At 35.5% G+C, this 576,716-nt stretch overlaps 2 protein-coding genes and 2 pseudogenes across 3 annotated transcripts; 2 read left to right on the plus strand and 2 right to left on the minus strand.

The window, feature by feature from the left end:
* Nucleotides 1-148,085: 148,085 nt before the first annotated feature.
* Nucleotides 148,086-411,278, plus strand: LOC149580067 (uncharacterized). Of its 2 annotated transcripts, XM_089788910.1 has the most exons (7): nucleotides 149,474-149,692; nucleotides 151,371-151,664; nucleotides 189,124-189,217; nucleotides 189,416-189,489; nucleotides 253,547-253,615; nucleotides 311,683-311,843; nucleotides 410,728-411,278. In XM_089788910.1, exons 2-5 carry the CDS (start codon nucleotides 151,604-151,606, stop codon nucleotides 253,597-253,599), a joined length of 282 nt encoding a protein of 93 aa, XP_089645036.1. In that variant the 5' UTR covers nucleotides 149,474-149,692; nucleotides 151,371-151,603; the 3' UTR covers nucleotides 253,600-253,615; nucleotides 311,683-311,843; nucleotides 410,728-411,278. The 2 variants fall into 2 exon arrangements, with proteins under 2 accessions (XP_089645029.1, XP_089645036.1); XM_089788903.1 differs by lacking the exons at nucleotides 149,474-149,692; nucleotides 151,371-151,664 and adding an exon at nucleotides 148,086-148,485.
* LOC149580068 (cytosolic invertase 1 pseudogene) lies at nucleotides 272,173-281,824 on the minus strand (annotated as a pseudogene).
* On the plus strand, nucleotides 386,216-388,504 carry LOC149580069 (uncharacterized). The gene is made up of 4 exons (XM_089803300.1): nucleotides 386,216-386,608; nucleotides 386,948-387,082; nucleotides 387,178-388,259; nucleotides 388,363-388,504. The coding sequence occupies exons 1-4, from the start codon at nucleotides 386,216-386,218 to the stop codon at nucleotides 388,502-388,504; spliced, it is 1,752 nt and encodes a 583-aa protein (XP_089659426.1).
* Nucleotides 411,279-540,729: 129,451 nt separating the features above from the next.
* Nucleotides 540,730-545,627, minus strand: LOC149580070 (uncharacterized; annotated as a pseudogene).
* Nucleotides 545,628-576,716: the final 31,089 nt, after the last annotated feature.

Here is a 576,716-nt window from a genome sequence, read left to right on the forward strand (position 1 = left end):
TGCATTCCATATATAAGGGAAATTTGTTCATGTTTACGATGTTCCCTATTTTTCATGTTGTCTTAAATGTGTATCATGTAATTTTTAGCTAACTTAAGGTAAATGATTAACATATGCAAGAAATTTGATTACATATTTATTGTGTTCATTTCTAATGATTACAACATATTTATTTATAATTACCAATGTTTATATTGTGTCCGATTATCACCCTTTTTGCAAATAGTCAATTGACTATAGGTACACTGTCACCCCTTCTGTTCACGATCTTGCATTCCATATATAAGGTAAATGTGTTCATGTTCACATGTATCATGTAATTTTTAGCTAATGTAAGATAAATGATTAACATATGCAAGAGATTTGACCCCTTTGGCATGGATCGTGCATAGTGACATGGATCAGCAGGCATAAGTCAATAAATAAACATAATTTTATTATATTCTTCTTGTTTATCACTAAGCATGTATGTTATAAATAGACATATTATATAATCATATAATGTATATATAGACAAAGAAGGTCCATATAGAAATATAATTGTATAATCACTTTCAACTTATTACGTTTTGTATTTGTCACTTTCACTTTCTATTTGATGGATTACATGACCCACCAAATAGGTACTTGTTAGATCTATCTACATTGAATGAGGGAAATGAGGAAATGGTAGATGAAAGCTCTGCATGTAGTATGGCTAAAATAGGGAGATCAACTAGAGGTCAAAACATTAGAAAAAAATTTGATAAATGCATGCAATTTTTCCTTGCTACTGGGGGGTCATGTTCTTATGATGATGAAACCAAAGGCACCATCAAGGTGCCCTTTTAGTACACACACATTGAAAAAGAATGGATACCCAATGAGCTACCTCCAATTAACATAGATTTTTGTGTTAATGAGAGGATATATCGCATTGCTCCATCCTCACTACATGGTTTGGGCCTATTTTCCATGGATGGAATAAAGGTATGTTACAAAAAAGTTGTCAAATTATTCAAGTATGTCAGTCCATGTTACAATTACAATGATTGGATGTAGATTGTTCGATATAAAAAAAGTATGTGTAGGTATGCACTATCAGCTAATTATATACAATGAAAAGAAAATGTTCAAAGTAAAAGATTTTCTATGTACATTGATGGGAGACCAAAAGCAATAGGTAATATTGTAGGTTTTTTAAATAGTATGCGACCTTCCTCAACTAGTAAGCAACCCAATTGCATATTTGAGGCACATGAGGAGAATGAATTTTTTTTTTGTGCAATAAAATCAATAAGTGCAGGGGAAGAACTGCTAATAGGTTACCATTTAAATCACATAGATACAAACAAAGTTACTATCATGAGGGTTGTAAGTACTATATACGATTTTTTTAATAAGTTTTTTTTTGTTGTTTATTGCTTTCAGTTAGCTGAATTTTTTATATTTAATCTTTGTGACAGGATGATGTGGATCTGACAGATGATAGAGGCCACCAGGATGCTACTCCTACCCCTTCTTTAGCGAGAGTAAACCTTATTGAAATTGTACAAATTAGATAGTTGAAAAATGTTATATTATTACGTTATTTTATTTATGATTTTTGAGTTTTTATGATAGTTTTACTGATATTCCTCTCATAATTTGATGTTCAGGATAAGGGTAAAGCACTAGCAGTAAGTACCGAGCCACTAGCTACACCTTCTAATGAGGATATTGCTGAAACTCCCAATGTAACAAAAATGTTGAAGAAAAAAAATTTAAAAATTAATTTAGAAATAATAAAAATTTTGAATGAGGCAAATATGGAATCTGAGGAGATGATGAAGAGGCTATCAGATTTGAGAGCACAAGCTTGTTGTTATGAAGTAAGCAATAATGAATCTTTAGTTATAACAAAAGTTCAATAAAGATTTATATTTTATAATCTTTTATGTTGTGAAGTAAAATATGTAATATGTGCAAAAACACTTTATTGATGCAATTTTTTTAAAGAGTTGTAAGAAACTTTAACTACTAAATTCTTGTTATACAGGATTTTTTGGCAACTGATCCACAACCTAGTCAAGGACAACTCGGTGAGGCCAGTAGTAGTAGAGTTATGATTGCCACTAGTAAAATAATCTTTTAGTTGACAATTTACAAGGAATTTTTTATTTCAAACATTCAAAACTTCTTAACTCTTACTTTTATTATTTCAGAATGTCTTTGCTAACAATGTATTGTTCAACTCATCCAATGCAGGAGACTCCTACGAGGTTGACAGACGCCTGTACGAGATTGTCAACTGCAATGTCGGCAACAAGGAGACGTACAACTGGTAAATCCTTATTTTGCTATATTTGGTTTTGTGTTAATTATGAGTTGATAATTTTTACTTTAATATTGGGTGCATCACATAGTGTATTATTATTTTTGTCATAGGAGATGCAACATCTGGTATGCTGCCAGATGCGGATCATAGTGCATGTATTGTTGATAATTCACCATCATTTCCTAGAGCTACCTATGTTTCTAGCATGGGAGCTATGTAGGCATTGTTGTTGATTGAGGATGATGAATCAATGCCTTTGAAATGTCCTAAAATTCTACGTACTTTAAATAATTATTTTTTATATTGTAATAAGGATTTTCTTGCAACACGTAAACATGATAGGAAGTGGTGAATGCAAGGGCTTTTGATGTGGAGTGATGCCTCATGACCTTCTTTAGTATGTCATATTGTGCAAGTTTTTTAATTATTCTAGAATTCCTTTTTATTAGGGGTTTGGTATTTATACCAGTAATTCTCTAGTTTAGTAATTCAATTTGAGCTATGAAGTATTTGATTCAATACCCGCAGTGGTTTTAATTTGGATTGCTCAAATGGTAATATTGCAGATACTTCTTTTTTGGTCAATTTTGGTCAAGTTGACCCTCCAAACCTGAAATAGATCACTAAAAAGATGAAATATATCTCATTTTATGTATTTGTTATTCACTATGAAAAGTATTCTTCACATGATTCATTTTAATGGTTCTTATTATTAATTATCCCATGACATTTTTTGTAGGAAATGATACATTTTATGGGAGGCTTTACGACCTCACGTTGTGAAGATTCGAGCCCACCATACATATAAGGTGGAACATCATAACTAAACTAATTTTATCCCACTATTTTTTTTTCATATCATTAATTGGTGCAACATTTTTCCTTTCATTCGGGTCTTTTCTTATACTAGCTATATCTAACAATTTTGTATTTTTTCTTAAAAGGTGGAACTTCCAAATAAAAAATTAAAAGATGAGCTCATCAAAGATATAGAGCATGAGTTTGGTAGTAATATTTTTGATCATAAGAAATTGTTACAAAAAGCTTGCAAACATCTTAAGGTTGTGAGGGACTCATATAGAAAGAGCCTCATCCTAAACTTGAAGTATGAGCATCCTCCCTTTGTTTCAGTGCTGAAGTGGAATGAGTTCATTTTGGATGCAAAGAAGAAAGGGGAAGGTCGAAAAGAAAGTACACCAGCAAATTTGAAAATGTATGCAATAGTATTAACTACTAGTACATTAATGTGATAATGCACTAATTAGTACTGATCTTTATATCTATATCATCTAACATATTTCAAACTTTTCATAGGTTGCAGGACACATCAAAGGCAACAAAGGCCAAGCTAGAAAAGGTTGGGCAGCACAAACTTGGCTCTGGGGATATTCTAAAATCAAAGCACGAGTTGTAAGTAGCAATAAATGAATTGTAGAGAAAAAATATTTATAAAATGCAAATAATTTTGTTAATTAATAAAAAATGCAAATAAAATGTAGGGTGCTGATTTTAATCTAGAGGTCACAGAAGAACACAAAAGAATTGCCTTCAAGCAAGGCTATGCAGTCGTGGCTAAATGCCTACGGCAAGCTTCCATTGCCCCAACCAAACAGTCTCCTGCATCATGTGCACAGGTAAATATGCCAAAAAATATTAGAAATTGAATACTTGAGCAACAATCTATTTGATAATAATGTGCATGACATTGTAATGCAACCTATTAATTGTGACACAGATCATATGTAGCATCATGAAGCCCTTGATGTGCATTGTACTGTCGATGGAGGTGTTCATTTGCTATTTAAAACTAATTATGTAATTATTAATAAAATTTAACATCTTTAATTGAACTTAGTGTAACCTTTTTGTGTTGATGATATAGAATCATGTCGTGCTGAATGAGTGCTAGAGGATGTTCAGACTGATCAGCAGGTAGATCATGTCACACATTCAGGTAAAGAAAATCTATGTTTTGTTCTTTTAAATTAATTTTTGATTTATAGTTCTTTTACTTAAATAAAAACTCATAATTCACTAATATAAAATGGTGTGAATTTAACTCATGAAGTACTTGTTATTGCAACAGACCCCCCTTTGGTGCAGCGGCCTCATGATGTTCCTGAATGCATGAGGACGAGACATGCATTAGAACTAGTAAAGGAGGGGGATGACGAGGACATTAATATTCCTCTTAGAAATTTTATGAAAAAAAAACAGCAAGAAAGCCAAAAAGAAATGATTATTCATGAATGACTTATTCTTGAATATTGTTAATGAATATTATTCATTAATGTTGGGTGTTAATGAATATTTTGTTAATGAATGTTATCATGTGATTATAATGATTGAATGTTATATTTAAAAAATGGATGAATGAATGAATGTTATTAAATGTTAATGGAGAATTTAGAGTGATGTTGGGGGGGGGGGGGGGGGGGGGGGTTGGGCAAATGAGCTTCCACCTTCACTTGGTTGGCCCTATTTAGTAGAGAATATTTAACTATTCTCGAAACCAAGTGAAGCTCAAACTTTAAAGATAAGCTTATAGCTAATAGTGACAACCAACTAGCAAGTCGAAATGAAGTTCTTTGTTACAGGTACCTTTTTAGTTTTTAAAGCACGATGTCATGTTTTAATATCGTGTAGTCTTTTCCTTAAGTTAAAGTATTCTTTTACCATAACAACATAATTTATGACCATTTTAGTAACTATTCTAACATCACTTTATGAAAAATCTTGTTTTGGCAAAGATGGCGATAAATGCTGTTGTCTATTCCTTGGGAGATTGGATTGCATAGGTCTGTATCTCAAAATGATTTGTATGTGGTAGAAATGCATACTTACAACCATTTCATTCTACATTTAAAAACATTGATGATAATATTGCTTGTTTCAATTTATATTTCTGTCTACAATCATTATAAACATTGCAACCTTAGTAAGCTTTTATAGGCTATGAAGAACATAGTTGAATACTACAATAATTTTGTGGTTAAGCATTTGTGTTTTCCCTACTCATAGTCCAATTTATTTACAGTTTGGAAGGGTACAATTAGTGCACAATCTACAATTTTATACTCATTCATATATTTATTTCATAATCAATTTTGTCATTGAGTTTTCTTGAACTGATTTGTAATAATATCTTTAATCTAGGGGCCTCTAATTTCAACTTCAATGGAAGAAAGAAGTTCAATACAAGAACACATTAGAAAGTCAAATCTATGAGTGTTGAAGATTCCTCCAATGTATTTAACTATATTACCTACTGTATTCTTTACATTTAACTATATATGTTGTTCTTTGATAACCACTCATCTCGTTATATGGCAGGCTGAGAAAGAGAACAGAGAGAACAAATCATTTGGTTCGATGTGCATAGATGATAATATTACAAGGATAAATATGTTGTTCTTGGAAATTAAGAGAAGATATTCATCCCTTTCTGGTTATGATACATGTTGGTCTTTAAATATTCTTTTATATAGTTTGATGATATTTTCATAACGATCATGTAAATGTAAGAGACATTTATTTGTTGGTGCAGTGCTCGGTGCTTATCCTATCAATTTGATTATTGGCCTCTCCATGGTAAATCATTTGGAGAGCTTGGGTATAGCAAGAAATTTCAAACATGAGATAAAAAAGGTTCTAGATGATGTCTATAGGTAATTGGGAGATATTTTTTCTAACTAATTGTAGTACATTTTATGAATTGATTTGCATATTGTTTGAAATAAATGTTCTTCCTGGGAAAATTTTGGATAGAGAATGAAATGGGTGAAGGAATGCCATTAGCATCAAACATAATAACCATTTATAACAGTTAAGTCTTAATTTCACATAATTCTTGTTTCTAGTATATTTTATTCTATTTTTTAAGTTAAGAATTTTCTTTTATTTGTATTGAATTAGTCTTTTTTGGTAAAGTCAATTAGATTACTTCTTATTTCTTTTCTTAGTTTATATATATAATATGAATTATGTTCAATCTAGAAGAAATATATTTTATAAAATTGAACAACAACTTTAAAGAGTTATACATTGTGTTATGATTGATATTTAAGATTGAGTGTTTTGATTGTAAAGGACAAAGAGAAAGATGAACATTATGTATAGATTCATACTCAGTGTCTAGACACAACCTAAAACCTTATTATCTTCAATAGTGTTTTAGGATACTATTCTTAGATAAATACTCAGTGTCTAGATACATAATATTCCTAACATCCTAAGACCTTGTTATCTTACTCATGAATTCTCTAGAAAGGTGGTGTAGAGCAGGGTCCTTGTGGAATGCCTCACGATGACCTTGAGTGCACAAAGCTATATCACTAAGCTTGGATACATGTACTAGTCCATCCATGAGAGCTCCAAAATCAAAAAAAGTGCCAAATGATTGTATTCTTCTCACTATCCCTATAAAAATTGCACCACGAACTAAATCTTCATTTGGCACTCTTGGATTCCCATTCCTGCTAATATTTCTAGTGGGTACTGACTATCCTAAACTGGAAGGATCCTCAACAACAAGTGATTCAGTTTCTGATAATGAACCAGGCACATATGATTTATCGCCTTCTAATGGCTTATCTAAATCTCCACTTTGTCCAAGAGCATCAATATTTGGCTCCTCAAGTGTCACTTCATTCCCAACTGATGCTAAAATTTTGTGTAATAGTGAACCATGTCTTCTATTGGAATATATCTCTTTCTGATAAAAAGTGAAATTATTTGAAAATGATATGAAAGGTAGTGACTTATTTGCTATTGTAGAATCTATATAGAGAATTGAAAATTTCTTTTAAAATGGTTGATATCTGTTTAATTTCATTAATATATAATGATAACATAGGCTTATTGTTTGTTTTTTTAACAAATATTATACTACAAATAGACTGACAGAAAAGAGTGATGTATAGTTTTGGGATTGTTTTGATGGAAATTATTACTAGAAAACATCCTCACTTTGTAGATGACTCAGTATCTTATGGTGAACATATACAAATCACTAATTGGGTGAGTATAATGTATTTCTTTTCTCTTTCTTTTATTTTTAAAATTTCAAGTACCTTTATACTGACCTTATATTGAAATCTATCCAAGTTTGAAGAGCCTCCATTCTCCTAGCCACTAGCAATGAACAACTAAGCTTCCATTTTTGCAGCCTCTGTCACGGGTGGTCATAGAATTGCCATAGTGCTGATGCATTTCAATTTGCTCTATAATTTTTAGCTATTTTATTTATATTCCAAGGGTAGGATTGTGCAATAAGCTAGAAGGAGATATATTGACCTTATATTGAAATTTGTCCAAGTTTGAAGAGCCTCCCTTCTCCTAGCCACTGGCAATGAACAACTAAGCTTCCATTTTTGTAGCCTCTATCATGGGTGGTCATACAATTTCCATAGTGTTGATGTATTTCAATTTGCTCTATAATTTTTAGCTATTTTGTTTATATTCCAAGGTGAACTTTAGTATTTACACCATTGTTCAAATATTTCCAATACATATGTTGAATTTTCAGCAAAAATTGAGCCAAGCAAAGGATGATTCATGATAGCTATTCAGGTGTTATTGGTAGAGCTAAAAGTTAGAATTTAATTATTTGTTATATTTAGAAACATTTATCAATTAAATGTGCTCAATGTTCTCTGCTCTCAAACCTCTTTTTTGTATGTAGTGAAGCCCTACAAAGGAAATGTCCTACTGTTCTTTAGTCTATACCTAGATGCTACAACCAATGATACCAATCTGCATGGTAGTTGCCCTGTTATATGTCAATGAAAACCAACTTTTTGCTCAATATATCTGTTTAATAGTCATGGAATTTAGCTTTATACCCAAAGATTGCATTATTTTGAAAGATTCTAAAGCCTTTTTATAAATGTGTAAACTAAATATTAATGTTATGTAGTCCTTATATAGGTATGTGTATATGTGCAGATTTAAGACAACGAGCTTTGTATTTTTTTTAAATTACCATGTTAAAAATAAAGGAGAAAGAGTTTCAATTTTACAAATTTTTATGTATAGTTTTAATTAATACTCCAAATTTAACATGTATATTTTACAAATATAACATATTCGACTGCTTCTCAAGCATTTGGGTTGCAATTCTATTCTCACTTCTCCAACTTATAGTTTTAGTTTATATGCAAGTACTTTTTGATTTTACAGATTGTATAAACTATTAGTGTTGGAGCTCTATTTCTCATGACAGATTTTGAATTTTTGATCTCTTCATGTATAAATCTTTCAGGCTCTAAAGAAATTTCTGGATGGAGATGCCATATTAACATTAGATCCAAAAATAAATAGAAACCCCGCTACAAACTTGGTGATAGAGAAAGTGCTATTAAGGAGTGGTTAAAAGGCTTGGCAGTGATTTAGTTTTGATCAATCAGGTACGCTTCATGTGTCTTGCCTTTGTCTACTTAGAATTTAGCTCTTGTTTATGGCTTGTTATTATGAGCTTTATAAGTTTATATAGTTCATTTCTCTATTAAAAATTGCTATTACATTTTGGTTTTCTTTGTGTTGTACATAATTGAAATTAAACCCATTTATTTCTTATTACAGGACCACATTAGCCTTATGCTTGAGAAAAGAAGAGGAAGCCTCATGTTATAAGATTAGAATGACAAGAGCCATAGGAGAATGTCAAAGATAGTCACCATGTGCCTATTAGCAATAGGCACATCGTGACTATCTTTGGCTAATAGGCACATCGTGACTATCTTTGGCTAATAGGCACATCGTGACTATCTTTGACATTCTTCAATTAGGAATTCTCTTTTAGTTGAGCTCGCAAGGGAGATCAGCTAGCGAAGATGCTCTGTTAGCGCCTTCAGAATCAATAGTAAAGTGTGGTATGGGACCTCCTCTAGATAATGGTACCATTGGATCAAATCCAACATTAAGCAATCAAGGTTTAGAACCAGCTCCAAGGTACTTCATCATATTAGAACATGGCAAATGGTTCTTTGTACTACCTTTTTATGTTTATCGCTTACCTATCTGCAACTCCACAATCGATATTGACAATCTCTTGCCCTTGCCATGCAACTTAACTACTTTACTTTTATTGATGCAGCTAAACTACGAGTGCCTTTTGTGTTCTTGGCAAATCATAAGCTTTCAACTTTTGTGAAGCCATTACGGATGCAAATGAGCTACAACTAGTGAGGTGTCAATTTTAAGGCAATTTTTGTTTCTATAATGTACAGTTCAATTGGTAGAAATATTTCATCTAGAGGTGTCAATTGATAGATTGTTAACTTTTCATGTCATTTTCTACTTTGGTTGGGTAGTTCTCCTTGCATTTGTAAATCTTGCTACAGTCTTTAGCCTAATGACAGTTTGTTATTACATCATCCAGGGCGATAACATAGTTGACTTAAAACTTTGCATTAAAGAAAACATCAAGGGATAATATTTGAATTGTGGATATTTGTAAATTATGCTGGTTTTAGACATATTTATAGTTATAGTTATAGTTATATATGCGCTCTTATGATGATGTGATTGGGACTGTAAGTTTTTTTGTCACGTTTATCTGTTTGAAAAATAGAGATTAGTTAGTGAAATTATTGGCTTTCATTCCTGATAAATAATTCTTTCCTAATTTTATTTTTCCCTGCAGTCTTCACAAGAAATGGTGTCTCAAGAACCAAAATTTAGACGGGTTGTGCCAATTATTGCAAAGGCTTTGCTCTCATAGGAGCCTTTTAAACTGCACAAAATTTGAGTTGTAAAGCATAATTGCTTAGTGGAGACTCAGAATATCGTGCACATTTCTTCCTCCTTCCCATTGTTTTGTATGAAATAAATCATGTGATGAATGAAACAATGGTGTGGAGGTAGAAATGTGTACGATACCTTGACTCTCATGCACTGAGCAATTATGCTTTAGAATTAAATTTTGTGCAGAAGGCTCCTATGAGAGCAAAGCTTTTACAATAATTGGCACAACTCGTCTAAATTTCTACCTAGCATTGGTCTCAATTTTGATGCACATGTCTTCCCTTTGACGTCGAATGTATGGCACTGGTGTAGAAAATTAAGGGGTGTTGGTTGCAATTTTGATGCAAAATTGGTCATTTGGCTGTCACAGGTGAAGGGGTTTACGTCAAAATTTCAATCAGTGACACCCACAAAAGGGAAAATAATAGTTCAGGTTGGACTAAGGAAATCGATGAAATTCATGTCGATAACTCCACCTTTATGAAGTCAAAATTTTGACGCAAAATGCCTGGGTCTAAAAAATGACTAAAAAAATTGACAACAAGTTTAGTCGCCTATTCAACCTACTCTGGTCACAATTTTGACCTTTTCGTGTCGAAATTTAAGCGTAAATTTACTAGTGTCCCTGGTGGCTCCTCTAGTTGCTCTTGATTCTAAGTGGCCTTCCTCTAATTGGGACCTCAAATGGTCCTTCCCTTGCCTGGATTTAGCAATCTCCCCTCCTAGGCTAGAGGGAGAAATAAATGCTCCTACTACTGATGATAGGTGGGTTACCCCTAAGCCATCCCATAACCCCGCTGTTGTATGGAGTTTTAATGATAGAAATCCTCCTCCCTCGGTTCGCACTACCCTTGTGTCTTGGGGGCTTTATATTGTTGTGTTATATTTTGATGTTCAGACTTCAGCCTCTGAGCTTTATATTTATTTTTTAAAGAGTAGATGAGTTATCGGCCTCAGGCCATTTAAACATACACGAAGTGATCTTGTATCCCTAGGCCCCTTTTTTGTGAGTATGTAAATTTTATATTTAATTAATAGAGAAGAGATTGTTCATCAAACAATAATAATAAAAAATGATAACTAAAATCATTGGATGTTGGTCAACTACCCTCCCAACTTATTCCTTGAGTCTTCCTTTCATTGAAAAGACTTCAAATAACCTTTATTAGCTCAACATCATTGAGAGTTTTCAAAAGAAACTCTCTACATGGAAAGGATATATGTTAATCCAAATAAGAAAAATTCAACCATTAAAACCCTTTGTATAAAACATCCTTATTTGTTATTGTAAGAATTTTCCTTAGGGCAAAATAACACCAAGATCAAGAAGCTCAAACACTAGCACAATATGGACAAATAATGGATGATCAGAATAACAATAATGAGAATATCATATGTGTACATACACACTAGAAGTGCCTGTATATAAAGCTCTCTAGAATGACTAGGAGTTAGCAAAGTGATAAGCCTCACAACTAAGCACATGTCCACCAAGAGTAGATTACCCTCCATTGAGCACAAAAGTTAGTGTGATGATGACAGGATAAGCTTAACATAGGTATATCTCGTAAAGAGATGTTGTAGACAACATGTGCTTAATTAGAGTGTGAACGATTGTGTTGTATACATGACAACTCAGATGATTATGCAAACTCCTATGTTGTCAATAAGACAACTCATCTAACTATGCATACTTCTAGGTGTCTATATGATAAATAATAAAATAATACATTTAACCTAAGTAAACTTAAGTAAAGTGTAATAATAATTAATTATTTACACTAGCAGTTATCTCTATTTATTTAAGATGCTTGCCTATATAGTAAACAAAATTGATTAGATCCAAAGAAAATTCATGTGAGAAAAGACTAAAGTGAAATAAATAATCTATCGTGTTAGTTGAGAAAAGAAAAAAGGATTAAGGAAACTTAAATTGTTCACTAAGCCCTCCTCGAATAAGATTGGGTGGAAATTTTTTGAAGCCTTTGAAGATTGGTTTAAATTCTAGAAGTTGGGAACCTAAATGGAGAATGTCAAAAATTTATTCTTCATGTTGTTAACCTATTGATAGGGTTTTTTGTATATAATAATATTCTTAAAACAAGAAAGACTCTTAAAAAGGTTGTAAGAAAACTTGTGAGGATTGAAAGGATACTCTATTTTGGGAATATTTCTAGTTGGGAGACCACCCTCTCAAATATGTGCTTCCTAATTTGACCGTAGGAATTCTATTTCTGGGTCTTGGGGTTGAAACTACAAAATTGCATTAAATGATAAGAAGATTGGCCCAAGTGGAAGAACCTTAAAGCACTTCTCTAGCTCGGTGAAGTATAAAGGAATGAATTTTGTATTTCTTGGATAAGAGCTACTAACATAATTATAGATAATTATGCTAGCCAAGATTTCTCTAATTTTTATGAAGGGAGGAAGGATGACTGGTTTTGGAGAGCCAACCTTATCAATCACTTATATGATAGATTAGTCTCCTCTATGCTTGGAATTTCCCTTGGAAGACAAACTAAAAATTATTCCTAAAACATTTTTTTTGGATGGACTGTTGCACATAATAAATTCTCACTCTTGACGACTTGTGCAAAAGAGGTTTTCAATTTTTATGTATATTTTCAAATTCTTACTAATCAAATGAAAATATTGACTACATATTTTTTCATTACCTTTCTTCTCAAGAGGTTTGGTCTTTTATCAAACTTGATATTGTTTTCCCTTCCAATTTGATTGAGTTTATAATTCTTGGATTCATTGTCCTTACAATCATATTGTCATTAAGGGCCCTTGGATGGAGACTCCTCCTGCCCTTGGATGGAGACTCCTCCTATGGAGGTATGGTTCCTCTATCTAAGGGAAAATAAATTCAAAGATTGGAATATAGAAATAACTATGAGGTCTTCATGATCATTAAACATCAAATAAAAGAATATTAATGCTCTCACATTTGGATTTTCTAATAATATTCCTAGCCTATAGAAACTAAGGAGAAAAATAATGGAGAATCTAGCAAGATATAACTAGAATGGATTGGATAAAGAGAACTATCAGAGAAGGAATAGTTTGGAGACCTCTACTACAAGGATGGGTGAAATACAGTTTTGATGGGTTTCCTAAAGGAAACCATAGGAATAACAATATTAGCACCATCCTAAGGGACCCTAAATGTCACTTGATAGAATGCACGTGTATAAATGTAAGTACTAAATCCACTAACATGGTTAAGTCCATTACCTCTTAAAAGGGAATTAGACTTGCTAAAGATCAAGGTTTTAACAAGCTAAGAGTAGAAGGAGGTTCAAAACTAATGATAGATATAGTAATAGGGTACATCAAAGAACATTGGAAAATCATAAATCTAATGAGTAAAAGTATTAAAAAATTTAAAGTGCTTCCTTCAAACAAGGGTGATGCATGTTTACATAGAATTGAATATTGTTGTGGATTATATTGGTAATGAAAGTTTCCAAATTCAAAATTACAGTCATTGAAGAAGTTGAAATTTCCCATCAAATATTCAAAAAGATATATAAAATGAAGTTAATTATAATTAATAATAGTGAATTTTTTCATGAGATGAGGTGGAAAATATGTTCGAGACTTGAGATGAAATGATAATCATTATTCAATTTGATAATCAAATTTATATTGTATGACCAAATTTGGGATATTAGTTGAGGTGATGTGTTGAGATGACAAGCTTTCTCCCATAAGAGATGGAATGATTATTAATTCCATTATTATATAGTAAGCCTAAGTATCATTATTCAAGTAAAAATTCTAGGTGTCCCTTCCATTAAAAGAAATATTGCTAATGTTAGTGTGATCCTCTTTGAAAAACTTTAGAAATCATAAATCCTGCAAGGAAACTAAAATTAAACATGATAGTAATTGTTGTGGCTTCACAACACATGCCCCATTTTGGGATAAAAAATGGTGACCCCCTCTTCACTTTTTTAGGGCAAGGGATCACATCTCCATAATAGGGCACCTAATTGGGTGCTTTGATGAATATGGTCTCCCTTTGCATCTAGATAGGTATAGGATGTTTAGTTGACCAATCCTGAACAAAGTTGGAGAACCAAAAAGTCAAAATTTCCCCAAGGCAAGTAAAATGTGTGCACATACAGACATAGCACACATATGCACCCATTAGGGGTTCACAATGTGCACCCACAATGCCTAACTCCAAAAGGGTGTACATGTGCAACTCCTAAGGTGTGTTATGTGCATCTTTAAGGCCCTGCCTATAAATACAACCTCACTCTCACATACACTTACCTTTGTATCCTAGAGCACTCCAAAGCCACACATGCTAACCCTAGACCTTCACACATCTTCAATTGTTAGCTCACCCTAGTTAGATAACACTTAAGGTAGACATTGACGTGTGCACATGCGCACCCCACCAAGGTGTGCATGGTGCGTTATATGCACTGTTAAGACTAAAATTTTGAACCCTATTAAACTAAACAAGTTCAACAATCTTGCCTAACATGGGATTCATTTTTGCATGTGGGAAATGCATAACTAGAAATGAAACCTCCAGATTCTAGGCTGGTTCCTATTGGAAAATCACTAATAACTCCAAAAAACTAAGATGAACTTGTGAGGAAAAGGGATAGAACTTACTGAAATGAACCTAAAATCTTAAACTCTAAACTAGAGAACCAAGTGATGCACCAAAATGATATGAAAATTCAAATACTAATAACTAGGAGGGATTACTGGCATATCCAAATGAATACGAAACACTTCCTTTCTGTATAGGCTTGCATAAATATTTTGTAATAAAGTCATAGAATGAACCAACATAAGGAGGAAAACAGATGCCTCTCTTATGAGCTTCACTTTTTAAAACATGAACTACAACTTGCAAACAAACATACTTTTCTGCAACTAGGTGTTTGGGTGAGACAAAGCAACATGGAAAAATGATGATTCACTAGTTGTATTTATCAAATCACCTAAAAATACATAGAATTATAGAAAGAAAAGAAGGCTCCAAAATGGATTCAGATAACATAAAGTCAACCACTATCACTTGTATTTGATCCTTCCAAAATGAGTTACAAATTTTTTCACAAAAAAAACTAAGGACAAAACATTTGTCACATAAGCCTTCTTTGCATAATCAAAACCCCTTAAAATGAGTTCAAAAAGCTCCCTAAATATAATCCTAGCACTTGGGTCGAATTCAAGAAATAAGGCTACAAAACAGGAGTCAAATCTTATAAAAAAGATGACTCACTACCTAACAACTACACTAAGTCATAAGGAATCCCATGACTCATATCAAAATCCCCCAAAAATGCTCTAACTGGCCATAAAGACCTCCAAAATACTTGGTCAAAGTCTAAAGTCGACCCAAATTAAAATCCCTATAATCCCTCCTCATAATTCAAAAGATTTGAAACACCAAGTCTTCAGCTGGTATTTCTCCTCTTTCTCCTCCTTTAAACACATGTCAAGTGTTAGACATAGTAAAACATTGAATAGTTAAGGAACACATGTTTAAAGTTTTGCAAATTTTAATAAAAATATAAAATAGTTTATAATGTCACTATTATATATCTTTATTTTACATATGCTTTGCAAAAGAAGAAATAAGTTTTTAAAAACACTTATAACCCGTGGCATATACAAATATTGAAATGAAAATGGGAAATAAAAACCCACTTAAGTCCCCTACAGATTTCAAATTTCATGCAATGGAGAAAAGGAAATGTATTAGTGTGAAATACCCTAAAAATGATTTCATTTGCATTATTCCATTGCATGGAGAGAGGAGGGTCGGCTAGGGTTTGTGAGCGTGCTTGAAGTCTGCATTTTTCTCTTGTTGGGCACGTTTTTGCTGTATGAAGCTGCCATGGAAGTTTGTTCAAGGTATTTTCTTTGCTCTGAGTTTGAAGTCAATGGACCTTTATATGGGCGGCTTGGAAATACATGCTTGATTTTTTCCTTTCAATGTAAGAGTTGTATCAGCAAGAAAGGCACGTTGTTTCCATGTAATAATAGATGTCGGATACCTTTTTCACTTTCGCTACTATTGTGTTATTTTCTCTTGGAAGAAAATATGTTGCTGTTGTGAATGTTGATTTACTGCCTAGAGGTATGTTTTGCTTGTTGTTTTATAGCACAGATTTCTTACATATCAAAATATGTATTTCTTCAAGATTCCCCATATACTTCTCATGTTGATACCTGTGGGTTCCTCAATTCGACCATGCCAACCATATTGTTGTATGTTTAAGGTAACAAAAATAATTTCTTGTACAACCGCCTTCTAGTTGTAGCCTTGATTTGAAGTTACACAAATGGCTCTTTCATTTTCATTGCTCTTATAATATCATTATTTGCTAGTCTATTCAAGTATTCTGGTGTTGAATTCAACTAGTTCTGGCGAGCTTTGCTATAGATGTCGGGTGTTTAGATGATGACCCTTCAATATGTAAAAATGTTTCTTATTGATTGATGTCGGGTTTCTTTGGACATATGCTAAATTGAAGGATGTTGTTATATATTTTATTGTTTCTCTTCAAATCCAAGCTCTTCTACCTTCCATGATGCAATTTGTTCGACCACTGCTATACCCATTGTTACCAGCGAAGGTCATTTGCTCTAATTCAGGTCCCATTAATACAGTATTTGATGTTATTACATTTGATCCATTTTTTTCTTTTTTTGACACTGGTGACAAAGAACTTGCAGGTTGCCATTTATCCTGAAATATCCAACCCTCAAGGTTTTCTTTTGTGTTTCCTCTCTGTCTCCTCTAACGGTACTCTTTTACCAACAAATGGGCTTCCTGAATACTCTAAACGCTAGCCTATTTTGATGTGGAATGACTGCTTGGTACTTACCCCTAATTCAAACTTTGTTATGTACTCCACGTTCTCATCAAACATTTGCTCAAAAACCAAAAAACAAAATATGAGCATTTTCCTTTTGTTTTGTTTTTAAACAATTGAAACAATATTGCCTCATGTGACTTGAGCTCCATCAAGTTTGAATATGCCTGCCTATACAATGTACTTATCATGTCTCTTTTTACTGATGAAAGAATAAGAACTATTACCAAACACCCATGGTGACCTTGTAAATTCTATGTCTAAAGGATATGAAGGTTGCAATTCATTCGTTAACTCAACCCATTTGTACAGATTCCAAAACCCATTCTTCCTATCTGTAACAAAGAAAATTCCCCTTGTGGTAACCACTTTGGTTCAGTTGAATTCTAACAAATTGGGATCATTTCCAGCAAATACAGACTGGTTTCTTAGTCTTCCCATCTTTAGACAGGTAGCTAACCCAAAGTTCTATTTTGTCCTAAGGCATGTTTGGATGATTCTATTCAATCCATTGTTTGCTTCATCTCCTTGTTCACACGGCTCATGTTTTTATTGTTGAGATTTGATTGCTACTCCCTTTAAAGATGCTACAAGCCACTACCATTGATCTTTATTGCATTTTGAATTTAGTGAATGAAAAATTTTGCATATTCAATTCTTGTTGTCCACTACAACTCTCCTATTTTAGTTCAAATAGTGCATGCTTATGAATGTTTCTATACATGTGAGCAACATTTAAGTATTGGCATATAAGAGAGTTTTGTACCTTTATATCTGTTTTATACTGTTTCTCTGAAAGCCATAACAAGCCATAAGATAATATTCAATTTTCTCCACAGATAAATATAGATCCTCCATTTTCTTTAAATAACCTTTCTCCAATTGCAGGATATATGTATGCTGAAATGATGCTCTCCTGTTGTTATTTGTTCCACTTGTTATATAGCCCTATGGCTACTAAGTTGAGTATGATCCAAAGTGCTGATGGAAAGGAGATTTAAAAGAATATCTAACTCTATGAAATAAAACATGCAATGATTGCAGTAATTAGGACCATTATAATCAATTGCATTAATAGGAGTTCCTGTCTCCCTGTACTGTAGCTGTACATCCTTTTTCTAAATACATTTGTTTTGGAGTTTTTTGTAAACACATTTTTTAGTAGCATGTTTTACATTTGCAATGAAATTCCTTAACTCTTAGCATAGCCTGAAGTATTTTTCATTGATTATCTTTCATGTTTCCTACAGTAAGTACACGTTTGCAATCTGTATTATTAATCATTATGTACTTGTTGTAATCCTATAGCATAGTATTCTATGAGGTTTGAGCACATGCCCGTGACACTCACAAATGAATTTGATTTCTTTTAGCTTACTTTCTTTTGTAATGAAATGCATCAACAAAGAACATGTGTAATTGTAGAGATAGGTAGTCATTGCTTAGATCCTTCAAGATCTAACATCAGTTGGTTTCATGTTTTTTGCAGCTGCTAGAGAACATGGAGCTCAAAGCTGGATGAGTATGCTAGGGAAAGAGTTTATAACCAGTCAAAGCAACAGGCAATGACTGGTTATCTCTATTCTTATTTCTTTCATTCATATGTATCTGTTTGTGTATTTCCTTATGAAAGAAACTTGGTACAGTGAGCTATACTCAGGGCTTGTGTGAGATCTTTTCTGTTCAACATATTATTTCATTTCATTGTTTAGTAAAACATCAATGTATATTTGAAAGTAAATAATACAAGGACATTTCTATTGTTTGAATGAAATGAATGGCACTTCTGTACTTTCATTACATGTATACTTAAAATTTTACACATGTGCAAAATTTTAGTAACATGCACAACACATGCCTTCAATATGATGTCCCCCTTCTAGGCTTGACACATATGCATGTTGCGCATGTTCACAACATTTGCATATAAAGAAAATAACAAGGCACAAGCCCATAGTATGTGCACCCTGTGCACATGTGTAGGTGTGTCTGGTGTGCATGTGTGCCTTTTCAGGCCCTCTTGGCCAACTTTTCTAGTTTTCACAGTTATGTGGCTAGGTTCACATTAGTTTTTGCTAGTTGAGTCATACCAATTAGTGTCTTTTGGGATTTTGACATCAATATACTAACATCTGTCTTTCATATAGGCTAAAATGGCATCATCTACATCATTAATGGTGGAAAAGATAGCACCCAAACCAATCACCTTTAAGTTCCAAGGTGCATTGAAGAAATCATTGTTTGTGGACAAGCACTCATAAGTCTAAGATATAGAGATGGGCCACATTAATTAGAACACATTCCTCATTTTGTGTAACAAACCAAGGGAGAGATTAGAGATGATATCATCACTAATTCTAAGTGGGCTAGTGAATGTGGCCTCTTATCCCGTATCCATTTAATCCTCAAAATTGATCATGACATTGGTCCACCACTATGTGCCAGAGGAGAAGGTTGTAAGTGTTAGAATATATAGTCCACCAATATAACTAAGAGGGGGGTTGGGGCTGAATCAACTATCCAACTATTATCACAATTATCAACCTTGTTAAATCTTAACCATATCAACAATATAATAAAAAACCACAACATGAAACTCATGCACAATAACACCAAATATGTTAACTAGGGAAACCCTTGATTAGAGGTAAAACCCCGATGGGGATGGTACCCACAAGATGATGTACTAATATAAATATTTAATGTTAGAGTATGGACCCTATTAGGAGTCTATGAAAACATTCTATACATATGAGTCCCTGTTAGGAGACTTTGAATCCATGTTAGGAGATTCCAACCCTATTAGGCGTTGTAGAAGGTAGATGGACCCACTATCCAAATAGCTTCAGGGGCAAGACCAATGAATCCACTATCCAAATGATCTTTGTATTATTCCTTGTAGAATAATACAATTGAACATTACTACTCCTTTCTCTTTCTCTTTCCTATCCACCAGACTTCTACTTCTTCTGATCTCGATACAAGATCATAAACTTTGCATCCAATAATCCCTTGGATCACTTATTTGCATTTACAAAATACTTTGTTCTTATTTGCACTTCCTTGATCGCTTCACATTACACATACACTTTATAATCAAGGAAAATACTTTCCTTTATACCACATCCTCAAAAATTTCCTTGAGTTGGCCTTAAGGCTTTCCCATTTAATTATAATAGGACCACAATAAGATAATTAATTATTTTGTGATTACAATAACACTGTTGGCTCACAGTATACACAACTTCTCACACGTGTGAGTTTCAGACTTGCACACCTTTGGAAATCATCATTAGAGTATCCTCTATCATTATATAACTTTACATATCTAGATTATATCTCTATTAGAAGATATAATACAATCATTAGAAATTATTTCAAAAGTACTATGTTTTTGCACTGCTCTTTGTAAATCACTTATAATTGTCATATGTCTTCAACTTACATGAAGTGAACCTAGAAGATGTCTTTAAATTTGTGTCACCCGATCATCAAAACTCTATCCGTACGACCATGATCTATGTCTATCATTCTACCAATCTTTATAGAATTACTACTATGTTGACATCAATGACAAACATCGTCATGAATGCAACATGCCAATACTACCACATACTCTTCAATGCTTAGGATACACCCCAAAGGAATACCATTAGTATTCATGCTAAGAGTAAGAAGCATTACAAGGGAAATGGTTCTAGATATACACCCTGATAACATCAAGAAGGTTTTCAGCCTCCCACCTATAGATCAGTTCCAAAATATAACATATGACATAGCAGATGTACAAGGAACATGAACAAGAGGCAAAAGACATAGTGCAGGATAAGTACCTTAATACCCAACCCCTTGCTAATAGAAGAGTTAAAAGGGTTGACATGACCTAGGGGTACATGATTGATGATATCGGCTACAATATAGTGCTTTTTAGAAAAGTCACGGGAATCCCTGTGGCCAGTCAACTTGGGACTTGGAACATTCACTTCATTGAAACTATCAAAATGAGGGGATTGTCGATCAATTGGGCCACTATCGTTAGCAATAACCTAGACAAACAACTCACTTTGGTGACAACTGGCCCCCACTTTTATATGACTTCCTATCTTGTTTACTTTCTTGCAATGAGGCCAACTGATTACCCATGGTTAGTGAAGAGAGGGAGAATGAAAGATGCCAATTCTTAGTTGTACCTAGTGTACCCATATCTGGTATAAAAGAAGCTCTCATTCAAGATCCCAGAATATAGGTTGGTGAATAATGGTTTCATCTTTGTCATAATTTGATTCATTAAAGGTGACTATGCAAAGAGACTATTTTTGGAAGTCGTTGTTGGAGTAGCACAAGTAGGTGTTTATATATTTAGTTCAACACATGTACATACATCTAGATGCCCAGGACTCTCCTATGTCTAAAGAAGCTTCACTGCTATCTTTCTGACAGGTTGATCCTTCTAGAGATAGCTAGGCAATTGGCCTTAACATACGATAGAGTCATAAAGAAAAATATGAAGACACAGGTTTGGCCCATCATTATTGCAGCTTTTGAAGTAAAGTAAAAGCAATATATTTCCACATATGAGTTGAAGTGGGATCAATATCCCTTGGATGATTGTCAAGTAGCCTAGCCATACTTCGAAGACATTGAGATGGTGCAACTCCTCGTGGGGAATCAATTCATGCCTGATGCCTCACTTAAAGATTATTGGATGAATTGCATAGATGACTACGATGTTCGCATTAAGAACTATTATAGGATGAGTCTACACTTGGAAAAGAAATCACTCAATTTGAACATCCCTTTGAAGATCTGGAACAAAGATAATAAAGATGTGTTGGATCCACTATGTAGGGCCCATTTGCCGTTGCACCAAAAGCCATGACTGTTAGTGAATATGGAACACCACATAATTAACCACCTGTGGGCAGGGGAGCGCGTCGCATCACCCAACAATCTCCCCCTCGACGCGCATACCAGGTGCTTATGTGGGTCGGGAAGGCACCGGGGAGATTTAAACCCATGACCAGGCCAAAACCAGGCTCTGATACCAATTGTAAGGCCCATTTTCCGTTGCACCAAAAGCCATGACTATTAGTGAACATGGAACACCACATAATTAACCACCTGTGGGCAAGGGAGCGTGTCACATCACCCAAAAATCTCCCCCTCGACGCGCATACCAGGTGCTTACACGGGTCGGGAAGGCACTGGGGAGATTTGAACCCATGACCAGGCCAAAACCAAGCTCTGATACCAATTGTGGGGCCCATTTGCCGTTGCACCAAAAGTCATGACTGTTAGTGAACATGGAACACCACATAATTAACCACCTGTGGGCAGGGGAGTGCGTCGCATCACCCAACAATCTCCCCCTCGACGCGCATACCAGGTACTTACACGGATCGGGAAGGCACCAGGGAGATTTGAACCCATGACCAGGCCAAAACCAGGCTCTGATACCACTTGTAGGGCCCATTTGCCACCCATTTACCGTTGCACCAAAAGCCATGACTGTTAGTGAACATGGAACACCACATAATTAACCACCTGTGGGCAGGGGAGCGCGTCGCATCACCCAACAATCTCCCCCTCGACGCGCATACCAGGTGCTTACATGGGTCGGGAAGGCACCGGGGAGATTTGAACCAATGACCAGGCCAAAACCAAGCTCTGATACCAATTGTGGGGCCCATTTTCCATTGCACCAAAAGCCATGACTGTTAGTGAACATGGAACACCACATAATTAACCACCTGTGGGCAGGGGAGCGCGTCGCATCACCCAACACACTATACAACATGGATAGAATCTTTGAGATGCCAATAATGAATATCAAGATAGGTTGAGAGGAGAATGATGATATAAAACACAGGGCTATGAATGTCATTTAGTGAGCCTGAGATTGGGTGTGGAATCCCTTTCACCTTGAGCTGGTTCCCAATGCATTGACACTAGAGGTAGAGATCAGGCCCAAGAAAGGTTAAGGGACCAAAGTCACTTTCCCAACATACCTAGAGAAGTACATAGTACAATTGAAGATTGTCTAAATACATGAGCAGGAAGTGGCCTACTTTTGTAATGACAAGACTAAGGGGAAGAAAATAAAAAAAGGCAGTGTTGGAAGAAGAAGCACAACCCGAGGAAGCTCCCAGTGATGAAGCACTGGTTAAAGGGGAGGAATCTTAGGCTCCACCAATGCAAACTCAATCCTAGAAATAAGCCTCTCTATTGGTACCTAAGAGGGCTAGGACCAAGACAATGATAGTGTAGTAGAAAAGGAGAAAATGAAAGAAGAAGAAGAGTGCCTCATCTCCTCAAATTTCAAAAACTATACCATAGGTAGAAGAGAAAGAGAAAGGGGATGAAATTGAATACCTTCTGCTCAATAAGAGGACTCAGTTGGTTAGGGCGGTAGAAGATGAGAGACAAAGGAGTCCAACTCAAACACCTCCTTCCATTCCAGAACAACCAATCTAACTCAAAGATTCTATAGACCAGAAGGGTTGAACAGAGTCTATAGAAGGATATGACTTTGATGTCTTTGACCTCTCAGAGTTTGACTTTATGCCCACTAGGACACATCTGGAAGGTGCAGTAATAAGGGATACACCTTAAAGAGAATCCCTAGGTGTAGATAAGAACCAGTTACTTCCACTGCAACAAGGACCAATGGGATTGCCACCTCCACCACCATGACCTCCTCCTCCTCCACCAGAGCAAGAAGTTATCCCTATGCCCCCAACATTCACTTGATCAGACAATCAAACAGCTGGAGGGGATGACATTTAGAATTTGCATACCGATGAGGTTTTGGAGGAAGGATAGATTATCAAAGGGAGCAGACACCATAGGTAGCAGGGTCAAAAACCTCTACTCTGAGGACAATAACAACCACAACATTGATTAAGTCACCTAGGACAGAGAAGACCCTAGAAAGGAGTGATAGGGGTAAAAGGCCAGTCTCTGAAATAACCTTGTCATCAAGCCAGTATATGTCTCCTATGGGTACTACTCTGGCATGGTTAAAGCAAGAAGTATTGACTCAAAAAAGTAGATACATAGATTATATAAATACCGAGGGGCTGAAGGAATTGATAAAAGTAGTGAAGACACTGACACCTATTCAGGGTGATCCAAAGTAGCTTGCCTTTATCTTGAGGAATTAGAGCAACAATTAATATCACATATTGTTATTCCTCCTTAACATGCACATATTGAAGATATTTCCCCAAAATACTATCAAATGCATGAGGTAGTACTCGGGAAGGCCACCCATGACACGACCAAAGTTTTGAAAATAATAGGCCTTAAACAATTGTTTCAGACCTAGATGAAGACAAGGTCAAGATTTTGAAATTGAAAAGGCATAATGATCTACTTTGGGAATATGTAAAGGAGGTAGTAAGTTTGTTGGACCTTGACCATCCTAAACTCACATTAGTAGTTGTCCTTAACAAATGAGATCTAGCCACAAGACAAGGAATTCATTTTTGGATGCATGCCAAAGGTGGCATCATAGTTTTGAGGATAGAGGCATCAATATAGTTGAAGGTAATTTGAACCTTCTTTGTAGCATCCATAAGAATGTTGATAGGTTGGTCATAGTGGTAGACCAAGATTTTAGGTTGATGGATAAAGTGAGTGCTTGGACCAATGGCTTAGAAGCATTAAAAATGTCAAGTGTCAAAGGTATCAGATCCTCATGGGTGTATGTATGAAAAATGAGCTAGTAAAATTGATGACTGGATTGAGAAGGTTTTGAAAGGGAATGAAGTTATGATGGGATTATATGAAGAGATCCAAGATATGAAGAATAAGGCTCAAGAGTAGTTTTTGGATGCAGATAAGTACTATAGTGCCTCCAACTTGCAAATTCTTGAAGACAATTCAAGAACACAACTATTCTTAGTTGAAATAGTGGTACAAAAATAATGAGAATTGTTTGAAACAACATCCTCTAAAGATGATGTTAGAAGAATATTCAAAACAAAAGAGGTGCTGACAGAGTGAGATTCCAAGCTGGAAGGTTTTGGAGACTAGAATGGAGATCAATAACTATTAGCAGGTAGTTCATGTTGAATACAAATCCTTGGATTTACAGGATACTCAAGAGTAAGTATTGTTATCCAAAAATTCAAAGCAGTACATCTAGACATCATTTTGGTATAGGGGTCACAAAACCCAAATGCTAAAAATTAAGATATTGCCACTTAGAAAATTCTACCAATTTTGGTCCTACTATCCAAAGGTGCACAAAACACCAAGGTGCACTTTTCAAAAGATGTTCTTTTCAAAAAGGTGCACTTTTCATCAAGGTGTGCCAAACACAAGGTGCACTAGCAGTTTTGATCAGTAATAGTGGTGCTGATAGTTAATTACTAGTTGCTATTTTTGAGCATTCCATGCATTGAAAATTTATTTTGATGGTAGTTCAACTCCCAAAAATGCCTAGATTATCTCATGGCTTCTCTCGTCTTATTTTTATGTTTTATTGTTTTAAGTCATGTAAAGACTCATGCACCCATTAATTGATATAAACAAGGGTATGCTTAGAACCATTTAGAGAGTCAATTTGTATATAATTAGCTTTATTTTATTAGTTTTTAGCATATTTTTTAATGCATGGATATAATATGTACTCTAGATTGATATTTTGATACAATAATAAATGTTATTGGTGCACTCATTTTGAGTATAGTAAATCTTGTTGGAGTGTGTTATTTTTTATGAATTCATGTTCATGAATAGTAATGGAGCTAATAGTTTTATTTTGTTATGATAATTGTGTGATATTAGTTCTGGTGATTTCTATATGTTTAAAAATTCCATTATTATGACAAATTGGAGAAAAGATCACTACTGTTCTTGCATAGTATTTTGTCTCTTGTGCTTGCACTTTCGATTTTCATGAAAGTTTCCATTAATGATTGCAGTAGTGGAGTTGAGGATGTGCTTCTCCTAATTTAATTGATTTCCAATGGGGTCCTTTAGATAATTTAATTCACATACGTTTTGTTTCTTTGGCTTATGTCTGTTAGGAATTCCCCTTTCAATAATTTTCTTTAATCTCTCATTACTATATCTTTGTTATTTACTTTTTAAAAACATGGTTAAAAAGGGATATCTATAGGTGCAATAATTAGAAATTACATTCATAATAAATTTCAAAATAAAAAAATACATTGGTTTTGTAGTTACGTTTCATCAAAGTTGTGCAAATTGATAAATACCAGAAAAGGCCTCCTTGTGAACATTCACATTTATTTTCAATTGAGTTACCTAGCGGGTTGAAAAATAGCCATTTGGACCTTGTAGTTGGTCATTGATTAGCTTTTCAATAGAGAGATTCAAGATGATTTTTGTCATTAGCATCATTCCAAATGGCCGCTCAATAGAAGTGGCTCTACAAGGAGGGCTTGAAAATCGTTCTGCCAAAAAACTATGTTGTTGTTTGATAGTTCCACAATTTTCATAGTCATAAGGTGCACTTTTAAAAAGGTACTCTTTTCACCAAGGTGCAATTTTTAAAAGGTGTGTTAGGATACATAGTGCACTTCCCCAAAGGTGTGCAAACTAGAAGATCTTGACCGACCATCTCCCTTTTAGTGAACATTGAGGTCTTTTCTTATTAGATAGGAGTTATTAGAACTCAGTCATTTTTGCAAGCTCACAACGACAAAGGGATACCCATGCTCTAGCCACTCACATTTCAAATTCTGTCATCTTCATCCATTCCAGATTCTACCTTACCCCCTCCAATCATTCCACCTAATCTTCCACCTATGGCTTTCTTTGTAAATATAGTAGATTCACCAATCAACCTATAAGGTCCACTCAATGATCTTCCCAAGATTCCTAAGAAATTTTACCCAAGGTTCATCTATGGAGAGACATAGACAAAATGATCACATCAAATTTTCCAAAGAAATATGCAATCAAAAACTGTTAAACCCCAAAATTGGCACCTTGCCGTTCCAAACCAATTTTGGTGCATTGGTCTCAACATCAATTTATTGATCAACAAAGTCCTATTTTACTAGGCATTTCTGACCACTTGTCTCTACTCGATCTGAGTATCAAATTGCAAAGAAATCCAAAATTTTAAATAATCAGATATCTTATTTAATTCCTAAATATCAACTTAAATTGGCTAAACAAACCTTCTAATCGAATTAATTTAATTGTAAGTCCTAACACTTTAATTAAATAAATTCATCCCTTTAGCTAATACACAGAACAAAAGGAATTAAATGTATTTGATTTATTGATATTCCCTCATCCTAATTGTTGAATTTAATTATTCAATTAATTAGAATATTCAATTATGAGGTCATATTTAATTTATTAAATTAAATATTATCTTCAAATATTATCTTCAATTCTAAATTGGAAATTGTGAATCAACTAAAATTAGAAAAGGAAATGAAATAGTTAAATACATCATTCACTCCAAAAGCAATCACTTAAATCCTCCAATCATGGAAACTTTCTAGTTGAAATCAACTCTTCTCTAATCTAGACCATTCATCTAATTCAATCTCAATCGTCGATTGGTTCTGAGATTCTATAAAAGAGACCTTTTGCCTATTATTTCAGAGGATGCAATTATTGAGTAACAAAACTCTATCATTTTGAGTACTCAAATATTTGTGCATTCAAAGCTCTTCATACTATTCAATTTGCTTTCTCATTTTAAAATAAAAGATGCATGTACATTTAGATTAACTTTTCTTTCCTTGTTCTTAGATTAATCTACATTTCATCTAGCTTATATTAATACCTATTTGCATATAAAATCTAAAAAGAATAGTATAATCTTGCACACATTTTAGCTTAAATCCTTCATTCATGGATTGGTCTGGTTATCGAACTCTCAAATCTGAGAGCAAAACTTAAAACCCCATCTAGATAGAAGGCAACAAATTGATGTGCATGGGTCCTTCAAGATTAATAATCTGATATTTATTCTCAGATGAGATCCATAATGGAATGATCATGTCAAAGTGTGTGGTTGAATCAGAGGCCCATATTTAAAGCATACACTTCTAACACCCATTGTGGGGCAAGATAATTAATTTTCTAGCCTCATTTCTTCATTTTTTGATTTTGTGCATTTCATTTCCATAAATTTTTCTTTTGACTTGCCTGGGAAGTTCTTTCCTTGTGTAGGCTAAGTATTTACTCGTGTTGGATAGTGGACAACCTTGCGCAATATAACATAGGCTCGCGTGGGAGATTCATTGTCTTGTGCAACACTGAATTCTGTCTCATGCAATAGATATATAGTCTCACATGAGAAAGTCACTTTCTTGTGTAGCTTTCAACTATCTCATGTAGGAGATTCCTTCACTCATCTAGAAGTAGCAAAATCTCGCACAAAAAATTGCAACAAATTACCCAGTTTGCGTAATTTGCATTCTTTTGATACATTATTTTCTAGCTATGTTGATTTGTACTATTTGTGGTTTCTCTCTCTAAAATAGTATAATAGTGGTCTGCAAGATGAATGTCATAGACACCTTGAACAACAACATACAAACTTACTGATAGTTTGATTGCAGGACACTTGTCAAAGACTATTTATCAAAGATACAAATTCAAACCCACAAAAAAAATGTCATGTATTCTTTCATGCTTTATACATAGTCTAAATAGGGTATTGTTAGAATTTTTTAAGGGTCTTGTTAACATAATAAAGTATTAGGCTCTTCGATACATGGAAGTGATGCCCATGGATGAATCTGAGACCTAGACACTACTAAGAGATAGATACCCGAGGAAGTGAGAAAGGTAGTGGTTTTCTCAACAAGTCTCTAAGTGAGGGGATTATTCTCTTTTCCTTTTGGGAAAATCAGAAACCTAGAAGCTCTTAGGTGCATTGGGATTAATAAGCTATCTCAATGATTAACGTGTTCTACATTTTTGTGAGACATGAATCTTGTCAGTATCAAGAGTCACCTTTAGTTGGTTTATTAGAGTACTCAACCTCCATAAATGACCTAGGTGGGTATACACTTTTCATCATTGATTCTGCCGCACTATGATAAAGTAAGTTTTGTAAACTCCAAAGACTTAAAAACCTTGGTAATTTCTCTCTCTTGATCCTATCCCATATGCCTTGAGAGAGTCATGTTTGTTGTACTAAGTGACATTGCTCCTAAGATTTCTTTGCCAAGTGTGTACACTTTCAAGTTCTTGTGTGATAGATAGGCCACAATCTTTCTTATGAGAACGCTAGGGATTATCATGAATGGAAGCCTATTGAACACTTCTTACTATAGAAGCCTACCTAGTTCACCTCTGAAAGGGGGGAAAATCTTTGTGCAAGGAGGGGGAAGAATTTATCATGTAGATCCTCACCATAGGCATGTACCTATATGTTGGAAGGTGGTATATGACATTGGCCCTTGCCTCAAGGGTAACCTTTGAATATATATATTATTGAGTCTTTGGAATACACCAAAAATATAGGTGCCCTCTAGATGGGTGATATGGCTGTGTGAGGTGAATGCATGAACATAAAATGTGAGGCAAAGATTTTTCTTCCTCTACCATTTTTTGTTATATGGATAAAGCATGTCTTTTTCAAGTTAAAATCTATTCAAACTATTTAAACACTATCAAGACTCCCCCATTCTTTCGAGTTGCTTTATCCTTAGTTGACTTGTTTGTGACTATTGCTTGCATCCCCACTTCCTATCTTACAAAAAATCTGTAAAAAATGATTATACATGAAAACTAGTCCAAATGGTCAAAATACTAACTCTACCATTCTAAAACACTGTCAAAATATATTAGAAAACTGAAAACGTTGTTTGTAACCTATCGAAACTGGTCAAAATCTCTTTGAAATTGGTCAAAACTAAGAAACTTGTCATTTACTCGTCCAATTTGCTAAGAAATTTTGTGTGAGCCAGGATATTAGAGTTCTATTATTGTACTTACTCATGCTAGTCTTCAAACATTCTTGCCTAGGAGAACCTATATTCTTGTGCAAGCTTATGCAAGTTTACTGCCACAATAATGTCAAAACTCTTTGTCAGGTCCATTTTTTTGTCTCAAAAGAAAAAGTCTTGCCTGGTGCTCAAATTTCCTCCCATAAACCTATCAAAGCCTCATCTTAGAGAGCATTTTCTTGTGTGTACTTGTCTGGAAATTTTCCTAAACAGTGACCTATTTTCTTCTGCTTTATCGAGTTGCTAGTCTAATTTGGTCTCTATCTAAAAACACCAATACGCTTCTCTGTCTACAATAGTCTGAAACTTAGACAAACTTACTTAGTTAAACACTTGTGACCCACATCTGGACTAGTCTTGTTGCTCTGTTGTCCCACTTGTTCTACTGTGTTGTTATACCTTGTCATCACGATAGTTAATCTCTTAGCTGTTCTAGCCACTTCTCTTACTACTCATACCCTGGTATATATCACCCTTGTTGTCACTTACCTACTTTGAGATGAAGTTCTAAGTGTGGTACTTTACTAAAATTTGTCACATGTCATTGTTTATGACTATTACAACTAGGAGTGGAAACATGTTTCATTCCCATCGACCTAGAAGAGGTAGAGGTAGAAATCACGGTAGAGGTCATTCACGATTCTATACACAATTTGAGTGCAGTTGAGGATCCTCATAGTTTCCTTCACCTACTATGTACAAGGAAGGTTCATATCAATCTCTGTCCCCTATTGGTCAACCTTACGTAAAATGCGTCTTTTCCATAAACTTGAATCAAGTTAGGAATCCATTTTTTTAGGAGTATCCAAATACTAAAAGGTCATCTTTAGAACCTGACTTTGACAACACAAAATAGGAAACATATATTTACAAATACAAGCATTGAACCTTTGTAAAAGACACCTATACATTCCAAACCTCTACAAACTAAAAACTTGTATACTTATAGAATGCATACCAAGACCAAGAAACTGGTGAAAATTGTAGAGTAGAAAATAGAGAGGAATACAAAAGAACTAAAAGGTTCAAAGGCAACTACACCTACACAAATGCAATGGGGATACTAAAGAAACACCCATAGAAGATATAGAAAACTATTTTAAAGACAAAAGCTTCCAAAAGATGACGAAAATCTTACTCAATGAGGAGAAAGAAAAGTATTTCCTAAAACTAGGTCAAGAAGGAGCCAAACTACCCCCAAACTACAATGTTGAAACTATTGTCATCAAAGAGGAAGAATTTGAAACCTATAACCTGCAAAAACAACTTCAAGCCATGCAAGAGAAATTGGAACAAATGATGAGAGAAAAGGACAAACCTGCTAAACAATACACATTGGATGCTATTTGTCCATTTCCTTTTGACAAGGATCTTTATAGGCCTCCTTGTCCTAGAGGATTTGAACTACCTAAATATGAGAAGTACATGGGTACATGTGATCCCCTAGATAACTTGAAGGAGTTTGGTGCCTAGTACATGGAGTTTATACATGACCAAGCATACCTCATGTACTTGCTCCCACATAGTCTAGGTGGCCAAGTTATGGAGTGGTTCTCACGATTTACCACTGGGATTTAAACTTTTGATAAGATTGCCAACATGTTTATACAACAATACTTACACAACATCCAACATCTGGTTAACATAAGAGATCTTTGTAACCTTAAATAGAGAGTTGGAGAACCTTACTTGACATTTATCTAGAGATGGAGACAACTCCACACCAAGTATTCATGCAAGATACTTAAAAATGAGAAACTTGACATATTCATGGATAACCTCTTACCCAATTTTGGGTACAAACTATAGCATCAAGGGCCACATGCCTTTTGAAGATATGATCACACAAGGTATCTGCATAGAATAATTCATGGTTAAGAAAGGTGAGTTAACCCTCCAAAAAGACAACAAACATGGGTCTGAATCTAGCAAAGACAAGTTCAAATACATTAACAAAAAATGAGATGTGTTACATGATGGAGCAGTGGACAATATCACTCCCAAGCCTCCTAAGGTAGCGTTCAATATCACATACAATATACACATAGTCAAAACCACTGAGAAAGTTGTTGCAGACACTATAACATCTAGAAATAATGCGGGTTCTAGACCCAAACTTGAATACACATCTGGTTGAACCTCTTGAAGTGATCTATAAGACACTTATTCAAAATTAGATTCTCACTCCTCTAGACAATTCTCATCCATATGATCCAAAACCAAGACCTAAATGGTGGAACAAAAATACATATTGTGAATATCACCAAAACAAAGATCATAAAACTAGCAATCACCTTAATCTAAGACATAATATCGAGGACATCATTGATAATGGTGACATATTTGCTGGAGGACATAACAAGAACTCAAATCATAAAGCTTTCAAAGAGCCATTTACTCTATATGAAAAGGGAGAAACTTCTAAACCTAAAAAAACAACAAGATTAACTAGACTTATACCCATGATGACAATGTAATCAATATAGTTGAATCTCTACACTCTAAATACTATGATGTTATCACAATCAACGAGAAAAGTGACAATGCAAAATGAAAGATTTCATTTGTCCTTAGAGGGGCTATGTCTCTGGAAGATAATCAATGACTATCACAATTTTTTGCTAATACTGTTATGCGATCCTATGCTATAAAGTACTCCTCAAATACCTTATGCCTTCTACTCCCTAAACTAGATAACTCAAAGAAATGTCTGATGTTGGTTCAACTAGAAAGAACACAAAACTTGCAACCTCTTCTACTGCTATGAACTATAGCATCGTTGAAAACTTACAACACACTAATGCTCAGATAACCATTTTTGAATTGCTTAAAATCTCACCTGCTAGATTCTTGAAAAAGATCTTGCTGAGGCTAGTGCCCCTAAGGATCTTACCTCGATCAATTTCAATCCATGGTCGATCACTTGACTTCACCTCACCACTTGTCCTTCTTTAAAGAGGATGATGAATCTTAGAGTCATCCTCACAATCAACTGCTGCATATCAAAGTCACGATAAATAAAAAATGCATCTATCATATGCTTATAGGTAATGGTGTTGGTCTTAACGTGTGTTTCACTAGTTTTCTTAGCCAATTGGACTATGATGAGGAGTTTATTGATCCTTGTAGAAAAACTACCATCAAAGCATATGATGAAGAAGAAAAAAAATCCAAAGGCCCTATAGAGAGAGATGTCATTTTTCAAGTCCTTGATATCTCTCTAGCATACAACATACTTTCAAAAAGGCCTTGGATTCATGAGATGCAAGCAACACCTTCAGATTATCATCAATGCATATAATTCTTGTTCCAAGGGGTCAAGGTGACAATACCTGCCAATACTAGCTACACTTGTAACATGATCAAATCTATTGATAGCTTTATTTTGACCAACTAAGAGTCTACTAACAACCATGTTAACAAGATGATAGACATGGAAAAGACTCTCAAACTGAAAGAAACTGGTATGAGAGAATATCATATTGAACTAGTGTTATCTTTGACCTCTCTTCATATATCTCCCCGTTACTATGGGAGACCATCTGAAGAAAAGAGATCCTCTATTGTATTACCTAGGTTAGTATTCGATGACACTTTTGTATAGGGCACCATATATTTAGAAGATGAAGATGATAACAAATCCATTACTGCTTGGTTGTATAAGGAAGAGGTCCTGGTTGATCTCACAATCTAATCTCGTGAAATAAGTCCTGAAAAATATGGACAAGGCCTCAAATTGATGAAACAACTTGGCTATAAAGGTAATGGTCCTATAGGAAAAAATAATAAAGGACTTATAGATCCAATTAAAGATACATCTAGATGACCTCATGAGACAACAAACCTAGGTTTCAAGAAACTACCCTTTTATTTAGGAATCAACAAATTTGTGTCAGAATCTGATAGTCCATCTAAACCTAAATATCAGGATGAATCTAAAATTAGGAGGAAATTTTTGATGATGAGGATAACTTTCCTTATCCTATTCCTTTGGATCTTGCTACACTCACTACTAAATTTGGACTCAATTTTTGATGAATTTTGGTCAAAATTTTGACCAAGTAGTTCGTCGTTATTTTTCTTGTCAAAATTTTGATGAATACATTTGTTGAAAAGTTTTTCTCTCTGCTAACTCTGATTCACAATATTTGGTCAAAATTTTGACCAAATATTGGTCAAAAAATTTCAAGAAATGGTCAAAATTTTGACCAATTCTTAGTGTAAAACTTTCAAGAATTGGTCAAAAAAATTCAAGAATTGGTATAAATTTTGACCAATTCTTGGTGGAAAACTTTCAAGAATTGGTCAAAATTTCCACTAATTTTTGGTCAAAAAATTTCAAGAATTGGTTGAAATTTTGACCAATTCTTGGTAGAAAACCATCGAGAATTGGTCAAAATTTTGACCAATTCTCACCCATCCCTTGACTAGGATGCCATGGTCATGACCAACGGGCTGGTCAAAATTTTGACCCATTCTTGGTGGAAAACTTTCAAGAATTGGTCAAAATTTCCACCAATTTTGGCCCATCCCACGACCAGGATGCCATGGTCATGACCAAAAGATTGGTCAAAATTTTGACCAATTATTGGTGGAAAACCATGAGGAGATGGTCAAAATTTTGACCAAACTATGTTGTTTTAAAAAATATATACAACAGGTGAATCCCCCAATGAATGCCTACCCATGGACTCTCTCTTAGATCATCTTCTTAGACTAGTGCAATTTCGGAAGAGGCTTGGTAGTGGTTGCCATTCTATAGCACATCTGGTCAGTGATTTTGAAGTTGATCTAATGGTGAGCCCTTGTCTAGAATTAGGTGGCTACTTGGCACTCTAGCAATTTGTTATGAACCTATCGTGGCTAATGGGAGATTTGATAACAAAAGCTCCCAGTGACCCTCCAATAGAATTAGTGATGGTGTTCGAGAAAGACACATTTTTTGAATATTAGCATTAGGACCCTTTCTATTGGAGGGTCGTGAAGCATCTCGATTGCTATGCAAGGGCTACCCAAAGTCATCTCTATGCAACTTAATTAGCACAATTTGCGGAATGTTTCAATTGTAGTTGTCGTTGTGGTTTCCTTGAAAGTGATTTGAAGGGCAAACCATCATCTAGCAGTTGTGGTTATCACGACTGACAAGGGAGCCATTTATAATAATGAGAAAAGGATGAATGCAGTACCAGATTCCAAATGAAATCAATGACATCAGATCTATAAGAGCGGAATAGAGCAGCAACCTATTTGCTATGCACGACTCCCTAAAGATGCATTTCTTTCTCACTCCATTGGTACAAATTTGGGAGTGTGGTTCGGAAATGGTTGTTGTTCCAGTGTGTCTTTATGGTGATCTAGAAAGAGATGGTAAGGGTAGAGCTTGCATCTAGCACTTGGGATGTTTGTGCAAGTGAGTAGGGGAGCTTATACTATGTAAGCCTGGTTAGATGAAGCAGAGCCATTAGAATGATTACCAACCACAAATGAATCATTAAGAGCAGAGTCTAAATCCAAAAACAATTAGGGGTGTCAAGTTTGATATTCTTAGGGAGGCCCTTCAAAGAATCAACCACCATGAGGATGCACATGAAGATCTTCCATGACAACAAGGTTTCAACATAAATGGAATCATTGTTGTGACAATTGCCAAAATTCAAACTCTCATTGGATCACTGCATCCATAGGCCAAGTGTCTTCATTGGGATGACATATTTGACATATCTTCATCTAGTGCCAAAGATTTTTGTTTTCGAGCAGCTGAAATTCGTTTTATCATAGATGGAAGTAGATGTGGTAAGAATGTTGTTCTCAGATACATATATTTTCCTTTATCCCGTTGGCCATCTTTGATTCCCATTTTTTGACATTTTGAATGGATTTGGGCCCGTGTTTGCTAATGTTTCAAATTTTTAGTTTGTGAACAGTCTTATACAATGGCCTTGTAATATATTTTATCATGTAGGCTTTACTTTTGATGGTTTAGAATTGATTCCATGAAAATGTGGGTTTTCATAGTTTCCTATATAACCTTTGCAATAAACTTAATGCTAAGCTAATTTTTTCAAGTATATAGTGGATTCTAACCATGGGTCAATTGTTTGTAGATTGGTTATACTTCTTTCTACTTGGTCAAGAAGTCTTAGCCCTATGATGCCTTAATTGTTGAAATTACAATAGGAAAGGTAAACTTCTTACAGGGGGGGTGGTGAATTAGTAGTTTAAACTTGGACCCATAAAACTTTCACCATACATCCATCTCACACATTCAATGAGTAAATTGAAATACATCTAAATCATGTAAACACATAAGCAATCATACTCATATGACACCAGATATGATTACCCATAAACCCTCCAATGAGAAGGTAAAACTGGGGTGGGGATGACACCCACAAATCTTCATTACTGTAGTAATATAGATATCAGGTATAAAACTCCATTGAGTGAAAACATGAGTATTGAATTCATTTTGCAAAGGTATATATTAATTTCTGAATCATTATAGTCATAAATTATATATTTATCTGGGCATATATGTGTGCACCCATATATACTTAAATAAATATATGAAAATAAATTGGTTAAAGAAAATAATTACCTTTCCATACTTAATATTTTGGAAAGTCACAATTTATAAAAAGTCACAATATTTACCTTGGTTCAAAAATATAACCTCAAGGTAATAAGAACGTAAAGTCATGGGGCAAAAAAAGATCTCCCCATTTTTCTCATACTATGCCTCCAAGATTGGAAGTGATTCAAAAAGAATTTTTTTGAAATAAAACATTAAGAAAGATATAACTAAAAAAATTTAGTAATTAATGATAGAGTTCAGATTTGGCAGATAAGAATATACTAAAAAGAGTTAAAAAACTTTTCTAAAAAAAGTTTGAATAAAAGCTTGTAATGAGTAAGAGAGATTTAAAATAGAATATGGCACTTGTAAATGTTACCTGCCAATGAATGATTACCTGCTAAAAATAGGTTGACAAGAGGCAATAAGTAAAGCAAAAGATGCCTCTGTCAGAGCTCAAAAAAAATCTTGCATGAGAAAAGAATAAATGTCATTTAATGTTCATCCTGCAATAAAGAAGACTGGATGTCTCAATCTGTGAAAATAAAGAGCATAGACAACTTACATGTGATGCCCGGAATCGTATCAATAAATATTCCTCCAGATTTGATTGTCAAGAATTCAATCGATAAGAATGATTTTCATCAGAATATTTAGCTGCTTCTCCTCGTACTGAGTTTGCAATGCACTCCCATCAAACAAGTTGCAATGACAAAAATAGTAAAAATGAAAAAATAAACAATCGAAACAAAACCTCTCTTGCTAGATTAAGGCTTGAAACTCCATAAATGGATTCCTGTGTCAATTGCGCAGCCGGCAATGTGTTCATCGTCAGCCACCAGATCAAACACTTCACCCATCCGCTCGTCCAAGCGGTAGAGGCACGTGCTGCTCTTGGCATCCCAAGCGTGCACCGCCCCTTTAATGCAAAGAAATGCCTGCCGCGTATTTAAAGCCCCAAAAATGCCAGGAGGAATATGGCCGCTCAGCTCATTTTTCCCCAAATCTAGCAGCCTGAGTGCGCTCAGATTCGAAATGGAATCCGTTATCTCCCCACTGAGTGCGTTATGATCCAGATGCAAATAAAGCAGACGCTGAAGCCCCATGACCGCACTCGGAATGGAGCCACTTAAATTATTCTGCGACAGATCCAGTACCTTCAGTGACTTCAACATTTCGAGGTCGCTAGGGATACGACCCGTGAACGTCGCCATGGATAAATACAGTTCCTCTAATTTTGCAAGCCATCCGATCTCAACGGGAATCGAACTAGGGCCGAGCTGTTCGTTCCTCGACAGATCCAAAACTCAAAGCTCCGTCATATTCTCGAGTTCTGACGGTACAAGACCGGTAAACCAGTTATCGGCAAGAATCAAAACCCTAAGCCCTCTCAGCCCCACCAGCACAGGTGGTATCCGGCCTTCCAAATACAACCCGCCGAGGTCCAAAACCATATTTTTTACAAAAACTATCTCTGCAAATCAAGTCGAGAGGGAAGTTTCCACTATGGAAAAGATATCAAAAAAATTAAAATCTCATATATTAAGAAAATATCAATTTTTTTTTAAAAAATAGATATATTTGAAATTCGAGTGAGGTATAGATATATAAAAAAAATTAAATTCAAAAAATGAAATGGATTAAAAAAATTTTAAAATATGAGTAGACTAAGATATGAATTTGAAAGAGATAGGAAAACCCTTTGGCGGCAAGCCTTCCAAAGGGGGTTAGATGAAAAATAATAGAGAATAAAAAGTAACTTGCACAAATTAGAGCAAATAGAAGTTAATCAGGTTTGGTGGTAAACCAGCCAAACTCAAAAAAAAAAATTCAATTTCTTCCATCTTAAGAAGATTAAAGAAGAAATTAGTGAAATCTTCAAGAGTCTCCTTCGAATCGTACCTTCATGCAAACACTCAAAACAAAGATTAAACTGCTCTGATACCATGTTAGAAATGGAAAAAGAAATCTGTAAATAAGCAATACCAGGAAAGAATCTAAGTGAGTAAATGCATGAAAAGATATTACCATAAAATAGGAGAGAGAAGGCTTCAAGCTCCAACACCATGAGACAAGATATTTGGAAAGGGGAAAGCAAAGAAAACCCCTTGTGATATTATGAATGAGGCATGAAAAGCCTAAGAAGGAAGAGAGAGAGAGATAAAGAGCAATGCTCATACAATATTTGAGAAGAGGAAGAAACCTCATTGTTGTTGAATGAGAGAGGAGGGTCATCTCTTAAATAGAGATGAGAGAGAGGAGTTGGAATGTAACTCCCATGTCTATGAATGCCACCATTCATAAGTGTATGAGGCCAAGTGTGAGATTCCTCTTAAGGAGGAATAATGTAAAATTAGAAATTACAATATATATTTGTCCTCACATATTCCACTAGATGACAAAATAAGATGTAGTGGAAAAAGGACAAAAAAGAAATATATTAGGATACCTTGGCTTATATCCTAATATATTATAACAATAAAGAAAGGAGTTCTAACCTTGGTTTATAAATACACCAAGGAAAGATTACAACTTCTAACACAATGTCCTAAAATTCTTCTCACTCTGAGCTAGATTCATTGGTAGTTTTGCACCTAATGCAGTAATTATGCTCTCTAGACTTAGAATATGACTTTTGGTCTCTTAGGTGAAGAGTAATGGATTGCATAATTTAGAGTACAATGAGAATATGGTCTCAAGTACCTTCTTCACATCCTCAACCTTAGTTTCCAATGCAACTTGTGTTAGTGCTATATCACTTGATATTTTCTCATTCACTTTGTTTTGGAACTTCTTTTTTGACCATTCTAACAATTTTGCATTAGTATCTAGGTCTTCATTACTGACCTTCTCCACTATATCTGTCAGTTGTTCCATTAGTGGCTTGGTCTCATAAGGAGTTGGCAAATTGGATGCATCTAAAAAGATGTCTTTAAGATCTTGTAGTGCCTGCTTTTGCCTGTGCTCCCTTCTAAGCATTTCTTGATGCTTTTTCCTTGCTAGGGCTTGTTGCAATATGCCCATTTTTTCTATAGTCATGGTATCATAATCATAGTTGGGCAAAATGATCTCTTCATCAAGGCTCTTATCTCCATATTTGATCACTTCTTCAGCCTTTGATGAACTCGAACTTGACACTAAGGTCTGCAATGTTGTAGCATCTATGCTCAGCTTCTGAAAAGTATGAACTGATGGAGTGCTAGATACTGGTAAGGTTACTAGGGCTTGGATGGTAGTTTGCTCCTTCAGTTGTGGTGTCATCTCACTCTCCTCAGGCTTGCTTTTTTTTGCCACAATGACTTGACTTGCACCTTGTCCTTGTGTTGTAGGTGCAGATAAGTCTATCTGACCTATTTCTTGTTGTTCTATAATAGCAACTTGTGTTTTCACTATTCTCTTCTCTACAGTATCAATCTTGCAATTGTATCAACCTTGTTAGATGTATCTTCTGGCATTTGGACCAAAGGTTGTACATTAGGGAATAGAGGGATGATAGAAGGTGGTTCTTGTGGATTCACCTTTTCCCGTTCAGTATCAGTCACTAACTTTTGTAATTCATCCACACTGACCAAAATAGGATTATCACAAAGTTTGGCCTGCAGTGTAGATTGATCTAATATCTACTTCAAATCATCTGTAGTAAGGAGATTGATGTTTTAAGCTAATAGATCAGAAACATCCTTGACAATTACTATTTCAGTAGTCTCACTTGTGAAATGTGGAGGATTGACACTCGACAATTGTGTGTCTTGCACCCTATGTTCTTCTTATTGCTCTTCCTCGGTTATTGCATTGTCATCTATTGTCATTTCTACTTCTCCCTCAACTGTACCTTCATTCTTATCATCTTCTTCACCATCCTTCACTTCAATGGGTGCTTGTTCTCCTTCCTTAACTATAGTCAACCCATAAGTAAGTTTACACATCTGTGTGGACTTTTTAACAACATCCTCAATATTATTTTGCAAGATGCTAAAGGCTTTGTATTTAGGTGTGAACCTAACTACATATTTCTTTATAGCCTTAGCAATCTATGTCTTAGTTAGTTCAGGCATCACTTGGGCTAGAGATGTTTCTCTAATTTGTTTCTCGAAGTCTAGACAATAGTACCATTTCTGCTCAACTCTGTCATATAGACTCTTTGGCATTGACTTGGCAATCTCTAGTGGAGTTGTCTTGAATTTTGTCATCATGGCATATATGGCCTCCTCCACTTGATTTCTCTCTACTTTACCCAAATTATCAAAATCAACATTTGTAAATCCATATAGGTCTACACTATTACTTAACATTTTCACATAAATTTTCAAGATCTAATTAAGGATTGTGACTCACCATCTTAAATTGGTTATTGTCATCTGATTCTATTTTCTCTTCATTTGACTCTACTTGTGCCACATACTTTCTTGTTGGCATTTATGCTCTTGGCCTCCTTGCTCTACTTGTTTTGTCTTTTCCTTGGCCTTTTGAGTTGTTGCATGTGTACTAGCTCTTGTAGTAGGTGCAGTAGGTTTGGGCTAACTCGGCTTAGCTACCTTAGCTTTAATCACTGGTTGAGTCTTAGCCTTCCTCTTCCTTGGCTCAGCAAGAGTAGGTGCTTCCTTAGCTTCTTCTCCCTCAACACCTTTAGTTTCCTCCTCTTCTTGGTCTTCTCCCATACCCCAAGTTAATGAAAGTGGTGCTTGTGCTTGGGTTTCTTCTTCCCCTTCATCCTCTTCTTCTTCTTCTTCTTCCTCCTCAACACCCTCTTCAAACTTAGCTTTCAGTTTCTTCACTATCTTCACTTTTTTCTTCATGGTAGAGGCAATCTTCAATTCCATGGTAATTTTGGACTTTACCATCTCATAGTTTCGAAATACCTTTGCACTTTTATCTACACGTTCTACCAGTAAAGTTGTTATAGTTGTAGAGACTTCATCCGTGCATTAATTTCATAACCTAAGGGTCTCAACCATCTCACCCTTGGTGTAGCAACTTGTACAAATGTATAATCAGCATCCACAATAAAACATACATCATCATAGTGTTTTTCAACTAAGGATACTAGTATTCTCAATCTTTCCTTCATTGACTTCTTGAAGTCTTCAAAATAACTTGTCATCAAAGATTCAAAATTCTCTCTTAATTGCTCAATGTACTCACCAATCTGTATTGCTATTGATCTGTTGGTTTTTCATCCCATAGTACCAAATGAGAGGAATCTGTTTTTCATATAAAAGAATATAAAAATCAATATGGAACCAAATTTACACTGTGCATTCTTTGTCTTTCTAATTACTCCAAGGTTCTCCATCAATTGTTGCAATTGTAGCTCTACTAGATCATATGCGTGATATTTCTTTACAATTTTGTATCCCACATCTACATCTATATAGGGCATACTATTCAATCTACTAGATTGGATAAACTTGTGTGAAATGAACCTTACAACAAAGTCAATGAATGGATCAGTAATTGTGTCAATTGTCATGCCTCTCTTGTTCCAAACAGCTCCAGTATTCTTCTCAATCACTTCCTTAAAATTACTTCTTAGTGTCTTAGGCTGATCTAGGGTTGGGTAACTAGTAACCCTATGGATTATTCTCTTAGTAATTTTGATAGGTCCATTGTCCAGCCATAATGAACCATCATGAATTCAGCTAAGCACTATCCTTATCCACTCTATCTTGATTGCATTAAAAAAATTTGGGGCTCGTGTTAATCCCTTCCTCTCAACAATTTTGAACTCTTCCTTCAGGTACAACATTATCATATAATCTATTGCATGCCTCCCTATTTCCATATTACCAATGCTTCCTATCTTACATTTGTAGCATTTTCTCACATCTTGTACCATTATCACATTCAGTGGAATCATCGACAATGCACCAGAAGGGTCTTGCTTGTATGCAATATCAAGAATTGCTTTGAAAATGGGTTGCTTGACCTCATTACTTACTAACTAAACATTCAAAACTTTCTTTCCCTCTACATTCTTTGAACTAGATGCCATAATGTAAAACTAGGGTTTACAAAATTTAAATTGTGTAGCTCAGCTCTTGATAAATACTTTATGAAATCTTACAAAATGGTGAAGAATCACTGCTCAAATCTTTTGCAACTACTTGGAATGGATTTCCAGATCACCTTCTACTCTGCTTGCTATTTCTCAGATTTGAAATGATGAAAAATGAGTTAAAATTGATCAAATACCCTTTGAAAACCTTGCAATAAATGTTGAGTGCTTACATAGCTGTAAGCTTGGCATCAACCAATTTTAGGCTCACTTGACACCCATTGACATTTCAATCACTTAGCAACCACTACGATCTCAACATCAACTAGCCAGTCTATAAGCTTGGCATCTTCTGGCATTTCACTCAGCACACATGAAATTTTTTATGCTTGGCAACAACATGAAAAACTTAAAGATTTATCTTGGATTTCTAACAACATTTTGCATCTTTTTTCATGCTAATGTAATCTTTTTAGTACTAGATTCCTTTGGAACTGATGTATGATATAGTCTTTAAATATCAGTCCCAGATACCTTTTGATTGCCTAATTTGATGAGTTGTGATCACCTGACCCATTGGGTGAAGTGATCTCTTCTCCATTTGATGTACTGCAATCATCTTTCTTTTTTCATGCTTTATTCATGTCATCTCTAATGTGTTCAACATCTGCCTTGCTTTTGCCTTTATCAAATTCACAACTTGGTGCCTTTGACGTAGTTGGACAATACCTACTAATGTGACTAGTCTTCAAAAAGCTAAAACATGTGGTTTGACTTAACCACCTTTTGTAGTTACCATTGAAGTGTGTCCTAATATAATTCTCAAGAACATGTCCATATTCTTGACAATAATGATAGCTATATCTTGTATTATAATGTCAGTTATAAGAGTTGCCATTGTTCCTTACCGTTGCTTGCCTGTTTGATGACCACATGGGTTTCGATCTACATTCAGAAGCTCTATGTCCATACTTCTAATAGTTGTAACAATATCCTTCAAATCTTTGCATGATCTTGGTTCTGCATTCATGTGCTTGATGACCTTGCTTGTTGCACTTATGGCAGTGAACCATGCTCTTAGGCTTGAAATTCTAATTTATAGTCTTGCTCCTGTCTACATTAGTAGTATGTCCTTTCTTACCACAATTATGACAAGTAGGTTTGAAGTTCATACCTTTGTTGTTCCTTTCTTCTACACTTTTGGATGATTCTCCTTCTTCAGTACTTGTGTATCCCCGTCCAGATGTATCATTATTGGATCTAGGGGATCTCAGTAGTTACTCAAAGTATTTGATGGCTTCATTTGGCTTGTTGAAACTTTCAGCAAATTCATTTTCTCTCTTTAGGTCACTCTGCAATTGTTCATTCTTTAGTTTCAAAGTAGTTATATCAATTTCCTTGACATTCAATTCATAGTTGGCATTCATCATTTGACTTAGAGTATCCAATTGCATGTTGGAAATCTTGGTTAGTTTTGTTGACTTCTCTTCTAGTCTGTTGGCCAAAATTCTTTTGTCCTCTTCAATCATGACTTTTTCTTCTATGGATTTCTTCTTCTATTCAGTCACCTCACATAGTAGTATAGCTTGTGATTCTTGCTCTAACATGAGATTTCTGATTTCCTTAGCTCAGGCTCTATTCTTTTCAATTAGATCTGCAACTGCTACATCAAATTCATTAGATTATCCATCAATAAATAGGTTAGTAGTGTCTATCTCTTTGTATTGTGTGTTATTCTCTGCAATAGAAATTTCCTTTCTTCTCTTCAAAGATTTCTTTAGTCCTTCTCTTGCTTCATCCAATTGATGTAGAATGAGTTGTATTTCAATTCCCTGATTCTCAATAGTCTTTCCCAACTTGTAGACTTCCATTTCAAGATCTTTCCTAAAAGCTACAAAGCTTCTCTTGTAGAGAACAAAGCTCTGATATCAATTGTTGAAATTACAATAGGGAAGCTAAACTTATGGGGGGGAGTGAATTAGTAGTTTAAACTTGAAGCCATAAAATTTTTACCATACATTAAATGAGTAAATTGAAATAACATGTAAAGAATGTACATCTAAATCATGTAAACACATAAGAAATCATACTCATATAACACCAAATATGATTACCCAGAAACTCTCTAATGAGAAGGTAAAACAAGGGTGGGTATGACACCCACAAATCTTCACTACTGCAATAATAAAGTGTATCCAAAAAAGGTTACAATATTTTTACCATGAAACATGATCTACCTTGTGAAAGGTCTTCCCTATTAAAGGCTTACAAAGACTGTTAGGTCTCACCTTGTTAGAGGATTTCAACACCCTGTTAGAAGTGTGCCTTGCTAAAGGAATTTAACTCACAACTAAGTAAGCACCCTATTAAAGGATTTCATATAACCTATTAGGACTACTATGTTAAGAGATTTTGATTGAAATCACCTGTTAGAATGTCTCAACTTTGATCATGTGGTTAACACTTGATTGTTTAATAATCGATCACCTCTAAACAATATCTTCTTGATCCTTCTTGATTAGATATCTCTTTGTTGTATCCTTTTCTCTATCCTCTATTTTTCTCTAACTAATTTTGTAATGTTGTTTCACTTCATAACTTCTAAGCTACCATGAATGCTTTGTTTGTGCATGCAAACTTCTCTCTTTGCTCCTTCAATTCCTTACAGAGTCGCTCATCTCCAAAGAGTTTAGGGTTTGTCCTCCTTAAGAATACTTAGTGACTTAGGGTTAGGTATGAATCTATGATGAGATTCATCCATTTTGCCACTTAATCCTTCCTATTTTTTGATTGGCTACATGTAATTGTATAGGGAATCCAAATTGAGATTTGTCCTTATCTCCAAAATATAAAAATTCAATCTTAAGTCGGCTCAAAAATTGTTTACATAGTTGTTTGTGCCTTTACAAACAAATATGTCAAAATTGTCATACTCAACATTTGAAGTCTCTGATGCTCGGCATACACTAATATCTCTATTGTGACTCGACACTTGTATCTCTCATCATCCACTATTTACTCAGCTCCTATATCACTTGGCATATACTATCTGCTCGACATTTGAGTGACTCAGCACATGAGTGACTCAACACTCACTATGACTCGACATGGTCTAATAAATACATGTTGTGCTCGACATGTACTACTAGTTCGATATGAACTAAGTAAATAACTTAAGTGTGTTGACACTCACTTGTCAAAACCAATCTGAGATAAACATTCTTGATGTAATCCTTTTTTTCTTATTTGATATAAGTCTAAAAGCTAAAGACTCTTGCTGTTTGAATTTTCAATGACAGAGGAAATTTAGTTCTACTCTTTGGTAATGGGTAGGCATTGGCATGCCATATAAGCTAATCATGTTGGGTCAAGCTATAGGAAAGGTGGTAGACCTTAATTACATTTCCTTTCCATAAGGAGGCATTAGGTGTTTCTATATGTACATGCAATGGTCATCCATATGTCAAAAGTTTAAACCTTTTGTGATTTAGCGATTCAAGCACTAATATCATTTTAGCATACTTGATGGCTGAGTACGCATAACATTCTTGGTTTGAAATTTACACTAGTACATGAGGTATTATTTTAAAAAATGATTTTATTAACTCTAAAAACAAGTGTAGGTGAAGATAGGTATGCTTTCTTCGACTGGCATTATTCAAGCCTTTTGCAAAAGCCTAAAGGAGTATCCAGTACAAGGTATGTTGTATTGTAAGTAAGAAATAATCATAGTTAGTTGCTTGATGTCAGTTTCCATTCTTAGTCTATTCATCTTTTGGTGTGCAACATTAGTAATTGACCTAGCTACGGTAGCAACAAGTGGAGATGTGTTAGCTAGTCCACATATTCTCTGTGAACTTTGGTACAAAATCTTATGCAAGTCCTTCGAAGAGATGTGCATAATTTTTTCTTCTTCTTTCCCATTACCATTGTGTAACTAAAGTTAAAAAAAGAAGTATATCCATTATATTCATTCATGTGCATAGCAACAATTAATATTATGCATATATATCACATCAAACTTAGGAAAACAAAGTGTACTCTCAAATCTAGGAAACATATCTGCCTTCTTAAGCCCAGGAAAAAGATTTATGATTTTCTCAATTTTGATGTTTCTCTTTCAAAAATCATTTGTTTACTTTGTGATTGTGTAATATTAACAAAGAAAAGTTATTATTGCTCTTAAAATTGTAATCAATAAGGAACGTAACCACCAACTATTCTTCATTATGATGTCCCCATCCTTGACATAGATGCAATCTAGAACTTGAATTTTTCCAAGTAGCTAGAAAGTAATTATACATAGCATTTAAAAGTTAAAGTAATTAGTTTTCCATATTCTCATTAAAAAACCAGTGGCATTAGGCTTAACATAAAGATCCTATCAAGGAAAACCATATTATTTATAAGACTTTGCGATCTTCTTATCCTACATCAAGTAAAGCGTCAACAAAAAGATGAACTTTTGAAAATGTTTAGCATAATGAGACTAAGTGATCACATATGCCCAAATGGTACTTATCCATTTATATGATCAAAAGCTAAAGACTTCAATCAAATAATCTGGATATATTGGCCCCCAAACAGTAGATGATATTGGACAATAAGGGTATTCAACAAGAATAGTTCATTACATACATATTAAACATGATAAGCATCCAACTATTCTTTTATTAATGTCTTTATTCTTTAAAGCATGGTGCCAATGAAAAATCTATACTTAAGCTTATCCAAAGTATGATCTAGGTTCAATGATCTTATTAGTCACCAACCTCATCAACATGAAGATCATGATATTGCCCTTAATTAAATCAAACCAGTAAGGTTCACATAATAAATAGAGATTTCATGTTTTAACATGTCCATTATGTGGAATTCCACATATTGATCATAAAGTTCCTTTCATTAATATTCTAAAGACAAATATGGTATCAAAGGAAGTATGACACACATTTAAAATATTACTTTAGCCATGATCAATGAACATAATTTTGAATAGTATAAGATATTATTAATGATTACTTTAAGCAAGGAGAATACTTGGTGGACTACATATTAAGGTAGAGTGATCATCATAATTACTATAATATCCATTTATTATCATCAGTTTTAAAATAATGATTATTTGGTTTCAATCAACAAGAGAATAGATCACAAATCACTTTGTAAAGAATGGGTAATTCATTAATTAAGTCTGAAGTGGATTGGTTATTTGGTCAATCAATAGGTGCAATGAAGAGCTTCACATTAAAGCTATAATGAAGAGATTTCACTCATCCATTCCTATCATATGATTTTAAAAGTGGATTGAAGATCATTCCAATCATCATCAAACATATTTTTCTTATTTCTAGTTGACATCCATTTGTGGATCATTCAAGTTGAGCTTCTGAAGGCTAGAGACTTAAGGAAATCCTTTATATGCCTTACAGTTTAAGAACTAAGTTTTGTATTTCAAAAACTGTATATTTATTCCACTAAAATGTGCAATGCCATCAATATCATATACTACATGTGATGCAAAGTGTCTACCAAAACCCTTCAATCTTTTAGGATCTACTTGATCCAAGTTTCATTTCACCACATTGACAATACATTAGAGGTATCTTCCATCAATAATAAATCCACTTCCTAATCATCTTTTCGTAGGATTCAATAATCAAACAACAATTAATCAACATCTATTAAGGCAATGTCATACCTCTAACAATCTTCCTCCAACCTTACCATTCAATGTGTTAGATTGTGGTGACTGATCAGGAAAGTATTGTACATACTTCATAAATAGTGGGGTTCGGGGCATCGGCCTGAAAAAATTTTTTTTTTGGAAGTAGCCGACATCGACATGGTAGCCGACATATTATGGCCGACATATGGCCGACATGTTATAACCCTAAAGAGGTTTAATACTTGTATAAAAAGGGCTTAGGGTTGGGTATTTTTTGATGTGTGGTGATACGAAATTGGTTCTTGCGGCGGTATTGAGCTGTAAGGGATTACGGATTGTAATCAGGTTGTAATCACTGGATTGTAATAAGATCGGACTTGCTGTTTGGTGGACGTAGCCCAGGGATTGGGTGAACCACGTTAAATCTTGGTGCCTTGTGTTCATTTCTGTGTGTTCTATTATTTTCTGTTATTGGTTATATTTGCATGTAGTTTTTTATTTCTGTCCGTGCTTTATCCTAACACAATGTCCATTCTTTAGATCTTCAACCAACATCCATTCAATAAATATGATCTACTTGTATAGACACATATTATTAGAAACAATCAACCTTTCATCATCATCCTCATGTATTAGTACTTTCATATTGTCCTACACACAACACAAATATATTCACATTATCCATACCCTATCGTTATCCTGTAATACAAATACACTTAGCAATCCTTTGTCTATCAACATAAATCTTACATTACTCTTCCACAAAGCCTTGTATGTTGCTCACATCAATAAGGAGTCATTTACCACCCATATCAATATCTGTGAGCAACCATTAGTCCTATCTACAAATATTGACCGGAATCATGAGAGTAGAGTTCTTAGATATTCTTCAATCATAAGACACATGCATAATAGAATCCTACAATAGTGAGGCCACAATCTATACCAACATTGACAAAGAAATTCTCTTTCTATCGTTGTCAACCATAAACTATGAGTCACTCATCAAAACAATTTTATAGAGAGATAATCACCTAGTAGGAAAGAAAACTTTTGCATCTACTTTTTCAATTTGAAGTGTCCAATCATTGTTCAATTGAAAATTAGACCATCACATACAGATGTCATATCTGTTGCATTTACTAAAATACTAAAATCTTGTTCAAATTTGCTCTATCTTAAAGCTAGTTTGAACTTTTTATTTTTATTTTTTAATGTTAGCAACTTCTTAATTATTTTTTAAAGAAATCAATTTATGCATAAGTGCCAAGATTAATGTATTGATCCCCCGACCTATATTGATAGATGCCCCTAAAATCATAGTACTCAATTATGAGTTCCATACTTCTTAAATCATCTTTGAACAGTGTAATATAGGGTGGATGCTCTTAAAAACAAATCTAGTTCAAAATTTAGTGTCTTACCACAAAAATTGGATGTGCAGTCTACACACACAATGTTGGAGAAGTTGTGACAATTCCTCATACTATTTTCTTGACATTAGGATCTAATGTTTCCTTCAAACATGTATTATATGAAAGTCAAGGTGAGTAAGTGCTAGAAACATTTAATAATCATATTCACTATAAATAATTGACAAGAGGCAAAAAAGTAATGTGTTTAATTGCTTCAAGATTGAAGACTAGAATTAGTAAATCCAACTTGATAGAGCCTGGATTTTTATCAAATTTAGAGTCTCCATTTGTGAAGACATGTTGGAGATCAATGTCCTATCTTTAGATCACTACTCAAACAAGAGCTTGTTTATGGATTCCTATTTGAATACTATGCATATGTGAAATTTGCATGCAACATTGACATGTATAGAGAATTAATATGTTGAAAGGACATAAACAACCATATAGAGATAAAAGTATGCATTCTCATGGAAGACTTTATGAGATATTATATGCCTCTTAATCTAATAGATTTGATCTATCGCAAAGGATATCTTGAAGATTGATATCAATTATAAAAGACATGATGGTCTCAAGAAGGCATGAATTCATAGATGAGTGTATTTAGAGACTTGGCAACATAAGAAAAGTTTTAGTAGCAAAAAACACAATTAAACAATTGTGATAGTTTTGTTGGTAGGTATCAGTCAGTATCAGTCTCATGGAGCTTAAAAAAGATGAAGTATGTATATAGTTTCAGAAATATATCAACTAAAATCTAATAAGCATCAAGTCTATTCAAAATATTTAGATGCAAATATAATTGATGTACTGCCTGATCCTCACCAAAACAAATCATTGAACATTTGTAAGAAGATGCCTTCAATAGAAATTAGTTCCTTATCAGTACATAGCCAATTATCTCTCTAAGGATATGTGTGAGTATGCAAACTCCAGATGGCATGGTGATATTTCAAACAATAGTAATAGCCAAGAAGAAACCAATTCTGGTTTTGATACTATAATCAATGAAGTTTAGAAATTGTCGCTTGTTTCAAAGAAATGTGGAAATGATTATAATGGAACAAATCAGTATTTGAAGAGAAGATATTCCAATCAACCAAATTATATACAGTCAACTACAGGTGCCAAGTGAAGGGGTACTGTGTAGATCTAATGAGAAAATTATGAACAACAAGTATGGGATGTTATCATTAGGACTGGTTTTATGTGAAGCACGTGCATAGTGGTAAGAATGTTCAAGCTTTGACCTAGATGTCTAACCAATAGCTAAGAATGGAGAAGCAATAATAAAATTAGATCAAAGTAATAAGTTTTATGTAGTAGCAGCACCTGTGGTGGCATTTCTAGATGTTCAATATAAAGAACATGTCATTAAAGGCATCAATATTTGTTGTTATGAAGTCAGTTTGCAAGCATATCATACATATCAAAGGATGAAGAGGATAAAACAAACATCTTTGGTGAATAGCGTATATTATCCTCTCACACACCACATCAGATATCATGTTTGGAGGAGCAGAAGGAGCTATTCTAGAAATCACGATGATTTCTAATTGTCCATTATGGGTTTGTGTCTTGTTCAGTGACTTGCATCTAATGAATATTTATGTTTTTTCGTAGGTATATATATGATGTATTCCAGATGAAAGGAATCTCCACCAAAAAGTTTGGTATCTCTTAGGTGTATTTGAGGACCTGTTGCGGTTGATGGTGAAGGCAAAAATGTCCAAGACATGCCAGTGAAAGGAGACAAATATTGAAGCCTACATGTGTGATATCACAAAAGCAAAAATCTCTAGTATTAGCATAATATTTGTGTTATTTAAAATCATCTCAACATACTTCATTATGTGTGAATCTTACTCTTTGAACTTCTTCATAAGGGCTAGCAGGTATCTCTCCCAAAAACATGAATGTAATAAGATATTAAACACCATAAAATTGGCAAGCAACTTTCATAGACCCTATTTATCTTGCATACAATCCAAAATGGTTAAACCATAGAAATTCAAAATGGAGGAACTCAAGAAAAACTAAAGCAAGATAAATTGTTACAATTTTTAAGAGATCAACATTCCATCTCAAATTAGATCTATATTTTAAAGTAGTCCAGCCCCCTAGGCTTAAAAAAACTCAAAGAAAAATATAAGATAAGACTAGCTTAATCATAGTAAAGAAGACAAGAAGAACAAGGATATCTCAACAAAGCCCCAAAATGACTGTATTAGCCTGCTTATTTTATTTTCTATTTTTCTATCGTAATATTAAGTATAATAAACCCTACTTCATAATTACAATAGCTTGTGCAACTAGTTATATATAAAATCCCCATGATTGAGAAATCTCTTCTAATATCTTGTTCTGTAAATCATATTTTACGCTCAAAATAAAATAAAATAACTAAATTGTCATATTCTAGCAATAGGTAAAATAATGTTTTCCTTCTATTAGGTGGGTTCCTATGGGGGGAGACTTAATCTTTAATTTTTATGAAGAGGTGGTCCCATGGAGGAAAAAAAGGTTTGCTAAGGGATTATTTGGTATCTTTTCCTTGAAAATAGAAGCTCCTATATTTTAGGCTTGCATATTGAAGTAGGTGAAAATGAGGTGGGCTAGAAATTGCTCCACCAGCTTAGGAATGTTATGCACCACTTGTCAAACATGTAAATGTAGGTTTTCTTTATATTTTCTTAACATATTTTAATTATGCATAGATTATAAAAGACAAAGATATGGTTTCATGGGATCACCAGCTTCCCTAAATTTTTGAGTTTAAATTATTAGCAGAACTGGACTACAAAATTCATGGGACCGTCATCTATAAAATATTCCTTAAAAACTTGAACAGTTCTAGTTCTATCATTTAGGAAACCTCGTTCCATTAGACCCTAGCCTCATTTATCTTTAATGGAATGCCTTTTAAATCCTTCTAGAAATCTGACAGAATCAAGGGTTTTTGTCTACAAATTCTCCAACAAGTTTAGGGGGATTTTGTCCTCTAATTTCTAACCTAGAGGGTTTCATCCTCATGTGGTTTGAAATTTAGTTCTTGCTCCACATAGAGTAATAATCAAAGGTTTATATTATTTTTTCCTTCACCCCCTTCTCCTTGTTTGGCCTCTCTTAAATAGGTCTTTTGTCCAAAAGACCCAAATTTCTCTTGCTCGATATAAACTTTAATTAAAAAATTATTATGATAGTATTTATTCCATTTGTTATTCTATAATTTAATTTAATTTAATTTTATGATTTACATGAATGAAATTTGATTGTATTTTTTGCATGGGAGAAATATGTTGTTCATATTTCTACATCTAGTTCGCCCATGCTTCCAAGCCATAGAAAAGGTTCTTATGGTGAGAGTAGAGCATCTGGGTTTAATGTTTGAATAGGGGATATCACATTGATTTGTGAGAGAATTTAGAAAAAAAATTACATGAATATGAAGGCCTACCTTAACTTTGCCACCCCAAAATACAATATCATTTTTGGAGTTTCTTTCTCCTCTACCTCTTTCATCTTCCAAAACCGTCTAAAAGTGTGAACAAATGTTTCACCCTGTAGGCGGAGCCTTCTCTTTTTCTTATGGATGGTGAACACGTGTCACCTTTTTCCTCCTTTCCAGTGCATGGCAACCAACTATAGCAGCTTCTTAGAAAACATATTACAAATGTAGTGTGGACATAACATTTAACTCATAATTAATGGATCAAGAAATATTACAATTGAGGAAAGAAAGTGTTTTTAGTTTCGTTACTCCCTTGATCCCCCTTAATCTCTTACAATCTTAATATGTTTATTTTAATATCGAGCATCCACCCAAAAAAGTAATCTACTAATAGCTATCAAAGGCTCCACCCATAATCCCATAAGGAATAGAAAATGAAGTAAACATCTTTCATGGGTAACTACTAGTTAGACCCATAGACAATGAAGCCCAACTTCTCACTTGAAATACACAACATAAAAAGAAGAAAGGCTAGTCATGTGGGCCCTAGCTAATATTATAGAAATGTTTGAAATCTCCATGTAAATGGGCAAGCTAGTCTAGCATGTAATGAACAAAAGATCCATGATGTAGGCCTTGGGGATATCTAAGGACACAATAAACTGAATGTCACATCCTTAGTGGTGGTTCCACACAAGACAACATTGTTTAAAGAAAAAATGACAACTTCAGAGAAGGGCAAGGGCCCCAGTCTAACACATGAAGCACTAATTGTTGTCTAGAGTGAAATTCTAAAGGAATTATAATGGTCAAGTCAGCATGTGATCCATAACAAGGAAACTGTCACAACTAGTAAGCTAGAAACTAGAAATGGAAAAAATACAACTTGAAAACATTTACTAAATTAGAGCAAAAACATGGAAAGTTGAATGGTCGCTATTTTTGGGCTATGCAAGATTGCCTGGGTACCTAGATGTTCTTTTCTCACTTTGGGTTCACCAGGCTCCTAGGAACTTAACCTATGGTTATAAGGCCCTGACCCTTACTCATCTTCCTTACTAGGAACACTTATATGCTCTTTATACTACCTAAAAAAGGATATAAAGTTGATCATATTTTAAAATTTTATATGCTTGTTCTCTGACACATGGGTTATTATGTTATATCTGAATGAACAACTATGTTCCTAATCACAAAACATGTAGTTGACTAGTCACCAATAGGGTTTTCAAGAATAAATATGGAAGTGATTTAGAACACAAGTGAAAATTGAGGATCTCCTTATCTCCTCACCATTAGTTTGTTGCACCTGTAATCTACAGACTCATTGTACCCAGTAATATGTCCAAGAATGTAATGTTACCTTCTATGCTTAGGCATGTTATAACTAGAATTAATCCCTATCTAATATACTGTGGCCTAAACTAAATGGACTAAGTTCCCTTGAATCAAATCTATGTTATTTGATTATTAAAAGTAAGGAGAGTTATAAAATCACCAACCATATTAAGAAAACTTACTATTTATGATATTTAGTGTCGATACTACCTCTAACACCATTTTAGTTCAAGAAGAAGAAGATTAGGCTGTAACCAAGTTTCTTAGATATCAATCACAATACGTCCCCTCAAATTTTAGAGATCTAAACCCTTATCCTATCTTCAGACTATGCACTCAAGGTTTTAAAGGGATGTTTACCTCTACCCTATATCGGGAATCAATCCATTGATTGGATTTAGACAGACATCTACTTGGAAACTTTTCAGTCCCTTCCTTTTCAGGTACTAAATGGTATCAAATCTGGACATGGACACACACACGCACACACATATGTATTTATATGAGATTATGAAAACTAATGAGTATATACTATATATATTATGAATATATATATTAGATTATTTAGAGATATGTTATTGAACATTTAGATATACATTATACATAAATGATTCTGATTTCATGTAATGTAGAAAATCCCATTGGGCAAAAATCTAATTTTGAAAGATTGGGTAAGTCATATCCTAAAATGACTGATGTTACGTTTAACTGATGTTGAAATTCTCTTCATATTCCATTTGCAAGAAATGCTTCAGAGTTTGAGTTTAACTGTGAAATCCTGTGGAATATTTCAATTTTGGATAAGTGTAGAATTCAAGCAATGATTGACTTCAACATCCTAAATTTTGGATGTTCTGAACTTTGAAGATAGAATTATATAACATTAGTTATGCTCATATGTTGGTCATGTCGGATTGATGCAATGCATTTTCCTATGACACATGGCTCTATAATTTGTTTGATGCCATGTACAAATGGTCATTTATTTATCTTCATTTCATTTGTATTATATAGTATGGTTTCTACTTCATGTTATGTTGTTTACTTCTCCAAAACAGTTATATTTGACTTTATATTGATCTCACTCAATTATGGGGAGGCATAAGAATGATCTCAAATTTGGAACCTAAACTTATGAGTAGTTATGAGTGACCTAGTTCATATTTCATGCAATCTTCTAGTCACTAAGAGTGATCTAGTTCATATTTCATGCAATATATTGTTATGTGATGGTATTCAAAATTCATCCACTATGTATTTAGTTTTGAATGGTGGATTTGAAATGAAATATAGATTATTAGTGGAGGATGGTGTAAATAGAAATAGGAGGATGACTTGTATTCTTTGAAATTGTATTATTACTATTTGAATTGTTGATGACCTACTTCTAATTCATCTGGGCTACCCTGCTTTACACATGCAAAGTGAGAATAGAAAAGACCTAGATGCCAAACACCTCTATTTTTTCATAATATATTGAGAGTTTCATAGATTTTAGCATTTAAATGAAGCATGAAATAAATAGCGAGCAATATAATTTTTTTGTGAGAAACAGCTCAACATTATCCAAGATACAAATAGATTACTTAGTAGAAATTCTTCTCAAAGGTAAAGTGTTGGTAACATGTGAAATATAATAATAAGCTAAGTAAAAACAAAAATAATATGACCGCATACTATCTGTGTGATCTCTACCGATGGCAATGCTAGTTCCAGCCACCATGACCATTATCATTCCAATGATTATAGCAAACAAGTATTCATATTTTCTGTCAAATGCCATTTTTGTAAAAGAAAAAGGTGTAAAACCATATCAGCTAATGATGAATTCATATAGTTTTTAGAGAATAGAAGATTTTACAAAGAATAGAAATATATGAACATTTTTACCAAATACTATTAAACTCATTGAACTTCTATGTTGGATCTTTCTTGTGTGATTAGAATATATTTTTACACTATACTAATTCATTTCCACGTTAGACATAATGAAACATGAATGCATATTGACTCATCTTAAGTTTGACAAGGATATGAATTTTCACCATCCACACATATTATGACCTTTTTCTACTCTTCCAAACATGTAAAAGGTGAATAAACCCCTAGAATGTGACGTGATCTTCATTTTCATTCATTTTACAAACACATTGTATGGAAAATGTAGCGAAGAACATTAGTAAACATTTTGTCACTCAATTATGGGTTAATATGCTCATTGTTCAAATTAAAAGCAACGTAAAATGTTATCAAATGAACGCTACCTTTAAACATTGCATACTCACATGTTGCTTTCTCTACTACCGTCTTTGAATAGAAATACCAATTTTGAGCACCAAAAGAGAAAGAGGAGAAATTAGTTTAATAAAGTTGGAATATGGATATAAGTTTACAAATCTTTCCATGGTATACAAATACAAAGTAAATGGGTTACCTTGGTTTGGATGCAGTAATGAAGGTTGCTCCAGCAGTCCTCATCGACTATGGTTTACGAATTTCTTATGGGGTCAAGGTTGTTCAGAGCAACTGTTAAATGACTACTAGAAACTAGAACACTAAGGAGGGATATAATTACCTAATTAGAAAATAACTAAGACCAAAGAAAAAATTATATCTACACGGATGGTTTTGAAACAAAAATTTGATCTAACTAATGTGTATATTATCTACAAAAAAATTGGACATGTTGTACTTAATGTTTATATCTGCACATATGGTTCTGAAAGAAAAAATTAGTGTAACTAATGTGTATATCTGCAAAAAAATTGGACATGTTGTACTTAATGTTTATATTTGCACATATGGTTTTGAAAGAAAAATTTTGTGTCATCAAGAGTTGAATTGTTCTCATTAAAGTCCTAGTTTATTCATACTTGTCCAAAAATTGTAAACCTTCTATTCATATGTTTTGATGGATTGGTGCTCACATTAAAATTCAACCCTTTCCATCTACATGATTTAGTTTGTAACATAGATATTTTGGACTGAAGTTTATTCTTGGACTAAGAGCTTTTATCCATTCATAAATAGCACCATCAACCTCATCTATGTTATAGTTGTTGTTTACCCTAAGTCTAGATTCAATGTTTAGAGGTAAGTTTTTACTTTCTTTCATTCTCGCAACCCAAACTTCTTGGTACCTAGTGGATAGTTGTATTGGAAGGTGGAGATAGTATGTAGGGTGAGGATATTGGGAGTTTTCATTAGATGGAGATGTAGCACTAAATTTCATTACTGTGACTGCAAGTTTAACATGTTGATTGCTAAGAATCACAACACAGAAGGTGTTCTAGGACTGGTGAAGGAAAAATATTTGGTGGAAAGAATGGAAATACCATGCCAATGATGTTTATGGAAGAATTTTCTTCATGGGTTTCGTGGGAATGAGCCTATAAGGCCAAACAACATTTTTAAGTCGAAAAGGCCTAAGAACTAGGGCTCAGTAGAAAAGAGCTGAAATTTTGTGATATTAAACCAATATTAGAGATTTAGATACGATTTTACACCTACTAGGAGATTATGTAAATAGTTTTGGTGGTTGTGTGGAAGTTTGTGAAGTTTAGAGTAAATTTGACAAAAATAGGGCTATGTAAATTGGTTTCTGGATTAGATTGTGTGGAGATTTTTACCATCAATGTTTTGAATCACACTACGTGATCCATCATCAGGATGAGAGAGCAAGAGATGTCAAAAAAAGTAAGTAATGAGCCCCTTTTAGGCCTCCTAGTGCAACTTTTGAATTTGGAATATTGGGAAGGGCTAGATCTATTAGTTGACCAATAAACCTTGTAGAAGGTTAGAGAATGAGATGTTAAGGTGTATGGTGACTTAAGATCCTGGAGGATGCAGGTGAAGAGAGCTGACTCAATTACACAATAGTTATTGTATTAAAGAAGGAGGTGGGTTATTAAATCTATTAGAGATTTTCAGCTTTAGTTAGATTGGAGGGGAACTATTTCTGCCCTTAAAATAGGAGCCCCAATTCTTTAAGCATATATTTTCAAAGATTGCTCAAATTACGACAGTTTTGCCAATGATTATCAAGTAGCATTGTCTTATCTAGACTCTAAAAAAAACCAACACAATCATTTCTTTAAGTACAAACAAAAGGAAACAAATTGAAATTACCAAAATGAAAAAGGAAAATGCATGTGACCATTAAAAAAAATAACATTGTCAATGTAGACTCAATTTCTAATCTTGTTATTCAAACATGTTCAAGTTGCTTCTTATAATGCTGGAAGCAACTAGAAATTTTTTGTGTATGCATTAAATAGGACAGTCAATATTGTAAAAGCCTAACCATGGAAAGAGGAGAGGAGTCAGTGTACAAATTCATGACTATATTACTACCAATGAAAGAACATCCAACAGTGCATACATTCAACAATGCTTAACTTGAAAATCTTTGAATTGAGTGGATAGTGATATGACAGAGGCTTCATGTTACACTTTGTTGGATTTTGTGCAATTATTATCAAATTATTAACAAGACAACCCATTATAAATTACATAATATCATTTTGATGAAACCCTTACCAAATACACACTTTGAAAAAAATTACTTATCGATTTGATGAAACTGAGAAAAGTTGTAGATTTCTACCACTTAGTGATAGCAACTCAAAACCTTTCAATTATCTACAATGGCAACTCAAAACCTATCAAACATCTACAATGGAAACCAAAACTTCTCAAATATCTACAATGGCAACTCAATCAACCTACAAACCATATGAGAAATGCAAACATAAATAATAAAGGCACCTAAGGCAACTCAAAATACAATAAACAACAAAGGCATGAAAGGGAACTCGATGGAAAATGATTGCTTCTTACCTAAAATGGAACTTGTGCTCAATGTAACCATTCCTTGTCAAACGTTAGTTCACTAATCGATCCCTCCCGATGATCAACTATTTATTAGTTTCAAGAATAAAAAGGAATCACTAAGTAAGAGCCCTTCTAGAATAATGCAACACTTAAAAGAAAATGCATAGGATAGCTTGGAAAATACGATTCAAAAGTAATAAAGGGGACTATTATCTTGCACATTACTACCATATTACTATAAAACATCTAATGAAAGAACATCCAACAATAATTGATCATTAAATCAATGACTAGAATCTGGTGGTTGTCTTGATTTAAATGTAAAGATTGAAATCAAAGGAAGACTGGCACAAATTTCCTAAGATTATTTCAAGATCTTGAATCATATTCATTACAACAAGATTTGCAATAGAACACATTTGATTGTCTAATTTAAATTTGTATGCTAGAAAAGAAATTGTTATTGAATGTTCATAGTTTCTTTACTTTAGCTATCAAAGTTTTAAAAAACCTCCCCTTTTTTGAAATGCATAGCATTACAGATACATGAAGATCTCAAATTGCAAAAAACTAGAGCAGGAAATAATTATCGAAAACTTGTGTACTAATACATATAAATGCATAAAAGGAAATAAGAAAGCATGCATATAATGTCATGTTCAATCTCCATAAACTATTTGTTAAAAATGGAATGATTTGTAAGTTAGCCTGTAAAATTATGCATTGAAAACTTATTTATTCGATATCATCATTTTTTATAACATAATTTTTATTTTATTTTATTTTTATTTTTATTTTTTTCAGATTGGCCATATTTATATTCACTTGATTAATGCAAAACATAGTGACCATTCATGTATCCAAAACTGTACTATTTGTTGCAAAATGGATGATTTATAATTAAGCTTTTGAAATTATGTGGTGAAAACTTCTTCATTAGATATCATAGTTTGGCCTAACATGGTTAACTTTTCACGTTGGCTATATGCAAATCACTTGACTAATTGAAAACCTAGTGACCAAGTATGTATCTTTAAGTGTTTGTATCCAAATTCCACACACAATACCTATAAATGAACTCCTAATGAGTGTTTTCAAAAATTATACCCATAGCTTACATTCTCCACACTTCAAATTGTTGATGTTTATAAAATTTCAAAAAAAGAAAAAAAAAAGCTTATTTACATTGCTTGAGAAATAGTAAAAATTGAATGTAAATTCTTAGTATACAAATTTGTATAAAACAAATATAACTCTAATCAGGTTGAATAAGTGAATAGCCTACAATACTTCAAAAGATCGCCAAAGGGGAGTTAGAGGTACCAACCTTTGGATATGGTTTGAAGACCAAATTTGATCCACCTTCCTTATCTGCATTCTCTTGTTTGATAGGAACAAGTGGGAAATTGCTTGTTGTTAGTGATGGCTCAACCTAGAAAAATATCCAACGACTTAATTATCTGGATCAACTATTTTTAGCTTTAAAAGCAACTTCATAAATCATATTTAAAAGGATCTATTTTCTAAGGTAACAAAAATATTCCAAAGATGCATGCATTTAATCACATCTCAATACTCTCGACCAATCCCCACACACAAATATAAATTATAATAGTATGACCCATGACAAAAATGATTGTCAAAGACTAATTTTTCTACTAGCCTTGTGATGGAATTACATTCTTTCGGGCTTTGAAGATAGATAAAGAGTTTCACCACTTAGATGCTAATTAAGGAATTAACAAGAACAAACAAAATAAGATCATGTTCTACAACATGCATATTAGTACAAGCTAGAAAAAAATAGTGCTTCAAACTTGCTAGTATTGGAACTGTGTTAGATTTATATTCAAAATCAAACAAGGAAAGACAAAAACCTTCATATGGTGTTCTAATTTAACAACATTAGTAGGAAAAAAAATCAATTGCAACATTTAGTGAAGCATGTAATCAAATGCTACACCAGTCCACACAATATTCTAAATTTACTAAACAGACAATACTCAAGCTTATGCAGGTCAATTGGTCAAGAAGCACAAAAATTATTTCAATAATTTAATCATACAATATTTCCAATTTCCTATTAATTACTATTTAAATGTGCTAATTACAGAATCACAAAGAACAAACAAAACAAGATCATGCTCTGTGGCATGCATACTAGTACAAGCTACCAAAATAGTACTTTAACTTTGCCAGTATTGAAAGTGTGTTAGGATTTATGCTCAAAATCAAGCAAGCAAAAAAAAATCATTTATAGGTTTTTCTATCTTAAAGGAGAAAAATTAGGTGGGAAAAAACCAATTGCAACATTAGTGACACACAATATTAAATGCTAGAATAGTGCACACAAAATTTTCTCAATGTATTACACAAATACTCAAGCTCATGCAGGCAAATCAGTCACCATTTAAACATCAAGTAAGCATAGTCACACATGTGTGCTATCATAATTCTATGAATGAATCACTTTCTCAGGTATTTATATGGCAACACTTTCCCAAGTTAAAATGCTACATAAATTGGCAGCATATCCACACCAATCCATCAAACAAGAGTGACTTAATTCAACCAAAGATCCAAATTTATAAGTTTCAACTTCAAGAATCAATATTTAAGCAACCATTTCATTCAAAGAACAATCTACAAAAAAAAATGCAAGTCTACAACACAAAAAAATGACATTTTCTTAAATAGATGACATTTATCTGAGAATAGGAACAAAGCAAAAAGTAAATGACTTATAATTACTTTTAAAAAGGCCACAGATTCAGTCAATCACAACATGATCTAGTAAAAAAATGATGCACATCATGCTCTAACAACTCAAATTTTAAAACCTGACAGACATGACCCTGTAATAATGCAACATAATAGTGAATGTGGTGGAGATTGTTTTCAATTAATTTTTGATACCAAGGAAGTGTGATAAGGTTAATGGACTATCAAAAATAGAGATGCATCACACTATGTTAGGGATTATAAGAAAAAAAAACCTGTTTCGTAGCAAATATTGTGAAGTGGCCAAGAAGTTGCTCTAATAGAGTGCAAATATGAGGAAGATTTGAAGGTGGAAACTCAGCGAGATAATAGAACAATAGCAAAACAAAGAGTGCAAAGTGGTAGAAAAGTTGGCTTTCAAAGGCATACACCATTATGAATATTTTGAAGCAACCTTCCATATGAACCTTTTGAAGCAACTTCTCAACCAAAAGAGAAACATTGTAACAACTAAGATATGAGATGGCTTCCTAGTTAGCTACAAAAGAAATTAGAAGGCCATAAAAATTGATGATAGAGATTTGAGTCATGACTCCTCTCCTCTCCTCTCTTCTCTCATGACTATAACTAATCATGACTATATTACTACCAATGAAAGAACATCCAACAATGCATATATTCAACAATGCATAACTTGAATACCTTTGAAGTGAGTGGATAGTGATATGGCAAAGGCTTCATACATTACACTTTGTTAGATTTTGTGCAATTATTAACAAGATAACCAATTATAAATGGCATAATATCATTTTGATGAAACCCTTACCAAATACACGCTTTGAAAAAAATTACTTATTGATTTGATGAAACCTTTGGCAAATACATTAGGTGATAAGAAAATTTGTAGATTTCTCCTACTTAGCGATGGCAACGTGAAACCTTTCAATCGTCTACAATGGCAACTCAAAACCTATCAAACATCTACAATGGAAACTAAAACTTGTCAAACATCTTCAATAGCAACTCAATCAACCTGTAAACCATACAAGAAATGCAAACATAAATAGCAAGGGAACCTAAGGCAACTTGAAACACAATAAACAACAAAGGCATGAAAGGCAACTCGATGGAAAATGGTTGCTTCTTACCTAAAATGGCACCTGTGCTTGATGCAATTATTCCTTGTCACATGTTAGATCACTAATTGTTCCCTCCTAATGATCAACTATTTATTAGCTTCAATAACAAAAAGGAATCACTAAGTAAGAGCCCTTCCAAAATAATGCAATGCTTAAAAGAAAATGCATAGGATAGCTTGGAAAATATGATTCAAAAGTAATTAAGGGGTCTTTATTTTGCATAACCTAAATAATAAAATAGAGTAAAGGATACAGGATTATAAAAAAATTGTACTTACCTAGTAGAGATCCAATGCAACACAAACCAAGACAAATATGCCCTAAAGACCAAAGAGGGATTTTGCGACAATAGAAACAAATCATAAGCAGTTAAATCTTGTATAACCTATAATAGAGAAAAGGATAAAGTATTGTTGAAAATTTTTACTTAGCCATGTTGTAAAACCAAATTATAAGATATCAACATGAGAATATTTAGACCAAGAAACATATTACCTTTTTGCACTGCATATACCCTATGGAAAATCCAAAATCTAATGTGTGTGGTGCATATACCCTGTAGAAAATCCAAAATCCAAAATGTAATGTTAGAATTTTCTGTCCTAAAATAGCTTTAGATTTAGCTATGCTAACATGGAAGAATTAGATTCCTTTTAAATATGGAAGAACTAGATTCATATTTATCAAGAGTGGACTAGTCTAACTAGACATTTTTTAATTGGGATTTGCAGACCTTGATGGTTTCTTTGGTCCAACAAAAGTAATTCATGTCAAGATAACTAATTAATGTCATCACTAATTCAATCAAGAAGCCCATCGAGGGAATAATAAAAAATAAGTATAATCATCTGAAGATTAATTGGTAATTCAAGCCCAGATAGTATAGGGATAATGTTATGTTCCTATTTAGGTTCTTTTGTTAAAGATAGTCCTTTCCACCTGGGATCGGGTCTCAAATTAGCCAAATGTAACACTCACCCATGTGTAACATTGTTGATAGAATTAGTGTTTAATTAGAAGGATATAGATAGCCTATTGATTGAAACATGTGCACTTTTTGTTCCTTGTTTTGAAGGATTAATATATTATGTAATTGTTGGATGGATTGGCAGTAAAGTTGGTATTATTAATGGATTACATATATGGAATGCAATGACCATATCCCATGGAATCTTGAGTCTTATTTAGTATATTTTGAGTCTTGATAGATTAGGAATTAGTTATTTCATATCATGTTATTAGGTGTTCAAATTAAGGTCATGTTGACCAATTTCGTGTTTTAAGTATTATGAGTATAATAGTAAGTAAAAAGTGGGAAAATGCCATGCAAAGGCATAAATGGAATATATGATAGTGTCAAGACATAACAAGATGATGATAAACCTTTTAAGGTACCTAGGAAAGTATATCAAAACATAAAATGCAAAATGTGAAAAAATGTAAAAGTTGCCAAGAAATGTTGTCAACATTTTCTTTGCAAAATTAACAAAGTCTAGAAAGTGAACAATCATTCATCTTGTTCAAACTTCTTAGGGAGGTGAAAGGTCTTGTTTGTTGATATAAATAAATGTAATTCCATTTGGAAAAATGGTATAGAGAAGAAGAAGAGATGTGGAATAGAAACATGTAACAAGTCTTTTTCTTTTTGGAAATCTACATATTTTGATATCTGTTTACAACATTATGTTCTTCGTTACTTTCTCATGGTTTTAGTGATTATTAAACTTCCTTGTGAAGACTATTGAAGGTGTGGATCAATATGAATGCAACATATCATGAGTTAGTAATATGGTTCTTTGTACTTACTGGTTGAGCAACAGATTATTTGTAGTTTTCAGAATTGTTAATCATAGTAGTTGCATACTTTTATTATATAAATTTTGGGAGAACTTAAAAGGAATGTGGATTTTTTAGGTTTCCCTCCCATTAAGTAGAAACCTTATATTTATTCCTTAAGTTGTGAATCAATATATTAATTTTTGTCATATGCAATAAAAAAAATTGTGAATCAACATTCTGCAAAAAAAATTGTGATAGTGTCTTGGTTGGAGTTGCCCATATGAAGACTACTATACATTCTTAGAGTATAATGGAACCTTGAGGAGATTAGAGAAAAAAAGAAATGGATTCATGGGGGTGGTTACCGTATTCAGTAAGGAAATCTTCACAATTACACAGGTTTGTGAATTTTGTCATCTACCAATGAGTGGAAGCCCGAAAGTCAGAAGCTTGACATTGACTTGGACAAGGTAATGTTATTTGGAAGTTTTTTTGTTATTTTTTTTGGAGATTAAGTGAGGTTAGAAAGAATAGATGTGTTGTTAGGCTTCTCTATTTAAACTCACCCTATAGATTATTTATTTGACTGAATAGTGGGAATCCATAGTCTTAGAATTATGTCAATATCAGTAAGAGATTTCTCAATCTACATTTAGTTTGAGAGGTGTTTTCGAGAATTTGAGTTCTTAATCTACCTTCAAGGGAGTCTATAAGGTAGAGCAATTTGTATTGGTGTTGTGATGCCTCTAAGGTGTCTAGAACCTTATGAATAGTGAAGGTACTATATCAACAATGAGTTAATTCCTTTGGAATCTTATAGGGATATGGTATTGATAAAGATCCTCGAGGTGTGAGGTGATGGAGGTGTTGTGTGGTGAGGTGTGAGAGGTTGTTGTGTGATTTTTTTTGAAGGTATAGGTAGAGACAATTGGAATAGGTAAAAGTGGCACAAGGAATATGTCATTCATCTTTTCTTTAACCTTGGAGAATTGAAGGGGATAGCATATGTTATGCTTAGGTGGGCTTGGAAGAAGCCTAGCCTAGTTTGAGAGTTTTTTTATTAACAAACAAGTATCATCTCCACCATTACTTGTATTAGTATTGCATTTAGTCAAGTAGATAATATGTATGCTCTTCAATGAATAAATGGAAATCAAGCTGTGAGATATTATGTGAATATGCCTTTGGCATGGTTGAGTTTGGTAATGTGAACAGTAAACCTAATTTAAAATAAATTAGACCCATTAAATTGAGTTCCAAAATCAAGATTGGCACAATGTGTCTAACAAGAAATAAGAGGGGTAGGAAGATGTCAATTGACAAATGCAGAAAAAGAGTTGGGCAGTGTGTAAAAAGCATTATTGAAAAGAAATGGAATTGGAAAAAGATGAAGAAATGAAATGAGCAACATGACAAGAAGAGGGAATGCTATGGGACAAAGAGAATCTCTACGAGCATTAATGAAGGAAGGTGTAGCAGACTTGAGAAGATGTTTCCTTTTAATTAAAGATTGCATGGTTTCCTCAAGATTAAATTAGATGAATAAGAGGAATAAGGCACACTCAAGTAGAGAAAGAGCAATGAAAAGAATGGTTTTGGAATGCTATGAGGAAGTAATCAAGATAAACAAACATGGAATGGCATTGCTATGAAAATATCAACAACATGATTTTATTGTTGAAGCAGTAACAAAGAGGGATAATGATGTTTAACCAATTATAGAAGATATTTAGAAGGAATGTTGAATCCTTTGCATTTCTAAATGAGAGGGATTGGAGATGAGGAGTTGTCAAACGTTTATTGATCAAGAAGTTTCACATAAATGACTTCTAAGAGACAAGCTTTTATGGCATGTAGAGATAGTAAGAATTGGTAAGGGAAAAAATCTTTGCAATGTCATTGCTTCCTAGCTAGGTCCCTATTGCTTCACTTGCAGGCCTCATAGTGGTGGGGCTAGCGTAGTTGATTATGTACTCTCCAACTAGTTGTTCCTCCATTCCATCTACCGCTTGTCCATTCTTAGTTACTTGTACAAGTCTTGTTACCTGTTTCCTTCTAAACATTTATAAAACTTTCCCAAATCAATTATTTCACACGAGAGAAATAGTTAGTAGTGTCCTCTACATTCAGGGTCAAGATTGTCACATATACATTGTTCAAGCTAGTCTTATCCATAATAGAAAAAAATGTAGGTCTAATAAATGGAGAGCCCTTCGATAGGTTAAAGCAAGCATGGGTATAAAAATTCACCATGATTTTTAGAAGAAAAGTAAAAAATACCATCAATGATTTTAATATTTCACAACCTTCAGAATAGGTTGGGCCTCAGGAATAAAACCTAAAAGAAAACTACTAGTAGCAGCTAGTTACATTATCACACAATTCCTCACAGTAGTGATAAAACCAGGAAAATTTATTGAAAACAACAGGTGAAGTTCAGAAATACCGAGATGAGAGAGAAATGGGATCATCTTACCATGCTTGGATTAAGAGGAGGTGTCATCATGGTGATCCCTCACTACTGTCTTTGCTCATTCCCAATCCAACCTACATGACACCAAAACACAAATCAATTGAAAAACTCCAAAGCTTAAGATCTAAAAGCACAAATGTATGCAAATATATTACCGAGAGTAGGATATTCTAGAATTCCTTTCCAAGGTACATATAAACATAAAGGTTTTCAATGGAAGAGAAGAAGAACCCGAATCAATGGAATTCATAGTTGAATGAGCACCTTCTTCCAGATCTAGGCCCAGGTCTAGGGAGTTCCACTTAGCATACTTAGATATGCTAGCTGATCTGTACAAAGTGAAAAGATGGGAAAAGCCCCAATATTAGTCACAGGTGAAGACCTCAATGTTACCCAAATGAATGCCTTCACTTGTGCATGGGGGACATTCTCCTGGAACATAATGCCATTTGGCTTATAGAATGCTAGAGCATCATAACAATGAGTTGTCACAACAATCTTCCACGATATGATGCACAAAAAAATAGAAGATTATGTTGTTGATACACTAGCTAAGAGCATGTAGAGAAGCACTTATCTAAAAGACTTGGAACCTATCTTAGATCGCATGGAAAAATTTAGTCATCGATTGTATCCCAAGAAGTGTGCATTTGGTGTCACATTAGGAAAGTTTCTAGGGTACATTATTTCTACAAAAGACATACAGGTTGATCCTGAAAAGGTTCAAGCTATAATGGAAATGCCTCCACTTCAAAATATTAGTCAGATGAGAGGACTATAGGGAAGACTTTAGTCTATTCACCAGTTCATCTCACAACTAGTAGATAAATCACAACCCTTTACCAAGACTCTGTATGAGGGTGTGAAATACAACTGGAATGTAGAATGTGATCAGAGCTAAACATAGATCAAGAAATGTCTTGCAAACCCGTCTATATTGATGCATCTCATTAATGGGAAGCCACTTATTTTGTATATCTCTTCAAGTGACTCATCCTTGGGAGTCTTGTTGGCTCAAGAAGATCACAATAGGAATGGGCTATCTATTACACCAATCATACATTAGTCTCATATGAGATGAATTATAGTATGACTGAGAAAGCTTGCTTGGAAATTGTTTTCACTTTCCAGAAGCTGAGACACTACATGTTTTCTCACACTACAAGAATGATTACAAAGAATGATGCATTAAAGTATCTTCTAAGCAAAGCTACTCTGTTAGGAAGACTAGAAAAATGGATCATGATATTGAGTGAGTTTGACATTGAATATATGGAAAGAAAAGCTATCAAAAGACAAGATATCACTGATCAATTGGAAGAGGCACCAATCCAAAGTCACCAACCACTGAATATTGAATTACCTAATGAGTCCATTCTACTTCTGATACACCAAATGTGCACTACGTTCTTTGAGGAATCATTCACACAAAAAGGATATGGTGTTGGAATACTATTTATCACACCACAAAAGTACTCTCTACCTAGGGCATACAAGATTCCTTTCCCTTGTACAAATAACATTACTGAATATGAATCCTTAATCAATGAAATGAAGATCACCATTCAATGGAGGGTAAATGAACTAAACATCTTTGGAGACTCACAGTTGGTGATCAACCAAGTCAATGACATTTATCAAACAAAGGATAAAAAATGGATGCCCTACAAAATAATTGTTGATGACATGGATAAGTATTTTACACATGTTACTTTCTAGTAGATTCCTCGAGTGAATAATAAGGAAACTAATGGAATGACCACTATGCCTTCCATTTTAAAAATGCTAGAAAATGACTTCAAACCTGAGTTCCTGGTGGAAACATTACCCTACCCTAATTATGACTCTCTTGAATCCCAAATGATTTGTTCTATCATAGGACATGATTAATCTCACTACCACCACATACACTCCTACTTATGTGACTAGATTGTTCCAAATACTCTGACCTAGAATGAAAAATGTCACCTTATCTGAAATGTTTCATGGTATGTCATCATAGCTAACAACTTGTTTAGAAGAGGTTTGGATGATACACTCCTTAGGTGTTTAGAACCCAACGAGTCAAAACATGTGTTAGCTAAGGTACATGAAGGCATTTGTGGATCTCACTGAAATGGCCTGACACTGGCTCACAAACTTATTAAAGCTAGTTACTATTAGTCAAAAATGGAGAAAGAGGAAATCAAGTATGATAAGTACTGCAAGCAGTGCCAAATCCACATAAATATGACTCATGGTCCAGCCAGGGAGCTAATTCCATTCATTACACTTTGGCCATTCCAACAATGAGCCTTTGATCTGGTGGGTTAGATTCATTTGTCCTCCTTGAATGGACACAAGTTCATTATCATAGCTACAAACTACTTCATAAAGTGGGTAGAAGTAGTACCTCTTATAGAGGCTAATGGTAAAACTATAGCTATGTTCATTCTCAATTACATCATCTGCAGATATGTTTACCTTCCTTAATTATCATCGAAAATGGGGGGTAATTCAAAAGCAAGGATTTAAAAGAATTATTTTCAAAGTTCAAAATCACAAAAATATTGGTCTTCCATCTACTACCCCTAGGGTAACAAACAAGCAGAAGCATCTAATAAGGCTATTTTTAAAGTTCTACATCACATTGATAATAAGTTTGGAAGGGTCTACCACCTTCAAATCAGTCTGACTCTTTGGGATTACAACACAAGTATTAAAACATCTTTAGGGGCAATGCCCTTTTCTTTGGTATATGGAGCAGATGGTGTACTACTGGATGAACATTGACAAGTGGTGTTCGATCATCTCAAAGCTTACCAAAAGAGGATTTCCAAGAGCTACAAGTTAAAGGATCGGACTTCCAAGTGGGTGACCTTGTTTTGGGGGAGAACCCCAAGAATAAAAAACATTGGGTATAGAAGGGAAAGTTTGAGCCAAACTATCTTAGTCCATACATTGTTACTGTAGTGCTTGGATCATGGACTTATCAACTCTCAACTATTGAAGGAGAATTTCTTAAGGATCCATCTTATAAGATTCTACAACTAATATTCTTTGATGCTCTTTGTATACATCTAAATGTCTTGAGATAAGTACTAAAAATTGTAAAAATTCTTGAAAAAATCTATTATCCTCATGAAAACCTAGCAATAGGGGCCTTGATAATAAAAAATAATTCACAATTTATTTTTTAAAAGGGAAAAGAAATTTTTTTTGAAGAAAAAGTGTCATTGATGAAAACCTAGCAAACAAACATCGCGATAGAAAAAATAGAATCTTTGCCAAGAAGGTGAAACCAGGTAAATAGTTACCTCTTGTTCCAAATACTATATCTATCAATGCACCTTCTAGCTTATGTACAATTGCTTTCCTTATTTGAGATTTTTTCTTTCTTCTTTAGTTTGTTTCTCTCATTGGTCTTAGTTATCTTTGAGACACTGTTCGTACCTACATGAATTGATACTATTCATAGTCTAGGGGTAAACTACCTAGTCTAGGGGGTAACACCCTATTTTCTTAGAGAATTTGTCTTGTGCCAATCACCAATTGTCCTAACTATGTTTACCTACTCTCACTTAGTCTACTAATGAGATTATGCTTGAAGAAGATCTATCTCATATTAGTCACCAGTTGCCTTAATTATGTCTATCTACTATCGTCTGCCTACTAGGGAGATTTCTTAAAAGATATTTTGAACTTCAACATTTGACATCAACCCTCTGATAGTAAAATTGAAATTGAAAACTAAACCTTTTTGAGCTATGCTGAGATTTTCTTTAAGTGTTTTTCTTTCTCTTCTCATTCCCCTTTGAGAAACTCTAGGATGTCTAATTTGACTAAGAGGAGAAAGGATTGGGGGCATATGATCATTTCTTTGTTTTTTTTAGTTGGTTTAGTTCCAATGATCTAAAGGGTCCATATGAAAGGGGTGTCCACTATAAGAGCCTCTATCTCACATTGGATGACCATGTGTCCCTTGACTCATTTTATATGGAAACTTCAGTGAGGTTGGTATTGAAAATTTTTATTCAATTGTATGTTGTCTTTGATGTTACACAAAATGTCAAGTGTTTACTAAGTAGTCAGTGATAGCAGAGCTCACTCAGGTATCAAAGGAAATTTCTAGTATATGTTGAGCATTCAGTTATAACCAAGTTTAGAGACAATATAGATTGAGCTCAATTAGTTAATGAAGTGAAGTCTGTATTGACACAATTTAGTTTTTTATCAAAGGAAAGTTAGCATGAAGTTAGTATTAACCAAGTTGGATCAGTTAACATTAGAACTCCTATTCTAACTAAGTTGTGTTGGTTAATGAAGGGATCCTCTATTTTGACCGAGTACTCAATTCTGTATTAGCCAATTGTCAGCATATTTAGTTTGATAAATTTATTGGTTAATACAAGCTAACTCAAGGGATGAAAATTATTTTATTAAAAGAGTACTCAAGCTGACTTGACAAGGTGAATCATATATAGGAAAGGTCAAGTTGAGGATTGAAATGTAGAATTGAAGAAGATGAATTAAGGAAGCGAATTTGAAGGATATCTATAAAGGGAAGAGTATCCAAGTTGACCGAGCTGCAAAGAACATTTTGATCAAGGAGGATCAAGTAATCAAGCCAAAATTGAGATACGAATCAATAAAGTCAATTGCATCAACAATTAGGTCAAGTCATTGTTACTCTCTAATTATTGTATCAGTGAATCAAATCTCCTAACGAGTGATAGTTTCTATTTTCACCAAGCATAATTTTCAAATTTTATGGTGGAAATACTAAAATGTTGTGTTTGTTAGGGTTGTATATTTATTATTTTCATCTATAGAGGAAACCCTAACATGATTTTCCCTAATCAAATTATTTTTCATTTTACCTCAAGTCTAAAATTGTTGCCCTAGGGTTTTTGGTTCCATATTATATTACAAGAGATCTTCATAAAAAATTAGAGTCTAATCCCTAACCCTAGGTTTTATAGCTGAGCGAATTTCATTTGTCTTTTACATTGTATTCTATGATGTTACGATAAAAGCATTAGCAGAGTATCACGAGGAAGAGTTTTCAATGTCCTGATCTTAAGATAAAATGTTGTGTTGAGGTATCGTGGATGATAAAGTTAGTCTTATTGATATTACGATTTCCTTTGTATCGTATGATCGTATGGTAGTTTGAATGGTTTGCATTTGTTTCTCTACAAAATTATGACAAAGGAGGTGATCGTGGCATTAGGGACAATGAAAGAAGTTTTTACGATGTCACAAAGTAGTGAGCATCTTAAGATCATAAAACAAATATTTGGTTGCTAAGATGTTAAAGGATACTTATGATCATAGGATCATAAGATGATAGAAGACAATAAAAAGTGATAGTGCACTGTAAGACAGGTGTCTAGTTTTGATGGGCCAGAATGTGATACAAATATCAGATATATGCTTAGCTAGATTAGTGGGAAGAGAAAAGATTTTATATTAAGTTTGAATGGAAAATTGCACTCTCTAATCTTACGATATACAACTCATCCTAAGATCTTAGGGTAATGAATGATGTGCTTCGATGTTACAAGTAAGCCATGATTGTCAAATCATAAATAAAAGAGGCAAAGCCCACGATGCTATGATAGAGAAGGTTAACCATTTCTCATAGTAGTGTCAAAGTTTGAAGGGTAATCAGAGATATTACGAAGTAACAAAAATGACTGTGATCGTAAGACCATAGGGTGAAATAGGTTAAGGAAATATGCTATGCCATTTCAATGAAGTTGTTTTTCGTAAGATCGTAGAGGAAGAAAAATTCAGCACTGATGCTACGGTAACAAGTGTGTTGTAAGATCATAGAGAATCTTGCCATGGTTTCTGATTGTTCGACAAGGGTTTTGTAACATCAAGAAATTATTTCATCAGCCATAAGACATTACGAAGAGTCATTTCCTCCAGTAATGGTCATAACATTGTAGACCCTATTTTGACATAAATGTGCTAGTCGCTTTTTTGAGCTAGAAACAACAACAAGCTTCTCGACTAATGAGATTTAAATATAGTACAAAAGGTGCATTACTAGATAGTAATGGCGACGCTCCCCTGAGGTGATAGAATCAACTGATATTATGTTTCAAAGAATGTTGAAAATCAATGCAAAGATGAACATTGATTTGTATACATTGAGTTATAGCTTTCTTATTTGACAAATACAGTTCATCATTTACAAAGAAAAAGAATTTTGAGTAGTTACAGAGCTTCCAGTGTATATAGATAATTGTTTCAGATCCTAAGAGAAAATTCCATACCCTATCTGCTAACATATTGTCAAGATGTCTAATAAAGAGGTGGAAGAAATTCAAGCATCAGACATGGGAGTTGCAAGGGTTGCAAAGACTTCAACTTCTATGGCAAGAAAATCATGACAAAGGAAACCTAATAGGTTTGTTGAGGAATGGATTAAGCTTTTCCTTGGTTCTTCTAATGCTAATGCTGCAAACGACCATGCCTTTGTCGACCCATATGCTCTTTACAAAAATGTTGTGTGCCCTAGTGTCACTGGTTTTGAACTTTTCAAATATTTGTATTATAATAGAGAGAAGAAGGTTCCTGTGTGTAACCTATGGAAGAACTTCGCCAAATTGATATTTCCAAAAGTTTTTGTAGATGTGGATTTGATGAAGGCCCTATTTCATTGCTACAATCTAGCCACCAAATCTTTTCATAGGAAAGATGGAACTATTCTATGTACACTTGATCGTAAATCATTCATTGAAGCTTTTGGATTAGATGGAGCCATGGGCCAGCCTATACATTTGGAGGATTTGCAAATAAAGTTTGAGAGAAATACAAAAGCCTATATTGGGAAAACTATGCTATAGCATATTCCAATGGATTTGAAGAATGTGGGTGATTACCCTAAATAGGTAGAAACAAATGATGCCTCTGGACAAGTTTAATAATTATTTTGTAAAGACAGTATATGGTGTCCACAAGGTGGTTGGCAAGGATGGAAATGATGTGGTATATGGAGCTGAATTCATAATTGCTAGAGATGTGCAAGACTCCTATCATAGTGGGGAATATGATTATGTTAACTATATTATAGAGGTGATGAAAGAAAATATTAGAGCTCCAAGTGGAGAACTAAAGGATTTAAAGTTCCATCATTATTCACTATTGATGCACATGACCCTCTACAAGAATGTAGGGTATATAAGTTCTAATTTCATTGACCATACTTCTGATGCAAATGGAGGCCTACCAATTTAGTTGTGGACATGGGTATGGATAGCAATTATCAATTTTCTAATTATTTTTAATTCTTTAATAATTTTAGTGATGTAATAATGAGAATGTTAGATCTAGGTTACTTTAGGGCACCTAAGATTTTTAAAATCCTTTTGAGACCAGCCCTGCTTCCTGAGGGTAAAAGATTAGACCATAATTGGGGGGACATTTTCTTATTTCCAACTTTTTCTTTGATGAGATTCTATGGCTGTCCTCAACCACCCCATATATTACCAAAATTTATTCCTCTGAGGTCGAGTATAATATAATTCATGTGGCAATTATTTATGGTCAATAGGGAGTATCTAGGACCCAAAGTGCATAAGGGCACTTTCTTGTGTAGATTTTTTAAGGTGGGGGATTTTACAATTGGAAAAGAGACCCTTGACCAAATGCATACTTTCATCCACCATTACAATATGTCAACTGGTCCTTATAGAATGTATGATTGAAAATTAGATGAGGGTTACCCTTAAAGAGATAAAAAATCTTTGGTAGTGTGGAGTATGGCTCCATCATCGAACAAGCCAAAATTGATAGATATACAAAGCACTGAACAAGGTGATATGACTATATGGACTCTACAAGGCACCTCTAGCACAGATATTTCTAAAGTTCTAAAACATTTTTCATTTATGAATGAAGCCAAAGTAGAGGAGATGTAAACTAGATTAGCTAAGTCCATACATGATTATATTGATGTGAGAAAGTTCTATAAAGATGAGCTTAGAAAGAGCCATGTGCATTAGGAGAGAATTGTAGAGCTTGAGGCCAGGGTCCAAGCACTTGAGAATAAGGTTGCATCTCTCAGAGAGCAACTTACACAGGTAGGATAGGTAGTTACTGTAGGACCAGAACCTGAGCAGGAAGATCAACAACAACAACCTAGGGATACAATTGAAGCCCCTACACTGATCCGGTGGATATTTTCAATAAAAATTGAAGTGTTTTATTTCTCTCTAGAATTTGCACCATAAGAAAGATCTCGGTGTCCTAATTCCAATGCAACTTGAATGGACAAAAATGGAGTCCGGATGAAGAAGTTACGCTCAGTCAAAGTTCTGGTCAATATGTAGACCAGAGGGCTAGATAAGGGGCAAAATTGGACCATCTTGAAAGTTGTCAACAATTGGTTTCAAATCAAAGATCCTGTCGAAAGCTTCCCAATGGCGTTGGTTTCATCGAAAACGGACTTCATATGTGAAAGTTATGGCAGTTTGAATTTTGGAGGTAAAAGTGTCATTTGAATCTTGATGACATCATCATGACGTCATGGGGCAGTTTAAAGACAAAAATTAAAAATTTAAAAAGAAAAGCAATTTGAAAAGGCGATTTTAATGAGGTTTGAACCCGTGACCTTTGATTCCCAAAACCAAGGTGATGGCCATTGCACCACAACTAACTTTTGAAATATTTGTGCACAAAATTCTATTTAACTTTATTATCGTCGCAACTCCACATAAAGGAGGCTGCCGGCGAGTTTGGAACCCCGGCCGGCAGCCAACCAAAAATGGAACTTGTCGTTCTGCTATTGTTGCGGCTAAAGATGGAGACGCAAGATATGATATTTCAACTTTATCCTCAAAACCACCCTCTTTACAATCTAGGTAATTTGTTATGGGTAGTTCCCATTTTTAAACCCCAATTTGTTATAGCCGAATCTTGTAAATGGCTAAGGGGGTATTTTAAAAAAATAAAATTTATTAATGACCCTATATTTACATTAGTTTGTTTTAGCCTATTATAGGCTAATATTTTGTATAAAAAGAGGGTTTTGGGACCCTTTCAGAAAAAGAGAAAAAAGTTGGAGAATTATTGTAATTCTTGAAGGAGACTTATAGAGAATTTGGTCTTGGTGAAATTTTGAGAGAATAGAGGGGTGTTGTAAGGAGATTTTTGAGCCATTCTTGTACATCGGAGTTTTGTTGTTGCCGAAGTGCTCGAAGGAATGGACTTGGTGCATTTGTAATTGATTTTGGAAAATAAACGGATCAGTCTCACTCTATTGGAGCGGACTCGGAGACGTAGTCACATTTGTGGCGAACTCCGAAATCAAACTCTGTTTGCATCTTCTTATCTTCTTCTCTCTCAATTCTATTTCTCACCTTAAGTTGATGCATAATTTCATTTATGTATAAATGTATTAAGACTTCCGCTAATTTGATTTTATTTAAGCATTCAATACTGCAAATAGTCTAGATCCGTCCATCAGATCATACACAGACAAATAATTTGGGGGAAGAGGAAATAGTAGAACCTAAGAGAATGAGCATTAATGCTCCATCTACTTAGCAGGGAGATGAGATAAGGACATCTGTCCTTAAGAGTTTGATGAGCCATAGGATTGAAATTTTAAAGAGTATATCACCACAGGCTCATACTTCTTTTTTTGCTTTATAGAGTACTAAGAAATTTTTCAATGAGGCACTTACATGGCTATCACCCACTTTTAATCTTTAGGGGCCATATACATAATTCTTGGAGAGGCTCATTGTACTAATGGCTAAAAAGCAATATTTTCCTAATAAAATAATCTTAGCAAAGGAGGGCTTGGATATAGTCAAAGAATTGATTGGTTTCTTTAATAGAAAACAATAGGGTGTATTAGGAAAATTGAAAGTTTTATCTCAAGGAATACAACCCTGTATATCATCAATTTTGGATGCCGCTATCACAATGATAGATTGGTAGGAATGGTCTAATTCCTTTGGTGCCATTATTACTCAGGAAAACACAGTGGCAATTTTTGAAGATACTTCTGATGTCCCATATAATAAATTAATTAATTCCCTTTTTTAAGGCAGAAGTAGACTTCAAAAAGTTTTTTTGTTGAATCTAAAGCCACATTTAATGCTAGGTGGACTATGGTCACTTAGGACATAGAAGAGGTTAAAACTATGGAGTGGCCCACAAAAAGGAAAATTTATGTTTTGGAAGAGGTGGGAGAGATCAAAGCCATTCCCACAGGAAGTAGTTGAGATATTACTCCCGAAGAATAGATAAAGACAAAGGGGAGTAAAGTCAAAGAGCATGACTTCAATTTTCTCCTGCTGACTTTCTCAACTACCTCACCTTTTTTTGATTGAACATCTAAAGAATGTTTTTTTATATCTTTTTTTCGTATCTTGCAACCTTCTGTATCCATTCTCATTTAGACACATGTCCTCCTCCCATCTATATCTTGTTTGCAATCCTATAAATAGATTTCCAAGATGTGGAGTTGAGGTCGACTATCAGTAGATTTTTATTATTCTTAAGTCTTGTTATAGTTCCATCCATTATATTTCTATAATCTGGTGAGTGTAATGATTTCTTAAATACTTGAATACATATTTTGAATATCTAGTATCAATGGCTTATCCCTGAGTATTCACTGAGTCTTTGTTAGTTTTGTAAGAAAATTTCAAAGGAAATCAATATAAGAAGGATTTTCTCTATATATATCTTTATTTTTTGAGTTTTGTCCCCTTTCTTATATATCTATAATCTTGAGATTGAACATTCAGTTTAATGCAATTCACACAAATTGTATATCTTTTACTGATTGTTGTTGATTCAAAGAATCAGATAATTGCTCAATGTAATTGATAAGGTTTAGGGTTTATAAAAAGGATATGGTAATAATCAAATTTAGAGCACATTGTTGACAAATTTAATTACAAGCTGATTAAATAGGTCCAAGACAACTGATTATTGACTCTATATATCCATGGATAAGACACTGATCATTTTAAAATTTCAAGACCAAGTTGATGATTCACCTGATTACAAGAAATACAAAAAAAACAAATAAAATCAATTTACCATTTTATGTACTAAGAACTAAAAGTGTCAGTCATTACTTATTTACATCTAGTTTTTGGTTATAGTTAGCTACTATGTCTAGGAATTTTATTCAGCAAATCATAGAAGAATATTGACTATTTCTACTCTAGGGAACAATCTTTGAAAGAAAAGAATATCAAATTAACAAGATTAATCCCTAAGTTTTTCTTGCCTTGGCCTAGCAGAGCCCAAAGTGAAGTGAGTCCCGATGACTCTGTTAATGTTGGCCCAGAACTAAGATTTAGCCCTGCTGATTATAGGATTTAGTTGATCCTTAGGCTTCTTGCTATCTTATGCTTCCTAGTATTGTGTTTATATCCACTTGATATGTTCCTTACTATTAAAAAATCCAACAAAAGGGTGACTTTGCTAGGGATTACTATGCACCAATATTGATATATTTGAACTAAAGCTTTCTAGTGAATTGCTTGGTGTAGAGTTAAGGTTTTTAGTCTAACATTGTGGGAGAGTTATTGTTATAAGTTTTCACTATATTTTTCATTCTCAAGATTGACTCTATTATTCTCCCTTCATAGAGTGGCAACTCAGGTCTAAGGTTTTGTAGCTAGTATTTTAAAATTTTAGGAAAATCTTAAGCAAATGGCTGAGAAGAGGACAAATACATGTGCCTTTACAAAGGACCACCCTAAAATACCATTAGTTACTAAATTACCTACTGGGGGAGGAAAGAACCAAAATAAAAAGAAATTTGAGTCAAATCCTACATGGATTCCCAGAGCTAATATTTCAGCCCAATCACTATACCACCTTGTGGTAGAAAAGCAACCATCTTCCAAAATTACTTAATTAGAAGGGGCTACTTTGTCAGGGGAAGCATTCACAACTCCATTTAGGGAGCAAAGGGTTTTTCATGATAAAAATATGTCTCGTATGGGGGATATCCCTTATAGACCAAACTTGGTGAATGAAATGAACCACAGTTGGGGTTTTAGGGAGAATTTGGATGCAAGCTTTAGTCCTAGACAAGAGCCATATGAAGCAAACCTTATAGATCTAGATTATCTAGTAAATTCTAAGGTCACCACTACAAACCATGAGGAGCTATATCCAAAACTTATGTTTCTTAGGTGAAGAATTGCAGAAGAGGAAGCTAAACACATTCGTTTGGAAAAGGAAAAAGAAAAAATCATTTTGAACACCATTATTAAAAGAGATAACTTACTTAGGAGAATGGCTTCCCTACAAGAATCAAACAAGAGATTGGAGGAGAGATCTTCCAAGATATACTCTAACATATTTGGAGATATGGAGGTGTTAAAATCTAATGTTCAAGAACAAGAGCACCTTCTCAAAGAGAAGGAGGCCCCTGTTATTGCACAAATTTAGGCTTATAAACCTTTGGAAACTAGAGTTGTAGATTTGAATGGAAAAGACTCTGATAAGGGAAAGAAAAAGGTCATTGAAATAAAAATCAATGAGCCCCATGTCCCTAGTAATACCACATGCCTTGTCATGTCAAAACTTGATCTAGAATTGGAAAAAGCCAAAAAGGACAGGGATGATCTAGCAAAGGAACTTAAGAAAGTAGAGAATGAAGCTCAAGTAGCTGAAACTAGGAGAAAGATCCAATTTATTAAATCTAACTCTGCCCTAGCTTTTTAGCTAGGCCAATCCTCTCAAGTTTCCCTTGCTATCCCTAGTATTGGCCCTCTGATAATAGGCCAAGGCTCTTCACAATTGGCCCCTTTTTCAACTGCTACTACAACTTCCCAAATCCCTCTTGCTCAACAAACCCAACAAACTCATATTCCTTTCCAAAGCCAACCTACTAGAGCAAGCACCTCAAGTGTTCCAATTTCCCAAAGAAGACCAATTTATATGGAGAAATATTGACAATTTTTTTTCTTAGGTATCCCTAGTTTTCCCCATCCCATCTCAAATAACGTTAGAGACAAGGTCATCAAGTTTGTTGGAAACAATACTATTACTGGTGAAGAGAACCTTAGAAAATTCATTGATATGCTAAATGATTAAGAGGTGGAACATGAAGATGTAGTGATGAACCTCTTTGTCCACTCACTAACTGAGGATGCCAGGGATTGGTTTAGTAGATTGCCAAATGATAGCATCAAGTCATGGAATGATTTGGAGAAATTATTCAAAGAGAAATATGGTGATAAGACCAATGTCAGTTTTATGCTAAATGATTTCAACAATATTAAGAAGAATCCTAATGAATCAACCTTTGATTTCAATGTTAGATTTCAAAAGGGAATGTACAAGTTGTTCCAAGTGATGAGGTTGAATGAGGATGTTTGTCTGACTACTTATTTCAATGTTTCTGATAGTAAGATGGCCTATGATCTTAGGGACAAGGATCCTAAAACATTGAGGGATTCTTACACAATGGCTGTAAACATTGAAAATAATAGAAGGGTTGTTGGTAAGCTTGGAAAAAGGGATGACCCCAAGTTGTTCAATCCTAGAAATAAGAAAGATGGTGAAAAGCTTATTATAGGAAAGTGTTAGAGTAAATAATTAATAATTATTTATTTATTCTATTACTTAAGCTTACTTAGGTAAATGAATTCATTAATTAGTTTTAGCCTAGGAGTTAGTTATAAGTTGTTGACAATACGGGAGTTTGTTCTCTCCTAAGTTATACTTATCCTCTCACTTTGTTTGAGGACTTTCGACCTCATGTGGATGTATGCTTAGTTGTCACACTTATCTCCTAGCGTATTCTAGCTTGTTCTAGGAGATTCCTTGAGCTCTTTATATTCAAGCTCCCTCTTTCTATTTTCAAATCATCACATTTTACATATTTTAAATACATATTTTCTTGTGTTGCAATATCTTCTTATCTCTCATGTTCGTTTAGGGTTTTTCCGTACGCTCTTCTCTCCTTGGATTCCCTTTGACAGGTTATTGCATGTAGGTTATCCTAGGCATCTTCAAAGTTGAATTTCATCAACACCAACATGGTATCAGAGCCTTCCTACTGCTGCTTGGTTGAAGAATTTTTGAAGCCGTGATTTGAAGTCACAAACCCTAGTTTATTTGTGCATTTTTTCTTCAAATCAGGGGAAATTTTTTTTTTTGAAGCACATTGGACCCAAACGAATGCTACCATTAGATCTGGAAGGTTGTTTACAATCAAAATTCATATAAAACTTGTCAATTTTGGAGACAAGGCTCTGGGAGGAAAACAAATTTAGTCCCAGGCACTTCCATACGGATCGTACAAATGCGTAGAGCCAAAAAAATTAATTTTTTTTTGAATGCCACATTGCCCCGCGGCCATCACTGTGCCACCGCAGCCCCGCCAGCACATAGCCTGCAGTGGCTGCAGCACTGTCACCAGTGGTGGGCTACCTATCGGCCACCGCGACTAGGCGGCGCCCTCAACTCCCACCAACTTCGTGTACCGAGCTCCTCCTACGCCCAAATTTCTCTACTTCATCGATAGTTCACAGCTCCAGTGCCACTCCCATCCAATTAGCAACACACTCAATGGTTGCATCAACACCTGTGTGGATCTTGCAGCCTAGTCAATAGTTGTGGGGGGTGACACAAGGCACCTTGCCATGTCACCCCGACCACATCAACCATACTGCCATGTGGCAGTCACGTGGCTTCTTTTTTGCATTGATGGGCCTCAGGCCGTCAAATTTAATGTTGTGATCTTCTGACATCAGCATGACATCATCTTGCATCATCATCCTTCTTGCACCTCTCCTAGGTCCTTTTTGACCTACTTGCAGTTTTTTGGCCATAACTTGAGCATACAAATGTATTTTTCTGGTTTGAAAGAAGTGCTAAAAATCTGGTTCCAAGACAAAGACATTGGTGTAGGTATTTTAAGATTTTGATGCATTTTTACTGCTTTTTTTTAATTGAAGTCCAAAGTTGTGTTTTTGACTCTGGCAAGCTTTTCTTTTGCATCCCATGCCCATTTTTTGAAAATGTTATATTTCTAAAAAGCTGGTTTTGTGTACTTTTCAAAAATGCTATTATTTCCTTCAGATTCTGCCTCATGCTCTTTCTATCATTGTTTTGGCTTTTTGGTCCATGGTGGATATCTTGAGTGTTACAGGTCCAAGGATATTTTCTTGGCATGGTTTCCTTTTTTTTGGGCTACCCTATCTTTTGTGTTGGCTTTTTTCTTATTTTGATCATTATGCCTATCATTTTGAAGCACTTTTATGTATCACACTGAGATAAAGTGCCACTCTTGCATTCTAGGAGTCATGAACATTGTTTTGAAACAATTGTACCTACACTATTTTCATAAAGCACCATGGGGGGATAGGTTTTGCCATTTTTGTGCCCTCTTCCTTTGTCAAGTGAGTGTCCCTTCCATGACATTAGCCCTATGCAAAGTCAGTTTGACTGTGTCTTTATAGGTGTTTGTACCTCTTCCCTCTCTCGTCGTTCTTGATTCTGTCTGCAGAGGATTTTGGGCCACCTTTTCAGTTGCCTGTCATCTCACCCCATCTTCATTAGGGGGGGTTATGTTGTTGTTCTAATGCATCCTTGGTTCGATGGTTCGATAGTGTGAACTATGTATTCAATGGTTGATCCTATATACAAGGTGATTGCAGTGGCTGGCTACCTATGCATTTTGGTGAGATGGATCATCTACCATATAGACACGCTCGGTTTGTGCCTTCTTCTTCCATGGAGGTTCTTCAGATTAGTAGTTTTCTTTCTAATGGCATATTTTGTAGCTTTTTCATGCTTCAGTGATGCTCTTCATGATCACTCATTGTTCCTATTTTAGGGGACATTCCCCTAGTTGGAGGCTTCTTCAGTCCTTCACTAGGTTCTTACCTCTTTTTGGGGGAGGGTTTTTCCCACATGGTTTTCTCTATTTCCCCGTTTTTAGAGGTTGCATCTTTTACATTTGTACATGGGTACCTAATATGGCCTTGTTGTTGGGACCCATTCTGCATTTCATCTTAGTCTTGTGAGCTTAAGGCATTTCCCTAAGTTGCACTTAAGGGGGGTGTTAGAGTAAATAATTAATAATTAATTATTTATTCTATTACTTAAGCTTACTTAGGTAAACGCATTCATTAATTAGTTGTAGCCTAGGAGTTAGTTATAAGTTGTTGACAATACGAGAGTTTGTTCTCTCCTAAGTTATACTTATCCTCTGACTTTGTTTGAGGACTTTCGACCTCATGTGGATGTATGCTTAGTTGTCACACTTATCTCTTAGTGTCTTCTAGCTTGTTCTAGGAGATTCCTTAAGCTCTTTATATTCGAGCTCCCTCTTTGTATTTTCAAATCATCACATTTTGCATATTGTAAATACATACTTTCTTTTGTTGCAATATCTTCTTATCTCTCATGTCCATTTAGGGTTTTTCCCTAACTCCATGCTCTTCTCTCCTTGGCTTCCCTTTGACAGGTTATTGCATGAAGGTTATCCTAGGCATCTTTGGAGTTGGATTTCATCAACTCCAATAGAAAGAATCCTGAATAGGATACAATGGGGCAAGTTTTAACTCTGTTGAAGAAACTGGCCCCCCCTAACTTACCAAGAAAACAAGCCAAATACTATAGAGAAGGCTCCTTTCAATAATAATTTTAATAGGAAACCTAGAATGTAGAACTATCCTTACACCACTTAGTGGAAGGATGGTAAGCCAATCCCCAATCCCACTCAAGGGAACAAGGATAAAGGAACACCAGATCCTTTGCAATGGAATTATGTGAACATGGCAGAAGAGATGCCTTGGTGTATTATTTGTCAATCCCCCCATTCCCCTGACTACTATATTGTTGCTCAATATTTTCTTGCAAATCAATAGGTACAAAATGACGAGGAAGGTGAAGAGGAAAATCAAGAGGATGTGACATCTAATATGATCCACCTTTCTGACAACAATGGAGAATCTAACATTGAGGAATCTAAACATGATATTGCAGACGAATGAAATATGTATAACATGCATCACCAGTAGGTTTTTTATAATAGCGAAGATCACGATGAGAGCACTATATGCAATACATTGATAGAAATGGATCACATAAATCTGAGAAAGCCTTCAAATGAAGAGATTCACAAGATTACTTTAGAGATGGTGGCTCAAGCTCAAAGTACATACAATCTAAGGAACAAAGCTGTCAATGATACTCCACTAAAGCCAACTGGTATCTTTATCAAGGACACTACTATAAAGGTTACTAATGAAAATAAAAAGGACACTCCTGAGACTTCTAAGATCAAGGATAACAAGAATAAGAAGTGGGAGTCCAAAAAGAAATTACATTTTTAAGGAATTAAAACTACCAAGCCAAATGCATAGGAGAAAAGATCAAACTCTGATACAATCAACCAAAAGGGGTCATCTATTGTTGAAAACCCTGTATCCACAGGTATGTAGATTAAGCCTACCAATTATGACCCTATTGAAATGTTTCAATGTTATCACAAATTACTACCAAGGTTCCTTTATAAAAAATGTTTAGGATAAAAGAACACAAGAGCAAGGCTCTCTCTTGGTTAGGGGGAATAAAAGATAATAATGTTGTTACACAAAAACCAACAATTATATAATAGCTCCCAATATTAATAGAAGAAAAGGAGGATAATGGAATCATGTCCCAAATACCCCAAATGTATTTGGATAATTCATTAGTTTCATACTTATAGGAAATTGACCTTTTTTTTCCTTAGCTTGATTATAAAGGGTAGAACTTTAAAGAACTGTATGATTGACTCTAGTGCCTCAAATAATATAATGCCTTTTAAGGTTATGGAGACCCTTGGTTTAGGAGTAGACACCAAGAAAGGTAGGTGCAGGGCAATGGATGCTAGGGAAGTACCTGTTATAGGTACCATCAATGCTTTACCTTTCAAATTTATTGCATACCCTGATGAAGAACTAACTATGTCAATCCTTGTAGTAGATATTCCTCCCCACTATGGGATATTGCTCTCTAGGAAGTGGAGTGCTACGATGGGAGGTAGTTTGTAGTGTGACTTGTCATATGCTTCTTTCCAAGTAAGAGAAAAGGCTATGAAGGTAAATAGGGAACCACAGGTAACTGACATTTTTGAGGAAAATATTGACAAAGATACAACTTGTTTCTTAGACACAAAGGTGAATGCATTTAGAGTTGAATTGATTATCCAAGAGGTTGAGAAGTTTTCTATACTAATTAGACAGGAGGTCACTTTTTGTATGGACTCACCAAAGTTGTGGAACATGTACTTTGATGGAGCAAGCTCAAAGGAAGGGTTAAGAGCTGGTATATTTTTTTATCTCCCCAGATAAATAAATATTTAGGTACTCTTTTTCCCTTAACTTTGCATGTACCAACAATGTTGTAGAATATGAGGTTTTGTTGCTAGGGTTAAAGGTAGCAGTGAGCCATGGAATTAAGAAAATACATGTCATTGGTGACTCTGAGTTGATTATCTCTCAGGTTAGAGGAGTGTATGTTTCAAAAAATAAAAGGTTAAAATAGTATAGGAATATTTTTTGGTATATGATTGAGTCATTTGATGCTTTTGAAATAATGTGGAAGGACGAAAGTAACAATAAAATGATTGACTTCTTGGAAAATGTGGCTATAAAACTAGATGACATATCATTTGTTGGTTTGTCTAATACTGAAATGTAGAATAGACCTTCAATTCCATATAATGTGGAGAGTTGACAAGTTTTTGAGGATGACAAGGACATCCTAAATTTCCTCCTTAATAAGGATAAATATCATGGATAGGAGCTTGAATGCAGTGCATCGATAGAAACAATAGATGGAAAAGAAAAGATTTTTGACCAAGAGATCCTACAACTCAAGACCAACAAGGTGCCTAAAGGATTGGTTGTTTGGAAAATTTTTTTGATAACTAGGACAGAGTATATTCAAATGCAAAAGAAAAGAAACCATAGGAATTGGAAGAAATAAATTTGGGCACTACTGAATCCCCAAAGAAAGTATACATTGGCAAGACCTTATCCCCTAAAATTAAGAAATCCTTGATAGGTCTGTTAAGAAAATTTAGACTTTTTTTCATGGTCTTATGATGATCTTAAGGCCTATAGGTAAGATTTGCTCCAACATGTAATACTTCTTAAGGAGGATGTAAAACCTTTTAGACAGAAGCAAAGGCCAGTGAATCCCACTTTAGCTCCCAAAATGTAAGAAGAACTAATGAAGCTTAGGGATGGAGGGATAATAAAGCCAATTAGGCATTCTTCATGGGTGTCCAATTTGGTATGTGTCAGAAAAAAGGATGGCGACATTAGGCTTTGTGTTGATTTTAGAAATCTAAACATTGCATCTTTGAAGGATAACTATGGGTTGCCTAATATGGAGGCTATGTTGTAGCAAGTGACTGGTTCAAAGTTAATGTCTCTAATGGATGGTTTCTCAAGATACAACTAGGTTCTTGTTGATGAAAAAGAATAGTTCAGGACAACCTTCACTACTCCCTAGGGAACTTATGTGTATGTGAGAATGCCTTTTGGACTCATAAATGTAGAAGCAACTTTTTAGAGGGCCATGGATGTAGCTTTCAAAGAATATATTAACAAATTCATGGTGGTGTATCAAGATGACTTGACTACCTACTCCAAGAAAGTTGAGGACCATTGTAAGCATCTTGAAAATATTTTTATTAGGGCATTAAAATATGGTGTTTTTTTGAACCCTAAAAAATGTACTTTTGGAGTCACAGAAGGGAAGCTTCTAGGACATATAGTTTCGAAGTATGGGGTAAAGATCGACCCTGAAAGGGTGGCAACAATTGATAAAGTGCCAAAGCCACAAAATGTCAAAGGTATACAATCTTTCTTTGGGTAGGTCAATTTCTTAAGGATATTTGTGACTAACTTTGCTAAGATTAGTAGGCCAATTTCAAAAATGCTCAAAAAGGAGCTACAATTAGTTGGGAAGGTGAGCCTAATGTTGCTTTCCAAGAAATTAAAAATTGCATAAAGAATACTCTAGTCCTAAAAACCCCCAATTATGAAAAACCTATGCATATTTTCTCTTTTGCATCTTTTCATACTATTGCACAATAGTTTTACTTCAAAAAAAAAAAAATGGTTGTGAACAACCTATAGCATTCTTTAGTAAATCTTTGTAGCATGTAGAACTTAAGTATGAAATAAATGAGAAATATGCATATGCTTTGGTCAAGGCTATTAAGGCCTTTAGGTGTTACCTAGCAGGTGCTATTGTTATTGCTTTTGTGCCTAATGTAGCAGTGAATGATATTTTCTCTCAACAAGAGGTGTCTGGTAGAAGGTGTAAATGGATCAACAAAATCCAAGAGTTTAACATAGATATCTAGATCACCAAGCTGGTGAAAGGCCAAGGATTTGCTAAGCTCATGGCACGAACAAATTTAGATGCAAATCAAATAAATGATGAAGATCAGAACCTCAACACTGGTACCTATGACATGGATCAGCGTGATTGGTACAAAGATGTGATATACTATTTATTACATATGCAATCTCCATCCCACTTAACAAATAATGAAAGGAGGACTGTAAAATTGCATGTAGTCAGATACATTATTATACATAGAGATCTATGATGGAGGAATTTTGAAGGAATATTGTTGAAGTGCATTAATCAATAGAAATCAAAAGAGGTGTTGACTAATATGCACTCAGGGGTATGTGGTGGGCATTACATGGCAAAAAATACTACCCACAAGATTATGAGAGTAGGCTTTTGGTGGCCTAGCTTATTTAAGGATACCCAAGCCATAGTAAAGAAGTGTGATCCTTGCCAGAGGTTTGCAAGAAAATTAATTTTTTCTGGAAACACACCTTTGAAATCAATTAAGACCCAAGCACCCTTTCAACAATGGGGGATGGATTTTGTAGGTGAGATTTTACCTAGTTCTAGTGGTGGTTACTCATGGATACTATTGCAACTGATTATTTTACAAAATGGATTGAGGCAACCCCTACTAGAAATTCTACCAGTAAAGTGGTAAACAATTTCCTATTGAATAATATTATTACAAGGTTTGGATGTCCTAAAAGAATAGTAACTAATAATGCTATGTGCTTTAGATCTAAGGAATTTATTAATTTTTGTGAAAAGTATGGCATAACTAGATCAGTTTCATCACCTTATCATCCACAAGGGAATGGGCAATCTGAATCTACAAACAAGATTTTGTTAAAGGTCATAAAGAAGACCCTAAATAATAACAAGAAGGTTTGGGACTCTACATTGTAGTTGGCCATCTGGGTTGATAAAGTGATAGTAAAAAAGTCAATAGGTGCATCACCTTTTGACCTAGTGTATGGAATTTAGGCCAGAATGCCTTAGAACAATTTGGTGGGTTTGTACAATTATATTCAGATGTATGATGATGATATCATTGATGATATGCATGAAAGAATGGATAAGTTAGTTGGATTAATTGAGACAAGAAGGGAGGCCTCTGCAAGAAATATGAAATTACAATTGTAGACAAAACATCCATATGATAAGAAGGTAGTGGTTAGAAAGTTTCAATAAGATGATCTTGTCCTAATGTGGAATGCAAGGCTAGAAGACAAAGGTAAACATGGGAAGTTTGACCCTACCTGGCTTGGTCCCTATTTGATTGATTCTACTTGGGGTGAAGATTCATATTTCATTAAGGAACTATCAAGAAACTTTCTGGAATTGCCAGTTTATGGACAATTTTTGAAGATATACTTTTGTTGAAGGTATTTATCTTCCATGAATAGTAGTTAGGTTTTGTATTTTTGTACAATTTTGTAATTACTTGTACATATGTCTATAACCCTTGTATATATGTATATTTTGGTGTAGAGTCTCAAAAGGTTGCCTTAGGCTATCATGTCTGTGGTCTGCTTAACCCAAAGATTCTGATTTCTTGCATGGATACATGTTATCCATCATCCCCAGACAGAGCCACTAATAGCTCCTATTTTCACTAAGCATAATTTTCAAATTTTATAGTGAAAATACTAAAATGTTGTGTTTTTTAGGGTTGTATATTTATAGTTTTCATTTGTAGAGGAAACCCTCGCATGTTTTGCCCTAATCAAATTATTTTTCATTTCACCCCAAGTGTGAAATTTGGTGCCCTAGGGTTTTTGGTTCTATATTATATTACAAGAGATCTTCATAAAAAATCAGAGTCTAATCCCTAACCCTAGGTTTTCTAGCTGAGCAGATTTCATTTGTCTTTTACATTGTATTCTACAATGTTATGGTAAAAGGGTTAGCAAAGTATCACGAGGAAGAGTTTTCAATGTCCTGATCTTAAGATAAAATGTTGTGTCAAGGTATCATGGATGATAAAGTTAGTCTTCATGATCTTATGATTTCCTTTGTATCGTATGATTGTATTTCAGTTTGAATGGTTTGCATTTCTTTCTCTATGAAATTATGACAAAGGAGGTGATCATGGCATCAGGGACAATGAAAGAAGTCGTTACAATGTTACGAAGTAGTGGACATCTTAAGATCATAAAACAAATATTTGGTTGTTGTGATGTTATGGGATACTTATGATCATAGGATCGTAAGATGATAGAAGACAAGCAAAAGTGATAGTGCACTATCAGACAAGTGTCTAGTTCTAATGGGCCAGATTGTGATACAAATACTAGGTATATTCTTAGCTAGATCAGTGGGACCAGAAAAGATTTTATATTAAGTTTGAATGGAAAATGGCATTCTCTGATTTTACTATATATAGTTCATCGTAAGATCTTAGGGTAATGAATGATGTGCTTTGATGTTATGAGTAAGTTTGAATAGTAAGATTGTAAATAAAAAAAGGAAAAGCCCACAATGCTATGATAGAGAAGGTTAACAGTTTCTCGTAGTATCATAGAAGTTTGAAGGGTAATCAGAGATGTTACGAAGTAACAGAAATGACTACAATCGTAAGATTTTAGGGTGAAACAGGTTAAGGAAAGATGTTATTCCATTTCAATGAAGCTATTTGTTGTAATATTGTAGATGAAGAAAAATTCAGTGTCAATGCCACAGTAACAAGTGTTTCGTAAGATCATAGAGGATCTTTCCATGGTTTTTGATTGTTCGACAAGGGTTTCATAACATCAGGAAACTCTTTCATTAGTCATAAGATATTACGAAGAGTCATTTCCTTTAGTAATAATCGTAAGATCATAGACCCTATTTTGACATAAACATGCTAGTTACTTTTCTGAGCTAGAAATGACAACAAGCTTCTCGATAAATGAGATTTACATTAGTACAAAAGATGCATTACTGGATAGTAATGGTGACGCTCCCCTGAGGTGATATAATCAACTAATTTTTATGTTTCAAAGCATGCTGAAAATCAATGCAAAGATGAATGTTGATTCATATACATTGAGTTATAACTTTCCTATTTGACAAATACAGTTCATCATTTACAAAGAAAGATAATTTTGAGCAGTTACAAAGCTTCCAGTGTATATAGATAATTGTTTCAAAGCCTGAGAGAGGATTCCATACCTTGTTTGCTAACATATTGTCAAGATGTCTAATAAAGAGGTGGAAGAAATTCAAGCATCAAACATGGGAGTTGCAGGGGTTGTAGAGACTTCATCTTCTAAGGCAGGAAAATCATGACAAAAGAAACCTAATAGGTTTGTTGAGGAATGGATTAAGTTTTTCCCTAGTTTGTCTAATGCTAATGTGGCATATGACCATGCCTTTGTCGACCCATATGCTCATTACATAGATTTTGTGTGCCCTGGTGTTGTTGGTTCTGAACTTTTCAAATATTTCTATTATAACAGAGAGAAGAAGGTTCCTGTGTGTAACCCATGGAAGAAGAACTTAGCCAAATTGATGAAGGCCCTATTTCGTTGCTACAATCCGGCCACCAAATTTTTTCATAGGAAAGATGGAACTATTTTGTGTACACTTGATCATGAATCAACCATTGAAGCTTTTGGATTGAATGGAGCCATGGGCCAGCTTGTAGATTTGGAGGATTTGCAAATGAAGTTTTAGAGAAATACCAAAGCCTACACTGGGAAAACTATGCTATAGCATATTCCCATGGATTTGAAGAATGTGGATGATTACCCTAAAAAGGTAGAAAAAATGATTCCTCTGGACAAGTTTTAAAATTATTTTGTAAAGACAGTAAATGGTGTCCACAAGGTGGTTGGAAAGGATGGAAATGATGTGTTATATGGAGTTGAATTCATAATTGCTAGAGATGTGCAAGACTCCTATCATGTTGGGGAATATGATTATGTTAAATTTGGGAGGTGATGAAAGAAAATATTTCCAGAGCTCTGAGTGGGGAACTAAAGGATTTCAAGTTCCATTATTATTCACTACTGATGCACTTGATCCTCTACAAGAATGTAGGGTATATAAGTTCTGATTTCATTGACCATACTTCTGATGCAAATGGAGACCTACCAGTTCAATTGTGGACGCGGGTATGGGATAAAAATTATCATTTTTTTAATTTTGTTTCATTCTTTAATAATTTTAGTGCTGTAATAATGAGAATGTTAGATCCAGGTTACTTTAGGGCACTTGAGATTTTAAAAAGCCTTTTGAGACTAGCCCTGCTTCCTAAGGGTAAAAGATTAGACCATAATTGGTGGACATTTTCTTATTTCCAACTTTTTCTCTGATGAGAGTCTATGGTTGTCCTCAACCACCCCATTTATTACCAAAATTTGTTCCTCATAGGTTGATTATAATAGAATTCATATGGCAATTGTTTATGGTTAATAGGGAGTATCTAGGGCCCAAAGTGCATAAGGGCACTTTCTTGTGTAGATGTTTTAAGGTGGTGGATTTTACAATTGGAAAAGAGACCATTCACCAAATCCATACTTTCTTCCACCATTACAATATGTCAACTGGTCCTTATAGAATGTATGATCCTAACAATTGGATGATGGTCACCCTTAAAGAAAAAAGAAATTATGTACTACCTATCACTAAGGAATTACCCCATGAGGATGTCATTCCAAACATAGTTGCAGAGGGTGAGGTAGCTGATAGGATAGCAAAGCTAGATGATTTTTTGAGGGTGAAGAGAGAATTGAAGAAAGAAGATCCCCAATTTATGGGATTTTATATGGATATCCCCTATCCTTAGAGAATTAGGAAGATGGTCACAGACCATGCTGAGATTATGGCCAAGATGCTAGAAGGACCTACAGGAGAGGAAGAGAGGGTATGTCCAAACAACCTTGAACCTAATGTGACCCTAGAGATAGAAGAAGATGATGTCCCTAAAACATCATGGGTCACAAAGAGAAATAAGAGACAGAAAATTGTTCACATCCCTACTGAGGTAAAATAGAGGACATTGTAGATCTTACCTAGCAATAGTCAATATTTTGCTAACTTAAGGCAAACTTACCTCCAAGATAGGATTAATGCAGCTGAGAGTACACTCACTGACATGGAGTTAGCAGTATCAAGGCTTGATGATAGAATCATTCAGGCCCAACAGTTCTTGGAAGATGATGAATTCATCAAATCCACTGAATTCAAGAGCTTTTTATACAAGATAAAATAGAATGAACCGGTATTGAAAATGAAGCGAGGAGAATCTGATGAGTAGAAGATGGAATTGGTGGAGAAGTTGCAGGCCTATGATCCTGAGAGTAAAGTCATGACTCTAGAGGAGGCAAGGGATCTTGTATAGAGGAGTGGTATGTTATTGGTTCCTAGATGGGACTTGGAACAAGCTTTTATGCTTGATCAAATAAGAAGGCAAGAAAATGCTATTCCATATGAGGCATTTGGTGTTGATGGATTGTAGAGAGGAACTAGTTTTAACATTGACACCAAATCTCTGGCAGTGTGGAGTATGGCTCCATCATCAAACAAGCCAAAATTGATAGATATACAAAGCACTAAAGAAGGTAATGTAATTGTATGGACTCTACAGGGCACCTCTGGCATAGATATTTCTAAAGCCTTGAAACATTTTTCATTTATGAATGAAGCCAAAGTAGAGGAGATGGAAACTAGATTAGCTAAGTCCATACATGATTATATTGATGTGAGAAAGCTCCATGAAGATGAACTTAGAAAGAGCCATGTGTATAAGGAGAGAATTTTAGAGCTTGAGGCCAGGGTCCAAGTACTTGAGAATGAGGTTGCATCTCTCAGAGAGAAACTTACACAGGTGGAATAGGTAGTTGTTGTAGGACTAGAACCTGAGTAGGAAGATCAACAACAACCAACTAGGGATACAACTAAAGCCCCTACACAAACATATAATTTGGGGGAAGAGGAAACAATAGAATCTAGGAGAATGAGCATTGATGCTCGATCTACTTAGTAGGGAGATGAAATAAGGACAACTATCCTTAAGAGTTTGATGAGCCATAAGATTAAAATTTTAAAGAGTATATCACAACAGGCTCATACTTCTTTTGTTGCTTTAAAAGTGCTAAGAAATTTTGCAATGAGGCACTTACATGGCTATCACCGACTTTTAATCTTTGGGGGCCATATACATAATTCTTGGAGAGGCTCATTGTATTGATGACTAAAAAGCCAAATTTTCTTGATAAAATAATCTCAATGAAGGAGGGCTTGGATATAGTCAAAGAATTGATTGGTTTCTTCACTGGAATACTATAGGTTATACAAGGAAAATTGAAAGTTTTATCTCACTAAATATAGCCCTGTATGCCATCAATTTTCAATGCCACTAATACAAGGATAGATTGTTAGGAATGGTCTAATTCCTTTGGTGCCATTATTACTCAGGAAAACACAGTGGCAATTTTTAAAGATACTTCTGATGTCCTATACAATAAATTAATTGATTCCCTTTTTAAGGCATAAGTAGACTTGAACAAGTTTTTTGTTGAATCTAAAGCCACATTGGATGCTAGGTGGACTAAGGCCACTCAGGACTTAGAAGAGGTTAAAACTATGGAGTGGCTCACAAAAAGAGAAATTTATGTTTGGAAAGCAGTTGAAGAGATCAACCTTGCCAGTAGGAAGTAGCTAAGATATTACTCACTGAGAATAGATAAAGACAAAAGGGAGTAATGTCAAAGAGCATGACTTCAATTTTCACCTATTGACTTTCTCAACTACCTCACCTTTTTCTGATCAAACATCTGAAGAATGTTTTTGTATATCTTTTATTCCTATCCTGCCACCTTTTGTATACATTCTCATTTAGACACACATCCTCCCATCTATAGCTTGTTTACAATCCTATAAATGGATTTCCAAGATGTGGAGTTCAGGTCAGCTATTTGTAGATTTTTAATATTCTTATGTCTTTTTATAGTTTCATCCATTATTTTTCTATAATCTGGTGAATGTAATCATTTCTTGAATACTTGAATACATATGGTGAATATCTAGTATCAATGGCTTATCTCTGAGTATTCACTAAGTCTTTGTTAGTTTTGTAAGAAAATTTTAGAGGAAATCAATATAAGAAGGATTTGTCTAAAATACCTAAAGAACAAGTATGTAGCACCTGTTGGACCTTTGTCTATGGACCAAATTTTGGAAAAGAAGAATCACAACATAGTGATCGTTGGCATTGCTTCTACTCTCAATTATGTTCAATTTGATGAAGTCAATGATTTTCCTACTACTCATGGAATGTGGAATAAGCTGAAAGATATCTATGGAGGAGATGAAAATGTGAGGAGAGATAAGAAAAAAATTCTAAGAGGTCAGTTTGATCAGATGAAGATGAGAGAATATGAAAACATTGCACAATATAGTCAAAGAATCAAAGCAAGTGTGAGTGAAATCGGAGCCTCGAGAGGGAAAATAGATGATGTGATAGTGGTTACCAAGTACTCAAAACTCTTCTTCCTATTTATGCAATTAGAGAATTAGCTATTCAAGAAATGAGATGTGATCCAAAAAATGATATAACTTTAGATGCGCTAGTGGGAAGGTTGACAACCTTTGAGTTAGATAACTTTGATAACTATGTTCCTAACTCTGGTAGCATTGAGTCTGCATTTCAAGCTAAACTATCACTCAAGAAGAAAGGTGGAAAATCTAAAAGAAAAAATTCTAATATTGAAGATGAAGATAATTCTGATAATGACCTTGAAGTCATTGAAGCCCTCCTTGCAAGAAGATTCCCCAAAGGCAAAGGAAAGTACAAAGGTAAAATGCCCCTCATCTATTTTTCTTGTGAAGAAGTTGGTCACATTGCTGCAAGGTGTCCAAATAAAGAAGGAAAAGAAGAAAAGAAGCATGACAAGTACAAACACTTGAAAGATTTCAGATTCTACAAAGACTACAAAGATAAATGTAAGAAATTTTGTTACATGGCTAAAGACTCTTATAGTAGTGATGAAGATGAAATGGTTTGCATTGCTATTAAAGATGAATCAGATGATGAAAATGATGAGATGAGCCTCATTTATCATATTAGCAAGAATGACATATGGATCATAAATAATGGTTGTTCTCACCACATCACTGATGATAAATCAAAATTTGTGCACTTGGAACACTATGATGGTGAGAGTGTCAGATTTGGAAATGATGAACCTTGTTATGTAAAAGGAAAATGTTGCATTATATTGACTGATGAACTTAGATGTGACAATGCTTATTGGGTTGAAGAACTTAAATACAATTTACATAGTGTGGCATAATTAGACAACATTGGATTCAAGGTAGAATTCATGAATGGAAAGGCCAAGCTTTTGGATGGTAAAGGAAACTTAGTTGGAACTAGAAATCAAACAAAAGGTAATTTATTTTACCTAGACTTTAGTGAATCTACATGTTTGCTAAAATAGACTGAGGGAATTGAGTCAACAATAGAGGAGACTGAGATGTAGTCTGAGCAACTTGAGTTAGAAATAGTTCTAGTTGAGTCTTAGTTAGAAGAAGTTGAGTTGTAGTCAAAGGAGATATTGAAGAAATTTGGAATGGAGGATTCTAGACCAGTTGGAACACCTATGTCTATTGTACATAAGCTTTCTAAAAATGATGATCCCAAGGAGGTAGATCAAACTACATATAGATCAATGATTGGAAAACTTCAATATGTGCTACACACAAGACCCAATATTGCATTAACAGTTGGTATGGCGGCAAGATTTTGTGCTAATCCAAAGGAAAATCATATAATGGCAATAGAAAGAATTATGAGGTATCTAAAATATACTAAAGACTATGGTTTGTGGTATAAGAAAGGATGAAACTTTGAATTGAAAGCCTTCATTGATGTTGATTGGGAAGGAAGTATTGATGATAGGAAAAGTACTAGTAATGGAGGATTCTTTCTTGGAAAGAGGCTTGTGTCTTGGACAAGAAAGAAACATAATTGCATGTCTCAGTCTACAACAAAAGAAAAATATGTCGAAGCAACAATTAATTGCTCCAACATCATTTGGTTCAAATAACTATTTTAAGGTATGAAGGAAGAAATAAAGGATCCAATAGTTATCTTCTGTGATAACACTAGTGCAATTAACATATCCAAGAATCTAGTGATGCATACCAAGACAAATCACATTGCAATAAAGTATCATTTTATAAGAGAATTATTGCAAGACAAAGAGGTTAGATTGGAATATGTGAATATAAAGGAACAAATTGTAGACATATTCACCAAGCTATTATCTAAGGATGCATTTTTGTATCCAAGAGGTAAGCTAAGGGTCATTCCCCTATATAAAGCTCACTAAACAAAGTTTAGTGATGCATCAACCAAGCTTTTTGAAGATTAGTCAAGTTGATGCAGTATTGTTAGAGAAAATTACATATGAATTAGTACATCAAGTACATGGAGAATATATTTATTATTGTCTTTGGCATGAGATTTCAAAGAGGGAGAAAATGCTATCATATTAGAGAAATTTGTATTAGAAAGTTCATTTTGCATGAGAAGAGATCAATAAGTCGGAGAGATTTCAATCAAAGAAAATCATTCCAAAGGAAGAGACTACTATTAGAGGGAGTTCTCACTAATAGAGGGAATTCTCATGGATGAGAATCAGAATGAAAATAAGGATATTATCCTTACTTTTATTTTTCTATAAAAATTTCTTTATATTATGACATGTTGTGTTGCCATCAATGCCAAAGAGGAAGATTGTTGAAAACAATTATTCAATAGTATGTTGTCTTTTATGTTACACAAAATGTCAAGTCTTTACCAAGTAGCTAGTGATAGATGACCTCACTTGGGTATCAAAGGAAGTTTCTTATATATGTTGAGTGGTCACTTATAACCAAGTTTAAAGATAGTATTGACTGAGCTCAATCGGTTAATGAAGCGAAGTCTATATTGACCAAGTTCAGTTGGTTACCAAGGGAAAGTCAACATGAAGTCAGTATTAATTGAGTTGGGTTGGTTAACATTATAACTCATTTTCTAATTGAGTCGAGTTGGTTAACAAAGGGATCCTCTATGTTGATCGAGTACTCAATTCTCTAATAGTCAACTATCAACATATTTAGTCTAATAAATTTATTGATTAATACAAGCCGACTTAAGGGATGAAAATTATTTGATTAAAAGAGTATTCATGCTAACTTGACAAGGTGAATCATATATATGAAAGGTCAAGTTGAGGATTGAAATATGGAATTGAAGAAGATGAATTAAGGAAGCAAATTTGAAGGATCTATAAAGGGCAGAGTATTCGAGTTGACCAAGCTGCAAAGAACATTTTGATTAAGGAGGATCAAGTAATCAATCTAGAACTAACATCTAAATAAGAAAAGTAAGTTGCATCAAAAATTAGGTCAAGTCATTATTACTCTCTAATAATTGTAGCAGTGAATCAAATCTCCTAATAGAGTTAGCTTAACACCTATTTGAAAAATCCTCTAACAAGGTGGCATTTGTAGATTGAAGTGTCTGAAGACCTCTAACAAGGCTACTGCTAACATGGTGAATTAAATCCTTTAATACGGTCACACCTTATAGTGTGTTTTGTAACCTTTAATAGGGTTGATTCCTAACATGACTCACTTTAGAAGAGTGAAAAATAGTAACTAGTTGCACTTGGTGGTTTTCCCAAATTGGATTTCCATGTTAAATCTTGGTGTCTCTTGTGTTCATGTTATTTCCTTTATGATTCTAAAACTAAGTTAATAAAGGCTAATCACATTAATATCTTAAGATCTAATTATCTCTTTTCTAACTAATTGACAATAATATATTCAGAGTTAACCAAGCTACAACTGAAATATTTAGTGTTAACTGAGTTACAATAGGATTTGGTTTTATATTGTGTTGACATCTTTAAAAGGGACTTGGATTTGTTTTTTGTAGTAACTAATTCACCCCTCCCCTCTTAGTTACTCCTTTCCATTTCCAACAATTGGTTTTTCTCCCTTTTTTTTTGAGTGAATTCTCTATGCTATAGTAGTAACTAATATTTGTCTTGAGAAGTGAATGTACGAGTCACTTCAAGTATTATTAGCATGCTTCTATTTTAGGTTATGAATGTAAGGGTCATTATAGAAAGGATACCTACTGATCACTTAGTATGAAAAGGATGTATCACTTGTTTAGTGTTCTTTTACACAAGAAACATTCTGGTCATCCTAGTGTTTATACTCTGATGCTTATGTTCACATGTTAAATCAAAAGAAAAATATGTTCTGGTCAATCTAGCTTCTTGTGCCTTAATGATTACATTTTATTCTAACAAATCTATGACTCATGTCATATTCATATTCTCATGATTGCAATGTTAGTGAGGGTTGTACGACATCTAGTGGCCTTAACAAAATGCTCTATGATGAAAACTATATCTGACACTCCTAAATAGCTCAAAATCACATTTTAAAATTTTGGGATCAATGCGACGAAACACTTGTGTAATCCATCTTTTTGATGCAATATTCATCTCATAATCTTATCATATTAACATTTTCTCAAAAAAAAAAATTCCATCAAAAGTCAACTTTGGTCAACCAAGTTCAACCTTGGTCAACCTTGGTCAAATGGACTTTGAAATCACTTTGAATTGACCTCAAATCTTCTACATGTTCTTCTGATATATTGTATATTCTTCTAAATCTCTAATCACACCAGTATCTTCAAATCTACTACTTTACATCATTATTTTGATGTTTCATCTTTCGATTTTGCTCCTGAGGGGTTAGTATGATTACATTATTGCATTAATAAAATCTTGCTTCAAATATGATCTAAAGTAAATTTCCTCATCACTAGGGGCATATTTGTTCCCTCTGTGTGGCATCATATGATATCTATCTGATTTATCGATCAACTAATCAAACTTAAGGAAGTCCTCATCATAGCTCGATGGACAGGTAACTAGATGTTCTCTATGGACTCCTAAGGGTTAAGTCTCGATCTGTAGATAATCCTATGACTCATGACAAGTCTCATTGTGTCTTTTATGGACTAGTATCTAGGTGTTCTATCTGGACTTTAGAAGATTAAGCTTTGTTCTTGAGACAATTCTAAGAATTTTTTAGTCACTTTTTAATGGATAGGTATTTGGGTGTTCTGCTTAGACTCCTAAGGATTACGCCTCATTCTGAGGATAGTCCTATGAATTATGATTGGTCTTGTCATATTTTAAGGGATAGGTATTAGGGTTCTAACCTAGACTCTTAAGGATTGAGCCTTGTTTTGGGAATAATACTATGAATCATAACAATCTTTTTTCCCTTGGACTGATATCTAGGTGTTCAATCTATACTTCAGAGGGTTAAGCTTTTGGATACAATCATTCAATTGTATGTTATCTTTGTTGTAACACAAATGTCAAGTATATATTGAGAAATTGATGTATGTCAAGCTCACTTGGGAGTCAAAGGAAGTTCCAATGTATGATGAGTGTTTCAATGTTAACCATGTTTAGAGTCAATATCTACCGAGCTCACTTGGTCGCCTAAGGAAAGTCTGCATGGAACCAGTATTAACCGATCTCACTTGATTACCAAAGAAAAGTTAGCATGGAATGAGTGTTAACTGAGTTCACTTGGTTACCAAAGGAAGTCTAAAAGAAATTCATTTATGAGTTAGTGTTGACCAAGTTGGGTTCACTAACAAAGGATTTTCTTGTATTAGTTTTTGTTGGTTAGTTCTAGCCTACTCATGGGATGAATTTCATTTGTTTCATATTATATTCAAGATGACTTGACAACTTAAAATATATAAGTATAAGGTCAAGTTGAGGATTGAATTGTATAAGAAGCATGGGATTGAAAAGATAAATCAAGGAAGAAAATTGGAAGGATATTAGAGTATCCAAGTTGACCGAGCTGTAAAGAACATTCTGATCAAGGAGGATCAAGTATTCAAGCCACAATAGAGATCTAAAATTAGAAAATAAAATTGCATAAGAAATAGGGTCATATCATTGTTACTCTCTAATAATTGTAGTAGTAAATTAAATCTCCTAGCAAAGTTAGCTTAATAGCTATTTTCCATATCCTCTAACAAGGTGGAATTTCTAGATTGTAGTGTCTAAAGACCTCTAACAAGGCCACTCCTAATAGGGTGAATGAAATCCTTTGATAGGGTCAGACCTAATAATGTGTTTTGTAACCTTTAAGAGGGTTGGCTCCTAATAGGGCTCACTTCAAAAGAGTGAAAAATAGTAACTAGTTGTAATTGGTGGTTTTTCTCAAATTGGGTTTCCACATTAAATCTTGGCGTCCCTTGTGTACATGTTATTTTATTTATGATTCTATAACTAAGTTAATTAAGTTTAATCACATTAAACATCTTAAGAAGCAATTATTTTAGTGTTTGTCGAGTGACACTAATTCTTAATGTTAACTAAGTGTTCCTACGTCGGTTGAGTTACAACAACATAATTTTGCTTTGAATTGTATTAGCATCTTAAGGGATCTTGGATTTGTTTTTGAGGTAACTGATTCACCCCTCCCCTCTCATTTACTCCTCTTATATTTCCAACAAGTGGTATCAAAGGTTTTGGTGCTTGCAGAGAAGGTTTCAAGGACCTAAGATAAAGATCAAGATGTCTTACAGAAGGGAGATTCTTAAGCTGAAGAAAGATAACTTCCAAGCATGGTAGAAACTTATGAAGCTCCATTTGGCAACCATTAGTGACATAGGATTTAAGTATTTGGAGAACAAATGTGTGGCACCAATCGAAACTTTGACTGTGAAACAAATTACAGAAAAGAAGAACCGTAACATAATGATGATTGACATTACACTCTCAATTATGTTGAATTTGATGAAGCCAAAGACTATGGTACTACTCATGAAATGTGGATCAAATTAAAGGATATCTATGGAGGTGATGCTAATGTAAGGAAAGCTAAGGAAGAAAGTCTAAGAGGTTAGTTTGATCAGATGAAGATGAAAGAAGATGAGAACATTGCATAGTACAGTGAAAGAATCAAATGTAGTGTGAGTGCAATTAGAGCCTTAGGTGGGAAAATTGATGATGTAATAATGGTAAGAAAGGTACTCAAAACACTTCTTCCTATTTATGAAATTAGAGTTTTAGTTATTCAAGAAATGATATGTGATCCTGAGAATGATATAACTTTGGATGCACTAGTTGGAAGGTTGACATCATTTGAGTTAGATAATTTTGATAATTATGTTCCTAACTCTAGTAACCTTGAGTCTGCATTCTAAGCCAAACTATCACTCAAGAAGAAAGTTGCAAAGCCTAAAAAGAAATCTGATAGTGAAGATGAAGATAGTTCTGATGATGATCTTTGAAGTCATTGAAGCATTTCTTGCAAGAAGATTTCCCAAAGGCAAAGGAAAGTACAAAGGAAAAATTCCTTTGATCTAGTTTTCTTGTGAAGAAGTTAGTCACATTGCTGAAAGGTGTCAAAACATAGAAGGCAAAGAAGAAAAGAAGCATACCAAGTACAAAGGAAAGAAGGATTTCAAAAGCTACAAAGACTACAAGGATAAAGGTAAGAAATCTTGTTACATGGCTAGAGATTATGATAGTAGTGAAGAAGATGAAATGGTTTACATTGTTGTTAAGGATGAATCATATGATGAAAATGATAAGATGGCCCTCATTTCTCATGTTATTATGAATGATGCGTGGATTATTGATAGTGGTTGTTCTTGCCACATGACTAGTGACAATCAAAATTTGAGCAGTTGGAACACTATGATGGTGGGAGTGTCAGATTTGGAAATGATGAACCTTGTTATGTGAAGGGAAAAGGTTCTATTATAGTAACCAATGATCTCAGATGTGACAATGCTTATTAGGTTGAAAGACTAAAGCATAATCTACTTAGTGTGGTACAATTGAACAACATTGGATTCAAGGTAGAATTCATGAATAGTAAAGCCAAGTTGCTAGATGGAAATGGAAATTTAGTTGGGATTGGTAATCAAATAAGAGGTAGTCTAATCTACCTAGTGTAAGGAAACTTAGGTGCAGAAACAGCTTCCTACACTAATCTCATAAGGAAAGTATGATGCAAATCCTATTAAAATCTTCTACACTTACATATTCAATATCATGTAAACAACAATATTGCAGCCAACCATGCATATAGAAAATAGACAAAGAAAGAAACACATAACACAAAGATTTGCCAGTGGGGAAAAACCTTTTGGTAAAAAAACCCCACCCCTTCAGAACCTGCACAGTGTATTATCTTCAACACAAGGTTACAATACACTTGCAGTGCAAATTCAACATCAACAATAGAAGACTCCAGTAGCTACTCACAGTACCAACAATACACTCTCATTCGCATCGCATCTCTTCGCAACCCTAAAAAATGCTTATAACATGCACTTCACTTTAGGGCTACTCCCAAAGGTAAACCATATTAGGGTTTTACCATTCTCCGAGAAAATAGGAACCCCAAAAAAATTTTAATCCCACTATTGGGGTAGAGTGTACAGTACTAAAATATCTTAGTTGCCACATGTCTTCACCTATCATTGAATCTTCCTAACATAGCTCTTACGTGTCATAAGAATCCGTCATAACCGTTTTAGTCATGATCTCCTTACACACAATTCAAGATGTTGACACATCAACATTATTTGCAAGAAATACATTTTACAATACAAATAATAAGAATAGGAATTATACAAGGTTGAGACACCTTATTCCTAACACCTAGATCTAACTAAAAATTCATGTTTCATAGCTCAAGTAGAAAAAAATCGGTTATGGCATAAAAGGTTGTGTCATGTGATTTTTGATAAACTGGTCAACATAAGCAAGAATAAAAGGGTTTGAGGCATTCCAAGCTTGAAGAAACCCTATATGGGTATGTGTAAGAATTGTCAAATTGTAAAAATGGGAAAGACAATTTTTAAAAGTAAGAACTATCATTTTGAAGAAGTCTTGGAGATGGTTCATACAGATCTTTGTTGACCTATTGGCATACAAAGCTATAGTGGAGATAAGTACTTTATTTTGTTTGTTGATGATTATTCTAGGATAATGACAGTTACATATTTAAAGGATAAATCAGAAGCTTTTCAAAATTTCAAATGGTAATTGGCTAGGGTTGAGAAAGAAATGGGAAAGAAACTAAAATGTTTAAGATCAAACAGAGGAGGATAATTCATCTCTAATGAATTCAATAAATTCTACAATGAAAGAGGAATCAAAAGGTAGGTATTTGCACCTAGTACACCTCAACAGAATGACATTGTTGATAGAAGGAATAGATCAATCATGGATTGTGCAAGGATATTGATGATAGAGAAGAATGTTGCTATCAAATATTGGAAGGAAGCAATCAACACTATAGTTCATACCTTGAACTGGGTTTAGTTGAAGAAGGAATTAGATCAAATACCTTTTGAATTATGGTATGGCTATAAACCTAATGTGTGTTATTTAAAAGTATTTGGAAGCAAATATTATATTTTGAAGGAGTCAAGAAAAGGAAAATTTGATGTGAAAAGTGATAAAGGCATATTCTTGGGATACTCCACTAAGAGCAAAGCATACAAATGTTCGAATATATCTACTCAAAAAGTTATAGAAAATGCACATGCAAAGATTGATGAGTTTGCAGAAGAGTCTTAAGAACAAGGTAGGAAAGAACCTAAAAACTATAGAAACTTTGTTTACTATGAGCCTGATACTTTACCTAAAATTTAAGAAAATGGAAGTTAGGAGTCTTCACCACTTGAGTCCCCCAAAATCCCCAGTTCAATCTGAGTTGTAGTCAGTGCAACCTGAGTCATAGTTTGAAGGACCCGAGTTGCAGTTAGAAGGACCCAAATTTCAACTAGTGCAAACCGAGTCATCTGATGGACCTGAGTATACATAGTGGGACCTGAGCATGATTTAAAAGATCATGGTGAACCCAGTGAAATTATAAAGGAGCCTAGACTTGTTGGATATGTCAGAAGATATCATGCACTTGAGAAAATAATTGGAGATTAGTCAAAAGGTACAATGACAAGGAACAAAATAAAGGGTACATGTTTTCTTACTAAGTTTGAACCTAGAATTGTCAAATATGCATTAGAGAATGAAAATTGGATTGAGAAAATGAATGAAGAGATTGATTAGATTGAAAGGAACAAAACTTGTATTCTTGTTCATAGATCCAAGGATAAGAAGGTAATTGGCACAAAATGGGTATTCAAAAATAAGCTGAATGAGAAAGGAGAAGTTTCAAGAAACAAGGAAAGATTAGTTTGCAAGGGTTATGATCAAGAAGAAGGTATTGATCATGGAGAGGATTTTACTCATGTTGCTAGACTAGAAGGTGTTAGAACACTCCTTGCATGTGCAACACACAAAGGATTCAAAGTATGTCATATGGATGTGAAATCAACATTCTTGAATGAAATCTTAGAAGAGGAAGTCTACATTGAGAAACTAGAAGGTTTCATTGATCCGAGCAAAAGGGACATGGTTTACATACTACACAAAGCTTTGTATGGTCTCAAACAAGCCTCAGAGCCTGGTACAAAATGTTACATAATTATCTCATAAAGATAGGTTTTCAAAGAACTAATGATAACAACAGTCTATACATTAAAAAAGGACCTGATAAGAAGATTGTGTTGGTAGAAATCTTCGTGGATGATACATTATTTACTGGAAATGATGATTTGTGCAAATATTTTTTGTGGAAATGAGTAAGAAATTTAAAATGTCAATTTTTGGATAGATTTAATTTTTTCTCTCTTACAAATTCAACAGATGAAGCATGGTATCTATATTAATCAATCAAAATATATCAAGGAGATACTAAAGAAATTTGGAATGGAGGTTTCTAGACTAGTTGGAACTCCTCTGTCTACTAGACATAAGCTTTCCAAAAATGATGATTCCAAGGAGGTAGATAAAACTACATATAGATCAATAATTGGAAAACTTTAGTATGTAGTGCTCACAAGACCTGATATAGCATTAGCAGTTGGTATGGTGGCTAGATTCTCTACTAATCCTAAAGAAAATCATATGATGTCAATCAAAAGAATCATGAATTATCTGAAAGGTACTGAAGATTATGGTTTTGGTATAAGAATTAAGGAGGAAACTTTGAATTGAAAGCATTCACTGATGCAAATTGGGTAGGAAGTATTGATGACAGGAAGAGCACTAGCGGTGGAGCACTTTTTCTTGGAAAGAGGCTAGCTTGGACAAACAAGAAGAAAAATTGTATCTCTTGCTCTACAACAAAAGAAAAATATGTTGTTGTAGTAGTCAATTGTTCCAACATTGTGTGGTTCAAGCAATTGTTGTTAGGTATGAAGGAGGAGATTAAGGACCCAGTTGTTATCTTCTATGATAACACCAGTGCAATCAACATGTCCAAGAATCTAGTTACGCATACCAAGACCAAACATGTTGTAATAAAATATCATTTCTTGAGAGAAATGGTGCAAGACAAAGAGATGAGATTAGAATATGTGAATACAAAAGAACAAATTGTAGACATATTCACCAAGTTGTTTCCTAAGGATACATTTTTGTATCTAAGAGGTAAGCTAGGGGTCATTCCCCTGTCTAAAGCTCACTAATCATATCTTAGTGATCCATCAACCAAGCATATTGAAGATCAGACAAGTTGATGTAGTATTGTTAGAGAAAATTGCATATGAATATATACACTAGGTAGATAAAAACTACATTGATTGTTGTATTTGGCATAAGATGTCAAAGAGAGAGAGCTTTTTGTCATATATCAGAGAAAATTTTGTGAATGTTTGAGATGTTATTTTAGAAATTTTGAGTTGATATCAAAGAGGAGGAGTTTGCTATTGTAATTATAGATTGATGAAAGAGGGAATTCACATTGATAAAGGGAGTTCTCATGGATGAGAATTAGAATGAAACTAAGGATATTATCCTTACTTCTATTTTACTCTAAAATTTCTATTTATCATGACATGTTGTGTTTTCATCAATGCCAAAGAGGTAGATTGTTGGATACAATCATTCAATTGTATGTTGTCTTTGATGTTACACAAATGTCAAGTATATACCAAGAAATTAGAGTATGTCAAGCTCACTTGGGAGTCAAAGGAAGTTCTAGTGTATGATAAGCATTTCATTGTTAACTAGTTCATAGTCAATGTCTACCGAGCTCACTCTGTCGCCTAAGGAAAGTTTGCATGGAACCAATATTAACTAAGCTCACTCAATTACCAAAGAATAGTTGGCATGGAATGAGTGTTAACCAAGCTCACTTGATTACCAAAGGAAGTCTAAAGGAAAGTCATTTCTGAGTTAGTTCTGACCAAGTTGGATCGACTAACAAAGGATTTTCCCATATTAGTTTTTGTTGGTTAGTTCTGGCCTACTTATGGGATGAATTTCATTTGTTTGATATCATATTCAAGCCTGAGTTAGTGCTGACCAAGTTGGATCGACTAACAAAGGATTTTCCCGTATTAGTTTTTGTTTGTTAGTTCTAGCCTACTTATGGGATGAATTTCATTTGTTTGATATCATATTCAAGCCAACTTAAAAGGTAAAACATATAAGTATAAGGTCAATTTGAGGATTGAATTATAGAAGAAGCATGTGATTAAAAAGATAAATTAAGGAAGTGAATTGGAAGGATATCAGAGTATCTGAGTTGACCGAGCTGTAAAGAACATTCTGATCAAGGAGGATCAAGTATTCAAGCCAAAACAAAGATCTAAAATAAACAAATATAATTGCATCAGCAATCAGGTCATATCATTGTTACTCTCTAATAATTATAACAATGAATCAAATCTCCTAACAGAGTTAGCTTAACATCTATTTGCCAAATCCTCTAACAAGGTGGCATTTCTAGATTGAAATGTGTAAAGACCTCTAACAAGGCCACTCCTAATAGGGTGAACTAAATACTTTAACTAGGTCACACGTAAAAGTGTGTTTTGTAACTTTAAACAGGGTTGGCTCCTAATAGGGCTCACTTCAGAAGAGTGAAAAATAGTAACTAGTTGCAATTGGTGGTTTTTCTCGAATTGGGTTTCCACATTAAATCTTGGTGTCTCTTGTATTCATGTTATTTACTTTATGATTCATAAACTAAGTTAATTAAGGTTAACCACATCAAACATCAATTTTTGTTGAGTGATAATAATTCTTAGTGTCAATTGAGTGTTCCTATGTTAACCAAGTTACAACAACATTTCAATTTTAGCAGATTTTCATTTTGAATTGTATTGACATCTTAAGGGATCTTGAATTTATTTTAGTGGTAACTAATTCAATCCTCCTCTCTTAGTTACTCATCTTATATTTCTAAACATAAGCTTCATTTTGGAGATAACTCTAAAAATCTTATCAATTGGTCTTTGTATCATTAATCTCGGAGACAATCTTAGTTCTCATTCTATGCTTAAGACTTTCGAATATTCTTTGAATCAATGTACTACTCGCACATCAATTCAAAGAAGGAAAAATGTATTACCCCAAAATTGGATCCTTGTCATTCTGAATCAATTTTGGTGCATTAGTCTCAAGATAAATTTCTTGATCAACAAAGTCCTATTTTAATAGGCATTTCTTGTTGACATTATGGTCAAGTTTGTTTATTATTGACTCACACTTAGACAAATGGTTAGCAACTACTAAGATTATCTTATAGTATATAGTGTTAATCAAGTAATCTAGGCTCTACTAAGTTGTAGAATCAGTATTCAATTCACACAAAGTAGTATCTACCGAGATGATAAGTAACAGTGCAAACTAAGCTTTCTAGTATTAACCGAGTTGCATAGTATCAACTGTGCTCTACATTGCCTATCGAGTTTTCAATATTAGTGATGTGAATCTAGTGTTGACTGAGCCAAAAAGTGTCAAACAAGTGATTCATTTTATACCAAGGTCGTAGCGTTAGTGTTGACTGAGTCTTGCAACGTCAACCAAGTGATTCAGTTTATATGTCAAGTTTTGCAGTGTTCACCAAGTCACCAGTGCTAATCAAATTCAAACAACTCGAAAGTGATTAGTATGAACTGAGCTTCTACATCTACTGAGAGCATGATGATGCAAAGTGTTGAAAATGGTTTCTAAGTATCAGAACCTCATTGAGTTTGTCTTCAGAACTTGAGTGTTGGTAGTTGAGCCGACTTTGTGTATTTTTGTGAAACTTGTATTGTAGTCAATTTTGATGAATTGTAATTTGGATTGGTATATATGAAATGTATTGTATTACATCCAAAAGAAGAATATATTTGAGATATAAAAAGAGAAAAAGTGGGAATTGAGAAGGCTACAAGTAGTATAAGGAGCAACAAAGATTTATCCATCACAACAAGGTGATTGTTACACTTCAAAGGAATCTCAACCAACAAATCAAAGTTACAGATTGGAGATCAACCACTAGTTCATCCTAATAGGTAGAATAATTAAATCCTTTAACAATGTATACTTAACAGTCTTTTGCAAATCTCTTTACCAAGTGCATACTACATTGTATGTTTTGTAAATCCTTTAACAAGGTGGACCTGGAAGTCCTTATTGCTCCTAATAGGGCATATCATCAGAAGTGATCAATTGTAAGCCTTAATTAACCAACTTTATATTGTATTACTAAAGCTTGTGGGTATCATCCCCACCCTAGTTTTGCTTTCTATTTGGAAGGTTTTTGGGTCACCATATCCTGTGTCAATATGTTATGAATGTTTTATTACTTTTAGTCTTTCATGCATGCAATCAGATTAGTATATAAATAAAGGATTATTTAGTATAAGAAGATTAAGTTTTATTGGTTCCTGATTCACCCCTTCCCTCTTAGTAACCTAGCCTATCCCATATTTACAATAATTGGTACTAGAGCCTAGTCATTCTCAGAGAAGAAGTTTAATAGCTTGAGCAAAGATAAGAGGCAATGGAGGTATATAGGCTAGATATGGCTATTGACAATGAAAAGTTGGATTTGCAATTGGCTATTGGGCAACTAAAGACAGAAAAGGAGCAACTCTCTCAATCCTTGAAAAGAAGAAAAGATCTTGCAGTACAAATGAATGAAAAACTCTACACTAAAGAAAGAATTGAAGATATCTATCCAAAAATAAATTTAGGTGGAGCTAATAAGGCAATCAAAGACCTATTGGAAAAGAATTGCAATCTACAAGAAGAAGTTAGAAAGCTGAAAAGAGAACAAGAAATTCAACTAGTAAGCTTATGTAAAGTCATAGAAGAAAAAGACAAAGCCAAAGAAGAGATAGAAGAAAAAAATAATGAAATTCAGTATCTATCCCTTCAATAGGCAGACTTCATTGATCAGCTCACTAATGCAAATAAAGAAATCATGAATCTAAGATTAGAGAATGAAAGATTGCAAAATGATCTAAACTTTGAAAAGAAAACCAATGAGAGGATGATGAAATCTCAAGCAAACATGAATCAATTGAATGAAAAAATTAATACAAACAGAAAGGCAAAGTAGGAATAGGATACACAAAAGAAGGTGAATCATTCAAGCAAGGAGCTCAAACGAATCAAAGGCCTACTTGCAATCATTATGGTAAGTTAGGTCGCACGTCAAAAAAATGTTGGAGTAATGGTAAAGAAAAATTCAATAGAAAGTGTTACAATTGCAATAAGCATGGTCATGGAGCTAATGAATGCAAAGAGAAACCTAAATTTGAAGGTAAATGTCACAAATGCATAAGCATGGACACAAATATTCTGAATACAAAACTAAGATAGTAAACCCAAAAAAATAAATTGTGAAAGATATATTTGGATGGGACTACAAAACATGGTGTAGATGCCACTACTGTGGAGAACTTGGGCACATTGGAGCAAATTGTGTGAAACATCACATCAAGACAAGAGACACCACTAGAAGATGTTTTATTTGTATAGTTTTTGGAAATCTTGCCAATAACTATATGAACACAATAGAAGATGAAAAGAAAGCCAAAGTTAACAGTATCATAAATTAGATGAGGCAGCAGTGGATTCCAAAATCTTTTGAGAATGCAAGTTCGAGCCATGAAGCACATGTCACTCAAGAACTACGTGACTCAAGCATTTCAACCTGATCTGCCACAGGGATGACTGGAACTAAGACTCTAAAGAAAACATCTCACATCAGTTCCAACTAGCTATAAGGAAAGATCCATATCAATATTCAAGATGCAAGGAGATCACCGAGTGACTAACAAAAATCAAGAACTTACCAAGCTAGGTCGGGTTACAAGATCCTGCCAAGCAAGGTCATGATACAATAAAACATTGTGTGGACACAAAGGTATGAATAGCTCTATCAAGCACTAAGGTTGAACCGAGTGGAAGACAGTTTTTCACCAAATGAGCAATCATACCAATCATTTATGGCGATTGAAAAGTGAAAATTTGTTAAATGGAAGGAAATCAAATTCATTTATCACTATGAATTTTCAAAGAGCTAGTTGCAAAGGGTGATTTTTGTGCTTCCAAGTAATATTTGTGTTTTTTGTTGAAGATTTTCATGCTTCCATAAACCCTACCAAGAATGGCATCTTTGAGTAGCAAAAATAGGAAAGGATGTGAGATGTTGGTTCAAGGAGTCAATTGGAAGGCACTAGACTTCAAGATAAGTTTGGAAATTGCAAAAGTACTTGATCCAACTAGAGCTTAGTCGTATATTCCACCATAGGTATTAATTGTTAACGATATTCATTCACATTTTCAATATTCAATACAAGATATTGGAACCCTAGAAATGGATGAGACTTTGAAAATTTATGTGTGAATGGTGTGTTGAAACTCGAGCATCAATATTTGGAGATCAAGGGTTAAACACACATTCCACATATGCCTCAAGACTTTCAGATAAAATGGATAAGGTTTATTCTTAGCTATGTACACAATGGGTAGCTATGGTTGGAGAAACCTATTCAAATAATAAGGAAAATGATTCATTGAATCACAATGCTCCCAATGTTGATCAAAGTAAAGACTATCAAAATCCTAAGTCGGGTAGAACTGGAAAGCAAAACTCTTGCTGAGTGGGATGGAAGAGGTATGAAGATCAACAGTGTGATTGATATCAAGCTAAAACTTGGAATTCATGTGATAGCTCATAAGATCTATAGCTCCAGCCATCTCAACAACATGTCATGTGAGGCAGTTGATCTGGCTCTCAAGGTAGTGAAGAACAACATGTCCTTTGACCTTGCTAAGCTAATGCAGAATCAATTCAACAAGAACATGGAAAGCATTAGGACTTAAAAGAACAACCCATGTAAGTTTGGTTCACTTTTGACTTGTTTATTCTTATTTGTGCAAAAGTTTCTCCCTTCAAAAGGTTTAGTCGTATGGAGAAAAGATGTACCTATACTACATCAGATTAATGAATATATAGCAGAGATGAGTGAGAACTTTTTCATTATCATGGATAACTATTTTGATTCATTCAAGGAAAAGATGAATAGAAGATATAGAATTCCGAAGAAACTTATCGAAGATTACAAGGATGATGTTTGTTTCATGGTAGATTGTGACAAAGTGTACATTCAAGCAGTCAAACCTAGAGTGGTGTGGGTTAAGCCTCTAAACTATGAGGTTAACATTGATGACACCAAGGATATCATTGAGGAACTTCTAAATGAACCTATGGATCCCAAGGACACATATTTTGGTACTTTTGATGAAGCCAAAACTAGAATAGAACTTGAAATTAAGCTTCCTCAAGCAGTTAGTAAAGGAAACAAGAGGATAGAAAAATTAAGATAAGAAAGTTATACTCTCCTATTTATAGAAGGAAAAGGAGATGACATGGAAGGAGATGATGCAAAGGACGAAGCAGAAGAAACAAAATCTAAAGAAGGAGAGCCAATCAGGAAGAAGGGTAAGGTTATTATAATCAGACCCACTAAGTCATCTAATATAGTATTCACAAGAAAAGCATCCAAATCAAGAAAGAAATTGAAATTAGGTGAGTAAGATGCCAAGGAAATTATTTTCAAAAGACCTCCACCTACATTCTAGGAAAAATTAAAGGAAATTGATGCATGAGCTAGCATGGAAAACTTAAAATCTCTTAGATATGAGACCAGGAATACAAATGAGAAGAAGCAAGATGAAGACATGATAATTTCAAAACTAGATAAATGGAAATACTCACCTAATCAACTTGCATAACAAATTTCCAATGATCTTATGGAAGAAATCAAGCCAAGATGGGAAAATGCTAAGAAAATTGCAAAAGATATATTTGAATAGACATTGAGGCAGCTCATGCCAAGTCTTAGTGATAAAGAGGTGAAAGAATCCATGAAGAAAAATGAAGAAAATCTCACTCTAAAATTCAACACATGCATGATATTGGGTAATTACATTGAACATGTGGTGAAGACAACTACAACTACATGGAAGAATATTTAAAAACTTCATCAACCGAGTGATTTTTTTGTTCATGTTATTGACATAGATGATGAAGATGACAAGGAAGAAAATCATAATAATGATGAAGAGGATATAGAAATGGATGATTAAATCTAGATGACGAGGAGCAAGAATAGGAAGCTACAGAGGTGAATCTCCCTAAGATTTAGAGTGTTGAGGAAATCAACATAGGGAAGATCACAACAACAGTAATGACCTTATTTTCTCACTCTCTAAGCAAAGCTTTAATACCATCAAGCTTAGAGAAAGCTTTTGTTGAGTTGGTTGTGACAATCACTACAACACCATTCCCCCAACCAATCTCTACACCTGTTTTGCTAAGTAACATATTGACTGAAGTGATTAGCACTTCATCTATCGAGAAACTAGTGATTCCTCCATCATTAGATTTGGCTACACAACAAATAGGTATTTCTATTGTTAGTGTAATATCTACTTTTGTTGCTAGCCTTCTATTTCTACTATTGTTATGATTCCAAGAATGCAAATAGTAAGTACAAAGACAGTTGAGAGAAAGCATCAACTGAGTACTAAAGATTCAAGTAAGGATAAGGTTAAAGAAGAAGATATTTATCTTGATGAGGGTATAGTTGTCTTGAATTGGGATATTTCTACTCTGAATTTTTGATCAAATGAACATCATAGGTGAACTATTACAAAAGAAAGCTAAGCAACAAAAGCTTAGAGAAGAGAAAAGCAAAGAAAACCAAGTGCTTGAAGATGTCAAGAACATACTTGTAGATGCACTACACACTGAGGTTGATAGTACACAACCTATTTTGGTTTAGTTAGCAAAAGTTATCTAGAAATTCAATGAAGATCTGAATGGACAAGAAAAGTGGCTACAAAGAGCAAAGAGGAAATTTGAGAACAAAGTATTGGAGCAAGTGGAAATAAAAACTGCAATAAATCAAGTAGAACTATCTACTATTCTTAGCTCATTAGAAACCTCTACAAATAATGTTACTTCATTATTCAACAATTTATATGATACATCTACCTTCACCCAGGGAATCAAAGATAGACTATCTAAGGTAGATGAAGACTTGAGGGCAACTACACACCAGTTGTTACTTGACCTGAGGTACAGTTTTTCTCACTACTCAAAGATTAGATTTTTGACTAATATGCAAGCATAATTATTAAGGGAAGAAGCCAAGATCAAGGCCACACTTGTAGACATCTAAGGCATGATTCTCCCAAACATGGATGCATTGCCAAAACACATTGCACATGCCAAAACTCTCATCAATGACAATAAATTCTCCATATCTAATCACATGATGGAGTTATTAGCAGAAGTACAAATTGCACTTCATGCAAGCAAGGTGTTATAGGAAAATTGGGACAAGACAATGGCATTGATTTTGAAGGTGCATTTTGACTTCTTGTCACATTTTGGAATCACCATGTAGCATACACCTTTGGCATTTATATCAGAAAGGGGGAGAAGATGTGATATATTAAGGGGAGAAGATGAGATAAGATATGATATAAAAGAGGGAAAAGATAAGATAGGAGATATATGTATATATTGAGAAAAACATAATATGTGTATATATGTATGGGGGAGCAGCATAATATTCCTTACAAAAGCAATTTTGAAAAATCTCAAAAATAGAGTATGTTATCGAGCTGAAGACACAGGATGGAGACAAAAGAATGTTTTGGACTTGAAATTTTGAGAATTCAGTTTTGATTGATAAGTGTTTTTTTGTCACTAATGCCAAAGGGAGAGCTTGTTAACATTGTGGTCAAGTTTGTTTATTAGTGACTCACACTTAGTCAAATGGTTAGTAGCTATTGAGCTTATTTTATAGTCTATAGTGTTAACTAAGTAATCCTGGCTCTACCAAGTTCTATAGTTGCTACCGAGTTCTAGAATCAATATTCAGTTCACATCGAGCAGTATCTACTGAGTTAATAAGTAACAATGCAGACTGAGCTTCTTAGAATTAACTAAGTTACACAGTATCAATCGTGGTCTCTAGTGTCTATTGAGTTCATAGTATCAGTGATGTGAATCTAGTGTTGACCAAGCTAGGAAGTGTCAACCAAGTGATTCAGTTTATATGCCGAGTTTTGTAGTGTTCACTAAGTCACTAGTGTTGACTAAGTTTAGACTACTTGGAAGTGATTAGTATGAACTAAGCTTCTACATCTATTGAGCATGATGATGTCGAGTGTTGGCAATGGTTTTCAAGTATTAGTTAATGCTTGTAATCATGGAAACTTTCAAGTTAAGCTCAACTCTCCTCTAATTTGAACCGTTCATCTGATTTAATCCCAACCGTCGATTGGTTCTGGAATTTAATAAAAGAGACCTTTTTTCTCTCATTTTGGGAGGGTGCAATTATTGAGTAATGAAACTTTATCATTTTGAGTACTCAATTATTTGTGCATTCAAATATCTTCATACTATTTAGTTTTCTTTCTCATTTTACAATAAAAGATGCATACATTTAGATTAATTTTTCTTTCCTTGATCTTAGATTAATCTACATTTCATCTTAGCTTACATTCACACCTATTTGCATATAAAATCTGAAAAATATAGTATAATATTGCATACGTTTTATCTTAAATCCTTCATTCGTAGACTGGCCTAGTTACTGAACTCTAAAATATGAGAGCAAAACTTAAAACCCCATCTAGATAGAAGGCAACAGATTGATGTGCACGGGTCCTTTAAGATGGATAATCTAATGTTTATTCTTAGATGAGATCCATCATGGAATGATCATGTTGAAGTGTGTGGTTGAATCAAAGGCCCATATTTAATGCATACATAAACAAATTCAAGAATAAAATGTGGTCCTTGGTCTGTTCCCATACACTTTAGGAGAGGTTGCATTTAACTAGTATGTGAACTTGCTACCAGGATCTATTCCAAACTTGACAACATTTGAGAAATTAATCTTAGATCAATTTAAAACATTAATCAATATGGTCATTTTACATCATTGGTTCATATCCATCAAGAGGGATCCAACAGAGACTATCTCCCACTTCAATCATTATTTTTAGATAGCATACCAAAAGTTGCAAACCCGTTACACTATACTAGTGGGGGCTATAATTCAAATCTATTTGAACTCTATGAATCACCTCACCACTATAGTCTTGAGGATATTGCTTGTTGCAGAAATTGAGACTCTAGGAAAGGTCTTCAAAGAAGTAGTCACCTTCGCCAAACAAGCTAACTCTAGTGGAGGAGGCATGATGATTTAGACTAACACCAATATGATGGTACCACCTTACCCTGTAAGAGCACAAGTGATGCCTAATTAATTCATTTAGTTAAATTTGGTCCCAATACAATAGATATTGACTACCTTAGCTCCAACTATAACCTACCCAGGGTATGACTCTCTAAAAGTTGCTTTCTTTGAGCAAAATGTTACACCATCTACTGAGTTGGAAAGGAATGTTACAACCGAGCTTGACCATATGAAAAGGACCATGTCTTAGATAAATAATGAGCTAACCCATCGTTGGCTATTACAAGAGAATTTTTTTTTATAGAACTAATATAGCCTCGAACAACAATAATTATGGTCAAAATTACAATAATAAGATTGTGGGAAATAATTTTAACACACTAGACCAAAACAATGGTTTTCAAAGGCAGAATCAACAATGGAATACTCATCCAAACAATGAAAGTATCCCCATAGACACTAATAATAATGCCCAATTTGTTGATATCAATCAACTTGAGAGAAACCAAAATGTACCAAATGATGGTAGCATGTTCTTTGGCAAAAATTAGGAGACGAAACAAAATCCACACAATGCCAACAATGAGTCCCCTATTCAGTTCAACACCATTTTTTTGGAATCTTATGATTCTCCGTAGAATATCAAAATTGAAGACCTAATCAATGAAGAATTTGTGTTATCATTCAATCAAGAATCAAATCCTGAGCCAATTGAGATGTTCTCTTTCTAGAATGATAATCAGAACACTTATAACCTACATAACTAAAGGGAACCCATGACTGATGGAATTCCTCTAGGATTACAATAAACACCACCTAAACCAAGGGCAAGTAATAATCTGACACTTGGAAGAGAACCCTTCTCATGACAAGAAACTTAGACACAAGGGAGCATACCCACTATACTGAAGAATCCTACTTGGTCAACAAAGAAGTACAATGCAATTGAAGAATTAAAAATGGCTAAGCCCAATATCTCAATGTATGATATGCTACAGAGTTTTCCTAACCAAAGGGAAGTATTATTTAAGACCCTTGATCATACAAAATTAGTGGCCAACAATACTGCTCAAAAGATGGTTACTCTACATATTAACATCGCTAAGGCTATGCACACCATGTACAAAGACAAAGCAAAGGTACCCCCTTTCTGATAATTCTCAATGTTTTTGGGAAAAATATTCATAATTGCCTCATCGATCTAGGTTCTTCATGTAATGTCATGCCACTTTTAATATCTCAAAGGTTAGGGGTCACTCCACAACCTACGAATCAAATTGTATTCAAACTTGACAAAAAAAGAAGTAAAATTCATCAAAGTGTTGAAGGATGTTTTCATACAGTTGACTAAAAATCCCAAGATCTAGGATATCACCAACATTCATGTGGTGGAAATCTTAGAAATATACAACTTTCTTCTAAGTAGAGAATGGACCAGGTGTTTGAGAGGATGGTTCTCAACGAATTTCACTCAATTAAGGCTACCTTGGAAGGGATTGAACAACACAATCAAAATTGACACTAAGCCAAAATTAAAGGCAATAATCACATAATACAATGATCCTAATGAAGTGTTATTTCTTCAATCAGACTAGGCTCCTATAGAGTGATGGAATTTGATGTATCCCAGATCAAAAAATCCAATGATAAAGCTACTACAAGAGAACAAGATCCCTCCCCATAGGATGAAGCTTTTGTTGTGTTTACTCTTGCATGTGGCTTTGGTAGCTGGGTGTGCCTTTGGTCCTAGTTTCCATTAGTCTCCCTGCATCAAATGCCCACTTCCATTTTCCATCTAGTTTATTGTATAAATATTTAGGAATGCCTTTGCCTAACTCTATAGGCATATACTTCAATTTTGTCATCATATCTATCATAGATTTTACAAAATTCTCTTGATTTTTCTTATCTAAATAATCATAATGAATATGTTTAAAGTAAGTAAGTTTTGTTGAATTTCTAATGTTCTCACATACCTCATCAATATTCTTGGGATGTTTTCTATGGACAATTTGAAGTTTACTCAAATCACCAGACTCGGTTTTCTCTCCTTCATCTTCCTCATCATCAGGCATGCCGACTAACTTTCTTCTTGGCTTCTTCTTTGCACTATGTTCGGTCCCTTCTACAACTTTCTTCCTTTTTTGTGTATTTTTTCCCTTATTTGGGTTAGTTTCCTTTGTTATGCTTTTCTTTATTTCAGCAACTGCAAGTAGTCCTTCTTTGGATCCTTTCCTTGTAACTATCCTTATTTTATGCTTAGGGGCAAGAGGGGTAGCAATCTTCTTGGCATTTTTCTTCAAGTCCCTCTTCACCTTGGGATCCAATATCATAATTTTATTTTATTTTGTTACCTTAGGCTCAACAACCACTAGTTATTTTCCTTTGGATTCTTCCACTTCTTCTTTTGATTCCTCATCTTCTCCCTTGCCTTTTGTTATCTGGAGGGGTCCTTCGCCAAGTTTCCCCTCAAGATCAAAAATTATCTTTTTCCTCTTTCTATCCATCTTGGGCACGTTAGTCTATTTCATCATTTTTATCTTGGCTGACTCATAAGTGTTGAAAGGCTTGACATTCTTATCAATTTCTTAAGATAACAAGGCAGTAATAGTTGTAGTGATTTCATCTACATTCACTTCATATTGCATCATCCTTAGCCATTCAACCCTTAGTAGAACAACTTGTGCATATGTATAATCAGTGTCCACCATGAAACAAATGTCTTCATAATAGTGGTCAACAACAATTTGTGGAATCCTCGATCTATTCTTCATTTTTCCTTTAAATTCTTCAAAATAACCATCCATAATGGTTTCACAATTTTCACCCAATTGTGCAATAAAAACATTTATTTTCTTGGTCACAGGTCTAGTCCTATCCCACAATACAGTTCCAATAGCTGGAAATGAATTTTGCATGAAGAAAAATATACAAACCAATAGTGACCCAAACTTACACGATGTGTTCTTGGCCTTCCTTATTGCTCCAAGATTCTCTACTAGTTATGTCAATTATATCTCGATAAGTTCATATCTATGGTCTTTGTTCACAATCTTATAACACAGGTCCACTGCTATGCATGGAACACTATTCAATCAACTTGATTGATAGAGCTTGTGTGCAATGATACAGATAACCAATTCAACAACATGATCTTTAATTCCATCAATTGACATTCATTGGTCGTTCCACTTGGCCTTATTTTGATTTTCAATAAATATTTTTCACTGCACACCTCATTATCTTCACCTGGTCTAGGGTACCTTGTCACTTAATGAATTATTTCCTTATTGATCTTTATTGGTCCACCTTCTAGCCATAATTTCATGTCACACACTTTTCTTAAGATAATCTTGATCCATTCCACTTTGAAAACCTTCAAAAAGGCTAGGGCATGAGTAAGCCCTTTCTTGGAAATGATCTTTTTTTCATCTTTCATAATTCCATTTTCACACAATTTATCATAGGCATCTCTCAGCTGATAATCTCCAATTTCACCTACCATGCACCATAATGAGTGTATATCATGTACCATATTGACTCTGGGCAAAATGAATGACAAAGTGCCTGATGCATCCCCAATCATCATGATGTAAGGGTATGCCTTAAAATTTAGTAGAGGACATTGATCATTTCTTATGATCTATGCATTACTTCCCTTCAACATCTCCTTGCCAGATGTAGAAGATGCCATTTTTGAAATAGGGTTTCAAAACAACTTCTCAAAACAACTAAACTCAGTTCTCTTACTTCACTCTAATATTTTCCAAAAACACATTATAGATTCATGCAAACTTTCACTAAAATCACTCTTTGATTACTTTTGAATTACTTTGAAGGTTTGAAATGGCTCGGTGAATGAAAATGATCTTAAAAAATTCAATATATGTACTATGTAAGGTGCATTACAATTGTCTCAACCTTCACATAAAATTTTATTCACAAAACTTTCTTTCCATCACTCAGCCTCCATTACCATTCACATGCTTAGCTTGATTAGTAAATCAACTTAGTTATGTATGAGAGCTCAGTTTATATAGAAATACTCAAATGCTACAAATACCAATACTGATACTCAACATCTATTATGCCTATGGTTTCTTTTGCTTAGTTCTTTCCTTGGATCTACCTAGTGCATCTTAATTCATGCATATATGGACTTTTAACATATCTCCTGTTAGGAATTGGTATATAATTTTTGAAGTCAAGTGTATAGTTCCTTACATACCTTCTTTTCTTTGTTAGAAGTGGTGTGATCACATGATCCATTGGATAGGGTGACCTCAGCTTCGCTTGATACACTACTTTTTGCTTCTATCTTCTTTCTCCAAGTTTTATTCAACTCATTCCATGTTTTCTCTACATCAACTTTTCCTTTTTCTTTGATGTGTTCATTGCTTGTTGCTAGTGCTTGGGTCTTGTAGTTCTTTCTTATGTGTCCAACCTTGTAATAGCTAAAGAAAACTAAGCCTCCATTTAACCATTTATTGTAATTGCCTTTGAAATGTGTCCTAATGCAATTTTCTTGGATGTGGCCATATTCTTTGCAATAATAATAGCTATATCATGTGTTATAGTCCCAGTTATGATAATTACCTTATTTAGGTGCATGTTCTTGCTTCTTCGATGTTTAGTTTGATTTTCCTTTGGATCTACACTCTTGAGCTTTGTGTCCGTATTTCTTATAGTTGTATCAATACCCTTCAAATCCAAGTGCAATAGTTGTTTCTTTCCTTTGACTTGCTTTCATATGCTTGGTGTTTTCATCTCTTTCAGTTAAAATAGTGTCCATTAAATTTTCGTTTTGAATTTTGCTTACCAATTTTGCTTTTGCAAATGTTTCTTGTGTGTCCAAGTTTGCTACAGTGATGACATTTAAGTTTTCCTTTAGAGTTTTCTTTTATTTTCTCTCCACTCTTGGATGATTCTCCTTCTTTAGTGGATGAAGAATGCTTGGTATATCCTAGTCCAGAGGTGTCACTAGGTGTTCTTGGTCATCTCATCAATTCTTCAAAGTATCTTATAGCTTCATTTAGGTTTATTCATCCTCTTCATTAGTTCCTTCTCATATCTTAACTTATTTCTTATTTGATCACTTTGTGATCTCAGATTTGCAATTTCTATTTCCTTTTTGTTTAGTTCTTGATTTACAAGTAGCAGTTGATTCATCAAGTCTAGCTAGTTATTTGTAAGCTTTTGCATACCAGATGTCCTTTCATCAAGTCTCATAGTCATTTGTCTCTTGTATTTTTCTATCATGACTTTTTCTTCTTCAACTTTCTTTTTCTATTCAATCACTTCACATAGTCTCACTAATCGGATTTCATGTTCTCTTTTCAATCCTCTGACTTCTTCATTTAGAATGTTGTTTTTCTCCAATAGGTCTACTATTTTTGCATCACTTTCACTAGAATTATCATCTTCAAACAATCATTTAGTATCCACTTCTTGATAGAGTGTATCATTTTTTGAATAGCCATCTCTTTTCTTTTCTTTAATGATTTCTTCAACTCCTCTCTAGCTATTGCAATATGATATGGATGTCAAGCATCTAATTTTTAATGATCTTTCCCAATTTGTAAGCCTCCACCTCCAAGATCTTAACTCTCAATTTGTTAGAGTTCTTCTAAGAGAATAAATCTCTGATACTAACTGTTGGAAGTCTTATTGGGAAGTAAGATACTAAGAGGGGGGGGTGAATCAGAATCTGCAAAAACTTATAATTTATTAAAACAAAACTATTTTAGTCACCATTTTCCCATCTCATATCTAGATAATATACCATATAATCGTAAACTATAAAACTAAAATAGATCTAAGTATGCATCACATCCATCAATATGAAAATAAATATAAACACACAACACAAATATTTGGTTACCTAGAAATCCTCCAAAGTGAAGGTAAAATTGGGGTGGGATGACACCCATAAATCCTCACTACTGTAGGAATAAAGCGTGTCTATTAAGGCTATGATGTTTGATCATTTCTCATGATCTAATACATGAAAGGTTTTCTCTATTATGAGATTACAAGACTTATCTAGTATAGCTTGATTAAATGATTTAAACTTACAACTGAGTAAGCACTCTATTAGGAGGTTTAAATAGGTCTATTAAAACCATTATGTTAAGAGATTTACCCTTATCCACTTGTTATAATGACTCAGTACCTAATTCTTCATTTAGAACTATATTTCTATATTATAAATATTCTCTTTCCTTGATTGAGTTGATCTCCTAATCTGATATACTTTGTTCTTCCCTTTACTACTAGGTTGCTTTATCTGATCTTTGCTTCTGATCATCAAAACATAGTCCTCTTCACTCTGTCCTTAGCCTTCTAGCACATACATGATTATCATCATGATTTAGGGCTTGAACCCTTCTTAAATAGATAACTGGAGAAGGTTCTAAATCATGACCAATGATCTAGAGTTCTCCCATTTGTCACTTAGTCCTTCTAATTTTCTAATTGGTTACTTTTCCTTCCTAGGGTTTGATGTCATGTTAAAAAACATGTAATTACCTCCTCAAATATCTCTACAATCCAAAAATATTACATTCAAGTTGGCCAAAATGATTTACAAACGTGTTTATGCCATCACAAAAACATATGTCAAAACTAGTTTACTCGACAATTAAATATCTTGACACTCAATCATAAATAATATTCATTTTGTTCCTCAGCTTTTGTATGCTCGACAGTAATTGACTCACTCAACATATACCATGACTCGGTATACACTAAAATGCTTGAAAACCTTAGACGTGCTTGACATGTGCTAAAATATAAACAAGTCTATGAATACTTAGCCTTCATTGGGTGGCTCGATCGCTACCTAGAAAATGACTAAGTATTGGACACTTATAGGAAACAAGGCTTAGAGACCAATAGATTATCACCTTCAAATATACTTTTCAAAGGATTTCAAATTCCATGAGCTAACCTTAAAGATTTTACCTAAGAAAATTCAGTGTTAAGAAGAGCTGATAATAGAGATTCTCTAGCAAGCATGTTGAACATGAATACATCTTTATGAGCTTCTTCATAACCTACAAGATTGTCTTCTTCAATCACATACTTCTTACTCTTAGTAATCAACCAACATCCTAAACCCATGCATAGAAAATGTTTCTTAATCTTCTCTTCCAACTATCGTAGTTAACTCCATCAAACTTCAAAAATTCTTTCCTAAAATGACTCATCGTAGACCTTCATAAGTAGTTAAGCTTTTCGTTCAAAGACTTGATGCTTTGATACTAATTGTTAGAAAGTAAATTCCACCAAGATAACTGGGAGGGGGGTGGGGGTGAATTTATTATGTAATTAAAACAACTCTCATTACCCTTATTAATTATGAAACATGTAGATAGTAGATGCAACAACCATAGAAAGATCACCCTACATGATAACACCAGATAGATGTTAACTAGGGAAACCCTTGCTCAGAGGGAAAACCCTAGTGAGGATGGTACCCAAAAATGGTGTGCTAATAGAAGTGTTTCTTGTAAGAGGATGGATCTTGTTAGGAGTCAATGAAATACATTTAGTACATATCAATCCCTATTAGGAGACTTTGAATCCATGTTAGGATATTCCAACCCTGTTAGGAGTTGATTAGGAAGACCACTGAACCCACTATCCAAATAGCCTTTGTATTATCCTCTCTGAATAATACAATTGTACATCAATACTATCTTGAAATAACTACTTTTCCATATAAAGTTATTTTTCATCTCACTGTGCCTCACTGCACCAAACACTTCTCTAATCAAAAGATATTTGTTATCAAGTTCATTGGCTCTCACATACAAGTTCACATATTCACATTACACAATATCTGCACTAGATGATTACAATGAAGGAAATAATCCTTCATTTATACAAAGTCCTAGAATAGATAATTGATTCAACCTTGAGGCTTTCTCAATTTAAAAGAATAATATATTACCAACTTAAGATATTACATTTACATGTTACATTACAATATTACACCATTTCACAATTATTCTTAAACTGTCGGCTCTTCACTTGATACTCATCAAGATGTGCATGTTTGATGAAAACATATTCATCATGTACTCGACCTCTTTCCAAGTCCTCTTAACTAGATTCCATCTCTGTTAGGAGATATAATCAAAACATTGGTAATTGTTATTTAGAAACTCTATTTGAATGTCACCTTCACTAAAATCATCATAACTCTATCCAGTCTTCATATTTCTATATGCTCTCTTAACTGTAGCATCTAAATACTTTGTAAAATATTATCTGAGGTCTAAAGTAGGCTCACCTTCAATCCTTGAACCTTGTAAAGATAAACTATGTCTACTTCTCTACCAGTCTTCACAAAATAACCAATATGTTGACATCAATGACAAACTTTGTCATGAATCCAACAAAAAACCTATGAGTTATGTCTCCAACAATGCTAGGATACACCCCCATGGGAATACCATCAACATTCATGCTAATAGACTCAAAAAAAAGACTACAAGGCTACCCAAATATGGTGTCAGTGTTGGGGAGAGAAAATATTCTAAACAAAATAAATCTAAATCAATAATGTCATATGTGCTTCCCTAATCCAATTTTCTTGTTCATAAAATTCATTCTAGCATGATTCAAATTGAGTGAAGAGATAAAATGCTAAAGAAAACTATTGTTAATACAGAAAATGTGACGTGAAAACCAAGCTTAGCTATATAAAGTTTACTCAAATACCATCTATAGCCAGTATGAAAAGGAATCATCACCTTCAAAGGATAATATTTTCCAAACAAAATATAACCAAGGGTACTTAAATACACTTGTTACCAGCCAAATAAAGTGACAAATTTACCCAAAAAATGAAATGTTTTTTGCAAAGCACACCAATATTAGACAAGAAAACACATTAAATGAATTGAGGAAAATCAAGAAATGGAACATGCTAGCAGTGCAATACTTCCTCCTCTTAGACTTATTCAAATATTTTCTATGACATGCTATGGTATGCTCTTATTAGACAGGCACAATTTTTAAAAAAGTGAAATAATAGTAGTTTTGTCTATTAAGTAAAACATATTCAAAATAAGCCCGATAAATCTCATCTATACTTCTTTTCAATTAAGAGAATAATGGAAGCCCCAAAATGCAAACTCAATGATAAAGCACTAATGAATTGATTATTCTTTAAGTTGGGCACAATGTGGAGCAATTAAACTCACTAATCTTATTTTCTATGATATGCTATGGTATGCTCTTATTAGATAGGCACAAAAAACATGAGAGTGAAATAAAAGTACCTTTGTGTGTCAACAAAAACATATTTCAAAATAAGCCTAAAATATCTCAACTATACTTTATTTCAATTAAGCCAACAATGGAAGCCTAAAAATGCAAACTCAAGGATAAAGCACAAAATAATTAATTTTTCTTAGAACCAATCAACCATTCATATTTTCTCAATGCCCATTGAAGTCACCTTTGTTGCCATGATATTTTATCTTCTCTCAAGATCATTTGCCTAGTTCGTACACTTCTTTATTAACTTAACATTGCAGCAAAGAAAAAATAAAGATACCCAATAAAAAATACAATTGAACATGTAATGAAAACTTATAGAGCATACACATATTTCTCAAATAGCTAAATAATTACCTTAGTAGAAAGTTTCATTTTCTTTTACTTTCACTTACAAAGAACTCAAATATAAAGAAACACACCCTAAAATGGTACTCAAATTTGCCATAGCAGTTGTCTTGCATTAATATATATATATATATATATATATATATATATATATATATATATATATATATATATATATATATATATATATATATATATATATATATATATATATATCTTCCTTTACAAGTTATCAATCTCCCCCAATACAACACAAACACTATTGAAGATCACTTAGAAATTGTTAAAAGAGTTGCCTTGCTTCATGTACTTATTAGAAAGAACATTCCATTTCAAGAAAATGTTTCAAAAATTTAACATTTTTACATATTTTAAGATGATTTTTAAAAAAGTTTATGACATTAAAACCTAACATTTCCTTATATATATATATGTATGTATGTATGTATGTATGTATGTATGTATGTCTTGTTTTTGGTAAAAATATGAAAAAAAAAGAAAGGCACTTTCAATTTTCACTTATAGACGTCCCCTAGGCTAGCTGAAAACAAAACATAGAAAAATTCAAGATAGAAAAATGAAATACCCAAAAGAACATAAATCTTCAACTATAAGCTCAAACTTTTCGGTGAACACCAAAAAATAACAAGGACACAGTGTCTAGTTCCTACCGATGCATGATGAGATTGTAGTCAGAATGCTAAGCATTGTTAAAATAAATATCAAATTAAATGAACAGCAAAATTGTCAACATAATATTAATTATAAGACTATCGTTGGAGAAATTAGTTCATAAATAAGTAGTTTTTGTTCTTAATTCATTAGTAATCTTCAAACTTTGAAACAAAATTAGCCAAAGGACTAAATGCTTTGTAATAGCCTATAAGTGTATAACAATGGGAGTTCCCATACAATTGAAGTAGAAACAAATGTATAATAAAAATAACTTGGCGGTAACATATGAATTTCAATTTTAGAGGCACATTACCTTAGTGGACAATATTCTGTAATTTTTAGAGAGCAGTAGATAACATTGCAAATTTCATCTCAACAAATTTATTGTAGAGTCTTATTGATGTAAATTAGTTGCAACAAAGAACATCACTAATTTTTCAAAACTAAGAATCATATTAATCTAAAAATTGAGTGTGCACATAGTTAGCTTGAAGAAGTCCATATTTTTGTGGTTTACTTGTACCTAAAAATGTATTATTGCAGTGGGTATTAGTGATTTTGTATTGCAACACATAATATCTCTAGAATTGTTAAAATATTTCTCAGTTGTTCTATTGAGTTTATTTTTTAGTATTTTGTTTCTAAACCAAAATTAATTTTTACAATTTATAGAAGACAAAAATGATGTCTTTTTCTATAAAAGATTACAATGTAATAACTATAATAATTTATAAAAATATGCAAAACGACTTATAGATTTATAATGACACATGTGACATAGAATAAACAAACATAGTTGGACATACCCAAATACTTTAACAATTAATTTTAACGATTCAAATGTTTTATTATCTAATTATAATTTCACTACAACTAATTTTAACTATATGTTATGTAAGAAACCTTAAATATATCAGAACTAGATAGATTGATCAAAAAATTAAATATAAATAAATAGATTTAGGCAATTGTCATTGATATGATCCAAAAACAAAAGCTAATTGATTTTTTTCTAAAACTACATTAACATGAAATTTTGGGAAAATATTGTATGAACTTGGATAAAAAATATTGTTGGAGCCAAAAGACAAACAAAGAATTGGAGAGTACATTAACAAAGTATCTACTAAAGATAGAGGAGTGTAAGGATATTCATAAGCTAAAGGATAATTAATTGAAGGAAATAGAGGCTCAGTTCAATCTAGAAAGTTGAACCAAGTTTAGAAGAAAATAACATGTAATGCTTAAAGAATTACATAAGATTAAAGTAGAATTAAGCCAAAAGGAAATAGTCTGGAATATATTCAATGAAAATATTGTTATAATTTTAGTTTTTAATATTACATGAACATGTTCAAGCTCTAATAGTTTCTCAATTTTAAAATCTCGATAATAGGACAAGGCTTCTCCTAAACATGATTAATTAAACATGCATATAATTTGGATGCAGTACACACCATTCATAGAAATCAGAATATGCAATTATCCAAAATATTAAAAAAGTATCATTCATGAATATCTAAAGCTACAAGTGTGGGGTCTACTGATAAGATTAAAATGGCTAAAATTTCTGTCACAATGCCTTGAGATCCATGGAAAGCTCAACGATACAAAATTTTCGTTGATCTAGAAACTAAAAGAGAGTAGTGATCATGATTTTTTGTGAAATAAACATTTTGGCACACATATTTGCTTTCTTATACAAGCGGATACTGCAACAACGCATAGAATTTGCAACTACCATAGCTAAATATAGTTACAAAAAGAAATACAAGTTTTTATCTTAATCTTACTTATCATTGCTTCAGGAAAAGGGGATTTTTCTTTTATCATTTTTATACTGGAGAAAATGCATTTAATCTATTCATGGGTTCATGATGAAAGGCTTTGATTTCTATATATGTAATTGGCCTTTCAACTTTTATATGAAACCGTCAATAGAGTTTTTTTTTTTTTTTTTTTTTAATATAGATCTAATTTTTTTTTAAGAATAAAGCATAATCTATGTTCATAACACATTATTGTCTCTTTTATTTTCAGAGTATATCTTTTTGAATTCTTATTTGTTGTTAATGCTTTTGTCTGACCAATTACTATTAATTATTTTCATGCCCCAAAGTATTAAACTTGAATCTTAATTAGTCCATGAAAATAATCAATATAGTATAAAAATCATACCATGCTAGAAGTCCCAAGTATTCTATTAGAGTGGTTTAAAACAAATTGTTTGAAATATGTAACACCTGAATTAGAGATGGGCTGGTCTCCTAGATTATAGAACTCAATAGTAAATTATTTGCAAACCTCATATACTTCATGTTGATTGATGGAGGAATAAATAAGATAAAATAGATACTAAGAGGGAAGGTGGTGGGGTGTATCGTAATCTATTATGCTTTCTAATTTTTCCACAATTCATTCACACCTATCAATAAGTTGTACATGTAAAACTTATAATGTAAAAATGTTGTAACATATAAATCTAATCAATCACATGCATGAAAGTAAAACACATAACACAATATTTTTTACCCAGAAACCCTCCAAGGTGAAGGCAAAACTAGGGTGGGGATGATACCCACAAAGCTTCACTACTGTAGTAATAAAGTTAACCAGTTAAGGTTACAATGTTTGACCATAAAATATGATCTACCCTATGATGAGTCTACCCTATTAAAGGCTTAAGAGACTATAAGGTCTCACCTTGTTAGAGGATTTAACATTTAAAAATAAGGTAAGGACTCTATTAGGAGATTTACAAAGATCTATCAAGACCATTTTTTTAATAGATTTACCTTGATTCAAGTTGGTTAAAACTGATTTAGTACCTGACACTTAGTTTTCTCTACGAGCTAATTTTGAGTCTTCTCCTTACTAACTGATCCTCTCCTCTAATCTAATATGCTTGTCTTTCCCTTTCACTCCACTGCCATGAATAGGTCACTTGCTATATTAGATGATAACAAAACCCTTCACTAATTTTTGATCTGTTCTTAGTCCTTCTCTTGCATAACACTTCTAGTTCGCATGCATATACCTCTCTTTCCTTTCTCTTACTTTGCATGCTTATGATCTAGGTTAAGATCATCACTATTTAAAGAATTTCATAAAGAATTTTCTAGATGATTCCACAATAGCCTCTTCATCTTGATTGTCAAACACACAACATAGGGATCTGTGATCCATGTCATGTAAATGGAATGCAAAAACTTCTATAGGTATTAAATATTCTATAAAAACCTCAAAAAAATTAAATATTCCTTCTAAGTCAGCCTGATAATCATTTTGCCTCAAACTTTGTTCCATTCCTAACTTTTATGTAAACTTTTCTTTGCTTGGTCTTTACTGTTTCTTGATGCTCGACAATATTGTTGCTTGGTTTGTATTACCCTTCTAATGCTCAGCATGTGTTGTACTCAACACACACTATATAACTCAATACTTGTATACTTGGAAATATTTCTTGATCACTAATGAGCTTAGTTTGTATAGAAAATACTTTGTGACCAAAATATTACTTAACTCCTATAGAACTTGGTATATACTTGCTTATGTATATGACTCAACCTATATAAAGTAGCTTGGTCGTAGTGATGACCATTTGATCATGCCTTGTAAATGACTAAGTGGTTGACACTAATAGACAATAATGGTTAGAGATACCAACATTCTCCTCCTTTGACATTACTGAATAAATACTTTGTCATATTTACATCGTTACAATACAATCTAATAAATAAGCTCTCCCAATATGTCTTATGACTTATGCCTTTAAATGAGCAATGCACAAATGAATAACAAATCCATTTCACCTTTATTTGACTTCTCATTCACATCACATTCTCTTTATCAACTCTATTTCTCCCTTGTCAACTCGAACACTATATGTCATTTCTGCTAGGGTTGAATAGGTGGACGTAATCCATATTTTTCAATGAATTCCTTGTGAACTCAGGTAATCATGGTTAATGCATGATCTCATGTAGTTTTTTCTACCTCCAAAATTTGATTTTGCAATTGAATTCTTGCAGAAAAATCAATTAAACTATCATCCACTGAGAGATTATGATCTTCTATGATAAGATCCTAGGCTACTTTCAGTTCTCTTTGCATGACCTCCAAATGAGGTATCATCATCACTTGAATAGAGATCAATTTGGATCTTATGTCATTGTCAGCTACCTGAAGCTCGACCAATGTACCTCGAACATCCACTAGATTATTTTAATGATCAATACTTGATCCTACTGACTCAAAAATAATGTTGTTGGATCTCTTCATCTCAGCCTGAATTGTATTTATTTATGCTTGAATGTTATTAGTGAATCTTGACAAATCTAACAAAACTATGTACAAATGTTGTACCTTTTGAATTAATTCAATCATAACCTATACTTTCTTTTGTAATAGTACTTTTTGCTCAGTAATGGTTATGGAGACTTTTTCTACAACCTTGGTCTCAAATCTTCTAGCAAACCAATCCATTAACTTCTCATTTGATTCCATACTTCCAACATTCACTTGATCAACTCTATTTACAAGATGGTTTATGATTGTTGTATCTTCTTCAAAATTCTGAATGTCAAAAGCAACAACAAAAATATGCTTTACATCATACAATACTTATTTTTGTTTTAGTTCTTTTCTCGGCTCTTCTTGTCTCTTTTTCTTCACCAAAACTTCTTGTAGAAAAATAGTTTACTCCAAGGTGAGATTTTTTAGGTCCAATTGTGGCATTTCAATGATTTCATCCAGACTAACCTGAATATTTGGTGAAACATCTTTTCTTACTTTCCTTTTTTTACTTGGTGAAGGAGTACTGATGCCCAACATTGCCTTGTGAGTTGGTGAAGGGGTGTCACCACTTGGTCTTGCTTATGCATAAATAATAGTTACACTCTATTCAACTTTATTTGATTCTTTGCAAATGTTACTCAATATGAGGCACTGAAACAATCTTATCATTAACACTTATTTCTTTCTCTTCACCATCTACCTCTGTATCTATGAGCCTTGAGTGCTCAGCCTCTAGAGTGTTAGGAGTGTCAGCATGTATAGGGGACATGTTGCCTTGTAGACTCGACACACCTGAACTTTCTCCACTAGTGCAATCATCTTCAATGTTTACAGTGTCTATCTTCTCTTTCTTTGTTGTTAACCCAGAAATGCTCTTCCACAACAACTCAATTTGTTGTTGTACAAATTCCTCTTTATTCAGTAATATAATATTTTTTCTATACTCAGGAATAGATCTTCTCCTATGCTACTCCAAAAATGTGTCCTTTTGCTCCTAGGATAAGTCAGGCATTGCTCTGACTAATGCGTTAGTCCTTATCTTATTCTCTTCCTTCTTTGCATGTTCCCATCTTATGTTCAAACTATCATATATATCTTGAGTTATCTTCTTCTCTATTTCACTAGGAGCTAACTTGAAATTTGTGATCATTTCTACTGGATATCCTCCTAAATTATATTTTTGTCATTATTATCTAGTGTATCATATTTGACAAATTTGAAACAAGATAAACCTGGGGAACTCCTTAAGTTTGTGCATACCTCATCAATAGTCTTAGGTTTCCTCCGAGGTGGTCTTCTGACCAATCTCCTTCTATTGGTTATAGGGGCATTGGGCTCTGTAGCTTCTACTACCTTCTTCTTTGTAGAATGCTCAACACTAGCAGCTACCCTAGTCCTTGGCTTATTTGGTGGTGGAGGTGTCACTGTCAGTTTCTTCTTTGTTCCTTGAGCCATCTTGCTTGGTAGTATGAAAATAGCTAGGGTTTATTCCTCCTCTTACTCATCACCATTGTCTTATTCTTCATCTTGATCAAAACCTTGTGTCAATTGTAATGGTTCTTTTCCGTTGCCTAAGGTGCTCAGTTTAGCTTCTAGGTCTTCAATCATTTTCTCCTGTTCTTCTCCTTTGAATCTATCTTGATATTTATAGTTATTCTTTCTTTTTCTTCTTCATATCTCCCAAAAGAATTAGCCTTGATATCTATTTATTCTTTTAGTAGTGCATCAATGTTTACACTCACCACATCATTATTTATCTCATTTTCAAAACTTTGTAACCAAGTCTTCCTCTACTTAACTATCTGTACAAAAATGTTGTCCGTATCAACAAGAAAACATATGCCACTATAATATTTTTTGACCAATTCTTTAGGAATCCTCATTCCCCTTTTCATCTTTTGCTTAAACTCATCAAAGTAAGCATTCATTACATTTTCAAAATTTTATCCTAACTGAGTAATATACTCATTTACTTGTCTTGTCATTGATTTGTCTTGCTCCAATACAACATCACCAATACTAGGAAAATACTTATGGATGTAAAAGAAAATACAAATAGTGAGGGATCCAAACTTACACATTGAATTCTTTGGTTTTCTTATTGATGACATATTTTCTACAAGTTTTAACTTCTATAGATTGGAAAGATCATACTCATGATCTTTCATCACAATCTTCTACACTTGATCCACAACCATACAAGGAACACTATTTAATTTGCTTGATTGATAGAATTTGTGAGCAATGGCTCTCACTAAAAATTCAATTAGTGGATCAGAAATGTCTATAATGGACAAACCTCACCCATTCCACTCGACTCTTGTGTTCAACTTCTTCACGGCTCAAACATCGCATGGTTTCATTTTTGTCTAGGATTGGATAACCTGTAACCCTATGAATTATTTTATGTGTGATCTCCACTAGTCCATTCTGAAACCAATACTTCATGTCATGAATTCTACTCAGAACAACTTTTATTCATTTGACTTTGAAATTCTTTAGGAATTGTAGGGCATGAGTTAACCCTTTCATTTAAAATTTGTCCTTCATAATTCCTTCATTGCAAAACTTCTCATAAGTTTCTCTAATTTCATAATCTCTTACCTCTCCAATTTTTCACATATAACAAATTCTTACATCATGGATCATAATAAGTTTAGGTGGTATCAAAGATAACACACCCATAGAGTCTCCTTTCATAGCAATCTCTAGAATAGCACAAAACGTAGGTGGAGGACAAGCGTCACTCTTCACTAGTTGGATCTTACTAACCTCTTGACTTAATCCAACAGTTGATGAAGCTACCATAATCCTAGTTAGGGTTTCAAGTTATTTCTTCTTAGGATACTCAACACAGTTCAAATCTTCACTCATTCAAGCTTCTTCATCAAAATCATTGTTGAAATCTTTCCTAGTTGCTAAAATTGCCAAATCGATCTGTTCTCTTCAAAATTTGTGTGCAAGGTATGTGATAACAACTTTGAAATTTTTTATATACCTTCTTTTGATTGATTTAGGGTCTCCATTAATGTTGAGTAATTAGATAGGTGGAAGCCAACTATCTTAGTCAATATTGATGCCTTTCATCTAGGTATTTTTTCTATATCTTGGTCTCTTCCATGTCATTTAGTCTCTACCATACCATTTCTAAAGTGCTCGGCCTATGTTGCAATGCTCAGTCAACATAGAAAATTTTATTAACACTCAAAAACCTTTCACAAATTTATTCTTATGCATCTTGTATATGCAAATATGAACTTTGACACATATTCATGTAAGGAACTGATGTATGATATATCAAAAATGTATATAGTTCCATACATACCTCTCTTGCTTAGTTTGAGATGACATGATTATCTTATTGATTTGATTAGGTGACCTCAGCTCCATTAGCTCCACTATTTCAATCTTTTGTTTTCCTTTTCCATTTCTGGTTCATTTCATTCCTAATTTGCTCAATTTCTACTTTTCCTTTTCCTTTTCCTTTCTCTTTTGTCTAATTTTTTGAATGCACATGAGTCTTGTAATTCTTGCTTTGATGTCCAAACTTGTGACATTTGGAACATGCATTTTTAGGTGTATAATTCTTTCTTTGATTTGTCCAGTAGGGTTTTGTCTATAATATGTATTCATATGCTCTATGCCCATTCTTCTAACAGTTATAGCAATATCATTCAAATTTAGGTGCAGTAGATGTATTCCTCAGTCTTGACCTACACTCATGTATTTGATGCCCTTGTTTCTTGCAGTAGAAATAGTGGCCAATAAACTTAGGTTTAGAATTTTGCATACCATTTTTGCTTCTACAAATATTCATAGTATGATCAAGTTTTCCATAGTGATAACATGTTGGCTTTTCCTTTGACTTTGAATTCCTCATTTTTGCATTCCTGGATGATTCTCTTTTCTTAGTGCATGAATGTCTTGACCCATCAGAACAACTTGATGACTTCATAATTTCTTCAAAGTATTGTTGAATCTCTCCATGTATTCTTTCTCATTTTTTAGTTCATACTTCAGTATGTCCTTCTGTGATTTCAGATTTACAATTTCCATATCCTTGTGATTCAATTCCTAATTTGCAAGCATTAGTTGATTCATCATGTCCAGTTGAGTGCTTATCAGCTTCTGCACATCTAATATACTTTCTTCAAGTCTAGTAGCCATTACCCTTTTGTCTTCTTCATCCATAGTCCTATCTTCTTCAACTTTCTTCTTTTGTTCAGTCACTTCACATAGTCTTACTGATTAGATTTCATGTTCTCTTTTCAGTCCTCTTATTTCTTTATTCAAGAGTTTGTTCTTGTCAAGTAGGTTAGCAGAGGCTTTGTCATTTGGATTGATTGGTTCAAACAGTCCTTCACTCTCAACTTCTTCATAGGAAAACTATTTTTTTTGAATTGCAAATTCCTTTCTCCTTTTTAGGGAATCCTTTCGATCTTGTCTTGCCTTCTCAAGTTTCTACAGTGTGAGTTGGATGTCAATCACCTAATTTTCAATAACCTTATCTAGTTTGAAAGCCTCCATCTCCAAGTTGTTAAGCTTCTCTCAAAGAACCAATGCTTTGATAACAATTATTGATTGAGGTATAAACAAGATAAACTAGATACTAAGAGGTGGCGGCGGGGGGTGGGGGGTGGGGGGGGGAGGGCGGGGGTGGCTGAATCAGAATCTATTATGCTTTCTAATTTTTCCATAATTAATTCACACCTATCAATAACTTGTGCATGTAAAACTGATGTAACATATAAATTTGATCAATCACATGAATGAAATTAAAACACATAACAAAATATTTGTTACCCATAAACCCTCCAAGTTGATGGTAAAAATAGGGTGGGGATAACACCCACAAATCTATACTACTGCACTAATAAAGTTGACCAGTTAAGGTTAGAATGTTTGACAATAAAATATGATTTACCTTGTGAGGAGTCTGCCATGTTAAAGGCTTAAGAGATTACAAGGTCTCACCTTGTTAGATGATTTAACACTTACAATAAAGTAAGGACTCTTTGAGGAGATTTACAAAGATCTTTTAAGACCACTATGTTAAGAGATTTACCTTGATTCAAGTTGGCTAAAACTAATTTAGTACCTAACTCTCGATTTTCTCTACAAGCTGATTTTGAGTCTTCTCCTTGCTAATTAATCCTCTCCTCTGATCTACTATGCTTTTCTTTCCCTTTCACTTCACTGCCATGACTATGTCACTTTCTTTGTTAGATGATAATAGAATCCTTCACTGACTTATGATATGTTCTCAGGTCTTCTCTTGCATAACAATTCTAGTTTGCATGCATATACCTCTCTTTCCTTGTTCTTACTTCTCATGCTTATGATCTAGGTTAAGATCATCACTATTTAAAGAATATCTTGAAGATTTTTCTAGATGATTCCACAATAACCTCTTCATCTTGATCATCGAACACACAACATAGTGATCTGTGATCCACGTCATGTAATTATTCTATAACAACCTCTGTAGGTATTAAATGTTTTATAAAAACCTCAACAAAATTAAATATTCCTTCCAAGTCAACCTAATAATCAATTGCCTCAAACTCTATTCCATTCCTAACTTTTATGTAAACTCTTCTTTGCTCGGTCTTTATTGTCTCCTGATGCTCGACATTGTTGTTGCTCAATTTGTATTACCCTTTTGATGCTCAGTATGTGTTGTGCTTGACACGCACTAGATAAATCGGTACTTGTATACATGGAATTTGCTCGGTCATTGATGAGCTCGATTTATATAGAAAATACTCGATGACCAAAAACTTACTCGGCTACTATAGAACTCAATACATACGTGCTTATGTATATGACTCAGCCTATACAGAGTAGCTTGGTTACAGTGATGGTCATCTGACTTTGCCTTATAAATGACTAAGTGGTTGACACTAATAGACAACAATGGTTAGAGATACCAAGACTTCAATTAATCTTTAAAATAGTAGTGAACTTCCAACCAAAAGTCCTAATGTATAAGTCATGGTGAAAAAGAAATGGGAATTCGCCCATCAATAGAGCTATCTAACTGCAAAAAATAACCAACAAGCAAAAAACATGTAGAGGGAGATATGGGATACATAAGGAAATAAAAAAATAATGTTTTGAAATCAACACATTAGTTCCCAAGATGAAAGTAGGGCACTCAAAGAAAAGGAAAAAAAGAAAAAAAAAAAGAAGAATATAGAAGTTTACATGATAGTTAGAATGATACATAAAGTAATAAAATCAAGGTAACATTTTCAAACTTAAGTATACATCTGTAGAAATCTCACCTCTATTCATAAAAACCACACCCAACAATCTGCAAAATATTTTAAGTAATTTGATTTCAAAGCATGAATGGGTAAATTTAAAAGGATAAGCACAATCTAATATATTTGGATCTCATATTACGAATCCGAGATTTTAGAGTACAAGAAAAATGTATTTGGATCTCAAAATACTAATCCAAGATTTGCGAGTAGAAGAAATAAACATCTTTAAGCTCTAATCCCCTTCTACTATACTTACATAGATCTTAGTCTAGAATAATAGAAGGTAATTTCAAACGTTTCTTGAACCTATCCAGATAAAAGAGGTAGAAGGGAAAAAAAATAAAAATAAAAATAGATGTGTTACTATGTAACAATATATGAACTTCAGAATATTTTCTGAAATTTAGTTCCATAAAATTATTTGTGATTTGTTCTATCAAAAAATTAACAAAATACATATAGATTGATGCTCATGATGGTATTCCCCAGATTGATGCTCATGATGATCTTGGTATTTCGAGCCTTAAAACAATGATGGCAAGTTTATATCCCTAGCCGAATTTCATGAAGTCATAGGTTCATTAGTGCAATTTAGAGTCTAGGTTGCAAATTTCCAAGCTCTAATATAATCAACATGAACAAATTATAAATTTAGTCATGTTAGTGAATACTCATGTGGAAAGGAGTGCACTTCTTTAGGTTTTCATCTAGGAAATGATTCAACCATTGGTGAAGGAGTTGAATGAGGCCAAAGTGTGAGTTGAGAGAAGGCTTTTGATTAACACTATTCCAATCAAAGAGGATTATGTTTCATGTATGAAGGTTGTTGAAGAAAATTTTCCAACAAGATGAAGACTGGAGATGAGCTCTGCATATTATTATCTTATCCATCCTAATCATTTTTTAGGGTTTGAAGCCAATTTGGTTGGTAGAATGTTTGATGATCTTTGAACATAGCCAAAATATTTAAGTCATTTTATTGTTTATAGCCAAAATATTTTAAGCTATTTTGTGGAGGAAAAAAAATATAGATCAATGCTCATGATGTCTCCGTTCTTTTGAAATTATCCTTGCAATGCTCTTTAGGCATTCCTTCCAGTCTTGAATGTCATGATCAAGGTATTTGCACTTGGACTCATGTTCAAAAAATGCAGCTACCACTTCATTTGTGATATGGAAAAAGTCTGTAGGAGAGACTAAAATCAGAGCTCGTACCTTCACTCTAGGTGAATTGAAGCATCAAGGTAAGCACTTGCCCAATTGCCCTTTTAATGGTGGAAGACATCATGGATATGGCATCCTCTTCTTTCAAGTAGCTATTGTTAACCAAAGAAGAGCTATTGTTCTATTCCTAAAATTCTTTGCCATTGTTCTTACTAGGAGATGTGCTTCTAGGTGTAATCAACTAAAAATGGTCATCTAGACTATGAGCCCCCTTTCTAGCATTTTTTCATCATTTATCTAATGGTTGTTTTTGATCAAATCCTCAAAAAAATCTATTTATTCGATTATAACCTATGGTATGACCACTTTATCCCAAGTTCATATTTAATTAAAAGAACATGTTCTCCTTTTAATTAAATAAAATTCTCCACTCATCTCTCACCCTAAGTGTGCACACATAAAGCATTATTCCTATTTTAGAAATAAAAAGGCATTTTTGTCTACACATGAATGCACAATTTTCTATGTGAGAGGAATCTTCTATTTTTAAAATAACTTTAATTTTCCTCCACACATTTCAAACCCTCTCAAAAGTCAACCATTAATTGTGATTGGTTGAGATTCTTGTGCACATGGATCACTTAAGATGTATTCTCCTCCCTTGAGTATTCCTCTTTTGCCTCTTAATCACTATCATCCTTTTTTCTTTAGGGAGGGGTCTCTCCTCATTCAAAAAATCTTAGTCTCTCATGCTATTGTTATGCCGTAGGTTTTCTTGGTGATTTTGAAGACTTGGAGCATTCTTGCATTTTTGCATTTTAGCTTAGCTCTCATTCTACTTACATTATGGCATACTTTTTAGCTTAGTTTAATTTATGCTTTAGCTTAGTTCTCTTTGTTAGCTTGCATTTCATTTAGAATAGCTTGCATTTGTATTGCAATTGATTCTAGATTCTTGGATATTGGCACTCTTGCCTCTACTCTTTCAATCTTTTGTTCTATGGTGCACCTTGCAAGGGTTGCATAGTTTGGTTCATTTGAGAGCCACCATCTCATAACTTTTGTATGTTATAGATAGAGAGCTATAAGCTAACTCTTAAGACTCCCTCTTCCATGGGTTCTCTCAAGAATAATGGTTTATAGAAGTGTGACACTTTTATGCATGCACTAGGAAGTGAAAAGCTTACCAACGTTGACGGATTTGTGCTATGAATTTCTATAGTGGACTAAAAGCACCCCTCCAAGTGTAATTTCCCTTGCCCAAACTGACTAATTTTAGCTCAAGGAATATTTTCAAACACTTGTATGTTGCCTTTCTCTTTTATGATTCTTTTGTGTTTTAGATTTGTTTGATATAGTTTGAGTGATGCTAAGAAATTTAGAATGTTCGCAAATGATATTACAATACCTCTTACAATGAACTAATATTCAAGTGTAGCTCTTTTTCATATTTTCAATGCATGTACATGGAAACTAGATATGGAATGCATACCTACAACCAACTGATATTTTGACAAACAATTGGCATAGAACTATTATGCTGATCATATATGCTATTAGATGGAAATTTCATCAAACAAGTGGTATGAAACATATATCTTCTTTATTGAATTCATTCCCATGTACAATGTTGCTATAAATTTGCCAAGACAAATGGGCTTACAATAATGACTACAACAATGCCAAATCTGATTCTAAGTTATCACTCACAACAAAAAAATGATATACCTAAGATTATAATGCTAACTACTAATATCTAAAAGAAGAACTTGATAATAGTGATACCCAAGAATGAAGATGAAAGTTGCAATTAGAATCAAGCATAAATATTGTATTATGACACTATTCATGTGTACTGTAGCAACAAGAAAAATAAATTAATTAATGGCTATCAAAGATGAATCTTTGGGTCTACACTTGATAGTCCTTCAATATTCTTCAAACCCTTTGGTTATTCCTTAACTTTAAGCACAAACAGAACTCCAAAATGAAGTTATCCTGAATGCCAATTTTAGTAGATATTTCACCACCTCAAATGGTTGCAACACTGAAGAATTAACGCTCTCCAATGGCTAACTGAAATAAGAAACCCTTAGTTTCTTCTCCCAAGTTCATATCAAATGCAATTGACAATAATTGGATGCCTAGCAATGAAGCTTTTGCTTCTATTTATTCTTTTCCCTCACCCTTCTAGAAGGAAATAAAATATTATTTAATTGCACTCTCTAGAAGCTTCCCCCTTACCAATGCAATAATTAGTTGTACTTCTAAAAAATGCACTCTCTAGAAGCTTCCCCCTTTCCAATACAATAATTAGTTGTACTTTTGGAAAATTAAATTAATTAAATATAAAATCACCTTTTAATTTTAATTTATTTAATGACTTTATAAGAAATTAATTTAATCAATTTCTCCTTATTTCTCCACTTAGCCTTTGGAGAATGTAAAGGCTAAGAACTCCACTGAGACGCTAAAAATATGGGGACATTACAGTCTACCCCTTTATAAATTGCTTGTCCCAAAACAATCTCAACTTTGGATGCTACAAAATTTCTTGACTCTCTCAAGTGGCATCCTCTAGTGGTAGGTCCTTCCACTTCACCAAGTACTCCCTCATAGTACATCTCCTCAAATCCCTTTCCCTGAACTCAATGATAGCCCCTGATACTAAAATCAATTTCCCCTCATCATCCAAGGGTGGAAGCACTATAGAAGGAACAATCTGGTGTCCTAATGCCTTTTTGAAAGGTGACACATGAAAAATATTATGGACTTTACTCACTGTTGGCAAATCTAACTCATAAGCCACCTCTCCAACTCTCCTGATCACCCTAAAAGGCCCATAATAATGTGGCTTAATTTTTTCGGCACCACTCTTCTTGAGAGTGAACTAGTACTAAGGCTACAACATCAAATGTACAATATTACCTACCTCAAAAGTCTGCTCAGTCCTCTTTTGATCAGCATACTATTTTTGTTGATTCTGTACCTTAGTGATATTATCCTTAAAAGCCTTCACAATGTCTTGTCTCTCCTGTAATAAGTCTCCAACACTGGGCACTCTACTATCTAATAGCAACAAATCCATGAAAATGGGTGCCTCATATCCATATAATGCCATGAATGGTGATATATGGATAGACATGTGATAAGTAGAATAATAATAATATTCACATACATATATCCACTTAACCCAAGCCTTATGTTGCCCTACTATGTAATTCTCGAGGTATCCCTGCACCCATTTGTTCACTATCTTTGTTAGACCATCCATCTGGGGGTGGTAGCTAGTACTTGGAGTGAGCTCTGTCCTGCAAAATCTAAACAACTCCTGCTAGAAGTGACTCATAAACCTGTTATCCCTATCACTAACAATGCTCTGAGGTAAACCATGCAACCTAAATACCTCTCTAAAGAATAAATTTGCCACCTGTATAGTAGTGTATGTAGTGTTGACTAGGAAAAAGTGGGCAAAATTTGTATTCCAATCAACAACATATATACAGTCTCTACCTTGGGCTCTCGACAGTCTGGTGATGAAGTCCATGGACAAACACTCCCACTTCTTATCAGGAATCAGAAGTGGCTTAAGCAAGTCGACTGGATAAGAGTGCTCCCATTTATTCTGCTAGCAAGTAGGACACTCTCTAACATATTGTAACACCTCATCTTTGAGCCCTTTCTAAGTGCCAATAGGTTTTGTAAAAACCTAGATGTCCTACCATAGGTGAGTCATGATAAACTCTCAACACCATCCTCTTCATCTTTGACCTTGGCACCAAATAAATGCACCCTTTGTAAATGATGATCTTATACACAAGGGTGAGATCACCATTTTGGATCAATCCATCTATGAATCTCGATGCCCATGTATCCTTTGCATACTCTGCAAGGATCAAATGTCTCCAATCCTTTGATATATTGGTCATCAAGCTCAAGTGAGGTCTTCCTGACAAGGCATCTGCTACTACATTTTGTGTCCCCTTGAAATAAGGAATAATCAAAATCATATGCTTGTAATTTATTTACCCATTTCTATTGCCTATCATTAAGATCTCGCTACCCCAAGAAATGTTTCAGGCTATTGTGGTCGATTTTTTTGCTGAATTTGTTACCCACTAAATACTACCTAAATTTGGCCAAAGCATGCATTATGGTCAACATTTCCCTATCATAAATGCTGAAGCTCCTCTTAGCCCCCTGGAACTTCCTACTCTCATAAGCAATCGAGTGCTTGTCCTGTATAAGCACCGCTCTAACATGTTCACAAGATGCATCACAGTGCAACTCAAAAGGTTTGCTAAATCTGGTAATGCTAGCATTGGACAATAAGTCATTAACTCCTTGAATTTATCAAAATACTCCTGTGCCTCAAGAGTCCATAAGAAAGCCCCCTTTTTCATCAAGTCCATCAAGGGTGTTGCATGCTTAGAATATCCACTAAAAAACCTCCTATAGAACCCACACAACCTCAAAAATCCTCTCAACTATGTCAGGTTCACTGGAGTAGGCCACTCAGTAATAGCATGAATCTTTTCAGGATCCATGCGTACTTCTTGAGCATTGATAATGTGACCCAAATATAATAACTCTAATAACCCCAAATCATATTTGGACTCCTTTGCATATAAGGACTCCCTACTCAGAATGCTCAACACAGTGTCTAAGTGTTGCACATGCTCATGCCATGTCCTACTATACACTAGGATGTCATCAAATAAGACTAACACAAATTTCCTCAACTAATGCTGAAAAACCCTATTCATTGTGGACTGAAAAATAGTTGGAGCATTAGTTAGCCCAAATGGCATAGCTACAAACTCAAAATGGCAACAATGACATCTAAATGTCGTCTTCTCTACATCCTTCTCTTTGACTTGGATCTGATGATAGCCTAATCTCAAATCAATTTTGGAGAAGAAACATGCTCCATGTAGCTCATCTAATAACTCATCAATCTGTGGGATGGGGTACCTATTTTTTATAGTCTTCTTATTCAGGACCCTATAATCTATGCACATCCTAAGAGTTCCATCCTTCTTCTTCACCAAAACCACAGAAGAAGTGAAAGGTGACTTACTTGGTCTAATGTGCCCCATAGCAAGTAGTTCTTTGATGGTTTTTCTCGATCTCATCCTTTAATCTCTTTGGATGCCTATGGGGTGTGATCATGATGCATTTAGCACCCTCCTCTAACTCAATAATATGATCAACACCTCTATCTGAAGGTCTATCTAGTGGTATTTCACTGAAAACCTTGTAGTGCTTGATTCTCAGTTCCTATATGTTTGGGGGTGATAGTCTGATTTTTGTTGCCCCTATGATGGCATTAAAGTACAACAGGCTACCCACTCAACTTGATCATGTCTCAACAAGCTCTTCATGCGTCTGCAAGACATCATCCTAAACCCACTGTCACAAATGGCCTTAAGTATATGGGTCTTCCCCTTTAATTGAAACTTCATCTCCATATCTCTCAAATTGAGAGTGAACTCACCTATGTCATGTAACCAAGTCATACCCAAGACCAAATCTGTATCACCCATGTTAACAACATAAAAATCTGCTTTGAAATCAAAATTGTTGATCTTTAGGGGTAGCCCTGTAATCTTCCTGTCACATTTGAGGATGTAGCCATCAACTACCCTCACTCTCAGACCCTCAAATTACTCTGTATATATCCTACACCTCTCAATCAATCTAGAATCAATAAAATTGTCACCTGTATCAAGCAAAGTATTAACTTGTTGACCAACCAATACCCTTCTCATCCTAAATGATCCCTCTTGTTGTACACTAGCGAGACATGCCTCCTTAAGTCTACCCTTAGTCTTCTCATCACCTATATCATCCATGCCTTGCTTTTCTTCAATTGATTCCTCATTTTTAGATTGTTGGTTTGAATTTTTAGAATCAGAATCCTCATAATAAGCCCACATGACCCTATTTGTTTTCCCCTCTGGCCTCAAAGGATAGTCATGGTTCATGTCATAAGGTCCTTTACAATAAAAACAAAGTTTTTTCTTCCTTAAATTAATCAATGTCTCTCTATCCAAAAGAGCAAATAATTTATCTTTAGTTTCAACCTTTGTTTCATTCCTCTCAAGTTTCTTGAAGAATGGTTTGTCTTTGCTAGATGATGCACCCTTTGAGTAAAAATTATTTATTGGGTCTGCTTGTTCCATACTTCTAGCCTTCTTAATCACTTCTTGCAAATTGAATGGATCAAAGGCTTTTACCCAACCTTTTAGTGGTTTAGATAATCCCTCCATGAACAAAACAACCAATCTCTTATCTGATATATTTGGTACCATAACAGATAGCCTCTGAAAATCACTATTGAGATACTCCAGTCTGCCTATTTGTTTCAACTATGCCAACTCCCTAAAGTAGACTTCTCAATCCTTCTTATCAAATCTCTATACCAACCTATCCACAAAGTCCTGATATGAAGTCACTTGGTTATGTTGAAGGGTAACCATCCCATGGTACCACCAATCATGTGCAACTCCCTCTAAATGTAGCGTGGAATATTTTATTGCCTCCACTTCTATCATAGGTCTCAGTGCTAAGAAGGTATCAAGCTTGCACTGTCATTCTACTACTCCCATCAAATGTAGTCAGGGAAAGCTTCCCTATAGCCCACTTCATTTATTATCCTCATCACAAGGTCTCCTATTTTGTCTAACTGCACGGTAGTGTTCTCTTCTTCGGTTCACAAACCTCTCAAAAGTCATTCTCTTTCATACGTGCAGTGCTAATAATTTCCATTCATCATTAGCAGCCATAAGGATATTTGTAAATGTAGCTTCCTTTGTTGGCTCCTATACTAGTTACTCTCTAACAAAGGTAGGACGTGTGGGCCTATCTACTATTATGGAAAGAATTCTATGAGCTCTAGGTGATCCCACTGCACTCCTGTTATCCCCTTGTTCCTAATTCCATTTGTCTTGTGGCTTCATGCGCTCAACCATGGTAGTGAGTGCCTACAAAGCCTGAGCCATCCACTCTTCTCTTATAACCATTGCTCTAAAAAATTTGCTTATTTCTTGATCCTCATTCCTATTGTCTCTTGGTGGGCTACGCTCTTACTTGTCACCCATGGTGTTTGGCTACCTATCAAAATCTTGTTCCCTGTCAAACCAAGCTCGCTTGCGAGTGTAAAATCTGTGAGAGCCAACCCCAAGTTTCTTCATGTGATTGCTAACTCCTCAAGATGGTAGGATTTAGCTTTGATACCAATGTAATATTCCTTGCCCAAACTGACTGATTTTAGCTCAAGGAATATTGTCAAACACTTGTATGTTGCCTTTCTCTTTTATGATTCTTTTGTGTTTTAGATTTGTTTGATATAGTTTGAATGATGCTAAGAAATTTAGAATGTTCACAAATGATATTACAATACCTCTTACAATGAATTAATATGCAAGTGTAGTTTTTTTGGTATTTTCAATGCATGTACATGGAAACTAGATATGGAATGCATACCTATAGCCAATTGATATTTTGACAAATAATTGGCATACAATTATTATGCTAATCATATATGCTATTAAATGGACATTTTATCAAACAATGTTGCTATGAATTTTCCAAGACAAATGGGTTTACAATAATGAATACACCAATGCCAAATCTGATTCTGAGTTATCACTTACAACAACAAAATTATATGCCTAATATTATAATGATAACTACTAATAGTTGCAAGAGGAACCTGATAATAGTGATGCCCAAGAATGGAGATGAAAGTTGCAATCAGAATCAAGCATAAATTTTGTAGCGCGACACTATTCACGTGTAATGTAGCAACGAGGAAATAATGATTACTAATGGTTGGCGAAGATGAATCTTCAGGTCTGCGCTCAATAGTCCTTCAATATTCTTCAAACCCTTCGGTTATTCCTTAACTTTAAGCAAAATAAAACTCCAAAATGAAGCTCTCTTGAATGCCAAATTTAGTGCATATTTCACCACCTCAAATGTTTGCAACACTGAAGAATTGATGCTCTCCAATGGATAATTGAAATCAGAAACCCTTAGTTTCTTCTCCCAAGTTCATATCAAATGCAATTGACAATAATCAAATGCCTAGCAATAAAGCTTTCACCTCTATTTATTCTTTTCCCTCACACTTCTAGAAGGAAATAAAATATTATTTAATTGCACTATCTAGAAGCTTCCCCCTTTCCAAGGCAATAATTAGTTGTACTTCTAGAAAATGCACTCTCTAGAAGTTTTCCCCTTTCCAATACAACAATTAGTTGTGCTTCTAGAAAATTAAATTAATTAAATATAAAGTCACCTTTTAATTTTAATTTATTTAATGACAAGTTATAAGAAATTAATTTAATCAACTTCTCCTTATTTCTCCACTTAGCCTTTGGAGAATGTAAAGGCTAAGAACTCCACTGAGATGCTAAAAAGATGGGGACATTACAACAAGATATTTATGGTGCTTTCCAGATTGTTTTGAACAATACGTGCAAGATATTATGGTGCTTTTTCTTCTTTAACATTTTGACTTATGGTGCTTTTTCTTTTTCTTTTTTATACAATTATAAAAAATTACAAATATATTAGAGCTATATATTGCACAAACTTGTTAAAAATAATGTCATCTGATTAGACAATTAAATTTAATAGTTGCATTCCAATGAATACTATAGTATCTTGCCTACCTACGACAGAAACTAATAAATCTCAATGAGCTTTCCGTCAACAAGAACCTTATATTTTTTCATTCTTTGGTATTTTTAAAACCTATGCCAAAAATAGCTTTAACATTTTGCTCTACATTTTACAAGTGTTTCACTCAAATTCAAAGATACCAAAAAAATCAACAAACCCCTTTTTCCATGCATTTGTTGAAATATAATTTTTTTTGAAAGAGACTTCAAGCCAACGAACTGTGTTTCAAAAAACTAATGTTTGGGTTGACCAGTTTTATTTTCACATTTACTAATATTCTCTTGCTCATGTGCTTTATAATGCTTGGAAGTAGTATGTTCCTCCATTTGGGTCAAATCTCTTCTCATTAGAAAAGTGTGATGCCAACAAAACAAAAATGATGGTATTGATATTGAGTTTCTTCAAATATTGATTTCTTTCCATTGTGTAAGAAATAACCTTCTCTTGTGAGTAATGCAAATAGGTTTTAGATGCTCTCAAGATGATGCCCCATATATGCTTTAAATTGACGAAGAAATAGCCTTTTCTTGTGAGGAATGAGATCTTGCTAGGGTTTAACAACATGCACACCTTGCTAATTAAATTCATAGGAATAAGGATATTCCATATTGATATTTAATATTACAAATGTAGAAAATGAGGTACCCAAAAATGTGGAGAATGAGATAAGAACTAAGGATCAAGGGTACATATTTACATACTCGGCATTAAATGATATCTTGTCATTGGAGATGACTATATTTTTTTCCTTTGATTTGAAGAATTACGTTCTTCCTACTTTATTTCTAACAACTAATAAGATTTTATTTCATTTAAAAATAAAATAAAAAATACATAGAATTTCAAACAATATGACAAATATTAGAATTCAAAAAATACTTAAAACTGATTAGTGAAAAAAATATTTTAACTCCAGCTAATAGTACAATAATATTCTAGCCTATATAACATGAACTTTGAAAAAAATAATAATAATAACATGAACTTTGAAAAAATAAAATAAAAATAACATGAACTTTAGATTTAAAAAAACAAAACAAAACTGTACTAATTAACTGTTCTTTCAACTATCCTCTAAATTTCCTTATAACCTTCTAAATTTAGGTTTTGGCCGTCATTTGTTTGGATAAACATCTCTATTTCACGCCGCCAGAGTCTTAAAATCCTCCGAAATATGCGGACAGAACTATTTAAAGCAAGTGGCTCCCACTTGTCCAACAGTATCCCAGTTTTTCAAATTGCCAAGATTGCCACCCAAAATTTTATTACTCACCTCCATTTCAGGGCTATGTTCTTCTTCTGTGAACCAGTTTTTTTAATTGCCAAACTTCCCTCTTAGATTTTCAGTAGCGTCTCTGCCCTAAATTCTCTGCAAGATAATTTTATGTAACATCGAAGACTCCCTTAAATCGACTTTGTCTGACGAATATGGCGGTCTACGAGAGCGCCAACCGGAATCTTAAGACCATGTATCACAACAGAAGAGAGCAGGACGTCATTATTCAGAAGATACATCAAGAACTTGCTAAAAACAGTAAGTTTCTTTAAACCCTACCTTCGATCTTTTATTTTTGATGTTATGTCAGCAAAATTAACCACGCGATAAGGTGTTATGGATTTCTTGTTTTTTTTCCCTTTTGAAAGTTGATGTGGATCGAACTTTCGACGTCCGATTGGTCGCGAAGCCTATTATTTAGCGATAATTGAACGTGTGTCCACTTGGCCCTACTTCAGGAATATTTTATTTTTCCAAAATTTCCAAAAGCTTAGACAATTTAAGAACACTAGGGACTTGCGCGCATTACTTGTGATTCTGGTTTGAAGTGGAACATTTTGTTAATTGCTATATTTCCATGAGTTTTCTCTGCTTTTCCGTGGAATCTGACCAGAGCAATAAAAAACATGCTATTAATTTCAAGTATTTGTGCAAATCGATCATAGTACCTCCAAATGTTTGTGAAGTCTGAAATTCAGTGAGAATCGAATTCTTAACAACTCTGTAGTGTACAATATGGCTGCATTATGAAGAACTCGTGCCATTTGGCTAGCTCTTCTTCATCTTCATGATAGATCCTAAAATTTGATTTGAAAAAAAACAAATATAAATTATTACGAAGTTAAATTCAGGGGCACTCTCAAGCATGCCTACTTTATAACTATTCTTTCCACTCTCCAGGGGCACGGGCACTTGGACATTTAAAGTTGGAGCAAGAAAAGAACAAAAAAAACACGGGCTGCGTACAATTTACGAAGTTTTACATATGAGACAAACTGAACTTATGTTATCTGTTTATGATAATTTTGAGGGAATCGTGAGAGATTTAACTTAAACCGTTCACCGTAGTCTTATTTATTACCTCCATTTTTATGTCAATATATATAATTCTCTTAACTTTTATTTTGCGTGAGTTTTTATTATTTTCGTCTATTGTTTTATCAGAATGGATTAGTGTAGTTTCATACCAGTTTCAGTAGTTTCATGAATCAAACTTATGACATCTGTTTTTTAAAGTAGTTTCATGAATCAAACTTTAGACCTCTGGTTGCTCGAGACTTCTGGGTTCACTGAGAATCAAAATATTGAAGATCTAGCTACCTGAATACACACATTTTAACCGTTGGCACTTGTATCCCATATCGGAAGCGCACTTCCATCTCGTAGGTACGTATAAGGATGCCTTCAGATGTCAGGAGACTGAAGATGAAGTTTCGCTTACTTCGAAAATTAGGAAACTTCCTATGTAATTTTCTTATTTATATATTTTTTGATCGGCAATTTTCTTATTTGTATTATCCAAAACACATTACTTAATTTTCTCGAGTGATGATATTTGCTTGGAAAGAACTGAAGGAATTAAACTAGTACAATATAAATACTTTTTTTTTTTTCATTAAACTGTAATAATTGTTTTCTAGCACATTTTTGTCTAATCAAATCCAAATGAATAAGTTGTTAGAATGGATATCATAAGAAAGATTAAGATGTCTACGTGCGCTGAAATGGTCCACTCCTATGCCATGCTTTTAAATCATGGCATTTTAATTCCAGTATTCATGTACCGCCTCTAGGTGATTATGGTTTAAAATTTAACCAATTATGTCATGGTGGCGATTATTAAATGTCTTTTGTTGATTCTTGTTTTTTTAATACTTTTAAATGTTACTTTATTAATTTCTAAGCAAAAATTATTGTTTTGTAAATTTAAATATTTTTTTATATTTATCATCTCCGAATACCTATCCTTGTTTCCCACCTTTCTCTCTAGCCTTATCTTGGAAAGTGGGTTACCAGTAGCAATGCCCATCTTCTGGTGACTATGCTGACGATTATTTGTTATCTAATTTTGCAGCATTATGGAGAAATGTGGTTATTCATTATAATCATTTGACCATTATATATTAGTATATTGCTCACTATTGCATTTTTTCATCGTTCATTTGTTTCTAAGTCTAAAAATTATGTTGGTTGGTGTATTTTTCATTTATTTTATGTTACTGTTTTCCCTTTTAGTGCTTGCTAAATCATTTAAGTACAGTTTTGAATATTTAGATATCGTGTGAATTGAACTTATAGCCTCTTATTGATTGTGAAATCCAAAAATAAATGAAAATTGAGCTGTTGATGATTATCCGGCATTGGATTTTGGGGCATTGTGGGGAATCGAACTTGTAAGCACTTGACTATACTGCATGAATATTCTTGTTTACTACTGTCATTTTCATGTGGAAGTATAAAGTTATGTTAATTTCTTTATTTTCACAAATTATTACTGTTTTTCGTTTAGTTTAGCCATATAATTAAGTATAACTTATTATTATTTAGAAGTTGTGTTAATCAAACTGACGACCTTAAATTTCTTGAGAGGTCTCTGATTTTATTGAGAATTGAAGTATAGATAATAGTCTTGGCTTTTTCCTTTTTGTGGTATTGCAAGGGATTGAATCTTTAAAAAATTTAGCTTGGCAACTTTATAAATATTCTTTCCTTTACTAGCTTTTCTTTTGTTGGAATTCAAAATGATCTGTTAGCTACCGTATTGTAGTTTTTCTATGGTAATCTTCTACATAAACCCATATGGAACTGATATTTTTGTACTGCATATTATTTTGCGGCATTGTAGGGAAGCAAACTCCTAACCACTTGCACTGAAAATAACCACCTCTATAAAAAAAATCACACCTGCCTTATGAATTTTGTCCGACTCTTAATTATTGTGCTGAAGAAGCAAATGCATAACTGCTTGTAGTGTAAATAATCACCTCTGAAAATCAGTTTTTTCTTATATTGTGAATATTTCTCAAAATTTTGTGTTCTTTATGATGCATTTTTTATTGAACTATAAAATATTTGTGAAGTGCTGTACGTTCTTACTAATTTATAATGTGTGTCCCCTGTGATTTTGGGCTGAAAGTAAACAGCTGGCACATTTGGATGGATTTATTTGGTGTATTCTCCCTGCCTGGTGTTGATGTGAGTTTTGTTCCACTACAACATGCAGAATCAAATACTCAATGTTTCAAGATGAAATACCAGATATTTAATCTTCTCTTGATATAAGGTCATCTCTCATGCTAAGCTTGCAAAGCAAGATCATGAAATGACTTCACGGTTCCTTCTTAAATGTGGATTTCACTCAGTTTCATGATGTGATATGCCGGTTATCACTTGGGGAATTACACCATTTCTGAAGATTTCACAATGCACTTCTAAAGGTATGGCTTCACAATGTGCAATAAAAATATTGTTTTTTAGTTTTTAACACTTGTCTGCTTAACTCACTTAAACTTGACTACTACCTCTATTCCTAAGATAGAATATAAGGTCTTGTAAATGGCTTGGACTCTACTAGATGGAGCTTAATCAACGACTTGACTCACCTAGTGCAAGCTTCTAAGGTGTACTCAAATGGTTTTCATATTGATATCCCCTATTCAATCCTATCAAATGGATGCAAATCAAGGACTCAACACCAATTGAAGTTAAGTATCAATATTCATTGACTTACCACACAAGGCACTCTTATAATCCGTAAGAAGCTAGTGGCCTGGATTTGTTTGAGTCACACAAGTGAACATCCATGACTACTTTCACTCAACTAAAATAGATTACTTGAAGCAAATTCTACTCTACTTTATATTAACAACTTGAAATGGAAAAGCAACTTTGAAATGAAATCTACTATAAATGAGGATCTAGACAGCCATGCAATAACACAAACTTGGTCACATCTATCACCATGCAAAATAGAACAATGATAAGTAGAGAAAATTTGGCATTATTCTTTCAACAATTCTCCAATATCTCCCTTTTAAAATGAGACGAGGAGTCCTTATATAGGGAGCTCAAATACAACGAATGAACAAGATTGATTTGAAATCAAGAGCCAAGATTAAGCCACATAAGCCCTATTTAACTTTTCATAACCACTTGCTAGAAAAATTAAATGACCACCCCACTAGAATTAAGCACCACCTTGTGGGCCAATGAAAAATTTACATGCCTTCACGGGCCAATGAGAAAATTCAAATCCATAACAACTGGATAAGGAAGAATGACACGTGGACCAATGAGAAGAGAGCCCATTGTAGACAATGCCACCTCATCACTTTGGTAAATGTGTTCCTTATCTTGCAAGGCAAACAACCACTTGTAAATAATTATAAATTTTTAAATGATAATCGCAATAAGACTTAGAAATGTTGGATACAATTGTTCAAATTGTGTGTTGTCTTTGATGTCACACAAATGTCATATCAGTCATCAAATAGTGTCTACCGAGCTCAGAAGGTTAGCAAGGTAAAGGATAGTGTCTACCGAGCTTAGAAGGTCAGCAAGGCAAAGGACTGTGTCTACCGAGCTCATAAGGTTAGCAAGGCAAAGGACAGTGTCTATCGAGCTTAGATGGTCAGCGAGGCAAAAGGACAGAATCTACCGAGCTCACTCAGTCATCAAAGGAAATGTGGCAGAAACAGTTCTTATCGAGCTCACTTGGTCATCAAAGGGAATGTGGCAGAAGCAGTTCTTATTGAGCTCTCATGAAGGAATTCAATTCTTATTGAGTAAACTCGGCAGCCAAAGGATTTTACAGATATTGCAATATTAACCGAGTCAAGAAGGTTAACTTAGGAAATTTCTGGATGCAGTATTTACCGAGCAAGGTCGGCCAGTAAAGGAATTCATTGTTGTATGAAATAACGTTTATTTGTTTAGAGTAATATCTGTAGCCGACTGATGTATGGTTTATTGGTAAATGTAACATGTAAATGGGCCGACTTGACAATCTGAATGGTATAAGAGGTCAAGTTGCGAATTCTAAGTGTGTGGAATTAATGTGATATGAGGACTGATTATTGTAGAAGCGAATTTGAAGGATGATTAGAGATCATTGAGGAGCAGCAGAGCCATATTTGATCAAGGAGGATCTAATGACGCTGAACAGAGACCTGTAGCCAGCAAATACAGTTGCATCTTGTTCAGGTCAATTCATTGTTGCTTTCTAACCATTGTAGCAGTGATTTCAAATCTCTTAACAGAGTTGGTTTAACAACCATTTTGTAAATCCTCTAACCAGGTGACAGTTCAGTTGAATTGTTCTAAAGACCTCTAGCAAGGCCACTCCTAATAGGGTGATTAAATCCACTAATAGGGTCACACCTAACAGTGTGTATTGTAACTTTTAACAGGGTTGGCTCCTAACAGGGCTCACTTCAGAAGAGTGAAAAATTGGTGACTAGTTAAATAGTGGTTTTTCCCATATTGGGTTTCAACGTTAAAACTGGTGTCTCTTGTGTTCATTTTGTTTTCAATTGCATGCATGAATGCTTGGAGATAAGTAATAGTTTAATTTACCGAGTTACATCATTTGTTTACCGAGTATTAGCAGTAACTAGATCTTTAAGACATCTAAGGGATTAATGGATCAATTTTTGTGAGTAACTGATTCACCCCCCCTCTCAGTTACTCTACCTTTAATTCCAACAAGAAAATCATCACAAACTTTCCATTTTAATTCCAATAAAAATAATTTAATGGGGTAGTGTAATTTTGATTGGAAAATATTTTATTTATTACTATTTATGATTTATTGTTCATTAATTTAATTTTCCATTTGTTAAAATCAATGCAATTTGGATAATTTCAATGCAACGATGGATGAATTAATTAATCACATTTAAAAGCAATCCATAGTTTGCAAAATCAAGGTAAATTTAAATCTCATCTCAATTTAAAATCCATTTTCACTTTATTTATTTTATTTTATTCCTAATTTTTGTCATTTTCACTCTCCTTTTAAAATATTTTTTCTTTTTACAAAATGGGTCTTACCTCAATTTAAATTAATTTGTATCTTGATTAATACCATTATCGATATTTAATCCAATGCAATTTAAACCCCCATGGTCATACATTATCTTCCAAGCTTGTTTTACCTCGAGTTTGTTGGGTGGATATTTTGCAATTGATAGTTTTGGGTAAAATTCCAGTCACAAAATAGGATGACCAGCCACAACATGTGAGGCAGTGTCTCCCCTACCTTAAAGGGAAGCCTCGCCCTTCTCACCGTTCCTTGGATCAACTCAAGGTAAGCAAGAAGTCTAGAGATTTTGTAAAATGGATGTTACCGATATTCTTTCTTCTTAACTTTCAGGAAAGAATCCACTTACTTGTGGAGCGAGTAATGGGCAGGGTGAATTTCTAACTACACTTCTATCTAAAGTTGGAAACAGTGATACCAATAAACTAACATTGATTCAAAGGCTAACTAAAAGTGTACCAATTTAGCTCTAAGTTTGGTCATACTTCTATATGGAAAAAGCTTTACAAATGGGGCACAAAGACTTCCAAAAGTAAAGATATTGTAACTATTTACTATTTTGCGAATTAAGAAAGAAGTATAAGCTATAGACAAAGCTTCTAGCTATATATTTTCACAATTGCTCCTAGGTAAAGATTTGGCTCCAATTGCTTCTTAACTCTTTTATATTCAATTATCAAGAACACAAGATGACATGAATCAAAGATAACTTAGACGAATTATAGACAAAGCTTATAATTTGCACAAGTAACGATCTTACTTAATCATAGTTAAGTCTCAAATGCTCCTTTGTATTCATTTTTCTCTCAAAATAGTGCTACACAAATAAAGTTCTGTTGGCACAATTTCTCTAGAGCTCTCTTGCATACAATAAAAGATAAAAGATGATTTTACAATGAGGGGGGCACTCCTTTATATAGGCATAGGAGTTGAGAAAAAGATGGAGGAAAAAGTGGGAGCAACTCAACCAACTTTGACCTAGTCTAACTAAAAGAGAAATTATAGAGTTAATGCAACTACACATGTAATTCGCATTATATCTTTCATGCACATGTAACTCGCATTACATGTAATTACATCCTTTTATGCAATACATCCTCTTAAACCTACAAACAAAAATAAAACAAAAACAACAATCTTAAAGATTGTTTCTCAGTGCCTTGAACTTGACAATGACATCACACACTTTAGGAAGATCAATAATCTCCATTGTCTTTGATATAACTTCAATCCTCATTGCATTTGCATATGTTGATTGTACAACCTTGGAACTTGTTGCCAGAGAATCTAACAAGTGCTTTGTCGAAGATTTATACAAGACGTTTTTATTGTGTGTGAACAAAATTCTTTAGAATTCACATCAACATTGATCTAGATTGTATATTTTGAACTTACCCTTTCAACTACAATGAGATTACCATGTTCATCAAGAACTTGGTATCCCATTTGTTCCAAATCACAAGTAACACCTATTTCAATTGCTTGACAATCTCCAAGGGTTGCCTACAACTTTGTAATCAGCTTCCTCATTGTTTCTTCTTTGTAGCCAAAATGTCATTGAAATTTGAACAACATTCCACATGACGAAAGAATGTCACATGAGATCAAGGCATCTAGATCAAATTATGCCATTTCATCCCAATCATTGAAGATTACCTTCAAATCATCTGCTTCTCAAGTCAAAGAAGAGATCAAGTTTTGCTCCATTTCATTCATCTCTTTGACATGCCTAAGAACTGCTAATGTCTTCGTGATAGCTCAAACTTCTTCAGAGATGATTTCTCCTATCCAAGACTTGGCGGCTTCAATCAGCTTCCTTTCCTTGGATGTCTGAGACATAAGAAACTACACTCTGAGAATATTGCATTCTACTTAGCAGAGTTTGTGGTCTCAAAAATCGTACTCATTTTGAGCAGTGGATGTACAAGTTTATCTTCCAAATCATGGAAAATAGAGAACACATCTTTCGGGGAGAGTTGATCAGCACTGCACTTTGCCAGCAATTTCTCAACGTAGGAACTTCAACACCCTTTTACATGAATTCCTACCTTGTCTACATTGCTGTTGCTATGGGATCTTTCTCTAGTCTCTCAACCAAAGCAAATCATCTTCAGATTCTAGTTTTGGATTACTGACTAGATTGCTCTGGCTAATAGTAAGTTTCATTACAGAAGAGTCCAAGATGCTTTCTTTGGGCATTTCCGGTGTTTATTTGATAAACAGTTATCCATTAAGAGGGTATCTGATGCAACATGGGAAAAGTTGAATCAGTTACAGTTGTATTTTCATTTAGTTTCCAACTTTTACATATTTGAGAGTTGGGTATTTTAAAGGCGAACTTTATACCTTACTTAGGTATGCTATAGAAAGAATCATTTTGATGGAGCTAGCTAGACAGCTCATGGAAGTGTAGTGTGATCAGCATACTATGCATAGGCCTGGTTTTGGTATTACTTCAACCAAACCCTTAGCAATCGACAACTACTCAATTATCTCTGTGCACAAAGAGAAGAATATGGAAGCAGAGTTGCAGTTCATTACTTTGAAGAAGTTCAAAGCCTGATTCGATTTCGATTATGGAGAAATGAATTCTCTAATGAAAAGGCCATTGACACATGTTTATCGCATTGAGAATGTCTGGATTGATATGAGAACGGAGTTGCATATAATGAAGATGCACTACTGCAAATTAACCTTGCACCAGATAACCGATCTTAACATGTTGGAGATTCCTTCAGATTTCCAAGTTGAAGATGATGGCAACATCCTTGATCCAGAGTTTCATCAGGCCAATTTTGATAAAAGGTGCCCTTTTCCTATTCAGTGGCAGCAGAAAGAAGGTACATCTATCTTGGATAAATTTCAATCCATTTTGACAAACACCAACAAGTGGTTGAAGATTAGAGGCCTAAAAAGAGTAAATCTTAAGTTGGGCTTGGATTGTGGAAATTGTGGCCCTCCCGGAAGGAAGTTAGAGCTAGAAATTACAGGGAAAGATGGTGCCTCCTCTAATATGAAGAATTCTCTCAAATTCAAATTAGAGGGCGGAAAAGGATTTAAGTCATCTTAGATTCCATAATTAGATGAAGAAAAGTTTGAAGAATCAGATGAGGAACTAGAGACAAAATCGGATGAAGAAGATGATTAAGAAGAGGAAGTCATGATCATATCTCCCTTAAGGCCTGCACAAACTTGTGCACCATCCATGCATGAAGCACCTTTTCTGGATGAAGTAGATGATGATTTGGATTCATTCTCCACTATTTTCACACCTTCTATTCCAGTCTTGGAAGTCAATACAATGGCTCTTCCTATTTCTTCTGTTGCTGCTCTCATCTTGGCAAATGAACAATATGAGCATTTGGCAAATGTGTTTGAGGATTTTCCAACTCTTAGAAGTGGTCAAGTTTCCCAACTTGATACATCTTTGACAGGTTTTGAGCTTTTTATGACAAAATCCTCTCATCATGCACCAATGAATTCAGTTATGCAGATTGAATCTTGTTTAGTCACGACGGAGATACAATCTAGATCAATGCCAATGGTCTCCACTATACTTGCTTCTGCGAATGAACGTTTCAGTTTGCTTGCATGGTTGAGAAGAATAACAACAAAGAGAAGAAAATTGGTTGTACCTCCGGATAATCTCCCTATCAAGAAAACCAAATCCAAATCTTTGAAAGATAAGAATGTTTCAAGGATTTTAGTTGATTTGGATAAAACCAAATTTGTAGAAGTTGTTGAGCCCTTGGTGGACAAACCTGTTGAAGAACTTACTCGTTTTGATTACAAGTTCACTAAGGTTGAAATCAGGAAACAATCACGTTTGAGTTGTTTACAAGATGCTCAAGATGCATTAGCTAATGTATCAAAAAGCAATCATGAGCTATGGGAGAAGAAAAATCAACTCAAACAAGAGGTTTTTTTGCTTGAATGAGGTCATCCGACAACTGAGATCTTTGTATTCTTGTTAGAAATTAGATCGATGAATGATCTTTGGCCATCTTGAGTAGTTATTTCTTTTATTGTCTAACAAGTCTTGGCTAACATACTTTCGGTAATCACCTTTCTTCTCATTCGAGCTTGCCAAAGATGATTCTTTGGTTAGATTTGCACACTCTGCTTTATGTGGTACCTTGAAGATCTACTCAATGACCTTGGATCAAGACTAATGACAACCTTGTTGTCAACATCTTTGATCATTTTTGATTTTGGACTGAAATGTTTTGCACACCCAAGAATGAAACTAGGTTCCATGGAAGCCATAGGAAATGAAGACACCAAGTGAATGTGACTTCTTTTGATGCGCTTAATCTCGTGGCCAACATGAGTTTCAACTCTCTGCAGAAAATCAGCCACATCCACACGACCGATCTTTGTGTCCATCACGTTATCAAGAACAGATGCAATTGATGATGGAGTTGCGTGAGCCAACTCTTTATCAAATTGATACTTCATTTCGCCTTTTGATTTTGATTTTGATGGTGAGCAACACAAAAAACCCAAAACATAAACACATCATTAGAGGGAATTGCCATACAAGTTGATTCGCGATTAGAAACAAAGATTTGAAAACAGATTGGAGACTTTGTAGATTTGATGATGATCTCAAAAAAAAATCATATATGTATGCAGTGAATGGAAACAAAATGTGAAATGAAGTGTTATGAAGGTGGAAAATGGAAGATGGAATGAAATGAAAATGTGTGAAGGTGGAACGCATGAGAATGTGTGTGAATGAAGATTGTTGATTTTCAAACGTGACTTAGGATCTTCAAGACGTTATTGCATGAAAAATGACTACATGTAAGTGTAACATGTAATAAGGGATGAAAGATGATGTCATGTCCCCTTTTTAGTGACATGTTATTTTTCAGTGAATTTGCCTATCATGGACTCTCGCAGGCAAATGTTTTTGATGAGAGAGTCATTCTGATGATTATTTGGGGATTGAATGGTCTTATTTGCTCTTGGAGAGATGGGGTTTATTATATTTTTATTTTTTTGTGTTATGTGGGGCCAAAATATTATAATTTTGAGTTGAGTTGCACTTTTTTATTTTATAAAGTTACTTTTTATAAAAGTACATTATAAAGAGATTTCATAAGAATATTTTATAGATACTTCTAGAAGTTCTTGGAGGCTTCTCAGAAAAGTGAATAAATAGAGTGTTTGGCCTCTCATTTGGACATCCTATGACTTGAGTTTACACTACTTTTCTCTTTGAGCATTTGTGGCGCCATCTTGGTCTGTAGATTGTCATTTGATCTTTGGGAACGGAGTCTCCTAAGGATTTGCATAACTGAGGAGGTGAAATATCCTTTGAAGGGTTGCACTTTGGAAGTGGTATTCAACTACTTCAAGTTGAGCTTATTTGGGCATTTTTAGCAGGGTTCGATTTTCAGCCTGGACATACATTTTTGCTCATATCTCACTATTCGCTGAGAGTTTGATTTTTATTTTTTGGGAGAATTTTCCTTGGAGCCTGGTGATTATTTCTGTATCATTTTCAGCAACTTTCAGCCCAGCATTTATTTTTGCCAAGAGCCATACCAGTCCGTACATGTACAGTTGCACCTGCAAGTCGTATGGTCAACAAATTGGAGAGCAGTTTGGAGTTGCATTTTCATTATTTCGTCTTCAACATTTAGTCTCCAGCATTTGTTCAATCCAGGTTCTTTCATTTTAGTTTGTATTGCAAGAAATTCTCAGTTGTATTCAGCCAGTAAGGGTTTGTTTGTAATGTGCCATGTTGTAATGCCTTGAGTTGAAAATCGCATAACATATGTAAAAGCATTTGGTTGTCATTGAATGAATATATTGACACTATTTTACATCAGTTATTTGAGTAGATTTGTTGCACAACAATTTTCTTTATTCAGCATTTTACTTTCAGCAGTGTATTTAGGTTGCATACCAAGTGTTTGACGAAATTCCATAGTTTAGTATTAGTGGTTATTAGTGGCCTATTAGCAAGGGCCATTACAGATGAGATGTGATGTGAAGGCAAGTGGATAATGAGCTTTTACATACAAATGCAGATGTAGGATGAGATGCGAAGCATGGAAAGATGCGGAAAATGGAAAAAATATGTATTATCTCATGAAGGCGTGAGTAGATATGGAGAGATGGAAATGGAAAATGGAAGATGGATAATGAATTTTATACTCATCTTTGGTGAAGAGGTGAAGTCAAAGTACATGAAATGACATTTGTTGACTTTTCAAAAAGTGACTAAGTCAAAAACGGCGCTTTGAGATGTAATTACATGTAAGGCTTTTCGTGTAATCACGCCGTGTGAGTGAATATGGAAAGTGAGATGAGTGAAAATGGGAGCGGAAAATGAGATTACATGCATATGTGGATGGTGAATGAGATGGAAAACATGTAATTGCATTTGTCAGATGAGATGCGAAGTGTTGTGACATGGAAGATGGAAATGGGATATGATGATGTTTTTGCATGAAGTGAAACAAGAACAAGTTCTTTCCAAAGTGGAGAAAACCGGAAAGCAAGCACACAAACACAAAAACTCAAAAGAAAGACGTACCTTTGGAAAATGACTCAAACATATCAATATGCAAAGCACCTCAACATACAATTTCGAATTTGGTGATTGGGGAAAAGCCAAAAACATGAAAATGAACCATTTCTTCATTTTTAAAGGAAAAATGGACTTTCCATGGTATCAATTTCAACAAATGGCAATCATCAAGCAATAATGTGCATAAAATCAGCAAGATAAGCACGAATTAAATAGTAAGAAAGAAATTGTCCACTTACATGAAGATTAAGAGCCAAAAATGGTGGAGGGAAATGCTCTAATGTTGAAAACTTCTTCAAAAAACACTTTGAATCTTTCAAACTTTGAAAATTCGAATTGGAGAAGGCAGCAAATGAGGCATTCTGTTAGAGTAAATAATTAATTACTAATTATTTATTCTATTACTTAAGCTTACTTAGGTAAATGCATTTATTTAATATTTTGTATTTAATGCATGTAGTGGTTAGTTGATGACAACACGGGAGTTTGTTCCCTTCTAGCATGTTCCACCTTTTGTGGATATGTGCTGAGTTGTCATCCTTATCTTCTACCACCTTCCAGCTTGTTCTACAAGCTTCCTTGAGGTCTTTATAAGCGACCTCTCCCTCATTGTATTTTCATAACATAAGGCATTGTGCATATTGTAAATACATTTTTATTTTGTTTGCACATATTGTCTCTCATGTCCGTTTAGGGCTTTCCCCTTGCTCCATGCTCTTCCTCTGTTTGGCTTCTCTTTGACAGGTTCTCGCATGCGGGTGATCTTGGGCGTCTTCGGAGTTGGCTTTCCTCAACTCCAACACATTCTAGTGGGAGATGCCAAAAACGTGCCCTATTCTTGCTCTAAAATCCAATGTTTTTGGCAAGCTATGCTCATGGGACATTTTTTGCCAAAAATGTTTTTCTCAAGGTGTGAGATTAAAACGTTTTGGCTTCTAAAGGACAAAATGTTTACCAAGGTGCAATGTAGAACACAAAAAATGCTAAAACGGCTCCTCTTGGGGCAAAAACTTGAGCCATAAATGGATTTATTTGAAGTTATTACCAAAAATGTGTCCTTGGATGGAGCTTGAAAAGTCATTTTTTAGCTAGATGAATACGTTTTTAATGTTGGAAAATCCATTGATAGGCAAAAATGACCCTATTAGAGGAGATCTCATGAAAAACTATGAAGGAAATCTCCCATAATCTTCAAAATTGGGTTCTTGTAGGCTTTTTGCATGTGTTCTTCCAAATATGGGTTTCTTGGGAGCAAATACATGAACTTTAGTGCAAATCGCACCTTTTAGGAGGCAATGCATGTTTTAAAATATGCATAAGGTAAAATTCGCACCTTTTGGGATGGATTGCATATTTTAAGTGAAAGCTCATGTTTTGGATGCAATAACACATTTAAGTTATAAAACTCACCTTTTTGGTGTCAGTGCACATTTTAAGTGAAAACTCACATTTTAGATGCAATGGCATCAAAAAGGTTCACTTTGGATGACCTTATGCTTCTAAGTTGAACTTTATATGCAATGACATATAAAATGTCCACTTTTGATGGATTTTAAATGTAATGACATATAAAATGTCCACTTTTGATAACTTAAAGTGATTTAATAATCATATATCAATTTAATTTCATTAAAGTGTAACTTAAATCGGACATAAACCATATTTACATATCATATTAAAAACATAACATATAAATATCATTTTAAAAGTAACATTTAAAAGAGCATTTGATTTAAATATCAAAAATTAAACTGAACTATATAGTTAATATAGTTTTTCACTTTAAGTGAAAAATCAAAAAGTAACACAACTTAAAATTATAACACAAAGTGCACTATAGTTACTTTAAGTAAAAATTTAAATGATAAAGTAACTTAAAAATATAACATAAGGTGAATTTAAGTTATATTTTCCAAAAAGTGAATGTCAAATTAAAAATTATAACGTGATATTTTTAATTCGTGCTGCTGCATCAAAAAGGTCCACTTTTTGGGCACTAAAATGACCATATCTTGTCATGTCCCCTTTCTAGTGACATAACTTTTACCAGGGATTTGCCTATCATTGACTCTCGTAGGCAAATGATTTTGGAGAGAGAGTCATTCTGTTGACAGATGATTACATCCTTGCTTTCAGAAAGTTATTATCCAGTAAGTGGGGCCTACTTGTTTTAATGTCAAACTGAGAGGGCACTTTAACTTTATAAAGTTATTTATTTAATTTTATAAAGTTAATTAATAATAAAATACATTATAATAAGTTATTATAATAAGATGTTCTGGAAGCTTCCAGCGACTTCTCAAAAAAGTAAATAAATAGACGGCAGGGGGCACCCATTGGAGACAAGCAGGTTTGTGGATTCTACTTTTTCTTTAGTTGGAGCAATTTGTAGTCATTTGGTCTGCAAATTCTCAATTTATCTTTGGGAACGAAAACTCCCATTGATAAGCAATTTTGAGGGTGTGGAATATCACTTGAATTATTGCACAACAGGAGGTGACATTTCAGTCATTTCATCGGGGCAAAATCTGTGGCCTAAGGTCAAGTGGGAGTTTCTTGCACTACTGATTGATTAATCCATTTCTATCCATCACCTAATTGCAGGATTAGAGGAAATTAAAGGGAAGCCAAGGAAATGAATTTACTGGTATTGGACAAGACTGCGATCCAGATCAATAGGTCAAAGGGCTAAAATTTTTGTGGTAATTAATAGTTGAGAATCACCTCCAAGTAAGCAGGATTTAATTCACCCGAGCCAGGCGTCCTTCTTCATGGCATTTTCATCATTAGAGACCCAGTGAATATCGCAAGGTTGAAGAAATCGCAAGTGACGGAATTGTTTCTAGCGAAGGATTAAAGGAGAGATTTGGGCCTGTCACGCGATTCAGGTTTGTGCGATTAAATTGTTTATACCGGCAATCACCGTTCGGATCATTAACAAAGGATATCCAAGGGCATTCTTGCGTAAGTCATTCCAGACCACTAGTGTAACCGGATTGCAAACTATATATCAACAGAGTTTCGGCTGCCCACTCCAGACATTTGCGATATGAACTGTGACGGTTATTACACAGCGGGAACTAGGCGTTATTTGAATTTGACGTCTGCATTCAAACTCCAGCATCAGTTTGGCGATTCTTGGTGATCCAGTTATCATCCAATCCCTGTGGTTTTTTTTCAAAGGCAAAGGATCCTGAGGGTCGCAAGTATTTCCTTTCAGCTTATTCGACAGTTAATCAAGGACATCGCCATCAAAAGATTTTGGATGCATTGGTGGAACAAGCGCAGCAGATGACTCTCAGCTCTAGGGCTTTCTGATTCTGGGTGATCCAGGTTCCAATATTTTTTGTACATTGATAATTGAAGAAATTATTTTGATCACACTGCTTGAATATTGCAATAATTGTTATTTCTGTTAGAGTTTATACAAGTCAAATTGCTGATAACAGTCAGTTTCTTTCCCAAATTATTGTTGGTATTTAACTGCACAAGTTTCATCCGTTACTTGGTGAATTGTTTCAAGCATCATTTCTGATTACATGCTAAGTGTTTAACAAATTGTCAAGAGTCGGTTTGATAACCCTTAGAGTGGGGAACATCATAGTGGTATCAGAGCCGTATTCCTGCCATCCTATTGGGTAGAACATTTTTATGCAACCATATTCCAGATATTATATTCGCAGGAGAACAATACTTAAGGGCAGAGATATGGGTGAAAGACAGTCACAGAGTCCTCCGAGATTTCCCAGAGTTGATGACGATGAAACCAGAGAGTTTTACAGAATCATGACTACCGGACAGCAAGAAATAGCTCAGTCACTACAGGCTTTGACTACCATAATGGAGAGAGTTGTTCAGCCCAGGATTCAGGAACAAGGTAGAGGTACACCTGATCATGATAATAGAAGTGTGGCAGGCTCACAGGGCGCTCCTAGGCGCAGATCATGGACAGCAAATAGGCCTACTCGTCCCACCTTCCTAAGGGAAGAGGCTCAGGAGATAGGAGAAGATGACTTGCCGAATGATTTTCATGATGATCTCAGAGCTGCTACTGCAGAATGGCAGGCATTACCCCCACATGTGCATGAACTATTGAACTTTGATCGCTATCTGAACCAAAGGAGAGAGCATATGAGGAGCAGCCATCAGAATAGGAGGTCTAGAGGAGGTCATGATAGTGAGTTGCAGCGAGCAGTTAGCAAACTCACTTTACCATCTTTCGATGGTAGTGGTCAGATGATAGCACAGGCTTGGGTTCATAAGTTGGATACATTCCTGGCATTGAGGCCTATGTCTGAGATAGATGCTATCAGGCACGCCACCTTGCATCTGGAAGGCGCAGCTCATGATTGGTGGTCACATGGGATGGTGACTTTGCAGCACAATTAGGTAACATCTTACCAGGACTTTGTGGATAGATTGGTTGAGTGTTTTGATAAGAAGGATCCAGAGATTTATTTTCGTGACCTTGCACAGTTGTGACAGTCTGGCAATTTGGAAGTTTATATTAGTGAATTTCAGAGGTTGTCAGTCATGGTACATGATGTGTTTGAGAGAAGGTTAGTTATCTTATTTACAGAAGGATTGTCTGAACCCCTCAAGGGATGGATTAAGGCATTTGACCCACCAACACTACAGGAGGCTATGAGGAAAGCACGGAGTATGGAGCTTACAACACCTTCTAGCAGGTCCACCTCCAGGAGTACTACCCCTTTCAGAGACAATAAGAAGTTTGATAAGAATAAAGGGAAGAGCATTGAGACCAAAGGAAAATCTACTACACCCCTGGATGCAGAAGCATTAAATGACTTGCGCAGGAAGAAATTATGTTTCTATTGCAAAGGCCCATATGACAGGGACCATGATTGTCCCTTGAGACCTAAGGGAAAGGCCAATAGAGTTATGTGGGCATATCATGAAGGATCAGATTCCGACAGTACAGCAAATGAGGATGATCACAGTGATTCAGAGCCTGAGGGAGAAACAGGGAATTTAGAGCAAAAAGAGGAACCTGAGTTGCATTTACAGCAGGGGCGTTTGTCAAGCATTCAGCAGGAGGGATCCTTTAGGTTACATGGTGTTTTAGCAGGACAGAAGGTGATCACATTGGTTGATATAGGCACCACGCACAACTTCATTGATGCACGACTGGTTGAGCGCCGTGGTATTAAGACAGAAGAATTTGAAGGTCTTCGAGTACAGGTTGCTGATGGTTACACTCTTAAGTGTAACAGGATGGTTAGAGACATGCCTTTACGCCTGAATAATTATGAGTTCAAAGCAGATTACCATGTGGTCAATATGGGAGACTTGGATATCGTTTTGGGTATGACATGGTTACGTTTATTAGGTGAGGTCACTTTTCGACTCAAGGACATGGAGATCAAGTTCGAGATAGATGGGAACCGGCATGTGTTGAGAGCTATTAGGAATAGTGACATCCGAACCATTTCTCTCAGGCGATTGGAAAGATTGGTGAGACATAACGATATTGAATGGGCAGCTATGTGTACTCTCATGCCCACAAAGGAGGAACAACAAAAGACAGAATATCATCCAGATATCCAGATATTGAGGGAAAAGTATAGTGAGGTATTCAGTGATATTCCACTTGGTACACCACTTGACAGAGGGATTGAGCACATCATCGAATTAGAAGAGGGTGCTAAACCAGTTATGATTACTCCATATAGGCATCCAAAGAGGCTCAAAGATGAAATAGAGAAAACCATCAAGGAACTTCTCGCAATGGGACACATTAGACCTAGTAAGTCTCCTTTTGCTTCTTCAGTAGTTTTGGTAAAGAAGAAAGATGGTTCTCTTCGGATGTGCATTGATTACAGAATGCTGAATAAGAAGACCATTAAGAATAGATATCCTATTCCACGAATTGATGAGCTGATAGATGAACTACATGGGGCATGCTACTTTAGCAAGATAGACCTGAGATCCGGGTACCATCAAATTAGAGTCAAAGAACAAGACATAGAAAAGACTGCCTTTAGATGTCATTGTGGACACTTTGAGTTTGTAGTGATGCCATTCGAGTTAACTAATGGACCAGCTACTTTCCAGTCCACCATGAATAAGGTCTTCCATCATCAGCTGAGGAGGTTTGTATTGGTTTTCTTTGATGATATCTTGGTATACAGTCGAACATGGCATGAGCATATGGAGCATTTAGAGACAGTACTGAAGACCTTGCAAGCAGAATCCTTGTATGCCAAAGAGTCTAAATGTGATTTGGGCATGACCGAGTTATTATACTTAGGACATATTATCAGTAGAGAAGGAGTACGGATGGACCCTGATAAGATTCGTGCTATTGTGGAGTGGCCTATTCCTGAGAACCTGACACAGCTGAGAGGATTCCTTGGTTTATGTGGCTTCTATCGCAGATTTGTTTGCAGATATTCGTGGCACGTAGCTCCTATGACAGATTTGCTAAAAAATGGAGCTTTTGTTTGGACAGCAAAGGCACAGGCTTGTTTTGACAGATTTAAGGAGATCATGACTTCATGCCCAGTACTAGCATTGCTTGATTTCTCGAAGCCATTTGAACTCCAGTGTGATGCTTCAGGGGATGGTATTGGGGATGTTTTGATGCAGGACAAACACCCTATTGCATATGAGAGCAGGAAACTTCGTGGGCCAGAGAGAATATTCAGCATTTACGACAAGGAGATGTTAGCTATCATGCATGCATTAGCTAAGTTCAGGCAGTATTTAGTAGGTGGTAAGTTTTGTATAAAAACTGACCACAACAGTTTGAGACATTTCCTTGGGCAGAGAGATCTCAATGATAGACAGCAGAAATGGGTGAGTAAGCTACAGGCATACGACTTTGATATATCATATGTTAAGGGCACTCAGAATGTGGTAGCAGATGCCTTGTCACGCAGGTCGCATCTTAGTTCGATGATTGAGATCTCTGAGGATTGGAAGCATCTGATTATTGCAGAATATGTTAGAAACCCTTGGGCATCTGGGCTAGTCAATGGGACAATTGCTGATACCAGGTATACACTTGTGAATGAATTGATTATTTACAAGAACAGGATATTTTTAGTCCCAGGATCGAAGGTGAAGCGATCTATTATGCAGGCTCTTCATGATTCACTTATAGCTGGTCATTCCGGATACTTTAAAACATATAGACAGGTGCGGGAACGGTTTACCTGGAAAGGACTCAAGAAGGATGTATTGCAGTATGATTGTCAGTGCCCGGTTTGCCAACAGAATAAACAAGAGCACACCTTCCCAGCAGGACTCCTACAGCCACTTCCCATCCCAAATCAAAAGTGGGAATGCATATCCATGGATTTCATTACAGGGTTGCCCAAGACTCAGGGACGCGATTGCATTTACGTGGTGGTGGACAGACTAACGAAATATGCTCACTTCTTCCCCATCACCACTACTTATTCAGCAGTACAGGTAGCTGAAGTATTCTTCAGAGAGGTTTTCAAATTACATGGAATAACCCCGTAGTGTTGTCAATGATAGGGATAGTAGATTCTTGAGTCATTTCTGGAAGGAGGTGTTTCGATTATGTAGCACTGAGCTCACACCCAGTACTAGTTATCACCCGCAAACTGATGGACAAACGGAGATAGTAAACAAGTGGGTGGAAGGCTACTTTAGAAACTACGTGGCTGATCAGCAGAAGGCATGGGTAAGATGGATTTATTTGTGTGAATATTGTTACAATACCACTTTTCACATGTCAATATAGATGACACCTTTCCGAGCATTATATGGGTATGATGCACCGAGTTTTATTGATTTGCTGATGGGGGATGTCTGGGTTCCATGTGCCGGGGATTTGATTCAAGAAAGTAAAGATATTATTAGCACTCTTCGGGATAACATTGCTCGGGCACAGAATCAATATAAGCAATATGTAGATCAGAAGAGAACTGAGAGAAGCTTTGAGGTTGGTGACATGGTTTACCTTATGCTTCAGCCTTTTCGACAATCTACTCTTAAAAGAAGTGGGTCAGAAAAGCTTAAGCCTAGATATTATGGGCCTTTCAGGATCACCCGACGAATAGGGGAATTGGCTTATGAGCTTGAGCTTCCAGCAGATAGCAAAGTGTATAATGTGTTCCATGTGTCGCGCCTCAAAAAGGCACTGGGACAGAATGTGGTACCTTCTACAGTATTACCTCCTCTAGATGATGAAGGGAAATTGATCTTAGTGCCAGAATTTACTTTGGAAGGCAGGGAAAAACAGCTCCGCAGAAGGGTAATCAGAGAATATTTGGTTAAATGGAGAGATCTACCAGTTGAAGATGCCACTTGGGAAAATGAAACAATTTTGTAGCATCCAGCTTTGAGATTGCTTGAGGACAAGCAATTTCAGGAAGGGAAGACTGTCATGTCCCCTTTCTAGCGACATAACTTTTACCGGGGATTTGCCTATCATTGACTCTCGTAGGCAAATGATTTTGGAGAGAGAGTCATTCTGTTGACAGATGATTACATCCTTGCTCTCAGAAAGTTATTATCCAGTAAGTGGGGCCTACTTGTTTTAATGTCAAACTGAGAGGGCACTTTAACTTTATAAAGTTATTTATTTAATTTTATAAAGTTAATTAATAATAAAATACATTATAATAAGTTATTATAATAAGATGTTCTGGAAGCTTCCAGCGACTTCTCAAAAAAGTAAATAAATAGAGTGCAGGGGGCACCCATTGGAGACAAGCAGGTTTGTGGATTCTACTTCTTCTTCAGTTGGAGCAATTTGTAGTCATTTGGTCTGCAAATTCTCAATTTATCTTTGGGAACGAAAACTCCCATTGATAAGCAATTTTGAGGGTGTGGAATATCACCTGAATTATTGCACAACAAGAGGTGACATTTCAGTCATTTCATCGGAGCAAAATCTGTGGCCTGAGGTCAAGTGGGAGTTTCTTGCACTACTGATTGATTAATCCATTTCTATCCATCACCTAATTGCAGGATTAGAGGAAATTAAAGGGAAGCCAGGGAAATGAATTTACTGGTATCGGACAAGACTGCGATTCAGATCAACAGGTCAAAGGGCTAAAAATTTTGTGGTAATTAATAGCCGAGAATCACCTCCAAGTAAGCAGGATTTAATTCACCCGAGCCAGGCGTCCTTCTTCATGGCATTTTCGTCATTAGAGGGCCAGTGAATATCGCAAGGTTGAAGAAATCGCAAGTGATGGAATTGTTTCTTGGCGGAGGATTAAAGGAGAGATTTGGGCTTGTCACGCGATTTAGGTTTGTGCGATTAAATTGTTTATACCGGCAATCACCGTTCGGATCATTAACGAAGGATATCCAAGGGCATTCTTGCGTAAGTCATTCCAGACCACTAGTGTAACCGGATTGCAAACTATATATCAACAGAGTTTCGGCCGCCCACTCTAGACATTTGCGATATGAACTGTGACGGTTATTACACAGCGGGAATTGGGTGTTATTTGAATCCGACGTCTGCATTCAAACTCCAGCATCAGTTTGGCGATTCTTGGTGATCCAGTTATCATCCAATCCCTGTGGTTTTTTTTCAAAGGCAAAGGATCCTGAGGGTCGCAAGTATTTCCTTTCAGCTTATTCGGCAGTTAATCAAGGACATCGCCATCAAAAGATTTTGGATGCATTGGTGGAACAAGCGCAGCAGATGACTCTCAGCTCTAGGGCTTTCTGATTCTGGGTGATCCAGGTTCCAATATTTTTTGTACATTGATAATTGAAGAAATTATTTTGATCACACTGCTTGAATATTGCAATAATTGTTATTTCCGTTAGAGTTTATACAAGTCAAATTGTTGATAACAGTCAGTTTCTTTCCCAAATTATTGTTGGTATTTTACTGCACAAGTTTCATCCGTTACTTGGTGAATTGTTTCAAGCATCATTTCTGATTACATGCTAAGTGTTTAACGAATTGTCAAGAGTCGGTTTGATAACCCTTAGAGTGGGGAACATCACATATCTCTTGACTGACAAATCTGATTGAGCTCTAGGTTAGATCAAATCGAAGGGGAAACCGAAAGCCATGACTTGAGGAAAACCAAAGGGCTAAAAACCAACAAACACAAATTCAAAAGCAAAGAAAATGACAATGAAGGCCTCAAAAATCAAGCATAGGCTTGATAGAAAGAAAAATGAAAAGGACTTGACGAAAGCCTTCAGTAAAATGATTTGATATATGAATTGGAGTTGATTGACCTATCAACATTAAGCAATTGAATGTCAAATTCAACTTAGAGAGATGTGAACCTAGTTTGAAAAAGTTTCATACTGTTACCTAAATTTTGTGGTGACAAATGTAGGACAATAGAGTTTTGGGCCCAATGTCATTTAAAAGAAAGGCCACATGCTTTTGCAACAAGATTCTAGGTTCAACTTCCCATTTCAAGGTTCAAAGATCATTGCTCTAAGATTGGATTGCAACTTCCAAGGCTTGAGATGGGATGATGTTTTCTACACTTGCCTTGAGACAAGACACAAATTTCATAGGTAGCAAAATGAGGCTCATCTCAAGATGAGACACAAAATTAGAGGCAAGAAAAAAGGCTTATCTCTAAGATGAGATGAATTAACATAGCTAGAAAATCAAGTCCCAGCTCAAGATGAAACAATATGTACATGGGTAGCTAAATATGTCTCAGCTCAAGATGAATCAACATTTACATGGGTAGTGAAATAGGTCTTAGCTCAAGATGAGGCAACATTTATATGGGTAGTGAAATACGTCTCAGCCCAAGATGCCTTTTATACTTAGCTATACTTAGCTCTTTTTTTAGCATCACTCCCAATTTTATTCCATCTCCTAGACTTAGCCAAATCCCTGTTTCAATCTACATGTAACAGCCCAATTAGAAAACAAAAGCAGTGGTCTTCATTTGCAATGGGGCGGTGTTCTGAGACCTCACAACACCTAGATGGCTTAACGTGCTGCATGCTTAAGCTCTTACCCATTCTTGATGGTTAAAAATAACTATATATCTTTGACTATTTGATTTTTAAATTTTATTTTTGATATTGTCACCAATAGTGGCACTCTATATTGTAAATTTGTCTGATTGCAAAAAAACAAGGAATACAATACAGTCAAAAAACTCTTAACACAATCTTTTCCAGAAACTACAAATTACTCATATTTTGATTGTTTTTCTCTTTAGTTTGATCACATTAACTAAAAAAACTCAAAATATTGTGCATGTCTTTTTAAACTATGTTTATAATCCAGCAAAAGTAAATAATAGACTTGAATTAGTATGCACATTTTTGCAGGGTACGAAAATTTTGTCTTAACTACTGCAAATTGTACTAATGTTTCCTTGGTAATTATGTTCAAGTTGTATAATACAATTTTGATTAAAATAGTGAGTGTTGAATGCATTTGATGAATTTTTAGTTATACTCTTTAGATATAACATTCACACGTTAACATTTAAATAATGAATTTTAATTTTATTATCATAATTAAGGATATTATTGAGAATCCTTAGCTAAAGAGATCAGAATGCAACACTTCAACTTTTCTCTTTTGGGGTACAATCTCTTAGCATTAATCTATATTGTCCCAAGGACTATTTGGCCAACAATACTTGTTTAAGTTCAAATCTAGATTCCATGTCTCCATGTGGTGGTGATTGTTTACCCTACAGGGTAAAAGGATACTTATCACATGTAGTATAGTAAGATATAACACAGAACAAATACTTTATTCATATATGTGATATGCACTCCAATGCTTACAATATGATTATTGATGATACTGATGATGTTCCAAAGTCCCTGCTAGATGGTGTACATATACTTTCCCAAAGAGATGACTCAACTGTCACGCGCCCTTTCGAATACAATTCTACCTGTCGGCTACAAAATAGAATTTACTGACAACATCATCCCCCCAAAAGGTAAAGTCGTCTCTGGACGACAATTACGAATTACTGAGATAGATTAACAAAATGGAATACATTAATTGTGACTAACTATAATAGGATAGATTTTTTCCATCACATCACATTCACATTCCTCGCGTGCCTGCACCAAACTGGTCTCCAAAACATGTTGTATTTATAGCCTCTGCTAACGCAATACTGTCTCCTTAACCAATTTGACCTTGATAGCCATACGTGCCACATTCTTTGCTTCCAACTCCTGGGTATACTGAGCCAAGTGTCAATCTACTACCTCCAATTGCATCCTCCCGAGCTCTCTGTGCATCCACCAAGATAGCCTCATGTCCAACCAACACCTACTCCGATTGCCTCAAAGCGTAGCACCCCTCTCGAAAGGCTTGCTCTAGTGCTTTCTCCACCTCTGGCAAACAAGCACTCCAGGTCTCATCAACTGGTCACACTTCCCACGATTGATAACTGAATTGACTGGGGGTCTAGGGGGCAATGCCCCCACGGGGTTCTAGGGTAGAGTCCCAAGCACGCTCCCTGTCGCGATACAGGGCAGGGTCGAGGGGCAGCGCCCCCGCCACCAAGACCAAATTAGCACCCTCAAACCCATACAAAAGTCCATGGAACACACCATTTTTGTGATTTTCTTCCGATCCCATACTCTTTGTGCCAACTGCTTATGTTTTCTTCACTACCTATTTATGTCTTTCCCTTCAGTACCATACGTTATTCATTGTGAGCTGTTTTGATTTGTCATCTTTTTTTTATTGTAAAGACAAAAACTCCTTATGTTTTCCTTGCCCCCTTCTCTGTATTAGCCGTATGGTAGTTCTTCCTTCCAAAACAATATCTGTATGGTACTATTGTCCTTACACTTGCTCACTGTACTGTGTGCTTCTTGCCATTGTGTCTATTTGGTCTCCAGTCTGTATGGTACATTTTCAATACTCTTGGCGTAAAAGTCTTCACCCATAGGTCCGTACCTTATATTTGTCTTGAACTACTACGACTGTATGGTGATGCTTCCTAGGTTGTACGGTGATGCTTCCTTAGTTCTCCCAGACCGTATGGTGGTCTCTCTTTGTCTCCCTAGTCATGCAAGGGCCATATAGTCACTTCTTTCAACTTCTGGTCGTATGGTCCAATTTTGCTCTTCTGGGCTTCTTTGTGACCTTCCAGGTCGTACATTGTTGGCACTTCTCATTTCATGTATGGTGATAATGTACAGTGCTTTGATTGTTTACTCCTTGAGCCGTACGTTCGTACGAAATATCTTCTTGTGGCCTCTTGTATATCTTTCTTTTGTTTTTAATTGCTCCTTTGTACGCCGTATAGTACTTTCTCCCTCCTAGATAATGCTCTTGTATGTCCGTATGACCCTATGTTTATCCTCTGTGCCATACAGAAGGCCGTATGATGTCTTCTCCAATTGTTCACTGTTCTCCAAATATCGTAGTGGTATGCTAAAAAGACTGTATGGTTCATTTCTGTTGTTTTTAGTTTACTATTATTTTAACATTTTTTTTTTTATCGATAAATGGCCAAAGCCTTGGTATATATTTTATTAATGAAAAATAATTTTGCAGATTCTCCATTCAAGCGGGCACTAGTAGGAAAGAACGGGGAAGAAAACCTCCAGTCTTGCCTGGGATATAAGTCCAAATATGTACACAAAGCAAAGGGGCATACCCCAAATAATAAAATATCACATAATCCTTTGGTGGGTCCACTCGTAAAGTCAAATTTAAATTACATTTTATCCTTCAGTGGGACATACGATACAAATACCAATTGTCTAAACTAAGATTCTTGGGAGACTTCTTGCAGAGGATTGTTTTGATGTGGAAGAATGAGTACGATCTTGCATCAACTTTGCTCGGCCTTGTAATCAACAACAGAGAAACCAACAAAACAGCTAGATGGGAATGAATTGTTAGTTTGGCTAGCAATAGATATTGAAGGTAATCAAACCTGATGAAGGAATTAGATATGAGACCTCCACACTAGAGCCAATCTACTTTTTGAATGAAAAAATCAGATAAAGCCATTAATTAGTTCCACCTCCAGTTTTCAATTTGATGACAATTTATCAGTAATTCATCAATTCATTAAATAATTATCTTAATCAATCGAGATCAAAGCCTAAAGAAGAACCCATACACTTATTCATTAGCCTAAATCAGAACCGAGAACCATTGCTTCAAAAAAGAAAATCATTAATCACTAAGATGCATAATACAGATAGACTAATCAAAAGAACCGAAAAAGTAATAGGGTCGAATTCTAGCTTGAATACCTGGAGAACTAACCATATTATTGAGAGGAAATTCACTGTCAAATTAAAGGTGGTAGGTAAAAAAGAAATAAGTTTGCAATATAACAGGGTAGGGGGATGGAATGATGTTGAGTATTTAGGATCACATTGGCATATATACATAAATATAAGCATATATGTTTATATGAATATATATATATACAAATGAATATGTGTGTGTGTGTGTGACAACATGGTCCAAAATACATAGGTATCATCCATAAAAGATAGGAAAGAACTGAAGCTAGGTGAAATGGGATAGGCAGCCGTACTCAATTAACAAAATCAGATTCAGTAATGGAGATAACTAATAAAACTTAACAGAAGGCTCTATCCCACGAGCTATCAGATTGAGCAAGAAAAATTAATTCACTGAAATTATCCAGCAGTCACTAATATATGTATTGCAGTCTAAAATACGAGAAACCTTAATTAAAGCACCAAGTTCTTTATGCTACTTTTAATCATATAGTTTGATATGTGATAGAGAGAGAATATTTAAAAGTCTATTAGAAACTGTCCTAGTTATATAACCATAAAAAGTAGTCCATCTGTAACTAATAACAAGGATGGTATCTGATAGTGTTCTGAGCCAAATGAACTTAGCCAAAACAACCTGTCTTTTGTGAACATGATAGTACTGCAAACCATAGTTCAAAAACTAGTAAATGAAAAGGACCCAAAACACGAAAACTTGAAAGCAACTAAAACCAGGACCCTAAGAAACATACTACTCCTGCTTTTTGAACACCATGAGGACTTTAGCTATCTCATTGGGATTGACCAACTGAAAATTCAGGGGAAAAACAAAGGAATTTCTTTCCTTGCTGGTCTTTTCCAAATTAGGAAAGCAGAAGTCCAGAGTCTCCATATTATCCAAATCAATACCAGACTCAACATATGACTATAAGATATTAAGATAATTTAGAAGCCAGTCTATATCAGGGTCATCCAGAATCCCTCTCCATCTAAGCAGGAAGTTAATACTTGCTTCCATTTTTGACCATGCTCGGGAAAAGGAAACATTATCCCTAATTACCAATGCTAGGCATCTGGGGACAATTGCTAAATTGAGGCTACCAAGGGGGTGGGCCATATACATTTTTGGAAGAGGAACCCTAGATTTTTCATCAAGGCTCATAATGGCTTCTTGTAACCCAATACACCAGACAGGATGAAACAAATTAGAGCACAGCTTAAACATCTCCCACTTCCCTATCTTAGCCCTGGCCAGGCACCCTATGAAGGCTCCAATTATATCACTATTAGTTCTCCAAGTAAATTCGTAATAAAAAATACCTTCTCCCAAAGCTCGGCTGATAGCTAGACGGGTTATGTCATCTACCTGATTGAGGACCCTATTCCATCTCTCGGGTTTAATCTTGCCTTTGAAAGCCATGGTTCTAACCTCCACAGCGTGAAAGAGACATATATTTGAATCCATGGCCGATTGCTAAAATGACAACTTCGAATGACAGACTAAATAAAGAAGACTCAAATCGAAAGATCTAGAAAGAGAGTGAATATCTTCTAGAAAGTATCTTTTACATCATGCCACTCATCATTACACGAAATGGGTTCTTAATTTAACACATGAATTTAAAAGTTAGGTCGCTTACATTCCTCTTCGGATACATTCATATTAATTTAATCTAAGTTCATGATAAATATTTGTTTAGTTTTGTCTATTTTTATATGATACTTTCAATCTATATCTAGGGAGTGAATGTTAATACAATAAAAAGGTGGGCCTTTTATTTATGATGCCTAAACACTTGGAGGGATGGATAAGTTCTTAGTACTAAATTAAAATCAAAAGCTAGGATACTGGATAAATTCCTAATTAATTGTATCAAATATAGTTAAATTTTTATATGCTTGTTGACTTTGAACAGATTATCACCATCTGCACCTATATTTGCCAATTTATCAGCCTTAGAGTTTCCTTCTCTAAAAATGTGAGTCAACTGATATTCTTTAAGTTGATCTAAGATATTGAGGACTTCTTCTAATCTAGAATTTAGAACCCAATTGGGTGTTTTCCTCTTTCTCAGGGCATTAATAACAATCTGAGAATCACCCTCTATAATAACCTTAAATAGTCCTATATTTAAACATAATTGGATCCCTTCTTGGAGGGCTTCTAATTCTGCTAGATTGTTAGTAGTGGGATTTATTGATTTGGCCCTTTTGATAATCCACTTCCCTTCCTCATTGTTTATGATACATCCAATACTTGCTTGCCCCGGATTTCCTCAAGAAGCTCCATCAAAATTAAGTTTGGCCCAACCCATGGGTGGGGGGGTCCATTTACATTTATAATTGCGGAGGATTGATAAGGTTTACCCAATTGATTTTAATTAATCCATCACATATTGAAAAAGATCCTTCTTCGAATTGAGACTTCGTAATATAAGAATTAAGAGTTTCTGCTATACAAGCCTCAACTTTTTTTATAAGATTAGCTCCTTGCAATTCTTGGTTTTTGAAAATTCTTCTAGTTCTTTCTTTCCAAACTTCCCAAATGAGATTGGATGGGCTAATATTCCATAGTTTTCCATAAATTCCATATTTTTGATTTGTTGGCCATCCTAAAAGAAGTTCCCTTAAGGATTTAGGTAAGGGTGAAGTCCAGTTCATCATTTGTCTGAGCCAATCCCAGTAGAGTTGAGAATAGTTACAGTTATACAACAAGTGGTTAGCATCTTCACTTTCTTGCTTGCATAGAACGCATCTAGAGGGTCCCTGGATACCTCATTTTTGGAGTCTATCAGCGCTAAGAATCTTTTTATGAAAAGCCAACCAAAGAAAGAATCCTGCCTTAGGTAGGCAAGAGGCATCCCAATATAGATTGAGCGGGATGTTCACTTCTTCCCATTTTTGTGAGTTTATAATGAATCTATAACCCTCTTTAACACTATATCTGCCTTCTTTAGATGCTGCCCAAATGAGTTTATCTTTCCTTACTACTTGCTTTATTCTCCTTTTATGAATAATTTTCCTAAAGTCTTCTTTTACTGCTAGATCTAAATCCAACTTATCTACAGATTCCATTCCCACTTGGTTCCTTCACTTGTCGTTATCAGTGTCTTATAGTCACTCAATTTAGTTCCCCAAAGATTGATGAGTAGATCTTTGCTACTTTTTGGTAAGCCCAAAATTATCTATTGGAGGGTGACCATCCCAAGAATCCTCCCAGAATAGAGCTTCTTGCCCATTACCCACATCCGATGTGAGATATTTAGTAATTAGTGATCTTCTTTTTGCTATGAAATTCCAACTATCAGACCCTTTGGGAAGAGATTTCATTCTAAAGATGGAAAAAAGGTCATTTGCATTAAGGTATTTATTGTACATGATCTTGGCCCATTTTTTATCTTTTTCTTTAAAAAGGTGCCAAGTTAATTTAGCGCCTAATGCTTCATTTTGCCAGTTTAAATTCTTTATTCCTAACCCTCATAGCTCCTTAGGTTTGCATATCTTATCCCATTTGATGAGTGCTAGCTTTTTATCATCCTCACAATCTTCCATAGAAAATTTCTGAACTTAGCTTCTAACTTCTTATTAATAAGTTTGGGGAGAGGAAGACAAGATATAGGATATATTGGAAGGGCTGACAAAACTGCTCTGATTTTGGTTATCTTTCCTACTCTAGTTAACCATTTATCCTTCCATCCTCCTATTTTTGTATCTAATCTTTTTAGGATTTGACTCCATACTTTGTTATGTTTGTTTCCATTTTCTAATTCAATTCCTAAATATTTACATGGGAAGTTTCCTTTTTTGAAACCCATGATGTTACAAATCTGTTTTTCTATATTTGGATTGGTATTAACAAAAAAAATCTCAGATTTGGAGGCATTGATTCTTTGTCTTGATGCTTCCGAATATTGTTGTATGATTGTTTTAATGTTCAGAGCTTCTTTAATTGTGCTTTCACTTGGAAGAATAGTGTCACCTGCATACTGCTGATGGGTAATGTTGGGAATATTGTCAGTAACTGTAATGCCATTAATCTTTCCTTCTTTATTAACTTTAGAGAAAGCTCTCCCAAATGCTTCGGCCATAATAATCAATAGGAAAGGAGATAAGGGGTCTCCATGTCTTAAACCTCTTGATGTTTCAAAAAAACCTTCTGGGGTACCATTGATAAGAATAGAAACTTTGGTAGTTGAAATACACTGAAAAATGAGGTTGATCCATTGGTATGAGAATCCAAAGCTTCTAGGGTTTTGCATAAGAACCTCCAATCGATCATGTCATAAGCTTTCTAAATGTCTAGTTTCATAAACATGCTTAGAGTTTTGTTCTTGATTGCTGAATGAATAGTTTCTTGTATAATTAGAATACCATCTAAAATTGATCGACCTGGAACAAAACCTGTCTGTTCTTTAGAAATGAGTTTGGATAAAAAGAGTTTTAATCGATTTGTCAAAATTTTGGAATTTTTTTTGTATATGGTATTGCATAGAGCTATTGGCCTATAGCCTCCTGGGTTATCTGGGTTCTTTGTTTTAGGAATCAAAGTTAAAAAGGTGAAATTAATCTCGGATGATAATGAATCTCCATTTCTTGAGGCTTCGATTGCCTTCCACAGGTCTAGACCAATAATGTCCCAGCATTTCTGATAGAAGAAAGCCTGGAATCCGTCAGGCTCTGGGGATTTATCCGGGTTCATACTAAATAGAGCTGATTTAACTTCTTCCAGAGTGATGGATTTATTTAATCTTTTATTATCTTTTGATGTCATAATTTGGAGAATAGCTTCCAGCATTTTTGTTTGGGCTGCCAAATTGGAACTATCAAAGTTATTGAGGATATTATGAAAATGGCTTACAAAGGTTTCAGCTATTTTGTCATGATTATCTATGAATGAGCCCCAGGCATCTTTTACTTTAGTTATACTATTAATTGTTCTATTATAGAGTGTACTATTGTGAAAGTATATACTATTTCGATCTCCTTCTTCTAGTCATTTCTCTCTTGACTTTTGTCTCCATAAAGTTTCTTCTTTTGCCAAGATGCTTTCCTCTTTTGCTAGTAAGTCTTTTTCTAAGTAGAAGTTGTTATTGGTCATTCCATTTTTAATAATGTTAGTGTTTAATTTAAATAACTTGTCTTCAATATCTAATTTTTCTTTGAAGATATTTTTAAAATGTTTTTTATTTCATTTAAATTTTTTTTCTTTAATTGATTTCATTTTGGAAACAAAGATGAACATTTTGGATCCTTTAAAATTATCTTGTTTCCACCAATTTTTGATAAGATTCATAAAGTTTTGATCAAGAAACCACATTTTTTTGCATTTGAATGGGTTTCTATATGGTTTATTAGGTTCATATAGGACAATTTGGATTGGATATGGTTTGATCCTGCTATAAGAAAAATAGAAGAATGTATATTGAAATTGAAGTCACTAAGCTCCCCTTTAATAAGGAATCTATCTAGTTTTTAAGCTATGTAGCTAAAATATTTTCTTTTATTATTCTAGGTAAATTTTCCATTATTAGTCGGAATGTCAACTAAATAGTTACTATTTACCCAGTTTTTGAAATCCATAGACGCTTGGGAAGTTTTCTGTAGTCCTCCAAATTTCTCATCTAAATTCAAAATAGTATTAAAATCTCTTCCTAGAAGGATGATTTCATTGCTATATTCATTTGCTATATTCATTGATAAATAAATTGATTTCATCCCATATGACTTTTTTGTCTGAATTTTGAATTGGTCCATATATATTTATTAAAATAAATTGTAAATCAGATTTAATACTTTTAATTTTGCTGCTAATCCATGAGTGTCTTGATTTAATGATGTTGAGGATGACTTTCCTAGGATTCCAGATTATTCCTAAACCTCTTGAGGCTCCTCTGGATTCTTGTAGGTAAGAATTCCATCTGCTCAGTTTCTTTTCTAGCCTGATGCCTTCATCCTTATTTAATTTGATTTCTTGTAACATAATTATATCAGAGTCAAAGGCTTTTAAGTTTTGACATAAAAGCTTTTTCTGGCTAGGGGCGTTTAAGCCGCTAGCATTCTAGGATGTGATCTTCATGCTGCCTTGGGAAGGACCTTCCCCTTCCCTGCATTGAAAATTTGACGGATCTTTTGCTGCTCTTTTGCCTGCCTGTTTGCTTCTTTCGGTTCTTTCAAGGATTTCCTTCCTCTTTTGACTTTTAACTTACCATATTTTGGAGCTTTGATTCCTTCTTGATTCATTAGAATACCCAATTATTCTATATTTTCTTTAGCATTTACAAGAGTATTATAATGTTTTCCTTCCATATCACTTCCTTCCTCATATTCTAGTTCTTGCAGAATTTGTTCTGATATGATATTCAGAGTTTTTGCTTTTCCTGAATTTTGTGCTGTCTTATCTTCCTCCTCATTATCTAGACAATATCTCCTTTTTTATCTTCCTCTTCTATACTTAACATGTCTTTTTTCAGATCTTCATAAGTATAGTCATTCTCACCCAGCTTAAGCACTCTCTTTAATAGGCTTTCTTTTTGAGCTGTAATGCTTTTGTCTAGATTCTCAAAACTGAACACATGAATTAGTTCCTTGGTGAGCTGTTCCAGATTCTCATCTTCATCCACTGCATTAATTTCTTTATCTGAATCCTCAATGCTGCTCGTGTTGTTCAAAAAATTATATAAATCCTGAGTAATGTTTCCAATTTCCTTGCTTTGGCTGCTTGTCTTAGCCTTACTTTCACTATTGCTTTTATAGAGGATTGGGGTTTGCCAGAACTTTGTGAGTTTCTTTTCTACTCTATCTTTTGGGGTTCTATCTATTGAGGCACTTTCCTAATATTGCTTAACCTCTGGTGTTTCTATAATTTGAGATGATTTTACATTTCCATCTATAAGATCCATATTTGAATCTCTTATTTTCTTGTCTGAACCTTATTTTTCCATGTTGGATTCTGAAATTTTCTTATTTTCCTGTTCTTTTCTTTACTTCTCTTCCTTTTTTTATTGCTGTTTCTAGATTTCTTTTCTTGATTTTCTAATTTCCCATTGGTCAATGTTTGCTGATCTTTCTGATCGAGTTCTTTTATTTTTCCAGGGAATTCCTTTGGGGTTGATTCTGAATTTTCAATGTTTGTGTTGAGAGATTGAGCGGACTTGTCTGCTTTCTTTAGACTTTCTTCTTTATCTACTTTACCTTTTCTAAGTCTAGAGTTGACCTCAAGAAGTTTAGTTCGTGCTTTTGTTGTTCTTTCCGATTTCTAATTCTAATCATAGGGAAGACATCCTCAAGATCTGATGTTAACTGTATCTTTTTAAATATTGTTTTGCTTTCATCATTTAATCTAATAATCTCAAATATTTCAGTCTCTTTTCTGAAACATTTAATATTATATATTGGTGAGTTGGTAATAATTTTAATAGGTTTAAAATTAAAAGAATTTACTTCACGGTTCAGCAATAATCTAACACTGTTACAAAATTCATAAGAAACATCTATCCTTATCAAATCTCCCATTGAAAATCCTATTTTCCTAATTATTTCTATATGCATTAACTCTGAAGTTAAAGACTGTAGAGTAATCCAGGTTGGAATAATAAAATTTAGATTTTCCTCCTTACAATCTGGATACCATTCAAAAAATTTAACGGCATATCCTTTAAAGTAGCAATCAGATTGATATAAGAAATCTTCCTTAACAAATTCATTTAGGTAGTGGATATAAGCTAGTTTGTCGGAGAAATGAGAAATACTTACCTGGTGTTCACAAAAATCCTCCAACCAATCTATCAGATTGTTGAATTCTGCTATAGGTCCATTCCAATAGGCGAAGATTCCTACTTTTTGACATTCTTGCCAGTGCTCTTTGTTGTTATGATTACTGATAATAATAATGTTTTCTTCAGATTTAGAATGCTTTTGAGAAGGATCCTTATTCGGTTGTTTTATGGAGGCGATAGGCTTTGGTACTTCTTTCCTTCGATGGGGCGGAAGATAAATAGGGGAATGATGAATACATGCTTGGATATTGGAAGGATTTATGGCATTTGGGGCTAGGTTAAAAGAGGATTTCGGCTTTTGAAAAAACCCTAAATTTGCGTATTTGGTATGATTGTAAAAGCTAATTTGATGGTCTGAATTTTTTGTGGAAAAAATGATCGGTCGCGAGCCAAACATCCCTATTTTTGCTTCCGAAGATGCTTGTGGTGCGTTGTTACCTTCATGTCTGGGACCGATCCCAAAATTGTTTGGTGCTGCCTTTCCGTTGGGGAGAAAGCCATTATTTTTTCACAGATGGATTGACTGGTTTGTCTAAAGCCAAAAATGAGTTTGCGATCGCAATGGAAGAGGGTGCATGCAGCTTTTTAGACGAAAATTGCCTGTTTCTCCCTTGCTTTAGTCCATAATTCTTAGGGTTTTTTCCATATCTCAGGGGAGCCAGTGTATTGGTGTTATAATGATAATTGAAATTCACACTTTTTGACTTGCATGCAGTTCGTTTCACTGGCAACCACTGATTTTTTTTGCTGGTAGTCATTTTTGCTTTTTTATTTTAGGATACTTTGTCTTTACTATTATTTTATCGTTTCTCATGTACTTTTCTTCTATATTAGTTCTGGGTCTGAACTAAGAAAATATGCTTAACTTTATTATTTACGTTTACCTATCTTACATATATACATTCTTTATTATTATTTTTATCCTTCTCTTTTTGAAATCCGCCAAGGCACATTTCTTTCATGGTAGATTTTCAACTTCAACCCGTTCACTGCATCGGTTACTTCCTTCGTGTTGAGCGTCCATAATCTGATTGCCTCATTATCGCCAACTTCGCAGATCTTGTATGGTCCAACCCATTTAACTTTAAATTTGCTTGGTCTGATCTCGTTACGCCCATTATACTTTAAACTAACTGCTCCGGTTGAAATTTATTCAATTTTAAGTCTTTGGCATGCCGTACTTTTTGCCTATTCTGTGTAACCTACGTGGCCCATTGTGCTTGCAATCGTCGCTCGTCAAGTTTATTTAAGTTATACAATCTTTCCCTTAGGCTTTCCATATCCCCAAGTTTGTTCTTGACTGCGATCCTTAAACTTGGTACCATGAACTCCATTGGTACCACTACCTCTTGCCTATACATCAACTGAAACAGGGTGTGTCAGGTGGTTACCTTGTATGAAGTACAGTAGGCCCATAATGCTGATGGTTGCTTTTCTTTCCAATCTTCTCCCTCAATTGCACAAGACTTATAAATCACTCCGACTAAGATTTTATTAGTAGTTTTTGCTTGATCGTTGGCTGTCGGGTACTACGGGCTCGATAGAGAATGGTAAATTGTGAACTCTGTACTGAGTAGTCGGATGACATGATTGACAAAGTATTTCCTATGATCGTTTGTCAATTGCAGCAGAATCCTATACCTTGTGATGATTTGCTCATAAATAAATTTAGTTCTGCTCACTGCAGAGTTGTCCAGTAGTGTGCGTGCCTCGACCCACTTGGTCAAGAATTTTGTCGCCACCGCGATGTACCTGTACCTTCTAATTTCACTTACCTTAAGAGGTCCAACAAAGTCTAATCCCCATCTTTCAAAAAGCTCCTGCGCGTGCGAAGGATTCAGAGGCATGAAGTCCCTTTTCAGTGGTTTTCCAGCGCTCCGACAATGTGTCGCATGCAACAACCCACTCCTTGGTGTCGTTGTGCACAGTTGGCCACGATAACCCTACTAGAAGTATCTTCCGCATAGTTGTGTCTAGCCCCACGTGTCCTCTACTGGTCCCTCATGCGCTTCCTTCAACACCTTCGGAATTTCCTCCTCCAGAACGCATAGCCTTAGAATCTGATCGAGTCCCATTTTGTACAGTAACCCATCGATCAATTGAAATGTTTGACTCCTTAGTACCAGTTTCCTTCTCTTGTTCAGTGGCATCTCCCTAGGAAATTGGCCTGTCGAAAGGTATTCCCCGATACGCGTATACCAGGATGGTAGTATGGTAATTTGAAATAGCTGTGCGCCAGGAAAATTATTGTTGACCTCCTTCGGTGGCTCTCTTGATTTTATCCTCAACAAGTGACTTGCACTTACATGACTCTTTTTTGGCCGCACCACAATCTTGAATGTAAACTCCTGCAATAATAATAACCATCGACTTATCCTTCCCTGGATGATCGGCTTATTTACGATATATAGTAGTGCTTGATGATCTACATAGAATACAAATGGTGTTGCCAATAAATAATGTTTGAATTTTTGTACTGCGTACACCATTCCCAGTGCCTCTCACTCCGTCGTACTATTAATTTTCTCTGCTTTACATAATAGTCTACTTGCAAAATATACCAGATGGTCCAATCCGTGGTCACCTGTCTGTGCCAGTGTTGCTCCAATTGCGTAGTTCGATACATCAACATGAACATGAAAATCCTTATCCTAATTTGGATAAGCCAGGATCGGTGTTGTGGCCAACCTCATTTTTAGTCCATCGAAAGCTTCATTCTGCTCCGCTTCCCATTTATAAGGTTTGCCTTTGTAGGTTAGCTTGTCTAGCGGGTAGGATATTTTCACAAAGTTCTTGATAAACCTCCGGTAGTATCCAATATGTTCGTGGAATGATTTTACTTTTGATACATCCATCAATGGTGGCATATCCAAAATTACACAAACTTTGTCAAGATCCGTCTTCAACCCTGCTTTGTAGACTATGTGTCTTAATAGCTTCCCCTGTGGTACCATGAACCTACACTTCTTCGGATTTAGCGCCAGTCTTGCCCGTCTGCATCTCTCCATGCATTCTCGGAGTGCTATTATATGTTTATCCTCTGCGCTAAAAATTGATCAATCATCTAGGAATGCCTTAAAGTTTCCAACAAACATTTTATCAAATATGTGTAGGATAATTCTCTGGAACATTGCTAGAGCATTACACAGTCCTAATGACATGTTATAGACGTATACTTCATCTTCCACAATGAATGTTGTTTTCAACCTATCTTCTTCGACAATGGATATTTGGTTGTATCCAGAGAACCCATCCATGAATGAATAAATTTAATGCCCCGCAACTTCTTTCAGAATGGTATTGGTGAATGGAATTGAAAATGGATCTTTAATCATTACTGCATTTAGGCATCGAAAGTCTACGCATATTCTTATCTTCGTGGTGTCCTTTTTCAAAGATATCACAATCGGTGATACCCACTCACTCATCTGCACTCTATAAATAATTCGTGCTTCCAGCATCTAACCGATCTCATTAGTCACTCGTGCGGCATAATTTTTGTTCATTCGGTATGGCCGCTTTCGTACGGGTATTGCACCTTCTATCAATAGTATCCAATGGACACATAACTTTGATGGTACTCCTTTCAAATCTTTATATGTCCATGTGTAGACGTCCTTGTACTCCATAAATATTTTGAACGTTGTTGCCTTCAGGACTGGATTCCAATCATCTCCCACAAAGATATTTTCCGGATTGGCTTCATCTCCTAAGTTTATTATTTTTTATAGTAGGCTCTTCATACTTTATAGGTTTGCCATCACTAAATGTATGTGTCGACGTTTCATCTAAATGTGCTTCTCCCTCCTTCACTTCGCTATACTCCTTCAGGAACTCATTCCCTTCTTTTCCCTCAAACTCCCAACATGTTACAACTTGGAAAGAGCTCGTAATCCTCCATCTACTAATGGAGTAAGTCGTTCACCAAGTCTAGGTTGTCATCATTCGACCCTCCTAATCTCAATAATTCTTCTTCGTCAGGTTCCATTCTCTTCTTTCCCTCATCGTCACCTTCGCCTTCACTTTCGAAATTTGACGACCCTGCTTCCTCACCTACCATCTGTGCGCAAGTCAATTACAAATCTTCTGCCTTTGCGTTCCATGGAAAGGGTATTTTGTTTCCAATCATGTTTCACTTTTTCTTGCACCAACCAACCCCGCCCAAGGATAGCGTCATACCCTCTTCTTTTTAGCGGAATGACCATGAAATCTAATAGAAATGTTTGCGTTCCGATAGTTACTGGCTACGCCATCAGGGTTCCCAACAGCTTGATTCCGTGTTGATCTACAGTGAGTAACTGAAATGTAGGTGACTACGATGTAGGTTGTCTCAACTTTTTCCATATATCCTCTGGTAACACGTTTATGCCTGACCCTCCATTCAGATTGTGTTTCTAAGTACGGTTCCCAGGATACCCATCTCTACTATTGCCGGATGTCTTCTCGTCGTGAGTGCCAATAGCTTTGGGTTTGCCGTAGTTGTTCCACTGCTTTCCTTTCCTATTTCCTCTATTGCTTTTGGGAGTGGTGTCATGTTCAGTATCACGATTTGTGCTTCTTCTTTTTGCTTGTCTTTTGCCCACTCTCCAAATCCATCGCTCGATTATACGCATTTGTGTACGATGATGGAGGTACAATCTTCATTTTCCTTTTTAGTGCCGGTCGTAGCCCTTCAACAAACCATCATTTCTTTAATCTGTTAGCTGGTGTGCTCTCCATCTTCCCCACCAACTCTTTTAGCCTTCTTGCATATACACAGATAAATTCATTCTTTTCTTGCTTTGTATTGTATATTTTTGCTATAATTTCATTATCATCCTTTAGTAGTTGGAATTTCGCTATGAATTCTTTCTTAATGTTCGACCATGTAGTTAGCTTTTGAGGATCGGCATCCGCAAACCAATCAATCCCTGCACTTTGCAGGGTTGCCAGAAACTGTCGGACCCAGTCATCCTAGTCTGTTACACCATTCATCGTTCATATTGTTTCACATGTTTTGTAGTGTCTGATCAGATTTGTCATCCCGTCACTATTGAACTTCAACAATTTTTCCTTTGGTCCTGCCATTACTGCTTTCTTCTGAAATGGTGGTGCTTGTTGCGCACCTGTGTTGTTCTAAGTACTCGCGTTGTTCTGAGCACCCGCGTTGTTCTGCACAACCGCGCTGCTTCGGACAACCGGCCTACTTCCAACAACCACGTTACTTGGTGAGAAAAGATCTTCCTCAAGCAAAGTTCGATGCTCTGCCTGTATTCGTTCCAGGTGCATCGGGAACAAAGAGTTCACTCCACGCTCATGCTCCTTTGGCACTTCGAGCCGTGCAAGTTACTTCCCTTCCGTTCGGATTCTCTACCCTTAGCGTATACAAGTTAAGGAACTCCTCCCTTGTTTCTTCCACCAAATTCAATCGCTATTGAGTCTCTTCTAGCAATTCCTCGGCACTCCTCGGTTTGCTAGGTGAATGCACTCCCTCTGTCTGTGCTTTTTCACCCCCTCGGTGTCCATTGGTAATCTACTAAGGCTTCTATCTGCGCTCCGCCTCTTGTGCTAAAATTAAAACTTCCTGTGTTGTGCGTATTTTGCCCTTATCTTTTGTCTTATTCTTATCCTTGTTAAGCAGTTTCGGCATTAATCTTCATAACACTTCATTCCAAGTTTGACTGGCAACAACGCCAAATGTTTACTGTACAAGGTAAAAGGATACTTATCGCATGTAGTACAGTAAGATATAACACAAAACAAATACTTTATTCATATACGCACTCCAATGCTTACAGTATGATTATGATGATTCTGATGATGTTCCAAAGTCTCTTCTAAATGGTGTACATATACTTTCTCGAAGGGGTGACTCAACCGTCACGTGCCCTTTTGGATACAATTCTACCCATCGGCTACAATATAGGATTTACCTACAATAGTTATGGGTCACTACAAATTCAGATTGTTATACTTACAATTCACTATAATCTCTTGTCAATGTGCATGTAAGCTGATAAATTTTCATTGTGCTTATGGTTTAAAGTTTGAACTATTTTTATTTGCTACTGTATAGTCTCTTGGATGGCACAAGTAAATGTTTTATTGTTTGAGAACATTCTAAAATGTTTCTTTCTGTACACCACCATTTCTTCTCAATTGCCTTTCATCCTCTGTTATCCTTATCCTTCTGATTTAATAATCAAATACTGGTTGAGTACATAAACAATTTTTAGCCCTTTGTTTTTAACAGCAATGCCTTATTCATTTTAATGCAGCTCTGGATTTTTTGATAAATAATGGGACTAAGACATGACTCAGTTCTTCTGTACTTTATTTGACCTCTTAAAAATTGATATATATTGCAGATCCAGAGATTGCTCTGAAGTATGAGGATAAGCTATGGCTGAAACTTCGGTCTTTGTATGTTACAGCAAAAAAGCTTGCAGAATGTGAAGCAATGTAAGCCCTCTAAGGCATTAGTTTTGAAAAGACAGTAAAGTAGCCATGTTTATGTTTGTATGAGCTGTGGCATTCCTTTTCTATGCATTGTTAAGTTCAAATTCAAACTTTTTGACTCTTTTTTAACAGTCATTCACTTTTGTCCTAAATTTTCTATCACTTTGTAATTTAACAATACATTTGGCAATTGTGATGCAGGACATCAATCAATCTCATTAGCCAGCTAGATACTATTGAATCTGGACAGACTGTCTCTCAACAGAAAAAACAAGGTTTACAATTACCCTTGCTTCTGGAATGGACTGTCAAAAGCTATATTTTCTGAATAGGAAATTGCCATCACAAGAAAGACTGAAATTTAGATTTTCTTTATTTTAATACTTAGTAAACCAACAGTGGGCACTGAAAAGGTTCCTGTCCTTGTTTCAGAGACTCCTTTGAGAAATTTAGAGGAAGTTTAAATATCTTTTTTATAAAACCACTGAAAAGATGATTTGCAATAGAGTTCTTAGCTGGTAAAACAAATTGCTTTTGACTGTGTTATAGAGCAGTAGAAGAAAATTGCATCATTTAGAGTGGGGAGTAGATATCCATGATCAGTTGAGTCGTAAGTTGTAACAGTAAATGGGAGATTTCCGTGCTTGGAGCATCTTCAGGAGAGTTAATAATCATGAGACCAACCAAAGAGGTTTAATGTAGGAGGGAAACCTAAAGTGAATAAAATGAGTAATCTGAAACTCTAGGTTAGAATGATAAGAGTAGTCGAGACTTGAGAGCATGGGAGAAATCAACAGCTATCTATATTTGTCTCTAAATATTTTTGATATTTCACATTTGGATTTACTTATTCCATGCTTTATATCTCAATTTTGTAGCATTCAATGCTTTATATCTCAATTATAACCAAAAGTGAAGAATTTCTTCGTACAATCTTCTAAGTGTAATCTTTTCTTTGTAGATAGAAATAATTTGTAGACTTCGTAAGGGGTGTATACAGACACTACTCATTCAGCTTCCTAAGCATAGGAATAATGCACACATGTAGAATGATACATAGTAAAATGCTTTATTTATTTGGCAATGTAATGAAAATACAATGAATGGAAGAACATCTTCAAACGAGTCGACATTACTTCATGGTAGATTTAGCTGTTTCTCTATTATATTTCTATTTATAATTTTATACTCTTCGTAAATGGTTCAAATCAATAATAGTTTTGTTAGACAACTCGTCTAATGTAATGTCTCCTTTTTAGGCCACAAGAGATGAGCAGAGGGTTGACCTATTATGTGAGTTCTTTTAGGTCAATGGCATGGTTAGGGGACTCACTATGAGGGTTATGGAGCTTCGTAGGGGCTCTGGGAGTTGTTTTGGACCTTTAGACGACAGTTCCTATATTTTAGGGCGGTTTCCTATTTTTTAGGGAGAATTGGCAAGAGCGGATAATCGCCCAAAGGACCATAGAGAAGAGTAGGATTCTAGTGAGCAATTACAAGTGTTTGGAGAGAGGTTCCTATTTTTAAAGGTATCCCTACTTTTAAGGAGGAACAACGAATTGGCCTTTAGGAGTCAGGCGACGTCAGTGAATTCCTAAGGGGGTTGAGGGAATTAAGTAGAAAATTTAACTAAAGTAATGCAGTCGACCCTAAAAAAAAATTAGTGTTTGAGGCCAATAAAGTAACACTTTGGAAGCTATTTTGGGCATCATGAAATCATTTTTACAATCAACTTTGTGAGAATTGAGCTCTGCAATTCATTTCACTAGCATAGTATGTAATGTTCCCATCATAAAATAAATATTTAATCAAACCTTTGTTAATGGGCCGATTGATTTAATATATCTTGGACCCACTTTTATTGTTTCCGTAGGTAGGTGAAGCCGTCGGCTATCTTTGTAAACCCTCAAAAAGTTTCCTTGACGAGTATTTAAGCATGACATGTAGGTAGTAGTTGGCATGCGATTTGGATTATTTCTTTGTATTGCGAATTCCTGTTGGAGTTTTGGATTGCTTGCCATTTCGGAAGTAAAAGACCTTCCCTACTTGGCTTTCCTGATTTTGGTGGGAATTAACACTCACCCTATTCCGTCTTTGTATTTCTTGCTCGGGTTTGGCAAATCAGAGCATCATTATTGTTTACAAGTCACATTATTTCTAGAATATATTTGCGTATGGACCACATTTATATCTAATATTGTTTATGTAGTGGCAAGTGTGCATTCGGTTTATCTTTGGCATATCGTTTCAACCTCAAATCCCTCACCGTACAGACACTCCACAACCACCGTACAGACACTCCATAACCATCGTACAACCGAATCCATACCGTAGGGGCATCCACTCTTACCATACGGCCTTCAAGGCATTTGCCGTGCAACCACTATACAAGCACCGTACAACCCTTCCCCACTATCGTATGATTTTCAAGACATTTGCCGTACGGCTTCCATACAAGCACCGTACGACCATCCTGCACTACCATACGACTAGGCCTTCATCCATCGACTTGTCTGTACATCCTTTAGTGCCCACCATACGGCCTATTCCAGCTACACTGTACAACTTCTGGAACCTAATTGGGGTTGGATTCTGGTGTTCACCAGATTCACACATGGACAACCCAATCTCGGAGGTGAATCAGACTTTGGAACATTACATAGCAACTTTGAGGAATGAAAACTCCTTGAAGGTAGGTGAATTTGGAAGATACCCCAGATCACAAAACTGAGGGATTCATTCTTAATTCCTAATTGTGCATCAAATCATATCTGTTACAGAATTTTTAGAGTCATTGTGCAGATTGGAGAGGGTTTGGAAACTTTAGAGGGAATCCATACCATTATTTGTAGCAGTTCTACCTCTCCATAGCTGGCCATACCACCTCGGAGGCACACATGGTGCTAAATTCATCAATCAACAGTAGTTAGGGATTGAAAATTGTGGGGAATCCATCATCAACAAGTGTTATCATCAAATAAAGTTTGTCATCAGGTTTCAGATAGTACACATTCCAAATCAGTAAATTTTTGAGGCAAAAGTAATGAAATTCAATAATTTTGCATCCAAGCCAAGTGTATATTTTTAGCAAATCTAGTTCAATAGTTTTTGGTAATTATTGTTGTTTTAAATAAACTTCATTGGAGCAATTTGGCCACATTGGAAGCCCCCAGATTCTGTTCTATGCAAATTTCATTCAATAAAACCCTCCTGGATTGTGCGTAGGATATAATGTACGAACAATTGTTTTCTCATTGTGTCAATTCTTCTAAATCTGAAATTTGTCATTTGCTATACATTAAATCAAAATTCTCACAATTGCAACCAGTCAATTAATTTTGTGTTTAGTGTTCGCAAAATTTGTTATGTTGGCATCAATCTATGATAAAACTTGTAAGAGCTCTTCTGGTTCGCTCAAGACCTGTGTACACGGTATATTCACATATTTATGAAACCTTAATGCAGAGTGCAGATAAAATGACAATGAATCAGACTAAACCAAAGAAATCATTGTCAAAATGTAAACTCTACGAACGTTGCATGTTTCCCTAATTACAACCGCTAAGAATGCTCTCAAACTAGCATCTCAGTGACAATTCTAGAATGAGACTATGCTTAAATTGCAGATCTACCAGTATGTATACAAGATCTAAGATGAAAATGCAAATCATATGCGAGTAACAACTCTTAAAATACTATCAAAATGGACATGCAATGAGCTAAATATGTGTTAAAATCAGTGTTGCACCCGGGTCAAAACCCTGACGTACCCAGTGCGCGTAAGCACCCGGTGCGGGTGCGTCATGCACTCGAGCACCCTTGCCAACACCTTTTCCACCGCCGCACCCCCGCCGCACCAGTCGAGCACCCAGGTGGGACGTGGTGGTTGGGTGCTTCCCAGGTGCGCGGGTGCTTCTCGAGTGCTCGCGGGGTGCTTCCTGGGTGCTCGCGGGGTGCTCCGAGAAGAGGCCCAAAAAAGTTATAAAAAACATGTGTTTGCAATTTTTTTTGTTATTGTTTTTTAAATTTGCTTACCCTAATTGGGTGTGGGTCCCATGTGGTCTATTTGAAGGCTTAATAAGACCAATAGATCTCATTTTCATTTCACCATTTCATTTCACCATTTTGGAGCAACAAGGAGCTAAGTGAGAAAGATTGTTTGGAGGAGCTTGTGAGAGATTAGTGGGTGTTTTTGCAAGGGATTGCAAGAGCAAGAGGAGCAAGAGGAGCAAGAAGGTTTGATTTGGCAAGTGTCTCCTCAAGTTCAAGCTTTCAAGGTAGGGTTTTTTTATTTTACTTAGTTTTTTTTGTTTTAAAAATCAATTTATAATTTTTAAATTTAGTATTTAGTATTTAGTTTTACTATTTAGTTTTATTAAGTTACTTTCAATTTTCATTCTTGAATCTTGTTGATAGTTGAATCTTGATAGTTCTTAGTTCTATGAGTTTTTATTTTATTATCTATATTAAATTTTAATTTTTTTCATTGTTCTTAAAATAAAAATATCAATATGGCAATACGGCATATGCTGAAACGTCTTTTACTAAATACATTTCAGCATATGCCATATTGCCATATTTTTATTTTAAAAAATAAAAATATGGCAATATGGCATATGCTGAAACGTATTTTAATTTTACTAAATATGTTTCAGCATATGCCGTATTGCCATATTGATATTTTAAAATAAAAATATCAATAAGGCAATATGGCATATGCTGAAACGTCTTTTACTAAATACATTTCAGCATATGCCATATTGCCATATTTTTATTTTAAGAACAATAAAAAAATTAAAAATTAATATAGATAATAAAATAAAAATTTAAAAAATTCTGAATCATAGAACTAAGAACTATCAACTATCAACAAGATTCAAGAATGAGACTTGAAACTTGAAAGTAACTTAGTAAAACGTTTCAGCATATGTAAAGTTTTAAGTTTTATATTATTTTTACTTGGGCTGAAATGTATCATGATCATTTTTATAATTTTATTTTCATTTTGTGAAATGCAGTTTTATAAATGGCTTCTAGATCCGACCAAAGTGCAGAAGACATGGAAATTAATGAGCCAAGTGCATCTGATTATGAGCCTGAACCTGAGCCTGAAGGAAGTGATCATGGGGCTGATGTAGGTGGTCAATCTGAGACTCCTTATGTTGCACCAGGAGTGCCTTCTATTGATTGCCCTTCAGAGACTTCGAGGAAGTATGCCAGGGGTCCTTATGACGCAAAGTCTCCTCTTAAATAGTTTGCTACAAAAATTACATGTCCTACACTTTCAGGGGGTGGCACACGCAAATGGAAGTGCAATATATGTGGAGCAGAATGGTTTGGCAGCATTACAAGAGTTAATTCACACCTTTTTTGGAGTGGCTATGGTGTGAACCCATGCATATTCTTGTCAAATCCTGAGAATGTCAAATACAAAATTGAAGTGAATAAGTTATGGGGCATTCCTGATGATAGTGAAGTTCCAGTGCCTAGATCTTTGTCTGCTAGGCAACAGGTATAGCATATACAACAGTTACAGGGGCAGCGAGATACATCTACTCGTATCTTGCATCAGAGAGCAGGGACTATGTCACCTACACCATCATTCTCCTCACCTACACACAGTTCAGGAGGGGATAGCAGTAGGGGGAAACGGAAAGCAACTACAAGTCGTAGTGATAGTAACCCCATTGCTCATTTATTTAACATGCATGCAAGGGACCGGTTAGATGATGCTATTGGTGATTTCTTCTTTTCCAATAGCATCTTTACACATGTGGCTCGATTTCCCTATTTTGTGAGGATGATGACCATGGCAGTGAATGAGGGAGAGCCATCATATTTGCCACCAGGTGACCACAAGTTGAAGACTACAGTGTTGGATAGAGCCTATGACAAGGTTGGGATCTTGATGGAGCAAATGAAAGCATGTTGGATGGAGTCAGGTTGCAGCATTATCATGGATGGGTGGACGGACATTAGTCATCGTCCACTCATCAACATTATGGTTACATGCACGGAGGGCCCATACTTTTTGAAGGCAGTTGATTGTTCAGGGCATCGTAAAGATGCTGATTTTCAGTTTCATGTGCTTAGGGAAGCCATTGAGGAGGTTGGACCACAAAATGTGGTCCAAGTTGTGACAGATGTAGCACATGTGTGCAAAGCTGCAGGGAGGCTTGTTGAGGCAGCTTATAGGCATATTTGGTGGACTCCATGTTGTGTGCATGCCATGAACAATGCACTCAAAGACATGGGGAAAATAGAGTGGATTAGAAAGGTGGTTAATGATGGGAGAGAGGTGCAGATGTTTATTTGCAATCACCATACATCACATGCAGTTTTCAGGAGCTTCGCAAAGAAGCAATTCCTGAAACCAGTTGAGACCAGGTATGCATCATATTATATTCTCTTGGAGAGAATGATTGAGTTGCAAGAGCCATTGCAACTCATGGTTATGACACAAGAATGGAATCGATGGCCGGAGTCCAGAACAGAGCAGGGGAAGAGGGTAAAGGAGACAGTGAAGAGTGATCAGTTTTGGAGTGATGCAAAATACAGTCTCCATCATTACTCCAGTGTTTCAGGTGATCAGATATGGAGATGCAGATTCACCTAGCCTTGGAGAGGTTTATGAGTGCATTGATTCCATGCTTGGGCAAATGAGGGCTGTTGTGCATGAGAGAGACCCCACTCTAGCATTCTATACAGAGCACATTGAGCCTATCATTCACCGCAGGTGGGAGAAGTTGAACACTCCTTTGCACATGGCTGCCTATGCATTGAACCCGAAGTGGTACATACCTAGGCCTGGTAGAGTCACACCACTTCGAGATGATGAGGTGAAGAATGGGTTCTTTCGATGCATTGCCAAAATGTATGATACTGAGACTGCTTGTGAGATTCGCACCGAGTGGTCCGAATTTGCTAGTCTTTCAGGTAATCCTTAAATCTTGATTCAGTGCTCTAAACTCTTTATAATTATACGTTCTTTTAATAATTAATTGTAACTTTACTTATAAGTTATGACTTTATTTAAGTTATTTATAATTTTAATATTATGTTGTAAACTTTAAAACTTGTAACTTGTAGGATACTTGGATATTGCAAAGGTGGATTTGAAAACCATGGCACAAAAGAATCCCATTTTGTGGTGGAAATATCAAGGGTCACAAAAGTTAAAAATCACCTCACTAGCCATTCGACTGCTTTCTCAGGTTTGTAATACTAATAACTAATTCCAGCCCTTTATAATCTTAACTTGAAGAGTTTTACCTTGTTGATTTTAATTTATGATTCATTGATTCAATAATTATTAATCATCGATTTACCATTTATCATTTGTTACAAATTGTATGAACATTTGTTTGTAACTTGTAAGTTGTAACTTTCAACTTTGTTATCTCAGGTGTCTAGCTCCTTGGCTGCAGAGAGGAATTGGTCCACCTATAGCTTCATTCACTCTCTTAAGAGGAACAAACTTACCTCTAAGAGAGCGAAGAAGCTGGTTGCTGTACATGGTCACTTGCGGCTCAAAGATCGCAAGACACGCGAGTACAAGGAGAGCCCTTCAGCACGATGGGATGTGGAGCCAGAGGATCCAACTCAGATTGATGAGGATGCCGATGCAGAAGCCACTGTAGGGCTAGTTGTTGTTCCTTTGGAGGATCAGGATCTTACCCACGAGGAGTCTAGTAGTTCCAGTGATGAGGACTTTGGCATAGGGGATGATTAGAGAGCACTTGAGATGATATCATGATTCCATTCTCATTATTGGCATTTTGTCATTTTGTTGATTACACTCACTTTGATATGGCTATGAAACATTATTATTATTTCACTGTTTCATGCTATTCGGCTCATTGTCATCATGAGCATCTTTATGATATATGATATTCATAAAATCATATTTGAACAATGAATTTTGAATCTTGCATCTTGAACTAAGTTAATTTGTCAAATGGTCATTAGTAATAGTAATGGTTATGAAATTTCAAATTTCAAGTTTCAAGAATCAAGTTTGAACTTATGGTTTGTGAATCGCATTTTAATTCTCTATTCATTGTAGTCAACTATATTTGGTATGTTAATGTTACATTGTTATATAATATATTGAAGTATCATTTCATAATTAGCATTTTCAATCATATATATTAATAGTATTATATATATACTATGCAACCCCTTCCCCCCCCTCCGAACCCCCCCCGCTCCCTCGCCGCCGCACCCCTGCCGTCCCCAAATTGAGGCTTTTTTTTTCCCGCACCCGAAACTCGTCCCGACGTCCCCCCGCACTGCCGCACCCCAGCGCTGGGGTAACACTGGTTAAAATGATACTAAATAACATGAAAACAAAGCTAAAATGCTATTCAAAATGACATAAGCTTGTTAGAATAACAATGCTAATATGCTGAATATGACAACTCTGAATATGCCTATAATGCAAAAGCCTAAAATTTGGGTCCCTTTGCTCTTGAATTCTCCTTCTATTTATAGGATTTTAGGAGGAGTTGGGGTAAGAATTTGGGTTTTTACCTTTGACTGGTGAATGAATGTGAAATTGAAAATATATCATAAGAGACAAGAGAAAGAGCCCAAAAGTTTTGATTTTGAGGATAAATGAGGATTTTGTTCAATTCTCTTAAAATAAAAGGAGGATTTTCATTTTTGTGAGAAAAAATGGATTTATTGATTTAGTGACTCCCAGATCATCTCATGGCTTCTCTCTTCTTATGTTCTTCTTTTATTGCTTTAACTCATGTAAAGGCTCATGCACCCATTAGTTGATATAAACAAGGGCAGAGACCTACTTAGCACTATTTATACTCAGTTTGTACTTTGTATACAATTAGTTTTTAGCATAGTGTTTGCATTAGAAGAGCTATCACTCCTAACACAAAAAGAGGAGAGGGTTTCTTATAAATACATGGATCAAATATTCATATCTGGAAAACTCAGACTCAACAACAACTCGCCAAGCCCCCTAAAAGTTTAATTGGGAAAAATTGACAATTAACAAAAAAACTTGGGAACCTAAAAAACCGCTAAAATTTAATTCAAAATACATTTTTTTTGCAAATTTTAATGAGAAGATGCATCTAATCCGCTTTCAATCATTTACAATCACCTAAGAATACCTTTGAACCCTTCTTCTCTCCTCTCCTCAAGCTTGTGATCACATAATAGAAAACTGGGGTTGCAAAACTGAACTTTTTTGGCCTATATCGCTCTTGGTAACACGTGGCCGAGTTTTTAAAATGGCGAGTTTTTCTGCCAAATACTCACTGGCCGAGAAAACTAGGCAATTACCTGCTACTCGCAAAGTAATTGACGAGTGTGCCAACTATGGTAAAATGTGCTCCAGTTCGATAGTTTGATGCAATAATAAATGTTATTGGTGCTCTCATTTTGAGTATAATAAATCTTGTCAGTGTGTTGTTTTTTGTGAATTCGCTTTCATGAATAGTATTGGAGCTAATGGTTTTATTGTGTTGTGATAATCGTGCGATCTTTTAGTTCTAGTGTTTGCCTTATGTTAACAAATTCCGCTGTTGTGACAAATTGGAGAAAGAATCACTGTTGTTCTTGCATAGTGTTTTGTTTGGTGTTTGTGCACTTTCTGTGGCTACACAATTTGATGAATTGTGAAACATCATTCAGTTTTCATTAAAGTTTCCATCGATGATTGCATCAAGGGAGTTGAGGAAACATTGGTCCTAATTTCATTGGTTTCCCAGCGAGTGCTTTTGATAATTTAATAAATAGACATGTTGCTTTTGCTTATGTCTATTAGGAATTTCCCTTTCAGTAATTTGGTTTGATCTCTTGTTACTCTGTCTTTGTTATTTTCTTTTCAAACATGTGGTTAAAATAGGAATTCATATAGTTGCATTGATTAGAAGTTGCATTCATCATAAACCAGAAAATACAAAAATACTTTGGTTTTGTGGTTACATTTCATCAAAGTTGTGCAGAATTGGTAGGAAAGGCCTCGTTGTGAACATTCACATTTATCTTCAATTGAGCTACCCATTAGATTGCAAAACAACCATTTGGAACCTTTCTGTTGGTCATTGATCAGCTTTTCAAGAGAGAGATTTATGAGAATTTCTACCATTAGCATCGTACAAAACTACTGCTCAATAGTTTTTCCAAGAATTTTTCCTATTTGATACATGCAAATTCACAATCATTGATACTTGGTAGGGCTGCTTGACTTTTCTTTTGCCTTGTCCTGTATGAGAACTAAGTCCGAAATCCTTAAAAATTTAATAGTAGCTCTCTTGTCAAACCAATGTTTGACAATTGCTTGATGCTTGGAGACATGTTCCAAGTGTATTGTTCTTTTCGCGTCTAGATCAAGAAAATTCATTAATTTCGGCATGGGGAATTTCAAGTTCATCAGGAAGATAGGTTCATACCCATAAACTAACAAATAAGGAGAGGTGCCTAAGGCATATTTGATCCTCACCCTGTCAGTCCATAGCGCATACTTCAATTGGGAGTGCGGGCCTTTGGTCAAGCAGATATTTTACCAAAGTGATTAGATTCTTGTTAGTAGAATCACCTACACGATTTCCTTGTCGGTAATAATTAGACAAGAATTTTACTACTATGTGGTTCTTGAAAACCCATTGCATAAGTACAATCGAGGAAAACAAAATTTGTTATCACATACCACAGAAAAGGGCATTCCAGTAAATGTGATGTATACGTTTTCAGGGAATCTAGCGAGAATCAGAGTAGTGCAATTGTGATAAGCTTTTGCTTCAGCCTATCTAGCGCAATAATAGGTAGCTATAAGGATATACTGATGTCCTACCGATGACAATGAATTAACGAGTCCTATAAAATTCAATTCCCATTTAGCAAAGGTTTGCACCTCATGCGGAAGGTGTAAAGGTATAACCAGATTTCTTTCTCGTGTAGCACTCGTTTGGCATATATGACAAAAGTGAGTAGGCCATTCTGTACTGGATTGTGAGTGATGCTTTCATTTTTGTTGTCATTTGGATACTAATCCATTGAGGGCGATTATGCCAAAAGATGTAACGTCTCCAATAATTGCCAGCATTGGGGTTTGAGAGATTAGCCTATGATTGTGATCCTCGTAGGCTATTTATTGTGGATAGAGGGTTTTCTAAGGTAGTAGCTTGGCTTGGCTTGGGAGGGTCTTGTCTTCTCCACAATTCAATGATTTGCTGGTTGGACTTTGTTTGGCTCAGATTTTACTTTTTTGGGCTTGGTTTTGTGTACTTACTATTTGTGGTAAGTTGGGTGTTGATTGAGATGAACTCTTTCTATTTTTGGAAAGTGCATTTGGTCACATGGAGAAATATTAGGTGTGACTCCTATGTCAGACGACATATTTAAATGATGAGTATTTTGCAAGTTATTATATTTTTAGTGGCAAAATTATTATTAAATCATTAAATGACTTACTATAAAGTTATAATTTAACTTTATAATTTCACTTGAGGGTTGAATCATTATGGGAAGGGACCATTTATTTAATTAAGTATATGGCTCAGCCAAGTATTAAATGTTATAAAGTTGTGTTGGAGAAGCTTTGTAAGTGAACTTACATTTTGGAAACAAAAGGGCATTTGGAGATTATAAATATGACCTCTTTGTGAGGGAAAAACATTGATTGAATATTCTTTGTTTTTGTGTCTTTGTGGGGTTTCTGAGTTGTTGGTTTTTGTGCCCTTGCTAGAGTGTAAGGGTTTGGAGCTAAGAACTATTTGGTAATTCATAGCTCAGGTATTGTGAATTCCATTCCTAAAGATTGTTTCAAATCATTGCTCAAGCATAGTGATTTGTTAAATTTGTTGTATCTCCTCTACTGTCCTTACTTTGGTTGGGAGATTTGTTTGATTTGAGAGTTTGTGTCTTCTACTGTTCATACTGTTGCTAATGAGACAAATTGTTGCTCAGAGTGATTTAATAAGCATTCTGGAAATTGTCTTTGAGAGATTGGTCTAGGCTGAAGATTCTGATAATAATTACATGTGTTCAAGATTAAGACAATTTTGGGGCTGCCGTTTCTATTAGAGATAGTAATCGAAGATTGTAGGGCTCGTAAATTCCCTTGGAAGGGGTGGAGACTCGTTCATTGCTACCTGCGAACCTGATTTAAGGCTTGCGTTAGATATTTCTTGGTCCGCGATCCAATATTGAATGTCCCGTAACTCCTACAGAAGCCAACATTCCACTTCCCAGGGCCTGCAATCAGACTTAGAAGGGCTGCGGTTACATTTTGGAGACTAAGGTTTGGCATTCAGAGTTGGTGATAAATTGTGTGGGCTGCGTTTGGTAGAGAGTATCTGCAAATATAGTCCACAAGCCTATGTTTTGGGCAGCAGCATCAATCAATATTGGACGACAAATATAAATGTTCAAGCAAATCATTCTTGCTCATGCATTCATATATTCATCAAACAGGTTCCATTATAATAGAATTTAGTTGTGTAATTCCAATTCTAGAATCAATAAAAAAATTGGAAAATTGCCAGCAAGAAATTATAATACTAATGTATGCAAAGACAATAGTGGAATAAGAAAATCATTGGCACTTTAGTTGCTCATGTTATAGATGAATTTTCAATATCTTAAAAAGTTCAAACATTTCAGCTAGTACATATGATTGCCTAGTTAATTGTGTTTGTGTTATGTCAAGCTCGTCTGCCTAGTGTTTGACGGAATGTCAAACTATTAAATAGTGAGAAAAATTGATGTTAATAGAAGCTATAGCTAGGTAGGATTATTACAGTGGTATCAAAGTGGTTTCCAGCCAGCTTGCAAGAATTGGCTCAGTTATTATATTGATCAATGCTTAATTATGTGATTGTCAGCATTTGATTCAATGATTGGTAATCTGTGTTTGGTATTCAGTGATGTGAATGGTGATAGGAGATTCATTTCGGGTAGGTATTATACTTGTAGAGCGCGTATTTCTCAACCTAGGGATGGACTATGCAAGATATAGGGTATTGTGAAATAGTTGGATGTGCTAGTGAATGAGTTGAAACAAAACCACAAGTAGATGTCAATCTGATACCACAACTAGGTTTTGAGCATAGCGTGATATTGGTTTTTCAAAGTAAGAAATGTGATTATACTGTGGTGGGTACAGATGTGTGGGACATCTCTTATGAGACACTGCATGAGTTGGTCATAGAGGATGTGGAGTATGATGAGAATTCATGTCATGTTGAGCCGGATGATGTAGTTGTTGGCATGAGTTCCTTGGATGACGCATTTAATGGTGATGCAACGATAGTGGGAGTTCCTCGCATGTGATGATATAGTCATATCGATAGCTGCTTTTGCTCCAGTTGAGCCATTTTTAGAGAGGTTTGGCGATATGTATGTGGTTGTTAATATGTGTTTAGATGATAGAACACGTCACTGATGATGAGGTGAGTGATGTCAAGGAAGAGTCATATTATAGTTCATATCAGCACAGTGGTGAGGTTATATTCATCGACAATCCTATGTTTGACATGGATGCAACATTGTCTTGTTAAAATATGTTGCTTGACGTTGATGTTGACCACTCACCTGAGTGAAGTTGGACTTAGTTTTCACTATTTGTAGATTCAGTCAATTCTCTGTTGTGACAGTTGGTGATGTTCTTGTGTCTAAAACTTTTGACGTGGCTACACCTATTGTTGATATAGTTGGCATGAGTGCATATGGTTCTCTTGTAGTTATTTCTTTTTTAGGGATTGTTGGTGATGGTCAGGATTCCATTCCAGTATATATTATATGGGTGGCTATAGGAAAGAAGAGTATGTTGAGATCTCTTATGGAGTTATCTTCTAGTGGTGCCTTGACTTTACATCATCAGTACAGGTACTAGGTGCTTTATTGCAGGCAATGTGGATAGTCCTGATGATATTGGCATACAGTTGGTTTAGTTTTGACAGGGATGTCACGTACTTCTTGATTTGGGATCGAAGTGGAGGTTGGAGTTCATTGTAATGACAGATTTCTTGAGGATAAGCAATCTTGAGGAGGGAGGACTATAATGTCCCCGTTTTTTGCTAGCATTGAAGTTTGAGAGATTAGCTTATTATTGTCATCGTCGTAGGCTAATTATTGTGGAGATAGGATCTTTTGCGAGATGGCTTGGCTTGAGAGGGTCTTGTCTTCTCCACAATTCAGTAAGGTACAGGTTTACTCAGATTGGACTTTGTTTGGGCTTAGTTTTGTGTAATTACTATTTGTGGTAAGTCGGGTGTTCATTGAGATGGACCCTTTCTATTTTTGGAAAGTGCATTTAGTCACATGGAGAAATAATAGGTGCAACTCCTATTTCGAAGGACATTTAAATGATGAGTATTTTGGGAGTTATTATATTTTTAATAGCCAAATTTTTTTTTTTGATAGGTAACATTTTGTATTATATTGATAAAAAGAGAGTTACAATAAATTGTTATGGCTAGATGCCTTTCTACCTTAACTACGCATATCCTGGCCAAACCCATGCTATTAGATAAAGAATTCAGAGTATGAACACTCTGTAGAAGACAAGACCACCCAACCCATATACTAAGATGAACAAACAAATGAAACAAGGCATCTGCTTGTATGCACCAACATCACCTTCATTTGGTATTTGTTACTCCTTGAACCAACGTGCGGCTTCCTCGTGAGTAAAGGTTGGTGTTGAATGGTCATCCATCATCGAAATCCCGTGCCTCCTCGACGACGCTTTCCACTGCCCTCCCCCTCTTTGACGAGCAATGAGGCATCAACCCAGACTCCTTTTGATGTGGATGCAACCCTCCTTCAGGTGGCTTTTTTTTGCAATTTGGTGTTATAATTGTTGGCTTGGAGTGAGCTTGCTCTTTCTTGGCGTGGCCTTCAGGAAGCCTCGTTTATATCCATCAGCGCCAAAATTTTCTCAGTCAGGAACTCCACTACCTTTTCCGACCCCTACTCTGCTTTGGGGGTATGAGCACATTGCGGATTCGAGGAGAGCCACACAATCAGTGGTTGAATCGAAGAGTCCCCTCCACCAATTACCCTCCAAGGCTCTTTTCCGAACTCAATACCTACGCCCAGAACAACTCTCTCAATAATGTCCTCCATCCCTAGAAGCCACTACGTATCCACACATGCAACAACAACACAACAAACCTCTTCTTCGATTCCCTAACCATCAACGCGAGCACAACAAACAAAGACACCACATCTAGGTTTGATCTCCTCTTCCATAATGCATTCAGGTATTCTGGCCCAAACCTCTGTTGCACTCCCTCCATAAAAGTTAGGTCGCCAAAAACAAATGTGTTTGAGATGTCGCGAGGTAATCTAACCTTCATAGGTCTGCATTTGAGAATCTGAGGCCAGAGTGAAGTTTGCCTCCATTTCTGTCCGAATAGGAAACAAATGAACTTGCCTTCTATTTGAGTTTATCTGCCTTGGAACTCTCTAGAAAGAAGTAGCAAGGCAAGAAAACACTCAAGCTGACATGTGGGTGCGATCGGAAATCTCTGCTATCCTGGAATGATTAGATGTCATCGAAAGTAGGAATCATGATGCCTTCCCCTTAAAATCATCTAGTATGAAAAGTTTCATGTGTGAATTAATTTGTTTGATGGCCAAACAATAATACTCTCTTTATTCTAATCCAAGGTATTGTAGGTCCTCAAAGATTTTATTTTGTGGACCCAATGCTACATGAGCACCATGTTGGCTAACATGTTCGCCACCCTGTTCGCTTCCCGAAATGAACGAGAAACCTTAAAGTCATCAAATTCCAAAAGCGATTCTTTGATTTGTTGGATAAATTTATCAAGGTGCCATGCCTCCATCTTCCCTCTCTTAATGCCGTTGATGATGATCTCCGAATCTCCTTCCAAATGGATTTGTTTACAACCAAGTTTTGCTCCTAAGACCAAAACCTCTTTGGCTACAAAATATTCTGCAGTATTTTTCGTACCATCCTACAATGTTTGGCTGCAAGAGCGAGAATGTTGCCCTTGTGATCTCTTGCCACACATCTACACCTTGAAACACCCGGGTTTCTCTTGGCTGTCCCATAAAAGTTAATCTTAAGCCAACCAATCTCTGGAAGTGTCCAACACACCATTTACCTCTTCAAAGTTGGATTAACCCCAACAAACCCATGAACAGGCCAGTACTTAATTGATGGGATACCACATTGAATATGTGCATCATGCCTAGTATAAACTGAGTGTTGGGGACTATATGCTGACGATGTTGAGGATATTAATTCTGCTATCGCCCTCTCTAATCTCTCTCCAAACCTTGGCCATTCTTCTTCCTTGTCTTGGAAGATCCTTCTATTCCTCTCTTTCCAAAGCTCCCACAGGATCATAGTCGAAATAATCCTCCATGCTGACCTAAACACCTATTTGTTCTTCTTTGTTGGCCAATGTTTACCGTATAAGGTAAAAGGATACTTATCGCATGTAGTACAGTAAGATATAACACATAACAGATACTTTATTTAAATACGCAATATGCACTTGAATGCTTACAATATGATTACGCTCAGTACAATGATGATCCAAGGTCCCTTCCGAATGGTATACATATACTTTCTCGAAGGGGTGACTCAGTCATCATGTGCGCTTTTCGATACAATTCTACCCATTGGCTACAATATAGAATTTACTGACAACATCATTCCCCAAAAAGTAAAGTCGTCTTCGGAAGACAAAACAACAAAACTCAAAATAAACAACTAATTACATCAATTTTTGTTACTCAAAAGAGGAATACATCCCTGGTGTAGTGGTTGTCTGTGGCCTCAGTTCGTTTAGCTTTGCCCGTAGCTTGTACACTTGCTCCTTCCGAACTTTCAATTCGGCCTTGGCCTCCATCTAAAGCTCCAAAGCTGACTACATCATCCCAACAATCTCTCCCAACTCTCTCTTTCTTATCTGCCACCTGCTCCTTCTTTGCTGCTAACTATTCTTTTTCTATTGCCACCTTGTATAATGTAACGTCCCCTTCTAGCTGACAATGACATATCAGCAGGATTAGCCTATTAACGACTCTCATAGGCTAATGAGGCATGGTGAGAGAGTCATCTAGTAGTTATTCGATGATTACTTGGCTCAATTTTTTGGTTGGAGTAAGGTTTTCCATCATATATCATTATTGTTTCTATTTATGGAAACCTTATTTTATAATTTGATGTTGAGATGCACTTTATTAATAATATAATATTTTAATACTTTATAAAGTGCAAAAATTAAAAAAATATTGGAATCTTCTAGAAGTTAAAAAAAAAGAGAGAATATTATTTTATTGAGGCCAACCTCTAGAGGAAAAAATGAATAAATAGACCTTGAGGTCTCACTATTGAGGCAGGCAGATTGGATGTTGATGATTGATGATTTCTTCTTGAGTATTTGTGAACCGAAGTGGTTTGCAGATAATCAATTTGTCTTTGGGAACGAAAACTCCCATTGATAGCAATTTTGAGGGTGTGAAATATCACTTAAATTATTGCAGCTGTGGGAAGGATATTTCAGTCTTTTCACTTGTCTTAATTGGTGGCCAAGGGCCAAGTTCTTTTGTTGGTTTGGAGTTTCAGTTGGAGCCATTAATTGGAGAAGCTTGAACTTGCATTGATGAAGCTTGGAGCTGGAGATTTCATTATAATCTGATATCAGTCTGATTTTATTACAGTCATTAGGGCCAGCCTATAGGAGATTCGATTTGACATAGAGGAGCAACATATTCATTTAATTTTGCATGGGACAATATGGAGATGATGATTCTTTGCAGGGTATATTGTTAGCTCCTCATTTGGCAGCAAATTCTTCTTGATTCTAGGCCATAAAGGGCAGATTGCATAGGTAAAGTCTGATAATTCAAACATCAGAAAATTACGGTCATAATGGAGGCCACAATTTGCTTGTAACTCCCTCAACTTGGTTCGATTCTCTCTTCTACCCTGGGCGCACTTCATAAGAGGGTTAGAAGATGAAGTTGGATGCATTTTGGAGGGCATAGAAGCTGAGGATTATTTTATAGAAATTAATTTATATCAGAATAGGGGCGGTTGGGTCTGAGGATTGTTTCGACATCAAGCGGTCATTATCATTCAAGATATTGCTTGCTAATTCATCACAGCTTCAAGGCAACTTAATGTTCCAGGTCCCTTTTGATTTATACAAGCTTAATGATAATTTAGATGCATTTCACGGTAGCTGCTGTAGGTGAACATTTTGTATCATATCTATTTGTAATTATTATATGAGTTGTAAGCCAAGAGACTTGACATTGGCATTGACATCATTGTTAGAAGATTGCATTCTCAATACCATATCAATAGTTGGAAGTTATCACTTGTTGTTTTGAGCATTGAATGTTAAATTTGAGGATGTATGTCAATTGTTTGATATAATGACTATAAGTTGTAGCTGCACATTTAGGTTATGATACTACATCTATTGCATTTCAAAATACAAAAAAAAATCTGCATTGCATCTAGGACCTTGTCTAAACATCATAGGACTCTTTTGCAAATAGTAAATACCTTGGGTATAATTGGGAAAACATTTATGCACTCAGACCAGCAAGCTACAGGGTTGCACATGATTTGTTTGACAAAATTATAATCAGCAAATTAGGGAAAATTGTGGTCAGTTTGAGGAAGGCTCATTACAGTGGTATTAGAGCTAAATCCTGCCATTCTAAGGGTTTAGCAATCACATGCTGCCACTTGGGGTTGGATCTCATAGATTTTACACTCACAAGTGAGGTTTGGTTGACAAGGAATAAAATTTTTACAGGTAGCCAGACACCATGGGTGACAGGCAAGAGTGTAGCCCACCAAGAGACAATAGGAATGTGGATTGGGAAACAAGGGAATTTTTTAGAGCAATGGTTACAAAATAAGAGCGGATGGCTTAGGCTTTACAGGCATTCACTACCATGGTTGAGCGCATGAACCCACAGAATAGACAAAATCAAGAGCAAGGGGATAACAAAAGTGCAGTGGGATCACCTAGAGTTCATAGAACTCTTTCTAGAACAATAGATAGACCTACACGACCCACCTTCGTTAGGGAAGAACGTGCAATAGAAGAGAATGTTGAAGATGTTGAGGAGCCTACCTTTGCTGATGCATATATGGCTGTTCATGATGAATGGCAACTATTGACACCAGGAGCTCGAGAGCTCATGCATTTTGATCGTTTTGTACAAACAAGGATGGACTACTATAGGTCTTGACAAGAGAGGAGACCTCGGAATTAGAATAAGGATCTCAAGTAGGCTACTAATAAGCTTACATTACCTATGTTTGATGGAAGTGGCAAAACTACTGCATAGTCATGGATTTATAAGTTGGATACTTTCTTGGCTCTTCGACCCATGACAAAAGAAGAAGCCATCAAGTATGCCACTTTGCATTTGGAGGGTGCAGCGCACGAATGGTGGTATGATGGGTTAGTTACTTTGCAGCATAATCAGATCACATCTTATCAGGAGTTTGTGGATAGATTGGTGGAATGCTTTGACAAGAAAGACCCATAATCATACTTTAGAGATTTGGCTCAACTCAAGCAAGTTGGGAGTTTGGAGAGTTACATTGGAGAATTTCAGAGATTATTAGTGATGGTTTCCAACATCTCAGAGAGACGGCTGGTAGTGTTATTTATGGAGGCCTTATTGGAGCCTATGAGAGGATAGATAAAAGCCTTTGATCCTCCTACTCTTCAGGAGGCAATGAAGAAGGCTAGGAGCATGGAGTTTGCAGCACCAAGGAGCAAGAGCTTGAATAAGGAAATCCCTTCAACAAGCAATGAGACTCCCCAACAATCAAACAAGAAAAAGAAATCAGCACCTATGATGGATGAGGAGACATGAGAAGAGTTGAGGAAGAAGAAATTATGCTATTGGTGCAAGGAGCCTTACAACAAGGATCATGATTGCCCTTTGCGGCCTAAGGGCAAGGCGAACCGTTTCATGTGGGCATACTTTGAGGACTCCGATTCTGATGAAGTTGATCAGTAGGTTGCTTCAGAACTTAATGAGGGTGAGGAGACTTCTGCTCCCATGGCATATATTGCCAATGTTCAGGATGAGACTGCATTCAGGTTCAAAGGGACAGTTGATGGACAACATTGCATCGCTATTCTTGATACTGGTGCGACACATAACTTTATTAATGGAGATTTTGTAGCTTGGTGCAGACTTTAGGTTGAGGATTTTGACTGCCCTTAGCATAGTTATCCTCCTCCCAAAGTGAGTCAGTTCCCCTTCCAACTATCCATTCTATTTCTGCAATCTTCAATCAACTTGTCCCAAATGTGCCCTTTACTTGCCCTGCCAAAAAGAGGTGTGCCTAGAAATCTCCTTGGAAGTGTGTCAATTCTTAATCCTAAAAACTCTGCTATTGTCCTTCGGGACCCCACTTCTCTATTGAAAAAATATATTTCCAAGTTTCCCAGTTGACAGATTGTGCTGAAGCCATACTGTACTCGGTCAGGACTTGTTGCATACTTTTTGCCTCCGCTATCGAGACTTCCCCAAAGAAACATGTGTCATTGCAAATTGAGAATGGGTAGAGGCCTCAATTCCTTGAGTAATCAGAATGCCTTTCCACAATCCTTGCGCCTTCTTCCTTGATATAGATCTGCCCAGGACTGCCGCTAAGATAATAAACAAGAATGGCGATAGCGGATCTCCTTGACGAATTCCTTTGCTAGTACAAAAGAACCCTTGTGGACTACCATTCACTAAGACTGAAGCTCTGAAATTTGAGATCATACTCTTGATCCATTTCAACCATCCTTTGTCAAAACCGAACCTCCAATTCGGTGTGAAGCCACTTTGCTCTAGGGAAATGATGTAGTATAACAACTTCAACCTATTTGCTACAATTTTTGTAATAATTTTATAAACTGTGTTAGAGAGTGAAATGGGATGAAATTCTTCATACCTGGCCAGGTGAGGTTTTTTTGGGATGAGGGCGATCAGCGTATTGTTGAAATCTTTCAAAATGAAACCTTCACTCCTTGACTCTTCGATTGCTTCCAGCAATTCTTCCTTTAGGGGCTCTCAAAATTTTCAGTAGACAAAGGCTTGGAATCCATCATGTTTAGGAGCCTTATCTCCACCAAGCCCAAATACTTCAGCTTTTAATTCGTTCATCTTGATTGGTTCCAAAAGCATTTTATTATCTTCTACTGAAATTGTGCGTGTGATTACCCCCAAAATCCTCTCCTGAGCCCTACTCCTATCTGCATGATGCTGCTTCCAAAGTTCCTCAAAGAAGACAACAACCTCCTTGTTGATGTTGTCCATATCCTCCATAAGCACTCCTTGTTGATTTTCTATGGATAGGATACGTTAACACAACATTTGGCTTTCATCAAGCTATGAAAATACTTAGTATTTCTATCCCCAGCTTTTGGCCAATTCTCCCTAGACTTTTGTTTGAAGAAAATTTCCTCGCCTTTTAACACTTCTTAATAATTATCCAATAAATCTTCCTTTGTTTTGAAATCAACATCATCCATCCCTGCAATCAAAACTTTTCTATTTAGAGCCGCAAGGGTAGCCTCAATACCTATCCTCACCTGAAAAATATTTCCGAAATGAGTCTTGATCCATTCCTTGAGCATGGCCTTGAGGTGTCTAAGCTTAGAGAAGAACCGAAAGGCTGCATTGCCTTCTACAGGCGGCACATTGGCCCACCAATTAACCACTTTATTGAAGAAACCTTCCTCCTTGAACCACATCAATTCGAATTTAAAAGGACACTTGATTGGGATGCCATCATTCTGAACCACCATCGAGACCGAGTAATGGTTAGGGCCTGACAATTCCAAAATTCTTCGTTCAAAAACAACAGGTAAAGGCTGTCATTCTCTCGACAAGAAGATTCTGTCTAATCTTTCTGCAATATAAGAGAATCCCTTCCTTTTGTTTGTCCACGTAAAATGACTGCCTTTTGTAGGTACTTCCCAAAGCATATTGTTCTGTACGAAATGATGAAAGTCTTCTTTTACAGGTCCCAAAGAGCAAACTCCTCCCTTTTTATCCGCCAAGTTCAGAGTGGCATTGAAATCACCTGCGATCACCTTAAGCTCATTGCCTTTTTCTCCTCAGATTTGGTGGGCCCATACACATTGACTAATATCCCTGAGATGTTAATTGTTAGTGAAGAGAACCGAAAAGCTTTCCAAAATCTATTGCTCACCACTAGCTCTCCCTAAAGGAGTCTTGGATTCCATGGGATCCTTGGCCCCTCAGAAGCACCGATCGCCTCAACAAAGAATCCTGACCATTTTTGTCTAACCCCAAAAACCTTCACAGCCTCCTCTACTTCAATCTTTGTTTCCTGTAGGCATACGATGTCTTCTTTTGCTTGATCAAGGGATCGCTTGATCAAGCACCCTTTGTTAGGAGCATTGGAGCCTTTGACATTCCACATAAGAAATTTCATGGTTGTCTAGGAGAGACAATGTCCCTCCCAGATCGCAAGCGGGTTTGTCTGTGCATATTTCCTGCATTTGCTAATAATTCCAAATTGTTTTTCAACTTTTTTTCTTTTGAGAAACTCGTTGGTTCTTTTTGTCCTTGATTGATTTAGTCTACAAGATAGTGCATAGATCCATATTACCTAGGCCATCCCCTTCCACCGAATCACCATTTCTCAATCTTAGGGATTCCCCCAAGATAGGAGACCAACATTTAAGTGGGTGAGGAGAGAGCTTCATCTCCACCAACAACCTCTTTATCCCTCAGATGATCTGATGATGTATGCAAAGAAGTGGGGGTAAACCCCTCCCCCTCTTCCTGTTCACCCACTCTGAGATCCATCGGTTCTTCCATCCTACTCTCCAGTACCTTAGATAAATCCTCTTGAGCAGCCTTCATAACAATCTCCCTATTGATGCCCTGCCAATCTAGAATGGTGTTATTTGCCCCTGGACAATCAGATTTTGAAATATCCCTGTTAGCAAAATCTTCCTCTTCCTACGGACAAACCGTTACAATATCCATGCCAGGGTCCGAGTAGGTCTCTGTTGTCCCTACATCCCGAATAGGTTCCTCTCCTGCTATTCCAGAAGGGCTAGGGTCCATGTCTATCTCCATAGTCCCTCGCTCCTCCTGTTCCTTACCTTTAATTTTGGCCTTCCATTCTTCTTTCGAGTGACCCCAAATTTTGGAGCTTTTGCATTGACTAATGGCTTCCACGATCTCGATTTCCTGCCACCAATAGCCGTCGTCCGAAGTCAATTGCATGAGGGAGCAAAGGGTAAGGTTTCCACATAATACAAATCCTTGCATATTAGCTAAAGTCATTCTGCTCAATGGCTTCATCTGCTTTAATGAAAGATCCCAATCTATCCTCTATCACTAAGAATATATCCTTATTCCAATATTGATGGAGATTGTACAACCTGATCCAGATCGACACTTCGTCCACCTTTGCTTGTTTAGGGTTGAAGTTAGGAACCCAATCTTTAATGAAGAAACTCACTCCTTACATCAAAAAAGGTCTGTTAAACATAACCCTATTTTTCTCTTGCCTTGACTCCATAATGATTGGGAAGAATCTATTAGTTAGAGTCTTGATGGTCATCTGCGGTCCCTAGGTGTCTGCGATCCATTGTTTCATCTTAAGCATGGGTGGCTATCCTCCACCCTATTTCATAAAGAAAGCCCTTTCTCTCAATAGAGAAATCGTAATTTTCCATTCCGCATAATCGATACAGATGTTGATCGCCTTATTGTTTACTGTCTCTAGAGTGTCCTGTGTTAAATAATCGGCTCTCGGTTGCCTATCAACCTCCCTCCTGATCCATCTCCCTGTGTTGCCTGGTGTCTTGGCCTTGGCAAAAAAAACTTCCCTTTGATGGATAGAACCCTCATTTGTGTTCCACTATTCGTCTCTTTGAATCTCCTTGTACCCATCTCATTTTTCAGTTTGAAAATTGGGTGGTTTCCATGGAAACTTGAACCCATTACGCCGGTCTCTGCCCTACTGCAAACAGTGTCTTCTGCCATAGTCTCAGAACCCTAGTTTTCACTGACTCTCCACCATAGTAGCCAAATTATTATTATATCATTAAATGGCTTATTAGAAAGTTTCAATTTAACTTTATAATTTCACTTGAGTTGAGGGTCTAGTCATCATGGGAATGGGCCATTTATTTAATTAATTATATGCCTAAGCCACGTATTGAATGTTATAAAGTTGTGTTGGAGAAGCTTTGTAAGTGAACTTACATTTTGGAAACAAAAGGGCATTTGGAGATTATAAATATGAGCTTTTTGTGAGGGGAAAAGCATCAATTGAATATTATTTGCTTTTATGTCTTTGTGACTTTTCTAAGTTGTTAGTTTTTGTGCCCTTGTTGAAGTGTAAGGGTTTGGAGCTGAGAAGTACTGGGTAATTTACAATTGAGGTATTGTGAATTCCATTCCTAAAGATTGTTTGAAATCACTGTTGAGGTATAGTGATTTGTTAAGTTTGTTGCATCTCCTCTATTGTTCTTACTGTGGTTGGGAGATTTGTTTGATTTGAGAGTTTGTGTCTTGTACTGTTCATATTGTTGCTAAGGTGACAAATTGTTGCTTAGAGTGATTTAATAAGCATTTTGGAAATTGTCTTTGAGAGATTGGTTTGTGGGAAAGATTCTTATAATAATTACCTACATTCAAGATTGGGAAAATTTTGGGGCTGCCGTTTGTATGAGAGGCAATAATTGAAGATTGCAGTGCTTGTGAATTCCCTTCGAAGGGGTGGATACTCATTCATTATTACCTGCGATCGTTATTTAAGGCATGTGTTACATATTTCTTGGTCTGCGATCCGATATTGAATGTCCTATAACTACTACAGAAGCCAATCTTCCAGTTCCCAAGGCCTGTGATCAGACTTACAGGGGCTGTGATTACATTTTGGAGACTAGTGTTTGGCATTCAGAAGTGGTGATAAACTGTGTGGGCTTCTTTTAAAAGAGAGGTTCTGCAAATATAGTCCACAAGCTTACTTTTGGGCAGCAACTTCCATTAATACTGGACGGTAGATATAAATGTAGGAGCAAATCATTCTTTCTTAGGTATTCCTATGTTCACCATACATGTTCCATTATAATAGAATTTTATTTGTGTAATTCTTATTCTAGAATCAATAAAACAATAAGAAAATTGCCACCAAGAAATTATAATACTAATGTATACAAAGACGATAGTGGAACAAGAAAATCAGTGGCACTTTAGTTCATAGTTTAGATGAATTTTTCAATATCTTAAAAGTTCAAACATTTCAGCTATTGCATATGATTGCCCAGTTAATTGTGTTTGTGTTATCTCTAGCTCATCCTCCATGTGTTTGATGAAATTTCAAACTATCGAGTAGTGAGGAAAATTGATATTAATAGAAGCTATAGCCAGGCAGGATTATTATAGTGACATCAGTTTCCTGCCAGCTTGCAGGAATTGGGCTGAGTTATTATTTTGATCAATGCTTAATTTTGTGATTGTTAGCATTTGATTTGGTTATTGGTAATCTGTGTTTGGTATCCAGTGACATGGATAGTTATAGAAGATTTATTGCGCGTAGGTATTATACTCGGAGAGGGCGTACTTCTCCACCTAGGGAAAGAGAATTTGAGATATAGGGTTTGTGAAACATTTGGATGTGCTAGTGAATGAGTTGAAACAAAACCACAAGTAAATGTGAAATATTATAATTTATTTCACAACTAGGTTTTGAGCATAGCGTGATATCATTTTTTCGTAGTAAGAAATCTGATGATACTATGGTGGGTACAGATGTGCGGGACATTTGTTATGAGACACCGCATGAGTTGGTCATAGTGGATGTGGAGTGTGATGATAATTCATGTTAGGTTGAGTCGGATGATGCAGTATTTGGCATGAGATCCCAGGATCATGCATTCTATGGTGATGTAGTGATAGTGGGAGTAGGAGCATGCGATGATACAGTCATATCGGCATCTAATTTTGGGCCAATTGAGCCATCTATAGAGAAGCTCAGAGATATGCATGCTATTGTTGATGTGTAATATCTGATGATGAGGTGAGCGATGTTGAGGAAGAGTCGTCATATAGTTCAGATCAACAAAGTGATGAGGTTCACTTCGTGGACAATCTTATGTTCGACATGGATGCACCATTGTCTTATGACAATCCGTTGTTTGAGGTTGATGTTCATTCACCTAAGTGGAGTTGGACTTAGTTTTCACTATTTGCAGATTTGGTTTACTTCTCTATTGCGGTAGTTGGTGATGTTCCTGTGTCCACAAAGTTTGATGTGGCTACACCTATTGTTGATACGGTTGAAAGGCATGCTATGTACTTCATTTGGGATCCTGGTGAAGGCTGGAGTTCACTGTGTTGTCGAGTTGGTTGAGGACAAGCAATCTCAGGGAGGGAGGACATATGTCCCCATTTTATTCCAGAATCGGAGTTTGAGTGATTAGCCTATTATTGTGATCCTTGTAGGCTAATTATTGTGGATAGAGGGTCTTCTAAGGCAGTGGCTTGCTTTGGCTTAGGAGGGTCTTGTCTTCTCCATAATTCAATAAGTTACAGGTTGGTCTTTATTTGACTCAAATTAGATTTCGTTTGGGTTTAGTTTTGTGTACTTACTATTTGTGGTATGTTAGGTGTTGATTGAGATTAACCCATTCTATTTTTGGAAAGTGCATTTGGTCACATGGAGAAATAATAGGTGTGACTCCTATTTCAAACGACATATTTAAATGATGAGTATTTTTGGAGTTGTTATATTTTTAGTGGCCATATTATTATTAAATCATTAAATGGCTTATTATAAAGCTATAATTTGACTTGAGGGTTGAGTCATTATGGGAAGGGGCCCTTTATTTAGTTAATTATATGCCTAAGCCAAGTATTAAATGTTATAAAGTTGTGTTGGAGAAGGTTTGTAAGTGAAGTTACATTTTGGAAATAATAAGGCATTTGGAGATTATAAATATGAGCTCTTTTTGAGGGAAAAAACATTGTTTGAATATTATTTTCTTTTGTCTTTGTGACTTTTTTGAGTTGTTGGTTTTTGTGCCCTTGTTGAAGAGTAAGGGTTTGGAGCAGAGAAGTACTGGGTAATTCATAGCTGAGGTATTGTGAATTCCGTTGTTGGAGATTGTTTGAAATCACTAGTGAGGTTTAGTGATATGCTAAATTTGTTGCATCTCGTCTACTATCCTTACTGTGGCAAGGAGATTTGTTTGATTTGAGAGTTTGTATTGTCTACTGTTCATACTGTTGCTAGGGAGACAAATTGTTGCTTAGAGCGATTTAATAAGCATGCTGGAAATTGTCTTTGAGAGATTTGTTTGTGCCAAAGATTCTGATAATAATTACCTGTGTTCAAGATTGGGAAAAAATTCAGGGGCTGCCGTTTGTATTAGAGGCAATAAATGAAGATTGTAGGGCTCATGAATTTCCTTGGAAGGGGTGGAGACTCTTTTGTTGCTACTTGCAAACCTGATTTAAGGGCTGCGTTACGTATTTCTTAGTCTGTAATTCAATATTGAATGTCCTGTGACTGCTACAAAAGCCAATGTTCTACATCCTAGGGCCTACGGTCAGACTTACAGGGGCTGCGGTTACATTTTGGAGACCAACGTTTGGCATTTAGAGCTGGTGATAAACTGTGCAGGCTGTGTTTGAAAGAGATGGTCTACAAATCTTACTTTTTTGGCAGAAACATCCATCAATATTGGATGACAAATATAAATGTACAAGCAAATCATTCTTGTTCAGGCATTCCTATATTCAGCAAACATGTTCCATTATAATAGAATATTATTTGCGTAATTCCAATTCTAGAATCAATAAAACAATTGGAAAATTGCCACCAAGAAATTATAATACTAATGCATGCAAGTACAATGGTAGAATAAGAAAATTAGTGGCACTTTAGTTGTTCATGTTCTAGATGAATTTTCAATATCCGAAAATTTCAAACATATCAGCTACTGCATATGGTTGCCCAATTAATTGTGTTTTTGTTATGTCAAGCTCATCTGCCTAGTGTTTGACGAAATTTCAAACTATTAAATAGTGAGCAAAATTGATGATAATAGAAGCTATAGCCAGGCAAGGTTATTACAAAAGATTATGTGAAGAGGCAGTTACAAAGATTTGCGCCATTGGGGCCTATTACATTCAGTTTAGAACTTTCATATACATTCATGTGGCGGGATGCACACTTAATCCGAAGAAGCATCCTCGATACTTTTCTAATAGGTTGTTATTGATGGAGATAGCTAGACAACTGCCTAATACTTATGTGCACAACAAGCACAACAAGAAGCATTGCTAGGAGTTTCCGAATTTCGTTGAGGCCCATTTTTTACATGTGCAAGTCTGAAGATTTAGAGTGGGATGAATGTCCTCTTGAGGAGTTCAAATTGACAAGGCGAAGGTTCGATCTCATTGAGACCTACAATCATATCACTGGGAGGTACTATAAGCATGAGCCACATTTACAAGATCATTGGATCAATTGCATTGATGACTATAAGGTTTGAATCATAGATTATTGCAGAATGGACTTGGTCTTGATGCAAGATGTTCTTGAGGTTAGCATTTCTCCTATGATTTGGGACAAAGACACAAAGGATATTCTTGATCCAATTTACGATAAAGATAAGGTGTTCACCAATGCTATTATCAATGCTGAGATAGCCTGATATGAGAATCGTGATGTAACACAATATAACTCATAGGTCTAATGATGAGGTGAATCACAAAGCCTTTCACGCTGGATCCAATGCCCATGAAACTATAGTTGGACCCTCCATCCAAGCTGGAGAAAGGAAAGGGGAAGAAGATGAACATTTTGACTTTCAAACCAACTGCTGCTTTGAAACCAGAGACAATGTAACAACATGCTAGATTGACAGTGTCTTGCCAAGAAAACAAGGGTTGAGAGGGAGAAAGAAAAGAGGGATAAGGTTTCGAGACAAACAACTTGAGTGGAAGAGACAGAGGAAGCACTCTCTTCTAAGGCACGCTTCACATCGCAAGGAAGAAGGTTTCTACCTCAAAGAAATGAGGTGTTGATCCTATGATTGAACGAAAAGTATACAAAAGGAAATGTTATTCGTTATCTCCTCACTTGGGGACTTCAATTGAGGATGAAGAAGTGGATGGAAAGAAAGAACATGTCCTACTTGTCTGTAGAACTAAGTAATTGAGATTTTTCTCAAAGTCTACCAAGGAAAAGAAATGGATATATTTGATGGATGATGGAGTTCAATTTATAAAGGCATCAATGAATTTAGAGATAAAGAAAATGAGGAAAGATGTAGTGCTTTGGGTGTCAGAAGATGATAAGTTCTTTGATGAATTTGATCTAGAAATATGTCAAGATGCCAATAAGACAAATGTATCCGTTTGGTAACATGTTTCAACAATTCTCGGGGACAATCAAGACTGTAACTATAGATGAGGATCTACAACATTCGGGTACAAAGAGAACATCAAGCAAATCAAAATCTTGACACCACTGTAATGTTCTTGATTCTTGGCACCCACTAAGAAACATATACCAAGAAGAATTAGAACACAAAGCATGTGCACGATATATATGTTAGTGCGTGAAGACATGACGAAGAGATGGCTCAGACATGAAGTATACACATTAATGCATGAAGACACGATGTAGACACGATGCATACACATGTTAGCAGTTTTGGTCGATTCCTTCCAACAATTTGAAGTAAGCCAAGGTCAAGGAGATGTTTCACAAAATTTATTCATGATATTCGAAACCACACACTCAAAGTTTAGATTGTTGTCCTTGCTACCAAAATTGGAGGTGACTAGCTCTTTGGCAGATAAACCTGCATTATATGTTAGTACTCCAAAAAGAAAACATGTATGAGAAAATGTTAGTAAAAATAAGATCCTGATTCCCAATTTAAGCCCTTTCTTAAGGAGAGGTTGTGATCAGATGCTTAGCCCCTAGGGGAGTGCTTCATGGGACTCTAACTAATAGAACAACTCTCCACTAAGCACCATCTCCTCACATTGCTTCCTCTCATTAAGACCTTATGGATAATCAATCTTGATATATCCATCCTTCCTAGGAGAGAGTTCCTTCTCATCTCAGGCCTTATGGATACCTGCTCTGGGTGTATCCCTCCTTGCATATGCATATGTTTTTCTCTCCTTAATAATATATATTGGTTTTTCTGGAGGAAACTTGATTCCCTGTGTTACTTCCTTAAGAATGTTCGTTTATAGAATATCTTGTGAAGTCCTTCAGAGAGGTTATCTCTTTGTCTTAATTCCCTCTAGGAATTATAGTGCATTATTGTCCTCTTACTAGTGGCAACATGGACTAGTCTATTTCTTCTTTTTCTTGATCTCAACAGATTCAATATTTTGATAGAATTTATCATTAACTATAGAAAATCACTAAATCAGTTTTTGCTTTTTTAAATTCTCGTTGTATCCTTTTCAAATTCCATCTGGTTATATTGCTGAATCATCAATTCCTCTTACTTGAATTCTTCCAATGACCACTCATTGCTATTGATGTTCTTTCTTTTGTATTTTTTGTGAGATACATTTATATCTTCGAATGGATGCTAGCCGATCAAGGGTGTATGAATTATGTGCTTATGGTCCTCAAATTATTATTATTTGTCAAAAGGCTAATGTTCTATTATTTTGCACAAATCTTCTACAAGTTCTTGTATAATTTAATCATGGGTTCCCATAAAGTATCCCCAACCTTTCCACCATTTTTCATATTCTTCACTCCTTATAACAATCGTTATTTATGCTTCGCCCTTCAAGATGACAGGATTAAGCTCTAACACCACTGTAATGTCACCTGTCTGATCCTATGTAATTTGGGACAGATTCCACAACTATCGGGTCTTATATGTATAGCGGAATGTATATGCCATATATACTTGCATATAAAAGATATCTAAATATACTGATATATGTATAATGTAAATATGTGGAGGATGTTATGAATTGCTTTTGTATTTGGAAGATTAAGTATACTGATACTGATATATATTTATAAGTGGCTATCTCTTTAATCTCAGCAAATTAATGCAACAATCTTCTACTATTCTGCCTATTGCTTATCAGATTTGTGCCTTAGATCTACATGGGTCTGCTATTGCTTCCTCTCTATCTCCCTCTATATATATTTGTTCCTGGTTGATATGAGCAATGTCCCTTGGCTTGGGCTAGATAATGAGATTGTGTCCTTTAGTGATCTCTGAGATTTGCAATCATATATCCTTTAAATATATTCAATTCTTTGTCTGTATGGGATATGTAATGAAAATTGTTTTCTGTTTCACTTATGATGACGGTTCAACGATTGGGGCCTGATATTTATAAGGATTATAATTGACACTTATTGCTCTTATTAATGACTACGATGACCATGAAGACAAAGTTAATACACAACTCACACGTGATTCTTTAAAGGATATATATTATCTTCAATTGTCAATGTGGTTCTTGCACTTGTAAGGTACCCTATTCGGTCCTATGGGATTTGGGACTGTTTTCACTGTATAATATATATATATATCCTCTTCACCGTTTTGAGTATGAGAATGGAAAAGGATGCAATAGGCTATGTTATGTTCTTGTCTCTAGTGTTGACTCTTCTATGCAAAGCGTTCATTTCCAAATCATCTTTCTTATTCACCATTAGAGATTGGGTCGCTGCTTCTGCAATTATTCAATGTATTCACAAAAAACTTGATTGATGGCTTTGTTTTCTATTGTCACTTGATAGTTAACATATGGTTGATCATTGGTGTACCATATTGAAAGGAATGAGCTCCCACCGTGTATAATGTTTCTGGTTAGCGGTGACTATTATGTTTGTCTTGGATGTCTATTATTTCGTTTGGTACTCCCTTCCATATATCTTCTCTATCCTGGTTCATACGTGACTGACTCCCCTAATGTTTGGTAGACATGGAAAGTCATATATCTGGCTGTGTATTTGAACACTGCTTCTTTCTCTAGTTTGCTGACTGTACATATCATTTTCTATGATTCCGCCCTTCCTTTACCCCCTGACTAGTTAGAGTATATAGATGTTGAGGAAAAGGTCACGACTTTAAACCAAGTCACTTGGTATTGATTATCATTATTAAATGTCAAAATATTATGTTATATTGTATTTATTCTTTCATATATGAAATAATATTTAATCTTGTTATAATATTAGTATGTTAATATTTATTACATATAATAGGTTATTACTAAAAATTTCATTTATCATATGATATATATTGCATTGTAAATTTTGTATTTTAAAGAATGTTATTATTTTAATATATCAATGATATTTGATATATTATTGTCATGTCCCCATTTTGGAGGCAATTTGATTTAATTAATTTAATTAATTAGGTTGTCCAAAATAATGAATATTTTATGAGGATGACTAATTAATTATTTTAATTAAATAAATAAGTGGTATTAAGTTAATTATTTGTAAAGTTATCAAATAAATAAATATTAAAAGGTAACTTTATATTTAATTAATTTAATAAAGTGACTTGAATTATAAAATATTTTATAAAGTCACTTTATAAAAACAATCAAGAGTTCCCCTTCTGAGTACATACACGGACTTTGTAAAAGAAAAAAAAGAAGTAATATTAAAACTCATGTATTATCCCACATTGGCAAGACGGAAACGTGCAGCAAGTGAGGAAGGGATTAAAAGAAAGAGGATAGCTCTCATTTAAGCATGGTTGGAAATATCAAAGAAATTGGGGAATTTTTTGGAGATTATGTCTCAATAGTTTGAAGGACGAAATCTTTCAAGCTGGAAATCTTGACGCCATTGAAACATATGGTCTTGAGATTCAACATAGTAGCAATCCGAAAAAGCAGATACGAAAAAGCAGTCCGAAAAAGCGGAACCAAAAAGTAGGCTGAAAAAGAGGGTACGAAAAAAGCAGTCCGAAAAAGCGAAACTGAAAAAGCAGGCTGAAAAAGCGGGTACGAAAAAGCAGAGCCGAAAAAGCAGGCCGAAAAAGCAAAGCAGAAGGGGCAGCATTGAAAGAAATTATTACAGCCGTCTACAACCAGGTTCTTTTGTTAGTATTGCTTTTTAGGGTGTTATAAGTTTTCAGCTGTAAGTGTGCATTATCCTAGCATTATCATTTTGTAATCCATGTAAATGCCAAAGTCTTGGCCATATTTCATGAGCATTGTATTTTTTCATTGCAGTTAAGAAAATAATAGTTGCTGGTGTCATTTAAGCAATTTAATATCATTATTTATCAACTAATTAGTTTGCATACCAATTGTTTGTAAAAATGCCAGTTGGCTGTAGGTGTTCATTTCTCATGCTTAGATCATATATATGCACTGAATATTGTCAAAATTAGTAGCACACTCATGTTAGGTCATTGTGTAGTCCATTGTAGTCTTCTAGCACAAGATTCTCATTGATGCAAATTGAAGAAAAAGACATTTGAAGCTCGTTGAAATACTATATCAGTCATACGTCCCTTGCATGTGAATTGTTTGATGAAATTCCTTGAGCTTTTATCAGCATTTTTGAGAGCAGATTTGAGGAGGGCCATTACAGTGGTATCAGAGCTTGCTTGCAAAGTGTTTGACGAAATGTCAAACAACTGAAGTATAAAGATTTTTGGTGTTTGAAGATGTTATAACCTATTGGGGTCATTACAGTGGTATCAGAGCGATTTCCTGCCATCCTGTGGAGGTCTTATTGGAAATTTGGATTAGCCAGATAGAGAGAAAAATGTTTGACAAAATGAATGCCAGTCCAGATCAGGGAAAGGGAAGATTCTTACAGTTATTAGACACCTTAGCTCAAGGACAGCGATCAGCAGAGCAGAGACCACAGGAACAGAGTCAGAGATTGGAGCTTATGATGCAGATGATGGCTCGTCAAATGGGGTTAAATGCTAACGTAGGTCGAGGAAATAATCAGAATGGGAATAATCAGGATGGAACACATAATGGAGGTGAACAAGTTGGGAACAATTTCGGTCATGCACCCCAGCAAGCTAGGACAGTGAGTTTGAGGCCCATGATTCCCACATTTCCTCCTAGAGCTCCAGAACAGCTCGTACCAGAGCCCCAGATCACTGATATACAGGACCAGCTGAGGAGAGATTGGGAAGCCGGAGGTCCAAATTTTACTGCTGCAATTACGTTTAGGGAGTATATAGATGTGCGGATGAAACATATGCCTCGTGGACATGACAAGAACCAGAGCTACGAGCTACGAAAGAAAGTAGGGAAACTTCAATTACCATATTATGATGGCTCGGGGAAGTTTAGAGAAAGAGCTTGAGTTCAAAGGCTTGACACATACTTTCAAATGAACCCTATGCCTGAGGAAGAAGCTATTAAGGATGTAGCAATTCACATGGATGGGTTAGCACATGAGTGGTGGCATCATGGTATGGTCACTATGGGTCATGCACACATTACCTCATATGTGGAGTTTAAGGAGAGACTGATTGAACATTTTGATAGGCCTAAGGATCGTACCTTCCCTATGACAGACAGAAACTTGTATGAGGAGCTTAATAGACATGTTGATTCGATACAAGGAGACATTAGCATATCTTCAAGTAATGGTTTATCTGTATCATCTTCACAAATAGAAGGAGTTACAGACGTTGTGCAGGTTGAGCCAGAAGGTGTTATCACAGGCACACCGGATTGTGCGATTGACATAGATAGTGATTCCAGTACAATTGGGCTGGATGAAGTTACAACAGTTGAGGATACTGTCATGTTTGAGGATAGTACAGTTGATCAGAAAGTGAGCATTCAGGACTTTGCAGAAAGTGAGTATCAAGCACGGTTGGATGCTTCTTCACATGAGATAGAAGCTAGTAGCTCTTTACTTGGTTTGGTACGCCAGTTGAAGACAAGGGACAAGAATATTGTCACGACTTTATCTCATCATGATAGGATACATGGATTGATTGAGAATCACATTTGGATGATTCAACTGCAGGAGAGACAAAAAGGAGTCACAACAGGTTCTTCTTGTGACGGCTTACAGCAGATCAAGGAAGGCATGGAGGCAATGAAGTTGGCTCTCCAGGATTCTGAGAGACATGTGGACGAGTGTTGTCTTGAGGTGAGTTTAGTTCGGGAGTTAGCGCATATAGCAGGGGCTCAGTTTCCTTTTACAGTCGGGTCACATGTTGATGATGATATGAGTACGTCTAGCATTCACACTCCGGATTCAGAGATTGTAGACAGGTGCGTGAAGTCAGTTGGTATTGTTCACATTACTTAGGTGAGAAGTTTACTTGAATTGCCTGTTGGTTTCCGTTCATGGATTAGATGTTGGGATTCTTATCATAGTACTTGGGATCGTTTTGACCGGAGATATTTATCATTCTTTGGTAGTAGTATCTGTTGCACCATCATGGACTTGATTAGTAGATTGCCAGGTGTAGTTCTCATCCATGCCAGCAGCTTGTTTGATTCTGGAATTAGCTTTTACACACCTTTGTTGGGCATTGTTCATGTATCCAGTCGATCATTCTTGTTGGAATGGGTTGATGATCTCTTAGATATGACAAAGTTTACAGAAGAGTCCCAGGATCTGATTATTATAGATGACACCCAGGGAGATGTTGTGGATAGTTTTGAGGACTTAGTCTCCTTAACAGTTTCCTTTGATACGGAGGTTTATGTTGATGCTTCAGTCACTCCGTTTGATGATACATGTTCAGCAGTTGGACTGCAGAATTTGGATGGCAGTATTACAGATGATAGCCATTCTGAGGTTACTCCTTTGGACAGTGTACCAGGGGTAGAGTATAGGAGTTTGACGAGTCAGCACAATCGTGTGTCTAGTCAGCTGAGAGTTTGCGAGCGAAACATTGCTATCGTTTGTGAGCATTTCGATGCTACTCGTTAGTTGTTAGCAGTTTATGGATGGGGTTCTGCTACTAGTAATGAGCAAGGAGGCAGTTATCTTTCCTTGACGAAGGTCCACTCTTTATTGGAGGCTATTCAGATTCTGAGACAAAATTATATGCAGTTGGTAGACGACAGAGATTATCTTATGGAGTGGGGCAGTACAACATATGACGCATTATTGGTCAAGGAAGATGAGGTGAGTAAGCTTACTCAACAGCTTGAGGTGACTTCTGAGTTTCTTGAGAGTACACAGTTGGCTTTCGAGGAGTCACAGTTTCATTTGGCTAAGGTGACCATGGAGTTAGAGCGATTGCAGTCTTTACCAGATTTTGTACAGTCACAAGTTGAGGTGTCTGGTGATCCGAGGATGTCCATGGTCGAGATTGTCAGAGATAGTGGAGATGGGGATGCATCCATCCTTGATACTAACATTGGCATATCGAGTTCGTTCTCACTAGAGTCAGGTTCAGTTGAGTTGGGTGTTGCAACAGATTGTTGTGGTATGCCTGACATGGTGGTGGCCTCTAGTACTGATGGCATGGAGACTAGAGATGTTGTATCAAAGATTATGTGTGATGTTGGTGAGCCGGCAGTTGGCATGGTTCCTGCTAGTGATACTACGTCCTTGGCGATGTCTTCAGAGGTAGTAGTCAGTTCCAACTTGGTTAGTGATCGATTGTAGTTAGTTTCATCTGGGTTGCAGTCTAAGCCACCGACTAAGATTGGTGCATTCTATCGGCATTACACTGTGAGGTATGCTCATCAATTTACCTTTGATGACCATGTTGATGAGATGATGATACAGAGATATACGTTGATTCCTAGTGATTGTCATCAGCTATGGGATGGTTTGACGCCATAGGATGAGAGTTGTGATGGGCATGACATGGCGATAGGTTTTGCGGTTGATAGCTTGATAATACATGACTTAGAGCAGGAGTTTGGGACTGATGCTTCAGCGGTCGTTATTGATTCTATTCCTTTGGCTATGACATCTCCTGACTTAGCTGGTGATCAGTCACAGTGGGTTGTATCACTTGTTCATGGTGAGCTGTTGACTGATGTTGGTTCTTTTTATCAGCATTATACTGCAGGGTATGTACATCAGTTAGCATTTGATCCTTGTGTTGAGGAGTTGATGGCAGGCAAATTTGGTTTGGGTTCCATTTCTTGTTGTTTATTTTGTGATGTCTTTTCACCATCAGCGGTGCATGGGAGTTATGGTTATGAGACAATGGCCGATGATCTGCAGAGTTGTGTTGACTGCAGGAGTTGTACAGTGTGTGGATTCTCCATACTTGGTACAGTTTCATTCGGGAGCGTTCACCATTGTTGCAGAGTTGGATTATACATTCCGTATAGGCCAGTGGGATGCATTGATGGTATTTACTGTGTTGGTAGCTTGATTTGCCCACTTTACTTGGGTTCTGATGTTCTAAGAGTTTGTGTCTTGTGGGTTTCTGACTGTGGCAGTTGTGATTTTGGAATTTGGTTGAGCTGTAATTGTCAGTTTGATTATGGATTCCTCTTGGTTATATTTCAGAGGATATTGCAGGAGCCTATGTTAATTAATAGTGGTATAGTTCGTGACTACATTTGGGATCCAGGTGGATTGATTGGTTTATTGTTCAGCGATTGCTTGGGGACAAGCAATTTCAGGAAGGGCGGATGTCATGTCCCCATTTTGGAGGCAATTTGATTTAATTAATTAAATTAATTAGGTTGTCGAAAATAATGAATATTTTATGAAGATGACTAATTAATTATTTTAATTAAATAAATAAGTGGTATTAAGTTAATTATTTGTAAAGTTATCAAATAAATAAATATTAAAAGGTAACTTTATATTTAATTAATCTAATAAAGTGACTTGAATTATAAAATATTTTATAAAGTCACTTTATAAAAAAAATCAAAAGTTCCCCTTTTGAGTACATACATGGACTTCGTAAAAAGAAAAAAAGAAGTAATATTAAAACTCATGTATTATCCCACATTTGCAAGACGGAAACGTGGAGCAAGTGAGGAAGGGATTAAAAGAAAGAGGATAGCTCTCATTTAAGCATGGTTGGAAATATCAAAGGAATTGGAGAATTTTCTGGAGATTATGTCTCAATAGTTTGAAGGACGAAATCCCTTCAAGCTGGAAATCTTGACGCCATTGAAAGATATGGTCTTGAGATTCAACATAGTAGCAATCCGAAAAAGCAGATACGGAAAAGTAGGCTGAAAAAGTGGGTACGAAAAAAGTAGTCCGAAAAAGCGGAACCGAAAAAGCAAGCTGAAAAAGCGGGTACGAAAAAGCAGAGCCAAAAAAGCAGGCCGAAAAAGCAAAGCAGAAGGGGCAGCATTGAAAGAAATTATTACAGCCATCTACAACCAGGTTCTTTTGTTAGTATTGCTTTTTAGGGTGTTATAAGTTTTCAGCTATAAGTGTGCATTATACCAGCATTATCATTTTGTAATCCGTGTAAATGCCAAAGTCTTGACCATATTTCAAGAGCATTGTATTTTTTCATTGCAGTTAAGAAAATAATAGTTGCTGGTGTCATTTAAGCAATTTAATATCATTATTTATCAACTAATTAGTTTGCATACCAACTGTTTGTAAAAATGCCAGTTGGCTGTAGGTGTTCATTTCTCATGCTTAGATCATATATATGCACTGAATATTGTCAAAATTAGTAGCACACTCATGTTAGGTCATTGTGTAGTCCATTGTAGTCTTCTAGCACAAGATTCTCATTGATGCAAATTTAAGAAAAAGACATTTGAAGCTCGTTGAAATACTATATCAGTCATACGTCCCTTGCATGTGAATTGTTTGATGAAATTCCTTGAGCTTTTATCAGCATTTTTGAGAGCAGATTTGAGGAGGGCCATTACAGTGGTATCAGAGCTTGCTTGCAAAGTGTTTGACGAAATGTCAAACAACTGAAGTATAAAGATTTTTGGTGTTTGAAGAAGTTATAACCTATTGGGGTTATTATAATTATTATTAATATATATTCTATTGACCATTGATATTTATTTGATGTGGATTCTAATATATTATATCTTTATTGCATTATAATATTTTCTATTATATTTTTCTATTATCGTTTCTATGGATAATATAATCAATCAATTACATTATACTTTATTTATTTATTTTATTATTATTTTGTTATCAGTTGTTATTTAATTCTATTGAAGGAAAATTGGGGACATGACATATTTATAGTAAGTCAGCGGGGCTCAATAATCTTGGCATTTCAATGTTGCATTGGGAGTGTCTCACCAAAACCTTTCCAACTATTAGGATTAACCACAGACATAAATAACAATTACATGCAAATATAACTATTACTAAAATTTTGCACACATATAAAATTGAAGTAGTGAAGATAAAAGTTCATAATATTGTTCATTTCATACAAGAATGTCCTTGTTTCATCAATCAAGTATATACACTTGATAGTTGCAAATGATGAAATGAAATGTAGTGCTGAAAGTAAATTCTCTCACACAAGTGACCATGAGAGTAGTCTTAACATCTGCTGATACACATTCCTACTCTATGAAGATGCAGAATATAAAATAAAGAACATAGAATAAAGAGAGTCATAAGGCACTAGTCATTGCCTGTAATGACTGGTTGTTTTGCACTGATCCATTTTAATTTATTCGCTGCCCCGAACTGTATCTCCTTTGAGCCTCCAAGTCCTGCATTTACAGAGAAAAAAGTGTTAGATCTAATGGATATAAGCAATGACAGAGCGTTTCATCTCATACATAAAACATCTATGTCACTCTTATGCTATACAATTTCATAAAGCACATACATCTACTAGTAGAAGTCAAGAAAAAAAATTAGATGCAAAATGTTTTACTACTAACATGTTTGCTTTCTGTGCAGTGTCTTGTTTCTAACGAATACTCGGATATAACCATAAGCTCCCACAAGGTTTATTGAGCTCGGCGTACCCGTTAGAAATGGAACCTACAATGCTAATAAAACAAATAAAACAGAAGAGCACCATGAGAGCTTTCAACAAACATATAGAAAGGAAATCAGTTTGCTTTCCTAAAATGTTTTTGTGCTAAAAACGTGAGTGTCATCAGCGAAACATGGTAAAGATAATGCTCAGATTTTCATGTCTCCATGACTATCAAATCAGAAATAATCTCAAGGAGACAGTTTAAATATCTTTTCATAAGTGCATATAGCCATGAAAATTTTTATCTTTTCATTTTCAGAACTATAAGAATAGGTTCATGCATTCAGAAGCTCAAATCTGAGCAACAGATTTTGAAAAAAGTAAAAAACTCCTCATGGCGCTGAGTGTAATTTTTAGAGTGGCAAATATTTGTGTTCTCATGGAATATGTGTTTTAGATTGCAAAGTGGAAAAACAATCATTTTCAAGATATCGAGCAGAAGCCATAAAAGTTGCATCAGATTTTTATGCATAGAAAAGACTAAGAGGAAAGCTACTTTTCTTCTTTTTCAATGCAATGTCTCAGATTTTGCAAAATGCTATGCAAAACATGTAATTACCCCAACCAGTTATAACTTTGTCAAACACCAAATGCTTTTATAATTCAATTGTTTGACATTTCGTCAAATACTTGCAAGCAAGCTTTGATACCACTGTAATATTCCTTGCCCAAATTGACTGAATTTAGCTCAAGGAAAATTGTCAAACACTTGTTGGCTTCTTTTCTCTTTTCTGAATTTTTGTGTTTCAGATTTGTTTGATATAGTTTGAATGATGCTAAGAAATTTAGAATGTTCGCAAATGATATTACAATACCTATTACAATGAACTAATATGCAAGTGCAGATCTTTTTGGTATTTTCAATGCATATACATAGAAACTAGATATAGGATGCATACCTACAGCCAATTGACATTTTGACAAACAATTGGCATACAACTATTATGCTGATCATATATGCTATTAAATGGACATTTCGTCAAACAAATGGTATGCAACATATATCTCTTTTATTGAATTGATTCGCATGTACAATGTTGCAATGAATTTGCTAAGACAAATGGGCTTACAATAATGACTACAACAATGCCAAATCTGATGCTAAGTTATCACTTACAACAGCAAAATTAAATGCTTAAGATTGCAATGCTAACTACTAATAGTTGCAAGAGGAAACTGATAATAGTGATGGCCACGAATGGAGATGAAAGTTGCAATCATAATAAAGCATAAATATTGTAGTGTGGGTACTGTAGCGCGGCACTGTTCATGCATATTGTAGCAGTAAGGATAAAAATGATTACTAATGACTGTCAAAGATGAATCTTCAGGTTTGTACTCAATAGTCCTTCAATATTCTTCAAACACTTCGGTTATTCCTTAACTTTAAGCACAAATAGAACTCCAGAGTGAAGCTGTGTTGAATGCGAAATTCAGTGGGTATTTCACCAACTCAAATGGTTGCAACACTGAAGAATTGATGCTCTCGAATGGCTAACTAAAATTAGAAACCCTTAGTTTCTTCTCCCAAGTTCATTTCAAATGCAATTGACAATAATCGGATGCCTAACAATGAAGCTCTCACTTCTATTTATTCCTTTCCTTCACTTTTCTAGACGAAAATAAAATATTATTTAATTGCATGGTCTAGAAGCTTTCCCCTTTCGAATGCAATAATTAGTTGTGCTTCTAGAAAATGCACTCTCTAGAAGCTTCTCCTTTCCAACACAATAATTAGTTGTGCTTCCAGAAAATTAAATATAAAGTCACTTTTAAATTTATTTATTTATTGACTTTAATTTAATTTATTTCTCCCTATTTCTCCACTTAGCCTTTGGAGAATGAAAAGGTAAGAACTCCATTGAGGCTCTAAAAGATGGGGAACATTACAATTTGCGCTCCCTAAAATTGCTTGTCCTCAAGCAATTCGGCTACACAATGAACTCCAACCTCCACTTGGATCCCAAATGAAGTAGTATGTGACACCCCTTTCAACATTGAACCAAATGCATACCAATGACATCATCAAGACCAACAACATAACCTTCTGTATAGAACTCAAAACCTGGGCTAATGATGTAGGAGTTAGAATATCATTAGAAAAAATCTCGACAAAAAATATCTTCATCTTGGTCCCCACCCATATAATATATACTGGACTGGAATCCTAATCAACAATCCCTTCAAGGGACGTAGCTACAGGAGAACCATAGGTGCTCATGCCAAGTGTATCAACTATAGGTATAGCCACGTCAAAATTTGTGGACACAGGCACATTACCAACTATCGCAACACAACTGAATCTTTACTGATGGTGAAGACTGAGCCCAACTCCACTCAGGTGAGTGATCAACATCAACCTCAAACATCAGATTTTCATAAGACAATGTTGCATCCATGTCGAACATAGTACTGTCCATGAAGTGAACATGAACACTTTGTTGATCGATAGTATAACATGACTCTAACTATATCACTCACCTCATCAACAATAATAAGTGTACTATCATCAGAGCACACATCAACAACTGCATGCATACTGCTAAACTCCTTGTTGGATGGTTCAAGTGACACAAAAGTGGTTGTTGATATGGCAGAATCCTTGCATGCTCCTACTCCAACTATTGCTACATCGCCATCAAATATGTGATTTGGGGAACTCATGCCAACAATTGCATCATCTGACTTGACATGAATTCTCATGACATTCCAATTGTATCATCACTTTGTTCTCTTTGAAAAAGCGATATCATGCTTTGCTCAAATCTCGGATTCAAAATTAGTTGGGTCATCCGTTTGTGATTTTGATTCATCTCATTCAATAGTACATCCAGTTGTTTCCCAATACCCTGTATCTCAGAATCGCCATCCCTCATGAATTCCAAGCCTTCTATCGCCTTCCATAATGTTGAAAACCACGCCCTCTACCTGTGGGTTGAAAGAAAAGTGATGAGCACTCCTTATAGTGTAATGCTGATAAAAACTCCCAATCTCTGTGAAGGGCTCATCATCATCAAATTTGGAATCAGAAGATGGCTTCACTCTTTGACTTTGAACTATTGATCCGACAGGATCCTAGACAACCCTCTCAGCAAACCTAACCATAAATCCCTATTGGGAAGCACTGTAGCCAAGGTCTCTACAATCTCCCTCACCAATCATTGTATAGCACGAAAGCCCCGAATGAGACTATTCTTAGATATGTTATATGAAACCTCCTGCAAATGCAAGCTCTCAAGAAAATGCTCCATGAATGACTCTGTACATTAGAAATTATATGTGGAAGCATCGATCTGCTCCCTCGCAATACACAACTAACCCCTCTAAAAATGTGACAAAGCCAACTGCCCATTGCTAACAACCGTATGAAAAGAAGAAATAGATTAACTTCCAGTAGAAGGAAGCAAATCACCGTGAGATCTTGTCTCAATTGATCTCTCACCTCCTGTATACATACTACACTCATGTCCTAGACGAATGTGTTGGCCACATCATCACGTCCCTCATCCTCAACCGTAGATGCAAACTTACCACCAACCACAATATGTAATTGGACAGGGTTTGGGGCTGGTGTCGACTGTACCCGTTCTAACTTCGCAACAACCTCATCTAATTGTGATTGTGACTCCTAAAGAGCCAACTGAGTATATTGAGGAGAGTCTATGGTCACCTCAAGCTCTCGGGTGAGCTTAGCCACTCATCTTTCTCTAACAACATCTCATAGCAGGTGCTACCCCCCTCTAGAAGGTAATCCCTATCAACAACTAACTGAGAGTATCTATGTTTCAAGATTCTAACAACCTCTCGAAGCGCGTGAACCTCTGCTAGAGAAAGAGTACTATCACCATGCTCATCAAACATAGGAGCACCCCAACCAGATGTAGTTAACATTTGACGAATAACATCATAATGCTCAAGAGTTAAAGAAATGTTACTATCACTCACCTTTAGCTGACAAGTGAAATGATGCCTCTGTAATCCCTGACTACTATGCAGGCTCTTTGTCTCACTAATTGCAGTGAGATAGGAAATTGAATCAAAACTCTCCACCACAAGATTTCTCATATGGATGCTATCTTCCTCGCACAATTCTGCATTCAACATACAACTGCCATTTACCTCAACTAACTCCTCATCCAAAGAAATGAAAGCCCTTGTCGTATCAATATCCTCGCATGTCTCAGCTTCCACCTCAATAGTAAGATCTTATAAGCATCAATCTTGGAACTCATCCAAAACCTCCTCGGAGTCGTCACCCAACATTTGACAAGGGTTGTTATACCCAGTACATCTCATAGCATAAATAGATGGATCATTAGATGTGTACATACTATTTGCATCAAGATCTCCGGACAAAACCTCAACTACGGACTCCTAACTATGCACACAACTCAGCGCTAGGTTGCGACTTAGTAATACTAGAGCATAAACCCACATCTACTGACTCTGCTGAAACACCCATGTCACCAACATCATAGCCAGGTGACTCTATACATGCCTCGGTCCCACCTAAGGAAGCAACTGCCTCTTGCACTATAGCAACACCATGCTATCTCACATACAAATCTCCAATAATAATCATGTCCTCGAGAGAGCTGAAAGTATCAGTTGTAACAACTGCATCAACTATCTCTGTGCTAAGTGTAGCAACAACTCTTAGAGCCTCAACTTGTCGAAGCTTGGTGCCACTATCCTTTGCTGCCATTGGCACAACCACATATCGCTGTAAAATAGGTCCATGATCAACACTGTGGATAGGACTAGCAGGTGCCTTACTAAATATAGGTGCATTTGCATCATGCACACCAGTCGAGGAAAACTCAAGCTTTCGTCCCTGCAACCTCGATCTTGTCCTTCTAAAGGCGGAAACCATATAACTCGCTACCCTTTCAATTGTTTTTGGATCCGATAAGCTCTTCGTCAACCTCTGTTGATGAAGCTTAAGTTTCTCCAAACACTGCCGCAAAGCATTCATCTTCGTGCTAACTTTCTCATTACTCTACCGATTTCCAGAAATGTCAATCCTCCTATGTCTGTCCATGGCTAGAAATGTTAGAGTTATGGTCACTCTAAGTGCAACAACAAATTTGACAATAATTAATATTTTCCTACCCTATAGGATAGCAGGAAACTGCTTTGATACCACTATAATAACTCGAACTGGTTACAACTTCGTCAAACACCAAATTCTTCTCTAATTCAGTTGTTTGACATTTCATCAAACACTTTGCAAGCAAGCTCTGATACCACTGTAATATCCCTCGCCTAAACTGACTGGTTTTAGCTTGAGGAATATTGTCAAACACTTATAGGTTTCCTTTCTCTTCTTTGATTTAGTTTGTGTCAAATTTGTTTGATATAGTTTGAATGATGCTAAGCAAATTTAGGATGTTCGCAAATGATATTACAATACCTCTTACAATGAACTAATATGCAAGTGCAATGCTTTTTGGTATTTTCAATGCATATACATGGAAACTAGATATAGAATGCACACCTCCAGCCAATTGACATTTTGACAAACAATTGGCATACAACTATTATGCAGATTATATATGCTATTAGATGGACATTTTGTCAAACAAATGGTATGCAACATATATCTCCTTTATTGAGTTCATTCCCATGTACAATGTTGCTATAAATTTGCCAAGACAAATGGGCTTACAATAATGACTACAACAATGCCAAATCTGATACTAAATTATCACTTACAACAGCAAGATTATATGCCTAAGATTACAATGCTAACTATTAATAGTTGCAAGAGGAACCTAATAGTAGTGATGCCCAAGGATGGAGATGAAAGTTGCAATCGGAATCATGCATAAATACTGTAGCACGACATTGTTTATGCGTATTGTAGTAGCAAGAAAAAAAAATGATTACTAATGGCTTACAAAGATGAATCTTCAGGTCTGTACTCGATAGTCCTTCAATATTCTTCAACACCTTCGGTTATTCCTTGACTGTAAACGAAAATATAACTCCAGAATGAAGCTCTCCTCAATGCCAAATTCAGTGGATATTTCACCACCTCAAATGGTTGCAACATTGAAGAATTGACGCTCTCCAATGGCTAACTGAAATTATAAATCCTTAGTTTCTTTTCTCAAGTTCATATCAAATGCAATTGACAATAATCGGATCCCTAACAATGAAGTTCTCGCATCTATTTATTCTTTTCCTTTACCCTTCTAGTAGGAAATAAAATATTATTTAATTGCACTCTTTAGAAGCTTCCCCCTTTCCAATACAATAATTACTTGTGATTCTAGAAAATACACTGTCTAGAAGCTTTCCCTTTCCAATACAATAATTAGTTGTGCTTTTAGAAAATTATATTAATTAAATATAAAGTCACCTTTATATTTACTTATTTAGTGACTTGAATTTAATTTATTTCTCATTATTTCTCCACTTAGCCTTCGAAGAATGAAAAGGTAAGAACTCCATTGAGGGTCTAAAAGATGGGGAAGATTACAGCACATAAGTCATAAGAGTGAAAAAATCTCAGTTTTTATGACAAAGAAATCCTTTTTTTTTTTCTTAAAACATTTTGGTTAAGATCTTCAGATTTATGGAAGATGACAGCAAAAAGGCAAATCTCTGTAAGAAATTTTCAGACTTTTTTTAAAGGAGAAATCATTACAAGAAAGTGCAAAAATTTCATATTTGTTTCAGCATATCAAGGAAAGCTCAAATTACCAGAAGAAATGTGCAAGCAAATCACAGAGACGGGTCTGCTGTTTCGAACCCAGAAAGTTCTATTTTTTGAGCCAAGATACAAGCTCTAAGGCTTCAGAAAGCTTTCCTTTCTTTCCTCTAAAAATGGCGGCCCAGTAAGGAAAGGAATAGAAGTATCAAAACATGAATGAAATATACACTCAGCTCCATTTTCAAGCTCCAAACAACAAGAAAAGTTTGCCCAAATTTTTTCTTTTTGAGCCACAAAATGTCTGAAATATCAGAAAAAAAGCACCAAGCAATGTGTTCTATGATCAAAAAGTGCTTAGAAAAAGCCTAGAAATGAGTAATGTTATCAGCATAACAGCATAACAGCATATCCAAATTTATCCAAAAAGATGGAAGCCAAAAAATGCAGCAGTCAAAGTCAAGATATTGAAAGATTTGAGCAAATACGCAAAACAAATCCACGAAGTCCTCGAATACCTGCATGTAGAAAACCTATCACAGACAAGAAAAAGACAAGAGGAGGCAAGGGTTTTCTCTGAGAAATATGCAAATGTATTCTCAAATAAAGAAAAGATGTAAAATTATTACAAAAGATCAATACTTATAAAAGGAGATCGAAACTCGAAAGAGTAACCTAAAAAGTTACAAAGGGTAACCTAAAAGGTAAAAGCTAATTAATTATTAAATAGAGAATGCAAAAAGTGCAAAAAGTGAAATTTTAAGAAGGGAGAAAAGGTAATTTAATTAATGAAATGAAATTAACCTTTTCCCCTAACACCCCTCCTTAAGATGAGCAACAATGCAGTTACAAGCAATGTAGAAAGAGCAAGGAAACTACAATGGAATGATGAAAGCAAGCTTGGGTCCCGGCAACAAGGCCTGATAAGGTACACAATCACAATCAAATCTCTATGAAATGGAGAAATAGAGAAAGCCTAGTGGGAAAAACTCTACTCCAAAAATAGATAGCTGAAAACCTAGTGAAGGACTGCAAAAGCCTTCAACTAGAGGAATGTTCCAAAAACTAGGAACAAAGAGCGATAATGAAGAAATATTAGTGAAGTATGAAGAAGTCGCAAACTCTGTCAAAAAGAAATTGCTGATGTGTAGAACCTTCTTTGAAAACCTAGTGAAGGACTGCAGAAGCCTTCAACTAGAGGAATGTTCCAAAAAATAGGAACAAAGAGTGATAATGAAGAAATATTAGTGAAGTATGAAGAAGTCGCAAACTCTGTCAAAAAGAAATTGCCGATCTGTAGAACCTTCTCTAAAAAATTGAACATGACCAGGTAGAGAAGACTATAGTCTACATCGAATCAAGAGGCAAAAAAAGGAAATTAACTGAACTTGGAGATACAAGTGGCATAAAACACCAAAGTTTGAAGAGCTGATCAATTGAACCAAGGAAGCATGAGAAACATCAGAAGAACCCCCCCTAATGCAGACAAGGGTGAGGTGATAGGTAACTGAGAAAGTTGGCCAATAACTCTTGTAAAACAGAAAGAACCAAGAAGATCTAGAGTGAGGAAGAGGCATAGATCTCCAACAACTAACTTATTTCTTCTACCTCTAGACTGTCCTCTCTCCTGGCCGGCTGGAAGCTCACATAAGGAGGAAGAGGCAACAAAGAAAAAAAAAAAATGATGCTTTTAGGGATGAATCCCTAATACCTCTTTCCTCTTCACGTGAATGAAAAAGAGAAAAGGCTTTGCCTTTTTCCAAAAAGCATTTCATTTTGTTAAGTCCCTTAAGTCCATAGCTCATGTGGGTAGAGGAAAAAGGCTTTGCCTTTATATTTTAAAATTTGCTAAAGTTTTGCAAATATCTAGAGTTTTAAAGTTCCTTCATAAATGTAAATTATCAATATTAATTAAAGTGATGGTTTTATATATCTTTTTTATTTATATTTGATATTAAAGCTTTATAATATTTATTAATTTTTAAGATTATAAAAATATTATTTAATTATAATATATTTAAATATTTTTGAGTAAATTATAACTTATTATTAATAAATATATAATATATTGACATTATTAATTGATTTAATGGTCAATTAATAATATCAATATAATTAGTATTTATTAATGTAACGAGAATCAAAATCGGATTGAAATCAGCAAGGCTGAATCGAATCGTGAATCGGCAAATTTGAAATAACCCTTTAAATTTAGAGATTTTAACAATTTAAGACTTATTTCATGCACCCTTTATTGAATATAACTTAAACACACTATAACATCATCAAATAGAAGTTAAAACTTAACATACATAAACATGGAAGTTTGGAATATAAAATCCATCACATACGTAACTATGTTATCTAAAATGTAAATTGTAGGCTAGTTAAAGTAAATAGAAATCAAACGATTATAATGATTCAAATTATAGAATGTATGTAAGATGAAGATCCATAAGACATCAAATCATAAATGTATGTAAGAATCTAAGATGAAGATCCATGAAAGTTTGAAACGTATGTCTATCAATGATTAATTATCAATATCTGTAAACAAAATATAAAAACAAGGCTCCAGCTCAAGCCTCAAGCTCATAGTCATCATCATCCTCAAGCTCGGCTATTGCCTCAGTCTCAGCCTCTTAGTATCTAGTCTGCCTACTAGAAAGGCGTCTAATGTAGGTCCTAGAGGACTGCTGAGCCATATCCCCCGCATGTAAGATGGGCCCATGAACATCGCTAGGGCTTGTGTTTGTGCATGCGTGTGTGTGTCTACCAATGCCTGAAGAACGTGCTCTACCTGCCTCAACCTCTATATCCACCTGGTCAACCCACACATGGTCTTCCTCAGTGAAGACTGGATCCACAACCTCTGTGAGCCACTCTGATTCTGGATCAATCTCCTTTGAAATGATCGAAGAGGAGTCAGTGCCCAAAATATGTTTGATCCTAAGACGGAGGATGTAATGAACAAAGACAAGATCATTCAACCTCTGCACTGTCAACCTATTTTTCCTCTTCGAGTGGATGTGCTTGAACATGGACCAACTGCGTTCACATCCAGAAGTGTTGCTTGGCTGACTCAGAATATGGATGACAATTTTTTGAAGTTTTGGGGTTGTGGCCCCAAACTTTTGTCACCATCTATCTAAAGTAAGGGAAAATAAAAACAATTAGTCTCATTTACAAATTACAAATTATAACTCTAAAATTACATAATCAACTTTATGTTTAGAATCTAGATTCATGAACATTGAATATATTATTTAATTTTTACTTGGCTGTATTGTTGCCCAAGCATCTATGGCCATCCTGCTAGAGAAAAGTGGCCCTTCTTTATTATTGAACTTATCGACCTCAATAATTGCAGCAGCGCTATTCTCATCACTACTCAACCTCTAGATCACTGTATATAATCCGGTGAGAACCTTCTCATCTGCCTTGAAGTCAGGACGCAAACGAAATGCCGAATTCAAAAGGTGAGCTGCTACATGGATGGGTCTGTGGAGTTGATTCTACCATCTCCTATCAATGATATCCCAAATAGGGATATACTTCTCCTGTACTCTTGCATACTGGGCTCTAATGGCCTCCTTGGCCCTATCCATGCCCTCATATATGTAGCCCATAGAGGGCTTCTCCCCATCAACAGTTTGTAGGAGAGATACAAGGGGCTCAGTGGCGTACATATAAAGTAAAACAAAAATTTGAGTCAAAACTTAAATATAGAATAAATTATAATATAACTTAAGGTAAAACTAAATCATTAAACAATTAGCATAGTAAATTGTAAAATACTAAATGTTAAATTGCAATAAATTTACCTTAAGGATTTCTCTAGCAGGTTTCCAAAAACCATCATCATCAAATATGCAATCCACCATATCTATCCCTGCAGTGGTCGCAGCATAGGAAGATGAAATCCACTCCCGCCCAACAAACATGCTCCTCAAATCATCCCTTGATGTCAACAAGGACTGCAAGGTGATGAAATTTGAGGCAAACCTCGTGATCCCTGGACGAGCTAACTCCTTGCCTCCTGTGTACTTCCTCATTGTGCTAAGGACAAATGAATGATTATAAATAAACTTGCATATATTTTTTTCCCTTCCCATACATGACTTGACCGACTCAAGTTTGCCAAATTCCTCCAACATGAGGTCAATGTAGTGTGCCACACAAGGGGACCAAAATATGGTGGGGTGCCTCTCCATCAAAAGTTTACCTACAACAATTTTAAGTTAATTAGAAATTCAAATTTCAAACATGTTAGAACTTAGGAAACTTAGAAATTCTAAGTTAGAATTAGAAAAAGTTCAAAATTCAAATAAATTTATTTTCAAAACTTGAAAAGTTAAAAGTTTACCTGCAACAACATAACTTGCTTCATTATCCGTCACCACTTGCACCATATGCTGTTCCTCCACCTCTGCTATGCCTTCCTCAATAACCTCACATAAGTATGTGGCATTTTTTATATGAGTGGAAGCATCAATGGATTTGAGGAACATGGTATATCCTACAAGTAACAAAACAACAAATTATAATGTTAAATGGATCATCAACAAATTAGCAATCAACAAATCAAAATTTGAAATAGTCAATCATGATTCAAAATTATGTATGTAGGAAAGTAGAATGATCAATCACCTTCACAGGATACAAGAAAATTGAGGAGTGTTCTTCCCCTCCTATCTGTCCAACCATCAGTCATAATGGTGCAACCCTTTTCGATCCAATCCTTTCGGTTGTCCTCAAGCTCAACCCTCATATCCTCTACCATTTCATCCAAGAGCTATCCACTCAACTCAGCCTCAGTTGGGGCTTTAAACCCCGGACCACAAATAGCAACTGCATCTATCATGTTCTGTCAATAAGGAGGCCTATCACAAATAGATAATGATATTGATTAGAAATTTAGATGTCAAAAACGCAAATCATAAAACAAGTAGATATAATTAATATTTTACTTTTATTTTAAGTTTAACTTTAAAGAAAACAAAGAAAAAAGAATCAATTACTTGGTAGCATCATGAATCTCCTTATTCAAACCCATGCCCTCAAGCGTGGGTTGGGAGCCAGGGGTAGTGCGGGGCACAAAGTAATTATCCATTTTGTTTTTCCACATTCTAGGTCGCAATAGGTTGGTGTTGGACTCTGTCTCAATATAAGACCGACTACCACTAGCACTCGCATGAGCATTAGAACTAGGATGAAAAGGAGGCCTGGAAGAACCCTCTCGAACACAACCTATGGATGCGGAAGTTGATGCAGATGCATATGTAGATTTGCAGATGCGGAAGCATGCGAGCCAATACCTCTTAACCCTTCAAGTTGCATTTTCTTATTCAATTTGTCTTGTTCAATTTTTCTAATGCCACTAAACAATTGCATTTTGCTTCAGCAGTTTGTTGAGTGCAAATTGTGACATCATGTCCAGGCATAGTAGCAATGTGGTATTCCAATCTATAGATACTTCCAGAATTTATTTTTTCTTTACAAAATATACATTTTATTTCAAATTTGATTCTTCCAAGAAACTCTTCATCATATTTCCAACATTCATCTTTTTTACCCATTGTGGAAAATGAAAGCAAAGGGCTGCTGTAATAAAAGATTCATGTAAAATATCAAAGTTTGAAACTAATAAACAAAAGCTACAAAACAACAAACCCTAGTTTGCAATTTAGTAAAAATAAAAAACATTCAAGATTTGCAGATGAAAACTAAAAAAATTTAACAAAAAATGCATAATACACTAACATGCAAAAAAAAAACCAGCACTTACCTCTTGCAAATGAGTTGAGGAGTGTTGATATTGACTCCTTAACGCTCCCAATGCAATTTATGGCCTCCCCAGATGGACATTTGATCTCTTTGGTGCTCTTCCTTTTTATCGGTTGGAAACCTATAGTTTTTCTTTTCTCTTCTTCTCTCTTACTCTTCTTCTCTTCTACTCATGCTAAGCAATTAGAAGGCCCTCTAAGGTTATAACAAAGAGGAAAGGCAAAAAAGAAAGCAAATGAAACATGTTTTTTTTAATAATTTTCAAGTCAACTTTCTAGCTGCCATGGGCGATTCACAGGAGAGATTCATGCGATTTTTGGGATGAATTGCCTGAATTGGCGATTCATGCCAAAAAATCGGCTCCAGCGATTCAAGACTCATAAAAAATTGTCAAGCATGAATCTTATCGCGATTTGGACGATTTTTAGGCGATTTTAGGAACTATGGTATTTATTAATAATAATTATAAATTTCTCATTTTAAATATTAAATATGTTATAAATAATGTTTATATTTTTATATATTAGCTGTTAATAGATATCTTTGGTAAAATGCTAAAAAGATATGGAAGCAAGTTGCATATATTTTCAGGCTGAGGAGAGTTATTGCATTTTAGTGACTTTTGGAGGTCCTTTCGGGGATAAGAGTATATTTATGAGGAGCAATTATGATGATATTATCAGGTCATGACTTTTTGGGCATTTGTACACCTTTTTGAAGTCTTTTTATGAGCTAAAAAGTGCTTTTTTGACTGAGCTCACCCAAGAAGTGGGTGTTTGCATTTATGAGGTAGTTGGCGGTAAAATGCATAAGTATTGAGCTTTGGGCTCATTTGTAAGGAGGTTATGATTATGCAAAGGAAATTTTCGTGACATACTCTTGTGTCCTTGGTATTTTTTGCAGCTTTTGTAATTTAGTTTTGATATACTTGATATATGTACTGAGTCATTTAGTGATAGTTTCTGATTTGAAATTCAGCCTTAATCCTTTTTGTTACTATGTGTGAGTAAGATCTGATTGATAAAAGTGTTATTTGAATTTTAGGATTCCTTATCATTCTATCTCAGTTATCACCTTGTTGCAGTTTGTACTTTTGCTTGTAGGTTATAATTTGTCTTCCATTTTGGGATTGTTATGTGAATGTTTTCATGTTTTCCTTAACTCTTATTATCAGGATCTTATTATTAAATATTAATGCAAGCCAGTATAGGATCTACGTTTTGTGATCAGCAAGGGGAGTTTCACTGTTTTGATAGCAATTGTATTTTTAGTATTCATAAGTTTTTGGTGTATCACCTTTTAGCTAGTTTCAGTTTCAGGTTTCTTTCTGCATCTTTCTCCCTTTTCCTATCAAGTCCAATTCGTTTTAAGTTACAAGAGTTTAAGTGATTATCCAATTAGAACCGGCCTAGAACCCGAAGATTCATTCCTATTTCTGGTATACCCACTACTCAGGAGTGTTTGCATGTTTCCCGGAGTGACTAAGTTTTAGGATTCAGTTAGGGTGCAACTTTTAGAGATAAAGATAACCAATATTATAAAATAATAAATCACATAGAAGAGAACACAAGACATAAAGATTTAACGTGTTTCACCTCATACCTAGGCTGCATCCACCAAACAACGAGTTCAATACTATTATTTTCTAGAGATTACAACTTGATTACAATCTGTAATCCCTTACAGCTCAATACTGCCGCAAGAAGTAATTATTGCATCACACTTTATGAAATCTCTAACTCTAAGCCTTTTTATACAACTATTTTTGCTGCTTTAGGGTTAAAGTTAGTTATAACATGTTGGCCCAAAAATGATGATAAAATAGCCCCAAATTTTTTTTTCTTGGGGGCTATGCCTCCCAATCCCTACTCAAGGCTTGATCCTAAACCTTGCCAAAGAATTATGGAGTATGTATAGTACTTCTCTAATCACTCACCAAAAAGTAGCAATCTCCCACTTGAGAACTAATCAAGCTCCACACCATACAACAATCTCCCACTTGGAGACTGATACTGTAGCAATTCTACTACACCATGAGGCTACCATTGGATTAACGCACCCTGGACTCATCTATACCTTTATTCTGTTAAGTCAAGAAGCCCAACCGAAGTTGATGAGGAGTTTAACTTCTCCCATGTCACTACATTTGTAAACATATCTATTGGATTGTCATATGTATGTATCTTGTCTAGCTTTAACTATCCATCATCCAAATCTGACCAAATGAAATTGTACCACAACTATATATGTTTTGTCTTTGAATGCAAAGCATAATTCTTAGCAAGATGAATGGCACTCTGGCTATTTATAAACAAAATATTATCCCTCTATAGGTGTTACAATTCATCTAGGAAGAACTAAAGCCATATCATCTCTTTGGCTGCCTCTGTAGGAACAACATATTCTGCCTCTGTATTGGATAAAACAATCACCTTCTGTAACCGAGAAACCCAGTTCACTGCTGCCCCACCGATAGTAAATACATATCCTGTAGTACTCCCCCTGGTATCAATATCCCCTATCAGATTTGAGTCTACATAGCTCTGTAAGTTAGTAGTAGAGCCCCCAAAATGTAAACACTTACTGGATGTTCCTATCACATACTTGAGAATTGATTTGATTGCATTTCTATGCTCAATTTCATGATGACTCATATACCTGCTAACGACTCCAATTGCATGTGCTATATTTGGCCTTGTACATACCATAGCATACATTAAGCTTCCTATAGCTGAAGCATAAGGGAACCTTGGACATCTTATCCTCCTCTTCTTGTCTCTTCGGACACATCTCTTTAGTAAACTTCAAATGAACAAGTAAAGGTGTGTTGACAACTTTAGCATTCTCCAAAGAGAAACGTTGCAACACTTCAATATAATCAGCCTGAGATAATTTCAATTTTCTGTTTTTCCTATCTTTATAAATTTTATTGCAAGGATTTGATTTGCTGCCCACAAATCCTTCATAGAAAATGAATGTGCTAACTGTTGCTTTAACCCTTTAATGTGATCCATGTTAGAGACAACTACAAGCATATCATCAACGTATAAACATAACATGATCTAGTTGTCATCATTCAACCTCTTAAAAGAAACACAATGATTTGAATGACACCTACTGTATCCATGCTCATGCATAAACTGTCAAATTTCAAATACCATTGCGGAGGTGCTTGCTTCAAGTCATATGAACTTTTCTGCAACCTGCACCTTAAGTTCTCTTTACTTTTGACCTCAAATCCCTGTGGTTGTGTTATATATCGCTTCATCCAAATCACCATGAAGAAATGTTGTTTTAACATTAAGTTGCTCCAAATGCAAATCTGCAGTAGCCACAATACTTAAAACAATGCAAATAGAAGTCATTTTAACAAGAGGAGAGAATATCTCATCAAAATCAATGTCCTTTTTCTGTGCAAATCCTTTCACAACTAACCTGAGTTTAAATCTTTTCTTACCTTCAGCCTCTTCTTTCAACCTATAAACCCATTTATCCTATAAAGCCCTTTTACCTGCAAACAACTTACATAAATTCCAAGTCTTTTTTTTAGCAAAGAGTCCATTTCTTCTGTCATTGTAGACTCCCACTGAGTCTTAGTATCCACCTGCACAACTTCATCATAACATTCAGATTCACCAACATTAGTTAGTAAAATAGAGTACAAAGAGGGAGAAAATCCTTTTGGAGGTTTGCTTAGCCTTGTTGACCGTCTAACATTCACTGGGGTGTGTGGTATTTGTTGTTGCAGTTGTTGCAGAGCATGAGGGACTATTGGAACATCTTTCTTTTGAGCATCATCCAACACTACATAATCATTTTTTTCTTCTCATGTTGCTGCGACAGATTTTTGTACAACGCTTTCTCATTGAATATGATATCCATGCTTCTCACAATTTTACGATTTTCAAAATCCCAAAGCCTATAACCAAATTCATTAGTACCATATCCAACAAATACACATTTCTTTGACTTAGCTTTCAATTTGGTTCTATTTTCAAAATTTGTATGTGGAAATGCTTCACAACCCGAAGGTTTTGAGAAAATAATAAATCACCTTCTTATCAGTCCATGCTTGCTCTGGAATACCACAACCTACAAGAGTAGAGGGACCTTTTTTAATCAAACATACAACAATTTTGATATCCTCTACCCACATGTTTAAGGGCAGCCCAACATGCAATGTCATATTCCTTTCATACTCCATTATTGTCCTGTTCATGCATTCAACCACTCCATTTTGCTGTGGAGCCCTTGGAATAGTTTTCTGTTTGCGAATACCATTAGTGGAGCAATAATCTTAAACTTCATAACTGCAATACCCACCACCATTATCAGATCTGAGACATTTTAGCATTTTACTAGTGTCATTTTCAACCAAGCATTTCGATTTCTTAAAATTTTGAAATACATTAGATTTCAGTCTAAGGAAATAAATGCATACTTTTCTAGTTCCATCATCAGTAAATGTAACATAATAATAAGAGCCACCAAGGGAAGATATGTGATTTGGTCCCCATACATCTGTGTGCACAAGCTCTAATTTCTCATTTTTCTTTTCCTTCCCACTCTTCACAAAACTCACTCTCTTTTGCTTTCCATACACACAACTTTCACAAAAATTCTCACTAATGCTTCCAAAAAATTTTTGTAATTAGAATCTTTCTCCTTGGCCGATGTTTGAAGGAAGATATTACAATCTTTGTCTTCATCTTCAATATTTGTCATAGAGATAGATTGTTTCCAATATTATAAGGTGAAATTTAATAAAAAACTTATTGCATCTATTGACAAAGGTTTGAACACAAGGGTGCGAATGAAGATTAGATGACGATTTTTGAATTTACAGGAGACTCCAAGTTTGGGAAAGGAACACTAGATGAGTTGAGTGTATGGAATAGTTGTGGAGAGTTCTTGATTCTTGGCTTGTGTTCAAATTGGTACTGTATTGCTATTCGAAGTCAGGTCAATGAAAATTGGGAGTTCTGAATGCATCTATGATGCCACTAGGCTTCCATATAAGCCTATGGGTTTCTTCACTTTCGAAACATGGTAGGGTGAAATGTTATTATGAGAGTACTTGTTGAATAAATATTAGATTTGTAAGACTAGGACTTTAGACAAGAATATTGCAAATCGTCGGAGTGATCTTTGGGAAACTTTCTTAGGAAGTGTGAAGCTTATCTTGGATTGGGATAAATGTTTGAGAATTCTAAGATTTTTTGTCATGATAGCGAATTGGGAGTTTTCACAGAGTTGTGTTTGCTGAGTCCTTACTTGAGAACATGTGCATGAAAAGGGTATACTAAGCTACCATCACAAATTATTGGTTGCCAATGCTGGAGACTTGAGGATGCTGTTTTAGATCAATATATACACTTTGTCAACACGAATTTATATTCTCTAATTCATGGGCTTAATACAAAGATTGATATTAAATGCATGGGGAATGTGCCGATAATTGATGTTGTCTATAACTTGACCATTTATTGTCTTACTTTAGATTGATATAACAATTTCTGAGCACAGGTAATGCTACTTTAAATTTGCTAATCAAATTAAAGGTAGCCGCCAATGTATTTGGACCCTTCATGTTCAATGATAGTCTTGTTCATGTCATAAAGCGCAAGATCAAGACTTTGCAAATAATGTTTGAGCAGTTGCTAAATGAATTTGTGGATATTCTAAATGATTTAAAGCGCAATTCTCAGATTGTCAAGATACTGAAATCAAATAGTCAAGTTCATTTTCAATTGTACAAGGTCGTCACTCTCATTATTGTTTCCATATGGATGCCTTTTCACTTTGTCATCAAAGTGAAGTTTGATGTGCATTGGTGCTATAGTTGAAGACAGGGATGCATCTATTGGTCAAAAAGAGACAATGACATAATCAGGTTAGAGTTCTCATGGTTGTAGTTAAGAAAAACCCAGTTTTGATGTCAAGAAGTGATGGGTAATGGGTATGTATTAATGCGTCGTTACTGGCAACCAATTTTGTGCGGGAAAAAACCAAGACTTAATAGAGACTCTTTGGAAATCTTGTCTGACTTCTTAAATTGTTTATCTGCAACTATTTTTTGTAAATAGTCCCATTTTCTTTCACTGTATGACAAGTGGTTCAATCAAACCAGATTTTTTGGAGTGTGAAGTAAAACGTTTTTATATGCATATTTAATTTCTTGAGGAAGAGTTAGTTTATTGTAATAGGACAACTCACTGCAGTGTGAGGTAGCTAATGAAACATGTATAAAATGAACCAACTTTTTCTGGGTAGTTTTAACATTTACCTGTAGAGAATAGTAGTATCTAGTTATGTCAAAGATACATGGTCTAGAAAAAGTCATGAAAGATCCTGTTAAGATACAAAAATAGTTAGCCTAAAATTCACAACCTAATAGAAGAAGAAAATTCTCGGCATGTATGATGAGTATAACACACTTTCACTAAAGGTTCAAAAAGATTTAACCTTCTCTAGTTTCATGGATTTCATCCAAATATTGAGCACTTCAATGGAAAAGAAACACTATCATGAATTGGCTCAAGACCTACTTCACGAGATAAGTGCAAAACTTTATATGGAGAGTTACGAGTTGTCATTATTCAGCCCACGGGTGAACAAAAATACAAACCATCTATTGAAGAAAAGCATCATGAAGCTGTCATTGAAACAACTGGACCAATGCATGAAGGAGAGACCAAAGAGGAGGAGTGAATGTAAAGGAAATAAAAGCATTGAGTTTGCAGGTTATAGGTTGTTTGGAGAAAGAACAAGCAACTACAAGTGATTTGCAGTCTTTACACTATCATGGGAAAGATGTTAATGATTACATATATTTATTGATCGGTAGCCTAGAGGTAGAGGTATCGTATTGTGCTTCTTATGGCAGTGCACTTGATACTCCACATCTTATGTGGTTGCTGATGCTTATTTTGGTCTAGGTTTAGTTGTCCCTACATATGGTGTGTTTTCTCTTGTGGTGGATATGTTTTTGCCCATTTTGCTGTCCCTATTTCGTATCCGCAGCTGGACATTGAAGATGGCATTCATGACATTGATATGTGTAATGAAATGCAGTTGCCCAACTCAAGTGTATTTGATTTCTCTCCTACATTTGCGAATTCACCAATGAAGATAGTCAAATGAAAGTAATTGAAGATAAAATTATTGCAGCTGTAACACATTGTAATGAGATATATGGAATGATTGTAAAACACCTTTAGAAAAGAAACAAGTGGAGGGAAAACAAAAGGGGCTCAAAGAGGATTTTTCGCAGTTGTTAGTGGTCAAAGAAGGACTGTAAACAATGGGATCAGATTATCTACATCATCTTTCAGATTGTGACCATCTCCTTATCTTGTATAAATTTATTCATAAGCATTGAGGAAGAAGGAAGAAGTAGACACAGTTAGCAATGAGCCCAAGAATACTAAGGCTACCTTAGTGGCACTTTGGGTAGCTGGAAATCAGATTGTTGGGTTTAATCTGAAATTAAATTTGTCACCCTTTACTTTAGCTCAACATTTAGATTTTTATAGTTGAGGACAACCAACTGGTAATTGAAGTTTATGAACTTTGAGTGGTTGAGTTGGCACAAGAAGGTTAAATTAGCAGCAGTGAGATAGTTGCATGCAAGTATGATGCTAAGAAGAGTTCACATAATGGTACAAATTACAGCTTTGGGGTTACAACTTTAACATGGAGTGCTCATTGTTTTTATTTTGATGTAGGACTTGATGATGCACAAGAGTGGATTAGCCTAGGGATTGCATCATCCATATAGGGATGGAGGGTCGTCATCTTTAGAATATGGGACTAGAGGATACAAGTATTTGACTTAGATGATTACGGGTTATTATTTGTAGGGACACTAGTTAGTTTTCCATTTTACTGATATGTATCTGAGAGGGTTAATTACTTCTATAACACAAAGATTTTATATAGATACATGGTTACAAGGTGATTATGGTATTAGTAGTTGCAAGTTGGAAAACTGGCGAAGTCAACACATTTGTGGGAGATTGGTGAAGGTTGGGGATAGTTGTTGGTTGTAGTTAACTTTAGTGATTTGTATCTCCTCATAGCTGATGGGTGTATGAGTAGTTTCTTTTGGGACTTGAGTGTAGTTTAGGTGGGTTCCATAGATTGACTTCACCACTTTTGGCATGGTGAAGATGATATCATAGTTGAGAAGTAGGAGTCTGACGATCTTCGTGGCATGCTTCTATTCATAGTTCGAGATTCCTTGGTTGCATCAAGATTACAATTAGGATTCACATTTGAGCATTGTAGCATGTTTAGTGTGTTGAAAGGATATTGGTTCACCCTTGGCCTTCTTGGACATGTTTTGATTTAGGTGGATTATTCTTATGCAAGGGGGTTGGATAGTGGCATGATGTTTGTCCTTGCACATTCGTGGGAGGAGAGTTTGGATGATTTTTTGAGTTGCTTTCTTTTGAGATGTTCAGTCTTGCGACACCTATAGTTGGATTAGTCCACTACTTCTAGTATACGGATGTTGTGATTGTGTCAGTTTTGCAGGCATTGTTAGTTCCATTGGTGTAGGTATTAAGGGAGTTGGTGATATCATGGGCATTACACATGTCTTCTCTTGGGATTGTGTAAGAATCTTTATTGGTTCTAACTCCAAAAAACTCCAAATTGCTTTACTATTTAGATGCTTGACATTTTGTCAAACACTTTGCATGCAAGATTTATCTCACTGTCTTTTATTTTTAAATTGTTTTTGCTTGCTTGGAATGGTTTGAAATGAATTTTAAATGCTTGCAAATGATTACTAAGATATCTAGGCAAAGAACTAAATTGCGAGTGCAATCTTTGTGTTTTGGAATGCATACATATGATTTCTACATGTAAAATGTACACTTACAGCTAATAGGCATTTTCACAAAAATTAGGCATGCAATCTAATTAATTGATTATGTGCAGTTTAGGTATTTCATTCCATCAAACACTTGCTGTGCATTCTTATTCTTCGACATTGAATTTAAACAAACTACAATGCTATTATGTATGAAGAAATTAGAACACTATTGGAACCTGTAGTACTTCTCTCAAATTGATGATTCTTTGATAACTGAATGTAACTAATAATGAAAGCACTGTCCAACAAAAGCGTGCTTGTCTTCAAAGCAGAGCCTGTAATGTTCCCCATCTTTTAGACTTGTTAACTCCTGAATTTACACCCTAAAACTAAGCACTAAAACACTTAGAAGTTCTGGATAACATGGGAAAAATCACGAGTTTGTGGGTAAACTATAAAGATGACTAAACCTCTAGATTCTAGGCCGGTTCCTATTTGATATTATGTGATGCCTCACCGAAACTATTGAAAACTGTAAACTTGTCAGGAAAAGGGATAAGAGGTACGGAATGAAATATTTCTTAAACCTAAGAGGTGATGTACCCGGACAAAATAAGGGATTTTGATATCTCAGCAACACATGATAGGAATACTGACAACAATAAGATACAACTTTGACGAAAACCTCTGCATAACAGTATTTCAGAAGAAGGCTCAAATGAATAACATCAAAAAGATATAAACCACAATTGATATTATTTCCATCAAGACGCACAACTTATGACCTATGCATGACAATTTCACTAACTCAAATAGATGTGGAAATGAGACATAAACTTAAAGGTTCTTTAGAAGAACACAAAAAATAAACATCAATCACCAATTTTACACAGAAAGAATGAGTCCCAAAGTAGATCCAGCTCGCTATATTATTCCTTCAAAGGCCAAAAACATCAGGTCCCAATGATACAATCCAGAAAAGATAAATGCAGAAGACCATAAAAATGGCACAACAGCTTTTCCCTTCTCCAAAACTGAACCCGTTTACAATCAAAATCCCCAGACTAAATACAAACCGCTTGGGGTCGAATCCATGATAGAAAGCCCTAAAAAAGCATGCAAAACCCATCCAAATGAATGATAAGTGACTGATGAAGTGCGCCAAGTCATAGAAGAACTTATGACACACTCATGATCACCCAGAAAAACACTTCAGCTAACCATAAGGACTCCAAGTTACCATTTCAAAGCTCAAATTCGACGCATTATGAGCCCACAAAATACTCTTTAAATGACTTGAAAGCCATTAGTTAGAACTCCAAGTTCTCCCAACTAACAAATAGGTAATTAGAGTGTTTACCTAGTTAAGTTAATTTTAACACGAAATTGACTCCACCTCCATTTCACATTGCATTAAAATTTTATTATTAAATAACTGACCTATAGTTGGTCAATTAATTTAATAATAATCACAATTTTTATTGCGCAAATAGTGAAATATAAAAGTTTAAGAATAATCGCTAATCATACTATAATCAAAATATTAAAACAAAAGAAAGCGTGACTTCGAAAGTCACTTTGTGGACCCGAAATTCCTTTAGAAAGGAATTAATCTGCATGTTAAATCGCAAAAGGCAAAAGAAGGTCTTCATTTGCTCATTTGCGAGCCCTAAAAAGCAGACATATAGGGTTTGAAACCCTAGCCGCACTCCTCACTCCTTTGGACCTGCATGTGAAACCGATTTTGCATTCTTTTAATGGAGGAGCGTATCTTTAGCTTGTGCTTCAATGTTCTAGCTGCGTTTTGCACATACACTTGGCTCTATTTGTTGGATGCCGCTTTGCACTTGTTGTTGCCATAAATTCTGTTTATTCTGAATACTTTGATGAGGGCATTCACGGCATACAACTGTGAGAAATGCCGTGTTGAAGACATGGTATATACTTGTAAGTACTCTTGCCTTGTTGGTTGTATACACGGCATTTAGATATATAACTGAAAAACATTTCTTTTGCTGTTGATATTAATCTCTAGGCTGCCGTTTTTTGTATGTTTATGGAAAGTGCTTGACTCTAGAACTTGATACTTTACCTCTGCTGCTGTAGCCGTGACTGGAAATTGCATCGTCTGCTATATATCTTTGAACACGTTTTTCTCTTTTTCCTCTTTGCTGTAGGTTTCATTTTATTGAATGAAATTGCACCAAAAGTGCATTCATTTGAAATACATCTCACTGTTTGCCTTGCAAAAAAGATATGCGTACACATACAGGTTTTCAAAAGTGTCTGCTGTTGACTACGTATACTCTGCATGAAAATGATGTTTCCATGAACGAGGTCAGCATTGAAATATTCTTGGAATATACTTAAGGTTCTGTATAGAGATGTGGCATTTGCTGTTTTCATTGATGCATTTTCAGTTTAGCAAAAGTCTTGGTTGAACTTGAAATCTTTGCTGTTGTAAATATTTGCTTGGTTACCATGAGCATACGTTCTTATACACTTATGTTTATAGCTGTTTCCATGCAATTTTCTGTAGGGTTTGCATGAATCTTGAGAATACTGGCTCGCTGAAGTGGATGCTTCAAATGACAAACTTTTGCTCACTATTTTATGAATACTAAAAGTAGAACTTGCTGGAAATGTTTACGAATTTGAACTGTTCACTCTTTGGCTGGAAATGTTTACTTCTTTGCTCAGCACGTCTTATGAATGTTGCAATTGTTCCTTAACTTGTAGCTTGCTATAGATGCACATTGTATTCTATATCTCGTTGTATCTCCCATGTTTGTTCTTGCCCTGTTTCCTCTTTGCATTTATGCGTAATAGCTTTCCTGTGAATGCATTCTTCTTGTACTTTTCAACTGTATAGGATATGATCTTTGCTATAGTTGAAGGTGAATTTATGTATTTCTTCTAGTCTGCTGCAGGAGGAACATGAAATATATGATCTGCATTCTTTCTTTTACTCTTCTTCTTTACAAGGTTCGAGCACGGGCTCGTGACACTTGTAACCAAACTGTTACTATTCTTTGACATTGATTATAGCTTACTTTCTTTTGCAATGAAATGCATCAACAGATGGAATACATTTAGCAGTAGAGATATTCAGTCATTGCTTAGATCCTTCGGGATCTAATATCATTTCTTTTCATCTTTTGTAGCTGTTGGGGATTCAAACTTGGAGCTGGACAGAGCAATCATAGGAAATCTATAACCAGTCAAAGCAAAAGGCAATGACTAGTTATCTCTAAACTTGCTTCTTCCCTTTGAACATATTTTATCTATTCGTGTATTCCTTTATGAAAGAAAGTTAGCTAGGAAGTTATACTCACGGCTTTTGTGAGACCCTTTACTTTCAGTATTTCAGTCATTTTAATCAATTGTAAATGAAAATTGTACATATCAGTTATGATTTATACAATGAACATTGTCCTTCTTTGCTCAAAATAAAAGTGATTTTAAAATGGAAATGAACTGAGACAAATGCATGAATGGCTTATGAATTCTTATGCAATGTTACAAATAAATTAAATCTTAGCATGTGTGAAAATTTAGTAACAAGACTCTCAATGAAGTTCTTGGCTTTTCATTCTCCGAAGGCTAAATGGAGAAATGAGGAGAAATAAATTATATTAAAGTTCATAAATAAATAAATCTAAAGGTGACTTTATATTTAATTAATTTAAGTTTCTAGAAGCACAACTAATTATTGTATTGGAAAGGGGGAAGCTTCTAGAGAGTGCATTTTTTAGAAGCACAACTAATAATTGTATTGGAAAGGGGAAGTTTCTAGAGAGTGCATTTAAAAAATATTTTATTCCCTTCTAGAAGGGTGAAGGAAAAGAATAAATAGAGGCAAGAGCTTCATTGTTAGGCATCTGATTATTGTCAATTGCATTTGATATAAACTTGGGAGAAGAAACTAAGGGTTTCTGATTTCAGTTAGCCATTGGAGAGCATCAATTCTTCAGTGTTGCAACCATTTGAGGTGGTGAAATATCCATTGAATTTGGCATTCAAGAGAGCTTCATTCTGGAGTTCTACATTTATTGTTGGCTGCACTGTCTACTACTGTGCCGTGAACAGTAGGCGTGCTACAATACTTGGCTTGATTATGATTCCAATTTCATCTCCTTCATTGGGGGATTTGTATATCAGGTTCTACAATCAATTTGCATCATTTAAAGTGGTCATTTCGCATTGTCAAGCTGACTGTCATAAGTAGCTATAGATGCACATTTTATATCAGATTGATAATTTCATTTATATTCAGTATTTTTTGGGGTTGCAAAGCCAAGAGCCTTGGAGTATTATGTTAAACATTGAATTAGGAAATATCTCACTAAAGGAGTGATAAGTTGTAGGTCTATATATTTGATGTAATGTGCATAGTTATATCTTCCATAATTGACATAATAGTATGCATGCAAAGTGTTTGACAAAATAACAATTGGATGTAAGTGCATATTTTTCATTTAGAATTCATCTATATGCATTTGAGAAGTCAAAAAAGAATTGCATATGCATTTAGTTCTTTTCTTATATATAGTAGTAATCAATTACAGGCTTTTAGATTCCCTTTGATATCATTTCAAGCAAGCATAATTAGTCTGAAACTAAAAAATAACATGCATAGAGATCGTATTGGAAGTGTTTGAGAATTTTCCTTGACCTACTAATCAACAAGTTGAGGTTCGAATTGATAAGGGATGTTACAGTGGTATTAGAGCTTGCATGCAAAGTTTTTGACGATAACTCAAACAACTGCATTAGAAAAGAATTCGGTGTTTTCTAGAAGCTATAACCGGTTGTGGTTATTACATAGCCTTCACTAACGCTGCCCCAATTCATCAAATTTTGCCAAACCCTAGTGGTGCCCCTCCAAACACTATTGCAGCCTACTAAAATGAATGCTATCATTCAAAGTTGCGGCTTCTTATGTTCCCTAACACAACCCTTTTTGAAGTTGCTATCTGTAGTATATTAAAACATTCTCGTCTGGAATGATGTTCCTATGGGGAAATGCTGAATCTACCTCTCAAATTCGAAGAGAAATTAAAACACAATGATGACATTGAATGATACCATCCTCTAGCATAGTTTTATTGGATAGTGTCACTAGTTCAATGTGCACAACAACTGTAGAAATTAACATTTTCGCAAGCTCTTCCTTTTGAAATCCTTGTCTCAAAACCTTCACGATTTCATAAATTCAAATGCACAATAGAATTCCCTTTTGTTTTCTCTCCAACACCTTTTAATGATAATTCTCCATGAATCTTCATTAGCAAGGCTATAGCAACTAGTTTTTCCCTAAATTAAATAACAATTGTCATATCATTGGACACAGTTACTTTTCCATATTCATGATCACGGGAAGGTAGTTATAACAACTCTTTTACATGGTCATATGAAAGAGATTAACGGTTATAATAGATTAACTGAATTGCTTTAACCAACATTTGAAAGAGCATTCAACCAACAAATGCACATATATAGCTGCCATCATATATGATAAGCTTGTCTCTTGCAAAATGCATGCTTGTTTACGAGAAAGAAGAAAAGGTGGCATCAAAGATAAGTTATGCTCAAGAACCATACCAGGTAGCCAATAAAGTAATGGCTAAAAAATATAGGGCACTTAACAATTAATGGGCAGATGGCACAAATATAATTATAAAATTTGCCAAAGTTGGAATTAATAATTAAAATATTGACATAGCTTGGAAATAAGAATTTTCCTTAATGTTTTAACATAAGGGTACCATTTGTGCCTATCCATACTTGCATATGTAAGTACACATACATCTACATTTATAATATTCCAATTATACTAATATTATGTATAGAAGATATATGTTCATACAAATCGTATGGAATATATGCATATGTGCGAATATATGTATGTACTTGTATAGGCATGTGTAGGTACCAAGGTATCATTATATTAAAACACACTTTGCTAGGTCATGAAGCTTTGTAATCATCTATAAACATAAAGGTAATAATTTGTTCTAGTTTGATCATTTTATTATCTTATTAAATTGGTTGATGAATTATCTCATGGTGATCACTTGGTATGCCCTTGCTTGCCTAGTCTAGCTTCCTTGACCAAGGTGGCTTAGGACCCACACCTAATAACTCAATAGTAACTGATGCCCTCATTTCTTTTCCTCTTTTGGCAATGCATATGATCATATTAGCCATCCATTTCCAATTCATATATCATCATAACAATTGACCAATATTTCATTTTAACATGAAACAAAAATGGGTAACTAATTTAATCAGTCACTCAACTTCCCATGAAGCCTCAACGACTATAAAGGAACATTTTAAAATTGAGCCAAAAATTGGGATGTGACAAAGGCTCTTTAATGATTTGGATATCTTTAACGATAATGAAGTGACTTTAATATATCATTATAAGCACACTTTTAGACCAAGTTGGAATGTACTCAAATCTGGAGAAGGCAAGAACCTTCATTAAACATGCCTCTTCCTCAGAAGTCCCTCTGGCCACAATAATTAGCCTATGATGGATAAACTAGTAGGCTAATCCCTCAAACTTTGATGCTCACGAAAATGGGGACATTACAGTCTGCCCTCTCCAAGAGTGCTTGTCCTAAAGTAATGATGACTACAACAACAACACACCATTGTGCCAATAGTCCAAATGGAAATGGCGAAATATCCAAAATTGCAATAGCATTTCTGAAGCACCAGGATATCTATAATTGCATAGAAATGAAGAATAATCCATCTGTACAAACTCTGCTTATTGAGACTGTGCATCTGAAACAAACCATGTACATAAGGTTTGAAAGTAACACTGCCAATAACCCAAACCATGTACACACTGCAATACTCTCAAGTGAACCTAGACTAGAATCATGATGCACGCAAAGGACACCATAACACATTTAAGAATGTCCAACCAAATATGCCTCGATCCCAAATCCTAAAGCAACGTCGATTGAAAAGAGCAAACCCAATTTCCGGCCTTAGTAGTTTGATCCCAACCCCACCATGCTACAAATGGTGTAGCAATGCGATGGGGCCCATCTAATTTGTAGTGCTAGCCCTATCACCTCCTGGGTCTCAAAGTATATAGAACTCACATCCATCCAACATGAGGAAGTAAGGATATATGGACACATTGGGTAGACCGAATCTCCCTCTCCATTCTACCGATCCCCCATGGGTTTAGTACCCAACAGTACTACAAAGATGATAACTCCCAAGGTTTCCTGTATCTCAACCATAATATCCATCCTCTGTTGAACTGCCATGTATGCACTGAGTTTGCAAGTAGTTTCCCACTAACTTGCACTCACCGACCCCATTAATTGAAGATGATGTTTATCCATCCCTTAAAGGATGGTATGACACTAGAGCCCATCCACATTAACAATAACCATGTCCTCTACCTGTGGATCAAAAGAGAAATGATGCGCACTCCTCACTATGTAGTTACAGTACAAGGCTCCAATACTTGTTAGTGGCTAATCACTAACAGCTGGAGTATCAAAAGATGACTCTAGTCTCTGACCTTGAACAACTGATTGGAAAGACACATTGCCAAGCCTCTTGACATACCTAATAGCATACTCTCTACCATGAAAAAAGTTGATGTATTCTGACTTAAGTGCCTCCAAAGCCCTCTAGATAACCTCAAGTCATGAATATGAGTACCGACCTTGATCCCATACTATCTCTCCTCAAATTCAGCTCTACAAAGTAGGAACTCAACATATATATGTGTGCAGTTAAAATGAGACAAGGTTGGATCAATCTTCTCTCCTAAAGTCCTCAACTAGTCACACCATTGCGGAGGGTCAACAAACTATTAAATGGAATCAAGGGCAAGGGCTTCAATTTCTTCGGATGAGGAGTTGGCTGAGGTACATGACATTTGTATGTCGAATGCAAAATTGTGCGAGGAAGATACCACACGTATGAGTGATCTTGTGGTGGAGAGTTCTGATTTAGTTTCCTATCTTAGTGCACTTAGTGAGACACAGAGCTTCCATAGGAGTCAGGGATTACAGAGCCATCATGTGACTTTTCAGCTGAAGGTGAGTGATACTAGCATTTCTTTAGCTCGTGAACATTATGATGATATCCATAAGATGTTAGCTACATTTGGTTGGGGTGCTCTTATGTTTGATGAGCCATGGTGAGTTCTCTAGCAGAGGTTTATGTGCTTCGAGAGCCTATTAGGATCTTGAAGCATAGTTCCTCTCATTTAGTTGCTGACAGGGATTACCTTCTGGAGTGGTTGAGCACCTACTATAAGATGTTGTTAGGGAAAGAAGTGGAGGTGGTTGAGCTCACCTTAGAGCTTGAGGTGACTATGGACTCTCTTCAATATACTTAGTTGGCTCTTTAGGAGTCATAGTCACAGTTGGATGAGGTTACTGTGGAGTTAGAATGTAATGTCCCCTTTTTAGCATTCATAGCATGATATTTTCGTTAGCCTATTTCTCCACGGTCCCGTAGGCTAACTAGGACATTAAAGGGGCTTACAAGCCATTTGGCCTAGATAGTTTCAGTTGCAAGTCTTTCTGAGGGGTTTTGAGGCAACTTTGGGCATACTTACTATTTATAGTAAGTCATCCAGTGGCAACGGTATGTCGATGGTAATTGTTTAAAATCGACAAGAAGACTTGTTTATCATTGATAAGATTTGTTATGCATTGATAGAGCTACTTTATAAAGTTAAATTTAAATATTTAACTTTATTAATGGATAGACTATAGTTTGTGGGAAATATTTAAATTAAAAGAGTCCCCTTTATTTTATAACACATTGGAGACATAAGTTACATAAAGGGAGTTATGTTTTATCCGACATTGAGAAAACGAAGGATGGAGCTCTTGTGAGAACACTATAAAAGAAATGGAAGAGCTTCTTTTAAGCATGCTTGGAAATATCAAAGAAATTGGGAAATTTTCTGGAGATTATGTCTCAATAGTTTCAAGGACGAAATCCCTTCAAGCTGAAAATCTTGACGCCATTGAAAGATATGTTTTTGAGATTCAACATAGTAGCAATCCGAAAAAGCAGATACGAAAAAGCAGTTCGAAAAAGTGGAACCGAAAAAGAAGGCTAAAAAAGAGGGTACGAAAAAGCAGTCTGAAAAAGCAGAACCGAAAAAGCAGGCCGAAAAAGCAATTCGAAAAAAGCAAAGCAGAAGGGTCAGTATTGAAGGAAATTATTATAGCCATCTACAACCAGGTTCTTCTGTTAGTATTGCTTTTTAGGGTGTTATAAGCTTTCAGCTATAAGTGTGCATTATACCAGCATTATCATTTTGTAATCCATGTAAATGCCGAAGTCTTGGCCATATTTCATGAGCATTGTATTTTTTCATTGCAATTAAGAAGATAATAGTTGCTGGTGTCATTTAAGCAATTTAATATCATTATTTATCAGCTAGTTGGTTTGCATACCAACTGTTTGTAAAAATGCCAGTTGGCTGTAGGTGTTCATTTCTCATGCTTAGATCATATATATGCACTGAATATTGTCAAAATTAGTAGCACACTCATGTTAGGTCATTGTGTAGTCCATTGTAGTCTTCTAGCAGAAGATTCTCATTGATGCGAATTGAAGAAAAAGTCATTTGAAGCTAGCTGAAATACTATATCAGTCATACGTCCCTTGCATGTGAATTGTTTGATGAAATTCCTTGAGCTTTCATCAACATTTTTTGAGGGCAGATTTGAGGAGGGTTATTACAGTGGTATCAGAGCTTGCTTGCAAAGTGTTTGACAAAATGTCAAACAACTGAAGTATAAATATTTTTGGTGTTTGAAGAAGTTATAACCTGTTGGGGTTATTACATAGAACAGGTATAGTTGACACCAACCCCAAACCCTACTCAGTTACATTTTGTGGTAGGTGGTGAGTTTGCTTCTACGGTTGAGGATAAGGGATATGATGATGCGGTGAACATATTTGTCCAGGATATGAATGTAGTATGTACAGAGGAGGTGAGAGCATCAGTGGAGATGGTTATTTGCTTCCTTCTATAGGAAGTGAATCTATTTCTTCTTTTCATATGGTTGGTAGCATTGGACAGTTGGCATTGTCACATTTTCAGAGTTATAGATTGCAGTGGAGCAGATTGATGCTTCCACATAAAATTTCTACTGCACTGAGTCATTCATGGAGTATTTGGTTGAAAGCTCGGATTTGTAAGTGGTTTCATATAGTATATTTGAGGGTACTCTCAGTCAGAGCTCACGTGCTATACAACGATTGTTGAGGAAGATTGTAGAGACCTTGGCTACAATACTTCGCAATAGGGATTTGGTGGTTGGGTTTGCTAAGATGGTTTCCCAGGATCCTACCCAAACAATTATTTGGAGTCAGAGAGTGCAGCCATCTTCTGATTCTTAGTTTGATGATGATGAGATTGGGAGTTGTTATTGGCATTACACTGCGAGTAGTGCTCATCACTTTTCTTTTGACCCACATGTAGAGGACTTGGTTTTCAACATTATGGATGGTGACAGAAGGTTTGGTATTCATTATTCCTGCAGAGGGCGTACTTCTCTGCCAAGGGTTGAAGATTTTGAGATACAAGATATTGTGAAACAGGTGGATGTGCTAGTGAATAAGATGAATGAAAATCACAAATGGATGACTCGACTAATTTCAAATCCAAGATGTCAGCAGAGCATGATATGACTTTTTCGAAGAGCCAAATGTGATGACATAGTTTCGGCTTCATATTTGCGGGGTATTTCTTATGAGATACTGCATGAGCTGGACACAATTGAGGTCGAAGGTGATGAGAATCCATGTCCGGTTAAGTCGGATGATGCATTTGTTGGCATGACTTCCCTAGATCATGTATTTGATGGTGATGCAACGATAGTAGCAGTAGGAGCATTCGAGCTTACTATCATATCAATAGCCACTTTTGTTTTTGTTGAGCCATCCAACAAGGAGTTTAGTAGTATGCATGCAGTTGTTGATGTGTTCCAATGATGGTGCACATGTTGTTGATTATGAGTTTTCATCAACTACAGATTCGGTTCAGTTTTTTGTTGCGATAGTTAGTGTTGTTCCTATATCGATATATTTTGATGTGACTACACCTATTGTTGATACAGTTGGCATGAGTGCATATGGTTCACCTGTAGCTACATCTTTTTCAACGCATGTTGGTGATGATCAGGATTCTAGTCCAATATATATTTATGTGGGTGGATACACGAAAGAAGAGGTTTCATAGGTCTTCTATGGAGTTGCCTTCTGGTGACATTCTGACTTCTACATTATCAGGAAAAGTTTTGGGTGCTAGGCTGTAGATCATGTGGTTGGTCCTGATGATGCTGGTTTAGTGTCCACAGGGATGTCACATACTACTTCATTTAGGATCCAGGTCGAGGTCAGAGTTCATTGTGATTCTGGTTTGCTTGAGAACAAGCAATTTTAGGGAGGGTAGACTATAATGTTCCCCATATTTTAGACCCTCAATGGAGTTTTTAACTTTTCATTTTCCAAAGGTTAAGTAGAGAAATAAGGATAAATAAATTAAATTGAAGTCAATAAATAAATAAATCTAAAGGTGACTTTATATTTAATTAATTTTAGTTTTTAGAAGCACAACTAATTATTGTATTGGAAATGGGGAAGCTTCTAGGGAGTGCATTTTCTAGAAGCACAACTAATTATTGTATTGGAAAGGGGGAAGCTTCTAGAGAGTGCAATTAAATAATATTTTATGTCATTCTAGAAGGGTGAAGGAAAATAATAAATAGAGGCGAGAGCTACATTGCTAGGCATCCGATTATTGTCAATTGCATTTGATATAAACTTGGGAGAAGAGACTAATGGTTTTTGATTTTAGTTAGCCATTGGAGAGCATCAATGTAATGTTCCCGTTATAAAATAAATAATAAATTAAGCTTTGTAATGGGCTGATTGATTTAATTTATCTTAGACCCATTTTTTTTTTGTTTTCGTAGTTCGCATCGCCATTGGCTATCTTTGTACACCCTCGACAAGTTTCCCGACGAGTATTTAAGCACGAATTGTAGGTAGTCTGTAGGCATGCTTTGGATTATATTTCTCTGTTTTGCAGATTCTTGTTGGAGTTTGGATTGTTCGCCATTTCGGAAGTGAAAGACCTTCCCTATTTGGCTTGTGCAATTTTGGTGGGATTCAACCCTAACCCTATTTCATGTTGCATTGTTCTTCTTTGCTCGGATTTGGCAAGTTGTAGCATCTTCTTTGGCAATTATCATTCACATCTAAATCTCCTTTATTGTGTGGTGTTCATCTGGATTTGTTGTGCTTGTATGGTTTATCTTTGTTTTGGTCTTCGATACCAATCTGTGTGGCTTTCTCATTTCTATTTTGGTCATTCAAATCCTTACAACCCCTCCTTCCTGTCACTGTACCTCTTACTGCCGTACGGACTCTAGCTCTCCCGTACGGTCTTCTAATATTACTGTACGGATGCCTCCTCCACCATACGACTGGCATAACCTCCTTGACATTATTGCTATGCCATTTATGTCATTTGCACGACATCCTCTGGAAGATTGAATAGTCTTATCGTACGACATAGCTAGTTGACCCGTACGACCAATAAGGCATCATACGGCCTTTTTCATCCTACACATTGACATTGTACGAAACACAACTTGAGGCACTGGAAAGACATCTCGAGGCACGGAGGAGAACATCCTGAGGCACTGGAAAGACTTCCCAAGGCACAGACGAGAACATCCTGAGGCACTGGAAAGACTGCCCAAGGCACGAAGGAGAACATCTCGAGGCATTGGAAAGACATCCCGAGGCATGGAGGAGAACATCTCGAGGTACTGGGAAGACATCTTGAGGCACGGAGTAGAACATCTTCAGGCATGGAGGAGAACATCCGGAGGCACTGGAAAGATTTTCCGAGGCACGGAGGTAAACATCCCGAGGCACTGGAAAGACTACTCAAGGCACGAAGGAGAACATCCTGAGGCATTGGAAAGATTACCCAAGGCACGGAGGAAGAACTACATGAAGTATTTTTCTATTTGGAGCATATGACAAAGCTACCTAAGTTATTGCCTACAAAACGAGATCACCTACAGGTCGGTTAACCTTAGGAACATTAGAGTCAATTCTTTAGTGTTGAAACCATTTGAGGTGGTGAAATATTCACTAACTTTGGCATTTAGGAGAGCTTCATTTTGGAGTTCTATTTGTGCTTAAATTGGAGAATACATTTATTGCTGGCTGCTATAGTGCCATGAACAGTACTTGCGCTACAATACTTGGCTTGATTATGATTGCAATTTCATCTCCTTCATTGGGCAATTTGTATATCAGATTCTACAATCAATTTGGATCATTTAAATTGGTCATTTGGCATTGCAGAGGTGGTTGTCATAAGTAGCTGTAGATGCATATTTTATATCAGATTTAATGTCATTTGAACTCAGTTGTTTTTGGGTTGCAATGCCAAGAGCCTTGGAATATTATGTTAAGCTTTGAATTAGAAAATATCTCACTACAAGAGTGATAAGTTGTAGGTCTATATATTTGATGTAATGTGCATATTTATATCTTCCATGATTGACATAATAGTATGCATGCCAAGTGTTTGACAAAATATCAATTGGCTGTAGGTGCATATTTTTCATTTAGAATTCATCTATATGCATTTGAAAAGCCAAAAGAGAATTGCATATGCATTTAGTTCTTTTCTTAGAGATAGTAGTAATCAATTACAGGCTTTAAGATTCCTTTTAATATCATTTCAAGCAAGCATAATCAGTTTGAAACTTAGAAACAACAATTATAGTGATCGTATTGGAAGTGTTCGACTGTATTCCTTGACCTACAAATCAACAAGTTGAGGTTCGAATTGACAAGGGATATTACAGTGGTATCAGAGCTTACTTGCGAAGTGTTTGACGAAATGTCAAACAACTAAACTAGAGAAGAAATTGGTGTTTGACAAAGTTATAACCGGTTGAAGTTTTTACAGAGATATGTCTCTATGGTTAACCATCATTAGTTAATATATTAACTATATAAATAACCATATGTATAACTCATCTTTAAGAAAATATGTAATATTAATATGTTGACCATATATATATATATAAATATATATATGATATTTATCTTAAAGATGATTTACCATCAACAATGTATCTCATGATAAAATCAAGAGATATCATCTCAGTATGATATTCAGTTCTCTATGAGGCTAAATTTCTCAACTTTCATAACCCACAGTTGAAGCAATTTCCACAACTTTAAAAACACCACCTTAAGTGTGGTTTATAATAGTAAATATGGTGTCCGGCAAAATTTGGCCGCAAGAACCATAACAAGTTGTTTATCATGGTGTCCGGCAAAATCCGGCCCAAGGAACCATGATAACATGTCTACCATTTATAGGATCGTCACTTTACAATGGTTACCTTCTGTCTATTCGTTATCATGATTTCTAGCACTCTGGGACAGCAATTTAATGAAGTTTGTCATGATAACAGGTCTACCATTTCTAAGATCGTCATCTTACAATCATTACTTTCTATTTATATATGTCAATGAAAGGTCGTCACCTTTTATTACATATCATATGTGAAATAGTAACCACCATGAACCTAGTTAGAGGGTGATACAAATTTTCTCCCACGGAGAAGAATGCATTACAAGGAGTTTCACTTCGAACTTCTCATAGAGAAGATATCATTCACAAATGATTGCATCTCAAAAAAATTCTCCGTCTGAACAATGGTCTTGGGAAGTCAGGTCTAGTAGTTACTCCCTTAGAGACTCTCTTCCCCAAGGTTTCTTGTCAAAATCACTCTGAATCTGATATCTAATTTTTTGGTGATAAGTCATCACTTCCTCGTGATATACATAGGAGTGGGCCCATCAAAATCATCCAGGCACACACATGTATTTCTAGACTCCTTCTGAGTATCAATCTTCTAAGCTCCTGCCTCGCCTTAGAAGAAGCATCATACTCCCTCTTAATGTAGAAGTATCTCATAATCTCAATCATCAAAGATGTTTGCTTCAAGAGCGTCACTTTATCCTTTCTGACCATCAGGGTCTTTGGAGCTATTATCATTAAATTGAGTCTACACAATATTTGGTAGCATGTGTAAAGTAGCAACCTTCTTTTCTTGTAAGAATATCCTCAAACATAAAGGAAAAGATCAAGGGAAATAACCCTTATAGTATGTAAATAAGAGAGAGACTACAATGAGTAGATAAATGTAAAAAATAAGAATCCTTATCTGTACACGAAGATTCAAAAATCTTCTTCTTAGATTATTTGAGAACGAAACATCTCCCCTCTAAGGAAGGTTCAAGTGGAAATGGTATATCAATAATAGATACGTCATCTATTATTAGTTAATGGTTATCTGTTGTAAATATCTAATAAGCGTTAGTTTACTTTCATGTTTTGCTTTCTTTAGAATAGAATGTTTCTATTCTTTACGATCGTTTCCTAATGAAACATCGTCTCATTCTTTTGTATAAATTGTCCTTTTGGTCTCTGTTAATATCAAGCAAGTATTTACCAATTACTTCCGTAATATGGTATCAAAGCTAATGCTTAAATTTTTTCGAAATTTTTTATAATTTCTTGAATTTATTTGTTCAAAATTTTCCAAAATTATTAGAGCTAATTTCTCTAAAAACCCACCTAGGGTTTTCTGCTTGGAGAAATTCCCGAACTAGGGTCTACAAATTGCGAGGCAATTGTGGTCAAATTGTTTGAAACTCACAATTTTTCCTTGGTCGTCAGATTTGTGACTAGTTTTGACTTGTTTCTTGGCTGGATTCTTCTGCAAATTGTGATTTTACCCTCTACGATTTTTTTCCAAATCGTATCTCACTCCTGTGCGATATTCTGGAAATCCTGTGCGATATTATTTAAATCGTGTTTTGGTTTCTTGATTGCCATTTTCAAACGGTTCTGCAACAATACTTGCTGGTTCAAGTGACTGTTGGTTCAACGTTTGAAGCAAGGCGAAGGATTTTTTGAGCCGAAAAACGCTTGAAAAATCTAGTATTTCATTTGTTGTGATCATTACTAAAGGTTCGTTTTTGTCTAACCAGCCCTCTCAACTCTCTTTGCCAGCAAAATCTGCCTTTTTCAGGTGTTCTTTTATCCAAAATCCACATTTTTTTTGTAGAATCAACCTTCCAGTCCGATGAGTAGTGTTTTGCCTGAAACCCTAATTTTTGGATCCGATTTTTATTTTATTTTCAGATTCTTGGTGGGTTTTTCGAGAGCTCAATTGGGTTATCCATTTTTTCAAGGTGCGTTGATTTTGATGCAATTATTTTCGACCCAGCGGATCTAGTAAATGATAGCATATTCCTTTTGTGTGTTTCGAGCTCTCTTTTGGATCACTCTCTGATTCTTCTAAGTCTTCCGAATTTTTGCTTCGAAGAATATGCCTTCACAAATTTTCACAGTTTTTCATTGAAAAATGTGCAATGGCATCTCTGACAAATATTTTGCTCGAGCATAACTCCAAATTCAATGGTCGGAATTATGGCACCTGGAAGTAACAGATCATCGCTATTTTGGAATATCGGAACACCAATCAACTTGTTCTGGGTGTTATGAAGCATCCGACTTCTTTGGGTCCTGATCAAGATATAGTGGATCTGAATAATCGAGAGGCAATGATGCTTCTCAAATTATCTGTGGCTAATGGTTAGCTTTCTCAGATTCCATCCGGCAAGATAGCTGTCGAAATCTAGACACATCTCAAAGGTCTTCATGAGACTTCTAACTAAAGAAGAGGCTTCTTCCAGAAAAAAACTATGTTTTTTATTGTCATGGATGAGTGCACCTCGCTCCAAGCACACCTAAATTGGATTTAGGAAATCCGTGATGAGTTACTTGCCATCGGTCACAAGATGGAGGAAGAGGATATTGTGGTTATCACTCTTCGGAGTTTACCAAAATCCTATGAGGATTTTATCAAGACTCTCAACATCACATTTACTAGTGTTGATTTGAAGTTTATTGATCTTTGCAAACTGTTGCTTCAGCAAGATCGGTGGAAATAATAGTTCGGTAGTAGCTCCAGTTCCACCTCCACAGAGCAAGCCTTTGTTGCGAAATCCTTTTAGAAGGATAAGGGCAAGTTTCAAAAGGCATATCAAAAGAAGTCTTTTGTTCCAGCACTAGATGGTTCCAAAATGAAGAGCATTCAATGCAACTACTACGACAAGTTTGGACACATGAAGGTTGAATGTCAGAAATGCTTAGCTGCATAGTCTAAGCAATCAGGTTTGTAGTCTAAAGCAAATAGTGCAGAGCACATTGAGCAGGAAAACTCTTCCTTTTACGCCTTCATTGCTAAAAGACCTGCAGATCATGTGAAGTCGTCTACCTGGTACATTGATTCAGTTGCCTCTTGTCATTTCACTCACCATAGAGATTGGTTTATTGACTACTAGCCTTATTTTGACTCTGTTATTTTTGTTGGTAGAGAAGAGTACATGTTGTTGGTAAAGACAACATTTAGATTAGTCTATTGGGAGGAATCTCATATTCCTCGATGTGTACTACGTTTCAGGGATGGAACTAAATCTACTCTCAGTCAGGCAGTTGTTGTGACATTCTCCACACTTGACAGTCACCTTCAATTCACATCAGTGCACCATCACTGATTAGGCGACTAAGTCTACTATTGCAGTGGGTCTGGAGGATCATTGTCTTTTTAGACTTATTGATTTTGGTGATTCTTAGGACTTAGCTATGACTGCTCCCCGATCTTCTATCAACACACTTTGGCATCATCGATATGGGCACTTAAATGTGCATTATCTCTCAGAGCTTGCTCAAGATGAGCTTGTTGTTGGATTGCCAAAGATTCAGAATCAACAGCTTGGAGTTTGTGATGCATGCTAGGTTGGGAAGCAACATTACACACCTTTCACCAGTGGCGATTCTTGGCGAACTTCTCAAGTACTTCAACTTGTTCATGCTGATATCTGCGGCCCTATGGCAACTCCTTTTGTTCTTGGGTCCAGGTATTTTCTATTGTTTGTTGATAATTTCAGTAGAAAGATGTGGGTGTATTTCCTTAAAAAGAAATCAGATCCATTTCCTGTATTTCTGAAGTTTAAACCTTTAGTTGAAAAAGAGTATGGGAAATCTATTATTACTCTTAGATTAGAGAATCGGGGGAATTTTGTTCTAATGCTTTCTCCAACTTCTTGGATACACATGGCATCAAACGCTAGTTAACCACACCCCACATGCCACAATAGAACAGTGTAGTTGAATGTCGAAAAAGGATAATCACCGAGATGGCTCGTTCCATGCTCGAACACAGACATGTTTCGAAGTAGTTTTGAGCAAAAGGAAGCATTTAAAGTTGTAGTTTATCTGATGAACCGATCAGCCACAATGGCAGTTAAAGATAAAACTCTAGAAGAGGCCTGGTCAAGTCGCAAGCCCAAAATCAGTCACTTGAAGGTTTTTGGCTCTCTTGCTTTTGTTTGGATCCTTGATGCTTCAAGCACCAAGTTGAATGCCAAGAGTCAGAAACTCATGCTTGTTGGATATAGCAGTCTTCACAAAGCCTATCGCCTGATTGATGTTGAGACATCTCGTCTCATCTAGAGTCGCGGTGTAGTCTTTGATGAGGAGAGACGACCATTCGTTCCTGTTTCTCCTGTTCTTGATCCAGCAGACCAGCCTATGATGGCTCATGATTTGGGAGTTCGGATTCCATTAGGTTCACTTGATGGGAGGGCTCCAGTAGCTCTTGCAGCTCTAGTGATTCCAATGATACTTGTACAGACACCTCTGGCTTCTCTTGCAAGATCACCTTGCTTTGTAGATGCTTCACGTAAGTTTGATCTAGACTCTTCTGATGAGGATCCTCCTGATCAAGCATCTCCTAGTACCAATGTTGGTCATTCTCCTATCCGGCCTAAGTGGTGGGCTTAAGACACTTGCTGATCTTCGTGATGATGAGCTCATTGATGGGATAACTGCTCGGAAAAAGAGTAAAACTACATATACTGTTAACTTTTCTTTTATGGCCAACATTCACAGTGTGTTTGAACCTCAAACATATTTCGAGGCTAAAGGAATTCCAAAGTGGGAACAGGCCATGACATCTGAACACCAGAGCTTGCTAAAGAACAACACCTGTGTCCTTTCTGATCTTCCACTAGGGAAGAAAGCCATTGGCTGCAAATGGGTCTACAAAATCAAATACAAATCGGATGGTACTTTGGATAAGTACAAAGCTCGTTTAGTGGCGAGGGGCTTTTCTTAGCGTCAGGTATAATGTCCTGTTTAGGGCATTTTACTCATTTTCCCAATTTTGTTTAAATTTAATTATATTGTCCTCTGATATATCTTTTCACTGTTTGATATTCGATATATATATTTGTGTTTTTCATATAGTCGCATCCTTCCCTAATAATAATAATTATATTAATAATTATTATATTAATAAGGTTAGTTATATTATATTAATAATAATATAATTATAATAATTAATAAGGTTAGTTATATTAATCTCATAAAGTATATTAATAATTGTATTATAAAGAATATTATTTTAATAATATATCAAGTATATATTATTATATTATAATACATTTATTAATATAGCATTTTTATATTAAAATATATCTTAATCAAAATATTATTATTTATTATATTAGATTATTATTATTATAATATGATATATATGATATTATGGTATAATATTACTTTATAAAATATTATTATTTTAATATTACTTTATATATAATACTTATTTATTATTTAAATTATATGTCAGAGTGGGGACATCATAGTCCTCCCCTTTCGAATTTGCTTGCCCTCAAGGAAAATCTTTCATACACAAGCTTTGTCATAGACACAAAACATATTTGCATTCAAAAGACCAGAGAGATTTATGAAATATACATGAATGAAAACACAAAGCATACATGATGTAGGCAGATGAGAACACTAAGCAGATACGATGCAAACAGATGAAGAGACGAAGCAAACACGATGCAAACAGATGAAAACACACGTTATGCAATTCCTTGATTTTGAACTTGCAACCCAAAAAATTCATTAGTACACGTTTATATATAAATTTTCCTTTTTTAAAGGATTTTCTTATATCAATCCCCTGACAAGTGACTTGTGAATCAAAAGTATAGATCATTTATTAACTCATCATTTCTGGTACGGGAGGAGAAACTATAACAGGGTGCCCTGTTACCCAATCATGGGCCTAATTGTTCTCCCTCATTATTTTTATCTCTCTCTGATCATCATCTCCAAGATAGCGTCTTTATATGATGTACCTCAGGGTATTCGCTCCATCGTAGGCCTTGCCTAGTACCCTTGGATGATGCAGCCCAATGCCCATCTCGCTGCAGGCCTTACCTAGTACCTCCGAGTGGTGTCACCCAACCCATTCCACCGTAGGCCTTATCTTATCTTGGACGATGATGACCAACATGATAATTCATTAAAGCAATTACAAGTCAATCAAGATTAAACATAATTGAAATAATAATGTTTGTAACAATCATTTCAATTATCAAATGATATGATTATTTAGAACTACAGGTTATATATGTTTATAATTTCATACAAATACATGTATCTTATATATTATAAACAAACTTTACATAATCCTTCATTTTAATGATAGAAACTAAATAGCATAGTACTTTAAATAAAATTTAATAATGCATAGAAATTGAAAATTTAACCATACCATATGTTTACCTTTCATATGCTATGATGAACCTCTGTAAGCGATGGGTCCCACCATACTGGCACCATATTAAATGATAGACTTTACAAGAAGTGTTTAAATGTTGGTTACATAAATTCTTTCATTGTGTTCATTGTGTTATGGATGGTTTACAGGAAAGTCCAGTAAATGCAATACTTTTTGAAGAATTTAAGCTGCATATAGATGTCTGGAAGAGAAAAATGGAATAAGAGAGGACAATGCTATCTTGTATGGCCAATCTGTAGAAAGGGGTCCAACTGTGGATTTGGTGTCATGGATTTCTCAACTAAGAGCTATAGTTTTACACAGTCCATTATGTGTGATTGTATCCTGTCAAGCATACCTATTGGTTTGATATTCACAAGAATGTTGATAAAATTGGTCAGATGAATTGCTCTTGTACTTATCATGCATTGAATTTCAAATGAGGTTGTCGATGGTGGCAGTCATTGCAATTTGGAGCTTTATCCAGAATATATAAGGCATATGAAAAAGTTTATTTCAATAGTGGGAAATGAAGTTTAAAATAGTTGATAGAATGAGTTCCTACGTGCGTCCTCATATGATTAAGATGAAAGTAATCAATTTTATTGTTATAAAATGTGGAATGAAAACTGATTGAGAAACTGAATATCTCAGAGATGGATATTGAATGAAGTCCCTATTCCAAGGCATTAAGGTAAATGATAAAGAAACACATAATTGTTGTATTTTGCAGATGTCACAGAAAAAGGGGCATCATACAATGGCACGAGATTGAGAAAGGATTATCTCATTCAAGTGAATCAAAATTTGTGTAAGGAAAGGAGAATCATTCACTGCATGGGATATGTATATAGGGGACTGAAAAGAAGTTAGGTTTTAATAAATGCATTATCTGATAGCTAAAGCGGTGATTTTATGAAGTCCACTGCATGAGGGGCCAAATTTCATCAGCAGAACCAATGCAATACCTGGGAAAGGAAGGAACATTAAAGTTTCATTTCTTTTTCATTTCAAATTTATTTGATGCTTCATCAAAACTGTTGTTGTGTCCAATTTTTTTTGCTATATATATTCTCTTGCCAAGAACCCCCATTGTGGTAGCTCCATCTAATATTTCTTTTTGGATCACAACCTGTTACTACTCGCCACTCATGACCCTCTAGGGCAGGGTATGAAACCTTAAGAGGCATTTTCCCAACCAGGTCTACCCAACGCTCTTCAATGAGATCCATTATTCTCGTAGACTATTTAGGTGTTGCTAAGGAAGACAAAATTGCGATATAGTTACTCAAGCAAAACTACCTGACGTCCATCCGTGCTGGACTAACATTTCCAATAAAATACGCTCCTTTTACTAGCATGAAATCCAATACCAAATCTGGAATAGAATCAGGTATAACATTGAATTTGTTGATAGCAGTGTGAGAATATTCTTCAGTCTTGTATCTGTATATGTTGTTAAGTTGCTGAAAGTTGAGCCAAAACTAATTGCGCATGTGATAAATTAATGCATGCAGTCGTTTGTCAATTCGCTCAATGAACTCTTTTTACTTTACCTTTTGGTTTAAGTAGTTGTCGAGTACACCTCAATGCCATGAAGAACAAAGCTTGAATTTCAATAGGATAACCATAAACGCCTATTCTATCCCTTGCTGGATCTTGTACTTAAATCTAAATGTTTATGTATGTTTCAAATGATGACTTCTCTATTTGATATGTCTAAAATTATCTCATAGGCTGGCAGAATGTTTGCTCTGATACCACTTGTAATGTCTTGTTTAGGGCATTTTACTCATTTTCCCAATTTTGTGTAAATTTAATTATATTTTCCTCTTATATATCTTTTCACTCTTTGATATTCGATATATATATATATATATATATATATATATATATATATATTTGTGTTTTTCAAATAGTCGCGTCCTTCCCTAATAATAATAATTATATTAATTAGTAAGGTTAGTTATATTATAATAATAATATAATTATAATAATTAATAAGGTTAGTTATATTAATGTCATAAAGTATATTATTTTAATAATATATCAAGTATATATTATTATATTATAATACATATATTAATATAGCATTTTTATATTAAAATATATCTTAATCAGAATATTATTATTTATTATATTAGATTAATATTATTATAATATGATATATATGATATTATAGTATAATATTACTTTATAAAATATTATTATTTTAATATTATTATTAATATTACTTTATATATAGTACTTATTTATTATTTAAATCATATGTTAGATTGGGGACATCACATTAGGGCATTGATTATGAGGAGACCTTTGCTCCTATTGCAAAGATGAGCACCATCAGATTAGTCCTAGCCATGGTAGCACAGTTTGGCTGGAAGGTCCATCAGATGGATGTCAAGAGTGCTTTCCTGAATGGTGATCTCCATGAAGAGGTTTACATGTTGCAACCTCCTGGTTTTAAGGTTGCTAGTAAAGACCATTAGGTTCTTAGATTGGTAAAAGCTCTCTATGTTTTGAAGTAGGTCCCTTGGTATAGGACATCAAGATTGATAAGTACCTCAATGATCAAGGCTTCAAGAGGACTTCATCAGACTCAAATCTGTATATCAAGACTACTGACAGTGACATCATCCTTCTAGTTATCTATGTGGATGATTTGATCATCATTGGTAGTTCAACATCTTTGATTCAGGGAATCAAGCCGAATTTATGCCAGTCTTTTGATATGACTGACCCTCGGCTCATGCATTATTGCCTAGGTGTTGAACTGCCAAGGCCCTGTCAGACAATTTTCGAATGCAGGATTGTAAACCTGCATCTACACCTATGGGGAAAGGTCTCAAGTTATCAGCAAAGTCTAATTCTCCTTCTGTTGATGATACTACATACAAGCAACTAGTAGGCAGCCTCATCTACCTCTCTGCTACTAGGCCTAATAGCAGCTTCGTAGTCAGTTGTATTTCATGCTTTATGACAGCTCCTAAGGCTGATCATTGGATGGCAGCAAAGCGTGTGCTTCGTTATATGAAGGACACTTTAAATTATGGACATTTGTACTCTCAAAGTTCTAATCCTAAACTCAGCGGGTTCACAAATTCAGATTGGGTAGGCTTTGTTGATGATAAAATTTGAACATCTGGATGTGTTCAATTTGGGATCCGGTGCAGTCACATGGACTGGTAAGAAGCAACAGGCAGTTTCTCTCTCTTTTACAGAGGTTGAATATAGAGGGACTGTTAAGGCAGGATGTGAAGTTGTTTGGCTTCGTAGGATGCTTGGGGATATGCAAATGTCACCAGTAGGACCAACTACTTTGTTTGTTGATAACAAAGGTGTTATCAAGTTAGCACGGAATCCAATCTTCCATGAACGAACCAAGCATATGGATGTTCACTGTCATTACATACGACAACTGGTTGAAGATGAGACTATAGATTTGCAGTATGTTCCTACCACAGATCAAACTGCAGACATTCTCACCAAGCCTTTTGGTCTTGATAAGTTTGTCAAATTCAGAGGATAGCTTGGTGTGTTAGATAGATTAACCATTAAGGGAGGGTATTACAATAATAGATAAGTCGTCTATTATTAGTTAATGGTTATCTATTGTAAATATCTAATAAACGTTAGTTTGCTTTTGTTTTTTGCTTTCTCTAGAATAGAATGTTTCTATTCTTTACGATCATTTCATAAGGAACCATTGTCTCATTTTTTTGAATAAATCGATCTTTCGGTCTTTGTTAATATCAAACAAGTATTTACTAATTACTTCCGTAATAAATAGAACATTGCCTATTATTCCCCCCACAATGTAGAATTCCTACTCATTCTTATATTGTTGTACAATTTTGTATCAAATATGAGAACTTTTTTTTAAGTTCCAACTTGCACTTTTCATCCATTGAAGGACCAAACATTCATTTAGCCTAACAGTAGAAGCAAACATGTCCTTCAATTTTCTCAAGCTCATCCACAATACACCAATATTTTGATTGATTGAATCATATCCTCTATATGCTCCCTCTCTTTTAAGGTTGCCTAAAATTTCGGCCTCCCTTTGAATTTCAAACTTTCTCTTCCTATAATAACATTCTCAAAGGAAAATATCAAGGCACATAACTTTGATAAAAATAAGAGGGACCATACTATAATACTCAATATAAGATCTTTTCTGTTGATGTTTTGTAGCTTCACTCGGATAAATTGTAATTTGTAGCATATATATATATATATATATATATATATATATTAGAGATAATAATTAATTATAAGATTGTAATTATGTTAACGAATAGACATGTACCATGTCTATTCTTTACTCACTTTCTTATATATATAAGAGGTCATTGCCATTTCAAAAACATATACCAAAAATATGGCAATGCGAATACGTTTGTAGCAAACCTCTAAAAACTAACATGATATCAGAGTAGGCTTTCTCTAAACCTGTGAAATTTGCAATCTATAATATAATCGATGCTGAGAAGTTTGGTTGTGGTAAATTCGAAAATGAAGGTTCCATTATCTGTAGAAAAACATCATGTTGTTTAGAGAGGGTGTAGGGAGTGCTCTATAGCAATGTCATTCCATAGAAACACAAACATAGAGCTGTCGTAGCCCCCAACGAAGTTTCTCTCCGACTGGAAGATGGGGCAGCTGAAAGATTGAACAAATTTTAGCAAGGAGAGTACAATCATCTAACCTCCTATGTAAGATCTGCTTTGACAATGTTGGAGACGTGTGCAGGCAAAGTGAATTTATATAACTTGTATCTTGAAGAGCAATACAGTGGCTATTTCGTGCTAATCATTCCATGCAACACTGTATTCAATAGACCCATCTCATCATTGACAACAGATCAAATGCTTAGAGACTTGCAAGCCATTGTACGACCAACAATGAATAAAGCCTCTTAAACCTTGGCCACTATCTAAATGTAAAAGCATGCATGGATATAAGGAAAGATATATATATTATGTACCCCTGTAATGCCCAAAAATGAAGTAGAGACCATGACGCAAGCTTGGCAGAACTCATATTGGGATCTACAAGCCAATGGGCAGATATCTACTTTTTAAAATATGCAAAACACCTCTAGTTTATACATGACCTGAACTAGACTAGAAGCAACGACTGCAAGGAGTTCTAATTTGTGAATAGTTTAAGCATTGCGCCACAGTCGCTTCTCCATAACATTGGAGGAGACCTTAAACTATGTTTGGACTTTGGTTGTAGACGAACGTATTGAAATAATTGTGTGATGATGTATTCACAACAATATTATTGACAACCATTCTCAAATTGTGCTCAAAATGATTTCCAGATTGGCAGCGACTTTCTTCTCCGTTTGGCAGTGATTTTTTTCCTTCATGAGACATTAATTAATTTGTTGGAGTGTTGGTGGATCAATATTGGAGATGAGATAAAAATGAAATTATATATTTTGCGAATGCAATGTTTGGAAAATCCATCAGGTGAAGACATGGGTCCATTAACATAAGTAGGATGAAACTTACATGGGAATTAGGAGGAATGTCAAATTCTGAATATTTTATATATATCTAGAATGACATTAATTGTTTATATATGTTTTTTCTAAATATTATATATAATTAAAGCATTATAAATTCTCATTTTATAAATGTGAAATCATTTTTAATGATTGTAGATTATTGAATATATATATATATATATATATATATATATATATATATATACATTATACACACACACAAACAGTTGAAAATTATAATATGAATCATCACAATCATAATGAACATGTTGTTAGTGATAGGCATGAGTTAAATTACTAATAGTCTAATTGAAATTCTTATTTGATTTAATATTATATTTAAGTTGATAATGTTTATGAAATATATAGAGATTCATTATGTAAATATATTATTATTCAATTAGACATTTATCTATATTATTCTTATTTTATTTTTATAAGAGCTCTGTACCTTGATCTTTTCCTCGAAGAATGTTATTGCATGAAAAGGAGGGCAATTGAGAGGGAGATTGATGTTTCAGGAAGAGAGGGAGCAGATAGATGATATTATTCAGTAAACCTTCCGTAATCTCAATCATATTGATTAGGAGGGAGTAAATCATATTGTGATGATTCTCTATGATCAATAAATTCTAGCAGACAAGAGGACAATGATTCATGAATATGCATCTTATGTGATTTTAATGGGCCTACCCCCTGTGTATATCATAAGGTATTGACAACTTCCAAATGATGTCACTTGTATTTGCAGAAGATATTATAAGGTGATGATCTTACAATAACTTGTATTATGAGATCAAACAATGAGTATATAGTGAATGTCTTGCATCTCAACATTTTGGAAGACCATTACTCAGAGTATTTGGTGAATATCTTTGATATTCTAGGAGGCCAATTCTCTTGATATCATATGTGATATCAAACCTTATTTTGAGTAATTGGTGAATATCTTATGATATTCTTGGAGACCAATATTCGTGATGTCAAATGTGATATCACACCTTATTTGAGTAATTGGTGAATATCAGATGTCGATATTTTGGGAGACCAATACTCGTGATGTCAAATGTGATATCACACCTTATTTGAGTACTTGGTGGATATTGGATGTCGATATTCTACGAGGCCAATACTCTTGATATCAGATGTGATATCAAAACCTTATTTGAGTACTTCGTGAATATTAGATGTCGATATTTTGGGAGGTCAATACTCTTGATATCAGATATGATATCAAAACCTTTTGAGTACTTGGTGAATATCTTTGATATTATGGGAGGCCAATACTCGTAATATCAACTGTGATATCAAAACGATAGATATCATCTGATCAAAGATTTTTTTTTCTTGCCATACATAGTATTAACAATGGTGTAATACATGTCTTGTGTTTATCCTACCTAGCTAAGAGGGAGTGTTGATGTTTTGTAGCTTCACTCGGATAAATTGTAACTTGTAGCATATATAAATATATATTAGAGATAATAATTAAGTATAAGATTGTAATTATGTTAATGAACAGACATGTCCCACGTCTATTCTGTATTCACTTTCTTCTATATATATATAAGAGGTTGCTGCCATTTGAAAACATCTACCAAAAATATGGCAATGTGAATACATTTGCAGCAAACCTCTAAAAACTAACATTTTCAATAAAATCTAAATAACTGTAACCTAACGTCATACCTACTTTATTTTAATTTGAGAATGATCCCATTATTTCAATATATTTAGATATCTAAATTAATAGATATATATTCCATCATAGATATATTACCATATATATTTTAAATTTTAATATCTCATAAAATGAATATTAACACTAAAACATACCTTAATACCCACTAAAACATAGAGTTATATGCATGTAACCTTGTGTCTAATGGTCTATAAGTCGTGCCTTCAAAAACCATATCTACGAGTTGAATATCTCTTTTCAAAAATGGAAATATGCAAAGGATTTTGAACAATGAATAAATGTCAGAGATCAGTCAAGTAATAATTCCCTCCAATGGACTCCATCTCAAGTAATCGCTCTTGTTGAATATCCACCCGGACTCCTTATCTCTGTAATGTTGCTCTAATAATAAGAATTTGTGTAGGGTAAATTTTAAAATAACCTTCAAATTAATATCTGATATACTATCTTGTCATTTTCAGAAAGTGATTTCAATCTTCCTTGCTTGCTGTTATTTATGTCTGAGTGTACAATAGTATTGGTCTGTTTCTGTTCAGATGATAATAATGTTTTTTTTCCATTCTTGCAGTCAATACAAATGGTTTATTTGTTGATTTGTACATGCTGCAGACGATACCATATAAATTCCAACACTTCTCTTGGCTGATGGCTATTATTTAATTGCAGGCATTGACGCCTTTAGTAGATTATATAGATGGGCATTTAAGTATATCTTTTGAATGATATCCTTCCTACATTCCAATCTCTCAACTATGGTGCTATTAAATATGAGTTTTTCATCAATTGTTCACAAAACTTGTCCAATTCTCTTTTGTTTGTTCACTGATGCATTTGTAGCCTGTTCTGATACCATGTTGAAGTAACATGGATCGTTTTCTGCTAATGTACTAACATTGCCAATGTGATTGATGTCTTCCAAATGCAGATTTGAAGACTTATAAATCTGAGAAGAGGAGACATGTCTCTATAGTTAATCATCATTAGTTAATATATTAACTATATAAATAACCATATGTATAACTCATCTTTAAGCATATATGTAATGTTAATATGTTAACATTATATGTAATATATTATCATATTATTATATAATAATAAATAATGTATAATATATATTATATTACATATATAAAATATATTATATATATAAGATATTTATCTTAAAGAAGATTTACCATCAACAAGGTATCTCATGATAAAACCAATTTGACAGAAGCTGCAATCTTAACAGCTTAGCCTCCCAACCATGGACCTAGTGTATCCCCACTCATTTTGAACTGAGAATTGCCCTTCCTTGCACGGGATAAGGCACATCTACACTATCTCATCCTTTCACCTGAGTATCTTGATGTTAGAGTCATCAACCATGTACTCGGCTAGATTGCGTAGCCTCCTAACAATCTATCCATCCGAATGTGGGTTATCCTGACCTCTAGTGATCATAGCAACATTATTCACCACTAAACCTACCCTATCCATAGAATTCAAGGACACTATGTGCCCGATCATGCACCACTCAATTTCACAGACTATCAATACCCTTTTCCCCACCATGAACTAACTAAATTTCTAAATTATGTTTGTAATATAGACATATTAATTTTGATACATGTCTTTATTGTTGTAGGTTATCCATTTTGTTCTATTTACATGGAGGCCATCATTCATCTTTGCCATTCTTGGCTATCCTTGATGATTCATAATGTATATTTACAACTTTTATTATGTTTGTTAACGGTAGATAGTAACATTACTTTCTTTCAATAGATTTCTAAAAGATAGAATGAAAAAAGTTATCAATCTATGGACTAGTCATCTTTCAGCCATGGACAGGCTTCCTGATCCCAGAGGCATATGTAATTAGATGCCCCTATATTGGGGAGTTAACGACATACACATGGTTCATCTCATTTTGTACATTAGCATTTTAACACATGACAACATAATACAAAGTTCATTACAAGCTTGCAACACTTTGCATGACTGGTATATCAAACTTTCACCAATTCAAACCAAATGCATTTAACTTGCAAGTCCGAATGGATGATATAGAAGAATGTATGCAAAATGGCTAATGAATTTTAAACATAAAATAGTATGGATAATTTATGAAGAAACAACCAGATAAAAGGCTGCGATGAAATGGAATTCACTCGCTTTTTCCTGCCAACTAAGATCTCCCAAAAGACTCAATCAAATGGTACAAATCTCTATGTAGGCTAGCCGAACAATGGAGCATTTATGAACATCAATTATTGTAGAGTGCCAATAATGAAAGGACGTACAAAATGTAAGCCTTTGCCTAGCTGCGATTTCAAATTATATTGCAAGAAGTTCGGCTATTTTACAAACGTATGTCTTAAGGAGTTACATGGATGCAGTGTTTACCGTACAGGTAAAGTAAATGAACGCACACGGAAAGTAACAGCAGAACAGTAGCATAATATTCGCAATAGTAAGTGAATGATGGTTTACAATGATCCCAGACGGGATATAAATACTATTGCCGAACCTTCCCGAAGGGGTCTGTCGGCCACAATTGTTCTATCCGTTACAAACTATTTACCGCCGGACCGTCGGCTACAGAAACACCGCCAGACCGTTGGCTACAGGAACATCGCCGGACTGTCGGCTACAGAAACACCGCCGGACTGTCGGCTACAGAAACATCGCCGGATCGTCGGCTACAAGAACACCGCCGGACCGTCGGCTACAGAAACATCGCCGGACCGTCGGCTACAAGAATACCGCCGGAACCATTCAGTCGGCTAACACCATCCCCCCCAAAAAGAAAAGTCGTCTCCTGACGACTGACAAAAATATCTAAGACAAATTAACAAACAAAATACATTAATAGAGTGACTAGAACAAGAGAAATCTGCTTCTGCCACATCACTTCCACATTCATCCCGTTACATCTGTAGCCTCTGCTAACACAATACTGTCTCCTCAAGCTGACCTTGATAGCCACCTGTGTTGTTTTCTCTGTTTTCAATTCCTCGGTGCCCTAAGCCAAGTGTCGTTGCACTGCCTCCAACTGGATGATCAGCTCCTCCCGAGCTCTCTACGCATCCACCAAGACAGCCTCACAACCAACGCCTGCTCCTACTACCTCTGGTACACAGAAAGTCCATGCCTGCAGCAACTTCAACTCTTCTCAACTGGTCAGACTCCCACGATTGATATCCGCCACGACTGGGGGTCTAGGGGGCAACTCTTTCTAGCAACCACGAATGCGTCCCCTTCCCTTTGGCATCGTCTATCACTCATTTTGAACAACTTGATTCTGTCAGCGTTTTTTTTTTTTTTTTTTTTTTTCTTTTTATTATTTTATTTTATTTATAAGTACTGAACCTCTGACTCTGCATCACCCACGGCCTTCCTGTTCTCCCTGTGGCCTTTCTGTTCTCTCCGTGGCCTTTCTTTTCTCCCCGCGGCCTTTCTTTTTCTTCCCGCGACCCATTCTTCTCCTACCCGCGGCCTTCCTGTCGTCGCCCGCAGTCTTTTCTCTTATTGTCGGAGGCTGCTAAAAATTCTGGCGGAAATGATTGTAAGCCTGCGGCTATCATTGGCGGAGAATGCGAAAAAATTTTGTGCCCGCGTCAAAATCTCTTTAATGTGGTCTGCCTCCGGGGTCTCCTGCCACCACTTCTGGCATTCGCTTCCACTAAGACTCTCAAACTGGATGGTGAGATAAGTGAGTTCTTCCTTGGTCTTCTGTTTCTTACTGCTGGAACCGGAGGGGCCTGCAACTCGAATTCCCGATGCCAAAACTCTTGAAGTCTTCTCCATATTTGCCAGCTGACTCTTCCACGGCTTCTGCTTGCCCGCTGACTCCATGCCAAAAAATGATTTATTCTTCTCGGCTTCTTAAATTTCCCGCGGAAATACTCTGACTGACGGCGAAGGTTGAAGATTTCTCCCGCGGCGATCTTCTTGTCTATCCATGGCGTTGAAGTTTGTCCTGCGGCTGCAGTCCTCTGAGGCCTCAATATCCGTCATAGAAACTTTGAAGTTATTACTGACTGGCAATGCTATAACTCCTGCAAACCATCACCGTCTTCCCGGATCTCCTATACTAAGTTGTAAACCGCAACTCAATCTCATGGACTGACAAAATCGAATGTTATCACAATTAATCTCGACCAAATTTCCCAACCACGGCCTTATGCTGATCAAATTCTGAGACACCTCGCACTTCTGCATAGCAGTACACAAACTGGAAACATATAAACAAATAGAATTTGAATAAATCTATTATCGGCCTACCTTCACCAAATTCTTCAATATGCCCACCCAAAACTGTCTGAGAGAAGATAAATCGCGGCTGATTTTATCATAAAATGAATTAATCTCCACCGAATTTGTCAGGTGTAGCTGAATGAGCACCAAATTTGGGGTATCTGACCAAATCTGTGCGAAAACTGGGTTAATTTTATCTTGCTGCTGCAGCGGAAGTCTTTCGTCTGCGGACCCGCGGGGCTTTAAGTCCGCGGGGCCTTCCTTCCCGCGGGACTTCTAGTCCGCGGGGTCCGCGGGGCTGTCAGGCCGTGGATTTTTTTTTCTTTTTTTTTAAAAATGGGATACATTATGTCATCGCCAGGGAATGCTGTACTGACGACACGGAAGAATTCAACGCCGGCGAGTACTTCCTTACACGATATGGTTTCAACTTAGATCCGTTAACTGGCTGAGTTATCTCTTGTCCGTCCAAGGTTGCTAATTTCATTGTCCCCGTGTCGCCAATTTCTCGGATTTGATATGGTCCAATCCATCGCACTTTGAATTTGCCTGTCTTGATTTCGTTACGGCCATCATACTTCAGTACTAATTGTCTTGTCTGGAATCTATTATGTCTCAGATGCTTGTCATGCCAGAGTTTGCGTCTGTTCTGTGCCACTTCTGTTGCCCACTGTGCCAACAACCGTTTCTCCTCCAGTTTATTCAAATTAGTCAATCACTCTTGTAGACTTCCGTCATCATCCAGTTTGTTTTCCAACGCTATTCGAAGACTTGGAATCATGAATTCTGCGGGGACCACTGCTTCTTGTCCAAACATTAACTGGAATGGTGTGTACCCGGTCGTCACTTTGTATGCCGTGCGGTATGCCCAGAGAGCAGCAGGTAAGTTCTCTTCCCAATCCGCTCCTTCCACCGCGCAGGATTTGTAGATGATGGATACCAGAATTTTATTGGTGGCTTCTGCCTACCCGTTTGCTCTTGGATAGTACGGACTTGACAGCGAATGATAAATCTTGAACTGAGTAGTGAGCAGTCGAATAACATGATTGACGAAATGACCTCCCCTATCACTTGTTAATTGTAATGGAATTCCATACCTTGTGATGATTTGTTCATAAATAAACTTCGCGGTACTGACGGCCGAGTTATCCGGCAAAGCACGGGCCTCCACCCACTTGGTTAGGTACTCCGTTGCAACAATGATGTAGCGACACCGTCGAGTCGTGCTCACCCTCAATGGTCCAACGAAATCTAGTCCCCATCGCTCAAAAAGTTCTTGCGCATGAGAAGGTTGAAGTGGCATGAAATCTTTCTTCAGCGGTTTCCCAGTCCGTTGGCAAGTGTCACATCCGACGACCCATTCCCGTGCATCATTGTACACCATTGGCCACCAAAGTCCTGCAAGCAATATCTTCCGTGCAGTGGTGTCAGGCCCCATGTGGCCTCCTGCGGGGCCCTCATGGGCTTCTTTTAACACCTGCGGTATCTCTTCTTCCAGCACACATTGTCGTAGAATGTGATCCGGCCCCATTTTGTAGAGCAACCCATTGATTAATTGGAATGTACGACTCCTGATTATCAATTTGCGTCTATCGTTTGGTGACATCCCCGTGGGAAATTGTCCTGTTGATAGGTATTCACCAATACTCTTGTACCATTCCGGCAGTATCCCAATCTGAAACAGCTGTGCGTCAGGAAAGTCGTCATTCACACCATCCGCTGATCCCCTCGTTTTGATCCGTGACAGGTGGTCGGCACTAACGTGTTTCTTTCCTGGCCGGACACTGATTTTGAAAGTAAATTCTTGCAACAGTAGCAACCATCGGTTGATCCTCCCTTGGATGACGGGCTTGTTAATCAGGTACAACATGGCCTGGTGATCAACATAAAACACAAACGGTGTAGCAAGCAAATAATGGCGGGATTTTTGTACGGCATAAACCATTCCCAAAGCTTCTCTTTCAGTCGTGCTGTAGTTTTGCTCGGCCTTTGATAACAACCAGCTGGCAAAGTATATTGGATGATCCAATCCGTGATTACCAGTCTGTGCCAGGGTTGCGCCGATCGCATAATTAGAGGCATCCACATGAACATGAAATTCTTTATTCCAATCCGGATATGCCAGGATGGGTGCCGTAGCCAGTCGTACCTTTAGCCCTTCAAATGCCTCATCCTGCTCTTTCTCCCATCTAAATGCTTCTTTCTTGCATGTGAGCTTATCTAACGGCTGGGACACCTTGGCAAAGTTTTTAATAAATCTCCGGTAATACCCAATGTGTCCGAGAAAAGATTTTACCTCCGTGACATTAGTGGATGGCTGCATTTCTAGAATGACTCTCACTTTGTCGGGATCCGTCTTTAATCCTTCCTTACAGACAATGTGTCCGAGCAGTCTGCCATGTGGAACCATGAATCAGCACTTCTTGGGGTTCAATGCTAGCCGGGCTCTACGACATCTCTCCATACATTCACCAAGTGCTGCCAGGTGTCCGTCTTCTGCGCTGAATATTGACCAATCATCCAAGAAGGCCTTGAAATTTCCCACAGACATCTTGTCGAAGATATGCAGCACAATCCGTTGGAATGTGGCCGGTGCATTACACAACCCAAAAGGCATCCGATTGTACGCATAGACTCCATCTTCAACAACAAACGTCGTCTTCAACTTATCTTCCTCCGCTATAGAAATCTGATTATATCCGGAAAACCCGTCAATGAACGAGTATATTTCATGTCCCGCGACCTCCTCCAGAATGCTATCTGTGAATGGAATTGGAAAAGGATCTTTGATTGTTACTGCATTCAGGCATCTGAAATCAACGCATATCCGAATCTGAATAGTATCCTTTTTTAAGGAAATGACTATTGGTGACACCCATTTGCTGGTCTATACTTTGAAGATAATGCCAGCGTCCAGCACCCGGTTGATTTCCTCCGTAACGCGTGCGGCATAGTTCTTATTCATCCTGTAGGGTCGCTTCCGTACAGGGACAGCTCCATCCATCAGCGGAATGCGGTGCACACATAATTCCGGTGGTACTCCTTTGAGGTCCTTGTATGTCCATGCAAACACATCCTTGTAGTCCAGAAATATCTTAAATGCCGCAACTTTGAGTACTGGATCCCAATTATCTCCCACTAGGATGTTCTTTGGTTCTGCCCCATCCCCTAGATTCATCGTTTGCAGTGTAGCTTCATTGTACTTGATCGGCTCTCCTTCACCGAATGCATGAGCGAGTGTAATATGCAATGGTGATTCCCCCTCCTTAACTTCAGTAAACTCCCTCGGATATTCGTTCTCAATTGACAGAACATTGCAACTCGGAAATAACTCATAGTCCTCCAGTTGCCAGTGGTATAAACCGTTGACGGAATCCAAGTCGTCATCCGTTATTCCCCCGTCCAATCGGAGAATGCCTTCTTGATCTGGTTCCATCCGTCGTCTCCCTCCATCCTCCTCACCCTCAGAATCGGATGACAAGGCCTCTTCCCCTACCATTTGGGTATGCAAATCGATGACGAATCGACGGCCTTTACTTTCAAGGGATATAGTGTTCTTCTTCCAGTCGTGTCGGGCTCTTGCTTCTATAAGCCAACCGCGGCCTAGGATGGCGTCATAACCTTTCTTTTTCAATGGAATCACTACGAAATCCATTAGAAACGGCTGGGCGCCAATGGTTACCGGCTGTGCCATGAGAATACCCAGTGGTTTAATACCATGTTGATCAGCGGTTAGGAGCTGAAAACTTGGAGGCCATAATGTTGGCTGTCCAAGTTTCCTCCAAGTTTCTTCTGGCAATACATTCACGCCGGACCCTCCGTCCACTATGGTGTCCGTGAGAACATGTCCAAGTATCCCCATTTTGACAACTGCAGGGTGCTGTCCTGATGTCAGTGCCAACAACATCTGGTCTTCTCCTCCCGTAACAATTTCCTTTTCTTTCCGTCGACTTGGTTCTCCTGGTGGCTTCTCCTTCTCAAGGCTTGCTTCCCCTGTCATATTTGAAAAAGCAGATCGAAGTTGGGGCATGGTAAGAAGCAAATCACTTACCTTTACTTGCACCTCTGTTTGCAAAATTTGGCGTATTATGTTTTGTTCGGCGGAATTCCTTGCTGAGGTGGCGGCAGTGGTCGGAGGTGTTACTGCTTGAGATACTTTGCCAACCTCTGCCCGTGCTGCCGCAAACTTCTTTTTTCTTTCGACGGGGTCCGGATATCCTTTTGCTTGTTGCCACGTAATGGCCAGAACTTCTTCTTCATTGGTTCCAACTGTGATTAAGTTCACTCCGGATTTTGGGCATTTTGAGTCATCGTGGTCGCCAGGTCCGCACCATCGGCACAATAGGTGAGGTGTATTTGCTGTTGGACATTCTCGCGCAAAATGCCCCCATAAGTTACATGCTCGGCACTGAATAATTGGTCGTCCGTTTGCATCATACTGAATTCGGCTTCTGCTTGTATTGGTGTTGTTATTGTTGTTATTCTGTCCACGGCGATTATTTCTGTATCCTCCAGATGTAGCGCCTGCGTTGGTGTTTCCGTTACCTCCTGACGGGGAAGCCTCCTGTGTGAGAAGCACCTGTGAAGATCCTCTTGTTTTCATGTTAAAGGGACAGTCCTTTGTCGAATGGCCCATGATCTGACAGATGTCACAAAATTGGTTCGTCGGACATGATCCCTTAGTATGACCGTCGGTCTTACATTCCGTGCACCACAGTTCACTACTTTTTGACTCCTCCTGCATATTTTTAAACTCCTTCATCATTCGAACCATATCCTTTTGTAAGGCACGAACCTTTTTGTTACTACCTTCGTCGTCGCTGCTATCATCTTGAGTGGATTCCTCATCATCAGAGTTAGAGGAGCTGGTTTTCTTCTTCTTTGTCTTTTGTGCACTTTCAAGGTCGAGGGCTCTGTTGTAAGCATCGGCATATGATGACGGTGGCACAATTTTCATTTTCCTCCGTAGTTTCGAGCGTAGGTCGTCCACAAACCACCTTTTCTGCAACCCGTCCGCTGGCTTGCTTTCCATTTTGTTTACTAAGTCTTTTAATCTCCTGGCATAGACGCGGACAGTTTCGTGCTTCCCTTGCTTGGTATTGAAAATTTCCGCTACGATTTCATTATCATCCCGCAAGAGTTTAAATTCCGCCAAAAACTCCTTTTTAATGTTATCCCATGTATCCAGCTTCTGCGGATCCATATCCGAAAACCAATCAATCGCGACACCCCGTAGGGTTGCCGGAAATTGCCTGGCCCATTCGTCAGCATCTGTGATTCCATTTGCCTGCCAGATCGTCTCACATGTCTTACAATGTCCGAGAGGGTCGGCTGTACCATCGCCTTCAAATTTCGGTAATTTTTCTTAGGGTCCTGTCATAACTCTGGAGGTCTGCACTCCTACAGTGGTCGGCACTCCCACACTGGCAGGCTGATCTCCCACACCAGCAGTCGGCACTCCCACACCGGCAGTCGGCACTCCCACACCGGCAGTCTGCACTCCCACACCGGAGGTGTCGACAGCTGCAAGCCTTGGTGAAGACGGAGGATCCTCCGAAATTGTTTCCCGCGGAAGTCTATCCTGGACGAAGAGGTCACTCCACGCTCGTGCTCCGTCGGAACCGCGAGCCGTGCGAGTTGATGCTCTCCCGTCTGAATTTTCTTCCCTCGGCGAACACAAATTCAAGAACTCCTCCCGTGCTTCTTCCACCAATTCCACCCGCTGCCGAGTCTCCTTCAACAATTCCTCCGCACTTCGGTTTCCGTCGGCAATCTTTTGGAATCTCCGTTGGCGTTCGGCTTGCTGTGCCAAAATTAAATTCTCTTGCGCAGTACGGATTTCATCTTTTCCCTTCACCTTATTCCGATCCTTGTTAAGCTGATTTGGCATTAATCTTCATTGCTCCCACCTTTCAGATTCATAAGGCAACGGCGCCAAATGTTTACCGTACAGGTAAAGTAAATGAATGCACACAGAAAGTAACAACAGAACAGTAGCATAATATTCGCAATAGTAAGTGAATGATGATTTACAATGATCCCAGACGGGATATAAATACTACTGCCGAACCTTCCTGAAGGGGTCTGTCGGCCACAATTGTTCTATCCGTTACAAACTATTTACCGCCGGACCGTCAGCTACAGAAACACCGCCGGACCATTGGCTACAGAAACACCGGCGGACCGTCGGCTACAGAAACATCGCCGGACCGTCGGCTACAAGAACACCGTCGGACCATCGGCTACAAGAACACCGCCGGACTGTCGGCTACAGAAACATCGCCGGACCGTCGGCTACAAAAACATCGCCAGACCGTCGGCTACAATAATACCGCCGGAACCATTCAGTCGGCTAACATGCAGAATGCAAGGTGATGAGTTATGTGCTTGTAATCTTGATAATCTATGAAAATATGTAAAAATGAAATAACTAAAAGAATCTAAAGGTTGAAATATTACAGGAATTTATAAGACGTCAATAGATTTTCATGCATATAGCTAAATTGATGTGAAAGAGAAATAGAATCCTTGCCTATAAACTATTAATATATTAATAATACTCACATTATTTATGCATGTTTATATGTGTTATGTATACATGCATAGTCGTCATATTTGAAATATACATATATATTAATGATTCAAACTTCTATCAGACTGTAGTATCTTTTAAATTTTAATCAGAGAGTTATCTATTTGCTCTTATGCTTGAAAGTAGGAGAGCAGTATGCACCTTTTTAAATGCCGAATAAAGTTTTCTATATAATACCTTCAGATTTATTGATCCGTCTTGTATGTGAACACCCAAACTGTAGTGTGTAGGATCTCTGATCTTAGATCTGCAATATAACAATGACTGACAATATCTCCGTAATGTATTTAATCACAGAATATTGTGAATGCAGTATGGAAGGAATATAATATCAGATGACAGACGAATGATAGTGAACAATAATATGTAACGATCTGCAAGTGAAGGTATTGACCATTTATAAATTTCGATGTCAATTCTTTAGGCATCGGTGTGCATATATATGATTCCAATTGATGCCTTCATGGAAGGTTCATAATCCTTCAATATCAATAGTCACAGGATTACAAATTAATTAGTTAGTATTAACTAGCTAATCTGATTTCCAACAGGATCAGATTGGTTAGTTTGTACTAACTAATTTGTGACTTGTTTACATAACAGATATATATATATATGATTGATCCAAGAGCATTATGTAAGGAATTGAATGCAAACATGTACAAATTTTATCTTAGTTTGATGTAAAATGCTCGATCAGATTTCAGATGCAGTATCAAACGACGATTATACATGTATGTGAATGTATATAAAACATACACGCATATACATGTATAATGTATAGTATCTGACCGACGCTATTCAATAACACTCCCTCTTAGCTAGGAAGATAATTAAGTATACATTTTTGATATCACTTTACTCGTGATATCAAGAAGTATTATAAATACGAAGTCTCATGATATTTCATGTTATGTTATGTGCACTAACATCATGTCACATGATGTCTACCATAACAAGTCATGGTGTCCCACCATGATTTTCTCAAGAGTAACAAAAAGATTTTGAAGACATCATGTCTCATTATATCTTATCAACATGTTTCAAGAGATCCTACTATCATGACCTACAAAGAATATCACGTCACATGAAATCCATCATGATAGGAAACATTTGTAAAGTCATCACTTCACAATGTTAATACAAGCATACATTATCAGAAAAATCATCATCTTAATGTAATGTATACATGTAGAGGGCCCATAAGTCATAGAGTCACACATATGACAAAAGAGTTTAAACATTAAACATCTTAGAATGTGTATAATATTTAGAAAAATTAAATTTCAGAGCCTGAGTCTCAATTACATTTCAATCATACCAAGTTTCTTTTTGAAGTGCTCAATTTTAATCCTGGAAAGAGGCTTGGTGAGAATGTCTGTAGTTTGATCACCAGTGTTCATAGATTCTAATTGAATGACTCTCCTTTCTACCATACCTCTAATGTAGTGGAAAGGAATTTCAACATGCTTGAACTGATCATGGAATACTGAATTTTTAGATAGCTTGATATTACTTTGATTATCACATAGAATGGTAGTAGGCAATAGAGGTTTTCCAAATAGTCCTACTATCAGCTTTCTGAGCCAAATAGCTTCTCTGGTTCCCAATGCAGCAACAATAGACTTAGCTTTAGTGGAGCTTTGTGCAATGGAGGTTTGTTTTTTGCTTGTCCAAGAGATCATAGTGGATCCTAAACTAAAACTATACCTAGATGTACTCTTCCGATTTGTTAGATCAGTATTTTTGTATTTGAGGCCATATTGAATAGTACCCTGCAAGTATGTCAAAATGTGTTTAGCAGTGACAAGATGAATCTTATGAGGTTAACACATCAACTGACTTAATGCGTTTAAAGCATAGCATATGTTAGGTTGAGTATTAAGCAAATACATAAGTGATCAAATAATTTGTCTATAGAGTGTACGATCAACAAACTTGGATTTTGATGTAGCTTCCTTTAATTTGTGCAAGTTTGTCTCCATGGGAGTAGACATAGGTGTAGAGTTCAACATTCCAAATCTTTTGAGTATATCAATGGTATATTTTCCTTGATTCAAAAAGATACCATCAAGTTTCTGCCATACTTCTAGTCCTAGAAAATAATGAAGAATTCCTAGGTCTTTCATTTCAAATTCTGATGCTAGATCTTTTTTGCATTGTGATAACATGATCTTCTCCTGTAAGTAAAAGCTCATCAACATAAATAATTAAAATTATCATCTCATCATTGATATATTTATAGTAGAGATTTGGATCAGCAACATTTTTAGAGAAATTTAATCTCATGAGGTATTTATCAATTTTTTCATACCAGGCTCAAGGAGCGTGCTTGAGTCCATAAAGAGCCTTCTTTAGTTTGCATACATGAGTTTCTGCATTATGAACTACAAATCCTTCAGGTTGTTCTAGATAGACTTCTATTGTTCCATTTAGAAATGCAGTCTTCACATCCATTTGGTGAACCTTCCAGCCTTTGGTTGCTGCAATAGCTAGCACAGCTCGAACAAAAGTATATCAGGCTATAGGTGCAAAAGTTTCTTCGTAGTCAGTGCCTTTCTTCTATGAGAATCCTCTGGCAACAAAACATGCTTTGTGTTTTTGTATGCTACCATCTGCAACATGTTTAATTTTGAACAACTATTTGGAAGAAATAACTGATTTCCAGTTAGGTCTAGGAATTATATCCCAAACATCATTTTTCAAGATGAGTGATATTCTTCTTTCATGGCATCCTTCCAGGCTTGTTCTTTGAGGGCTTCATCAACATTCTTTGGTTCAGAAGTAAGAATTTCACTCATCAATGCATTATATGTTAGTTTGTTGGGTCTTTTACCTTTTCTGATTGTTCCATTAGGTGCTGCAAAATTTGCAGCTTCCTCCAAGATTTTCTTAGCCCAAAGTGGTTGTTTACTTTTGTTGGGATTTAGATTCTCATCAAGACACTCGTTCTAATTTTTTGATTTAGGTGGACTTTCATAAGGAGTGTCTTTGGGATATTTTGACAGAGTTTCAATAGTAGAACATACATTTTGGGTTAAGGTAGGATTGTGATTTTCTAGCTCATCATAATTCTTTACCCTTTTAAAAGCAATATCTTCTTCAAATATAATATCTCTACTAAGTTCTATTTGCCTTTGTCCAGGAATGAAAATTCTATATGCTTTTGATGTTTCACTATATCCCACAAAGATTCCTTTTCTTTTGGAAGGTTCTAGTTTAGACCTTTTCTCTTTAGGTACATGAATATACACCAGGTAGCCAAATATTCTTAAATGACTTATATCAGGTTTATGTTTGGTAAAGGTCTCTTCAGGATTCTTATTATCAAGATGGGAATGTGGACATCTATTTTAAATATAAACAGCTGCTCTAGATGCTTCTGCCCAAAAAGAGGAATCTAGATTTTGATCTAGCATCATGGATTTAGCTGCCTCTACAATAGTTCTGTTTTTCCTTTCAACTACTCCATTTTGTTGAGGATTGTAGGGTACAGTGAACACCCTCCTAATCTCTAAACTAATTCGATATTCTTTAAACAATTCTGAAGTGTACTCCGTTCCATTGTCAGTTCACAAGGTCTTGACTTTTTTTCGGAGTAATTTTCAGTAAGTGCTTTGAACTCTTTGAATCTATTTAGGACTTCCTCAGATTCTTTGTTTTTTAAGAAATATATCCAAGTTTTTCTTGAGAAATCATCTATGAAGATTATATAGTATAGTGCTCTTCTTTTAGAGGGTTTTGACATGGGTACACAAAGATAGGAATGGATCAGTTCCAATACATTCCTAGTTTTGCTAGTGCTAGAATGGAATGATCTTTTGGGGTTTTTCCCTAGAGCACATCCCTTGCAAGTTCCACTATGTGAGGAGTTTATTTTGGGTAGTCCTGTCACCAATTTATCCAAGGAATTTAAGGCTCGAAAGTGTCAGTGCCCTAGTCTTTTGTGCCACATTTCATTTATGTCAGAAGATTCAAGAATTAGAGCTTGTTTAGGTTCAATACAAAACTTATATAAATAACGTTGCCTTATTTCTATAAGTTTTGCTTTATTAATCTGGTTGATTTATGCTAAGCCAAAACTTTCCCATTGATAAATGTGATTTTGTATCCATTATCTTCATGAGCTGAAATGGAAATTTAATTTCTTTTGATTTCAGGTATGTACAAAACATCCTTTAATTGAATTTCTATGCTTGATTCTAATTTGATGGTACAGGTCCCAACACCTTTTACAGGATGTGCAAAATCATCTCTGATGGTTACTTCTTAATCAGTTTCTTCTACCATAGTTTCCATATTTTCTCGGAACCCTGTAATGTGTTTGGATAATCCACTATCAATTACCCAGGTGCAAGATTTGTTTGATATTTGATTTGATAGTGCGGAATAAAATAGAAACTTTTCAGATTCTTCTTGTGAGTTTATTTTTCCAATGTGGGCATAAGATGCTTGTTGCTTTGTCCTTTCAGGATAGTTTACAACATAGTGTCCATATTGGTCACATCTAGAACATTGAACTTGAGAAGTATCTTTTCTATATTTTCCTTTCCCATGAAAATTCTTTTTTTTTTTGATGTTCTTCTTTCCTTTCTTCTTCATATTTGTATCAAGAACTTGAATGTCTTCATCTAAAGATTTTTGTTTGATTCCTGTAAGTGATAGTCTAGCTTCTTCTTGTAGACAATCAGATCTCAATCGGTCTAGTTTAGGAAGTTTCGATCTTTCACTAATGCCTTGTTTGAAAGGTTCCCATGAACTTGGAAGTCCACCTAGAGCTGTTAGAGATAATTCCTTATTGTCTATTTCATATCCAACATTTGACAATTGATCTCTTAATTCTATAATTCTCATAAAATAAGCATTTACAGATTCACCTTTGTTGATGCTTAGGTGATTTAGTTATGTTTTCAGTGCAAGATTCCTTCTGGTGTTGTTTATCTCAAATGTATTTTCTAAAGATTTGATCATTAGATTATGCTATAGTTCATTTTGCTAAAATAGGAACAATGTGTCTTCTTAGAGAATCCACTATTAATTTCATAGCCTTTTTGGTTTCTTCAATCCATTCTAATTTTTCAGGTTTATTCTCAGGTTCAGTACTTTTAATTTTAACTAGTGAATCTACTTTGTTTTCATCTAACACCATCATAATTCGTAACTTCCAAGTTGTGAAGTTATTTGCTCCCTCAAGGCGATCCTCGAGTCTTATTGCACTTTGCATTTTGAAATATGAATTTTATATGATAAAAACTTCAAAAGTATGTAGTCTAAAATACTCAAGTTTAGTTTTTGTCTATAATCTTGTTCTTTGATACCATGTTAATGATTCAAACTTCTATTAGACTGTAGTATCTTTTAAATTTTAATCATAGAGTTACTAATCAATTTGCTCTTATGCTTGAAGGTAGGAGAGCAGAATGTAGCTTTTCAAATATAGAGTAAAGTGTTTTATATAATACCTTCAGATTTACTGATCTTTCTTGTATGTGAATGCCCAAACTATAATATGGAGTATCTCTGATTTTCGATCTGTAATATAACGACTGACAATATCTGTGCAATATATTTAATCACAAAATATTGTGAATGCAGTATGGAAGTAATATGATTTCAGATGATAGACGAATGGTAGTGAACAATAATATGTAACGATTTGCAGCTGAAGGTATCGAACATTTATTAATTTCGATGTCAATACTTCAGGCATCAGGGTGTAAATATATGATTCCAATTGACGCATTCATAGAAGGGTCACGATCCTTCAATATCAATAGTCACAAGATTGCAAATTAATTAGATAGTATTAACTAGCTAATCTGATTTCCTACAGGATCAGATTGGTTGGTTAGTACGAACTAATTTGTGACTTGTTTACATAACAGATATACGCACACACACACACACACAAATATATATATATATATATATATATATATATATATATATATATATATATATATATATATATATATATATATATATATATATATATATATATATATATATATATATGACCGATCACAAGAGCATTATGTAAGCAATCAAATGCAAATATAAATGTACAGAATTTATCTTAGTTTGATGCAAAATGCTTGATCAGATTTCAGATGCAGTATCAGACTGCGATTATATATGTATGTGAATGTATGTAGAACATACATGCACATACATGTATAATCTGTAGTCTCTGACCAACGTTGTTCAATAATAGTATGTATACATATGCGTTGTGTTTTAAATATACGTATACGTACATGTATGCTATATTTAAATATTCACATACATACATATATGCAGCACATACAAATGCACTTACGTATTATGGGTATTATTGATATAATAAGTTGTAACTGTCAATACAAGAAAAATGCAAAGCATCCAGATTCTAAATCAAAGGTAACAGTTTTTATTTTGCTTAATGTTCACATGAATATATTTATATGTATCTTTTTAGATTAGACAACCTAATCGGCTCATGGTAGACACATGACATTATCTAGTCTGTCCCAGTCAGGTTTTCCTCGACCAAGGTGGTTTAAACGAATACGTGGTAACTCAACAACAGGTTGGTGCTCGTTCCCTACTCCTTCTGTGCCACTGCTTTCCCCCCTTTGTCATGCTCCTGCAAGGAGGAATAACATGGCGAAAGCATATTTCCAAATCATTCAAATACAATTAAGTTGCCATAACTAATAACAATATTAACTAATCGTTTCCAATACGTGTAAAATCATAACGATTAACCAATATTTTCTAATTAACATGAAAATATAAAGAATAAGCCATATTTCCAATTTAGGTGAAATCAAAATGAATAACCAATTTAACCAACCGTTTCCAATTTGCTTGAACTCTAGATAGCTGTATAGAATAGTTAAAGTTAAACAAAATAGGGGATGTAATGAAACCACTTTGATACCATTGTAAGAACCCTTGCTAGTTTTGACTCCGACAAACACCAACTTGCTTTAATTTTCAAATGTTTGACATTTTGTCAAATATTGTGCATGCAAGCTCTATCTTTCTGTCGTTTATTTTCAGATTGTTTTTCCTTGATTGAAACGGTTTCAAATAAAATTAAAATGTTTGCAAACGATTATTAAGATATCTAGGCAATGAATTAAATTACGAATGCAATCTTTTTGTGTTTTTGAATGCATACATATGTTTTCTACATGTAAAATGTACACCTACTGCCAATGGGCATTTTCACAAACACTTAGAATGCAATCTAATTAACTGATAATGAGTAGTTTAGATATGGCATTACATCAAACATTTGTGCATTCTTCTTCCTACACATTGAATTCAAACAAATTACAATACCAAATATTATGCATGAAGTAAGAAATTAAAAAACTATCAAAACCTGTACAGCTTTCTTAAATTGATGATTCTTTGATAACCAGCTGTAACTAATAATGAAAACACTCTCCAACAAAAGCACACCTCTTGTCTTCAAAACACAGCCTTCACTAATGTTGCCCCAATTTATCAAATGTGGCCAGTAAAAACCCTAATGCTGCCCCTACAAACACTATCGCAGCCTGCAAATATGAAAGTCATCCTTCATTCAAAGTTGCAGCTTCTTATGTTCCCTAATGCAGCCCTTCTTGAGAAACATTGAATCCACCTCTCAAATTCGATGCACAAATTAAAACACAATGATGACATTGAATGATACAACCCTCTAACACAGTGTTCATTGGATAGTTTCACTAGTTTAGAGTGCACGACAACTGTAGAAATTCACAATTTATCAAGCTCTTCCATTTCAAACCCTTGTCTTAAAACCCTCACAATTTTATAAAATCAAGTGCTCAATAGAATTTCCTTTTGTTTTCTCTCCAAGACACTTTATAATAATTGTCCATGAATGTTCATTAGCAAGGCTTTTCAATGATTTTTATATCTTTTATAAGAATTAGTTGACTTTAATATATCATTATAAGCACACTTTTAATCAATGAGTATGAATTACTGATTATCCTTAACATGGGCCCCATTTTATTATAAAATTAATTTATAACTTTATATTATAACTCAAATAATTTAATATCAATAAAGACCACTAAAAAATTTATATATCATCAAATACTCATTAACTTGATCAACTGTATCAACCAGGGAATCCACCACTACATCCACTATCCATATGACTATGTTACTAAAGATAGAAAGAGCCCTTCTCGATCATGCTTAGACTTAATAGAAATAATAACGATAGGAAACAAAACCCAAATGAAGTCCAATCTGAGCTAAACAAAGACCAAGCTGGATTATACTAAATTCTTGAGAAGGCAAGAACCTCCATTAACCAAGCTTCTGACTCAAAAGACCCTCTATGCCAATGTTACAAGACTCAAATTCTCCTTAGTCTCGACAAGCTTGTTTTGGGCTTGAACTTAGACGTGGTGTCTGAACTCGGAAAATTGAAAACCAAAGAAATTCAAATAATTTTAAGGATTTAAAACTTCTTTCGTGCACCAATTAGTCAATTAAGATCAAAGATACAATAATTGAGATAAATAGAAGCTACTTTGCTCACATAAATATCAATGAGATTATTTTGAATCTAAGGGTCATCATAGATTTTCTTACCTCACTTACTACTCTTTTGGGGTGGTGGTAGGCATTGATCCCATTGGCAAAGCCCATTGCTAGTTTTCCTAGGCTTCTGCTCTTCTTGATTTAATTGGGATTTAGATGGATCACCTCCCTCCCTTTCAATTCTTTTTTGATGCCCCTACTCACCTCCTTCCCTCCCAGTAGGAGTTGTATGAGCACGTTAGACTCAACATCCACGAGCAGTGCATTATCATGACATAGAGTAACCCTTAGAGGGGATTTTGCCCGAGGATAGCCTTTCATGTCAAGCACTACATGGAGTTCCAGGATGGGATTATTGTGCGCCCCTGGTACCTCACTCGCTGCTGGACTCATGCCCTCCACATCTATGTGGGATCTTTTAGAGTGGGCTCCCACTAGCTATGTATCCAGATTGATTACCAAATTGATAGAGAGGGCAAGATTTGTTGCCTTTGCCCCCTTGGGGAGGCAGAATTAGAGACCCATTTTGTTTTCCAATGCCCCATATACTATGAGATCATGGGGAGGTTCTATTACTTGTTTAGAGAGTGCATGTCCATTACTTCTTTCTTTATATAGACTTATTAGTGGTGCCTTGCTCTTTACCTCCAAGAGGCCTTGTGACTTCGTGATTACACCTTGTAGCTCCAGTTTTTCACAAGACAGACCTCTGACCAACTCATCACCTCTTTCTTCATGTTTGTGTCTCCTGCTTAGGGGACAAAGCGGTCTCTAGATCCTTACTCTAGGCACACAAGATCTGTGAGGCTTTACAGGAGACCCACTTTGTAACATCACCTTACCTCCAACAGCTCCCTTAGACGCTTTGGGGCTCACCTTTTTCCTGGGCCTTATCATTTGGTTCTAGAGTACTTCTCTTCTGGGAGTATTTAGTCTTCCTTCTTTGTTTCTTTTTCTTTTGCTTCTCGCTTGTGTAATGTTCCATTCCCTATGGCTTCACTAGAAACAAATCTTCCTCTAACAGATACAAAAAATGACACTCAGGTGAAACTACTGTGGGGGTTGTACAATATTACTAGAGCAGTACGACTAGGTGGGGATGTTGTACGAACACCAACTGAGGAGGTATAGACAAGGAAGAGACCGTACGATACAAGCCAAACAGTGGGAAGATCTGCAACAGAGGGTTGTACGGTATCAGGTCATAAAGTAGGAGCATGAGCAGCAGATGATGGTTGTACGATATGCAAACATACAGGGAGTCCATATAGTGTCAGACAGTAGGCACATAGGATGGTCGTACTATCAGTGGAGGGGGCCGTACAGTGGCTGGAGCAGTCCGTACGGTAGGTGGGGCAGGAAGATTGTTGTATGGTGGAGACACAGGGATGGCCGTACAGTAGGTGCAGATGGTCGTACGAAGTAGTGATGGGCAAGTGTATGGTGATGGATGGTGTGCGGATAGAAAGGGAATGTTGAGTTCTGTAACCCAAACACTTAGAGATTTATAAACCCAAACAAGAATGAAGATTGAACACATATAATCGTTCAATTGATATTTGCCAAAAAATGGTGCTCCGATTTGCCAAATCTAAGAAAAGTAATAGAGGCGATGAAATAGTGTGAGGGTTGAATCCCATCGAAACTAGAATAGCCAAGTTGGGAAGGTCTTTCACTTCCGCAATGGCGAACACAGTCGCAACTAGAATTCGTAGTACAAAGAAATAATCCAAAATGCATACCTAATTACTACCTACAAGCCGTGCTTAAATACTTGTCGGGGAAAACTTTTTGATGGTGTACAAAGATAGCCGACGACAACACAAGCTACAAAAACAAAACAAAAATGGGTTCGAGATATATTAAATCAATTAGCCCATTAAAAATAGTTTGATTAAATGATTTATTTTATAACGGGAATATTACAGTCCTCCCGTTCCAAATTTTGCTTTTCCTCAAGCAAATGCAATGTTGTGTGCTGAAGAATGTGCTCGCCCTCGCATGTCGCATCGTCCAACGGCAAGTGTTTCCAATGCACCGAATATTCCTTCATTGTGCAGTTCCGTAGGGTTTCTCACATACTTCGATGATATCAGCTAGTTCCAATATGAGCTTTCCTTTTTCATTGAGCGACAGAAGGTCTATTGATACCACTGTAATGATCTAGAATATAGAGTGGATCAAACTATATAGGTGTAATTTGTTGGAGGTCCATACACTGCATGAACAGAGACCGTACAGTATGCAGGTGCCTATGTTATAGTCGTACTATATACACTACAAGGAGGGGGTCGAATGATGTTAGTGTTTTGGTCGTACGGTGGAGACTGTACAGTATGGAGGAATGCAGACCGTATGATGTGGATAGGGATACTAGCAGACTGTACGGATGGAGAAGGGAGGTTGTACAGTGTTGGGAGAATGACCGTGGGTAGTGGTGTGAAGTTTGTATGGTGGGAGGAGTGATCTGGTGGGTTGTACGGTTAGTGCAAAAAGGGAGTGGAAGTGGTGTGTGAAAGCCAAGAAGGCCGTATGGTAGGTAGTGTGGATGGGGTATGGAAGGAAAATGATCATAGATTTGTAACTTAAACTATTAATTCCAAATAGATTAGATAATGCTAAAAAAGTATAGAGATTTGAACAAAAATAATCTTCCTGTTCGTCCTCATCATCGGACACGACCTCAATGTAGTGGATCTTTCCTTTCCCAAGGCATCTGTGTCCAGGTTCCCATGGTGCTTTGCAGTTGAAACATAGTGTTTTCCTCTGGAGCTCTTGTTTGGTAGCTTCGTCCAATGACAGCTTCTTTAGCGGAGGTTTATTATCTTTGTCCCTTGGAAACATTAGTGGTTTGGAATGTGAATAACCCCAAGAGGATGATGCCGATGATGATGCCATACTCCGTGCTTTCTTAATGGCCTCCAACAGGGTGGCAAGATTGAACCCTTTTACCCAACCCTTCAGTGGTTCTGTCAACCCGTCCATGAAGAGCACTATCTGTCTTCTTTCTAAAATGTCCATGGCCAAAATAGAGAGTTTCTGAAATTCTACAATGTACTAGTCAACTGATCCAGTTTGCCTTAGCTGTTCCAAATCTTTTAAATTGAGTTCTGGATCTTTACCATCAAATCGACCTATCAATCTCTTAGTGAATTCCGCATTAGGTGTTTACTTGATCATGCCCTTGTGTGATGGTGTCGTGATGCCACCATTCATGCGCGACTCCCTCCAAGTGTAATGTTGCTAATTTAATCGATTCTTTTGGTATAGGATTCACCTGGAAGTAAGTATCGGCCTTCATTACCCATGCTTGTGTAGATATGGGTCCCGATCCGTCAAATGGAGAGAAATTTACTTTACTCAACTTCCTCCTGAGATCATAGTTAAAATATCCTCTGTTTTGGCCTCTCGAATATCCCATTCTCAGATCTCCATAATCTTTGTAGGATGTATCTTCCTGAAAATTTGCATTCTTCCAATCTTCTCTCAGCTGTTCTTGCATTTCTTCAAAGGTCAGCTACTTCCCTTTGAGTGGTGTCTCCGTCCGTGGGGAAAAGATGGCATGGAAGGTCGAGAGCGTGTTGGGTGATGGTTTGCTTTACCCGACATCGAGTCCGCTAAGACCATTTTGTTCTCCAGATATTTTATTGTTTGCCAACTTCTTGAGAGTCTCTTCCATGATTTGCTGAGTATCATTGATCTATGCCTGATTCCTCGCAAGCTCTCTGAGTAGTGCCATGAGTTCAGTAGCTATGGGTTCTAGTTCGGCAACCATTTTATCAACGGAAGGGGTTCTTCTCTTTTGGCTATAGACTCTCATTCATTGTCAATAGACTGGCAGGATCAAAAGCTCTGATACCACTGTAATGGTCCATTCCCTACGACTTCATTGGAAAACAATCTTTTTTTGACAAATACAAAAATTGGCACTCAGGTGAAACTATTGTGGGGGCAGTACAATATTACTGGAACAGTATGGCTAGGTGGGAATGTTGTACGAACACCAATTGAGGAGGTACAAACAGGGAAGAGGCTGTACAATACATGCCATACGGTGGGAAGATGTGCAATAGATGGTCGTACGGTATCAAGCTGTATGGTGGGAGCATGAACAACAAATGATGGTCGTACAGTATGCAAGCATATAGGGAGTCTGTACGGTGTCAGATAGTAGGTACACAAGATGGTTGTACAATCAGTGGAGGGGGCCGTATGGTGGGATAGGAAGATTGTTGTATGGCAGAGACACAGGGATGGCCATACAGTAGGTCCAGATGGCTGAACAGAGTGGTGATGGACGGTGTGCGGACAGAAAGGGAATGTTGAGTCCTGTAATCCAAACAGTTAGAGATTTATAAACCCAAACAAGAATGAGGATTGAACACATAATCCTTCGATTAATATTTTCCAAAAAATGGTGCTCTAATTTGCCAAATCCGAGCAAAGTAATACAAGCAATGGAATAGGGTGAGGGTTGAATCCCATTGAAACTAGAATAGCCAAGTAGGGAAGGTCTTTCACTTCCTAAATGGCGAACAACAGAGAATCCCAACTATAATTCGTAGTACAAAGAAATAATCCAAAATGCATACCTAATGACTACCTACAAGCCGTGCTTAAAAACCCGTTAGGGAAAACTTTCTGAGGGTGTACAAAGATAGCCGACAACAACACAAACTACGGAAACACCAACCATCAACAATCATCAATTGTTAAGTATTATCTTTCAAATGACAATAAAATTAATATGGTTATCTACGCACCACACTTGCAAACTCAACCGAGTAGGAATAGCAGCTATCTTGATCACATATGCACTAGGTCTGCTAAACCAGTAGCAAGACATCTGAAACATGTTGTGAAGAAATTTGTTATCCACCTTGTAAAGCTATTACTTTCCTTTTTATATTTGCTTCCTTGGTTTGAGATATTGTGACTCCCTACAAAAGTCACATTGCTTTGTTACCAACTTATCATAATAAACCGAGTCTTCTTTAAGTACATCTCTTAGCTGAGGTAGTCACTTCCCTCCTTTATCTTAGTATACCTAATTGTTGTTTTATTATCTCCGTCCTAAGATGGCGATTTCAAAAGTATGTATTTTCCTCCCTATTTGGTGCGATCAATAGAGTTGTTTTTGTTGACTGTAATACGCTAGTTGGTTACTTTTGTGACTATTATACTTTTTGATAACTCCTTCCCTATAACTATCAATTAGTATCCCTTTATTTAATTGCTGTTATTATAAGATGGACTGTGGTCTTATTAGTGCACCTCTTCAAGGATAATCATACTTCATTAGTCTATAGTACCACCCCTTGGCTATTTAGAGGGTTAATATGAAGACTTTAATCAATTTATAGTTAATCCTAGGGTTGATATGATAAATGCGATTGGTCTTATCATTAATATAATAGTATGCCATGATTTATTGTCGACTGCTAATAACTTCTGGTAACTTATGTATCTGCTATTATTTAGTATGGTTTATTTCTTTAAATTTATTATTGTTTATATTATTAATAGTAATAATTGGTCATATTTTATATTATCAATATTAACAGTTGATCATGTTCGGCCCATTTAAGGGCTTGTTAGGGCTAATCCAACTATTAAAAGTGTAAAGGTGTGTTGGACACCTCCAGAGGAAGGATGGGTCAAGATTTACTTTGACGGGGTGGCTGGGGGAAACTTGGGAGTTTTGGGGTGTGGTTGTGTAGCAAGAGACTATAAGGGCAATACTCTCGCTTTTGTAGCCAAACGTTTCTAGGATGACATGAATAACATTGCAAAATCTTATGCAGCTAGAGAGTCTTTGGTCTTAGGAGCAAAATTAGGCTTTAAAAGAGTCCACTTGGAAGTGGATTTGGAGATCATAAATGGCATAAAGAGATGGAGGCTAGATTCATGACACCTTGATAAATATATCCAACAGATCAAAGAATTTCTTATGGAATTTGATTACTTCAAGTTTTCTCATTCATTGCGGGAAGCGAACAGGGTGGCGAACATGTTAGCCAACTTGGGTGCTAATGCAGCAATGGGTACCCAACATGAAGTCTTTGAGGACCCGCGACACCTTGCATTAGATTAAAGAGAGTATTATCGTCTGGTCATTAGATACATTAAAACACATATGAAACTTATCATCCTGGTGGAGATTAAGGGGATGGCACCATGATTACTACCTTTGACGACAATAAATCATATCACGACATGCAGAGACGTAATGTCCCCCATCTTTTAGACCCTCAGTAGAGTTCTTAGCTTTTTGTTCTTAGAAGGCTAAGTGGAGAAATAAATCAAATTAGAGTCAATAAATAAATAAATCTAAAGGTGACCTTATATTTAGTTAATTTAATTTTCTAGAAGCACAACTAATTATTGTATTGGAAAGGGGGAAGCTTCTAGAGAGTGCAATTAAATTATATTTTATTTCCTTCTAAAAGGGTGAAGGAAAAGAATAAATAGAGGTGAGAGCTTCATTGTTAGGCATCCGATTATTGTCAATTGCATTTGATATAAACTTGGGAGAAGAAACTAAAGATTTCCGATTTCAATTAGCCATTGGAGAGCATCAATTCTTCAATGTTGCAACCGTTTGAGGTGATGAAATGTCTATTGAATTTAACATTGAGGAGAGCTTCATTATGGAGTTCTCTTTGTGCTTAAATTGGAGAATACATTTATTGTTGGCTGCTACAGTGCCGTGAATAGTGACGTTAACCGTACCCGTGCTACAGTACTTGGCTTGATTACGATTGCAATTTCATCTCCTTCATTGGGCAATTTGTATATCAGGTTCTAAGATCAATTTGTATCAGTTAAATTGGTTATTGTGCATTGTAAAGGTGGCTGTCATAAGTAGCTGTAGATGCGCATTTTATATCAGCTTTATAATGTTAACTCTACTTAGTTTATTTGGGGTTACAAAGCCAAGAGCCTTGGAATACTATGTTAAGCATTGAATTAGAAAGTATCTCACTACAGGAGTGATAAGTTGCAGGTCTATATATTTGATGTAATGTGCATATTTATATCTTCCATCCTTGACATAATAGTATGCATGCCAAGTGTTTGACAAAATACCAATTGGCCGTAAGTGCATATTTTTCATTTAGAATTCATCTATATGCTTTTGAAAAGGTAAAAGAGAATTGGATATGCATTTAGTTCTTTTCTTAGATATAGTAGTAATTAATTACAGGCTTTTAGATTCTCTTTGATATCATTTCAAGCAGGCATAATTAGTATGAAACTTAGAAACATCAAGCATATAGATCGTATTGGAAGTGTTTGACAATATTCCTTGACCTACAAATCAACAATTTGAGGTTCGAATTGACAAGGTATATTACATTGATATGAGAGCTTTCTTGCAAAGTGTTTGATGAAATGTCAAACAACTGAATTAGAGAAGAATTTCGTGTTTCACGAGGTTGTAACTGGATGGGGTTATTACAGTTGTATTAGAGTGATTTACTGCCATCCTGTGGGCTAGGAAAATATTAATTATTTTCAGATTTGTTGTTGCATTTGGTGTGACCAACACCTTAGCATTTTCTAGCCATCAACAAACATAGGAGGATTGACATTTTTAGAAGTCGGTGGAGTAATGAGGAAGTTAGCGTGAAGGTGAATGCTTTAAAGGAGAGTATGGAGAAAGTTAAGCTTCATCAACAAAGATTGATAGAGAGCTTGTCGGATCTAAGAGTGAATTGAAAGGGAAGCAAGGCATATGGTTTCTGCCTTTAGAAGGCCGACATCGAGGTCGCAAGGAAGGAAGCTTGAGTTTTCCGCAATAGGAGTCCCTGATATAGATGTACCTATATTTAGTACGACGCCTCCTAGTCCTATCTGCAGTGTTGATGATGGACTTATTTCACAGGGACCTGTGGTTGTGTCAGTGCCAGCAAAGGATAACGGCACCAAGTTCAACAGATTGAGGCTTCTAGAGCTATTGCTATAGTTAGTGCAGAGACAGTTGATGCAATTGTTACCATTGATACTTTTGGCTCTCTCGAGGACAAGATTATTATTGGAGATTTGTATGTGAGATCTCATGGTGTTGCTACAATGTAGAAGGTAGTTGCTTCCTCAGGTGGGACTGAGACACGTATAGAGTCACCCAACTATGATGTTGGTGATGTGGGTTTATGCTCTACTATTAGTGATTCGCGAACTGATGTTGAGTCATGTGTGCAGAGTCAGGAGTCTGCAGTTAAGGCTTTGTCAGGAGATGTCGATGCAGATATTATAGAAAAATTTAATGATCCATTTGATGATGCTATGAGATGTATTGGGTATGACACCACTTGTTAGATATTGAGTGATGACTCCGTGGAGGTTTTAGATGGGTGCCAGGATCGATGCTTACATGATCTTACAATTGAGGTGGAAGCTAGGACATGCAAGGAGATTGATATGGAAAGGGCTTCCATTTCCTGGGATGAGGAGTTGGTTGAAGTACATGGCAGTTGTATGTGGGATGTAGAATTGTGCGAGGAAGATAGCACCCGTACAAGTGATCTTGTGGTGGATTGTTTTGATTTAGTTTCTTATGTCAATGCAGTTAGTGAAACAAAGAGCTTGCATAGGAGTCAGGGATTACTGAGGCATCATGTCACTTATCAGCTAAAGGTGAGAGATAGCAACATTTCTTTATCCCTTAAGCATTATGATGGTATCTGTCAGATGTTAGCTCCATCTGGTTGGGGTGCTCCTATGTTTGATGAGCATGGTGATAGTACTCCTTCTCTAGCAAAGGTTCATGTACTTCGAGAGGCTGTTAGGATCTTGAAGCAAAGTTACTCTCAGTTAGTTTTTGATAGGGATTACCTTCTGGAATGGGGTAGCACCTGCTATGAGATGTTGTTAGGGAAAGAGGAGGAGGTGGTTAAGCTCACTCAGGAACTTGAGTTGACTGTGTACTCTCTTCAGTATCGTCAGTTGGCTCTTCAGGAGTCCCAATCACAGTTGGATAAGGTTAACATGGAGTTAGAATGGGTACAATCGGCACCAGCACTAGACCCTATTCAGTTACATATAGTGGTTGGTGGTGAGTTTTCCTCTACGGTTGAGGATGAGGGATGTGATGATGTGGCGAACGCATTTGTCCAGGATATGAGTGTAGTATGTACAAAGGAGGTGAGAGCAGCGGTGGAGACAGACTCTCAGGGTGATTTGTTTCCTTCTATTGAAAGTCAATCTATTTCTTCTTTTCATACAGTTGGTAGCATTGGACAGTTGGCATTGTCACATTTTCAGAGGGATCAGCTGTGGATTGCGGGGGAGCAGATTGATGCTTCTACATATAATTTCTGCTATACTTTGTTATTCATGGAGTATTTCCTTGAGAGCTTAGATTTGCATGAGGTTTTAGACAGTATATTTGAGGGTACTCTCATTGAGGGCTCTCATGTTATATGACGATCAGTTAGGAAGATTGTAGAAACCTTGGCTACAATGCTTCCCAATAGGGATTTGGTGATTGGGTTTGCTGAGAGAGTTGCCTAGGATCCTGCCTGACCAGTAGTTTGGAGTCAGAGAGTGCAACCATCTTCTGATTCGCAGTTTGATGATGATGAGATTAGGTGTTTTTATCGGCATTACACTATGAGGAGTGCTCATCACTTTGGTTTTGACCCACAAGTAGAGGACTTGGTTTTCAGTATTATGGATGGTGACAGAAGGTTCAGCATTATGGATGGTGACAAAAGGTTTGGTATTCATTAAACCCACAGAGGGTGTACTTCTTCGACAAGGGATGGAGATTCTGAGATACACGGTTTTGTGAAACAGTTGGATGTGCTAGAGAATGAGATGAATCAAAATCACAAAAAGATGACCCAATTTATTTCAAATCCGAGATTTGAGCAGAGCATGATATTGTTTTTTACGAAGAGCGAAATGTGATGATACAGTTGCGGCTTTAGATTTGTAGGACATTTCTTATGAGACACTACATGAGCTGGGCAGAACTGAGGTGGAATGTGATGAGAATTCATGTCAGGTAAGACAGATGATGTAGTTATTGGCATGATTTTTCCAGATCATGTATTTGGTGACAATGTAGCAATAGTGGGAGTACGAGCGTGTGAGGATACTGTCATATTAGTAGCCACTTTTGTGTTGGTTGAACTAGCCAACGAGGAGTTTAGAGTAGGCATGTGGTTGTAGATGTGTGCTTTAATGATAGTACACTTGTTATTGTTGATGAGGTGAGTGATATAGTAACAGAGTCATGATATACTATCAATCAACAAAGTGTTGATGTTCACTTCATGGACAATCCTATGTTCGACATGGATGCAACATTCTCTTATGAAAATCCATTGTTTGAGGTTGATGTTGATCACTCACCTAAGTGGAGTTGGGTTTAGTTCTCACCATTTGTAAAGATTTAAATTTCTGTTGCAACAATTGGTAATGTTCTTGTGTCCAAATTTTTTGATGTGGCTACACCTATTGTTGATACAATTGGCATGAGTGCTTATGGTTCTCTTGTAGCTACGTCTCTTCTAGGGATTAATGATCAAGATTCCAGTCCAACATATATTATATGGGTGGGGACTAGGATGAAGATATTTCTTGTGGGATTTTCTTTTGGTGATATTCTAACTCCTATATCATTAGCACTGGTTTTGAATGCTATACTACAAGTTATGTTGTTGGTCCTGATGATGTTAGTGGTATGCAGTTGGTTCAATGTTAATAGGGGTGTCACATACTACTTCTTTTAGGATCCAGGTGGAGGTTGGAGTTCACTGTGTTGCTGGATTGCTTGAGGACAAGCAATTTCAGGGAGGGCGGACTGTAATGTCCCCCATCTTTTAGACCCTCAATGGAGTTCTTAGCTTTTCGTTCTTTGAAGGCTAAGTGGAGAAATAAATTAAATTAAATTCAATAAATAACTAAATCTAAAGGTCATTTTATATTTAATTAATTTAATTTTCTAGAAGCATAATTAATTAGGGGGACGCTTCTAGAGAGTGCAATTAAATAATATTTTATTTCCTTCGAGAAGGGTGAAGGAAAATAATATATAGAGGCAAGAGCTTCATTGTTAGGCATCCAATTATTGTTAATTGCATTTGATATTAACTTGGGAAAAGAAACTAAGTGTTTCTGATTTTTGTTAGCCATTCGAGAGCATCAATTCTTTAGTGTTGCAACCATTTGAGGTGGTGAAATATCCATTGAATTTGGCATTTAGGAGAGCTTAATTTTGGAGTTCTATTTGTGCTTAAATTGTAGAAACATTTATTGCTGGCTGCTATAGTACCGTGAACAGTGACATGAATAGTGCTGTGAACAGTACCCATGCTATAGTACTTGGCTTGATTATGATTGCAATTTCATCTCCTTCATTGGGTGATTTGTATATCGGGTTCTACAATCAATTTGCATCATTTAAATTGGTCATTTGGCATTGTAAAGGTGGCTGTTATAAGTAGTTGTAGATGCACATTTTATATCAGGTTTATAATGTTATTTCTGCTCAATTTTTTGGGGGTTGCAAAGCCAAGAGCCTTGGAATATTATGTTAAGCATTGAATTAGAAAATATCTCACTACAGGAGTGATAAGTTGTAGGTCTATATATTTGATGTAATGTGCATATTTATATCTTCCATGATTGACATAATAGTATGCATGCCAAGTGTTTGACAAAATACTAATTGGCTGTAAGTGCATATTTTTCATTTAGAATTCATCTATATGCATTTGAAAAGCCAAAAGAGAATTGCATATGCATTTAGTTCTTTTCTTAGATATAGTAATGATCAAGTAGAGGCTTTTAGATTCCCTTTGATATCATTTCAAGCAAGCATAATTAGTCTGAAACTTAGAAACAACAAGCATATATATCGTATTGGAAGTGTTTGACAATATTCCTTGACCTACTAATGAACAAGTTGATGTTCGAATTGACAAGGGATATTACATTGATATTAGAGCTTTCTTGCAAAGTGTTTGACGAAATGTCAAACAATTGAATTAGAGAAGAATTTGGTGTTTCACAAAGTTGTAATTGGCAGGGGTTATTACAAGAGATACCCAATCCTCTGTGGATGCCAGCATGAGTGTATTCTTTCCTTGGCACTTCAGTTCCAGAGAGTTCCAAGGGAGTTATATTCAGATAGAAGGAAGGCCAAACTCATTTGTTTCCTAATGTGACAGAAATGGAGGCAAATTTTGCTCTGGGCTCTGATACTCAAATGTAGACTTACAAGGGTCAGATTACTATGCAATGTCTAAAATAAATTTGTGTTTGATGACCCGGCTTTCCTGGATGGAGTGCAACAGATGTTTGGGCCAAAGTACCTGAATGCATTTTGGAAGAGGAGATCAAACCTAGATGTGGCATCTCTGTTTGTAGCACTTGCATTGATGGTGGGGGAAACAAAGGAGGGGTCTGTTGTGTTGTTGCACCATGTGTGGATAGGTAGTGGCTCTTGGGGTTGGAAGACATAATTGAGAGGGTTGTCCTGGGTGTGGGTTTGAGATGTGTTTAGAGCCTTGGAGGCTAATTGGTGTAGGGGATTCTTTGATTTAGTGATTGGTTGTGTGGTCCTCCTCAAATCCATAAGGTGCCCATATCCCCAATGCAATGTAGGGATGGAAAAAGATAGTGGTGTTCCTAACTAAGAAAATTTGGGTGTTTGGTAGAGAGAAAACGAGGCTTCATGAAGCCCACACTGAGAAAGAGCACGCTTGCTCCAGGGCAACAAGTATGCCACCAAATAGTGAAGAAGAACCTACTGGAGGGGGATGCGTCCACATCAAAGGGACTCTTGGTGGATATCTTGCTACTTGATGATAAGTGAGAGGGCAGTGGTAAGCGCTGTTGGGGGAATTTGGGAATTTCGGTGATGGAGAATTTGCTCTACACGAACATTTACTCGCGAAGAAGCTGCGCGTTGGTTCAAGGAGTAACAACACTAGATGCTGGTGACTTTGGTGTATGCAAGTGGATACCTTGTTTCATTTTGTTTTGTTTATGGGATGGGTGGTCTAGTCTTTTGCAAAGTGTTCATACTCTAAATTTTTGTGTAATGGTATAGGTATGGCCAGGGTATGTGTAGTTATAGTAGTGAGGTATTTGGCCATGCCACTAATATTGTAACTCTCTTTTATTATCAATACAATACCAATAATGTTACCTAGAAAAAAAAAAGTTGATCATGCTATATTATACTTTGCATTTAATAATAAATCATATTTTAGTATTATTATATTCATTTATTAATACAAAATATAATATTACTATTTAATAATAATAAATTCTAATTCTAACATTATTATATTCTTTTAAACATTATATTGTATTATATCAATTATTTTAATGATATAATTAATTTTAATAATAAATTCTATTTCTTACTTTTTGTTCACCTATTAACTTATTATTTATTATTTATTAATAAGTTCTTATTAAGAAAGGGAACATTACACTTCTGATCTTTGTCTTAATTGTGGTTACTTGCAGCTAATGTGCACAAGTCCTAGTACATGTATTTGTTGTTCCTGCATGCAGTTGTTTAAGAATGATGCAGAACACTGTTTGATATTAGTCAAACATCAGGTGTTTATGTTGCTGTTTGTCTCTGTTGCATTGCAGAAACTTGAAAGAATTGTTTTATTCTACTAATAATTCTGATAGCAAATAAATTTGAGGTTTTTAATTTATACCTCTTTTTTCACCTTGTTCCAAGATACCGTGTTTGACGTAGTTTCTCTACTGCTTTTGACTGGGATTCATTTGTGACATTTTTTGATGGCTTTCATGACTCTGATAGTTATTGCTAAAATGAAAAACACATTTCGTTTCTAAGTTATACATTATAACTAGCTTGTGTACTTCTCTGGTGCTCTCATGCATATCTTCTTGAGCATATTATTCTAAATACCTATGGTTACAAATTATTACAGGAAATACAAGTTGCAACGGCCTTGCATTATTCCTTTTCCAAAACCCACAGATCATTCAAGCACACCAGACTTTGCAAATGGGAAACAAGTCTTGGCTGTCTACCCTGGAACCACAGCACTATATAAAGCAACTGTAGCTATTTCTCATCGCAAGGTAACATGCTAAGGTTTTGATTTGTAATTAAAGCAAAAAGTTGAGATATTTTCTTTTTGTTGTTGGTGATTGTTTGATGTCCTGGTAAAAGTAGTTTTCATCTAGATGACCATTTATTTAGTGGAACATCTGGATTCTGAGTTCTTGCTCAAATAATATTTGATTGTGTTTAGTTAAATTATGCTTGCAAGTTCTTTTATTTGCTTGAATGACATCATATTATTTGTTAAGGATGTGTTGTGCACAATGGTTTCCTCATTGACCATTTATGAGAAGTATGATTCCATGACTAGATATTAAAGGCCAGTGAAGTTCTTCCAAGATACTTATCCATTTATTTGTATGAATATGAAGATTTGAAGAAACAATCCTTTAATGCAAGAGACCTGCATTTTATGCTTGCTTAGATAAATGGTTTTCGTTGTTGGACTGTTAACATGATACTCATATTCTATTCTTTAGAAAATATCCTATTTTCCATGTATAATGTTGGAATTGTATGCTCTTGAATCTTGTTCTATTAGTCTAGATGACTAGTTACAGACTGTATAATGGGAGATGCACATAAAAGCAGAATACAAGGTAATTATTCCTTGGTTTCAATCCAAACTATTAAAAGTCACCCCATCTGTAATCATATTCAATATGTTCTAACTATTTATCAGTGCAAAACATAACTAATCTCATCTGTTTAACCAAACGCTATATAACAGTTTAATCATAATTCAATTGAGTAATGCCATTCAATGTAAATTCAAGGATAAGCTGGATCACTCTTATGTTCTTCATATCCTCAAGCTAACATAATATCCATTAGGGAAGGAGAGAGACAATGGAAAATTCAGAATCAACAAGTAGGGAAAACAGGTCTCTGATGATATCTAGTCTTCTAAGCAGGAGGGCCTCAACCTCTCCCTTTGGTCCAACCGTAGATTATCCCTCTCCATTGTGATAATTATATTCAGCTATGCCTCTTGTAGTTAGGTATATTTATGGAAGGATCGATGAGTCCAAGTCAAAGAATGTTCTACCAGTCAGCTAGTGATCTGAATTAAGATGCTTATTACTTTAGGAACCTAGTATATTATAGGCAGAAATTAAATGCTTACACCACACATGTCAATCATCCATGCATTTTTCGAAGATGAAACACACTTTCAGAGGACAAGATGTTTAGAAATCTAAAAATTATTTTGAAGTTATTTAATTTTGGTATCCTTACTTCTCAGGTTTATTACTCCTAACACATTTGTCAAAATCCAAAGTTTGTATATGGATTGGAAAGATTAGATTTTATACTAAGCAATCTAATTGGACCAGAATGTAAGTAGGGTTCATTGCTTACACCATCAAATTTCACGCTGTTGGGCCAAAAAAATGCAAAATACAAAATGTGGAAAATACTTCAAAAAATAGATTTTCAGAATTTCTCTGTAACCACTTGGTTGACCTGATGTATCTTCCAGATCGTTATATAACCATCTGCAGCGAGGTGTGACTTGTCTGTGTTGATCCATTGCTGGTTTCCTTTTTCCAATACACCCCTAGTTTGTAATCACCTATCAAGTATGTATTTTTCTAGTTATCGAAAGATAGAAAATTTTCAGTATAGAACTGGGTCCCTCTCAAGTGTGGTGTGTCTTTAACAAGCTCTACATATCATGGTCTATGTGTGATGTTCTTGTCCAGAGGGGCAGGATGCCATACTGAGGACGGCGTACCGAGGAAAGGAGTGTGTACCGAGGACAGGATGGCATACTGAGGGGAGGATGACGTGCCAAGGGAAGCATGGCTCGCCTAGGGAAGGATAGAGTACCGAGAGAAGGAAGGCGTACCAAGGAAAGGATGGTGTACAAGATGGTGTTGAGGGCCTGATGGAGAAGAATAGTAGTTGGATGGGGGGCGAGATATACTAACGCCCAGGACTGAATAATGAAATGTGTGACGTTGAATCTCAAGTGCCAAATCATGTAAATAGGATATTCATTGAACCCACAAAAATATACCAACAAGAGAGACCAATCATAGATGTATGCAATGTATCGCCAAAATTATGTTAGTAGACAAATATGGTGCTTCAATTTGGCAAATTTGGGCAAATTAATATAGAGAACGGAATAGTCTAAGGGTTGAATCCCACAGAAGTTGTGATAGTCAAGAAGGGAAGATCTTCCACTTGCGAAATGGTGAGATAAGCAAAACTCCAACAAGAATTCGCAATACAAATAAACAAAACCAAATCACCTTCTAAAAACATCTTACACGCCGATCATAAATACCCCTTCGGAGAAAACTCTTGAGGGTTTGCAAAAGAATGCTGACATAGAAAACACCTATGGATAATTAACGAAAATTGGGCCCCTTTATTACATAATTAAATGTCCATTTATAATATTATTAAAATTTTGGGACCATCAATTATTTCAAGTATTTTATTAAAACTGGGGACATTACAGATCCTCGCCGCCCAAAGATTGCTTGTCCTCAAGCAATCCACAAACTCTAGGATCCCAAACCATGCATAGATGTTGATAGCTATATCTGCTAGAATCTCCATGCTTCTTTAGGATCTCATGTGCATAATTGGATTCAATTGAGATGAGTAGACTTCTATCAAGCCTCCATTGTGCCAGTTTGATATAAATATTGCTATGTCTAAAAACACTAGGATCCTATTGGAGCCAATCATAAAACACATTGGTGCCTCGATCCAAAATCATCATGTGATCATGTGGACCAACCTCTTTTGAAATCGCATAACTTAAAAAATCTTGTTGCTTCCATGAGGATGGTCTTGTATTGACGCGGAAACAATGTGTTGACTTAATGCATTGCACACCAACACTGTCACTATACCAATCAAAACTCCCATAATTTCTATTGTGTCAACCAACATTGTCACTTTAACAATCAATGCTACATTTGTACCAGTTGGCACTGCCACAATACCCATGCCAATCAATGTTGGCACCATGCTAGATGACATTTCCACTATGTCAATTGGGGCTGCCATGATGTCAGTAGGCAATGCCATTGTACTAGACGACACTTCCACGAGGCTAGGTGACCTTGCCACTATACTTGTACTTTTCTGCACTATGCCAATCAATGATCCCACCCTATCAGTTAGTGCTTCCATTGTACTAGTGAAGAGAAACCCTGCATCAAGACTTCTCTGCTTCACTCCAATATAAACTTTTTCATGTCGATAATCACCAAGACCCCAAAGGTGCCAATCTTGAAATTCATTGATGTAATCCTTCAAGATTGCTTCCAAAGGATAACCTTCATAATTAAATAATGGCAAAAATTGTTCTCGTGAATGATTGTCTATTATGCCTACAGCTTTGTCGCATGCTCTAATTCCATAATTCATTTTTTGTGACTGCAGATCATTGTCCATGGTCTCTTGTAAATTCACAGCCTTGCTCTTGTTCCACCCACTCACAACACTCTGATGGCCTACTTCAACATTGACTTGGTTGTAATCCTGTTTTGGATCTCCTATTCTGTCTTGTTCACTAAGCTCAACTTTTTCTCCATCATAAACCTTGTTTGGAACTTTGAATCATCCATGATATCTTCTATCTTCTGATTGTCTTGAGAATTTTGTTGTTCTCCATTTGAAGAGGCAATTATAATCTTTTGCTTGTCCATATCTTCTGATGTTTGTATGACTTCATCCTATAGCCACTTATCAATCTCTTGCTTCAATCCATTGTTGAACAGTATATTGTGCCGAGATGACGGATACTTCATTCACAATTCTATATAATACTTCAAAGCTATATCACTCTCCCATTCACCAATCATCCAATCTTGCTTTATTTGTTTTAGTGAATCAATCAAAGTGGGTGTTTGTAATTCTTGACACTCGACCCTAGAAGTGAAAGTACTAGCCAATAGGTTGAGTGTTTCCCTTGTTCGTTCGCGGAGCTTTTTCTAACCCCTTCTTAACTCTCTCAACATTTCACTCAAACCATCACTCGGTGCCATTATTCGATCTCAATACTCGATAGATTTGCAAGATCACCAACTTTGATACCATTGTGATGTTCCTGTGCAGAGGAGGAAGATGGTGTACCGAGGGAAAGATGGCCTACATGATGGTGTACCGAGGGAAGGACGACATATTGACGGGAGGAGGGTGTAGTGAGGGGAGGATGGCTTATTGAGGGAAAGATAGCATACAGGATGGTTTACTGAGGGAAGTACAGCGTATCGAGGGGAGGATGGCATACCGAGAAAAGGATGATGTATCGAGGGGAGGAGGGTGTGCCAAGGGAAGGATGGCAAGAGCTAGATGGAGAAGAAACAAGAGTACAGAGATAGCTTGTAAGCCGTATGAATAGTAGCTAGATAGGGGGGCAGATATACTTATGCCAAGGATTGAATAATGAAATGTGTGATGCTGAATCTTAGTGCCAAATAATGTAAATAGGATATTCATTGAACCCATAGAAATATGCCAACAAGAGAGACCAATCAGCAATATATGCAGTGTATTGCCGAATTTATATGAGCAAACAAACATGGTGCTCCAATTTGCTAGATTTGAGCCAAGTAATATAGAGAACGGAATAGGGTGAAGGTTGAATCCCACCAAAACTGTGATAGCCAAGTAGGGAAGATCTTCTGCTTCCGAAATGATGAGAAAAGCAGAACTCCAACATGAATTCACAATACAAATAAACAAAACCAAACCACCTACTAAAAACATCCTACACATCGGTCATAAATACCCCTTCGGAGAAAACTGCCAAGAGTTTACAAAAGAATGCCGACATGGCAAACACCTACAGATAATTAATAAAAATTGGGCTCCTTTATTAAATAATTAGAGGTCCATTTATAATATTATTTAAATTTTGGGACAATTAATTATTTAAAGTATTTTATTAAAATTGGGGACATTACACTAGTCCTCAACTCAAGGAAATGTGGAATGCTAGAATTAGGTCCGATCATAATCTAGAAATAGGTCCTGTCATATGACATGGAACATAATTGAAATTGAGCCTTATCTTCGGATGAGGATTTAATTAGAATTCAGTCCAATCTTTATTTAAGGATTATTCTTGAACTGAGCCCATCATGCTAGAAACATGCCTATCTTAAGAACACATCAGACTTGAGCTCATTTTTAAGACAAATAACTATAGAAATTGATTTACTGACTAGGACAATAACATTTAATGATTTATGACATAACTGATTAAAAGCAGCATCATGTGTCATCATCATTTAAAGTCTTTAATTTTTTGAAGGATAGCAAGAGATGTTCATCACAACTTTTACTCGCACAACAGTCAAACAATCAATGCTGCAGGAATCTTTGTTCACAACTGAAAAATTATTTAAATGGCATTTATTTTTCTCAAACAGTAGAAAACACTAGTCATTGGAAGGTAAAACTAAATCAGATCAGCCTTGGTCAAGTTTCTATTCTTGATGCCAACTTTGGCATCACATATGTGGTCTGCTCCAAAAATCTGTATTTCTTTCCTTGAAGTCAGTACAGGTGAAGTAAGAAAAATATAATGTTTGATGCCTTATGAGGACCTTTTTATTTCATTTATAAATAAGTGCTAGTAAATTAGGGTATATGATAACACACTCTCTTGGCCAGGCTGGGACTTAAAAACTCACCCTTATCTCCCACCTAGAGTAGTGAGAAATTTTTACTTGTTCTAGGTTGGAAGTATAAATAACCAACTTCTTTAAAGCTCAGGATAAATAAAAATCTGAGACACATTATCATCATTTTTGAAAGATTAAAATTGAAGATGCAAACAGCATTAGAAAGTTTGTGTCCCTCTTATCAATTTTCTAAAAAATTTGTTTTAAATGATGTTCACCAGATGATCTGCTTGAGCTTGCTGCAATTATTTAGATTTTAATGTTACTAACTTTAACAGTCATTTGTTTTAAAAATGTCGTTATATCTATTACCTAATATAAAATTAAATCTTTATGCTTTACTTTAGAGAAACCCTATTGATGAGGAACACATGGATGGTAATAATTGAAAAGATGCATGATGCATTAACATATTTAGACAATTTGTTGTTTTCATAAAAGTTGTTCAAAGATGTGATAGTGTATTTTGCTTCCAAGATACTGACACTTTATTTTCTTGAATGGAAAATTGATGGGGGTTGCATTGCTTTTCGACAATTGATGGACTCCTAAAAATCCAGAAGAAAACTGACATGTAAGTTGATCCTTCTTGTTCATTGGTAGGAAATGCCAAAGTTTTTGGATAAAAACCATCTGGAAGTGGATGATCCCATGATGAGTTGTCATGCGTGAATAATATTATTGAAAATTTTCTTGTACTGTTGTATGTCTCCATGGGCACTGAAAGGTGCCGATTAGGATTTCAAGCAAATAGCTGATGGTTTTCTCTGAATTTTTCTTTGGCCAGTGATTGAAGAAGAAATATCTTATTTTGTTTGTTTTCTCAATTTCCTGTTATTTTTTGTCTTTTGGTAATTTTGAATTTTTGTCCATTTGATAATTTTTGCACTGAACTGATACTAAAACTGAAATGAATAACTAGAAATCCAATGCACACCAACTAAAGTAATCGGACCTTATTCTCTAACCAAACAGAGAATATGTAAGCTGTTCTGGGTCCGTATGGACAAAAGCAAGATTGTACAGCACACAATTGAGTGTTAACGAGTTTCTTCAATACCCAAACTACCCTGCTGATCGACGCTGAGGAATCTGGGCATAAAATTGATTCTGGTGCGCTCCACATCTGCTGATGTCAGCTACTGTCCGAGGCTGTACGGCTAGCAAGAACTTGTATGGCTTGCCTGTAGACTATGGCTAGCTGAAAATCATATGTAACACTCCAGTTTCCAACCTCTCAGCCACCGTTCCATATTAGATAATAAATTTTGCTAAAACCCCAATCTGAAACACTGCGAAACCTCAAAACATGATGTCAGCTCCTAGTAAAGTACAGCCCAGCTAGGGATTAAAACAATTATCAAACGGCTGCTCTGTACCGATCCACTAATTTTGACCTGAAAATTCTGCTCTTCCTCCACAAAGACAATAATCTCTCCACAAATCAATACCACAATGCTCTATCCAACTGATATAACAATCAAATTACACTCCACAGGCAAACTGGGGGAACGTCCAGCCTGATATCTACAAGAATTTCTGTTCTTGAAGAGAGAATGTGCTGCAAACCCTGATCTTAGAGCTCCAATCATCAAATGCAATCAAAATATTAAATTCTGGATAGCTGAAATGGAAGCCACCCACTTCTTTTATGCCTTTGCCCACAAGTTCAATTTCCTCTAGGGTCTTTCTTATAATTTTTAATTACTTTCAATAAAATATTAGCTTCCTTCAAAAAATGAGCCTTAAGGCATCATTTGTCATTAAAACATTGGCCCCCTCTTTATTAAAACAACGTATTACCAATACTCCTAAGGACTTATTATAACTTATTTAATATAAAATGGTAATTGTTTTTACTCTATTAATTTATTTAATCCCAACTTAGGAAATATTTAAATATTTCTCAATTTATTTATAAAACGCTAATCTGTACTCAGAACTGGAATCTATTTGAAGCACCCTAATGACTGATGATGCTTCAGTCCTGCAGGCCAATTGGCATTCCCTACTAAAAAATAGAGATCCACCCTAAAAATTAGGATACTATCCCCGACCAACTGAAACTGCTCAATTGGGATCATGTTCTGCTCCATGGTCCTTGGGATGGTCAACTAGTCAATGGCCAGGCCTCCCCAGAAAATAAGATCTCTCCCTAAAATACAGGAACTGTTGTCGGAAAGTCTGAAATGGCTCAGAGAGCCCCTGCAAATTTCCAAATGCCCCCCCCGAATGAGTCTCATGACCATATTGGTGACCTATGGGAACTCGACGGATAGGTCAACCCTCTACCATCATTGATTTGTCATTGAAACATAGGCCTTCTCTTTATTAAAAGTTAAAAAAACTTATTACCATTACTTTTAGGGAAATGAGCCTAAGGACTTATTATAACTTATTTAATATAAAGTGGTAATAATACTCAGTCTATTGTTAATTTATTTAATTCCAACATAGGAAATATTTAAATATTTCTCAATTTACTCATAAAATGCTAATTTGTACTCAGAACAGAAATCTGTCTGAAGCACCCTGATCACTGATGATGTTGTCTTGTAGGCCAATTGGCATTCCCTTGTAAAAGATAGAGATCGACCCTAACAAGTAGGAAACTATCCCCAATCAACTGATTCTGGATCTGTTTCACCATCATATACTTCAGCGGCGATGACTGGGGCTTCTTCAGCTCCAGGAATAGAAATCACTTGATACTTGGGGGGATGGGTTGAAGCAGTAGTACAACACAGGATTCCACTAACCATATTGTTGACCTATGCGTACTTGAATGATAGGTCAACCCTCTAATCCTGTTGATTAGTCTATTAAGGGGACACTACAATTGCTTATTTTGATTCAAGTCCAAGATCTTTATTTAGATCAGTCTGCAGGGGAACTAATGTTCCCTACAGTTGCATCTAGAATCTTTCTAAGCAATAATATGATGGATAATCTTAATTATGTCTACCAATTTATCTAGACACCTGACTTGATCATCTTTACACAATTCAGATAACCAAATCAAAATTTCAATCTGAAAAGATTATAGAGTTGAACTGCATTATACTATTACTATTGTCTGATTTTTTATGGGATTTGATAAACTGATGGGATTCATACTCCTCAGATGGATTTTCAAGGTGTTAAAACTCCAAGACAACTGAGAAAAGAACCTACTTTGTTATTCTTCCTTTTATCCTTAAATCAATCTTCCAGTGTCATATCCTGCACTGAAATTACAGAAAACAATATTGCAAGAATATATTGTATCTGACAATAATATTTTTTACTTTGTAGACTATGAATTAATTTTGTTGGTTATTCCTAAGCAATTTTGCAACCTTTGCAGAACTTCTCAACTTAGCATGAAACTACAAGTGAAAATGTCAGTCATCTTTCCTTGCAGAACCTGATTGTCAGATAAATATATCTATGATATTCCTTGTTTTTCATTCTAAAAGTTCACAGCTGGATGCAATTAATCAATTTAGTTCAATGTTATAAGCTTTCCCTTGTTAGAATTTAATTTGGTAAAGATATATAATGAATTTGGATAATTTTATATCTTAAGAAATAATTTTATTATGTTTGTTCATTTGAAAGACAATACTTTGTAATGTCCTCATCTTTTAGCTCCTCAATGGAGTTCTTAGCTTTTCATTCTTCGAAGGCTAAGTGGAGAAATAAGGAGAAATAAATTGAATTAAAGTCAATAAATAAATAAATCTAAAGGTGAGTTTATATTTAATTAATTTAAGTTTCTAGAAGCACAACTAATTATTGTATTGGAAAGGGGGAAGTTTCTAGAGAGTGCATTTTCTAGAAGCACAACTAATTATTGTATGGGAAAGGGGGAATCTTCTAGAGAGTGTTAATTAAATAATATTTTATTTCCTTCTAGAAGGGTGAAGGAAAAGAATAGAGGCAAGAGCTTCATTGTTAGGCATCCAATTATTGTCAATTGTATTTGATATAAATTTGGGAGAAGAAACTAAGGGTTTTTGATTTCAGCTAGCCATTGGAGAGTGTCAATTCTTCAGTGTTGCAACCATTTGAGGTGGTGAAATATCCACTGAATTTGACATTGAAGAGAGCTTCATTCTGAAGTTTTATTTGTAAGGAATAACCAAAGGGTTTGAAGAATATTGAAGGACTATCAAGTGAAGATTTGAAGATTCATCTTTGGCAGCCGTTAGTAATCGTTTTTTACTTGCTGCTACAGTACGCGTGAACAGTGCCACGCTACAATACCCGCGCTATAGTATTTATGCTTGATTCCAATTGCAACTTAATCTCCATCTTTGGACAACATCATTAGTATAGTGGTATTAGAGCTTGCTTGCAAAGTGTTTGACAAACTGTCAAACAATTGAATTTGAGAAGGATTTGGTGTTTCACAAAGTTATAACCGGTTGGGGTTATTACATACTTGAGGAGGACTTTTCCTCCAAACTACATGGTAGTATGTGAATTCCAGTTTATCAATTATGCTTGCTTCTTACAAATCTTCTATATTAGATGAAGTAATAAAAAGTCTTGAACTTAGTAAGTTGTCCTTGCTCATGAGATCAGATTGTATCACAAATTCATATATTCACTTTTGAAGTATATTAAGTGTATCTGGATGACTACTATTTGATTATGAAGACATATCTTCTTGATTACTTAGTGTATGCAAAACTGTTGTATGAAGTTGGTTTTAGGATACAACACTCGTGTAATGCCCTTAAAATTTTAGTAAATAAAACTTTAGGATAATCAGCTAATAATTGTTTTAAAGCATTGATGACATTTTTTGTATTAAATTCCTTATGTGTCACTCGCTTGGGTACTAAACCCATTTTCATCCAAGCATAGGTTGTATGCAATACTCCTAGCCTAATATGTTGAGATGCAAAAAGCTAATAGGAAATAAACCATTTCAATCAAGGCTAGACACCTGCAGTTGGTGCAATCAATCCGATGACATGGTGCAATGGTTTATTGGCTTGATTGTAGTTTAGAATCAAACAAGGTTTTGTAGGGTTAGCTTTTGGATCTTGAACATGTTGGTGTTTTGAAGCAACACGATTCCAAATTACCCAAATGAGAAAAAGATACATTTAGGGGTAGCTACTTCTCATCTTCAACATACCCTTTCAGACATCGAGCCAACTATAAGGCTAGACCCTTCTTCTATTTTAGGCTCTGCAAAACCTAGGCGGGTGTACCTCAAATTCACTTATATGGTACCAGTGCTAAAACATACACTTGAATCTTGAAAAAGCAGATAAAAAACCTAAATCTTTTAACACTTATGCAAGGATATTAGACATGGAATAGCTAATAACATGACCAAAGAACTTGATAAGCTAAGTGAGGGTATCCTTTTCAGTTCTTCAACATTTAAAAGGAAAAACGTTTGATTAATGATGTTGATTTTCAGCAAACCCCAAATATGCAGTAGTAAGAACAAGTTGATCTTGTAGCTGATCAGTGTCTTATCTATTGGGAAATTCCATGAATCAAACACATACATTTGTGATATCAATGACATATTTCATACACCCAAATATCAGATCTGTCTTATCACTTTGTGAATTAGACATCGGTGTTCATAAAGACCTTATTCTTATGAAGTATGTCAAAGACATCAAGCATTTACTTGGCCCTTTGTTCCAACAACAAAATATATCAAACATACAACCTTAAGGGGATGCAAATGGTTTTTAGTTCTTCGTCCTTAAACCACGTAAGATTGCAGATTATAGAGATAGGAGATGAGAGTCAGAATGAAACTAAAGCGATTCTTGCTCATTTGTATCCATTTCCTTGAAACTATACATTCAGATGCATGAAATTAAAGCATAGAAATGCCTAACAGATCAGAACTTTCTATATTATCTTAACTACTGTTGTTCATACAAGAGAAATATGCTGAAGAATGTGATGGAATCACAGCTCTGGATCCAACAATGTGGTCCCAGAGACATATTGGAACCAACAATGTGGTCTCACACTGAAAACTGCCAACCCCCACAATGGATTAGAAAAAGAAAGATATAGAGGAAGAACGAAATCTCAGATCTGATTTGAAAGTGACATGTGTCCACTTGAATCTCCATTCTTTGCTGTTCTGAAACATCTCTCATCGTTCTATCCATGAGATCTGATATGGTTTTCATCATTATCCTGTAACAAATTCGAAATATCTCTTCTTAAATGATGAAAACCCTTGTGGCACCAAAATATCTGAAATGCATCATGAAAAGCTGATAGAATCTTGATTCAACTTATTTGGATGTCACAAAATTCACCTATAATTGCATTCATGCTTCTTTTTATGTTCATTCAGTTCATCATTTTATTGGAAATCAGATCTGAATTGCCTCGACCGAGTGAAACTGAAAATTGTGTACCTGAGACAAATCCTTGCATAACTCGAACTAGTGACCTCCTGTGTAAAAACAAACTTCAGAAACAAAAAGTTTGTTTTCTTCCGATTCCAACGATATATAATACTCCTATATGGGCTTATCAAAAACTCCCAGAATCTCACTTGAAAATCAGGTTCTAGTCAAGGCTTTGAAATTGCATCTTTGCAAATATTTAATTTTTCCTAAAGTTTAAACTATAGGATATAAATTCAAATTTATTTAAAAATCTGACTTGCATGTGCTTTATTGAAGAAATATTTAAAAAATAAAATTTTATGCCTCCTTGAAATTTCCCTCCTTTTCTCCATCTGGGTCAAACTTGGTTTGACTGGCCTCACCACGTGTCATGCTTTAATTCGCTAGCTACTACTTCGTTACCTGACACTTGACACTTGGGCACGATGTGTCACCAACTTATTGGTTGCTTGTTTTGCGATGTGGCTGCCACATCACTGCCACGTCACTGGTCACCATGTTGCTCCACGTCACTAGTGGCTATGTCGTATGATGAGTCAGCATTGTGCCATGTCATCATGACATGGCGACCTCGCGACAAGGGGTGTTTCGGACACATCAACACCTTGTTGGCACCACCTTGTCACTATCTTGTTATTGCGCCACCTCAGCTTGTCACGTCATTAGTCGCTATGTCGCATGATGAGTCAACATTGTGCCATGTCATCGTGACATAGTGACCACGTGACACGTGTCACTTTCTGCCACATTAGTGCCTCGATTTGCATGCCACACTGGATGTCCATTGCCACTTGTCATTTCCCAATTTGTCTCTCTGTCGCCACATGTCAATTTTCAATTAGCCTGTAGGTCCACATCATTGCTAACATTAGTTGTCTATGTCAGCATTTTCGTTCAAAATTTATTATGTTTTCCCTCCGGCCGCCAATAGGCCTCGCACGAGCATGCATTCTCCAAAAGTGGTTGTCTTTTCAGACAACTAACAAGTGAGTGCTTGTTGTATAAAAATATCATATCTGCCCATTACACTATAAATGTGGGATGAATAAAAAAGGCTACCTCTTATGAACACCTTTCATTATTAGTAAAGTAGGTCAAAGTTGACGGGATGTGGAATGACAGTGATAATATATGAAATTCTAATAAAAAAAGGCCTTACGCCTTCCTCCAACACAAAGGAAAACATTTCCTACGCGATATTGGACTTATGAACCAGCAAACCCAATGGGATAGAGGCCCTATCTTGAGTGAGAGTATTTACTGACTTCCTTACTTCTTTCTTAAGCTCACAAAATCGATTGGTCTTTAACATTTGTCAAGTTTCCAACTAAGCTAGCGCCAACAAGACTGAAGCTTTCACCGTGGCTTAGCATTTAACATGCCCTAAGGCGCAGGTGCTCCCTCAAAACAACTCCTTTCTACAGCCTTGGCGGCTCCCATTACATCAGACCAAAGATTTCGTACATCACCATATTGTAGAATAGACCCACTATGGGACATGTATTTTGCTACCTCTAAGCATTCTTAAAACCACTTAGCAAGTTTCGTGATATCAGGCAACTACAATATTTTCCACAACAGGTTCCACCGCGGATACAAGCACATTGCTTTCCGCATGTTAGCTGGCAACCACATGGAGTATATTGTTTACAAGGCTATTCTTTACCATCTGCCATTCTTTTCCTAATTGAGGGATGGCCTGCAGACTTCCAAATGTAATTTAGTCTGCGCACTCTTCCTCTCCTCTAGAATCTTGGCCATGTACGAAATTCTATCTCATTTGTATCAGTACAATCAGCCTTCCTAGAGAAAGCAGAGTCGTCACACTAGTTCTTGTCAGGAATGCTCTTCTCTAAATGTGATTAATGGTATTGCTGTTGCCTTCCCATTTCCTGCTATTACCCAATACAAATTGATGCAGCTCAAACCATAGTGCTGCCATGGACTTTCCCTTGGCAGCTTTGCTTCCTTGCATGGTCAACGTCCTCCAATCCTTTCCTTGTGTAGACTGCTATGCTTCGTTCTAGCAACAATGCTCTGGGTTGCGACTTCATTCATGTAGAAAAAATAATGATTCATTGGCATATTTGTCCTTCGTATTATGCGACTCAACATTCCCTTTGACTTGGGCAGCCTTCTTAAGCATCTTTTTAAACCGTGGATCTCTACCTCTTTCTTGCACATAGAGCTCTGCATACTCCTCTTTCAATCATTTTGGACGCTTTGCACTCCTTTAGCGTCGTTGCTCCTATAATAAGTATAGAGGAAGTCAACAAGACATTCTCAGAGTTAAAATGATGAGCTCTTTCCAAAATGGTATCAAGACAATCCTCTTGTCTTAAAGGTGAAAATAAATATAGCTAATTGCTTCATGGGATAACCCATTTGACAACAATTCTGAAGAGCTGACCACATTTCGAACTAACCCTCATCATGTGAAACTTGAAACATTTAACATGTCCAACTCTTCTATTTATCAATGGGTATACACTTTTATATACCATTTGTTTGTTATGGTCATGCGCCCTAAATGATTTAGAAACATTAGAACATTGCTCGGATAACCCCAATCTCTCAACCTCTTTATCAATCTGCTGAAATTAGTCAAGCACCAAAGTGGGTCTAGCTAATTTTTTTTTTTTGTTTTCGAACAATTGATGTGTCAAATCAATTTGATGACATATTGCACTGATTGAAGTCAAATTCGACCATTGAATAAGACTAAAAAATCAAATCACCTTTCTGCTATTTATCAATTTTGTGCCAAGGGGTCCTTTGACTGGGTTTAAAAAACTAACAAAAAAACCTAATTGAGCTTTGAAATCGAACATATTGACTCTTTGCTCAACATTCTCTTACCTTGTCGAATCTTGTATCATGACAAACTCTCAGTCAAAAGATATTGATTGTCAAAATTGCCCTCTCAGAATTGCCTGCAAGCAAACATGTCAGAAAACCATAAAACTCATTCAAACTTGGCTTTGAAAACAGGGCAAATTGACACTTGGGGAAAAGAAAATAGGGGCATTGGTTCACTGTCATGAGGACAATATAAATCTACGATTAGGGCTCATGATGAATAATTGGACACATTTGGCGAATGGTCATAGTGGGCTACTCAGAATTTGCAAACTGGAAACATTGGCAGAAAAGTGATTTTTGCAAATAGAATGGACCTAGGACAATGTGCAAACTAGCACAGTTAAAGTATTTTCAATGGGGAACACAACGGTACAATACATTCAACCTCACCTATCACGGATTTGGAATTATGACATCCCGAACAGGGGTACCAACTAATCTACTTTTACTAGCACCAGTAAAACATCAAAAATTGCATTTGTAATTGTGTTTGAAAACTGATCAAACGAATTTTTCATAAGCTCAAAATTGAAACGTAGCAAGTCTTTGACCTCTAAAATGCAGCACAAAAGAAATTTTCTCATTTTGGTCAACTGGGTTAAAGTTATAACAAGTCAAACAGGGCCCCCAGAATTTAGAACAATTTGCATCAGCATGACAACAGTATATGACCAACTTTGAGGGATTCAAAACCTAGTCAAAACATATTGAAATGACTCAAAATTTGAAACATAAGTTCTCTGGTACGGATACTAAAAATTTTCAAAGCGGTGAGTCATGAAACTTAATTGAGTGCGAGATATTTAGATGCAAACAAGGCCTGCTCTCGTTGTTTGACACTTGGTCAAAAATGTAGATTTAGTCATTGCTCAAAATGGAACCTCACAGAATGATTCGAAATGGAAATTTATCTTTACGGGATGAGTGGACGTATTGAATGCAATGTGTTAGAAACATTAAACACCTTTTAGGCCTCAAACAGACAGTTGGGTACAAATGCATTAAAAAGTGTTTATAGGGCTTGATTCTGTCAATGGTACTCAATATCAGCGCTTCAATTTTGAGTCCCAACAATACAAATGAGGACAGTTATACTAGAGTGCAAATAATCCCAAGGGCTGAGTTTCAAAGTTCACTGAATACATTATCTAGCAGTCTATTTATGTTAACTTAATGGATATGATTTATCAACACTAGTTTTTATGAATCCCAATATATGACATACCGGTAAGATTTACTAATGAAATGATTAATTATATGTGTTCCCATTAATTCCTTTGGATAGGGTTGAATTGAATTTTGATAAAGCCTTGAAAGTTAATCCAGGTAAAGAGCAACATGATTTGTTATCAAGGTTTTGTTAGGTTTTATCTTGATGATGGGTTCTTTGCATGTTGGATCAAAAAATAATAAGGCAGAATTGGAGGCTCTTTGAAGAAGAATAAAAGCAATTCATGTGGTAGGGACTGAGCAGATATAGGAGACTCAACAAGTTTAGCCTAAATACGATTACGATATCATTTAGAGAATGGTTATCGTTTATAATTTTTTTTTGATGAAGTTCCCTTTTCCCATTATTATTGGGAACAAAATGTGTGACAGATTATTTCACAAATTAAGGAGTCCTTCAAACATTTTTTAATTTATTAGAAAGAAATGACGTGGATGACCTAAAGTATTATAATCATTTAGATCATCCTTGTGAGGATAGGTAGCCCTTAAAGTAGAAACAATACATGACTTTTAATAATTTTACTATGGTGGTAGTAGTAACTAGAGAAATACCTCATTTAAATGCTTGCTTACTCCGCCATCTAGACTAAAACGACATTGTAATGATAGGATCTTGGATCGAAATAGGTGATATATTAGTAGGTAAATTAATATTGGAACCAGAAGAAGACTCACTAATAAATACTCTTGAAGGAAAATTATTACAAGCTTTATTTGATATTAAGGCACCTACTGGAAAAGAAAATTGTTTTTGAGTCCCTAAAGGTGTAAAAGGTCAAGTTATTGATGTGAGATGCTTTCAAGAGTTTGAGGAGGAAGACGATTATCTCGGCGATATTGCATTGCTTCATTGTTGTTGTTTTTTTTTTTTTTCATTTTTTGTGTGCGTAGTGGGTTTAATAGTAGGACAAATAGGGGTTTCACCAAAGATCTACTTTTCCATTGAAGTGTCTATGATCGTCGTCTCACTTTTTCTGTGCGTATTAGGTTTACAAATATGGCAAAGAAATGCTTCACCAGACATCCATTTCACCATGGAAATATCTGTAATTATTGTCTTGGTGAACATTCAACTATTCAGCCCAAGGCTGCTCCCTCAAGGTGGTTAAGTCAATTTTAAGTGCAAATGGGTTCTATGTAATCGCAATATGAGGTTTTATGGATTCATTACAAAAGAATTTTTGCAGAAACTGAAAGGTGCTATGGTGAATGTCATTAGTAGGGCATGTTTGAAAAATATGCTTCATCTTGGTAATGAGCTTGTTGAGAAAGCTAAAGGGGAGCAGCATATTCCTCTCGCAATGGTGTTACATAAGAAGGACTATGCATGGGTGGAGGATATTTAACGTGTCTTATGAATGCTGGGTTTTTGGCTCTATGGATCATGTTTGTTACTTAGATGTGTATTGCAAGGGTACATAGTGCTGAAAAATATGGTAGCCTCCCATCATAAGTGTGTCTTTTAAGTGATTAGTGACTTTACTCTGCTAATATTGATAATGATAAAATCATGTGGTCTGTTTGGCATTTAGAGATGATCAAAGGAATCAAATTTAATGGGGTCAAGAATGTTATAGATCTGCAATAAATCTGTGGCATGTGGTTGTAGCTTTGTTTTCGTGTTTGGTTTTACTGTGATTCAGTATATGAGCCTAGTGAAGGGTTTCGGTGTTACATAACCCCCCATATATGGATGACTGTTGTTGTTTTTTCTGCTTGCTATATTTCTCTTACTTGTACAAAGTTTTAGTGAGTTAGAGACTATTAATGCAGCTTAAGCTTTGTGATTATCTCTCGTTTAGAAGAGCTAGGGCCCTTGAATGGAATCCTGTTAATATCTCTGAAAAAGATAAATGATTAATTAGGTGTCGAATGTACAAGTTCACATTTATACAAAATACATCAATCAATTGATAAAAGAAATCTCGTATAGTAAAAGATTTAGTTTATATGTCAAAAGGAAAATGTCCATTGAAGGGAAATTTTGAAATATTGTAATAAATCACTTTTTAAGTTTCTAAGCAAAAACTGCTAAGCAAAGAGAGGATAATGACACTTCAGAAAGGAACATTGAATTCCCCAAAACACAGTAAATAAATGTGCAAGGAGGTCATTACATCCCAGTATTTTGGCTCAATTATAAATGTTCCTTATATTCGTTGAGATTTCATGTGGAGTTAGTTGACTGATAAAATTAGTTAAACCAATATGATCATGTGAAGTGGAAATATGTTTATTGGTTATAAATTCATGTGAAGGTGACATGTTAGTTAACCGTTATGATATTATTTGAAAAATTATTATTTGTTATCTTAAAATAATAGATAAGTTGGTTACTCATTATAGATTCATGGGAAGTGAAGTGTTGGCTATCTGTAATGATGGGAACTTGGAATAATGGTTATCGTGATATAAATTGGAAATCAAAAGCTATTATGATCATATGTTTTGACTTCATTAAATGATGAGAAATGTGTTATTATCATGGTAATTTTCTTTCGTAGGAGCACAATGAGGGGGGGGGGGGGGGGGGGGGTGGGAAAGCATTGCTAGAGAACTAAGAAGGAATTGGACATGAGGGCTCCACATACCATATGCCACATACTATTGAGCCAACATGTATGAGTCTTAACCGCCATGGCTAAGGGAAACGACTACGCAAGCAAGGGTATACCAAGGGAAAACCATTAGCTAACCAGTTAACTTATATCATTAAATTAGGATTAAAAAAATTTGTTACCTTTATTTTTTGAGAACCTTCTCATTGTGCAAAGCATGTCTTAATATAACAACACTATGATACCTAAATATACTCATACATCTACACACAAATATATGTATATGTGCATAAGTCGATTAAAAGGTATACACCTATTTTGAACGTATATATAAAATACATATGTTTTGGATTTACACGTATACATGTATGCATACATACACATATGACTATAGGTAAGTATGATGATTTCTTTATATTAAAACATTAAGTGAGTGACGCTTTTTTTCACCTTGGCTATGGACTTAATAATATTTTCACGAGTGGCCATTTTACAAATTGTCTCATCAGGCTTTATGTCACTGTGGTAGCCAAATTAGATATTATATGTTTTCCACTTAAGCAAATGGTTCTTTGTTTCCTTTGTAACTGTCTTCACCACCTCAACCTTTCTTACGTGAGTGGGCATTCGTCTATGGTGAGCATTCTTGTAATTACACTCACCCTCGAGGACTTTTCAGGGGATCAGTTTTCGGTCTAGATATATTATTCTTGCTTCATGCTGCTAGTAGTTTTTCATCTTTTCACTACACTTGTTACTAGCATATCATAATCTATTTTCATTCTCTTTATATTCACACATGAGATACAAGAGGAAGATTGATTTCCTACTTGATTGAAAGTCTAGTGTCCATTTGCAAATCAGTGCCATTTTCTTTTACAGTATCATGCATGGTGTTGGCTTCTAGTCTCTCCGCCTTAACTACATACCATTATTGCTCAAGTAAAGCCTTACAACATACAACTAAGTCATGTTTACATCTTTGCTATTATGCCTTTAGAGTTGTATAATGGTTTTGAATTATTTTTAGCCTACAAATAATAATGCAACACAATCATTGTTGAAACCATGAATTGGAATAAATTACAGCTTTGTATCTATCTTGTCTTCCCTCTCTGCTAGTGTAAGAATGCCAATATGCTCCAAAACTGGGACATCCGCATATTGACATCTTCAATCTGAATTTGTAATTAAATGGTTTTCTATCCAAGAATAAAAGGCTTGCATAGAGGTATCTAAAATATACCTTCTGAGATAACTGACAACACCTTTATGGTATCAAGAATAATACGACAAGAATTATGATTTATATCTATGATGCAATAGGCCAAATTGGTCGAATGATATGGCTATGACTATATTCAATAATCATATATGCTCACGAATTCACCTAGAAATCCATACATGAAATTCAATATGGTTGGGATGAAGGGTGAGAATGATAACTATTAAACTATGGAATATCCCTGCATGATATAAGATAGAACAATCGGTAACAATAATCAAGAAAGAAAAGATGTCATAAAACCTGTGTCAGCTCATGGTGGTCTAAGGGTATGAATCTTGTTGCGAAGCCGGTTGTGGTATGATATTCTATCACCAGGATGCTCTGTGGCAAGACAATGGTGTCCCATGCCTAGTCCTAGGGTAGGGAGGGCCTTTCTCGGTTAAGATTGTGTGGGGATACTTAAGGGTCTTTGATTGGGAGGTTAAGCCCTAGACAATGCTTCTCATCTCCACCAAATGCCAAGGTTTGCACAAGACAAAAGTACGAACTACATTCAAGCAATCTCCTTTGAACGGGTACTTTATTTTTATGTACTTGCAAGTTCAGCTGAACATATTTTAGATGGTTGATATTGTAAAGTTAGTTACTCTCCTTTCAATTCTCTATAATCTAGTTAATCTGTTATAGTTTTTGATCTCCTTCAATTGAATATGTAAAGTAGTTGCTATAACCGTATTTCATTCATGTAAACATGAATAGTAGTGCATATTTTATTTACATTTGATTGTTTAATTAAAGATGGCAAAAATAGTATGTTACAATTTTTGTAAATATTTTTCTTCAGTATTAATCAGTTGAACTTAGTAGAACAAGATCTCTCTTGTCCTTTAGTAACAGTTAGTTGCAATCTCAAATATGTATATATTGTATTGTTGGTTGAAAGCTCCTTCAATTGTTTATTTAGATCTTCAGTTGGTATTCCATTATAACCGTTAAGCTCTTTCATATGAACATGCAAGATAGCTGGTATAACTGCCTTCTCATGCTCATGAACATGAAACAGTATTTGTTTTATGATATGGAAGTTGTTAGTTAAGGCTGGAAAAACTGGATGTTACATATGGTATCAGAGCATTGGGTTCGACACTGAACCTTGGGCCCAACACTATTTTAGGGAAGCTGAAAATGTAATGTTGAATGAGACAGGATGAATATTTATTTTGCATAACCGAAAATTTTATAAGCTGAAAAGTCACACTAGATATCATCCAGAATAGCTAAGAAAGGTTGAGATGAGTGGTAGAGTCCATATGAGTTGGAGAGATGGATAAACCTCCAAGAAAAAGCATAAAGATGAATCAAAAGTAACCTAATTGAAATATAGTCTTTCTGTCAAGTTACGGTGGGTGATTTGGCACATAGTGTCCATTGGAAATCCCTGACCAGGATATGTTTAGTGGCAAGATTGTTGTTGTTATCACTAGAGGTTAGGGTGCTAGTAGTTGGCAGATAGGTTGATGGAAGGTAACCATAGCCTAGTTGATTGATTATCGACATCCTAACACCAAGATGCTTAGGTGGCAGGACCAAATGGTGTACACGTGCCTTATCCCAGGTAGGGAGGGCCATTCTCGGTAGAGAATGAGTGAGAATTACATTAGGTCCAAATGCCTAGACTTGAATAGCACTGATAAGTTTCTACTTCTCTAATGCAATGTGATCTAAACCTTGTTAGTAATTGGTTATTTTTTCCTGTTACATGTTTATCTCAGTTTCAGCATTATACATTATACAATTACATTCTTGTTCATATGAAATGGTAGTTAAGACTTTGTTATCTATTTTGGACTTGAAATAAAAATTGTGAATCATGATTTTGAGAGTTCTTTTATCTTGAAAGTGGTGATCTTTTCTAACGATGTCTAACTAACAAGAAGGCCATACATCACATCTTGTGATCCAACATGGAGTAAGCACACTTGCATAAGGAAATTATTAATGCTGATTTATGGTTGTGACTTTTTCGAATGACTTATATTCTTCTTTTGAAACATTGTGGTGACGAGATGAACATGAAAGCCTAGGTCACATGAATGGGAAAAATGAATTTCCTAACCTTTATAGGTGATTGGCAAGCATGCCTAGATGATCCACCTACCCGAAAAGAACTCTATGTTAGATGGCACATAAGGCTAACTTGTTTCAGATACCTATGATCAATTTATGATCTAAAGATGAGTGAAGAAAATTTCAGCTTAAAAGGTAATGTTTTCAATATGGAGTTTGATTGAATGTTAAGGGAGTAGATTATGAAGAACATACAAATATTTTTACTTGCATGTAAATATTTGAATTATGTCCCAATTTCTATACAATGATCAAACTAAATTAGTATGCACATAGATGCATAGATTGGAAGGGTGACAAACAATAATGAATAAGACGTATGATATGAGTTGACGCTATGAAGCATTTATGGACACTCATGGGAAGATGGAATTTGTGGAAATACATCTCTATGAACCCTTTTTTTAATGATATGAGAAATTTCATGAGACTTGTTTTATCCAAAGCATAATATTAAGAACATAGTTGTGGATAAGCAAGAAGAGCTAACCACCCTATGGTTGGGATTCTAGGTGAAATCCCAAGGAAATGTAAAGTTTTGTAGAAAGATCGGACCCAGGGTCTGAGCCACACTTGGAACGTTGTGGATAGATCATACAAGTGTCTAGGCTGCACCCTCATCTCAAGATTTGCATGTGGACACATAGTCCAATGGCTTAGGAGATTGAGATACGAATAGTGTGTTACCATGTTTTCGATGGTTTTGATTGGGTGTATTATGACCTTTCATAGTATAATATGATTATGTTTTTGGATGCATTGTTATAAATTGCATAATACACATGCTATATTGAATCCATATGAATTATCATAATGTATTGGTATGGTTATGTTTACATTAAGCACACTTGTAATACACTAATGAAATGTGAATGCTTAATCATATCAAGATGAAAGACCTATAATATTTTTACTAGTCTTAGAGATGAAATATATTTCTATCATGAACTGATTAAAAAATTTGTAATGAAATATTATTGTGATAAACTGGGAGTGAAGACCCAAGTCACATAAATGGAAACATAGGATCCACTAACCATTTCAGGTGATCTGTGAGCCTACAAGGATGATCTATTCATTTAATGAGCACCAAATACTAGATGGTATGTATGAGTGGTGTAAATTCCTGTGATGAATTTATGATCTAAAGTGTAATAGTTGAGGAATTGCAATTTAAAAAAAAATGATTATCTTACCCTTGAATGTTGAACACTAAAATTTATTTCTTACGCAAACTAATGGTATGAGAATTGAACTAAAAGTATTTTAAGTGTCTACATGAGTCTGATAGGAATATAAATATCTTAAAATAGGAACAATTCAAAGTGATGCTAAAGTAGGCAAAGGTATGATAAAGTAAGCCACAAGTATGTGTTGTGTTTTGTCCTTGATTTTATGGTATTGTGTAGCACTTGTTTAAGGCATTAAGATAAGAGAATGATGGACTTGATTTGGATTTTTGGTTTAGTTTATGATTCAAATTGAGATGAGATGATTCCATGGTGCTACATATATATTTTGTATTGGAAATCTTCTTTTAAGTATTCAATAGCTGAAGGTTCATCTAGGATGATGAAACACAAGGGGGAGGGTACGTTATATCCCAATTTTTGGTTCAATTATAAATGCTTCTTATAGTCGTTGAGATCTCATGTGAAGTCAATTGATTGGTAAAATTAGTTAAACCAATATGATCATGTGAAATGGAAATAGTGTTATTCGTTATAATTTCATGTGAAGTGGACATGTTAGTTAATCGTTATGATATTATTCGAAAAATGATTATTTGTTATCTCGAAATTAATGAGAAGTTGGTTACTCATTATAGATTCATGGGAAGTGTAGTGTTGGTTATTTGTAATGATGGGAATTTGGAATATTGGTTATTGTTGTATAAATTGGAAATGAATAGCTAATATGATCATATGTTTTGACCCCACTAAATGATGAGAAATATGTTATTATCATGGTAGTTTCCATTCATAGGAGCGCGACAAAGGGGGGGAAGCATTGCTAGAGAACTGAGAGGAATTGGGCATCAGGGAACTGCATACCATTGAGCCAACATGTATGAATCTTAACCACCATGGCTAAGGGAAATGATTAGGCAAGCAAGGGTATAGCAAGGGACGACCATGTGCTAACCACTTAACATTTATCATTAAATAAGCATTAACAAAATTGCTTACCTTTATAATTGAGAACCTTCTGATTGTGCAAAGCATGTCTTAATATAATGACACCATGATAGCTATATATACTCATACATGTACACACACACACACACACACATATGTGCATAAGTCGATTAAGAGGTATATGCCTATTTTGAACATATACATAAAATACATATGTTTAGGATTTATGCATGTATACATGTGTATACATACACATATGAGTATACGTATGAAGATTTCTTTATATTAAAACATTAAGTCAGTGAAGCTGTTAATATTTTTTTCCTCGTTGGCTATAGACTTAGTATTATTTTCATGAGCCGCCACTTTGCTAATTGTCTCATTAGGCATTATGTCACTGTGGTGGCCAAATTAAATATTATATGTTTGCCACTTAAGTTGATGGCTCTTTGTTCCCTTTGTAACTCTCTTTGCCACCTCAACTTTTCTTCTGTAACTAGGCATGCGTATGCGGTGAGCATTCTTGTATTTACAGTCATCGTCAAGGAATTTTCATGGGATTTGTTTTTGGACTCCATATATTATTCTTGTGTCATGGTGCCAGTGGTTTTTCATCTTTTTATTATACTTGTTACTAGCATAACAAAAACCATTTTCATTCTCTTGTCATTCACTTATCAGATACAAGAGAAAGATCGATTTCCTACTTGATTAAACGTCCAATGTACATCTACAAATCGGTGCCATTTTCTTTTAAGGTACCATGTATGGGTGTTGGTTTCCACTCTCTCTACCTTGACTACATATCATTATTGCTCAAGTCAGGCCTTATGTCACTCCTGTGGCCAAATTAAATATTATATGTTTTCCACTTAAGCTGATGGCTCTTTGCTTCCTTTCTAACTCTCTTTGCCACTTGAATCTTTCTTGCATAACTAGGCATGCATCCACGGTGAACATTCTTGTATTTACAGTTATACTCACCCTCGAGGACATTTTAGGAGATTTTTTTCCTGCCTACATATACTATTCTTTCTTCACACTGCTAGTGGTTTTTGATTATACTTACTAGCATATCATAAACCATTTTCATTCTCTTATTAGTCGCACATCAAATACAAGAGGAAGATCGATTTCCAAATCAATTGAACGTCCACTGTACATTTGCAAATCAGTGTCATTTTCCTTTATAGTATTGTGCATGGGTGTTGGTTTCCACTCTCCCCACCTTGACTACATACCATTATTGCAGAAGTCAAGCCTTAGAACATACAACTAGGTTATGTTTACATCTTTTCTAGTATGCCTCTAGAATTGTATGACGGTTTTGAATTATTTTTAGCTTGAAAATAATAATGCAATATGATCATTGTTGAAACCATGAATTGGAATAATTCACAGCTTCGTATCTATCTTTTGTTGCTTCTCTGCTATGTTAAGAGTGCCAATATGCTCCAGAACTAGGACATCCACATACTGTTATCTTCAGTTTGAATTTGTAATTAAATGGTTTGCTATCCAAGTGTGCAAGGCTTGTACATCGGTATCTAAAACATACCTTCTGATATAAGTGACAACACCTGTATGATATCAAGAATAATATGACAAGAATTATGATTTCTATCTGTGATGCCATAGTCCAAATTGGTAGAATGATATGGTTGTGACTATATTAGTAACCATACATACTCATGAATCCACCTAGAAATTCATCCATGTTAGATCCCAAATTTTGACCAAATTTTAAATTTGCTCATAGCCGTTGGATTTAACGGGTTTCTCTTTCATAATCATGTGAAGTAGGTAGTTATTTATATCCGTTGCATTAACTGTTAATGAAGATGGTCGTTAATCATTACTTGATATATGATGTTTAGCAGTTGCTTGATTTTGGAATTATGGTTAACAATTAAAGTCTTTTAAATGTTTATATGAAAATTATTATCGAACTTGTTATTATGGTGGAAGTGTTGCGGGAGAAGATGAAAGGGGGAAGCGTTGCTAAACGGGATCAACGGAATGGGATACTAGCTTAAGTCTAGTCAACAGGAATAACAGGTATGACCTTAAATTGCTTTGGCAAGGACCTAGCGACTTGAACTTTAGGATACAACTGAAAGACCCACATGAGCTATTAAATAAACAATTTAAAACATAAAACAATTTAATTAAAATATAATACATACCTCAAGGAATTTTGAATGATCTTTCATCATATTTTTATAATATATACCTATGTACATGCACATAGATATAAAAATAAAGTGACACCATAATATTATTTTTCTTTATAATAAAATGGTACCACCTCACCAATATATCTACGTGTACGTAGATAGATATAAACCATAATATTTTTCGAATTATAACCTTCAAACCTTCTTCAATCCTTTTTATTCTTTTTTCTTGTTTGAAACTGATTGAACACTTGGCACATTTATTTGGCGTCCAAGTGCCAATATATTTCCTTTATGTTACGGCTTCTTGGAAGCCAAGGAGTTACGTCATTCTTCTTATATTTTGAATTCGAAGGAGACGAAAATCAACACAGTATTCTTATTTTTCGTACAACACCCGACTACCTTGTTCATGCATACGACTTCTGTGATCATTTCTACCTTCTTCCACATTACCGACTACCTTCTTCTTAGTCTCGATATTCCTGTTGTTACCAATCTATACCATTACATTAATCCTTCCCACGATTTCTTGCCCACTCAATTATTCTGTCAGAAATTGTGAGCACTCTTATGCTGGGATTGCACTAGATATTTTGCAAGCAAAGATGAGGCAAGTAGTTGAGCGTCCAACAAGACATCATTTCCAAATTAATCCAAGTTATGTGGAATACCCAAAATCCAATATTTCAAATACGATTTTTCTTGATCAAATGGTGCAATATCATTGAATTACATAGCAGTAAGCTACGGTATTTATCATGATGATATCTTGTTTGATATTATAGGATTGATTCTCTTTAAATTAGATTTGTTCGTGGCAAGTAAAAGCCAAGTAACCATGATATGAATCCATGGATCATTATGCAATTGGAGATTAGAGTTAAACAATAATTTCTTCAAATATTTAAAAATATTTTTTCACATATTGTAATAAGCTGGAATATATATATCAATCATGAAATAGTTGAGAATCAACGAACAGAGCCGATTGCTTTGAGATTCAGGCACCTAGGACTCACCGGCTGTATAGCCATGGAAATGATGAAGAGGTGAAATGGAATCTGGAAATGACATATAAATAAAAGTCAGATATGATGAATTAAAAACTAAAATCATTTTATTAAATAGCTCATGCTCGTCCCTATTAGTGTTTCATGTTGTCAAGTCGAGCGGTGCTGATCGAGTCATTGAACCCATTAGAAAACCTTGGCCAAGGTAGTTTAAAGACATGTTTGCCATCTATTGATAACTTGATGTCAGTGGTGCTAGTTATGCAGACATGGCCGTCCATAATTGTGCAGACAATCTAAACACCAAAATGCTCAGGTGGTTGGACTAAGAGTATCCCAAGCCTGATTCCGGGGTAGGAAAGGCCTCTCTAATTCAATAGATTGTGTGGGGATAAGTATGATTTGAGGTTGGGAGGTTAAGCCTAAGTCAATGTTTCTCCTCTTACTGAAAGCCGAGGCTTGCACACCTAGTTAAAGACCCATTAGATACTTCTTGTATGTTCTTTAATTTTCATGTTATGCATTTACTTTATTTCTTTGCATAAAAAGATAGCTAATCGTTATTATAGTTATTGTTAAATACAGTTATTTTCAGTTAGTCATTAATCTAGTTATTTCAGTTGATCATTGATATAATTATTTTTAGTTAATCATTAATCTAGTTATTTCAATTGATCATGGATACAGTCATTTTTAGTTAATCGTTAAACTAGTTATTTCAGTTGATCTTTGATACAGTTATTTTCAGTTAATCATTAATCTAGGTTTTTTAGTTTATCATTGATATGGTTATCTTAGTTGAACATTGTTATTTCAGTTAATCGTTGATAGTTAAAATAGTTAATGTCATATGAAAAGGAATTCAGTTATCTATTCAATGAATGTTGGGAAAATTTCTTTATAAATTATCTTTGTTTTTGTTATGAAAAACTGTTTGTTACAATCCATGAAATCTAGTATGGTTGGGATGAAGGGAGGGAATGGTTACTATTATCTCTGCATGATAAAAGATAGAACAATTAGTAACAATAATCAAGAAATAAAAAGATGTCATAAAAACTGTTAGCTCATGGTGGTCTAAGGGTATGAATCTTGTTGTCAAGCTGGTGTATGACATTCTATCACCAAGATGCTTAGTGGCAAGACAGTGGTGTCCCATGCTTAATTCTAGGATAGGAAGGGCCTCTCTCGATTGAGATTGTGTGGGGATACTTATGGGTCCATCGTTGGGAAGTTAAGCCCCTGACAATGCTTCTCCTCTCCACTAGATGCCAAGGTTTGCACAAGAAAAAGATACGAACTACATTCAAGTGATCTCCTTTGAATGGGTATTTTATTTGTATTTGCAAGTTCAGCTGAACATATTTTAAATGGTTGATATTGTCAAGTTAGTTACTCTCCTTTTAGTTCTCTAGAATCTAATTAATCTGTTATAGTCGTTGATCTTCTTCAGTTGAATATGTTAAGTAGTTGGTATAACCATACTTCTTTCACATGAACATGGATAGTAGGGCATCTTTTATTTACATTTGATTCCTTAATTAAAGATGAGAAAAATAGCATGTTACAATTTTTGTAAATATTTTTCTTCTGTATTGATCAATTGAACTTAGTAGAACAAGATCTGTCATCCTTAAATAACAGCTAGTTACAATGGTAAATATGTATATATTGCATTGTAATTTGAAAGCTCCTTCAATTGCTCATTTAGATCTTCAGTCATTCCATTATAACCGTTAACCTTTTTCATATGAACATGCAAGATATCTGTTATAACTGCCTTCTCATGCTTATGAAAGTGAAATAGTAACTGTTTTATGATATGGAATTTGTTAGTTAAGGCTGGAAAAACTGGATGTTACAGAAGTAATGCTCATTTCCTTTTGCGAAACCCAGCGATGTACCAGTAAGGTCAGTTTCATAAAAGAATATTCATATTTGAAAAGTGTACAAATGCAGTTCAGAGAGTATCATTATGATCAAAAGTACGAATCAAAGACACCTGCAGAGTCCGAATAACTAATACTATATAACTTGTTACAATCCTTAACAAGATATGCAATAACTAAAAAACAACAAGAAGTCTCTCAGCCTTTAAAAGCTAACAGTACAAGGGTATCATATCAAATCAGCAGCAGCCAAGCTTGAGTTAGTCATACCACAAGCAACAAAACAATATTGTCATCATTTACGATATAAAATTTCAATAAGAGAAAGTGTGAGAAGCCGCTCCAAGTGGATTCTTGTAAATATAATTTCTTTTACCTTGTTTGTTTTTGTTTTTGTGATGACCTCAGGCTTGTCATTCTAATAAAGAGTAAAAATCTTCCTAAAGAACAAAATACCTCAGCTTTTCTTCATGCTCCCGTGATGAGAGTGAATTTTCATTTATATTACTCAAATAGGTTATGTCCTAAAAGACATTTCTATTCCTAGCCACCTCTTCAATTCATATGAAATATTGTAAGACAAATATATTTATTAACTGCATTAAGCACAATTATATTTAATTAAGTCCTACCATTATATTAATTATGTTAGTTATACATTCTATTCATTTTATTAATTAAATTATAGTATTTAACACTATACCACTAACCATATTATATATCTAAAAATTATTCGTATATTTGCATATTATCCCTTAATTATATTATTATATTTATTATCATATTTATTATTGTACTTGTATAGTATAGTTCATATTAATTGTCTATATTTAATTATAATCATAATTGTATATTTATATTATGATTTAATATCTAATTTTATTATTAATATTACTTATTTCCATAATATCAATATTTATTATTTATTATTTAAGTTCTTAAAATGGGGACATGACAAGCTCTGCCCTCTTGAATTTGCTTGTCCTCAAGCAATTGATGTGATTCTGATTCATAGCTCAGATTCATTCTCTTCCCTACATATGCGATAAAACAGTTGCAAAAGTGCACATGTTAATATATGATGGCCTATGAATGAAGACACAAAGTAGACACATTAATGCATGAAGACACAATCCAAACATGAGGTAGACACATGAATGAATGAAGACACAAAGAAGATGCGAAGGAAATATATTAAGGCACAGAGACACAATGTAAACATAGAGTATACATGTTATAGCTTTGTTAGATTACTTTTTTACACTTTGAAATAAGAAAAGGTTAAGGAAATGTTTTACCAACTCCAATCGTAAATGTAGTGCTCCTTTCCTCCATCTGGAAATCAAAAGTTCTTGAATATGCCTAATTTCGTAGTGGATGGTAGATTTATAGCTACCCAAGTTTGGACATGATTTGCATGGGGTTCCCATATTGAGATTCTCTTGTCCCAATGTGAGCAATTTACTCCTCCCCTTGTGCACACTCCATACGCACTCAGTATGTGCTTAGTTCCATAGTGGATGGTATATTTACAGCTGCTCGAGTTCGGACACGATCTATGTGGGGTCCCTTTCCCAACGTGAGCGATATACTCCTCCCCTTGTGCACACTCCCTACTGCTTGGTATGTGCCTAGTTCTATAGTGGATAATAGATTTATTGCTGCTCGAGTTCAGACATAATCTACGTGGGGTTCCTGTATTGGGATTCCCCTTCCCCAACGTGAACGACTTACTTGTCCCCTTGTGTACACTCCTTATCCATTACGAACTAATACAAAAGTTTTTATTCACTTATCCATAATTTATTAATAGTATTTGATTACACTAGACTTAAAAGTATGCTTCTATATTAGCTTAAGATAAGATGATGTATTTTGTCGTAGGCTTTTGAAAATTTAAGTTTATAAGTAGGAAGTAATTGTTCTTCCAATCATACCCAATGTTATTATCATTTGATTTGGGAATCAAAGAATAAATCTTCATTTCATATTTCAAATGATAGAAATGAGATAACATAATACTTTGTATAGAAAAAATAAAGTAATTAAAATATGACCATACTTGGACTTAGCTTTTCATATTCCCATGATACCGTTAACAAAAGCTAGCCCTGTTTCTCACCTTTCCTTTCAAGAATTTTGCCGAACAAATCCTCAAACACTGGAATATTTAAGGTTTAGTCGCTGGACTGAATTTGTTGAACATTTGAGAATGCCAAGCTGTAAAATATGCCTTCCAATTTTTTTATTTATCTAGCAGTCCAAACAATGATAAAAACACTAGCCTTAACTCCATTCACCATGCTCAGAATTCGACCAAATTCTTTTCTTTTGAACCCCAATTTGTTTCCAATAGATAGTGGCCAAATAGAAATAACTTTGGCTAGTCTCCCAAGCTTATGCACAAAAACAATTGCATATAATCCAATTCCAATGAATAGCTATCAGTGTCATTGCACCATTGATCAATGCTTCTTCTTCAAGAGAAAACTTCCCATCAACTTTTGAAAGATACGATTGTCTCAGCAACTATTACTACTTAGACACCTCCATTCTAATATTGCCTGTTCAAGGTCCTGCAATAAGGATCTTCACACGTGGAATATAGTTTCCATTTCCTCTCAAAATTGTTAATCTCTAGAATGAAAATTTTCGCTAAATGAGACACCACACATACACTTCACGAGGAATGCCAATTGTGTAATGTTCCAGTTATAAAATAAATTATTTATCAAACTTTTGTTAATGGGCCGATTGATTTAATATATCTCGGACCCATTTTGTTTTGTTTTCGTAGTTTGTGTCGCCATCGGCTATCTTTGTACACCCTCGAAAAGTTTCCCGATAGATATTTAAGCACAGCTTGTAGGTAGTCTTTAGGTATGCAATTTGGATTATTTTCTCTGTACTACGAATTCCTATTGGGATTCTTTGTTGATTGCCATTTCGGAAGTGAAAGATCTTCCCTATTTGGTCTTTTCGGTTTCAGTAGGATTCAACCCTCACCCTATTTCGTCGCTTGTAATACTTTGCTCAGAACTGACAAATCGATGCATCATCTTTCGGCATATATTAATTAAAGGATTGTTCATGTTCAAATCTCTAGTCTTGATTTGGCTTTGTTTGATAAATTTGGTATTAATAGTTTATGGTGCATAATTATTTTCCATCCTTCATCCACGACTAGGAACCTTCATTATAACTCCATACAACAACTCTACCTTCGTACGGCCTCCTAGTTCCCCGTACTCCCTCCTTTGTTCCCCATACTCCCTCCATAGTTTACGTATGACCTACATAGCTGTCTGTATGGCGTCCATAGCCTACCATATGGACTGCCTAGTCTTCCGTACAATCTCTACAAGGCTACCGTACGGCCTGCATAAGCATTCCATATGGATTGTCCTGTATGACCTCCATTTGTTCGTACATGGGTAATTACCATCCGTACACCATCTCAACACCCCCGTGCTACTCTCCAAATCACCATATGGAGTCCATCTAGTTGCCAAAATTGTTTGGAGAGATTTTTTTAATTGTGTATGGGAACAGATCATTACAATGGTATCAGAGCTCCCATCTTGCCAGCCCATGGACAGTGAATGAGATTTTATAGCCATAAGAGAAGGACGCATTCCGTTGATAGAATGGTTGGCGAAACGGAACCAACAACTACCAAACTCGTGGCACTACTGAGAGAACTTGACAGGAATCAGGTACAGATCATTGATACTCAGCGACTCATGGAAGAGACTCTCAAGAAGTTGGCAGACAATAAAGTATCCAGAGAACAAAATGGTCACAGCGTGGACTCGATATCAGGTAAATCAAACCCTCATCCAGCACACTCTCGACCTTCCATGTTGTCTTTTCCCCCACGGATGGAGGCACCACACAGAGGAAAACAACCAACCTTTAAAGAGATGTAAGAATTGAGAGAAGACTGGAAGAATGCGAATTTTGAGGAAGATATATCCTACAAAGATTGCGTGGATCTGAGAATGAGATATTCAGGAGGTGGAAATTGAGGATATTTTAACAATGATCTCAGAAGAAAGTTGAGTAAAGTAAATATGTCTCCATTTGACAGATCTGGATCCATATCTGCGCAAGCGTGGGTAATGAAGGCCAATACTTACTTCCAACTGAATCCTATGCCAAAAGAAGAAGCAATAAAATTTGTAGCACTGTACTTGGAAGGAGTTGCACATGAATGGTGGCATCACAACACTAACACACTGGGGCATGATCAAATAAATACTTACGCGGAATTCATTGAGAGATTGATAGACCGATTTGATGGTAAAGATCTGAAACTCAATTTCAAATATCTGGCATAGTTGAGGCAAATTGGATCGGTCAACCAGTAATTGTGGACTCTTAGAAACTCTCTGTTTTGGTCACAGACATTTCTAAAAGAAGACGAGTAGTGCTCTTCATGGATGGACTGATAGAACCGCTGAAAGGTTGGTTAAAGGGATTCAATCCTGCCACCCTGTAGGAAGCTATTAAGAAGGCACGAAGCATGGCATCATCATCGACATCATCCTTTCGAAGTTACACCCCAAATTGCCGGCGTTTCCGAGGGACAAAGATAATAAACCTCTGCCCAGGAAGCCGTCATTGGACAAAGCTACTAGACAGGAACTCTGAACGAAGAAATTATGTTTCAACTACGAGGGACCTTGGGAACCTGGCCACAAATGCTTTGGAAAAGGAAAAATATACTACATTGAGGTTGTGTCTGATGATGAAGATGAACAAAAAGAAACACTCGCTAAAAACAACCAAGATCACGAAGACACCAACATGGTTAGTTTGAACCGTACGGAAAGAATTGTAGTGTTGGTACGATGCGGAGGAACTTTTGCCCTAGCTGATAGCCTGAGATGCATAGTGTTTCGTGCATGGGGAACCCTTCAACGATAAAGGGTTATGGTGATGCTTGATAGCAGAGCTATGCTAAACTTCATAAACTCCTCTTTGGTGAAACAAAGAGGTCTTCCTATGGAGACACATGCAGGATTTCATGTCAAGGTTACCGGAGGGACTCTCCTACCCTGCACACACCTTGTTCTTCAACTAAGTATCATAATGGTGAATCACATGATGACTGAGGATTTCTTTCATAGTGGATCTTGATGATATGGAGGTTATTGTAGGCATACAGTGAATGGAGACATTTGATGAATACACTCAAGAGTTTCATACGAATGGACTTCACTTTTGTTGTCGATGGAAAGAAGGTTGTTCTCTACGGAATGGCAAATGAAAGTCCGAAGGAAGTTTCTTCACATCAGATGGAGGCAATTTTTTGGCGTGATGATGTTGCGTGGGCTAACATTGTTTTGTCTCAATGGAACCTATAAAAGAGCAACAGACACCTTTGAAGGATGATGATCTCCAAAATATTTTGAGTAAACATGATAAAATTTTCATTGACATTCCTCCAAGCATACTGCCTCATCAAAGGTTTGAACATACTATCAAGTTGGAAGCTGTAGCCAAACCGGTCATAACCACACCCTACTGTCATCCGAAGAAATTAAAAAATGAGATCGAAAAAACTATTCAGGAACTGCTGGAGAAAGGATGGATCCGTCCCAGTTCTAGCCCCTTCGCATCATCAATAGTATTGGTCAAGAAGAAGGATGAGACGATGCGCATGTGTGTGGACTACCGTGCATTGAACAAAAAAGAAATAAAAATAGATACCCCATTCCAAGGATAGATGATTTGTTGGATGAATTACATGGCACAATCTATTTTTCAAAAATAGATCTCTGTTCCGGATACCATCAGATCCGCATGAGGGGGAAAGACGTAGAAAAGATGGACTTTTTTTGTCATTATGGGCATTATGAATTTCTAGTCATGCCATTTGGATTGACAAATGCACCTGCTACATTCCAATCATGCATGAATCGCATCTTCAACAAACAGTTGTGCAAGTACATATTGGTATTTTTTGATGATCTTCTTATTTATAGCAGAACATGGGAGGAGCATTTGAAGCATCTGGATGAAGTCCTAAGGATCATGGAGTAGTCTTTGATTTTCAAGCAATCCAAGTGTGAATTTGGCATGACAGAAATATTATACTTGGGGCATGTTGTCAGTAAATACGGAGTTCAAGTTCATCAAGAGAAGATTCGGGCTATCCTTGATTGGCCTCCCCCAAAATCACTCATAGATTTGCAAGCGTTTTTTGGACTGTGCAGTTATTATTGGAGGTTCATTAAAGGATTTTCTCAACTCAGTGCACCCTTAACAGATCTGACAAGGAAGGGGTCTTTCCAGTGGAACGAAAAGGCACAAATCACTTTTAATAAACTGAAAGAGGCAATGAGCACTTGTCTCGTACTTGCATTACTTGATTTCACTCAACCATTCACCATCTACGACAAAGAAATGTTGGCCATCGTACAGGCACTAACCAAGTTTCGGTTGTATTTGGTGGGTGCCAAGTTTGTCGTCCGTATGGATCATAGCAATTTGAGATATTTTTTGAAGCAACGGGACTTGAACGAGAGACAACAAAAATGGGTAAGCAAAATTCAGGCTTTTGATTTTGACATTGATTATGTGAAAGGGAAGAAAAATGTGGTTGTTGATGCCTTGTCCAGGAAACCTGCCATCTGCTCACTAAACCAGATTTCAGCTGACTGAAAGGCACATTTGTTGGTAAAATATTCCCAAAACACTTTTTCTTGTGAGCTAATGGATGCAAACACCTAGGATGGTTGCTACAGAGTGGTGGATGACATCATCTACTATAAGAATCGGATATTTTAGTGGCGGAATCCAAATTGAAGTAGGAAATCTTGAAGAAAGTACACGACACCCATGGCCGGACAGCGACGTTTCCTCAAAACTTACAAAAGTCTCTAGGAGAGGTTTTGATTGAAAGGACTTAAAGGGGATGTGTTGCAGTATGTAATATAGTGTGAGGTTTGCCAGTGGAACAAATCCAAACATACTCTACCTGTTGAGTTACTACAACCTTTGCCAATTCTAAAACATAAGTGGGAAAATATCTCGATGGATTTCATAATGGGGCTTCCCAAGGTGAACGGAAAGGATTGTATTTTCGTGGTGGATGACAGATTGAAAAAATACGCACATTTCTTCCCCATCCCCTTAGATTTTCAAGCCGCACAAGTTGCTGATCTATTTTTTGAAGAAGTCTTTCATCTGAACGAGTTACCCCAAAACATTGTTAGTGACCGGAATGGGTGATTCATCGGTATCTTTTGGACATAACAGTTTTGATTGGCAGGGACTGAATTGTCCCAAGTATTAGTTACCACCCTCATACAGACGAACAAACAGAGATTGTGAACAAGTGGCTCGAAGGATACCTTCGAAACTGTGTTTTGACACAAAGAGCATGGGTCAAGTGGATACACCTAGGAGAATATTTTTACAATACCACGTATAACATGTCCATCGTGATGACACCATTCAAAGCTCTGTATGGGTACAAATCCCTCTCCTTCATCGACACAGTGCTAGGACATAGTTGTGCACCAAGGACAAGGGATTGGCTTCAGGAGGGATAGGACATCTTACGATATGTGAAGGAAACCTTACAACAGGCACATAATCAACAAAAGATGTACGCCAACAAACACCAAATCGAGAAGAGTTTCAAAGTAGGGGACTTGATTTATCTCAGGCTCTAGCCATATATCCTTTCTTCTTATCTTTCAAGAAAGAATCCACTTACTCATGGAGCGAGTAATGGGCAGGGTAAATCTCTAATTGCACTTCTATCAATAGCTGGAAATAGTGATACCAATAAACCTTTACTAACTCAAAGGCTAGCTAAAAATGTACCAATTTGGCTTTAAGTTCGGTCCTATTTCTATACGAAAAAGCTTTACAATTAGGACACAAAGACTCCTAAAAGTAAAATAACTTAACTATTTTGCGAATTAAGAGAGAAAATATAAGCTATAGACAAAGCTTCTAGCTATACACTTTCACAATTGCTCCTGGTCAAAGCTCTGGCTTCAATTGTTTTTTAACTCTTTTCAATTCAATTCATTAGAACAATTACTAATAACATAAGACAATATGAATCAAAGATAACTTGGATGAATCATAGACAAAGCTTATAATTCACACAAATAACAATCTCACTTAATGAATGTTAAGTCTCAAATGCTCCTTTGTATTCACTTTCTCTCAAAATAGTGCTTACACAAATAAAGTTATGTTGGCACAGTTTCTCCAGAGCTCTCTTACATAAAGATAATGATGATTTTACAATGAGGGGACACTCCTTTATAAAGGCAAAGAAGTTGAGAAAAAGGTGGAGGAAAAAGTGGGAGCAACTTAACCAACTTTGACCTAGTCTAACTATAGAAAATATAGGGTTACATGCAACTCGCATTACATCCTTTTACATACATGTAATTCACATTACATGTAATTCACATTACATGTAATTCACATTACATGTAATTCACATTACATGTAATTATGCTTTTTCATGTAATGCATACTTTACAACTACAAACATGAAAGAAGAAGAAGAAGAAGAAAGATAGAAAAGAATTGAAATAATCCTAGGGATTGTTCTGAAAGGCCTTGTATTTGGCAATGCAATCCTAGATGATCATAGGACCGGAAGTTCCTTTACTTTGTACGGCTGCATTCACCTTGATAACCATGGTGTTGCATCTTTTGATAACCTCTGACTTTGATGAATTGTCAATTATAATTTGAAAACTTGATGTGATCAAGCTTTTCTTGTTCAAGTTGTCATGAATTCTCCTTTGTAGATCAGCACAAACTAAATTCTTTGACAATTTGAAAACCTTCTTGACAATGTTCGGATGTACACTCAAAACAACTTTCTAACAGCACCTTTAACTTTTTTTTTTGCTTTTTGAAGTAAAGTGCTTGGTGCATGGGAATGCATGCAAATGGAGATTGTTGATTTCCAAAATGTGACTTAGGCTTTCAAGATGTCATTGCACGAAAAATGGAAAATGGATTACATGTAAATGCAACATGCAATGGGAGATGGAAGGTGAAATAAGATGCGAATGCGGGTGGAGGATGCAAATGAAGGATGAGATGAAAAACATGGAAAGATGCAGAAACATATATTTACTCATTTAACTGCAAATGCATATGAAGAGGTGGAAATAAAAAATGGGGGTGAGATAATACTCACTTTTGAAAAATATAGCATTATACCAGATGTCCCCTTTCCGTACTAGATACGGCTAGCTGTCCCCCTTTTTCCCCTTAGGCGTCCCCAAGTTTCCGAGACGTCCCCTGCATTTTTTCACTTTTTGGGGACGGCTGGGGGACGTCCCATACCCGTCCCCCTGTCCCTGAGACATCCCCATCCTCGAAACGACGGGTGTTAGGCCGGGTACGCGTCCTTGAGGAACATAGTATATAAGCTCAGCAATGATTATTCACAACAACTATTTTCTCACCAGATGCTTAATATTATTATTTGCCTCACACCCATGTCCGATGACCCTACATATAACTTCAAAATATATAATATTTGTTTGAAACACTATATGGAATGGTCAGACATCCTTCACTAGCATGATATATTTCACCAAATACTGCAACTATACTCTAAGTATATGTGTCCAGCACTATAAAAAATGAATTGGTAATTCAAATTAAATTATATAAATCTGTCCAAAGCTATATTAAAGGTTTATAACCACAAATTATATTCCTTTGTATTCACGACAATGAGAAATAAAATATTGTCCTTGCAATATTCATCCCACACAAAACATTCATGACATTGCAAACAATAGTGATAGCTAGGCAAAATTGGTGCGTGAATATTTTTTTTTATCTTAGTGCTAAATGTATAAAGTTGGCGATGTCAAATGTTTGATTGAGTCCTCTGCACAATATGAAATTTACGACAAAGCCTAAACATTTGTAGCCTTGTTATAGACTACTGGAATAGAATATCGTTCTGAATTTATATAAATGGAAAAAGCTGAGAACACTGACTTTATTTCTCTGGCAATTTCATGACAACTCTAGGCTTTATTCAAGCTGTTCAAAACTCATGAATATTTTATTTCTGCAATGTTTTAACCCTTGGGCTAGCAGGAACTAGGCTTTGATACCATTGTGATGATCTTAGGCTAGTCATTCTAATAAAGAGTAAAAATCTTACTAAAGAACAAAATACCTCAGCTTTTCTTTATGCTCCCATAATGAGAGTGACTTCTCATTTATAATACCCTATAGGCCATGTCCTAAAAGACATTCCTATTCCTAGCCACCTCTTCAATTCATATGAAATATGGTAAGATATATATATTTATTAACTGCAATAAACACTTTTATATTTAATTAACTCCTATCGTTATATTAATAATGTTAGTTATACATTTTATTCATTTTATTAATTAAATTATAGCATTTAATACTATACCATTAACTATATTATACATATAAAAGTTATTGGTATATTTTCATATTATCCTTTAATTATATTATTATATTAATTATCATATTTATTATTGGACTTATAATAAATATAGCATAGTTCATATTAATTGTCTATATTTGATTATAGTCATAATTAGATATTTATATTATGATTTAATATCTAATTTTATTATTAATAATTTTTATTTCTATAATATTAATATTAATAATTTTAATTAAAGTTATTCTTAAAATGGGGACATGAGAGTTTTGATGAATGAATGTGGTATATTCCCAATGTTTGATATGACAGTATAATGCAGAAAATGAAACTTATTGCAATAATAAATTTTCCAACTCAAAATTGAAATTGTATTGAAAATGTTGTTGCCTAGTTTTCAATTCTATTCCCTTTTGCTCTAAGATTGCAGTAAAGTCAATTTGTCAATGTCTTGAGTCTGAGTCTAGGTTACCTCTAGGAAGGTCTTCTTCTCATCTACCCATCAAGAAAACCAGGTGGGAAATCTTGTAAGCATGTGATTATTCAAGTGGCTAGGTGACTAGGGTTTGGGTGGAGTGAAGCTTTCCCTGATGAGAAGAGATATGTAGTTTCTGTTGATCCATTATTGTACATTCTAAAGCATGTTGGAGACAAAGATTCATAATGGTCTACAGTTTAATGGCGAACGATCTGGTCAAAGGTAGTAAGAGTGAGCGTGGAAATCAGATCAACGGTGCATCTTCATTTCATAGAGTTTTCCTACAATTACAAATCCATCTGTGAAAATCTCCCAAAATAGTGCCACGTGTTGGATCAAAAGTTTTCACATGGTTTCATTTGCAGTTAAGGTTTTCCCTCTTGTGATGTTATGAAGTAAAGGTTGGTGGAGGATTGTAAAGGTGAGTGTTGAGTCTCCCAATCTTACGATATCCCATATAATTGTAGCATCATGAGGGTTTGTTACGAGGGTTCTGATCTCACGATTATCCTATTATCGTGTCATCGTAAGTATCTTATGGTAAATGGCAAGTGATACAATGTTATGATAAGCTGAAGAGCATATAAGTGTAAAGGCTTAAAAAGGAACCCGCGACCATACAAAAACAAAAGGATCATAAGATCGTAAGAATATAAGATGCTGAGGTTTTTTAGGGTTATGATCAAAGTAACGTGAATCGGAATCGGCACGGCCGAATCGAATTGTGAATCGGGGGTGAATCGCCGGTGAATCGGCAAATTTGAAAAAACCCTTTAAATGTAAAGATTTTAACAATTTAAGACTTATTTCATGCACCCTTTATTGAATATAACTTAAAAACACTATAACATCATCAAATAGAATCTAACATACATAAACATGAAACATAAAATCCATCACATACGTAACTATGTTATCATTATGTACTAAAATGTAAATTGTATGCTAGCTGAAGTAAATAAAAATCAAATGATCATAATGATTCAAATCATAGAATCAGTAAGATGAAATAATGAAGATCTATAAGACATCAAATCATAAATGTATGTATAAATCTAAGATGAAGATCCATGAAAGTTTGAAACATATGTCTATCAGTGATTCAGTATCACTATCAATATCTATACAGTGTAAACAAAATATAAAAACAAGGCTCCAGCTCAAGCCTCATCATCCTCATCATCATCCTCTAGCTCTGCTGCAGCCTCAACCTCAGCCTCTGAGTATCTAGTTTGCCTATGAGAAAGGCGTGTAAGGTAGGTCCTAGAGGACCGCCGAGCCATGTCCCTTGCATGGGCAATGGGCTCATGAATAACGTCGCTAGGGCCTGCGTCTGTGCGTGCGCGTGTGCGTCTACCAATGCCTGAACGTGCTCTAGCTGCCTCCTCTGCCTTGGCCACAGCCTCAGGCTCTACATCCACCTGGTCAACCCATGCGCGATTTTCCTCAGTGAAGACTAGGCCCACGGTCTCTGTGATCCACTCTGATTCTGGATCAATCTCCTCTAGAATGATCGGAGAGGAGTCAGCGCCCAAAATCTGTCTAATCCTAAGACGAAGGTTGTAATGAACAAAGACAAGATCATTCAACCTCTGCATTGTCAACTTGTTTCTCCTCCTCGAGTGGATGTGCTCGAACATGGATCAACTGCGCTCACATCCAGAAGTGCTGCTCGGCTGACTCAGAATGCGGATGGCAATTTTTTGAAGGTTTGGGGTTGTGGCCCCAAACATTTGCCACCATCTATCTGAAATAAGGAAAAAACAAAAACATTTAGTCTCATTTACAGATTACAACTCTAAAATTAATGCATTATATAATCAACTTTAAGTTTAGAATCTAGAGTCATGAACATTGAATATATTATTTAATTTTTACCTCGCTGTAGTGTTGTCTGAGCATTTATGGCCATCCTGCCAGAGAAAAGTGGCCCCTCCTTATTGTTGAACTGGTCTAGCTCAACAATCGCAGCAGCGCTATTTTCATCGCTACTCAATCTCTGAATCACTGTGTATAAGCCAGTGAGAACCTCCGCATCCGCCTTGAACTCAAGACGGAAACGAAATGCCAGATTCAAATAGTAAGTTGCTGCGTGGATGGGTCGATGGAGCTGATTCTGCCATCTCCTATCGATGATGTCCCAAATAGGGCCATACCTCTCCTGCACTCCTGCATATTGGGCTCCGATGGCCTCCTTGGCCCTATCCATGCCCTCATAAATGTAGCCCATAGAGGGCTTCTCCCCATCAACAGTTCGTAGCAAAGCTACAAGGGGCTCAGTGACCTACATATAAAGTAAAACAAAAAATTTGAGTCAAAATTTAAATATAAAATAATATAACTTAAAGTAAAAGCAAGATACTAAATGTTAAATTGCGATAAATTTACTTTAAGGATTTCTCTAGCGGGTTTCCAAAACCCATCCTCATCAAATATGCAATCCGCCACATCTAACCCTACAGTGGTCGTAGCATAGGAAGAGCAAATCCACTCCTGCCCAACAAACATGCTCCTCAATCCATCCTTTGATGTCAACAAGGACTGCAAGGTGATGAAATTCGAGGCAAACCTCGTGATACCTGGGCGAGCTAACTCCTTGCCTTTTGTGTACTTCGTCATTGTTCTAAGGACAAATGCATGATTATAAATGAATTTGCATATATTTTTTGCCCTTTCCACACATGACTTGACAAACTCAAGTTTGCCAATTTCCTCCAACATGAGGTCAATGCAGTGTGCCGCACAAGGGGACCAAAATATGGTGGGGTGCCTCTCCATCAAAAGTTTACCTACAACAATTTTAAGTCAATTAGAAACTCAAATTTCAAAATTCAAATAAATTTATTTTCAAAACTTGCAAAGTTAAAAGTTTACTTGCTGCAACATAATTTGCTGCATTATCCTTCACCACCTGGATCACATTTTGTTCTCCCACCTCTGCTATAACTTCCTCAATAGGCTCACATAAATATGTGGCATTTTTCACATGTGCGGAAGCATCTATGGATTTTATGAACATGGTATATCCTACAAGTAACAAAACAACGAATTATAATATTAAATGGATCATTAACGAATTAGCATTCAACAAATCAAAATTTACAATGTATGTAGGAAAGTAGAATGATCAATCACCTCCACAGGATACAAGAAAATTGAGGAGGGTTCTATTCCTCCTATCGGTCCAACCATCAGTCATGATGGTGCAACCCTTTGCAATCCATTCCTTTCGGTTCTCCTTGAGGTCAACCCTCATGTCCTCTACCATCTCATCCAGGAGGTATACGCTCAACTCAGCCTCAGTTGGGGCTTTAAACCCCGGACCACAAATAGCAACCGCATCTATCATATTCTGCCAATAAGGAGCCTTGTCACAAATAAAAGTTTAGATGTCAAAGACTCAAATTATAAAACAAGTAGATATAATTAAAGTTTTACTTTTACTTTTAATTTTAGGTTTAAAGAAAACAAAGAAAAAAGAATCAATTACCTGGCTGCAATAAATGGAATGTTGCAAAAGTACCAAAATTTGCATATCTCCTTTCTGGCAGCATCGTGAATCTCCTTGTTCAAACCCATGCCCTCAAGCGTGGGTTGGGAACCAGGAGTAGTGCGGGGCACAAAGTAACTATCCATTCTGTTTTTTCGCACTCTAGGCTGCAATAGGTTGGTGTGGGACTCTGTCTCAGTATGTGACCGACTAGCACTAGTACTAGCACGAGCAGAAGAACTAGGATAAAAAAGAGGCCTAGAAGAACCCTCTCCAACACAACCTACGGATGCGGAAGCTGATGCAGATGCAGATGTGGATGCGGGAACATGGGAGCCAATACCCCTTAACCCTTCAACTTGCATTTTCCTATTTGCTTTGTCTTTTTCAATTTTTCCTAATGCCATTAAGCAAGTGCGTTTTGCCTCAGGAGTTTGGTGAGTGCAAACTGTAACATCATGTCCAGGTATAGCAGCAATGTGGAATTTCAATCTATAAATACCCCCGGAAGTTATTTTTTCTTTACAAAATATGCATTTTGTTTGATATTTGGTTCTTCCAGGAAACTCTTCATTATATTTCCAACATTCATCCTTTTTACCCATTGGAATTTGCGAAAAATGAGAGCAAAGTCTGCTGCAATAAATTTTTTTATGTAAACTATCAAAGTTTGAAGCTAATAAAAATTAGAAAACAACAAACCCTATCTTGCAACTTAGTAAAAATAAAGAGCATTCAAGATTTACACTAAAATTCTTGAAAGCTATAGAAATTTAACAAAAAAACGCATAATACACTAAAAATTTAACAAAAAATGCATAATACACGAACATGCAAGAAAAAAAATAAGCACTTACCTCTTGCAAATGAGTTGAGGAGTGTTCATATTGGCTCCTTAATGCTCCCAAAGCAATTGATGGGCTCCCCAAATGGCCTGCTGATCTCTTTGGTGCTCCTCCTTGCCGGTTGGAAACCTATGGCTTTTTTTTTCTCTTCTTCTCTCTCACTTTTCCTCTCTTTTACTCATGCTTCACAAATAGAAGGCCCTTTAGGGTTATAACAAAGAGAATAGGTCAAAAACAAAGTGAAAAAAATAAGTGATTTTTAAAAAAATTTCAACTTCCCTTTTTACATGCCGCGGGCGATTCATAGCCGATTTTTTAAGGCGATTTTGGCGATTTTTACATGAATCGCCTGAATCGCCGATTCAGGCGATTCATGGCTTAGAAATCGGCAATACCGATTCACGATTCAAAAAAAATCGCACAGGATGAATCGGGTCGCGGAATCGTCGATTCGGACGATTTTTGGACGATTCTCGTTACTATGGTTATGATCTTACAATAAATGGAAGATTGTGTAAGCGGAAATGTTCCTAAAGAGACTTTCGCTACGAAAGTAGAGAGATCATAAGACTGTAAGCAAGGAAATGTCAAAGTTAAGTGATATGATGCTGCTTAGTGGGGCCAGTCGCATGAGCATAAAGAATTTGAGACACATGGCAATTAAGTCTCTTGAAGATATGAAGGTCAAATGATCATGAGATCGCAAGGGCAAACCATGAGAGCTTTCGAAGCTACAAAGCAATGCCAAGCGTATGGTCATAAAGGATAATGTAAAGTGAATTCAAGAGTCTCCGAAGTTACAACAAAAGGGAGATAGCAGCCAGTGTATGATCGGAAGGTAAAATGGCGATAAAGAGTCAAAACAACAAAAGTTAACAGATCGCATTGTCGCATGGTTAAGTCATAAGAAAAGATTCTGAGTTGCAAAACTGCAAAAAGTACATGACAGTTAAGATTAAGGCTATTGCATCTTCCCAGCCTTTAGATCTTAGAAGATCAACGCCTCTTGCTTTCTCGCTTTGTAAAGTTGCACAAAAAATAATCAAAGCAAGAATGCAAGCATTCGGCACATGAAGATGGTGGGACTGGACGAATGCATCAAAATAAGTTGTCTAGATGGCACGCTCAAGTTGGTTGGAGTTTTTGACTGTTATAAAAGATCTTTAGTTTATGAAATCCATTGATCAAAAGCAAATCAATGCCTGTCACTTTCTCGCTTTTCAAAGATGCATGAAAGATAACCAAAGCGAGAATGCGAGCATTAGATACATGTGCACAGATGGACCCATGAAGGAAGTCATAAAGGGAAAATAAGGAGGATTGCTAGGTTTTAATCATGATCGTTGATTTAAGATTGATAGCCCAAATTCAAACTTGTTGTGACCGTTGAGATACGAATTATATGGATTTGGCGCCAATGGCAGAATATGAAGGAAATGAAGATTTTCATAGGGTTTCTAAAGCTGCATGAAGATATATAGTCACCAGGTGTTCTCAAAGGTTCCATGGGATCAGGATCATTTTTGGGAAAGTTGCAACGTGTCCATACCATGTTGCAGATTATATATTATCATGTTTTATTCAGATTTTCTTTCTATTGTGTGACTGTTGCATTGCCAGAATTGAGGAATGACATAAAACTATAAATGTAATGTCTTCTGATAATGAAAAGGTCAACAAACTTGATAGTGGATAGTTGGTAATTCCATTTACCTTGATTTGGCTTTCACGTTTGTTGTTCCAATTTTAGGTTAGATTAGATTTGCATTGAGGGCTAAATACAATTATAATTGGTGCTGTGATTTTGTCTTGGATTCTATTCCATTATGGTAATTCCAGCATAGGTAATTCCATTGATCTTTTGTGTGTAGTTCTTTTTCTGCACCTCTCTTTTGTATCTGCATCATTAGAATCAGTAATCATGGTTGTAGAAGTTAAAATAGTTGCTAATTGGAAGTTAGATGCTAGCGCTTTTAGATAACTTATAACAAACATTCCATTGGGGGTTGTGAGTTATCCAAATCCAATTTTGCATGAATTGTTTGTATTTACAAGCAATTTGGTTAGTAGCCTCTTTTGCTCTCAGGTCAAGAGCTTATCCTTTAAAATCATGATCAAATAAAGACGTCAATTCATTGTATATCATTTCAAACCAAAGGGAGTTGTACCTTGTAATTCAAAGGGCAGTGATATAACACATACACTAACCCATTTGTTGGTGACATCCATTTGTTTTTGCACAACATTGGGCACTAAAAAGAGTCAAGTTATAAACACTAACAAGAGAAAAAATTGTTAACCAAAAAATGTATAGGTAAAAATTCCAGAATTTAATACCAGCTTGAATACTCACATTTTTCACAATATAATGATGACCTAGTTTGTTAAATAATCCCTATTATCTAAACAACAATACTTAGAAAAGATAAGAGTTGCAATTAATGAACTCATAGGTAATACATGCCTTGAAACCTTTTAAAAAGATGAACTTCAACAAACAAATTCAGAAAATTTATATCAAACCCTCAGCTACCCCCAAAAAGAACAGCCTTCAGCTGTGTTGATGTGAGTTTTTGTACAACTACATAACATATTAGTAATTGAATATCTGATCGGAGTATCAAATACACAATTCCTCTCTTGAAAAGTTAATGCTCATGAGATATGAGAATAACTCCAATGTTCTTTACACTTGTGGATACTCGCTCAGTTTTATCGATGTGATTTGCTGGTAATCATGTAAGCGGCCTTACACTATTCATTCGAGGATGACTTGGGTTTTTGGTGAGATGGTGATGATTTTGTATGAGTGCCAGGTGGTGTTGATGGTGACGGTGATGGTGGAGGATGTAGTGCCAGATAATATTGATTGCATGAGGAGGAGGCAATAATGGTTCTAATGACTTCTACCTTCCTAACTTTCTTAGAGTGAAATTCGACTACCCAACTACTCGCTATTCTACTCCTACTTCAACTACTCACTATGCTACTCCTACTCCTATGAATGGAAAGGTTAGCAAATGGACGAGGATTGAATCTAATGAAAGCTAACCAGCAGCCCCACCTTCATAGATGCAATGATTCAAAGGAAAAATAAACTAGTTTGCCACACAAGGCTTCCCAACAAGCCGCTAGGATCCCTATCAAACATTCACTAACATCACCATACAATTAGCCATCTGCTTCTACTCTAACAACATGAAATGAAATCCTACTTTAATTTGAGAGATGAGAAGAACCATGCAATACACCAAAATGATCATGTATATCCACCATGCAAGTCACAACAATGAATAGAGAACAATTTTGATCAAAGTAACAAGAATCGGAATCGGATCGAAATCGGCAAGGCCGAATCAAATTGTGAATCGGCCATGAATCGGAATCGAATCGGCCATGAATCGAAAAATTTAAAAAACCCTTGAAATTTAGTGAGTAACTTATTTCACAAACCCTTTATCGCTGATTCGATTCACCGATTCACAAAAAATTGTTTGGCTTGAATCGAATCGCCGAATCGCGTGAATCGCATGAATCGCTGTGATTCTTGGAACTATGATTTTGATAGTATTTTGACAGCAATCCTCCAACATAACTCTTCCACAAATGAGAACAAAATGGCCTTATATAGAGGCCAAAGTTACAACTGACGGTAGAGATCAAAAGCAAAATCAACAATCCAGATTGGATCCTAGAAACCTAATTAGGGTTGCAACCCCATCGGCCAATAAGAAGATGCCACCTCATCAATGGACCAATGAAAAAAGTGTAAAAGTAGCAACCAATGAGAAGGCACCAAATTGGTGGCCAATCAGAATTAGACACTTGTCCTTTTCTAGAAAAAAGAGAAATTACCACTTGGGCTTACATCAAATGATCTTCTAATACAAATCTCCCTTTTTCTTTCATTCTTCTAGCTAAAGCAATGAACTTAGCTAGCCTTTCGTTGATTTCTTCCATGGGAGGACAAGGTGTATACTTCATCATGTTTTTTGAGTATCATAAGTAATTTTCGATGCATCACCTTAGTCTTAAAATTTTGATTCTATTATCCTTCTATCTCTTTCCCACCCAAGTTTTAAGTTATGTTTGAAGAGCAAACAGGTGAAGTATCATAAGGAGTCGGCCTAGAACTCAAAGATTTACTCCTATTTCTGGTACACCCACTACCTAAGAGTATTTCCATGTTTTTTGAAGTGGCTGGGTTTTTGGATTTCAATCAAGGGTGCAACTTTTAGAGATAACAGTTACATTGAGCAAGAGGATGGTTATGTTACAAGATTCAAGAATTGGTAGATTAATGGATTTCCAAATGATTGATTGATTAACAAAGGAACAAATGTGTTCCTTATAAAGAATTACAAGGACGTTGTTTCTAAAAGAAACAACGTAGACTAAAGACAAAATTAGAAACAAAATTGAAGACATGATAGGAAACATTCCTATTTGGACTGAAGACAAAAGAGACAGGATAGGACACATTCCTATCTAGACTGAAAGACGGACTACAGACAAGTAGTTGACATCATAGAAAGTATAAGATATTATCTTAATACCCTCCCTTAATGGTCAACATAGGGATGTCGGAACAATCTGGGATAACTGAGACCCTCCTGGGATCTACAGAATGCTGAAACCAAGAAGTTTTGCCAGAAGGGTGCTATGACTCAAAACAAATTGCAATTACAAAACTTTGTTTTTGTGGAAAAAAGGGTAAAACCCAAAATCTCATTCAACCTTGCGTATTACAAACAACATGAAATGATTTTTGAGGAGAAAATCAACAAACTCAAAAAAACAGAAACAAATTTAGAAGGCGAAAAATGCAGCTTCGTCTTGATCAGGAAGCTCGACAACTTGTGTTGTTGGTTGGGAAGGATTTTGCCTTGCTTGGGCAGCCAAGCATTTCCAGCACTCAAACTTCATATGGCCAAACTTGTGACAGTAATTACACGGTACATTTTGCTTCATAGAGCCATCCAAGGATTGAGCAGAAGGTTGATGCTGGAAAGGATGAGAAGATTGATGGTTGCCGATGTAATGTTGAAAGGATTTTGTAGCAAATGCCGTTTCTGAGGAGGCTGTAGAAGCACTGCTGCCAAATTGTTGTTTCCAACGATCCTGTTGCAGAAGTTTGGTGCATAATTCTGGAAACTTCAGATCAACATTAGTTGACATAATGTTGAGTGTTTCTATGAAGTGCTCGTAGTGGTAGACTTTTCAGAGTGATGACTACCATATCCTCTTCCTCCATTATCCGACCAATAGCTTCGAGTTGAACACGAATGTCCTTAATCTTTGTCAGATGCTCTTGCAAGGACATATGTTCATCCATCATAATGGAGAACATCTGATTCTTCAGAAAGAATGCCCGACTCTTGTCAGATGTTTCATACAGCTCCTTCAGATATTTCTAGATTTCTGCAGTTGACTTGCCAGAAGGAATCTGCAGTGGTTGATCATCGAGAACAGAGAGCTTAAGAAGCATAACAGCTTCTCAATTGCAATCATCAAACTTGTCCTATTCTGCGTGGTCAAAGGTCGGATGGGTCTTTGTGCCTAGAACAAGCTCATCCAAATGATGATACTCGAAGATGGTTAACATGCGTTGTTTCTAGTGGTTACAATTGTGGCCATTGAATCGTAGACTGCCGTCCAACATCAGATTAGTCAAAGATGCCAATTGCACGAAGTTCAAGGCAATCTTGAGGTTGACCTAGAAAAAATTGACAATTGCCCAGAAGAGCAGACGGAAAACCTAGAAGGAATCTGAAGTCAGATTTCAAATCCGTCGGCTCGAAAATCAAGGCATGGAAAACAAGGCAACCACAAAAATATGATGAAGACCCATTTGAGATCTCAGAAAACCCACAAAAAATCTGATAACAAAATTTTTTCCCAAACCCAAAAATTAGGGTTTCAAAAAAAATGGCCCAGGTCGAAAAAAGCTTCAATAAACTTATTTTTCTTGATATTAATGGCAAATTTTTTTTTGTAGGGAGAGTGCAAACAATGAAGAATAGAGACAAAACAAACTAATCCTTGACCCTACAATCGCGATTTTGTTGTTAAATGAGCTTGAAAATATATGGACGTGAGTTGCTTCAGACACACGTGATTTGGACGCAATTTGTAGAAAAAAATTGCGAGCTTTCCCAAGGATATAGGCACGGATTTTGCAGACCAGTAGGTTATGAGCAAAGATGACTATTGTTGTGTGCAGAACTCACAATATTGCACAAACTTGCAAGCTTAGACGCGAAAACGAGACAGACTCGTTTTTGAAAAAACATCACCAGAAAATCCGTGATTTGATGCTGCAATTTTTCAAAACAAAACTCGCGTTTTTCCAAAATCAGACGCCAAGAAAAGAATGCAATTTTCAGATTCGACCAGAATTGGACCACGATTTGTAGAAACCCTAGCTGGGTTCTTGGTGAAATCTTAGAAATAATTTTGGAAAAAAACGTAACAAATAATTTCAATAGAAATTATAAATTTTTCAAAAAAAATTTAAAGCACTCGCTCTGATACCATGTTACAAGATTCAAGAATTGGCAGTTTAACCGATTTCCGGATGATTGATTGATTAATAGAGGAACAAATGTGTTCCTTATAAAGAATTACAAGGACGTTGTTTCTAAAAGAAACAATGTAAACTGAAGATGAAATTAGAAACAAAACTGAAGACAGGATAGGAAATATTCCTATCTTGACTGAAGACAAAAGAGACAGGATAGGAAACATTCCTATCTAATCTGAAAGATGGACTACAGACAAGTAGTTGATCATTATAGAAAGTATAAGATATTATCTTAATAGGTTACAGCTGAACTATTTAGCCAACTCCCTAATTTTTTAGAACTGATGAGTGTGATCATATTATAGTGGTAGAATTAGATATTGAAAAGAAAGAAGGGGTAATTAAGTTCATATACTCTAATTATAAACATCAGCAAGATAAGGAATCAATTTTTGAAGAAAATCTTTAGAAAAGGAAGATTGAGAGATGTCAGCATGTTCAAAAAGGTATGAATCTGCATGTTTTAACAAATTCTCAGAATTATAGTCATGCTTGTGATATAAAGCATGAGAAAGCCAATGAAAAACAATAGGAAGAGTAGATTATCAGCATAATAGAGGACTTTTGTTCGCATTTGGTTGATGAGTTATTACTTCCTAAGGTTCAAGCATGTGATAATTAGCTGGATCAACATGAAAGACTTTTTCTTTTTTCATCTGCTTGGGATAAACAGGTTCAAACAGCAACTATATTCTAACAAGATGGTGGATAAAGGGGTTACAATTCAGTCTGATCATAATAAACAGTAAAGAATTTCTAACAGCAAGGGACTACTGCAAAACCTTCAGTTTTTGTGGGTACAAGAGGATGTCCAGTCAGGCACATTGCCAGATCAGTAGCAAATTGGTGCAATCCTGATTGACAACAAGAACAAAGATATTTGTGAATTCTATCAAGGGTGCACAGAGAGAAGGTGTTGAGGTTGAGATGGATATTCCTACATTTGGGGGGAAAGCTTGAAGAAGATTAGTTGGTAAACTGTATAGAGGACCTTGAAAATTATTTGAGTACAAAGAAGTGGTGGATAGTAAGAAGGTTAGGTTTGCAAACACATGGTTGAAGGACTCTGCCTTGGGGGATGGTGGAATTGCTTGCAAAGTGAAAGGGAGAGGCATGGTAAAAATGTGATCACAAAGTGGAGTAAGATGGTAGCCCTACTCAAGAGGAAGTTCATGTGTGCAAACTATGAGATACATATCAATAGAAGATTCCATAACCTAAAATAAAAGGATTTTGATGTGGTAGCGTACACTAAAGAGTTTCATAGATTAAGCATGAGGGCTTGACATAATGAAGATGAAATAGAGAAGGTGGCTCGGTACTTGAATTTTGTTGAGATGAAGAGTGAGAAAAATGAAAGAGGAAGAGGGGGCATGAATAATAGAGGAAGAGGAAATTTTGGGGGAGAAACCCATTACGCAAAACTATTGAGACAAATCATCAAGAATCCAGTGGGGAATTTGGGTACAGAGGTGGTGGTTATAGAGGAGGAAGAAGGTCCAATTATAGTAGAAGGAATGGAGGATTAGGAAGACTACCTAGTGTATTCAAAAGAAGGTTTTATCATTGCAATCAAGTAGGTCATACAAGAAGCAAGTGTCCTTGAGAGAGCTTCAAGTCCCCATAACAGAGAGAGGAGGAATTAGTTGGTGCAAGATGAAGATTGTCAAAGTGCTAACTCACCAATTGGAAGTGCTGTTCTAAATCTCGAAAGAGAAAACCTAATGATTAGGGGGACTCTTTTGAAGCTACCAATGAAGCAAGAACCACCTCAAAAGAAGACTTTGTTCAAGATGCAAGGTAAGGATCAAAGTAAGCTTTTTAAGATAATTATAGATTCTAGTTCCATTGAAAATGTTGTTTCAACTGAGATAGTAGAAAAGTTAAAGTTAAAGAGATTACCCTATGTTTTCCCTTATAAGATTTGTTGGATTAGTACAAGGATGTGGTAGTGGAAGATATGCCCAATGGCTTACCTCCCATTAGAGACATAAGTCATCAAATAGAACTAATATCTAGTGCTACCCTTCCAAACAAACCTACTTACAAAATGACACCTTGACAAAATGTTGAGATAGCAAAGCGAATCCAAGGGCTCCTAGATAAGGGACTGGTCAGGAAAAGACTTAGTTCATGTGCCATACCTACTATACTTGCACCAAAGAAGGATGGGAAGTGGAGACTATGCACTAATTCAAGGGCAATAAACAAGATCACCATAAGGTATAGATTCCCTATGCCTAGAATTGAAGACTTGATGGACTACCTCGGAGGCTCTTGCTACTTTTCTAAAATTGACTTGAAATCAGGCTACCACCAGATTAGGACTAGACAAGGGATGAGTGGAAGACTGCTTTTACGACCAATGAGGGTCTTTATGAATGGTTAGTCATACCATTTGGTCTTAGCAATTCTCCAAGCACTTTTATGCACTTGATGAATGAGGTAATGGTTCAATTTTTTGGCAAGTTTGTGGTTGTTTATCTTGATGACTGAAAGATCCCTGATGGATCTCTGCCGCTAATCTGCTGTAGCTTTATTATATTTTTTCTTTTTAATTTTCTTTTTCCTATTTATTAAAGTTTTCTTGCAGAACTAGATGGAAATCAGAAGAGTTTGTTTGTTTTTGTGTTTTTGATGATTATTCAACATAGAAATGAGAAGGAGAAAATGATATGAAAAGAGTTTGAAAATAAATAACAATATGCAGCAAAATCAGAATTGATACAAATCGTACCAGGCAGATCTCTGAATTATAGAGCCAAATAAAGGATCCAGTACATTTTCCCTAACAATGACGCCAAACTGGCTGATGGAAAGGACTGTGAACATGCAAACGTCTGTTGCTGATTATCCGACTCTCTATATTTCAAAGTGCTGCAAATGGCGGCTACTGCTGCAAGGCTCACTTTCCCATGTACCAATAATCGTGCCCAGCTAAACAATACTGCAGACCCAAGCTGAAATGGCGTCCTCCTTCCCTGATAACAGCTGATACCAATGAAAATTCCAAGACCAAATACTGCTGAGGGTTACGTCCCAGCCAGTAAATACCCAATGCTGCTGAGGGTTACGTCCTAGCCAGCAATTACCCTGGGGTTTGCGTCCCAGAATGCAAATCGCTCAAGCAGAGCAAATTTGAAAAGAAGTGTTTGAAAAATATGCATAATGATGAGAAATGGCGCCCATCTCCTTATAACCCCTTGAAAAGAAATTCGAACCCTAAAGTGACCCCCAATTGGCGTTGGCTATAAAAATGAATTAAATCTTATTTTAAAGTGACCATGTCACTAGAAAATGACCTTTTCCACAATAGTAATAAATTCGCTCATCGAATTGCCCTAAGACCAAAGAGGAAGATTCAGAGAATTTCAAGACCTTTCCAACGAGCTATCATAACATGGGATACACATCCAGATGAGGGCAAAATTCCCTTACTACTCCAAAATGGCTATTAACTTAGCCTTATTTAAATATTATACGCTAACTTAGGAAATATTAAAAATATAACCCAAATAGCCACAATTTGCCCAACTGACATCACAAACCATAAAATCATCCTGTCACCTGTCTGTGACTGAAGTCGGAAATCAAGGATCCACTAGCAGTCTCATCCCTAAAATCTAGGGATGCTCCTAAAATTTAGGAAACAAGTCCTATCCCTCTGAAACTGAACCCAAAGGGTCATCTCATGGAAACCTAGCCCTGGGCATGATCATACCTCCTAAAAAGTAGGAATGAACCCCATAAATGTAGGAACTGCCTCCTAAAAACAAGGAACGTCACCCAACTGATCAATACCCACCAAAAAACCAAGTCCCCAACACTGAATAACCATATTGGGTCTCTATCCAACCCTATCAGCCTACAAGACCCCATAATAAGCTGACTCACATGTCTCTGTTAGACTGAGCTAGAGTGGGGACATGACAGTCCTCCCCTCTCGGAGATGCTTGCCCACAAGCAACTGTAATGCAGGATGCTGGAAAATGCTCTCAGTCTCCCAGGTGGTATTCTCTATGGGAAGATCTCTTCATCAAACCAAATACTCTCGAATCACTCGGCTTCTCAGCCGTCGTTCCCTCACCTCAAGAATCTCATCAAGGACCAAAATCAATTTACCTTCCTCATCCATAGGAGGTAATTCGGGTGAAACTATAATATGCTGTCCAAGGGCCTTTTTCAGGCAAGATACATGAAATACATTATGAACTTTGCTGCCATGTGGTAACTCAACCTCATATGCAACCTTTCCCACTCGCCTGAGTATCATGTATGGACCATAAAAACGTGGTTTGAGCTTCTCAGCTCCCCCCCTTTTTAGGGTGCTCTGCCGATATGGTTGTGAACGCAGAAAGACCATATCATCCACCTCAAATGCCCTCTCAATCCTGTGCCTGTCAGCGTACATCTTTTGCTGATTTTGGTCTTGCTACAAATTCTCCCTAAGAGATCTCATGACATCCTGGTTCTCTTGTAACCAATCCTGAGCCAAGGGAACTCTACTGTCACCAAATGCCAAATCAATGAAAGATAATGCCTTATATCCATAGAGAGCTTTGAAAGGCGTCATGCCAATGGACATATGATGCGTAGTATTATAACAATACTCGCCCAAATGCAGCCAACGCACCAATGCTTTTTGCTGCCTTGACACATAGTTACGCAAATATCCCTCAACCCATTTGTTAACTATTTCTGTCTGCCCATCCGTTTGAGGGTGGTAACTAGTACTAGGTGTTAACAAAGTACCAGCTAGTGTAAAAAGTTCCTGCTAGAAGGAACTCATGAATCTGCTGACCCTATCACTCACAATGGTCTTGGGAAGACCATGAAGTCTAAAAAACACCTCCTTGAAGAACAACTCAGCCACCTGCGATGCTGTAAAATCTAATGCAAATGGAAAGAAGTGGGCATACTTTGTTAGCCTATCCACAACAACATAGATGCAATCTTTCCCCTGAACTCGAGGAAGACCTGTAATGAAATCCATGGAGATCCCTGTCCACTTCTGTTCCGGTATAGGTAAGGGCTGCAATAATCCCGCTGGGTAGGTATGCTCCGACTTGTTCTGCTAACAAGTGATACACTCACGGACATGGCGTAAAACATCATCTTTGAGACCCTTCCAAGAGAATCTCTCACGTACCGCCCTATAAGTCTTACCATATCTTGGGTGTCCGGCTGTAGGAATATCATGGAGAGCATGCAAAATTTGTTCCTTCAACTGAGAACCCGGAACAAGGTAAACCCTGTCTTTATAGTAGATAATATCATCTACACACTGTATCTGTCATCCACTATCAATCCCTCCATAATCTCACAAGCATGCTGATCTTTGGAGTATTCAACTAAAAGTTGAGCCTTCCAATCTGCTGAAATCTCGCTCAATGAACATAGGGCAGCCAATGAAGGTTTCCTAGACAGTGCATTAGCCACAGTATTATTCTTCCCCTTTATGAATTCGATATCAAAGTTATAAGCCTGAATTTTGCTAACCCATTTTTGTTGTCAATCATTGAGCTCTGTTTGATTTAGGAAATACTTCAGATTGTTATCGTCTGTTCTCACCACAAATTTACTGCCAACAAGATATTGTCTGAACTTGGCTAACGCATGCATAATAGCCAACATTTCCTTATCATAGGTAGAGTACAACTTTTCATTGTTTTGCAACTTCTTGCTCTCATAGGCAATGGGGTGTCTATTCTGCATGAACACTGCTCCTATACCCAAGCCCGACGCATCATACTCCAGGACAAATGGCTGCAAGAAATCAGGTAGTGCCAAAATGGGGCAAGTACTCATAACCTCCTTGAGTCTATCAAAGACCCCCTGTGCTTGTTCTGTCCATCTGAACGATCCTTTCTTTGTGAGATCTGTCAAAGGTGCTGCCAGCTGTGAGAAGCCCTTCACAAATCTTCTATAATAAGCACACAATCCAAGGAACCCTCGTAACTCAGTAATGTTCTGAGGGATAGGCCAATTCTGAGTCGTCTGAATCTTCTCTTCATGCACCTTCACCCCCTCAGCACTGATCACATGACCCAAATATAACACCTCCCCCAATCCAAACTCACATTTGGAAAGCTTAGCAAATAGAGACTAACTCTCCATTATGCTAAGTACCTCCCTGGGTCCACCATCTGACGCTGCCCTCAAAATCACCTTTTGCCCGCTAGAAAGAAACTCTAACTGCATATGGTGGTGATCAATAATGTAACGCCCAATACCCTGTAACCACTGCATGCCCAAAACCACATCATAATCTTCTATGCGAAGCACATAGAAGTCATCAGTCAAAGTATAATCTCCCATCTGAATACTAAGCTGTGGAATCCGCTTGGTACAACCCAAAATGGCACCATCAGCCACCTTCACTCCAAAACCACCAAACTCCTCGTACTGTAAGCCACGCCTCTCAACTAATTTTTGATCAATAAAGTTATGTGTAGCACCTATGTCTACCAAACTGGTGATCCGCTTACCCTTAAGTGTACCTTTCAACCGGAAGGCATGAAACTTAGGATAACTGGAGAGGGTAGCCATAGCTACTTTAGCTGATGCCACAGGCTCAGCGGTGTCTAACTCCAACTGTGTCGGAAAATGCTCAACATCCTCTGTATTATCCTCAATATCAGTATCAGGAACCTCCTCATCTCCTAACTCAGAAGTCACCTCAATCAAATGAACCTTTCCTTTACCCATGCAACGGTGTTCTGGTTCCCATGGTTCTTTGCAGGAAAAATACAACTTTTTCCTCCTCAATTCATTCCTCGTCTCCTGATTCATCCAAGGAGTTTTAGATGAGGTCCCTCCTTTGTTCTGTGTCGTATTGGCCTTCTGTGCAGGCCGTGAATCTCTAAATGGTTTCTTATCTGCCTGATAAGAAGTGGGAACAGTATCCAATCTCAATGTCACATCAATAGCCTTCTTAAGAGTAGCTGGTTGGAAAGCACGTACCAATCCTTTTAGTCTATCCTGCAAACCCTCAATGAACAACATCACACTACGTTTCTAAGGCATATCCGGTACCATAACTGCAATATGCTGGAACTCATTAATATAGGCTTCTGCATGACCAGTTTGTTTAAGGCGAGCCAACTCCCTGTAATAAAGTTCTGTATCCTTACGGTCAAATCGTGCAATGAGTCGCTCGGTGAACTTAGCATAGGAGTGAACTAAGGCGTGATCTTGGGTGACCAATCCATGGTGCCACCAATCATAGGCAATCCCCTCTAAATGCAACAAAACAAACTGAATAGCCTCACGCTCAGGCATGAGCCTCAATGAAAGGTATATGTCCAGCTTGTGGACCCAAGCTTGTGCACTAGTGTCTCTTGAGCCATTATATGGGGCCAATGTAATCTTCCAGTAGCTCTATTGAGGTCATAATTTTGCTGCTGTTGGTAGTCTATTACCATGATCTCCCCTGAACCTGGTTGTATCTCTACGCTGTGCACAATACTGGGGAAGAGGGAAGACGTCCCTAACCTCAGGAGGTAGAGCTCTCCACTCAGCTGTGGCCGTCAAAACTGACTCCTGAAACCCCACTTCTGGTGGTTCCACCTGCGCCGGCCGTTCACCTGGTATGAATTGGGGAAGCAATGGCCTATTCGTAGTAGGTGTACGATGGCAATGCCTCCTACTGGAATGAAGGGAGCTCCCAACAGAAGAATGGGACTGATGGCTGCGCTGACTACCAGCCACTGAAACTGATCTACTTTGCCTGCCTCTGTGTCCACCCATCTCCAAACGCTCCAAGGTATCCTGTAACCTGTCTAGAGCCTGAGCGATCCTGGGCTGAGTAGTGAATAGGGTCCGCACCATCTCTCTTTCTTCTGCCTCTGCAGGCATGCCGTCGCCAGCAGCACCTTGTGCCTCACCCATAGCTGGTATCTGTGCGTCTCTGGCGGCCTCTGCTTGCCACTGGTTCCTCTTGTGCTCGTGGAATCTGTGTATTTCTCCACCAGGATGCATAGATTTGTATTCAGTCCACCAACTAGTGACGACCCAGATGCTGAAATGATTTATCAAAAACTTTTATCCAATACCCAGATGCCAAAATCTGTTGTGACAATTTCTCACAAACCCTACAGCCTGGCAGGATGTAAGCTCTGATACCACTGAAAGATCCCCGATCGATCTCTGCCGCTAATTTGCTGTAGCTTTATTATATTTTTTCTTTTTAATTTTCTTTTTCCTGTTTATTAAAGTTTTCTTGCAGAACTAGACGGAAATGCAGAAGAGTTTGTTTGTTTTTGCGTTTTTGATGATTATTCAACATAGAAATGAGAAGGAGAAAATGATATGAAAAGAGTTTGAAAATAAATAACAATATTCAGCAAAATCAGAATTGATACAAATCGTACCAGGCAGATCTCTGAATTATAGAGCCAAATAAAGGATCCAGTACATTTTCCCTAACAATAACGCCAAACTAGTTGATGGAAAGGACTGTGAACATGCAAACATCTGCTCCTGATTATCCGAATCTCTATATTTCAAAGTGCTGCAAATGGCGGCTACTGCTGCAAGGCTCATTTTCCCATGTACCAATAATCATGCCCAGCTCAACAATATTGCAAACTCAAGCTGAAATGGCGTCCTCCTTCCCTGATAACAGCTGATACCACTGAAAATTCCAAGACCAAATACTGCTGAGGGTTATGTCCCAGCCAGTAAATACCCAATGCTGCTGAGGGTTACATCCCAGCCAGCAATTACCTTGGGGTTTGCATCCCAGAATGCAAATCGCTCAAGCAGAGCAAATTTTAAAAGAAGTGTTTGAAAAATATGCATAATGATGAGAAATGGCGCCCATCTCCTTATAACCCCTTGCAAAGCAATTCAAACCCTAAAGTGACCCCCAATTGGCTATAAAAATGAATTAAATCTTATTTTAAAGTGACCATGTCACTAGAAAATGACCTTTTCCACCATAGTAATAAATCCGCTCACTGAATTGCCCTGAGACCAAAGAGGAAGATTTAGAAAATTTCAAGACCTTTCCAACGAGCTATCATAACATGGGATACACATCCAGATGAGGCCAAAATTCCCTTATTACTCCAAAATGGCTATTAACTTAGCCTGATTTAAATATTAAACGCTAACTTAGGAAATATTAAAAATATAACCTAAATAGCCACAAACTGCCCAACTGACATCACAAACCATAAAATCATCCTGTCACCTGTCTGTGACTGAAGTCAGAAATCAAGGATCCACTGGCAGTCTCATCCCTAAAATCTAGGGATGCTCCTAAAATTTAGGAAACAAGCCCTATCCCTCTGAAACTGAACCCAAAGGGTCATCTCATGGAAACCCAGCCTTGGGCATGATCATACCTCCTGAAAAGTAGGAATGAACCCCATAAATGTAGGAACTGCCTCCTAAAAACAAGGAACGTCACCCAACTGATCAATACCCACCAGAAAACCAAGTCCCCAACACTGAATAACCATACTGGGTCTCTATCCAACCCTGTCAGCCTACAGGACCCCATAATAAGCAGACTCACATGTCTCTGTTAGACTGAGCTAGAGTGGGGAGATGACAATGACATTTTGGTTTTTAGCAGGACTGAGGAGGCTACATAAAAAACTAGTTAATGATCAACATAGAGAAATGTGAGTTCATGAAAATTGAATTAGTCTACCTTGGATTTGAAGTGTCAAATGGATGTTTGAAAATGGATTCCTCAAAGGTAGAAGCTACTCGTAGTTGGCCTGTACCTAAGTCTATGGGTGATGTTAGGAGCTTTTGTGGGTTGGCAACATCCTAAAGGAAGTTTATCAAAGGGTTCAATCACTTACATGCACCAATTTTAGACACCATTAAAGGGAAAATGAAATGTAAGTTATCTTGGCTAGAGAAGGCAGACCAAAGTTTTGAGTATTTGAAGAAAAAGGTGGCAGAATTACCCACTTTAATACTCCATGACTTGATAAGTTGCTCACAATTGAGTGTGATGCCAGCAAGCAAGTAATTGGGGCAGTCCTTAGTCAAGAAGACAATCCTGTGGCATTTTTCTCAAAAAGGTTGAATGATGCTAAATAGAGATACTCAACCTATGATTGGTCCAAGTTCTCAAGAAATAGCGATACTACTTATGAAAATGCATAGCCACTTGTGAAAATGTCTTTATTTGCAAATTAAAGGATAACTTGGAGGGTTGCAGCTCTCCTTTGCATCATTGAAAAAATCACTACATCAATCATTTCATCTTTCATTGGTATTCGATGGACTGCACGAACTAGCTTGAGCCTTGGTTTTCAATACATGTGCAAGGGGATTTTAAACCATTGTGAGTGGTGGTTTCTCAACATTAACGCCAAGTTGGATTTTAAATGGTTTGTATGCTGATAGGCAATGTCTTTGGAAGGATCTAGTAACTAGTAAATGTCACTCCTCTTTTTACTTCTTTGGACCATAAAAATGGAGTCATTTTGCCAAATAGTTAACATGCCGATCACACGGTGTGCATTTCTCTAGATCACAATTTTTAATTAAGTTGGATAGCTTGAATGGTTGCTGGTTATAATTCAATAAGTGATTTAATTTCTTTGTTAGTAACCATTTTATTTTTTTCAAAAGTGAACATGCATTGCCTATCAATGCATTCACAAATTCTTTTATTTTCAATTCCTTCTTGGCATTATTCCAGCGCTGCATTTTTCTTTCTTATTTTGGAACTTCCTTTTTCTTTTTCTTTTAAAAGAAAAAGTAGTTAAAAAATTCAAAGGTTAATGAGTTCATTTAAAAATATGCTTTTTAGAGCAATTGATTAACCTTTTTATTTGTGTAGGTTGATGAATTTCATAAAAAAACATGGTTTTGGAGGATTGCTTAACCTTCTTTTTTGTGAGAAGTTAATGAATTGATAGAAAACACTTGTTTTTGGTTTATTCATTGATCTCTTTGTAATTTATGGTTTATGAATTGATAAAAATTACATATTTTTGGGGCTTTGATTAACGTGAGATATCTTTTGACTCAGAGGTCGAATATTACAAATTCAAAGTGTTGGATGTATCTAGGGAAGAGCTGAAGGCTTTGAAATTATAAATCACCAATAATCCAATAAATGACTAACCTTTTTAAAGCTGAAAGTTTGGAATGCTTTTGCTTATTTTTGATGCAAAATGATGATTTGAAAAAATAAAATTGATCAACTAGGACCATGGAAAACATGTGCAAATACATGATTACACAAACTACAGTAATGACCATGTTTAATATCATGAAAGTTTTCAAAATTTAGTGGGCACAAAAGTTAGGGTAACATAGTTTACCTTCTAGACAAAAGCAGAAGCGCAGGTAGTTTCAGACTTGAAGTTTGAGGGATACATTGATAGTGGCCTAGAGAAAACCATTGAGATCTTTAGAGGGATAGGTGACAGCCAGGCCATGGAGATAGAGACAGTGGATTCGATGATCACATCCGCACTAGTTGGCATTGGAATTGGCAGTAGAGTTGATGTTGGAGTTGGTGGTGGCCTAGTACATTTTTCTTCATCACTCCTCTCAAAGGTCCACTTGACTCCTCTAATGATGACCACTACAGTATTGATGACCATGTTACCCATGCCAACATTTGATTAGGTATGAGTGTCAGTGAGTAGGAGTACATCAATACCAGTGCTAGCATTTTGGGCCATCCCCAGTGGTGCTAGAGGCAGCTGGAGGTACAGATGGTGAGTAGGAAGGAGAATTGTTGTAGGAGATGGTGTTATGTAGATGGAGGTTGCTACTGTGCCAGAGTATGTGGGTGAGGACATGCCCAGGGAAAGGGTGGTGGCCTTGGTGGTGAGTATGGACATTGTGTCGGAGCCAAAAATGAATAGTTGGTTCAATCAGCTCTTGCTTGTTCCCATTGGATTAGTGAGGCCTACAATATGTTCAACACACCAGTCATTCCCCAACACACTTATGTGCTAGATTTGGAGGTTGGATCATCGCCTGTGAGAGAGATTGACCTAGAGAGGGTTCATGATGTTGTGGATGGAGAAAGTGACGGTATGGATGTACGAGAGACACTGGTCCCATGAATAACTTTTTAGGAGGCTTAGGGAGAGTTTGGTGACCTAGACCTCGACTAGTTCTTGGTAGACATGGTTTCAATGTGGCTACATACTCGTGAGGGGATATAATAGTAGGCAGAGCATCTCCTGGCATTTCTTAGTAGAGGTGCAGAGGAGTTTACTAGGTGTTTTGAGTCTCTAGGGTGGCCTACCACTATGACCCTCAAGATGTTAGAGGATTAGCGTTTGTGCAAGCCCATGGGAAAGTATCACACCAAGACCTCCTTATAGAGAGTTGAGTAGACCATTCACAAGGGGTGTTACCAGTGGAGGCGGACTTAGCATGTAGCCTCAGGGGCTGAAGCCCAATGGATGGCTATAGACAACTCAAGATGAGATAGCTAGATGGTTACAAGAGGTAGAGGATGAGTTTCAGCAGTGCATAGATCAACTTGTAGAGGGAGGCCAAGTTAGCAGAGAAGGAGACTCAGTTGACAGATGACAAAGCTGATTGAGCATCATTGGAGGCCTGTCTTGCCACGACTATGGAGTTAGTGGATAAAAGGGATAAGGAGATTTTGGAGGCATCATATATGGTGAAGTTAACTAGGGTGTGTCAAATAGTAGATGAGAGTACTCTAAAATAAAGCACAGAGCAATTGTACAAGCTCAGGGAGAAGTTGAAGCCTTCTATACCACAGACTTATTCTTCAGGGTCGCATCCTTAGCCCTTTTGATGTCTTTCTTGTATATATTGTTGTGTCGAAATTTTATCTTTTGTTGTGTGAAGCCGACATTTTTCTGGGAGGTATGATGTTGTTGGTAAAATAGTTGTTAACAAGTGATTAGTGTTGTGATATTGCTATCATAATTTAACTATGTAGTTTTTGAGTCAAACTCATTGATCCTTGTATCATGAGTTGTGATTCACACATGAATCCATCTCTCATGAGGACAAATGGAACACTCAACACTTATTGGATCTAGGTGATGCTCATAAAGGTGAAGCACTGGGACTTCTTGGGAGGTCACTCATCCTAATACTACTCCAGCTCGAGCATGCTTAACTACGGAGTTTCCTCCATGGTTAAACTCACTCTACTTGCAACCCCATTTGTAAAAAATTCAGCAAGTGTTGTGCCTTATGAACCATTCATTAGAAAATCCCTTAAGCTCATCAAATGATAAGTAGGAGATATTTTCCACGGCAAGTCAAATTTTGATATTGCTATCAGGATTTAACTATGTAGTTTTTGAGTCAAACTCATTGACCCATGTATCACGAGTAGTACTATTCACACATGAATCCATCTCTCATGAGAATAAATGGAACACTCAACACTCATTAGATCTAGGTGATGCTCACAGAGGTGAAGCACCGGGACTTCCCACGAGGTCACCCATCCCAATACTACTCCAGCTCGAGCATGCTTAACTATGGAGTTCACTTGTATCGTATCCCTGAATTGGACCCAGATGTCTTCGTATGTTGTACATTCCTTTATATAGTGTCATTCCATCTCCACTGTGCCTTTGTTACAAAACCTAAAAATTCTCTCCTCCCACCTTTCTTTAGGGATCTTCCATTTGTCGGTTTCGCACCTCAAGTGACGTGAACCGGACCTCAGCTGGGCTATCAAGATTCTTGCCTTACCTCTGATGTTGGCTCCTAGGTTCTCTTTGTCACCATGCTCGTAGGTTTGGTTAAATTCATTGACATAGTAGGCCTTTTTTCTACCTACTTGATTTGTCCACATGGTAGTCCTAACTTTTTCTAATACCCACTTTTTAATTTCTGTGTTGGTTTCTGGGCACTCTTGATACTCAATGTTCCACTTGTTGAGCTATTTATTATTTTGTTTTCTCCATGTCTTCTTTTGACGGTCTAGCTTCTCCTCAACCACTAACTTAGGCCAACGGTTAGCATCCATCTTTTCTACTTTTTTTAGATAATTGAGCAAGTGAATAACTACGTAGACTTCCACTAGGAGCATGCCTTCTCAACCAGAAGAATCTCATAGGGAAGCATTGATTTGACTTTGAGGTTGGTAGTGATGAATCTTTTTGAATTCTTTCTATTTGTCGTCATTTATGGTCTAATACGTTGTTCCACCATATTTCGCTGCCGTACAGTACATTCGGGATCACCGAAAGCCCAAATAGGATTTTCCTAGTCTTCCAGTCCCACAACTCTGCTTTCTTGCACTTGTTTTGAAGGAGGTGGGAGGCCTTCCGTCCCCTTTGTATCTATTTTGATCTACAAGTTTCCCACCCTAGCTGATAATGGAAGTCAACCCCTAAATACTTGTATTCTTTCACGATTTCTAATGTGTTACCCTTAAATATGAATGCATGTTGCTGCTGTCTTTTCTTCGAGGAGAAGATCATGATTTTGGTGTTAGATATGTTGACTTCCATCCCTACCTCTGTGCAAAAGGTCTCTAGTTTACTCAAATGCTCCCTCAAGCCTCTAGCAGTCTTAGCAATGAGGATGAGGTCATCCACATAATGAAGCAGTCTAATCACGTAACCAGCAAATTGGATACCTTACCCATTGGCCTTGTTTATCCATTCTTCCAACTTGTCTATATAAAGTCCAAACAAGGTAGGGGAGAGCAGGCATCCCTATTTGACCCCAATGTTACTCCCGAAGCACTCTGACATGCCCTCTTTAGCGGCTACAATGAAATGAGAACAATGAACTTGGTTATATTTTGCAGCAACTTATGCCTAGGACTGCAGATACAGTCAACACTAACCAACCTATCAGTGAACAGGATAATTGTAATCTGAGTCAAGGTAAGGAAAGGCTCACCTTCCAAAGTCGCATCGAATGGATACACAGACCAATAATGTATCAAACAGAAAACATTTTTAAAAAATGTTCAACATGAAACCTCGAAAGGGCATGGCGTGTAGTGGACATTGAGAACACATAAAAAGGGCAGCGATACAAATATAGAAGCCCATCAACAAATTTTCTAAATAGGAGGGAGTTAAGAGGAAAATTATATAAGGTGATCAAAAGTTTTTATAAAGATATAGTAGCCATTAATGAGTGGGACATAACAAGGTGACAAAAATAAATAAATAAATAAGGAATTAAGTAAAGAAAGAGTGACATATAAAGCTATATGGGAGAGATAAATAAATAAGAAATGAATACATAGAATGATAGGGCAGTCAATGAAGTGAGGACGGTAATAAAATAAGTTTGCAGCCATCCCAATTGTAATATATGGGAGTTTGGAGATTAATAATTAATTACAAAAGATTAATAAAGAACATCAAATAAAGTGATTAAAAAGATAAAGTATGACATGTAATAAGATAATTGGAAATTATAAACTTATTAAAAATAAATAGTTCAAAAATGCATTTATCATACGGAAAAGAGGAAAGTAAAAGAAAGAAGATTAACATCAATAATATGACAACCCATCATCCATGCAAGGTGCATTTACTTCTCATTCATTCTATTAGATCTATTATTGAAGCATTAAATTTGGCCTATATTGATGGCATATTCATCAAGGTAAACATCAAATCAGGAATAGTGAAAATAAATATGAAATCCAAGATTCTTACTGAATAGAATTTTTTTAAGGAAATTATCCTAAATTTGTGAATTACCAAAAAAGCAGGGGGAATGATCATTTTGGAAGAAAAGAAAAATTATATCCAAAATATTGTGGACTTAAACAAAGATAAGTTTAATCTTCTGATTTATTGTTTTAGAATTTTAAGATAAAGTTTATGAAATTCCTTTAGTTTAAAATCATATTATTTAATGTATTGATATTCACATCTTAAGGTCCAATCATGGTTTTCAAGATCAAATTAAATGAAGATCCCAAGTGAATCAAATACAAGAAGAGAATTAGGGAAAAAAATAAAAAAGGAAGGTCACGAGTTGAAACCTTGAGGAACAAACAAATTTGGAATAATAAAAGGTCTTAAAAGGGGGACATTATTTTTGTGCTTAAATTCCTAATGGGTAGGGAGTGTGCACAGATGGAGGAGTTAATCGGTCGCATTGAGGCAAGAGAATCTCAATATGGATAATAATCTAAGGTAGCCCCAAGCTAAGTGTGTCTAGACTCGAGCAGCAGTAAATCTACCATCCACTAGGGGATTAAGCATGTACCTAGTGGGTAGGGAGTATGCGTAGGGGGAGGAGTAAATCGGTTGTGTGGGGGCAAGGAAATTCCAATATGGATAAAGATCTAAGGGAGCCCCAAGCTAAGCGTGTCCAAACTCGAGGAGCAATAAATCTACCATCCACTATGGAATTAGGCACCCTATTGTAGTACTAGCTAAAGGAAAGTTGTTAAAATTCATATCTTCAAGAACTTTTGATTTCGGGCAGGGGAAAGGAGCACAATATTCATAGTCAAATTTGGTAAAACATTTCCTTAACCTTTCTTATTTCAATTTGTGAAAAAAAAAGAATCCAACAAAGTTTTTATCATGTATACTCTTGTCTACATCATGTCTTCATGCATTAACGCGTTTGCTTCGTGTCTTCTTTGTGTCTTCATGCATTGATATGTCGACATTGTGTTTGCATCACGTCTTCGTGCATTGATGTGTCTACTTTGTATATGCTTAGTGTTTTCATTCATATATTATACCACCTACTTTTGCAAGTATTTAACACATAGGTAGGTAAGATAATGAACAAAGTCATAACCAAAGCCTCTCACAACAATTTCTTGTGGACAAGCAAATTTGAGACAGGTGGACTTGTCAAGAGCCCTAATTAGTGTGTACAATACAAATATATTTAAATACACACACATCTAGGTATCTTATTGAAATAGTTAATTAATAAATATGATATTTATCATGGTAATATTACTATTAACAAAATAAAATAAAATAAGAATTTATTATTATTATTAAATTAATTATATCATAACAAGATATAATATAAATTATTTTACATTTATTTTAAATCAATAAATTATTAAAACATTAAATGAGATACATGATTTTAAATATTATTATATAACAAAAAAATGTTAAATAACATTCTCATATAAAATGTCTTTTGAAACCAAAAAGCACAACTTTTCAAAATCCAAGTTATAAAAATTTTAAGTGAAGAAGACTAATGCAGGTATGAAGGAATTTTTCAATAAAAGGAAGCGATGGAGAAAGTTCGATTCATTACAATGTTTCAAAGTATAAGGAGAAGGCAGATGAGAAAAAGAGACGTAAGGAATTTTAAGTAGTATGAAGTAAAGGTACATTTAAGGAAGAATAAATTTGTTGGAACATATAATAATTTGAGGATGAGGAAGTTTGGACATTGTTAGATCTTGAGGGGTTTGATTCAGGTGATGCATACAAAGTTGAGTTGCCAAAAGATATGGATATATCACCTACATTTAACATTGCAGATTTGTATAAGTATCATGATGCAAAACTTAGTGATGTTGCCAATGAATCTGAGTTGGTAAAACGGTTCATAAGAAGCAATTGGATGAGATTATGGAGATCTTGGATTGCAAAGTTAGTAAGAGCACGAAAAGTAAAGAATACTTTAAAGTTTGAATATCTTGTGAAATGGAATCACAAAATAGTTGCGGACTCTTTATGGATTTCCTAGGATGAGGTAGACCATCATGGTTTGCCTCTAGCATCAAAGTGAGAGGCTCATTTTTCAAATAACCCCTATGTCTGATGGAGGAGCATCTTGGGTTCTTGGCAATCTTGCATCAACCAAAAACATTTTCTTTCAATTTTGTTCTTGTTTGTTCCTATTTAGTAGTTTTTGTGTTTGTTGTGGTGTTTCCTCAAATTGGCTTGTTATCTCTTGAAAATCTCAGGATATGTTCTAGACACTATGTTTTACTTTTGACTGGGTTTGCACCTTGATCTGTTTCTTCTTGGTTGAGATCTTGTGGATTCTTGGTGGGTTCTATCTGTTCTTTGTGTTTCACAGCTAGTTAGATTTTTCTGATCTTGCGAAGCAATTTCTTGATCTGTGAAGCTTCTTTGCTCACATCACAATGTTCCCAGATCCTTGACCGACATTTATCTTGGATCATGCACCATTTCAGATATAATTGATGGAGTTCATGATTTGTGCCTTGGCCTGTATTTTAGTATTAAGATTTCCATATTTGGAGACTCTGATCTTTCCCAGCTCACTCCATGTATGTGAAGGCTCTATATACTGATATAGCTGATCCTTGTTAGGCATTCTATTATCACATAACCTCTTGAAGGTTAGTATTGAAGGAGAATTCAGATTTTGATCTGTAATCAACTCTGTATGCTTGGAGTGCAATTCCACATGTTGCTGACCAATTCTATGTAATTTTATGAATCTGAAATAAAGCAAACATCTGATCTTGCATTCTCTTTGTTCCTTGTGTTGTTTCCGTTGTCTGACTCTTACTACATGGTTGGACAGATCACATTGAGATCCCTTTATCTGCAAATGCACTAGGTATGCTAACTATGAAGAAGGTGGTGTTGTGTGACAAATTCTGTTGGCCCAATCAAGTAGAGCAGGATGTGGGGTTGCACTAGATGTCTCCTTGCTACTAGTACAGAGATGTGAAGCTGGAGCATGTGTTATGATGATTGACATCGTGCATTAGGGTGCAAGGTGGAGAATAAGTGGCATGTTTATCATTGAAAGTCAAGTATTTAGCTTGGTCCTTCTAAAAGAAGATCAAGGTTTCATAATAGAAAGCCGATAAATTCTAGGTGCTGATTAGTGTAGATTTTTCTTATAGCATGTTACCTAGGCTGCCTACAATTGTGTAAATGAGATTACGAGAGTGCTGCCTATCCATTGTATTTAATCATTCCTGGTAGAATTATTGATTCTTAGTTATTGTTTGTAGTTAGTTATTGCAAAAGTAAGTTCTGCACAACAACCCTATTTTTTTTATTTCGTTGCATATCTAGGATGGTGCAAGATTATACACATCAGACACTAGTTATTTGTCAACCTCTATCAAAAAAAATTATATTTGTGGCATTTTCCCTAGTTATAAGCTCATAATCTAAATCAATTAATTATAAGAGCTAGGGTATTATGTTGACAAAATGGTTGGAAAGCTCATATTTTGGGAGATCTAAAGGTACTTTTGGTGATTAGTATTAGAAGGCTCGTATTTTGTGAAAGCCAAAAGAGGCTTCTTTTAGTGATTAATATTGGAAAGTTGATATTTTGTGAGAGCAAAAAAGGGATTATTTAGTGATTGATATTACTTATACATTTTCCATCTTCTTCGTCTAAGTTCTGGTGATAGATTTTGGATGGACTGAGGAATGGTATTGATGGGATGTCCCTGTTTAGCTCACACAGGTAGGGGTGTTGGCTTGGGCCATGGGTTCGCTCACCATAGTTCCAGGTGTGATTCAAAGGCCTGGACCTAACAATTTACGTTGTTTGCAGGCAATTGCGTACAGTACCCGAGAGGATTAGTCCACCTCAGCTTGCCTCGTTCGTCTCCCCAACTTGGTAGTTTGTAAGACCAAGGTAAGGACTTGTGTGGGCTCTGGGTGGAGGTGCATAAACCCTACACTTGATGATATGAGAGCATGGGCATGAGACCTCCTGAGTTGGCAAAATAAAAAAGGATGTCCCTGTTTGCAACCCTAGTGAAGGATTTTGTGAGAATTCACTACAAGGACAATCATGATTTCACAACAAAGTGGTTCATATTGAGAAATGTGTCAGAAAGGGTAAAAGGCCCTTGAAAAGAGGGATAATGAAAAGTTGGCAATATAATGTTCCTTTTTGGAACATTAGAAATATTGAAGTCTTATTTTATGCAATATTAAATTGACTCTGAGACATAGGCTCAAAATATTAAAAAGGTCAATTTAATGTTATATAAATGACAAAGGGGCAAGGAGGAACAAGAGGAAATGCCTTAGGGAAGTTGAAGAGCCACAACGGAATAAGATGAAAACCAAATAGGAGTCGAAGAGTCTTGGTTTGTGTTTTAAAAGGGGAAAGAGGCTCTGTAGCCGACAATTGGTTTGTAATCAGGGTATTTTGTACTTGTATTTGTGGGTAGTTAGGAAGCGGGAATGTGTCGGTTGGTTTCTAACCAACCGACCCCTTTATAAAACAGATGGATACCTGGACTTTGTACATTCATGTTTTGGTAATATTAATAAAATAAAACTGTTCCTCGCCTCCATAGATATAACATTGTGGTATGGTATATTGGTGAACTTGGCGATAATAGTTGTAGGATATTCTGTAACTTCTGGTAGTAATTGCTCTCTACATTTTTGGCGCCGTTGCCTAAGTTTGGATCTGGAGGTATTGTGCTTGACAAGATGGACTAATGGGATGACCATTTATACCTTATATCCAAATTACTAATAGTGACAGAGAGGAGGAAATAACTAGGGAGGATCAGTTGATACGCGACCTGGTGATAGTGTGGGAGGTTGCAGTCGAGCAGTACATGCAAAAGGAAGCCCGTGAGAGGACGGTTCTTAAGAGCATGGTACGCGATGAACTCTCCATGCCACTGGTGGTGCATGATCTCCTAGGACAGATTCCTCGGCTTTTGGCAAGGAACTTTGTACATATTGAGGAAGAAAGAGCACAAATCGAGAGGGAAAGAAGAAGGCAACAAGTTCTTCAATGGTTTGCAAAGAGGGCGCAAAATCCCAAAGGAGAGGAACCTAATAAGCCAAGAGAGGGAGATAGGCACCGAATTACTTCATGCCCCTAATTCCAAATATATATCGGAGGACAGTACCAAAGTACGAAACTGAGGAAGTTGCCCTAAGAACCTTGCGTCTCCAATAGCAAGAAGAGAGATGTCGTAACTAGAGAGCACAAGACAATTCCCATCAAAGTCAAGAAGGGTGGATTGAACATACTATTGAGGAACTAGCCAATTTGGTTATTTCAGACACACCAAAAAGGCAATCCGGGTGCTGAAAACCGGAAACCCCTGAATGGCAAGAACTTTCTCAAAAGGAGATAAGGGGTGAGGAGTCTAGCCCATTGGGAAGTACTGTTCCATCGAGAGGTAAACTTCCATCAGGAAGTGGTGTTCCATCAGGAAGTGGAGTTCCATCGGGAGGAAACCTATTGGGAAGTAGTGTTCCATCGGGAGGTAAACTTCCATTGGGAGGTAAACTTCCATCAGGAAGTAGAGTTCCATCTGGAGGGGGTGTTCCAATGGGAAGTAAGGTTCCATCCCGTGGGGGTGTTCCATTAGGAAGTGGTGTCTAATCTAGAAGTAGGGTACCACCGGTGGTGGTGTTCCCTTGGGAGGTGGGGTTTCGTTGGGAACGCAGCAACAAGCAAAGAAAATGGCAGTTGATAAACAAAAATTACTGAAATTTACAGGGGACGGATCAGAGGACCCTGCTCGCCATTGTAAAACTTGTATAACTATATAGCGAGCGAATGCGGAGAATGACAGTAACGAATGGTTGAAGGCATTTCCTACCACATTAAGAGGGATCGCCATAGATTGGTATGCAGACTTGGATGCTGGTAAAAAGAGCACTTGGGATAACCTACATGGAGCATTTGAGGAGGAATTCAAATTGTTAAGAGATGATGATGAAATTGTCACAGAAATCTATAACACCAGGCAAGATAAGAAGGAATCGGTGAAGGCTTATACCAGACAACTGAAGGAACTTATCAGCAAATTGGACAATAAGCCTACGGACGGGTTAAAGAAAAGATGGTTTATTGAAGGCCTCACCCTGTCCTTAAGAAAAAAAATGAAGATAGCCCCACCATCCACTTTTGGAGATGATTGTACACGTGCCATGGACATTGAAAGTGAAAATAAAACCTCCAAGAGGAGACGACATGGAAGCTCTAGTGAGAGTTCGGAGGAGAGTGAGGAAGAGTCGAAAATGATCCAAGCCTAGAGAAAGGACCTTAAATGGCTAATGAAGGAAGTAGTCGGAACTAAGGATGAGAAGAAGGAAGGTAAAGACCTATGGTGCACAGACTGCAAAAAAGAGGGTCATACCAAAGGAGCATGCCAGAGAAAGATGTTTTGCGAGATTTGCCAAATAGGGGGTCATGCAATCAAAGACTGCCCTTATAACTTGAAAACAAGGAACACCCAGATATTGTTTACTGGAGAACAGTTGACACCACCAGCAACTCCCCCAAAGAACAATAATATAGAAGCTTCACCAGGGGGGTACAGGAATAACCAAAGAGGCAATGCTAATAATAGTAATAACAATAGCAACATGAACACACCCCGACGGGCAATCCAATATGATTCTCGAGGACGACCCATGATCCAATGCAGAAGATGCAACGAATGGGGCCATTTTGCTTGAGAATGTCAAAACGGAGGGGGACGGAATGGAGGAATGCTTTGCAAATGGTGTGGGTCGGGCAACCATGAGGATGCCAATTGCCCAAAGCAAAAAGGTGTGAACATGTTGGATATTGAAGAATCGGAAAGGGAGGTACTTGCAATAACAAGGATGCAAGCCAAGAAAGCTATGTACCCGGAGGTGGCAGTGGAAAAAACAAGATTCAAGGAGGCAAAGGATAACATCTAGAATGAGTTGAGAGGAGAAACAACAGCTAAGCCAGCCAAGACCCCTAGGGGGAAGGGGGTACCTAACATCATAAGGAAAGTATTAGAAACCACCATTCCTGTCTCCATTGGGGAATTACTAGATACTCTACCACAGTTACAAGTTGCATTGGCACAAGGAATGCGGCCAATGGAGCAAGATCCCTAGGGGGAACTAGAGACAGTAGAACAAGTGGAAATAGGAGCAGTAGAAGGGGTAGAACAAGAAGAAACTTAAGTGGAAAAGGAAGAAAATACCTTATGTACAACAGGCCTAGGGAGAGCACCAGCAGTGGTAGAGATGGAAATTATGGGGTACAAACTCTCGAACACGATAATTGATGGAGGCGCGGGGGTGAATGTTCTATTGGAAGATACTTGGAAGGTGATCGTGAAACCTACCTTGTGGCCGCCCAAATTTTAGCTGGTAGGAGCAGATCAGCATGGCATCAAATCGATTGGCACCTTGATCGAGCAAAACGTAATAAGAGGAACCCAACAATTTGTTTTAGATTTTGTGGTTATTACCTTGGTGAAGAAAGGATATGATGCTTTATTGGGGAGGGGATAGCTAGTAGTAGCAAAAGCCAATCACAACTGGAAACAAAACACCCTCTCTATTGAATTAGAGGGAAAGAAGTACATTATAGATCTCAAAAACCAATCGGTAAGTCAGGACTTGGCATTTGACTCTAAAGAAGAAGAGTATGAAGGGATGGAACCTGATGAGGAAGGAGTACTCAGGTTGGGAGAGTACTTGGAGGATGACACAGACTCCCTTAAGGGTTTATTTCATTGGCAGATGGGTGATTATGAAGTCTTCCAAGCAGAAATACAAGAATCAAAGGGACGATATCCAGAAGGGTATACAGAGTACAACGGTGTAACTGCCTTGAACACGACACCTACCCACATTTTTGACCAAAAAGTGGAATACAAAGAGGCCAGTCTCCAGGCCTTACACCTAGGAGAAGTAGGGCAAACCAAAGAAATCTTTATAGGTGATGATTGGGATCCTGTGCCGAAAGTGGCAGCCCTCAGAATCTTTATGGAATATAGAGACGTTTTTGCATGGACATACAAGGACTTGAAAGGAGTACCACCTGAGGTGTGTGTCCACTGGATTCCTTTCATACCTGGAGCAAGGCCAATGTCGAAATGACTTTATAGAATGAATAGAAACTATGCGAAGCGGATAGGAGAGGAAATCACAAAGATATTGGACGTAGGGATAATATTTAAAGTTTAGAGAAGCGAATGGGTTTCTCCTATTGTAATATCACTCAAGAAGGATGGTACTCAAATTCGGATATGTGTAGATTTCAGAAGCCTAAATATCGTGACCATAAAAGACCCATTTCCCATTCCATTTGCAGACAACATTTTAGAAGAAGTAGCTAGCCATGAGATGTACTCTTTTATGGACGGATTTTCCAGGTATAACCAGATTAGTATTGCGGAGGAGGATAAGCTGAAAACTACATTTGTAGTGGAGATGGGGTATACGCTTATAATAGGATGCCTTTTGGACTATGCAATGCACCAGCTACCTTCCAGTGGATTATACTACACATTTCTAATGGTATGTTAGTAGGAAATTTTAAAGCATTCCTTAATGATTGGTCAGTTTACAACGGCAAGGAACACCACCTTAAAATTATTGAAGAATGCCTACAGAAATGTCGGAGAGCAAGACTGGCGCAAAATCCTAAGAAATGTTGGTTCATGGTCCCACATTGCAGACTTCTGGGACATATAGTATGTAAAGAAGGCTTAAAGATAGATCCAGACAAAATAAGGGTAATTTTGGAAATGGAGGCTCCTGAGAATGTGACAGGTATCAAATCTTTTCTAGGGCATGTTGGGTATTATCGGCGATTCATCAAAGGATTCGCTGGAGTATCACTTCCGTTGGAAAAGTTAACTAGGAAAAGGGAACAGTTTGAATGGAAGGAGGAGCAGGAAGACGCCTTTCAAGAACTCAAAAAAAGACTTGTGGAAGCACCTATCCTTATCTATCTTGATTGGGACAAGGAATTCCGGGTTCATGTAGATGCATCCAACAATGCTATAGGGGCCACCTTGGCCCAAACAAGGAAGGAAGGGTTGAATCACCCTGTATATTTCGCTAGAAGGCTTTTGTCAAAAGCGGAATGGAACTACACTACCATGGAGAGGGAAGCACTTGGTATGGTCTATCTAGTCCAAAAATTCAGGCACTATCTACTTGCTACACCTTTTACATTTTTTCTTGACGACCAGGCATTAATATATTTAGTGAACAAACTAGTAATTCAAGGAAGAGTAAGTCGGTGGCTAATTTTGTTACAAGAATTTACATTCAAAATTATAGTGAAACCTGGAAAAAATCATGTAATTGTTGATCAATTGTCTCGCATCAAGTCAGGGGAAGCCACTGGTAGTGGGATAAATGAGGATTTTCTAGATACTCACCTTTTTCAGATTGTAGTGTTACCTACATGGTATGAACAAATTGGACAGTACTTGTGCACAGCTACATTTCCTCATGAGATGCCCCTAGCAGAACAGAGAAAAATTGCCTTAAAAAGTCGTACATTTCAATTAATTAAAGGGTGGTTGTACAAACTTGGACCAGATGGAATCCTCAGAAAATGTGTGATGGAGGAAGAGATCCCAAGGGTTCTCAAAGAATCCCATAAAGGATTGGCAGGAGATCATATGGGACCAGATACCACGGCACGAAAAGTGCTCTTGGCAGGACTATGGTGGCCCATATTGTATGCTGATGCCAAGAAATGGGTCATAAGCTGTGACACATGCCCGCAAGCAAGTAAGCCGCTCAAAAGGGACTTCATGACACTGTTTCCTTCTTAACCACAGGAATTATTTGAAAGGTGGGGACTGGACTTTGTGGGTCCTCTACCAGCTAGCAAACTCATCTGTGCAAATATATAGTGGTGGCCACGGAATACCTGACCAAATGGATAGAGGTACAGGCCTTAACGGACAATACCGCCCTTAGTACTACCAGATTCCTCTATGAACAGATAGTCACCCGATTCGGTATCCCACTGCAACTCAGCAATGATCGAGGAGTGCATTTTGTGAATCACATTATCCAAATGATGACCATTGAATATAAAATATTTCATTCTTTCTCTAGTCCCTACTATCCAAGGGCGAATGGTCAGGCGGAAGCCATGAACAAAATATTGGTTGCTATTCTCTACAAAACTTGTGGTGTTGAAGAGGCTAGGAGTGGGAATAGAAAATTTCAACAATAGTATGGGCCTATAGAACAACTTATAAAGGTACTACAGGACATACCCCATTTCAGCTTATGTTTGGGTAGGAAGCAGTGATGCTAGTAGAGTATGTGGTTCCAAGCTTAAGGATAGCCATTCAAAATAGATTAAGTGATGAGGAAAGTCTCAAGGAGTGCCTACATCAATTACTCCAGTTGGAAGAAAAAAGAATAATCACCCAATGGTGCACAGAGGTGGCTCAGAAGTGACGCAAATTTTGGCACGACAAACATCTGAAAATGATGAATTTTCACCCAAGGCAACTTGTACTTCAGTACAATGGAAAGAATGAAATTAAGCCAGGTAGGTTTAAAATTCGTTGGCTGGTGCCTTACAAAATAATGGAAATAAAAGAAAATGGAACACTAAAGTTAGCTACCCTTAATAATCAGCCAATTAAAGATTTGGTGAATGGGTCCAAATTGAAAATATATAAAGAACGAAAAGTTTCTGCCTACTTTATAAACACCCAAGACTTCAGCCAAAATCATTTTTTCTCCACCAAACAAGCAAAGGAAGGCGAGTGCAAGTATAGGACAGAGGATTGGTGTACAGCGTGTTTGGATAGAAGAGTAAGGCAATGTATGCCCAATCAGACTGTACAGAAGGAGCAGGGTTGCAACCGTATGGAATTCTTGTTTGGCTTACCCTCGTACGGATGGATTTCTGAATCAAGCACAAGGCAACGTACGACATTCAAGGCAGATGTATAGCAAGGTAGCATACGGCATCCAAGACAGACGTATGGCAAAGGAGTGTATGACTTCCAGCGTATGGAGGACAAGCGTGGTGGAGTTGGAATCCAACATACGGATAGAGTACGAGGAATAATGCACGTAGAGGTGGTCGCATAGAGGAGCATAAAGTGAAGCCGTACAGAGGAGTGAGGAGTGGTCGTACGGCTGTTATACGATAGCGTACGGATTTCACAAATTATTTAGAAATTCAAATTCTACTTGAAGTGTAAGGTTATTGTTCCAACACATGGCCAACAGTTCTTTTGGGTGGTCATTGGAGGTATCACAACACATGCTGGCAGATTGTAGATTGGACACATTCTTCTGACATGGTGAAGTTAAGTATGGGGAAGCCCAGCCAGGGCCACATTGTTGATTCCAAAGCTACTAAAACGGCTGCCGTACAGGCAAGAACTTAGAAGTCGGTCATGGCACAGGGCAAGACCAAACTGTCACAGAAGATCAATGCTTCCAATATTAGTTTTGAAAGTGTGCTCGGCAGTGAGTGTAGGGCATGGTGGGAAAAATCACGCACAAATCATCCCCTCTGGAAGACATTGGTCACAACAGAAGTGGACAAGATCATCTTTATGCCGATCTTTGATTTGCACGAATTTGAACCTATCCTCCGAGATTTGATTACAAGGTATGATGGAGCAGGTCATCAATCTGTCATACAGTATGCTCAACACCAAGTGGTAGTTTCTTATTCCTCTGAAGTACTTAGTAGGGTTTTTGGAATCCCTAATAGGGGATAGGAGTTGAGAAAAGCACCTATGATAGGAGAAGACAAATGGAAATGGCTAAAACTTTTGTGTCACCAGGATGTTACTAATGAGGAATGGGAAGGTATTCTAAAAAATAGTCGGTGGCTGAGAAAGGTTTTCATTGCAAATGAGGAATGGCGTTGCGTGGTTGATTTGGTAAAAAGTAAGCTCACAGCTAGCAATCGCACCTTTGATATTGCTCTTTGGCTGTTGCCAGTAGTGGATGGCCTATCCTAAGGACAGATTTACAACTGGGCTCAACTTCTTTTTGATAGATTGCGAAAATTTTTGGAGTTGCGGCATAAGGTTTTTTACATGCCCTATCATGCAGTGGCTTTGTTCTTGGAGGCAATTTGGCTTCAAGTTAGTAGTGAACATCGTGGGACAATGGTACCAGCAAGTAGAGTGGAACCGTACCGACGAGCGATGACTTATTGGCTACATCTAGACACCTTGGGTGTGGGCTTCCAGGGTTGTGGTGAACCTACCAAAAAGAAAGCACAATAGGCCGTAGTAGTCGAAGAGGATGAGGACCAAGTCAGTTCAGAGGACTCAATGGGTGATACAGATTCCTCCTCTTCTGATTCCCAAGCAGCTAAGATTCGTCTAAGTCTCTTACAGGGCACCCTAAATGAAGTAGTGTTTTTGCCACCTACAACAGGGCCCCTTCCTATGGGGGTTGCTGATGTTCCTCAACCAACTTCCCCACTTGGTGATGTTGTGGTACCACCAGCTTCTTCTACTGAAGATGCCAACTTAAAAGCAACAAGTGGCTCAAGACACTTTCCGACATCGGGGGCTTCTAAGCTATCTATTCCATGAATCAAGCCTCTTCTCTGGCCAGACCGGCCTACTCGCACTAAGGTGATTGATTTAAGAGGACAAGTTCACTGTGGACACAAGGTATGATTACAGACACCTCTGGGACTAGAAGTAGTTCAGCCTGTGGCTCTTGTTAAGTCAGCTGGGGGGGAGCACTCGAAGGACCCTTCCTCTCCAAGAACTTAGGTGACAATGGTAGGAGCAGATACTGTCTTAGAAGAGGCTGACAAGCTACTGGAAGAAGAGGGGTTGGTGTCATTCCCTGTGCCCTCACGGCTTTAGGAACTAGTGGAGATACAGAGGGGACATGAGGAACTTTTGGTTCCAGCTTTTTTTGCAACTCAAGCAGAAGGATTTCTTACGGAGTTACGGGCTATGGAGCATTCTACCCGGGAACTCCTTCAGCATGCACAGTCATATAACTTGGAGGGTGTACTCACCGCAGCTTCAACGTTAGTCCAGTTCATGCGAACTAACTGCTACACAAATTGGGGTCTCTTAGAACAGAGTAACTATAGCCAAGAAGATATTGCCACTACTTGGACCAACCGTTCTATCATTTCTCAGACCCAGGTTGCTTCCTCTCCTCTCATGGCCTCTCTGGTTGCTATAGAGACTGCTTTCTAGAATGTTTTTGTGAAAGCCCTGCGGGACAAATGTCTTCATCATCAAGTCCAAGTAGAAAAGACTACTCTGTTAGCAAGTTGGCAGTTGGAGCGAGCTGAGTTGGAAGGCAAGTTGGTAGCAACAGAAGCTAACAAGATGGATACATTGCAGGTACTTCAGGGCATTCGTACTAAGCAGAAGATGACAGAGTGGGAGCTGCAACACTTGCGAGGCACTTCGAGTCCAGGGATGCCCTCTAATCCTTCTTCTTGAAAGTTTTCTTAGTTGTTTAAGTGGTTGTCTAGAAGATGACTCTTTTTTGGGGGGGGGGATATATGTAGCCAACAATTGGTTTGTAATCGGCATTGGGTAATTTAAGTATTTTGTACTTGTGTTAGTGGGTAGTTAGGAAGCGAGGAATGTATTATTTGGTTTCTAACCATCCGACCCCTTTATAAAGTAGATGGATACCTAGACTTTGTACATTCATGTTTTGGTAATATTAATAAAATAAAATTGTTCCTCGCCTCCATAGATATAACATTGTGGTATGGTATATTGGTGAACTTGGTGATAATAGTTGTAGGATATTCTATAACTTCTAGTAGTAATTGCTCTCTACAAGCTCATTATTGGGCATGCTTGATTTATTATTCTGATTTTCAGTTTTCTCTTGTGGGAGTCATTCAGAAAGCTTCATCTTTCAGCCCATGTGAGAACGTAGCCCCTGGTGTAGGTAGGCAATGGACGCAAACCCATTATCTGTGAAGATATCATCACAGGTGTTTCGTTGAGCTTACAGGTTCTTCTCTTGTTTTCCAATCTTATTGTAAAATCTGTGTATAAGATTGGATTGTGGTTGGATGGTTATTGTATTGTTGTTGTATAATACAATAATGTTTTAAAAGTTATTTGGAAGTTGCTGGTTATTATACCGCTGATGTATAAGACAATAACATGCTTTTGGATTTGTTGAAAGGTTGTTGGTTTAGTGCTTTTGATTTGTATTGCATTTTTATATGCTTGAGTCTTTAATATCATTTTGAAAAGACAGATTTATTGGAGAGAGTTCGGGTTTATTTGTTGTTCGTATTTTCATCTACATGTGGATGTATTTCTGAGTGTGTTATTTAAGATTGAGTTTGAGTAAATACCTATCTGAAATATCACTTGTTATTCATATTGCTGGTTATTTGTTAAATGGGTTCATACTGTGAGATGTACATTTAAAGGGAAAACGGAAAAATTGGATTCAGGACAGTACGGTGCTGGTTGGGTTTATTACAGTACTGGTACAGGTTGTTAGAGTGGTATCAGTGCCAAAGGTCTTGCCAACCTGTGAGGTTCAATTACAGTGGTAAAAGAAATTTAATGAGGCCCTTTTTCAAAAATCTAACCAGGCTGTTATAAATACCACTATAGGTACTTTATAAAGGCACAAGATCCGAGGTTCACATTATATTATGAGCCTCATTGTGTTTATAACAAGTCTTTACTAGACGAAGAATAGGCAAATGTTGTTATAACTCCAGTAGTCAAACAATTACTCCCTACACTTACTCTTGTAGCTGGGCAAGAAGATGCAGTTGAATTGTTATGATTATTGAAAGGTATGTAGTACCAACAGATAATGGAGAACTTGAGACCAAAGGGTTGATTTCTAAAATTCTATATGCGGATAGAACAATCGATTCTTTGAAGACCTTGTTATCAAAAGCTGTAATAACCCCAACAGGTTATAACTTCTTCCAACACCAAAAATCTTATACTTCAGTTGTTTGACGTTTCATCAAACAGTTTGCTGACAAGCTCTCAATACGAAACTGTGGCAATTCGTCAAATACTCGGCATGCAGCCGTTAAATGGTAAGGATGTAATGTCTCACACAATTTACCAAAGGGCTAGTTGTTTAACCAAATGCAATAAATAATAATACCAACAAGATTAGGAAAGAATCTTAATACAAGTAATTCCTTTCAATAATCAATAATGATCCAATAATTGATTACAAAGCCCGGGCTGGATATAAATATATATATATCTTAAACAGTACCAAAGAAAAAACCTGAAGTTTTCGTACCATTAGACGACGTGGATCGGTCAGATTTATTCCAAGAATGCTGATGCCGCCGACTGATTGCAACGACTATTTGGGTCTGTGCATAACCTCTCCTAGCTGGCCGTATCTGATATGGATTCTAAGTTGTCCCAGCTCAATAGCTATGCGATTGTCTTTACAAACAACGTCTGGTCCCTGCTGTGGAATTGTGACAGTCGTATCATGCAATATGTAACTTGCTGTGTAAAGACAAGAACTGTAACGCCCACGATGAATGTCAATTCTGCCGCCGGCTTGCTTCTTGCGTAAAACTGATATCACCACCCTTGGTTAGGAGCTCAACACGGTTTGTCTAATTTCGGCGTCCACTTATTTATTTGCTCGCTCGCCTGCCAGTCCTGCTATCCTGTGCGTTTTTAATATATTTTAGATCGGCTTCTATATACAAACGGCACCCAAATTAATTTGAATCGGTTCCGCTTCCAGCTCGATTTCAAGGTGCCACAATCTTTATGGAAATCGACGATGATATTGGGAACTGCCTTAGCGTCCTTCCACCTGCTGTAATATTGACTCCGAACTCATTTCTTCCGACCCTTATCAAACACTGTTTCTGCTAGCCTTTTGACTTCGCTCAGGGATGATGCGTCTCATCTATTGCTGTAAATCGAGGAATATATACACTTCAATGCTGTTGCTAGAAAAATGAGGGATGTTCGACCTCAATCCTGGTTATCAAGAGAACAAGGGTAATTCTATCCTGTAGCTGTATCTGTGTAGTGATCTGGCCTTAGGCCACAGATTCCTGCCCCAATGAAATGACTGTAACGTCACCTCCAATCTGCGATAATTCTGATGATATTTCACACCCTCAAAATTGTGTACCTATTGAGAGTTTTCGTTCTCAATGGCCAGTTGTGACAATTGCAGAAACCCTAGGCTCCACAATGCACATGTGATTGAATCACAACCTGATAACAAGAGAGAAAATAAACAACTGCTTGATTCGAATGGAGCCCCGGGGTGCCTATTTATTCTTTTCTCTCCATTTACTCCAGAAGCTTCTAGAACATTATTTTATTTTATCTATTAAGTGACTTTATAAAATATTTTATAATTCAAGTCACTTTATTAAATTAATTAAATATAAAGTTACCTTTTAATATTTATTTATTTGATAACTTTATAAATAATTAACTTAATATCACTTATTTATTTAATTAAAATAATTAATTAGTCGTCATAAAATATTCATTATTTTGGACAACCTAATTAATTAAATTAATTAAATTAGACTGCCTCCGAAAATGGGGACATGACAAAAGCCCTGCCACATGTACAAATATTAGAGCCTTCTCCAGGGTCACCTTTGGATGTTCCCATACCATTATAATTGGTGATTCTTCTCTCCTATTTGATCTATATAAGTCAATCAAATTCTTATCTAATGTGTTAGCGAAATGACCCTAGCAATACATACAGCCTGATATGTACATAACAAAGATGTTTGGACAGCACTGGGTGGTTCCAGTAACCTTATGGCAATAGAAGGTTCAATTCCAACATAAGTAACCACTCTTTCCATCAATGTATTTCATCTTTTAGTTTAGGTAATATTCGAGTGTGTAGCGGCGATAGGGAACAGGATGCACGTTAGCTTCTTCATGGTAACGTCTTAGATGAATACCGAAGTTGGAGATTCTTTGAAGGCAATGCAAAAAGGAATGCATCGTATTTAATGATGAAGATGACCGACGGCAAGAAATAAGGATGGCGCGTAAAAAGAAGAAAGAACAAGAAAGGCAAAAGCCTCCACTCTTTGCATCCCTCGTTCAATGCGACTTTCTATGCAGACTAGAAAGGCCAAAGCAATGAAAGAACAGGCTCAACTTTGGGAAGTTCAAATGAATTATCAGTACATTCGAGACTCCATTCCAGTTGGAATCGCGTGAGATGCCCAGGGTGATAGTTAAGAAGTACTTCCCATCGACAGTGAAATCACCAAGAATTTTATGGTGTTTGAGATATATTTGCATCGAGTTTTCCATGTACTTCGAACGTCCTTAGAGCCACAAATTTGAGAAACAGTTTCCAACACCAAATGTGGAAAGAAGTTATGAGAAGCAAAGTAACGTCTGCCAGGAGTTAAAATATTTTGGACATATCGGGAACTACTGTTACGAATTATTAAATAACTTTTATGACCAATTGTCATTGGGCAGAATGATGAATAAATGGAAAAGTTTTAAACGGGTTGTCAAATATTATTGAACTGACGCCTGACAAATACTTGCAATTACCTCAATCTACGCAGAAGCCAAGTGGAGTGGAAATTAACAGATAGAGACGCTTGTCGATAGACTTTAGCTAAGAATATCAGGTTTTGAAGTACGATATGACACATCATCATCAAAGGGCATACAAACATGTGTTGACGGAATAGCAAATGTTTATTTCTCTAGGTCTATGCCATGTGGAGTTTGATGCATTCATGAGAAGTTGGCTCACCTTGTTAGGAGGAAGCGAGTTGTTTCAACTACTATCTAATCAGAAGATTATTAGTAGTCAAGATTTTGAAGATTATAGCATTGGCCTCATTCTGAGTGTATGGAAATATTCGACCTAGCTCCTAAGTTTGATATACACAAATTGTGTCTGGTGGCAGGTAGTAAATCATTGCAGATTAAGGTTGGATTAGTATTGTATTGAACTCATTTGTAGTTCATATTGGAGCATAATATACCCAGGATTGTAATGTCCCCTTTCTAGCATTCATAGCATGATGTTGTCGTTAGCCTATTTCCCCACAGTCCCGTAGGCTAACTAGGACATTAAAGGGGCTTAGAGGCCATTTGGCCTTGACAGTTTCAGTTGCAGGTCTTTCTGAGGGGTTCTGAGGCAACTTTGGGCATACTTACTATTTATAGTAAGTCATCTTGGACATGGCCGGACATTCAGTCACAGTGGTATGTCGATGGTAATTGTTTAAAATCGGCAGGAAAACTTATTTGTCATTGATAAGATTTGTTATGCATTGATAAAGCCATTTTATAAAGTTAAATTTAAATATTTAACTTTATTAATGCATAGACTATAGTTTGTGGGAAATATTTAAATTAAAAGAGTTCCCTTTATTTTTATAACACATTGGAGACATAAGGTACATAAAGGGAGTTATGTTTTATCCCACATTGAGAAAATGAAGGATTGAGCTCTTGTGAGAACACTATAAAAGAAATGGAAGAGCTTTTTTTTTGTATGCTTGGATGAAGATTAATGTTACATTGCTGGATATCTGATTATCGGGCTTGGAGGATGGAATCCCTCTTTGCTAGCATTCTCTTCGCTGTTGGAAGACACAGTCAGGAGGATCAATGGTGTTTTCACTTCAGGAAACACACTGGGTTTCATTTGGGGCGTTCGCATAAAGAAATTTACAATGGCTTGAGGTGCAGATCTCAAGCTAGTTATTGCTATAGTGCCGCATGAACAGTCTTTTGCTACAGTCGGCATGAACAGTATTTTGCTACAGTACAGCGTGAACAGTGTTGGTATCAAGTTTACTTGTTTTCCGGCTGATTAGAAGTTTGGAAGGCTGCCGACTACATCTGTAAAATACTACGGCAACTAATTCCAGGTTTCTTCTGTCAAATTTTGATACTTTGCATAATAATTGTTGAATACAAGTCTGAATAGTTGTTGCAGCCTTTAAGGCAGCTGTAAGTGCACATCTACATTTAAAAATCACCCTTTATCAGCAGATTGAAAGAGTTTCCAGATTTTTCATATATTGTTGAATGTGTGCCAAGTGTTTGTGAAAATGTTATGATGTGTATTATGCATTTAATGTCACTTCATAGTTGTTCGTAAATCTACTCATTGGAAAGCAATTTATTGAGGAAATCAGCTTTATGAGTTTGCATACAAAGTGTTTGACAATATTCCTTAAGTTAAATTTCTACAAGTCAAAGTTCAAATCAGGGGAGGATATTATAGTGGTATCAGAGCTATAAGTCCTGCCATCCTATGGAGGTCTTATAGGAAATTTGGAACTGGTGAATAGAGGGGAAAGTGTTTGATGAAATGTCAAAACACTAAAATCAGAGCATTTATGTTTGAGCATGCGACAGGGGCCTTATAATTTCCGCAATACCAGAACAAGACAAAATAGGAGTTCAGACCTGCAAAGCAAACACTCTAGTTCATCCGTACAGGGGGGTATAGAATCCAGTCATATAGACACAGCGGAGGTATTCTTTGATCAAGACAGCAATATGGGTGACCGAGATGACAGGAATACAAGATTAGGTGGAGGTGGGAATGCCGGTCCAGAGCCTGAAGAGGAAAGATTCTTACAGTTATTAGAGACCTTGGTACAGGGTCAGCGAGTAGCAGAACAAAGGGCACGGGAACAGAATCAGAGATTGGATCTTATGATGCAGATGATGGCTCGTCAAATGGGGTTGAATGCTAACATGGGTGGAGGAAATAATCAAAATGGTAACAATCAGAATGGAAATGGTCGGGATGGGATACATAATGGAGATGAACAAGTTGGGAACAATTTCGGTCATGCACCCCAGCGAGCTAGGACAATGAGTTCAAGGCCCATGATTCCTACATTTCCTCCTAGAGCTCCAGAGCAGCTCGTACCAGAGCCCCAGATTACTGATATACAGGACCAGTTGAGGAGAGATTGGGAAGCCGGAGGGCTAGATTTTACTACTGCAATTACCTTTAGGAAGTATATGGATGTGCGGATGAAACATATGCCACGTGGACATGACAGGAACCAGAGCTATGAGCTACGGAAGAAAGTAGGGAGACTTGAGTTACCATATTATGATGGCTCAGGAAAGTCTACAGCAAGAGCTTGGGTTCAAAAGCTTGACACATACTTTCAATTGAACCCTATGCCCGAGGAAGAAGCTATTAAGTACGCAGCAATTCATCTGGATGAGTTAGCACACGAGTGGTGGCATCATGGTATGGTCACTATGGGACATGCACACATTACCTCATATGTGGAGTTTACAGAGAGGCTGATTGAACGTTTTGATAGGAAGGATCCAGAACTCCATTTCAAGGAGTTAGCTCAGCTTAAACAGTGGGTATCATTGGAAACATACATTTCAGAGTTTTAGAAACTTGCAGTGTTAGTAACAGATGTATCTGAACGGAGGATACTAGTTCTATTTATGGATGGGTTAGCTGATCCGTTGAGAGGGTGGATTAAAGCTCTCAACCCTCCCACTTTGCAGGAAGCCATTAAGAAAGCTCGTGACATGGATTCCTCTTCATCTTCAAAAAATAAATTCCAGTCAAAGAGTTTCCCTTCAAGGAAAGATAAGACAGGAAACCTTTTCATAAAGAGGTTCAGCCAGCTAAGGAGGAAAGTAAGAGATTGGACAATGAGACACTTAATGATCTCAGGAAGAAGAAGCTTTGTTTTCATTGCAGGGAGCCTTGGGATTTGTCACATAAGTGTCCATTGAAAGCAAAAGCTAAGCAGATGGAGTACTTTTCAGCCGAAGAGTCAGTAGACTGAGATTCAGAGCAGTCATCAAAATCAGATGGAGATGATGATAGTTCTTCACAGGAGGAAGCACACGGTGATAGCACAATAGCTCAGTTGTCAAGTATACAGGAGGCCGTCACTTTCAGAGTTAGGGGAACCTTGGATGGACAGAGAGTTGTGGTACTCATTGATACAGAGGCGACACATAACTTCATTGATGGGAAGTTTGTGACACGCAGAGGGCTACATACAGAGGAGCATAGGGGATTTAAGGTGATGGTTGCCGATGGCTTCAAAATTGAATGTACCAAGAAAATCTCCAACTTGCAGCTTCGTTTGGGAGATTATGACATGACAGGAGATTTCTTTGTGGTCAACATTGGTGATCAGGATATGGTGCTTGGGATGAACTGGATGAAGTCTTTGGTAGAGTTTACATTTAACCTTGAGAAAATGGAAATGAGGTTTGAGGCAAATGGTAAGAAGATAGTGCTCAGAGGTTTGTCAGATGAGAGACTTCGAGTGATGTCACTCAAGCGGATGCAGAGTTTCTTTAGACATGATCAGGTGCAGTGGGCAGCAGAGTTTAGAGTAATGCCTGAGATGACAGAGCAGCATAAACAAGAGTATCTACCTGATGTACAAAAAATAATAACCAAACATACTAAGGTGTTTGGTGAGATACCTCCAGGGAGACCCCCGGATAGGGGAATCGAGCATGTTATTGAATTAGAGGAAGGGGCTAAGCCAGTTATCATCACACCTTACCGCCATCCGAAGAGATGTAAGGATGAAATAGAAAAGGCAACTAAGGAGTTGATTGACATGGGGCACATACGGCCAAGCAAAAGTCCTTTCGCTTCTTCAGTAGTATTGGTGAAGAAGAAGGATGGTAGAATGAGGATGTGCATTGATTATAGGGAGCTAAACAAGAAGACAATCAAGAACCGATACCCTATCCTGCGCATCGATGAGCTTATTGATGAATTGCATGGTGCATGCTACTTCTCCAAGATTGATTTGAGATCCGGCTACCATCAGATACGGGTTAGAGAGGTGGATGTGGAGAAGACAGCTTTTAGATGCCACTATGGACATTTTGAGTTCTTAGTCATGCCCTTTGGGTTGACAAATGCCCCTGCCACTTTCTAGTCCTGTATGAATAGAGTGTTCAGAGATCAGTTGAGGAAGTTTGTGTTGATATTTTTTGATGATATACTAATATACAGCCGTACTTGGGAGGAACATTTGAAGCATATTGATACAGTGCTCAATATTCTAGAGAGGGAGTCATTATATGCCAAGATGAGTAAATGTGAGTTTGGGATGACAGAGTTGCTCTATCTAGGGCATATTATTAATGCAGGAAGTGTTCGGATTGACCCAGACAAGATCAGGGCCATTCTGGATTGGCCACCACCGAGGAACACTTCACAACTCAAGGGATTTCTCGGGCTTTGTGGGTTCTACCGCAGATTTGTGAAGGGATTTTCACAGATAGCAGCACCACTTACAGATTTGACACGGAAAGATAGTTTCAAGTGATCAGAGAGGGCTCAGGATTGTTTTGACAGGTTTAAGGAGCTGATGAGTACATGTCCTGTTTTAGCCATTCCAGATTTCACCAGGCCCTTTGAGCTGCAGTGTGATGCCTCGGGAGAGGGCATAGGAGCTGTTCTCATGCAAGACAAACATCCCATCGCATATGAGAGTAGAAAATTACGAGGTGTGGAGAGAACCTACAGCATCTACGGCAAAGAGATGCTAGCAATCATGCACGCGCTAGCTAAGTTCAGGCAGTACTTAGTGGGAAGCCGGTTCACAGTAAAAACAGATCATAATAGCTTGAAACATTTCCTTGGACAAAAGGACCTTAATGATAGGCAACAGAAATGGGTGAGTAAATTACAGGCCTATGATTTCGACATAGCCTATCTCAAAGGGAAGAAAAATATTGTTGCAGATGCTTTATCTAGAAGGCCTCATTTGCTTGCTGTTGGGATAGTCATGGATGATTGGAGAGAGATGATCTTCGCAGAATATGCTAAGGATAGTTGGGCATCTAGCATTATTGAGGGAGCTATTCAAGATAGTCGATACACTGCCGTAAATGATCTGATCATCTACAAGGAAAGGATTTATTTAGTACTCGGGTCTGCTATGAAGCAGAAGATTTTGAGGGCATTTCATGATTCACCAATGGCAGGACATCCTGGATTCTTTAAGACATATCGGCAGGTGAGAGAGCGCTTCACTTGGAAAGGACTCAAATCAGAGGTGCTTCAGCTTGTTAGGGAATGCCCTGTGTGTCAGCAGAACAAACAGGAACATTCTTTTCCGGGTGGTTTACTACAACCCCTACCCATACCAGAGAAGAAGTGGGATAGTATTTCCATGGATTTTATAACAGGCCTCCCCAAGGCACAGGGTCGGGATTGTATCTTTGTTGTGGTAGACAGATTGATGAAATTTGCACATTTCTTTGCAATTTCGTCTACATATTCAGCAGCACAAACAACAAAACTATTTTTTCGAGAGGTATTCAGACTACATGGGATACCACGGAGCATAGTCAGTGACAGAGACAGCAGATTTATGAGCCACTTTTGGCAGGAGTTGTTCAGGTTATGTGGAATAGAGCTCACTCCGAGTACCAGCTACCACCCCCAAACTGATGGGCAGACAGAGATAGTGAACAAATGGGTTGAGGGGTACCTTCGAAACTACATTGCAGGAGAGCAGAAGGCTTGGGTGAAGTGGCTACATTTAGGGGAGTACTGCTATAATACCTCTTTCCATATGTCAATTCAAATGTCCCCTTTTATGGCACTGTACGGGTATGATGCTCCTAATTTTTTGGATTTTTTATTTGGGGACAGCAGGGTGCCTAAGGCCAAGGATACTTTGCAGGAGTGTCAGGACATTATGCGATCCTTGAAGGAAAATTTGCAAAAAGCACAAAATCAGTAGAAGCAATATGCTGATCAGCATAGGGTTGAGAGGTCTTTTGAGGTGGGAGATATGGTGTACCTCATGTTACAGCCGTATAGACAGTCCTCTCTCAAGAAGAGTGGAGCAGAGAAATTGAAACCACGCTACTATGGACCGTTCAAAGTAATCAGGAGAGTGGGCGAAGTAGCTTATGAGTTGGAGTTGCCTGCAGACAGTAAAGTGCATAATGTGTTCCATGTGTCACGCCTTAAAAAGGCATTGGGTCACAATGTGGTGCCTTCAGTAGTATTGCCACCTCTTGATAATGAGGGAAAGCTTATCTTGGTTCGTGAGGCCATACTTGACTCCAGGGAGAGGGTGCTTCGCAGGAGGACTATCAGGGAGTATCTAGTGAAGTGGAGGAACCTACTTGTCGAGGATGCTACTTGGGAAAATGAGCAGATATTGCAGCATTCAGAGCTGAAATTGCTTGAGGACAAGCAATTTTGGGAAGGGCGGACTGTAATGTCCCCTTTCTAGCATTCATAGCATGATGTTGTCATTAGCCTATTTCCCCACAGTCCCGTAGGCTAACTAGGACATTAAAGGGGCTTAGAGGCCATTTGGCCTAGACAGTTTCAGTTGTAGGTCTTTCTGAGGGGTTCTGAGGCAACTTTGGGCATACTTACTATTTATAGTAAGTCATCTTGGACATGGCCGGACATTCAGTCACAATGGCATGTCGATAGTAATTGTTTAAAATCGACAGGAAAACTTATTTGTCATTGATAAGATTTGTTATGCATTGATAAAGCCATTTTATAAAGTTAAATTTAAATATTTAACTTTATTAATGCATAGACTATAGTTTGTGGGAAATATTTAAATTAAAAGAGTTCCCTTTATTTTTATAACACATTGGAGACATAAGGTACATAAAGGGAGTTATGTTTTATCCCACATTGAGAAAACGAAGGATTGAGCTCTTGTGAGAACACTATAAAAGAAATGGAAGAGCTTTTTTTTTGTATGCTTGGATGAAGATTAATGTTACGTTGCTGGATATTTGATTATCGGGCTTGGAGGACGGAATCCCTCTTTGCTAGCATTCTCTTCGCTGTTGGAAGACACAGTCAGGAGGATCAATGGTGTTTTCACTTCAGGAAACACACTAGGTTTAATTTGGGGCGTTCGCATAAAGAAATTTACAAGGGCTTGAGGTGCAGATCTGAAGTTAGTTATTGCTATAGTGCCGCATGAACAGTATTTTGCTACAGTCGGCATGAACAGTATTTTGCTACAGTACGGTGTGAACAGTGTTGGTATCAAGTTTACTTGTTTTTCCGGCTGATTAGAAGTTTGGAAGGCTGCCGACTACATCTGCAAAATACTACGGCAACTAATTCCAAGTTTCTTCTGTCAAATTTTGATACTTTGCATAATAATTGTTGAATACAAGTCTGAATAGTTGTTGCAGCCTTTAAGGCAGCTGTAAGTGCACATCTACATTTAAAAATCATCCTTTATCAGCAGATTGAAAGAGTTTCCAGATTTTTCATATATTGTTGAATGTGTGCCAAGTGTTTGTGAAAATGTTATGATGTGTATTATGCATTTAATGTCACTTCATAGTTGTTCGTAAATCTACTCATTGGAAAGCAATTTATTGAGGAAATCAGCTTTATGAGTTTGCATACAAAGTGTTTGACAATATTCCTTAAGTTAAATTTCTACAAGTCAAAGTTCAAATCAGGGGAGGATATTACAAGGATTGAGCGGATAGCTGGGTTCATGGGCGAGGAAATCCGCAACCTTCAAAGGAAGAGTTAGAAGCTTGCCATTACTACTTCTATTGCAGATCTGACGTTGAGAATTAGACAATTTCAGAAGATATGGATCTTATAATAGAGAACCTTGGAGTTGAGTTGATTTTTAACACTCAAGGTTCACAAAAAAGTAATTTTGCTACTTGTCTATCTAAGGAACATCAAAGAAGTAAAGGTGAAAGGATTTATCATACTCAATCCAATAGGGCTCCTATATTGGATACACATAAAGACATTGCAATGGGAGCACCATCAATTTCCAAGGAGACAATTGAAAATGAAAATTATCTTCAAGTTGATACTCTTCCAAGTCACACAGTTACTTGCACGTCATTGAATGGTAGTATTGTTTTTGCTTCTGCCAGTAGATTAATGAAAGTGCAATATGAAGTAAAGGATGAATCAAGTATGCTAGATACAAAGGCAACAGTGTGCTTGAATGCTCATTCCATGAGAGATAAGTCACTAGGGAAGTCTAGCAAACTTCATGAGCTGATTTCTTGTTCACAATCCAAGCAATTAGCTGCATCAGGGAATTTTGTTGTAAAGGAAGCAACACAATTTTCAGCCTGGGTGGGAAGGACCTCAAGGCTAGATGATGGTTCGCAGTCATACAAGCAAATTCCTTTGGGGCAAAAACAAATAGAAGATCCTCTCTAGGCTAGCAAAGATGCTGATGATCTCATTTACAAGACAAGAAAAAAGGTCTTACAACAACAGAAGTTGGCATCCACCCAAATTAAGTCTGGTTCTATAAACCATGGAATCCACTCCTCTGTCTCGCTGAGTAATCTTGAGGAAAGTGTTGAAAATATTGAACTGTGGGTATTCCAATCAACAAATATAAGCAATGAAATACTGAACATTTACAAGGAGTATCAAAGATTTCCCCTCTGAATTAAGAATGATTTATCATTCAATGATTACATGGAGTTTCATCTAGACTAGCAAAATAAGACTGTATTGGCAAAAAGAAAGTATCTGGATTTGGTTTAGGATCTTCTTGCAAGGGGCCAATGCAAAAATGTGTATGAGGAATTTCCAACAGATCACGAGCATTGAATAGAGGTTCTTGAAGAAGAAGAGCAGCCAACTCCTATTGATTTACAGCTTTCCAGCAACCACGTGGAAGATGTTACCCATGGTACAAGTTTTTATGTTGGTGATGTGGAGGTTAGTGTTGACAAATAGGCGGATGAGGGCAGTTGCACTCGAGATTATTGCAGCTTGGAATCTTAGTATGATGAATCTTTTAATTCTGATGCCCATGACATAAAATTAGAAGAACATACCGAGATGACCCTACAAAATGATGAACCACTTCGAAAAGAGAATCATCAAATGCATACCTTAAGGAGTCAATTGAAGGTTAATGAAGATAGAATTGTGGCTTCTCTAGTACGTTATGACAACATTAACAAGTTGGTTGAGGATATCTATTGGAAGGCACAAAGGGAAGGGAAATGAGATTGACCTGTTGGGGATCTACAGGTGGTCAAAACAACTATTGAATCCATGAAATTAGAATATTTGTATTTGCTTTCTGATAGGGATTATATTCTTAAGGTTGCTAAAATTCATGTTGATCAATTGGATAAAGAAAGGAATGAGGGTATGGAGCTCAAATGGGAGCTTAAGGATACTCATGGGGCATTAGATGATGCCTGATTTTCTCTTCAGGAGGTAGAAAATCAAATTAGAACCATGAATCACTCTCGGGAACATGAGAATAGAACGAGGCAAGAGTTCTAATAAGTCATTGACAAACTTGAGAGCATTCAGCAGATATGATTTTGATAATTGCCCCAAATGGTTATGTAGCAAAACTTCAGAACAGTTTCAGCTTGTTGACAACCCTTTGTTTGAAGTTGTTGCTGATTGGACGTCTAACAATCCTCTTTTTGTGTTAAATGAGGGATCATCTCTTGTTTGCCATGAAGAGGAAGAGTTTGATTTTAGACTTTGGGATTCTGGCTCAGAGTCTAGTAGTGAACCCGGATCTCAGCAGGCGAATGATGAATCAACTTCTGTTGTTTATCTTTTGATTAATCCCAACATATTTTTTGATTTTATCCCATTCAGGAGTTGGGTGAATGTTCTTCATCAGCCTCTAAATAGTTCTCGGTGGAGTATTTATTTAAGGTTTGTGGGTAGAATCTTAGTGTCTTTCATTCTCATTGCACCCATGCATTTGGGAATTCTCCCAGTTTATGACGATGATATGAACTTTGATGTCCATGGGATGGTGATTTCAGCTTTTGAGCAGTTCATTTCTTACATCATTTACTTAGGTTAGGTCTTCACATTCTATTGGATTATACGTGGATCTTGGATATATTTCTATCTCATCATAGCAGCAAGGTAGCGTAATAGAGTTAGGGATCTAGGTGTTGGAAAATTGTATCGATGGTTGGCCGAGAATTTTATTGTGGTCATGGTGTTGGTTAGTGTTGATCAATTTATAGGTGCAAGTGTTGAGTTTTTTCAGAGAATTATATGGGATCCAAGGATCTAGTTGAGAGATAAATTGCAGAGAAACATTTGGATTCGCAGTATGGCCAAAATTATTTTCAGTTTAGATTACAAGGCTGCCTGCAAACTCGTATGGGATCCTAGTACTAATTGCTTGAGGACAAGCAATTTTAAGGAGGGGTGATTTGTAATGTTCCTTTTTTGGAACATTAGAAATATTGAAGTCTTATTTTATGCAATATTAAATTAAGACATAGGCTCAAAATATCAAAAAGGTTGATTTAATGTTATATAAATGACAAAGGGGCAAGGAGGAACAAAACGAAATGCCTTAGGGAAGTTGAAGAGCCACAAGAGAATAAGACGAAAACTAGAAAGGAGCTAAAGAGTCTTGGTTTGTGTATTAAAAGGGGAAGAGGCTCATTGTTGGGCATGCTTGATTTATTATTCTGATTTTTAGTTCTCTCTTGTGAGAGTCATTCAGAAAGCTTCAGCTTTTAGCCCGTGTGAGGACGTAGCCCCTGGTGCAAGCAAGCAATGGATGCAAACCCGTTGTCCATGGAGATATCATCATAGGTGTCGCGTTGATATTACAAGTTCTTCTCTTGTTTTCCAATCTGACTGTAAAATCTGTGTTTAAGATTGGATTGTGGTTGGATGGTTATTGTACTGTTGTTGTATAATACAATAACGTTTTAGAAGTTATTTGGAAGTTGTTGGTTATTATACTACTGATGTATAAGACAATAACACGCTTCGGGATTTGTTGAAAGGTTGTTGGTTTGGTGCTTTTGATTTGTACTGCATTTTCATATGCTCTAGTCTTTAACATCATTTTGAAAAGACAGATTTATTGGAGAGAGTTCGGGTTTATTTGCTATTTGTATTTTCATCTTCATGTGGATGTATTTCTAAGTGTGTTATTTAAGATTAAGTTTGAGTAAATATCTATCCGGAATATCATCTGTTATTCATATTGCTGGTTATTTGTTAAATGGGTTCATACTCTGAGATGTACATTTAAAGGGAAAATGGAAAAATTGGATTCAGGACAGTATAGTGCTGGTTGGGTTTATTACAGTACTGGTACGGGTCGTTACAGGCAATTCCTTGGGATTGCTATAGTAATATCAGAAGACCAGATGGTTTTTCATTCCAGTTAAATGGCTGTTAGGAAAATGAAACAGCATTGAGACTGATTTCCCTCCCTCATAAAATTGTTCATTGTAGCAGCCTCTACATAATGAAACTGTGAAATCCCTGATGCTGACAGTGTTGAGGATGAACCTGTCCAAACTCACATGCATTCTGGGGTACAGTTTCCTCAGTATTTGACTATCCACAAGAATGTCATTAGTCATGATTCCTACCTGACTTTGTTTTCTGAAAATGTCCCTGGCTGTCTGTGAGCAAATTATAATCAAGATGAAGAAAACCATAACTTTTTGGCAATTTGCAAAAAAATGGTGTAAGTCTAAACATAAGGTCATCGGGGGATAAAAGTGGGTACCTAGGCTTTGCTACGCTAGAGAAGTTTGACTTTGATCCAATGAAGTCATTGTCCTTTTGAATCAAGTGCTGAAGTTGGAGAGCCTACCTATGCACCACTTCTCTATCGTCTTTGGCCTTGGAACATTTTCGAGGATGTAAAGGAGTGGTTACTTTAGGAGGAGTTCCAGTACCTTAAAATGTTCTTTCACAATGTATGATAAGCTAGAGCTTTGAAATTTCTTCTAATGAGTCTGTTTTCCTCGACAGTGAGAGTTAATTGCCAATTGTTCAGAAGGTTTTGTTTTGTTTGCTTGGTGATATAAGGATTTATCCTGTAATTCCAGGTCAACCATGCACTGTGATCCTGACTGCTTATATTATATGGTTTGTTCCAATCTTCTAGCGTTAATCATCCTGTGAACACCACCTGCTTCACTAGCTCCTTGGCTGTCATTGGCCTCTCAGTATGTGTTTACCTTCCATGAGGAAGGTTGGGATAGTTTTCATTTCCATGAGTGGTATGAGGAGCCCTATAGATGGGTACAGTTATTCTTCTAATTGGGTGCTGACATCAACATTCAACAAGGAACTAATTAGACCTTTTGGAGGCAATCATGAATCCATTTGATTCATTATCATCCTTGTAGATAGATAATTTTTCTACTATTCATTATTTTGAACAATGTGAGAATACTGCATACATTTCAGAGCATGGAGGATCATGCATTATTTGGACTGATAGATATAATGCCATTTTGAAATTTCTGGGGGATTACAAAATACTTGGGCTGGTACATACTACGTATAACATCATTTTGAAAATTCTCATAATAATGACTCGATATTCTAGTGTCACAGATGGCTTTGATGTTTGTTGTGCATTCAATATGTTAATCCTGATTAGCTTATTACGATATCATAGTTTCATATGTTTTTTTTTCCTTATCAGCATCTCTTGCCACCTGGATGGTTGAGAGATGGTGGATGGTTGAGCCATATTTAATAGGAAATCCAAAATATAAATGGTTGTACTGTCTTATACTCAGTTTTATAGGTAAAGATACAGTGAGTTTTTCGAGCCACCATCAAGAAAGACACCATTTTGGTATATGAGTTGCCCTTTGTGAAATCCTCTAGGGGAATTGATTTTCTATTTTCCGGAGGTATTCATTAAACTAGACATAGTGACCCAGCACACTGCTGGAATTGATCATATATCTCCACTTTATAGTGCACAGGCCTTTACTGTTAGGTCAACTCAGGCTGTACTCATATACTAAGGGGTGGAATAATGTGCAAGGCATTATCTTCCCATGGATTTCCAGGATATAGTACTATGAATAAATAACATTTAATTTGCACAGTGGGCTTTGTAGGAGGTTTGGTGGGCTATATGGCATTTTCCTTTGGGCCATAATTTCCCACATAGAGATGGTGAATGAATGCTGGATGCATGCTCATAGTTCTTGAGTTATACAAGGGTGCTAGTCCAATAGCTATGCAGTTGCAATTTATATTTAAAAGATAAAGAGTTCAATCCTCTCATTTTCTGTCCATAGTTTTAGCTTGTTGCTACCCATAGCAACATTTAGACAATCATGGCTAGCTTCACGACAAATATGTATATGATTCAAGCAATATAGAGAAATATCTTGGTTTCATGATATGAATATCGTTTTGCAATACTTTTCCATTTCTTCAGTCCTAGGATTTAATGGTAATATCTTATCTGTGAATAGAGCTGTACCTTTTTCAACTCTAGTGTATAGCCAATAATCTATAACAATAATTTTTTCTATGTACAAAAGAAGATAAAACTCAGAGTAGACAAATTGTAGTTGTTGGAATTAATCTTTTGGCGTGCATAAATGCAATTAGGGACCTTACCTGCCTAATTCTGGCTCGAATTAGGCTAATTAAAATGACCTTGAACAACTGTTTTTTTTAGAGACATTTCCTGGATAAGATCTAATTTTTATTGACCAAAATGGACAGATGGTAACAGTTCTATTTGTCTGTACCTTGAAGATTAAAAAAATTCAAATTGGAATAAAGCATACGAGTTGAAAAAGGGAAGATTACATTAAGCAAACACAAAAATAAATGAGGTCGGGGACCATATTTTCAACAATAATGCCCAGAGATAACTTGCATTATAAATATCCATTTTAGTTTAAAATAGAAATGAAACAAGAAACGCGCTCTTAAGGGAACCTGTCTATTCGAGTCGACCATAAATTCTGGTTTGTATAGAACTTTTAGTTTGATTTGTAGTTTTGATTTTGAAGCTAGCTGTTGTTATAGTTATAAAGCTTATGGTATTTACTTAAGATGGCATGCTGTCATTGTATGCTTATGTGACTTGAGAAGATGGGAAATTTGCCGATTTTATTCTCTAAGAAATCATGCTTAAAAATTGTTTTCCATATTTCTCCATTGTAACGGCTTTCAGTGGGACTTTTGACATAATCGCTTGTTAACTTTTGCCTGCATGTAATTTAGCCCAATCTAGAGAGGGAAATATATAATACAAAGACTGCCTCAATAATAGCAAAAGCTGCCAAAGATTCTTTAATTGTCAATGTTTTTCCTTAGAGAACTATATAGCATATTAGCAGTTTTAATGTCATAATCATATCCATTCTTGTAGCTTCGCTTATTCAGCCTGGATAATCATGCCTTCTTTGACATGAATTGTTTTTCTTGGAAAGCTATCTGCTTGAATTTGACGATGACGAAGAAGATGGAGTCGATGGGCTGCCGAAAAGACTTGTTCCATTTTACCATATTGTACCACTTCCAGAAAGACATCGCCAATGACGTCCGTCTTAACATCATGGAAAACACGACATATTCTTTATACGAGATGTGTACTCTGTTTTGGGAAACAAAGGTCTGAGTAGACTGACTCGTTGACCTCAGCATAGTACTGCTCTCTTGTAAATAGCTTCCAGCTGTAACAGTGAAATAAACACTATGATGTTTGTAGACCCCCGAAGTATGATTCTTTTGAGGTATTACTTCTGTATATTTTCCTTTGTTGAAATGCCTCAGAAATCTATCATGTGTATTGCATGCATGTGGAAATAAAAGCAAAATTCAAAATGGGACAAAATGTACTAAACACAAAATAAAGTCAATTTTTTTTTTAAAAATTCACTGGTGATTTTTTAAAAAAAAATTTTGTTGTTTTTAACTACAAATTATGTAGATCATGAAGATCAAATGCTGATTTTTAAAAAAAAATTCATGATGTTTTCAATTTTTTGAAAATTGGTAATTGAACGGTTTGTAGGGAGGATAGTCGCGTCCATTTGAAAATTTCAATCAATTTAGAAGGTTTCTATTTTGTATTAGATAATATAGTCCAAATTTAAAATGCGCTATGGTCTAAGTTCCTCAGATTGAAGAAATATCTTCACTTTTTTAAGTATCTTAATTTTGATATATTAGTACTACTTTATGTTTATCTTTTTTAAAGCTTTTGTCTCTTTTTATATGACACTGTGATGTTTGTAGATCCCCAAGTATGATTCTTTTGAGGTATTACTTCTGTATATTTTTCTCGTTGAAATGCCTTAGAAACCTATCGTGTGTAATTGCATGCATGTGGAAATAAAAGCAAAATCTGAAATGGGACAAAATGCACTAAAGACAATTAAAGTCAAACTCTTTTTTTTCAGATTCATTGGTGATTTTTTTCCAAATTTTTTGTTCTTTTCGACTACAAACTATGCAGATCATGAAGATCAAATGCTGAAATTTTTGAAAAAATCCATGATGTTTAGAAAATTTCAATCAATTTAGAAGGTTTCTATTTTCTATTAGATAATATAGTCCAAATTTAAAATGCGCTATGGTCTAAGTTCCCCAGTTTGAAGAAATATCTTCAAGTTTTTAAGTATCTTAATTTTGATAATATTAGTACTATTTTATGTTTATCTTTTTTAAAGCTCTCGTTTCTTTTTATATGACACTATGATGTTTGTAGATCCCCAAGTATGATTCTTTTGAGGTATTACTTCTGTATATTTTCCTTGTTGAAATACCTTAGAAACCTATCATGTGTAATTGCATGCATGTGGAAATAAAAGCAAAATCCGAAATGGGACAAAATGCACTAAAGACAATTAAAGTCAAACTCTTTTTTTTCAGATTCACTGATGATTTTTTTTCAATTTTTTTGTTCTTTTCGACTACAAACTATGCAGATCATGAAGATCAAATGCTGAAATTTTTGGCAAAATCCATGATGTTTAGAAAATTTCAATCAATTTAGAAGGTTTCTATTTTGTATTAGATAATATAGTCCAAATTTAAAATGCAAAATGGTCTAAGTTCCCCAGTTTGAAGAAATATCTTCACTTTTTTAAGTATCTTAATTTTGATAATATTAGTACTATTTTATGTTTATCTTTTTAAAAGCTTTCGTCTCTTTTTATGTGACACTATGATGTTTGTAGATCCCCAAGTATGATTCTTTTGAGGTATTACTTCTGTATATTTTCCTCGTTGAAATGCCTTAGAAACCTATCATGTGTAATTGCATGCATGTGGAAATAAAAGCAAAATCCGAAATGGGACAAAGTGCACTAAAGACAATTAAAATCAAACTCTTTTGTTTTAGATTCACTAGTGATTTTTTTCTAATTTTTTTGTTCTTTTCGACTACAAACTATGCAGATCATGAAGATCAAATGCTGAAATTTTTGAAAAAATCCATGATGTTTAGAAATTTTCAATCAATTTAGAAGGTTTCTATTTTCTATTAGATAATATAGTCCAAATTTAAAATGCGCTATGGTCTAAGTTCCCCAGTTTAAAGAAATATTTTTTAAGTATCTTAATTTTGATAATATTAGTAATATTTTATGTTTATCTTTTTTAAAGCTTTCGTCTCTTTTTATATGACACTATGATGTTTGTAGACCTCCAAGTATGATTCTTTTGAGGTATTACTTTTGTATATTTTCCTCGTTGAAATGCCTTAGAAACCTGTCGTGTAATTGCATGCATGTGGAAATAAAAGCAAAATTCGAAATGGGACAAAATGCACTAAAGAGTCAAAGACAGTTAAACTTCTTTTTTTCAGATTCACTGGTGATTTTTTTCCATATTCTTTGTTGTTTTCAATTACAAACTATGCAGATCATGAAGATCAAATGTTGAAATTTTTGGAAAAATCTATGATGTTTTCAATTTTTTGAAAATTGGTAACTGTACAGTTTGTAGGGAGGATAGTTGCATCCATTTGAAAATTTCAATCAATTTATAAAGTTTTTTGTATTAGATAATATAGTCCAAATTTAAAATGCGCTATGGTCTAAGTTCCCCAATTTGAAGAAATATCTTCACTTTTTTAAGTATGTTAATTTTGATAATATTAGTACTATTTTATGTTTATCTTTTTTAAATCGTTCATCTTTTTTTATATGATTTCAATTGTCTTTATGGAATTTGCATTTTTTCTTTACTGTCAGGATCTTTGTCATGGATTATATCAATACACTGTGAGATTTCTCTTACTCGAATTTAATTTTTAATAAGAAGAAAACTGGATGCTAAGCTTGTAAATTTGTCTTTTGAAGGACAAGTTAATTCAAAAGTGTTTGAGGAAATCCTCTCTTCCAATTTCTGGGGAAGCTCCGCGGTCTAATCCACACCTAGAATCTAAAATAAACTAAATTGTTGGGTATGCATGATGTACAGTTTACTTTTCAAGGGGTTTTGCACATAATTAAAATACACTAAAGCGGGCCTATTTTTCTGATCTAGGAGGTTAGGCACGGCTGCGGCTAATCTCCACATAAAATGGAATCGTTTAAAGTCCTCCAAATTTGCAAAATAAAGTATTTTTGTCTGTTTTGTCGTGGTTTAATAACAATGGCGATGCAGACCATGAAAATTCAGCTACTGAAATTTCACAGAATTCCATTCTGTTTTGAGGATTGTAGAAATTGTGTGGAGTGTTGTTATGTGCAGAGTTTAGCTGCGTCCGTGAGGCACAAGATAAGAAAGTATTTTATCTTACCATGAGTATATTTTTCACATGGCTAAACTATAACATGAATGCTATTCACTGATTAAAACAAAGATCAATGGCTTGATACCAATATCAGGTTTGATCATACAAAGAAAAACAAATCAACAACAGCAAAAATGAAACATGAGATTGAAAAGAAATGATGACCCACAAAAATAAAAGGCTATTATAAAGGATAGGTATAGATATTACACGAAGTTAAACATGGCTCTTGCTTATTGCTAAGATGTTAAAACTTTACAGGTACAAAAAATTCTAAATTATTGGCTTTGAACAAAAACTTCTTGCATAATACCACAACCTATCATTACAACCTTATGTGATAAAGGCGCTTAGCTTTGGAATAGAAGCTTAATGGAAAATAAGAATAGACAAAAGCTTGTAATATTTGCTTTCAACCACACTTAATCTACAACCATTGCAAAAGAGGAAATAAATAATAGAAAGAGCTTGAAACAGACTCCTTTTATATATTTTAGATTTGATTCCGTCTTCAAATAGCTCAACTAAAATAAAGTGATGTTATGCAAAGATAAACTTAACAGAAGCAAAAGCAAAATGAACGAACACCAGAAAGAGATAGATAATAATATTCTTCTAATTGATTCATCAAATGAACAGTATATACACTTTGCTCTCCTACAGATTTCTTCTCTCTGTAACTTCATATCCAAAAACTTGACCTAAACCTAAACCTAAAAACTCTATTTATACTTGCTAGGACGGTCTACAAAACATTCTAGATTATTACAAAGTTGGAAAACCAACCGAAAGAGACTTCCCACCAAAATGGCTTACAAAAAATTCTAGATCAATATAGGGAAGAATGCCCGACAATGGTCTGAACAAATTCCAAGAAAAGATCTTATCCTAATGACGAAATCGAGATAAATTCCTCAAGTAGGCTCGTGCAGAAATCACGTCCAAAATAATTTTATGTGGATCCTCCTACACCATACTCTCCAAATTTTTTGATCTCAAGCCCACTTGAGATGAGCTCTTGTAGAGTGGTACCTTGCTTCTTGATATCTTGTTCGGTCATCCACACAACATCTACATCCGAATAACCTTTGAGTTTTACCAAATGCTGCTTGGACTATTTTCCTCTTGTCTGCTTGATGACTTTGGTGTCAAGTATCCTTTCTAGTTGTGGTGTCTTTGTAAATGGTAAATGTTTAATGTTTTTTGTATCAGCAATCTGTCTTGTATCAATTTTTTCATTGATTGCTTTGAATGGTGTGAGGTATGCTATGTTGAAGATGGGAGAGATGCCAATCTCAGGGGGCAATCGAATCTCATAAGCATTGGTTCCAAACTTCTTCAATATTTGACAAGGACCTAGTTTTCTCATCATAAGCTTGGTAGATTTACCTTTTGGTAGCCTCTCTTTCTTGAGATTTGCCTATACTAAATCTCCCACTTCAAATTTTAAGTGTCTCTATTTTTTATCTGCATGCTTATACCTTTCAAAGGTTTGTTGAAGTTGTGCTTTGACTTCATCATGGATTTTTTTAATGGCTGTAGCAAATTCTTCTCCTTGGGCACTAACTTGTTGTTGTGAACCCATCTCTAAACTCGAAGATCCCTCTAGGATGAATTTCATAAACCACTTGAAATAGTGACTTTCCTGTACTTCTATTGATGGAGTCATTATATGCAAATTCAACTTGGGGTAGGATTACATCCCATTTTGATGCATGTTGTCTTGTGAGTGTTCTGAACAAATTGCCCAATGTTCTATTAACTACCTCTATCTGGCCATTAGTTTGAGGGTGGTATGCTGATGAGAATGATAAATTGGCTTCAAGTTTCCTCCATAAAGTTCTCCAAAAGTGTCCTACAAACTTCACATCCCATTCTAAAACTATGTTGAGAGGTAGCCCGTGAATCCTTATGACTTCCTTGAAAACGAGATCTGCTATATGAGAAGCATCATTGGTTAACTTACATGGTAAGAAATGAGCCATTTTGTTGAACCTATCTACTACAACAAATACACTATCATTCCCCTTTTGTGTGTGTGGCAACCCCAGTACAAAATCCATCGTTATGCTTTCCTAGGGTCTAGATGGTATTGGCAAGGGTTGATAAAGCCCTACATTTGTAGTTCTTCCTTTGGCCCTTTGAAAAATCATACATGTTCCCACAAAGTTTCTAACATTAGTCTGAAGTTTAGGCCAATAGTAGTACCTTCTAACCAATTTTAAGGTTTTATCCAAACCAAAATGTCCACCCATTGTTCCAGTATGCTTCTCTTTGATAATGTTTGTCCTCATAGAGCACCTGGGTACACGTAGTTGTCCTCCTTTGAAAAGAAGTTTGTCTTATATCAAAAAATCAGAAAAATTAGCATGGTGGGACATTCTTCCCTATATTGATCTAGAATTTTTTGTAAGTCATTTTGGTGGGAAGTCTCTTTGGGTTGGTTTTCCTATTTTATAATAATCTAGAATGTTCTATAGACCATCTTTGCAAGTATAAATAGAGTTTTTAGGTTTAGGTTTAGGTCAAGTTTTTGGATACGAAGGTATGAGGAGAAGAAATCTGTAAGAGAGCAAAGTGTATATACTATTCATTTGATGAATCAATTAGAAGAATATTATTATCTATCTCTTTCTGGCATTGGTTCCTTTTGTTTTTACTTCCATTGAGTTTATCTCTACATCATTTTTGGTATGAGAGCTCAACAAAAGATCTAGACAAAGGTGAATTGTGAGTTTGAGTTTGTTGTGATAGTTTGGGAAGAGAACCTGAAGAGTGGCCAAAAGACTAGGTTGAGTGAAGAGAACCTAGATAGAAGAAAATAGTTACAAAAGGAGATTTATCTCATGATAAAAGGATACTTTTAGATGCATGGGTTTCATATTGTGATTTTCAGAAAAAGAGAAGAGAGGAAGAGGAGAGAGAGAGAGAGAGAGAGAGAGAGAGGAAACTAGAGTGAATCAAGAGATATAAGAGAAAATGAGAGTCCTAATGAGGGAACTTAAAAATGGGGAAGAAAATTTAGCAAGACTAAAAGAGGAGTTGAAGAAAAATATGGAAAAAGAAAATAGTGATTTGGAGAAACAATCCATTGAGACTACAGAAGCTTGTGAAGATGGAATAGAGAACTTGGTTGCCAATGAAAATAAGACTTGTCCATTGGAAGGACAAAATGAACAAATTGATGCTGATATAAAAAGTTTGCAGCAAATAGTTGTTGATGAACCTTATGATAAAAAGGTTCTTGAAGATAGGAAAGAGGTTGAAGTGGTAATTGTTGATGATGGAGACACATCCAAAGACCAGAATGAACACACAAGAAAAGGGAAATATTATTATCAGTGAAAAATGCCCTATGGGCTTACAACAGTATGATTTTGGAGAAAGAAATCTTCCACACAGTACCTTCTCTCTAACTCCACTAAGAGTTGCCTTTACAATGCTAGAAATGTTCTTAAATAAGCCCCAAATGGTTTAGGGTTAGGAATACATTTTAGAATATACCAATTGGCATCCACTGCCAAAATAGAAAGTTCTAGAAATCACGTTAGAAGTCAGTGTAAAATTAGAAGAATCCAAAAATGGTAGTCCAACTTTTGGGATGCATAACTTTTGAACCGTAACTCTGATTGACGAACTATTTACATTTTGTAAAAGCTCTCAAAGCACTCTACAGCTCTATGAACCATCTTTTCTTGTTCTCCATTTTTTGGCCTCGTACAAGGCCTTTTAGTGCCCCATATCTGACTTTGAAGCGCTCTTAGGAGGTCTCTGGGAATCAAAAAATTGCAATAACTTTCTAACTATGAAGCCTTTTGACCTGATTCTTTTTCTAGAGTGTTTTAAATTACAAATCTGACCATCCCTCCAATTTATACCCTCTAACTAACCATAATTATTGCTCAATTACATAGTCCTACTTTTTTGACATTTACACATATCCCAAGGTGCTTTAAAACTCTAACCCCAAACACTAATAGTGGAACTGTGAGAGTTGAAACTTTTATTTGACCCAAATGGGTATCCAAAAATGAAAACACATTAAATAGAAACTATTTCTAAGCATATTTTTGGGTGATACAGGATTGCCCTTACACCACTAGATGCTCTTGCATCAGACACCCAGGGTAGATTGAAAAGTGACCCTATCACATTATGGTAGAACCCAAATGGGCAACCTTTGCTACTGATATCCAAGTTGTGTCCTCTATTTGTCGTCCTTTCCACTTCACTAGGTACTCTTCATATTGCCTATTTCTGGTACTCCTACCCACATGACTATCAAGAATCTCTTCTATCTCCTCCTTCTTAGAAGTAGGAATTGGACATGGTTTCAACATCAACCCCTCATCTGCGCCATCATCATGATATTCTGTTAAGTCTACAATGTTGAAGATAGGAGAAATGTGAATCCCATCTAGCAACTCCACCTCATATGCATTTCTCGAGTCATGTTTCTTTAAAGTTTTACAGGGGCCAAATTTTTTCATCTTCAGCTTGTTGTAAGTACCCACTCGAAACCGTTTCTTTTGTAAGTGTACCATAACCATATCCCCTACTTGGAACTCCTTATGTCTCCTCCTTTGATTAGTCCTAGCTTTATACTATTGATTCGTCTTGGTAATGTGTGCATGGACCTCCTCATGTAGGCTCTTGATATGTTCAGCAAATTCTTCTACCTCAAAATTTGTCCTCTCCCCTTGTTCCATCTTCCTCAATTCTGGTGCAGTCCTTGGGATACTCCCCTACACAATTTGGAATGGTGATCTACTAGTACTCCTATTTACAGAGTTATTGTAAGCAAATTCTGCTTGTGGTAGAATCAAATCCCACCCCTTGGGCTTATCTCCCACTAAACACCTCAGCAAATTGCCCAAACTTCTATTTACCACTTCAGTCTACCCATCAGACTATGGATGACGTGTAGAACTAAACCTCAATTTTGTCCTCAACTTCTTCCATAAAATCCTCTAGAAATATCCCACAAATTTAGTATCTCTGTTGGAAACAATACTCTTTGGGAGACCATGTAGTCTCACCACCTCTTTGAAAAACAAATTTGCAATATGTGCAGCGTCATGAGTCTCATGGCATGGGATAAAATGTGCCATCTTGGAGAACCTATCAACCACCACAAATACTGAGTCATTACCCCTTTGTGTCTTCGGCAATCCAAGAACAAAATCTATACTTATGTCCTCCCACGGCTTTGATGGAATAGGCACTAGTTGATAAAGTCTAGTATTGTGACTAAATCCTTTGGCTGCTTGACATACTTGAAAACTCTAGACAAATTTCTTCACATCTTGTGACATTTGAGGAAAAAAATAATGTTCTCTAAGAATGGCAATGGTCTTATCTCGACCAAAGTGTCCTTCCATTCCCCCACTGTGTTTCTCTTTGATCAAGTTTTCCCTCATGCATAATTGACTGCCCTTGAACAACATACCATCTTGAATCTAATAATCTAGCCACCTAGTTCTATCTACAGTAACAAGTTCTTTGCAAGTCTTCCATGCTTCGGCAAAATCAGGATCTTTAGGGTACAGATTCTTGAGTTCATCAAACAAAACCACTTCAACCTGCATTACTGTAAGCAACAACTCTCCTACTCAATGCATCTGCAACCCTATTAGACCTTCCACTTCTATGTTTCAATAAACATGTATAGCTCTGCAAGAACTCTACCCAGTTCATATGTCTCTGGTTAAATTTACCTGGGCTATTTAGGTACTGTAATGCCTGGTGATCAGTATACAAGACAAATTCTTTTGGCAATAAATAATGCCTCCATTTCTTTAAGGCCTAAATGATTGCATAGAACTCCTGATCATAAACATAATACTTCTTCTTTGCATCATTCATTTTTTCACTAAAATATGCAATAGGCTTACCTTCTCAGCTCAATAAAGCCCCAATAGCACTGCCACTAGCATCACAATCTACCTGGAACACTTTACTAAAATCTGGAAGTGCCAACACAGGTTGCTTTGTCACCTTCTTCTTCAACAATTCAAAACTCCTTGCAGCTACTATAGTCCACTTGAACTCTTTCCTATCCCCCTTTATTAATTCAGTCAGGGGTTCACATATGCCATTGAAATTATTAATGAACTTTCTATAGAAACTAACCAGACCATGAAATGATCTCACCTCAGTAGTAGACCTTGGAGTAGGCCATTCCAAGATGGCTTTTACCTTCTCTGGATCTATTTTGCGACCCTTAGATGATACAACAAACCCCAAGTAGACTAACTCCTTTTTTACAAAGCTACACTTCTTCAAATTAATCAACATTTTCTCTTCCCTCAACCTTTCAAGGACTCTATGAATGCACAATAAATGTTCATCCAAAGTCTTACTGAAAATTAAAATATCATCCAAATAGACAATAACAATTTTTTCCAAGAATTTCTTTACTACCTCATTCATAAGTTGCATGAAGGTGCTTGGCGCATTGGTTAGTCCAAAAGGCATGACTAAACACTCATATAGACCTTCCTTGGTTTTGAATGTAGTCTTCCACTCATCTCCCACTTGTATCCGTATTTGGTGATAGCCACTCTTGAGATCTATCTTTGTGAAGTACTGAGCCCCACTCAAACAGTCCATAAGATCATCCATTTTTGGCAAAGGAAACTAATACTTAATGGTTTTTTTTTTTTATAGCATGGGAGTCTATGCAAATTCTCCACTCTCAATCCTTCTTTTGTGCCAATATTGAAGGTATTGCACATGGACTCAGGCTCTCTCGAATCAAACCCTTCCTGAATAGCTCCTGAACTTGTCTGTTTAGTTCCTTAGTTTCAATAGGAGTCATACTATGAACAACCTTGTTAGGAAAACTAGCTCCAGGGATTAAATCCATCTAATGACTGATCTGCCTTACTAGTGGCAACCCTTCTAGAATATTATCAAAGATAGCATCTCCATACTCACTTAATAGGCCTGAAACTTCAAGCAAAATTTCACTACTACCTTCCTTATCTCTTCTAGGAATCAAAGCATAACACATACACTGATGTTTCATACCATCCAAAAAATTTCTTCCATCAACAAGACATATCCTAGCACTATTGTATACTTTTTCACCTTCCTTTATCATGGGCTTTGGTTTGTGGCGAACTCCATCCTTTGTCAAAGAGTATGTATTTGTACGACCATCATGTACAACATGTCTATCAAATTGCCACGGTCTTCCCAACAATAAATAGAAGACATCCATTGGAATAATGTCACAAAGAACTTCATCATGGTAATTCCCAATCTTAAACTTTACCAAACATTGTTCACTAACTAGGACCTTATGTGTTAGAATTGCTTTATAATAACTGAGAGGGGGGGCGTGGGGGGTGAATTAGTTATTCAAGGTCCAAATGTCCTATTCAAACTTTTCACTAAGTGTAGTGAACCCATTCAACCATTCATTCATCCAAACTTTAACTTATCTAATCAAGAAGTTACTGTAAATCAACATGCAAGTATAACACACAAAAAATTAACACATGGCACAATGATTTACATGGAAACCCAATTTGGAAAAAACCACCAGTAACATGCTACTCAATTTTCACCTTTCTAAAGTGATGCCCTATTAAAGGCTTACAACACACTGTTAAATGTGACCTTGTTAGAGGATTTAACCACCTTGTTAGAAGTGGGCCTGGTTAGAGGACTTTGAAACATTCACTTGGAATGCCACCCTATTAAAGGATTTACAAATGGTTATTAGGCCAACCTAAGTCCATAGGATTTTTCAAATCTAATACAATTGCTAGAGAGTATTAGAAAATCTTGACCTAACTACAATATACAACTTATCTTGTAGATCTCAGATCACTTCTCAGCTCATACCCTTTCCTGGCCTTCAATCTCTGCAACTTTTAACAACTTGCCCTTATTTCAATTTGTGTCCTCTTGAGTCTCCATACTCAATATACCAGTGCAATCATCTCTTCATGACCACTTATAGAAGCAGAGCCTCAGTGCTCTTCCTTCTCCTTAACACCCTTTTAACTACTTCGCAGATTTTGGCACTTCAGCAGCAATAGTATTAGCATCTCTTTGCTTCTTGGTCTATGACTTCTTAAATAGAAGTCTTGGAGATCCTTTTCCTACTTGATTCTTCCATTTTTCAATTTCAATTCTCATGGATTAGGTAGGATATATTGTATCTAACCCATAGTCTGTTTCCTCTAGAAAATTCTTAAATAACCCTTTAGAATTTTCCCAAAAATAGTATACATAAGATTCTGTGCCAACAAATCATCATCCTTATCTTCCAATTCCTTCACAAAATTCAATGTGACCACTAAGTCAGCTTGGATTTGGTGAATCTTCGTCATTTGAAATAATGCAACAGCTTGGCACTATTGAAATACTGGTGCTTGACACATACTGTGTTACTCGACATCAACTATGTTTTTCCTAATGCTCGACACCTAAAGATCACTCGGCACTTACTGAAAATTTTCTGATGCTTAACACCTAATCTTCACTCAGCACTTGAAGATCACTCAATATACACTAGATATATTTGTTACTCAGCTTCTATTGAGAATTTTCTCGGCTTCAACTAACTTGCTCGAAACCCACTAAAGATTTTAGTCCAAGCTTTGCAGTCAACCTTGTTACCATTTCTTCTTCCAATGTATCTAAGTGTGGCCAACCTCTGTATCTTTAAGTATGTCATCAATACATGACTTAACCATTGTCTTAATTGATCGTTGCACTTCATTACAACATCAGAACTCAACCTTTCCTTTAGGTGCTCTTGTTACATCTTGTTAATCAAATCCTCTTCATCAATCAACTAAGTGATAGTTCTTGGATCTTATAAGCAGATATCATCCCTACAAATAGCAGGTTTGACATCAATGGCAAAAAAATGATTGAAAATATTCTTTTACAACAATCTCCCTCTTTGATCTTCAACAACAATGAGCTTTTCAATCAGATTTCCAACAATCTCCCTCTTTGGCATTGATGGCAAACCAAATTGATCAACCATCAGACTAAACTATTCAACCACAAACTAACTAGGTTAGAATAGTAAGTCAAATTCCAAAAAGTAAATACATCTCCTACTACTATTCTGATTGAATCATTTCACTTCTCCCTCTTTGCTATTGTATCCTTTATCTTTATCTTTCTCCCTTTGTGCTATTCATCTTCTGCTATTCTAATCAACCTCTGAAATCTCCCTCTTATTTTTTCAGCATTTATCTTCAATAGTTGTTAATTAGTTGTTCACTTCTCCCTCTTTGACAACAATGCCAAAGACATATTAGCATCTTAATATGCAGATGTAGCTCTTACAGGTTCATTTAATATCTCCATCTATCACCTTGTTAGTGACTAATTTAAAATTTCAACACTTCTACTACTTCAGGCATGAATCCCAAAGTAAACATCCTCTACATCCATGTGTAAAATCTTCAACATTCAGCTTGTTTGATGCAGGGCATTCTTTCTTTTGTTTCAAGTAGCCTTAGCTAGGGGTATCGCCCCTAACTTACTGGGTTCTTTGATATGTTAATAGCACTTGTATTATCACAATAGAGTATCATAGGCTCAATTATCTCTTCCTTCATACCTTGCAGCAAATGTTTGATCCATACAATATTTGTGCAATTTATAGTAGCTGCCACATATTTAGCTTCAATAGTGGACTGTGAGGTGCAACTTTGCTTTTTGCTTGTCCATGTAATCAACCTCTTTCCTAAGAAAAGTGCTCCTCCACTAGTTCTTTTTCTATCATCAATGTTACCACCCCAATCTGCATTAGTGTAAGCTTTTAGTTCAAACTTCTCATTCCTCTTGTAGAATAAACCAAAGTCATTAGTTCCTTTCAGCTATCTCAATATTCTCTTCACTGTCATTAAGTGATTTTTTCTTGGATTTGCAAAAAATCTAGCCACTATTCCAATAGCTAATGCAATGTCGTGTCTACTATGTACAATGTATTTTAACTTTCCAATCATTCACCTATACAATGTTTGATTTACTTAAGCAAATTCATCACTCTTGGATAGTTTGTGGCTTGTTGCCATTGGTGTGCTAACTGGTTTTGAGTCTTCTAGCCCAAATGTTTTGAGTACTTCTTTGATGTATTTGGATTGGGTCACAAATATGCCATGCTTTAGCTGATGTACTTGTAATCTAACAAAGAATTTGATTTCTCCAAACATTGACATCTCAAATTCATGCTTCATTTGATTAGCAAAATATTTGCATAAAACATCTTTTCCTCCAAATATTATGTCATCAACAAAGATTTCTGATATCATAATGTCTTTACCTTCCTTAGCTTTGATGTACAATTTGCTATTGTCATCTATTCTTTCAAATCCTATCTTTACAAGATATTTGTGTAACCTCTCATACCATGCTCTTGATGCTTGCTTCAATCCATAAAGTGCAGCTTGCAAACCATGTCCTTATTCTTCTCATCAACAAATCCCTCTGGTTTTTCTATTTAAACTTCTTCTTCCAGTATACCATTCAGAAAAGTAGACTTCACATCCATCTGGTAGAGTTTGAAACCTTTGCATGCAACATATGCAAGTAATGTTCTTACTCCTTCCATTCTTGCAACAGGGGCAAATGTCTCTCCATAATCAATTCCTTCTTCTTGTGCATAGTCTTTGCAAATTAATCTATCTTTGTTTCTTGTTATTTCACCATTTTCATCAAGTTTGTTTCTAAACACCCATTTGGTACCAATCACATTCTTATCAGCTGGTCTGGGAACTAGAGACCAAGTTTTGTTCTTCTCAATCTGATCTATCTCTTCTTTCATGGCCTTATACTAGTCATCATCTTGTAGTGCATCTTTGACTGATTTGGGTTCAACCTTACTCAGCAGACATGATTCATTCCTCAGTCTATTCCTTGTCATGGGTCTAGCATCCTTGTCACTAATGATTTGATCTGTAAGGTGATGTCTTCTCACATACTTGGCTAATCTAGGTTCAATCCTTCTTTCCATGTTTGATCCTTCAGCTTCAGAGTTATTTTGTTCATCTTCATCTGCTATTTCATCATCCCTTTCTTGTATACTATTCTCAGAATCACTATGTGCATTTTTTACATTTTGCAGCTCAACTTCTGAATGCAGCTCAACATTAACAAGTTGAGACTTGGTAGATATTGAAGTTTATTATTGATTCTAAACTTGATTTGCAGCATTGTTTTCAATAGTCATTCCTTCATAGAAGTATACAAAGGATCTATAATCCTCTATTTGCTTTGACTCATCAACCTGAACTTCTGCATGGTCATCAAAATTTACATTTGCACTCTCCACAACTTTGTTAGTGTTAGTATTCAAATACTTATATGCCTTACTTCTAGTGGAGTATCCAAAGAATATGCCTTCATCGCTCTTAGCATCAAACTTACCATTTCTAGTATCTTTGAGAATATAACATTTACAACCAAACACTTTGAAATATTTAACATTAGGTGAATGACCATACCATAATTCAAAGGGTGTTACATTTGTACCTTTCTTGACTTGGACTCTATTAAGTGTGTAGACTGCAATACTTACAGCTTCTCTCCAATACTTAAGTGCAACATTTTTTTCCATCATTAATGTTCTAGCATAGTCAATCATTGACCTATTCCTCCTTTCAGCAATACCATTCTGTGGTGGAGACCTTGGTGCTAATGTTTTCCTTTTGATACCTTTGTGATTTCAAAACACTTCAAATTCTCTTGATGTGAACTCACCTCCTCTGTCTGACCTTAGGCATTTCAGGTTCTTTCATGTTTCCTTCTCAACTCTATCCAAATACCACTTGAACAATTGGAATGCATTTTTTCTTTAAAAGCATAGCAGCCATCATCCTGGAATAATCATCTACAAATAGCATTATGTATCTGTCTCCTAGGTAGCTTTGCACTTCTATTGGGCCAAATAAGTTTGTATAAACTAACTCTAGTACTTCATTAGAAGTATATGTTTTGCTTTTGAAACTAGACTTAGTCATCTTCCCTAGTTGACATTGTTTACACATTCTGTTTTTAGGTTTCTTCAACTTGGGCAACCCTCTAACTTTGTTCTTCTTGCTAATGCTGATCAAATTACCAAAATTAACATGACACAACCTTTTATGCCATAACCATAGATCATCAAGTCTGACAACAAGACATGTTGCTTCTTCCATATCTAGGTAGAATAGATTACTCCTAGTTTGTTCACCTTTTCCTATCAGATTTTCATTAGTATCATAGATCTTGGCAGTTTTGTTTTCGAATTCCACTTTGCAACCTACATTGCCTAATTGTGATACACTCAACAAGTTTTAGTTCAATCTTTCAATGTAGTAGACATTATCACATGAAATTTTTTCTGTAAGTTTGATAGAGCCTTTTCCTTTGATTTGACATGGAGCATCATTTCCAAATCTAACACTATTTTCATCATATTGAGTAAAGGTAATGAACTTACTTTTATCTCATGTCATGTGATGTGAGCACCCACTATCTATGATCCACTTTTCATTCTTGTTCACATAGGTAAGTAGTGCTATTTCTTCATCTTCATCTTTTTTCGATTCATCCTTCATGGCTACATAGACTACTTCATCATCATTCTCATCAAAATCTTCTTCAACAATGTAGCATCTCTTTCCTTTCTCCTTGTATTCTTTGCTTTCATCTTCTCTTTTGTTTCTGTACTTGTTTGCTTCTTTGTAATTTTTCTTTTGTGGACACCTTGCAGCTATATGACCTACTTCATTGCAATTGAAACATATGATGAGGAGCTTACTTTTGAATTTTTCTTTACCTCTATGGAATCACTTGGCCAGTAGAGCTTCTAACTGTTCCAAATCTTCCTCATCTATGCTACTATCACTGAATGCATGTTTTCCTTTTCTTCTTCGTTTTCTTGATGTGTCCTCCTCAATATCCTTTATTATCATCTTGGCTTTGAAAGTAGATTCAAGGTTCTCAGGTCTGTAGTTGTCAAAATTGGATAGCTCGAATGCAGTAAGTCTTCCAACTATTCCTTCAAAGGTTAGTGTGTTCCCTTGTACACACCTCAGCTCTTAGATGGCTAAAACTCTTATAGCATAGATAGGGAGTAGAGTTCTTAAGTATTTGTTGATAGATGTTTCTTCTTCTAGTTGTCCACTTAGACTTCTTATTGAACTCACCACTTCTTTTATTCTTGCAACATAATAAGCATCATTTTCACCTTCTTCCATCTTCATGTCATCAAACTTCCCTCTTAGGCTTTCTCTCTTTTCTCTTTGGACATTCTGATCACTTCCATAGATTTTTGATAAATTTTTCCACATTTTGAATGTAGTATCACAGTCTTTGACATCATCATATTCAGCATAGCTAAGTGCATATGTAATTTCCAACATTGCTTGGTTATGCTTCTTCTTTTTGTTTAAGTCATTTGCAGTGAGGGGTCCTCTTGGAGTTACATGCTCTGTTCCAATTGAGGTTTGTGCATAGTCACCTATTGATCCAAGGTGCAATTTCATCAAACTCTACCATGCAACAAAGTTGTCTTTGTTAAGCTTGGAAACTTCTCTCTTAGACATCTTGATCTTCCTGCCTCTAGTACTTTGAAACTAAATCAGTAGATGGCTCTGATACCAATTGTTAGAATTTTTTTAGAATAACTAAGAGGGGGGGTGAATTAGTTATTCAAGGTCCAAATTTCATATTCAAACTTTTCACTAAGTGTAGCGAACCCATTCAACAATTCATTCATCCAAACTTTAACTTATCTAATCAACAAGTTACTGTAAATCAACATGCAAGTATAACACACAAGAAATCAGCACATGACACAATGATTTACGTGGAAACCCAATTTGAGAAAAACTACCAGTAACATGCTACTCAATTTTCACCCTTCTAAAGTGATGCCCTATGAAAGGCCTGTCCTATTAAAGGCTTACAACACACTGTTAAATGTGACCTTGTTAGAGGATTTAACCACCTTGTTAGAAGTGAGCCTGGTTAGAGGACTTTAAAACATTCACTTGGAATGCCACCTTGTTAAAGGATTTACAAATGGTTGATAGGCCAACCTAAGTCCATAGGATTTTTCAAATCTAATACAATTGCTAGAAAGTATTAGAAAATCTTGACTTGACTACAACATATAACTTATCTTGCAGATCTCAGATCACTTCTCAGCTCATACCCTTGCCTGGCTTTCAATCTCTGCAACTCTTAATAGCTTGCCCTCCTTTCAAGATTTTCCCTCTTGAGTCTCCATATTCAATATACCAGTGCAATCATCTCTTCATGACCACTTATAGAAGCAGAGCCTCAATGCTCTTCCTTCTCCTAAATATCTCCTCCTTGACACCCTTTTAACTACTTTGTAGATTTTGGCACTTCAGCAGCAATAGTATCAACAACTCTTTACTTCTTGGTCTATGACTTCTTAAATAGAAGTCTTGGAGTTCCTTTTCCCACTCGATTCTTCCATTTCTCAATTTTAATTCACATGGATTAGGTAGGATACATTGTATCTAACCCATATTCTATTTCCTCTAGAAACTTCTTGAATAACCCTTTAGAATTCACCCAAAAATGGTTTACATAAGATTCTGTGCCAACAATTCATCATCTTTATCTTCTAATTCATTCAAAAAATTCAATGTAACCACTAAGTTGGCTTGGATTTGGAAAATCTTCCTCATTTGAAATAATGCAGCAGCTCAACACTATTGAAATACTAGTGCTTGGTACATACTATGTTACTCAGCATCAACTATGTTTTTCCTGATGCTCAGCACCTGAAGATCACTCAACACCTACTAAATTTTTTTTGATGCTCGACACCTGATCTTCACTTGGCACTTGAAGATCAGTCGACACACACTATAAATGTCTGTTACTCAGCTTCTACTGAGAATTTGGTCGGCTTCAACTAACTTGCTCAACACCCACTAAAGATTTTAGTCTAAGCTTTGTAGTCAACCTTGTTACCATTTCTTCTTCCAGTTTATCTAAGTGTGACCAAACTTTGTATCTTTAAGTATTTCATCAATACATGACTTAACCATTGTCTTAACTGATCCTTGCACTTCATTACAACATCATAACTCAACCTTTCCTTTAGGTGCTCTTGTTACATCTAGTTGATCAAATCCTCTTCATCAATCAACTAAGTGATAGTGCTTGGATCTTATAAGCAGATATCATCCCTACAAATAGTAGGTTTGACATCAATGGAAAAAAAATGATTGAAAACATTCATTTATAAAAATCTCCCTCTTTGATCTTCAACAACAATGAGCTTTTTAATTAGATTTCCAACATTATGATCTTCTTTCACCCAAGAAATCCAATAGGGTTGGGGGTGTTTCTCCCTTTTCAGCTTTAGCTTAGAGACCATCTCCTTAGGCACAAGGTTGTCAATGCTACCACCATCAATAATCACATCACAACACTTATCCTCGCACTTGCACCTGGTATGAAACAAACTCCTCCTTTGTCCAGGTTCAATCTCACCACTTAGTAAGACCCTTTCATTTATGAGAACCTCTCCTCTTTTTACATCCTCAGAATGTGATGACTATGCATCTTCATCCACATGAGCTACCCTTGCTTGACCATTAGCTCTCTTATCTGTCCTTCCTTGTCATTGAGGGCATTCAAAGGCACAATGACCTTCTTAATTGCAATGAAAATAGGTACCACAAAAGCCTCCTCTTCCTAATCCTTGTCCATGTCCTCTACCTCTTCCTCTCTAATCTCCATTGTTTTGATCATGGGAGCAGTTGAAACCCTCATTTCTCTGATTTCTGCTAGTACCCAAATCTTCATTTTTCTTTTGGGTCTCATTTCGGCCTCCAGATGACTTACTGCCACCCCTTCCTCCTTGACCACACCCTCTTTGCCTTCCTTCAAACCTTTTATTTAGCTTCTCTTCGACTCATAGGGAAAACTAGTATGCCTCTTCAATGCTAGTCATTCTAACCAGACTTAACTCCTCCTGAATGCTAGGTTGTAACCCACTAAGGTAACAGGAAACCTTCTCCTTATTTTCTTTTGCATGGCCTACCCTAATAAGAAGTCAATAAAATTCCTCTGTATATTCCTAGATAGATTCCCTACTTGCTTTAACCCTTGCATTTTCTTGAACAAATCAAGCTCGTAATTAATAGGAATGAACTACTTCTTTAGTTTGTCCACCATGCAATCCCATCTTGTGATTTTCTCCTTTCCTCTTCTATTTCTTTCCAACTAAATCTCTTGCCACCAGATATTGGCATGGCTTTTCATTTTGGCCTTCACAAGCTTAACCCTATCTAGATCCCTAATATCCTCATACTCAAAATACTCCTCTAGTTCATTGATCTAGTCGATCAACTTTTTCGAGTTTAGATTTCTTGAAAACATATCTACATCAATTTTAGGTCTTTTTCCATGCTTAGAAATGGCCCTAAAAAGCCTCTCTTTTTCCTAATTAAGGACTTCCCCTTCGCGTTCCCCTTCCTGTCCAATTTCTTCTTCTTCATTTTCTTCCTCACTTTTGTCGCCTGTGGCAACATTCAATCCTCTACGGATCTCCTCTTGCAATGCTTGAACCTGCCTCTGGAGGGCTCTAACCTCCTTAGGATTAATAGCTTTGATGGTTCCACCACGCTCTCTTCATGGAGGCATCTTCTTGACTCAAACCCACAACCACACAATCCTAGTGCAAACTACCTCATAGTCGGCACTCTATCTACACACTCAGGAAAACCAACTCTAATACCACTTGATGGAGATACATCCAAAGGCTAGAATGAATACACAGAAAAAAAGAAATATTATTATCAATAAAAAATGCCCTATGGGCTTACAACTGTATGATTCTGGAGAAAGAAATCCTCCACACAATACCTTCTCTCTAACTCCACTAAGAGTTGCCTTTACAATGCTAGAAATGTTCCTAAATAAGCCCCAAATGGTTTAGGGTTAGGAATAAATTCTAGAATATCCTAGTTGGAATCCACTGCCAAAACACAAGGTTCCATAAATCATGTTAGAAGTTAGTGTAAAATTAGAAGAACCTAGAAATGGTAGTCCAACTTCTGGGAGGCATAACTTTTGAACCGTAACTCCGATTGACGAATCATTTACATTTTTGAAAAGCTCTCGAAGTTCTCTACAACCCTATAGACCAACTTCATTCATTTCCATTTTTTGGCCTCGTACAAGGCCATTTTTGTGCCCCATATTTGACTTTGAAGTGCTCTTAGGAGGTCTCTAGGAATTTAAAATTGCAATAACTTTCTAACCGTGAAGCCTTTTGATCTAATTCTTTTTTCAGAGTGTTTTAAATTACAAATATGACCATCCCTCCAATTTACACCCTCTAAATCACCATAATTATGGCTCAATTACACAGTCCTACTTTTTTGGAATTTACATGTATCCCAAGATGCTTTAAAACTCTAACCCAAAACACTAATAGTGGAACTATGAGAGTTGAAACTTTTATTTGACCCAAATGGGTATCCAAAAATGAAAACACATTAAACAAAAACTATTTCTAAGCATATTTTTGGGTGATATAGGATTGCCCTTACACCACTGGATGCTTCTGCATCAGTTGATGTGCCTTGTGATGAAAAGGTGGATGTGTTGGTTCTTGATGGAGCCAAGAGATGGTATTTGAAGTTAAGAAAGAAAGTGGTATGGCCTATCAAAAGGATAATAGTTGTAGCAAGGAAGAAGACTTATGATGAAGCTAAGAGAATAGAGAAGGCTCAAATAGTGATGAATTTTTCTCCAAGCATAGAGATATTGCAGCATAAAGACATTGTAAAAATGGATGCAAAGGTTCCTAGAATGAACCAAATTGATGAATTCATATATTATGAGGTTTGATTTACTTTTTCTAAACCATTTATTGTAGGTTTGCAAGAGTTCTACTTGAATTCTTATGTGGAAGATTTTTATGAAAATGTGAAAGCTAACTTGGGTACTTGGCAAGAGTACAAACAAAAAATACCAAGGAATTGGAAGAGAAGAAAGAGGAAGGACAATCCAAGGGACTTGGATTCCATTGTCCATGGGTGTATGGTGTAGGATCACCCACATAAAGATCTTTCCTTGTGATGTGCCTAGACCATAGTGGGGTTAGTTTTCCTATTTTGTAATAACCTAGAACATTCTGTAAGCTATTTTGGCAAGATCTAGAACATTCTCTAAGCCGTTTTGGCAAGAGATCTCTTTGGGTCAGTTTTCTTTTTTTTAAATAACCTAAAATGTTTTGTAGACCATCCTAGCAAGTATAAATAGGGTTTTTAGGTTTAGATTTAGTCCAATTTTTGGATACGAAGTTATGGGGAGAAGAAATCTTTAGGAGAGCAAGTGTATATACTATTCATTTGTTGAATCAATTGGAATAATATTGTTATCTATCTCTTTTTGGTGTTGGTTCCTTTTGTTTTCACTTCCATTGAGTTTATCTCTGCATCATGATGTCACCATTTTGAAATGTTCTAGCTATACACTTTGAAACTAGGTGTTTACTTTTTGATCTTGAAGATTTGTTTTCTTTTAGAAAGAAAATATTGATTTTAGTGATCTATCCTCCCATTTTCTTATTTTATGGTGGTGTTAGAGAGGGAAAACCACAATTCTTTCTTTTGTCAAAAATTTGAAACTTGAATGAGCATGATTTCTTGAAGTTAAATTTGAAACTTGAATGAGCATGATTTGTTGAAGTTAAATTTGAAGTATGTCCTCTTTACTTTTTTATCTACTATCAAGACAATCATATTTGTCAATTGCTATATTGTAAACATTCAACTATTGAGATCATGGTTTTTCATTGTCATTGTTAGCAAAAATGTGTGATTTCACTTGAAACTTGAATCCATTTTCATTGGTTGTAGTTTTATAGCATCACTGAGACCTAAATCACCATTTTAGATTGGCACAACTCAAAAGGCACGATTTTCACTTATTATTTTTGTTGACATGCTAGTCACTTTTTCATACTAAGATTTCTTTATGTTAGCCTTTTAACTGCCATGTCCATAAAGTACACTTACATAAAATTGATCCATTTTTCCTCATCTCCTATTTACCTTTTTGCTATTTTGAACTAACTTGATGATTGAAAGAATATAGCGCATTCTCATTTTATATTGGCCTTCAATTATTTGGTGAAATTTTGACCTATTTTTGTCACTTCTAAGTATACTTCTTTTTGGTTGGCACTACCTAAAGATACCACATCCTTGATACTCAACTTTTCTTTGTTAAGCATGTTTCATTGGTATTTTTTTTAGTCTCTATCATTATGAAATCAATTGTTCTATAACTTTAACTTTGCTATTCATTTCCTTCCGATAATGATATTAACTTGAGAAGAAATTAAAATAGCTTTTTACCTCATTCTAGTGTTGAGCTTATTACCAATCAAGAAACACTTTTAACCTAGAAAATTTTAAACTCACACAAGAAAGATGTAAGTTAAAAAAATCTAGGCTAGGAAAAAATTACCTTGCAACTTTATAGGAGAGATTTAGTTAGCATTAACAATATGGATAGACAAAATTGATTATAGGTAAAGTTTCTTGGGGTGCAAATACTATTAAAAACTAAGCTCTTCAAGGAACCATGTGATAAATTGAGGATGTAGATGAGCTTTCGAATCTATTGGAAAAAAAAACAAATGAATACTTTATCCTATTGGCAATAAAGCCAAGGCATAGTCAACTTAAACAAAGCACCTAGAGTGAAACAATAAAAAAACATGTTATATGAAGAGGAAAAATATTATAACATAATGGTTTCTAACATAAGAAGGGGAACATTACACAACACAAAAAGAGAGACGCCATGAATTATATTGTTTAATATAAGGCAAGGGCGATTGTGTATCATCCACATATGAAAAGATAATATGGATTATTTCCATTAGTATGTTTATTTTCGAAAGGAAAGAGCAATGTAGATTAAAATGTTGCATGCATTATTGTGGATTAATAATGTGCATGTGACATGAGAACCTAATCTTCAACAACAAAAATTATATGTTGGGCCTTTTTATTGAAAATTTTCTTCACATTTCCTCAATGTTATATGATCTTCTCAACAATTTATGTCTTGTCCTCCTCAAGATGATGTAGATAAGCTATAAACTCAAATATAGATTATTAATTTCACAATTTTCAATAGTTGAAGTGAATTGCAATGTTTATAACTTAAAGGTGATAGGTAACACTAATTTTGCATACATGATAGAAAAAGGTCAAGCCCCAATATCTCTTTTTGGGCATGATTTTGTCAGCCCGATGTGTATCAAATAATTTAATGTGACATTTTCTTGGATTTTTCTCTACCAATATGATTAGGTAATGCTCATTTTGTCTCATGTGTGATAAAAAAAGGTCAAGCCCTGATAACTCTTCCTTGGTATGATCTTGTTAGCCCAAGTGCACCAAATAATTTAATTGTGTCATTTCTTTGATTTTTCTCTAGGAACTTGTGTTTGATAGTAAGAATGTTCTTATTTGATTAAATAAATATGGTGCTCTTATTTGAGGATTTCAATTTATTTTTTGTCACAAATGGGAATATGATGATTGAGAAATATCATATTCTGTTAAAAAAAATTCAAGATATCATTTGATGAAAATCATGAGGCATTATCAATGGTTGTTTTCTTAGGAAGCTCAAAGTGAGAAAATATGTTTCTTTTGTGGAAACTACAAACTACTTCACATGTTGCTATTTTGGAATGGCCTCTAGCCATGTAACTCATTTTAAGAAAAAATTATTCATAGTAAGCACATAATTATTACCTTTTCTTGAATTTGGATCTGTCAACCTAGTAAATTCAATGTGCAATTGTTGAAATGGAGGTTCAATGAGCATAGGATAGTAAAGTATTCAACTTCTCCATAAACTATTAACACAAATGCCTCCTTTGAATTCATTCATATTCATCTAGGTTGAATAAAGTAAGCTACTAATGGTAAGGATCAAAAAATTAAATATTGTGATATGAGATGATAAATGAGTGCTAAAAGATGATTACAAAAACATTTCATTTGTTATTCTTTACTTCCAAACCTTAGAAAAGTACCATCTAGTTCTTGTCTATACCATATCCTATCAAATTATATATTTTTTTTATGATTATAATTTTAACTTCCTCTATTGCTTACCATCCACATGTAAGAAAATAGACAATATATCCATACAATTTAGTTGCAAAGTCAATGATTGAAAAAAAGGTTGATGTTATGTTTTCCTTTTCTTGCATTAAAATCAACTCTTTTCAAGTCACCATCTTCTACAAATAGCATGAGCCTCTTCATGGAATCAACATCATACGTTGTATCTTTAGGCCATTCTTGAGTCTTAGCAATGCATTTACCTCTTTTGGAATCAACTCAATAAGTATGAGTTTGATTGTCAAATTAGTTACCATCAGTATTGCATGAGAATGAAGAATTAGATGAAAAACTTTTAATACACCATAATATGAGCATGTTTCTCCAATTGAGCACAAAGAAAAATTATTTAATTTCTCCAGCATTGCTTGGACTAGTCTCCATCCCTTTATTATAGAGGTAATATAGCTTCTATTGTTGCAAAGGTGGAGTTGGATTTTGAAATTCAATGAGACATAACATTTGAACTCTATACTCAAATGATCATGTTCTTCATAGAAAATACTTTAGATCACCAAGGTATACATTTTTTAACTCTTTAATTTGCAAAATCCAACTGAATTTCCTTTTAAATAGTTTTAATATTGAATCTTTCATATGCAAGTGTCCCTAACAAAATGGTAAACATTGCTATAAATTAACATTCCATCTTAAAGTTTATCATGAAGTGACAACATCTTTGATCTAGTGGATGCATCACAAAATATGTTTTGTGATAAGGAAAGGATAATTATCCTTTAGCGAAGCTTTTTGATACTCATAAGGCCCACATAGACTCTAATATTGTTGTTATCTCTAACATGAACTATATTGGAAATCTAAGTGAAATTATGAATAAGAAAGATAATCTTGACACCTAACATCTTTTGGATGTTATAGTTGCAATTTCCCTTCCTAGTTAAGTCATATTATAGGCCCAATTCTTATTTTTGGATAAGGATATGAAAACATGTTTAATAAAGGGTTCATGGATTGGAAAGGTAGAAGCTATAATAAAGTAATATCTAGTGTTAACATGAATTTTCATAAAAGGGTGTTATAGTCCTTGACACACTTAGCATGAATAATTTTCTTGGTATCAGTGCTTGATCAAATGTGGAGACTTGAGGGAAGACCAATGGGCCATAAATTTGAACAATAAGTGGTAGTGATTGACAATGACATCAAAGACAACAAGGAAGAAACCCAAGAGGATTATTTTATGATGGATTTGGTGCACATGCAGGAATTTTTAGTCAATCAATATGTGTAGAGGGAGGCTCAAGAGAGAGTGATGCCTACAAGTATGGTATGTGGTGAACTCACGTTTCCACCTATAGTCTATGATCCTTTGGGAAGTCTTTCAAGGTTATTAACTCACAATTTGATTGAATTAAAGAAACATATTGAGGAGAATTAGTGAGAGAAATAACATCCACAAATACTACAATAGTACTAGGAAAGGAACCAAAAAGAGGAGAAAAGAGCAAGACAAAAAAAACCTTACACCTCTAACAACCCATCTATTAATACCCCTTCTACCAAATAAAGATACAAAAAGAATATTATAAGAGAGAAAGGAGGACAGATAAGGAGAAAAATTAGTGAGAAGATCTCTCCAAATTTGGGGACAAAGTCAAAGGTGATGATGATTATAAAGAATCAACCAATAGACTCAAAGCTCATCATGAAGAAAAATTCAAATTGTCTGTCAAAGTCAACATAGAGAGGGGTGGAAGCCAACTAGTAGGGAAGGTGGGACACAATGTACATAGCACAAGTGGGAGGAGATTGTCAAAAACCTACCACTCCCTAAAAAGGTAGGAGAGGACCTTTCTAATAAAGAAAATAATTCATCCATACATGAAATGATGGGTTAGGAAGATTCAAAATCTTACTCCACATAGATTAAATCATCAATGTTCTTTGCATGCAACAAAGACAATGAAGAGAGAAACCTCAAGAGTCAGGTAGTTGAATTATTTGATAACACTTTGTTGGGTATCGAGAACTTATTCATATCAGAAGAGTAATGGATGGGTCTCAGAATCAAAGAATCTAGAGAGAAGAAAGTATAGATACGAGGGTCATGACCAATGTGTGGATGACACAAATGGACTTGTAGAGAGCTCACACATGGATGACAGTGCCAGAGAGGTGTAAGAATGTTGAGAAAGAGAGACTCAATTCTTGTCCAACACACAATGCCAATTGATTGTTTCTCTATAGGATAAAAATTATGAAGGTGGTATCACCTCTTTGTATATTGATACCTACAATTGGGCAATGGACATTGAGATTGAGAAAAAAATATCTTGAGGGAAGAAGAAGGTTAGCGAAGATGATAGTACAAAAGCACTAATGGAGAATTTAAGACTATATAGGATTGAGAAAAGACATGATGCAAATGATGGAGTTGAGGGTTCAAAACCAAAAAGAAGGTACTATGATGGAAAAGAGGTGTGGTGCACTAACTAAAAAGTCAAAGGCCATACAAAGGTTAAATGCTTGAAGAGATCATTTTGTGACATTTTTTGAGTATTAGGACATTTTATTAAGGAATGTCTATAAAATTTGAAGACCAAGAGCACACAAGTGTTATTTGCCTAGGGGAGAAAATGTCCCTATTGACCACACCACCAAGGTTACTCATCAACTCCAATGCCTTATTGGGTGGATACACAACAACAATGAGGGAGAAACATGTATAATACTGAAGTCAAATCTAGTATGACAGAAAGGGATAAAATATGATCCAATGTGAAAGGTGCAATGAGTGAGGTCATTTGGTTTGGGATTGTCAGAGTGGAAAAAGAAGTGAGAGCTTGTTGTACACATGGTGTTGTTTGGGGAACCATGAGAACACCAACTCCCTAAAGTAGAAGGAAGGGAGTAAATATTTTGAAAATTAAAAACCCCAAAGAGGGGGTAAGTGTCACACCTTGACCCTTGTACTAATAAAGGAAAGATTACAAGAAGCCAAGGCTAGTATTCAAGAAGCAATCGAGAAATAAAAAACCTCACATGAAGCTATTAGCAATCCCCTACGGTCACAGTCTTAGAGAACTGTCATAAGAAAAATGTTGCAAGCCACCATACTTGTACGGGTATTAGAGCTTCTAAAGACCATGCACAATAAAGGAATAAAGAAATAGTCTCACTACTGACCCAATGCTACTATTGATAGGAATCTGGAGGAAACTTGTTGTGGAGAAATGGAAATAATGGGAGGAAATATAAAAAATATTATCATGGATAATCCTCCAACATGAATAAATCTCTAAAGGAGACATGGAAATCACACAAAAAGCTGACAATCTTTCCCCTAACCTTCCTATTTCATAGGTTCTAGCCAACATGACATTAAACCAATTGGAATGTTCATGGCACATAAGATAATCCTTGGCACCCAAAATCATGGCACAAAATAAAATTCTTCCAGCACCGAACATTTTTCTTATATTTTGTTGTCATTTCATTAGAGAAGACATATTATTCCCTCCTCAAAAGAGGTTGGTTGACCATAGAAAAAGTAAACCATAATTGGAAGATGAACTCGCTCTTTTTCAAGAGTGATGGAAGTACATCATTGACATGAAAAATTCAATGGTCAATTAGGAGCTAACATCAAACTCAAAGTTAGAATGAAACAAACTAGACGTGGAAGGAATGGGGATGGAACTCAATGATGAAAGGATATTGGAACTCAAATATTATCAAAAAATGAGACAAGTTTTCCCAATGGGTTGTTTCACTAGTAAATGGAGGATTGTGAAGTCTTCCATTTGGGCTTATAATATGTTGGATATTGAAGAAGTAGGTGTGGAGTGACACCTTCCCTCTTGAGAATATAGAGTAAAAAGAAGGTGTGGCGAGACTGGATGACACAATCGACCCATGGTTTTGAGAGGGAGAAGGTGGTCAAGTATGAGGAACCAAATATACAAAAATTAAAATGGAATGCCACTAGAACAACATGTGCACCAGATTCCTCTTGTACTAGGTGCATAACCCATACATAAGAGGTTGTATCGAATGAACACAAAGTATGATGTCAAATTATAGGAGGAAGTAAAGATGTAGGAGTAAAGCATTATTTTCAATGTGTAGACAAGTGAGTGGGTCTCAACCATTGCCATTTCCTTGAAGAAAGAAGTAAACATATTCAAATCTACATGGATTTCAATTGCCCTAACACTATCATCATTAAGAAACCTTTCCAAATTCCATTGACTAATAGTATATTGGAGGAAGTAGTAGAGCATGAGATGTACTTATTTAGGGGAATTTTTTTGGGTACAATCAAATCAACATTACTAAGGAGAAAAAATTGAAATTCATGTTTATGGTTGATGGTAGAGTGTACATGTACAACTATATGTCACGTGGGTTGTGCAACATGCCTACCACTTTCTATAATTATAATTATACACCTATTTAATGAAATATTTGTGGGAAAATTCAAAACCTTCTTGTATGACTAGTTTGTCTATAGGTGAAGAAGAACCACCTTACCATAGTGAAAGAATGTATGGAAAGATGTCATGGGGTACAACTAGGTCTCAAGTTAAAGAAGTGTTGATTCATAGTACTGCATGGAAATTTACTTGGCTACATAATATACAAGGAAGGATTAAAGATGGACCTATACAAGCTAGGTTTCATCATCCATTAGAGAGTTTGGAGGATGTAACAAGGGTCAAAATGTTTATCAAACATGTAGGCTAACACCAAAGAGTCATAAAAATCCTTACACATTTCTTGTGTCCACTAGACTGACTAATAAGTAAGGGTGAACCATTTGTATGGGGGGTAAAGGAACATAAGGCATGTGAAGAACTTAAGTCCATATTTGTAAGAGTACCCATCCTGGCATATCCTAATTGGAATAAATAATTCCATATATACATGGACACCTCAAACTATGTTGTTGATGCCACCCTAATACACATTGATTGACAAGGTTAGATCACACATTTTCTATGCCATCTTCCCACTCTCGAGAGCCAAAGAATACTATAGTACAAAAAAAAGGAGGAACTCAACTTGTATACTCTGTACACATTTTTTGGCACTACTTGTTAGCAATACCATTCACTTTCTACATAGATCATCTATCATTGATGCACTTGGTGAGTGAGATGATTACCTAGTGAAGAGTGAACATGTGGTTGCAATAATTCACCTTCAACATTGCTAAACAATTTGGGAAGAGCCAACCAATTTCATATCAACTCACATAAATAAAATCAACAAATCCCCTAAAGGGAGTGATTCATGGCTACCCAAATTCTCACCTATTTAAGATTTCAACGTTCCCACCTTGGTACAAATTTATTGAAAAGTACTTGTCGATGCCACATTTTTTATGGGTTATGCTACCAAGTGAGAAAAGGAAAGTCGATCTCAAAAGTAATTTATTCAAGATGATTAATGTGTTATTGCTCAAGATGGGGCTAGATCAAATTCTTTGGAGGTGTGTAATGCAATACGAATTTTTTGGTGGTACTAAAGTAGTTACACAAGGGGTTGGCTAGATACCACATGGGCCCCAATACTAATGCATGAAAATTTCTACTGGCAAGATTGTGGTTGTCAATGCTATACACGAACACTTGAAAACAAGTACTTGGATGCAATACATGCCAAAGGGAGAGAAATCCAATGAAGAGGCACTTCATGGACCCTTGTTCCTATTGTAGCTATATGAATTTTTCAAAAGGAAGGGCATAAGATTAATTAGATCATTGAAGGTGAGAAACATGCATTGATGTTGATACATCCTGGTGGCCACCAAGAATTTTATGAAGCCTGTAGAGATGAGGGAAATCATGCACAATATTGTACTTAGTGTTACAAGATTCTTGTACAAAAAAATTGTAATTTTATTTGGAAATACCTATTCAAATTATAAGTGATAGAGGAGTAAATTTTGTGAACAAAGTAATTTAGACAAGAATTGAAAAATTTAGGATATTCCACAACATATCAAGTTCATACTATGGTTTATCTAGTGGACAAGCCTAGTAAAAAAGAAAATATTGGTGTTAGTTTTATATAAATCATGTAGAGAGCAATAAGATTAGGAAGTAAAGATATTCATTAGATTGTGGGTGTATAATATCATGTACAAGGTGATGACTAGACACACATCTATCTAGTTGATGTACAAGAAAGAAGTTATGCTACTAACAAAGTGCATTATATCGAGATTTCAAATTGCAATAGAGAATCAAATTGAGGATATAAATTTATTGAAGGAAAGGTTGTCTTATCCCATTAAATTTTACTAGTGATGGATGAAAAAACAATTGGTAGTAAAGGTGGCCTACCATAGAGGTTCTTGAATTACAAACATTTCTGATTAATGAAACTCTAGCCATATGAATTTGTACTCAAGTAAAATGGTTAATTATAAATCTCATGAAATAATTTTAAAGTCTATTAGCTTGGTCCCTATAAAGTAAGGGAAGTAGGTGATAATAGATCCCTCAAAATTTCTATCCTAGATGACTAACCAATTAAGGAGATAGTGATTGAATCTAAGGTAAAAAATATTTTAGGGGAGGAAGGTACCAACTACAAGAATCAACATATTGGGATGTACAACTTGTAGGGATTGGACAATTGGGTCCAACCAAGAGATTGGAGAAGACTCATTGCTAACATAAGAAAAAACATAGAAGGCATTTTTGTTCCCAGGATACATAAATGTCTCCTGAATGCATTGTTTGGCTTGTGGGAATTGAAGATATGGATAAATGGATATTGGAATTTGAAGATTTCTTATGAAGGGAGGTGTGAAGGATATATGGCATGTGACATTGATGAGGAATAAAAAATGAAAGAGAAGGAAAAGAGATTATAAAGAAAGGGTTTCAAGAGGACCTAGAGGAGGAGATATGAGAGTATGGCTCCACTCTTGAGTCATCTCTAAAAATTGTCATGAAAAATGATAACCTAGTTATTGTAGAAGGGGAGGGCTACATTGATCACATTATTTAAAAATGCATCAAAGGAAGGGAAGCTCCATATTAGCCTACTTTCATTATATTATGGAAGGTAATTTTAAGCCTTGCCTAACCTCTAATAGTGAATAGGGAACAAGTCATATGGTACCACATATATGGTGCTCACTATTTGGATAGGAGTTATATGGGAATGAGACCAACACCCTTAGTTGACAAGATATATTCCAAAACAAATCTAATCATACCTCAAGGAATTTTAAACAAATTTGGGTATTCTCAAGTCCCTTAGTGCTTAGTCACACTCTATGAAACCTCAATCCAACCTCATCAAATTAGCCTAATAAATCATTTACAAATCAACCCTTAGGCTTTTTTGAGTCCCTTAGTACCTTCTCAACGTAATTTTTTAGAAACCATCATTAACTCAATATTCCTCATCAATTGGTCACTTAGTATTGTTGGATCCCTCAGAGCCTTTTCAACCTAACCCATCATCAATTGTCATCTATTTGGTCCTCGGTGTCTGGTCATGTCCTTACCCAATTAATTTAATAGCATTGATAAAGTCCACTAATGTTATTCCAACCAACCCTATTGGTCAATTTTGATCAATCTTATGGCATTTACAAAGTCTATTAATGTTATATGTTATTAGTCGTTGTTTGATCATCTTGACATATCATCAATTTGCATTGGTAAATCTAGTATTATTTATTCAATCAATTTGGTCATGACTTTGACCTTTTCAATGTTGTCAAATTTTATCTATATTTTCATCACAATCCTTCAAAATGGTTATCTTTGCATTTATTTCAGCATTTGGCCAATCATTATATTAATTTTTCCTATAGGAATATATAATTAATGGTTTACTCCTATGTCCCTAGTCATTTAAAACATTTCATCTTATTTATTCTCCCTTTACTAATTCCTCCCAATTAATTAATCTTTATTAATTAATTATTCAATAACATAAAATTAGGGTATTTTATTATTCCTAAAATATAGTTACTAATTTGGAGGGAACTTATGACTTTTGAAATTTAAAATTCCTCTTACACCTCCCCCTAATTTTGATTTTACATTTCCTTAAAATTATGCTTCATGATTTCCTATCATTTTGCTTCACCTTTCCCTAGACATTTCTCCACTAATTATGCTTCCTTATTGCCTATTAATTTTCCACCTTCTTTTCTCTTCCACATTCCCTTTAATTTGTGCATTAACTATGCATTCCAAAGTGTGCTTCCAATTTTCCATAATTATAACAATCTTCCAATTTGCACACCTCTTGGTAATGTTTGCATCTTATCTCTCAAACTTTGCAAATTGAGCTTATTTGCACTTGTTTGGGTAGCCACAGTCCTAGTACTCTCATGCTACCCCTTTTATTTTAAATGCATCATGCATTTTTTCAATATGAAGAGCAACATCAACATCAACATCAACATCATGTCAATGGAGAAGAAAGGAGAACATAGGATCATCACTTAAAGGGGTTTTTATTATTTTAACCTCTTTTGTTCAAAGTTTCTTTTATGATAGGAATAGTTAGGCTATATGTATTTTTGAGATGTTTGGTTGTGTATACCATATAATGATGCATTTTTCTAGTCCTACACCTCTCAATAATCTTCCTCCTCATTGAACTCTTGATGCCTCTTTCCAAGCGAAGGTTTGGGATGACAGATGATCATATGTATACTAGTGCACTTATAGATAGGCAGGTCCTCTAGATCTTCCTTGTTATTCATTTTTCCAAAAGGGGCCTCCTAAGGAGACTACTAGTTGGACCCTTCTTTCTTCAACAATCCTATTACTTGTTCCTCTCTAGACCCTTTTTTGTCTACATCAAGTGCAAAATGATGACTGGAAGGCCCTTGCAATGGATTGGTTTGACCAAAACCTAAGATGGCTTTTTTGTGAAAGGGAATACTTGGACTTCCACCTTATGCATAGTAACTAATAAAAGTTTGAATATTCACTCTTTTTGGCTATTTTCCTTGTAAACTCTTCCTACAACTATTTTTGCTAATGGGTTTAACTTCCTTTTCTTGAAGTTACATTCAAGAAGCCACCCTTTCCTCATGTTCTTTCCACCTCTGACATATATCTATTTCTTTTGCTTGGCTCTAAAAATCTATCAACATAGTTATGAGTTCACTAACATTGTTGGGCGATGTTGGAATAGATAGAGGATGGGAAAGGTAACTAAAAGGTGGAAGAAGATGGTATTTATAGTAGGGAGATTGAATTGACACATCCTCATAATAGAAGGGGGTGTAATATGCATCTTTAGGAAATGGGTCCATTGTTACAGAATTGGGAAGTCAAGGATGATTTTGAATAATTTAATACTCATGCTTCCTCAAGCCCACAAATATTTCACTTGGGATCATTTTGGTGTGTATTTAATGTTCCTTTGAAGGATGATATCATAAGAATGACACCCATAAGTGTTAGGATTAACCTCAGACAAAAATAATAGTTACATGCAAATATAACCAATACTAGAAAATAGTAGATTGCATAAAAGAGAACATAAGACACCAATATTTAACATGGTTCACCCAGTCCCTAGGCTATGTCCACAAATAACAAGTCCAATATTATTATTATCCATTGATTGCAACTTGATTATAATCTGTAATCCCTTATAGCTCAATACTACCGTAATAACCAATTTTTGCATCACACATTATGAAAATCCCTAACCCTAAGCCTTTTTATACAAGATTTTTGCCACTTACAAAATTAAGGCTAGAATAATAGAAAAATAGTAGCCGACACTTTTTACAATATAGTAGCAGCCCTAAGACCCCATTGGGGCATTGCCCCTTGACCTTATTTTGGAGGCACTGCCCCCAAACCCCCATAGAAATAATATGGGGAAAAAACTACACCAAATAAACCTTCGAGTCTGATTAGGCTCCACATCACAACAACCTCCCACTTGGAGACTAATCAGACTCCACAAAAATAACCTCCCACTTGGAGACTGATCATAGCACTGCTAAACCTATAGCTCCCACTAGAATAGAAAACCACCCTGGACTCTACTATTCTTTTATTTTGTTCAGTCAAGAAGACCAACTAAAGCTAAAGAGGAGTTCAAATTCTCTCTTGTCACTACCTTTGTAAACATATTTGTTGAATTTTTATTTCTATGTATCTTCTCCAACTTTAACTGTCAATAATCCAAAATTGACTGAATGAAAAGGTATCACAACTGTATGTGTTTTATCTTTGAATGTAGAGCTAAATTCTTTGCAAGATGAATGGTACTTTGACTATTTGTAAATAAATAATTATCCTTCTAATGGTTTTCCAATTCTTTCAAGAAGAATTAAAGCCATATCATCTCCTTAGCTGATTTTGTAGTAGTAACATATTCTACCTCTGTAGTGGATAAAGCATTAACCTTCTGTAACCTAGATACCTAGCTCATAGCTGTCCCACCAATAGTAAATACATAACTTGTAGTACTTCACCTACTATTAATATCCCCTACCAAATTCGAGTGAACATAGCCCTATAAATTGATAGTAGATCCCCCAAAGTGTAAACACTTAGTGGATGTTGCTCTCAAATATCTAAGAATCCATTTAATTGCATTCCAATGCTCAAGCCCTAGATGACTCATATACCTGCTAACAACTCCCAATGCATGTGCAATATCTAACCCAGTACATACCATAGCATATATCAAGCTTCCTACAACTAAAGCAAAAGATATGTTAGACATCTTGTCCTCCTCTTCTTATGTTGTGGGACACATCTCCTTAGTCAACTTCAAATGAGCAGGTAAAGGTGTGTTGATAGCTTTAGCATTTTCCATAGAGAAACATTGCAACACATTCTCAATATAATTAACCTAAGATAATGTCAATTTCTTGTTCTTCCTATCTCTACAAATCTTCATACCAAGGATTTGTTTTTTTGCCCCCAAATCCTTCATAGCAAATACATGTGCTAATTGGCATTTTAGCCCCTTAATATGATCCATGTTAGACCCAACTACAAGCATATCATCAACATATAAACATAAAATAATGTATCTATCATCATCCAACCTCTTAAAATAAACAAAATGATCTAAATGACACCTGATATATCCATGCTCATGCATAAAACTATCAAATTAATACCATTGTTGAGGTGCTTGCTTCAAGCCATATAAACTTTTCTTCAATTTGCACACTAAGTTCTCCTTACCCTTGACCTCAAATCTCTATGGTTGAGCCATATATATCTCTTCATCCAAATCACTATGAAGGAAGGTTGTTTTAACATCAAGCTACTCCAAATAAAAATCTTCACTAGCCACAATACTTAAAATAGTGTGAATAGAAGTCATTTTAATAATAGGCGAAAATATCTCAACAAAATTTATGCCTTTTTTCTGTACAAATCCTTTTACAACCAACTTAGCTTTAAATTGTTTCTTACCTCCATCTTCTTCTTTCAACCTGTAAACCCATTTATTTTGTAAAGTCTTTTTACCTGCAGGTAACTTACATAAATCTCAAGCCTTATTTTTCAGTAAAGAGTCCATTTCTTCTTTCATCGCAAACTCTCACTGAATCTTAGTATCCTCCTACAAAGCTTCATCATAACATTTAGGTTCACCAACATCTCTTAGTAAAATAGAATAAAAAGAAGGGGGAAGTATTTCTAGAGGTCTACTTATCCTTGTTGATCGTCTAACATTCACTGGGCTATGTGGTATTTGTTGTTGTAGTTGTTGCACATCATGAGAAATTTCTAGAACATCAGCTTTTGGAGTATCATCCAACACTACATGATCATTTTCTTTCTTCTCATGTTGCTACAACAAATCTTTGTACAACACTTTCTCATTGAATATGACATCCCTACTTCTTACAATTTTATGATTTGTAAAATCCTAAAGCCTATAACCAAATTTATTAATTCCATATCCAACAAATACACATTTCTTTGACTTAGCTTCTAGCTTGGTTCTATTTCCAGAATCTATATGAGCAAATGCTTCACAATCGAAGGTCTTGAGAAAAGAATTAATCACCTTCTTACCAGTCCATGCTTCCTTTGGAATATCATAATCCAAAGGAGTAGAGGGACCTCTATTAATCAAATATATAGCAGTATTGATAGCCTCTACCCACATGTTTAAGGGAAACACATTATGCAACCCCATTCTTTTTGCACCCTCCATTATAGTCCAATTCATGCATTTAGCCACTCCATTTTCACGTGGAGTCCTTAGAAAAATTTTCTATCTATGAATACCATTAGTAGAGCAATAATCTTCAAATTCATGACTATAATACTCATCACCATTATCGAATCTGAGACATTTTAATTTCTTTGCAGTCCCATTTTCAACCAAGCATTTCCATTTCTTAAAAGTTTGAAATAAATTAGATTTTTTCCTAAGATAATAAACCCATACTTTTCTAGTTTCATTATCAATAAATGTAACATAATAAGGAGACCCACCAAGGGAAGATAGCTGAGCTAGTCCCCATACATCTGTATGCACATGCTCTAATTTATCACTTTTATTTTCCTTCCCAATCTTTGCAAAACTCACTCTTTTTTGTTTTCCATACACACAACTTTCATAGAAATCCATATTGACACATTTCAGACTTGATAAATATTTCTTTGAATGAAGTACTTTCATAACTTTCTCACTCATGTGACCAAGTCTATTGTGCCATAGTACTGTATCAGAATCTATAGCAGCTATTTGTTCTCCATTCTCAATTGCAACAATTGTTCCTGAACATTCATTTTTCTTTGAAACAATCAAAGTAGACAGAACAATATGACCTATAAAAAGATATAAGGTGCCTAATTTCACATGTTTTGCTACTACAAGGGAACCTTTTGAAACCTTCCAATTTTTATCATTAAAAGTAACTACACAACCCTCATCACCAAGTTTCCCCATCGAAATTAAATTCCTACTCAACCTTGGAACATGTCTTACTTCATGTAGTAGCCAATGATTCTCATTTTGCAACTTAATCTTAACTTTTCCCTTTCCAATAATCTAACAATGTTCATTATCCCCCAAATAAGCAAGCCCAAAATCCCCTTGGACATAATCAATAAAATAATCTCTAAGAGGTGTAACATGAAATGAAGCACTAGAATCTAGAACCCATGAATCATTAACACTTTCTAAAGATAGAAGAAAAGCATCCTCTTCGGATTTGTTACTTACCACATTTTCCTCCTTGTTCCCTTCTAGTTTATCTCCTTCAATATTCTTTTGAGTCCAACAATATTTTTTCTTGCCTTAATTTCCCATAGTACTAGCAATCTCTTAGTCCTCTAGATTGAGACTTCTTCCCCATCGACTTTTCTCTTGATTTCCCACAATTTTTGAAATTATTGCCTCTCTCAGTCATTCTACCTCTACTCTGTGTGTTCAAAGCACTACCTAATGTAGATATACCTAAGGTTTTCCTATCATTTTCCTCACTCAAAATAACACTTATCACATCATCATATTTTAGGGTACTAGATCTAGACACAAAATTACTCACAACCATTACTAAGCCATTCTAGCTTTCAAGCAAAGAACACAAAATCATGAGAGCCCTAATTTATTCATCAAAATTGATACCCACAAAAGATAACTGACTATTTATAGTATTAAACTCATTTAAATGATCCATAATAGATCCACCTTCTATCATTTTCATATTAAATAAATGCTTCATGAGAAATACCTTGTTTGAAGTAGAGGGCTTTTCATACAATTTTGTTAGGGTTTCCATCAACTCTTCTGTCACCTTCACTTTTGTAATATTAAATGCCACTTATGGTGCTAGGCATAATCAAATATTTCCAAGTACCTTTCTATCTAAAAGATCCCAGTCGTCATTTTTCATAGATCTCTAATTCTTGGTTTTACCTTTGAATGGCTCCCATAAATCCTTCTAATAAAGATAGTCCTTCATTTGGGTTTTCCATAATTGAAAGTTCTACCCATTAAACTTTTTAACCCTTAGCTTACCCTAGTCTACCATTGCTCCCACTCACCCATGAGACTCTCACTCAGCCGTGAGACCTTCTTGTAGAGGATTGTAGAAAATAGAACACAAGACACCAAGATTTAATGTGGTTTACCGAATCCCTGGGCTACGTCCACTAATAGCAAGTCCAATATTATTATTATCTATTGATTACAACCTAATTACAATCCATAATCCCTCACAACTCAATACTACTGCAAGAACCAATTTTTGCATCACACATTATGAAAATACCTAACCCTAAGCCTTTTTATACAAGATTTTTTCTGCTTACAAAATTAAGGCTAGAATAATAGAAAATGGTAGTCGGTACCTTTTACAATATTAAGGTATTTTTGGCTTCTGGGGAACTTCCCCCGAAAACCCCCAAGGGTGTTGCCCCTCGACCCCACCTTGTATTGAAATGGGAAGTACATTTGTGGTGTTACCCCTTGACCTCGTCTTGGGGGTGTTGTACCTAAACCCCCATAGAAATAATATGGGGACAAAATTGTGCCAAATAAACCTTTGAGTTTGATTAGGCTCCACATCACAAAAATTAGTTTTTATGAGTGATAATTTCCCATCTACAAAGTGGGTTTATGTAACTAAATAATGAATTTTTCCTATAATTATTTTGGCTAATAGGATTTCACTTCCTTTTCTTGAAGGTACTTTTGATAAGATACCCTCTCATTCTCTGATGCTTTCTTCCTCTAAGACACATATCTATTTCATTTATTTGGATCAAAACCTATCAACATAACCCTAGTTCATTGATGTCATTATCAAATGTTGGAATAGAAGGATCATGGAAAAGGTAACCAAAGTGTGGTAGATGATGGTATTGATAGTAGGGAGGTTGGGTGGACACATCCTAATAATTGGAGGGGATGTAATGGGAATATTTAGAAAATAGGTCCATTATTAGAGAATTAAAAAGTCAAGGACAATTTTATATAAGCTAATACTAGTATTTATTGAAGCCCACCATTTTTACACTTGGGATTGGTTTGGTGCACTATCAACATTCCTTTGAAGATTGATATCATAAGAATGACACCCCTAACTTCTTAATGAATGATAAATTCCCATCTACAAAGTGAGTTTTACATAACTAAATAATGAAGTTGTCTCATCAAGCATACCAAAAAAAGAGACTATTAATGCCAAAAATTTCCATTATGTACAATGAGTCTTATGGAAATTTTAGAATATGTGGGATGCACTTCCATTAAACAACCTCTAACATTTTGAGAATTGGATCTTTATTTTATGGTAAAGGGGAAGAGAATGAGATAATTGATCCTACTAAGGCAATTCACCAAAACTTTGCGACTCTTTGATATGCATAGGCTAACCTCTTAAAAAAGATAGAAAGTGGATCCTTTGTATCTATTAGATTGAGAATGGGTTGCAACTATATGAAAAACCATCTATGCATGAAACATAGAGAAGTAACCATATAAGGGTAACTATATGCATAAAATCTTATAGCAATGTCTATACATTAGAAACTAGAATGCAACAACTAAAGTCCTACAGTGCACAAAAGACACTCATGAAAAAAAATGAATATATGAAAGACAAAGGGCTACAAGAACTATTGATAGATTTCATTAATCCAAAATTTCATTAAAGTCTTAAGTGTTTCCAAACTAAATATTATTTTTATTGAAGACCCCCTCTTTTTTCTTATTTTCTCTCCTTTTTTATCTTCCATCTTCTTGTATCTCCTCCTCCTTTATCTTAGTAAAAAAATAGGCCTCTTAGAACATAGGGTAGTGAAGCACTACTTCCATAACAACAACAAAATGTTGCAAGAAATGTTGCTATGTACTTATAGATATAGAGAAGTAACTTTCTACATTGACTCTAAGAGATAGGTTAATCACATAATCTAATTTTTCATAGGGATTGGATCTAGATAAAATGCTAAATAATTAGAATACAACCCTGGTCCATGACTACTCGTGAATGGAAAAAATTTCTTAATCAAGACTACTCCATAAAATGTAGATGCTAGGATGCATGTAGAAATTTTATTACAATTGGGGCAATGCATGGAAGACAAGTGTAAATATTTTCTTTCTTGAACACTAAATTTTATCAACCTTTCATAGGACCACCATGTTTGCATTAACTATGAAATGTGGTTCCTCTATACTTAAAAGTTGTGATTATAGAGAGCTAGGTTTTACAAAAAAAAAATTAGAGTGACCATGTGTATAATTCATGAAGAGAAATAGGCCTACTGATGTGAGAGAAATGCGGCTAATGAAAAGTGACACACAGAACCTATGTGGGAAATCTTTGGCACCAAAATAAAATTTCAACCCAAATGTGCACATCTAGAAGCTAACATGTATCATTAATATAGTGCTTTGGAGATAAAATAGGAAAGAGTAACATGGACAACTCTTGACCTCCACAAAAAGGTACAAAATTACTTCACACAACCATAGCCATTGAAGTGATGCTCTTAATAAACTCACTTGAAGATGATAATTATAAAGCACTACATATAATTGAGTGAAGGAAGACAATCACTAAAGACATATATTATCTCTAATGTATTTTGATAAATTAGTAATTAAAACATATTGTAGATCAATATCAATCAAAATATAAGAAGTGACTATGCCAATATTTATATCTACCAATGAAATCAATCCCTTTTTCTTTAACAATTTGTTTAAAATCCATCTAATTGGTCAAAGATAATTTTGAACCAATAATATTTGGAATTTTTGAATTGAAGCACTAATATTTTTTTTAAAGGAATCAATGGAATAAGAAGGTAAATAAGAATACCACTACAATACATTATCTCTAAATATTCTAATAAATAGTTTAGACATGAATCTATGATCATGAGAAAAGTCACTACACAATATTTGGAATATTTTAGCACAATTCAAGGTATCAACTTCACTAGTGTAAGTATCCAAGTAAGATATTTCCATGTATCCAAAGATAACAACATGAATGGTGTCTAAGGAACAAGATCTAGCAATGTCACATGTGAGAGTATTGAATTTGGATTGAGTCATGGAGGATATTTTTTTGTTGCAAGGATGAAACAACTTGAGACATACTTTAATGGATTCAATGAAAAAATTGGTAATATACATATGTGAAAGGTTTAAAACATTATGAGAAATGGAAGGAACATTGGGATATAAAAATGGAATGCTATGGTAAATAGGCATGGATGAAGATTGGGAAATACTGACACTTGAAGGAGGAGAAACAATAGAATCAAGAATGATTAGAATACTAACACATGTAGGATTAATTTGTGGAACAAATATTGTCATAAGTGGTTTACTGTATGTAGAAACACTAGGTAGTGAAGTAGGAAGAGGTATATAATTTTTAACAATAGTGGTAGTTTGAGATAAAGTGAGTTCTTGAGCATAATATTTAATGATTTTAACATTATTATTAATGAGATGTGAAATAATAGACAAGAAATCAACACTGCTCTCATCATTGTATATTATCATCCTCATTTATTTTTTACAAAAGAAATGGCTTTCATACTATAATGTTCTTTTCCTAGCCATTAGTCAAATGTATTAGTATTTGGAAATATTTTCACTTGGGTAAGATGTATTCTTAAGGTTTCATATTCATCATGAGAAGAGTGGTAAGTATGATTATCAATGATTGTGGGAATGCCATTAGTACATGTGTGTTTCATCAAAATTTATAAGAAATAAAGAGGACTTGGGATTAGAGGAATCCATTAGTCTATGACTTATCCTAGCCTAAATGGTATAAGTAGGACTTGATGCTATGAATATCATGTAAAAAAAAATGAAAGAGAGATATATCTAAAAAATGCAAGTATCAAATTTGAAATAAATATTAGGTTCACAAGTATTGAGAAGAGAGTTGGTGGGGGGGGGGGGGAATCAATACATGCAAACTTGTACAATCTTTCACTGTGATTTACCACTAATCAAACATATAACCAATAGTAGAAAATTAATCATAACAAAATCAATTCAACACAAATGTATGAAACAAAACAAAATAATTTTGGTCCCATGTAAATCCTTGGTTAGAAGGTAAAAACATAGTAGGAATGACACTCGCAAATTTTTATTATACTGCAGCAAATGAGTTTTCCTAATTTAGAGCATACAAATACCCTTTCTGGGGGTTCACCCTATTAGGAGTGATCTTTTAGCTTGTTACAAGAATAATTAGATATTCTAAGATCTACATTTTTTAAATGATTTGCAATTATTTTTTAAGATTCTACCCTGTCAGGGGATTTACAACTTTAAGCTTGTTAGGGTCCCCCCGATCTAGGGATTAATTGGTTGTAATTGTTGGTAGAAAAATAAAATCTATAAATAATACTATTTTCCTATCAGATACCTTATTTTATCTGATCTCTTTCTACTACATTGTGCACTTATCTTCTTTGTATCTCAATTACATTTTATAGATCTCTCTTTTGCTAGCTTACAATGATTGCCTTCCTTCACCAATTTCTACTTTTCTTTGAAGCACATACATACAATTTGAAGTACTTACATACAATATATCTTTTATAGATATTTTATGTTTTTTTGTGATCTTTTTCCTCTTAATCTTAACCCACCATTTGAATTTGTGTTTCCCTCTTCTATTTTCTCAAAATATTTACAAATCTCAATGATAAGGTTTAATAAGGTTGACTTGCTCCTCTATTTACCTATCTACCACTTAGACTATTCAATATGTATTACATGTGAAGTCCAAATGTATTACATAGGTACCCCAACCTTTTTAAATATCCCAAGTTAATACATATAGATTTCTTTAATACCCATCATTGGATACACTTTATCCAATGTAATTCTTTCTTGACTTCTTGACTCTTTTCCATTTAATCACCACTGATTACTTAGTGATTCTTAGTTATCACCGATTGCAATGATATCACTAATAAGGATAGGTGTCCACATGTTGTAAACATATTTCTCATCAATTAAAGGTATGCTATAATTTGCATCAATGAAAATCATTTGACAATCATATACCTTCCAATTATCTCAACAATCTCCTCAATTAGTTAATGCAAATAAACAATCTTGCTCAATGTCAACAATACCTCCCTTTAGCATCAATGGAAATATCATCTACTTCTTAACTCAAAATACTTGAGATTGATTAGTAATCTCAATCTACTTCCCCTTAGATAAACCTTCCCTTTAGATAAATCTTCCCTTTATCTTCTACCTTCATCTTCTCACCCTTTGACAACAATGTCAAAGCTATAATATTTTAACAACTTGTAACTATTAATTTAAAAATTACCAAAGATAACCTTGTATTTTTCACTTTTCACTTGTCTCACATTCATCCACATCTATCAATAGCTTGTGCATGTAAAACTTATAATGTAAATCTATTATAGCATATAAATATGATCAATCACATGCATGAAAATATAACACATAATACAATATTTGTTACCTAGAAACCCTCCAAGATGAAGGTAAAAATGGGGCAAGGAGGACACCCACAAATCTTCACTACTGCAGTAATAAATTTAACAAGTTAAGGTTACAATGTTTGACCATAAAATGTGATCTACCCTGTGAGGAGTTTTCCCTATTTAAAAGAATTAAAGACTATTAGGTCTCACCTTGTTAGAGGATTTAACACTTACAACAAAGTAAGGAATTTGTTAGGAGATTTACAAACATCTGTTAAGATATTTACCCTAATTCAAGTCTATTAAAACTAATTTAGTACCTGACTCTTGGTTTTCTTTGTAAGATAATTTTGAGTCTCCCCCTTGCTAACTAATCCTCTCCTATGATCTGATATGCTTTTCTTTCTCTTTCACTTCACTGCAATGATTAGGTCACTTGGTTTGTTAGATGATAACATAACCCTTCAATGACTTCTAAACTTATATCAATCATTTTTTGTTAATAGCTTCATGTTCACACATAAACTCTTTTCATCTCCTTCTCTACTGGTATATGATCTAGGTTAAGATCATCACTATATAAAGATTTCCATAAAGAGTTTTCCAGCCGATTCCATATTTTACCTCTTCATCCTGATTGTTGAACACACAACATAGGTATTGATGATCCAAAAAGTGTAAATGGTTTGTAACAACCTCTAGTAGTATTAAATTTTCCATAACAACCTCTTCAAAACTTAAATATTCCTTCCAAGTTAGCCTAATAATTGTTTTTCCTAAAAAATTGTTCCATTCCTAACTTTCATGTAAACTCTATGTATGTCAGCCTTTACTATTTCTTGATGCTTGACATTGTTGTTGCTCGACCTTCATTGTGCTTGGTACATACTAAGTAACCTGACACATGTATTCTCAAAAATTGCTTAGTCATTGATGACTTTCTTGGTTACTGATGAGCTCAATTTGTATACAAAATACTCTATGACCCAAAAACTTACTTGGCTCATACTTACTTATGTACATGACTCATCCTAAATAGAGTAGCTCGATCATAGTGATGACCGTCTAACTCTACCTTATAAATGACTAAGTGGTTGACACTAATACACAACAATAGTTAGAGATACCAACAATATCCCCCTTTGACATTAGTGAAAAAAAACACTATGTCATATTTACATCACTTTGGAGTATTTAGATCTATATAATACAATCTGATAACAAGCTCTGCCCCTAAGTTGCATGACTTATGAACAATGTAATTTAAAATAAAAATAAAAATTTGTATTTCTTATTTTTCCTTTATTTTGCATCTTGCTCACATCACATTACTCTATCTCTTTCCTTCTACAAAAACTGCATTCCCCCTTATTTTTTAACACTATATGTCACTAGTGGTGGGGTTCAATGGGTGCAAGTAATCCATATCTTTGAATGAATTCCTTGTGAACTGTAGTATTCATGGATAGTGCATGATCCCATGTCATTCTTGTTGCCTCCAAAATATGATTATGTAAGTGAGGTCTTGTAGCCAAATCAACTATACTATCAGCCACTGATAAATTCTGATCTTTTATGATAAGGTCCTAGGCTATTTTCAATTATCTCTACATGACCTCCAAATGAGGTATCATCATCACCTGAATAGAGATAAATTTGGATCTCATATTTTTGTTAGATACTTGAACCTTGGCCAATGTGCCTTGAGAATTCATTAGATTATTGTAGTAATCAATGCTTGATCCTACTAACTCTAAAATAATGTTGTTGCATCTCTTTTTATCTTAGCTTGAATTGAAGTCATTTTTGATTGAATAGCATGTGTGAATCTTGGCATATCTGAAAAAATTATGTATAAATGTTGTACCTTCTAAATCAATTCAATCATAACTTGTGCTTTCTCTTGTAATAACACTTTATGCTTGGCAATAGTTATGGAAAAAATTTCCACAACCTTGGTTTCAAATCTTCCTTCTGACCAATTGATTAGCTTCCCATTTGACTCCATATCTCCAACATTCACTTGTTTAACTATATTTACAAGCTAGTTTATGATTGGTGCTTCTTCTTCAAAATTCTGAATCCTAAAAGCATCAACAAAAATATGATTTACATCATGTAGTACATGTTTCTTCTTGTGCTCTCTTTTGAGCTCTTCTTCTCTCTTCTTCTTCATCAAAATTTCTTGTAGAAAAATAGTTTACTCCAACAAGATTTTCTAGATCTAATTATGGCATCTCAATGATTTCTTCCAAACTAACATCAATATCTAATGAAACTTCTTTTATTATTTTTCTCTTTCTAGTAGATGAAGGAGTGTTGTTGCTTGACACTATTTTTAGAGTTGGTGAGGGGGTTTCACCACTTGGCTATGTTTGTGCATCAATGCTTGAGACAAAAATAGTCACACTCAATTAATATTTATTAGATTCTTTTTCTCTTCAATATGAGGTGGTGAAACATTATTATCATTTACATTTGTTTCTTTATCTTCACCATCTGCCTATGTGTTTGTGACCCTTGACTACTCAACTTCTTGGGTATTAGGGGTGTTGGTATGTATAGGAGACATGCTTCCTTGTAGACTTGACACACTTGAGATTTCTCCACTACTATATTCATCATCAATGTTTACAATCTCTACCTCTTTAAAGTTAGCCCAAAAATACTCTTCCAAAGAAACTCACTTTGCTATTGTGGAGCTTCCTCTTTATTTTGTAACATCAACAAATATTATGTATTTAGGAACAAATATGCTCCTATAGTGTTCCAAAAATGTGACTTAGTGATCTTATCATAGATCAGGCATAACTTTGACTAATGTGTTAATTTTTATCTATTTCTCTACTACTTTAGCCTATTGCCATCTTCTCTCAAGTCTATCATAAAGATCTTTGGGTATCTTCTTCTCTATTGTACTAGGAGCTAACTTTTGATTTGCAATCATTTCTACCATAGCCTCCTCAACTTTATTTCTATCATCATTATCTAGGGTGTCATATCTAACATATCTAAAATTAGATAATCCTGCATATCTTATCAAGGTTTCACATACCTCATCAATAGTCTTTATCCGTCTGATGGGTGGTCCTCTAACCAATCTCCTTCTTATAGTTCTTGGGGCACTAGGCTTAGTAGTCTCTACTACCTTCTTTGCAAACTACTCAACACACTACAATATTTGAGGTCAAATTGCAATGAAAATTTGCAATGGTGTTGTAATTTGTGGTGATTTTCATTTTTTTTGCAATTGTGCTTGATGTCATCGTATTACTAATGTTGGCATTGTAATTGTGATGCCTATGATTATTAAAAAAATAAATTTAAAAAATGACATAAATCATTCCCCATTGTTTTTGGTTGTAGAGAGTTGCATGCAAAAGAGGTGGAGAGATCTAAACATTGTCCTACCCTTGTGATCTCTGTATTTCATTGCCATGCCCTTACTCTGTGATTGCATTGTCATGTTGTGCCCTTGTGATCTTTGTGCCCTTGCTCTATGATTTCAATATCATTTTGTTCCCTTGTGATCTTTGTGCCCTTTCTCTACAATTTTGTTCAAGGGGAGAAGAGGTACCTATGTAAATCTTCTTTTCTTTTCCTTCTAAACATGTATCTCTTTATATATTTAGAGAGATCTTTTTAAAGGTGCTTATTAAATATTATCTCACAATAGAAAATTGATCTAGCTACATACATATTCCAAAATCCAAATAAAATAATAAAACTCACTCAACCTATGCTAAGTGACTTGCCTCAAGTTCATGCACACAAATAATGCAGACTACAAAAAATGGGAAAAGTTCACAAGATATTTTACAAAAACATATCATAGAAGATATTTTTAGAAAGAAACAAACCATAACCTAGTTAAGTTGGTCTAGTTGCTGATTAGCTGGGTTGATTACAAATTCTTGTAGAACTATCATCATATTAGGTATAATAAAATGAACAATCAATTGTTCCCAGCTAACAAGATCAAATACAATTTTTCAAGGTCATAAAATTGCATATACAAATGTATCACTTGTATGCCACACTTGACGTGCAATTCCCAACTTATAATGAATGGTCAGATGTAAAGGCTCCATATGCTGGCCCAATAATGGAAGCCAAGGATGTAACCATGCATGTATTGGTATAGTCTCCTTGAAAGGATCCTAAGTATCTATTACTATTGTTAATTTGGGCATTGCTATATGATCCATAATGTTATGAAGTACTAAAGCCTATAGTAACTTCTCCTATATCTCTAGAAAATGTAGCATAGGTTCAAGGTCCCTTGGCTCCTAGGAATTCGAATAAATTATTCTCACTGTTGGAAGAATAACTTCAATGAAGAGTTGAGTGTAAGGAGTTGAAGAAGCAAGTTCCACTTATGTGTAAATGTCATAATCATGAGGCTCATTCCCTTGTAGAAGCCTCTTCTATAATGGCATTACTTCTAAACCATGCAAAGGAAGTTGAAGTGGTTCCCAACCCTATAAAACTCTTATAAGCAAAGGTAAAGTAAATGTAGATGCAATACATGAGAAGTTGCACAACTTGTATTCTTTATATATAGAGAGAGATATTTTTTAAGGTGCATGTTGCATATTAGCACAATGGAAAATTGATCCAGCTACATACATATTCTAGAATCCAAATAATAAAACTTACTCAACCTATACTAAATGACTTACCTCAAGATCTTGCACAAAAATAATGCATACCAGGAAAAATGGGTAGAGTTCACAAGAAATTTTATAAAAACATATCATAGGATATATTTTTAGAAAGAAACAAGCCATAATCTAGTTAAATTGGTCTAGTTTTTGATTGGTTGGGTTGATTACAAATTCATGTATAACTATCATCAAATTAGGTACAATAAAATGAACAATCAGTTGTTCCTAGTTAGTAGGATCAAATACAGTTTTTCAAGGTGATAAAATTGTATATGCAGATGCATCACTTGCATGTTAGGCATGAAATGCATTCCCCGACGTATAACAAATGGTTAGATATAAAGACTCCATACATTGGTCCAACAATGGAAGCCAAGGATGTAACCATGCATGTAGTGACAGAGTCTCCCTATGAGGATCCCAAGTATCAATTGTTGTTGTTAATTTGGGCATTAGTATATGATCCAAAATGTTATGAAGTAGTGAATATGGTAGTAACTTCTCCCATGTCTCCAAAAGATGTAGCATAGGTTTAGGGTCCCGTGGCTCCCACAATTTTTTAGCATTTATTCTCATTGCTGGAAGAATAAGTTCAGTGAAGAGTTGAGTGTAAGGAGTTGAAGAAGCAAGTTCTACTTTTGTGTAAATGTCATAATCATGAGGCTCATTCCCTTATTGAAGCCTCTTCCACAATGACATTAACTCTAAACCATGCAAAGAATGTTGAAGTGGTTCCCAACCTTGAAACACTCTTATAAGTATGGAAAAGAAAATACAAATGTAGTACATGGAAAATTGCACAACTGGACAAGTTAGTCATAATGGAAGTAGCAAGAGAGTTACTGGCATATGAAAAGATCCAATAAAGAACAAGCACATATTTGGCGTGTCTTTCCCTTATCGTATTGGAGATTCAAGTGAGATCTACCCATTAGTCCTAGTGTAGGGGAAGATGTGAAATAATTTTATACTAGGCCTATATAACACTTGCTCCAACTACAATCCATGTCATCAAATTCAGAGAGCATATGAAGCTAAGTATAAACATATATAGCTGACAATGAAGATCATTGGATTAATAAAAAAAATTACTATAATGTAAAGACCTATAAAGATTACTAGATTTGATAGTAAATAGGTTATAACTTATTCCAGAGCTATTTGAGGAGGATCGAAGCTATTTCCAAGGTGATCATGACACAACAAGAAAGAATGTAATTCCTACTATAGATTGGTCGAACAAAGATGAAATTTTGCAACAAGAATGATTCATGTTTAACATCATTCAATCACACATCAATAAACCAATAGATGGCTAAGTTGAAGGAAAAATAATTCTATTGAAATATGAACTAATTAAAGATGTAGAAGAACCAAATGAAGAATCATGTGAACAACTCCCTCAATGTTCAAGTAAACAAGAATGCCAAAACAAGAAGAAGAATGGGGGGAGTGCCAAGGAGTTACAATCAAGAGGAATTAAGATGAAGAGGATGAAAGACAAGGGACCACCTCAAAATAAGCAAAGGTCAAAAGGAAAGATGGCTTTACAAGTTGTGATTGAATTAGAAACAACAAGAAGTTCAAGTTCAAGGCACTCACCCTTATGTCGAAGTATATTGCCACAGACTCTCTCTCATGCCTTAAATTTTGATCAAACTTTTGAATATCTACCTCTACCATATCTAAAATCAACTTCACATTGTTTTGTAACTCTAGCATAAGTGTTTGATCCTCAATAGCTTTCATTTCAGCATTCAAGTTTTCAAGATTGTCCAACACCCTCACTTGCAGACCTCTCATGTCAAGCACTTTCTATATTGTTTCAACACCATGTTCTTGCTTCTAAGCTAACAATTCTTCAGGTGCATTTTCTTGTAAAACATTAATTTTTTTGAAAAACTATAAACTCTTAGAAAATGCATTCTTATTTTCTATTACCATTTGCAAGCTTCCCTTGAACAAAATCAAAATGAAGTGGCATAAATACACCAAATTTTTCTCTTAAAACCATATGTGTAGATATAAACATTAAGTACAACATGTCTAATATTTTTGTAGATATACACATTAATTACACCAAATTTTTATTTCAAAACCATATGTGTAGATATAAACATTAAGTACAATATGTCCAATATTTTTACAAATACACATTAATTACACCAAATTTTTCTTTCAAAGCCATATATGTAGATACAAACACTAAGTACATCATGTCCAATATTTTTGCAGATATGCACATTAATTACAACAAATTTTTCTTTCAAAACCATGTGTAGATATAAACATTAAGTACAACATGTCCAATATTTTTGCAGATATACATATTAATATTTTTCTTTCAAAACCATATGTGCAGATATAAACATTAAGTACAACCAAATCAATAAGGGTACAAGAATAAGTTATTCTTGTGAAGAAGGATCATGTTAGATAATATAAGGGAATTTGATTAAAATAGGGAGACAATGGCTAGATTTTTGTCTAACTTTCAAAGAGAAGGCGATTACAAATGTTATTATCCTTACAAGAGTTGTAACAACTTAAAGAGAAGAAAAATCAAAATTTAAAAAACTAAGAGACATTATAGGGTGAATGGTCACAGTAAAGTGGGGTTTGGTTATCATCTGCTAGTAAGTTCTTTGTTATATGGAGTTTTTGTAATTAATATACATATGAACCACAGAATGTGGGTTTGATTGTTATCATTTTATATAGGTTGATCTCCCTAGAGTAGTACATGATATGGACCAATACATGTCGGAGGAACATGGAGCTGTAATTATTGAAGGAGAAGATCATGATAACATGGAAGATGACAATCATGTGTTTGAAAACACATTTGAAGATGATGGTACAAATGCATTGATCCATGAAATATTTGGCACTAGTATTGTTGTAGCTATCGATGATGATGATGATTATGATGAGGATGACATTGAGGCCATCCATGATGTACCTCTACTTGAGAAGGAAAACATGACCATTTACAAAGGGTCCCAATCAACTCTTCTCTCCATTGTATTGTTGTTGGTGAATTTGAAGGTTATAAATGGTTTACCCAACATAACAATGTCACACATGTTAATGTTTGTGATATATGTCATTATAGTGTATAAAAGGTGAAATATGTAATATTAAGATTCTTTATACTCATGACATAATTTTTGTTGTAGATTGATAGGTGACTATTTGTTACCACTATTGAATTTTCTCCCTCGCTCATACCAAAAATTATGTGCCACTATGAAATATATTTGAATGGAGTATCAATCAATAGATTCTTGTCTTGAAGATCATGTAATTTATAATAAAGAACATAAAAATGTAATAGAATGCCTTGAATTTCATACAAGTAGATATTGAGATGATCAAGTGACAAAAAAGATGCCTTGCAAAGTTCTTTGTTACATCCCCGTTGTTGGTGTTTGAAACTACTGAATAACAAAATGTTCAATACTAGAATGATAAAACTCATATAACCTAAGGATCAGCCAATTCCTATTATCAATTACATAAGTAAACCATTTGGACCCAAATTTGACAAAACCATTGGTGGTTTCCTACTCTTTAGGCTCTGCAAAACCAAGGTGGGTATACCTAGGGATGATTCTAATGCAAACTATTGTGTAAAGATTCTTTTAGTTTCATTCTGATTCTCATCTATTACCAACTAACACATGAGTAGTTTACTTCATTTCTTTTAATATTCTCAAACTTGTATACATCCCTTATTAGCAGATCTGGTTATCATTCTCCTTGAATTTACAAATATTCCTAGTAATAGCAGCTACCTAAGACTCAGAGAATAGATATAAATGAGGATTGACTAGCATTTATAACTTTGAACAAAATTGAACGAAAAATAATTTTGATTTTATAATTGGTTTGATATGCAGCAACATAATTTATCCTTGTTCACTTCTGACTTTAATGACCAGTGCCTTATCCATTGGGCAAAAAATTGACTATTGGCAAGAGATCTAATTCAATTAACTTGTAAATGAATTATTCAATTGTAATCACCCATTTCCATTGTTATGAAGTATCCTTTCTATAAATGCATAAACCCTACAGATTCATTGAAGCATTTCTATAATTCCTTGAATTAAAAGCAACAGTGATATCAGCATACAACCCATCCAGATTGCATTCAGCCAAGTTAAACCTTATTTAAAATGACTTCAAAGTAGTCAAACCCTTAAAAAGGAGACAAAAATTGATGACACAAATATAGTGTAAATACCCCTTTGTATTATCCCCTTTCAGATGACTAATACAATGATCAATAGAATTCAAAGGAAAGCCTAGAACAATTTGTTGGTTCTGTCATTTCAATATATCATCAAAAAGTACAACTAGAAAATAAACTCAGAATAGCTACACATTATTGGACCGACTGTAATCTCTCAAAGACTTAAAATTGTATAAAATTTAGACCCTCACATTGCCTTGAAAATTCATTTATATAGACATAAGTTGCAACAAGCAAAGGGCAGATGTGATTGATAGGTGTCCTTTAAAAAGTTTTACATACACCTATCACAACAAGACAAAACTACAAATAACAGAAAGATTGGTACATCAAACATTTCTTTGTGGGTTCGCTTCTATTATTCCCTTTGGAAAGACAAAAATATTATGATAAGATTTCTTTAATGTTCTGGCTCTTTGGGATAGGTTGCCATCAAATGTGACAGTGATGAGTCATCTCCTACTACCTAAGGATCCTCTTTGTCTTTATCATCAGTGGTAGAAGTGGCTTCCACTTCTGTACTCTCTTCTTTATCATCATCCTCCACCTCATCACCTTCTTCTATTTGTTTTGTAGACATAAACTCTTCCTTCCACTTATTGTAGGTAATGTCCTCCAGCCAATCAAAATTTAGAACTTCTCTTTGTATAATTACTAAAGAATTTGCATTTGCCTCTATATCAACAAAATCTTTTCTAATGGAGTTATAGAATATCTGTACTTTTACCAACTCCTCATTTGTCATTGCCCACAATAAATGGCCCATTTCATTTATAACCTTATTTATTCTCTCACAGAAGGCTTCATCTAGCTCCCTCTTCCATTCTTCCTTTTCCTTTATTTTATCAACTGTCTTTAGAGCACAAGGGAATAAATCAAAATTTTTTGCAAAATACTTGGAAGAAAAATTAGTTAATCTTCTATAGAAAGAATCTTTCTTATCATCAAAACCTTACAACTTATTTAGTAAATCAAAAATTCCTTCTATTTGATGATACGTTAGCTAAATAATAGATATACACATAGCAGTGATATCTGAACTTCTCTCTATCCACTTCTGTACAATGGGTCTAAATATAGCTTCATTTTACTTCAATTCATCCCTGATTGTTGAGATCCTTGCTAATTGATCAAAAAATGTGGGCCATTCTATCTTATCTATTAAATACATGATACCTTGCCTCAATTTTTCCTCATATTGATTATTAAGTTCTACATGCATTGCATATAACTTATTTTTCTCCTCTTCAAAATCATCTGCAATATAGAACTGAGGTCTTTCTGAAGTATTAGGTATCTCAATAATTGGTGTTGATTTAAAAGGCTCAACAGATGGCCTTGGGGGGTATGCAATCCTAGGTTTACTAGTCTCTTCTAATTTTCTTTTCCCAAGAATCTTTTCCATTTGAGTTTTTTTATTTTCTAATGATTGTATTTGCATACCCCTCTCTTCATATACTTTCAACACTTCTTCAAATCTAGCATTGAGTTTGGAAAATTTATCTTCCTCTTGGCCAGACAGTATGCTACAAATTTTAGCATCTTTGATGCCATTCCAATTTTTTTTTTACTACCTGCCTCACCAGTCTTGAACACTATCAATGCACCAGTATGCTTTGTAGTCGGAATCTCATGCATTCTGATATTTTCCCTTTTTTCCATGCACCATATAACAAGGGCTTGGTGGTCATCATGACTCCTCTATGAGCCTGTAGTATTTCTTTAGTAGTCCTCAGTTGAACATCCCTCTATTTTCTTACTTAATAAAAAAAATGGCATTTGCTATATCCCATTCCGATAGAAGTAGGACTCCTAACTGTCTAACTATTTGCCTCCGAACATTAGGAGTAAACTGGGCAAAATCATTCAAAAATTTTGATTTCACCTCTTCCTTAATATCTAAATCAAGTTTGTCTAGCTATTCTGCTTTTATCTTCTCATAGGTTTTCTCAAAATTGCCCATGTTTAATCTCCAAAAAAACTGGGCAAAAGCCCTAGACTTTACAAAATTCTCATCATTAATAAACCTTTTAGAAGCTTGGGCAACTATCAGATCAATTTCCTTACCTTGGTAATCAATAATGGTTAGGGCCAAGGAAGGTGTAGGATGTTCTTGTGGCTCTCTAACATCCAAATCTATAGAAGTAACAATCACATCCCCTTCTCCACCCATTTGTCTAAGCTGCTCCCTTAAAGATGCTTCATTATTGATTCAAGTCGGGGACTAGCTTGGGGAGTATTGTTCTACCTGAGAAGAAGAAGATTCCAATTCTAATTTTTGTCTTTTTGGAGAGCTGGCTGTAGATGGACTCCCTAGTCTTGGCCTCTGATGAAGGGGTTCCTGTTGCACACTTTGAACCATTATATAACATGCCCTTCTCTGCAAGGTATACTGGCTAGGAGCCACCACATTTCTACTACTTATCCTTCTTTGTACCTCTACAGCCTTGTCTAGATGTGTCTCAACATATATGGCTTTCTTCTCATTCATGGTTTGGATTATTACAGTAAAATTATTCATTAATGCTTGCATTTTAGCTCCGTAGTATTTCTTATCTTTCTATGGGTCATACTAGGGGTCAAAAGCATTAATGAATTCTAAAGTCTTACTAAATACTATCCACTTTTCTTTCCTCAATTCCTATTCTTGCAAAGTGAAAGCATTTCTTGTTATATCCTCCAGATAATAAACTTGTTGTACCATGCGAGAAGCTTTCACCCTCTGCCTCAAGAGGTCATAGAATCCTTCAGGATCAATAAATCTGGCATGAGATTTTGTCATGTTATATCTATCTAAAAACAAATTTAGGTGCATCCACCCCTTCCTAACAAAAACAAAATCATGCACTACAGTAACAATTGGAAAGAAATTACCCTTCTTAGAAAATTCCTTCTCATCTATAGTGCTTATCTACCATAGGAGCTCAACTATCCCTATCTTCAAGGGCACATGGAAAGGTAGAACATGAGGCTTTCCCAAAAAGCCATATACTCTTATTACTGTTGAGACATTGTAAGGGATTATATCCCCCCAGTTATGACTAACCAATAGCCCTTTTGCATGATCCTTGGGTCTGACCAATTTTAGCAATGCTTGTGGAATTCTAGGGCTGTCCCCTTTCAAAAGCAACCTAATCTTTGATGCAAAGTATCTATCAAATCTCACATAATTGGCATCTATAGCTTCTAAAATCATATCTACACTCCACAACTGCACTGGATTCCTCTCTCCATCCCTGGTTATTTCCAATTCCATACCCTTGGAAAAAAAGGTGAGTCCCTTGTACAAGCATTGTCCCTTGTACAAGCATACATTCATTAGCAATGAATACCAACATAATGGTTTGTCCACTTTTCCCCTTGCTATCCCTACTAGACCACTGTGAATTTCTTTTGCAAGAAAAGTAGAAAAAATCTAGAATAGTGCTCATCCCAAATTGAAGAGTTTGAGCCATGATAAGGACAATAGAGCTTGGGATTTTATCAGCTTCATCCATCCCAAAAATCTTGCAAAGAGAAAAATATAATGCTTGAGCTCTAAGGTTGAAATGCCTTCTTAGTAATGGCTCTAGGGTATTGGCTGTAATCATAGGCAAGGTGCCAATTTTAATAGCATGCTCCTGCAATGGCCCTGTTCTTAGGTAAATTCTTTGTGCATCATACCTTGCTTGAAGGTCATCTATGTCAATAATTTCATTTACAACATGGTTAGGATTGAGGTTGAAAACCTCACTAATTAATTTAGGGAAAACCCTAAAAAGATTTACTCCAGCATGGTTTTTTACCCACCCTATAATTGGATCATATTTCTTTGCCAAATCCATCAATAAATCACTATAAAAAAAAATTGTGGGGACTGTTAATTTACCAATATCGAACTCCCATACATTGGTCATAGGAGACTCTATTTTTTTATCTTAAAACCATTTCTTAAACAACTCCAGACCCCCCATGGAAACTTGGGCATCTCTTACCCAATTAGCACTGTTGTAAAAACCTTCTGATATAGCTACTCTCAGATGTTTTGGAATAAGTTCCCTCCCCTTAGTTATTTCATGTACCGATAAGGGGAATTGTTCAAGAAAATCATTATGCACAGAACATTTCAAATAATCCATTTTCTCGGTGAATTTCTTTTGGGGAGGCATTTTGAATAAAACCCTAGAAATTTTATAATAGTAGATACTCAAATTTTTAAAAAGGTCACAGAGTACTTACTTGTTAGAATTCACACTTCTACATTGTGTGATTTCTTTTGCAATTTTATTAGATCGCTTAGCTAAAAGTTTGGTGCCCTAGCTCTAAGAATTTTGTATGCCTTGATGTTCTTTATGCACTTTGGTGATTCATTAATGGTGAGATCATGGGTTCTTTTCATACATTGAAATCACACGCATGAAATTTGAATCATATTTACTCTCAGTAACCGTTACCTCCAAATTGCAACCAAGTTTGAATCCTATCCGTAGATTTTCACCAGATCGGATGGCTCTGATTTAAAAATTAACAAGCTTTATGGCTTTAAAAAGCAAGGCTATATGTCACAATAGCACTTTCCCACATTTCTTAAATTTCTTGCACCTTAGAATTGTGGGGAAGTGTCACTCGTTGATCAAGACAAGATCAACGATCAGATCAATTCATATTTGAAGAAAGTCCAGTCAGCTATACTGACCAATAGGAAACCCTTTTGGAGAGCTGGACTTCTGACAACTTCCATGCTAGTGGGTCCCATATTTTCTTCTTAGCGAGTAGGTGCTCGACATCATCCTTTCCATGCGTCAAACTAGCACATTCCTTCTTTTCTTATTTGACAAGCATCTTCAAATTGTGGGCTTATGCCAGTCATCAATTTTCAAAAGATCAATGGTGGTAAATGTTGGGAATCTACAAACCTTACAAGATGGGAAAAGTGATGTTACCATGGACACATGTCAGCATGGAGCACTCTCACTTTGTTTAAACTTCACTCAAGTTCTTAATGCAAGAAAGTGCCCTTCGTTGATCAAGACAGGATCAACGGTGTGAAACAAATCCTACATTTGATGCTCGCACCTTCCACTTGGGCCAATGAAATGATTTTTTTCAAACCACATGCTCTAATTCACCTGACTATTGCATTAATTTCTAAAAATTTCCGCACCCACATCATAAGTGTTTCTAGCTAAGCACGAATGGTAGACCATATGGCATGACCCGATGTCCTTCTATAGTTCGGCCCCACTATGACACGCATCACAAAAGCACATACCCACATTTCTTAAATCTCTACAATCTTCATAATGTGGGATTGCACTAACCCTCAATCTTTGAAAGATCTACGACTAATGAGGCTTCACTTCCATTTGGCAGACAAACTTCTTCAGTGGCACATCTGGCAGTACATGTCAACGATCATTTTATAGTGTGGCACACCATAGCATATAGTTAAAATTTCTCGACCCCACCTTGCCACACATCCAAAAATTGCTTGCCTACATTATTTATCTCTCATGTAGCTTCAAATTATGGGCATGCGCTGGCCTTTGATCCTTGATAGATCAACGGTTATAAAATCATGTGTTTCAAATACTATGTTGGCTGAAGTGATGAATAAAATATCTCCATTCATTCCAACTTGTTTGACACTTGCCATGGAAGACATATCAACATCATCCTTGAGAACAATGGACCCATCTTTTCAGACTGTGCCACTTGTCCAATTTTTGCTTCCTCGTATTATTTATTTGACGAGCATCTCCTTCTTGCTAGAAAGCACTAGCCCTTGATTCAAATGAAATCAATGGTCGATGCTTCTTGATGATAAAGGCATATCTCTGTTGGTAACTCAACCGATGATATCACAAGAAATCTAGAACGTGCACAAAAAGTACTGACAAACTTGCAAAAGTTTTTGACAATTTATGACTCCTTTTACAGTTCACTAGAATTATAGAAAGGAAAGGACTACGTGTCACCAAGTTGCATGCTCGCATTATTTAAAAACCTTGCATCTCAAAATTGTGGGCATGCGATACCCATTGATCTAAACAAGATCAACGATTATAAAAACTTTGTGTCATTAGAGGTATTTCCTAATAGAATGATTAAGCAATTTGCAAGCCAAGCATGGCCACGTAAGGTTTAAGCAAAATTATAATGAATTCATGCTTGCGCAAGCCCTTCCTTAGGTGAAAAGATATACCATTAAAAACATTTTTTTGAAAATATTTTGGGGGTTATTTAAAAACTAGGGAAATCTAAGGGTTTGAAAAAAATAAGGAACAAAACCCTAATTTGCAAGATTTAAAAACTCAAATGATTTTTCACTAATTTTTTCCATAATTTCTAGAATGCAAAAAATCAGACCAAAACCCATCATTCCACATCTTAAATGATTATTTAGGTGTAGTAGTTTGGCACAATTTATGAATTACCATGCAAGCAATAGAAGTTGAGATGACATTATTCAAGTACCTATGGATGGTTCAACATTTATGGACATAGAAGAAAAGTAGCCACACTTTAAAGAAGAACCTCAAAATATTAGGCTTTCTTTGGCAACTAATGATGTCAATCCATTTGGAGAGATTAGATCTATTTACTCGGCGTGGCCTATTTTTGTTATCAACTATAACCTTTCTCCATGGATGTCAATAAAGAGGGAGCACATTATGTTGGAAATGATTGTTTTAGGTATTTTATTATTTTATTGCTACCTATATGTAATTATAAATCCTAGAGTGAAATGCCCACAATAATTATCTGGTGTTGTCCATTTAACTAGGTAAGTACCAAGTGAAAGATATGAATGTATATATTGTGTCTCTTATCAATGAGTTGATGGTGTTATGGAATGGTTTCACTATGTATGATATCTCTAGACCAATTGGACAAAAACAATTTCAATTCCATGCAATGATTGTGTGGACAATTCATGATACCGTAGGGTTGACACATTTCTGTGGTATGTTATGCTAAAATCTAGTTGTATGCAATAATACTAATTTAAAAAATGAACATATTTAATTCAATTGTATCATTATCTTGTAGGTATTCAAACAAAGAAAAAATTTTCATATCCAATGTGTGGTCCAAAGATGAAATCTTAACATTCCAAATTTTTAAGAAAGTAGGTGTTTGGTGAGAATAGACACTTCCTCCACAAAAATCATAAGTATCGAAGTGTCAAAAAATATATTTTCAATGGAAAAGAAGAGACTACATAAAAGCCATGAAGAATGACACCTCACTTATGGTAGTTGGATTATAATAGAATTTGAGTTAGCATCTCTCCACCTAATGGTTTATATTTGGAAATTATATATTTTGATTGTGTTTTGTTGGCTAATTAAATAATTTGATGATCATGAAGGTCATCAAGGCATCACTGACCACCTTCCAAAGGGACTAAAATGTTATCCCAAAGAATTTAGTAGGCTTCCCTACTACAAGAAGCTATAAATTGTGCATTCTTTTGATACTATCAATATTGGAAAGAATGTAACAAAGACATGATGGAAAATATTAGATGGAAGGCATGATAAAGAAAAACTTGCCAAAATTTGTAGTGACATTCATGATTCCAATCATGAAATGAAAAATATCATTGAATCAAATAGCAATGGAGAGTAGATTAATGAAAGTACCCTTCCTTGGTTATTAATAGAGTAGAAAAGTAATGCCATAAAAGAAGTCATATGAAAATTTTGATTTCCTATAAGATTCTTTGTGAATATAAGAAATCTCATATGAAGAGAACTTGTGATTCTATGATAAGTGCAGTCTTCTAGATGACCAATATTTCATCTAGAAATGACTTACATGCTAGAGAATCTCAAAATCAATACTGTGGCATTTTGATTGATATACTTGAATTTGACTTTAATTCCTTTAAATTAATCACTTTTCTTATTGATGACAGATTCTCTACAAGTTGCAACTTCTGTAGCTCGGCAAGCTCATACCCATGATATTTCATCACAATCTTCCAAGCTTGATCCATAGTCATACAAGGCATGTATTTAATCTACTTTTTTGATATAATTTGTGAGCAGTGACTCCCACTAAAAATTCAAGTAGTGGATTAGAAATGCTTGTAATGGATAGACCACGTCCATTCCACTTGCCTCTAGTGTTAGCCTCAACTTCTTCATGACTCAAACATTTCATGGTATTCTTCTTGCCTAGGGTTGGATAACCTATAATCTTGTGTACCATTTTGTTTTTGATCTCTACTAGTCCATTCTGTAGCCAATACTTCATGTCATGAATTTTTCTCAAAATAACTTTAATGCATTCAAATTTGAAATTTCTTGAGAACTCTAGGACATGAATTAACCCTTTCCTCTCAATAATTTGAAATTTGTGCTTCAAGATTCCTTCATTACACAAATTTTCATAAGCTTCCCTAATTTCACAATCTCCCACCTCTCTAATTTTTACAAATAACAACTTCTAAAACCATGGATCATAATGACCTTAGGTGGCATCAAAGATAACACACCTATTAAATCTCCTTTCATAGAAATATTTGGAATAGCATAAAATTTAGGTGGAGGACAAGTGTCACCCTTCACTAGTTCAATTCTACTAACCTCTTGGCTCATTCTAGTGGTTGATGAAGCTGCCATGATCATAGATGGGGTTTGAAGTTCTTTCTTCGCTTGATACTTGACATAGTTTAGATTCTCCACTCATTCAAGCTTCTTGACCAAATTTCCCTTGAAATATTTGTTGGTTTCTAAAATTACTAAATTGTTCTGTGCTCTCAAAAATATGAATGCACGGTATCAAATAATGTCTTTGATATTTGTTATATACCTTATTCCTAATCAATTAGGGTCCCCATTAATGCTACATACTTAGATGAGTGGAAGCCAGTTGTCTCAGTTGTTATTGATGCCTTTCAACTAGGTCTTTGTATTACAACTTGCTTTCTTACATGTCACCTGGTCTCCATCATTATTGCAATGCTTGATCCATGTTGTAATGCTCGGTCAACATAGAAAATTTCCTTACACTTGACAACCTTTCACAAATTTGTTCTTATGCATCTGGTATATATATAAAATTTTGGCATATTTATATGTAAGGAACTAATCTATGATATATCAATTAAGTATATAGTTCTATACATACCTCTCTTTCTTAGTTCGAGATAACATGATCACCTTCTCCATTGGATTGGGTGACTTTAGCTCCATTAGCTCCACTATTTTTATCTTCTATTTTCTTTTTCCATTTCTAGTTCATTTCATTCCTCACTTTCTCAATGTTCACTTTTCCTTTTCCTTTGTCCTTTGTCTAGTTTTCTAAATGTACCTATTTCCTACAATTCTTACTTTGATGTCCAACCTTGTGACATTTGGACCATGCATTGTTAGTTGCATAATCATTTCTTTGATTTGTCTAGTAGGGTTTCGTCTATAATTTGCATTCATATGCTTTATGTCCATATTCTAATAGTTGTAGCAACATCCTTAAAATTGAGATTTAGTTGGTGAATTCCTCAGTCTTGATGTACACTCTTGTATCTGATGTCCTTGTTTCTTGCAGTAAAAATAGTAACTAGTAAATTTAGGTTTATAATTTTTCATACCATATTTTCTTTGATAGATATTTGTAGTATGAACAAGTTTTCCATAGTGATAGCATGTTGGCTTGTCCTTTGACTTTACATTTCTCATTTCTCCATTCCTGGATGATTCTCCTTTCTTAGTTCATGAATGTCTTGATCCATTAGAACAAATTGATGACCTCACAATTTCTTCAAAATATGTCATTGCTTCCTTGGTTTGTTGAATCTCTCGATAGATTCCTTCTCATTTTTTATTTCATTCTTCAGTGTGTCATTTTGTGATTGGAGATTTGCAATTTCCACATCCTTGTAATTCAATTCCTAATTTGTAAGCATTAGGTGGTTCATCATGTCCAGTTGAGTATTAGTGATATTTTGAACATCTAATATCCTTTCTTCAAGTTTGGTAGCCATTACCATTTTGTCTTCTTCAAACATAGTCCTATCTTCTTCAACTTTCTTTCTTTGTTTAGTCACTTCACATAGTCTTACTAATTGGATTTCATGTTCTCTTTTTAGTGTGCTCACTTCTTCATTTAGTAGTTTTTTCTTATCAAGTAGATTAGCATATACTTTATCATTTGGATTGATTGGTTCAAATAGTCCTTCAGTTTCAACTTCTTCATAGGAAAATTGCTTTATTTGGATGGCAATTTCCTTTCTCCTTTTTAGGGAATCTTTCAAATCTTGTCTTGCCTTCTCAAGTTTTTGTACTATGAGTTGAATGTCAATCACCTCATTGTCAATAGTTTTGTCCAGTTTGAAAGCCTCCAACTCCAAGCCTTTAAGATTATTCTAGAGAAATAAGCTCTACTACCAATTTCTAGTCAATGGAGGAGTAAACAGGATAAACTAGATACTAAGGGGGGGGGGGGGGGGGGCGGGTAGGTTGAATCAAGATCTAAAAAACTTCACTTTTATCATATTCATCCACATCTACCAATAAATTGTGCATGTAAAACTTATAATGTAAATATGTTGTAGCATATAAATATGATCAATCACTTGCATGAAAATAAAACACATAACATAGTATTTGTTACCCAGAAAACCTCCAAGGTGAAGGTAAAAATGGAGGGAGGATTGTTGGTGTTTTCACACTACTAAGAAACAAAATACTTAATAACAAGATGTTAAAGGTAAAAATAACCTAAAGATTAGCTATTTCCCATGATCAACTAGATGACCTCCACATCTGGACCCAACTTCAACAAAATCATAAATGATTTTCTACTCTTCTAGCTTTGCAAAACCAAGGGGGGTGCACCTAAGGAATAAGAGATTCAAAACTTGATATTACTTTCACAATTCATTTTATTTCTTGACATTTTATAACAATTTGCATTCCCTATAGTATATTGTTCACAATTCTTCTCAAATCTACACATAATTCTAGGTAAAAGTAGCTAACTAAGACTCAGATATCAAATGTAAATAAGTATTGACCAACTTTGACATTCTTTATACATTTAAAGTAGAATTAATTTTTATTTTTACAATTTTCTTAATGCCCATCCATGTTTTCTTCATACACAAACTGAACTGAATTGACCAATGCCTCATCCATTGGGATTTAGAGTCTCTAATTTCTTGATCTAATTGACTATGTTACAATAAATATTATCAACAATTATCCCTAAAATTCATTTGTATGCATATCCTTATTATTGGTTGGTAATCCTATCATATCATTGAAGCATTTACTTAACTCATTGAATTAAAAGCAATAGTGATTTGATATACAACCTATCCTAGTTGCACTAAATTGAAAAAGGCTTTGCCCACACAATTTCAAAAATTACCAGTAAATAACAATGGAGACAAGATTCAGAGGTGAAAGATATGGGGACAGGTCATCTTTGTATTAATTCTCTTTGAAAATTATATAACATTGGAACAAAACTCAAAACCATTCAAGATAAGATACAATGACCCTAGAAAATTAATGCATTTTTAGATTTGCAGAGAAATACATCAGAAAACTTGCATCAAGGACTAGACTAATTGTATTTTAGCAAAACTAAAAATTGTGTAATGACTTGGACCCTTTCTCTAGCCTTAGAATCTCACCTATATAGTGTGAGATACAACAAGCTTTAGGCATAGAGAATACTAACAGATGTCCTTAAGACAGAAAAGATATTTAAAATGTTACTATCACAAAAGATAAACTTTGGTGCAACAAAATTTCTTTCATCATGAATTTTCTTTTGTGGGGACCATTTTCTACCACACTTTTCATTGTTGAGGATTTTATGATTGGCCTTGCTATTTTTTTTCTTCTTTAGAGTGTGTGATCATTAGTCCTACATGTGATGGGCTTTGTTCTGGTACTTGAAGGCTAAGATGAACCTGAGGTACTCCATCCATGTCATCTTGCACTAATAGATTAATAGTCACCATTGGTCATCTTCTTGCCAAATCATCTTTGGGCCTTCATGCTTGTAATTTTAATTTGTTGCTTACCTCTATCCTCTTCTACTTTTTTTGATGTGTCAGTTATTTTCACTTTATCCTATTCCGTCTCTTCATCATTAGTTTCACCATACTTAAATTATTTTGCATGAACAAAATCTACCATCCACTTGTCAAAAAGTGTTTCATCTAGACAATTAAAATTTAGAATATCAATTTTCTTTTATTACATATTCTCCAGTGTTGTCAATTTCAACAAAATCTCCTCTGAAAGAATTACACTTTTACAACTTCTTCAGTTGTAGCTTCCCGCCATACATTTCCCTTTTTATTTATGACTCTATTCATCTGAATACATAATAAGTCATTTAATTCCTAGCCTAATTCCTCTTTGTTCTTCAACTTATCCTTTTTATCCAAGGCATGGGGGAAAATTCCAAAACTTTTACTCTTATATCTTTCAAGATAATTAATGATTCTCCTCTGCAATGCAATTATCTTATCATCAAACTCGGAGAGATCATTAGTCAATTCATAAGTTTCTTCTATATGTTCACAAGATAGAGTAATAACTAAAAAACATAGAAGAGTGACATCCTTATCCCTCTTGCTCCATTTATTGATAATTGTCTTTAGGGCATCATCACTTGCTTTCAACTCCTCCAATATATTTATTACTTTAGCTAATTTCTCATAAAATGATGTCTACTCAATTTTATTAACTAAATACATGATGGCTTTCCTTAACCTATCCTCTTATTGAATATCTAACTCAACATGTAACACCCATAGTTTACTCTTTTCTTCTTCAAAATCCTTTGTAGTGCAATATTGAGGTCTTTGTGGTGTATCTAGAATCTCAATAAGAGGAATGGATTTAAAAGGTTTCACTGGTGGATAAGGGTAGGTGATCTTGGGCCTACTAGATTTCCCTTGGTTTCCCATCAACTTATTTTCAAGTTTAATTCTCTTTTGAACTTCTTTATTATAGGTAGATAAACTTTCTCATATTTAAACTATAGCTCTAACCTTTCTCTTTTATCCCTTAAAGTTGTGGCTAAGGTGAATTTGGATGATCCAATATCTAGTTCTATAGCCTCTTCACTTGTAGTTTCTTCAATTCTCTTTACAATTAAATTTCCTATCAAGTCGGTGTCATCAGGCTAGGAAGAGCTAGTTCTGGATCCTTTTCTCATTGACCAGATTACCCATGTAGCATGATCCTCACTAAACTTGATAGCTTTCATCTCTTTCTTTGACTTCTCATATGTATTTTTTTTTGGGTGACAAAATTAAAGACCATTGCATCAACAATATCCCAATTCAGTAGTAGCAAAACCCTTAATGATTTTATCATTTTCCTTCCTTCTTTAGGGGTCAAGATTTTAAACTCTTGCATTATTTCCTTCTTTATTTGGTTCTACAAACTTGCCTCCTCCATCTTAGTATGCTTTTTTTTCATTTTACTACACCTCTCTTCAAAAAGTCTAATGTTTGTCCTCCAAGAAAACTGATAATAGGCTCTAGACTTAACAAAATTTTCATAAAAAATAAACTCATGGCTAGCCTATTCTGCAACAGAGTCCAACTCCCTTCCTTTTTAATTAGCAACAATCAAATCAAGGCTTGGCATAGGAGGTTCTTGAGGATTTCCCTCTTCCAACTCTGATGTATTAATGAAAACTTACCCCACCCCCAGGATCCCATTTGTTCCATTTGCTCCTTAGTGAGTTGTTCATCTCCTATGTGTAATGGGGACTGAGTGGGTGAATACTCCTCTATTTGAGGCACTTGTTTTTCTTCTATCTTCTACCTCTTGGGCATAGGCTCTTCAGGCCTCTCCTCTAGAATAACATTGGTTGATCCAATTCTTTGTTTTCCTTTACCCACTGCAGGCCCTTTATTCTAAATTACATTGTAGAAAGGTCTTCTTTGAATAACTAATTGCTCTAATCCTACTACAGGGGTGAAAAAAAATATCTGCATGACCTCTTAGGCTTTATTAGGATAAGAATTAATAAAAAATAATTTCTTCTCATTCATAGTTTCTATGATCTCTAGGAGGTAATCATCAATTTATTTAACTTATCCACCTCTATCTTGGCATCTTCTAGAGGCTTATAATTCTTATAAAAATAATTAATGAATTCTAAAATCCTAGAGTAAACTCTCCACTTCTCCTTTTTGATATTTTTCTCTTGCAGAGAGAACTCGATCCTTATTATATCTTCAGGGAAGTAGGGTTGATGATCCTTTGCTCTAGTCTTAGCCCTTTATCTGAATATATCAGAAAATCCCTCACTATCACAAAAATTATCATGGGAGACAACCATTTTATACGGGTCCAAAAGTTTATATAGGAACACCCAACCACCCTTAGTGATTATGAATTGGTGAGTAACTGTACAAGAGGGGAAAATTGAGCCCCTAGATCTACCAGCCAATTGTGCTTCCTCTAATCCACCTATCTACCTTAACATTTTAGCTATCCATACCTTCAGAGGCACTTGGTAAGGAAGTACATGGAGAGTCCCTTGGAAACCATATACTCTAAAAACTATAGATATAGGGTAGGGTATAATATCTTCCCAATTGTAGGATACCTTCAAACTAGAAGGGTTGTCCATAGGCCTGATAGAATCTACTAGTGCCTTCGGAATTTTAGGATTTTCCCTTAATATGAGGTTTCTCAACCTGGATGCAAATTATCTATCAAATCTAGCCTCCTTTTCATCCCAAGTCATATCTACACTCCACAATTGGATTGGAAAAGCTTCTCCCTCATATTCTCTATTTAAAATCATCTCTCTTTCAAAGTAAGTAACCCCTTAGATAAGAACATATGCATCAATAATGAATAATGACCAAATATTTTCTCAATTTTTCTCTTTGCAATCCCAACTAGTCCCATATAAATCTCCTCTACTATGTAAGATGAAAAATCATAGATGATATCCACACCAAAAGAAGAGATCTGTGTCATCATATACATGAATTTAATGGGTATAAAATTTTGTTCATCCTCACCAAAAACTCTACACAAATTCATGTAAGTGGTTGAATAAAATTGTTTAATTGTGTATTGTCTTTGATGTTACACAAAATGGAATATCATTATGAGTTAGTATATGCCAAGCTCACTCAAGAATTGAAGATAATTTTCTAAGGCTACTAAAAATTCTTGAGTTTACCAAGTTTAGAAGGTAGGGTCTATTGAGTTCACTTAGGCATCAAAGGAAAGTCTATAGAGGATGAGTGTTAACCGAGCTCACTTGGTTAATGAAGGAAGTGTTGGATGGAATAGTGTTAACTAAGCTCACTTGGTTACTAAAAGATCTTTTATTTTTTTTTCTTTTTTTTTTTAGACTGCAGGAATCAGTGCAACACGGCCCCCCTATAAACTGTAGTGTGCTTGGTAAACTTTTTAACGTGATCGGTAGTGCTGGCACGACACACCTACCGGTACCACGAGGACGGGGGAGACTAGAACCCGTGACCAACCCCCTGCAACAAGGAAGATTTATCCAACCGAGCTAGGGCCCCTGCCCTCTAAAGGATCTTTTCTAGTAGGTAGTGTTGATCGAGTTTCATTTGGTTAACATAGAAAAATTATTTATGAGTTAGTGTCTACCGAACAGGGTCAGCTATCAAAGGATTTTCTTATTTTGGTATATTGAGCTCAATTGATTTATCTATTGGTTCTAGCCAAATGAGAAGATGAATATTAATTATTCTAAGTTTTATATGAGATGACTTGAAAAAATGAAAGATATAAATAAAAGGTCAAATTGAGGATTAGAAAGTGTGAAGTGTATGTGAGTGCATGGACTATTAATGATGCAGTGAGGAAGCAAATTAGAAGGATAAGCAGAATATCCTTGTAAAGCTAAAAGGATACATTTAACCAAAAAAATCAAGTATACAAGCCAAAATATAGATATGTAATTAGAAATTCAATTGCATCTAAATTAGGCCATGTCATTGTTACTGTCTAACCATTGTAGTAGTGATCAAAATCTCTTAATAGAGTTGGCTTAACAACTATTTGTAAATCCTCTAACAAGGTGACAGTTATAGTGAACTATTTCAAGACTTCTAACAAGGCCACTACTAATAGAGAGATTAAATCCTCTAATAGGGTTACACCTAACAGTGTATTTTGTAACCTTTAATAGGGTTGGCTCCTCATAGGGATCACTTTAGAAGAGTGAAAATAGTAACTAGTTGCAATTGGTGGTTTTTCCCAAATTCGCTTTCCAGATTAAATATTGGTGTCAAAAGTGTTGATGCTATTCATTTTCTATGTTAATAAGTAATCACATATTACATCTTAATACTTTCATGTTAAATAATTATTGAGCATTCTCAGTGTTTAATGAGTTATAGCATTTGTTTATTTACCAAGTATCAGTAGAATTATTTTTGTATTGAAATCTAAGGGATCTAGGATTTATTTTTATAGTAACTAATTCATCCCTCCCCTCTTAGTTACTCCTCTTATATTTTTAATAATTGGTATTAGAGATTTTGGTGCCTGCAAAGAAGGTTTCAAGGACCTAAGCTAAAGATTGGGATGTCTTACAGAAGAGAGATTCTCAAGTTGAACAAAGACAACTTTGTAGCATGGCAAGGACTTATGAGATTACATTTGGTGACTATTGTATATGAGCAATGTTAGTATGCTAATAGAAACCAAATTTAAATAAAGCTTCTACAAACTAAACTAAATTCATAAACTTCAAGATAGACTAAGATGAGCTCTCAATTGAAAATATGAGCCATTAATGGGCTCTCTCAATGAGAAGCTCTCTTGTTGAGTGGCTTTATCTAAATGGATAGGATGTATGCTCAATATGCTTCCAAAGGCTTTAATGGATGATTGTGGATTTTTGGTGTGGATAGATGGCTTTAGTATGGATTTGGCTCTCAAAATAGCATTATAACTTTACTTCATGGATTGTGTTATTTTGCAAAGGGGGAGGATGGAAGAGTCATTTATGGCCTAGTGGACTTCATAAAGTTTTGTGGTTGAAGATATTTGTGAGAGATACCATGAAATTCGAATTTGAGGGTTTAGGGAGGTTTTAAGCTTGCTTAGGGTTGTAAAAATGATTAGAGGAAGGGTTAGAGATGGCTTAGGACTAGGGAAGTGGATGGCAAGTGGATTGCAATTAATGAGGGTGGGTGAAGGAGGAGATATTTGTTAACTTTGGCTTGAGTTAGTCTTAACCCATGTTTAGGGAATGTGACAAGGTTAGGAGGGGATTAGGATTAGGGTTAAAGACATCTTCTAGAAGAGTCTAGGCTTTGGATGAGGATGAAGACTTTCTAGAAGAGTCTAGAACTTCCTAGGATAAGATTTTATGAAATAAATAAAGTTTTATTTATTTCAAGGGTTTGGGTTGAGGAGATATTTATTAAAATATTTTTAATAAACATGAGGATTAATATTTGATCTTGATTAAATATTTTGAGTTGGGATTAGGGGTAGGAAATGATGAGATTAGCCTTTAATCGAAATTAAAGAAGGATTAGAAGATTTTGGAAAAGGTTATTGGTCTTAAGGAAATTGGCCAACTTTTGGGAAAAAAATAAATTATTTATTTATTTTGGGATTTTTGGTCAATTTATTAATTAAATAATTAATAAATAAGGAAATAATGTTTAAATAAGATTTAAACATTTTTGGGAGGGATTTCTTAATTAAATATTTTTAATTAAGATAAAGGGATTTAATGGCATAAAAATTAATTAATTAATTAATTAATTAATTAATTAATGATGATGTCATCAGGAATTTTTTAGAAAATAAAAATACTTTATTTTCTAAAGGTTTTTTAGGTGTCTACAACTACGAGTGATTTAGGTTGTAAATATCATGATTTTGAATACAAGACTCCTACTGGTACATTATTAGTAGAAGACATTGTTGAAAAGAAGAACAATAACATCATGATGATTGATATTGTATCTGTTCTTAGCTATGTTGAATTTGATGAAGTAAAAAATTGTAAAATAATGCATAAAATGTGGACCAAACTAAAATACATCTATGGACAAGATGACAATGTAAGAAGAGCCAAATAAAAAAGTCTCAAAGATTATTTTGATTAGATGAAAATGAGAGAAGATGAAAACGTTGCAAAATATGTGGATAGAATCAAAGAAAGTGTGAGTGCAATCAAAGCATTTGGAGGAGAAATTGATGACAAAATAGTTGTAAGCAAGGTACTCAAAACTCTTCTTCCTATTTATGTAATTAGAGTATTAGCTGTTCAAGAAATGAGATGTGATCCAAATAATAAAATATCTTTAGATGCTCTAGTTGCAAGATTGACAGCTTTTGAGTTAGATAACTATGATAACTATGTTCCTAGTTCCAAAAATATTGAGTTTGCATTTGAAGCCAAACTCTCACTCAAAGAAAAGAGCAAGATATCAAAGAAAAATCAATTAGGAAATGAAGAAGAAATAGAAGAAAGTTCAAATAGTGATCTTGAAATTTTTGAAGCCCTACTTACAAAGAAATACTCCAAAGGCAGAGGAAAGTACAAAGGCAAGATTTCTCTAATCTATTTTTCTTGTGAAGAAGTTGGTCATATTATTGCTAATTGTCCAAACAGAGAAAATAAGGATGAGAAAAAAAGTAATAAGTACAAAGGCAAGAAGGAATTCAAAAACTACAAGAACTACAAGGACAAAAGTAAGAAATCTTGTTTTATGGCTAAAGATTCCAATAACAGTGAAGATGAAATGGTATATATTGTTGTAAAAGATGAATCTGATGATGAAGGAGATAAGATGGAACTTATCTTTCATGTTAGCAAAAATGACACATGGATTATTGATAGTGGCTACTCACATCATATGACTAGAGATAAAACAAAGTTTGAACACATGAAACGTTATGAACCTTGTAACATAAAAGGAAGAGGTCGTATCTCTTTGACCAATGAACTTGTATGTGATAATGCTTATTAGGTTGAAGGACCAAAACATAATCTGCTGAGTGTGGCATAGTTGAATAAAATTGGATTCAAGGTAGAATTCATGGATGGAAAGGCCAAACTGCTAGCTGGTAAAGGAAATCTAGTTGGTTCTGGCAAGCAAACAAAAGGTAACCTATTTTATCTTGATCTTAGTGAAAGTTCATGTTTTATTGCTCAAGTATTAGAAAGCTAATTATGGCACAAAAGATTATATCAAGTAAGCTTTGATAATCTGGTTAAGAGAAGCAAACACAAAAGAGTAAGAGGTATTCCTAGTTTGAAGAAACTTGATATGGGTCTATGCAAAAATTTTCAAATTGGTAAAATGGGAAAGACTAGTTTCAAAAGAAAAAACTATCATTCTAAAGAAGTCTTAGAGCTTGTGCATAAAAACTTATGTGGACCTATTGGAATACAAAGTTATTGTGGAGAAAATTTTTTCATTCTTTTTGTTGATGATTATTCTAGAATGATGATTGTAATGTATCTAAAAGAAAAATTTGAAGCCTTTCAAAAATTCAAGTGGTACTTGGAAATAGTAGAGAAAGAAACTGGAAAGAAGTTAAAATGCTTAAGATCAAATAAAGGTGGTGAATCCATCTCCAATGAATTCTACATTGAAAAAGCAATTAAAAGACAAGTATCAGCTCCTTGTACACCAAAATAGAATGGTATAGCTGAAACAAGAAATAGATCCATCATGGGTTATGCTAGAACACTGATGATAGAAAAGATTGTTGTAATCAAATATTGGAAGGAAGCTATCATCACTATAGTTCATACCTTGAATAGAGTATAGTTGAAGAAAGACTCAAATCAAACTCCTTATAAACTATGGTATGGTTACAAACCCAATGTAAGGCATATTTCTAAGATACTCCTACAGAAGTAAAGCATACAAATATTTGAATTTACACATAAAATCATAGAAAGTACACATGTGAGAATTGATGAGTTTGCAGAAAAGAGTGAAGAAGAAAGCAGTAAAGAGCTTGAGGATTACAGAAGATTTGTTTACTATGAACTTGATACCCTACCAAATCTATCTGAAAGAAAGGAGGCTTCACCTCGTGAGTCCCCTAAATCTCCAATAGTTACCAAGTTGCAAATAGTGCAACCTGAGTCATAGTCTAAAGGACATGAGTCATAGTCAAAAGCTACCAAGCTACTTTAAGAGAAAATTGAGTCTTATGGACCCGAGTCACAGACAATGGAGCCAAAGCTTGACACTGAAGGTCATAATGAAATTAGTAAATCCAAAGAACCTGTGTTAGAAAGATATGTCAGAAGGCATCATGCACCTGATCAGATCATTGGAGACAAATCAAATGGAACAATGACAAGAGGAAAATTAAAGGGTACATATTTACTTGCTAAATTTGGACTTAGAAATGTTAAAGATGCCTTGGAAAATGAAAGTTGGATTGAAGCAATGAATGAAGAAATAGAAAAAATAGAGAAGAACCAAACCTAGACTCTTGTTCCTAGACCTAAGGATAAAAATGTAATTGGCACAAAGTGGGTGTTCAGAAACAAGCTAAATAAAGATGGAAAAGTATCTAGAAACAAAGCAAGGTTGGTATGTAAAGGCTATTCTCAAGAAGAAGGTATTGATTATGGTGAAACTTTTTCTCCTATTGCAAGATTAGAAGGTGTTAGAACTTTACTTGCACATGCAGCTCATAGAGGATTTAAATTTTATCAAATGGATGTTAATTCTACATTTTTGAATAGAATTCTTGATGAAGAAGTCTACATTGACTAGCCACAAGGTTTTATAGATCCTAGCAAAAGGGACATGATGAATGTCAAAGGAAAGTTTGTAGAAGATGAGTGTTAACTGAGCTCACTCGATTAATGAAGGAAGCATTGGATGGAACTAGTGTTAACCAAGCTCACTTGGTTACTAAAGGATCTTTGCTAGTATTTAGTGTTGACTAAATTTTAGTTGGTTAATATAGAAAAATCATTTCTGAGTTAGTGTCTATTGAGCAGGGTTGGCTATCAAAGGATTTTTTTAATTTTGGCATATTGAGTTCAATTGATTTATCTATTCGTTCTAGCTGACTAAGAAGATGAATATTAATTATTCAAAGTTGTATATGAGACAATTTGACAAAATGAAAGATATAAATAAAATGTCAAATTGAGGATTAGAAAGTGTGAATTGTATGTGATAAATAAGTGGGGTTTAAGTAGTGGGTAGGCTTAGAAGGATGAAAGTGATGGGTATAGACTAGGCTTTAGGATAGGTTTAAGACTAAATTAAATAGGATTTAATTTAATCATAGGATTAGAGAATTTAATGGAATGGAAGGAATTAAATAAATAGAATTTATTTAAAAGGGATTTATGGAGCACTATGCATTAAATAAATTTGATACATTAGGGGGGAAAGTATTTAAATTAAATTTAAATAATTAGGAAATTGAACCTATTTAATTAAATAAGTAGAAGAATATGTTAAATATAAACAATTAGTAAATAATTAACTATAATGTCAAAAGAAATATTAAATCGATTAATATAGTGTTTAGGGCAATTTTAAGTGTCTACATTTTCCCCCTCTTTGATGTGATGTCAGAATAACTATTTATCAAAGAAAAGAAAATATAAGTTGTCCCAGAGAGGATAAGAGTTGTGTCATAGTGACAATAGGGGAGGAGGGTGCCGCCTCAAGGAAATGGGGTGAATAAGGAATATGTTTTGTCCCATTTTCTCAAAAGTAGACACGAGAAGGAAAAGAGAAAGAGAAAAGGCTCAAAAGATGACCTTGCATGACTTGTTGGTAATAGTGAAATGAATCAAGGTGAATTGGATAACTATTAATCTAAATGCAGTTGAACTACATGAATGCATGGGATTTAGTTGTGTTCATATGGGAGAGCACACCCTAGTTTGATATTGCAAGAGGAGTTATGCATCAAATGCTATAGAAGCGTAGATGACAAGATTCCCTTGCATGGAGTAGACTCTCAACAAAATAGAAACTTTAGGAACATAGATGTAGGCTTCATAGTCATGATGGAAAATATGACATGCACTAGAGAGGTTTGGGCACACCCAAATTATTTTTAGGGATCTTGGTGGAAAGTGTGCTAACCCATTGCCCCCAGTGAGCAATGCACAACCATAACTCAAAAAACCAACAAAGATGTGCTAAAGAATCATGAAAATAGATCATATGGCAAAATGACACGTGTAATCAAGTGAAGTCATTCAAATGATACCAAGATATTGAAGATCAAGGCACACTTGAGAAGGTTATTACTGATACACAAAGATTCATCTTGTAAGGAAAAAATTGATCATGGGATTGAAATATTTGTGATTGTTTGCTGGTAATGATAGTGAAAGGAATAGTGTTCTCAAATCATTTAGTCTCAGTGTGAATTTGTGTAAGTTTTTTGCAATCACTATTTGATAAGCTCAGTTTGATGGGGTGAAGCTTAGTGTCATGAGATAAACAGAAGAATTTGAATAATATATGATAAGATAATGGATGAATTGAAGTGGAATGGAAGAGGAATGCAAGAGAGAAAGTGATAAAAGTTCTATAGAGGAATGTTTGTTTAATGGAGAACTAGAAATTTGATCAAGGTATATGCAAATAGATGGAAAAATGAAGGAATTGATGATGGAAGTGATTTGAATGAAATGATTAGATTAGAAGATAAATTAATTGATTGAATGGATTGGAAGAAGTAAAAAATTGATGGAAGGTGGAATAGATTAGAACCAATGACAAGGTATAACCAAGGAATGGTAAATGGATGGGAAGGGTGGAGATATGTAAATGGAGGAATAGTATGGAGGACCAAAGGATATGGTATCAAACAATGGGGAACCAAGGACCATGTTTCAAAGAAGTTCAAATGCCCCATACCAAGGATAGAAAAATGGAAGAAATTATGGTGGGAAAGCATGTGTTGAAATGGAAAGATGATAAAGGCTATTGTATGGAGGAAGGGAAGGCATGTGGATGTCCAAAGCATAGATGAACAGTTTCTTGTTGTGTCTCTAGTATGGACCATGAGCATGGGCATGAAAGGGGAATGAATATGGGAGGGAGGGTATGAATATGATATGGGTAATGATATGAAGGATAGGGATGAAATTTGGATATGAAGTGGATGAAATGGATGGGATAACCAAGACCAATGATATATGAAAGAAGGATGGAAGTATATAGGAGTATGGATGGAAAATGTATGAAATGAACATGACAAGGACTATGGTATGCAATATATGGATAGAATGTCAAGCTCAAATAAATGAAAGGATTATGGGAGTATATAGGATAATGTGTGGATAATGTGCAAGGGATATGTCAAGTGAGTATATGGATGGATGGAAAGAAATGATAGTCAAGATCAAAGATGGAAAAAGGATGATGAATGGTAGAAAGGAATATGGAAGATATATAAGACAATGCAGTATGGATGGAGCTTGCCCCCAGTGTAGAGTGCAAGTGGAAGAGAATAAGTGAATGGTTGGATATATGAATTCAAAACATGGTGAATACATAATAGGGAAATGAAGGGAGGACTCAAGCATCCATTTACATGGATGGTATCCCTTGATATTTCTTTCTCTTTCTTTGTTATTTTCAAGGAATTTGTACTATTTTCTCAAAGATATTGGTAGGATGGTGAAAAGAAGGGTGAAATGGGTTGGTAAATGGAGGTCAAGGACTTATGAAAAGGTTTGGATTAAGGGGGTGAAGTGGTTGGGAGGAAGACATGGTTGATGGATGCTAGGTTGGAAGACTTGTGAATGAGTGGATGAAGGTGGTGGAAAGATTTTCATTGACACACATCTTGAAGGGTGATGGAAATGAGGGAATTTTGGAGGATATGTAGGAGAAAATTTGAATTTTGGGATATAAGGACGCAAAATGGATGAAGGAGATGATGGAATTAGGATGGTGGATTTGGGTATATAAGGACCGAAAATGGATTTAGAAAATGGAAGCTTGGATGATTTATGAATGAGGGAAGCCTTTTGGTTAGCGAAATTGGATGCCTTTTTGAATCTTTCTTTGAGATTCATTGCTTCATTAAGTAGCTTTGGAATCCACAAAATTTTTGCATTTTTCATTTTTAGCCTTTGTAGCCTTCTGATTTTGCTTTGGATCATATTTTTCTTTTCTTGGTAATGTCTTTTAGAGGGGACATGTTGATCCTTGGATTTTTGAAAATTTTTGGCTTGATTCACATTATCTTTGGCATCCAACTTGGTTCCATTGGCCATGTTAGGGGTGTATGAGGATAAATGGTATGCAGAGCTTATGGATGGTGAACATTGTAAGGAATTCAAGGATGTGTGCCTTTGTTGATCTTGAATAGGTATATGAGGGGATGAAGTGGAAAACATGGATATAGTGAATGGATGTATGTAAGGACCCAAAATGGATGGAAGTAATGAAGGGTTTGGCTTTGGAACATAAGGATCCAAAATGGATAGAAATGAGGAAGGAACGGGAATATTGATATAAGAGCCCAAAATGGACTTGGAATATGGATGATGGGGATATTTAGGTTTGGAAGAAGGAATTTTGGAATTGGAAGGAGTGGAGGGTGTACCAACATCTTGAGACATTATTTCTTCAATAGGATACTTATCATTTTCAGCACAAGATGCGAGTCCATGTATATGGGGTTCATGAGTGGATTAGATAGGTGTGATAGGATCATGTGGAGGATTAGGATCACAAGGGGGATTGTGAGGGATAATAGGATCTTGAGATGGATTTGGATAATAAAAGGCAAATGAAGGGGTACTTTCATTTTGACTTAAAATAGGATCATGTAGTGGAATGGAAGGAATGATTGGATCATACAATGGAATAGAATTATATAATGAAGTGGATGGAATGGAATTATGAGATGGAACATTTTTATCTTGACATGGAGGAGAGCTAGTGGATGAAGTAGAAGGAGAATCTTCATGAAGTGGAGGATCCATGGATGCTAACTCTTGAGATGGAATGGAATTAGTAATGTGCAAGGTACATGGAATTTCTTGATCTTGATTAGGAAGGGGATCATGAAATACACTAAGAGGGATAAATGGATCTTGAGGGATAAGGGAATAATGGGATGGAGAAATTCTCAGATCTAGAGGATAAGAGGAATCTATAATGACATGCTTTGGAACAAGTTCTTGAGATGGCATTGGATGTATGACTTTGGGTGATTGGATAGCTTCATTTTTTGTTTTGTATTTAGACAAGCTTTCTACCAATGATTGTGGGAAAAAGACATACTTATTACAAAGTGGAAATGATTTTGATTTTGGAGGATTAGGATTGTGTGGAGGTGGAGGTATGGGTAGGGGATTGGGATGATGGTTTTGGACATTAAGCTCAAAGTATGTAGAATTACATGGAGGATTAGGGTTGTATGGGACATGAGGATTATGGTCTTTGAAACATGGGGGAAGAGGACATATGTATTGGAAGGTATATTTTGACTTTTGATTTGCTACACTCAAGATAGAATTCTTGAGTTCCTCAATTTCTTTGGCCATGACATTTATCTTTGAGGAATTGTGTGGGCTATGACTGGAATTATATGTGGAAGAAGGATAATGAGGTGGAATTCCCTTGTCAAAGGTAGAAGAATAATGAACATGAGATGGATATGAGCTAGATATGAAGTTTTGAGGATTGATTTGATATGTAGGTTGAATGGGAGGTATAACTCCATATTTGATTAAGCCAATTTGTATCCATGGGACTTAGACAAAGAGTGATGATGGATGAAATATGAACTTGGGTCTAGGAGCAATTTTGGACTTTATGTTGATTTGATTTGGATTGGACTTGACTTGATATTGATTGGATTTGATTTGATTTTGATGAAGGTTTGAGATAACCTTGATACAATTTGGATCATTCAAGATAACTATGATTAAAGTCCAAGGACTATGATGGTGCTCCTAAGTCCAAACTAAAAGGTTAGAAGAAGATGTGAATACATGAAATTAGAAAGATTGATTTTGGATGAAGATGTAAATGGATTGAATTAAGAATTGAATAGAAATTAATGAGTATGACAAGGGATTGGATTGGAAGGATGATGATTTGAAGGATGTAATTAAGGATGAATGATGAGATTAATTGAGAAAATTGGATCTTGATGTGACTTATGAATCATGACTAGAATGAAAATTAGGAATTTGATTGAATGAATAGGAAGATGAGGAAATGATTTGGAAAAATAGAGATAACTAAGACTTTGAGGAATGGTTTGAATGATTATGACAAGAGATGCATGATGGTGATGAATTTGATGGATAGAAGAAGTGATGTGGAATTGATGTGGACAACTTGACTAAGAGGACTTAAAATAAGACTTGTTTTGTTGTTTCTGAGATTTTTTTTTTTTTTTTTTTTTGAACTTTTATGATTTTTTTTTTATTATTTGAAACATAACATGTAAAACATAAAATGAAAAATATATACAATAAAATCTTAGATGGTGTGTCCCCTTCAAATGGGGAGGTTTTTGAACACTTAGCACGTTGAACATACCAACAATCCTATAAGGTTTTGACTAGGATATACAAGATTAGCTAAGGGTGTCCTCAATATACACAAGGTACATGAGACCCAAATATGTAGATGAAAGAAAATAATGCCACATAGTTGGGAGGAGACGGCAACCCAAATCTCCACCTTCACTTCCCAAAGGTATAAAGTTCTTTGGGGCTTAGCCAAGAGTGACAAGATTTAACTTCCAAGAGAGGTGCCTTTTGATTCACCTCCTGATATTTATACTCCGTCAGAATGCTAGAGTTGAGGTCATCCCAAGGAATGATGAAATCCCCAAGCAGGCCTCCTTAAAATTATAAAACAAGGCCACTTATATCTTGTGCACTCAAGATCACCCAAAGGCACGAGAGGAGTGAATACGTAAGTGGTCTTGGGTTTAAAAGACACTTGTTCTTTCCCAATGGAGCTTTAGGTTTGGTAATCTATTCTTGAAGACACTCGTGTGTAAGTAGACATTGTTCTTTCTAACTTGACAACATCATCAACATAATGAAAAGCGAGGATTCATCAACAAAAGTAAATCGATCGTGAACATAAGAAAATTGTTGAAAATGAAATCAATTCCATTAAGTCATTCAAGATTGAGTGAATTCATTTTAAGCACCAAGTCCAAATGTTTCATAACAAGTTTCATTGACCTTAGGCATTTAAGAATGTATTTTCTATCTAAGCATTCATTCCAATGAAATCATGTCAATTTCCTTAAGGCATTCAAGATTGTGTTTGACTAACCTAAGCATGCATTCCAATGGAAAACTTATTCATTCCTTAATGACATTCAAGAGTGTTTTTTAACAACAATCATCCAAATGAAAGGTTTCATTCAATTGATTATGCATTTTTTGAGTCTCAGAATGGTTTGACAATTGAGTATCAACATACTTAACCAATTTTCATATAGAAGCCGAGTATACTATTTATGCCAAGCTATAGTATGTGTCAAGCCAGAGTTCCAATAGGTGCCGAGTGACTTCATGTGTTGAGCATGATACAAGTGCCGAGTGAACCATATGAGCCAAGTGATACATAGGTGCCAAGTCATAGTTGATGTTGAGCAATCTAGAATGCTATAGGTGTCAAGCAAACCAGAATCATATATGTGGCAAGCATTAGTAATCTAGTATGTGTCGAATAACATAGAATCAACATACAATTTTGTGCATTCACAAACTCAGATGTAAACCATTTTTGGATGAATCACGAAAGGATTAAAAGATAAGATTGAATCTTTTACATTTCCTACGCAATTAGCATGTAGCCAATAATAAAAATGGAGGCATGCAACTAATAAGAAAAGTGAAAAGAATGACCAGAAATTAAAGATTTAATATGGATTGTAGATTCATACCTAACCCTAAGTCTTCAAAATCCTTAAAACGAGGATGAAACAACATTGTATGTGTGGAAGAGAGCAGTGTATGGGTAAACTATAACAAAATTTAGAGGGAAGTGTGAAAGACTTAGAGGAACAAAGCAACATTGCATATTTAGTTGATCAGAATAGAGCAAGGGCATCAAATACATATTAGATCTTAGAGGATCAAGATCAAAGAGAGAAAATCAAGTACTTGAATTCAGCAATCAAGGATTGTAAGCTATTAGGTTTATTAGTCTAATACTCTCTAGCAATTGTATTAGAAGGAAAATCCTATGTTGATATGTTAACTTAATAGCTAGGTTGTAGATCCTTTGAAAAGGTGATAAAATCCTTTAACAGGGTGACACTTTATGTAAAGTGTTTCTAAGTACTTTAGATAGTTCAGTATTGATACTATGTAAAAGCCTTTAACAGGGCAGACCATTAGAAGTGGTCAAACATTATTGCTGCAGTGATTTTGTGGGTATCATCCCCACCCCAGTTTTAACTTCTCATTTTTGAGGGTTTTTGGGTTACCAAATTTGGTGTTATGTGTTGTGATGCATGTGTTTACTTTATGCTTAATTGATATGTTTACATGCATGCAATTTATTTTTAGTTAAAAGGTTTTTAAGGTTAAAGTGTGATACTCCTGATTAACACCCCCCCCCCCCCGCCCTCTAAGAAGTATTCCTCCCATTTGATTATTCCAACAATTGGTATCAAAGCAAGGTTCTCACAAGGAGAAGCCTAAAAGCTTAGAGAAAATATCTAAAGATGGAAGTCTTTAAACTTGGGAAGATCATAGAGAATTAGGTGATTGATGTGCACCTTACCCTACACAACTTGGAGGAAGCTAGAGAAGAATTGGGAAAATTCTTGAAAAGAAGGAAGGATATAGCCATAGCTAAAAATGACACACACTACAAGGAGATTGATACCACAAAAGTGTTTGCCAATGGAGATTCCAAAGAGTTTGATATAGCAATAGTAGAGTTGATGGAGAGGAAGAGAGCTCAAGTAGAAGAAATCAGAATACTCAAGCTTGAACAAGAATCACAAGCCATAATGCTTTGTGAAGTAACTGAATAGAAGAAAAGAGCCATTGAAAAAAAAGTCATGATAGAAGATGACAAGAGAAATCTTACCAATAGACTATAGAAAAAGACAATGGAGTTTGAAAGAATCTCAAACATGCAGCTAGATAGCTTAAGCCAAATGATGAATGCACATCATGAGCTGAATATGAAAGGCATTGAGATCTCTACACTAAAGATGCAGAATAAACAACTACAAAATGACCTAAAAAGAGAGAAGAAAGTTGTAGAAAGTTTCAACAAGCCTAATGAGGCTATCAAGTACTTTGAGAAGCTAATAAACTCACCAAGGGCTAGTAATGATACTTCAAGATTTGGTTACACCAACATTGAACAAGGAGAATCATCCAAGACTATAGAAGAAAGGAGTAACAAAGGTAAGAACACTAAACCCACTTGTCATTTCTATGGTAAAAAGGGACATACTTGTAATGTATATAGGAGCAAGAATTCCCATCAGCATGATAAGCCTAAGAATGCAAGTTACTATCACAAGTGAAAAAACCAAGGACATCAAGCACATGAATGTAGGACTAAGACTATCAGAACACCAAAATTTGAAGGTCACTACTACAATTGCAAGAAGTATGGACATAGAGCATTTGAGTGTAGATCAAAGCCTATGCAAACATTAAATCAGGCAACATGAGAAGGTAACCATGGTCATCACTACAATTGGGACTATAACACCAAGTATAACTATCATTATTGTCAGGAATATGGACACATTCTTGAAAATTGCATAAGGACACATTTCAAAGGGAACTACAATAGATGGTTAAGTCAAACCACATGTTTTAGTTGCTTGAAGATTGGTCATATTAGTAGGAATTTCCCAACAAAATCAAAGGCACCCAAGTCAAAAGTCAACAAAGGAAAAGAGTAGGTAGATGTTGAACACATCAAAGGACAAATGAACAAGACATGGAAGAAGAAAGATGAATGCAGCTTATCAAATGAAGGGATCACTTTACTGAATAGGTCAAGTGGTCACACCTCATCCAACTAAGCAAGAATAGGTGTATGGGATTGATATACATAGTTATATCATGCATTAGTCCCAAGACAAACAAGCACTGCAAAGAAGAAAATAGCATGAATAAAGATGCAAAGTCAAAATTTGGAGTTTCTGCAAGTATTGCCAAGCTATCCTCAGATGTCGAGTAAATGTCAGTATATATCAAGTTGTCAATGGAATTTGAGTGAAGGAAAACCAATGGAAGCCAAGTTATGTTGAAATCTTCAAGAGCTGAGTGTACAGATGTATGCACTAAGCATTTAATGTTAGGTTCATCAAAAGTATAAGATAAAATTTTTTATCATTTCTCATTATTCAAACACAGAGCAAGAATGGGAAGAGTGCAAAAGTGATTGATGAATAGTATTGAAGCCTTTTGCATGGATTTCAACACAAACTAAGCATAGATTTTATTGTTCTAAGGTATTCTTCAAGTGCCAAGTTGCACAATCATAAAGTTTTATATCTTTTGAAACCCTAGATTTGCAAAATGGAATCCAATTCTAAAAACCCCAAGGAAAAGGAAGGTTTTGAGGTTCATTTAGTTAGTAATGAGGTTAAACAACTAGATTTTAGGACAATTCCAGAAGTTTCTTATAAAAGTGACCCTGCCGGCGCATTATCCATGATTCCACCCAAAGTCATAATGGTGCAAGATGTCAAGAAATGTTACAATTGCAAGATAGGTGCGATAGGAGACTTGGAAATTTTTCAAGCATATGATAAATTGTGTAAAAATTGAGTGCTTAAGGAAGAATTTCAAATAGTTGAGAAAAAGGGTTTACTCCATGCCCTAGTTTTCCCCACTGTCTTCAAAACTAAATGGATAACAATTGTTTTAAGCAAGATACATGATGGTTGTTTATGGTTGGAAGGAGGACCTATTAAGATAATGAAGAGGATCATGCATAGGGTTACATGTTTTCCAACCCTAGATTGGCACAAGACCATGTGTAGTGATTCAAAGGAAACTATTGAAAAGAACATCGAGACTAAATGGAATAAAAGGGGCATGACCATTGATACAATCACAGATCCCATTCTGGATTTTGTAGTGAGAGTGATTTCTCACAAGTTCTATCAATGTAGTAGATTGAATAGTGTACCATGTATTGTTATGGATGTGGCATATAAACTTGTCAAGAAAGATCATACATATGATCTAGCAGAGTTATTGTTATAGAAAATCATGGAGAATCTAGGAGCACTCAGAAGATCTAAAGGTACTCAATGTAAGTTTGGATCAGTTCTAATTTTTATATTATTCTATGTTTTGGAAGAATTTCCCTCAATTGGTAAAATGAACTGGAAATCAAACAAGTTAGCCATTACACAAATCAATGAGTACATTGAGAAAATGGGTGACAACTTTGAGGCTCAAATGGCAAGTTATTTTGAGGATTTTAAGAAATCCATGAAATAAAGACTGGGGATACTAGTTTCCCTAGTAGAACAACACATCCAAGCAGAAATTACAAGGGTGAGATGGCTAAGACCATTAGGTTATGAGCTAGATGTTGATGAAGCTTCAACAACAATTATAGCATTGCTTGCAAAGAAAATTGATAAGACTGCCAAACCCTTTGGTACATATGATGTTGTAAAGACCAAGGTGGAAATGGAGCTCAAGAAAACCTCTGTAATAAAGAGGAAGGATAAGTTAATGAAGAAGATAAAAAAGAAATTTGGTGAAGGAATTGAGAGGGCAGTTAAGAAAGAAGAAGAAGAAGATGAGAGTAAAAAAGATGACTAAGGGCAAGGCCACTGGAATTGACACAAGGCTTAGATGAGGATAAAGAAAAGGAAGAAGGTGTAGAGGAAGCACCAGCTCAAGAAAAGAAAAGCTAAAAATCAGCCTACAACCCAGCCCAAAGCTAAGAAGGTTACAAAGCCAACTCAAGCCAAGTCAACACCAGTGAAAAGAGCCACTACAAGGGCCTCAATTCAAAAGGCCAAGGAGCAAGTGAAAGAGAGGAAGAAGGCTACTAAGTAGATTGGCCAAGTGCAAAAGAAACCAAAAAGAAAATACGTTGCACAACCAGAGTTTGATGATGAGGAGAAGACAAAAACTAAGGACATTAGCCAGTTTAGAGTGGTAATTCATCATCCCAAGTCACATATTGATAAAATTTGTGAAAATATTAACAATGCAGACTTCTCTGATTTGAAAAGTATTGATTTCAATAAATTAAGTAGAGAAGATCAGAATAAGGTAGAAGAATCAGTATATGCCATGATGGTAGAATTCAAGAACACACCTCTTGAATTAGATAACATTATGCCCAAGGATTTATATGAAATTATTGAAAATAAGTGGCATTATTGCTTGAAGATGGAAAAATAAATAAGAGAATCCACATTGGCACAAGTGATGCTAGAATTGACTAGAGGTCAAATTGCTAAGGCTAACAAGAAACATGGGGGCAAGTTTGCACCAAAGTATAGAGCCTTTAGCATTTTAAAAAATAAAATTGAAAAAGTTGTCAAAAGTCCACAAGATTGTGTAAGTTAATATATAACTTGACAAATAATAAGGATGGAGAAGAAGAGGATAATGCAGAAGCAAATAAGGTTGAGGCTAGTGAGAAGGAGAAGGAAGAGAAACAAAAGGAGGAAAAGGAAATAGAGAAAGGAGAAGAAGAGGAGAAAGAAAAAGGTGAAGAGGAGAAGATAGATAAACAAGATGAAATGGCAATAGCTGATGAGCAACAAACAGATTAGAGTATGCAAGACACACAATTGCCACCTCCTAGCCCTCCTCATGTCATCACCACATCTATAGATACTATAACTATGAAGGATGTTACTGACACAAATCTTTTCAAAACATCAATCCACTGACTACAAAGAATATCAAAAATATCCTTCACCAATCAACACTATAGGCACAATTATGCACAAATCCAATATTGGTGAGTGTGGATGAGTTGCAAAAGGTAGTAGTAGATCTAATTAGAGACAAGATGAATCCACAAGAACCACCTTCTACAATCTCTACAGCTACTAGTGGTCAACTCCTAATGCTTCCACTACCATTTCCAATGGTTGACACATCTAGAACAGGTGATACCATGTAGTAGAAGCTGAGTGCAAAAGTAGAGAAAGATACATCAAAAAAGAAAATAGGACAAATTGCTACATCTAATCCTACAGTATAGACAACAAGCACACCACAAATAGTTGTAATTGATCAAGGGAGATCAAATGAGGAAAAGGACACATCAAAAGAGGAGGAGCAGGCTACCATACAGACATTGGTTAATCTATCAACTACTAGCACTCCTACATAAGTTCTTTAGAAGTTGAGCACTGATGAAATGCCATTGTAAATTTTTGCACTTGGCTCAAGCTCAACAAAGGTGACAAGGGTACTTCACTATGGAGACCTTGAGTTAGATGAGGAGATAGTCATACCCAGTTATGACTCAAAGATAATAAGCATTGAGAAAATCACTAAGATGTAGGAAGCCTTGAATAGGAGAAAAAGGCAAGAGATACTTAGGAAGGAGTATAAACAAAAGAAAGCATTTCATGAGATCAAGGACATCTTTTTGGATGCCTTCAGCTTGTAGTCACCTAATGAGACCAAGCCAATAATGGAATAATTGTCAGATATTGTCGAACAAGTGACTAATGAAGACCAAGAAACTGATGTAAAACTCATGGAATGGTTTGAGAAGAAATTCCAAGGAAAAGTAAATAAGAAAATATCAAGTGAAATAGCACTTTCCCAAGTTGAATTGGCAAAGAAGATTGACAAAGTGAAAAAGTTACTTGAGAATGTCTTCTCACTATACAAAAAGTTGTGTGATTTTTCCTATTTCACACAAGAGACAAGCCAAAGAATACTAAGCCTAAAGCAAAATCTAAAGATTTCCAGCATGTAGCTACCAAAATACCCAGCTCAAAGTGAGAAGCATTTTGTCCAAATGGTTCAGATATAAAAAAGAATTAGTTGCACTAACAACTAAGGAGGCCAATATCAAGGCCAAACTAATGCAGATACAATCTTCCATTACCCCACATTTGGAAGTACTCCATAAAGAACAAGCCTATGTAGAGACTATTTTAAAGAAAGATCCTAATCTTTCTACTTCAGATGGACTTGTACATCTTGTTGCAAAGACTGCCATCCAACACAAGTCATTGGAAATTGCTTTGGAAAATTGGGATGCAGCTCTTAAGATGATTATGGAGGTAAATAGTACAATTTTGGTGAAATATGTTCTTAACCCTTAGCACCCTTTGACATTAGTGTCAAAAAGGGGGAGATATGAAATAAAGGGGAGATTAATAACTAAGGGGGAGAATACTAAGTAATTACATTATTTCATTATTTTGGAGAATAAAGGGAGAAAGATTGTACATATCCTATGATAGCCAAAAAGGGGGAGACATATAAAAGGGGGAGATATGAATAAAAATTTGCAAGTGCAGAACAAGTGAAAATAGAACAGATAGAATAGGTCAGCAAGCAGGCATAGGAAATAGAAACAGGGAAAAGTCAAAGAGTATCAAATACATCAGCATGAGACAAATTCAGGAGATATGAATAAAAATTTGCAAGTGCAAAACAAGTGAAAATAGAACAAACAGAACAAGTTAGCAAGCAGGCATAGGAAACAAAAATAGGGCAAAGTCAAAGAGTATCAGATACATCAACACGAGACAAATTTAGTACAAGAATTTTGGTTACATGAATGGAAATGGCACAATCAACTTAGGGGGAGTTATAAGAATTTTGAGGTATATTGTTCTTTACAAAATTTTGAACAAGTTTTTGAAATTTTGTACATATGCCAAATAGATTGGATAATGTACTCATAAGACCAAGTATAATGCTTAGTTAAGTGTTTTTGACACTTATGTCAAAGGGGGAGATTGTTGCTCTTAGAATGGTTTTGACAATTGAATGTCAACACACTTAACCAATCTTCATATAGAAGTTGAGTACACTATATATGTTGAGCTACAGTATGTGTCGAGCCAGAGTTCCAATAGGTGCCAAGTGACTTCATGTGCCAAGCATGATACGGGTGTTGAGTGAACCATATGAGCTGAGTGATACATAGGTGTCGAGTCACAGTTGATGTCGAGAAAGCCAAAATGCTATTGGTGTCAAGCAAACTAGAATCATATGTGTTGAGCATCAATAATCCAGTATGTGTCGAATAACACAAAATCAACATACGAGTTTGTGTCTTCAAAAACTCAGATGTAAACCATTTTTGGATGAATCATGAAGGGATTAAAAGATAAGATCAAATATTTTAAATTTCCTATGCAATCAGCATGCAACCAATAATAAAAATTGAGAAGGAATGCAACCAATAAGAAAAGTGCAAGGAATGACCAGGAATTAAAGATTTAATATGGATTGTAGATTCATACCTAACCCTAAGTCTTCAAAATCCTTAAAAGGAGGAAGAAACCCCATTGTATGTGTGGAAGAGAGTAGTTTATGGGTAAACTATAGCAAAATTTAGAGGAAAGTGTGAAAGACTTAGAGGAATAGAGTAGCATTGCATATTTAGTTGATCAAAATAGAGCAAGGGCATCGAACAGATATCAGATCTCAAAGGATCAAGATCAGAGAGAGTAGATCAAGTGCCTGAATTCAAAAATCAAGGATTGTAAGGTATCAAGTTTATTAGTCTAATACTCTCTAGAAATTATATTAGAAGGAAAATCCTATGTTGATAGGTTATCTTAACAACTAGGTTGTAGATCCTTTGAAAAGGTGATAAAATCATTTAACAGGGTGACACTTCATGTAAAGTGTTTGTAAATCCTTTAGACATGTTACTATTGATACAATGTAAAAGCCTTTAACAAGGCAAGCCTTTAATAGGGCAAACCATCAAAAGTGGTCAAACATTATTGCTGCAGTGATTTTGTGGGTATCATCCCCACCCCAGTTTTACATTCTCATTTTTGAGGGTTTCTGGGTTACCAAATTTGGTGTTATGTGTTGTGATGCATGTGTTTACTTTATGCTTAATTGATATTTTTACATGCATGCAATTTATTTTTAGTTAAAAAAAAATTAAGGTTAAAGTGTGATACTTCTAATTCACCCCCGCCCCCTCTCAAAAGTATTCTTCCCATTTGATTATTCCAACACATTCAAGATTGGATTTTCCTATTTTATGTTCATCCATTCAAGAGTGTGTTTGATTTATCCCATTAAGTGCAATATTCATTCAAAAAAAAATGGTTAAGCATTCAAGTTCATTCCTAAGATAAATAAAACATTAAGCAAAACCTACAAGAAAACATGGTTAAGTGTTTTTAAAATGCTCCAATCTACAAGAAAAACAAACTTGAATAACTCGATACTTACACTTGCAGATAGAAGATGATAGAGTAGAGATCAGAGATGACAGAGTATGGAAATTGTGGAGATGAAAATCTATCGAAATGACTAGTTTTTGGCCACCCACAATGTAGATGACAAAGTAGTGAAATTGTGGAGACAACAGACTATAACTCGGAGACGAAAAAACTACAAAGATGACAGAATAGAATTTTTTTTAAAAACTTTAAATAGGCAGAGATCCCAAACTACGAAGACGACAATATGTGGAGATGATAGAATTTTAAAAAATTAATATTCTTTTATTTTTTTAGCAATTTTGGTATGTTGAGTCTGGCAAAGATGCCAAAATGCGGAGACAATGAATCATATATGCAGAAAATGAATTGTTTGCATAGACAACACTACATCCTAATGGAAATGACAATACACAACTGTTTTACCAAAAATGCCGCATTTTTAACCAATTTTTCAAATGAAAAAGGGATGTGGTTCCCACTGGGCATGCCAAAATGTATACATGAAAACCTAGCCTGTTAGGAGAAATCATAAATAAGAAAATGTTAGTTGCATACATATATCAAATATTCAAAACAAAACCAAATACAACTAACATTATGCTTGAGTTTTGAAACTCAATGCAACCAAAAAGACAAGTCCTCATGCACCCTCAAAATAGCTCAACAAAGAAACCCATAAGACGCCCTATTGGTGTGCTTTAGATTGGAAGAATGTGGGTGTGCTCTCCCAAAACACAACTATTTGAATCCCTTGATAAAAATGCAATATGAGATAAATGAATCTAAAACTAAATGACTGGAAAATTCCTTCAAAAAATGGCTATGAGTGAGCCAATCCTCAAAGGATTCTAGGATGTGAGATGGAAAATGCAAAGAACCAAACTAACTATGATAATATAATATGAGATGCAAGAAATCTAACATCTACCAAAGGGTTAGTAGCAAATATGCAAGTCACAAAATCACTAAAGAGCTCTAACAAAAAACTAGCATGATAACAATGCAAATGAGGGAGATGTAAAATGCTTGAGACATGGGCTCTATTTATAAGCTTGAAAAAAGCCTTGGAGAGGTGACATATATGTGGCATCCACATAGGTTCCACAAGGGAGGCATGGAGACAAGTCGCACAAAGGTCAACGTTCAAAGTTTGCTCACACATGTGTGAGAAAACTTGAGGGAAGGAGTGGGGGACAAAGGTGTAAGAAGTGTGGAAGGTGTGAGAGGTGTGAGAAGTGTGAGAAGTGTGAAGGGTTCCTCACACATTTGTGAGCACACACTTAGGAACTAAAAGGGGTTTAGCAAGGTGTTTAGGATAAATAAGTGGGATTAAGTAGTGGGTAGGCTTAGAAGGATGAAAGTGATGGATGTAGACTAGGTTTTAGGATAGGTTTATGACTAAATTAAATAGGATTTAATTTAATCATAGGATTAGAGAAGTTAATGGAATGGAGAGAATTAAGTAAATAAGATTTATTTAAAAGGGGATTTATGGAGCACTATGTATTAAATAAATTTAATACATTAGTGGGGGAAGTATTTAAATTAAATTTAAATACATTAGGAAAGTGAGCCTATTTAATTAAATAAGTAGAAGAATATGAAAAATATAATTAATTAGTAAATAATTAACTATAATGTCAAAGGAAATATTAAATGAATTAATATAGTGTTTAGGAAAATTTTAAGTGTCTACAAGTATATGTCGAGCTCACTTAGGCATTAAAGGTAGTTTTTTGAGGTTATCGAGCATTCTTGAGTTTACCTAATTTAGAAGGCAGTGTCTACCAAGTTCACTTGGGTTTCAAAGGAAAGTTTGTAGAAGATGAGTGTTCATAGAGCTCACTCGATTAATGAAGGAAGCATTGGATGGAACCAGTGTTAACTGAGCTCACTTGGTTACCAAAGGATCTTTGCTAGTATGTAGTGTTGATCGAATTTCAATTGGTTAATATAGAAAAATCTTTTTTTGAGTTAGTGTCTACCGAGCAGGGTTGGCTATCAAAGGATTTTTTTTATTTTGGCATATTGAGTTCAGTTTATTTATTTATTGGTGCTAGCCAACTAAGAAGATGAATATTAATTATTCTAAGTTGTATATGAGCCAACTTGACAAAATGAAAGATATAAATAAAAGGTCAAATTGAGGATTAGAAAGTGTGAAGTGTATGTGAATGCATAGAAGATTTTGAAGATCTAATGATGTAGTGAGGAAGTGAATTAGAAGGATAAGCAGAATATCCCTGTAAAGCTAAAAGGATACATTTAATCAAGAAGGATCAAGTATACAAGCCAGAATAGAGATCTATAATTAGCAATTTAGTTACATCCAAATTAGGTCATGTCATTGTCACTCTCTAACCATTGTAGCATTGATCTAAATCTCTTAACAGAGTTGTCTTAATAGCTATTTGTAAATCCTCTAACAAATTGACGGCTCTATTGAATTTTTTCAAGACCTCTAACAAGGCCACTCCTAATAGGGTGATTAAATCTGCTAATAGGGTCACACCTAATAGTGTTTTTTGTAACCTTTAACAAGGTTGGCTCCTAATAGGGCTCACTTTAGAAGAGTGAAAATAGTAACTAGTTGCAATTGGTGGTTTCCCAAAATTGGGTTTCCACATTAAATCTTGGTGTCAAATGTCTTGATGCTATTTCTTTTCTATGTTTACAACTAAGTTAAAGTAATAAGTAATCACTATTTACATCTTAAGATTTACATGTTAGGTAATTATCAAGCATTCTTAGTGTTTACTGAGTTGTAGAATTTATTTTTTTACCAAGCATTAGCAAAATTATTTTTGTACTAACATCTAAGGGATCTGAGATTCATTTTTCTAGTAACTAATTCACTCCTCCTCTCTTAGTTACTCCTCTTATATTGCCAACTGTAAATATCTATGGCCCTACTAGTGAAAAATTCCTTCTTAAAAGGCTCTTTAATTGATGTTGTAACAAAGTTCAAATTTCCAATTGTGGTCAGGTGTTCTCTCAATGCACCTTGCCTAACTTGATCCTTTCTAGACAAATATTTCCTCTTCAAATCTTGAAAATCAATGGGTTCATGGTAATCTATAATTGGCTCCAACCCAAAAACCTCTCAAATTTCTTCAACATTAATTCTCACCAAGCCTTCCCCATCTACTATTTGCACTATCCTAGCTACTAGGTTGTAATTTTTGGCTACGGCTATAAGAAGGTCCAAATCCATAAAAACCCCAGGGACTACTAGTTTACCCAAATTAAAATTCCAAATGTTCTATTGGGGGAAAACAATATCCTCTCTAAGAACCATTTCTTGAAAATTTGGAGCCTTATTTTTGAGGTAATAGCATCCCTAACCCAATTCCCTTTATCATATAAACCATCTGCAATCTTAAGCCTAGATTCACAAGAATTAACTTTTTTTTTTGAGCTGACTCATTTAACTATTCCAAAAAATCATCATGTATATTACTACTAGCATATTCTACTTTTCCTAAGAAACCCTTCTTCGGAGGCATATTTGATGATAATAATGCAAAAAAACTAGAATTCTCTGAGTGATATGCAAGTTGAGATACTTGTTTGGCTCTCTATTATTCTTCTTTGCAGTTCTGCAATAGACAACAAATACAGAAAGCTTTTTCACAATTCAACTAGGCAAGAAAAATTCTTCAACGGGTTCTTGGCTCTTAGAAAATTAGAAACTCATTTGTGTGGAGAAGAATTATGAAATCCTACACTATATCTCTGGTTTTACTTCACACGAAGAGCCTTAATTCTCATAAATGGATCATAGGGAAAAAAAGGGTGGCATCACCTTCCAATTTAAAAATAAGTCATCGATATGTGAAAAACCCAATGATTAAGGGATTAAAACCTTAATGACTTGGCATCTACCTTCCAAGTTGGTGGTCAAACCAATTGAATCCATCCCCATAAATTTTTCTTTTCACTGCTGACAAATTACACTAGATCCACTTGTGCTCTTGGACACATGTCAAGCTCTTGCTATGTCACTAAGCATAAACATTGAGAAACTTCTCATAGGGACATAGTGACCATCACTGATGATGCCTTGATTAGATGGTTAAAACTTTATGATCATTCCATTTTAAATTTGGTGGGCCCACATAACTTCCTTTTGGTTGCCATGTCATGAATAGTAAAGTTTGAGCAAGTTTTCATACTAATATAGCAACCACTATCTATCTTGAAGAGATATTATGACACAAATTACCAGGTACATTTCCTTTAGTGTAGATCCTTAGTTTGATCTTACATCATACCATTCTGACATGTTTGCATGACCATTAATGACATGTAATCTTTACAGTGCCACTTTTAAGTTTGGTCTTGTCATATTCTCTTTTCATGGGCAGTCACTATTGATAAATTTCATACAACTTCTAATGGCTACAAGGAGACCACCATCGATCTTGGAGAGATTTGATGGCATAGGTAATTCACCTTGAAATATTATTTATTTATTGACTAGGTCTTGCATGCAACCATTCTTTGGTCATCATGTCGCTAGTAGTATAAGGCATGCTATTTCTGTTAGAATCTGAAAAGATTAACAACCCAGAAAACTAGTGCAAAGAGTAAATATCTAAACTATGAATGCAAATGATACAAAATCAAATTAGAAACACAGAGTTAGTCTCCAAGAGAGTAATGCAAATGCTAGAAGCAAAATAGCATTACGAGGATGCAAAAACAAGAGATGCAAATACAAGCCAGGTAGCATGGTTATATAGGCTAGGAAGAGGGAGGAGGTGGCAACACCAACCAATGAGGAGCAACCATCTATCAGACTAAAGATAGAAAAGTATCTTCCCAAGATAGCTAATGGATGCTCACATGTAGGAAGGTGACACCTCAAAACCATTCACCTAATAAGACATGCTTTATTAACCTAAGCGAGATTAGTAAAAGTGTAGGAAAAACCTAGCAAAATAGAAAAAATAAAAACTACACTAACACCCCCCCATAAGCAAAGCTTAGGTGGATGTAGAAATGGGTCCCGACAAGTCAAGCCTAATGAGGTACCCATGTACATAAAATTCCCCCAAAAGAGAGAGAAAAGAGACTCTCCAAAGAAAATTAGGACTCCAAGTGAGAGGAAGAGGCCCCCCCAAAAGATGAAGCATCCTACACCTCCAGTAAAGCTTGCAAATTTTGTCCGGTAGATCCACTTACATCGAACAAGTTTTCTTCTCTTAGGAAAAAGGACAAGATCCCAAGTGTGGTTCCTCATCAAGGAACTATACTCTTCTTGCATAGTTGTATCCCACTCAAAAATACCAGAAGCCTCATGAAAGGACTGTGGATTTGAGGCAATAGCAATGAAGATATGTAGAGCATCCTGGAATTGTGAACGAGTCTGTTTGGTGTCTAATGGATCCCCAACCCAATCACCTGCAAACTGCAAGGTCTGTCTAGCCCAAAGTGGACCAGAAGATGGAGAATATAGAGGAGAATCATCAACCTATAAATGATGACTAGGAGAGGAAGGAGGTGAGTCCTTTGAATCACTCTCTGCATGAGAAGTGGAGGTAGAATACTACTCAAGTGAATCTACCGGACAAAATTTGCAAACTTTGTTGGAGGTGTAGGATGCTTCATCTTTTGGGGGGGCCTCTTCCTCTCACTTGGAGTCGTAATTTTCTTTGGAGAGTCTCTTTTCTCTCTCTTTTGGGGGAATTTTATGTCAACATAGCGACTACTATTGATCTTTGGGAGACTTGGTGGTTAAATATCATTTCAGGAGCTTTAGGAGACTACAGGAATAACCATATAAAATGTTCCTAGAAATGCAAAGGAATATTTTTTTTAAAAATATATTTTTCTCACTTGAAATAAAATGAAGAGGCACCTAACCCAAAAGCTTTTCTAGGGAAATATATTTTTAATGAATAGAATTAGGGTTTTTCTAGGGTTAAGAAAAAATTAGAACACCAAACCCTAATTTTGCAAAAAAAAATTTGGAACATTCACTTTGATATATATTCAAGAAAGGCACAAAGTGAAAACATGACCAACAGGGATGACACCCACAAATCTTCACTACTACAATAATAAAGTTAACTAGTTAAGGTTACAATGTTTGACCATAAAATATGATCTACCCTGTTAAAAGCTTAAGAGATTATTAGGTCTCACCTTGTTAGAGGATTTAACACTTACAACAAAGTAATGACTCTATTATGAGATTTACAAAGATCTGTTAAGACCACTTTGTTAAGAGATTTACCCTAATTCAAGACTATTAAAATTGATTCAGTATTTGACTCTCAATTTGCTCTGTAAAATAATTTTGAGTCTCCTCCTTACCACCTAATCCTCTCCTCTAATCTAATATGCTTGTCTTTCCCTTTCACATCACTACAATGACTACACCACTTGGTATGTTAGATGATAACAAAACTCTTCAATGAATTCTAAATGGATATCAATCCTTTTCTATTAATAAATTCATGTTCGCACATAAACTCTGTTCATTTCCTTCTTTGTTGGTATATGATCTAGGTTAAGATCATCGCTATATAAATATTTTCATTAAAAAAATTCTAGATGATTTCATGTTTTTCCTCTTCATCCTAATTGTCAAATACAAAACATAGGGATTGGTGAACCACAACATGTAAATATTTTGTAACAACCTCTAATAGTATTAAATTTTCTACAACAAACTCATCAAAACTTAAATATTCATTCAAAACCGGCCTGATAATTGTTTATCCTAAAACTCTATTCTATTCCTCACTTTCATGTAAACTTTGCATAGCTCAACCTTTATTGTTCCTTGATGTTTGAAATTGTTGTTGCTCGAACTTCATTGTGCTCAATACATACTAAGTAACTTAGCACATGTATTCTCAAAACTTGCTCAATCGATGATGAATTTTTCAGTCAGTAATGAACTTGGATCGTATACAAAAATAATCTATGACCCAAAAAATTACTCAACTCTTATAGAGATAGGTACATACTTACTTATATACATGACTCAGCCTATATAGAGTAGCTCGGTTGCAATGATGATCGTCTAACTCTGCCTTGTAAATGACTAAGTGGTTGACACTAATAGAAAAAAATGATTAGAGATAGAAAAAAATTTCCTATATGAATCTTAGATTTCCTATATATTTATATTTGTATCTATGTTGTTATTTTGGGTTGCCTTTGGGATAATATTTTTGTATGAGTAGTACAACTTCTTCTAGAGAGCTATTAGGATCCTTGCCTAGGATTTCTGTTATTTATTGTGTGGATTGATTACCCATGTTTTTATCATACATTATCTCCCCTAGATGGTAGAATTCAGAGCTTGACTAGGTCACCACACGATCAAGAGATAGTGACTTCTTACCATTTGGGTCCCCCACGATTTGACAGTACTGGATGTTCATTGATACAGTTGTACCATTATCATTCTTATTCATATGTGGGACTTTCTATTCAATTGATGTATCTATATATCATGTACCTTATATCCTAGGATCCCAAGAGATAATGTATTGTTTATTGTTGTACTTGTATTCGTGATTAGATACCCTATGACATGTGTAGTAGATATGGTTATTTGGGTGTACTTCATTGTACCAATTTTACTTATGTATTTCTTTATGAGATTATGTATATGTTTTCATCATGATTATGGACATTGTAGTTAAGATAATAAAAAAATATTTCTTAAAGATGACTCAATGTGAAGGAACCCATGAGGTATGGAAATTTTAATTGTGATTTCTTATGTGTACTTGATGTATGTGTATTTTTCTTCTACATTTTTATCTTGATGTTGGATAAACTTTAAATAAATCATAAAACATTGTAACATAGTAGATTAGTTTCTCTTGGACTCTTGAGTGGGGTGTTACAAGTACCTAACAAACTTCATAATCATCATAATCATTTACTCAATGTTCTTATTTAGCTTCTTAATTAATTTACACAATCAATTTACTCCAAATTGTTCATTCACTATTTCTGTTATAAAAAACTATTAGTAATAAACCTTAGTTATTACTGAAAATTAACCTAGTTGTTATCGAGTTGCAGTAAACTATAAATAACTTGTAAACTAACTTGAAACAAAACACAAGTATTTTTTTTAATTCAAAGTAACCTAAGGGATCTCATAAAAACTTAAGCATGTTACTACTAGGTTATTGGATAGTTAGGTATTTGGAATACATAAAAACTAGTTCTTCAAGGAAAATTTATGCTCATTTGGGTCATACATACTTTGATTATTTGATGAATGATGATCCATAAAGTTGGTTGATAGAATATTTTATTCTAGTTGATGAATCAACTTATTCAATACTCAAGTTTCCACAACATCAATGAACTAATGGGGACAAAACATTGTGACAAGTTCCTATACAATCTTTTATTAGGGTTTATGTTTTGACACATGGGCTAGGTAATAATAGCTTCTAGGAAAAATGGTTTCCTTGAGGGCCTTGTTGTGTATGGACTAGTATATGATATTACTTTTAATTCCATGACCTAACTTTAGAGAAACATTGCATTCATAATGGTGGGATACCAAGTCCTATTAAATACAGGCTCACAAACTTCAGAGTGGAGATGTAGCATTGTTATTTATATATATTTGGCTCTAACACATATATTTGCTTCCAACATTGTTAGGGAAACCTAGATCCATTATGTTTCCTATAAACATTTTAATGAGCCTGTATGTTCACAATAGGCATTGCATATGCTACTAGTATACTTATTGTGAATTCCATACTATGACTTGGATGTACATATGACTTATTTCAGTGAGACAGTATAACATGAACCCTAGATTTCTATCTACATATTATCTTAATTATGTGCTACCAAGGTCTACTCTATTGCAATATGCATATTTTGAATTTAGTTATTATTAGCTATGCTAGATGATGTGTTTTATTTGATTGAGTTTTCTTCCCTAGTTCCTATTAGGCCATATCTGATTCATCTCTTTGCACTAAATAGCATTATTACATGTCCAAAATTGCATGCATTTGCACACACACACACACACACACACACACACACACACACACACACACACACACACACACACACACACACACACACACACACAGAGATATATATATAACAACAATTATGTTGGATACAATTGATTAATTGTGTATTGTCTTTGATGTTATAAAAATGTCATAACATTATCAATCAATGCATATCAAGGTCAGTCAGGTAGTGAACATAGCTTTCTGTGTCTACCAAGTGTTCCTGTGTTTGCCTAGTTCGAAAGGTAGTGTCTATAGAGTTCACTTAGGCACTAAAGGAAAGTTTATAGAAGATGAGTGTTAACTAATCTCACTTAGCTAATGAAGGAAATGTTGGATGGAACCAATGTTAACTAAGCTCACTCAGCTACCAAAGGAACTTTTCTAATATGCAATGTTAACCAAGTTCACTTGGTTAACACGAGAAAATCATTTTTGAGTTAGTATTTATCGAATAGGGTCAGCTAATGGAGGATTTTCTTATTTTGGCATATTGAGTTTAATTGATTTATCTATTGGTTCTAGCTAACTAAGGAGATGAATATTAATTATTTTTAGTTTTATATGAGCCAACTTGACAATGTGAAAGATATAAATATAAGGTAAAATTATGGGTGAGAATGTGTGAGAGTATGGAAGATTTGATGATGCTAAGAAGAAGAAAATAAGAAGGATAAGAAAAATATCCTTATGGAGAAGAATATATATATTCAATCAGGAAGGTTCAAGCATAAGCTAGAATAGAGATCTGTAATCAATGATTTAGTTGCATCAAAAATTAGGTCATCCCATTTTTAATCTCTAACCATTGTAGTAGTGATCTAAATCTCTTAATAGAGTTGGCTTAACAGCTATTTGTAAATCCTCTAACAAGGTGGCAGTTCTATAGAATGGTCTAAAGACCTTTAACAAGGAAACTCCTAAGAGGATGATTAAATCCTCTAATAGGGTCACACCTAACAGTGTGCTTTGTAACCTTTAACATGGTTGGCTCCTAACAGGGCTCACTTTAGAAGAGTGAAAATAGTAACTAGTTACAATTGGTAATTTTTTCCAAATTGGGTTTTCACATTAAATCTTGGTGTCAAATGTGTTCATACTATTTTTTCATTTCATGTGTTTAAGTTAAAGTAATTGTAATCATAGATAACATCTAAATATTTGCATACTTACTGAGCATACAACATTTTATGTGTGTTTTTCGAGCATCATCAGTATTTAATTTTTAGAGTTTATTTTGTACAAACATCTAAGGGATCTAGGATTTATTTTTGTGGTAACTGATTCACCCATCCTCTCTTAGTTACTCCTCTTATATTTCCAACAACTGGTATCAAATATTTTGGTACTTATAGAGAAGGTTTCAAGGACCTAAGCTAAAGATTAGGATGTCTTAGAGAAGAGAGATTCCCAAGCTGAACAGAGATAATTTTGTAGTATGGTAAGGACTTATGAGGTTACATTTGACTACCATTAGTGATTTAGGTTGTAAATATCTTGATGTTGAATAAAATACTCCCATTGGAACATTATGAGATGAAGATATTCCTGAAAAGAAGAATCATAGCATCATGATGATTGATATTGCATCTGCTCTTGGTTATGTTGAATTTGATGAAGTAAAAGATTGCACAATTTCTCATGAAATGTGGACCAAACTAAAAGACATTTATGGAGGAGATGAAAATGTAAGAAGAGCTAAGGCTGAAAGTCTTAGAGGTCATTTTGGTTAGATTAAAATGAGAGAAGATGAGAACATTGCAAAATATGTGAAAAGAATCAAAGCAAGTGTGAGCACAATCAAAGCATCTGGAGGAGCCATTGAAGAGAAAATAGTTTTAAACAAGGTAGTTAGAACTTTTCTTCCTATTTATGCAATTAGAGTGTCTACTATCCAAGAGATGAGATGTGATCCAAATAATAAAATCTCTTTGGATTATCTAGTTGGAAGATTGACAGCTTTTTGAGTTAGACAACTTTGATAGCAATGTTCCTAGCTCAAAAGGTATTGAGTTTGCATTTGAAGCTAAACTCTCTCTCAAGAAAAAGAGCAAGAAATCAAAGCCTAGTCAATCAAGAAGTGAAGAAAAAGAAATAGAAGAAATCTTAGAGAGTGATCTTGAAGTTGTTGAATCCCTATTTGCAAGAAAGTATTCCAAAGGTAGAGGAAAGTATAAAGGTAAAGTTCCTCTAATCTATTTTTCTTGTAAAGAAGTTGGCCACATTGTTGCAAGGTGTCCAAATAGAGAAAAAAAATATGAAAAGAAAAGAAATAAACACAAAGGCAAGAAGGATTTCAAGAACTACAAGAACTACAAGGATTCTGATAACAATGAAGATGAAATGGTATTTATTGCAATAAAAGATGAATTTGATGATTAAGGAGATAAAATTGCACTTATCTCTCATGTTAGCAAAAATGATACATGGATTATTGATAGTGGATGTTCACATCATATGACTACAGATAAAAAAAAAAATTGAGCACATGAAATATTATGATGGTGGTAGTGTGAGATTTGGAAACAATAAACCTTGTAACATAGAAGGAAAAGTATTATTTCTTTGACAAAGGAACTTATATGTGACAATGCTTATTGGGTTGAAGGATTAAAGCATAATCTACTAAGTGTGGCACAACTGAATAACATTAGATTCAAGGTAGAATTCATGGATGGAAAGTCCAAACTACTAGATGGAAAAGGAAATATGGTTGGATCTGGAAAACAAACAAAAGGTAATCTATTTTATCTTGATCTTAGTGAAACTTCATGTTTTATTGCTCAAGTAGAAGAAAGTTGGTTATGGCACAAAATAATATGTCATGTAAACTTTGATAATCTAGTTAAGATAAGCAAACATAAAAGAGTAAGAGGTTTTCCTAGTTTGAAGAAACCTAATATGGGTCTATGCAAAAATTGCCAAATTGGTAAGATGGGAAAAACTAGTTTCAAAAGCAAGAACTATTAGTCAAAAGAAGTCTTAGAACTTGTGCATACTAACTTATGTGGACCTATTGGAATAGATAGTTATAGTGGAGAAAAAAATTTCATTCATTTTGTTGATGATTATTCTGGAATGATGACTGTAATGTATATAAAAAAAAATGAGAAGCTTTTCAAAAGTTCAAATGGTATCTGGCAAGAGTAGAAAAAGAAACTGGAAAGAAATTGAAATGTTTAAGATTAGATAGAGGTGTTGAATTCATCTCCAATGAATTTAATTATTTCTACATTGAAAGAGGGATTAAAAGACAAGTATTAGCCCCTGGTACACTTCAGCAAAATGGTATAAGCTGAAACAAGAAATAGATCCATTATGGATTGTGCAAGAACATTGATGATTGAAAAGAATCTTGCAATCAAATACTGGAAGGAATCTATCAGCACTATAGCTCATACCTTTAATAGAGCACAACTAAGGAACGACTCAAATCAAACTCCCTATGAACTATGGAATGGCTATAAACCTCATGTAAGTTACTTGAAAGTATTTGGTAGCAAATGTTATATCTTAAAAGAATCTAGAAAAGGAAAATTTAATGTCAAAGGTGATGAAGGCATATTTCTAAGATACTCCTACAGAAGTAAATCATACAAATGGTTGAATTTATCTACTCATAAAATCATAGAAAGTGCACATGTGAGAATAGATGAGTTTGCAAAAAAAAGTGAAGAAGAAAGCAATAAAGAGCCAAAGGATTATATAATATTTTTCTACTATGAACCTGATACCCTACCAAATCTATCTAAGAGAAAGGAGGCTTCACCTCTTGAGTCCCCAAAATGTCCAATAATTACTGAGTTGAAAACAGTGCAACCCAAGTCACATTCTAAAGGACCTAAGTCACAGTCAAAGGCTATCAAGCTGGTTCAAACTGAGTCTAACGAACCCAAGTCACAGATAGTGGGATCCAAGCTAGATACTCAAGTTCATGATGAAAATAGTGGAACTCATTCCAAATCCCAAGAACCTATGTTAGCAAGATATGTCAAAAAGCATCATGCACCTGATCAGATCATTGGAGACAAATTTGATGGAACAATGACAAGAAGCAAATTAAAAGGTACATGTTTACTTGCTGAATATGAACCTAGAAATGTTAAAGATGCTCTGAAAAATGAAAGTTGGGTTGAAGAAATGAATGAACAAATAGAAAAAATAGAGAAGAAGAAAACCTAGACTCTTGTTCCTAGACCCAAGGATAAAAATGTAATTGGCACAAAGTGGGTGTTTAAAAAAAAGCTGAATGAAGATGGAAAAGTTTCTAGAAACAAAGAAAGATTGGTGTGTAAAGGTTATTCTCAAGAAGAAGGTATTGACTATGGTGAAATTTTTTCTCTTGTTATAAGATTAGAATGTGTTAGAACTCTACTAGCATATGCAGCACATAGAGGATTTAAAGTGTATCAAATGGATGTTAAATCTACATTCTTGAATGGAGTTCTTGATGAGGAAGTCTATATTGAACAACTAGAAGGTTTTGTAGATCCTAACAAAAGGGACATGGTCTACAAATTATACAAGAAATTATATGGTCTCAAGAAAGCTCCCAGAGCTTGGTATGAAAGACTTCATAATTACTTGATACGGATTGGCTTTCAAAGAATAATTGATAATAATAATATGTATATCAAAGAAGAACTAGACAAGAAGATTGTTTTGGAAGAAATATTTGTTGATGATACATTATTCATAGGAAATGATGACTTGTGCAAAGCATTTTTAGAATAAATGAGTAAACAATTTGAGATGTCTATGTTTGGTGAGATAAAATTCTTTATTGGATTGCAGATTTAGCATAACAAAAATGGCATATACATTACTTAATCTAAGTACATCAAGGAGATACTAAAGAAATTTGGAATGGAAGATTCAAAACCAATTGGAACCCCTATGTCTACTAGACATAAGCTTTCCAAAAATGATGATTCAAAAGAGGTAGATCAAACCACATACAGATCAATGATTGAAAAATTGTAGTATGTAGTGCATACAAGGCTTGATATTACATTAATAGTTGGTATGGTGGCAAGATTCTCAGCAAATCCTAGAGAAAATCACATGATGGAAATCAATAGAATTATGATATATCTTAAAGGTTTTGAAGCCTATGGCTTTTGGTACAAACTTGGAAGCAATTTGGACTCAAAGGTATGCACTAATGTTGATTAGGCAAGAAGTCTTGATGACAAGAAAAGCACGAGTGGAGGATCATTCTTTCTTGGTAAAAGACTAGTGTCTTGGACAAGCAAGAAATGAAATTGTATCTCTTAGTCCACAATAGACGCAGAATATGTGACCGCATCAGTTAATTGTTCTAACATTGTTTGGTTCAAACAACTATTGGAAGGAATGAAGACAAAAATCAAGGATCCAATAGTAATATACTATGATAACACTAATGCAATCAATATATCAAAGAATATAGAACGAAGCACATTTCTATAAAATATCGCTTCTTAAGAGAATTGGTGCAAGATAAAGAAGTTAGATTAGAATATGTGAACACAAAAGAACATGTTGTAGACATATTCACCAAGTCATTACCTAAGGATGCATTTATGTATCTAAGAGGTAAGCTAGGTTTCATTCCCCTATTCGAATCTCACTAAATGAAGTTTAGTGATGCATCAACCAGAACATGTTGAAGATCAATCAGTTGGTGCAGTATTGACAAGGGCATATTGCAAATGAATCAATACTTAAGGTACATTGATATTAACAAAGTTGTTTTCTTTTGCATGTGTTTTCAAAGAGGGAGAAGGTTACCGTCACATCTCATAAGAAATTTTAATTATAAAGAAGGAGAACTTTTTTGTAAGAGGGAGATGTGTGTTATCATATAGATATCAAAGAGGGAGAATGAACTTGGTAGAAGTTGTTGCAGATAGAAGTTTTCTAACAAAGGGAGAAACTAAAGGTAGAAAGAGTTCATACTGATAGAGAAAGTTATCATAGATGTGAATCAAAATGAAACTAAGGATATATTCCTTATTTTATCCTTGTTTCAAAAATTACATTGTGTTATTACATTTTTTGTTGCCATCAATGCCAAAGAGGGAGATTGTTGGATATAATTGATTAATTGCATATTTTCTTCAATGTTACAAAAATTTCATATCATTATCAGTTAGTGCATGCTAAGCTCACTCAAGCACTAAAGAAAATTTTTTGTGTCTATCGAGTGTTCCTATTTTTACCTAGTTCAGAAGGTAGTGTTTACCAAGTTCACTCGAGTGCCAAAGGAAAGTTTATAGAAGATGAGTGTTAACTGAGCTCACTAGGTTAATGAAGGAAATTTTGGACAGAACTAGTGTTAATTGAGCTCACTTGGTTAACAAAGAAACTTTGCAAATATGTAGTGTTAACCAAGTTCACTAAGTTAAGATAAGAAAATCATTTTTGAATTAGTGTCTACCGAGCAGGGTTGGCTAACAAAGGATTTTCTTGTGTTGGCATATTAAGTTTAATCTATATATCTAATGGTTCTCACCAACTAAGGAGATGAATATTAATTATTCTAATTTGTATATGAGTTGACTTGATAATGTGAAAGATATAAATATAAGGTAAAATTTTGGGTTAGAATGTGTGAGAGTATGGAAGATTTGATGATGCTAAGAAGAAGTGAATCGGATGGATAAGAAGAATATCCTTGTGCAGAAAAAGAGATATATTCGATTAGGAAGGATCAAGTATAAGCTAGAATAGAGATTATTAATTAGTAATTTAGTTGCATCAAAAATTAGTTCATCTCATTGTTACTCTCTAACCATTGTAGCAGTGATCTAAATCTCTTAACAAAGTTGGCTTAACAGCTATTTGTAAATCCTCTAACAAGGTGGAAATTCTATTGAATTTTCTAAAGACCTCTAACAAGGCCACTCCTAATAGGGTGATTAAATCCTCTAATAGGGTCACACCTAACAGTGTGTTTTGTAACCTTTTATAGGGTTGGCTCCTAATAGGGCTCACTTCAAAAGAGTGAAAACAATAACTAGTTGCAATTGCTAGTTTTTCCCAAATTGGATTTCCATGCTAAATCCTAGTGTCAAATGTATTCATGCTATTTTTTCCTTTCATGTGTTTAATTTAAAGTAATGATAATCATAGATAACATCTAAATATTTTCATATTTAGCGAGCATATTCAGTATTTACTGAGTTACAACATTTTATGTGTGTTTGCCAAGCATCATCAATATTTAGTTTTTAGAGTTTATTTTGTACTAATATCTAAGGGATCTGGGATTTATTTTTGTGGTAATTGATTCACCACTCCCCTCTCAATTACTCCTCTTATATTTCCAACAAATTGGTGTCCTTTAATCCTTGTCTTTTGTATTAGGATATGTGGTAATCAAGTTTCATGTATGTTCAACATTATTGACTAGTGATAATTAAGAAAGAAAAGGAAACAATTATTATTCCAATAGCCAATCACATGGCATTCTCTTCTACACCATCAATTTTCTACTACTTAATTATTTACCAATATTTTAACATTCTTATTTTCTTACTAACATCCTATATTACCCTATTGACCATTATTTTACTTATATCATTTATACCCATATTCATTAACAAATTGTTGCTCTAATTGATCCTAAATATATTTATTTAAGTTGTAACAGATCCAATGATCTTTACTACCTATTGTATTGTATCTCCTTTCTATTCAGTGTTAATTTTCTCAATTGAGAAAAATATATGTATATCTTAGCCTTCTATAAAATTACTTGTATAATAATGCATATTCAAATTTTAGGCACCAATCATTATACATTGGATATTCCATATACATTCCTACCTTAATGACTTCCTAACCACATACTTCTAACAATTTATTAATTGAAATATATACACTCACTTTAAATTGATTAGGTTTTATCTATGCTCAACTATCTACTATGTCATAGTAATAAAAGAAATCCATTAACCTAACTTCTAACACCCATATTATTCACTAAATTTACAAATAATATTCTAATAGATTTCCTAACATACTTATTTGTTACACACTAATCCCTAAACTTACCATACTAACTTACTTATTAACTTCCTTATACTAAAATTTCCCAACTTATTAACCATTTTCCTAACTTAACATACTAACTCCCTAGCCCTTCTTGTCCTCTCGTGACCAAGCACACACTTTTTCTTTCCTTCCTCTAGAGTTATGTACCTCATAAGCCCATGCACTACACCCCAAAAGGCCAAGATCTGACATATGTTCTTAGTTTCTAAACCCACTTTCCTAAAGAAATGTGCCCACTTTGCTAGCCCTTACACTAAATCTTCTCCTTGGCTCACGTGTCATATGAGCTATCATTTTTCTTTACTACGAGTTTTAAGGGTTTAGGATCAAGGGATGTCACCAACCCTAAGGCCCTCTAAATTGTTTTATATATAATTTCTCATTTTTTTTAATTTTTTTTAATTTCAAAATCTCTTCTCTCTCTTAGAGACATGGGTCAATTGCCTTAGGAAGTCATGTAGGGTCATGAAGTATTGTATGTATTTTGGATGTGTGTGTCAAATAAAGTACTTTTTCTTTTCTTTTTGAACCATATGTATTTTATGTCACTTTCTTTCCTATGCACATGACTCATGAGAGTTTTCGTACTCATATTTTTTTGAACTAGGTGATCCCTAGGTTTCACTTTCTAAGATTTTAATTATTTTATTGACTTTTATGAGAAAAGATGTTGGGGAATATTCTAGTTGAATATTATAATGGACTATATTAGATAGTGGGATATTTTCCCACTTCTCATACAAAATCCAAAGAGTTTGATATGCATTTTCAGGTTAGTTTGCTTATGCATTTCCTTTTTGGTGCTATGATTCCAGCTTTAGTCTATTTTCTCTATTCCAATAGTGTGACATGAAAATTAAATGATGGTTAGTTTTATGTGTACATTAAAATCTATTAAAATCACTTGAAATCATAGGAATGTAACACTTGAAACTTAAAAATTTGTTCATACAAGTCACTTGCTACACTACATCAATTTTATATCTTCATTTGGAACAAATCAATTATTACATCTACAAACTCAATACTTAGGATGGAACTTCAAATGAAATTTCTTATTGAACTAAATTTATTATTGAAATTATTTACATGAATAATCATATTTTAAATGCACTCTCTTGTAGTATTTCATGATCAAAACAATGAACATGTTTCACCTATGCTTAATCAATCATGTGAACATAAGAACAAGGATATATCTATTTGAAAGATTATTTTATATTTTGACTATATCATCAACCATTCATCTTTTCATCTCCTTACCTAAGGATACCCAACACTAAATATTGATACAATTACATCTCCTAAAAAACATCCCAATCTACTGACATGAACTCATGCATGATAAGATTTTAAAACAAGATGGAGATCCTTCTTGCAAGCGCATCATATAACTACAAGATACCACACCAATGCATTGATCAATCCAAGATTTTTCCCTTTGCTCCCTTAAGCACAAAATATTCAATGCAGCACAACAAACAACAAGGACCATGGATACTCTCCTCCCAACCATAGGCCTCCAAGGAGACCACCCCCAAGTTAGGGGAACAAGGTTCAAACTAGGTATCATATCCACTCTTGTAAATGCATATACATCACATTGTAACACTTGAACAATTCTTATCCCAAGTATTTTCAAAATGGTTCACAAATGAAACCATGAATATAGGGTGAAGGTGTGCTCTTCAAATAGGAGACTTTCCATATCAAACTATATTTACAATAAACATTTTCCATGCCCTTTCATGGATTTCACAAATCTAGAATTTCCATGCCCTTTCAGGGCTTTCACAATCATCCTCCAAACACGCTACCATCAGCTATAACTTCCTTGGAGCTCATACTAAATAAACTCCCCCCCTCCACCATACTTCCCTTCTCATCCCCAAAGCAAGATATGAATGATTATGGCATACAATGGAGCCCATACTCCAAGGTTCTCAACTACATTTTCATGCCCAACTAACCCCTTCACCATGGACTTCTCTTCCCTTACCAAAGGGTGAGTAAAGACTTCACACCCATACAAAACACCCATTTCAAAAGATAAGGAAAAATGAGAAGAAATAGATAATGCAACCAAACTTCATGCACATCACAACACAACACAATGCAACTACTTACAACATGAAATCACACTCCTTAATTCTTATGAATACAACACCATTATACCAATTTCAACAAGAGTAGCTACATGGAAAGAAGCACTAACATTGAATCTTTTTGCAAAATGGTAATGAAGGTTGTATAACAACTTCCTCCAAGCTTCCAAACCCTAAGAGTCTCTAAAGTTAGAGAGAGAGTAGATAACCCACTAATTTGATCACAAGTCCTCTAAAAAGGATCCCAAAACCCTCGTGATCTAAAAATGATCATAACATAAGCTTCATTTACTTACATCATTGTCTCCTTCTAAAAATGTAGCCTTACCAACTAAGAGGGTGTGGAAGGAGTCATGTGACACTCCTAGTTTCGAAATTCTTCAAAAGTGACTTGTTTAGAGGGTCTCCAAGGTTATCTAGACCTATTAAAGGTTAAATTTAGACCCCCAACCCATACTACTATCATGTGACCACTTATTTTTCACCAAAATGCCCCCTAGAACCACTTTTTGATCCTCAAAAGTCACTAGGAAGTTGAAATTCGAATTTCAATTAGATGGAGACTTCTCATAACATTTTTCCATGTGAGGTTCACTTGGGTAATACATTGGGGTTAGGTTTAGGTTAGGTTATTACTTGTCAAACCCTAAATGACGTGTCATCTCCACATGGACAATACAAGTGTCAAGTGATACATTAAAACACATTACGATTCATGAAATTAAATCCATCACCCACATACAATTCACATTTATGAATGAAAAACACATTACAATGAGGTTTCAAATCTTCCAAAGATTCAAGCTTGGCTTAACCATGTTCACATAAGTCTAAGCCTTGATTCCCTAGTTTACATCCATGGTTAATTTCCTGCACACTGAACTTGAGCATTAATAGTCCAATGAAAATCATATTAAAATACATGGATATATGTGCATGGAAATTCAATATTGCATAATTCACATTAATTATCATATTTATTAATCACATTTAACTTTCCTTTTTCTAATTATTTCATATAAAACATTCAAAACATTAAATATCAAATTGTGCATATCAACATTAATATTTACCTAATATGACCAAATTAACATTCTTAATAACCTCATAATATATTTTCTATCATAGTGATGAAATATTGAATTCATGACTATTGAGTCACCATGCATGTGAATTAGGTCATAGTGCATATCACAATCTATCCTTTACCACTATTTTTCCACTTAATCATTACAATTTGACAAATTCAATCATTTCTACAATTCAATTTCTATGGAATCATTAAATATATCAATTAGGTCCTAATGTGCAGGCATAAGTGTGAATCATCAAAATGTAGATATTAAAATAACATAACCCTATAGTCTCAAAAGTGTATCAAAACATCAAATAATAAGTATCATAATGCAAATATGTCATCTATGCTATGGTGGATCGAGAAAGGCTCACAAATGTGGAGACCTTGTAAAGGGAAAAACCACCCAGGATTGAAAACTCAAAAAAAAAAATTCTTCTAAAGTGAGCTCTGCTAGGAGCCTACCTTTTTAAAGGTGTTAAACATACACATTATTAAAAGTGACCTTGTTAGAGGATTTACACTAAAAAATCATCTAGACCTTATCACTCCTTGATTCTCTCTAAAGAGTGGTCTACTCTAAAGGACTTATAAACACCACTAATAGATGTTAGCATATATGATTTCATAGGCTTTTTTAGGTCCACTCAATTTATGAGATTTTTCTGCTCTAATGATTAGAAAGAAACAATACAAATTGACCTGTTAGGTTTAGAATGTTACCTTTCTTTTTCAGATCTCCTTTCTACTTGATCTATTGTTTATCTCTATCCTCTAATCCCCTAGTCTGGGGTTTGAGTATTTTTTGGGACTCTACCTAGAGTCTGGGTCAATCCTTGGCCCTTTAGTTGAGAAGCCCATGTGCTATAATTGAGGATTTTGGAGATAAAGGTGATTTATGCGTGAAAGAGTGCACATGTGCACATGTGCACCTCTCTGAGGTGCGCTAGTGCGCATGCACTTTCCTTTAGGGGTGCACTCCTATGTACATGTGCAAGTACACACATCCAATAGGTGTGTATGACCCTAGGTCTATAAATACCTAGGGTCATCACCCTCCCCTTCACTCATTATCTCCTTCAAAGCATCAACAAGTGCACCTATACAACTTAAGATGTGTGTCAAATATCTCCAACCTACACACACAATACTAAGTCAACAAAATAAAGGTGTGCATATGTGCACCTATCCAAGGTGTACATGTGTGCACCTTTATTCACAAACCTAAAAGGAGACTTAAAAACAAAACCCCTAAGTAAAGTTGCACACATGTGCATCGATCCAAGGAGTGCATGTGTGCATCTTTTGAAAACAAAACACCTAAAAACATTGGCAATGGTGCACAGATGTGCACCTTAGCAAGGTATGCATCTACAAACTATTTCTCTCCCCTAATACTAGATTGTATAAGGGTGCACACATGCATAGCCCATCAAGGTATATATGTGCATGTGCACACCCTTAACCTAGAAAAGTTGACTAAGTCCCCCCTAAGAAAAAGGACATATGCCATGTGTGTAGCAGCAAACATGCACATGTGAGCACTCCACAAGGGTGTGCACCTATGCATGTGTGCACATGTATGCACTCCACAAGGGTGTGCACCTACGCATGTGTACACGTCATAAGGGTGTACACCTATGCATGTGTGCACTCCACAAGGGTGCGTACCTATGTACTTAATAACATTTTAAAGGTTATTTAGTTAACCTATCAAGGTGTGCAAGGTATGCTAAACTACAAATCAGAGTGAAAAAGAGGGTTTGAGTGGTTTTTCTAGGGTTTAGGGTTCTTAGTCTAGTTTTTTGGCAATTAGGGCTTTTTTAGGGTTTAATTTTCACCCCTCTTGACTAATATGTTTATGTTTTGTGTAGATAAAATGGCTTCCTCCTCATCCTCACTCATAGAGAAGATTTCTTCAAAACTAGTTGTCTTCAAGTTTCAAGGTCCACCAAAGAAATCATGCTTCAAAGATGGACATTAAAAATCAAAGATACAAAATTGGGGCATATAGACTGGAACACATTCTTAGTACTTTACAACAACCCTAAGGAGAGGTCCCTAAGGGTCTCAGCACTTATCAGATCAGGCTTTTTTAATGTGGCCTCACATCTCATTAGTGCAATCTTTGGATTTTTTCATGGCCTTGGCAGAGAACTATGTGTCAGACAAAAGATTTGTGAAGAGCATAATAGGGGAGATAATCCTAGACTCAAGACCAAGGAACATTGAGAAAGTCTTCCATCTCCCAAGAGTGGATAAAAATGTTAAGATTACTTATCATCAAGCAAAAAGATGGTACAGGGATAATGAGAAAAAGGCTACAAAATTCATACAATCATCATTGTTGATTGATAGTATGTCAGTGGGATGTAGAGCAAGCAAGGTAGACATAACTAGAGGATACATGAAGTATGACATCAAATACTCCATTGTGCTTTTGAGTAGGGTCATGGGTCTACTGGTAGCTAAGCACCTAAACATTTGGATGATACATTTCATTGAGATTATTACAATAGCTAAACTACTAATTAATTGGGCTACAATACCAAGTGAAAACTTAGATGAGCAATTGGTAGGAGTCAAAGCCAACCCCAAGTTTTATATGACATCATACTTGGTGTATTTATAATGGAAGGACTACTAACTAACTAGGACTATTCATGAGGGGAAGCATGCAAGATGCTAATGCCTGGCCTTATGTGGTATACCCCCAACTGGTAAAGAAGAAGCTCTTGGATCAAAGCAAAGAATACAAAATAGTGAATGATGTCTTCATTTTTTAATCATCTAGTTCATTGAGGGTGATTATGCCAAGAGGATGTCAGTAGAGGTAGCAGCAAAGATTGCAGAGATAGGCACCTACTACACCGGTTCAAGACATTCACCTACCTAAGGGTAGTGGGTACAACTGTGAATCTAAAGAAACTCCTAAGATATCCATTGGATAGGCTCATTTTACTAAAGATTATGAGATAGCTCACATCTGCATATGACAAAGTGAGGAAACAACATAATAAGATTTGGGTATAGCCCATCACTATAGGTCCATTTGAAGTTAAGTGAAAACAAGATATCATGACCTTTGATGTAGAATGAGATCAATATCCCTTGGAGGACTTCAACTCCACTCATCCATATTTTGAAAATATTGATAGAGTTCAACATTTGGCAAGAAAATAGTTTGTGCATGAAGATGTAATAGAAGATTATTAGATGCACGTGATAGATGACTATGATATCTGAATAAGGAATTATTGTAGGATGACTCTATAATTGGCAAGAAGCTCTTTAAACATAAAGATCCCACTAAAGGTTGTCCAACAAGACACTCAAGATATCTTGGATCCCTTGTATACATCATGATAAAATATTTGATAGGGCAATCATGAATGCAAAGATTGATAGGGAAGAGAATAAAGATATTAATCATAGGGATAGGGATATCATCCAATTGATAAGATAATGGATCAAAAAGAATTTTAAGTTGGATTTGGTTCCTTGGGAAATAATATTTTAGCCTACAACATGCTTAATTAAGGGTAAAGGTGTAAAAGTAATAATACTAACTTTTCTTATGTAATCTCCAATCAGGCCGAAAATGATATATAAGCATGACATGGAAGTTGGTTGCTTTAGGGTAGACAAAGGGGAAAAAAAGAGGAAAAGAGATTCTCCTAAGCAAGCTAAGCCCAAAGCTAAACAACCTCAAGCTCAAGAAGTGACATAGGTGCTTGAGACCATAGAGCCTCAAAATAAAGAAGTTTCTCAAGCTCAAGATATTACACAAGTACCTTTGCAAGAACAAGAACTAGAACAAGAGAAAGAACATGAACAAGAAAAAACTAGAGTAGGAAGCACAGGAGATATCCTTGCCTGCACAAGAGGAAGAAACCTCTCCTTCACCTACTAAGAAAGCTAGGGTTGGACCTACTATCAAAAGGAATCAAAGGTAGAAGATACAAAGAAAGGTTATACCTATTCCTCAAGTCCCTAAAATCATCCCTGAGGTAGATGAATAAGATGAAGAAGATGAAGAAGAAAATCTCCTATTGAATCAAAGGACACACTTGGAAAGGACTATCCAAGAAGAGAGAAGGAAAAGTTCCACCATTACACCACCATCTATTCATAGACAACCTATTAAGGTTACAACTTTAGAGGATGAGAAGCAATAGTGGATGGCTGAACAAGAGGGGCAAGGAAAAAATATTTTCAATATGTCTAATTTCAACTTTATGCCAGTAGGAACTAAAATGGTGGGTGATAAAATATGAGATACACCCATGAACCAACATTTGGGAGAGGATTGGAATCAAATGCCACCTCTACCACAAGGATCTTTGGGTACCTCACCACCATCATTTTAGGATTTGTCATTTTTGGAGAAAGAATAAACTACTCCTTTCCCTCCTATCACCAAAGAAGAGAGAGTGGTGCATGAAGAAGAGTCAGAATAGGGACCAGCTAATGAAGTATCCAAGGAAGGATAGATACCTGAAGAACCTCAAAAAACTTCTCAAGATACAAAGGCATGGACTTTAGATAAAATAGATATAGGGATACCAAATGTAGATCTATCTCTGAAGTAGAAGACTATAGAAATAAGGGATAAGGGAAAAGGGCCTACTAGGAAAACCTCCTCTTCAAAAAAATACTTAACTCCTATGGATATTGCACCAACCTAGTTGAAGATGGAAGTTATGGTCTGATGAAAGTGACAAAAAAACTTAAATGAAGAGGAGATTTTGGATGCGCTAGTAGAAGCCATCAAGAGGCCTAAGCCATCTATGGGTGATGTGCAACAATTGACCTTCATTATGAAAAATAGAGATCATGACCTACTTTCTCATATAGCCATACCTCCTCCACGTGCTAAAACCAAAGATTTGACTCCTAAGGATTATCAGATTAAAGAAATCCTATTAGGAAAGCCCATAGTAGATATAGCAAAAGTAATGATCACTACAAGTGTCAAGGAGGTATTCAAGCATTTAGATGTAAATGAGAATGAGTTGATAAAGCTATGCAAAGAGAATGAGATTCTAAGAGGCTATCTACATGGAACTGTAGGCCCATTGGACTAAGATCACCCAGAGATTACTCTCATTGCGATATTAGAAAGGAAAGATAAGGGGGGTGTCCAAGTTGATTCATTTTTGGGAGCATGTTAGCAATGCTGTGACATTTTTGAGTAGAAAGATGTAGAGGTAATCAAGGTTAATTGAAACTTTTTGCATAATGTTCAGTCTAGTGTAGAGAAACTTGTATCTATAGTAGACCAGGATTTTGGGCTCATGGGTGAGTTGCATACCTAGAGAAAGGATCTTCAAGCACTTCAAACAATAAAAGGTCAGACGTATCATACACACATAGAAGTGTATACAATAGATGAGATTGATAAACTAGAGGATTGGATTGAGAAAATGGGTACTAGAAACAAGGTCATTGAAAATATTCATCAAGATATTCAAAAGTTAAAAGACTAGTCTCAAGAAAAAATTTTGGATGCAAATAGGTATTACAATTCTATTTCTCTGGAATTTTTTGAAGATGAGTCAAAGACAAAGCTCAAGTCAATACAAGTATTAGTTGAACAATTCTAAAGAACTTTCAAGGATGCTTCGTCTGATGAAGATATTAGGAAAGCATTCAAGATTGAAGAAGTATTGTTGAAACTTGATAGAAAACTTGAAAACTTTGTAGAAACTTGAATGGATGTCAATAATTATCAGCAAATAGTCAGGCATAAATATGAGGCAATAGATTTACTAGAAGATTCCCAAATGATGGAGATTATAGAGAAATTCAAGACCAAACATCTAGACATTGCTTTGGTATAAAGGGGAAGAAAACCTAGAAGCTAGAAATTCAGTTTTGACACTTGGGAAAATTTTAGATTTTTGAACTTGCCACTAAGGTGCACTACTCCAAAGGTGTTTCAAAAATTTTGAAGAAGTCAGAGGTGTGCCGATGATTAACTAGTAGTTCCAAATTTAGAGCTCTCCATGCATCGAAAATGCATTCTGATAGTAGTTTAACTTCTAGAAACATTTAGAGAAGGCCAAGCTTCCATTTTTATAGCTTCTAGTGACTCCCAGATCCTCTTAAAGCTTTCTTCTTCTTATCTACTACTTCTTTTCTTTGTTTCAAGACATGTAAAGGCTCATGCACCCATTAATTGATATAAACAAGGGTGGAGTCCTAATTAGCACCATTTAGAGAGTCAATTTGTACATAATTAGATTTTTTTAATTATTTTTAAGAATATATTTGCATGAAGAGATCTCTTACTCTCAACAAAAATTGAGGAGATGATTTCTTATAAATTGAGGAATGTAACATATATTCTAGGTCATTATTTTGATGCAATAATATATGTTATTGGTTCTCACATTCTAAGTGTAGTTATTCTTTTTGGAGTGTGTTATCTTTTTTGAATTCTTGTTCATGATAATAATGGAGCAAATTGTTTTGTTGTGTTGATTTTATTGTGTGATCTTTTAGTTTTGGTATTTTTCACGTGTTGACAAATTTTGCTAACGTACCGAGTTGGAGAAGAGATCACCCTATTGTTCCTACATAGCTTCTCATCTTGCATGAGTGCACTTTTTATGGTCTTGTGATTTGATAAGACATGAAACATCTTTCAATTTTACCAAGTTTCCATTGATGATTGCATCAGTGGATTTGAGGAAGTACTGCTACTAATTTTATTAGTTTCCTACCCAATCTTTTCAACAATTTAACTCACCGATGTGTTGTTACCATGGTTTATGTCTGTTAGGAATTTCTCTTTCATGTTATTTTCTTTCATCTCTAATTACCTTATCTTCATTATTATTTTTACTAATTCTTGGTTAAATTAGGAATCCATATAGTTGCATTGTTAGATTGCATTCATTAAAAAAATAGAAAATACCAAAAACATCTCTTTATGTGGTTAATTTTGAAACAACAAGAAGATTGATCATCTTATCCAAAATTGGTTTGAACCAGCAAAGGCCTCCTTGTGAACAAACACATTTATCTTCAACTGAATGGATTCCAATAGGTCACGAGATTGCCCAAAATGTTGGAGTTGATCCCAGATTAGCTTTTCAATAGAGGAGTTCAAAAGGAATCCTATCATTAAGCATCATACAAAATGATAGCTCAACAAGTCTTCTCTCTACTTGGTTCACTTAGCTCTTCTTTCTTCTTCAAATTTTCACTTTCATCTCCTTCTTTAACATTCAATCAATATCCAACTAGTAACCAAAAAATTTCTCAACTAATCCTTAAATACTAGTCTCTGTGGTTCAAGATTCTTCTAATTATTGTCACTTAACCATAATCATTGATCTCAAATTCATTGTATTTAGTCACTTAGAATATATAACTTTCATTGAAAAAATTCCTCATCTTTATCCTTCATTAATCTCCATCATCATATCTTCATTGTATTTTTCCAGCTGTTGATCTTGTAATAAACTTTAACTCGTGCTTTTGAACATCTTGAGCATTCTTTACTTCCACCAAAGGTAAACCTCAAATTCTATCTTTGCAAAATTGTTCTTCTTGTTATTACTTAGTTAACATAACTTTCACTTGGGTAATATAACACTCAGTCAATACTGAACTTACTTGGTTAATACTAAATTTCCAACTTTACTTTTCGAACTACTTGGTAAAAATTGTAGTCACCCATTGAACTTTGTATTCCTTCTTTTACCTTGTCACTCAATGTATCTTGTATAATGCATTACATTATAATATTATATGATTTTAAAATAATCAATCTAACATTACATTATCACTATCCAACTCATTCAAGTACCCATTGACTACCATACTTATCAACTTTATCATCAACATACTTTCTTCAAATCCTCTTCATCAAATCAACTAATATAGCACTCTAGTGAATTAGAATAATGTCTATCCAACTAGGACTTGACATTAATGAAAACATAACAACTAATATGACTCTTTTACATACATTCATGGCATCATCAATTACATTATCAGTTGGGGCTAACAATCTTGCCCTTTAGTATTGACAATAATACATAACATATGATTTTACATTACAAAAAATTTAATAAGATAATAAAATGTGTGTATTGACAAAAATACAAATATTTATTTCTTTTGTCTTCATTTTGATTCTCTACAATAAGTGTACTCAGTATGTGTCTTCACCAACATCAATCTTCTGTCAACATTTCTCCCCCTTTGGATATGATCTTCTTTGTTTGTTCAACAGTAGAAGCATCATTCTTCCTCTTATTCATTTACTCTCCCTTTGATTCTCCCCTTTGGGAATAATCTTTCTTATTGATATTATCCTTCAATAGTTCTCTCTTTCAGTATATTTTTTTTTACTAATTCTTTTTCCCTTTCAAAATCTCTCCTTAATGGTTCTCTCCCCCTTTGACAAGAATGCCAAAGGTAACTATAAGTTACAATGTGAAATTTATAAAACCTTGTAGTTATCCTTGTACTTTAAATTTACAATATAAATAATTTTCATCATAGTCTTCTTCACAATTTCAGGAATCTCCTAAAGAGTGATCTCTTGGATCAACTCCACAAATATATTTTTGTTCATACATGAATTGGTGCAACATGCATCATCACCTAGAGAATTTTGGATAGGGGAAAGAACTTTATTTTACCTCTTTGTTACTCAAAAGGATCCTTGAGAAATGGATTAGTAAATATATCTATAATTTTCTCTTTAGACTTCACATATTCAAGTCCTACTTGTTTCTCTTTTACAATCTCTCTCAAGTAATGATATTCTATTGATATATGCTTTAGTTTTCCATGCATCACCATAATTTTTGAAATATTTATTGCACTAGTGTTATCACAATAAATAGTAATAGGTTTGGTTATCTCTTCTTTGATACCTCCCAATGGTTTCTTAATCCATGCACTATTTGAATAATTTATTATAGGAGCAACATATTCAACTTCAACAGTAGATTGTAAAATACAACTTTGTTTCTTTCTTATCCATGTAATCAATATTTCTCCTAAAAAGAAAGCTCCACCACTTGTGCTTTTTCTATCATCAACATTACCATCCCAATCAGCATCTATGTAGACTTTAAGATTAAAGACATCATCTTGTTTATACCATAGGCCATAATCTTTAGTTCCTTATAGATATCTAAATATCCTCTTCACAACAATCATGTGTGTTTCCATAGGATTAGACGAAAGTCTCACAACAATATGAAGGGCATGTGCAATATCTAGTCTACTATGTACAAAATAATCATAGATCTATATTGTGTTTTATTTACCTCTCCAGTAGTGTCTTCCTTAGATAATTTCACTCCAATCACCATAGATGTATTGATTGGCTTAGACTTGTCCATTCCAAATGTCTTAAAGATTTTATTTACATACTTAGATTGAGTCACATATATACACTTCCTTGTTTGATGAACTTGCAATCTAATTAAAAGTTTGATCTCACAAAACATAGGCATCTCAAACTGTGTACCCATTTGATTAGAAAATGTCTTACATAGCATGTGATTTCCTCAAAATATAATGTCATCCACATATATCTTAGTAATCAACACCATACTTTCATATTCATATTTCAAATATAGATTACTATTCTCTTTTGTTTTATCATCAAATCCAATCATAATCAAATAAGAATGTAATATTCCATACTATGCTCTCAATTATTGTTTCATTCCATACAATTCCTTGTTCAATTTACAAATCATATTCATCTAATTAGATTCAATGAGTCCTTTAGGTTGTTCAATGTAGACTTCTTTTTTAAGTATTCCATTCAAAAATGCATATTTGACATCCATTTGATAAAGTTTGAACCTATTTTAGGTAATATAGGCCAAAAATGCTCTTACTCCCTCTAATATTACCATAGATGCAAACATCTCACCATAAACTATTCCTTCTTCTTGTGCATAACCTTTGCAAACTAGTCTTTCCTTTTTTCTTACTACATTTTCATTTAGCTTATTTCTGAAAATTCTCCTATCACATTCTTGTATGTAGGCCTCAATTCTAACATCTATGTGTTTTCTTCTCTATTTAATCAATCTCTTCATTCATAGCATTTATCCAATCCTTTTTATCCAATGTAGCCTTAATTATTCTTGGTTCAAAATTGGCTATCAAACAAGTATTGTCTCTTTATTTACTTCATGTCTTTACTCTCAAGCACTTTTTTCACCAATAATTAGTTCAAGGGAGTGATTCTTCATCACATATTTTCCAATACACATTCACTTATCTGATTTTCATCATTTTATCTGCTTTTTAGGGATTCATCTTCTTGCTCAGGTTGTATTGTCTAGTGCTTAGGTAAGGTAGTCTATGACTTAGGTGATATTGCCTAGTGCTCGGTGGTTCTCAACTATAACTTGGGTAGTCTGGCAAGTTCCTCTTCATAAACACACAAACTTGTTGTAATCTTCATGTTCCTTCTTTTTTTCCACATTGTCCTTATCATCAAACTCATCAATGCTCTCATCTATACATTCAACCATTTTGCTAGTAGCATTAGTAAAACATTTATAAGCTTTCCTTTTAGATTAATAGCCAAGTAATATACCTTCATCTCCTTTGAAATAAAATTTACCATTCCTTTCATCCTTTTGAACATAACATCTACTTCCAAATATTTTAAAATAACTTACTTTAGGTGTATGGCCATACCAAAGGTCATTTGATGTCTTATTTGTTCATTTATTCAACTAAACTCAATTAAGAGTATAAGCAACAACACTAATAGATTCTCTCCAAAAAATCTAAGTAACCTATTTTTCAATTATTAATATCCTTATATAATCCACAATTTATCTATTTCTTCTCTCAATAGTAATATTTTGTTGCAGTATCCTTAGTGCAAATAATTGTGTTGAAAGTAGATTGATACAAGTATGATAAATATGTTTCAATCATTATTTTTTCACTAATGTCAAACCTATTTTTTTGCTGGTAAGACAATTTCTTATATGATTTAAGTATTATCACTTGTTTGATGATGAAGAGGATTTGATCAAAAAAGATGTAACAAAAGCACCTAGAGGAAAGGTTGAGTTATGATATACAAAGGCGTACAAGAATCAGCTAAGACAATGATATCATAGTGCATTGATAATCTACTTAAGGTTGTAAATGTTGGCTACACTAAATAAGTTCAAAAGCACAAGTTAAACTAAGGTTGTCTACCAAGCTTGACTGAATCGATAGTAGGTGTTGAGAAAAGTGAATGCAAGCCAAGCAAAAAATCAGTTGGAGTAGAGTTAAAAGTTCATTTTAGTGAATGTTGAGCAAAATAGTGGATGCCGAGTAAAGTTCAATTGATGTCGAGCAACGGTAAATTTAGTTTGTGCTAAGTGATTTTTTAATGGATGTTGAGCAATGCAATATGTGTCAAACATCAAAAGAAAGTTAATGTTGAGTGCTAACATTATTAGAAAGATCATGAACTTGATGGATTTGAAATGACAAGTTTGTTTTCTTAGATTGTGTGAACTACGTAGAAGATAAGATTGATGAGATGGTGTCACAGAATTCATGGTAAACTATTTTGAGGTGAATTCAAATAAGATTGAAGGAGAAGTTTTTAGAAGTGATATGGAATTAGGGGTAGATTCATTGAATCCTACCTAATTTTTCCTAACCTTAAGTTAGACAATGGAGAATGAATAAAAAAGGATCTTAATTCTCTATTTATAGGGATGGTTGGTCAGAAGCAAGGGTTTTCATATGTGAGAACCTAAGGAAGACAAGGAGTCAAGGGGTACTACTTTATCAAGTGACCTAGCTAAAGAGTCTACATTGACATGTTATGCAAGAAGGCTTAAGGGTATGAATGCTTGAAGGGTGAACAAGCTATCAGAATTGAAATGTGTGAAATCCAAGAAGAATGGAAGACTAAAATAGAGATCTATAATCTACAAATGGAGTTGTAAGTTGTTATCAGATCAAGACTTACTGTTACCCTCTATTAATTATATCAACCTAGGGTAAATCCTTTGGATTAAGGTTGACCTATCAGTCATTTGCAAATCCTTTAATTAGGTCTAAAGCCCTCTAACATGGCTCACTCCTAATAGGGTGATTGAAATCATTTTACAGGGTCACATTTAATTGTGTGTATTGTAACCTTTAACAGGGTTGGCCTTTTATAGGGCATCACTTCAAAAGAGTAAAAAACAATATCATGTTATTGGTGGTTTTTTCCAAATTGGGTTTGCACATAAATCATTGTGTCAAATGTATTGTTGAATCCATTATGTTTCATACTTACATTTCTACAAATTGATTTGATAGTAACCTACAAAGTTTTACGTTAGTGCATAATCTTATGGATGCATGCATGATAATAAATGTTTTATGTGTTCACTAAGCTAAGAAAAGTTCTATTTATACATTTTGATCTTGAATAATTGATTCAGCCCCCCTCTCAATTATTCTATAGAATTCCAACAATTGGTATAAGAGCCATCTACTTAAGAGGACTAGTTTGAAGGTACTAGAAGCATAAAGATCAAGATGTTAAAAAGAGAAGTACCCAATCTTAATATAGATAATTTTCTTGCATGGAAAAATTTGATGAAGCTACACCTTGGAGGAGTTGGAGATCATACACAATCTAGCATCATTGTTGAGCATGTTGATCCTAGTGGAGCCCTAACTGTCAAGGATATGAAAGAGAAGAAAGAATACAATCAAGAAATGTTGGAGATTGTCTCTACCCTAAGCTACACTAAATTAGATGATATCAAAAATCTTGGCAGTGTAAAGAAAATGTGGGATGCCTTAACCCCTATATATAGAGACACTAATGTTCTAAGAGCTAAAGCTAAAAGTCTTAGGGGTAATTTTGATGATATGAGAATGCAAGAAGGTGAAAATGTTGCTCAATATTGCTCAAAGATAAAAGATGTTGTAAATGCAATAAGAGGAGCTACTGGTAAAAAAGATGATGATATTGTACTAAGCAAAGTTTTAAGAATAGTATTGCCTATATATGCTATTAGAGTTTCTATAATATAAGAACTAAGATGTATAACAGGGAATACTCTATCTCTTGAAGGTCTAGCAGCTAGGCTCACTACTTTTGAGCTTTCCAACTTTGATAATTAAAAACTAGAAAATATTGAATTTTCTTTCAAAGATAAGTTGTCATTGAAGGAACCTGATGAAAAGAAGAAGAAAAAGACAAAGTATGTGTCTAGTGACAGTGATATAAATGAGGAGGATGTAGAACAACTTGAAGAACTACTAGTAAAGAAATTTCATAGAGGTAAAGGAAAGTTTAAAGGTATGCTACCTATCATTTGTTTCAATTGCAATGAGGTTGGTCATATTGTTGCTAGATTTCTAGAAAAGATGAACTATAAAGGTGGTGACAAGTGCAAAAGTAGAAGAGATGAAGATATTGAGGATTACTGAGACAAAGGCAAAAAGTCTTATTACATTGCTAAAGAGGAAACAAGTAATGAATCTAATGAACATAATGATGAAGTGGTGTATGTTGCAATGAAGGATAAATCTAATGAAGATGAGGCAACTACATTTGTGTCTTGTATGAACAAGAATGATAGATGAATCATTGATAGTGGGTGTTCACATCACATGACTAGAGACAAAACTAAGTTCATTACCTTGAATTGTTATGATGGAAATAGTGTAAGATTTGGTAATGATGCACCATGCTTGATAAAAGGAAAAGGTTCTATCAAACTCACAGATAAGATTTTATGTGACAATGCATACTATGTTGAAGGACTTAACTATAATTTGTTAAGTGTGTCACAATTGAATAATTTGGGATGTAAGGTTGAGTTTGAAAACAAGATTGCTAAGATATATGACACTGATGGAAAATTGATTGGCTAGGGTGATTAGACTGGGAGTAATCTATTCTAGCTTGGTATAGAAGATGCTACTTGTCTAGTTGTAAAATTTGATAATGTATGGCTATGGTACAAAAGGTTATGTCATGTTAATTTTGATAACTTGGTTAGTATTAGTAACATGAGAAAATTTAGAAGTCTTCCTAAGTTGAAGAAGCTTAATAATATAATGTGCAAAAAATATTTGTTAGGCAAAATGACAAAATCAAGTTTTAAGAGTAAAACTTATACCTCTAAAGAAATACTAGAGATTGTTCATATTAACTTGTGTGGACCAATTAAAGTACAAAGCTACAAAGGAGATAATTATATTATGTTGTTCATTGATGATTATTCTAGAATGATGGTAGTTATATTTTTGAAATAGAAATCTGATGCTTTCCAAATGTTTTAAGTGGTACTTAGCAAGAGTTAAAAAGGAAATAGGTAAAAGTTTGAAATGTTTGATATCTGACAGAGGAGGAGAATTTACATCAAATGAGTTTGAGATATTCTTTAATGACAAAGGCATCAAAAGATAGACATCTGCTCCTAGAACCCCTCCACAAAATGGAATTGTTGAAAGGAGGAACAAATCTGTAATGGACTGTGCTAGAACACTCATGATGGAGAAAAATGATTCTTTGAAATACTAGAGAGAAGCTATAACTACAACTGTCTATACCTTGAATTGTGTACAAGTCCAGATAGGTACTCATTCAACACCTTTTGAACTATGGTATGGACACTCACCTAATGTAAAATATTTCAAGGTATCTGGAAGCAAATTTTTTATTCTCAAAGACTTCAAGAATGGTAAACTAGATGCAAAAAGTGAAGAGGGTATATTCATAGGTTATTCCATAAGAAGTAAAGCTTATAAGTGTTTAAATACTAACACTAACAAAGTTGTGGAAAGTGTAAATGTAAAATTTTAAGAATATAAAAAAGTATATGAGGTTGAACCTATGAAAGAACCAAAAGAATACAAATCATTTGTATAATTTTATGAGGGTATGCTTGCTGAAGAAGATGTTGCAAATCAACAACAAGTTTCAGTGACTGTTGAGTCACATACTATGAATGTCGAGTTGCATTCAGGAACTGAGCCACATTTAGATGTTGAGTTATAGAGAGAAGTTGAGGTACATTCTAATTCTATGATTAGTGTACATTAGGGAGATGTTGAGCTACCTAAAAAAGATGTACATAGTGACTCTGAAGTTGAAAGACCAAATGAAGAAAAAAGAATTGGACAAAGATTGTCCAAATATGTCAAGAGACATCATCCAACTACACAAATTATTAAAGATAAAGATGCTAGATTGATAAAAAGGAAAAAATTGAGAAATGATACATGTTTGTTGAGCATGAAAGAACATAAAACGGTGAAATGTCTCTTAGAAGATGTGGATTGGAGTAAAGCCATGGAAGAAGAGATTGAACAAATTGAGAAAAACAAAACATGGACTCTAGTTCCTAGACTAGAAGAAAAGATGTGATTGGCACCAAGTGGATATTCAGAAATAAGCTAGATGAAAATGATGAAGTCACAAGGAACAAGGCAAGATTAGTCTGCAAAGGTTATGCACAAGAAGAAGGAATTGACTATGGACAAACTTTTTCTCCTGTTGCAAGATTGGAAGGTGTAAGAACTCTACTTTCTTATTCTACATACAAAGGTTTCAAAGTTTATCAAATGGATGTTAAATCTACATTTCTAAATGGCATATTAGAAGAAGAAGTTTATATAGAACAACTAGAAGGATTTTTTGATGTTAACAATAAGAATATGGTATGTAGATTACACAAAGCTCTATATGGTTTGAAACAAGCACCAAGAGCATGGTATGAGAGACTTCATAAGTATATTGTGAAGATTTGATTTAAAAGGATTGATGATAAAAATAATCTATACATGAAGATAGAAAAAGGAAAAGGTATTTTGTTATCTGAAATTTTTGTTGATTGTATCATATTTGGAGGTCAAGATGTTTTATGTAAGGCTTTTGAAAATGAAATGAAGCGAGAATTTGAAATGTCTATGTTTGGGGAGATCAAATTCTTTCTAGGTTTGCAAGTATATAAAATGAAATATGGTATACACATCACTCAGTCAAAGTATGTCAAGGAGATACTAAAAACTTTTGGATTGGAGGATTCCAATCCAATAAGTACACCTATGGTGATAGGACTTAAATTTTCAAAGAATAATGACTCAACTAAGGTGAATCAAACATTATGTAGGTCTATGATTGGTAAATTACAATATGTAGTACATAGCAGACCTGACATTACATTATCTATAGGGATAATTGCAAGATTCTTTACTAATCCCAAGGAGAATAATTTGATGGTTGTAAAGAGAATAATGAGATATCTGAAAGGAACAAAGGAATATGGTCTATACTATAAGGAAAATAAAAATTTTGAATTAAGAGCCTATACTAATGTTGATTGGGCTAGAAACATTGGGGATAGAAAGAGCACTAGTGGAGGATAATTTTTCTTAGGCAAGAGGCTAGTTATATGGACCAACAAGAAACATAACTACACTTCACAATCTACTAATGAAGTTGAATATGTTGTTGCTGCTGTAAATTGTACACACATTGTATGGATCAAAAAAATACTCAAAGGCATAAAGGAAGAGATCATAGAATCAATGATATTTTATTGTGTTAATAAAAGTGCTATAAATATATCAAAGAATCTAGTGATGCACATAGAGACTAAGCACATTGCAATCAAGTATCATTACTTGAGAGAATTAGTTCAAGACAAAGAGGTGAAGATGGAATATGTTAACACAAAGGAGAAAATTGTTGATATCTTCACAAAAGCATTACCTAAGGTTTCTCATGAGTATATAAGAGGTAAACTAGGGGTGATACCCCTATCAAAAGCTATCTAAGTGACAAAAGGAGTACTAGTACATTTGACCCCATTTTTTAACCAATTTTGGTCAAAATCTTGACTCAGGTTGGTCAAAATTTGGACCGGCCAATTGGTCAAAGTTTTTTTGGTCAAAATTTTGACCAACTTATTGGTTGGTTGAAATTTTGACCAATCTGTTGGTCAAAAACTTTCCAGAGCCCTAGTGCAATTTCTACCAGGATCGAAAATTGCCAGGCATTGGTCAAAATTTTGACCAATGCTTGGTAGAAAACTTCTAAGCATTGATCAAGATTTTGACCAATGCTTAGTCAAAAACTTCCAGGCATTGATCGAAAGTTCAACCAATGCTTGGTCCAAAACTTCAAGGCATTGGCCAAAATTTTGACCAATGCTTGGTCAAAAAAAAATTTGAGGCATTCTATAAAATAGTTCACATGCCTTGCCTATGATTTGACATTTTTCATGCATCCTGCACTCTCTCATCCTGATGATGGATTATAGAGAGTGATCTAAAATGATGATGCTAAAAAATATACACAATCAAATCCAAAACTAACTTGCATTACAAATGGATTGTGGAAATCTGATATTGTTCATTTTGCATGCATGTCTACCAGGACAATCACAACTTAAACGTCTGTGTGTGTGTGTGTGTGTGTGTGTGTGTGTGTGTGTGTGTGTGTGTGTGTGTGTGTGTGTGTGTGTGTGTGTGTGTTTAAGGTTGTGATTGTCCTGGTAAACATGCATGCAAAATGAACAATATCAAATTTCCAAAATCCATTTGTAATGCAAGTTCGTTTTGGATTTGATTGTGTGTATTTTTTAGCATCATCATTTTAGATCACTCTCTATAATCCATCATCAGCTAGATGAGAGAGTGCAGGATGCATGCAAAATGTCAAATCATAGGTAAGGAATGTAAACTATTTTATAGAATGCCTCAAAGAAGCTAAGAATATTGAAATACTTACAAGGGTGTGAGGCACTTCATATTTTTTGATCACACAATATGGTTTAATAACTCCTCCTCACTAATTAACTTGCACCATAGACCAACAATCTTCATCTTTTTTGTGGGCTCCTATCCATTATGTGAGTGCTAATGTAGAAGCTGAAGCAGAAAAAATAAGTGAAAGCATGTTGAATAAGGTTTCTAATCTCAACTTGGTCAACATTGTTTATTTAAGGGCTATGGACTGGGAAATTCTTCAATGTCTAACAATTAGGGGTAGCATTGCATGATTTCTTAAAGAAAATAAATGTTGAAGAAAGATCAACAATGGATTAGAGACACAAATGGATGCTTTTAAAATAAGTTGGCCACTTGATTTGACAAAATATATGAAATACATTGCACTTCAAAACCAAAATTATATTAAAGATGCATCATTTCTTTGATTCTAGTCATTTTATTATTAGGATATATTCTTGAATTGTCTTGATTAGTAATTTTAAAATGCTTTAGAAACGAGTAGGAGTTTCAGTGATATATTTGCAATACAAACTATAAAATAGACAATCAAATCAATTTTATAGCAAAGATTATTATGTATCAATAAAATTTTCATTTATAGAAAATAGATTTATAGAAAACATCAAAAGATGATCATGGAAATGATTCAATTACATAGAAATACTTATCCAAGGTCTTTTGAAGAAGCTATGGGAAAATATGCATATAATTTGTACTACCTTTCTTTAAGAAATGTTTGTCTATAGGAAATTTTATATTTTGTAATCACACATCGTGAATTTTAGGCCTCTCCTCTAGACTAATTTCTAAGGTCCTATTGGGTCCAGTAAAAATGGCTAGATTTCAAACATTAAATACAAGTAGATCCTGAAGCTCCTAGAAATCAGTACTTCTGTTAGATCATTGTGGTCTGTTGATTTTTCTTTAAGGATGCATATACATTTCTGTAAGTTAAATTAACTAAAGCAACCATTTAACTCACACTATTATCTATAATGTATTCAACACACTATTTATGATTGCATACTAGCCATATATAACAAAATATATAGTTTATTCTTCTATGACTCTTCTATAATCTTCACTGTGATCAAATTATTCATACCTATCGAATAATTTCTTCAATCTTTTGTTGTGCATCAATATCAAAAGGATTGGCATTAAGAAGTGCCTACCACATACAAAGCCCTTATATAATTAGAAAAGAAAAAAGAGGCAGTACCTTAAACAAGAAAAACTTTGTATGTCTCAAGCTGAAGGTTAGAATTAATATAAGTACTGATTATAGATTGCTACACATTCTAGGTAAATATCAAAATCAAAAGAGGATTTTTCATGATAAAAAAAAAATCTTCAAAAAATAGAGAAACAAAAAATCAATATCCTATTTAAGCAACAACATCACTTATTTAGTTCATCTACAAGAATACATGAAAACTTGAAATGAATTCATTAAGCACAATAAGCACTACCATGGAAAATCTAAATGCCAAAGCAAGGAAAGAATTAATTTTTCCACTGGGAAAACCTTCATTCAAACAAGCATAGCCTAGAAGTTTAAAACCATAAGTAGAATGTGCAAGGTCAATAAAGAATAAAAAATTCACTTACTAATTCTTCTTGTTGTATACATTTTTTCTGCAACCTTTCTTGATGGTGTCTTCTAAGAATGTTTTGAAAAGCATCTAAGTTATCCCCGAGAATAGACTCTATGAATTTTGGATCTCTATGCAAGATTTTAAAGTTAAAATGGGAATTGAAAAGATTAAATTTCTTTCAAAATGCAATGCAAGGAAGGCTCTGGGACTTAACTTCCCACTGCATAGTTTCTTTCAACTATAAGTTAGAGATCAATAACATTTTCCTTAACAAAATACCATACACAAACGAAAGAATACAAAATCTCTATGCAACTCATGCAATATGTGCATAGCCTCTTGGGATTTAACTTTCAAGTGGTAAGATTTTAGAAATAGCAGTATAGGCTGAATGAAAATGCCTCCAAACTAACCTAGATAAGAACACATATCTCAATTCTACGTGATAAGTCCAACACTAGAAATAGCATTTAAAAAGTCTTGAATTCAACAAGAACAAGAAACCAAGTGTAGCTTGACATTATTCAAAGACCTTACAAAAATTGATTTGCAATCATTTTAAGCCTCTCGATCAAATAAACATATAGTAATTTATTTATGGAAGGAAATTTTATCTTGAAATAAATGTTAATTAGACAAATCCATGAAAGGCAAAAAATGATTACCAAATGTTGGGTAATAAATTAGCCCAGAAAACTACTAAGTTCAACACTACATGGGAAAATTGTGAAAATAATAATTAAGATTGATTCATATCTACAATCATGAAATTATATTCAAAATCAATACAGTCTAGGCATAATAGTTGCTAGCAGTAATAGAGAAAAATTGGAAGGCATCAATTATAGACAGGCTAGACTACAACATGCACAACCTATTTAGAAGACCTTAAACCACAAAAGGAATCCAATGTTGACCCAGCTTCAACTACCTTCATCCTCCATATTAATTGAGAAGAAACATTGCCCAACTTTTCTTAAAATTTTAATATATCCCTGGCTTCTTCTCATGAACAGTCATCCACTGTGGAGAGGATGGAGGACTATAATTGCTAGTTTAAAGTACAAATTTTTGCATTCATGTGGAAGGGATAAATCGCACTTAAATTCATCAAAGATTGTTAAGTCATGGGCATGGACTGGTAATTGTCACATTATCTATTGATCCAATCTAATATAAACCATGTGCACTCCATAAGGGAGTGGTCAGAGTTTTCAAATCTACAAGAGAGTAGGCTTGTAAACCTTGTTGAACAATACTTAAATAAATGGAAAATAATCATCTTATGGGCTTCCATAGGGAGAGTCCACACCAAAGCTTTTCTGAATAGATATGTGCAAAGTGCATAGGTGAAACAAACTGCACTCAACCATTTTTCTTGGTTAATACACAAATAAATAACAATGATCATAGACATATTTAAGATATTAATCTTATAGAATATATTATTCATTTATCATCAATAAAAAAAATCCCCTTCACAAGTGCCTCCATCCCCCATTCTTATCTATTTCAAAACCCAAATTCAAACTAATATGGTTACCTCATTTGTCACTAAGTAATTAATATAATCTGCACCAGTGGTACCCAGAAATCCCATGTAAGATACTTGTACTGGTGTTGGTTGCATTGCAAAAATGTCATTCTGAGCACCCTAGATAAACAAGAGGATGCATACAAAAGTTCCAATTAACAAAATTCCATGTGCAATAGATGGCTCTATACATTTCAAGGAATTGGGAAAATTAGTCCCTTGGGTATCTCAGACCCTACCTAAAACAACTGAGTTTAAAATGAAATAGTTATAGGTTACCTTAGTATATCCAATCAAGTTGACAAGAACTTGTATATTATCCTCATATATCAGTCTTGCAATTACATCAGATGAAAAAGATGAAACATCAACGAAGTGTTCTGCTTCTACTTATATGCATTGCCTCTATTCACTACCATCATTCTAGCTCAATGCATAGAAAAATACCTATACATCCCCACCCACATGATTGAAAATCATAAAACCATAAATCTCAACCAGAATGTAGCACTTGCATACAAAATATACAAAGTTAGAAGCCATGTATGAGACCAACCTCAGCGTGCTCCCGATTGTGCATACCAAAAATAGATCCTATGAGATGTGAAAGTGGGTGATTACCAAAATCACTACTCATGTACCTAGTCAAACAAACACTTTTAACAAAACTGTAGCAAGAGTTGACCCAATTTAATATAAAATTTATGTTAATAGTAACCAGAAAAGTGGATGCCCAACATACCCCACTTGAAGCCTGCCACTTCCACCTTCACTCTTGATGGGGATAGGAGGATGATTGAAAGGTGGAAGACCAAAGCAAGATGCAATTAAAGTACAATACTCCACATACTTACAACTGTAAAAAAACACTTGGTTACTTTACAAATACAACAATGTTGATTTGTAAATTCAAAACATATGATAAAAATTGAAAAAAGTATACCTAATTTCCAAGGCAAGCATGGGATCAATGGCATATGCAATTGCAGGAAATGGTTACACACTAGGAAGAATCAAAACCTACAATAATATTATCAACTAGAGCAATTCAGCAACTGAAATGATATAAATTACTATAAAGCCACATTGCTAAATGAATTTTGTAGCTCGAAGAACCTTGATTTGTTGCCTAATAATTCCATCCACTTCCATAAACTTGCTATCCCGATCTTCCTAATTACATACACACTAATACAAACAAAATTAGACATTTTTATTAGAGATACAATATGAAATCCATATTCTACTAATTAATGCTTCAAAAATAAATGCATTGATTTAATACTAACACGTGTATCTTAAAACCGTCTACCTAAAATTGTCTATAGTGGACTTGTGACATAAGTTAGATAGGCATCTGAAGATTGCTTTCTTAGTGTGTTTCATGCAGATGCATCTCAAAATTAAAAAATCTAAACTAGTTTAAGAGGTTTGTAAATTTCCAAGCTTGTTATATATATATATATATATATATATATATATATATATATATATATATATATATATATATATATATATATATATGGCTATTATAAAAAAAAATTTATCCATCTACTCCACTATGACCATGTGCTTGTTGTCATTATAATTTACACATCCACATTAAAATCTTATAGTAACAAATAGTAAAAGGAAATGACCATCGCACTACTGAAAAATTGAGCACTAGAAAGCTCAAAAAAGGTCAATATTAAACACACAGTAAACAATAGACACAGGAAAACCTATAATGTATGTAAAAGGTTGCAAGTTGCTTCTGGAAAATTAGGTCGTAGTGTTAATGCTTGTTTGTAACTCTTCATAGTAGCTTCTACATGGGCACTACAAGAATATAGAAATAAAGAAACTTAGCTATTATGTAACTTGCAAACAAATTGAGCATTACATCACCAAGTACATACACTATATCCGCACTTGTCCTTATAAGTAGAAGCAAGGCTTGCATGTGCTTCAGCCATGGTAGGTTTGATTGTTATAGTATGTATATAATCTTGAATTACCTCACTAACATGACCTATCTCTTTTAATGTATTTCCTCTATTTACTAGACCGTTAGCTACTATAGGATCTATGCGAAGAACTTCATTGTAGCAAGAAATAGCTTCTACATAATGCCCCTGCCAATATAAATTTGTTGACTTGGAAAGAGATTCCTAGAAGCACCTTTAATTTCCTACTTATTCTATGAGTAGTATGATAAATTAGATGTATGTAATATCTTTATTCCTACATAACAAGGATAACATAGCATGTATTTTTTTACCTATTATTTATAAATAATTGCTAAATTACTATAAGGCATAGACAAGCCTGTTGTTACAGCCAGTGTGGCTTTGTAGAAGTTAGCAGCTACACTGATCATATTCATGTAGTATATTAACATGAATGATATCTTTAAATGCAACATTAAGTAAAAAAAAAAAAAAAATCATGTGTACATCACAAGAATACAACCACTTTTTCAATATTATCTTACCATTCCATATATATATTTCCAAGATTAGTAAGTGCTTGAGGGTGATTTTCCTGAAGTGTGAGACATGACTACACATAAATACAAGGAACATCTTCAAAATGCAAGAATTAAGATAATTTAACACAATTAAGAACACTATAAAAAGTTTTAGTCAATGCAATCAACTAGGCCGCAACAAAAGTAGAACATAAAATATGTTATGATTTAAGGATATAGAATTCTAACATGGTAATAGGCAATGGCTCCTTCCACTTCTCCAGTATCTTTCAAAGCATTTTCCTATATAAAATAAAATAAAAGTTTACATTTATGTCATAAATATATTTATCAAGAAAAAGGACACTGCTAATTTGAATAATACATTGTGCAACTATAGACTAACTTCACCTCAGATAGTTATCTACTAAAAAAAAAAAAAAAGCAGCTCACAGAAAATATCTTATAGTTAGTGTAGTACTCACCAAGTTGTTGTAGGACTCTAAGAATGTCATATCCAGCATTATAGCTTGGTTGTAATGCATTATCACCAAGTCCAGTTCACCTTGTTCATAATAAATGTTTGTCAGATTCCCTACAATACAAAACATACCGTATCCACCAACTCCTTGTCACTAAACTCAACCTTACCACTTACCCAAGATGTCTTGCACCTGATATTTCTTACTAAATTAACCCATAACTTGTGGCATCAGTTGCATTTTTCCAGTTGTACAAATAACAATACAGTTTATTGCTCCTTTAAAAAGCCTGGTGAAGATTGTATAAATGCAGCCTCATAGCATTGCTTAATGCTGGCTGAATGACTAAGTACAATGGTGAGGGACACTAATTTAGCAACCATGGTACATTTAGAACTCAGTTTAGATTGCTTGCTATGACTTGAGAACAAACAAGCACTTGGGCAAACTATAGGCTGAGACACACACTTCATGCATGCCAACACTAGTGCCTTAGTCCACACACCTTCATGGAAGAAAAAGATGGGACAAGAAGAAATGATAAGGGTATTGTTAGGAAGCACCATATTTAGGTAGGTCTTAAAAGCTAGGAATGCAAGAAAATATCATCCAAAACATAGAACATACAACCACACAGGGATTAAACACAACATAATATAGCAAATTACAATCATGTGATTTAGCCCCTACCAAAGCCCCTCTAAAAGATCCATCTCCTAAATTTTCAAAGGAATACTTACCATAAGCAATTGCATAGTCTAATCTTATTTGAATGGCTTTCTTATAGCATAGAATTGCCTCTTGGGGCCTTCCCATAGCCTAACATTGGATATATATAACAAATAAACATGAGCACAACTTTCCATAGCTGAAAGTGAATAGTAGAGCTCCAAACAAAAAAAAATTCACCTTAAGAACATTCCCTTGATTCAAATGAGCATTAGAAAAGTTAGGTTTAAGTTTGATTGCTTCCTGCATATAAATATCAACCAAATCAGAATGACAATAACATTTTTTTCTAGGATGTTTTTCTACATGATAAGATACCCATGAGAATTAAAAACTACAATATTGTTGCACATCTTGTTCATTAAGAACATCTGCTCCATTGTGGATGAACCCCAAGTGATGTGTGAAATATACTACACATAGAATAATAGCTAACCTTATAATATGCAAGGGCTTTCATATAATCTCCTGCTTCCATAAATAGGCCAGCAAAATTTGACCAAGCAATTGCAAAAGTTGGTTGTATGTGCAATGCTTCCATATAGCATAATTATTTTTGTTCACGTTAAAATAATGAAAAATGTTCAACAATTTCCAACGTCGAACTCTACCAATCATGCCAACATATAATATTTTAGAAGACAAATCCTTGGACCATGTTGAGAACTCTAGCATTTGAGTATTGAATTTATATCAGCCAGCAAAGCGTCAAGAGAAAAAGCATAGAGCTTACATGTTGAGTTAATCCTTGCACCTTCAATAGATTTCCAAGGTTGTTGTGTGCATTAGCCTATATAGTGTACCAAAAAAATCACAACCACAGAATTCAAGCAACTCTTGAAGTACATAAAATGAGAGAGAGGCTTACAAGATGAGGATTTAGATGAAGATCTTGACGACAACACTCTACAGCTTCATTCAACCTTCCTTTCTGCATGTATGCACTGGCCAGATTGGACCACGCATCACAGAAGTTTGGTCGTAACTTCAAAACAAAATTGGAAAAATATAAATTAACAAAAATGTAAATAGAAGATGAGGAAAATATTAAGACTTGATCAACTAGCCACCAAACAACATAAGTAAAGCAAATGCATACCAATAAGCTAAAAAATAAAAATTCCTTCCAAGGTCCAACATTTGTAAAGAAACCACTAAATGGACCTTCCTACATGTTACGTGGTGTGTGTTCAATGCGACACATGTAAAATGACCTTCAAAAACACATTTACCTTCAAATGAGCACTAATCTTGACCTTTGTAATAGAAGAGCAAGTCATTGCACACAATTCAGATCAGCTATCAATGTGCTAGTCAAACTAACAAATTGAAATTATAGAAGTAGAACTTAGCAAAAACTTATGTTTAATCATGAATAACTGAAAACCACCAGTTGTGAGTGTTGATCTAACCAGAACACAGATTTTACATTAGCTTACTTTTTTGGTCAAAAAAATAACCTCGGATATTACTGATCAATCGGTGGGTTTTGGTGAATTATTAAAAATAGTTGCTTTCTTCTATAAGTAGCTATTTTCTTCATTTTCACATCAATTTCTCTACTTATACTCTCCAAGAATGAAAATTTTCAGACTTTGAGAGTAACAGGTAATATTGAAAAAAAAATTATGTATTGCATTTGATGCTTGAACTCTATTATTTTTTCTATACAATAAATTTGGCATAAAAATAACTATCGCAAATTCTTTTTCTATGTTTTATATTATTTTAGCAGAGTTTCAGTTGCTACATTTTCTTGTATTTTTCCCACGTTTAACTTGTGAAATTTAACTCCAATTAACTTAAAAGTTTTTCATGTCAATATAATTCAATTAGCCCATTACTTCTCATTGTAAATGTTTAAAACAATTTATTGTGTTACTTCATATTGGTTGTTTTATCATTACTTGATAGTTTCTTCTCCATGTTAAACCTAAACCCTTCCACATGATTAGAAAAATAATAGGACTTGTTTAGGGTACATGTGACCTCGACAATTTCTAGGTCAGCAGAAAACTCCTCACTTCCCTTATTTTGTTCCCCCCACTTAAATTGGCTTTATAGATTCACCTAGTGAAAGTATGTTAAAAAAAAATTATTTAGTCAATAATCACATTTAACTGGACTTATAAAACACCAATAAACCCTAGAGCTATCAAAGATGTAGCAAGACACATTTACAGACTTCTAAAAATCAATATCAGGCATAACACATATTTAAAGATTTCCATATATGCATGTTCCATATAATAAAGCATCCAATTACCACATAGAAGGCTCAAGTCCATAATGCCAAATGAACCACTATAGTTAGTTCAATTACTAATTAAATTGGCAAATTGTCAAATACTATTAGCCAAACTATTAGTCATATTTCAATATTATATAATAGTCACATTTCAATATTATATAAGAATGGGATGCCAAGAAAATGCCTTATGATGAAGCAGTCCTAGAGAATATATTTGTCAATGACAAAAATCAACTACAATGCTTAGTTCAAGTTCTATTAAAAATGATAAACTTTAATATTACCATTAGTCAAAATGCACACTGTCATATTTTGGATCATATAGTGTCATCTAAAACATTACCATTGTACAATCAAACCTAGAAAAAATAATTCATTGATATGAATTGTGGAAATCTAATATCGCTAAATGAGAAATCTATTTAAAAATAGAATGCCAATGCGAAAGCAATCCCAGATAATATATATTTGTCAATGCTAATAATTAGTTGTAAGCATGAGGTTTCCAATCGAAACTAAACTATAAGCATGATACTCCAAACAAAATTTGTGATTGTGTGATGAAATAATATGTACAATTATAACTGAGGTGTCATCTAGTGGTTCTATCTTGCAATTGTAAACATGATTCACCAAAATATTTTGGGCGTGAAAGTATCAAACATAAATTCTATCATGGAAATGGTTCTTTCTTGCAACCATAAACATAACAAGAGTGTCACCTAATAGCTCTATCTCACAACTAGACACATGATACTCCAAAATCTTTTGGGAGTTCAAATTCGTACATTCTATCTTATGAAAATCTTAGCTAGCATGACAAGGGCCATGATCTAACTAATCCAGGTGAGCCCTTTAGTAGTTTCCTTTTCAAATAGCCATGAGCCTTAATGGCATGCATCTTCATAGCATATGGATCCTATAGTTTGCTACTAGTTAGAACATTTATTTCATTGGTTTCATCAAATGATTTGGTTTCAAAGAAGGTGTACAATCCTGCAATTCATATAATCAAGAATGGCCATGGCATGCATTAACTCTTACTATACGTATTGTAATACTTGTTTTAAGGCCTTTTAGCTTAGGAACCATACTTCTCTTTGATGGATTTACTAAGAAAGATAAAAAAAACTTACACAATATTTGTTGAAGAAATGTACCATCAAATAGCAAGATACATGAACTTTACAATGAAAAACATGATTGTGAACTGCAATTATAAATGCTTCTGGCTTATGCATATATGACAGTCCCTTTTTGCATAAATACTTCATTGAACTAATTTTACACACTTCATACTCACATATCCAACACTTAATAATTCTCTATTGTGGCAACACTTATATCACATTCCAATAATTACCTCCAGACTTACATTGAATCCTAGAAAAAATCCTTCTCTGACAAGGTTATAATATTTTCTTAATAGACTATACTCACAAAATCAACAAGTTTTCTCCCACATCGAGCTCATTCATCAAGTCCTTGTTATCATTCACCACAACAACTCTTCTATCATCGACCTTCCTATCATTGGGACATTCAAATGACCTATGTCCTTCTTCACTACATCTATAGAAATTACCTTTAAGTCTACCTTTGCTTGTTCTTTTCCTTGGTTCAAAAGGTTTTGGCTCATCTTCAACAACCAATTTATCTTTCACCAATTGTTCTTGTTTTTCCTTCCATCTGGAATTATCTTGATATCTTCTCTTCAACTTATCTTCTACCTTCATAGCATACTGATTAGCATCCTCAAACAAATCAATATTCAACATGCCAATCTCATCTTGAATATACACTTAGCTAGTCGTCATTTCCTTAGAAAGTTCTCTATGTCTAGACTAAATTGCTAACTTGTAAAACTCCCAGGTATAATGCAGATCATGTATACGTACACAAGTATATTTCAAACTTATGTATTCATACATATACATATGACTTTATAATATTGAATAAATATTGCTTGCATTCCATACAAAAGAAATTGTGAATACACACACTTACTATATATCATGTGCATATCTATACTCCCTTATATAGGGATGCAAAATATGTCATTCACTATTCCATATTAGTTACAATAGGCTATAACTATTTGGTTATAATGAACCCTCTTTTAGCCTGTAAATTAAAAATGTTTCAATACATTAAAAAATCATAACTATGAATAGATATTAGTCCTCTTTAAACTATTGTGTCTAATCAAACATAACTATAACTTTTTCTAATAAAAAAGAAGTAACTATATCATCAGTGTCATGTATAATCACAACTTCCAAATTGTGTTGTCCAAACTAGTATCAAATAAAAGAGAAACCTTTTTTTTTCTTCCTGATGATCCTTAAATGATTTTATTAATAAACAAACTATTTTTCAAACAAATCTCAAATCATTCTTGAGCCAAAGAAAAGTTCCTTCCAAAAAAACTACTTGATAATCTTGCGAATAAATAAAATTGTCACAACAGTTCCAAATCCTTAACACATTTCTTATCCATTAACCACTTCTTGTTATTAGAATTGAAAATGTAAGCTTTTGGTTGAAACTAGGGTCTTAAGAATTTTTTATCCAAACCCCCTAATTATATTTTGACCATAAAATAATTAAACTGAACATACTATTTTTCTTTTAATAAACAAGAAGATATCCTTCAAAAAACTCATTGATATGCAAGAGCTCATAATAATCATGCCTAAGATTTATTAAAAACATAAATGAAACCTATTTTTTCTTCCTTCAATCTTAGTTTAAGAAGCAATATATCTTCGATAGTGAAATATTTCAAAACTTTGTTCTTCAATGTATTTATACAAGAAAATAAAACATAATATGATAAGTAGGAGATATTTTTCACAAGTTAAATTGTGATATTACTATTAAAATTTAAGTATGTAGTTTTTGAGACAAATTCATTGATCCTTCATGAATAGTGATTCACACAAATCCTAGTACTATTCTATTTTTTCATAACATTACATTAGACACAAATGATGTTAAACCTAGAAACAAATTATGTACTACCAATAATGAAATAAAGATTACTTGAAAAAATTGTCATTGAATGTTAGTTATTTTAAATGAAACACAAAAAAATCTTGTTCAAAATAGAAATGCCATTCTTAACTATTCAGATCCTTGTCTTTTGACACAAAAAGACCACCAAAAAAACTTGTCACATTATGTAGATTGACATATATTGAACGCATGAACAAATCTCAACAAAAAAATCCTTCAAAATGATCAAGCAAAAGTCCATGGCAGTGACCTGTTTGCTAGGGTTCGTAAGAGAAGCTTTACAATTACCTTTAGTTTTTGAGAATTTTGTTAATGCTTGAAACAAAAACTTTGAAATTCATCTATACAAAGTCACCACATGGCATATCTTTGACCAAGGTGTTAAACCAAAGCAATCCATAATATGACCATAGTTTCTAAACCTAGGTCAGAAGCCAAATCACAAAGCATGTCATTGAATATATTATTAAAAAATTTCAACCATGGTGATAAAGCTAGCCAATAAATGTTTTTTTTGTCCGCATCATCAAACTTAATCAAATGTTCATATCCAATATACCAAATATCAACATCAAGGAAAAATTATGAATACTTTCACCTAAGTTTGGAAGGCTCGATATACTTCATACCTTAATACCTTAATAATTCTCTGTTGTGGCACACTACATGATGCTTTGAAACAATCTCTAAAACTCTAGTGCATAAAGCTAAAGTTTCCAATTCAATCTCTTAATGACTATGGCATAGCCCATAATATAACTCTACCCCTAATAGCTCCACCCATTGCTTTTCGAGAACCCTTCACACATCACCTCAAGTGTGCACTCAATTGATATATTGTTAGCTCTTGATTGGAAACCCTGCTCCTTTGCTCCTTCACTCCTGCAGCTCCCGCACTCCATGAAAACCAAAGTGAATGCTTCTACAACTCTTGTACATGCTACGTATTAAACATAATAATTATGAAATAGGACACCTTTTTTCATTTTAACATGTTAAACTCATGTTGGTCAAAATTTTGACCAACACAAGCATGGATTTTTTTTTAAAGATATTTCTCCTTCCATATTTTGACCAATCTAAAACATTTTAATAGATGGTCAAAAACTGAGGTCAAATGTACTAGTGGAGTGTCCTGCATCAAACAAGCTAATTGCCATATGTTACAAATTGATGTGGTGGATCTTACTTTAGGAGCTACCTAAAGTAATCAAAGAGTTGAAACTACAAATCAGTCACAAGCAACTTGACACAAAAAAATTTGAAGAAGTTCATATCTGCATGCTAAGATGACAATTCTTTGGCATTATTTTCAAAGAGGAAGATAGATACTAATCAAGAGAAATACAAGAAAGAGGGAGATAATTACTGATTAGGAGAAATACAAGAGATTGGAGATTGAAAAAAAAGGGAGAAATCCTAACACATAGTATGAGGAGAAATGTTGATAAAAATAAAGTGTTTCTATTGTTAACATCTACCTAGTATGAGAGAGATAATTGTAGAAGAGAAATATAAGAAGTAATTCAAAGGGATTCATAAGGATGAATTGATTGTCTAATTGTCTATTGATCAGAACAGAATAGAATTTTGTAACCTATTCAAAAGATGAAAGTTGTTGATAGAGGGAGAGATTTCAATACAAGGAATTATTTTCTTTTTGGTATTTTGTTGGTTTCACTATTTTAACCTAGTCAGCTTGGTTGATCAATTTAGTTTTCCATCAATACCAAAGAGGGAGATTTTTGAAAATAGATTGATGCAAGTATGATAAATATGTTTCAATCATTATTTTGTCACTGATGTCAAACCTATTTTTTTTGCTGGTAAGAGAACTGCTTATATAATTTAAGTACTATCACTTGTTTGATTGATGAAGAGGATTTGATCAAAAAAGATGTAACAAAAGCACCTAGAAGAAAGGTTGAGTTATGATATACAAAGGAGTACAAGAATCAACTAAGCCACTTATATCATAGTGCATTGATAATCTACTTAAGGTTACAAAGGTTGGCTACACTAAACAAGTTCAGAAGAACAAGTTAAACTAAGTTTGTCTACCAAGCTTGACTGAATGGATAGTAGGTGTTGAGAAAAGTCAATGCAAGCCAAGTAGAAAATCAGTTGGAGCCAAGTAAAAGTTCATTTTAGTGAATTTCGAGCAAAATAGTGGATGTTGAGTAAATTTTAGTTGATGTTGAGCACTAGTAAACTTTAGTTCATACCGAGTTATTTTTTAATAAATGTTGAGTAATGCAATATGTGTTGAGCATTAGAAGCAATTTAATGTCGAGTGCCAGCATTATTAGAAAGATCATGAATTTAATGGATCTAAGCTGACAAGTTTGTTTTATTGGATTGTGTGAACTAGGTGGAAGATAAGATTGATGAGCTGGTGGCATAGAATTCATGATAAACTGTTTTGAGGAAAATTCAAAGAGGATTGAAGTAGAAGTTTCTAGAAGTGATATGGAATTAAGGGTAGACTCATTGAATCCTACCTAATCTGTCCTAACCCTAAATTGGATGATGGAGAATGAATGACAAAATATCTTAATTATCTATTTATAGGGATGGTTGGTTAGAAGCAAGGTTTTTTGTTGGAAATATAAGAGGAGTAACTAAGAGGGGAGGGGTGAATCAGTTACTACAAAAATAAATCTTAGATCCCTTTTGATGTCAGTACAAAATGCAAACAAATAACTGAATACTGTTGAAGCTCGATAAACACACAGAATTTTGTAACTCGATAGAAACTGGATTAGCTCGATAAAATATTAACTTAAGAACCATTAGATATTATTTTTGATTATCATTACTTTAACTTAGTTGCAAATACATAAAGAAAATAGCATGAGCACATTTGACACCAGGATTTAACACGAAAACCCAATTTGGGAAAAACCAACAATTATAACTAGTTACTATTTTTCACTCTTTTAAAGTGAGCCCTGTTAGGAGTCAACCCTATTAAAGGTTACAAAATACACTATTAGGTGTCCTTGTTGAATAATTTAATCACCCTGTTAGGAGTAGTCTTGTAAGAGGTCTTGAAACAATTCAATGGAACTGCCACCTTGTTAGAGGATTTACAAATGGCTATTAAACCAACTATGTTAAGAGATTTTAGATCACTACTACATGGTTAGAGAGTAACAATGAAATGACCTGATTGAGATGCAACTAAATTGCTGATTACAGATCTTTGTTCTAGCTTACACTTCATCCTTCCTGATCAAATAACACTTTTCTACTCCACTAGAATATTCTACTTATCCTTCAAGTTCGCTTCTACTTTTCATCTCTTGCCATGCATTCAACACAACTACCTACTTTGAAAACACAAATTGACCTTTTACTTATACCTTCCAAATTATCAAGTCAGCTCAAATACAAATTAGAATAACCAATATCTATTACCATGGTTAGCTAGAATCAATAGGTAAAATAACTAATATTTACATGCAAAAATAAGAAAAACCTTTGGTAGCCGACCCAACTCGGTAGAAACTAATTCTAAAGTGATTTCTTGTGTTAACCAACAGAAGCTCGGTTAACACTAAGAACATACGAAATTCCTTTCGTAACTGAGTGAACTTAGTGTAGACACCTAAAATTGTCCAAATCCACTTTTCATGACCAATTAATAGATATTTATTATTTATTTAATTACCCTACATGTAATTAAATAAATTTTCATTTATTTAATTCGTCTTTCCTTGATTTAAATGAACTTAGGTTTATTTAAATCCTAGCCTATCTCTCACCCCACTTACATCTTAACCCATTCACTTTAATTAAGTAAAGTACTTTATTTACTTAATTAATCCCTTAATCCCACTTAGAAATAAATATTAAATTTAATCTTATTTGAGCACATGGCTTCTAACTTTAACCCTCATCTAACCTCACTTTCCTAACCTAAACCATCCTTCTAAGCCTACCCACCACTTAATCCTGCTTACTTTTCCTAATCACCTTGCTAATCCCCTTTTAATCCTAAGTGTGTGCTCACACATGTGTGAGGAACACTCACACTTCCCACACCCCTCACACTTCTCATGCCTCTTACATGTTTGTCCCCTTCACATGAGAATCAAGGTGTCTCACACATGTGTGAGAGACCATGCTTCTCACACCTCTTACACCTATCATTGACCTATCACATCAAAGGTTTCTCACACATGTGTGATCATCTTCCCCCTTTTGAATGGTCAAAAACCCTAATCCACATGGAGTCCACTTGGCCTCCACCTCATTGACACCTCATTGATCCTAAGAGATCCTAGCCCTTCATCTTGCATTGAATCTCAACCATATGTTTCATCTCATTTCCTATAAAAAGAGAGCCCTCTCCTCATTTCCAAGAAGCACTATCAACCCCATTGTTATGGTCTAGGATTTGTGAGCAACCACATCCCACAATATGGAATCATCAACCACTTGGTGATTTTATGAGGTTTGCATTAGTGCTATTTTTAGTAGATTAAACTCTTTTGATTTCATGTTATCTTTATTTGCATGTTGTCTTTCATATTTGAGGTTTGCATAAATATGTAGGAATAGTTGTTCATTGCTTAGTGTTAATTCCGTTATTACATTTTTATGCAATACATTTTGGCATGCCCGATGGGACCCACTTCACGGGTTCAAACTAATCATCTAACATTTTTTTGAGTTTATGTGTGAGTTTTCAAGTTTGTAGGTTGAAGGCTTGCACTTGGAGATCAAGTTCATGAGGAGCCTCTAATCAAGCCATAAAGCTCATCATCATGTTTGGAGTACATAAGGAAAGTTTTTTGACATATAGCACTCTATATTTCTTGTTTCTCTATTTTTAAGTTGTAAGAGTGTATATACATTAAGTATATGTCTTTGTTAATGAGAAAAATAGAAAACTAAAAAAAATCTCTATCTTTGTTGGCAAATAACTAGCTAAAAAAAAAGTGGGGTTTGTTTCATTTTATTTTATCATGTTTGTACTTTTTTTTTAAAATCATTTAATATGTATATTAATAATATAAATATATATATATATATATATATCATCATGATATATGTTTATATAATATATATATATATTATCGTTAAAAAAAAAAGAAAACAAAAAAATGATGCAGGTTTAAATAGGAAGGAAAAAAAATTTTAAAAATTATAATTTAAAAAAAAAAAATTTACAATCATTTTTTGTTCACGCAGGTTGAGCACCTGCAAGTGCCATTGACTCCCCGCAACTCCCCTGTGCTCTATCACCCATGGCCACCACTTCAACCCGCCGCTCGCTGCCAACTCCCTTGTGCTCTGCCACTCATGAGAGACTTCTCTCGCAATGTCATCCCTTCCTCCTCTCCTAGCACCGCCACTGCATCCAAAACCCTACTCCACCATGGCTACACCTGCTCCTCTACATGCCACCCTTTCATTGGCCACTCATCTCCCCCCTCTACCCACTGTTAACTTGGCACCACCTCCACTCCCTGCCTCCCATGCAACACCCACAACCCTCTGTCGTGACCTACATCCCAACCACCACTGTTGATCCCTTCCTCCCATGCAGCACCCACAACCCCCCACTACGACCTACATCCCAACCACTACTGTTGATCCCTCTACCTCTCGCAACTTGACTGCCCTTTGCCTCAGCCAAAGTCCCCGCTCCTCTCATGGCCACCATCACACTTCCAATGACCTCCGCCCCTCCACTCCTCTACCACCCGCATGAAAGCCCTCCTCTGCCCATTTTTAAAAGATTTTGGGTATTTAGATTAATATTATAAATATTGGTTTTCTTTTCAACTTTTTTTTTTAAATAACATTTATCCTTTTTTTATAAACCAGATTTATTTATTTTTTTAAATGTCAAAAAATAAAACAAAAATTTCCAGATGTGTAGCTAACTATCAAATTTAACCCCGTGGGTCACTAATGTCATCACTGCACAAGTATTTCGCATGCCCTTCTAGACCATAAGGAGAAGCCTTTAGTTTTTTGCTCATAACTTGAGCATACGAACTTTTTTTTCGAAAAACAAAATATCGTCAAAATTTTGATTCCAAGCTTGTCGTGATGGTGTTGGTTTCATTAGATTTTGATCTTGTTTAGATCCCTATTTTTTTTGCAAAAGTTGAACTTTGTCTTAACACTTTCATTGCAAGGTTGTTTTATGTTTGTCATACATTTTCAATGCTCTAACTTGTGTTTTTGCAAGGATATTTTCTTACTTATGCATTGAAGATTGGAGAATTCTAGAAATCATTAACCATATTCCTTGTAGGTTTTGCTTCAAGTTTGTTTTGGGAATGAACCTATATGCTTAAAAACTCGTCTTGAATGCATGGTTAAATGCTAAAACAATCAAACTCAATCTTGAATGCACAGTTCATTGAACAACACTTTTTCTTTAGAATGAACGATAACATAATCTTGCATGTCTAAGGATCAATGAACATTGCAATGCACATTTTGATTTAGTGCTTAAAATGAACACTCACTCAATCTTGAATGCATAAAGAGAATTGATTCTTTCCTTATAAAATTTTCTTATACACACGCTCAATTTACTTCTTGTTGATGAATCCATGCTTTTTATTTATGTTGACGATGATTTCAAGTTGGAAAGAACATTGTATGCTTTAAACATGTGTGTCTTCAAAGTAGATTACCAAACCTAAAGCTTCATTGGGAATGAACGTGTGTCTTTTAAACCCCAAGGCCACTTATGTATTCTCTCCCCCTGCACCTTTAGGTGATCTTGGGTGCACAAGAAATAAGTGGTCTTGTTTTTCTTTATTTAGGAGGCCTGCTTGGCTATTTCATCACCCCTTGGGATGACCTCAACTCCAGTGTTCTGGCAGAGTATAAAATTTGGGAGGTGAATCAAAAGACACCTCTCTTGGAAGTAAAATCTTGTCACTCTTGGCTAAGTCCCAAAGAAATTTATACCTTTGAGAAGTGAAGGAGGAGATTTGGGTTACCATCTCCCCCCGACTGTGTGGCATTATTTTCTTTCATCTATAGATTTGGGCCTCACGTACCTTGCATATATCGAGGATGCCCTCTAGTTGATCCTTGTACATCCTAGTTGCAACCTCATAGGTTTGTTGGTGTGTTTGACATTCTTGAGTGTTTGAACCCTCCCCAATTGAAGGGGACACACCAGCTAGGCTTGCCTTGTATATATTTCCTTGTTTGATTTTGCATCTCACATTTGAAAAAACCAAAAATATCATAAAACATAAAAATCCAAAAACATCATGTAATGCCCCACCTAGAGATTCTTGGAAACAAGGATGAAATACAAGCAAGATAATCTTCTTTTTTTTTAAACTAAGTGTAAGAGCAGATGATAACAACCTACATAGATCAAAAAGATCGCAATAGAAGACTGACAAACAACCAACACCAATGGATCTCCTAACATCACTACTAACCCAAACATAAATAAGAAGACATGCGAGATGAACCAAGCTGACAGACCAAAGCTGACTCCTAAAAATTGGCTAAGTCTAAAATCTGAAGCCTTGAAATCTCCTAGAATCTTGATCTTAGCCCATAGAGGTTTGAAACCCATCTCAAATGAATCGTGACATATATTAAAATATATCTTAAGTATAAGTTGACGTATATTTAATTCCTTATAAGTTGATGTATATTATAAGGAATTAAATATATGTCAACTTATACTTAAACAATATATTTTAAACCCTAGAGGACTACAACTGAAATATGCAAAACTAGATAAGAATAGAAACAATCTAGATCCAAAATGAAACACCATGGGGTATCCAAATCAACTCTCAAAAAGTTTGGACCAGACCAAAAAGTGCCCGCTGCCTGCCCATGTAGGTTTTTTACAAAAACTAAGTGATACTTTAATATAGCACAAAAAGGTATTGTGCGACATTTCTACAGAAGGAGGGCAACATTTTAGGGACTTGGCGATACTTCTCTCAAAGGTGTGTGACACTATAAGAGTGTCATATGACATTTCTCAAAAGGAGGTATGATATTTTTCATTATTGCATGACATTTCTCCAAGAGGCGGGCGATAGAATCAGGGGATGCACAATATAGTTTCAATGGGTGTGCGATACATTTTTGTGTCGCACCATGCTGATAAAAAGTCACCCAGGAAACTAAATAAAAATACTTAAGGACAAACAAAAGGCCAAAACTAAGCTCAAAACCTCCACACCAGGGAGTACTGGATCCACATTTGGAGGCAAGAACCCTCGAATCAAATAAGGAAATACAAAAAGCATAACATCTAACCATCTAATAGATAAGAGTAAAAATATAGAAGGAACATCACACTGAATTAAATCAACATCACAATAACTAGAATAATATTGCAAAGAGTGAAAAATCAAACTATGTACGCAGTTCCTCCCAACCATAATAGCATCATTAGACCATCGTGGGCCCTAGACATCCCCCCGTGCATAACATTCCCAAGCTACCGATCAGATCGATGATACTATCATAATGAAAATGTCACTACTAAACATGCTAAAAAAGCAAATGAAATCTAACATGCTAATAAAAGAGCATAAGATAATTCTACTGGTAGATACATCATCTATCATATGCTATACATCATAAAAAGGAATGCATCAAAAACTAAGATCATCTAACATGATAAAAAAACATCCCAATGAAAGTGTAAATCACAAGAAAGCATACTCTGAAACCCAAAGTACCAAGTGAACACATCTAGCAATGGTCATACTAGGACAATAGATTGTCTCTGTACACCGGTCCCTAGCAGTGGTGAAGGTAGCTATGCCTCCCAACCATGTGGCACCCATAGGTCCACACCCACCATGTTGATGGAGATAATAATCCAACCACAAACACATAAAATAACATCCATGGCTAACACACATGCCAAGCAGTATGATGATTGATCAATCCAAGACATAAACAATGCATAAATTATAGGTCCTAGTCAAACATCTCAATGGGCTATGATGTAGGGACTAACATCATGGAGAGTCACTTGGCATTGAAAAGCCCAAGCTAGGACTTGTGCAGATTCAACATCCCTCAACAGAAAGGCTCTAGCACCCCAAATCTTTATTATCTTAAGTTTATTACCACTCAGTACTTTATTTAATTTTCACTTAAGTAAAGCTTCCTTCGCCAACCCTCTAGGCACAATGATCACTAGGCTTTGAGGTAGAAGCCCCCCTCCATATGCTACCCTACCCTACCCATGCTCATCCAATGATGAGTACTCGTAGGCATGCAAATTCCCAACCCATCCTAAAAGATCACAACTTCTAAAAGTACCATGGAAGATCGGGCTTCGCAGGTCACCCAACAGATGTACTCGTGTGTGGCGCACCACCATCATGAAGATCATACCAAAAGGACTGGATGGGAACACAAACAAAAAGTCAATCAGCCAAAAACATAATCAGGATGACAGATGCTACATGCATCCCAATGCAACATAAAGTGCAAAAGTGGTCTGACGGATATCCAAACAGATCATCCAATTCCACGACTCACATTGTGCCAAGAAAACCTGAGAAAACAGGATGGCATGCAAAATGAGGCAAAAACCCCAAATTTTGAAAAAATTCAAAAATTAAAACCCATTTGGCCTTTGGGTGCAAAAACCCCCCAAAAATCCAAAAATAATTGAAATCGGACACCGTCTACAAAAACAGCCAGCATAACGGCTCAAAAACCCAAACCCCCATTTCAAAAATAGGGAAAATGTTCATACCTGACTAACCGAGCAAAACTAGCAAAAAAAAATAGAGAGGAACACTAGTTCTCAACCTCCTAACATATTGCTAAAAGAAATGGAAGTTGAAATAGAGTAAAAGCAATAAAACGGGAAAACCCTACCTGATAACAAAAGGGGCCGAAATAGTAACTCGCACAATAAAATAAATCACCCATCGAATCTGCTGAAAATGATGACAAAATATAAACTCCCCAAGCCAAATCCAACAAGATCAACCTCACATAGATACCATGCTCATAGCTCCCAAAACGAACAAAACAAGAATCTTTCAGAAGAGGATTTCTAAAATGCTCTCAAATTCAATTTCTAAAAAGTGAGAAGTGAATAATAAAATCACTTTTCCAATACTTATTCATTTTTGAGTGAATAATTGACTATGGAAAATAGCTAGCTGGAGTAGTTAAACTGCAAATCAATCCAAGCAAAAATAGGTTATTATCCATAATGAAATTTCACCTAAAGCAAAGCTGCCAAAAATTAAATCAGAAAAGATTTAAAACCCCAAAAACCCAAAATCATAGAAAATCACTTAACACTTTCGCGATAGAGTGAACCTCTAAATGCACAGACATGCTCATTGGTCTAATCACATAATGCAGATGAGTTCAGATTTACTAATCACAAAAAGGTTTAGATTTAAAACAACTAAAATAAGGGTACGTCAACCATACAGGGATGACATTGGTAAAATATGAATAGTTGAATCACTAACTCCATGTGCCACTACCAGGCATGTAATTCCTACACATTAGAATACACGATCAAGTGTAATTGCATATAATATCATAGCCAAAGCAACATGTATTAAAATACCTATTTAATCCATTTACATCACTCACATTCGCAGAAAGCATAAAGAAACAAGAATGAAGTAAATAACCATAACATAAAATTCATCGCATAACATGATCAATAAATATGTCCAATAAACCATATAACTAGATATCCTCATAGATCTACTATCATCTCAAAATAGCATCAACATGCAAATATGATAAACTGAATAGTATAGAAGTATAGTATCTATGGTACTGAATCCAAGTATAACATCTAACCCTCAGGTCATCATAAGGTACAAAATAAGAGTATCAAGTATCTCTCAAATCAAAATAAATAAGGTACAAACTACAAACATGAGAGGCACTACACATCATAAAACATAAAAATCCAAAAAAATCATAAAAGTTCAAAATCCAAAAAAATCAAAAAATCTCAAAAAACAACAAAAACAAGTCTTAGTTTAAGTCCTCTTATTCATGTTGTCCACATTAATTCCACATCACTTTTGCTTTACATCAAATCCATCACCCTCACATATCTCTTGTCTTCATCATTCAAACCACTCCTTGAAGTCTTAATCATCTTTATTCATCCAAATCATTTCCTCATCTTCCTAATCATTCAATCTAATTCCTAATCTCCATTCTAGTCATGGTTCTTACTCCATGTCACACTTCAATTCCCTCATCCAATGCTTCATCATCATCCTTCTAATCCAATTCCTTGTCAAATTCAGTCATTTCTAATCAATTCTTAATTCAATCCATTTACATCTTCATCCATAGTCAATCTTTCTAATTTCATTCACCTCTTCTTCTAATTCAACTTTGCATCGCATCTTCTACTTTGGACATAGGAGCACTATCATACACATCAGACTTTCATTCAAATCCCACATTCACTTGTTTGAAATATCATAAGGTTTTTATCAAAACTTTATTAAACCTTCATCCAATATCAAATCAAATCAAATCCAATTCAACTCAAGTCAACACGAAGTCCAAATTTGCTCTAGTCTTAAAGTCATATTGCATCCATCATCAAGTCTTTCATCACTCTTCATCTAAGTTCCATGGATACAAATTAGCTTAATCAAATGGTTGAAGGTCTTCAAAGGTAATTTGGAGTTATACCTCCCTTTCAACCTACATATCAAATCTATCCTCACAACTTCATATCCAATTCATATCCATCTCATGTTTATTATTCTTCTACCTTTGACAAGGGAAATCCACCTCATTATCCTTCAACCACATATGATTCCATGCATAGCCCACACAATTTTGCAAGCAAAAATGCCATGGTCAAGGAAATTGAGGAACTAAAGAATTCTATCTTGAGCCTAGAAAATCAACAGGAAAAGTCCACCTTCCATACCACATGTTTCAAAGACCATAGTCCTCATGTCCCATCCAACCCCAACCCTCCATGTAATTCCCCATACTTTGAGCTTAATATCAAAACCATCACCCCAATTCCCTACTCATAGATCCACCTTCACACAATCCTAATCCTCCAAAAACATCATCCCCACTTCATAATAGGTTTTTCTCACCCGAATTCTTGTCTATGTGCAAAATTCAAAATAAAGTGATCCAATCACCCAAAGTCATACACCCAATTCCCTCTCAAGATCTTCCTCTAAAGCATGACATCATAGACTCCTCTTCTCCTCTAGATCCAATCATTTCTCCATCCCATCATTTCCTTATCCCTCAAGATCCATTTCTCCCTCTTAGTACATCTCATGATTCCCTTCCTAATCAAGATCAAGACATTCCATGTACTGCACACCTTACCAATTCTACTCCATCTCACGAGTTAGCATCCATAGGTCCTCCACTTCATGAAGAGATTCCTTCCATTCCATCCACTAATACTCCTCCATGTCAAAATCAAATCACTCCATCACATGATCCTATCATACCTATCCAATCCACTCATGAACCCCATGTACATTGACTCGCATCTTGTGTTGAAAATAATAAGTATCCCAGTGAAGAAATAATATCTCAAGATGTTGGTGTGCCTTCCACCCCTTCAAAATCCAAAATCCCTCCTTCCACACCTAAAGCTTCCCCTCATTCATACTCCAAGTCCATTTTAGGCCCTTATATCCATATTACCATTCCTTCCTCACTTCCATCCATTCTCAGTCCCTATTTTCCACAACCAAACACTTCATCCCTTCCTTCCATTTTGGGTCCTTACGTACATCTATCCACCATATCCATGTTTGCCACTTCATCCCCTCATAGTCCTAGTAAAGATCAAAAAAGGCACACATCCTTGAATTCCTTACAATGTTCACCATCCATATGCTCTCCACCCCATTTACCTTCATGCACCCATACCATGGCCAAAGGAAGCAAATTGGATGCCAAAGAAAAAGAGAATAAATTCAAAAATCCACAAAATCCCAAGGATCAACATGTCCCCTCTAAAAGACGTGTTCGAGAAAAGAAAAATACAATCCAAAATAGAACTAAAAGGCCACAAAGGCTAAAAATCAAAAATGCAAAAATTTTGTGGATCCAAAAGCTACTTAATGTAGTAATGAATCTCAAAGAAAGATTCCAAATGACATCCAATTTTGCTAATCAGAAGGCTTCCCTCATGTATAAATCATATCAGCTTCCATTTTCCAAATCTATTTTGGGTCCTTATATACCCAAATCCACCATCCTAAATCCATCATCTCCTTCATCCATTTTGGCTCCCTATATCCCAAAATTCAAACTCTCTCCTACATATCCTCCAAAATTTCCTCCTTTCCATCACCCTTCAAGGTGTGTGCCAATGAAATTCTTTCTACCTCCTTCATCTACTCACTCACAAGTCTTCCAACTTAGCATCCATCAAGCATATATTCTTCCCACCCACTCCACCCCCTTAATCCAAACCTTTTGATAAGTCATTATCCTCCATTCACTATCCTACCAACATCTATGAGAAAAGAGAAAAAATTCCTTGAAAATAATAAAGAAAAAAGGAAAATATATCAGGGGATCCCATCCATGTATCTAGATGCTTCAGTCCTCCCTTTCTATCCAATGTCTTCCACTTCCACTTATCCATCCATTTACTTTTCCTCTTCCACTTGCACTCTACACTGGGGACGAGCTTCATCCATACCACTCTTCCATACATATCTTCCATACTACCATCTACCATTCATCATCCTTTTCTATCTTTGATCTTGACTTTCACTTTCCTTTCATCCATCCATATACACTTTCCATGTCCATCCATTACACCTACATACTTCCATCATCCTTTCATATATTTGATCCTAACATGCTATCCATATCTTGAATCCCATAGTCCTTGTCATGTTCATCCATTTTCCATCCATACACCTACATACTTTCATCCTTCTTTCATATGTCCTTGATCTTGTTTATTCCATCCATCTCATCCACTTCATATCCCACATTTCATCCATACCCTTCATATCATTATCCCTTTTTCATACGCTCCCTCCCATATCCCTTGTTCATTCCACTTTCATACCCATGCTCATGATTACTATTAGAGGCAAAATATCAAAATGTTCATACATGCTTTGGCAGAGCACATGCCTTCTCTCGTCCATACGCTAGCCTTTGTGCCATCTTTCCATCTTCATGCATCCTTTCCCACCATGTTTTCTTCCATTTTCCTATCCTTGGTATGGGGCATTTGGACTCCTTCGAAACATGGTCCTTGGCTCTGCATTTTCCAATACCATATCATTTGGCTCCTCATATTCTTTCACCATTCCTTTCCTCCACCAACTCACATTGCTTTTCCTCCATTTACCATACCTTAGCCCTCCCTTGTCATTCATCCCAATCCATTCTATCCCACATTCATGCATATCACATTCAATCTAATTCTTCCACTCACTTCAATCAAATTCATTTATCCTCTAATTCAATCAATTTTCCCTTCTTCTAATCCTTTCACATCAAATTGATTCTACTCTCATCATTCCTCATCCTATCACCGTCATTCTTCCAATCTCATTCATGTTCATTCTTCCACTTGAATTTCAATTCCATCTATTCATAAAACTCTCCATTAAATCAAAAACCTCAAAAAAAATCTCACTATGTAATAAATACTAATCCAATCAATCTAATCTTGTAGTCTTGTGCATCAATCCTCATCAATTCATCAATTTGACCCAATCAACTAATAATCCATTAACCATATTCAAAAATTCTCATGGGATGTATCATTCCCAATCCTTGGATGTGCATTGTGCTTATCATTAGCTTTTTCATCCTTAACCAATCATCATCAATCAATCCATTAATTGGTTTTCAACTTGACTAGGGGCAAAATGTTGGTTTTCTTTTGGTTTATTGTGCATGATTTCTTGTTACTTGTATGCATTAGTATTTTTTGCATTCATCACGGTCGTTGCATCCTATTGTCCCAAGGATTCATGGTCTTCCTTATCATGGTTTCAAAAGTCATATGGTTGTATTAGACCCCTTTTTATCATGTACTTGACACAATATCATCTTGGTTCCTTATACCTTGGTGCATAGTGTTGAATACAATATCAAACTTAGGTTGTTTAGACCATTGCAAGATAACTTAATCTTATCATTTTCCCCTCCCTTCCATTCTCCCATCCATTTTGAGATAACATTCATTTTCTCCTAACCTGCATGTCCTCTTGAGGGTGCATACCCTTCCACCCTCGTCATCCTTCCTCATCCTTCCATGACTAGGGCATCATGCTACTAGTCTTATCCTTCCAGCCACTATATTTTATTTTTCTTTGATATAACATTACTAATGCTATATTAAAGAGGGGAAAAATGTAGATGCCTAAAATTATCCAAATCCACTTTTCATGACCAATTAAATAGATATTTATTATTTATTTAATTACCCTACCTTTAATTAAATAAATTTACATCTATTTAATTGGTCCTTCCTTGATTTAAATGAAGTTAGGTTTATTTAAATCCTAGCCTATCTCTCGCCCCACTTACATCTTAACCCATTCACTTTAGTTAAGTAAAGCACTTTATTTACTTAATTAACCCCTTCTAATCCCACTTGAAATTAAATATTAAATTTAATCCTATTTGAGCACATGGCTCCTAACTTTAACCTTCACCTAGCCTCACTTTCCTAACCTAACCCATCCTTCTAAGCCTACCCATCACTTAATCCTTCTTACTTTTCCTAATCACCTTGCTAATCCCCTTTTAATCCTAAGTGTGTGCTCACACATGTGTAAGGAATACTCACACTTCCCACACCCCTCACACTTCTCATGCCTCTTACATGTTTTTCCCCTTCACATGAGAATTAAGGTGTCTCACACATGTGTGAGAGACCATGCTTCTCACACCTCTTACACCTGTCATTGACCTATCACATCAAAGGTTTCTCACACATGTGTGAGCATCTTGCCCCCTTTGAATGGTCACAAAACCTAATCCACATGGATTCCACTTGGCCTCCACCTCATTGACACCTCATTGATCCTAAGAGATCCTAGCCCTTCATCTTGCATTGAATCTCAACCATTTGTTTCATCTCATTTCCTATAAAAGGAGAGCCCTCTCCTCATTTCTAAGAAGCATTATCAAGCCCATTGTTATGCTGCAAGATTTGTGAGCAACCACATTCTACAATATGGAATCATCAACCACTTAGTAATTTTATGAAATTTTCATTAGTGCTATTTTGAGTAGATTGAACTCTTTTGATTTCATGTTATCCTTATTTACATGTTGTCTTTCATATTTGAGGTTTGCATGAACATGTAGGAATAGGTCTTAGTTGCTTAGTGTTTATTTCATTGCTGCATTTTTATGCAATACACTTGGTTAATACTAGCTCTATTCAATTTTCCTTTGTTAACTGAGTGAGCTTGGTTAACACTCTTTTCTACTTAAATTCCTTTGATGCCCGAGTGAGCACAGTAGATACTACCTTCTTTGCACAAAAAACGTAGGAATACTTAGTAGACAAGGAAAATTTTCTTTACTGACCAAGTGAGCTCAACATGCATTGATTGTCAACTAATATGAAATTTGTGTAACATCAAAGACAACACACAATTTAGTCAATTACATCCAACAATCTCTCTCTTTAGCATTGATGGAAACACAACATGTCATACTATAATGAAATTTTGAGAAATTTTCTCCCTCTTTGAAAAACATCTCCTACATTGCAGTATTCTCCCTCTATGAAGGAACTACTTAACCTCTCTTTAACAATACATGCCAAAGATAATTATGATTAGTGTCAATGTACCTTAAGTATAATTCATCTTGTAATATGTCCTTGTCAATACTACATCAACTGATTGATCTTCAACTTAGTTTCTATTGATGCATTACTAAACATTATTTAGTGAGCTTTAAATAGGGGAATGACCCCTAGCTTACCTCTTAGATACAAAAATGCATCCTTAGGTAATGGCTTGGTGAATATATCTGCAATTTGTTCTTTTATATGCACATATTCCAATTTAATTTATTTGTCCTATACTAATTCTCTTACAAAGTAATATTTTATAGCAATTTGCTTTGTTTTTTAATGCATTACTAGATTCTTTGATATGTTGATTGAACTGGTGTTATCACAATACATGACTATTGGCCCTTTTATTTTAACCTTCATTCCTTCCAACAATTGTTTGAACCAAACAATGTTAGAGCAATTAATTGTTGTAGCCACATATTTTGCTTCTATTGTGGATTAAGATGTGCAATTTTTTTTCTTGCTTGTCCAAGATACTAGCCTTTTACCAAGAAAGAATGCTCCACCACTAGTGGTTTTTCTGTCATCAAGATTTCCTGCCCAACCAGCATTAATAAATACTTTTGAGTCAAGATTGCCCCCAAATTTGTACCATAAGCCATAGTCTTCAGTACCTTTTAGATATCTCAAGATTCTTTTTATTGCCATCATGTGGTTTTCTCTGGGTTTTGCTAAGAATCGTGCCACTATCCCAACTTCTAAGACAATATCAGGCCTTGTATATACTACATACTATAATTTCCCAATCATTGATCTGTATAAGGTCTGATCTACTTCTTTGGAGTCATCATCTTTGGTAAGCTTAAGTCCAGTACACATGGAGGTTCCAACTAGTTTTGAATCTTCCATTTCAAATTTCTTGATTATCTCTTTGATATACTTAGATTGAGTGATATATATACCATTTTTGTTCTGTTGTATCTACAATCCAACAAAGAATTTTATTTCACCAAACATGGACATCTCAAATTTTTTATTCATTTGTTCTAAAAGTGCTTTGCATAAATCATCATTTCCTATAAATAGAGTATTATCCACAAATATTTATACCAACACAATCTTCTTATCTAGTCCTTCCTTGATATACAGACTATTGTTATGATGTGTTCTTTGAAAGCTAATCTATATCAAATCGTTATGTAATCTTTCATACTAGGCTCTAGGGGATTTTTTGAGACCATATAGTGCTTTGTGTAATTTGTAAACCATGTCACGTTTGTTAGGATCAACAAAAATTTTTGGCTATTCAATGTAGACTTCCTCATCAAGAATTTCATTCAAGAATGCAAATTTAACATCCATCTGATATACTTTGAATCCTTTGTGAACTGCATATGCTAGTAAAGTCCTAACACCTTCTAATCTTGTAACAGGGGATAAAGTATCACCATAATCAATACCTTCTGTTAGAGTAAGTAATTAATTAATTATTAGTTATTTATTCTATTACTTAAGCTTACCTAGGTTAATGCATGTAGTTAATAGTTGTAGTGATGAGTTGTTGACAACACATGAGTTTGTTCCCTTCTAACATGTTCCACCTTTTTGTAGAAGTGTGCTTGGTTGTCAACCTTATCTTCTACGACTTTCTAGCTTGTTCTACAAGCTTCCTTGAAGCCTTTATATTTGGTCTCTCTCTCTCATTTTAAATTCATTCATTCACATAGCAATTTGATTTTCCTATTGTGAAATATTTTCTCTTGCTTTGTTTCCTTCAAGCTCTTGCTCCTTCAGTTTCTCTTCAGCAAGCTATTTGCATGTAGGTGATCTTGACGAGCTGTGAAGTTGGCTTTCATCAACTTCTACATGGTATCAAAGCCTCCCTATTGCTTCTTGGTCTGAAGGATTTTTGAAGCCATGATTCGGAGACACAAACCCTAGTTTAGTTTGATTTTTTTCTTCAATTGGGAGGAAGAACATTTTTTCAATATTTGGAGAAAAAGGAAAAAGAGGGATTGACATAACAGATCTGACATTTTTTGGGCTTTTTTCTTTATTTTTTGGAGGTGCAATGGCGGAAATTTAGAAAAAATAACTATAGAGATGATTTTCAAACAGCAATATCTCCCTCATACAAACTCATTTTTTTGAGATTTTTTTTTGTTTTGGGATAGAATTTCATGATCTACACATTGGTTTAGGTGGTTTAGATCTCTGTTCCTAAATTTTTTTGCAACTCACAAATCTCGATTTTTGCCACTTTAAATGCTTTTCTCAGGCTCATATGGAGACATATTTCAATTTTTTTTTTAAGTGCATGATTTATTGTGTACTTTCTAGATCTAGAATTAGTTTGGGGTAATATTGAGATCCTATTTTTTGTGTTGAAGTAGAGGCTTCAGTTTCCTCCCTCTCTACATCGAGAATCCAGGTTCTTTTCTCAATTTTGTGCTTTCTATAGTTGTTTCTTTGCTATTTGAGGGATATTTTTATACATTATGGGGGGGAGAATTTCTTTTTCTGTAATTTGCTTCAGAATAGACCCTTCTACTTCCATCTTCTTCTCTCAATGTCAGATCCTTCTGTGACCTGGCTAATGCCACACAACTATCACACCTAGAAAACACAAATGACTAGGCTTCTCATGTCATGAGGTCTATGGTCATGTTTGGATGAGAACCAACCTATTCTATAGTTCCCTTTTGAGGTTCTTCAACATAGAAACAAAATGGATGAAGCCATGGGATTGATTGCACTAAACATTTCAGATAGTCTACTATTTCACTTGGACTGTTTGACCACTCCATGGGCTTATTGGCTCAAATTTTAGACTTCATTTGGCATAGTGAATGAGTTTTAGGCACTTCAACTTGATGCAAAGTTGACTTCTTTGACCCTTGACAGCTTTCCCACCATTAAGGACTTCTTGATGAAGTTCAAATCTATGTGTACACTTTTGCAAGGATGTGGGAAAACCAAGACAAATGATGAACGTATCTTTTTAATACTCTCAAAGTTGAGGGGACAATATCAGATCTTCTCTTCCACTTTCTACTCTTCTATGGATGCCTTGGGTGACAGACACAAGATGCCATCATTTGAGATATTTTGTGATCGGTTAACTTGTGAATAGTCCAAGATCACTCAAATGGATTCACTTTCAAGTTCACAGTCACAGGCATTGCTTGCCAAGAATACACAGGAGCAAAAGTTGAACCAAATATTAGATTCCCCTTCTACTAGTTCATCATATTCTTCTAAGAAGGAGAAAAAGAAGACTCAAACTCCTAACTATTCCTATTATTAGAAAGGATCTAATGATGAGGCACATTTTTTTCAGAAGAGATTTGATGGTTATGAGAAACAAATTATAGATTTGCAAGCTCTTCTTCAGAAGAGCACTATTTCCTCTCCATCCTCTTCTACCTCACAAGGGTCTTCCTTTAAGTATTCTTCCACATCTTCAACATCTACACTGGATCTTGGAAAGGGCCATGCATTATGGGCATCTATTGCATCCTCTTCATAGTTCCCTTGGATACTAGATTCAGGTGCTTCTCACCATATGACATCTTCTCAAGGTGGATTCTCTACTCTTGAGGCTTCTCCCATTCCTCATATTCTCATGGGGAATAACGTTGCCCTACCAGTCTATGAGAAAGGCTCAATTCACATCCAGGATGGTATATTCAATAATGTATTATATTTTCCATCTTTGTCTGCCAACCTTCTCTCAATTTCTTAGATTACACGTAGTGGATCAGGGAAGATAGTTGAGTTCACTACAAATTTATTCTTCATTCAAGATTGTACTATGGGAGGCCTTATTGCTATAGGGACAGTTGATTCTTCTACCCATCTCTACACCTTCTCACACTTTTTCCCACCATCTCCATTTTTAGAGCACACTACTTCTCTTTCGCAGGATTATCATGTGGTGCAGTCAAGATACGTGAACCTTTATATTATTCCTAAGATCCCTATCCAGTTGAGGTCTTTTCTCTTCAGCAAGATTCTTTTTCTGCTCTGTCTAATCCTCCAGCTTCATTCATCAAACCTCCAAGTGCACTTCTTGTGGATACTACAACGGATATTCATGATAGTGTCATCACACCTACCTAGGGGATTCCATTTCAAGATCCTCATCCTTTTTCTTTTGGGCATTAGCTAGGCCTTCCAGTTTCCCCTCTCATTCATGGTTTTCTTTGTTATGTGCCTTTGTTCCTTCCACATTGGAGTTTCATTGGTTTGATCATTTCTATAGGAGCTCCATCATTTTGCGGGGGCCTTGGTGTCTATTCTCATGGGGGGACTAGTTATACTTATGGTTTTTGTTAGGATAAACCACAGACAAAAAATAAAAAACTACATGCAAATAATAGATCACACAGAAATGAACACAAGGCACCAAGATTTAATGTGGTTCACCCAATCCTTGGGCTATGTCCACCAAATAAAAAGTCTGATCTTATCACAATCCAGTGATTACAACCTTATTACAATTCGTAATCCCGTATAGCTCAATACCACTACAAGAACCAATTTTGCATCACAACATAATGAAAAATACCCAACATGTCAGCCATATGTCGGCCATAATATGCTGGCTACCATGTCAGCCACTATTTATGAAGTATGTACAGTACCTTCCTGTGAGAGCTGCCTTACTGAGCAAGTACTTTAATGGATCTATTTTAGCCATAAGCCATGTAGTGTGGGCAAGCATGTAGTGTCTCAATTTCTAGGAAGCAAAGACAACTACCAAGCAAGCTTTTTTAATAATGTTGTAGTTTTTCTCATAAGAGACCAATGTTCGGCTCGAGTAATAAACAACTCTTTCTTTGTTGTCATTATCTTCCTAAGCCAACAGGATTCCCAAAGATTTTTTAGTGGCTAAAATTTATAAAAGCAAAGGCTTTCCATGCATAGGAGGCATCAGGATCGGTGGATTGACAAGATATTGTTCAATCTGTGTTAAGATTTGCTCACAATCCTAGCTCCAATTGAATTTCACACCCTTATGTAAGGTCTTTGTGAAGGGTTGTGATTTATCCGCCAATTGTGAAATAAACCTACAAATAGATTGAAGCCTTCCCTGTAGTCCTCTCATCTGACTGATGTTTTGAGGTGGTGGCATGTCCATTATTGCTTGTACTTTTTTAGGATCTACTTCAATTCCCTTTGTAGAAACAATATATCCTAACAATTTTCCTGATGTGACACCAAATGCGCATTTCTTAGGATTGAGCCGAAGACTGAATTTTTTCATACGATCTAGGATGGGACACAAATCTTGTAGATGAGTATGATGTTTAGCACTTTTGACCAAGGTATCATCAATGTAATCCTCCATGGTTCTATGCATCATGGCATGGAAAATTGTAATAACAGCTTGCTGATATGTAGCTCCAGCATTCTTTAAACCAAATGGCATCACATTCCAACAAAAGGTTCCCCATGCACATGTGAAAGCCATTTTCTCTTGATCTTCTGGCACAATTTTTATCTAATTGTATCCAGAAAAACTATCCATAAGTGAGTACATCTCATAGCCAGCCATCATGTCCATGATCATATCTATATTAGGGAGTGGAAAGTCATCTTTAGGACATGCCAAGTTAAGATCACGAAAGTCTGTACAAACTCTGATAGATTTATTGTACTTGGAAATAGGAACAATATTGGATATCTATTTAGCATAATCAATTGCACGAATGAAACCAGCCTTTAGAAGTTTCTTCAATTCTACTTTCACTAGTAATGCAACATGAGGATGCATTTTTTTAAGCTTCTGTTTAACTAGTTTGATGCCTAGTGCTATGGACAAGTGATGCATGATAAGATCAGGATCCAATCCTAGCATGTCATAATATGTCCAGGCAAATTTTATTTTCTTCTCCTTGAAAAAGGCAATGAATTGTTCATTTTCTTCAAGTGACAATGACTGGGCCAGATGTATCACATGAGGATGTTCTTCTGTGCCCAAGTTAATTGGCTGTGTCGGCTCTATTAATACTGATGATCTCTCCTGAAAGTGACTAGGAAGGACATCAAATATCTCATCCGTGGGAACCTCAGAGAGGTTTTCACCCTTGGATACATCTTTTATTTTTACTTTTTTGGGATTCGACACTACTACAATGTGGTTTTCACCATCGAACCTCTTGCATTTTTTTCTTTTAATTATGTGACTGAGATATTTGATGTCAGCCTTAGTCATGTTGATACTCTGCTCATTGGTGAAAGATGTTACAGGTTCAATAGCATTTAGGTAACAGGTGAGAGCATAGTCATTCTAGAACATGGGGACTTCGTTATATGCATTGGGGTTCCAGTCTATAAGCTTGGGATGTGCGAGTGAGAGAGTAGTGGCTGGTTCAATGGCATTCACATTATAGTCATTAAGTGCGTGGACCAACAATTCAAGACCTACAACAACCTCATCCACAGGTGTATTCAAATGCCTCATAGTATGAACATTAGTAATTGATGACTCTAGGACACTAGTTGGATCAAACCCCCGTGACCTAACCCTAGACATTTCACTCACTTCGATTTTATTTTCATAGACATGCACTTGGTCAATGTCTTTATCAGTAGTCACTTCTAAAAGATTGTCAAACTCATATTCATGAGAATCAGTGCTATATGGTGAGAGACTATAAAACTCCCCAATAGTGATAGGGACATAATCTCCTTCAGCCTCTAGATTCTTACACAAATACTCAATACAGCATGACTGACTAGGTTCTCCCTTTTTTGAATGATATTTGAGTTGCTTAGCATTGTCCTCAGAAGAATCACTAGTATCATCCACAGTGCTAACATGTGGCACAAAGTCATCTGGCTCAGCAAAGAATTTAGTGAGATCATAAGGAATAGGATGAGGGTAGGAATCCTCATCATCAAATTCTTCTTCTCGAGTACCTGACTCGGATTGTGACTCATTTTTAGATGAACTTTTAGGTACGGGTATGAATTTATTAGATCCCAAATGGAAATGGACCTTCTTAAACCCTAGGCCAGTTGTGTCATTGTTGCTTCAAGCTATTGCTTTAATAGGATCTATTAGACCATTGTTATTGCACCCAATAGGGTTGGTTCCCTTGTAACCAAAACGCTTCATAAGCTTAAGACCAGGTCCATACTTCTTAGGATTGATTTCTCGAGCTTGTTTTGTTAGGTCCACTAGAGCTTCTTCTTTGTAAAGCCGTGCAGCAATGGCTCTATTTTCACTTTCCTCTTCTAAGGGAACTGTAGCCTTGACAAAAGAGCCATTAAACTTGGTTTTTAGGTGTCAGCAAGAATGGCTTCTTTGCTTCTGAGGACCTCCCATAATGTCAAGGGGACTCTGGAATAGATGTTAATGAAAACACTGGTTCCATGTGGTACTCTGCCATACCAGTTTCTTTCAGTTTAAATGACTGCTCAATTTGTTTCAGCTTATTTTCGTGATAATCAGTAGATTCACAGTTAGCAAGGACGAAAGAATCAGCAGCTTTGAGCATATTGTAGGTGTAGCTAGTAGTGGCAAGAATAGTAACTTCGGAGCCATGAAATGGGAATTTAATGCATTGGTGGTATGTGGATGGCACAGCGTGCATCTCATATATCCATGGCCATCCCAAAAGAATGTTGTAGGCTAAGGGAATGTCAAGCACCTGACAGGTGACATCCCTTTCAACAAGACCGACGTGAATTGGTAAAGTCACAAGACCTAGTGACTTTCGTTCTACTTCATCATATGCTTTAATAGTGATCTTTTGTCGAGGATCAATAGAGTCCTCAGAATAATTCAATTGTCTAAGCAAAGCAGCAGAAATAATATTTAGGCCAGCACCATTCTCAATGAGTACCCGAGGAACATGTGTTTGGTGGATCATAACCTCAATGTGTAGAGATTGATTGTGTGGGTGATTCAGTGAGTTGTCATCCTCCTCGGAGAAGTTCATAAGATGAGGTGAGGTCAGGTGACCTACCATGGATTGAAATCACTCAAGATCAAGATCTTGAGGAATGTTTGCCTCAGTGAGGGCTTTGTCCAAAATTTGCCTATGAGCAGGCGAGATTTTAAGCAGCTCAAATATGGAAATGTGAGCATTAGTTCGTTTCAACTGATCTAGAACACTATAACTAGTTGCACTCAAGTTCATCATGTGTTTTACACCTTTACCAGATGGACCAGCAAGGGCTTTTTCCTTGTGTTGTTCAAGTTTTGAAATAGGAGGTGCAGGGCCTTTGAGCACCAACTTCTCATAAGAGCAAATAACAGTGTTAGCACAATGTTGCGAAGACGCATTATCCATGTTATTGGAAGTAGGGTCTCTCAAGACAAATGGTATCTTGGGTTTGTCGTTATCTTGCTTCCCCTTTATGGTAATAATGTTGCAGTATTCAGAATCTATAGGTTCAACCATGTGAATGACATTGTCGTCATTGGAATATGTATAGTTGACCTTATTGTAGGGTTCTAGTTTTGAAGTCTCTCCTTTTTTATAAGCTAGGAAAGGCTCTTTGAATGCCTTGTGGTCCGAGTTTTTGTTATGTCCATCTACCACAAGTTCACCAACATCAATCATGTCCTGGAATTTATGATGCAAGTTTATACAGTTGCTAGTTTTGTGTCCCTTGTTTTGGTGATACTCACAAAATGAGGTCTCATTCCACCATGGTGGATGTGGTTGTGGATCATAGGGATGAGGGTTATCCATTGGTGGGATAAGCTTGTGTTGTAGCAATGTTTTGTAAACCACATCCAAAGGTTCTCCTAAAGGCATATACTCTCGCTTGGGTCGTGTTGCCCATGAGTTTCTCAGTTTGTTTCTAGACGTCTTATTGTCAGGAGGAGGCTTCTCAGCATTTTTGGACACTTTGAGGAAATCTGTGAGATTAAATGCTACTTTAGTAGGTCTAGGTGTGACATTATCAACAACCCCATCATGTACAATTTCTCAGTTCTTGTTGACATGTTTGGTTTTATCCCTGTTGGAAGTGGAACCTTGTTTTGTGGCTCTCTGAAGAGTGAGCTCACCTTTCTTGACCATAAATTCTTCAATATGGATAGCCTATGTAATCATGTCTTCAAAGGTACGTGGACCTTGTAGTTTGACTCTATACCTAAAATCAGGTAAGAGGTTGTCAGTGAAAATGTCGAGCTTCTCCATTTCTAGGATTTTACAGGAATACTTAGTGTATAGTTGTCTCCACCATTGGAGGAAAGTGAGAAAAGGCTCACCAACCTTCTATTTAAGGTTCCATAGATCTCAAATATTTATAGGATGTTGAATGTTATCAGAATATTGCTGAGCAAATGAATTAGCAATTTTGTCAAACGTCTTGATACCAGGAGGTAAATGTGAGAACCACTCCAAAGCCTAACCACCTAGGCTTCTAGGGAATAAACGCATGAGGTACATTTGATTGTGTATAAACTCCATAGACAAAGCACAAAATTCCTACAAGTGATCTTGGGGATCAATAGTACCAAAGTACTTGTCATATCTGGGTAGTTCTACGCCTCGTGGGAAAGGCAGCATGTTTATACTTTTGTCAAATGGGAATGAACAAAGAGCGTCCAATGTGTATGTCTTTGTGGGTTTCTCCTTCTCATGCATCATTTGAGCCAATTGGTCTTGCATAATTTTTAGTTATTTTTGGAGTTTAGAAGTCTTAGTTTCTTCTTCACATGCGATAATGGTTTCCACATCGAAATGTGTGGGCAGTTTAGCTCCATCTTGGGCAAGTTTGAGAAAGTATTTTTCTTTCTCTTTGTTGAGTAGGATTCCTATGACCTTCTAAAAAAATTTTGTCTCTTTGACATTTTTCTATGTGTTCAAGAAGGATTTCTACCTCTTTGTGTTCCTCATCAGTGTCATATTCTTTCTCTTTCTCTTTGTCATCCCTAGGTGGTTCTTGATATCAACTATGACTACCATGTTCAGGTTCACGATTAGTCATTATAAGAACGTGTTTAGTTTCTGTATGTTGTGTTTCAAAAGGTCTGTGGAGAAAGGATCATACATTGTATTTGGGAATGTAGGACC

Source organism: Cupressus sempervirens, chromosome 1 (genome assembly GCF_028749045.1).
Source record: "Cupressus sempervirens isolate cs-2001-9-10 chromosome 1, ASM2874904v1, whole genome shotgun sequence".
NCBI classification, from domain to species: Eukaryota; Viridiplantae; Streptophyta; class Pinopsida; order Cupressales; family Cupressaceae; genus Cupressus; species Cupressus sempervirens.

Coding starts and splice junctions, on each gene's coding strand:
- LOC149580067 (XM_089788903.1), top strand. CDS start 148,380: ATGGCGGTCTACGAGAGCGCCAACCGGAATCTTAAGACCATGTATCAC. Junction 189,218..189,415: donor CTTGCAGAATGTGAAGCAAT/GTAAGCCCTCTA, acceptor ATTGTGATGCAG/GACATCAATCAATCTCATTA. Junction 189,490..253,546: donor CTCTCAACAGAAAAAACAAG/GTTTACAATTAC, acceptor CATCTTTTGTAG/CTGTTGGGGATTCAAACTTG.
- LOC149580069 (XM_089803300.1), top strand. CDS start 386,216: ATGGAACCTGATGAGGAAGGAGTACTCAGGTTGGGAGAGTACTTGGAG. Junction 386,609..386,947: donor TGAAAGGAGTACCACCTGAG/GTGTGTGTCCAC, acceptor AGGTATAACCAG/ATTAGTATTGCGGAGGAGGA. Junction 388,260..388,362: donor GGACTATGGTGGCCCATATT/GTATGCTGATGC, acceptor TCTTAACCACAG/GAATTATTTGAAAGGTGGGG.